The sequence below is a fragment of the Lycorma delicatula genome, chromosome 11 (assembly GCF_047948215.1).
Source record: "Lycorma delicatula isolate Av1 chromosome 11, ASM4794821v1, whole genome shotgun sequence".
Classification (NCBI taxonomy): domain Eukaryota; kingdom Metazoa; phylum Arthropoda; class Insecta; order Hemiptera; family Fulgoridae; genus Lycorma; species Lycorma delicatula.
This window is the reverse complement of record NC_134465.1, coordinates 32831671-33394519: the sequence shown is the minus strand read 5'-3', so window position 1 is coordinate 33394519 and position 562849 is coordinate 32831671. Positions and strand designations below refer to the sequence as shown.

General features: G+C 30.2%; 5 protein-coding genes and 3 long non-coding RNA genes across 31 annotated transcripts; 4 read left to right on the top strand and 4 right to left on the bottom strand.

Moving 5' to 3' along the window:
* Window positions 1–49996: 49996 nt before the first annotated feature.
* Window positions 49997–52974, bottom strand: LOC142332026 (uncharacterized). Its single transcript, XR_012758121.1, has 2 exons — window positions 52658–52974; window positions 49997–50195 (listed from the first exon to the last, which is right to left on the bottom strand). It is a non-coding gene; the product is annotated as an uncharacterized LOC142332026 (long non-coding RNA).
* Window positions 52975–73318: 20344 nt separating this feature from the next.
* LOC142332208 (uncharacterized) lies at window positions 73319–76293 on the bottom strand. Its single transcript, XR_012758220.1, has 2 exons — window positions 75977–76293; window positions 73319–73517 (listed from the first exon to the last, which is right to left on the bottom strand). It is a non-coding gene; the product is annotated as an uncharacterized LOC142332208 (long non-coding RNA).
* A 25044-nt stretch (window positions 76294–101337) lies between these two features.
* LOC142332188 (uncharacterized) lies at window positions 101338–104315 on the bottom strand. The gene is made up of 2 exons (XR_012758210.1): window positions 103999–104315; window positions 101338–101536 (listed from the first exon to the last, which is right to left on the bottom strand). It is a non-coding gene; the product is annotated as an uncharacterized LOC142332188 (long non-coding RNA).
* A 63216-nt stretch (window positions 104316–167531) lies between these two features.
* Window positions 167532–189575, top strand: LOC142332579 (phospholysine phosphohistidine inorganic pyrophosphate phosphatase-like). Of its 10 annotated transcripts, none has more exons than XM_075379087.1 (6): window positions 167532–167606; window positions 173705–173825; window positions 177984–178146; window positions 180180–180331; window positions 186372–186528; window positions 189241–189575. In XM_075379087.1, exons 2-6 carry the CDS (start codon window positions 173719–173721, stop codon window positions 189436–189438), a joined length of 777 nt encoding a protein of 258 aa, XP_075235202.1. In that variant the 5' UTR covers window positions 167532–167606; window positions 173705–173718; the 3' UTR covers window positions 189439–189575. The 10 variants fall into 10 exon arrangements, with proteins under 10 accessions (XP_075235202.1, XP_075235198.1, XP_075235200.1 ...); XM_075379083.1 differs by having other exon boundaries at window positions 167536–167606; window positions 177957–178146; XM_075379085.1 differs by lacking the exon at window positions 167532–167606 and adding an exon at window positions 167911–168066.
* Window positions 189576–305711: 116136 nt separating this feature from the next.
* LOC142332607 (nischarin) lies at window positions 305712–313748 on the top strand. The gene is made up of 3 exons (XM_075379143.1): window positions 305712–306342; window positions 307985–308405; window positions 310425–313748. The coding sequence occupies exons 1-3, from the start codon at window positions 305902–305904 to the stop codon at window positions 310952–310954; spliced, it is 1392 nt and encodes a 463-aa protein (XP_075235258.1). The 5' UTR covers window positions 305712–305901; the 3' UTR covers window positions 310955–313748.
* Window positions 313749–349559: 35811 nt separating this feature from the next.
* On the top strand, window positions 349560–365658 carry RpL10Ab (ribosomal protein L10Ab). Its single transcript, XM_075378236.1, has 5 exons — window positions 349560–349694; window positions 357942–358097; window positions 360819–360967; window positions 362567–362739; window positions 365436–365658. Exons 1-5 carry the CDS (start codon window positions 349690–349692, stop codon window positions 365604–365606), a joined length of 654 nt encoding a protein of 217 aa, XP_075234351.1. The 5' UTR covers window positions 349560–349689; the 3' UTR covers window positions 365607–365658.
* Window positions 365659–378579: 12921 nt separating this feature from the next.
* Window positions 378580–529471, top strand: LOC142332044 (cleavage and polyadenylation specificity factor subunit 6-like). 13 transcript variants are annotated; one of them, XR_012758129.1, is made up of 19 exons: window positions 378580–378665; window positions 380174–380371; window positions 382408–382635; window positions 383959–384253; window positions 387842–387924; window positions 392014–392146; window positions 401261–401368; window positions 403580–403782; window positions 405091–405238; window positions 408533–408688; window positions 409512–409665; window positions 412881–412970; window positions 431296–431346; window positions 449544–449627; window positions 452487–452659; window positions 517031–517185; window positions 523122–523207; window positions 524866–525003; window positions 529034–529471. XR_012758129.1 is itself a non-coding variant. In XM_075378155.1 (16 exons), exons 1-15 carry the CDS (start codon window positions 378606–378608, stop codon window positions 452656–452658), a joined length of 2142 nt encoding a protein of 713 aa, XP_075234270.1. In that variant the 5' UTR covers window positions 378580–378605; the 3' UTR covers window position 452659; window positions 501364–504114. The 13 variants fall into 13 exon arrangements, 9 of the variants coding, with proteins under 9 accessions (XP_075234270.1, XP_075234269.1, XP_075234268.1 ...); XR_012758128.1 differs by lacking the exon at window positions 523122–523207 and having other exon boundaries at window positions 529034–529470; XR_012758131.1 differs by lacking the exon at window positions 523122–523207 and having other exon boundaries at window positions 529131–529469.
* A 2945-nt stretch (window positions 529472–532416) lies between these two features.
* Window positions 532417–562428, bottom strand: LOC142332322 (glutathione S-transferase 1-like). Of its 3 annotated transcripts, none has more exons than XM_075378694.1 (6): window positions 562352–562428; window positions 557948–558132; window positions 554606–554664; window positions 549416–549557; window positions 545756–545923; window positions 532417–532883 (listed from the first exon to the last, which is right to left on the bottom strand). In XM_075378694.1, the coding sequence occupies exons 2-6, from the start codon at window positions 558086–558088 to the stop codon at window positions 532740–532742; spliced, it is 654 nt and encodes a 217-aa protein (XP_075234809.1). In that variant the 5' UTR covers window positions 558089–558132; window positions 562352–562428; the 3' UTR covers window positions 532417–532739. The 3 variants fall into 3 exon arrangements, with proteins under 3 accessions (XP_075234809.1, XP_075234807.1, XP_075234810.1); XM_075378692.1 differs by lacking the exon at window positions 562352–562428 and adding an exon at window positions 561699–561833; XM_075378695.1 differs by lacking the exon at window positions 562352–562428 and adding an exon at window positions 561808–561826.
* Between the last annotated feature and the right edge of the window lie 421 nt (window positions 562429–562849).

The window sequence follows — 562849 nt, the reverse complement described above, 5'->3', positions numbered from 1 at the left end:
TAAATGCTTCAAAAATACATTATTATATGAGGATCATTTGGAAAGTAGTATTCAATTTATAGTAACAAAAAAACCAACAAGTTTTTTTCAGCAAAACTATTTAAAATAGCTCCCTTTTCTGATAGTCATGTATATGAGGTGTGTTCAAAAAGTAATGAGAATTTTTGTTTTTTGGAAAGAATTTTATTTATTCATCTACATTAATGTTATCCCCTTAAAAATAATCCCAATTAGATATAAACTTATGCCAGCGTTTTTTCCAATCCCCAAAAATTTCAGCTATTCACTTTCTCAACTATGCTTGTAAAACGACGGCCCTTTAATATTCTCTTTATTTTTGGGAATAGAAAAAAGTAACAAGGGGCCATGTCTGGTAAATATGGCGGCTGGGGTATCATTACAATGTTGTTTTTGGCTAAAGATTGACGAACAAGCAATGAAGTGTGAGCAGGCGCATTATCGTGGTGTAAAAGCCATGAATTGTTTTGCCAAAAATCCAAGCATTTTTTACGGATTGCTTCATGCAAACTGCATTGAACTTGTTTGTAGGTAATACTCCTTATTGATCATTTGACATAACCTTCATATTTGACCGTTCTTGTCAAGCTTTTTTCAGTCTTGGTGATCCAGAATGCCTCCACTGGGACGATTGAGCCTTAGTTTCAACATCATATCTGTAAATCCATGTTTCATCAACTGTTATGACATGTTTCAGTAGTTCTGCATTGTTGTTGACTTCATTTAGCGACTCCTGAGCAACTACCATTTGTCGCTGTTTTTTTTTTAAATTCAACAATTTTGGAATAGATTTTGCTGTCACACATTTTATACCCAAAATACCTGAAAAAATTTCAGGCATGAGCCAATTGATATCTCAACATCATCAGCAACTTCTCTGATTGTGATTCGGCAATCATTCATAATCATTTCTTCCGCGTTTTCATCAGTTGTTGATGTGCTGGGGAGTCTAGGGCGCTAATCATCTTCAACGTTTTCATGACCTTCTTGGAAACACTTATACCACTTTTAAACTCTTGCTTTACTCACAGTAGACTAACAAAAAGCAATATTTAACATTTTTAAAACATTGCTACACGTTTTTCCATTCTTATAGCAAAATTAAATATAGATTCTCCGATCCATTATTTATAGAAATAAAAAAAAGCCGATCGTACCAAAACATGTGTTATCTTTTTGACAACAGACTAAACAAACATCCATTATGACTAAAAATATACAGATACTTTTCAGACATGTTTACCAATACAACAAAAATCCTGAGTGAGAATCAGACTAATACAACCTGCAAATTTTCAAAATTCTCTACTTTTTGAACACACCTCATATTTAATCACTTATTGTAATTCCATCTGAGTTATATACCCATGTACTATTATTCTGCCACCATTCATTGATATAAGTAGTCATGGATTTCTTGAAATCATAATCACTCTCACAATGCTTTCTTATTAAATATTTTTTATTTGATAAACACATGGTAGTATCTAGAAACAAACAAGCTGTATACTGCATGGTTAAACAAATTTCCTACTTTTAATTTTTGCAATATTTTTTGTGTTTATAATTAACCCTGCATGGAGCCAGCTCCATTGTGTAAATTTTTCTGTACTCGAGATGAATAGTAATAGATTGACACACTAATCATGTTTGATGAATATATCAACACAATTATTATTTTATTATCATCTGTAATGACAGATGGGCAATTAGTTCATTCATCATGATGTACATTTTCTCACTGTGCATTAAAATTTCTGACTATCACCATATTGATGAATGAATCTGAATATATGGTCAAACATTTATAGAATAAGAAATCAAATCACACTTGCAGTGTCATTCTCTCTTATAAATTTGAAAAATGCACAGAAACGTACAGTGCATTTGGAACTATATGTCTGTTATGCACTAGTAGAACCTTATGAAACTCAACTTATCTCACAGTAATTGTAGAAATGGTTCCCATGACCTTACACATCTACTGCATTTCTTCTTGTACTTAAAGAATCTCGGTGGTTCATGTGGCATGTTCTTGGTGAAACCACAAATAGCATTTTGAAATCCCTATAGTAATATTTTCCTCGATAAACATTACTTTTTGCATAGTCCGAGAAGTAAAAATCCAGAGAACAAGGTAGCCCTCAAAAATCATTTGATATTAGGTCGACTATTCTTTTCCTGTATATTGTAACCCACCTTTTGATCTTGTACAGGAATTTCACATAAGGTATATAGGTTATTGGGATATCATAAACTTGATTTCTGTACATCTACATACCCTGATAAATGTGGAACCATACCTCATTGGTAAAGTAAACATAGTCAAAAATACATGAAAATTTTCTGCTAGAAACTGTTGAAACTATTCACAGTATTGAAATCACTTTCTACAGTCTGTGGCCAATAAATTTTGAACTGCTTTAACTTTATATGGGATGAGATCAAGTTTCTTATGAACTTAATGCAGCTGCAAGTGCAACAATTTATTTTTTGTTGGGCCAACTTACACATCGACTTGTTGGGATTGCATTACACAGCAGCTAGTATGTCTTGCAGTTTTATTCGACTGAGTAGTAGTGGTCTACTACTTTGCTCATAGTACATTTACAAATTCCGTATCCTAAATTTTTCTATTCACACTCTTTCACTATGTAAATTAAGAACCAGTATACCAGGAAATTTACAGAAAACTGGTATTTGTGTACTCACCATGCTCATGGAAGACATATACAAGAAATATTTACTGCTTTAAAGTTATCACCACTCTGAATACACATGGAAAGACAATCCCAATTGTCCAAAGGTGACAAAGAACCAAACACACCTTCTCTTCTCTTGGTCACCAGTCTGATTGGCTTGTGGAAGCAAATTGCACACAACCCAGAATTACTAACTTTTGCAGAAAATATCACTTTCAGTGTATATGTATATAGTTACTAGTAAAAAGAATGCATTGAGAATTCACACAGACTAAGTAGACATATGACTGAGACCAGCTGAGTAAGAATAGGCATGTATGAAGAGGTATTATTTTCTATACAAACATAACATCCTAATTTCTGTTTCAATCTGTCAACAAACTGACCATGGGTAGTCTAACGAAGAATGTTGTCAAGTTTGACATTAGATATAAAATTCTGATATAATATTGAGTGCACTATATGCTAATTTACAGAGCATTACTGCTAGCAGTACATTTTTAATATCTGTAGGCAGTATTACCCAATCGCACTATAATATGAGCAATGTGATGATTTGTCCAGTTCTGTTTACATTTACATTCGTTGGTTTGTAGTGGTGAAAAACCTTTTACTACCAACAGGATCTACAGTTCCATTTACTTCTAGTTAGATGAATAATCCAATGATAGTTTATAAAATTACTCAAAGATGTTTTTGAATTATATGGAGCTATTAAATTGTTTTTGTGGTATGTTAATACACAACCTTTTAAAAAAAATTGGCATTTATTAGTGAACAATAAAAAGAATAACCATACATTTAAAAATTACTGAAAAATAATAATTTTTTTGTAATTATTTTTTTAAAAAAACTGACCATTGCTAGAAGCTGCAACTTAAAAAAAAAAGTTGCTAATGTGTGAGCATCTTACTACATTAAATATAAATCAGTTGACTGCTATACCTGTTGTACTTATTTATTTCTATTAAATTAGGATTTTATTCATAGAAGTAATAAAAAAATTAAACTTTTAAAAATTTACTATATTACACCTTTTAAAGACAGAAAGCTTTAAAAATTGTTTGACTATAGCATTCATTCTATGTTAACCTTCTTGGAAGAGACTGCTGCTAGGAGTTCTGGGTGTTGAGTCTACTGGCCAACATCCCAGGAAAATCAATGCAGTTTGTTATGTATATGACTGAAAATGTGAATTTTTATTTTGCTCATGGTATATAATGATATTCTCAAACTGTAATAAAGTCTCAATAGAACAAAAATAACAGTTTCTTAGCAGTGATACTGCTATGTATCACTGTATCTTTTTTTTTTTGTGGATTAATTCACCATATAAGCTCAAAGTTTGTGCCTGGGAATATGGAATGGACATTTTTAGCGTATGAAAAAATGCCATGCTTGACTGGAATTTGAACCCAGGACCTGTGGATAAAAGGCCAAGACGGTACCACTATGCTACAGAGATCGGCCTAGTAAATATTGAATTTATTTTTGCTCAACCACCATACTGGAATAAACTACATTCGCACAAACATCAACTGCAAAAAACATACATATAAACAATAAAAAATCCCAACTTATACACTTTAGCAACTCAAAATAAATAAATACAAACACATGAAAACAACTTTCTCAATGAACAAACACAATTGCAATCACACATACTTTTTGAACATGCCACACAACAATGATATATATATATATATATATATTCCAAAATTGTATTCAAAGGTCAGCAGCAGCAGCAGCAAAATATTTTAAGAAGCTTAATAGAGGCAAACGTTAGCTCAGACAACGGAAATGTTTTTTTTTAAAGTTTACTTGCTTAAAATTTATTCTGTAGTGGGTTTTTCAAAAGTACTCTAATATTATTAATTGAAATTTTTTAGTAAAAAATTTATATTAACAAATATGTATATATATTTATTAAAATAATATAGAGGAAATATTTTGGTAAAATATTTACCTTAAATAATTTTATTTATTACTTGTCAAAGTTCAGAAAAGGTAAACAGGTAGATTGGCGTAACTTAACATGGCGTCTACTAGTATTGGCAATGACAACAGTACTAGTGATGGGATCTCTCGAATGATAAAGTAGTAATTGTTGAATAATTGAATAATATTCAACAATTTGATTATTGAAACATCTCGAGATATCTCAAATTACTAACTGCATCATTCAAATGATGTTCTCGCTTGGAATACACTACACTACTAATTATTACTGTAGGTGAATACTACTCTAATATATGAATGATTAGTAAACTTTACTACTATTTTCAATTTGTTACTCGCTCGGATTTGGAAGATGAATAGGCCGAATACTAAATACTAATAGGAATACGAATGATGTGAGAATCTCCATTACTACCTTTCATTTTTGCTCGAGTGAAATTTACCTTTTAACAGAGAAAAAATTTTCAAACCTCTTTAAATGAAGCCAAAGCTTAACTTTCTACAATATTTAACATAGAGTTAAATACATCATCTTTGACCAACTCTCTTATTTGAGGACCAACAAATATTTCTTCTTTAATTATCCCTTCACTTACACTCTGAAATTACTACCTGATGTACAAAAATCCGGAACTATGGTTTTCATTGCTTTTACAAAAATTTTTCATTAGTCAACTTGAAATGGTGGGGGAGAGGTGAAAAAATATCTTTGGATTCTTCTAAGGACCCATGAACAATATTTTTCCCATTTGGAGTAACTCTTTGGTAACACAATGTTTATCCCTACCTCAGGTGTCCCATTCACAAGAAAACACATGTATTTAGTATAGCCTAACTGCATGCCTAACAAAATAGCTATTACTTTCAAATAACCACATATGTTCCAGCTATGACTTTTATAATTTATTTTATCAATAACGTTATTATTCAAATTGTGTGTCTCTTTCAAATTAATACCATAAGCGATTGGTATTGAATGATATTTGTTAACATTGTGTAAACCACTTATAAACTACACTTGGACAAATCTGTGGAAAAACCCCAGTCCTCAGGTTTATGAACTTGTCCTAAGTGCACCATAAGCTCATCAGTATTTGTGCAATAAACCAAATTATTTACATCAATAAAGTAATGTGAAAGTTCGGCTTTGAAAGCCCAAAATTTTTGTAATTTTTTGAAGAAAATTCCAAACTTGCAGTCTTGATCCTAATAGTTAAGCCTGTCTTTGATAAATTAAAATCCCTAAACAAGTCTTTAATTCACCTTGGAATATAAAATGTGGCTAACTGGAAGATAGTTCAAAATCAAAATCATTGTTGTCTTCTTCTGTACTGCCAGATTCTTTATTGCTGCTTTCAAAACATACATTCACAGGTGGCTCAGGAACTGGAATAATTTCACGATGACATATAGGCCTGAATGCAAATTGCAATGAAGGATATTTTACAATAAGTTTAGATTTTTTAGAAATTCCAGACATATTTGTTAAAAGTAAAAATCGGTTACATGATCCTTTGGTTCATGCCAAACTGTAGGTACACCAAATGGCAAAGCATTGCGTGAATCTTTCAGCCATTTTCTTAAATATACACAACAATAAGTACATCTACATTAGGAGGACCACGTATTATCACCAATTTTACACTGAAAGTACAAATGATATGCTTTTTTAATTAAAGGTGTAATGTTTTTTTCTATTTGATATTACCATAAACTCACCACATACATAACAAAAGACATCCACATCATTTATACAATTTCAAGGTATTACGACACTGCACTAACAAACTTAAGACAGCAATAAGACAGAACAAAATTAATTCATTTCTACACCAGTGTTCAATACAAACAACACAGCTATGTTATCAGCTACATGTTTTGTCCATGACGGCTCACTCTTCAGTATTAGATATGATATCATAATATGTGACTATGATAAAATTTAAATCTTTGTCTAGGACTGTTTATTTATAGCTTACAAATTATGTTAACAAAGTTAAACAATAAAACTTGAGCTAACAAAATACAATATACGAGCGTAAAATGCAAACTTAAAGTTGAAGAATAAAAAATACTTCAATTGAAATTTAAAAATTTTTAAAAAACGGAGGGTAAAACGTAAGGATTGTGAGTGAATATTCGTTTTCAGCATCACCAACCAGATTAAAATCATGTATTGCATGTTAGGAAACAAAAAATATGTTTATCAGCTTTTTCTAAGTTACTGAAATAATTTATTAGGGTGGTGAATGTTAAGTGTAATCTGCAATTTTGAAGGGTGAATGTGTGCTGTCATTTGTTTAATTTTTATCTACTTCCTATTCTGTATAGATAGTTACTAAAGTAATTGCTTATGATAATAAATATTATGCATAATCAGCAAAATGGAAGAGTGGATGTGTGTTGTCATTTGTTTAATGTTTATCAGCACTCCTATACTGATTAGAATTATTTAAGTAAACTGTTTGGGCGGTGAATGTTAATTGTTATCTGGGATATTGAAGGGTGAATGTGTGTACTCATTTGTTCAATTTTTATCAGTTTCCTCTTCTGATTGGGGAGTTACTGATGTAATCTTTGAGGGCGGCCAATGAGAAGTGTATTTGTGATATTCAAGGGTGAATGTGTGTGGTCATTGGTTCTATTTTTATCGGCTTTCCTTATCTGATTTGGTAGTTACTGAAGTAATCTTTGAGGGGGGTCAATGTTAAGTGTAATCTGTGATATTGAAGGGTGAAAGTGTGTGGTCATTGGTTCAATTTTTATCACCTTTCCACTTCTGATTGGATAGTTACTGAAGTAATCTTTGAGGGCAGTCATTGTTAAGTGTAATCTGTGATACTGAAGGTTGGATGTGTGTGGTCATTGGTTCAATATTATCAGCTTTTTTCTTTTGATAAGGTAGTTAAGTAATCTTTGAGGGCAGTGAATGTTAAATGTAATTATATAAAGTAAAAAATATTAAAGTGTATTAGTAAAACTAATATTATTCAATGTTTGTTCTTGGAAAAAGATATTAGTAATATTCATATTTTTAATGAAACATTTGCTTATTTATATCATTCTATTACTAATATCTTGATTATTAAAACCATTCGATTTTGCCCATCACTAAACAGTATGTTGAAGATGATAGTGTATTACGATAATACATCGTATATACTGAGAAGTCAGTCACCAGCCCTGCTTTTCATCCCATTCTGTGCATCAACTTTGCTTTCTAAACTTTGACAACTGTACGTAACAACAACTGTAACCTGGAAACATAAAAATCAAACATTTTGAAACAACCATTCTTTACTATTACCTAATAATAATCATGAAAAATAGAAAACCCAACTCCACATGCTCGCAGCAACCTTTCTTTTTAGCCTCTCTGGGACCACCTGGTATTGTTTCAGATGATGAGATATAATGACAATTTTTAAACATGTGAAAATGGCATGCTTGACCTGAATTCAAACCCAGAACCTCCAGATGAAAAGCCAAGATGCTACCACTGTTCTCTTTTTTTGGTTAACCTCCGAAACCACCGTAAGGTATTACTTCAGAGGATGATATGTATGAGAAATGAAGAGTCCACTGCGTTGGTCTAGTGCTGAACTCGTCATTGCAAATTACCTGATTTTGAAGTTGGGAGTTCTAAGGTTTAAATCCTAGTAAAGACAGTCACTTTTAAATGAATCTGAATACTAAGATCTTGGATACCGGTGTTCTTTGGTGGTTGGGTTTCAATTAACCACAAATCTCAGGAATGTATACCTCAGACTGTACAAGACTACACATCATTTACATTCATACTATCATGCTCATTAATCCTCTGAAATAATACATTACGGCAGTGGTTCCCAAACCTTTCCGATCGCGGTGCCCTTTTTCAGTTAAAATTTTTCAATTGCGCCCTCTCCTAAATAAAAGTACGACTACTCGTCAGTAAGATAAAAATAATTAAAAGTTTTTTTTTTTTACTTTTAACATTAAATTGATAATTATAAATGTTTTAGTTCTATGGAATACAGTGAATCGGTATCAGTAAACAGGATAATTATGGTATTACCAAAATAATATTAAGTTATTCAAACAGTAATAATTAAACAAACTAACTAAATAAATGTAAAACTTACAATACTTCAGAGATGATTGTAAACTACAAAAACAAATGATTAGTAAATTTCTTCCTTCCAACAGTAACATGGATTACTTTCGGAAGGCAGAAATCTATGAATTAATGTTTAAAAAAATCTGATTTTGTTAGTTGAAAATATGCCTTTCTCTCGAAGATTAGCGAATCAGTGCTAGTTTTCATTGCGAATCAGGTTGCCAGGTAAGCAGGTCACCATCTACACATTTTTATTGTGGTAAAAGAGAAAATAGGTTTGTATTAACTACAGATTTTTTTTTAGTTTGATTTTTTGTATCTACTGTGGATTTCATACTGTTCAATAGTGTTCATTTACCTGCGAAATGAATTTTTTAAGTTTTGACCAACAGAAAACAGAAATTTGCAAAACACATTTGCAAATGATAGCATAATAATAGGTCAACATTTTTTTTTTTTTTGAGAATGTTTAGTCTACTTTACATTACATTATTTAGATTATTCACACAGAATGATTGAAAGATTTAAAATTTAATAATATATAAAAATATTTCTTTCCAATTATTAAAAAAAAATCTTCAAAGTCTGGCAATAGGGAAGATAATATATTTATCAATTTTGGGCTACTTAGCAATATTTAAAAATATATGTAGAATTTATACATATATAAATTCTACATATATATATATATGTAGAATACATATATATAATATATGTAGAATATATATTTATAGAATTGCTTTTTTCTACCTCTTATCCTTGCTATTTGTGTAAAAAGGACTCCAGTATAAAAAAGATACCAATGAGTGAATCATTACTCTTTAACAGGATAATTTTAAATGATATTACAAACAAATCTGGCCACTGAATCAAGCAGTTCACTAGATAAATTAACACCATTTTTTGTGTTACTTTAAAAAATTATGTTCTGTAGACTACGGTTATTATAACTGAATTTCATTTTTAATAAATTATTTTTTTCAAATCAAAGAACAGTGTAATACAACAATAATTTTTTATCTGATCAGTAAAAACATGCACCAGTTCCAGGCTATGATGGATGGAATGAATTTTGTAGCATATAAAAACTGTCATGCCTGACCAAGACTTGTATCTGGAAAATCCTAACAAAAGGCAGACACTACCACTATGCCACAGAAACCCATGGCGGTTATGATAATAATTAATTTAAAAAAAGATAATACTGATTGTTGATTGATGAAAAAGTGACACAAAAGGTTAACAGAAAAGGTAAGCAAACACTTAGGATAAAAGAAGTTAGGAGATATTGTAAAAGTTGGATGAAGAAGGTGAAGGCAGAGTGACAAGGTGGCAGGTGTGAGATGTGACACAGGCTAAATGACTGTGAAAATGGAAGGAAAATCTTGGTTAAATATTTAATTTAAGAAAAATTTTATTATCTTGAAATAAACCATGAAAGATATAACTTGCTAAAGAGATATAGATGTCAAGTCATTCAAAGTTGACTGAGAGGTTTAGAGTAAATACAGGTCAGACAGCACTAAGTACTACATTTTGCATATTTCTGATCGTAACTAATGACTTGCTGAGGTAGGCAACTTAATATAAAAAGAGAAGTATAAGGTGGGGTTCATTCATGAAACTTTAGAATCTGGACTTATATGTACACTGCCACCTCTTAATTTTGTTTTATCAATAAAATAAATAACAGAAAAAATAAGTCAGTTTAGAAAATGATTCCAGCAAGTACAACTACCATATGATTAATTGAAGATAAATCTAAATCTTTGTGTACAAATTCTACACCAGGAGATTCTGTCATAGTTACCCGATTGAAAACAAAATGTCCCAGTAAATTAGTACTCTATTTTTATTATTTGCAATCAGTTATCAAGAATTCAAGTTGTTTAATGTTTGTAAATGACAAACATTTTTGAACTGAATCATTATGCTTCCAGATGATCCATATGGTATATTTAATTGGTGGATTTAAAGTAATCTAGAAATGAATAAGGAAAAATTTAATTCTCTTCTTCATTCATTTCAGGAATCTTTATCATACATGTACAACTAACAACATTGTTCTAAACCATGATGATAATGCAAGAGATTTTGGATTTATTTTGAAATTCATTTCATTATTAATTTATAGATGCCCAGGCTTCAGCAAAATGATGGGGGTCCTTTTTTATAAGGACCCCATCCTTTTGAACATATAAGTATACATACATTAGTATACTTTTATAATGCTCCCTTGTAAAAAATGTGATTGTATGTAGCCCTGAGATTTAAAATCCATGTCATTATCAAGGCACTGTCATACAATGTGTCCAGTGTTGATCTCAAATTTGTTTCACACTGACTATAATGTTTGCCATTGTACACTCTATCTCCCCATGTATTCAATGTTGGAGGCAATGCAAAGTCTTTTTCAAATGCAGTAGTTTTTGCAATGAAATTATACAATCGGTGCTGTTGCAGCGACTACCAATGTAATCTCTCTTGCCCCTTATTTGTTGCAGAAGAAAAAGAAAGAAAAATTTTGCAGAAGGTGATAGATAGTTTCTTTCAACTTGAGTTAAGAAAGGTAAGGAAATTTATTAAAATACAGAATATGAATTGTTGGAGTTGGCAAACCACTCAGCTGATGCTTTGAAACATGTCCACTGTTGGATGTATGGTGCAGCCAAGTCATGAGCTTCAATTCATAAGGCATTAATAAAAAATAATTGAGAACATTTATGTACACTGTGCAAAAGATGCAGAAAATTAAAGGTTTTTTTATTTGTAATATTTAAAAATGCATCAGCAGAGTAACATTGGTTCTTCAAAACAAATTTTTTTAATTGTATTTAAAATAAATTGTAAGAAATGTAAGATACTTTATCTATACTATTATATAAAGAGGAAGCGAATTTTTGTTTGTTTGATAGACAAAAAAGATCAATCAAATATGTTTACCTATGTTTTTTTGACATAACTGAGAAGGTTTTTATACATATTTCATCACAAAAAAAAAAATATATATATATATATGTAATAGTGAAGATTTGCCAGTTGAAGCACACACTTTAATGAATTGAATTAATGAACTGTGAGTTTCTATCACGGTATAAGCTGCGTTTGGCGTTTGAACTGAATGATTAAAAAATCAATCGAATGAATAATATTACAAAAATAATTACTTAAAATTACATTAAATAAAATAATATTAAATAAATTTATTTTTAACAATAATGGGCTTCCCATGGGAACTGTGTGTAAGGCTAGAGTGGTGAGGTATGCGAGCTCCTTACAAGAGGCTAGACCAATCACCACCATCAACTAGTAACAAACAGGGTGCCACTGGAGCATTGTTTTCCGAGGTGCAATGGGGAGCTCCCCATTGCACCTTCCAAAACAACATGCTCTTATAGTAAATTTGCAAACAATCATCTGATTTTCAAAATTCAAAGAGGGTATTTTTTTATAAGTTGAAGGATCCATTTGTATGCATTCAGTACACTTTCAATCTAACAGATGACGGTTATTCAGAAATGTAAATGTAATAAAGTAATGAGACTGATTTTTCTTTGCAAGATGTGGCAACCCTGCAGCTTGCGTAGGCACACCATCTTTGGTGTACCTATTTACATTAACTGCATTATCACTTATAATACCACATCCTAGTTTAAGTATGAACATCTACACAATTCAGGAACATTTGAACAACTTTAATCATTTGATAATTCATTTAAATAAATTTTTTTTTAAAATTCATTTTATTTATTGAAATGTAAAAATATATTAAAAAACTTATGAAATACAAAAATTTTACATTAATTTTAAGCCACTCCACTCATTTTTGGATTCAGCACCAAATACTTCTGTTAGAAACAAAACTTCTTTGGTAACGATGTAATAATGCTTTATAACATTTTACTTCAGACAGAGAATTTACTAAATACTTGCTTGACATTGCAATGGCAAATTGGGTCTGAAATTAATTCTACAAAATTATTGCATTCCTACTTTTCAAAGTTATTCTGTGATAATAAATGATACATGAATAAAGAAGGCACAAGGACACAAACTTGTACAAATGATACCACCCTATATATTTACTACAAATGATTTACACCAATGTAAATTAAGATCAGAAAGTATATATTTAGTTACAATTGCAGTAGATAAAATATGTAATAAAGGGAAGATGTACTGAAAGTAACACCATTAAGTTACAAAAACACAGTTACTAAACAAGCAAGCTAAAATACACTAAAGCTGTTCTGTCATCATGCAAATTCATGGTTCATTTATGATTAAATGAACCATTTGTATCCTAGATATTTGTGATATGCAAGGTCTCTTTATCCTAGCCCACCAGGCTGGTCTAGTGGTTAAATCATCCTAAATCAGCTGATTTCAAAGTCAAGAGTTCTAAGATTCATATCCTAGTAAATGCAGTTGCTTTTATTACAGATTTAAATTCTAGATCGTGGATATTGGGGTTCTTTGGTGGTTGGGCAATTAACCACACACCTCAGGAATGGTCGACCTAAAACGGTAGAGGATTAACTTCAATTATATTCATACATATCACCCTCTAAAGTTATACCTTACGGTGTTCCAGAGGCTAAACAGATGAAGAAAGGTCCCTGTATCCTGGGGCTTTTTGAGTATTTTAAAAAAATTCTGTTTGAATTTTGTACTTGTGATAGGTGAATGATATGAACAAGTTTAGAAAGAGAATAAAATGCAGTTTATTATAATATATTACATGAAATACTTATTTAATCTACTTAAAAAATTATGATGTTCGAAAAATTATATAAATATGAACAAAATAATAAATTGAGATCGTATTGTTTTAAACGTAATTAGCTTTAGTGTGGTAAATTCTGAAACAGTCAGGTATACACAAAGCTACTGGACATTCAGAACACCGCCAAGTAGTTTCCTTTCTTCTAGCTTTCCCTGAGGCTGCTTTTGTTATTTCTCAGCAGACTTTACAGACTGTTCTTTGTTTTTAGTTTGGGGTATTTTGTAAGGACGGTGACAATCTGTAAGTCTGTTTTTACTGCTACTGGTGTGACTTACTGTGCAAGGACTCCTGCCGTTTATCCTAATGCCATTCCAATCGATATAATAGATTTTTCTAAATCATATTTGTGCCTCAAGGGCGATGGTCCTGATTCTCAATATAAAATAATGGCATTGGCAATTGACATAAATAAATGGAAAAATAATTTTTTTCCATTTCATTTACTTACATCCAAATGGATAGTATCAAATAACCTGGTCATTTTTATTATAATTGATAATTAGATCTGGTTTAATGTTTTTTAAATCAAAACTAACATGAGTCCTCTTTAGAGCTCATGCACTTCACTTTTAGTATTTCTGTGAATTGAATATAAGGCTAATCCATCTCTAGCGTCTATCCATTTTACACACAGGAGATGATTTCTGCAAGTGCAAACAGACTCGTTTTTTTTAACTACATTTCTTTTTGGCAGCTCTATCCATTAGGACATTCAGATTTACAACAGGTCTGTAAATATAATATGTCCATTATCAAGATAATCTAAATGTCTTTGGAAAAGAGAAATTATGGAATTTTTATTTTTATTTTTACCCGTTTAAATTTCAAACTGAAGTACATACGCGGTTGACGAATCACAAACAATATATGATTTTATGCCATAAACACGAAATCTTATCCTGCTTCTAAATCCACATCCCCCTTCAACTATCAAACTTTCCCTTTGAGAAAAGTACGCTGGATACCCACAGACCAAATGGTTCAAAAAACGCCTTGGTTTAGAGACCGCATCGTCACAAGAATGGGATTCATATAAATTTTCACGAATTAGGTCGAATGTTTTGGGTACGTTAACAATATTTGGACAGAAAAACATGCACTAAAATATACACCAATAATTATTATTTTTACTTACTAATAAAAATAAAACTACTTTGTTTACAACCAATTCAACACGGCACAAACAGCTCCTATAACCCAATTACAAAAACTAACCATTAATTTAGTTCAGACTCGATATTTTCAAAAATAACCGGTAGAGTGCAGAATTAAGCAAAAGAATCATCCCAAATGAACTACACAACGACCGAGGGGAAGTGTAACAATGAAGTTTATACTTCATACAGATACTTTATACGGATTTGAATACTAGATCTTGGATGCCGGTGTTCTTTGGTGGTTGGGTTTCAATTAACCACACATCTCTGGAATGGTCGAACTGTGAATGTACAAGACTACATACACTTCATTACACTCATACATATCATCCTCTGAAGTATTATCTTAATGGTAGTTACCGGAGGCTAAACAGGAAAAAGAAAGAAAGTTAATTAAAAGATAAAAAAAGACATAAAAATATTTCTTTCAAATTATTAAAAAAAAATGAATTATAAAATTCAATGACCTTCAAAAGTCTGGCAATAGGGAAGATAATATATTTTTCAATTTTGAGCTATTTAGCAAAATTTAAAACTATTTCTAGGTTTGTCTCTCTTTAAGGGTTTGCTTTTCTCTACCTCATATCCTTGTTATTTGTGTAAAAAGGACTCCAGTATGAAAAAACTATCAGTAAGTGAATTATTACAGAATAATTTTAAATTGTATTACAAACAAATCTGGCCGTGGAATCGAGTAGTTCACTGGTTAAATTTATTCTGTTAACTGGAATTAGTCATTTTACAAGAGAAGTGCATTTAAAAAACAAAGTCACAATACCAGTTAAACATTTTTTCTGTTACTTTAAAAGATCATGTTCTGCAGACTATGATTATTGTAACTGAATTTTATTCTCAATAAATAACTTCTTCACAAATAAAAAGAAGTGTGATCAGTAAAAAGAAAAGCACCAGGACCAGGCCTAATAATATAAGACAATCACTATAACAAATGTAATGAATTTTGTAGCATATGAAAACTGGCATGCCTGACCAAGACTTGTATCTGTATCACTATACCACAAAAACCCATGGTGGTTAAGATAATAATGAATTAAATAAAAAAATAATAATATTGATTTTTGTCTGATGAAAAAGTGACACATACAGGTTAACAAAGTACTTAACGATAAGTGTTAGGAGATAAAATTTGGAAGAACGTGAGAAAGTCAGAGTTGGCTAATGTGAGATATGACACCGGCTTAATGAATGTTAAGATGTTAGGAAAATCTTGGATAAATGTTTTTTTTTAAAATGTTAATATCCGGAAAACCATGAAAGATATAATTTACCAAAAAAATAATAAACCTTCCCAAAGAGATGTATAAATGTCAAGTCATTCACCCAGGAAAGTTGACCAAGAGATTTAGGGTGCTCTGAGACCTACAATTTTAAATATTTCTGATGGTAATTGATGATTTGTTGAGGCAGACAACTGAAGGTAAAAAGAGTGGTGGGATTCATTCAAGAAAATTTAGGATCTAGACATTGCTCACGAGATATGTACACTGCCACCTCATAATTTTATTATGACAAATTTCATCAATTTTGAAGCTAAATCAATATCTTTGTGTATAAATTCTGCTCCAAGAGATCCTGTCAGTTACCTGATTGAAAACAATGTCACAGCAAATTATTACTCTATTGTTTTGGTTAATTGCAAATACATGTCAACAGTTATCAATAATTAAAGTTATTTAATCTTTGTGAATGATATTCACATTTTTTAACTGAATGACTACATTATGTTTTGAGATGATGGAGATTGTGTATTTAATTGGTGCATTTAAAGTGATCTAGAAATGAATAAAGTAAAATGTAATAATTTTTTTTTTCTGATAAAGAAAATTATTCTCTTCTTCAATCAGTAAAAGGAATCCTCCTTACCATAGTATTGCAACAAAATAACATTTGTTCTAACTCATGTTGATAATGCAAGAGATTTTGGATTTATTTCATTACTCATTTACAAATGTCCAGGCTTCAACAGGATAGGGTTCTTTTTTATAAGGGAGTATACATTAGTATACTTTTATAACAAACCCTCTGTATATAAAATGCAATTGTATATAGCTCTGGGTTTTAGAATCCATGTCATGATCAAAGCACTATCCAACATTGCTCTCAAATATGCTTCAAACATTGACTCCAATGTTTACCATTGTACACATCATCTCACTATGTGTTTAACATTCAACTCAAATAGAGTAAAAATGACTAAAAGCAAAGAATTAGCTTTTTAAGATAGCTCATACGTAGAAAATTCGGAAAAACAGAACGGTATGAACTAACATGATAAAACGTAAGAACAGTAACAGGTATAAATATAGGAATGGTACACACACTTAAGAAATTGCCAGTAAAAATGGTAAAGTGTTATAGGAAGAGGGAAAGATATTTGAAAGGTGGAATAAGAATATAAAGGAACAACACTGCTCAAAAGTAAAACAAATGATCTTATAAAGGCTGGATGGAATAAAATGAAAACTTTAAGTACGACCAGCAAAACTAAAATTGGCAGTTTTATCAACATCAACAGAAATGATTCAGTCTTAAAGTAGGAATTCGGAGATAACAAAATTACAAAATCGAATCTACAAGTGGGACGTAGTCTGAGTTTCTTAAAACTCCCATGACTGGATGAAGTTTATCTTTTTCTTAAAGAAAGATGTGTGGATTATGGCAGCTAAAAAACAACATTTTAAAAATATGAGGGAATTACCTGCAAAGAATCAGTGGAGAATTAAAAAACCAGTTTACTTCTACGCCTACTATTAAATAAAAAATATCAAAAATGCATGTAAATGCTGTTTCTGATAAGGTAAAATTGCTAATATTTTTAATAAATACGGTTCTTGGATTTACTCTATTTAGAATTCCTATTAATGTCCTACCTTTTGCATAAATTCTATGGCAAAGCTACATTTGTTTCCAGACTACTGCTTACTGCTCTATTATATTCATAAGAATCTTAATAGGCTACAAGTTTTAATGCAGCGTGAATTGGATTATTTTTGACAATAAATTAGCTCATAATGCTTTCAAAATTAAATATCTAATTTTACGTAACATCAGGGTGGTGATAGCTAAGGGTGAAATCTATTATATAACCAAGCAGACTTTTATAGAAAGTGTTACTGTTCCAAAGCCTTATTGTACATGGTTTCAAAAACTTTTCTTTTTCTACACCTAAGTTCTTTAACTGCCTGCTGGGTAGTGTAAGAATGTTAATTTAAATTTAACTTAAAAGAGTGGATTTTCTACTTTACAACTGATGAGATTTAAGTTGATTACTCTTTTATTAAGACTAAATCACAGATGAATATAGTACTTCCGTCTATGAAATAGTAATAAACTTAAATTTAAATGTTATGTTAATAGACATGGTTGGTATCAATATTGTGTTGTGTGTGTAAATGTGTGTGAGAGAGATAATTGAAGAAAACTTTAGGCAAGTGTAAAAAGTTTATAATTGTTGATTTGGTACTCCCACCTATGTTAAGCATTTGCTTTACAGGTAAAATACTTTCGTATGCAACTACAGTAATATCAAAAACAGTGGGCTAAAGTCACCTGAACTTAAATCTAAACTAGCACTTAGTTCTACATTACCTCTTTCTTCTTTTAACCTCTTCATGGGCGAACTGCAGTTTTTAAACTATATATTTGTATTTTCAATGCTATTTTTTTTAGTTAACAAAAGCAAAAAAAATGACGAACGACTTAACTATTTATTGGCATTCACACCCAGTGCTTAATTGAAACTTTAACAATTCTAATAAAGCCAAAAAATTATTTTTAACATAAATACCCTTATGACTGCCAGTATTAAAAATTATGAAATTGTTTATCATTCTGAGATAATGCAAAAATACATGCAAGATAATCTTTGCGGGGGACAAAAATTCACCAACTGTAATCCCATAGCTGTAATTTAGGTTTTACGTGAAAATTTACTTGAAGCGGAAGAAAAAATGATTCTTTCTAAGCAGTATACTAATTTTATTTTATATTTTAAATCTACTCCTACGATAAACTTGAATATTTTCAGTATCTAAAATATTAAATAACACGACTGTCAAAAAAAACCATTGCTCTTTAATAAAGTGTAGAGTGTGCCGATGAAAATTTTATATATATATAGTCTATGACATCCCTGGGAACGTAAGGATAACTAAGGGTCTAGTACATCTAAATCATTTAATGACTCAAGCCGTTGTGCTGCTACAGTGCAACAAACATACATATACCCTAAGTACATTACACTTTTTTTTTGGGCAGTCATGTACAAATTGAGATTCAGCAAAATTCTTCTCAAAATGGGTTTTATTGTCAGAAGAATAAAAATACCATCTAGTACAGGGCGATTCAAATCCCTTCTTGCTTCCTACAAGTATATAGCCTCCCTCTTTAATCAATAAAAATCATATTATTGCACTGTTAAAACTTTGTTTTCCCAAAATATAATCTGTCTCCAAAAAAAAAAAACTTAAATTATGTTAGGGAAATTCACAAAATGGGTTTGTTGACCCCCACAAATCAAACTAAACTAGCTTTGTTTATGTTTTGACACCTTAAAGACCCAAAAAACCAGATGTAAATTTTACAGATATTCAGCTGTACGTGTGTGTGTGTGTGTTCATGTTTGCACCCTAAATCACACTATATCTCCAGAATTACTCAACAAATTTTGACCACAGTTGGCCAGATGACTTCTATAACTAAACGGCTGCTGTAGTTATTTTGGTATGTTGCAACGTTAGAATTAAATAAATAAAAAAAAAAACATATCTAAATAATATGATAAATATTTTAAATTAAGTTGTAGTAGTAGTAATAATATACTACCGTACTGTAGGATTAACAAGATTTGTAATTCATTTTGGTAATGGTTTTTATATTAATATGTATGTGTATGTTTGTTCAGGTTCGCACCCTAAATTACATTATATCTCCACAATTGCTTAACAAATTTTGTCCACACTTTGTCAGATTACTTCTATAACTAAACTGATGGCTAAGTGGGCATAGTGACTTGTTTTTACCCATGTTACCACCAAGGAGCACTACTGTAGTACTGAAGTACAGCTGCTGATTTCGTTTTGGTATGTTGTAACGTTAGAATTAAATTAATAAATATTCAAAGAGGCCGCTATTGTCCCAACACCCACACGAATGAAATACAGTATGTGCGCGCGCTTTAGTTAGGAACATTGAATTAAATAAACAAAAAATATTATATCTAAATAAAATGGTAAAGTATTTTAAATCAAGTTGTGTATCAGAAAAAAAACAGCGTGGCGGCAAAGTCCTACAACTGTGTTGGCAGCTTTTTGAAGTCACAAATCAAATTTTGTCATCAAATAATAAATGTAATCTTACAGCAATCCTTTCTTTAAACTCACTGATATAAAAATGGACAGTTGAACCGACAATTTGTACGAAGACTACAGTACTGATCATATACTACCATATTGTAGGATTAACAAGATTTGTAATTCATTTTGCTAAAGGTTGTATTGTTGAAGATGATGATGGATGATGATCGCTGAACAATGAACTGATCGTGACCCAATCGGTACTCATTGAACGGTGACCTGATCTAACCGGTGCTCATTGGGCAGAGATCAGTACGCAATGAACGGTGATTTATAACCAGATCGGTGCTCAATGAATAATGGTGATCGTGATCTGATCGATGTCCAAAGACAGCTGATTAATAATGGTGGCGAATACTAATTATGTTTCTGTAAGTTGTGTAATGCACAAATCAAACTAAACTAGTTTTGTTTATGTTTTGACACCTTAGAAACCCAAAAAAACCAGATGTAAATTTTCCAGATATTAATATGTATGTGTGTGTGTTTGTTCAGGTTCGCACCCTAAATTACATTATATCTCCACAATTGCTTAACAAATTTTGTCCACACTTTGTCAGATTACTTCTATAACTAAACTGATGGCTAAGTGGGCATGTTTAGCCATGTTTTTACCCATGTTACCACCAAGGAGCACTACTGTAGTACTGAAGTACAGCTGCTGTTTTCGTTTTGGTATGTTGTAACGTTAGAATTAAATTAATAAATATTCAAAGAGGCCGCTATTGTCCCAACACCCACACGAATGAAATACAGTATGTGCGCGCGCTTTAGTTAGGAACATTGAATTAAATAAACAAAAAATATTATATCTAAATAAAATGGTAAAGTATTTTAAATCAAGTAGTGTATCAGAAAAAAACCAGCGTGGCGGCAAAGTCCTACAACTGTGTTGGCAGCTTTTTGAAGTCACAAATCAAATTTTGTCATCAAATAATAAATGTAATCTTACAGCAATCCTTTCTTTAAACTCACTGATATAAAAATGGACAGTTGAACCGACAATTTGTATGAAGACTACAGTACTGATCATATACTACCATATTGTAGGATTAACAAGATTTGTAATTCATTTTGCTAAAGGTTGTATTGTTGAAGATGATGATGGATGATGATCGCTGAACAATGAACTGATCGTGACCCAATCGGTACTCATTGAACGGTGACCTGATCTAACCGGTGCTCATTGGGCAGAGATCAGTACGCAATGAACGGTGATTTATAACCAGATCGGTGCTCAATGAATAATGGTGATCGTGATCTGATCGATGTCCAAAGACAGCTGATTAATAATGGTGGCGAATACTAATTATGTTTCTGTAAGTTATGTAATGTACAAATCAAACTAAACTAGTTTTGTTTATGTTTTGACACCTTAGAAACCCAAAAAAACCAGATGTAAATTTTCCAGATATTAATATGTATGTGTGTGTGTTTGTTCAGGTTCGCACCCTAAATTACATTATATCTCCACAATTGCTTAACAAATTTTGTCCACACTTTGTCAGATTACTTCTATAACTAAACTGATGGCTAAGTGGGCATGTTTAGCCATGTTACCACCAAGGAGCACTACTGTAGTACTGAAGTACAGCTGCTGTTTTCGTTTTGGTATGTTGTAACGTTAGAATTAAATTAATAAATATTCAAAGAGGCCGCTATTGTCCCAACACCCACACGAATGAAATACAGTATGTGCGCGCACTTTAGTTAGGATCATTGAATTAAATAAACAAAAAATATTATATCTAAATAAAATGGTAAAGTATTTTAAATCAAGTTGTGTATCAGAAAAAAACAGCGTGGCGGCAAAGTCCTACATCTGTGTTGGCAGCTTTTTGAAGTCACAAATCAAATTTTGTCATCAAATAATAAATGTAATCTTACAGCAATCCTTTCTTTAAACTCACTGATATAAAAATGGACAGTTGAACCGACAATTTGTACGAAGACTACAGTACTGATCATATACTACCATATTGTAGGATTAACAAGATTTGTAATTCATTTTGCTAAAGGTTGTATTGTTGTAGATGATGATGGATGATGATCGCTGAACAATGAACTGATCGTGACCCAATCGGTACTCATTGAACGGTGACCTGATCTAACCGGTGCTCATTGGGCAGAGATCAGTACGCAATGAACGGTGATTTATAACCAGATCGGTGCTCAATGAATAATGGTGATCGTGATCTGATCGATGTCCAAAGACAGCTGATTAATAATGGTGGCGAATACTAATTATGTCTCTGTAAGTTATGTAATGCACAAATCAAACTAAACTAGTTTTGTTTATGTTTTGACCCCTTAGAAACCCAAAAAAACCAGATGTAAATTTTCCAGATATTAATATGTATGTGTGTGTGTTTGTTCAGGTTCGCACCCTAAATTACATTATATCTCCACAATTGCTTAACAAATTTTGTCCACACTTTGTCAGATTACTTCTATAACTAAACTGATGGCTAAGTGGGCATGTTTAGCCATGTTTTTACCCATGTTACCACCAAGGAGCACTACTGTAGTACTGAAGTACAGCTGCTGTTTTCGTTTTGGTATGTTGTAACGTTAGAATTAAATTAATAAATATTCAAAGCGGCCGCTAGTGCCCCAACACCCACACGATTGAAATACAGTATGTGCGCGCACTTTAGTTAGGATTATTGAATTAAATAAACAAAAAATATTATATCTAAATAAAATGGTAAAGTATTTTAAATCAAGTTGTGTGTGTAAGCTGTGTAAATCTAAGTAGTCAATAGGTTAAGTTTGGTTAAATTATATTTATAAAATAAATATTTATATATTTATGTGAAACTCTATATCGGTTCATTTTCCACCGACATCCAACTGACTACTTTGTTTATAAATAATGCTGTAGTTGCGGTGGCGTTAATACATAAGTACCAATCCTTTACATACCAGGGCATTACTTTAATCTGTGTTTGTCCAACAGTTCTCTCTGAAAAATTAAAACTTACAATAAATATAAACAAATAGAACAAAACCTTATAGTAAATTTTAATCTTAACAATTTTTTCAATAAAATTAAAATTTACGAAAAAAATATTACTTGTGAAGTATAATTGCCTATTGGTGTATCCTCCATCCTTTTTTTATAGGCACCAATTTGGTACAAAGTTAAAATAGATGTTTACATTTCCACTAAACCGAATGATTACAAAAATAAAAAATGTGTTTTTTAACAGATTTTTCATAAGTTTCACTTAAATTAGTATAAATACTTCTCAATTTCAGTCTATTTACTGTAATTGAAATACTAGTTCCAATATACTTACACGGAATATTTTTGTTTCAAAAAAAAAAAAAGAAGTATTTTTGAGAATTGTTAAATTATTACACCGTTTTCAGAAGTGATTTGTACTGTATGTCCGATTGTTAAAAATTTTAAAATCTAAAAATCTGACTTTGGATAAAAAAGGTAGTGTAAATTGGTAGGTGTATTTCAAACTGAATAACAAGCGAATTTTAAAAGCCAATTAAAAACAGTTCTTTACTAAAGATAAAAAACTGAAAACAGATGTTAAATTTAAAATATTAGCTGGTTTGACAAAGCTGAGCTTTAAAACATTCACATATTCCCACTATAGATAGTTTGAAAATAAATATTATAAAAATCTGAAACAGTTTCTTTAGTATTTGCAAAAAAAAAAATTAATTGTCAGATAATAATATCGTACCAAAAAATTAGAGATCTGGAAGTAATATTTATTTTTCTAAAATTCTTAAAGGCTTATATTTATTTTCTTTAAATTCTTAAAGATTCAATAGAGAATCTCTGGTTAAAATATTGAAAAAAATTATGTCAATAACACTAAAACATTATAAGATAAACATACTCAAAAGTTAAAATTTAAGGCAGCATTCCGAAACACTTTCAAATAAAAACTACAGCAGACAAGATAATGGATGGTCTCACAATACTGTTCAATTACACTCTGCAAAAATTATTGAAGAACAGAATATGGAAATACAAATTTTATATAACAGATTCCAATAACAAAATTAGAATCCAAACAATAAATGTGAGTATAACAATCAATCAAAAGGGTCAAAAAGTTTAAATATTTAGGCAAAATAATTACCGTGAATGTTTTAGAAGAAAAAAAAGAAATAAAGCCAGAACACAAAAATGAAAGTGGTACCAAATAATTTTTTTTGACAATTACTAGATTATTCCTAAGAAGTTCTGTAGGCCTTCTGTACTATTCACACTATACAACAATATACCAATTTGAACTATACAACATGTCTGGTAAAAATACGGTTTTATAGTGTCTAAATTATGTGCTTTTTAAGAGTTTTTAATTTTATGTTTCTTTAAGATGAAAGTCACTTCTGGCTTTTATTTCTTTTTTTTCTCCAAAACATTCAGTGTAATTATTTTACCTAGATTTTTAAAGAAAACTCTATGGCCAAAACTCAAAGATAATATTTATAAATTAAACAAATTAGAAGAAAAAGAACTCAAATTTTATGGTCACTTGAATGAAATGGATGAAACTAAATTAATAAAACAAATATTTAACTTTTTTTGAAATATGGTAAACCAAATAAGCTAGTTCAAAAAACACTGAACATCTCAAATTATTAAATATTTCCAAAGAAATAATTTTTGATATAATCTTTCAAAAAACTAGTGGATGAATCCACATTTCCAGAGAAACAGAAAAGGAAACGCAGTGAATGGACCAAAGAATGGAGAGAAAAGTTTAGGGAAAAACTGAAACCATTTGGAAAAGGAAGAAATCTGGACTGTGCACGGGTGATCCTTTGAAAGTCTGAAAGCAAACAAAAACAAAAAAATAACAAGATATATTCATAAACGTTTGAAATGTAGTCTAGCTTATCAGAAACAATCTGAATTAATGAGTCCATATTAGGTTAAAAGTTTGAATACCAGTTTCAGATTAATGAAACTCTTTCTAATAAAAAAAAAACCTTACGCAGCTGATTACTATTTCATTCCTATTTACTCCAGGAATGAGCCAATAATTAGCTACACGAAATTAAATTAATCTTGAAACTCAATTATTATTAAATTTTATGTCATTTTTTGTCATGCTGTTCAATAAATAAATTCACTATGTATTGGGTAAATCATTACCGATACTTATTTACCGGCAATAACCAGTATGCCTTAATATTATAAATAATTATTAACATGGAAATTGGAGCAACAAGCACAAAAAATATTAAAACAGTAAAAAAGTTTGAGATAAAATATACAACAAAAAGATAAGATCTAAATTAACTACAAACCATAACGTCTTAAAACTTACTTACAGTTTTATATTATTTAGAAAACACAATTAGTATGAATTACAGCTGTAAATAAGTAATGGGGTTCAAAAACTCGCATTCATGTTTGTACAATTAAGAAAATTATATGCAATTACTTACTTGTAGTAAAGGACCACGGCGCAAAATAGTATTCCATTATTATTCGCAAAAACCAGTCATTACACCATCAAATTATTTCTCTTAGAAGCATTCAGGTGCGATTATATGAACTTACAAATTAAACTACATGATTAAATTGAGTAATAGCCGTTAAAGATACAAATAGAAAGGACGCGGACAGTATACAACCATGTCTCGTGTGTATTTAACGCATTCTCCCGTTGCTCAAGTGAAGTAGAAAACAATCTTAAACTGCAGACATTTTTGACGCGTTTTTTTTAAATCTATTAAAAAACAATATTATTCTGGATCTTATCAAAACCTAATAAAGAAGAAAGATTAAATTGAAATAAAATACTCAGTTTTGATTGTTGTTATTATCCTACAATACAACAGTAAATAATTAATGTAAAATGTCTTCAAATCCTAACATTAATATTAATGTACCATTAAGAAATTAACTACCTATCATTAATTACTTTTAGTAGAGGACAACAGTGCAAAATAGCATCATTTCATTATTCACAGAAACCAATCAGTAGAATGGTCAAATTATTTAACTTAGTTTGTATTGTGTGTTTGAAATTTGTTATTGAACATATTATAGAAAACAACACATTTTATTTCCATAAAATTAGTTAATACAGATTAGATAGATATCGGTTATTCTTTTTATTGACTGTTTCTCAATAAACATTTATTGTCATATTTATCAATGTTAATTTACTATTTTTATTTACGTAACGTTCAAAAAATCTGATTTTGTTAGTTGAAAATATGCCTTTCTTTCGAAGATTAGCGAATCAGTGCTAGTTTTCATTGCGAATCAGGTTGCCAGGTAAGCAGGTCACCATCTACACATTTTTATTGTGGTAAAAGAGAAAATAGGTTTGTATTAACTACAGATTTTTTTTTAGTTTGATTTTTGTATCTACTGTGGATTTCATACTGTTCAATAGTGTTCATTTACCTGCGAAATGAATTTTTTAAGTTTTGACCAACAGAAAACAGAAATTTGCAAAACACATTTGCAAATGATAGCATAATAATAGGTCAACATTTTTTTTTTTTTTGAGAATGTTTAGTCTACTTTACATTACATTATTTAGATTATTCACACAGAATGATTGAAAGATTTAAAATTTAATAATATATAAAAATATTTCTTTCCAATTATTAAAAAAAAAATCTTCAAAGTCTGGCAATAGGGAAGATAATATATTTTTCAATTTTGAGCTATTTAGCAAAATTTAAAACTATTTCTAGGTTTGTCTCTCTTTAAGGATTTGCTTTTCTCTACCTCTTATCCTTGTTATTTGTGTAAAAAGGACTCCAGTATGAAAAAACTATCAGTAAGTGAATTATTACAGAATAATTTTAAATTGTATTACAAACAAATCTGGCCGTGGAATCGAGTAGTTCACTGGTTAAATTTATTCTGTTAACTGGAATTAGTCATTTTACAAGAGAAGTGCATTTAAAAAACAAAGTCACAATACCAGTTAAACATTTTTTCTGTTACTTTAAAAGATCATGTTCTGCAGACTATGATTATTGTAACTGAATTTTATTCTCAATAAATAACTTCTTCACAAATAAAAAGAAGTGTGATCAGTAAAAAGAAGCACCAGGACCAGGCCTAATAATATAAGACAATCACTATAACAAATGTAATGAATTTTGTAGCATATGAAAACTGGCATGCCTGACCAAGACTTGTATCTGTATCACTATACCACAAAAACCCATGGTGGTTAAGATAATAATGAATTAAATAAAAAAATAATAATATTGATTTTTGTCTGATGAAAAAGTGACACATACAGGTTAACAAAGTACTTAACGATAAGTGTTAGGAGATAAAATTTGGAAGAACGTGAGAAAGTCAGAGTTGGCTAATGTGAGATATGACACCGGCTTAATGAATGTTAAGATGTTAGGAAAATCTTGGTTAAATGTTTTTTTTTAAAATGTTAATATCCGGAAAACCATGAAAGATATAATTTACCAAAAAAATAATAAACCTTCCCAAAGAGATGTATAAATGTCAAGTCATTCACCCAGGAAAGTTGACCAAGAGATTTAGGGTGCTCTGAGACCTACAATTTTAAATATTTCTGATGGTAATTGATGATTTGTTGAGGCAGACAACTGAAGGTAAAAAGAGTGGTGGGATTCATTCAAGAAAATTTAGGATCTAGACATTGCTCACGAGATATGTACACTGCCACCTCATAATTTTATTATGACAAATTTCATCAATTTTGAAGCTAAATCAATATCTTTGTGTATAAATTCTGCTCCAAGAGATCCTGTCAGTTACCTGATTGAAAACAATGTCACAGCAAATTATTACTCTATTGTTTTGGTTAATTGCAAATACATGTCAACAGTTATCAATAATTAAAGTTATTTAATCTTTGTGAATGATATTCACATTTTTTAACTGAATGACTACATTATGTTTTGAGATGATGGAGATTGTGTATTTAATTGGTGCATTTAAAGTGATCTAGAAATGAATAAAGTAAAATGTAATAATTTTTTTTTCTGATAAAGAAAATTATTCTCTTCTTCAATCAGTAAAAGGAATCCTCCTTACCATAGTATTGCAACAAAATAACATTTGTTCTAACTCATGTTGATAATGCAAGAGATTTTGGATTTATTTCATTACTCATTTACAAATGTCCAGGCTTCAACAGGATAGGGTTCTTTTTTATAAGGGAGTATACATTAGTATACTTTTATAACAAACCCTCTGTATATAAAATGCAATTGTATATAGCTCTGGGTTTTAGAATCCATGTCATGATCAAAGCACTATCCAACATTGCTCTCAAATATGCTTCAAACATTGACTCCAATGTTTACCATTGTACACATCATCTCACTATGTGTTTAACATTCAACTCAAATAGAGTAAAAATGACTAAAAGCAAAGAATTAGCTTTTTAAGATAGCTCATACGTAGAAAATTCGGAAAAACAGAACGGTATGAACTAACATGATAAAACGTAAGAACAGTAACAGGTATAAATATAGGAATGGTACACACACTTAAGAAATTGCCAGTAAAAATGGTAAAGTGTTATAGGAAGAGGGAAAGATATTTGAAAGGTGGAATAAGAATATAAAGGAACAACACTGCTCAAAAGTAAAACAAATGATCTTATAAAGGCTGGATGGAATAAAATGAAAACTTTAAGTACGACCAGCAAAACTAAAATTGGCAGTTTTATCAACATCAACAGAAATGATTCAGTCTTAAAGTAGGAATTCGGAGATAACAAAATTACAAAATCGAATCTACAAGTGGGACGTAGTCTGAGTTTCTTAAAACTCCCATGATTCCATTTCCCAAGAAGCATGGTATTGTTAAATTTTAATCTTCTCTTCAACAGAAAGACTGAATAAAAAAAAAATAAGTACGAGATTATATATATATAAAACAAAGTAGATTTACAAGGAATAGAGGTATTATAGATGGGATTAGGCTAATCAAAACTATTAGTAATAGGTATATACAAAGAGAATAAGTATAAGGAATAAGTATACAATGTGAAACAGAAAAACTAACATAAATAATTAAAAGACAAAGCATACATACACAATGCAAATATTCAAGATTAATAATTTCACCTGAATTGGAAATTGGTTATTAAAATATGGGATGCTCAAATTGAGTTTAACCTAGGAAGACAATTAAGCAAGAACGCTGCCTTTATTTAATATGTAGTTGAAGATATGATCAAAAATGCTATAGAAAATGAAAGAATAAATCTAGAATGGAATATAAACTGTAAAATTTTTACAGTGATTAGACAATTTCTTTTTTGAAATGAAGCCAATGACATTAAAAATTAGGATACATTATTGCAAAACAGAGAGAAATGAATGTTAAAAAAACAAAACTAATGATGTTAGGAGAAAATAAGCCCATGAATATCTGCACTAAAATAAAGAACAGTTGAATAAAGAAGTACAATACTGATACTTAATATGCTGTCAACAAAAGAATGCAAAGGTGAAAATTAAATAAAAACAATTATAGCAGCAGGCAAGGAAACATTTAACAGAAAGAAATAGTTATGTAATAAGGTGTTGATGAAGGGTGGCTTGCGTACTTTCATATGCATATGAAACATGGAAACTGGAGGAACAAGGAAAAAAAGGCTTACTGTAAGGAGACTGGAGATTAAATGGATGAACTGAAAAATGAAGAGATAATAACAGATTATAAAAGAATAAAAGCTTAATCAGAAAAAATAAGAAAGCTAACTGGCTGGAATACATTCTGAAGGGATAAAAATTGGTTAAAACAGCATTTTACATTCTTGTATGTCTGTAGATGGCATAATCAAAATAAGACAATTTGAAACGCCTTTAAGACCATTCTACAATTCCAATATATGACAGAATAGATAGAAAGAATAAATAGTATTTGTAAACATATCTAAAAATACATGGTATGCATGAGCGCAACTCCTTAGTTAATGTTTATATTAGAGGTACTGAGGATGATAGGCCATCTGTATTGATCAGGTTTTCTAAAGATCGATTTTATATAAACACAATGTTTCTAGTGCAGTCATTCTGACATATTTTAATCATCATAGAGTTTATGTAGTAGCTATTTCTGAAGACAGAACACAAAGTAATTCATAAAGGATTTTAAAGAGGACTGGATTAAGGTAAATTAAGATCATATTTATGTGAACATGATTGAAGGGAAATTCTTGATAATGATGACACTAGTTTTCAGTTTAATAACTTTTTACATATTATATTGGAGTATATTAATCAATCAAAATACGTTACTTATTTTAAGCCATGGATAAGTTGGACTGTGCACTACCATTTCTCAGAGAGATGGATAGTATAAGATATGGCATAAAAATTCTCTCAACCACAAAATTTAAGACTGAATCATTAAGTTTATCTTTTTCTTAAAGAAAGATGTGTGGATTATGGCAGCTAAAAAACAACATTTTAAAAATATGAGGGAATTACCTGCAAAGAATCAGTGGAGAATTAAAAAACCAGTTTACTTCTACGCCTACTATTAAATAAAAAATATCAAAAATGCATGTAAATGCTGTTTCTGATAAGGTAAAATTGCTAATATTTTTAATAAATACGGTTCTTGGATTTACTCTATTTAGAATTCCTATTAATGTCCTACCTTTTGCATAAATTCTATGGCAAAGCTACATTTGTTTCCAGACTACTGCTTACTGCTCTATTATATTCATAAGAATCTTAATAGGCTACAAGTTTTAATGCAGCGTGAATTGGATTATTTTTGACAATAAATTAGCTCATAATGCTTTCAAAATTAAATATCTAATTTTACGTAACATCAGGGTGGTGATAGCTAAGGGTGAAATCTATTATATAACCAAGCAGACTTTTATAGAAAGTGTTACTGTTCCAAAGCCTTATTGTACATGGTTTCAAAAACTTTTCTTTTTCTACACCTAAGTTCTTTAACTGCCTGCTGGGTAGTGTAAGAATGTTAATTTAAATTTAACTTAAAAGAGTGGATTTTCTACTTTACAACTGATGAGATTTAAGTTGATTACTCTTTTATTAAGACTAAATCACAGATGAATATAGTACTTCCGTCTATGAAATAGTAATCAACTTAAATTTAAATGTTATGTTAATAGACATGGTTGGTATCAATATTGTGTTGTGTGTGTAAATGTGTGTGTGAGAGATAATTGAAGAAAACTTTAGGAAAGTGTAAAAAGTTTATAATTGTTGATTTGGTACTCCCACCTATGTTAAGCATTTGCTTTACAGGTAAAATACTTTCGTATGCAACTACAGTAATATCAAAAACAGTGGGCTAAAGTCACCTGAACTTAAATCTAAACTAGCACTTTAGTTCTACATTACCTCTTTCTTCTTTTAACCTCTTCATGGGCGAACTGCAGTTTTTAAACTATATATTTGTATTTTCAATGCTATTTTTTTTAGTTAACAAAAGCAAAAAAAATGACGAACGACTTAACTATTTATTGGCATTCACACCCAGTGCTTAATTGAAACTTTAACAATTCTAATAAAGCCAAAAAATTATTTTTAACATAAATACCCTTATGACTGCCAGTATTAAAAATTATGAAATTGTTTATCATTCTGAGATAATGCAAAAATACATGCAAGATAATCTTTGCGGGGGACAAAAATTCACCAACTGTAATTTAGGTTTTACGTGAAAATTTACTTGAAGCGGAAGAAAAAATGATTCTTTCTAAGCAGTATACTAATTTTATTTTATATTTTAAATCTACTCCTACGATAAACTTGAATATTTTCAGTATCTAAAATATTAAATAACACGACTGTCAAAAAAAACCATTGCTCTTTAATAAAGTGTAGAGTGTGCCGATGAAAATTTTATATATATATAGTCTATGACATCCCTGGGAACGTAAGGATAACTAAGGGTCTAGTACATCTAAATCATTTAATGACTCAAGCCGTTGTGCTGCTACAGTGCAACAAACATACATATACCCTAAGTACATTACACTTTTTTTTTGGGCAGTCATGTACAAATTGAGATTCAGCAAAATTCTTCTCAAAATGGGTTTTATTGTCAGAAGAATAAAAATACCATCTAGTACAGGGCGATTCAAATCCCTTCTTGCTTCCTACAAGTATATAGCCTCCCTCCTTAATCAATAAAAATCATATTATTGCACTGTTAAAACTTTGTTTTCCCAAAATATAATCTGTCTCCAAAAAAAAAAAACTTAAATTATGTTAGGGAAATTCACAAAATGGGTTTGTTGACCCCCACAAATCAAACTAAACTAGCTTTGTTTATGTTTTGACACCTTAAAGACCCAAAAAACCAGATGTAAATTTTACAGATATTCAGCTGTACGTGTGTGTGTGTGTGTTCATGTTTGCACCCTAAATCACACTATATCTCCAGAATTACTCAACAAATTTTGACCACAGTTGGCCAGATGACTTCTATAACTAAACGGCTGCTGTAGTTATTTTGGTATGTTGCAACGTTAGAATTAAATAAATAAAAAAAAAAACATATCTAAATAATATGATAAATATTTTAAATTAAGTTGTAGTAGTAGTAATAATATACTACCGTACTGTAGGATTAACAAGATTTGTAATTCATTTTGGTAATGGTTTTTATATTAATATGTATGTGTATGTTTGTTCAGGTTCGCACCCTAAATTACATTATATCTCCACAATTGCTTAACAAATTTTGTCCACACTTTGTCAGATTACTTCTATAACTAAACTGATGGCTAAGTGGGCATAGTGACTTGTTTTTACCCATGTTACCACCAAGGAGCACTACTGTAGTACTGAAGTACAGCTGCTGATTTCGTTTTGGTATGTTGTAACGTTAGAATTAAATTAATAAATATTCAAAGAGGCCGCTATTGTCCCAACACCCACACGAATGAAATACAGTATGTGCGCGCGCTTTAGTTAGGAACATTGAATTAAATAAACAAAAAATATTATATCTAAATAAAATGGTAAAGTATTTTAAATCAAGTTGTGTATCAGAAAAAAAACACCGTGGCGGCAAAGTCCTACAACTGTGTTGGCAGCTTTTTGAAGTCACAAATCAAATTTTGTCATCAAATAATAAATGTAATCTTACAGCAATCCTTTCTTTAAACTCACTGATATAAAAATGGACAGTTGAACCGACAATTTGTACGAAGACTACAGTACTGATCATATACTACCATATTGTAGGATTAACAAGATTTGTAATTCATTTTGCTAAAGGTTGTATTGTTGAAGATGATGATGGATGATGATCGCTGAACAATGAACTGATCGTGACCCAATCGGTACTCATTGAACGGTGACCTGATCTAACCGGTGCTCATTGGGCAGAGATCAGTACGCAATGAACGGTGATTTATAACCAGATCGGTGCTCAATGAATAATGGTGATCGTGATCTGATCGATGTCCAAAGACAGCTGATTAATAATGGTGGCGAATACTAATTATGTTTCTGTAAGTTATGTAATGCACAAATCAAACTAAACTAGTTTTGTTTATGTTTTGACACCTTAGAAACCCAAAAAAACCAGATGTAAATTTTCCAGATATTAATATGTATGTGTGTGTGTTTGTTCAGGTTCGCACCCTAAATTACATTATATCTCCACAATTGCTTAACAAATTTTGTCCACACTTTGTCAGATTACTTCTATAACTAAACTGATGGCTAAGTGGGCATGTTTAGCCATGTTTTTACCCATGTTACCACCAAGGAGCACTACTGTAGTACTGAAGTACAGCTGCTGTTTTCGTTTTGGTATGTTGTAACGTTAGAATTAAATTAATAAATATTCAAAGAGGCCGCTATTGTCCCAACACCCACACGAATGAAATACAGTATGTGCGCGCGCTTTAGTTAGGAACATTGAATTAAATAAACAAAAAATATTATATCTAAATAAAATGGTAAAGTATTTTAAATCAAGTAGTGTATCAGAAAAAAACCAGCGTGGCGGCAAAGTCCTACAACTGTGTTGGCAGCTTTTTGAAGTCACAAATCAAATTTTGTCATCAAATAATAAATGTAATCTTACAGCAATCCTTTCTTTAAACTCACTGATATAAAAATGGACAGTTGAACCGACAATTTGTACGAAGACTACAGTACTGATCATATACTACCATATTGTAGGATTAACAAGATTTGTAATTCATTTTGCTAAAGGTTGTATTGTTGAAGATGATGATGGATGATGATCGCTGAACAATGAACTGATCGTGACCCAATCGGTACTCATTGAACGGTGACCTGATCTAACCGGTGCTCATTGGGCAGAGATCAGTACGCAATGAACGGTGATTTATAACCAGATCGGTGCTCAATGAATAATGGTGATCGTGATCTGATCGATGTCCAAAGACAGCTGATTAATAATGGTGGCGAATACTAATTATGTTTCTGTAAGTTATGTAATGCACAAATCAAACTAAACTAGTTTTGTTTATGTTTTGACACCTTAGAAACCCAAAAAAACCAGATGTAAATTTTCCAGATATTAATATGTATGTGTGTGTGTTTGTTCAGGTTCGCACCCTAAATTACATTATATCTCCACAATTGCTTAACAAATTTTGTCCACACTTTGTCAGATTACTTCTATAACTAAACTGATGGCTAAGTGGGCATGTTTAGCCATGTTTTTACCCATGTTACCACCAAGGAGCACTACTGTAGTACTGAAGTACAGCTGCTGTTTTCGTTTTGGTATGTTGTAACGTTAGAATTAAATTAATAAATATTCAAAGAGGCCGCTATTGTCCCAACACCCACACGAATGAAATACAGTATGTGCGCGCACTTTAGTTAGGATCATTGAATTAAATAAACAAAAAATATTATATCTAAATAAAATGGTAAAGTATTTTAAATCAAGTTGTGTATCAGAAAAAAACAGCGTGGCGGCAAAGTCCTACATCTGTGTTGGCAGCTTTTTGAAGTCACAAATCAAATTTTGTCATCAAATAATAAATGTAATCTTACAGCAATCCTTTCTTTAAACTCACTGATATAAAAATGGACAGTTGAACCGACAATTTGTACGAAGACTACAGTACTGATCATATACTACCATATTGTAGGATTAACAAGATTTGTAATTCATTTTGCTAAAGGTTGTATTGTTGAAGATGATGATGGATGATGATCGCTGAACAATGAACTGATCGTGACCCAATCGGTACTCATTGAACGGTGACCTGATCTAACCGGTGCTCATTGGGCAGAGATCAGTACGCAATGAACGGTGATTTATAACCAGATCGGTGCTCAATGAATAATGGTGATCGTGATCTGATCGATGTCCAAAGACAGCTGATTAATAATGGTGGCGAATACTAATTATGTCTCTGTAAGTTATGTAATGCACAAATCAAACTAAACTAGTTTTGTTTATGTTTTGACACCTTAGAAACCCAAAAAAACCAGATGTAAATTTTCCAGATATTAATATGTATGTGTGTGTGTTTGTTCAGGTTCGCACCCTAAATTACATTATATCTCCACAATTGCTTAACAAATTTTGTCCACACTTTGTCAGATTACTTCTATAACTAAACTGATGGCTAAGTGGGCATGTTTAGCCATGTTTTTACCCATGTTACCACCAAGGAGCACTACTGTAGTACTGAAGTACAGCTGCTGTTTTCGTTTTGGTATGTTGTAACGTTAGAATTAAATTAATAAATATTCAAAGCGGCCGCTAGTGCCCCAACACCCACACGATTGAAATACAGTATGTGCGCGCACTTTAGTTAGGATTATTGAATTAAATAAACAAAAAATATTATATCTAAATAAAATGGTAAAGTATTTTAAATCAAGTTGTGTGTGTAAGCTGTGTAAATCTAAGTAGTCAATAGGTTAAGTTTGGTTAAATTATATTTATAAAATAAATATTTATATATTTATGTGAAACTCTATATCGGTTCATTTTCCACCGACATCCAACTGACTACTTTGTTTATAAATAATGCTGTAGTTGCGGTGGCGTTAATACATAAGTACCAATCCTTTACATACCAGGGCATTACTTTAATCTGTGTTTGTCCAACAGTTCTCTCTGAAAAATTAAAACTTACAATAAATATAAACAAATAGAACAAAACCTTATAGTAAATTTTAATCTTAACAATTTTTTCAATAAAATTAAAATTTACGAAAAAAATATTACTTGTGAAGTATAATTGCCTATTGGTGTATCCTCCATCCTTTTTTTATAGGCACCAATTTGGTACAAAGTTAAAATAGATGTTTACATTTCCACTAAACCGAATGATTACAAAAATAAAAAATGTGTTTTTTAACAGATTTTTCATAAGTTTCACTTAAATTAGTATAAATACTTCTCAATTTCAGTCTATTTACTGTAATTGAAATACTAGTTCCAATATACTTACACGGAATATTTTTGTTTCAAAAAAAAAAAAAGAAGTATTTTTGAGAATTGTTAAATTATTACACCGTTTTCAGAAGTGATTTGTACTGTATGTCCGATTGTTAAAAATTTTAAAATCTAAAAATCTGACTTTGGATAAAAAAGGTAGTGTAAATTGGTAGGTGTATTTCAAACTGAATAACAAGCGAATTTTAAAAGCCAATTAAAAACAGTTCTTTACTAAAGATAAAAAACTGAAAACAGATGTTAAATTTAAAATATTAGCTGGTTTGACAAAGCTGAGCTTTAAAACATTCACATATTCCCACTATAGATAGTTTGAAAATAAATATTATAAAAATCTGAAACAGTTTCTTTAGTATTTGCAAAAAAAAAAATTAATTGTCAGATAATAATATCGTACCAAAAAATTAGAGATCTGGAAGTAATATTTATTTTTCTAAAATTCTTAAAGGCTTATATTTATTTTCTTTAAATTCTTAAAGATTCAATAGAGAATCTCTGGTTAAAATATTGAAAAAAATTATGTCAATAACACTAAAACATTATAAGATAAACATACTCAAAAGTTAAAATTTAAGGCAGCATTCCGAAACACTTTCAAATAAAAACTACAGCAGACAAGATAATGGATGGTCTCACAATACTGTTCAATTACACTCTGCAAAAATTATTGAAGAACAGAATATGGAAATACAAATTTTATATAACAGATTCCAATAACAAAATTAGAATCCAAACAATAAATGTGAGTATAACAATCAATCAAAAGGGTCAAAAAGTTTAAATATTTAGGCAAAATAATTACCGTGAATGTTTTAGAAGAAAAAAAAGAAATAAAGCCAGAACACAAAAATGAAAGTGGTACCAAATAATTTTTTTTGACAATTACTAGATTATTCCTAAGAAGTTCTGTAGGCCTTCTGTACTATTCACACTATACAACAATATACCAATTTGAACTATACAACATGTCTGGTAAAAATACGGTTTTATAGTGTCTAAATTATGTGCTTTTTAAGAGTTTTTAATTTTATGTTTCTTTAAGATGAAAGTCACTTCTGGCTTTTATTTCTTTTTTTTCTCCAAAACATTCAGTGTAATTATTTTACCTAGATTTTTAAAGAAAACTCTATGGCCAAAACTCAAAGATAATATTTATAAATTAAACAAATTAGAAGAAAAAGAACTCAAATTTTATGGTCACTTGAATGAAATGGATGAAACTAAATTAATAAAACAAATATTTAACTTTTTTTGAAATATGGTAAACCAAATAAGCTAGTTCAAAAAACACTGAACATCTCAAATTATTAAATATTTCCAAAGAAATAATTTTTGATATAATCTTTCAAAAAACTAGTGGATGAATCCACATTTCCAGAGAAACAGAAAAGGAAACGCAGTGAATGGACCAAAGAATGGAGAGAAAAGTTTAGGGAAAAACTGAAACCATTTGGAAAAGGAAGAAATCTGGACTGTGCACGGGTGATCCTTTGAAAGTCTGAAAGCAAACAAAAACAAAAAAATAACAAGATATATTCATAAACGTTTGAAATGTAGTCTAGCTTATCAGAAACAATCTGAATTAATGAGTCCATATTAGGTTAAAAGTTTGAATACCAGTTTCAGATTAATGAAACTCTTTCTAATAAAAAAAAAACCTTACGCAGCTGATTACTATTTCATTCCTATTTACTCCAGGAATGAGCCAATAATTAGCTACACGAAATTAAATTAATCTTGAAACTCAATTATTATTAAATTTTATGTCATTTTTTGTCATGCTGTTCAATAAATAAATTCACTATGTATTGGGTAAATCATTACCGATACTTATTTACCGGCAATAACCAGTATGCCTTAATATTATAAATAATTATTAACATGGAAATTGGAGCAACAAGCACAAAAAATATTAAAACAGTAAAAAAGTTTGAGATAAAATATACAACAAAAAGATAAGATCTAAATTAACTACAAACCATAACGTCTTAAAACTTACTTACAGTTTTATATTATTTAGAAAACACAATTAGTATGAATTACAGCTGTAAATAAGTAATGGGGTTCAAAAACTCGCATTCATGTTTGTACAATTAAGAAAATTATATGCAATTACTTACTTGTAGTAAAGGACCACGGCGCAAAATAGTATTCCATTATTATTCGCAAAAACCAGTCATTACACCATCAAATTATTTCTCTTAGAAGCATTCAGGTGCGATTATATGAACTTACAAATTAAACTACATGATTAAATTGAGTAATAGCCGTTAAAGATACAAATAGAAAGGACGCGGACAGTATACAACCATGTCTCGTGTGTATTTAACGCATTCTCCCGTTGCTCAAGTGAAGTAGAAAACAATCTTAAACTGCAGACATTTTTGACGCGTTTTTTTTAAATCTATTAAAAAACAATATTATTCTGGATCTTATCAAAACCTAATAAAGAAGAAAGATTAAATTGAAATAAAATACTCAGTTTTGATTGTTGTTATTATCCTACAATACAACAGTAAATAATTAATGTAAAATGTCTTCAAATCCTAACATTAATATTAATGTACCATTAAGAAATTAACTACCTATCATTAATTACTTTTAGTAGAGGACAACAGTGCAAAATAGCATCATTTCATTATTCACAGAAACCAATCAGTAGAATGGTCAAATTATTTAACTTAGTTTGTATTGTGTGTTTGAAATTTGTTATTGAACATATTATAGAAAACAACACATTTTATTTCCATAAAATTAGTTAATACAGATTAGATAGATATCGGTTATTCTTTTTATTGACTGTTTCTCAATAAACATTTATTGTCATATTTATCAATGTTAATTTACTATTTTTATTTACGTAACGTTCAAAAAATCTGATTTTGTTAGTTGAAAATATGCCTTTCTTTCGAAGATTAGCGAATCAGTGCTAGTTTTCATTGCGAATCAGGTTGCCAGGTAAGCAGGTCACCATCTACACATTTTTATTGTGGTAAAAGAGAAAATAGGTTTGTATTAACTACAGATTTTTTTTTAGTTTGATTTTTGTATCTACTGTGGATTTCATACTGTTCAATAGTGTTCATTTACCTGCGAAATGAATTTTTTAAGTTTTGACCAACAGAAAACAGAAATTTGCAAAACACATTTGCAAATGATAGCATAATAATAGGTCAACATTTTTTTTTTTTTTGAGAATGTTTAGTCTACTTTACATTACATTATTTAGATTATTCACACAGAATGATTGAAAGATTTAAAATTTAATAATATATAAAAATATTTCTTTCCAATTATTAAAAAAAAAATCTTCAAAGTCTGGCAATAGGGAAGATAATATATTTTTCAATTTTGAGCTATTTAGCAAAATTTAAAACTATTTCTAGGTTTGTCTCTCTTTAAGGATTTGCTTTTCTCTACCTCTTATCCTTGTTATTTGTGTAAAAAGGACTCCAGTATGAAAAAACTATCAGTAAGTGAATTATTACAGAATAATTTTAAATTGTATTACAAACAAATCTGGCCGTGGAATCGAGTAGTTCACTGGTTAAATTTATTCTGTTAACTGGAATTAGTCATTTTACAAGAGAAGTGCATTTAAAAAACAAAGTCACAATACCAGTTAAACATTTTTTTCTGTTACTTTAAAAGATCATGTTCTGCAGACTATGATTATTGTAACTGAATTTTATTCTCAATAAATAACTTCTTCACAAATAAAAAGAAGTGTGATCAGTAAAAAGAAGCACCAGGACCAGGCCTAATAATATAAGACAATCACTATAACAAATGTAATGAATTTTGTAGCATATGAAAACTGGCATGCCTGACCAAGACTTGTATCTGTATCACTATACCACAAAAACCCATGGTGGTTAAGATAATAATGAATTAAATAAAAAAATAATAATATTGATTTTTGTCTGATGAAAAAGTGACACATACAGGTTAACAAAGTACTTAACGATAAGTGTTAGGAGATAAAATTTGGAAGAACGTGAGAAAGTCAGAGTTGGCTAATGTGAGATATGACACCGGCTTAATGAATGTTAAGATGTTAGGAAAATCTTGGTTAAATGTTTTTTTTTAAAATGTTAATATCCGGAAAACCATGAAAGATATAATTTACCAAAAAAATAATAAACCTTCCCAAAGAGATGTATAAATGTCAAGTCATTCACCCAGGAAAGTTGACCAAGAGATTTAGGGTGCTCTGAGACCTACAATTTTAAATATTTCTGATGGTAATTGATGATTTGTTGAGGCAGACAACTGAAGGTAAAAAGAGTGGTGGGATTCATTCAAGAAAATTTAGGATCTAGACATTGCTCACGAGATATGTACACTGCCACCTCATAATTTTATTATGACAAATTTCATCAATTTTGAAGCTAAATCAATATCTTTGTGTATAAATTCTGCTCCAAGAGATCCTGTCAGTTACCTGATTGAAAACAATGTCACAGCAAATTATTACTCTATTGTTTTGGTTAATTGCAAATACATGTCAACAGTTATCAATAATTAAAGTTATTTAATCTTTGTGAATGATATTCACATTTTTTAACTGAATGACTACATTATGTTTTGAGATGATGGAGATTGTGTATTTAATTGGTGCATTTAAAGTGATCTAGAAATGAATAAAGTAAAATGTAATAATTTTTTTTTCTGATAAAGAAAATTATTCTCTTCTTCAATCAGTAAAAGGAATCCTCCTTACCATAGTATTGCAACAAAATAACATTTGTTCTAACTCATGTTGATAATGCAAGAGATTTTGGATTTATTTCATTACTCATTTACAAATGTCCAGGCTTCAACAGGATAGGGTTCTTTTTTATAAGGGAGTATACATTAGTATACTTTTATAACAAACCCTCTGTATATAAAATGCAATTGTATATAGCTCTGGGTTTTAGAATCCATGTCATGATCAAAGCACTATCCAACATTGCTCTCAAATATGCTTCAAACATTGACTCCAATGTTTACCATTGTACACATCATCTCACTATGTGTTTAACATTCAACTCAAATAGAGTAAAAATGACTAAAAGCAAAGAATTAGCTTTTTAAGATAGCTCATACGTAGAAAATTCGGAAAAACAGAACGGTATGAACTAACATGATAAAACGTAAGAACAGTAACAGGTATAAATATAGGAATGGTACACACACTTAAGAAATTGCCAGTAAAAATGGTAAAGTGTTATAGGAAGAGGGAAAGATATTTGAAAGGTGGAATAAGAATATAAAGGAACAACACTGCTCAAAAGTAAAACAAATGATCTTATAAAGGCTGGATGGAATAAAATGAAAACTTTAAGTACGACCAGCAAAACTAAAATTGGCAGTTTTATCAACATCAACAGAAATGATTCAGTCTTAAAGTAGGAATTCGGAGATAACAAAATTACAAAATCGAATCTACAAGTGGGACGTAGTCTGAGTTTCTTAAAACTCCCATGATTCCATTTCCCAAGAAGCATGGTATTGTTAAATTTTAATCTTCTCTTCAACAGAAAGACTGAATAAAAAAAAAAATAAGTACGAGATTATATATATATAAAACAAAGTAGATTTACAAGGAATAGAGGTATTATAGATGGGATTAGGCTAATCAAAACTATTAGTAATAGGTATATACAAAGAGAATAAGTATACAATAAGTATAAGGAATAAGTATACAATGTGAAACAGAAAAACTAACATAAATAATTAAAAGACAAAGCATACATACACAATGCAAATATTCAAGATTAATAATTTCACCTGAATTGGAAATTGGTTATTAAAATATGGGATGCTCAAATTGAGTTTAACCTAGGAAGACAATTAAGCAAGAACGCTGCCTTTATTTAATATGTAGTTGAAGATATGATCAAAAATGCTATAGAAAATGAAAGAATAAATCTAGAATGGAATATAAACTGTAAAATTTTTACAGTGATTAGACAATTTCTTTTTTGAAATGAAGCCAATGACATTAAAAATTAGGATACATTATTGCAAAACAGAGAGAAATGAATGTTAAAAAAACAAAACTAATGATGTTAGGAGAAAATAAGCCCATGAATATCTGCACTAAAATAAAGAACAGTTGAATAAAGAAGTACAATACTGATACTTAATATGCTGTCAACAAAAGAATGCAAAGGTGAAAATTAAATAAAAACAATTATAGCAGCAGGCAAGGAAACATTTAACAGAAAGAAATAGTTATGTAATAAGGTGTTGATGAAGGGTGGCTTGCGTACTTTCATATGCATATGAAACATGGAAACTGGAGGAACAAGGAAAAAAAGGCTTACTGTAAGGAGACTGGAGATTAAATGGATGAACTGAAAAATGAAGAGATAATAACAGATTATAAAAGAATAAAAGCTTAATCAGAAAAAATAAGAAAGCTAACTGGCTGGAATACATTCTGAAGGGATAAAAATTGGTTAAAACAGCATTTTACATTCTTGTATGTCTGTAGATGGCATAATCAAAATAAGACAATTTGAAACGCCTTTAAGACCATTCTACAATTCCAATATATGACAGAATAGATAGAAAGAATAAATAGTATTTGTAAACATATCTAAAAATACATGGTATGCATGAGCGCAACTCCTTAGTTAATGTTTATATTAGAGGTACTGAGGATGATAGGCCATCTGTATTGATCAGGTTTTCTAAAGATCGATTTTATATAAACACAATGTTTCTAGTGCAGTCATTCTGACATATTTTAATCATCATAGAGTTTATGTAGTAGCTATTTCTGAAGACAGAACACAAAGTAATTCATAAAGGATTTTAAAGAGGACTGGATTAAGGTAAATTAAGATCATATTTATGTGAACATGATTGAAGGGAAATTCTTGATAATGATGACACTAGTTTTCAGTTTAATAACTTTTTACATATTATATTGGAGTATATTAATCAATCAAAATACGTTACTTATTTTAAGCCATGGATAAGTTGGACTGTGCACTACCATTTCTCAGAGAGATGGATAGTATAAGATATGGCATAAAAATTCTCTCAACCACAAAATTTTTCTTAAAGAAAGATGTGTGGATTATGGCAGCTAAAAAACAACATTTTAAAAATATGAGGGAATTACCTGCAAAGAATCAGTGGAGAATTAAAAAACCAGTTTACTTCTACGCCTACTATTAAATAAAAAATATCAAAAATGCATGTAAATGCTGTTTCTGATAAGGTAAAATTGCTAATATTTTTAATAAATACGGTTCTTGGATTTACTCTATTTAGAATTCCTATTAATGTCCTACCTTTTGCATAAATTCTATGGCAAAGCTACATTTGTTTCCAGACTACTGCTTACTGCTCTATTATATTCATAAGAATCTTAATAGGCTACAAGTTTTAATGCAGCGTGAATTGGATTATTTTTGACAATAAATTAGCTCATAATGCTTTCAAAATTAAATATCTAATTTTACGTAACATCAGGGTGGTGATAGCTAAGGGTGAAATCTATTATATAACCAAGCAGACTTTTATAGAAAGTGTTACTGTTCCAAAGCCTTATTGTACATGGTTTCAAAAACTTTTCTTTTTCTACACCTAAGTTCTTTAACTGCCTGCTGGGTAGTGTAAGAATGTTAATTTAAATTTAACTTAAAAGAGTGGATTTTCTACTTTACAACTGATGAGATTTAAGTTGATTACTCTTTTATTAAGACTAAATCACAGATGAATATAGTACTTCCGTCTATGAAATAGTAATCAACTTAAATTTAAATGTTATGTTAATAGACATGGTTGGTATCAATATTGTGTTGTGTGTGTAAATGTGTGTGAGAGAGATAATTGAAGAAAACTTTAGGCAAGTGTAAAAAGTTTATAATTGTTGATTTGGTACTCCCACCTATGTTAAGCATTTGCTTTACAGGTAAAATACTTTCGTATGCAACTACAGTAATATCAAAAACAGTGGGCTAAAGTCACCTGAACTTAAATCTAAACTAGCACTTAGTTATACATTACCTCTTTCTTCTTTTAACCTCTTCATGGGCGAACTGCAGTTTTTAAACTATATATTTGTATTTTCAATGCTATTTTTTTTAGTTAACAAAAGCAAAAAAAATGACGAACGACTTAACTATTTATTGGCATTCACACCCAGTGCTTAATTGAAACTTTAACAATTCTAATAAAGCCAAAAAATTATTTTTAACATAAATACCCTTATGACTGCCAGTATTAAAAATTATGAAATTGTTTATCATTCTGAGATAATGCAAAAATACATGCAAGATAATCTTTGCGTGGGACAAAAATTCACCAACTGTAATCCCATAGCTGTAATTTAGGTTTTACGTGAAAATTTACTTGAAGCGGAAGAAAAAATGATTCTTTCTAAGCAGTATACTAATTTTATTTTATATTTTAAATCTACTCCTACGATAAACTTGAATATTTTCAGTATCTAAAATATTAAATAACACGACTGTCAAAAAAAACCATTGCTCTTTAATAAAGTGTAGAGTGTGCCGATGAAAATTTTATATATATATAGTCTATGACATCCCTGGGAACGTAAGGATAACTAAGGGTCTAGTACATCTAAATCATTTAATGACTCAAGCCGTTGTGCTGCTACAGTGCAACAAACATACATATACCCTAAGTACATTACACTTTTTTTTTGGGCAGTCATGTACAAATTGAGATTCAGCAAAATTCTTCTCAAAATGGGTTTTATTGTCAGAAGAATAAAAATACCATCTAGTACAGGGCGATTCAAATCCCTTCTTGCTTCCTACAAGTATATAGCCTCCCTCCTTAATCAATAAAAATCATATTATTGCACTGATAAAACTTTGTTTTCCCAAAATATAATCTGTCTCCAAAAAAAAAACTTAAATTATGTTAGGGAAATTCACAAAATGGGTTTGTTGACCCCCACAAATCAAACTAAACTAGCTTTGTTTATGTTTTGACACCTTAAAGACCCAAAAAACCAGATGTAAATTTTACAGATATTCAGCTGTACGTGTGTGTGTGTGTGTTCATGTTTGCACCCTAAATCACACTATATCTCCAGAATTACTCAACAAATTTTGACCACAGTTGGCCAGATTACTTCTATAACTAAACGGCTGCTGTAGTTATTTTGGTATGTTGCAACGTTAGAATTAAATAAATAAAAAAAAAAACATATCTAAATAATATGATAAATATTTTAAATTAAGTTGTAGTAGTAGTAATAATATACTACCGTACTGTAGGATTAACAAGATTTGTAATTCATTTTGGTAATGGTTTTTATATTAATATGTATGTGTATGTTTGTTCAGGTTCGCACCCTAAATTACATTATATCTCCACAATTGCTTAACAAATTTTGTCCACACTTTGTCAGATACTTCTATAACTAAACTGATGGCTAAGTGGGCATAGTGACTTGTTTTTACCCATGTTACCACCAAGGAGCACTACTGTAGTACTGAAGTACAGCTACTGTTGTTGTTTTGGTATGTTGTAACGTTAGAATTAAATTAATAAATATTCAAAGCGGCCGCTAGTGCCCCAACACCCACGCGAATGAAATACAGTATGTGCGCGCACTTTAGTTAGGATCATTGAAATAATAAACAAAAAATATTATATCTAAATAAAATGGTAAAGTATTTTAAATCAAGTTGTGTATCAGAAAAAAAACAGCGTGGCGGCAAAGTCCTACATCTGTGTTGGCAGCTTTGTGAAGTCACAAATCAAATTTTGTCATCAAATAATAAATGTAATCTTACAGCAATCCTTTCTTTAAACTCACTGATATAAAAATGGACAGTTGAACCGACAATTTGTATGAAGACTACAGTACTGATCATATACTACCATATTGTAGGATTAACAAGATTTGTAATTCATTTTGCTAAAGGTTGTATTGTTGAAGATGATGATGGATGATGATCGCTGAACAATGAACTGATCGTGACCCAATCGGTACTCATTGAACGGTGACCTGATCTAACCGGTGCTCATTGGGCAGAGATCAGTACGCAATGAACGGTGATTTATAACCAGATCGGTGCTCAATGAATAATGGTGATCGTGATCTGATCGATGTCCAAAGACAGCTGATTAATAATGGTGGCGAATACTAATTATGTTTCTGTAAGTTATGTAATGCACAAATCAAACTAAACTAGTTTTGTTTATGTTTTGACACCTTAGAAACCCAAAAAAACCAGATGTAAATTTTCCAGATATTAATATGTATGTGTGTGTGTTTGTTCAGGTTCGCACCCTAAATTACATTATATCTCCACAATTGCTTAACAAATTTTGTCCACACTTTGTCAGATTACTTCTATAACTAAACTGATGGCTAAGTGGGCATGTTTAGCCATGTTTTTACCCATGTTACCACCAAGGAGCACTACTGTAGTACTGAAGTACAGCTGCTGTTTTCGTTTTGGTATGTTGTAACGTTAGAATTAAATTAATAAATATTCAAAGAGGCCGCTATTGTCCCAACACCCACACGAATGAAATACAGTATGTGCGCGCACTTTAGTTTGGATCATTGAATTAAATAAACAAAAAATATTATATCTAAATAAAATGGTGAAGTATTTTAAATCAAGTTGTGTATCAGAAAAAAAACAGCGTGGCGGCAAAGTCCTACAACTGTGTTGGCAGCTTTTTGAAGTCACAAATCAAATTTTGTCATCAAATAATAAATGTAATCTTACAGCAATCCTTTCTTTAAACTCACTGATATAAAAATGGACAGTTGAACCGACAATTTGTACGAAGACTACAGTACTGATCATATACTACCATATTGTAGGATTAACAAGATTTGTAATTCATTTTGCTAAAGGTTGTATTGTTGAAGATGATGATGGATGATGATCGCTGAACAATGAACTGATCGTGACCCAATCGGTACTCATTGAACGATGACCTGATCTAACCGGTGCTCATTGGGCAGAGATCAGTACGCAATGAACGGTGATTTATAACCAGATCGGTGCTCAATGAATAATGGTGATCGTGATCTGATCGATGTCCAAAGACAGCTGATTAATAATGGTGGCGAATACTAATTAAGTCTCTGTAAGTTATGTAATGCACAAATCAAACTAAACTAGTTTTGTTTATGTTTTGACACCTTAGAAACCCAAAAAAACCAGATGTAAATTTTCCAGATATTAATATGTATGTGTGTGTGTTTGTTCAGGTTCGCACCCTAAATTACATTATATCTCCACAATTGCTTAACAAATTTTGTCCACACTTTGTCAGATTACTTCTATAACTAAACTGATGGCTAAGTGGGCATGTTTAGCCATGTTTTTACCCATGTTACCACCAAGGAGCACTACTGTAGTACTGAAGTACAGCTGCTGTTTTCGTTTTGGTATGTTGTAACGTTAGAATTAAATTAATAAATATTCAAAGAGGCCGCTATTGTCCCAACACCCACACGAATGAAATACAGTATGTGCGCGCGCTTTAGTTAGGAACATTGAATTAAATAAACAAAAAATATTATATCTAAATAAAATGGTAAAGTATTTTAAATCAAGTAGTGTATCAGAAAAAAACCAGCGTGGCGGCAAAGTCCTACAACTGTGTTGGCAGCTTTTTGAAGTCACAAATCAAATTTTGTCATCAAATAATAAATGTAATCTTACAGCAATCCTTTCTTTAAACTCACTGACATAAAAATGGACAGTTGAACCGACAATTTGTACGAAGACTACAGTACTGATCATATACTACCATATTGTAGGATTAACAAGATTTGTAATTCATTTTGCTAAAGGTTGTATTGTTGAAGATGATGATGGATGATGATCGCTGAACAATGAACTGATCGTGACCCAATCGGTACTCATTGAACGGTGACCTGATCTAACCGGTGCTCATTGGGCAGAGATCAGTACGCAATGAACGGTGATTTATAACCAGATCGGTGCTCAATGAATAATGGTGATCGTGATCTGATCGATGTCCAAAGACAGCTGATTAATAATGGTGGCGAATACTAATTATGTTTCTGTAAGTTATGTAATGTACAAATCAAACTAAACTAGTTTTGTTTATGTTTTGACACCTTAGAAACCCAAAAAAACCAGATGTAAATTTTCCAGATATTAATATGTATGTGTGTGTGTTTGTTCAGGTTCGCACCCTAAATTACATTATATCTCCACAATTGCTTAACAAATTTTGTCCACACTTTGTCAGATTACTTCTATAACTAAACTGATGGCTAAGTGGGCATGTTTAGCCATGTTTTTACCCATGTTACCACCAAGGAGCACTACTGTAGTACTGAAGTACAGCTGCTGTTTTCGTTTTGGTATGTTGTAACGTTAGAATTAAATTAATAAATATTCAAAGAGGCCGCTATTGTCCCAACACCCACACGAATGAAATACAGTATGTGCGCGCACTTTAGTTAGGATCATTGAATTAAATAAACAAAAAATATTATATCTAAATAAAATGGTAAAGTATTTTAAATCAAGTTGTGTATCAGAAAAAAACAGCGTGGCGGCAAAGTCCTACATCTGTGTTGGCAGCTTTTTGAAGTCACAAATCAAATTTTGTCATCAAATAATAAATGTAATCTTACAGCAATCCTTTCTTTAAACTCACTGATATAAAAATGGACAGTTGAACCGACAATTTGTACGAAGACTACAGTACTGATCATATACTACCATATTGTAGGATTAACAAGATTTGTAATTCATTTTGCTAAAGGTTGTATTGTTGAAGATGATGATGGATGATGATCGCTGAACAATGAACTGATCGTGACCCAATCGGTACTCATTGAACGGTGACCTGATCTAACCGGTGCTCATTGGGCAGAGATCAGTACGCAATGAACGGTGATTTATAACCAGATCGGTGCTCAATGAATAATGGTGATCGTGATCTGATCGATGTCCAAAGACAGCTGATTAATAATGGTGGCGAATACTAATTATGTCTCTGTAAGTTATGTAATGCACAAATCAAACTAAACTAGTTTTGTTTATGTTTTGACACCTTAGAAACCCAAAAAAACCAGATGTAAATTTTCCAGATATTAATATGTATGTGTGTGTGTTTGTTCAGGTTCGCACCCTAAATTACATTATATCTCCACAATTGCTTAACAAATTTTGTCCACACTTTGTCAGATTACTTCTATAACTAAACTGATGGCTAAGTGGGCATGTTTAGCCATGTTTTTACCCATGTTACCACCAAGGAGCACTACTGTAGTACTGAAGTACAGCTGCTGTTTTCGTTTTGGTATGTTGTAACGTTAGAATTAAATTAATAAATATTCAAAGCGGCCGCTAGTGCCCCAACACCCACACGATTGAAATACAGTATGTGCGCGCACTTTAGTTAGGATTATTGAATTAAATAAACAAAAAATATTATATCTAAATAAAATGGTAAAGTATTTTAAATCAAGTTGTGTGTGTAAGCTGTGTAAATCTAAGTAGTCAATAGGTTAAGTTTGGTTAAATTATATTTATAAAATAAATATTTATATATTTATGTGAAACTCTATATCGGTTCATTTTCCACCGACATCCAACTGACTACTTTGTTTATAAATAATGCTGTAGTTGCGGTGGCGTTAATACATAAGTACCAATCCTTTACATACCAGGGCATTACTTTAATCTGTGTTTGTCCAACAGTTCTCTCTGAAAAATTAAAACTTACAATAAATATAAACAAATAGAACAAAACCTTATAGTAAATTTTAATCTTAACAATTTTTTCAATAAAATTAAAATTTACGAAAAAAATATTACTTGTGAAGTATAATTGCCTATTGGTGTATCCTCCATCCTTTTTTTATAGGCACCAATTTGGTACAAAGTTAAAATAGATGTTTACATTTCCACTAAACCGAATGATTACAAAAATAAAAAATGTGTTTTTTAACAGATTTTTCATAAGTTTCACTTAAATTAGTATAAATACTTCTCAATTTCAGTCTATTTACTGTAATTGAAATACTAGTTCCAATATACTTACACGGAATATTTTTGTTTCAAAAAAAAAAAAAGAAGTATTTTTGGGAATTGTTAAATTATTACACCGTTTTCAGAAGTGATTTGTACTGTATGTCCGATTGTTAAAAATTTTAAAATCTAAAAATCTGACTTTGGATAAAAAAGGTAGTGTAAATTGGTAGGTGTATTTCAAACTGAATAACAAGCGAATTTTAAAAGCCAATTAAAAACAGTTCTTTACTAAAGATAAAAAACTGAAAACAGATGTTAAATTTAAAATATTAGCTGGTTTGACAAAGCTGAGCTTTAAAACATTCACATATTCCCACTATAGATAGTTTGAAAATAAATATTATAAAAATCTGAAACAGTTTCTTTAGTATTTGCAAAAAAAAAAATTAATTGTCAGATAATAATATCGTACCAAAAAATTAGAGATCTGGAAGTAATATTTATTTTTCTAAAATTCTTAAAGGCTTATATTTATTTTCTTTAAATTCTTAAAGATTCAATAGAGAATCTCTGGTTAAAATATTGAAAAAAATTATGTCAATAACACTAAAACATTATAAGATAAACATACTCAAAAGTTAAAATTTAAGGCAGCATTCCGAAACACTTTCAAATAAAAACTACAGCAGACAAGATAATGGATGGTCTCACAATACTGTTCAATTACACTCTGCAAAAATTATTGAAGAACAGAATATGGAAATACAAATTTTATATAACAGATTCCAATAACAAAATTAGAATCCAAACAATAAATGTGAGTATAACAATCAATCAAAAGGGTCAAAAAGTTTAAATATTTAGGCAAAATAATTACCGTGAATGTTTTAGAAGAAAAAAAAGAAATAAAGCCAGAACACAAAAATGAAAGTGGTACCAAATAATTTTTTTTGACAATTACTAGATTATTCCTAAGAAGTTCTGTAGGCCTTCTGTACTATTCACACTATACAACAATATACCAATTTGAACTATACAACATGTCTGGTAAAAATACGGTTTTATAGTGTCTAAATTATGTGCTTTTTAAGAGTTTTTAATTTTATGTTTCTTTAAGATGAAAGTCACTTCTGGCTTTTATTTCTTTTTTTTCTCCAAAACATTCAGTGTAATTATTTTACCTAGATTTTTAAAGAAAACTCTATGGCCAAAACTCAAAGATAATATTTATAAATTAAACAAATTAGAAGAAAAAGAACTCAAATTTTATGGTCACTTGAATGAAATGGATGAAACTAAATTAATAAAACAAATATTTAACTTTTTTTGAAATATGGTAAACCAAATAAGCTAGTTCAAAAAACACTGAACATCTCAAATTATTAAATATTTCCAAAGAAATAATTTTTGATATAATCTTTCAAAAAACTAGTGGATGAATCCACATTTCCAGAGAAACAGAAAAGGAAACGCAGTGAATGGACCAAAGAATGGAGAGAAAAGTTTAGGGAAAAACTGAAACCATTTGGAAAAGGAAGAAATCTGGACTGTGCACGGGTGATCCTTTGAAAGTCTGAAAGCAAACAAAAACAAAAAAATAACAAGATATATTCATAAACGTTTGAAATGTAGTCTAGCTTATCAGAAACAATCTGAATTAATGAGTCCATATTAGGTTAAAAGTTTGAATACCAGTTTCAGATTAATGAAACTCTTTCTAATAAAAAAAAAACCTTACGCAGCTGATTACTATTTCATTCCTATTTACTCCAGGAATGAGCCAATAATTAGCTACACGAAATTAAATTAATCTTGAAACTCAATTATTATTAAATTTTATGTCATTTTTTGTCATGCTGTTCAATAAATAAATTCACTATGTATTGGGTAAATCATTACCGATACTTATTTACCGGCAATAACCAGTATGCCTTAATATTATAAATAATTATTAACATGGAAATTGGAGCAACAAGCACAAAAAATATTAAAACAGTAAAAAAGTTTGAGATAAAATATACAACAAAAAGATAAGATCTAAATTAACTACAAACCATAACGTCTTAAAACTTACTTACAGTTTTATATTATTTAGAAAACACAATTAGTATGAATTACAGCTGTAAATAAGTAATGGGGTTCAAAAACTCGCATTCATGTTTGTACAATTAAGAAAATTATATGCAATTACTTACTTGTAGTAAAGGACCACGCCGCAAAATAGTATTCCATTATTATTCGCAAAAACCAGTCATTACACCATCAAATTATTTCTCTTAGAAGCATTCAGGTACGATTATATGAACTTACAAATTAAACTACATGATTAAATTGAGTAATAGCCGTTAAAGATACAAATAGAAAGGACGCGGACAGTATACAACCATGTCTCGTGTGTATTTAACGCATTCTCCCGTTGCTCAAGTGAAGTAGAAAACAATCTTAAACTGCAGACATTTTTGACGCGTTTTTTTTAAATCTATTAAAAAACAATATTATTCTGGATCTTATCAAAACCTAATAAAGAAGAAAGATTAAATTGAAATAAAATACTCAGTTTTGATTGTTGTTATTATCCTACAATACAACAGTAAATAATTAATGTAAAATGTCTTCAAATCCTAACATTAATATTAATGTACCATTAAGAAATTAACTACCTATCATTAATTACTTTTAGTAGAGGACAACAGTGCAAAATAGCATCATTTCATTATTCACAGAAACCAATCAGTAGAATGGTCAAATTATTTAACTTAGTTTGTATTGTGTGTTTGAAATTTGTTATTGAACATATTATAGAAAACAACACATTTTATTTCCATAAAATTAGTTAATACAGATTAGATAGATATCGGTTATTCTTTTTATTGACTGTTTCTCAATAAACATTTATTGTCATATTTATCAATGTTAATTTACTATTTTTATTTACGTAACGTTCAAAAAATCTGATTTTGTTAGTTGAAAATATGCCTTTCTTTCGAAGATTAGCGAATCAGTGCTAGTTTTCATTGCGAATCAGGTTGCCAGGTAAGCAGGTCACCATCTACACATTTTTATTGTGGTAAAAGAGAAAATAGGTTTGTATTAACTACAGATTTTTTTTTAGTTTGATTTTTGTATCTACTGTGGATTTCATACTGTTCAATAGTGTTCATTTACCTGCGAAATGAATTTTTTAAGTTTTGACCAACAGAAAACAGAAATTTGCAAAACACATTTGCAAATGATAGCATAATAATAGGTCAACATTTTTTTTTTTTTTGAGAATGTTTAGTCTACTTTACATTACATTATTTAGATTATTCACACAGAATGATTGAAAGATTTAAAATTTAATAATATATAAAAATATTTCTTTCCAATTATTAAAAAAAAAATCTTCAAAGTCTGGCAATAGGGAAGATAATATATTTTTCAATTTTGAGCTATTTAGCAAAATTTAAAACTATTTCTAGGTTTGTCTCTCTTTAAGGATTTGCTTTTCTCTACCTCTTATCCTTGTTATTTGTGTAAAAAGGACTCCAGTATGAAAAAACTATCAGTAAGTGAATTATTACAGAATAATTTTAAATTGTATTACAAACAAATCTGGCCGTGGAATCGAGTAGTTCACTGGTTAAATTTATTCTGTTAACTGGAATTAGTCATTTTACAAGAGAAGTGCATTTAAAAAACAAAGTCACAATACCAGTTAAACATTTTTTTCTGTTACTTTAAAAGATCATGTTCTGCAGACTATGATTATTGTAACTGAATTTTATTCTCAATAAATAACTTCTTCACAAATAAAAAGAAGTGTGATCAGTAAAAAGAAGCACCAGGACCAGGCCTAATAATATAAGACAATCACTATAACAAATGTAATGAATTTTGTAGCATATGAAAACTGGCATGCCTGACCAAGACTTGTATCTGTATCACTATACCACAAAAACCCATGGTGGTTAAGATAATAATGAATTAAATAAAAAAATAATAATATTGATTTTTGTCTGATGAAAAAGTGACACATACAGGTTAACAAAGTACTTAACGATAAGTGTTAGGAGATAAAATTTGGAAGAAGGTGAGAAAGTCAGAGTTGGCTAATGTGAGATATGACACCGGCTTAATGAATGTTAAGATGTTAGGAAAATCTTGGTTAAATGTTTTTTTTAAAATGTTAATATCCGGAAAACCATGAGATATAATTTACCAAAAAAATAATAAACCTTCCCAAAGAGATGTATAAATGTCAAGTCATTCACCCAGGAAAGTTGACCAAGAGATTTAGGGTGCTCTGAGACCTACAATTTTAAATATTTCTGATGGTAATTGATGATTTGTTGAGGCAGACAACTGAAGGTAAAAAGAGTGGTGGGATTCATTCAAGAAAATTTAGGATCTAGACATTGCTCACGAGATATGTACACTGCCACCTCATAATTTTATTATGACAAATTTCATCAATTTTGAAGCTAAATCAATATCTTTGTGTATAAATTCTGCTCCAAGAGATCCTGTCAGTTACCTGATTGAAAACAATGTCACAGCAAATTATTACTCTATTGTTTTGGTTAATTGCAAATACATGTCAACAGTTATCAATAATTAAAGTTATTTAATCTTTGTGAATGATATTCACATTTTTTAACTGAATGACTACATTATGTTTTGAGATGATGGAGATTGTGTATTTAATTGGTGCATTTAAAGTGATCTAGAAATGAATAAAGTAAAATGTAATAATTTTTTTTTCTGATAAAGAAAATTATTCTCTTCTTCAATCAGTAAAAGGAATCCTCCTTACCATAGTATTGCAACAAAATAACATTTGTTCTAACTCATGTTGATAATGCAAGAGATTTTGGATTTATTTCATTACTCATTTACAAATGTCCAGGCTTCAACAGGATAGGGTTCTTTTTTATAAGGGAGTATACATTAGTATACTTTTATAACAAACCCTCTGTATATAAAATGCAATTGTATATAGCTCTGGGTTTTAGAATCCATGTCATGATCAAAGCACTATCCAACATTGCTCTCAAATATGCTTCAAACATTGACTCCAATGTTTACCATTGTACACATCATCTCACTATGTGTTTAACATTCAACTCAAATAGAGTAAAAATGACTAAAAGCAAAGAATTAGCTTTTTAAGATAGCTCATACGTAGAAAATTCGGAAAAACAGAACGGTATGAACTAACATGATAAAACGTAAGAACAGTAACAGGTATAAATATAGGAATGGTACACACACTTAAGAAATTGCCAGTAAAAATGGTAAAGTGTTATAGGAAGAGGGAAAGATATTTGAAAGGTGGAATAAGAATATAAAGGAACAACACTGCTCAAAAGTAAAACAAATGATCTTATAAAGGCTGGATGGAATAAAATGAAAACTTTAAGTACGACCAGCAAAACTAAAATTGGCAGTTTTATCAACATCAACAGAAATGATTCAGTCTTAAAGTAGGAATTCGGAGATAACAAAATTACAAAATCGAATCTACAAGTGGGACGTAGTCTGAGTTTCTTAAAACTCCCATGATTCCATTTCCCAAGAAGCATGGTATTGTTAAATTTTAATCTTCTCTTCAACAGAAAGACTGAATAAAAAAAAAAATAAGTACGAGATTATATATATATAAAACAAAGTAGATTTACAAGGAATAGAGGTATTATAGATGGGATTAGGCTAATCAAAACTATTAGTAATAGGTATATACAAAGAGAATAAGTATACAATAAGTATAAGGAATAAGTATACAATGTGAAACAGAAAAACTAACATAAATAATTAAAAGACAAAGCATACATACACAATGCAAATATTCAAGATTAATAATTTCACCTGAATTGGAAATTGGTTATTAAAATATGGGATGCTCAAATTGAGTTTAACCTAGGAAGACAATTAAGCAAGAACGCTGCCTTTATTTAATATGTAGTTGAAGATATGATCAAAAATGCTATAGAAAATGAAAGAATAAATCTAGAATGGAATATAAACTGTAAAATTTTTACAGTGATTAGACAATTTCTTTTTTGAAATGAAGCCAATGACATTAAAAATTAGGATACATTATTGCAAAACAGAGAGAAATGAATGTTAAAAAAACAAAACTAATGATGTTAGGAGAAAATAAGCCCATGAATATCTGCACTAAAATAAAGAACAGTTGAATAAAGAAGTACAATACTGATACTTAATATGCTGTCAACAAAAGAATGCAAAGGTGAAAATTAAATAAAAACAATTATAGCAGCAGGCAAGGAAACATTTAACAGAAAGAAATAGTTATGTAATAAGGTGTTGATGAAGGGTGGCTTGCGTACTTTCATATGCATATGAAACATGGAAACTGGAGGAACAAGGAAAAAAAGGCTTACTGTAAGGAGACTGGAGATTAAATGGATGAACTGAAAAATGAAGAGATAATAACAGATTATAAAAGAATAAAAGCTTAATCAGAAAAAATAAGAAAGCTAACTGGCTGGAATACATTCTGAAGGGATAAAAATTGGTTAAAACAGCATTTTACATTCTTGTATGTCTGTAGATGGCATAATCAAAATAAGACAATTTGAAACGCCTTTAAGACCATTCTACAATTCCAATATATGACAGAATAGATAGAAAGAATAAATAGTATTTGTAAACATATCTAAAAATACATGGTATGCATGAGCGCAACTCCTTAGTTAATGTTTATATTAGAGGTACTGAGGATGATAGGCCATCTGTATTGATCAGGTTTTCTAAAGATCGATTTTATATAAACACAATGTTTCTAGTGCAGTCATTCTGACATATTTTAATCATCATAGAGTTTATGTAGTAGCTATTTCTGAAGACAGAACACAAAGTAATTCATAAAGGATTTTAAAGAGGACTGGATTAAGGTAAATTAAGATCATATTTATGTGAACATGATTGAAGGGAAATTCTTGATAATGATGACACTAGTTTTCAGTTTAATAACTTTTTACATATTATATTGGAGTATATTAATCAATCAAAATACGTTACTTATTTTAAGCCATGGATAAGTTGGACTGTGCACTACCATTTCTCAGAGAGATGGATAGTATAAGATATGGCATAAAAATTCTCTCAACCACAAAATTTTTCTTAAAGAAAGATGTGTGGATTATGGCAGCTAAAAAACAACATTTTAAAAATATGAGGGAATTACCTGCAAAGAATCAGTGGAGAATTAAAAAACCAGTTTACTTCTACGCCTACTATTAAATAAAAAATATCAAAAATGCATGTAAATGCTGTTTCTGATAAGGTAAAATTGCTAATATTTTTAATAAATACGGTTCTTGGATTTACTCTATTTAGAATTCCTATTAATGTCCTACCTTTTGCATAAATTCTATGGCAAAGCTACATTTGTTTCCAGACTACTGCTTACTGCTCTATTATATTCATAAGAATCTTAATAGGCTACAAGTTTTAATGCAGCGTGAATTGGAATATTTTTGACAATAAATTAGCTCATAATGCTTTCAAAATTAAATATCTAATTTTACGTAACATCAGGGTGGTGATAGCTAAGGGTGAAATCTATTATATAACCAAGCAGACTTTTATAGAAAGTGTTACTGTTCCAAAGCCTTATTGTACATGGTTTCAAAAACTTTTCTTTTTCTACACCTAAGTTCTTTAACTGCCTGCTGGGTAGTGTAAGAATGTTAATTTAAATTTAACTTAAAAGAGTGGATTTTCTACTTTACAACTGATGAGATTTAAGTTGATTACTCTTTTATTAAGACTAAATCACAGATGAATATAGTACTTCCGTCTATGAAATAGTAATCAACTTAAATTTAAATGTTATGTTAATAGACATGGTTGGTATCAATATTGTGTTGTGTGTGTAAATGTGTGTGAGAGAGATAATTGAAGAAAACTTTAGGCAAGTGTAAAAAGTTTATAATTGTTGATTTGGTACTCCCACCTATGTTAAGCATTTGCTTTACAGGTAAAATACTTTCGTATGCAACTACAGTAATATCAAAAACAGTGGGCTAAAGTCACCTGAACTTAAATCTAAACTAGCACTTAGTTCTACATTACCTCTTTCTTCTTTTAACCTCTTCATGGGCGAACTGCAGTTTTTAAACTATATATTTGTATTTTCAATGCTATTTTTTTTAGTTAACAAAAGCAAAAAAAATGACGAACGACTTAACTATTTATTGGCATTCACACCCAGTGCTTAATTGAAACTTTAACAATTCTAATAAAGCCAAAAAATTATTTTTAACATAAATACCCTTATGACTGCCAGTATTAAAAATTATGAAATTGTTTATCATTCTGAGATAATGCAAAAATACATGCAAGATAATCTTTGCGTGGGACAAAAATTCACCAACTGTAATCCCATAGCTGTAATTTAGGTTTTACGTGAAAATTTACTTGAAGCGGAAGAAAAAATGATTCTTTCTAAGCAGTATACTAATTTTATTTTATATTTTAAATCTACTCCTACGATAAACTTGAATATTTTCAGTATCTAAAATATTAAATAACACGACTGTCAAAAAAAACCATTGCTCTTTAATAAAGTGTAGAGTGTGCCGATGAAAATTTTATATATATATAGTCTATGACATCCCTGGGAACGTAAGGATAACTAAGGGTCTAGTACATCTAAATCATTTAATGACTCAAGCCGTTGTGCTGCTACAGTGCAACAAACATACATATACCCTAAGTACATTACACTTTTTTTTTGGGCAGTCATGTACAAATTGAGATTCAGCAAAATTCTTCTCAAAATGGGTTTTATTGTCAGAAGAATAAAAATACCATCTAGTACAGGGCGATTCAAATCCCTTCTTGCTTCCTACAAGTATATAGCCTCCCTCCTTAATCAATAAAAATCATATTATTGCACTGATAAAACTTTGTTTTCCCAAAATATAATCTGTCTCAAAAAAAAAAACTTAAATTATGTTAGGGAAATTCACAAAATGGGTTTGTTGACCCCCACAAATCAAACTAAACTAGCTTTGTTTATGTTTTGACACCTTAAAGACCCAAAAAACCAGATGTAAATTTTACAGATATTCAGCTGTACGTGTGTGTGTGTGTGTTCATGTTTGCACCCTAAATCACACTATATCTCCAGAATTACTCAACAAATTTTGACCACAGTTGGCCAGATTACTTCTATAACTAAACGGCTGCTGTAGTTATTTTGGTATGTTGCAACGTTAGAATTAAATAAATAAAAAAAAAAACATATCTAAATAATATGATAAATATTTTAAATTAAGTTGTAGTAGTAGTAATAATATACTACCGTACTGTAGGATTAACAAGATTTGTAATTCATTTTGGTAATGGTTTTTATATTAATATGTATGTGTATGTTTGTTCAGGTTCGCACCCTAAATTACATTATATCTCCACAATTGCTTAACAAATTTTGTCCACACTTTGTCAGATACTTCTATAACTAAACTGATGGCTAAGTGGGCATAGTGACTTGTTTTTACCCATGTTACCACCAAGGAGCACTACTGTAGCACTGAAGTACAGCTGCTGTTGTTGTTTTGGTATGTTGTAACGTTAGAATTAAATTAATAAATATTCAAAGCGGCCGCTAGTGCCCCAACACCCACGCGAATGAAATACAGTATGTGCGCGCACTTTAGTTAGGATCATTGAAATAATAAACAAAAAATATTATATCTAAATAAAATGGTAAAGTATTTTAAATCAAGTTGTGTATCAGAAAAAAAACAGCGTGGCGGCAAAGTCTTACATATGTGTTGGCAGCTTTGTGAAGTCACAAATCAAATTTTGTCATCAAATAATAAATGTAATCTTACAGCAATCCTTTCTTTAAACTCACTGATATAAAAATGGACAGTTGAACCGACAATTTGTATGAAGACTACAGTACTGATCATATACTACCATATTGTAGGATTAACAAGATTTGTAATTCATTTTGCTAAAGGTTGTATTGTTGAAGATGATGATGGATGATGATCGCTGAACAATGAACTGATCGTGACCCAATCGGTACTCATTGAACGGTGACCTGATCTAACCGGTGCTCATTGGGCAGAGATCAGTACGCAATGAACGGTGATTTATAACCAGATCGGTGCTCAATGAATAATGGTGATCGTGATCTGATCGATGTCCAAAGACAGCTGATTAATAATGGTGGCGAATACTAATTATGTTTCTGTAAGTTATGTAATGTACAAATCAAACTAAACTAGTTTTGTTTATGTTTTGACACCTTAGAAACCCAAAAAAACCAGATGTAAATTTTCCAGATATTAATATGTATGTGTGTGTGTTTGTTCAGGTTCGCACCCTAAATTACATTATATCTCCACAATTGCTTAACAAATTTTGTCCACACTTTGTCAGATTACTTCTATAACTAAACTGATGGCTAAGTGGGCATGTTTAGCCATGTTTTTACCCATGTTACCACCAAGGAGCACTACTGTAGTACTGAAGTACAGCTGCTGTTTTCGTTTTGGTATGTTGTAACGTTAGAATTAAATTAATAAATATTCAAAGAGGCCGCTATTGTCCCAACACCCACACGAATGAAATACAGTATGTGCGCGCACTTTAGTTAGGATCATTGAATTAAATAAACAAAAAATATTATATCTAAATAAAATGGTAAAGTATTTTAAATCAAGTTGTGTATCAGAAAAAAACAGCGTGGCGGCAAAGTCCTACATCTGTGTTGGCAGCTTTTTGAAGTCACAAATCAAATTTTGTCATCAAATAATAAATGTAATCTTACAGCAATCCTTTCTTTAAACTCACTGATATAAAAATGGACAGTTGAACCGACAATTTGTACGAAGACTACAGTACTGATCATATACTACCATATTGTAGGATTAACAAGATTTGTAATTCATTTTGCTAAAGGTTGTATTGTTGAAGATGATGATGGATGATGATCGCTGAACAATGAACTGATCGTGACCCAATCGGTACTCATTGAACGGTGACCTGATCTAACCGGTGCTCATTGGGCAGAGATCAGTACGCAATGAACGGTGATTTATAACCAGATCGGTGCTCAATGAATAATGGTGATCGTGATCTGATCGATGTCCAAAGACAGCTGATTAATAATGGTGGCGAATACTAATTATGTCTCTGTAAGTTATGTAATGCACAAATCAAACTAAACTAGTTTTGTTTATGTTTTGACACCTTAGAAACCCAAAAAAACCAGATGTAAATTTTCCAGATATTAATATGTATGTGTGTGTGTTTGTTCAGGTTCGCACCCTAAATTACATTATATCTCCACAATTGCTTAACAAATTTTGTCCACACTTTGTCAGATTACTTCTATAACTAAACTGATGGCTAAGTGGGCATGTTTAGCCATGTTTTTACCCATGTTACCACCAAGGAGCACTACTGTAGTACTGAAGTACAGCTGCTGTTTTCGTTTTGGTATGTTGTAACGTTAGAATTAAATTAATAAATATTCAAAGCGGCCGCTAGTGCCCCAACACCCACACGATTGAAATACAGTATGTGCGCGCACTTTAGTTAGGATTATTGAATTAAATAAACAAAAAATATTATATCTAAATAAAATGGTAAAGTATTTTAAATCAAGTTGTGTGTGTAAGCTGTGTAAATCTAAGTAGTCAATAGGTTAAGTTTGGTTAAATTATATTTATAAAATAAATATTTATATATTTATGTGAAACTCTATATCGGTTCATTTTCCACCGACATCCAACTGACTACTTTGTTTATAAATAATGCTGTAGTTGCGGTGGCGTTAATACATAAGTACCAATCCTTTACATACCAGGGCATTACTTTAATCTGTGTTTGTCCAACAGTTCTCTCTGAAAAATTAAAACTTACAATAAATATAAACAAATAGAACAAAACCTTATAGTAAATTTTAATCTTAACAATTTTTTCAATAAAATTAAAATTTACGAAAAAAATATTACTTGTGAAGTATAATTGCCTATTGGTGTATCCTCCATCCTTTTTTTATAGGCACCAATTTGGTACAAAGTTAAAATAGATGTTTACATTTCCACTAAACCGAATGATTACAAAAATAAAAAATGTGTTTTTTAACAGATTTTTCATAAGTTTCACTTAAATTAGTATAAATACTTCTCAATTTCAGTCTATTTACTGTAATTGAAATACTAGTTCCAATATACTTACACGGAATATTTTTGTTTCAAAAAAAAAAAAAGAAGTATTTTTGAGAATTGTTAAATTATTACACCGTTTTCAGAAGTGATTTGTACTGTATGTCCGATTGTTAAAAATTTTAAAATCTAAAAATCTGACTTTGGATAAAAAAGGTAGTGTAAATTGGTAGGTGTATTTCAAACTGAATAACAAGCGAATTTTAAAAGCCAATTAAAAACAGTTCTTTACTAAAGATAAAAAACTGAAAACAGATGTTAAATTTAAAATATTAGCTGGTTTGACAAAGCTGAGCTTTAAAACATTCACATATTCCCACTATAGATAGTTTGAAAATAAATATTATAAAAATCTGAAACAGTTTCTTTAGTATTTGCAAAAAAAAAAATTAATTGTCAGATAATAATATCGTACCAAAAAATTAGAGATCTGGAAGTAATATTTATTTTTCTAAAATTCTTAAAGGCTTATATTTATTTTCTTTAAATTCTTAAAGATTCAATAGAGAATCTCTGGTTAAAATATTGAAAAAAATTATGTCAATAACACTAAAACATTATAAGATAAACATACTCAAAAGTTAAAATTTAAGGCAGCATTCCGAAACACTTTCAAATAAAAACTACAGCAGACAAGATAATGGATGGTCTCACAATACTGTTCAATTACACTCTGCAAAAATTATTGAAGAACAGAATATGGAAATACAAATTTTATATAACAGATTCCAATAACAAAATTAGAATCCAAACAATAAATGTGAGTATAACAATCAATCAAAAGGGTCAAAAAGTTTAAATATTTAGGCAAAATAATTACCGTGAATGTTTTAGAAGAAAAAAAAGAAATAAAGCCAGAACACAAAAATGAAAGTGGTACCAAATAATTTTTTTTGACAATTACTAGATTATTCCTAAGAAGTTCTGTAGGCCTTCTGTACTATTCACACTATACAACAATATACCAATTTGAACTATACAACATGTCTGGTAAAAATACGGTTTTATAGTGTCTAAATTATGTGCTTTTTAAGAGTTTTTAATTTTATGTTTCTTTAAGATGAAAGTCACTTCTGGCTTTTATTTCTTTTTTTTCTCCAAAACATTCAGTGTAATTATTTTACCTAGATTTTTAAAGAAAACTCTATGGCCAAAACTCAAAGATAATATTTATAAATTAAACAAATTAGAAGAAAAAGAACTCAAATTTTATGGTCACTTGAATGAAATGGATGAAACTAAATTAATAAAACAAATATTTAACTTTTTTTGAAATATGGTAAACCAAATAAGCTAGTTCAAAAAACACTGAACATCTCAAATTATTAAATATTTCCAAAGAAATAATTTTTGATATAATCTTTCAAAAAACTAGTGGATGAATCCACATTTCCAGAGAAACAGAAAAGGAAACGCAGTGAATGGACCAAAGAATGGAGAGAAAAGTTTAGGGAAAAACTGAAACCATTTGGAAAAGGAAGAAATCTGGACTGTGCACGGGTGATCCTTTGAAAGTCTGAAAGCAAACAAAAACAAAAAAATAACAAGATATATTCATAAACGTTTGAAATGTAGTCTAGCTTATCAGAAACAATCTGAATTAATGAGTCCATATTAGGTTAAAAGTTTGAATACCAGTTTCAGATTAATGAAACTCTTTCTAATAAAAAAAAAACCTTACGCAGCTGATTACTATTTCATTCCTATTTACTCCAGGAATGAGCCAATAATTAGCTACACGAAATTAAATTAATCTTGAAACTCAATTATTATTAAATTTTATGTCATTTTTTGTCATGCTGTTCAATAAATAAATTCACTATGTATTGGGTAAATCATTACCGATACTTATTTACCGGCAATAACCAGTATGCCTTAATATTATAAATAATTATTAACATGGAAATTGGAGCAACAAGCACAAAAAATATTAAAACAGTAAAAAAGTTTGAGATAAAATATACAACAAAAAGATAAGATCTAAATTAACTACAAACCATAACGTCTTAAAACTTACTTACAGTTTTATATTATTTAGAAAACACAATTAGTATGAATTACAGCTGTAAATAAGTAATGGGGTTCAAAAACTCGCATTCATGTTTGTACAATTAAGAAAATTATATGCAATTACTTACTTGTAGTAAAGGACCACGGCGCAAAATAGTATTCCATTATTATTCGCAAAAACCAGTCATTACACCATCAAATTATTTCTCTTAGAAGCATTCAGGTACGATTATATGAACTTACAAATTAAACTACATGATTAAATTGAGTAATAGCCGTTAAAGATACAAATAGAAAGGACGCGGACAGTATACAACCATGTCTCGTGTGTATTTAACGCATTCTCCCGTTGCTCAAGTGAAGTAGAAAACAATCTTAAACTGCAGACATTTTTGACGCGTTTTTTTTAAATCTATTAAAAAACAATATTATTCTGGATCTTATCAAAACCTAATAAAGAAGAAAGATTAAATTGAAATAAAATACTCAGTTTTGATTGTTGTTATTATCCTACAATACAACAGTAAATAATTAATGTAAAATGTCTTCAAATCCTAACATTAATATTAATGTACCATTAAGAAATTAACTACCTATCATTAATTACTTTTAGTAGAGGACAACAGTGCAAAATAGCATCATTTCATTATTCACAGAAACCAATCAGTAGAATGGTCAAATTATTTAACTTAGTTTGTATTGTGTGTTTGAAATTTGTTATTGAACATATTATAGAAAACAACACATTTTATTTCCATAAAATTAGTTAATACAGATTAGATAGATATCGGTTATTCTTTTTATTGACTGTTTCTCAATAAACATTTATTGTCATATTTATCAATGTTAATTTACTATTTTTATTTACGTAACGTTCAAAAAATCTGATTTTGTTAGTTGAAAATATGCCTTTCTTTCGAAGATTAGCGAATCAGTGCTAGTTTTCATTGCGAATCAGGTTGCCAGGTAAGCAGGTCACCATCTACACATTTTTATTGTGGTAAAAGAGAAAATAGGTTTGTATTAACTACAGATTTTTTTTTAGTTTGATTTTTGTATCTACTGTGGATTTCATACTGTTCAATAGTGTTCATTTACCTGCGAAATGAATTTTTTAAGTTTTGACCAACAGAAAACAGAAATTTGCAAAACACATTTGCAAATGATAGCATAATAATAGGTCAACATTTTTTTTTTTTTTGAGAATGTTTAGTCTACTTTACATTACATTATTTAGATTATTCACACAGAATGATTGAAAGATTTAAAATTTAATAATATATAAAAATATTTCTTTCCAATTATTAAAAAAAAAATCTTCAAAGTCTGGCAATAGGGAAGATAATATATTTTTCAATTTTGAGCTATTTAGCAAAATTTAAAACTATTTCTAGGTTTGTCTCTCTTTAAGGATTTGCTTTTCTCTACCTCTTATCCTTGTTATTTGTGTAAAAAGGACTCCAGTATGAAAAAACTATCAGTAAGTGAATTATTACAGAATAATTTTAAATTGTATTACAAACAAATCTGGCCGTGGAATCGAGTAGTTCACTGGTTAAATTTATTCTGTTAACTGGAATTAGTCATTTTACAAGAGAAGTGCATTTAAAAAACAAAGTCACAATACCAGTTAAACATTTTTTTCTGTTACTTTAAAAGATCATGTTCTGCAGACTATGATTATTGTAACTGAATTTTATTCTCAATAAATAACTTCTTCACAAATAAAAAGAAGTGTGATCAGTAAAAAGAAGCACCAGGACCAGGCCTAATAATATAAGACAATCACTATAACAAATGTAATGAATTTTGTAGCATATGAAAACTGGCATGCCTGACCAAGACTTGTATCTGTATCACTATACCACAAAAACCCATGGTGGTTAAGATAATAATGAATTAAATAAAAAAAATAATAATATTGATTTTTGTCTGATGAAAAAGTGACACATACAGGTTAACAAAGTACTTAACGATAAGTGTTAGGAGATAAAATTTGGAAGAAGGTGAGAAAGTCAGAGTTGGCTAATGTGAGATATGACACCGGCTTAATGAATGTTAAGATGTTAGGAAAATCTTGGTTAAATGTTTTTTTTAAAATGTTAATATCCGGAAAACCATGAGATATAATTTACCAAAAAAATAATAAACCTTCCCAAAGAGATGTATAAATGTCAAGTCATTCACCCAGGAAAGTTGACCAAGAGATTTAGGGTGCTCTGAGACCTACAATTTTAAATATTTCTGATGGTAATTGATGATTTGTTGAGGCAGACAACTGAAGGTAAAAAGAGTGGTGGGATTCATTCAAGAAAATTTAGGATCTAGACATTGCTCACGAGATATGTACACTGCCACCTCATAATTTTATTATGACAAATTTCATCAATTTTGAAGCTAAATCAATATCTTTGTGTATAAATTCTGCTCCAAGAGATCCTGTCAGTTACCTGATTGAAAACAATGTCACAGCAAATTATTACTCTATTGTTTTGGTTAATTGCAAATACATGTCAACAGTTATCAATAATTAAAGTTATTTAATCTTTGTGAATGATATTCACATTTTTTAACTGAATGACTACATTATGTTTTGAGATGATGGAGATTGTGTATTTAATTGGTGCATTTAAAGTGATCTAGAAATGAATAAAGTAAAATGTAATAATTTTTTTTTCTGATAAAGAAAATTATTCTCTTCTTCAATCAGTAAAAGGAATCCTCCTTACCATAGTATTGCAACAAAATAACATTTGTTCTAACTCATGTTGATAATGCAAGAGATTTTGGATTTATTTCATTACTCATTTACAAATGTCCAGGCTTCAACAGGATAGGGTTCTTTTTTATAAGGGAGTATACATTAGTATACTTTTATAACAAACCCTCTGTATATAAAATGCAATTGTATATAGCTCTGGGTTTTAGAATCCATGTCATGATCAAAGCACTATCCAACATTGCTCTCAAATATGCTTCAAACATTGACTCCAATGTTTACCATTGTACACATCATCTCACTATGTGTTTAACATTCAACTCAAATAGAGTAAAAATGACTAAAAGCAAAGAATTAGCTTTTTAAGATAGCTCATACGTAGAAAATTCGGAAAAACAGAACGGTATGAACTAACATGATAAAACGTAAGAACAGTAACAGGTATAAATATAGGAATGGTACACACACTTAAGAAATTGCCAGTAAAAATGGTAAAGTGTTATAGGAAGAGGGAAAGATATTTGAAAGGTGGAATAAGAATATAAAGGAACAACACTGCTCAAAAGTAAAACAAATGATCTTATAAAGGCTGGATGGAATAAAATGAAAACTTTAAGTACGACCAGCAAAACTAAAATTGGCAGTTTTATCAACATCAACAGAAATGATTCAGTCTTAAAGTAGGAATTCGGAGATAACAAAATTACAAAATCGAATCTACAAGTGGGACGTAGTCTGAGTTTCTTAAAACTCCCATGATTCCATTTCCCAAGAAGCATGGTATTGTTAAATTTTAATCTTCTCTTCAACAGAAAGACTGAATAAAAAAAAAAATAAGTACGAGATTATATATATATAAAACAAAGTAGATTTACAAGGAATAGAGGTATTATAGATGGGATTAGGCTAATCAAAACTATTAGTAATAGGTATATACAAAGAGAATAAGTATAAGGAATAAGTATACAATGTGAAACAGAAAAACTAACATAAATAATTAAAAGACAAAGCATACATACACAATGCAAATATTCAAGATTAATAATTTCACCTGAATTGGAAATTGGTTATTAAAATATGGGATGCTCAAATTGAGTTTAACCTAGGAAGACAATTAAGCAAGAACGCTGCCTTTATTTAATATGTAGTTGAAGATATGATCAAAAATGCTATAGAAAATGAAAGAATAAATCTAGAATGGAATATAAACTGTAAAATTTTTACAGTGATTAGACAATTTCTTTTTTGAAATGAAGCCAATGACATTAAAAATTAGGATACATTATTGCAAAACAGAGAGAAATGAATGTTAAAAAAACAAAACTAATGATGTTAGGAGAAAATAAGCCCATGAATATCTGCACTAAAATAAAGAACAGTTGAATAAAGAAGTACAATACTGATACTTAATATGCTGTCAACAAAAGAATGCAAAGGTGAAAATTAAATAAAAACAATTATAGCAGCAGGCAAGGAAACATTTAACAGAAAGAAATAGTTATGTAATAAGGTGTTGATGAAGGGTGGCTTGCGTACTTTCATATGCATATGAAACATGGAAACTGGAGGAACAAGGAAAAAAAGGCTTACTGTAAGGAGACTGGAGATTAAATGGATGAACTGAAAAATGAAGAGATAATAACAGATTATAAAAGAATAAAAGCTTAATCAGAAAAAATAAGAAAGCTAACTGGCTGGAATACATTCTGAAGGGATAAAAATTGGTTAAAACAGCATTTTACATTCTTGTATGTCTGTAGATGGCATAATCAAAATAAGACAATTTGAAACGCCTTTAAGACCATTCTACAATTCCAATATATGACAGAATAGATAGAAAGAATAAATAGTATTTGTAAACATATCTAAAAATACATGGTATGCATGAGCGCAACTCCTTAGTTAATGTTTATATTAGAGGTACTGAGGATGATAGGCCATCTGTATTGATCAGGTTTTCTAAAGATCGATTTTATATAAACACAATGTTTCTAGTGCAGTCATTCTGACATATTTTAATCATCATAGAGTTTATGTAGTAGCTATTTCTGAAGACAGAACACAAAGTAATTCATAAAGGATTTTAAAGAGGACTGGATTAAGGTAAATTAAGATCATATTTATGTGAACATGATTGAAGGGAAATTCTTGATAATGATGACACTAGTTTTCAGTTTAATAACTTTTTACATATTATATTGGAGTATATTAATCAATCAAAATACGTTACTTATTTTAAGCCATGGATAAGTTGGACTGTGCACTACCATTTCTCAGAGAGATGGATAGTATAAGATATGGCATAAAAATTCTCTCAACCACAAAATTTTTCTTAAAGAAAGATGTGTGGATTATGGCAGCTAAAAAACAACATTTTAAAAATATGAGGGAATTACCTGCAAAGAATCAGTGGAGAATTAAAAAACCAGTTTACTTCTACGCCTACTATTAAATAAAAAATATCAAAAATGCATGTAAATGCTGTTTCTGATAAGGTAAAATTGCTAATATTTTTAATAAATACGGTTCTTGGATTTACTCTATTTAGAATTCCTATTAATGTCCTACCTTTTGCATAAATTCTATGGCAAAGCTACATTTGTTTCCAGACTACTGCTTACTGCTCTATTATATTCATAAGAATCTTAATAGGCTACAAGTTTTAATGCAGCGTGAATTGGATTATTTTTGACAATAAATTAGCTCATAATGCTTTCAAAATTAAATATCTAATTTTACGTAACATCAGGGTGGTGATAGCTAAGGGTGAAATCTATTATATAACCAAGCAGACTTTTATAGAAAGTGTTACTGTTCCAAAGCCTTATTGTACATGGTTTCAAAAACTTTTCTTTTTCTACACCTAAGTTCTTTAACTGCCTGCTGGGTAGTGTAAGAATGTTAATTTAAATTTAACTTAAAAGAGTGGATTTTCTACTTTACAACTGATGAGATTTAAGTTGATTACTCTTTTATTAAGACTAAATCACAGATGAATATAGTACTTCCGTCTATGAAATAGTAATCAACTTAAATTTAAATGTTATGTTAATAGACATGGTTGGTATCAATATTGTGTTGTGTGTGTAAATGTGTGTGAGAGAGATAATTGAAGAAAACTTTAGGCAAGTGTAAAAAGTTTATAATTGTTGATTTGGTACTCCCACCTATGTTAAGCATTTGCTTTACAGGTAAAATACTTTCGTATGCAACTACAGTAATATCAAAAACAGTGGGCTAAAGTCCCTGAACTTAAATCTAAACTAGCACTTAGTTCTACATTACCTCTTTCTTCTTTTAACCTCTTCATGGGCGAACTGCAGTTTTTAAACTATATATTTGTATTTTCAATGCTATTTTTTTTAGTTAACAAAAGCAAAAAAAATGACGAACGACTTAACTATTTATTGGCATTCACACCCAGTGCTTAATTGAAACTTTAACAATTCTAATAAAGCCAAAAAATTATTTTTAACATAAATACCCTTATGACTGCCAGTATTAAAAATTATGAAATTGTTTATCATTCTGAGATAATGCAAAAATACATGCAAGATAATCTTTGCGTGGGACAAAAATTCACCAACTGTAATCCCATAGCTGTAATTTAGGTTTTACGTGAAAATTTACTTGAAGCGGAAGAAAAAATGATTCTTTCTAAGCAGTATACTAATTTTATTTTATATTTTAAATCTACTCCTACGATAAACTTGAATATTTTCAGTATCTAAAATATTAAATAACACGACTGTCAAAAAAAACCATTGCTCTTTAATAAAGTGTAGAGTGTGCCGATGAAAATTTTATATATATATAGTCTATGACATCCCTGGGAACGTAAGGATAACTAAGGGTCTAGTACATCTAAATCATTTAATGACTCGAGCCGTTGTGCTGCTACAGTGCAACAAACATACATATACCCTAAGTACATTACACTTTTTTTTTGGGCAGTCATGTACAAATTGAGATTCAGCAAAATTCTTCTCAAAATGGGTTTTATTGTCAGAAGAATAAAAATACCATCTAGTACAGGGCGATTCAAATCCCTTCTTGCTTCCTACAAGTATATAGCCTCCCTCCTTAATCAATAAAAATCATATTATTGCACTGATAAAACTTTGTTTTCCCAAAATATAATCTGTCTCCAAAAAAAAAACTTAAATTATGTTAGGGAAATTCACAAAATGGGTTTGTTGACCCCCACAAATCAAACTAAACTAGCTTTGTTTATGTTTTGACACCTTAAAGACCCAAAAAACCAGATGTAAATTTTACAGATATTCAGCTGTACGTGTGTGTGTGTGTGTTCATGTTTGCACCCTAAATCACACTATATCTCCAGAATTACTCAACAAATTTTGACCACAGTTGGCCAGATTACTTCTATAACTAAACGGCTGCTGTAGTTATTTTGGTATGTTGCAACGTTAGAATTAAATAAATAAAAAAAAAAACATATCTAAATAATATGATAAATATTTTAAATTAAGTTGTAGTAGTAGTAATAATATACTACCGTACTGTAGGATTAACAAGATTTGTAATTCATTTTGGTAATGGTTTTTATATTAATATGTATGTGTATGTTTGTTCAGGTTCGCACCCTAAATTACATTATATCTCCACAATTGCTTAACAAATTTTGTCCACACTTTGTCAGATACTTCTATAACTAAACTGATGGCTAAGTGGGCATAGTGACTTGTTTTTACCCATGTTACCACCAAGGAGCACTACTGTAGCACTGAAGTACAGCTGCTGTTGTTGTTTTGGTATGTTGTAACGTTAGAATTAAATTAATAAATATTCAAAGCGGCCGCTAGTGCCCCAACACCCACGCGAATGAAATACAGTATGTGCGCGCACTTTAGTTAGGATCATTGAAATAATAAACAAAAAATATTATATCTAAATAAAATGGTAAAGTATTTTAAATCAAGTTGTGTATCAGAAAAAAAACAGCGTGGCGGCAAAGTCCTACATCTGTGTTGGCAGCTTTGTGAAGTCACAAATCAAATTTTGTCATCAAATAATAAATGTAATCTTACAGCAATCCTTTCTTTAAACTCACTGATATAAAAATGGACAGTTGAACCGACAATTTGTATGAAGACTACAGTACTGATCATATACTACCATATTGTAGGATTAACAAGATTTGTAATTCATTTTGCTAAAGGTTGTATTGTTGAAGATGATGATGGATGATGATCGCTGAACAATGAACTGATCGTGACCCAATCGGTACTCATTGAACGGTGACCTGATCTAACCGGTGCTCATTGGGCAGAGATCAGTACGCAATGAACGGTGATTTATAACCAGATCGGTGCTCAATGAATAATGGTGATCGTGATCTGATCGATGTCCAAAGACAGCTGATTAATAATGGTGGCGAATACTAATTATGTCTCTGTAAGTTATGTAATGCACAAATCAAACTAAACTAGTTTTGTTTATGTTTTGACACCTTAGAAACCCAAAAAAACCAGATGTAAATTTTCCAGATATTAATATGTATGTGTGTGTGTTTGTTCAGGTTCGCACCCTAAATTACATTATATCTCCACAATTGCTTAACAAATTTTGTCCACACTTTGTCAGATTACTTCTATAACTAAACTGATGGCTAAGTGGGCATGTTTAGCCATGTTTTTACCCATGTTACCACCAAGGAGCACTACTGTAGTACTGAAGTACAGCTGCTGTTTTCGTTTTGGTATGTTGTAACGTTAGAATTAAATTAATAAATATTCAAAGCGGCCGCTAGTGCCCCAACACCCACACGATTGAAATACAGTATGTGCGCGCACTTTAGTTAGGATTATTGAATTAAATAAACAAAAAATATTATATCTAAATAAAATGGTAAAGTATTTTAAATCAAGTTGTGTGTGTAAGCTGTGTAAATCTAAGTAGTCAATAGGTGTAGTTTGGTTAAATTATATTTATAAAATAAATATTTATATATTTATGTGAAACTCTATATCGGTTCATTTTCCACCGACATCCAACTGACTACTTTGTTTATAAATAATGCTGTAGTTGCGGTGGCGTTAATACATAAGTACCAATCCTTTACATACCGGGGCATTACTTTAATCTGTGTTTGTCCAACAGTTCTCTCTGAAAAATTAAAACTTACAATAAATATAAACAAATAGAACAAAACCTTATAGTAAATTTTAATCTTAACAATTTTTTCAATAAAATTAAAATTTACGAAAAAAATATTACTTGTGAAGTATAATTGCCTATTGGTGTATCCTCCATCCTTTTTTTATAGGCACCAATTTGGTACAAAGTTAAAATAGATGTTTACATTTCCACTAAACCGAATGATTACAAAAATAAAAAAATGTGTTTTTTAACAGATTTTTCATAAGTTTCACTTAAATTAGTATAAATACTTCTCAATTTCAGTCTATTTACTGTAATTGAAATACTAGTTCCAATATACTTACACGGAATATTTTTGTTTCAAAAAAAAAAAAAGAAGTATTTTTGAGAATTGTTAAATTATTACACCGTTTTCAGAAGTGATTTGTACTGTATGTCCGATTGTTAAAAATTTTAAAATCTAAAAATCTGACTTTGGATAAAAAAGGTAGTGTAAATTGGTAGGTGTATTTCAAACTGAATAACAAGCGAATTTTAAAAGCCAATTAAAAACAGTTCTTTACTAAAGATAAAAAACTGAAAACAGATGTTAAATTTAAAATATTAGCTGGTTTGACAAAGCTGAGCTTTAAAACATTCACATATTCCCACTATAGATAGTTTGAAAATAAATATTATAAAAATCTGAAACAGTTTCTTTAGTATTTGCAAAAAAAAAAATTAATTGTCAGATAATAATATCGTACCAAAAAATTAGAGATCTGGAAGTAATATTTATTTTTCTAAAATTCTTAAAGGCTTATATTTATTTTCTTTAAATTCTTAAAGATTCAATAGAGAATCTCTGGTTAAAATATTGAAAAAAATTATGTCAATAACACTAAAACATTATAAGATAAACATACTCAAAAGTTAAAATTTAAGGCAGCATTCCGAAACACTTTCAAATAAAAACTACAGCAGACAAGATAATGGATGGTCTCACAATACTGTTCAATTACACTCTGCAAAAATTATTGAAGAACAGAATATGGAAATACAAATTTTATATAACAGATTCCAATAACAAAATTAGAATCCAAACAATAAATGTGAGTATAACAATCAATCAAAAGGGTCAAAAAGTTTAAATATTTAGGCAAAATAATTACCGTGAATGTTTTAGAAGAAAAAAAAGAAATAAAGCCAGAACACAAAAATGAAAGTGGTACCAAATAATTTTTTTTGACAATTACTAGATTATTCCTAAGAAGTTCTGTAGGCCTTCTGTACTATTCACACTATACAATATACCAATTTGAACTATACAACATGTCTGGTAAAAATACGGTTTTATAGTGTCTAAATTATGTGCTTTTTAAGAGTTTTTAATTTTATGTTTCTTTAAGATGAAAGTCACTTCTGGCTTTTATTTCTTTTTTTTCTCCAAAACATTCAGTGTAATTATTTTACCTAGATTTTTAAAGAAAACTCTATGGCCAAAACTCAAAGATAATATTTATAAATTAAACAAATTAGAAGAAAAAGAACTCAAATTTTATGGTCACTTGAATGAAATGGATGAAACTAAATTAATAAAACAAATATTTAACTTTTTTTGAAATATGGTAAACCAAATAAGCTAGTTCAAAAAACACTGAACATCTCAAATTATTAAATATTTCCAAAGAAATAATTTTTGATATAATCTTTCAAAAAACTAGTGGATGAATCCACATTTCCAGAGAAACAGAAAAGGAAACGCAGTGAATGGACCAAAGAATGGAGAGAAAAGTTTAGGGAAAACTGAAACCATTTGGAAAAGGAAGAAATCTGGACTGTGCACGGGTGATCCTTTGAAAGTCTGAAAGCAAACAAAAACAAAAAAATAACAAGATATATTCATAAACGTTTGAAATGTAGTCTAGCTTATCAGAAACAATCTGAATTAATGAGTCCATATTAGGTTAAAAGTTTGAATACCAGTTTCAGATTAATGAAACTCTTTCTAATAAAAAAAAAACCTTACGCAGCTGATTACTATTTCATTCCTATTTACTCCAGGAATGAGCCAATAATTAGCTACACGAAATTAAATTAATCTTGAAACTCAATTATTATTAAATTTTATGTCATTTTTTGTCATGCTGTTCAATAAATAAATTCACTATGTATTGGGTAAATCATTACCGATACTTATTTACCGGCAATAACCAGTGTGCCTTAATATTATAAATAATTATTAACATGGAAATTGGAGCAACAAGCACAAAAAATATTAAAACAGTAAAAAAGTTTGAGATAAAATATACAACAAAAAGATAAGATCTAAATTAACTACAAACCATAACGTCTTAAAACTTACTTACAGTTTTATATTATTTAGAAAACACAATTAGTATGAATTACAGCTGTAAATAAGTAATGGGGTTCAAAAACTCGCATTCATGTTTGTACAATTAAGAAAATTATATGCAATTACTTACTTGTAGTAAAGGACCACGGCGCAAAATAGTATTCCATTATTATTCGCAAAAACCAGTCATTACACCATCAAATTATTTCTCTTAGAAGCATTCAGGTACGATTATATGAACTTACAAATTAAACTACATGATTAAATTGAGTAATAGCCGTTAAAGATACAAATAGAAAGGACGCGGACAGTATACAACCATGTCTCGTGTGTATTTAACGCATTCTCCCGTTGCTCAAGTGAAGTAGAAAACAATCTTAAACTGCAGACATTTTTGACGCGTTTTTTTTAAATCTATTAAAAAACAATATTATTCTGGATCTTATCAAAACCTAATAAAGAAGAAAGATTAAATTGAAATAAAATACTCAGTTTTGATTGTTGTTATTATCCTACAATACAACAGTAAATAATTAATGTAAAATGTCTTCAAATCCTAACATTAATATTAATGTACCATTAAGAAATTAACTACCTATCATTAATTACTTTTAGTAGAGGACAACAGTGCAAAATAGCATCATTTCATTATTCACAGAAACCAATCAGTAGAATGGTCAAATTATTTAACTTAGTTTGTATTGTGTGTTTGAAATTTGTTATTGAACATATTATAGAAAACAACACATTTTATTTCCATAAAATTAGTTAATACAGATTAGATAGATATCGGTTATTCTTTTTATTGACTGTTTCTCAATAAACATTTATTGTCATATTTATCAATGTTAATTTACTATTTTTATTTACGTAACGTTCAAAAAATCTGATTTTGTTAGTTGAAAATATGCCTTTCTTTCGAAGATTAGCGAATCAGTGCTAGTTTTCATTGCGAATCAGGTTGCCAGGTAAGCAGGTCACCATCATTTTTATTGTGGTAAAAGAGAAAATAGGTTTGTATTAACTACAGATTTTTTTTTAGTTTGATTTTTGTATCTACTGTGGATTTCATACTGTTCAATAGTGTTCATTTACCTGCGAAATGAATTTTTTAAGTTTTGACCAACAGAAAACAGAAATTTGCAAAACACATTTGCAAATGATAGCATAATAATAGGTCAACATTTTTTTTTTTTTTGAGAATGTTTAGTCTACTTTACATTACATTATTTACACAGAATGATTGAAAGATTTAAAATTTAATAATATATAAAAATATTTCTTTCCAATTATTAAAAAAAAAATCTTCAAAGTCTGGCAATAGGGAAGATAATATATTTTTCAATTTTGAGCTATTTAGCAAAATTTAAAACTATTTCTAGGTTTGTCTCTCTTTAAGGATTTGCTTTTCTCTACCTCTTATCCTTGTTATTTGTGTAAAAAGGACTCCAGTATGAAAAAACTATCAGTAAGTGAATTATTACAGAATAATTTTAAATTGTATTACAAACAAATCTGGCCGTGGAATCGAGTAGTTCACTGGTTAAATTTATTCTGTTAACTGGAATTAGTCATTTTACAAGAGAAGTGCATTTAAAAAACAAAGTCACAATACCAGTTAAACATTTTTTTCTGTTACTTTAAAAGATCATGTTCTGCAGACTATGATTATTGTAACTGAATTTTATTCTCAATAAATAACTTCTTCACAAATAAAAAGAAGTGTGATCAGTAAAAAGAAGCACCAGGACCAGGCCTAATAATATAAGACAATCACTATAACAAATGTAATGAATTTTGTAGCATATGAAAACTGGCATGCCTGACCAAGACTTGTATCTGTATCACTATACCACAAAAACCCATGGTGGTTAAGATAATAATGAATTAAATAAAAAAATAATAATATTGATTTTTGTCTGATGAAAAAGTGACACATACAGGTTAACAAAGTACTTAACGATAAGTGTTAGGAGATAAAATTTGGAAGAAGGTGAGAAAGTCAGAGTTGGCTAATGTGAGATATGACACCGGCTTAATGAATGTTAAGATGTTAGGAAAATCTTGGTTAAATGTTTTTTTTAAAATGTTAATATCCGGAAAACCATGAGATATAATTTACCAAAAAAATAATAAACCTTCCCAAAGAGATGTATAAATGTCAAGTCATTCACCCAGGAAAGTTGACCAAGAGATTTAGGGTGCTCTGAGACCTACAATTTTAAATATTTCTGATGGTAATTGATGATTTGTTGAGGCAGACAACTGAAGGTAAAAAGAGTGGTGGGATTCATTCAAGAAAATTTAGGATCTAGACATTGCTCACGAGATATGTACACTGCCACCTCATAATTTTATTATGACAAATTTCATCAATTTTGAAGCTAAATCAATATCTTTGTGTATAAATTCTGCTCCAAGAGATCCTGTCAGTTACCTGATTGAAAACAATGTCACAGCAAATTATTACTCTATTGTTTTGGTTAATTGCAAATACATGTCAACAGTTATCAATAATTAAAGTTATTTAATCTTTGTGAATGATATTCACATTTTTTAACTGAATGACTACATTATGTTTTGAGATGATGGAGATTGTGTATTTAATTGGTGCATTTAAAGTGATCTAGAAATGAATAAAGTAAAACGTAATAATTTTTTTTTCTGATAAAGAAAATTATTCTCTTCTTCAATCAGTAAAAGGAATCCTCCTTACCATAGTATTGCAACAAAATAACATTTGTTCTAACTCATGTTGATAATGCAAGAGATTTTGGATTTATTTCATTACTCATTTACAAATGTCCAGGCTTCAACAGGATAGGGTTCTTTTTTATAAGGGAGTATACATTAGTATACTTTTATAACAAACCCTCTGTATATAAAATGCAATTGTATATAGCTCTGGGTTTTAGAATCCATGTCATGATCAAAGCACTATCCAACATTGCTCTCAAATATGCTTCAAACATTGACTCCAATGTTTACCATTGTACACATCATCTCACTATGTGTTTAACATTCAACTCAAATAGAGTAAAAATGACTAAAAGCAAAGAATTAGCTTTTTAAGATAGCTCATACGTAGAAAATTCGGAAAAACAGAACGGTATGAACTAACATGATAAAACGTAAGAACAGTAACAGGTATAAATATAGGAATGGTACACACACTTAAGAAATTGCCAGTAAAAATGGTAAAGTGTTATAGGAAGAGGGAAAGATATTTGAAAGGTGGAATAAGAATATAAAGGAACAACACTGCTCAAAAGTAAAACAAATGATCTTATAAAGGCTGGATGGAATAAAATGAAAACTTTAAGTACGACCAGCAAAACTAAAATTGGCAGTTTTATCAACATCAACAGAAATGATTCAGTCTTAAAGTAGGAATTCGGAGATAACAAAATTACAAAATCGAATCTACAAGTGGGACGTAGTCTGAGTTTCTTAAAACTCCCATGATTCCATTTCCCAAGAAGCATGGTATTGTTAAATTTTAATCTTCTCTTCAACAGAAAGACTGAATAAAAAAAAAAATAAGTACGAGATTATATATATATAAAACAAAGTAGATTTACAAGGAATAGAGATATTATAGATGGGATTAGGCTAATCAAAACTATTAGTAATAGGTATATACAAAGAGAATAAGTATACAATGTGAAACAGAAAAACTAACATAAATAATTAAAAGACAAAGCATACATACACAATGCAAATATTCAAGATTAATAATTTCACCTGAATTGGAAATTGGTTATTAAAATATGGGATGCTCAAATTGAGTTTAACCTAGGAAGACAATTAAGCAAGAACGCTGCCTTTATTTAATATGTAGTTGAAGATATGATCAAAAATGCTATAGAAAATGAAAGAATAAATCTAGAATGGAATATAAACTGTAAAATTTTTACAGTGATTAGACAATTTCTTTTTTGAAATGAAGCCAATGACATTAAAAATTAGGATACATTATTGCAAAACAGAGAGAAATGAATGTTAAAAAAACAAAACTAATGATGTTAGGAGAAAATAAGCCCATGAATATCTGCACTAAAATAAAGAACAGTTGAATAAAGAAGTACAATACTGATACTTAATATGCTGTCAACAAAAGAATGCAAAGGTGAAAATTAAATAAAAACAATTATAGCAGCAGGCAAGGAAACATTTAACAGAAAGAAATAGTTATGTAATAAGGTGTTGATGAAGGGTGGCTTGCGTACTTTCATATGCATATGAAACATGGAAACTGGAGGAACAAGGAAAAAAAGGCTTACTGTAAGGAGACTGGAGATTAAATGGATGAACTGAAAAATGAAGAGATAATAACAGATTATAAAAGAATAAAAGCTTAATCAGAAAAAATAAGAAAGCTAACTGGCTGGAATACATTCTGAAGGGATAAAAATTGGTTAAAACAGCATTTTACATTCTTGTATGTCTGTAGATGGCATAATCAAAATAAGACAATTTGAAACGCCTTTAAGACCATTCTACAATTCCAATATATGACAGAATAGATAGAAAGAATAAATAGTATTTGTAAACATATCTAAAAATACATGGTATGCATGAGCGCAACTCCTTAGTTAATGTTTATATTAGAGGTACTGAGGATGATAGGCCATCTGTATTGATCAGGTTTTCTAAAGATCGATTTTATATAAACACAATGTTTCTAGTGCAGTCATTCTGACATATTTTAATCATCATAGAGTTTATGTAGTAGCTATTTCTGAAGACAGAACACAAAGTAATTCATAAAGGATTTTAAAGAGGACTGGATTAAGGTAAATTAAGATCATATTTATGTGAACATGATTGAAGGGAAATTCTTGATAATGATGACACTAGTTTTCAGTTTAATAACTTTTTACATATTATATTGGAGTATATTAATCAATCAAAATACGTTACTTATTTTAAGCCATGGATAAGTTGGACTGTGCACTACCATTTCTCAGAGAGATGGATAGTATAAGATATGGCATAAAAATTCTCTCAACCACAAAATTTTTCTTAAAGAAAGATGTGTGGATTATGGCAGCTAAAAAACAACATTTTAAAAATATGAGGGAATTACCTGCAAAGAATCAGTGGAGAATTAAAAAACCAGTTTACTTCTACGCCTACTATTAAATAAAAAATATCAAAAATGCATGTAAATGCTGTTTCTGATAAGGTAAAATTGCTAATATTTTTAATAAATACGGTTCTTGGATTTACTCTATTTAGAATTCCTATTAATGTCCTACCTTTTGCATAAATTCTATGGCAAAGCTACATTTGTTTCCAGACTACTGCTTACTGCTCTATTATATTCATAAGAATCTTAATAGGCTACAAGTTTTAATGCAGCGTGAATTGGATTATTTTTGACAATAAATTAGCTCATAATGCTTTCAAAATTAAATATCTAATTTTACGTAACATCAGGGTGGTGATAGCTAAGGGTGAAATCTATTATATAACCAAGCAGACTTTTATAGAAAGTGTTACTGTTCCAAAGCCTTATTGTACATGGTTTCAAAAACTTTTCTTTTTCTACACCTAAGTTCTTTAACTGCCTGCTGGGTAGTGTAAGAATGTTAATTTAAATTTAACTTAAAAGAGTGGATTTTCTACTTTACAACTGATGAGATTTAAGTTGATTACTCTTTTATTAAGACTAAATCACAGATGAATATAGTACTTCCGTCTATGAAATAGTAATCAACTTAAATTTAAATGTTATGTTAATAGACATGGTTGGTATCAATATTGTGTTGTGTGTGTAAATGTGTGTGAGAGAGATAATTGAAGAAAACTTTAGGCAAGTGTAAAAAGTTTATAATTGTTGATTTGGTACTCCCACCTATGTTAAGCATTTGCTTTACAGGTAAAATACTTTCGTATGCAACTACAGTAATATCAAAAACAGTGGGCTAAAGTCACCTGAACTTAAATCTAAACTAGCACTTAGTTCTACATTACCTCTTTCTTCTTTTAACCTCTTCATGGGCGAACTGCAGTTTTTAAACTATATATTTGTATTTTCAATGCTATTTTTTTTAGTTAACAAAAGCAAAAAAAATGACGAACGACTTAACTATTTATTGGCATTCACACCCAGTGCTTAATTGAAACTTTAACAATTCTAATAAAGCCAAAAAATTATTTTTAACATAAATACCCTTATGACTGCCAGTATTAAAAATTATGAAATTGTTTATCATTCTGAGATAATGCAAAAATACATGCAAGATAATCTTTGCGTGGGACAAAAATTCACCAACTGTAATCCCATAGCTGTAATTTAGGTTTTACGTGAAAATTTACTTGAAGCGGAAGAAAAAATGATTCTTTCTAAGCAGTATACTAATTTTATTTTATATTTTAAATCTACTCCTACGATAAACTTGAATATTTTCAGTATCTAAAATATTAAATAACACGACTGTCAAAAAAAACCATTGCTCTTTAATAAAGTGTAGAGTGTGCCGATGAAAATTTTATATATATATAGTCTATGACATCCCTGGGAACGTAAGGATAACTAAGGGTCTAGTACATCTAAATCATTTAATGACTCAAGCCGTTGTGCTGCTACAGTGCAACAAACATACATATACCCTAAGTACATTACACTTTTTTTTTGGGCAGTCATGTACAAATTGAGATTCAGCAAAATTCTTCTCAAAATGGGTTTTATTGTCAGAAGAATAAAAATACCATCTAGTACAGGGCGATTCAAATCCCTTCTTGCTTCCTACAAGTATATAGCCTCCCTCCTTAATCAATAAAAATCATATTATTGCACTGATAAAACTTTGTTTTCCCAAAATATAATCTGTCTCCAAAAAAAAAACTTAAATTATGTTAGGGAAATTCACAAAATGGGTTTGTTGACCCCCACAAATCAAACTAAACTAGCTTTGTTTATGTTTTGACACCTTAAAGACCCAAAAAACCAGATGTAAATTTTACAGATATTCAGCTGTACGTGTGTGTGTGTGTGTTCATGTTTGCACCCTAAATCACACTATATCTCCAGAATTACTCAACAAATTTTGACCACAGTTGGCCAGATTACTTCTATAACTAAACGGCTGCTGTAGTTATTTTGGTATGTTGCAACGTTAGAATTAAATAAATAAAAAAAAAAACATATCTAAATAATATGATAAATATTTTAAATTAAGTTGTAGTAGTAGTAATAATATACTACCGTACTGTAGGATTAACAAGATTTGTAATTCATTTTGGTAATGGTTTTTATATTAATATGTATGTGTATGTTTGTTCAGGTTCGCACCCTAAATTACATTATATCTCCACAATTGCTTAACAAATTTTGTCCACACTTTGTCAGATACTTCTATAACTAAACTGATGGCTAAGTGGGCATAGTGACTTGTTTTTACCCATGTTACCACCAAGGAGCACTACTGTAGCACTGAAGTACAGCTGCTGTTGTTGTTTTGGTATGTTGTAACGTTAGAATTAAATTAATAAATATTCAAAGCGGCCGCTAGTGCCCCAACACCCACGCGAATGAAATACAGTATGTGCGCGCACTTTAGTTAGGATCATTGAAATAATAAACAAAAAATATTATATCTAAATAAAATGGTAAAGTATTTTAAATCAAGTTGTGTATCAGAAAAAAAACAGCGTGGCGGCAAAGTCTTACATATGTGTTGGCAGCTTTGTGAAGTCACAAATCAAATTTTGTCATCAAATAATAAATGTAATCTTACAGCAATCCTTTCTTTAAACTCACTGATATAAAAATGGACAGTTGAACCGACAATTTGTATGAAGACTACAGTACTGATCATATACTACCATATTGTAGGATTAACAAGATTTGTAATTCATTTTGCTAAAGGTTGTATTGTTGAAGATGATGATGGATGATGATCGCTGAACAATGAACTGATCGTGACCCAATCGGTACTCATTGAACGGTGACCTGATCTAACCGGTGCTCATTGGGCAGAGATCAGTACGCAATGAACGGTGATTTATAACCAGATCGGTGCTCAATGAATAATGGTGATCGTGATCTGATCGATGTCCAAAGACAGCTGATTAATAATGGTGGCGAATACTAATTATGTTTCTGTAAGTTATGTAATGCACAAATCAAACTAAACTAGTTTTGTTTATGTTTTGACACCTTAGAAACCCAAAAAAACCAGATGTAAATTTTCCAGATATTAATATGTATGTGTGTGTGTTTGTTCAGGTTCGCACCCTAAATTACATTATATCTCCACAATTGCTTAACAAATTTTGTCCACACTTTGTCAGATTACTTCTATAACTAAACTGATGGCTAAGTGGGCATGTTTAGCCATGTTTTTACCCATGTTACCACCAAGGAGCACTACTGTAGTACTGAAGTACAGCTGCTGTTTTCGTTTTGGTATGTTGTAACGTTAGAATTAAATTAATAAATATTCAAAGAGGCCGCTATTGTCCCAACACCCACACGAATGAAATACAGTATGTGCGCGCACTTTAGTTAGGATCATTGAATTAAATAAACAAAAAATATTATATCTAAATAAAATGGTGAAGTATTTTAAATCAAGTTGTGTATCAGAAAAAAAACAGCGTGGCGGCAAAGTCCTACAACTGTGTTGGCAGCTTTTTGAAGTCACAAATCAAATTTTGTCATCAAATAATAAATGTAATCTTACAGCAATCCTTTCTTTAAACTCACTGATATAAAAATGGACAGTTGAACCGACAATTTGTACGAAGACTACAGTACTGATCATATACTACCATATTGTAGGATTAACAAGATTTGTAATTCATTTTGCTAAAGGTTGTATTGTTGAAGATGATGATGGATGATGATCGCTGAACAATGAACTGATCGTGACCCAATCGGTACTCATTGAACGATGACCTGATCTAACCGGTGCTCATTGGGCAGAGATCAGTACGCAATGAACGGTGATTTATAACCAGATCGGTGCTCAATGAATAATGGTGATCGTGATCTGATCGATGTCCAAAGACAGCTGATTAATAATGGTGGCGAATACTAATTATGTTTCTGTAAGTTATGTAATGTACAAATCAAACTAAACTAGTTTTGTTTATGTTTTGACACCTTAGAAACCCAAAAAAACCAGATGTAAATTTTCCAGATATTAATATGTATGTGTGTGTGTTTGTTCAGGTTCGCACCCTAAATTACATTATATCTCCACAATTGCTTAACAAATTTTGTCCACACTTTGTCAGATTACTTCTATAACTAAACTGATGGCTAAGTGGGCATGTTTAGCCATGTTTTTACCCATGTTACCACCAAGGAGCACTACTGTAGTACTGAAGTACAGCTGCTGTTTTCGTTTTGGTATGTTGTAACGTTAGAATTAAATTAATAAATATTCAAAGAGGCCGCTATTGTCCCAACACCCACACGAATGAAATACAGTATGTGCGCGCACTTTAGTTAGGATCATTGAATTAAATAAACAAAAAATATTATATCTAAATAAAATGGTAAAGTATTTTAAATCAAGTTGTGTATCAGAAAAAAACAGCGTGGCGGCAAAGTCCTACATCTGTGTTGGCAGCTTTTTGAAGTCACAAATCAAATTTTGTCATCAAATAATAAATGTAATCTTACAGCAATCCTTTCTTTAAACTCACTGATATAAAAATGGACAGTTGAACCGACAATTTGTACGAAGACTACAGTACTGATCATATACTACCATATTGTAGGATTAACAAGATTTGTAATTCATTTTGCTAAAGGTTGTATTGTTGAAGATGATGATGGATGATGATCGCTGAACAATGAACTGATCGTGACCCAATCGGTACTCATTGAACGGTGACCTGATCTAACCGGTGCTCATTGGGCAGAGATCAGTACGCAATGAACGGTGATTTATAACCAGATCGGTGCTCAATGAATAATGGTGATCGTGATCTGATCGATGTCCAAAGACAGCTGATTAATAATGGTGGCGAATACTAATTATGTCTCTGTAAGTTATGTAATGCACAAATCAAACTAAACTAGTTTTGTTTATGTTTTGACACCTTAGAAACCCAAAAAAACCAGATGTAAATTTTCCAGATATTAATATGTATGTGTGTGTGTTTGTTCAGGTTCGCACCCTAAATTACATTATATCTCCACAATTGCTTAACAAATTTTGTCCACACTTTGTCAGATTACTTCTATAACTAAACTGATGGCTAAGTGGGCATGTTTAGCCATGTTTTTACCCATGTTACCACCAAGGAGCACTACTGTAGTACTGAAGTACAGCTGCTGTTTTCGTTTTGGTATGTTGTAACGTTAGAATTAAATTAATAAATATTCAAAGCGGCCGCTAGTGCCCCAACACCCACACGATTGAAATACAGTATGTGCGCGCACTTTAGTTAGGATTATTGAATTAAATAAACAAAAAATATTATATCTAAATAAAATGGTAAAGTATTTTAAATCAAGTTGTGTGTGTAAGCTGTGTAAATCTAAGTAGTCAATAGGTTAAGTTTGGTTAAATTATATTTATAAAATAAATATTTATATATTTATGTGAAACTCTATATCGGTTCATTTTCCACCGACATCCAACTGACTACTTTGTTTATAAATAATGCTGTAGTTGCGGTGGCGTTAATACATAAGTACCAATCCTTTACATACCAGGGCATTACTTTAATCTGTGTTTGTCCAACAGTTCTCTCTGAAAAATTAAAACTTACAATAAATATAAACAAATAGAACAAAACCTTATAGTAAATTTTAATCTTAACAATTTTTTCAATAAAATTAAAATTTACGAAAAAAATATTACTTGTGAAGTATAATTGCCTATTGGTGTATCCTCCATCCTTTTTTTATAGGCACCAATTTGGTACAAAGTTAAAATAGATGTTTACATTTCCACTAAACCGAATGATTACAAAAATAAAAAATGTGTTTTTTAACAGATTTTTCATAAGTTTCACTTAAATTAGTATAAATACTTCTCAATTTCAGTCTATTTACTGTAATTGAAATACTAGTTCCAATATACTTACACGGAATATTTTTGTTTCAAAAAAAAAAAAAGAAGTATTTTTGAGAATTGTTAAATTATTACACCGTTTTCAGAAGTGATTTGTACTGTATGTCCGATTGTTAAAAATTTTAAAATCTAAAAATCTGACTTTGGATAAAAAAGGTAGTGTAAATTGGTAGGTGTATTTCAAACTGAATAACAAGCGAATTTTAAAAGCCAATTAAAAACAGTTCTTTACTAAAGATAAAAAACTGAAAACAGATGTTAAATTTAAAATATTAGCTGGTTTGACAAAGCTGAGCTTTAAAACATTCACATATTCCCACTATAGATAGTTTGAAAATAAATATTATAAAAATCTGAAACAGTTTCTTTAGTATTTGCAAAAAAAAAAATTAATTGTCAGATAATAATATCGTACCAAAAAATTAGAGATCTGGAAGTAATATTTATTTTTCTAAAATTCTTAAAGGCTTATATTTATTTTCTTTAAATTCTTAAAGATTCAATAGAGAATCTCTGGTTAAAATATTGAAAAAAATTATGTCAATAACACTAAAACATTATAAGATAAACATACTCAAAAGTTAAAATTTAAGGCAGCATTCCGAAACACTTTCAAATAAAAACTACAGCAGACAAGATAATGGATGGTCTCACAATACTGTTCAATTACACTCTGCAAAAATTATTGAAGAACAGAATATGGAAATACAAATTTTATATAACAGATTCCAATAACAAAATTAGAATCCAAACAATAAATGTGAGTATAACAATCAATCAAAAGGGTCAAAAAGTTTAAATATTTAGGCAAAATAATTACCGTGAATGTTTTAGAAGAAAAAAAAGAAATAAAGCCAGAACACAAAAATGAAAGTGGTACCAAATAATTTTTTTTGACAATTACTAGATTATTCCTAAGAAGTTCTGTAGGCCTTCTGTACTATTCACACTATACAACAATATACCAATTTGAACTATACAACATGTCTGGTAAAAATACGGTTTTATAGTGTCTAAATTATGTGCTTTTTAAGAGTTTTTAATTTTATGTTTCTTTAAGATGAAAGTCACTTCTGGCTTTTATTTCTTTTTTTTCTCCAAAACATTCAGTGTAATTATTTTACCTAGATTTTTAAAGAAAACTCTATGGCCAAAACTCAAAGATAATATTTATAAATTAAACAAATTAGAAGAAAAAGAACTCAAATTTTATGGTCACTTGAATGAAATGGATGAAACTAAATTAATAAAACAAATATTTAACTTTTTTTGAAATATGGTAAACCAAATAAGCTAGTTCAAAAAACACTGAACATCTCAAATTATTAAATATTTCCAAAGAAATAATTTTTGATATAATCTTTCAAAAAACTAGTGGATGAATCCACATTTCCAGAGAAACAGAAAAGGAAACGCAGTGAATGGACCAAAGAATGGAGAGAAAAGTTTAGGGAAAAACTGAAACCATTTGGAAAAGGAAGAAATCTGGACTGTGCACGGGTGATCCTTTGAAAGTCTGAAAGCAAACAAAAACAAAAAAATAACAAGATATATTCATAAACGTTTGAAATGTAGTCTAGCTTATCAGAAACAATCTGAATTAATGAGTCCATATTAGGTTAAAAGTTTGAATACCAGTTTCAGATTAATGAAACTCTTTCTAATAAAAAAAAAACCTTACGCAGCTGATTACTATTTCATTCCTATTTACTCCAGGAATGAGCCAATAATTAGCTACACGAAATTAAATTAATCTTGAAACTCAATTATTATTAAATTTTATGTCATTTTTTGTCATGCTGTTCAATAAATAAATTCACTATGTATTGGGTAAATCATTACCGATACTTATTTACCGGCAATAACCAGTATGCCTTAATATTATAAATAATTATTAACATGGAAATTGGAGCAACAAGCACAAAAAATATTAAAACAGTAAAAAAGTTTGAGATAAAATATACAACAAAAAGATAAGATCTAAATTAACTACAAACCATAACGTCTTAAAACTTACTTACAGTTTTATATTATTTAGAAAACACAATTAGTATGAATTACAGCTGTAAATAAGTAATGGGGTTCAAAAACTCGCATTCATGTTTGTACAATTAAGAAAATTATATGCAATTACTTACTTGTAGTAAAGGACCACGGCGCAAAATAGTATTCCATTATTATTCGCAAAAACCAGTCATTACACCATCAAATTATTTCTCTTAGAAGCATTCAGGTACGATTATATGAACTTACAAATTAAACTACATGATTAAATTGAGTAATAGCCGTTAAAGATACAAATAGAAAGGACGCGGACAGTATACAACCATGTCTCGTGTGTATTTAACGCATTCTCCCGTTGCTCAAGTGAAGTAGAAAACAATCTTAAACTGCAGACATTTTTGACGCGTTTTTTTTAAATCTATTAAAAAACAATATTATTCTGGATCTTATCAAAACCTAATAAAGAAGAAAGATTAAATTGAAATAAAATACTCAGTTTTGATTGTTGTTATTATCCTACAATACAACAGTAAATAATTAATGTAAAATGTCTTCAAATCCTAACATTAATATTAATGTACCATTAAGAAATTAACTACCTATCATTAATTACTTTTAGTAGAGGACAACAGTGCAAAATAGCATCATTTCATTATTCACAGAAACCAATCAGTAGAATGGTCAAATTATTTAACTTAGTTTGTATTGTGTGTTTGAAATTTGTTATTGAACATATTATAGAAAACAACACATTTTATTTCCATAAAATTAGTTAATACAGATTAGATAGATATCGGTTATTCTTTTTATTGACTGTTTCTCAATAAACATTTATTGTCATATTTATCAATGTTAATTTACTATTTTTATTTACGTAACGTTCAAAAAATCTGATTTTGTTAGTTGAAAATATGCCTTTCTTTCGAAGATTAGCGAATCAGTGCTAGTTTTCATTGCGAATCAGGTTGCCAGGTAAGCAGGTCACCATCTACACATTTTTATTGTGGTAAAAGAGAAAATAGGTTTGTATTAACTACAGATTTTTTTTTAGTTTGATTTTTGTATCTACTGTGGATTTCATACTGTTCAATAGTGTTCATTTACCTGCGAAATGAATTTTTTAAGTTTTGACCAACAGAAAACAGAAATTTGCAAAACACATTTGCAAATGATAGCATAATAATAGGTCAACATTTTTTTTTTTTTTGAGAATGTTTAGTCTACTTTACATTACATTATTTAGATTATTCACACAGAATGATTGAAAGATTTAAAATTTAATAATATATAAAAATATTTCTTTCCAATTATTAAAAAAAAAATCTTCAAAGTCTGGCAATAGGGAAGATAATATATTTTTCAATTTTGAGCTATTTAGCAAAATTTAAAACTATTTCTAGGTTTGTCTCTCTTTAAGGATTTGCTTTTCTCTACCTCTTATCCTTGTTATTTGTGTAAAAAGGACTCCAGTATGAAAAAACTATCAGTAAGTGAATTATTACAGAATAATTTTAAATTGTATTACAAACAAATCTGGCCGTGGAATCGAGTAGTTCACTGGTTAAATTTATTCTGTTAACTGGAATTAGTCATTTTACAAGAGAAGTGCATTTAAAAAACAAAGTCACAATACCAGTTAAACATTTTTTTCTGTTACTTTAAAAGATCATGTTCTGCAGACTATGATTATTGTAACTGAATTTTATTCTCAATAAATAACTTCTTCACAAATAAAAAGAAGTGTGATCAGTAAAAAGAAGCACCAGGACCAGGCCTAATAATATAAGACAATCACTATAACAAATGTAATGAATTTTGTAGCATATGAAAACTGGCATGCCTGACCAAGACTTGTATCTGTATCACTATACCACAAAAACCCATGGTGGTTAAGATAATAATGAATTAAATAAAAAAAATAATAATATTGATTTTTGTCTGATGAAAAAGTGACACATACAGGTTAACAAAGTACTTAACGATAAGTGTTAGGAGATAAAATTTGGAAGAAGGTGAGAAAGTCAGAGTTGGCTAATGTGAGATATGACACCGGCTTAATGAATGTTAAGATGTTAGGAAAATCTTGGTTAAATGTTTTTTTTAAAATGTTAATATCCGGAAAACCATGAGATATAATTTACCAAAAAAATAATAAACCTTCCCAAAGAGATGTATAAATGTCAAGTCATTCACCCAGGAAAGTTGACCAAGAGATTTAGGGTGCTCTGAGACCTACAATTTTAAATATTTCTGATGGTAATTGATGATTTGTTGAGGCAGACAACTGAAGGTAAAAAGAGTGGTGGGATTCATTCAAGAAAATTTAGGATCTAGACATTGCTCACGAGATATGTACACTGCCACCTCATAATTTTATTATGACAAATTTCATCAATTTTGAAGCTAAATCAATATCTTTGTGTATAAATTCTGCTCCAAGAGATCCTGTCAGTTACCTGATTGAAAACAATGTCACAGCAAATTATTACTCTATTGTTTTGGTTAATTGCAAATACATGTCAACAGTTATCAATAATTAAAGTTATTTAATCTTTGTGAATGATATTCACATTTTTTAACTGAATGACTACATTATGTTTTGAGATGATGGAGATTGTGTATTTAATTGGTGCATTTAAAGTGATCTAGAAATGAATAAAGTAAAATGTAATAATTTTTTTTTCTGATAAAGAAAATTATTCTCTTCTTCAATCAGTAAAAGGAATCCTCCTTACCATAGTATTGCAACAAAATAACATTTGTTCTAACTCATGTTGATAATGCAAGAGATTTTGGATTTATTTCATTACTCATTTACAAATGTCCAGGCTTCAACAGGATAGGGTTCTTTTTTATAAGGGAGTATACATTAGTATACTTTTATAACAAACCCTCTGTATATAAAATGCAATTGTATATAGCTCTGGGTTTTAGAATCCATGTCATGATCAAAGCACTATCCAACATTGCTCTCAAATATGCTTCAAACATTGACTCCAATGTTTACCATTGTACACATCATCTCACTATGTGTTTAACATTCAACTCAAATAGAGTAAAAATGACTAAAAGCAAAGAATTAGCTTTTTAAGATAGCTCATACGTAGAAAATTCGGAAAAACAGAACGGTATGAACTAACATGATAAAACGTAAGAACAGTAACAGGTATAAATATAGGAATGGTACACACACTTAAGAAATTGCCAGTAAAAATGGTAAAGTGTTATAGGAAGAGGGAAAGATATTTGAAAGGTGGAATAAGAATATAAAGGAACAACACTGCTCAAAAGTAAAACAAATGATCTTATAAAGGCTGGATGGAATAAAATGAAAACTTTAAGTACGACCAGCAAAACTAAAATTGGCAGTTTTATCAACATCAACAGAAATGATTCAGTCTTAAAGTAGGAATTCGGAGATAACAAAATTACAAAATCGAATCTACAAGTGGGACGTAGTCTGAGTTTCTTAAAACTCCCATGATTCCATTTCCCAAGAAGCATGGTATTGTTAAATTTTAATCTTCTCTTCAACAGAAAGACTGAATAAAAAAAAAAATAAGTACGAGATTATATATATATAAAACAAAGTAGATTTACAAGGAATAGAGGTATTATAGATGGGATTAGGCTAATCAAAACTATTAGTAATAGGTATATACAAAGAGAATAAGTATAAGGAATAAGTATACAATGTGAAACAGAAAAACTAACATAAATAATTAAAAGACAAAGCATACATACACAATGCAAATATTCAAGATTAATAATTTCACCTGAATTGGAAATTGGTTATTAAAATATGGGATGCTCAAATTGAGTTTAACCTAGGAAGACAATTAAGCAAGAACGCTGCCTTTATTTAATATGTAGTTGAAGATATGATCAAAAATGCTATAGAAAATGAAAGAATAAATCTAGAATGGAATATAAACTGTAAAATTTTTACAGTGATTAGACAATTTCTTTTTTGAAATGAAGCCAATGACATTAAAAATTAGGATACATTATTGCAAAACAGAGAGAAATGAATGTTAAAAAAACAAAACTAATGATGTTAGGAGAAAATAAGCCCATGAATATCTGCACTAAAATAAAGAACAGTTGAATAAAGAAGTACAATACTGATACTTAATATGCTGTCAACAAAAGAATGCAAAGGTGAAAATTAAATAAAAACAATTATAGCAGCAGGCAAGGAAACATTTAACAGAAAGAAATAGTTATGTAATAAGGTGTTGATGAAGGGTGGCTTGCGTACTTTCATATGCATATGAAACATGGAAACTGGAGGAACAAGGAAAAAAAGGCTTACTGTAAGGAGACTGGAGATTAAATGGATGAACTGAAAAATGAAGAGATAATAACAGATTATAAAAGAATAAAAGCTTAATCAGAAAAAATAAGAAAGCTAACTGGCTGGAATACATTCTGAAGGGATAAAAATTGGTTAAAACAGCATTTTACATTCTTGTATGTCTGTAGATGGCATAATCAAAATAAGACAATTTGAAACGCCTTTAAGACCATTCTACAATTCCAATATATGACAGAATAGATAGAAAGAATAAATAGTATTTGTAAACATATCTAAAAATACATGGTATGCATGAGCGCAACTCCTTAGTTAATGTTTATATTAGAGGTACTGAGGATGATAGGCCATCTGTATTGATCAGGTTTTCTAAAGATCGATTTTATATAAACACAATGTTTCTAGTGCAGTCATTCTGACATATTTTAATCATCATAGAGTTTATGTAGTAGCTATTTCTGAAGACAGAACACAAAGTAATTCATAAAGGATTTTAAAGAGGACTGGATTAAGGTAAATTAAGATCATATTTATGTGAACATGATTGAAGGGAAATTCTTGATAATGATGACACTAGTTTTCAGTTTAATAACTTTTTACATATTATATTGGAGTATATTAATCAATCAAAATACGTTACTTATTTTAAGCCATGGATAAGTTGGACTGTGCACTACCATTTCTCAGAGAGATGGATAGTATAAGATATGGCATAAAAATTCTCTCAACCACAAAATTTTTCTTAAAGAAAGATGTGTGGATTATGGCAGCTAAAAAACAACATTTTAAAAATATGAGGGAATTACCTGCAAAGAATCAGTGGAGAATTAAAAAACCAGTTTACTTCTACGCCTACTATTAAATAAAAAATATCAAAAATGCATGTAAATGCTGTTTCTGATAAGGTAAAATTGCTAATATTTTTAATAAATACGGTTCTTGGATTTACTCTATTTAGAATTCCTATTAATGTCCTACCTTTTGCATAAATTCTATGGCAAAGCTACATTTGTTTCCAGACTACTGCTTACTGCTCTATTATATTCATAAGAATCTTAATAGGCTACAAGTTTTAATGCAGCGTGAATTGGATTATTTTTGACAATAAATTAGCTCATAATGCTTTCAAAATTAAATATCTAATTTTACGTAACATCAGGGTGGTGATAGCTAAGGGTGAAATCTATTATATAACCAAGCAGACTTTTATAGAAAGTGTTACTGTTCCAAAGCCTTATTGTACATGGTTTCAAAAACTTTTCTTTTTCTACACCTAAGTTCTTTAACTGCCTGCTGGGTAGTGTAAGAATGTTAATTTAAATTTAACTTAAAAGAGTGGATTTTCTACTTTACAACTGATGAGATTTAAGTTGATTACTCTTTTATTAAGACTAAATCACAGATGAATATAGTACTTCCGTCTATGAAATAGTAATCAACTTAAATTTAAATGTTATGTTAATAGACATGGTTGGTATCAATATTGTGTTGTGTGTGTAAATGTGTGTGAGAGAGATAATTGAAGAAAACTTTAGGCAAGTGTAAAAAGTTTATAATTGTTGATTTGGTACTCCCACCTATGTTAAGCATTTGCTTTACAGGTAAAATACTTTCGTATGCAACTACAGTAATATCAAAAACAGTGGGCTAAAGTCCCTGAACTTAAATCTAAACTAGCACTTAGTTCTACATTACCTCTTTCTTCTTTTAACCTCTTCATGGGCGAACTGCAGTTTTTAAACTATATATTTGTATTTTCAATGCTATTTTTTTTAGTTAACAAAAGCAAAAAAAATGACGAACGACTTAACTATTTATTGGCATTCACACCCAGTGCTTAATTGAAACTTTAACAATTCTAATAAAGCCAAAAAATTATTTTTAACATAAATACCCTTATGACTGCCAGTATTAAAAATTATGAAATTGTTTATCATTCTGAGATAATGCAAAAATACATGCAAGATAATCTTTGCGTGGGACAAAAATTCACCAACTGTAATCCCATAGCTGTAATTTAGGTTTTACGTGAAAATTTACTTGAAGCGGAAGAAAAAATGATTCTTTCTAAGCAGTATACTAATTTTATTTTATATTTTAAATCTACTCCTACGATAAACTTGAATATTTTCAGTATCTAAAATATTAAATAACACGACTGTCAAAAAAAACCATTGCTCTTTAATAAAGTGTAGAGTGTGCCGATGAAAATTTTATATATATATAGTCTATGACATCCCTGGGAACGTAAGGATAACTAAGGGTCTAGTACATCTAAATCATTTAATGACTCGAGCCGTTGTGCTGCTACAGTGCAACAAACATACATATACCCTAAGTACATTACACTTTTTTTTTGGGCAGTCATGTACAAATTGAGATTCAGCAAAATTCTTCTCAAAATGGGTTTTATTGTCAGAAGAATAAAAATACCATCTAGTACAGGGCGATTCAAATCCCTTCTTGCTTCCTACAAGTATATAGCCTCCCTCCTTAATCAATAAAAATCATATTATTGCACTGATAAAACTTTGTTTTCCCAAAATATAATCTGTCTCCAAAAAAAAAACTTAAATTATGTTAGGGAAATTCACAAAATGGGTTTGTTGACCCCCACAAATCAAACTAAACTAGCTTTGTTTATGTTTTGACACCTTAAAGACCCAAAAAACCAGATGTAAATTTTACAGATATTCAGCTGTACGTGTGTGTGTGTGTGTTCATGTTTGCACCCTAAATCACACTATATCTCCAGAATTACTCAACAAATTTTGACCACAGTTGGCCAGATTACTTCTATAACTAAACGGCTGCTGTAGTTATTTTGGTATGTTGCAACGTTAGAATTAAATAAATAAAAAAAAAAACATATCTAAATAATATGATAAATATTTTAAATTAAGTTGTAGTAGTAGTAATAATATACTACCGTACTGTAGGATTAACAAGATTTGTAATTCATTTTGGTAATGGTTTTTATATTAATATGTATGTGTATGTTTGTTCAGGTTCGCACCCTAAATTACATTATATCTCCACAATTGCTTAACAAATTTTGTCCACACTTTGTCAGATACTTCTATAACTAAACTGATGGCTAAGTGGGCATAGTGACTTGTTTTTACCCATGTTACCACCAAGGAGCACTACTGTAGCACTGAAGTACAGCTGCTGTTGTTGTTTTGGTATGTTGTAACGTTAGAATTAAATTAATAAATATTCAAAGCGGCCGCTAGTGCCCCAACACCCACGCGAATGAAATACAGTATGTGCGCGCACTTTAGTTAGGATCATTGAAATAATAAACAAAAAATATTATATCTAAATAAAATGGTAAAGTATTTTAAATCAAGTTGTGTATCAGAAAAAAAACAGCGTGGCGGCAAAGTCCTACATCTGTGTTGGCAGCTTTGTGAAGTCACAAATCAAATTTTGTCATCAAATAATAAATGTAATCTTACAGCAATCCTTTCTTTAAACTCACTGATATAAAAATGGACAGTTGAACCGACAATTTGTATGAAGACTACAGTACTGATCATATACTACCATATTGTAGGATTAACAAGATTTGTAATTCATTTTGCTAAAGGTTGTATTGTTGAAGATGATGATGGATGATGATCGCTGAACAATGAACTGATCGTGACCCAATCGGTACTCATTGAACGGTGACCTGATCTAACCGGTGCTCATTGGGCAGAGATCAGTACGCAATGAACGGTGATTTATAACCAGATCGGTGCTCAATGAATAATGGTGATCGTGATCTGATCGATGTCCAAAGACAGCTGATTAATAATGGTGGCGAATACTAATTATGTTTCTGTAAGTTATGTAATGCACAAATCAAACTAAACTAGTTTTGTTTATGTTTTGACACCTTAGAAACCCAAAAAAACCAGATGTAAATTTTCCAGATATTAATATGTATGTGTGTGTGTTTGTTCAGGTTCGCACCCTAAATTACATTATATCTCCACAATTGCTTAACAAATTTTGTCCACACTTTGTCAGATTACTTCTATAACTAAACTGATGGCTAAGTGGGCATGTTTAGCCATGTTTTTACCCATGTTACCACCAAGGAGCACTACTGTAGTACTGAAGTACAGCTGCTGTTTTCGTTTTGGTATGTTGTAACGTTAGAATTAAATTAATAAATATTCAAAGAGGCCGCTATTGTCCCAACACCCACACGAATGAAATACAGTATGTGCGCGCACTTTAGTTAGGATCATTGAATTAAATAAACAAAAAATATTATATCTAAATAAAATGGTGAAGTATTTTAAATCAAGTTGTGTATCAGAAAAAAAACAGCGTGGCGGCAAAGTCCTACAACTGTGTTGGCAGCTTTTTGAAGTCACAAATCAAATTTTGTCATCAAATAATAAATGTAATCTTACAGCAATCCTTTCTTTAAACTCACTGATATAAAAATGGACAGTTGAACCGACAATTTGTACGAAGACTACAGTACTGATCATATACTACCATATTGTAGGATTAACAAGATTTGTAATTCATTTTGCTAAAGGTTGTATTGTTGAAGATGATGATGGATGATGATCGCTGAACAATGAACTGATCGTGACCCAATCGGTACTCATTGAACGATGACCTGATCTAACCGGTGCTCATTGGGCAGAGATCAGTACGCAATGAACGGTGATTTATAACCAGATCGGTGCTCAATGAATAATGGTGATCGTGATCTGATCGATGTCCAAAGACAGCTGATTAATAATGGTGGCGAATACTAATTAAGTCTCTGTAAGTTATGTAATGCACAAATCAAACTAAACTAGTTTTGTTTATGTTTTGACACCTTAGAAACCCAAAAAAACCAGATGTAAATTTTCCAGATATTAATATGTATGTGTGTGTGTTTGTTCAGGTTCGCACCCTAAATTACATTATATCTCCACAATTGCTTAACAAATTTTGTCCACACTTTGTCAGATTACTTCTATAACTAAACTGATGGCTAAGTGGGCATGTTTAGCCATGTTTTTACCCATGTTACCACCAAGGAGCACTACTGTAGTACTGAAGTACAGCTGCTGTTTTCGTTTTGGTATGTTGTAACGTTAGAATTAAATTAATAAATATTCAAAGAGGCCGCTATTGTCCCAACACCCACACGAATGAAATACAGTATGTGCGCGCGCTTTAGTTAGGAACATTGAATTAAATAAACAAAAAATATTATATCTAAATAAAATGGTAAAGTATTTTAAATCAAGTAGTGTATCAGAAAAAAACCAGCGTGGCGGCAAAGTCCTACAACTGTGTTGGCAGCTTTTTGAAGTCACAAATCAAATTTTGTCATCAAATAATAAATGTAATCTTACAGCAATCCTTTCTTTAAACTCACTGATATAAAAATGGACAGTTGAACCGACAATTTGTACGAAGACTACAGTACTGATCATATACTACCATATTGTAGGATTAACAAGATTTGTAATTAATTTTGCTAAAGGTTGTATTGTTGAAGATGATGATGGATGATGATCGCCGAACAATGAACTGATCGTGACCCAATCGGTACTCATTGAACGGTGACCTGATCTAACCGGTGCTCATTGGGCAGAGATCAGTACGCAATGAACGGTGATTTATAACCAGATCGGTGCTCAATGAATAATGGTGATCGTGATCTGATCGATGTCCAAAGACAGCTGATTAATAATGGTGGCGAATACTAATTATGTTTCTGTAAGTTATGTAATGTACAAATCAAACTAAACTAGTTTTGTTTATGTTTTGACACCTTAGAAACCCAAAAAAACCAGATGTAAATTTTCCAGATATTAATATGTATGTGTGTGTGTTTGTTCAGGTTCGCACCCTAAATTACATTATATCTCCACAATTGCTTAACAAATTTTGTCCACACTTTGTCAGATTACTTCTATAACTAAACTGATGGCTAAGTGGGCATGTTTAGCCATGTTTTTACCCATGTTACCACCAAGGAGCACTACTGTAGTACTGAAGTACAGCTGCTGTTTTCGTTTTGGTATGTTGTAACGTTAGAATTAAATTAATAAATATTCAAAGAGGCCGCTATTGTCCCAACACCCACACGAATGAAATACAGTATGTGCGCGCACTTTAGTTAGGATCATTGAATTAAATAAACAAAAAATATTATATCTAAATAAAATGGTAAAGTATTTTAAATCAAGTTGTGTATCAGAAAAAAACAGCGTGGCGGCAAAGTCCTACATCTGTGTTGGCAGCTTTTTGAAGTCACAAATCAAATTTTGTCATCAAATAATAAATGTAATCTTACAGCAATCCTTTCTTTAAACTCACTGATATAAAAATGGACAGTTGAACCGACAATTTGTACGAAGACTACAGTACTGATCATATACTACCATATTGTAGGATTAACAAGATTTGTAATTAATTTTGCTAAAGGTTGTATTGTTGAAGATGATGATGGATGATGATCGCTGAACAATGAACTGATCGTGACCCAATCGGTACTCATTGAACGGTGACCTGATCTAACCGGTGCTCATTGGGCAGAGATCAGTACGCAATGAACGGTGATTTATAACCAGATCGGTGCTCAATGAATAATGGTGATCGTGATCTGATCGATGTCCAAAGACAGCTGATTAATAATGGTGGCGAATACTAATTATGTCTCTGTAAGTTATGTAATGCACAAATCAAACTAAACTAGTTTTGTTTATGTTTTGACACCTTAGAAACCCAAAAAAACCAGATGTAAATTTTCCAGATATTAATATGTATGTGTGTGTGTTTGTTCAGGTTCGCACCCTAAATTACATTATATCTCCACAATTGCTTAACAAATTTTGTCCACACTTTGTCAGATTACTTCTATAACTAAACTGATGGCTAAGTGGGCATGTTTAGCCATGTTTTTACCCATGTTACCACCAAGGAGCACTACTGTAGTACTGAAGTACAGCTGCTGTTTTCGTTTTGGTATGTTGTAACGTTAGAATTAAATTAATAAATATTCAAAGAGGCCGCTATTGTCCCAACACCCACACGAATGAAATACAGTATGTGCGCGCACTTTAGTTAGGATCATTGAATTAAATAAACAAAAAATATTATATCTAAATAAAATGGTAAAGTATTTTAAATCAAGTTGTGTATCAGAAAAAAACAGCGTGGCGGCAAAGTCCTACATCTGTGTTGGCAGCTTTTTGAAGTCACAAATCAAATTTTGTCATCAAATAATAAATGTAATCTTACAGCAATCCTTTCTTTAAACTCACTGATATAAAAATGGACAGTTGAACCGACAATTTGTACGAAGACTACAGTACTGATCATATACTACCATATTGTAGGATTAACAAGATTTGTAATTCATTTTGCTAAAGGTTGTATTGTTGAAGATGATGATGGATGATGATCGCTGAACAATGAACTGATCGTGACCCAATCGGTACTCATTGAACGGTGACCTGATCTAACCGGTGCTCATTGGGCAGAGATCAGTACGCAATGAACGGTGATTTATAACCAGATCGGTGCTCAATGAATAATGGTGATCGTGATCTGATCGATGTCCAAAGACAGCTGATTAATAATGGTGGCGAATACTAATTATGTCTCTGTAAGTTATGTAATGCACAAATCAAACTAAACTAGTTTTGTTTATGTTTTGACACCTTAGAAACCCAAAAAAACCAGATGTAAATTTTCCAGATATTAATATGTATGTGTGTGTGTTTGTTCAGGTTCGCACCCTAAATTACATTATATCTCCACAATTGCTTAACAAATTTTGTCCACACTTTGTCAGATTACTTCTATAACTAAACTGATGGCTAAGTGGGCATGTTTAGCCATGTTTTTACCCATGTTACCACCAAGGAGCACTACTGTAGTACTGAAGTACAGCTGCTGTTTTCGTTTTGGTATGTTGTAACGTTAGAATTAAATTAATAAATATTCAAAGCGGCCGCTAGTGCCCCAACACCCACACGATTGAAATACAGTATGTGCGCGCACTTTAGTTAGGATTATTGAATTAAATAAACAAAAAATATTATATCTAAATAAAATGGTAAAGTATTTTAAATCAAGTTGTGTGTGTAAGCTGTGTAAATCTAAGTAGTCAATAGGTGTAGTTTGGTTAAATTATATTTATAAAATAAATATTTATATATTTATGTGAAACTCTATATCGGTTCATTTTCCACCGACATCCAACTGACTACTTTGTTTATAAATAATGCTGTAGTTGCGGTGGCGTTAATACATAAGTACCAATCCTTTACATACCGGGGCATTACTTTAATCTGTGTTTGTCCAACAGTTCTCTCTGAAAAATTAAAACTTACAATAAATATAAACAAATAGAACAAAACCTTATAGTAAATTTTAATCTTAACAATTTTTTCAATAAAATTAAAATTTACGAAAAAAATATTACTTGTGAAGTATAATTGCCTATTGGTGTATCCTCCATCCTTTTTTTATAGGCACCAATTTGGTACAAAGTTAAAATAGATGTTTACATTTCCACTAAACCGAATGATTACAAAAATAAAAAAATGTGTTTTTTAACAGATTTTTCATAAGTTTCACTTAAATTAGTATAAATACTTCTCAATTTCAGTCTATTTACTGTAATTGAAATACTAGTTCCAATATACTTACACGGAATATTTTTGTTTCAAAAAAAAAAAAAGAAGTATTTTTGAGAATTGTTAAATTATTACACCGTTTTCAGAAGTGATTTGTACTGTATGTCCGATTGTTAAAAATTTTAAAATCTAAAAATCTGACTTTGGATAAAAAAGGTAGTGTAAATTGGTAGGTGTATTTCAAACTGAATAACAAGCGAATTTTAAAAGCCAATTAAAAACAGTTCTTTACTAAAGATAAAAAACTGAAAACAGATGTTAAATTTAAAATATTAGCTGGTTTGACAAAGCTGAGCTTTAAAACATTCACATATTCCCACTATAGATAGTTTGAAAATAAATATTATAAAAATCTGAAACAGTTTCTTTAGTATTTGCAAAAAAAAAAATTAATTGTCAGATAATAATATCGTACCAAAAAATTAGAGATCTGGAAGTAATATTTATTTTTCTAAAATTCTTAAAGGCTTATATTTATTTTCTTTAAATTCTTAAAGATTCAATAGAGAATCTCTGGTTAAAATATTGAAAAAAATTATGTCAATAACACTAAAACATTATAAGATAAACATACTCAAAAGTTAAAATTTAAGGCAGCATTCCGAAACACTTTCAAATAAAAACTACAGCAGACAAGATAATGGATGGTCTCACAATACTGTTCAATTACACTCTGCAAAAATTATTGAAGAACAGAATATGGAAATACAAATTTTATATAACAGATTCCAATAACAAAATTAGAATCCAAACAATAAATGTGAGTATAACAATCAATCAAAAGGGTCAAAAAGTTTAAATATTTAGGCAAAATAATTACCGTGAATGTTTTAGAAGAAAAAAAAGAAATAAAGCCAGAACACAAAAATGAAAGTGGTACCAAATAATTTTTTTTGACAATTACTAGATTATTCCTAAGAAGTTCTGTAGGCCTTCTGTACTATTCACACTATACAACAATATACCAATTTGAACTATACAACATGTCTGGTAAAAATACGGTTTTATAGTGTCTAAATTATGTGCTTTTTAAGAGTTTTTAATTTTATGTTTCTTTAAGATGAAAGTCACTTCTGGCTTTTATTTCTTTTTTTTCTCCAAAACATTCAGTGTAATTATTTTACCTAGATTTTTAAAGAAAACTCTATGGCCAAAACTCAAAGATAATATTTATAAATTAAACAAATTAGAAGAAAAAGAACTCAAATTTTATGGTCACTTGAATGAAATGGATGAAACTAAATTAATAAAACAAATATTTAACTTTTTTTGAAATATGGTAAACCAAATAAGCTAGTTCAAAAAACACTGAACATCTCAAATTATTAAATATTTCCAAAGAAATAATTTTTGATATAATCTTTCAAAAAACTAGTGGATGAATCCACATTTCCAGAGAAACAGAAAAGGAAACGCAGTGAATGGACCAAAGAATGGAGAGAAAAGTTTAGGGAAAACTGAAACCATTTGGAAAAGGAAGAAATCTGGACTGTGCACGGGTGATCCTTTGAAAGTCTGAAAGCAAACAAAAACAAAAAAATAACAAGATATATTCATAAACGTTTGAAATGTAGTCTAGCTTATCAGAAACAATCTGAATTAATGAGTCCATATTAGGTTAAAAGTTTGAATACCAGTTTCAGATTAATGAAACTCTTTCTAATAAAAAAAAAACCTTACGCAGCTGATTACTATTTCATTCCTATTTACTCCAGGAATGAGCCAATAATTAGCTACACGAAATTAAATTAATCTTGAAACTCAATTATTATTAAATTTTATGTCATTTTTTGTCATGCTGTTCAATAAATAAATTCACTATGTATTGGGTAAATCATTACCGATACTTATTTACCGGCAATAACCAGTGTGCCTTAATATTATAAATAATTATTAACATGGAAATTGGAGCAACAAGCACAAAAAATATTAAAACAGTAAAAAAGTTTGAGATAAAATATACAACAAAAAGATAAGATCTAAATTAACTACAAACCATAACGTCTTAAAACTTACTTACAGTTTTATATTATTTAGAAAACACAATTAGTATGAATTACAGCTGTAAATAAGTAATGGGGTTCAAAAACTCGCATTCATGTTTGTACAATTAAGAAAATTATATGCAATTACTTACTTGTAGTAAAGGACCACGGCGCAAAATAGTATTCCATTATTATTCGCAAAAACCAGTCATTACACCATCAAATTATTTCTCTTAGAAGCATTCAGGTACGATTATATGAACTTACAAATTAAACTACATGATTAAATTGAGTAATAGCCGTTAAAGATACAAATAGAAAGGACGCGGACAGTATACAACCATGTCTCGTGTGTATTTAACGCATTCTCCCGTTGCTCAAGTGAAGTAGAAAACAATCTTAAACTGCAGACATTTTTGACGCGTTTTTTTTAAATCTATTAAAAAACAATATTATTCTGGATCTTATCAAAACCTAATAAAGAAGAAAGATTAAATTGAAATAAAATACTCAGTTTTGATTGTTGTTATTATCCTACAATACAACAGTAAATAATTAATGTAAAATGTCTTCAAATCCTAACATTAATATTAATGTACCATTAAGAAATTAACTACCTATCATTAATTACTTTTAGTAGAGGACAACAGTGCAAAATAGCATCATTTCATTATTCACAGAAACCAATCAGTAGAATGGTCAAATTATTTAACTTAGTTTGTATTGTGTGTTTGAAATTTGTTATTGAACATATTATAGAAAACAACACATTTTATTTCCATAAAATTAGTTAATACAGATTAGATAGATATCGGTTATTCTTTTTATTGACTGTTTCTCAATAAACATTTATTGTCATATTTATCAATGTTAATTTACTATTTTTATTTACGTAACGTTCAAAAAATCTGATTTTGTTAGTTGAAAATATGCCTTTCTTTCGAAGATTAGCGAATCAGTGCTAGTTTTCATTGCGAATCAGGTTGCCAGGTAAGCAGGTCACCATCATTTTTATTGTGGTAAAAGAGAAAATAGGTTTGTATTAACTACAGATTTTTTTTTAGTTTGATTTTTGTATCTACTGTGGATTTCATACTGTTCAATAGTGTTCATTTACCTGCGAAATGAATTTTTTAAGTTTTGACCAACAGAAAACAGAAATTTGCAAAACACATTTGCAAATGATAGCATAATAATAGGTCAACATTTTTTTTTTTTTTGAGAATGTTTAGTCTACTTTACATTACATTATTTACACAGAATGATTGAAAGATTTAAAATTTAATAATATATAAAAATATTTCTTTCCAATTATTAAAAAAAAAATCTTCAAAGTCTGGCAATAGGGAAGATAATATATTTTTCAATTTTGAGCTATTTAGCAAAATTTAAAACTATTTCTAGGTTTGTCTCTCTTTAAGGATTTGCTTTTCTCTACCTCTTATCCTTGTTATTTGTGTAAAAAGGACTCCAGTATGAAAAAACTATCAGTAAGTGAATTATTACAGAATAATTTTAAATTGTATTACAAACAAATCTGGCCGTGGAATCGAGTAGTTCACTGGTTAAATTTATTCTGTTAACTGGAATTAGTCATTTTACAAGAGAAGTGCATTTAAAAAACAAAGTCACAATACCAGTTAAACATTTTTTTCTGTTACTTTAAAAGATCATGTTCTGCAGACTATGATTATTGTAACTGAATTTTATTCTCAATAAATAACTTCTTCACAAATAAAAAGAAGTGTGATCAGTAAAAAGAAGCACCAGGACCAGGCCTAATAATATAAGACAATCACTATAACAAATGTAATGAATTTTGTAGCATATGAAAACTGGCATGCCTGACCAAGACTTGTATCTGTATCACTATACCACAAAAACCCATGGTGGTTAAGATAATAATGAATTAAATAAAAAAATAATAATATTGATTTTTGTCTGATGAAAAAGTGACACATACAGGTTAACAAAGTACTTAACGATAAGTGTTAGGAGATAAAATTTGGAAGAAGGTGAGAAAGTCAGAGTTGGCTAATGTGAGATATGACACCGGCTTAATGAATGTTAAGATGTTAGGAAAATCTTGGTTAAATGTTTTTTTTAAAATGTTAATATCCGGAAAACCATGAGATATAATTTACCAAAAAAATAATAAACCTTCCCAAAGAGATGTATAAATGTCAAGTCATTCACCCAGGAAAGTTGACCAAGAGATTTAGGGTGCTCTGAGACCTACAATTTTAAATATTTCTGATGGTAATTGATGATTTGTTGAGGCAGACAACTGAAGGTAAAAAGAGTGGTGGGATTCATTCAAGAAAATTTAGGATCTAGACATTGCTCACGAGATATGTACACTGCCACCTCATAATTTTATTATGACAAATTTCATCAATTTTGAAGCTAAATCAATATCTTTGTGTATAAATTCTGCTCCAAGAGATCCTGTCAGTTACCTGATTGAAAACAATGTCACAGCAAATTATTACTCTATTGTTTTGGTTAATTGCAAATACATGTCAACAGTTATCAATAATTAAAGTTATTTAATCTTTGTGAATGATATTCACATTTTTTAACTGAATGACTACATTATGTTTTGAGATGATGGAGATTGTGTATTTAATTGGTGCATTTAAAGTGATCTAGAAATGAATAAAGTAAAACGTAATAATTTTTTTTTCTGATAAAGAAAATTATTCTCTTCTTCAATCAGTAAAAGGAATCCTCCTTACCATAGTATTGCAACAAAATAACATTTGTTCTAACTCATGTTGATAATGCAAGAGATTTTGGATTTATTTCATTACTCATTTACAAATGTCCAGGCTTCAACAGGATAGGGTTCTTTTTTATAAGGGAGTATACATTAGTATACTTTTATAACAAACCCTCTGTATATAAAATGCAATTGTATATAGCTCTGGGTTTTAGAATCCATGTCATGATCAAAGCACTATCCAACATTGCTCTCAAATATGCTTCAAACATTGACTCCAATGTTTACCATTGTACACATCATCTCACTATGTGTTTAACATTCAACTCAAATAGAGTAAAAATGACTAAAAGCAAAGAATTAGCTTTTTAAGATAGCTCATACGTAGAAAATTCGGAAAAACAGAACGGTATGAACTAACATGATAAAACGTAAGAACAGTAACAGGTATAAATATAGGAATGGTACACACACTTAAGAAATTGCCAGTAAAAATGGTAAAGTGTTATAGGAAGAGGGAAAGATATTTGAAAGGTGGAATAAGAATATAAAGGAACAACACTGCTCAAAAGTAAAACAAATGATCTTATAAAGGCTGGATGGAATAAAATGAAAACTTTAAGTACGACCAGCAAAACTAAAATTGGCAGTTTTATCAACATCAACAGAAATGATTCAGTCTTAAAGTAGGAATTCGGAGATAACAAAATTACAAAATCGAATCTACAAGTGGGACGTAGTCTGAGTTTCTTAAAACTCCCATGATTCCATTTCCCAAGAAGCATGGTATTGTTAAATTTTAATCTTCTCTTCAACAGAAAGACTGAATAAAAAAAAAAATAAGTACGAGATTATATATATATAAAACAAAGTAGATTTACAAGGAATAGAGATATTATAGATGGGATTAGGCTAATCAAAACTATTAGTAATAGGTATATACAAAGAGAATAAGTATACAATGTGAAACAGAAAAACTAACATAAATAATTAAAAGACAAAGCATACATACACAATGCAAATATTCAAGATTAATAATTTCACCTGAATTGGAAATTGGTTATTAAAATATGGGATGCTCAAATTGAGTTTAACCTAGGAAGACAATTAAGCAAGAACGCTGCCTTTATTTAATATGTAGTTGAAGATATGATCAAAAATGCTATAGAAAATGAAAGAATAAATCTAGAATGGAATATAAACTGTAAAATTTTTACAGTGATTAGACAATTTCTTTTTTGAAATGAAGCCAATGACATTAAAAATTAGGATACATTATTGCAAAACAGAGAGAAATGAATGTTAAAAAAACAAAACTAATGATGTTAGGAGAAAATAAGCCCATGAATATCTGCACTAAAATAAAGAACAGTTGAATAAAGAAGTACAATACTGATACTTAATATGCTGTCAACAAAAGAATGCAAAGGTGAAAATTAAATAAAAACAATTATAGCAGCAGGCAAGGAAACATTTAACAGAAAGAAATAGTTATGTAATAAGGTGTTGATGAAGGGTGGCTTGCGTACTTTCATATGCATATGAAACATGGAAACTGGAGGAACAAGGAAAAAAAGGCTTACTGTAAGGAGACTGGAGATTAAATGGATGAACTGAAAAATGAAGAGATAATAACAGATTATAAAAGAATAAAAGCTTAATCAGAAAAAATAAGAAAGCTAACTGGCTGGAATACATTCTGAAGGGATAAAAATTGGTTAAAACAGCATTTTACATTCTTGTATGTCTGTAGATGGCATAATCAAAATAAGACAATTTGAAACGCCTTTAAGACCATTCTACAATTCCAATATATGACAGAATAGATAGAAAGAATAAATAGTATTTGTAAACATATCTAAAAATACATGGTATGCATGAGCGCAACTCCTTAGTTAATGTTTATATTAGAGGTACTGAGGATGATAGGCCATCTGTATTGATCAGGTTTTCTAAAGATCGATTTTATATAAACACAATGTTTCTAGTGCAGTCATTCTGACATATTTTAATCATCATAGAGTTTATGTAGTAGCTATTTCTGAAGACAGAACACAAAGTAATTCATAAAGGATTTTAAAGAGGACTGGATTAAGGTAAATTAAGATCATATTTATGTGAACATGATTGAAGGGAAATTCTTGATAATGATGACACTAGTTTTCAGTTTAATAACTTTTTACATATTATATTGGAGTATATTAATCAATCAAAATACGTTACTTATTTTAAGCCATGGATAAGTTGGACTGTGCACTACCATTTCTCAGAGAGATGGATAGTATAAGATATGGCATAAAAATTCTCTCAACCACAAAATTTTTCTTAAAGAAAGATGTGTGGATTATGGCAGCTAAAAAACAACATTTTAAAAATATGAGGGAATTACCTGCAAAGAATCAGTGGAGAATTAAAAAACCAGTTTACTTCTACGCCTACTATTAAATAAAAAATATCAAAAATGCATGTAAATGCTGTTTCTGATAAGGTAAAATTGCTAATATTTTTAATAAATACGGTTCTTGGATTTACTCTATTTAGAATTCCTATTAATGTCCTACCTTTTGCATAAATTCTATGGCAAAGCTACATTTGTTTCCAGACTACTGCTTACTGCTCTATTATATTCATAAGAATCTTAATAGGCTACAAGTTTTAATGCAGCGTGAATTGGATTATTTTTGACAATAAATTAGCTCATAATGCTTTCAAAATTAAATATCTAATTTTACGTAACATCAGGGTGGTGATAGCTAAGGGTGAAATCTATTATATAACCAAGCAGACTTTTATAGAAAGTGTTACTGTTCCAAAGCCTTATTGTACATGGTTTCAAAAACTTTTCTTTTTCTACACCTAAGTTCTTTAACTGCCTGCTGGGTAGTGTAAGAATGTTAATTTAAATTTAACTTAAAAGAGTGGATTTTCTACTTTACAACTGATGAGATTTAAGTTGATTACTCTTTTATTAAGACTAAATCACAGATGAATATAGTACTTCCGTCTATGAAATAGTAATCAACTTAAATTTAAATGTTATGTTAATAGACATGGTTGGTATCAATATTGTGTTGTGTGTGTAAATGTGTGTGAGAGAGATAATTGAAGAAAACTTTAGGCAAGTGTAAAAAGTTTATAATTGTTGATTTGGTACTCCCACCTATGTTAAGCATTTGCTTTACAGGTAAAATACTTTCGTATGCAACTACAGTAATATCAAAAACAGTGGGCTAAAGTCACCTGAACTTAAATCTAAACTAGCACTTAGTTCTACATTACCTCTTTCTTCTTTTAACCTCTTCATGGGCGAACTGCAGTTTTTAAACTATATATTTGTATTTTCAATGCTATTTTTTTTAGTTAACAAAAGCAAAAAAAATGACGAACGACTTAACTATTTATTGGCATTCACACCCAGTGCTTAATTGAAACTTTAACAATTCTAATAAAGCCAAAAAATTATTTTTAACATAAATACCCTTATGACTGCCAGTATTAAAAATTATGAAATTGTTTATCATTCTGAGATAATGCAAAAATACATGCAAGATAATCTTTGCGTGGGACAAAAATTCACCAACTGTAATCCCATAGCTGTAATTTAGGTTTTACGTGAAAATTTACTTGAAGCGGAAGAAAAAATGATTCTTTCTAAGCAGTATACTAATTTTATTTTATATTTTAAATCTACTCCTACGATAAACTTGAATATTTTCAGTATCTAAAATATTAAATAACACGACTGTCAAAAAAAACCATTGCTCTTTAATAAAGTGTAGAGTGTGCCGATGAAAATTTTATATATATATAGTCTATGACATCCCTGGGAACGTAAGGATAACTAAGGGTCTAGTACATCTAAATCATTTAATGACTCAAGCCGTTGTGCTGCTACAGTGCAACAAACATACATATACCCTAAGTACATTACACTTTTTTTTTGGGCAGTCATGTACAAATTGAGATTCAGCAAAATTCTTCTCAAAATGGGTTTTATTGTCAGAAGAATAAAAATACCATCTAGTACAGGGCGATTCAAATCCCTTCTTGCTTCCTACAAGTATATAGCCTCCCTCCTTAATCAATAAAAATCATATTATTGCACTGATAAAACTTTGTTTTCCCAAAATATAATCTGTCTCCAAAAAAAAAACTTAAATTATGTTAGGGAAATTCACAAAATGGGTTTGTTGACCCCCACAAATCAAACTAAACTAGCTTTGTTTATGTTTTGACACCTTAAAGACCCAAAAAACCAGATGTAAATTTTACAGATATTCAGCTGTACGTGTGTGTGTGTGTGTTCATGTTTGCACCCTAAATCACACTATATCTCCAGAATTACTCAACAAATTTTGACCACAGTTGGCCAGATTACTTCTATAACTAAACGGCTGCTGTAGTTATTTTGGTATGTTGCAACGTTAGAATTAAATAAATAAAAAAAAAAACATATCTAAATAATATGATAAATATTTTAAATTAAGTTGTAGTAGTAGTAATAATATACTACCGTACTGTAGGATTAACAAGATTTGTAATTCATTTTGGTAATGGTTTTTATATTAATATGTATGTGTATGTTTGTTCAGGTTCGCACCCTAAATTACATTATATCTCCACAATTGCTTAACAAATTTTGTCCACACTTTGTCAGTTACTTCTATAACTAAACTGATGGCTAAGTGGGCATAGTGACTTGTTTTTACCCATGTTACCACCAAGGAGCACCACTGTAGTACTGAAGTACAGCTGCTGTTGTTGTTTTGGTATGTTGTAACGTTAGAATTAAATTAATAAATATTCAAAGAGGCCGCTATTGTCCCAACACCCACACGAATGAAATACAGTATGTGCGCGCCCTTTGTGAGGATCATTGAATTAAATAAACAAAAAATATTATATCTAAATAAAATGGTGAAGTATTTTAAATCAAGTTGTGTATCAGAAAAAAAACAGCGTGGCGGCAAAGTCCTACAACTGTGTTGGCAGCTTTTTGAAGTCACAAATCAAATTTTGTCATCAAATAATAAATGTAATCTTACAGCAATCCTTTCTTTAAACTCACTGATATAAAAATGGACAGTTGAACCGACAATTTGTACGAAGACTACAGTACTGATCATATACTACCATATTGTAGGATTAACAAGATTTGTAATTCATTTTGCTAAAGGTTGTATTGTTGAAGATGATGATGGATGATGATCGCTGAACAATGAACTGATCGTGACCCAATCGGTACTCATTGAACGATGACCTGATCTAACCGGTGCTCATTGGGCAGAGATCAGTACGCAATGAACGGTGATTTATAACCAGATCGGTGCTCAATGAATAATGGTGATCGTGATCTGATCGATGTCCAAAGACAGCTGATTAATAATGGTGGCGAATACTAATTAAGTCTCTGTAAGTTATGTAATGCACAAATCAAACTAAACTAGTTTTGTTTATGTTTTGACACCTTAGAAACCCAAAAAAACCAGATGTAAATTTTCCAGATATTAATATGTATGTGTGTGTGTTTGTTCAGGTTCGCACCCTAAATTACATTATATCTCCACAATTGCTTAACAAATTTTGTCCACACTTTGTCAGATTACTTCTATAACTAAACTGATGGCTAAGTGGGCATGTTTAGCCATGTTTTTACCCATGTTACCACCAAGGAGCACTACTGTAGTACTGAAGTACAGCTGCTGTTTTCGTTTTGGTATGTTGTAACGTTAGAATTAAATTAATAAATATTCAAAGAGGCCGCTATTGTCCCAACACCCACACGAATGAAATACAGTATGTGCGCGCGCTTTAGTTAGGAACATTGAATTAAATAAACAAAAAATATTATATCTAAATAAAATGGTAAAGTATTTTAAATCAAGTAGTGTATCAGAAAAAAACCAGCGTGGCGGCAAAGTCCTACAACTGTGTTGGCAGCTTTTTGAAGTCACAAATCAAATTTTGTCATCAAATAATAAATGTAATCTTACAGCAATCCTTTCTTTAAACTCACTGATATAAAAATGGACAGTTGAACCGACAATTTGTACGAAGACTACAGTACTGATCATATACTACCATATTGTAGGATTAACAAGATTTGTAATTCATTTTGCTAAAGGTTGTATTGTTGAAGATGATGATGGATGATGATCGCTGAACAATGAACTGATCGTGACCCAATCGGTACTCATTGAACGGTGACCTGATCTAACCGGTGCTCATTGGGCAGAGATCAGTACGCAATGAACGGTGATTTATAACCAGATCGGTGCTCAATGAATAATGGTGATCGTGATCTGATCGATGTCCAAAGACAGCTGATTAATAATGGTGGCGAATACTAATTATGTCTCTGTAAGTTATGTAATGCACAAATCAAACTAAACTAGTTTTGTTTATGTTTTGACACCTTAGAAACCCAAAAAAACCAGATGTAAATTTTCCAGATATTAATATGTATGTGTGTGTGTTTGTTCAGGTTCGCACCCTAAATTACATTATATCTCCACAATTGCTTAACAAATTTTGTCCACACTTTGTCAGATTACTTCTATAACTAAACTGATGGCTAAGTGGGCATGTTTAGCCATGTTTTTACCCATGTTACCACCAAGGAGCACTACTGTAGTACTGAAGTACAGCTGCTGTTTTCGTTTTGGTATGTTGTAACGTTAGAATTAAATTAATAAATATTCAAAGAGGCCGCTATTGTCCCAACACCCACACGAATGAAATACAGTATGTGCGCACGCTCTAGTTAGGAACATTGAATTACATAAACAAAAAATATTATATCTAAATAAAATGGTAAAGTATTTTAAATCAAGTTGTGTGTGTAAGCTGTGTAAATCTAAGTAGTCAATAGGTTAAGTTTGAATAAATTATATTTATAAAATAAATATTTATATATTTATGTGAAACTCTATATCGGTTCATTTTCCACCGACATCCAACTGACTACTTTGTTTATAAATAATGCTGTAGTTGCGGTGGCGTTAATACATAAGTACCAATCCTTTACATACCAGGGCATTACTTTAATCTGTGTTTGTCCAACAGTTCTCTCTGAAAAATTAAAACTTACAATAAATATAAACAAATAGAACAAAACCTTATAGTAAATTTTAATCTTAACAATTTTTTCAATAAAATTAAAATTTACGAAAAAAATATTACTTGTGAAGTATAATTGCCTATTGGTGTATCCTCCATCCTTTTTTTATAGGCACCAATTTGGTACAAAGTAATTGAAATACTAGTTCCAATATACTTACACGGAATATTTTTGTTTCAAAAAAAAAAAAAGAAGTATTTTTGGGAATTGTTAAATTATTACACCGTTTTCAGAAGTGATTTGTACTGTATGTCCGATTGTTAAAAATTTTAAAATCTAAAAATCTGACTTTGGATAAAAAAGGTAGTGTAAATTGGTAGGTGTATTTCAAACTGAATAACAAGCGAATTTTAAAAGCCAATTAAAAACAGTTCTTTACTAAAGATAAAAAACTGAAAACAGATGTTAAATTAAAAATATTAGCTGGTTTGACAAAGCTGAGCTTTAAAACATTCACATATTCCCACTATAGATAGTTTGAAAATAAATATTATAAAAATCTGAAACAGTTTCTTTAGTATTTGCAAAAAAAAAAATTAATTGTCAGATAATAATATCGTACCAAAAAATTAGAGATCTGGAAGTAATATTTATTTTTCTAAAATTCTTAAAGGCTTATATTTATTTTCTTTAAATTCTTAAAGATTCAATAGAGAATCTCTGGTTAAAATATTGAAAAAAATTATGTCAATAACACTAAAACATTATAAGATAAACATACTCAAAAGTTAAAATTTAAGGCAGCATTCCGAAACACTTTCAAATAAAAACTACAGCAGACAAGATAATGGATGGTCTCACAATACTGTTCAATTACACTCTGCAAAAATTATTGAAGAACAGAATATGGAAATACAAATTTTATATAACAGATTCCAATAACAAAATTAGAATCCAAACAATAAATGTGAGTATAACAATCAATCAAAAGGGTCAAAAAGTTTAAATATTTAGGCAAAATAATTACCGTGAATGTTTTAGAAGAAAAAAAAGAAATAAAGCCAGAACACAAAAATGAAAGTGGTACCAAATAATTTTTTTTGACAATTACTAGATTATTCCTAAGAAGTTCTGTAGGCCTTCTGTACTATTCACACTATACAACAATATACCAATTTGAACTATACAACATGTCTGGTAAAAATACGGTTTTATAGTGTCTAAATTATGTGCTTTTTAAGAGTTTTTAATTTTATGTTTCTTTAAGATGAAAGTCACTTCTGGCTTTTATTTCTTTTTTTTCTCCAAAACATTCAGTGTAATTATTTTACCTAGATTTTTAAAGAAAACTCTATGGCCAAAACTCAAAGATAATATTTATAAATTAAACAAATTAGAAGAAAAAGAACTCAAATTTTATGGTCACTTGAATGAAATGGATGAAACTAAATTAATAAAACAAATATTTAACTTTTTTTGAAATATGGTAAACCAAATAAGCTAGTTCAAAAAACACTGAACATCTCAAATTATTAAATATTTCCAAAGAAATAATTTTTGATATAATCTTTCAAAAAACTAGTGGATGAATCCACATTTCCAGAGAAACAGAAAAGGAAACGCAGTGAATGGACCAAAGAATGGAGAGAAAAGTTTAGGGAAAAACTGAAACCATTTGGAAAAGGAAGAAATCTGGACTGTGCACGGGTGATCCTTTGAAAGTCTGAAAGCAAACAAAAACAAAAAAATAACAAGATATATTCATAAACGTTTGAAATGTAGTCTAGCTTATCAGAAACAATCTGAATTAATGAGTCCATATTAGGTTAAAAGTTTGAATACCAGTTTCAGATTAATGAAACTCTTTCTAATAAAAAAAAAACCTTACGCAGCTGATTACTATTTCATTCCTATTTACTCCAGGAATGAGCCAATAATTAGCTACACGAAATTAAATTAATCTTGAAACTCAATTATTATTAAATTTTATGTCATTTTTTGTCATGCTGTTCAATAAATAAATTCACTATGTATTGGGTAAATCATTACCGATACTTATTTACCGGCAATAACCAGTATGCCTTAATATTATAAATAATTATTAACATGGAAATTGGAGCAACAAGCACAAAAAATATTAAAACAGTAAAAAAGTTTGAGATAAAATATACAACAAAAAGATAAGATCTAAATTAACTACAAACCATAACGTCTTAAAACTTACTTACAGTTTTATATTATTTAGAAAACACAATTAGTATGAATTACAGCTGTAAATAAGTAATGGGGTTCAAAAACTCGCATTCATGTTTGTACAATTAAGAAAATTATATGCAATTACTTACTTGTAGTAAAGGACCACGGCGCAAAATAGTATTCCATTATTATTCGCAAAAACCAGTCATTACACCATCAAATTATTTCTCTTAGAAGCATTCAGGTACGATTATATGAACTTACAAATTAAACTACATGATTAAATTGAGTAATAGCCGTTAAAGATACAAATAGAAAGGACGCGGACAGTATACAACCATGTCTCGTGTGTATTTAACGCATTCTCCCGTTGCTCAAGTGAAGTAGAAAACAATCTTAAACTGCAGACATTTTTGACGCGTTTTTTTTAAATCTATTAAAAAACAATATTATTCTGGATCTTATCAAAACCTAATAAAGAAGAAAGATTAAATTGAAATAAAATACTCAGTTTTGATTGTTGTTATTATCCTACAATACAACAGTAAATAATTAATGTAAAATGTCTTCAAATCCTAACATTAATATTAATGTACCATTAAGAAATTAACTACCTATCATTAATTACTTTTAGTAGAGGACAACAGTGCAAAATAGCATCATTTCATTATTCACAGAAACCAATCAGTAGAATGGTCAAATTATTTAACTTAGTTTGTATTGTGTGTTTGAAATTTGTTATTGAACATATTATAGAAAACAACACATTTTATTTCCATAAAATTAGTTAATACAGATTAGATAGATATCGGTTATTCTTTTTATTGACTGTTTCTCAATAAACATTTATTGTCATATTTATCAATGTTAATTTACTATTTTTATTTACGTAACGTTCAAAAAATCTGATTTTGTTAGTTGAAAATATGCCTTTCTTTCGAAGATTAGCGAATCAGTGCTAGTTTTCATTGCGAATCAGGTTGCCAGGTAAGCAGGTCACCATCATTTTTATTGTGGTAAAAGAGAAAATAGGTTTGTATTAACTACAGATTTTTTTTTAGTTTGATTTTTGTATCTACTGTGGATTTCATACTGTTCAATAGTGTTCATTTACCTGCGAAATGAATTTTTTAAGTTTTGACCAACAGAAAACAGAAATTTGCAAAACACATTTGCAAATGATAGCATAATAATAGGTCAACATTTTTTTTTTTTTTGAGAATGTTTAGTCTACTTTACATTACATTATTTACACAGAATGATTGAAAGATTTAAAATTTAATAATATATAAAAATATTTCTTTCCAATTATTAAAAAAAAAATCTTCAAAGTCTGGCAATAGGGAAGATAATATATTTTTCAATTTTGAGCTATTTAGCAAAATTTAAAACTATTTCTAGGTTTGTCTCTCTTTAAGGATTTGCTTTTCTCTACCTCTTATCCTTGTTATTTGTGTAAAAAGGACTCCAGTATGAAAAAACTATCAGTAAGTGAATTATTACAGAATAATTTTAAATTGTATTACAAACAAATCTGGCCGTGGAATCGAGTAGTTCACTGGTTAAATTTATTCTGTTAACTGGAATTAGTCATTTTACAAGAGAAGTGCATTTAAAAAACAAAGTCACAATACCAGTTAAACATTTTTTTCTGTTACTTTAAAAGATCATGTTCTGCAGACTATGATTATTGTAACTGAATTTTATTCTCAATAAATAACTTCTTCACAAATAAAAAGAAGTGTGATCAGTAAAAAGAAGCACCAGGACCAGGCCTAATAATATAAGACAATCACTATAACAAATGTAATGAATTTTGTAGCATATGAAAACTGGCATGCCTGACCAAGACTTGTATCTGTATCACTATACCACAAAAACCCATGGTGGTTAAGATAATAATGAATTAAATAAAAAAATAATAATATTGATTTTTGTCTGATGAAAAAGTGACACATACAGGTTAACAAAGTACTTAACGATAAGTGTTAGGAGATAAAATTTGGAAGAAGGTGAGAAAGTCAGAGTTGGCTAATGTGAGATATGACACCGGCTTAATGAATGTTAAGATGTTAGGAAAATCTTGGTTAAATGTTTTTTTTAAAATGTTAATATCCGGAAAACCATGAGATATAATTTACCAAAAAAATAATAAACCTTCCCAAAGAGATGTATAAATGTCAAGTCATTCACCCAGGAAAGTTGACCAAGAGATTTAGGGTGCTCTGAGACCTACAATTTTAAATATTTCTGATGGTAATTGATGATTTGTTGAGGCAGACAACTGAAGGTAAAAAGAGTGGTGGGATTCATTCAAGAAAATTTAGGATCTAGACATTGCTCACGAGATATGTACACTGCCACCTCATAATTTTATTATGACAAATTTCATCAATTTTGAAGCTAAATCAATATCTTTGTGTATAAATTCTGCTCCAAGAGATCCTGTCAGTTACCTGATTGAAAACAATGTCACAGCAAATTATTACTCTATTGTTTTGGTTAATTGCAAATACATGTCAACAGTTATCAATAATTAAAGTTATTTAATCTTTGTGAATGATATTCACATTTTTTAACTGAATGACTACATTATGTTTTGAGATGATGGAGATTGTGTATTTAATTGGTGCATTTAAAGTGATCTAGAAATGAATAAAGTAAAATGTAATAATTTTTTTTTCTGATAAAGAAAATTATTCTCTTCTTCAATCAGTAAAAGGAATCCTCCTTACCATAGTATTGCAACAAAATAACATTTGTTCTAACTCATGTTGATAATGCAAGAGATTTTGGATTTATTTCATTACTCATTTACAAATGTCCAGGCTTCAACAGGATAGGGTTCTTTTTTATAAGGGAGTATACATTAGTATACTTTTATAACAAACCCTCTGTATATAAAATGCAATTGTATATAGCTCTGGGTTTTAGAATCCATGTCATGATCAAAGCACTATCCAACATTGCTCTCAAATATGCTTCAAACATTGACTCCAATGTTTACCATTGTACACATCATCTCACTATGTGTTTAACATTCAACTCAAATAGAGTAAAAATGACTAAAAGCAAAGAATTAGCTTTTTAAGATAGCTCATACGTAGAAAATTCGGAAAAACAGAACGGTATGAACTAACATGATAAAACGTAAGAACAGTAACAGGTATAAATATAGGAATGGTACACACACTTAAGAAATTGCCAGTAAAAATGGTAAAGTGTTATAGGAAGAGGGAAAGATATTTGAAAGGTGGAATAAGAATATAAAGGAACAACACTGCTCAAAAGTAAAACAAATGATCTTATAAAGGCTGGATGGAATAAAATGAAAACTTTAAGTACGACCAGCAAAACTAAAATTGGCAGTTTTATCAACATCAACAGAAATGATTCAGTCTTAAAGTAGGAATTCGGAGATAACAAAATTACAAAATCGAATCTACAAGTGGGACGTAGTCTGAGTTTCTTAAAACTCCCATGATTCCATTTCCCAAGAAGCATGGTATTGTTAAATTTTAATCTTCTCTTCAACAGAAAGACTGAATAAAAAAAAAAATAAGTACGAGATTATATATATATAAAACAAAGTAGATTTACAAGGAATAGAGGTATTATAGATGGGATTAGGCTAATCAAAACTATTAGTAATAGGTATATACAAAGAGAATAAGTATAAGGAATAAGTATACAATGTGAAACAGAAAAACTAACATAAATAATTAAAAGACAAAGCATACATACACAATGCAAATATTCAAGATTAATAATTTCACCTGAATTGGAAATTGGTTATTAAAATATGGGATGCTCAAATTGAGTTTAACCTAGGAAGACAATTAAGCAAGAACGCTGCCTTTATTTAATATGTAGTTGAAGATATGATCAAAAATGCTATAGAAAATGAAAGAATAAATCTAGAATGGAATATAAACTGTAAAATTTTTACAGTGATTAGACAATTTCTTTTTTGAAATGAAGCCAATGACATTAAAAATTAGGATACATTATTGCAAAACAGAGAGAAATGAATGTTAAAAAAACAAAACTAATGATGTTAGGAGAAAATAAGCCCATGAATATCTGCACTAAAATAAAGAACAGTTGAATAAAGAAGTACAATACTGATACTTAATATGCTGTCAACAAAAGAATGCAAAGGTGAAAATTAAATAAAAACAATTATAGCAGCAGGCAAGGAAACATTTAACAGAAAGAAATAGTTATGTAATAAGGTGTTGATGAAGGGTGGCTTGCGTACTTTCATATGCATATGAAACATGGAAACTGGAGGAACAAGGAAAAAAAGGCTTACTGTAAGGAGACTGGAGATTAAATGGATGAACTGAAAAATGAAGAGATAATAACAGATTATAAAAGAATAAAAGCTTAATCAGAAAAAATAAGAAAGCTAACTGGCTGGAATACATTCTGAAGGGATAAAAATTGGTTAAAACAGCATTTTACATTCTTGTATGTCTGTAGATGGCATAATCAAAATAAGACAATTTGAAACGCCTTTAAGACCATTCTACAATTCCAATATATGACAGAATAGATAGAAAGAATAAATAGTATTTGTAAACATATCTAAAAATACATGGTATGCATGAGCGCAACTCCTTAGTTAATGTTTATATTAGAGGTACTGAGGATGATAGGCCATCTGTATTGATCAGGTTTTCTAAAGATCGATTTTATATAAACACAATGTTTCTAGTGCAGTCATTCTGACATATTTTAATCATCATAGAGTTTATGTAGTAGCTATTTCTGAAGACAGAACACAAAGTAATTCATAAAGGATTTTAAAGAGGACTGGATTAAGGTAAATTAAGATCATATTTATGTGAACATGATTGAAGGGAAATTCTTGATAATGATGACACTAGTTTTCAGTTTAATAACTTTTTACATATTATATTGGAGTATATTAATCAATCAAAATACGTTACTTATTTTAAGCCATGGATAAGTTGGACTGTGCACTACCATTTCTCAGAGAGATGGATAGTATAAGATATGGCATAAAAATTCTCTCAACCACAAAATTTTTCTTAAAGAAAGATGTGTGGATTATGGCAGCTAAAAAACAACATTTTAAAAATATGAGGGAATTACCTGCAAAGAATCAGTGGAGAATTAAAAAACCAGTTTACTTCTACGCATACTATTAAATAAAAAATATCAAAAATGCATGTAAATGCTGTTTCTGATAAGGTAAAATTGCTAATATTTTTAATAAATACGGTTCTTGGATTTACTCTATTTAGAATTCCTATTAATGTCCTACCTTTTGCATAAATTCTATGGCAAAGCTACATTTGTTTCCAGACTACTGCTTACTGCTCTATTATATTCATAAGAATCTTAATAGGCTACAAGTTTTAATGCAGCGTGAATTGGATTATTTTTGACAATAAATTAGCTCATAATGCTTTCAAAATTAAATATCTAATTTTACGTAACATCAGGGTGGTGATAGCTAAGGGTGAAATCTATTATATAACCAAGCAGACTTTTATAGAAAGTGTTACTGTTCCAAAGCCTTATTGTACATGGTTTCAAAAACTTTTCTTTTTCTACACCTAAGTTCTTTAACTGCCTGCTGGGTAGTGTAAGAATGTTAATTTAAATTTAACTTAAAAGAGTGGATTTTCTACTTTACAACTGATGGGATTTAAGTTGATTACTCTTTTATTAAGACTAAATCACAGATGAATATAGTACTTCCGTCTATGAAATAGTAATCAACTTAAATTTAAATGTTATGTTAATAGACATGGTTGGTATCAATATTGTGTTGTGTGTGTAAATGTGTGTGAGAGAGATAATTGAAGAAAACTTTAGGCAAGTGTAAAAAGTTTATAATTGTTGATTTGGTACTCCCACCTATGTTAAGCATTTGCTTTACAGGTAAAATACTTTCGTATGCAACTACAGTAATATCAAAAACAGTGGGCTAAAGTCACCTGAACTTAAATCTAAACTAGCACTTAGTTCTACATTACCTCTTTCTTCTTTTAACCTCTTCATGGGCGAACTGCAGTTTTTAAACTATATATTTGTATTTTCAATGCTATTTTTTTTAGTTAACAAAAGCAAAAAAAATGACGAACGACTTAACTATTTATTGGCATTCACACCCAGTGCTTAATTGAAACTTTAACAATTCTAATAAAGCCAAAAAATTATTTTTAACATAAATACCCTTATGACTGCCAGTATTAAAAATTATGAAATTGTTTATCATTCTGAGATAATGCAAAAATACATGCAAGATAATCTTTGCGTGGGACAAAAATTCACCAACTGTAATCCCATAGCTGTAATTTAGGTTTTACGTGAAAATTTACTTGAAGCGGAAGAAAAAATGATTCTTTCTAAGCAGTATACTAATTTTATTTTATATTTTAAATCTACTCCTACGATAAACTTGAATATTTTCAGTATCTAAAATATTAAATAACACGACTGTCAAAAAAAACCATTGCTCTTTAATAAAGTGTAGAGTGTGCCGATGAAAATTTTATATATATATAGTCTATGACATCCCTGGGAACGTAAGGATAACTAAGGGTCTAGTACATCTAAATCATTTAATGACTCAAGCCGTTGTGCTGCTACAGTGCAACAAACATACATATACCCTAAGTACATTACACTTTTTTTTTGGGCAGTCATGTACAAATTGAGATTCAGCAAAATTCTTCTCAAAATGGGTTTTATTGTCAGAAGAATAAAAATACCATCTAGTACAGGGCGATTCAAATCCCTTCTTGCTTCCTACAAGTATATAGCCTCCCTCCTTAATCAATAAAAATCATATTATTGCACTGATAAAACTTTGTTTTCCCAAAATATAATCTGTCTCCAAAAAAAAAACTTAAATTATGTTAGGGAAATTCACAAAATGGGTTTGTTGACCCCCACAAATCAAACTAAACTAGCTTTGTTTATGTTTTGACACCTTAAAGACCCAAAAAACCAGATGTAAATTTTACAGATATTCAGCTGTACGTGTGTGTGTGTGTGTTCATGTTTGCACCCTAAATCACACTATATCTCCAGAATTACTCAACAAATTTTGACCACAGTTGGCCAGATTACTTCTATAACTAAACGGCTGCTGTAGTTATTTTGGTATGTTGCAACGTTAGAATTAAATAAATAAAAAAAAAAACATATCTAAATAATATGATAAATATTTTAAATTAAGTTGTAGTAGTAGTAATAATATACTACCGTACTGTAGGATTAACAAGATTTGTAATTCATTTTGGTAATGGTTTTTATATTAATATGTATGTGTATGTTTGTTCAGGTTCGCACCCTAAATTACATTATATCTCCACAATTGCTTAACAAATTTTGTCCACACTTTGTCAGATACTTCTATAACTAAACTGATGGCTAAGTGGGCATAGTGACTTGTTTTTACCCATGTTACCACCAAGGAGCACTACTGTAGCACTGAAGTACAGCTGCTGTTGTTGTTTTGGTATGTTGTAACGTTAGAATTAAATTAATAAATATTCAAAGCGGCCGCTAGTGCCCCAACACCCACGCGAATGAAATACAGTATGTGCGCGCACTTTAGTTAGGATCATTGAAATAATAAACAAAAAATATTATATCTAAATAAAATGGTAAAGTATTTTAAATCAAGTTGTGTATCAGAAAAAAAACAGCGTGGCGGCAAAGTCTTACATATGTGTTGGCAGCTTTGTGAAGTCACAAATCAAATTTTGTCATCAAATAATAAATGTAATCTTACAGCAATCCTTTCTTTAAACTCACTGATATAAAAATGGACAGTTGAACCGACAATTTGTATGAAGACTACAGTACTGATCATATACTACCATATTGTAGGATTAACAAGATTTGTAATTCATTTTGCTAAAGGTTGTATTGTTGAAGATGATGATGGATGATGATCGCTGAACAATGAACTGATCGTGACCCAATCGGTACTCATTGAACGGTGACCTGATCTAACCGGTGCTCATTGGGCAGAGATCAGTACGCAATGAACGGTGATTTATAACCAGATCGGTGCTCAATGAATAATGGTGATCGTGATCTGATCGATGTCCAAAGACAGCTGATTAATAATGGTGGCGAATACTAATTATGTTTCTGTAAGTTATGTAATGCACAAATCAAACTAAACTAGTTTTGTTTATGTTTTGACACCTTAGAAACCCAAAAAAACCAGATGTAAATTTTCCAGATATTAATATGTATGTGTGTGTGTTTGTTCAGGTTCGCACCCTAAATTACATTATATCTCCACAATTGCTTAACAAATTTTGTCCACACTTTGTCAGATTACTTCTATAACTAAACTGATGGCTAAGTGGGCATGTTTAGCCATGTTTTTACCCATGTTACCACCAAGGAGCACTACTGTAGTACTGAAGTACAGCTGCTGTTTTCGTTTTGGTATGTTGTAACGTTAGAATTAAATTAATAAATATTCAAAGAGGCCGCTATTGTCCCAACACCCACACGAATGAAATACAGTATGTGCGCGCACTTTAGTTAGGATCATTGAATTAAATAAACAAAAAATATTATATCTAAATAAAATGGTGAAGTATTTTAAATCAAGTTGTGTATCAGAAAAAAAACAGCGTGGCGGCAAAGTCCTACAACTGTGTTGGCAGCTTTTTGAAGTCACAAATCAAATTTTGTCATCAAATAATAAATGTAATCTTACAGCAATCCTTTCTTTAAACTCACTGATATAAAAATGGACAGTTGAACCGACAATTTGTACGAAGACTACAGTACTGATCATATACTACCATATTGTAGGATTAACAAGATTTGTAATTCATTTTGCTAAAGGTTGTATTGTTGAAGATGATGATGGATGATGATCGCTGAACAATGAACTGATCGTGACCCAATCGGTACTCATTGAACGATGACCTGATCTAACCGGTGCTCATTGGGCAGAGATCAGTACGCAATGAACGGTGATTTATAACCAGATCGGTGCTCAATGAATAATGGTGATCGTGATCTGATCGATGTCCAAAGACAGCTGATTAATAATGGTGGCGAATACTAATTAAGTCTCTGTAAGTTATGTAATGCACAAATCAAACTAAACTAGTTTTGTTTATGTTTTGACACCTTAGAAACCCAAAAAAACCAGATGTAAATTTTCCAGATATTAATATGTATGTGTGTGTGTTTGTTCAGGTTCGCACCCTAAATTACATTATATCTCCACAATTGCTTAACAAATTTTGTCCACACTTTGTCAGATTACTTCTATAACTAAACTGATGGCTAAGTGGGCATGTTTAGCCATGTTTTTACCCATGTTACCACCAAGGAGCACTACTGTAGTACTGAAGTACAGCTGCTGTTTTCGTTTTGGTATGTTGTAACGTTAGAATTAAATTAATAAATATTCAAAGAGGCCGCTATTGTCCCAACACCCACACGAATGAAATACAGTATGTGCGCGCGCTTTAGTTAGGAACATTGAATTAAATAAACAAAAAATATTATATCTAAATAAAATGGTAAAGTATTTTAAATCAAGTAGTGTATCAGAAAAAAACCAGCGTGGCGGCAAAGTCCTACAACTGTGTTGGCAGCTTTTTGAAGTCACAAATCAAATTTTGTCATCAAATAATAAATGTAATCTTACAGCAATCCTTTCTTTAAACTCACTGATATAAAAATGGACAGTTGAACCGACAATTTGTACGAAGACTACAGTACTGATCATATACTACCATATTGTAGGATTAACAAGATTTGTAATTCATTTTGCTAAAGGTTGTATTGTTGAAGATGATGATGGATGATGATCGCTGAACAATGAACTGATCGTGACCCAATCGGTACTCATTGAACGGTGACCTGATCTAACCGGTGCTCATTGGGCAGAGATCAGTACGCAATGAACGGTGATTTATAACCAGATCGGTGCTCAATGAATAATGGTGATCGTGATCTGATCGATGTCCAAAGACAGCTGATTAATAATGGTGGCGAATACTAATTATGTCTCTGTAAGTTATGTAATGCACAAATCAAACTAAACTAGTTTTGTTTATGTTTTGACACCTTAGAAACCCAAAAAAACCAGATGTAAATTTTCCAGATATTAATATGTATGTGTGTGTGTTTGTTCAGGTTCGCACCCTAAATTACATTATATCTCCACAATTGCTTAACAAATTTTGTCCACACTTTGTCAGATTACTTCTATAACTAAACTGATGGCTAAGTGGGCATGTTTAGCCATGTTTTTACCCATGTTACCACCAAGGAGCACTACTGTAGTACTGAAGTACAGCTGCTGTTTTCGTTTTGGTATGTTGTAACGTTAGAATTAAATTAATAAATATTCAAAGAGGCCGCTATTGTCCCAACACCCACACGAATGAAATACAGTATGTGCGCACGCTTTAGTTAGGAACATTGAATTAAATAAACAAAAAATATTATATCTAAATAAAATGGTAAAGTATTTTAAATCAAGTTGTGTGTGTAAGCTGTGTAAATCTAAGTAGTCAATAGGTTAAGTTTGGTTAAATTATATTTATAAAATAAATATTTATATATTTATGTGAAACTCTATATCGGTTCATTTTCCACCGACATCCAACTGACTACTTTGTTTATAAATAATGCTGTAGTTGCGGTGGCGTTAATACATAAGTACCAATCCTTTACATACCAGGGCATTACTTTAATCTGTGTTTGTCCAACAGTTCTCTCTGAAAAATTAAAACTTACAATAAATATAAACAAATAGAACAAAACCTTATAGTAAATTTTAATCTTAACAATTTTTTCAATAAAATTAAAATTTACGAAAAAAATATTACTTGTGAAGTATAATTGCCTATTGGTGTATCCTCCATCCTTTTTTTATAGGCACCAATTTGGTACAAAGTTAAAATAGATGTTTACATTTCCACTAAACCGAATGATTACAAAAATAAAAAATGTGTTTTTTAACAGATTTTTCATAAGTTTCACTTAAATTAGTATAAATACTTCTCAATTTCAGTCTATTTACTGTAATTGAAATACTAGTTCCAATATACTTACACGGAATATTTTTGTTTCAAAAAAAAAAAAAGAAGTATTTTTGGGAATTGTTAAATTATTACACCGTTTTCAGAAGTGATTTGTACTGTATGTCCGATTGTTAAAAATTTTAAAATCTAAAAATCTGACTTTGGATAAAAAAGGTAGTGTAAATTGGTAGGTGTATTTCAAACTGAATAACAAGCGAATTTTAAAAGCCAATTAAAAACAGTTCTTTACTAAAGATAAAAAACTGAAAACAGATGTTAAATTTAAAATATTAGCTGGTTTGACAAAGCTGAGCTTTAAAACATTCACATATTCCCACTATAGATAGTTTGAAAATAAATATTATAAAAATCTGAAACAGTTTCTTTAGTATTTGCAAAAAAAAAAATTAATTGTCAGATAATAATATCGTACCAAAAAATTAGAGATCTGGAAGTAATATTTATTTTTCTAAAATTCTTAAAGGCTTATATTTATTTTCTTTAAATTCTTAAAGATTCAATAGAGAATCTCTGGTTAAAATATTGAAAAAAATTATGTCAATAACACTAAAACATTATAAGATAAACATACTCAAAAGTTAAAATTTAAGGCAGCATTCCGAAACACTTTCAAATAAAAACTACAGCAGACAAGATAATGGATGGTCTCACAATACTGTTCAATTACACTCTGCAAAAATTATTGAAGAACAGAATATGGAAATACAAATTTTATATAACAGATTCCAATAACAAAATTAGAATCCAAACAATAAATGTGAGTATAACAATCAATCAAAAGGGTCAAAAAGTTTAAATATTTAGGCAAAATAATTACCGTGAATGTTTTAGAAGAAAAAAAAGAAATAAAGCCAGAACACAAAAATGAAAGTGGTACCAAATAATTTTTTTTGACAATTACTAGATTATTCCTAAGAAGTTCTGTAGGCCTTCTGTACTATTCACACTATACAACAATATACCAATTTGAACTATACAACATGTCTGGTAAAAATACGGTTTTATAGTGTCTAAATTATGTGCTTTTTAAGAGTTTTTAATTTTATGTTTCTTTAAGATGAAAGTCACTTCTGGCTTTTATTTCTTTTTTTTCTCCAAAACATTCAGTGTAATTATTTTACCTAGATTTTTAAAGAAAACTCTATGGCCAAAACTCAAAGATAATATTTATAAATTAAACAAATTAGAAGAAAAAGAACTCAAATTTTATGGTCACTTGAATGAAATGGATGAAACTAAATTAATAAAACAAATATTTAACTTTTTTTGAAATATGGTAAACCAAATAAGCTAGTTCAAAAAACACTGAACATCTCAAATTATTAAATATTTTCAAAGAAATAATTTTTGATATAATCTTTCAAAAAACTAGTGGATGAATCCACATTTCCAGAGAAACAGAAAAGGAAACGCAGTGAATGGACCAAAGAATGGAGAGAAAAGTTTAGGGAAAAACTGAAACCATTTGGAAAAGGAAGAAATCTGGACTGTGCACGGGTGATCCTTTGAAAGTCTGAAAGCAAACAAAAACAAAAAAATAACAAGATATATTCATAAACGTTTGAAATGTAGTCTAGCTTATCAGAAACAATCTGAATTAATGAGTCCATATTAGGTTAAAAGTTTGAATACCAGTTTCAGATTAATGAAACTCTTTCTAATAAAAAAAAAACCTTACGCAGCTGATTACTATTTCATTCCTATTTACTCCAGGAATGAGCCAATAATTAGCTACACGAAATTAAATTAATCTTGAAACTCAATTATTATTAAATTTTATGTCATTTTTTGTCATGCTGTTCAATAAATAAATTCACTATGTATTGGGTAAATCATTACCGATACTTATTTACCGGCAATAACCAGTATGCCTTAATATTATAAATAATTATTAACATGGAAATTGGAGCAACAAGCACAAAAAATATTAAAACAGTAAAAAAGTTTGAGATAAAATATACAACAAAAAGATAAGATCTAAATTAACTACAAACCATAACGTCTTAAAACTTACTTACAGTTTTATATTATTTAGAAAACACAATTAGTATGAATTACAGCTGTAAATAAGTAATGGGGTTCAAAAACTCGCATTCATGTTTGTACAATTAAGAAAATTATATGCAATTACTTACTTGTAGTAAAGGACCACGGCGCAAAATAGTATTCCATTATTATTCGCAAAAACCAGTCATTACACCATCAAATTATTTCTCTTAGAAGCATTCAGGTACGATTATATGAACTTACAAATTAAACTACATGATTAAATTGAGTAATAGCCGTTAAAGATACAAATAGAAAGGACGCGGACAGTATACAACCATGTCTCGTGTGTATTTAACGCATTCTCCCGTTGCTCAAGTGAAGTAGAAAACAATCTTAAACTGCAGACATTTTTGACGCGTTTTTTTTAAATCTATTAAAAAACAATATTATTCTGGATCTTATCAAAACCTAATAAAGAAGAAAGATTAAATTGAAATAAAATACTCAGTTTTGATTGTTGTTATTATCCTACAATACAACAGTAAATAATTAATGTAAAATGTCTTCAAATCCTAACATTAATATTAATGTACCATTAAGAAATTAACTACCTATCATTAATTACTTTTAGTAGAGGACAACAGTGCAAAATAGCATCATTTCATTATTCACAGAAACCAATCAGTAGAATGGTCAAATTATTTAACTTAGTTTGTATTGTGTGTTTGAAATTTGTTATTGAACATATTATAGAAAACAACACATTTTATTTCCATAAAATTAGTTAATACAGATTAGATAGATATCGGTTATTCTTTTTATTGACTGTTTCTCAATAAACATTTATTGTCATATTTATCAATGTTAATTTACTATTTTTATTTACGTAACGTTCAAAAAATCTGATTTTGTTAGTTGAAAATATGCCTTTCTTTCGAAGATTAGCGAATCAGTGCTAGTTTTCATTGCGAATCAGGTTGCCAGGTAAGCAGGTCACCATCATTTTTATTGTGGTAAAAGAGAAAATAGGTTTGTATTAACTACAGATTTTTTTTTAGTTTGATTTTTGTATCTACTGTGGATTTCATACTGTTCAATAGTGTTCATTTACCTGCGAAATGAATTTTTTAAGTTTTGACCAACAGAAAACAGAAATTTGCAAAACACATTTGCAAATGATAGCATAATAATAGGTCAACATTTTTTTTTTTTTTGAGAATGTTTAGTCTACTTTACATTACATTATTTACACAGAATGATTGAAAGATTTAAAATTTAATAATATATAAAAATATTTCTTTCCAATTATTAAAAAAAAAATCTTCAAAGTCTGGCAATAGGGAAGATAATATATTTTTCAATTTTGAGCTATTTAGCAAAATTTAAAACTATTTCTAGGTTTGTCTCTCTTTAAGGATTTGCTTTTCTCTACCTCTTATCCTTGTTATTTGTGTAAAAAGGACTCCAGTATGAAAAAACTATCAGTAAGTGAATTATTACAGAATAATTTTAAATTGTATTACAAACAAATCTGGCCGTGGAATCGAGTAGTTCACTGGTTAAATTTATTCTGTTAACTGGAATTAGTCATTTTACAAGAGAAGTGCATTTAAAAAACAAAGTCACAATACCAGTTAAACATTTTTTTCTGTTACTTTAAAAGATCATGTTCTGCAGACTATGATTATTGTAACTGAATTTTATTCTCAATAAATAACTTCTTCACAAATAAAAAGAAGTGTGATCAGTAAAAAGAAGCACCAGGACCAGGCCTAATAATATAAGACAATCACTATAACAAATGTAATGAATTTTGTAGCATATGAAAACTGGCATGCCTGACCAAGACTTGTATCTGTATCACTATACCACAAAAACCCATGGTGGTTAAGATAATAATGAATTAAATAAAAAAATAATAATATTGATTTTTGTCTGATGAAAAAGTGACACATACAGGTTAACAAAGTACTTAACGATAAGTGTTAGGAGATAAAATTTGGAAGAAGGTGAGAAAGTCAGAGTTGGCTAATGTGAGATATGACACCGGCTTAATGAATGTTAAGATGTTAGGAAAATCTTGGTTAAATGTTTTTTTTAAAATGTTAATATCCGGAAAACCATGAGATATAATTTACCAAAAAAATAATAAACCTTCCCAAAGAGATGTATAAATGTCAAGTCATTCACCCAGGAAAGTTGACCAAGAGATTTAGGGTGCTCTGAGACCTACAATTTTAAATATTTCTGATGGTAATTGATGATTTGTTGAGGCAGACAACTGAAGGTAAAAAGAGTGGTGGGATTCATTCAAGAAAATTTAGGATCTAGACATTGCTCACGAGATATGTACACTGCCACCTCATAATTTTATTATGACAAATTTCATCAATTTTGAAGCTAAATCAATATCTTTGTGTATAAATTCTGCTCCAAGAGATCCTGTCAGTTACCTGATTGAAAACAATGTCACAGCAAATTATTACTCTATTGTTTTGGTTAATTGCAAATACATGTCAACAGTTATCAATAATTAAAGTTATTTAATCTTTGTGAATGATATTCACATTTTTTAACTGAATGACTACATTATGTTTTGAGATGATGGAGATTGTGTATTTAATTGGTGCATTTAAAGTGATCTAGAAATGAATAAAGTAAAATGTAATAATTTTTTTTTCTGATAAAGAAAATTATTCTCTTCTTCAATCAGTAAAAGGAATCCTCCTTACCATAGTATTGCAACAAAATAACATTTGTTCTAACTCATGTTGATAATGCAAGAGATTTTGGATTTATTTCATTACTCATTTACAAATGTCCAGGCTTCAACAGGATAGGGTTCTTTTTTATAAGGGAGTATACATTAGTATACTTTTATAACAAACCCTCTGTATATAAAATGCAATTGTATATAGCTCTGGGTTTTAGAATCCATGTCATGATCAAAGCACTATCCAACATTGCTCTCAAATATGCTTCAAACATTGACTCCAATGTTTACCGTTGTACACATCATCTCACTATGTGTTTAACATTCAACTCAAATAGAGTAAAAATGACTAAAAGCAAAGAATTAGCTTTTTAAGATAGCTCATACGTAGAAAATTCGGAAAAACAGAACGGTATGAACTAACATGATAAAACGTAAGAACAGTAACAGGTATAAATATAGGAATGGTACACACACTTAAGAAATTGCCAGTAAAAATGGTAAAGTGTTATAGGAAGAGGGAAAGATATTTGAAAGGTGGAATAAGAATATAAAGGAACAACACTGCTCAAAAGTAAAACAAATGATCTTATAAAGGCTGGATGGAATAAAATGAAAACTTTAAGTACGACCAGCAAAACTAAAATTGGCAGTTTTATCAACATCAACAGAAATGATTCAGTCTTAAAGTAGGAATTCGGAGATAACAAAATTACAAAATCGAATCTACAAGTGGGACGTAGTCTGAGTTTCTTAAAACTCCCATGATTCCATTTCCCAAGAAGCATGGTATTGTTAAATTTTAATCTTCTCTTCAACAGAAAGACTGAATAAAAAAAAAAATAAGTACGAGATTATATATATATAAAACAAAGTAGATTTACAAGGAATAGAGGTATTATAGATGGGATTAGGCTAATCAAAACTATTAGTAATAGGTATATACAAAGAGAATAAGTATAAGGAATAAGTATACAATGTGAAACAGAAAAACTAACATAAATAATTAAAAGACAAAGCATACATACACAATGCAAATATTCAAGATTAATAATTTCACCTGAATTGGAAATTGGTTATTAAAATATGGGATGCTCAAATTGAGTTTAACCTAGGAAGACAATTAAGCAAGAACGCTGCCTTTATTTAATATGTAGTTGAAGATATGATCAAAAATGCTATAGAAAATGAAAGAATAAATCTAGAATGGAATATAAACTGTAAAATTTTTACAGTGATTAGACAATTTCTTTTTTGAAATGAAGCCAATGACATTAAAAATTAGGATACATTATTGCAAAACAGAGAGAAATGAATGTTAAAAAAACAAAACTAATGATGTTAGGAGAAAATAAGCCCATGAATATCTGCACTAAAATAAAGAACAGTTGAATAAAGAAGTACAATACTGATACTTAATATGCTGTCAACAAAAGAATGCAAAGGTGAAAATTAAATAAAAACAATTATAGCAGCAGGCAAGGAAACATTTAACAGAAAGAAATAGTTATGTAATAAGGTGTTGATGAAGGGTGGCTTGCGTACTTTCATATGCATATGAAACATGGAAACTGGAGGAACAAGGAAAAAAAGGCTTACTGTAAGGAGACTGGAGATTAAATGGATGAACTGAAAAATGAAGAGATAATAACAGATTATAAAAGAATAAAAGCTTAATCAGAAAAAATAAGAAAGCTAACTGGCTGGAATACATTCTGAAGGGATAAAAATTGGTTAAAACAGCATTTTACATTCTTGTATGTCTGTAGATGGCATAATCAAAATAAGACAATTTGAAACGCCTTTAAGACCATTCTACAATTCCAATATATGACAGAATAGATAGAAAGAATAAATAGTATTTGTAAACATATCTAAAAATACATGGTATGCATGAGCGCAACTCCTTAGTTAATGTTTATATTAGAGGTACTGAGGATGATAGGCCATCTGTATTGATCAGGTTTTCTAAAGATCGATTTTATATAAACACAATGTTTCTAGTGCAGTCATTCTGACATATTTTAATCATCATAGAGTTTATGTAGTAGCTATTTCTGAAGACAGAACACAAAGTAATTCATAAAGGATTTTAAAGAGGACTGGATTAAGGTAAATTAAGATCATATTTATGTGAACATGATTGAAGGGAAATTCTTGATAATGATGACACTAGTTTTCAGTTTAATAACTTTTTACATATTATATTGGAGTATATTAATCAATCAAAATACGTTACTTATTTTAAGCCATGGATAAGTTGGACTGTGCACTACCATTTCTCAGAGAGATGGATAGTATAAGATATGGCATAAAAATTCTCTCAACCACAAAATTTTTCTTAAAGAAAGATGTGTGGATTATGGCAGCTAAAAAACAACATTTTAAAAATATGAGGGAATTACCTGCAAAGAATCAGTGGAGAATTAAAAAACCAGTTTACTTCTACGCCTACTATTAAATAAAAAATATCAAAAATGCATGTAAATGCTGTTTCTGATAAGGTAAAATTGCTAATATTTTTAATAAATACGGTTCTTGGATTTACTCTATTTAGAATTCCTATTAATGTCCTACCTTTTGCATAAATTCTATGGCAAAGCTACATTTGTTTCCAGACTACTGCTTACTGCTCTATTATATTCATAAGAATCTTAATAGGCTACAAGTTTTAATGCAGCGTGAATTGGATTATTTTTGACAATAAATTAGCTCATAATGCTTTCAAAATTAAATATCTAATTTTACGTAACATCAGGGTGGTGATAGCTAAGGGTGAAATCTATTATATAACCAAGCAGACTTTTATAGAAAGTGTTACTGTTCCAAAGCCTTATTGTACATGGTTTCAAAAACTTTTCTTTTTCTACACCTAAGTTCTTTAACTGCCTGCTGGGTAGTGTAAGAATGTTAATTTAAATTTAACTTAAAAGAGTGGATTTTCTACTTTACAACTGATGAGATTTAAGTTGATTACTCTTTTATTAAGACTAAATCACAGATGAATATAGTACTTCCGTCTATGAAATAGTAATCAACTTAAATTTAAATGTTATGTTAATAGACATGGTTGGTATCAATATTGTGTTGTGTGTGTAAATGTGTGTGAGAGAGATAATTGAAGAAAACTTTAGGCAAGTGTAAAAAGTTTATAATTGTTGATTTGGTACTCCCACCTATGTTAAGCATTTGCTTTACAGGTAAAATACTTTCGTATGCAACTACAGTAATATCAAAAACAGTGGGCTAAAGTCACCTGAACTTAAATCTAAACTAGCACTTAGTTATACATTACCTCTTTCTTCTTTTAACCTCTTCATGGGCGAACTGCAGTTTTTAAACTATATATTTGTATTTTCAATGCTATTTTTTTTAGTTAACAAAAGCAAAAAAAATGACGAACGACTTAACTATTTATTGGCATTCACACCCAGTGCTTAATTGAAACTTTAACAATTCTAATAAAGCCAAAAAATTATTTTTAACATAAATACCCTTATGACTGCCAGTATTAAAAATTATGAAATTGTTTATCATTCTGAGATAATGCAAAAATACATGCAAGATAATCTTTGCGTGGGACAAAAATTCACCAACTGTAATCCCATAGCTGTAATTTAGGTTTTACGTGAAAATTTACTTGAAGCGGAAGAAAAAATGATTCTTTCTAAGCAGTATACTAATTTTATTTTATATTTTAAATCTACTCCTACGATAAACTTGAATATTTTCAGTATCTAAAATATTAAATAACACGACTGTCAAAAAAAACCATTGCTCTTTAATAAAGTGTAGAGTGTGCCGATGAAAATTTTATATATATATAGTCTATGACATCCCTGGGAACGTAAGGATAACTAAGGGTCTAGTACATCTAAATCATTTAATGACTCAAGCCGTTGTGCTGCTACAGTGCAACAAACATACATATACCCTAAGTACATTACACTTTTTTTTTGGGCAGTCATGTACAAATTGAGATTCAGCAAAATTCTTCTCAAAATGGGTTTTATTGTCAGAAGAATAAAAATACCATCTAGTACAGGGCGATTCAAATCCCTTCTTGCTTCCTACAAGTATATAGCCTCCCTCCTTAATCAATAAAAATCATATTATTGCACTGATAAAACTTTGTTTTCCCAAAATATAATCTGTCTCCAAAAAAAAAACTTAAATTATGTTAGGGAAATTCACAAAATGGGTTTGTTGACCCCCACAAATCAAACTAAACTAGCTTTGTTTATGTTTTGACACCTTAAAGACCCAAAAAACCAGATGTAAATTTTACAGATATTCAGCTGTACGTGTGTGTGTGTGTGTTCATGTTTGCACCCTAAATCACACTATATCTCCAGAATTACTCAACAAATTTTGACCACAGTTGGCCAGATTACTTCTATAACTAAACGGCTGCTGTAGTTATTTTGGTATGTTGCAACGTTAGAATTAAATAAATAAAAAAAAAAACATATCTAAATAATATGATAAATATTTTAAATTAAGTTGTAGTAGTAGTAATAATATACTACCGTACTGTAGGATTAACAAGATTTGTAATTCATTTTGGTAATGGTTTTTATATTAATATGTATGTGTATGTTTGTTCAGGTTCGCACCCTAAATTACATTATATCTCCACAATTGCTTAACAAATTTTGTCCACACTTTGTCAGATACTTCTATAACTAAACTGATGGCTAAGTGGGCATAGTGACTTGTTTTTACCCATGTTACCACCAAGGAGCACTACTGTAGCACTGAAGTACAGCTGCTGTTGTTGTTTTGGTATGTTGTAACGTTAGAATTAAATTAATAAATATTCAAAGCGGCCGCTAGTGCCCCAACACCCACGCGAATGAAATACAGTATGTGCGCGCACTTTAGTTAGGATCATTGAAATAATAAACAAAAAATATTATATCTAAATAAAATGGTAAAGTATTTTAAATCAAGTTGTGTATCAGAAAAAAAACAGCGTGGCGGCAAAGTCTTACATATGTGTTGGCAGCTTTGTGAAGTCACAAATCAAATTTTGTCATCAAATAATAAATGTAATCTTACAGCAATCCTTTCTTTAAACTCACTGATATAAAAATGGACAGTTGAACCGACAATTTGTATGAAGACTACAGTACTGATCATATACTACCATATTGTAGGATTAACAAGATTTGTAATTCATTTTGCTAAAGGTTGTATTGTTGAAGATGATGATGGATGATGATCGCTGAACAATGAACTGATCGTGACCCAATCGGTACTCATTGAACGGTGACCTGATCTAACCGGTGCTCATTGGGCAGAGATCAGTACGCAATGAACGGTGATTTATAACCAGATCGGTGCTCAATGAATAATGGTGATCGTGATCTGATCGATGTCCAAAGACAGCTGATTAATAATGGTGGCGAATACTAATTATGTTTCTGTAAGTTATGTAATGCACAAATCAAACTAAACTAGTTTTGTTTATGTTTTGACACCTTAGAAACCCAAAAAAACCAGATGTAAATTTTCCAGATATTAATATGTATGTGTGTGTGTTTGTTCAGGTTCGCACCCTAAATTACATTATATCTCTACAATTGCTTAACAAATTTTGTCCACACTTTGTCAGATTACTTCTATAACTAAACTGATGGCTAAGTGGGCATGTTTAGCCATGTTTTTACCCATGTTACCACCAAGGAGCACTACTGTAGTACTGAAGTACAGCTGCTGTTTTCGTTTTGGTATGTTGTAACGTTAGAATTAAATTAATAAATATTCAAAGAGGCCGCTATTGTCCCAACACCCACACGAATGAAATACAGTATGTGCGCGCACTTTAGTTAGGATCATTGAATTAAATAAACAAAAAATATTATATCTAAATAAAATGGTGAAGTATTTTAAATCAAGTTGTGTATCAGAAAAAAAACAGCGTGGCGGCAAAGTCCTACAACTGTGTTGGCAGCTTTTTGAAGTCACAAATCAAATTTTGTCATCAAATAATAAATGTAATCTTACAGCAATCCTTTCTTTAAACTCACTGATATAAAAATGGACAGTTGAACCGACAATTTGTACGAAGACTACAGTACTGATCATATACTACCATATTGTAGGATTAACAAGATTTGTAATTCATTTTGCTAAAGGTTGTATTGTTGAAGATGATGATGGATGATGATCGCTGAACAATGAACTGATCGTGACCCAATCGGTACTCATTGAACGATGACCTGATCTAACCGGTGCTCATTGGGCAGAGATCAGTACGCAATGAACGGTGATTTATAACCAGATCGGTGCTCAATGAATAATGGTGATCGTGATCTGATCGATGTCCAAAGACAGCTGATTAATAATGGTGGCGAATACTAATTAAGTCTCTGTAAGTTATGTAATGCACAAATCAAACTAAACTAGTTTTGTTTATGTTTTGACACCTTAGAAACCCAAAAAAACCAGATGTAAATTTTCCAGATATTAATATGTATGTGTGTGTGTTTGTTCAGGTTCGCACCCTAAATTACATTATATCTCCACAATTGCTTAACAAATTTTGTCCACACTTTGTCAGATTACTTCTATAACTAAACTGATGGCTAAGTGGGCATGTTTAGCCATGTTTTTACCCATGTTACCACCAAGGAGCACTACTGTAGTACTGAAGTACAGCTGCTGTTTTCGTTTTGGTATGTTGTAACGTTAGAATTAAATTAATAAATATTCAAAGAGGCCGCTATTGTCCCAACACCCACACGAATGAAATACAGTATGTGCGCGCGCTTTAGTTAGGAACATTGAATTAAATAAACAAAAAATATTATATCTAAATAAAATGGTAAAGTATTTTAAATCAAGTAGTGTATCAGAAAAAAACCAGCGTGGCGGCAAAGTCCTACAACTGTGTTGGCAGCTTTTTGAAGTCACAAATCAAATTTTGTCATCAAATAATAAATGTAATCTTACAGCAATCCTTTCTTTAAACTCACTGATATAAAAATGGACAGTTGAACCGACAATTTGTACGAAGACTACAGTACTGATCATATACTACCATATTGTAGGATTAACAAGATTTGTAATTCATTTTGCTAAAGGTTGTATTGTTGAAGATGATGATGGATGATGATCGCTGAACAATGAACTGATCGTGACCCAATCGGTACTCATTGAACGGTGACCTGATCTAACCGGTGCTCATTGGGCAGAGATCAGTACGCAATGAACGGTGATTTATAACCAGATCGGTGCTCAATGAATAATGGTGATCGTGATCTGATCGATGTCCAAAGACAGCTGATTAATAATGGTGGCGAATACTAATTATGTCTCTGTAAGTTATGTAATGCACAAATCAAACTAAACTAGTTTTGTTTATGTTTTGACACCTTAGAAACCCAAAAAAACCAGATGTAAATTTTCCAGATATTAATATGTATGTGTGTGTGTTTGTTCAGGTTCGCACCCTAAATTACATTATATCTCCACAATTGCTTAACAAATTTTGTCCACACTTTGTCAGATTACTTCTATAACTAAACTGATGGCTAAGTGGGCATGTTTAGCCATGTTTTTACCCATGTTACCACCAAGGAGCACTACTGTAGTACTGAAGTACAGCTGCTGTTTTCGTTTTGGTATGTTGTAACGTTAGAATTAAATTAATAAATATTCAAAGAGGCCGCTATTGTCCCAACACCCACACGAATGAAATACAGTATGTGCGCACGCTTTAGTTAGGAACATTGAATTAAATAAACAAAAAATATTATATCTAAATAAAATGGTAAAGTATTTTAAATCAAGTTGTGTGTGTAAGCTGTGTAAATCTAAGTAGTCAATAGGTTAAGTTTGGTTAAATTATATTTATAAAATAAATATTTATATATTTATGTGAAACTCTATATCGGTTCATTTTCCACCGACATCCAACTGACTACTTTGTTTATAAATAATGCTGTAGTTGCGGTGGCGTTAATACATAAGTACCAATCCTTTACATACCAGGGCATTACTTTAATCTGTGTTTGTCCAACAGTTCTCTCTGAAAAATTAAAACTTACAATAAATATAAACAAATAGAACAAAACCTTATAGTAAATTTTAATCTTAACAATTTTTTCAATAAAATTAAAATTTACGAAAAAAATATTACTTGTGAAGTATAATTGCCTATTGGTGTATCCTCCATCCTTTTTTTATAGGCACCAATTTGGTACAAAGTTAAAATAGATGTTTACATTTCCACTAAACCGAATGATTACAAAAATAAAAAATGTGTTTTTTAACAGATTTTTCATAAGTTTCACTTAAATTAGTATAAATACTTCTCAATTTCAGTCTATTTACTGTAATTGAAATACTAGTTCCAATATACTTACACGGAATATTTTTGTTTCAAAAAAAAAAAAAGAAGTATTTTTGGGAATTGTTAAATTATTACACCGTTTTCAGAAGTGATTTGTACTGTATGTCCGATTGTTAAAAATTTTAAAATCTAAAAATCTGACTTTGGATAAAAAAGGTAGTGTAAATTGGTAGGTGTATTTCAAACTGAATAACAAGCGAATTTTAAAAGCCAATTAAAAACAGTTCTTTACTAAAGATAAAAAACTGAAAACAGATGTTAAATTTAAAATATTAGCTGGTTTGACAAAGCTGAGCTTTAAAACATTCACATATTCCCACTATAGATAGTTTGAAAATAAATATTATAAAAATCTGAAACAGTTTCTTTAGTATTTGCAAAAAAAAAAATTAATTGTCAGATAATAATATCGTACCAAAAAATTAGAGATCTGGAAGTAATATTTATTTTTCTAAAATTCTTAAAGGCTTATATTTATTTTCTTTAAATTCTTAAAGATTCAATAGAGAATCTCTGGTTAAAATATTGAAAAAAATTATGTCAATAACACTAAAACATTATAAGATAAACATACTCAAAAGTTAAAATTTAAGGCAGCATTCCGAAACACTTTCAAATAAAAACTACAGCAGACAAGATAATGGATGGTCTCACAATACTGTTCAATTACACTCTGCAAAAATTATTGAAGAACAGAATATGGAAATACAAATTTTATATAACAGATTCCAATAACAAAATTAGAATCCAAACAATAAATGTGAGTATAACAATCAATCAAAAGGGTCAAAAAGTTTAAATATTTAGGCAAAATAATTACCGTGAATGTTTTAGAAGAAAAAAAAGAAATAAAGCCAGAACACAAAAATGAAAGTGGTACCAAATAATTTTTTTTGACAATTACTAGATTATTCCTAAGAAGTTCTGTAGGCCTTCTGTACTATTCACACTATACAACAATATACCAATTTGAACTATACAACATGTCTGGTAAAAATACGGTTTTATAGTGTCTAAATTATGTGCTTTTTAAGAGTTTTTAATTTTATGTTTCTTTAAGATGAAAGTCACTTCTGGCTTTTATTTCTTTTTTTTCTCCAAAACATTCAGTGTAATTATTTTACCTAGATTTTTAAAGAAAACTCTATGGCCAAAACTCAAAGATAATATTTATAAATTAAACAAATTAGAAGAAAAAGAACTCAAATTTTATGGTCACTTGAATGAAATGGATGAAACTAAATTAATAAAACAAATATTTAACTTTTTTTGAAATATGGTAAACCAAATAAGCTAGTTCAAAAAACACTGAACATCTCAAATTATTAAATATTTCCAAAGAAATAATTTTTGATATAATCTTTCAAAAAACTAGTGGATGAATCCACATTTCCAGAGAAACAGAAAAGGAAACGCAGTGAATGGACCAAAGAATGGAGAGAAAAGTTTAGGGAAAAACTGAAACCATTTGGAAAAGGAAGAAATCTGGACTGTGCACGGGTGATCCTTTGAAAGTCTGAAAGCAAACAAAAACAAAAAAATAACAAGATATATTCATAAACGTTTGAAATGTAGTCTAGCTTATCAGAAACAATCTGAATTAATGAGTCCATATTAGGTTAAAAGTTTGAATACCAGTTTCAGATTAATGAAACTCTTTCTAATAAAAAAAAAACCTTACGCAGCTGATTACTATTTCATTCCTATTTACTCCAGGAATGAGCCAATAATTAGCTACACGAAATTAAATTAATCTTGAAACTCAATTATTATTAAATTTTATGTCATTTTTTGTCATGCTGTTCAATAAATAAATTCACTATGTATTGGGTAAATCATTACCGATACTTATTTACCGGCAATAACCAGTATGCCTTAATATTATAAATAATTATTAACATGGAAATTGGAGCAACAAGCACAAAAAATATTAAAACAGTAAAAAAGTTTGAGATAAAATATACAACAAAAAGATAAGATCTAAATTAACTACAAACCATAACGTCTTAAAACTTACTTACAGTTTTATATTATTTAGAAAACACAATTAGTATGAATTACAGCTGTAAATAAGTAATGGGGTTCAAAAACTCGCATTCATGTTTGTACAATTAAGAAAATTATATGCAATTACTTACTTGTAGTAAAGGACCACGGCGCAAAATAGTATTCCATTATTATTCGCAAAAACCAGTCATTACACCATCAAATTATTTCTCTTAGAAGCATTCAGGTACGATTATATGAACTTACAAATTAAACTACATGATTAAATTGAGTAATAGCCGTTAAAGATACAAATAGAAAGGACGCGGACAGTATACAACCATGTCTCGTGTGTATTTAACGCATTCTCCCGTTGCTCAAGTGAAGTAGAAAACAATCTTAAACTGCAGACATTTTTGACGCGTTTTTTTTAAATCTATTAAAAAACAATATTATTCTGGATCTTATCAAAACCTAATAAAGAAGAAAGATTAAATTGAAATAAAATACTCAGTTTTGATTGTTGTTATTATCCTACAATACAACAGTAAATAATTAATGTAAAATGTCTTCAAATCCTAACATTAATATTAATGTACCATTAAGAAATTAACTACCTATCATTAATTACTTTTAGTAGAGGACAACAGTGCAAAATAGCATCATTTCATTATTCACAGAAACCAATCAGTAGAATGGTCAAATTATTTAACTTAGTTTGTATTGTGTGTTTGAAATTTGTTATTGAACATATTATAGAAAACAACACATTTTATTTCCATAAAATTAGTTAATACAGATTAGATAGATATCGGTTATTCTTTTTATTGACTGTTTCTCAATAAACATTTATTGTCATATTTATCAATGTTAATTTACTATTTTTATTTACGTAACGTTCAAAAAATCTGATTTTGTTAGTTGAAAATATGCCTTTCTTTCGAAGATTAGCGAATCAGTGCTAGTTTTCATTGCGAATCAGGTTGCCAGGTAAGCAGGTCACCATCATTTTTATTGTGGTAAAAGAGAAAATAGGTTTGTATTAACTACAGATTTTTTTTTAGTTTGATTTTTGTATCTACTGTGGATTTCATACTGTTCAATAGTGTTCATTTACCTGCGAAATGAATTTTTTAAGTTTTGACCAACAGAAAACAGAAATTTGCAAAACACATTTGCAAATGATAGCATAATAATAGGTCAACATTTTTTTTTTTTTTGAGAATGTTTAGTCTACTTTACATTACATTATTTACACAGAATGATTGAAAGATTTAAAATTTAATAATATATAAAAATATTTCTTTCCAATTATTAAAAAAAAAATCTTCAAAGTCTGGCAATAGGGAAGATAATATATTTTTCAATTTTGAGCTATTTAGCAAAATTTAAAACTATTTCTAGGTTTGTCTCTCTTTAAGGATTTGCTTTTCTCTACCTCTTATCCTTGTTATTTGTGTAAAAAGGACTCCAGTATGAAAAAACTATCAGTAAGTGAATTATTACAGAATAATTTTAAATTGTATTACAAACAAATCTGGCCGTGGAATCGAGTAGTTCACTGGTTAAATTTATTCTGTTAACTGGAATTAGTCATTTTACAAGAGAAGTGCATTTAAAAAACAAAGTCACAATACCAGTTAAACATTTTTTTCTGTTACTTTAAAAGATCATGTTCTGCAGACTATGATTATTGTAACTGAATTTTATTCTCAATAAATAACTTCTTCACAAATAAAAAGAAGTGTGATCAGTAAAAAGAAGCACCAGGACCAGGCCTAATAATATAAGACAATCACTATAACAAATGTAATGAATTTTGTAGCATATGAAAACTGGCATGCCTGACCAAGACTTGTATCTGTATCACTATACCACAAAAACCCATGGTGGTTAAGATAATAATGAATTAAATAAAAAAATAATAATATTGATTTTTGTCTGATGAAAAAGTGACACATACAGGTTAACAAAGTACTTAACGATAAGTGTTAGGAGATAAAATTTGGAAGAAGGTGAGAAAGTCAGAGTTGGCTAATGTGAGATATGACACCGGCTTAATGAATGTTAAGATGTTAGGAAAATCTTGGTTAAATGTTTTTTTTAAAATGTTAATATCCGGAAAACCATGAGATATAATTTACCAAAAAAATAATAAACCTTCCCAAAGAGATGTATAAATGTCAAGTCATTCACCCAGGAAAGTTGACCAAGAGATTTAGGGTGCTCTGAGACCTACAATTTTAAATATTTCTGATGGTAATTGATGATTTGTTGAGGCAGACAACTGAAGGTAAAAAGAGTGGTGGGATTCATTCAAGAAAATTTAGGATCTAGACATTGCTCACGAGATATGTACACTGCCACCTCATAATTTTATTATGACAAATTTCATCAATTTTGAAGCTAAATCAATATCTTTGTGTATAAATTCTGCTCCAAGAGATCCTGTCAGTTACCTGATTGAAAACAATGTCACAGCAAATTATTACTCTATTGTTTTGGTTAATTGCAAATACATGTCAACAGTTATCAATAATTAAAGTTATTTAATCTTTGTGAATGATATTCACATTTTTTAACTGAATGACTACATTATGTTTTGAGATGATGGAGATTGTGTATTTAATTGGTGCATTTAAAGTGATCTAGAAATGAATAAAGTAAAATGTAATAATTTTTTTTTCTGATAAAGAAAATTATTCTCTTCTTCAATCAGTAAAAGGAATCCTCCTTACCATAGTATTGCAACAAAATAACATTTGTTCTAACTCATGTTGATAATGCAAGAGATTTTGGATTTATTTCATTACTCATTTACAAATGTCCAGGCTTCAACAGGATAGGGTTCTTTTTTATAAGGGAGTATACATTAGTATACTTTTATAACAAACCCTCTGTATATAAAATGCAATTGTATATAGCTCTGGGTTTTAGAATCCATGTCATGATCAAAGCACTATCCAACATTGCTCTCAAATATGCTTCAAACATTGACTCCAATGTTTACCATTGTACACATCATCTCACTATGTGTTTAACATTCAACTCAAATAGAGTAAAAATGACTAAAAGCAAAGAATTAGCTTTTTAAGATAGCTCATACGTAGAAAATTCGGAAAAACAGAACGGTATGAACTAACATGATAAAACGTAAGAACAGTAACAGGTATAAATATAGGAATGGTACACACACTTAAGAAATTGCCAGTAAAAATGGTAAAGTGTTATAGGAAGAGGGAAAGATATTTGAAAGGTGGAATAAGAATATAAAGGAACAACACTGCTCAAAAGTAAAACAAATGATCTTATAAAGGCTGGATGGAATAAAATGAAAACTTTAAGTACGACCAGCAAAACTAAAATTGGCAGTTTTATCAACATCAACAGAAATGATTCAGTCTTAAAGTAGGAATTCGGAGATAACAAAATTACAAAATCGAATCTACAAGTGGGACGTAGTCTGAGTTTCTTAAAACTCCCATGATTCCATTTCCCAAGAAGCATGGTATTGTTAAATTTTAATCTTCTCTTCAACAGAAAGACTGAATAAAAAAAAAAATAAGTACGAGATTATATATATATAAAACAAAGTAGATTTACAAGGAATAGAGGTATTATAGATGGGATTAGGCTAATCAAAACTATTAGTAATAGGTATATACAAAGAGAATAAGTATAAGGAATAAGTATACAATGTGAAACAGAAAAACTAACATAAATAATTAAAAGACAAAGCATACATACACAATGCAAATATTCAAGATTAATAATTTCACCTGAATTGGAAATTGGTTATTAAAATATGGGATGCTCAAATTGAGTTTAACCTAGGAAGACAATTAAGCAAGAACGCTGCCTTTATTTAATATGTAGTTGAAGATATGATCAAAAATGCTATAGAAAATGAAAGAATAAATCTAGAATGGAATATAAACTGTAAAATTTTTACAGTGATTAGACAATTTCTTTTTTGAAATGAAGCCAATGACATTAAAAATTAGGATACATTATTGCAAAACAGAGAGAAATGAATGTTAAAAAAACAAAACTAATGATGTTAGGAGAAAATAAGCCCATGAATATCTGCACTAAAATAAAGAACAGTTGAATAAAGAAGTACAATACTGATACTTAATATGCTGTCAACAAAAGAATGCAAAGGTGAAAATTAAATAAAAACAATTATAGCAGCAGGCAAGGAAACATTTAACAGAAAGAAATAGTTATGTAATAAGGTGTTGATGAAGGGTGGCTTGCGTACTTTCATATGCATATGAAACATGGAAACTGGAGGAACAAGGAAAAAAAGGCTTACTGTAAGGAGACTGGAGATTAAATGGATGAACTGAAAAATGAAGAGATAATAACAGATTATAAAAGAATAAAAGCTTAATCAGAAAAAATAAGAAAGCTAACTGGCTGGAATACATTCTGAAGGGATAAAAATTGGTTAAAACAGCATTTTACATTCTTGTATGTCTGTAGATGGCATAATCAAAATAAGACAATTTGAAACGCCTTTAAGACCATTCTACAATTCCAATATATGACAGAATAGATAGAAAGAATAAATAGTATTTGTAAACATATCTAAAAATACATGGTATGCATGAGCGCAACTCCTTAGTTAATGTTTATATTAGAGGTACTGAGGATGATAGGCCATCTGTATTGATCAGGTTTTCTAAAGATCGATTTTATATAAACACAATGTTTCTAGTGCAGTCATTCTGACATATTTTAATCATCATAGAGTTTATGTAGTAGCTATTTCTGAAGACAGAACACAAAGTAATTCATAAAGGATTTTAAAGAGGACTGGATTAAGGTAAATTAAGATCATATTTATGTGAACATGATTGAAGGGAAATTCTTGATAATGATGACACTAGTTTTCAGTTTAATAACTTTTTACATATTATATTGGAGTATATTAATCAATCAAAATACGTTACTTATTTTAAGCCATGGATAAGTTGGACTGTGCACTACCATTTCTCAGAGAGATGGATAGTATAAGATATGGCATAAAAATTCTCTCAACCACAAAATTTTTCTTAAAGAAAGATGTGTGGATTATGGCAGCTAAAAAACAACATTTTAAAAATATGAGGGAATTACCTGCAAAGAATCAGTGGAGAATTAAAAAACCAGTTTACTTCTACGCCTACTATTAAATAAAAAATATCAAAAATGCATGTAAATGCTGTTTCTGATAAGGTAAAATTGCTAATATTTTTAATAAATACGGTTCTTGGATTTACTCTATTTAGAATTCCTATTAATGTCCTACCTTTTGCATAAATTCTATGGCAAAGCTACATTTGTTTCCAGACTACTGCTTACTGCTCTATTATATTCATAAGAATCTTAATAGGCTACAAGTTTTAATGCAGCGTGAATTGGATTATTTTTGACAATAAATTAGCTCATAATGCTTTCAAAATTAAATATCTAATTTTACGTAACATCAGGGTGGTGATAGCTAAGGGTGAAATCTATTATATAACCAAGCAGACTTTTATAGAAAGTGTTACTGTTCCAAAGCCTTATTGTACATGGTTTCAAAAACTTTTCTTTTTCTACACCTAAGTTCTTTAACTGCCTGCTGGGTAGTGTAAGAATGTTAATTTAAATTTAACTTAAAAGAGTGGATTTTCTACTTTACAACTGATGAGATTTAAGTTGATTACTCTTTTATTAAGACTAAATCACAGATGAATATAGTACTTCCGTCTATGAAATAGTAATCAACTTAAATTTAAATGTTATGTTAATAGACATGGTTGGTATCAATATTGTGTTGTGTGTGTAAATGTGTGTGAGAGAGATAATTGAAGAAAACTTTAGGCAAGTGTAAAAAGTTTATAATTGTTGATTTGGTACTCCCACCTATGTTAAGCATTTGCTTTACAGGTAAAATACTTTCGTATGCAACTACAGTAATATCAAAAACAGTGGGCTAAAGTCACCTGAACTTAAATCTAAACTAGCACTTAGTTCTACATTACCTCTTTCTTCTTTTAACCTCTTCATGGGCGAACTGCAGTTTTTAAACTATATATTTGTATTTTCAATGCTATTTTTTTTAGTTAACAAAAGCAAAAAAAATGACGAACGACTTAACTATTTATTGGCATTCACACCCAGTGCTTAATTGAAACTTTAACAATTCTAATAAAGCCAAAAAAATATTTTTAACATAAATACCCTTATGACTGCCAGTATTAAAAATTATGAAATTGTTTATCATTCTGAGATAATGCAAAAATACATGCAAGATAATCTTTGCGTGGGACAAAAATTCACCAACTGTAATCCCATAGCTGTAATTTAGGTTTTACGTGAAAATTTACTTGAAGCGGAAGAAAAAATGATTCTTTCTAAGCAGTATACTAATTTTATTTTATATTTTAAATCTACTCCTACGATAAACTTGAATATTTTCAGTATCTAAAATATTAAATAACACGACTGTCAAAAAAAACCATTGCTCTTTAATAAAGTGTAGAGTGTGCCGATGAAAATTTTATATATATATAGTCTATGACATCCCTGGGAACGTAAGGATAACTAAGGGTCTAGTACATCTAAATCATTTAATGACTCAAGCCGTTGTGCTGCTACAGTGCAACAAACATACATATACCCTAAGTACATTACACTTTTTTTTTGGGCAGTCATGTACAAATTGAGATTCAGCAAAATTCTTCTCAAAATGGGTTTTATTGTCAGAAGAATAAAAATACCATCTAGTACAGGGCGATTCAAATCCCTTCTTGCTTCCTACAAGTATATAGCCTCCCTCCTTAATCAATAAAAATCATATTATTGCACTGATAAAACTTTGTTTTCCCAAAATATAATCTGTCTCCAAAAAAAAAACTTAAATTATGTTAGGGAAATTCACAAAATGGGTTTGTTGACCCCCACAAATCAAACTAAACTAGCTTTGTTTATGTTTTGACACCTTAAAGACCCAAAAAACCAGATGTAAATTTTACAGATATTCAGCTGTACGTGTGTGTGTGTGTGTTCATGTTTGCACCCTAAATCACACTATATCTCCAGAATTACTCAACAAATTTTGACCACAGTTGGCCAGATTACTTCTATAACTAAACGGCTGCTGTAGTTATTTTGGTATGTTGCAACGTTAGAATTAAATAAATAAAAAAAAAAACATATCTAAATAATATGATAAATATTTTAAATTAAGTTGTAGTAGTAGTAATAATATACTACCGTACTGTAGGATTAACAAGATTTGTAATTCATTTTGGTAATGGTTTTTATATTAATATGTATGTGTATGTTTGTTCAGGTTCGCACCCTAAATTACATTATATCTCCACAATTGCTTAACAAATTTTGTCCACACTTTGTCAGTTACTTCTATAACTAAACTGATGGCTAAGTGGGCATAGTGACTTGTTTTTACCCATGTTACCACCAAGGAGCACCACTGTAGTACTGAAGTACAGCTGCTGTTGTTGTTTTGGTATGTTGTAACGTTAGAATTAAATTAATAAATATTCAAAGCGGCCGCTAGTGCCCCAACACCCACGCGAATGAAATACAGTATGTGCGCGCACTTTAGTTAGGATCATTGAAATAATAAACAAAAAATATTATATCTAAATAAAATGGTAAAGTATTTTAAATCAAGTTGTGTATCAGAAAAAAAACAGCGTGGCGGCAAAGTCCTACATCTGTGTTGGCAGCTTTGTGAAGTCACAAATCAAATTTTGTCATCAAATAATAAATGTAATCTTACAGCAATCCTTTCTTTAAACTCACTGATATAAAAATGGACAGTTGAACCGACAATTTGTATGAAGACTACAGTACTGATCATATACTACCATATTGTAGGATTAACAAGATTTGTAATTCATTTTGCTAAAGGTTGTATTGTTGAAGATGATGATGGATGATGATCGCTGAACAATGAACTGATCGTGACCCAATCGGTACTCATTGAACGGTGACCTGATCTAACCGGTGCTCATTGGGCAGAGATCAGTACGCAATGAACGGTGATTTATAACCAGATCGGTGCTCAATGAATAATGGTGATCGTGATCTGATCGATGTCCAAAGACAGCTGATTAATAATGGTGGCGAATACTAATTATGTTTCTGTAAGTTATGTAATGCACAAATCAAACTAAACTAGTTTTGTTTATGTTTTGACACCTTAGAAACCCAAAAAAACCAGATGTAAATTTTCCAGATATTAATATGTATGTGTGTGTGTTTGTTCAGGTTCGCACCCTAAATTACATTATATCTCCACAATTGCTTAACAAATTTTGTCCACACTTTGTCAGATTACTTCTATAACTAAACTGATGGCTAAGTGGGCATGTTTAGCCATGTTTTTACCCATGTTACCACCAAGGAGCACTACTGTAGTACTGAAGTACAGCTGCTGTTTTCGTTTTGGTATGTTGTAACGTTAGAATTAAATTAATAAATATTCAAAGAGGCCGCTATTGTCCCAACACCCACACGAATGAAATACAGTATGTGCGCGCACTTTAGTTAGGATCATTGAATTAAATAAACAAAAAATATTATATCTAAATAAAATGGTGAAGTATTTTAAATCAAGTTGTGTATCAGAAAAAAAACAGCGTGGCGGCAAAGTCCTACAACTGTGTTGGCAGCTTTTTGAAGTCACAAATCAAATTTTGTCATCAAATAATAAATGTAATCTTACAGCAATCCTTTCTTTAAACTCACTGATATAAAAATGGACAGTTGAACCGACAATTTGTACGAAGACTACAGTACTGATCATATACTACCATATTGTAGGATTAACAAGATTTGTAATTCATTTTGCTAAAGGTTGTATTGTTGAAGATGATGATGGATGATGATCGCTGAACAATGAACTGATCGTGACCCAATCGGTACTCATTGAACGATGACCTGATCTAACCGGTGCTCATTGGGCAGAGATCAGTACGCAATGAACGGTGATTTATAACCAGATCGGTGCTCAATGAATAATGGTGATCGTGATCTGATCGATGTCCAAAGACAGCTGATTAATAATGGTGGCGAATACTAATTAAGTCTCTGTAAGTTATGTAATGCACAAATCAAACTAAACTAGTTTTGTTTATGTTTTGACACCTTAGAAACCCAAAAAAACCAGATGTAAATTTTCCAGATATTAATATGTATGTGTGTGTGTTTGTTCAGGTTCGCACCCTAAATTACATTATATCTCCACAATTGCTTAACAAATTTTGTCCACACTTTGTCAGATTACTTCTATAACTAAACTGATGGCTAAGTGGGCATGTTTAGCCATGTTTTTACCCATGTTACCACCAAGGAGCACTACTGTAGTACTGAAGTACAGCTGCTGTTTTCGTTTTGGTATGTTGTAACGTTAGAATTAAATTAATAAATATTCAAAGAGGCCGCTATTGTCCCAACACCCACACGAATGAAATACAGTATGTGCGCGCGCTTTAGTTAGGAACATTGAATTAAATAAACAAAAAATATTATATCTAAATAAAATGGTAAAGTATTTTAAATCAAGTAGTGTATCAGAAAAAAACCAGCGTGGCGGCAAAGTCCTACAACTGTGTTGGCAGCTTTTTGAAGTCACAAATCAAATTTTGTCATCAAATAATAAATGTAATCTTACAGCAATCCTTTCTTTAAACTCACTGATATAAAAATGGACAGTTGAACCGACAATTTGTACGAAGACTACAGTACTGATCATATACTACCATATTGTAGGATTAACAAGATTTGTAATTCATTTTGCTAAAGGTTGTATTGTTGAAGATGATGATGGATGATGATCGCTGAACAATGAACTGATCGTGACCCAATCGGTACTCATTGAACGGTGACCTGATCTAACCGGTGCTCATTGGGCAGAGATCAGTACGCAATGAACGGTGATTTATAACCAGATCGGTGCTCAATGAATAATGGTGATCGTGATCTGATCGATGTCCAAAGACAGCTGATTAATAATGGTGGCGAATACTAATTATGTTTCTGTAAGTTATGTAATGTACAAATCAAACTAAACTAGTTTTGTTTATGTTTTGACACCTTAGAAACCCAAAAAAACCAGATGTAAATTTTCCAGATATTAATATGTATGTGTGTGTGTTTGTTCAGGTTCGCACCCTAAATTACATTATATCTCCACAATTGCTTAACAAATTTTGTCCACACTTTGTCAGATTACTTCTATAACTAAACTGATGGCTAAGTGGGCATGTTTAGCCATGTTTTTACCCATGTTACCACCAAGGAGCACTACTGTAGTACTGAAGTACAGCTGCTGTTTTCGTTTTGGTATGTTGTAACGTTAGAATTAAATTAATAAATATTCAAAGAGGCCGCTATTGTCCCAACACCCACACGAATGAAATACAGTATGTGCGCGCACTTTAGTTAGGATCATTGAATTAAATAAACAAAAAATATTATATCTAAATAAAATGGTAAAGTATTTTAAATCAAGTTGTGTATCAGAAAAAAACAGCGTGGCGGCAAAGTCCTACATCTGTGTTGGCAGCTTTTTGAAGTCACAAATCAAATTTTGTCATCAAATAATAAATGTAATCTTACAGCAATCCTTTCTTTAAACTCACTGATATAAAAATGGACAGTTGAACCGACAATTTGTACGAAGACTACAGTACTGATCATATACTACCATATTGTAGGATTAACAAGATTTGTAATTCATTTTGCTAAAGGTTGTATTGTTGAAGATGATGATGGATGATGATCGCTGAACAATGAACTGATCGTGACCCAATCGGTACTCATTGAACGGTGACCTGATCTAACCGGTGCTCATTGGGCAGAGATCAGTACGCAATGAACGGTGATTTATAACCAGATCGGTGCTCAATGAATAATGGTGATCGTGATCTGATCGATGTCCAAAGACAGCTGATTAATAATGGTGGCGAATACTAATTATGTCTCTGTAAGTTATGTAATGCACAAATCAAACTAAACTAGTTTTGTTTATGTTTTGACACCTTAGAAACCCAAAAAAACCAGATGTAAATTTTCCAGATATTAATATGTATGTGTGTGTGTTTGTTCAGGTTCGCACCCTAAATTACATTATATCTCCACAATTGCTTAACAAATTTTGTCCACACTTTGTCAGATTACTTCTATAACTAAACTGATGGCTAAGTGGGCATGTTTAGCCATGTTTTTACCCATGTTACCACCAAGGAGCACTACTGTAGTACTGAAGTACAGCTGCTGTTTTCGTTTTGGTATGTTGTAACGTTAGAATTAAATTAATAAATATTTAAAGCGGCCGCTAGTGCCCCAACACCCACACGATTGAAATACAGTATGTGCGCGCACTTTAGTTAGGATTATTGAATTAAATAAACAAAAAATATTATATCTAAATAAAATGGTAAAGTATTTTAAATCAAGTTGTGTGTGTAAGCTGTGTAAATCTAAGTAGTCAATAGGTTAAGTTTGGTTAAATTATATTTATAAAATAAATATTTATAAATTTATGTGAAACTCTATATCGGTTCATTTTCCACCGACATCCAACTGACTACTTTGTTTATAAATAATGCTGTAGTTGCGGTGGCGTTAATACATAAGTACCAATCCTTTACATACCAGGGCATTACTTTAATCTGTGTTTGTCCAACAGTTCTCTCTGAAAAATTAAAACTTACAATAAATATAAACAAATAGAACAAAACCTTATAGTAAATTTTAATCTTAACAATTTTTTCAATAAAATTAAAATTTACGAAAAAAATATTACTTGTGAAGTATAATTGCCTATTGGTGTATCCTCCATCCTTTTTTTATAGGCACCAATTTGGTACAAAGTTAAAATAGATGTTTACATTTCCACTAAACCGAATGATTACAAAAATAAAAAATGTGTTTTTTAACAGATTTTTCATAAGTTTCACTTAAATTAGTATAAATACTTCTCAATTTCAGTCTATTTACTGTAATTGAAATACTAGTTCCAATATACTTACACGGAATATTTTTGTTTAAAAAAAAAAAAAGAAGTATTTTTGAGAATTGTTAAATTATTACACCGTTTTCAGAAGTGATTTGTACTGTATGTCCGATTGTTAAAAATTTTAAAATCTAAAAATCTGACTTTGGATAAAAAAGGTAGTGTAAATTGGTAGGTGTATTTCAAACTGAATAACAAGCGAATTTTAAAAGCCAATTAAAAACAGTTCTTTACTAAAGATAAAAAACTGAAAACAGATGTTAAATTTAAAATATTAGCTGGTTTGACAAAGCTGAGCTTTAAAACATTCACATATTCCCACTATAGATAGTTTGAAAATAAATATTATAAAAATCTGAAACAGTTTCTTTAGTATTTGCAAAAAAAAAAATTAATTGTCAGATAATAATATCGTACCAAAAAATTAGAGATCTGGAAGTAATATTTATTTTTCTAAAATTCTTAAAGGCTTATATTTATTTTCTTTAAATTCTTAAAGATTCAATAGAGAATCTCTGGTTAAAATATTGAAAAAAATTATGTCAATAACACTAAAACATTATAAGATAAACATACTCAAAAGTTAAAATTTAAGGCAGCATTCCGAAACACTTTCAAATAAAAACTACAGCAGACAAGATAATGGATGGTCTCACAATACTGTTCAATTACACTCTGCAAAAATTATTGAAGAACAGAATATGGAAATACAAATTTTATATAACAGATTCCAATAACAAAATTAGAATCCAAACAATAAATGTGAGTATAACAATCAATCAAAAGGGTCAAAAAGTTTAAATATTTAGGCAAAATAATTACCGTGAATGTTTTAGAAGAAAAAAAAGAAATAAAGCCAGAACACAAAAATGAAAGTGGTACCAAATAATTTTTTTTGACAATTACTAGATTATTCCTAAGAAGTTCTGTAGGCCTTCTGTACTATTCACACTATACAACAATATACCAATTTGAACTATACAACATGTCTGGTAAAAATACGGTTTTATAGTGTCTAAATTATGTGCTTTTTAAGAGTTTTTAATTTTATGTTTCTTTAAGATGAAAGTCACTTCTGGCTTTTATTTCTTTTTTTTCTCCAAAACATTCAGTGTAATTATTTTACCTAGATTTTTAAAGAAAACTCTATGGCCAAAACTCAAAGATAATATTTATAAATTAAACAAATTAGAAGAAAAAGAACTCAAATTTTATGGTCACTTGAATGAAATGGATGAAACTAAATTAATAAAACAAATATTTAACTTTTTTTGAAATATGGTAAACCAAATAAGCTAGTTCAAAAAACACTGAACATCTCAAATTATTAAATATTTCCAAAGAAATAATTTTTGATATAATCTTTCAAAAAACTAGTGGATGAATCCACATTTCCAGAGAAACAGAAAAGGAAACGCAGTGAATGGACCAAAGAATGGAGAGAAAAGTTTAGGGAAAAACTGAAACCATTTGGAAAAGGAAGAAATCTGGACTGTGCACGGGTGATCCTTTGAAAGTCTGAAAGCAAACAAAAACAAAAAAATAACAAGATATATTCATAAACGTTTGAAATGTAGTCTAGCTTATCAGAAACAATCTGAATTAATGAGTCCATATTAGGTTAAAAGTTTGAATACCAGTTTCAGATTAATGAAACTCTTTCTAATAAAAAAAAAACCTTACGCAGCTGATTACTATTTCATTCCTATTTACTCCAGGAATGAGCCAATAATTAGCTACACGAAATTAAATTAATCTTGAAACTCAATTATTATTAAATTTTATGTCATTTTTTGTCATGCTGTTCAATAAATAAATTCACTATGTATTGGGTAAATCATTACCGATACTTATTTACCGGCAATAACCAGTATGCCTTAATATTATAAATAATTATTAACATGGAAATTGGAGCAACAAGCACAAAAAATATTAAAACAGTAAAAAAGTTTGAGATAAAATATACAACAAAAAGATAAGATCTAAATTAACTACAAACCATAACGTCTTAAAACTTACTTACAGTTTTATATTATTTAGAAAACACAATTAGTATGAATTACAGCTGTAAATAAGTAATGGGGTTCAAAAACTCGCATTCATGTTTGTACAATTAAGAAAATTATATGCAATTACTTATTTGTAGTAAAGGACCACGGCGCAAAATAGTATTCCATTATTATTCGCAAAAACCAGTCATTACACCATCAAATTATTTCTCTTAGAAGCATTCAGGTACGATTATATGAACTTACAAATTAAACTACATGATTAAATTGAGTAATAGCCGTTAACGGTACAAATAGAAAGGACGCGGACAGTATACAACCATGTCTCGTGTGTATTTAACGCATTCTCCCGTTGCTCAAGTGAAGTAGAAAACAATCTTAAACTGCAGACATTTTTGACGCGTTTTTTTTAAATCTATTAAAAAACAATATTATTCTGGATCTTATCAAAACCTAATAAAGAAGAAAGATTAAATTGAAATAAAATACTCAGTTTTGATTGTTGTTATTATCCTACAATACAACAGTAAATAATTAATGTAAAATGTCTTCAAATCCTAATATTAATATTAATGTACCATTAAGAAATTAACTACCTATCATTAATTACTTTTAGTAGAGGACAACAGTGCAAAATGGCATCATTTCATTATTCACAGAAACCAATCAGTAGAATGGTCAAATTATTTAACTTAGTTTGTATTGTGTGTTTGAAATTTGTTATTGAACATATTATAGAAAACAACACATTTTATTTCCATAAAATTAGTTAATACAGATTAGATAGATATCTGTTATTCTTTTTATTGACTGTTTCTCAATAAACATTTATTGTCATATTTATCAATGTTAATTTACTATTTTTATTTACGTAACTGTTAAACTGTTTATATATTTAATTAGTAGGTCATTGACAGATTCTTGGATAAATAATAAGTAGAGTTGAATATTTATTTAATAAGTTAACATTACTGTAACATAAATCACCAGGTGGAGTATGCTCTAGTCCCAATCGACTTCTAATAAAGTATCTTGATTTACCAATCCCTCTTTCCTAAATTGCTCTGAAGTTCCTAGTGATAGTGTCTTTTCTTTCTTTTCCTGTTTAGCCTCCGGTAACTACCGTTCAGATAATACTTGAGAGGATGAAATGTATGAGTGTAAATGAAGGGTAGTCTTGTACATTTAAATATATATAAATAGATATACCGAGAGTTATGATATTTTACAGCAAGTAATCTTGTATAATGTATATCATTACTCTTAAAGAAAGTAACTGTCATTTTTTTATTTAGTACAAACGATTTACACGTGTTATAGCTGTAAAAAATACAGGGCCAAATAGTATAAAGCTACGTATGCTAATAAAACATAAAAAATCCAGAATTAACCTTCCGAAACAGAATTTTTGTCATTCAATCAACTTTTCTAATAATTTCAGCAAAAATAATGATTTAAAATCAGTCATTGTACGACTGGATGATTTTTTCCAATTGTAACATTTGGCTATAAATTACGTCAGCACAAAAATAGTATAAGATTTGTAAAAAAAAAAGAAAAATCATCCGCGAACCGGGTAGTAGGAGTTTAAAATACCGTATGAGAATACTTTCGTACTTAACATAATTGTTCACGCTTTAACATATTTTTATTGTTCTATAATACATCGAAAAAGGTCATCTAAAGAGTTATCTAAAGGTCGTCGTAACAGGTTGCAGCAATATAAAAAAAAATCATAACTCAAACTACTAGAAATAATTAAAAGGATTTTTTTTTTAAATTCACTAACTCAAAAAGTCATTATACATAACTTAGAATGTTTTAACATGAGCTCCGTCGGCCACTATGCAAACATCCAGCCGATAATCGACTTCTGCCCTGTTCCACTGGATCATCGTAGGCGTAACTGTGATGATAGCAGCGGTGATCCGTCGTCTTAAAAGTTGTACATAGCTGAATTTACTGCAAAATACATAGTAAAACACGGGTTTGAGATGCCTCCAAAATTACAACAAAGAAATTTGGGCTTGAATCTCAGGATCTCTTTTCGGGTTTATTCGAATACATTAAAGAACAGCTACTTTCAAAGATGAATGTGTTCACGTTAAATTTACACGTTGAAAGCTGATTTACTGAAAAATTCATAGTAAAACATATGTTTTAACTTCAAACAGCATGATTAATTTTAAATTTATGATGAAGATGTAGGTCATCGTTACTTTCAACGATATGGGTGTTGTATCATTGATCATATTTAATGTATACAATTATCATTATTTACGGTTCAAACTTAAAAATCATTGTTGGTTTTTATAATTATTCAATTAACGCTGTAAATTTATAATGATGTTCTGCATCAAACAGTCATCATTACTTTCAGCGAAAGCGGGTTTATGGATTTAAAATTTGTAATAATTGTGATAGCTAATGATTGACAGCTGATATGATTTAATTTATATTATACGTACGAAACGAGATTAATCAGACATATCTTTCATTAAATAAAAAAAAGGGCGTATCTCGAAAACGGTGCTTCCTAGACAAATTCTGCGATTTTCAAAAGCTCCGCCGAAAATGAACTTATGATCAACCGGAACGATAGGTCCTAGTCCCAAGAGTCTAGCAGTCACCGTTCCCAAGATACTAGCGCGAGCGAAATTCGCATATGTCAATTCACCTCAAACCCACTTTTCACTATGAATTTTTCAATAAATCTAATCCTTCATCTTGTAAATTTAAGAAAAACTATGATGACGTTCTATATCAATCTGTCATCATTACTTTCAGCAAAAACGGGTACAAACATTTTTCAAATTAATGATTCTTTTATTGTATATGTTCCTTCATATTTGCGAGACTAAAATAATTTCATACAAAGCCGCAAAATACGGTAAATTTATCAATCAAACAGCTTCTACATCACAATTCATAGTTATAAATGTATTTTATTATAACATACTATAGACGTCTATGACGTCAGGGGATTCCCATAGCAGCTGTCAATCAATAATTCATAATTAATTGTTTCATAACTAATTAATTAGTTTAGATAGAAATTACAATAGCGTTGATATTTAAACTCTACTTAATGTAAATTACAGTTTGTCTACGCATGCGCAGTAGCATATTAATCGATGTATGTCACGAACAAAAAAAAAGATAATTTTCACCGATTTTAAGCTAATTTTCAATACAAATTCGGGTTTTTTAATACTACAAAATTATGTCAAAATGGTGGGAAACAATTTCCCACCATTACGGTACCACAAGCATGGTACCGTAATAAAGGAAAGAATCAAAAGAATTAATTGAATTTTACAATAATAAAGCCGATGCTGGAATTCTATCATCGGCTTATTATGAGGTTAAAGGTGATAAAGACGAAATAACTAAAATTATTACCAGTAAGTATGTTTATAAGAAAGTATTACTTATCTGCATTTCGCATACATTAAAAGAATGAAAAAAAAACGACTGGCTGGATTTCGAATCACTTTTACGGGATGCGGCTGATTGTCGCCTTAATCCGGTCGGCTACACAAGCTACAGAAATTGCGGAGCGAAAATTGTATTACATATGTTGCATGTTATCTTTTACGTGTAATGAATGTTAACGGTAATACCATTTGATCATTACGGAAAAAATAAAACTTTGTTATTTTAACTTGATCTTATTTTATTTTTTCAATCATAATGCAATTATGTGATATAAGTCTACATTTAATACATTATCTAAATATGGAACATCAATACCTTTATATACTAATATAAAGAAGATTGATTAATTTCATTCAAATCTGAATGTGTAAGATCATTAAATATATATATATAAAATTTATTTTTATTCAAATACATTATTATTGCTTACAGTGGATCGATGTTAAAATGTTTAAGTACCGTCTAATTAATATAAACTAGAATCTGTAAACAATAAACTAATCCGGTATTTATAATGTTATAACGTCTTCACAAAATTTATTTGTTTTTTCATTACAAGTTACTTGTAATTGTAAACTAACATAAATTGTTTTCTAGTGTCTATTATTTCGAATTTTCTGTTTTTTTGAGATTATAAATTAAATTGTAGCCTCTGTTCTACATTTCACTGTATCAAGCAACTTGGACGTGCATTAATCGACAAACAAAAAACAGCACAAAACAGAATAAACCTTTGTAAACCTCCTCGTGGAAACTGAATTCTTACATAAAGTTACCGACCCGCCGTGCAAATCCTAACTTTAAGATGGAACATCACATTTTATTAAATAATAGAAAGCTTCATCACCCCCCTGTGAACCGTCGGTATATTAGTTTAATCTAGTTTTGAAGGTACAGTTTTATTTAATTTACTGTAAATACATCATTTGCGCTATATTTAAAAAAATTCAGATTATGATTAAAACGAAATGTTTAATGTAAAATAAATGTAATAAAATATTTTTTTATAATAATAAATATTTTAATAAATAAAAAAAATAGTTCAATAACCAATGATAAATATGATAATTTATAGATTGTATCGGTCATAAGCTGATAGATGACTATTATCCAGAGGAATTTTAGAGGTAATTATTCTTTTGTTTAATTTTTTTTGGTAGCTGGTAAATGCGCTTCAAGAGAAAAGATTTGTCAGTCGGCGACTACTTTGAGGATGGCGTAGGCATACGTAGGAGGAGGGGGATGATGAACCGAACGGCCAGCTGTTTTCCTTCCTTCGCTACTGATTGGCTACCGTCGGAAAGTACTTATCATGCGATGGTACAATTCAAATACAACCCTAAACGTAACGGTCAACATTGCCATACGAGTAACAATGTTACTGTAGCCCGATTTGTTATACGAATATAGACATATACGTAAACATATCTTATACGTATAGACATCGGATATAATTAAATTAAATTACGATTAGTCGATTATTTCATATTAATTACATTTTATTAAAAATATTACGATTAAGTATATCCGTTTTTAAAGTAATATATAAACAAAAATTTTAATATTAAATAATGACAGATCAAATTTCCAGTTTTATTTATAAAACGAACTCGTAATATCCTACACGTGTATTTTAACGAGCGAGGAATATGAGGTAGATGAAATTAGTGAGATATTTAAAAAAAAAGCGGAATTCTTGCCCAGAATCAAACCCGAGACCAGCAGATTTAGAAGCTAACAACTATATCGAAGCCGGTTTTTAATATGATAGAATGTTATAGACTAATTTATAAAATTAAATAAAGCATTAAAGGATAAAAAAAAAAAAAAATTATCAGTTAAGACATGTAATTAACTAGTTTATATTTAGGGTTCTAATAAATCAAAGTAACAGACGGCCAGATAAATAGTGTTGCGCGTTAGACTCTGTAAACAACCTAGATTCCTACATTTATGCAATTCTTTTATGTTTTGTAAGGCAGAAAATATAAAATATACCTAATATATATATATATATTTTTTTTTTTTTTTCTTTATTTGCATCGACAATAGACCGACATCCAGTTCGTCATTTACTTTTATTTTATTTTTTTAATTTTAATAAAGCATATAAAAAAACCAATTCCTATCATAATTCAAACTCAGTACTTCTCACAATGTTTTATATAATAACTGTTTACTCTCGTAAATACAAGTATTAACACTATAATTTATCACTCTGGTAACGTCTAAATATTTTAAAATACGAAATTTAATATTTCACAAGCGAATAAAATGAAATAAAAAATACTGTAAGAATTTAGTATGAAAACGTATACTTATTTAGAGAATACAATTATAAAAATAAAAGTCGCTCTTGGAAAGTAAATGTAACATCGCAATCAATCACTATCATCAACCCCTCTCTTAAATATCAGTCTACCTCAGACAGCGCGAGAATTCTCTCTCTCTTGGGTGGTTGTGGGCGCACGAAAATTTTGAGGAGTAGAAAGATAATTTAATTCCTTACCGAAGATGCACTGTAGTAATAATTTCGTTATCGGACCTAACTTCTCAAGGGCGCTTTCAATTTCCAACCTCCAGCATATTTATGCTTAATCATAGTTCCGTTAAATATTATAAGGAATAAATATAGCCAAATCAAACTTAATTTTAATCTCCGACATGTTTTTTTATGTACAGTATACAGACTCTTTGAAATTATTTCATAAAATAATAATTATATTTCTCGACTGTGAGAGGAGAGCAAGCAATCCCACCTAGGTTTTTTAACGCCAAGTTCATCGTCGCATCGAATTTATAAACTGTAGTTAAGAAAATATCTTATCATAAAAGATGTTTTTACAAGATAATTTAATAAAATGTAAACTATAAGTTTTATATTTGTAATTTTATTTTATATTTAAATTTATGCAACTATATATATATATATATATATATATATATAAAAGTTCTACAAACATATCTTCGAAAACAGTTTGTTATAGAGTTACGGCTTGCGAATTTGCTAAGGAGAATTAGGAAGAAGCCGTTTCCCGTTAGATTCTTTACTTAGCTAATATACATATGTCGCGTAACAATGTACTTTCTTTTTCCTGTTTAGCCTCCGGTAACTACCGTTCAGATAATTCTTCAGAGGATGGATGAGGATGATATGTATGAGTGTAGTCTTGTACAGTCTCAGGTCGACCATTCCTGAGATGTGTGGTTAATTGAAACCCAACCACCAAAGAACACAGGTATCCACGATCTAGTATTCAAATCCGTGTAAAAATAACTGGCTTTACTAGGACTTGATCGCTGGAACTCTCGACTTCCAAATCAGCTGATTTTTGGGAAGACGCGTTAACCACTAGACCAATCCGGTGGCCTTTTGAAAATATGAGAAATGATGTTCAGTCGTACAAATTACACCTTCACTTCTTTCACCGCAGGGAAGGCTGTATATACAAAGCATTATTACTATAAAAGAAAGTAATTCTTATCAGTGCCACCTATACCGCAAACTGTTTACATTTATCACAATCATAAGAATGCGACAAATTAATGGGCTCTTTCTTCAGGAAACGATGTATTACAAACACCAGCCTGTGTGGAATGTACAGTAATTAAGCCTGTATCAGATAGTTATTCTAGCGAAATAATTATTTCTTTCTTAAAAAACACTTTTACAAAATTAATAACAAAAGTTATCGTAATCTTTTTTTTCATAAAATGATCAACAATTTTGTAGAAAAAAGTCGAACTAGCGAGTTACAAATGAAAGATTATACATTTTAAGTATTTAAATGAATTACAGTAAAAACTGGGTTAAAGGAACCTGGATTTAACGGAATCCTGTCTACAACGGAAAATTTCCCTGATCCCATGAATTTTACCAAAGATATGATGTTAATTTTCCCTAAAATAACGGAAATCTGACTAACGGGGAAACGGAAAAAATCTCACGAGATAACGGATATGTTTTTTTTTTTTTTTTTTTTGAGAATGTGTAGAATACTGTAATTTATGCAAAAAATACACATACCTATTTATAATACTATACATACAGTACAGTACTAAATTTCCCCACGATATAAAATAGAATACGTAACACAAATCAGCAATTGCGACTCCTCCGGAAAAGGGGACGCATTGCTCTCTCCATAAAGTTGGTGCCCCGTTGTGGCGTATTCCTGCTAGCCTATTAAGCGTTAGCACCGAAAGGACTTCAGTGGACGGTCTGAAGGGGAATTACGTCGGGAGGACAGGCTTTATAAGCCTAGCCTTCCGCGGTCGGCCCATAAAATGGGTTCGATAACGCTGGTTCAACAACGGATTGGAATGCAACTAAATCCGTCTTAAAATCACTGAATAATAAACAAAACTTAAAAAATTAGACCCGTCATTTAAAATAACCCTTTTTAGAAAAAAACAAGCCCGATTAGAATCATCCAGCAGCAAGGGACTCTGTCCAGGTTCTGCGATAAGTAGGGAGAAATAAACTCCCGCCAACTTTGCATTCCATTCCATTCCAGAATACGTATACTGTAGAGTACTCTACACATACTGTATACTGTACTATGTTATATTACAAATTACCCTGCATAAATAAAAATAAAAATGAGTGACAACGAAGTTGTTAACTGATATATTCGCATTTAACACAATATAAATGTTTACATTTTCAGTTTACATGTAATCATAAATTTTCGCCTATTATGACAGGCAACGACAAACAGACAGGGAGTGTTTAAACCTTGTACAGGCGACGGCACAGTCATCGGTGTTTTGGCTATTTACTACTTTTTTATGCCTAGCGCTTTGTAAATCACAACTTAAAACAATCATCATTATTCCATATCTCGAGTCACAAATTCTATTTAAATTAATTATGTAATGCCACTATACGTGACTTATCCATGTGTCGTTTTTATTCATTGCAACAAAGTTTTCTTTACTGTGTGTGTTTTTGTTTTCCGTTCATTCGCTGAATTTGTCATTTTAATTTTTTATTTCTACCGATCTACATTACAATTAAGTATCTAAAGTATAGAACTGTACAGTGTGATTGTTAGTTTAGTTTTGTTCCGAATACTGTGTATTAGTGTAACATGTACTGTGTATGGCATCGAAAAAAAGGAGTTGTATTGGACTTAAATACACTGATTTTTTAAATTAAAATACGAAAATTGTTCTACAATCCAGTATACTGTACTGTACGTGCTAATATAAGATTAATTAACAAACTACTGTACAATCCACTGCTGAAAATGAAATGGGGTTCTCGTAAGTATACTACCATATTTTTTATTTTTAATTGTAGTCCGCTAGTTCATCCCTGTATTCACCGAAATCCTGTAAAACAACGGAAAATATTTTCGGTCCCGCGAAATTCCGTTAACTCAGCTTTTACTGTAATTATAAAATGTGTATTATTTTTATGAGTAATCCAGCATACACTTTTCTTTACAGGTTGATAATGATTTTTTTTATAAATTGTTTTATGAATAAAATGTTATATATTCTTATGAATGAAAGGAAAAAAATCAACGAGAAGAGGTTTCACATTTGCTGCAACATAATAGATTAACAAAAATATACCGCTGCCCCACTACCGTTTAAGTATTGTGTCGGGTTACATGAAAACAGTCTCGTTTGATTAAGGTAGATTTGTTCTTTTTTTTTTAATAGTATCTTTGTAAATAAGAAAATGAAGATAAATTAAAATATCTAAAATAACAATAATTTTTGTAGTTTATTGTACAGATTAATTAAAAAGTTGTAGTGGCATGAACTTTGAATGAATTATTTTTCTAGGTTAGAAACGCAATATTGTTTTATAAATTACAAATATTGCTGGATAATTGAAATCAGTAAAACTAGAAATTAATTTAATTTATCACCGCATCGATGACACAGGCGTACTGTTATATCGAAGATACGAGGCTCGATTCTCGGCTTAGGTTTAGAAAGTGTGTAACGAACCGGTCCCTAACTTGCGACAAGATTTTAAATTATCTAAAATAATAAAAAAATAATTGTTTTTAACAAATAAATCATACTTTGCTTATCCTACAGTTCAGTTCGTTTAGATGGTGCAATAATTTTATTTCCTTGGTTAATTATTTTATTAGCAGATTAACCTAAAATTTATAAACAATCGCGTAACTTGTTTCATTTCTGTTTGTTTACTTTTGGGATACTATTTTATCGGTATTATAAGTAGAAAACTATTTTAAAATTGTTTGGATATAAGAAATAAATGATTATTAATTAATTTTGTAAAAATATGAGTGCAAATTTTATTCTAAAATTCATTACGTGATAAGTATGGATACTAAAGCCAAACAAGAATAATGACACTTATTTTAAACTATATTAAAATAAGATTAACATCACAAATACTTACCACAATCAAAAATGACGGTCCTCTATCTAAAATAAAAAATGTATAAGATGTAATAATAATAGTTTAAACAAGACTAACCAGTAACACGAGGATCTAACTTCAACTGCGTCAACCCGAGATGACCAGTGGATTTCATAAACTTTGTTTTCCGTCACACACGTAATTCTCTGCCCTAACCCAACACTGCAACTTCCGTCGCTTCCAGATAAACGATGAATCTCTTCAACCGTCAGAGCTAACTAAATTATGAAAATACGCGCACCCTCTAAAATATACTTCCTACACTGCACTGTTTCATCTCTCATAATAAAATAACTGACTGACCGACACGACAGTTTAATATTAATTTTTTCCCAGATTTGATAACTTACAATTATACAAAATAATAATTGAAACCAAATTTTCGCTTAAACCTATATACACGTTAACAAAAGAACGTAACCAACGGTACCCAAACGGTAATTTTAAGGTTTTAAATTATTCCTTTTTACCTAATATTCAATTTACCTTTTTCCTGTTTAGCCTCCGGGAATTACTGTCAGGTATTACATCAGAGGACGAATAAGGATGATATGTATGAGTGTAATTGAAGTGTACCATTTCTGAGATGTGTGGTTTTAACTGAAACCCAATCACCAAATAACGCTGGTATCCACAATCTAGTGTTCAGATCCGTAAAAAAGTACTTACTGCCTTTACTAGGATTTGAACCTTAAACTCTCGACTTCCAAATCAGCTGATTTGCGATGAGTTCACCACAAGACCAGCTCGGTGGATTCATTTTTTATCCATTTTTACTTCCTTGTACAAAGTAAAGGAAGTATTGTGATCGCGAAAAATGTCAGATTTCAACAAAATTAATAGTGACTAGTTTCGGCGTGACGTCGGTACGTACGTATGTATCTCGCATAACTCAAAACTGCAACCTCACCTTTTGATTGCATCGACTTGACCAAAAATCAGGATTTTGGAATTTTTCTTAACCGTATTAATAAGCCCTCATTAAGAGATTTTCCACAATATATCGTAAGTGGTACTTATTTTCATTGTTGCAGAATTATAGCAAAATAAAATTTTAATTAATGAAATATTTGGTCTTACAAGGGGAAGGCACGTCGGTTCGAATTCGACATTTAATTTTTTTGTTTTTTAATTTAAATATATTCTTTTATTAATAATTATTAACCTGTGACTGTAAACAAATTTTTGCAATTAATAATTCAATAACAAAAAAAATGAAAAAATCAGAAGTTATTAGTGAAATAAAATTTTAGGTAATTTTAAAAATGTGTATGTAATTTAATGGGTGTACAAGAAAGTCATGTAGTGTCCACATAAGATATTTTATCTCAACTATAGTTAAATTTGCATGTAAAACGTATACAGTACATAAAAAAAAATTAGTTGCAGTATCATACATTACCGACCTTACGGTGGTTCCGGGGGCTAAACAGAAAATGATAGGTCTAGTTACGTTCTGCAATAGAGAAAATAATAACAAAAACTACGTATGTAGTACTGAAATATATCTTCATACGTGTTTATTTATTAACTACTTAAATTTCAAATGAGATCTTATTCATTAATTTTACTATTTCTGTTTAGTTTTGATAAATATCAAGTAACAGATTCTTTAATTTTAAATTAATAGCAACATTGTGTTAAAGGATACATTATATTCAAATTACCTGTCTTATTTTGTAAACATCAGCTGTTCTCATACATAACTAGGCTAGGGATTATCTTCTATATTACGTTGTTTATTCAGAAATATTCTTAAAATTTGCTAATTCCTGGGTAAGTGATTAGAGCTTTACACTTTGGTACTAAACAAAACAATTGTTCAGATAGTATGGAAATTATTTTCGCAATGTTTATGTAACGCTGTTCTTTAATTGCCTACTCTTTTAACTGTAAAAATACTTGATCAATGCACGACCTTGATCATAAACAGAGTTGCCAGTTTTTCGAAATATCATATCGGGATTTCAGAAAAAAAATAAGTTCATTTTTTTTTTATTTATTAAAATAATCAGTAATTCAATTCAACGTTTTTTTTCAATAATATAAAAAAACAACATAAACAAAAACGTAAATGTAAAAAAAGATAAATAGTCGCATAGCACACGTACTGCAGTAATGTACTGCGACATTTATTGTTAAAGATAACCTAACTATTATCGTAATAGAAGAAAATTTATAAAGGTTGAAAGTGGAGTGAATGATTGAAATGTACCTTTTAGTTTTTTAAATTAAGGTAAAACTAGATCTTTTTAAAATATGAACTATCAAAAAATTTTTTTCTCGAAAATACTATTTAGTGTGCGATTTGTGGGCAATCGGGAATAGAGTTTCAATATCGGGAAAATCCCCCCCAAAATTGTGACACCTGGCAACCATGATCATAAAAGTTATTCATATTTACCATTAAATTAAAATAGCCTTTTCATTAATGCAGTATTGTCATTGTTATTTTTGTAAAGACAGTTTTTATAGTTTTTAATAAATTGTACAATTCTATAAAAGTATTTCAGCCTAATGAGTTAAAATACTGTTATAGCATTTTAATCCATTTTAATTATCTGTGATGTATTAGAATTTATAAATCTTATAAGTAAATATGTTTTAAGTAATTTTTATCATTGACTTGCATGATTTTTTTGATAAGTAGTATTGTAAAATGTTATATTGCTTTATTTCTTACAATAAAAATTGATTACACCCAATTATATTTGATGTCATGCTACCCATATTAATTACAGCATGACATTTAAGCTAGATTAATTTATTGAATTGTTAAAATTAAACAATAAAAGCTTGAATAACAACACTATTTGTTGCAATCCATCTTGAACACTGCGTGTTATGAAGCCCATTGAACTGTTTAAAGTTTGTAAGTTGCTTCTAGGCTATTTGCTAAAGATATTACTTCATGAAAATATTTCTATATAGTCAAATTTTACCTTTAACGTTTAGAAACTTTTTCTTTTCATACATTTGCCTTGTAAATTAAAAGATGGGCAAAAGATAAATAGTTATTAACCATAAAAGTGATAAAAATCATTATAGTTAGTGGTGAGGCCATTATTGTAATTGAATCAGCGAGTGATATTATATTTATTAAATTAAAACTTCAGTTACTTCTCATTATTCTATTTTAAAATAGATGTATAAAATAAACAGTACCTATTTAAATAGATAATATCTATAAACATCTATTTAAATAGATATTTTAAAATAGATATATTTTAAATATAATATAAATATTATATTATAATATTTTTAAATATTTTTATTCAAAGAAGTGTCTTGTGACTTACACTGTTTGAAACACAATCTTAACTCTACACTAACCAATTGCCTAAAAACAAAGGAAGCTAAAAAGCAAGTGAGCACTGCAAGTCAGCCAGCTACTCAGTTGTTTATATCCAGGAAAAAAGACAACAAGCCCTTAAGTGTGTACCAAACAACTTATACGTTACTAAAACTATCCTTACTTGTGCTCTCAAAGATGCTTTTCTTATTAAAATACTAAATTAGTTAAAAATCTTTGTTGAAACCAATCCTTCTGATGAATTTTCATGTGATTATTGATTGAGAATTGTTTTCTCTCACACCTGCTTCTTTGTGGTGTTAAATTTTGACAATATGTTGAAGCTTTTGTTACCTAATTTTGATTGTTATTAGCTGAATCAGTTGAATGGTATGCAGAATAGTTTACACCCTTCTAATAATAAGCGAGCATATTCTTAGAGAAGAGTACACTTTTTACAGAGCATTTGAATGGTATTCTCTGTTCATTTCTATTCTCTATTAATATTTTAACCAAAACACCAATGTACCTGTTTACTACGTAGTTATTTTTTTTAATTTTCATACCTGCTAAAATATCTTATGTGATAATATCAATTTAAAATCACGTGGTGTATGTGTGAATAAATAAACATGCTTATTTTCATTTTCTATATTCATAGGGTCTTATTGGTTGTATGGTGATATGTTTCAAACCGTCATTCTTTGACAGACTAAATTCACTTCATTTTGTCTTATTTTATTTTACAAGCGCTAGTGTATGAATTTCAGTGAACAAGATTTGTTTTTGCAGATTCCACAGGACATTAACATTCTTTTAAACAGTATAATTGATATAATTTATAACTAAATTGTTTTCTCATCTAATATATATATATGCAAAAATTTGTGGTGGTTCTGTCTGTTTGTAACAGTAAAGTTGTGAGAATCAACTGACCGATTGCTTTCAAATTTTCAGGATACATTCATGTTATACCAGGGAAGGTTTTAATTTGTAGATTGAGGCTTTAACTTCCTTCAGGGTAAAGTTGTGAATTTTTCCTCTTGGGTGACAACCTAATGCCAGTTCTGATTTTGTTTTTTGACATAAAAGTAATAGATTATGCATTTTATAGTTCAGCTGATTTTCAGTTTCCTACCTTGACCTCTTCCTGAGATAAAAGGATTCCAGTTTAATTGAACATTTAACGAAAAAGAAAAGGATTTACTTATCTACAGCAAGAGTGTATCAGAATTTCTACATCAAGAACAAGGAAAACATTGGGGGAAAGAGAGCTTTTCAGGCCTTAATCGTTATTTATCAGTACTATTCTCACAACCATGAGGATAATGAGCAATCAGGAAGCTAGATGGGAAGAGTGAGCCGGTCAGGGCTTGCTTCATTCGATCTTCCCCAGCTAACAAGAAATAAATTAAAATTTCTGTTCATTTCCTTGAAAAATTTTTAATTTTTTCTATTGTTTATATTAATTTCTAAAAATACTTATCGTACTAATCCTTATAATCATAACATATTTTTTGTAAGTGAAAATATGTCACTATTATTTTAACTACTTCTAACTATCCATATTTACAGTATATCACATAAAAAATTATTATTAAATACAAAGTTTTTCAAATTTGTATCTGTTTCAAGCTCTCTTGAAACTTGTATCTTCAGAAACATGCTGCTATTCTTATCCCAGTACCAGTTAATGTTATTGGTGATGATTACCACCAGCAAGTGATTAATATGAAAGTGTGTTGGATTTGAATTCTATATGTTCATTTAGTATTATGTAATATATTTTTAAATATTTATATGTTTTATATTATATTGAGATGTGATACTTTATAATGGTTAATGTTAATGTATTTGTGATTTGATGTTCATGTATGTTTTTTAAAGCTGCATCCTGTTTCATGTGATCATTGCGTCATGAAAGGAGGAGTTGAGTTCATTTTATATTTTCCAGATGAGTTGGTTTGCGTCTTCCCAAATCAGCTGATTTGGAAGTCGAGAGTTCCAGCGTTCAAGTCCTATTAAAGTCAGTTATTTTTACACGGATTTGAATACTAGATACCTGTGTTCTTTGGTTTCAATTAATCACACATCTCAGGAATGGTTGAACAGAGACTGTACAAGACTACTTTCATTTACACTCATACATATCATCCTCATTCATCCTCTGCAATATTATCTGAAAGGTAATTACCGGAGGCTAAACAAGAAAAAGAAAAAAAAGACGAGTTGGTTTGCTATTATTGTTTTCATTTTAATATTTTGCTTCCATACTTGATACCTATAGAGTTATAAAACTGTATAATATGGCATTCTTATCTAAAACAAGTAATATAATTAAAAAGTTAAAAAACCCATAAAGCTGTTTTGAAGAAACATATCTACTACAGCAACCCCTGGCGGCTTGTAACCGTAAAATTAATCTAAGAACCTGCTCTGAGGTAATACCTATGTAATGTAATGTAATGAGATACCTTTTTTCTGTTTAGCCTCTGGAACCACCGTGTAAGGTATTACTTTGGAGGATGATATGTATGAATGTAAATAAAGTGTAGTATTGTACAGTCTCAGGTTGACCATTATTGAGATGTGTGGTTAATTGAAACCCAACCACCAAAGAACACCGGTATCCACAATCTAGTATTCCAATTCATATAAAAGTAACTGCCTTTACTAGGATTTTAATCTTAAACTCATAACTTCAAAATCAGCTGATTTGCAACGACAAGTTCACCACTAGACCAACCTGGAGGGTTAATAAGATAATACCTTTTTTATTGAAAAAAAATATATCAAAATCAGCACACATTTACTGCAGCATCCCCTCTGGTCTATAACTGTAAAACATGTCTAAGAACCTGCTCTGAAGGAATATCTATGTAATGCAAAAAACTGCATCAAAATCAATCCAGTAGTTTTTGAAGAAAATGGTAACAGATATACACACAACCTCTTATCCCAACTTCATATACAATCTCTGTTCTATCATGGTTAATAATATGTAGTAGATCAAAATCACAGAAAGAGAAATAAATAAAATGTTCTGTCATCACATACCAAACAAAACAGCATTGAAAATTTCAGTTGCTGCTAGCCATTTTGAAGTCGAAATAGGTATTTAAACACCAATTTTGTAACAAAATTCTATGAATATAAGGTCATGTAATTTCTTTTTTTAATTTCAGTTTTATGATTTTTTTATTAAGGAAAATTATGCTTTGGAGATAAATGATTTTAAGCTGCAGTTATGCATTTATATGAAAATCTATGAAAACAGTCTTAATAATTTTACATTAATCTTGTTTCTGCATCAAAATATAAATATCACCAATTGTCATTTTGAATATATCTTTTATACAGTTTAATAATTAATGATATCTAAACAGTCAATTCATATTTTTTTGAAAATTTCTTAACTTAACGAGCAAAACTTAATTTATACAAAAATGGCAATTTTATAGTAGTTGTAGATTTTCAACTTTACATACAAAAGTAAATCTTTTATAGACAAATAAATAAAAAAATGTATATTTCATATTTTTACCAGGTTGGGTTTAAATTCAGAAAATCATGGGAAGTCTTGTGTGCGTGGTGTTGTTGTCTTATTTGAAACTCAGAAAATTAAAAAAAAATTAAGTCCAACAGACATAATAAAAAAAAATTCATAATTTTATAGACTTGATCACTAATTCTGATACTACTTTGATCGCGGTCTTCTTTTCCCTGCTTTTAACATTCCTTTTCCCTTGATACGTCCAGGCTATGCTGATGACAAAATTACTTCTTTTTTTTATATTCATGGAACACTTTACCCGCTTATTCATATCATGATCAATAAATATTAATATATAATTATTTTGTATCAATTAGAATAAAATATTTATCCATTTACTCAGAAAAATTAATAGTATGAATTTTTTGTCTAATTATTTCTACCTTAAATCCTAATCTACTGAGATAGATTAGGATTTTCCACTAAGATAGATTGCTCTGATATTCTTAGCAAAGGAGTTTATTACAATTATTTTATATAATCTAAATTTCTACTGACTTTCAAAAGAAAGGAATTGATAAGTGCTGCAATGAAAGTATGATCCCTTGTTTCTATTCAATTGATGTACAAGTGAAAGAAATGTGAAATGATTTATACATGCAAAATTCTTTTCAAATCTTAGCTTTTTGCTTATAATAGTTTTATATAATTATGATTTAATTAGTAGATTAAAATGTAATCAGCTGTTTTAATTAATGTTATTTCTTTTTATTAAATAAGCATTCTTTATTTTAGTGCTTAATATTTATAAAACAGGGTTACTTATCTACCCACACTGTGTGTTTATTTATTTGAAAGTACTTGGTAATTTTATTTTGTTATATTTATTATTCATTAACTTTTATGAAAAAATAATTTCTTGTGGTAAAACATGCATGGAATTATTATAATAAGTTCAATATGATAAAATTTGATTCAGTAATCTTTATTTAAACAAAATTTAGATAAAGCAGTGATCTTATTTTTTTAGTTAATGACTAATTATCGTAATTTAACGTTCTATAAACTTAATGTATTCACTGCTTTCAGTGAGATTAGGTAAAATGAAAGATTTATTTTGTTCTCCTGTGAAAGGTGTATTGATTGATATAAGTGGTGTTTTAAAAGATGGAAATAAAGCTATACCGGGAAGTATTGAAGCATTTAAAAGGTTAGTATGATGTTGAACTATTTTATTTAACATTATTAAAGCTAAAATAGAAGAATATTTAAATTAGATTATTTATTAAGCTAAATATTTGTGACTGTGTTGAATATGCAAACTTACATAAAGATAACACATATCAAAATCATATTATATTTTATTGAAAGCAACATGGACAATAAAAGTCTTCTTCATATGGAAGGTTTCAGTAACAGGCAGCTAATATCCTCTGATAAACATTTCCTTTGCCTGTACTTCTCTGCCACTCATCAATTACCCTCTAGACCTTACTTCTCCTTCTTTATCTTCTATGTCTTCCTTCTATCACAACACCTAGAAATTCCATTAAAATACATTTTCTTCTTACTCAATCTATTATCCTTTTATGAGTTTTTTCTATTCTTTCCTACTTTTCATTATTTTTCTGTGTTCAGTATTTCTTGATTTCTCACTTTCTTTATGTTTATTCCCTCATTCTTTTCCATATACACATTTTTATGGCTTCTAGTCTTTTTAAATTTTCTTTTCCTGAGACTCTGTGTTTCTATTACATTCTCCAGTGTTCCATGTCTTCCAGTGTCATGCTCTAGACAAAACATTTTGCCAATCTTTTCTTCAGATTATTATCCAAATGCCCTAATAGAAATTCTGTTTCTGCACAAGCCCTGCATTCTTACTTCCTAAAGCCATGCTTTTAGTTTTTATTTATTTCTCATTCCATATTTACCTCTTACTCATTTCTTGTCCAAATACTTTGGCATTCATTTGCTTCCTATTTATTCACTGTTACAAATTTCTAACATTATTAGTGAATGGATACATTTGATTCTTCTCAAACCAATATACATTACTTTTTTAACTTTAGATTGACTAAAAATTTTGTCAAGACAAATATTTTATAGAACAGTACTCCCATTGTACTCCTTAACTTACCTCACATTCCTTAGACTATTTCATTCCCAATTTATACTTTCACTTCCTGGTATAGATAATATCTTTTGATTTTCTTTCCTTCTAATTTACAACTTTCTCTTTTTGAAAATCTTTATAAATTTATCCAACTTTACTCTGTCAAAGACCTTTTTGAGATGTATGAATGTAACTTCTGTAAACTTTTACATCTACATCTTCTGTAAACTTTTCTCATTTCGTAATAAGCCTACAGAATCGTTAATACTTCTATCTTTTCAAAATAAAAATAAGTAATTGAACTGAAATCCTAAATCTACACCAAAATTTCATACAGAAATAAAACATTTAATTATATCTAACGTATAACTAACTGTATAAACAAATAGTTTCTCAAACAATTCCACACCTTATCACTTTAAATAAAATCCTAACTTAAAATCCACACACAAATAAATCTGTTTGAACTGTCGTTAAACGTTAACATTTTCAAAAACCTATCTAGATATATAGACAGAGTACAACAGAATTCACGATGAAAATCATGACTGTAATACAGATCACAACAGTACCAAAATTACTAAACATGTAGCAATAAAAACAAAAAAATTTATAATTACGCATAATTTGACAAAAAACAGTGTATTAAATATTAATGATTACTATTGGCAACATTTAATATTCTATTTAATGACATTTTTGACAGTTTTCATAATTTTTTATTATGCTACTAGTACAAGTATAGTTGCACTAGTAACTTCACTGAAGAATGTACTGCAATTTAACTCTGAAAGGATTCTTTGAAATAAAAAGTTCCATATTTTCATAGATGGTCATTTAATATTTCCTAACTGTTGCACTTCTATTTTTAAGTGTTATATGTTTTGTCCTGCCGTTCAATTAAATATACAATGTTAATCAACAGTTATACAAATTTGCTAATATTTTTGTATCATAAAATCATTATTATACTTTAAAAACAGTAAAAAAATCGACAAAATGAAACAGGATGAATTAAGAAACCCAGACTGAGAAATATACCAATCCAAGTATATAAAAGCTAAATTGAAGTGATGATACTATATTCATCATGCAGATTACATGCTCATACAAACACAAATACAAAAATATTTACAAAATTTATAATAAGATAAATCAGTTTTACCTAATTCTCTCATAGAAACAGGCCTTAAATAAATTTGTATGAAATGCAAAAATCAGTATCTGAATACTCTTGAACTACATTAAGACAAGTGCCATTACCAACTTTGTCACCAATTTTTTTTTTTGTCTTCGCTCATTTGACTGGTTTGATGCAGCTCTCCAAGATTCCCTATCTAGTGCCAGTCGTTTTATATCTGTATACTCCCTACAGCCTACATCCCTAACAATTTGTTTTACATACTCCAAATGTTGCTTGCCTGCACAATTTTTCCTTTCTACTTTCCCACCAACATCAAAGCGACTATTCCAGGATGCCTTAAAATGTGGCCTATAAGTCTGTCACTTCTTTTAACTATATTTTTCCAAATGCTTCTTTCATCATCAATTTGCTGCAACACCTGTTCATTTGTAACTTTATCCACCCATCTGATTTTTAACATTCTCCTATAGCATTACATTTCAAAAGTTTCTAGTCTTTTCTTCTCAGGTACTCTGATCTTCCAAGTTTCACTTCCATATAAAGCTAAAGCCACCAATAACTAACACCCGTTAAGACGATAATTAGCTCCAAAAAAACTTTTTCTGGATGAATATGCATATAATTTAAAAATTGGTTTTTAATCTTTCTTAGTTTCTAAAAACAGGTATTTGTATAAGATATAAATGTAAATATTTTTAATCTATTTTTTTATTAATTTAATTAATACAGACGTTTGTAAAACACAGTTGTCTTTTTATGTTATGTGAGATGAATTATAAAAATACACTTGAAAAACTGGTCATCTTCTGGAATATGAGGTGCTACAAAATAGAAGCAATTTAATTTTTGAGTTATTTCTTTGTCAGGTACATGCTTTACTTCAGTATACAAAGTTTTTACGTATTTTAAAGGACTGTAAAAGAATCAGATAGATAGAAGTACAAAGCGTACCTTTTTCACTGAAGTTTTCCTATTTCTATATGTAAGAATTTTTTGTCTTATATCAGATCTGATTTATCCTTTATTAAGTAGATTTACTATTTAAAGATGTTATTATTATTATTTTAGGTAGATTTTATTAGAAAGCTACCTATTTTAATGGGTATCATGATTCGACTTCCAGGGAATTTTGACATACCTTCGCATTTCACATCCCTCACACTCCAAAACCATCATTAGCTCAAAAGTTTATATATACATTTAAAAAGTGAAAGTGAAATATATATATATATTTCACTTTCTTGTGTATACGATAACTACCGTAATTTTACATCAATCACTTTCAAATTGTTCCTTAAAAATAACTTGCCCCATAATCTCGGTTGAGTTCATTAATGACCAAAATCAGACCATGGGGGTTGAAATGAGGGGCTTTTTTGAAAAAACAAAATATCGCTATAACTTTCTTATTAAGTAAAATATCAAATTCGTTTAAAGTTCCTACTATTCTTTGGATAAGGGCTTAAAACTTATGTAAGTTTTTGATATCGCCAATCATTGGCCCAGGGGATAGAAAAAATGGGGTTTTGAAGAGAAAAAAATCATACCTCCCTTAATAGGCCCAGTATCGAATCAATTTAAAGTGGGCATTAGTTCTCAAAACATTACTTAAAACTTTCGTCTGAAACAATTTTTGATGACCAACCTTACGACAAGGGATGACCAAAATGTTGCTGGAATTGTAATTAGATGAGGCTTGTCATATGTTAAACATGTGAAAACTTTTTTCACATGCAACCAACCATTGTCGTATTGAGCAAATTTGAAGTTTTTCTTAACTTTAAGGTGGAAATCTTTTTTTCCCCCCTACTTAGAACCACTGAAATCTAACTCCACCTTCCAATGTGTCAAAAGGGATTTTTTTTTTGAAAAAGGAATTTAACTTGCAATTGGATGAAATTATATTAGATCAAACAGAATATGTTTATTTTATAGTGATGGTTGCTTATTTTCATAGAAAGTAATTCTGAAAAGTGTTCTTAATTTATGTTTTAAACTACTTTTTTTTTCTATTTAATTATTATGCATTATGGCCTGTTCTAATATGTATTTTATAATTATATTATTTTATCATAATTTTGTAGATTACAGGATTCAAAATTCCCTTTTAGGCTTGTAACAAATGAAACACAAACAACTGTTAAAGGACTTGTAAAAAAATTACATAATTTAGGCTTTAATGTAAATGAAAAAGATATATTTGCACCAATACCTGCTGTAATTAAAATTGTTAAAAATGAAAATTTACACCCTTTTTTGTTACTACATCCTGATGTAAGTATCCAATTTATACTTATAAATTAATCAATGTATATATATGTGTGTGTGTGTGTGTGTGTGTATGTGCGTGTGCGCACGCATGCATGGAAGTGTGTTTTACTGAAATTAATCTTTTTAGATTCATATTATTCCTTTATACAGTTAAATTATATTTAAACTCTATTAAATAAACCACCTAGAACAGAATATTTATAATATTCAATAAGGTGGTTTATTTAATATATACAGGTGATTCAAAGAAACGGGAAATTTTGAAAGTTGTTTTGGTAGCCGTGGGCGATTGGTACCACTTGATAAGTGGTGCCAGCCTCTCTTACCTAACCTGCCATTTAGTTGTCATGGATCCTTGGAGTGGTGCGCAACGTGCATTTGCTATCAAAGCGTTTTAAAAAAACAATGACAGTGTGGAGGGAGCGCGTAGAGAATTTTGCCGTCATTTTAATCTGGAACGGCACGACCGTGTTCCATCAGCACATCCAATTAATAATGGATATCTAATTTTGAGGAAACTGGTTCGGCAATGAAAAAGAAACCTCCAGGCCGTGAGCGAACCGTCCATACACCACAGAATGTTCCAAGCTTTACAAGATGCTGTCACACGAAGTCCACATCGGTCAATCTGATGTCTCTCAGCATCTTTACAATTGCATAGTTCAAGTGTTCGAAGAATGTTAGTGAAGGACGCTTTACAATTCCATCCATACAAGTTGCAGATCGTCCAGGAACTGAAACCGAACGATGCAGTTGTGCGAGCACAATTCTGTAATGTAATGCTTCAGAAGATAAATGATAACGAAAAGTTTGTTCACGAATTGTGGATGTCAGACGAAGCGCATTTCCACCTCAGTGGATTTGTTAACAAGCAAAATTTCAGATACTGGGCACAAGAAAATCCTAGGCAGCTATACCAGCCCCCATTGCACAGCCAGAAAGTGACCGTGTGGTGTGCTATGTCATCTTACAGTGTTATAGGCCCTTATTTTTTTGAGGATGACAACAGTCTTGCGATTACAGTGACGTCGGTTCGTTACGTAGCCGTGCTTGAAACCTTTGTTGTGGAACAACAAAAGAGATTTCCACAGATTCTTAACACAGCCTGGTTTCAACAAGACGAAGCAACGTCACATACTGCATGAATATTGATGGCAGCTGTCCGCCGGTTGTTTGGACAACGTGTCATTTCACGAAGTGGTGACATTAGATGGCCTCCCAGATCGCCTGATCTCTCAACTTGCAATTACTTTTTGTGGGGTCACCTTAAAAGCAAAGTGTTCCACAGTATACCTGCTACAGCGGATGAACTGAAGGCAAAGATCAGAGAAGCAATTGCGGAAATTCCAGTTGAGATGTTACGTCAAACCATGAACAATTTAACGAAGAGACTTCGTGAGTGTTTACGTAGAAAAGGAGATCACCTGCAAGATGTCATCTTTAAAAAATAAACTAAAATGTATGTATCCTAAAATGGTAACATTTGTACAATTACATGAAATAAAATTCATTTTCTAAAAAAAATTTTTCATTATAGTTATTTAATTTTTTTAATTTCCCGTTTCTTTGAATCATCCTGAATATATACATACATACACTATTTTTTTTGTCATCAATACAGTACTTAATACAGAAAAAACTTAATTAAAAACTAAATTATTAGAACTCTCTGTTCTATACTAATCTTTTAACCATGACATATATATTTATTACATCCTGTATCTGTAATTTTCTATTTTATGTATTCTATTTATTTATTTTTTTCAGTTTTTACCTTTTATTTATCATTCTATTTCCAAATTAAATATATCTAGGTATTTTTAATAAATGTTCTACTAACCTAATTCAACAATTTGATAATTTTTTTATGAAAAATAGTAAAATAATTTGTACTTAGTATTTATTATAAATCTTCATAGACAATCCTCAATCTTTTTTGAATATAACTTATGACTGGATTTCTATTGTATGTTTAGAGAATATTATTACTATAATACCGTTTACTATTTTTTTTACATGTACTGTTTTTTATTTAGGCTTTGGAAGATTTCAGTGATATAGATAAAAACCACCCTAACTGTGTTATTCTTGGCGATGCAGATTATTGCTTTACTTATGATGCAATGAATAATGCTTTTAGAGCACTAATGCAAATGGAAAAGCCAATATTAATCTCTTTAGGTAAAGGGTACGTATTACTTTATTATTATTTGTAAATAAGATTTTACTCTTATAAATTAACCCATTAATTGCCAGAATTAAATAAACACTACTTTTTTTTTATTAATTACTTTATTTCATCTATTTGTAAGTATATAAAGCTAGAAATATTTTCATATCAACACAAAATTCAGTAATGGCTTAGTAATAAAATGGTTCGTTTACGCACCTTTGGCCAAAAGCATAATATAAAATGTAACTTTGTAAAAACATAAAAAGAAACCAAACAGTTTAGAAAAAAACAACTATGAATAAACTACATTAAATTGTTTTTAGTTTATTGTGGTTTTATTTTCTTTGCAGTAAATGAAATTCTTTGAAACATTTTGAGTGCAGGTGGACTTTACATTTTATACACAAAATATACACAGCTTACATCGTCTTCTAGCCTTGTTTGCATGTTCGGAAATAACATGCCCTACTTTGTCCAAATGAATATTTCCCGGCAAACTATTTTTTGAAGGCCGACCTTTGGTTGCCAATGATGGAGAAGGAATATTATCTCCCCGAATTTCAGTGATGCACTGTGGTATTTTTATTTCCTTACTTTTGATCAACGATAATACAAGGTACGACCTAAAGTCAATTTGACTGATTTTATCATGGTTTACAAGCCGATATAGTTTCCACGAATTTACTATAACAGAATCGAAAGCATTAGTAAACAAAGGCCACCACCACTTTTTTCCACGCACTTTTATTCTATAGTTTCTAATGCCATTGTCATGATAATCCACACCACCCATGAATTTTGTGTATTGTGCTACCATTAATGGCTGACTAATGGTTATATATTTTCTTTCTTTTCTGCTATATCTTTTTGTATTTGCTAATGGGTAAATTTCATTGTGATTACTGGCAACTGTCACCACTGAATTATCATTCCATCTACCTACTGCAAAACTAGTTTTTTTATCAAATGCAAAATCGAATGTACCTCTATCCATCTTCTACAATACTTTTGAACTCTTTAGTGGGCAATTAGGAAGCCTATTTTCTCTGACAGTGCCGGTAGCGAAATATCCTTTTTCATTGAGTAATTTAAATAGATCATATGTCAAAAAAAAATTGTCAAAATAAATTCTATGCTCGTTCGGATGGGATACATTTAACAGATCGAGTACTACTTGTGTCCCCAGACCATATTCAGGTTTTTCTTTGTTAGCACCTCCATATGGTATAATTGGTACAAATACCCATCAGAACTACATAAACACCAAAGCTTGAATCCAAATCTGATTGGTTTTCCCCTTATAAGCATTTTTGCTGAATGCCTACCAAAATATGGCACAATTTCTTCATCAATAGATAAATTATGAGAAAAAACGCCAAACTGTAAATTACGTTTGTTTATTTCATCAAAAAATCGCCAAATTTTTGCAAATTTATCGTTCTTGTCAAGCAATTTGTTATCGGAAAGGTGCAGGTTCCTTTTTATTGTTCTAAAGGTGTTACGGCTCATTGAATTTCTGACTATTTCAACAACCTTATCTTCATCCTTACTCCAATACATTTGTGTTTGAGGTAACGTATGATAACCAGTCAGTATCGAAATTGCAATAAATCTTTTTAGTAACGCACTATTTAAAGAAAAATCATGCCGATTGTTGTCATGTGCATATTTTATACTGAACTCTAAAATCATATTCAGCAAATCATTATCAAAATAAAGGAAAAATATTTCAAGGGGTGATTTTCCTGCCAGTTTATGTTTTAAAATTTCTATTTGTCTATGTTCTACTGAAATTGGTTTGAAATTTTTTATAAATTGGTTCAATTTTTTCCCATTTTGGAATGTTTGTTTTGGGTTTAGTTTTAGATTTTTTTGGTTTATCCTTGCAATTTGATATTTCGGCATCAATGTCTTTTTCTGAATGTACATGAATCTCAAACGTACCTGCTATATCAGTTGTTGCTGTAGAAGGGGTCTCGATTAGCAAATTGTCATCAAAATCTTCTTCATCTGTAAGTTCATCAACTTTAGGTGGAATATAAGTCGTGTCAATAGCAGTTGCTTGCGATATGTTGTTATCTTCATCTTCATCTAAAATGGACTGCAATTCGTCAAGTGTCAGCGGTTTTTCAAAATTCCACATTTTAAAAAATACTTAAATTATAATGAAATCAACTCGACTCTTGTAAAACTAATGCATGTACATAGTAAATAAACACTATACTAAAAGACAATGTAATATTGTTAGAGATATTACTTGAGTAAATTTCTATGAATTATAAAATTAATGCCGAATACGTAATCAAAATTTAATAACAAAAGGAAACGCTGTATCAATTCAATAAAATGTTAGACTAAACAAAACTACAATCATGTATAAGCAAAACAATGCAACACAAGACTGTGAGAATATTCCAACATAACCTATTACGATGTATGCTTAGCTCATGAGACATCACGCATTATGCCAAAGGTGCGTCATCGCACCATTATCTTTAACGACTGCTATTTATAATGATTTTTAAAAACAAGTTATTTTTATCAATTGACAATAAAAAACAAAACCTAGAGATATAATTAAAATAATAATATTATTTATAACAACTACTCTGCTATCCAAATATATTATAAAATGAAGCAGTTACACGGAATGTTAAATTACAGTAAGTTTGAATGCAGCTAAACTTAAAAAATAAAAACGTAATCAATTATAACTTATGTTAGGGTGATCAAAGAACTTAACAAAGTAACACCAAATTGTAAAAAGTGAAGAAAATTATTTAGAAATTTATAAAAAAATTATTTTAGAAAAATGTGCGTATACGCAACACTGGCAAGAAATCGGTTAATAAGATATTCATTCATTCCTATATCACAATTATTTTCTATATTTTTCCCCATTTCCTGAAATCCTTTCAGTGCTGTTTGCAACCCATTTTTGCCACATGGTGATTTTTAACTGAAAACCTATGAGATAGGGCCCTGTACTGCTATAATGTTGGTTAAATATGCTCTTTTTCAAATTTTTATCTGTATTGAAAATTGTAAAACGATTAAGTTTACTTGTTATAATTTTTTCTAAATTCTGTTCTCAAATGAATTAAAAAAAGCATTATGTGGTTTTTTATATATTTTTTTTTATTCAACCATGCCAGGAAAGAAGAAGTAATATTAATCACATTCACTTCAAAAAGTTGAATTGTGTTATAAAATGGTTTTATATTAGATTTTTTGGTCACAACAGTGATATCAGGTTCATTATGGTTTGAAAAAAACATAATTGTGAAAAACATGATCAAAACTAATCAAATGGGCTACCAACTATAAAAAGGATTAATAAGAAGTCATTTAATTAACGTGTAAAATCGAATCGATTTATGCATCGCAAAATAAACATTATATAAGTATGTTGTACTTGAAAGTCTAACACACAAAAATGGTTGTCCCTAAAAAATCAGGTTTCTATTATTTTGTGTTTTATCTTTCGTTAGCTAGTTTGTTTTATCTGATTTTAAATAACATTTTACTCATATTTAGATTAATTAAAGTTATTTTAAAGATTAAAAATATATAATTTTGTAGAAATAATTATAAAATTATTAATTGAAATAGTTAACGTAAATTTGAGTTATTTTAAAAATAGTGTTAAAGAGAATTTAAGATACAATTTAAATTAAATTACTGAAGATTCTATAATTTCTAATTAACAGAAAAATTGAAATCTTATAAATGAAATTATCAATTAAAAAATTATATTTATTAACTATTATTATTGCGTATTGGCATTTTTTATATGGATTATATTAAAAGTAATAAGTTGTAATATTCAATCTAGAAGAATACTTCTTCAGCAGCTGTATATCTTTTCCATTATTTGAAAGTGCTTTCTAACTGAGGCTTCTGACTGTTTACAATTGTAATAAAGCCATAAAGTTTATATTAATTTATCCCTTATTCTCAAATTTATTCTCATAGTTTAATGTTCTATATAACAATCAAACTTAGAAAAAGGAAAGTTTAAGTTGTATCATTATTGAAAAGGGAAGGTTTCAAGCATTTAATATCTAGCATTACTAGACTGATTGTGAATCAGTTTTGCTGATTTACTATATTATTGTGTTCATCCATAAATCATATGGGGTTCTGCAAAATAAATAAAAAACTGTCATAGTAAGGTAATGTTGTACAGTTGATAACGTTGAGATTTTCAATGGCAGTTTGAAACCTATCATTAAATATTGGCCTCCAAAGATAGACATAATTTGTTATTTTTCAAGTACAAAATTGAAAGTGAAATCTAGATTGTTAAAAAAACAATGGAAATTCTTTATTGTATAGTTTAAAATTAATAAAAAAAAAAACAACAGAAAAATTTCACATGTTGTTAAACAAAATATGATTTTATTTTTATAAGATATTAAATCTTTTATGGCGTATTTATTTATAAAGTGAATAATTTAAATTAGAAATGCTAAATTGTCATGAATAAGGTATCATATAAGGTCTATATTCATGATTACCATTTGAAAAAAATCTTTGCAAATTTTTTTAATATTATTTGGTATTTGCATAGTTTCCATAATCCATTTCAGGTATAGAGCATTCTGCCATAAAATTAAATGATATTCCTCTTCTTTCAGGATGACTGCAGCAAGTAGTGGTAAAGTGCAACAATTTTGTACATCACTAAATAATTTTGAAAACTGTAGACTCACAAAGCTGAAAACCCTTCATGCTTATCTAAATGATGCTTTATTAAGTAGGTTAACTAAAAGAAAAGACAAATTAATTTTATTTCTTCTGTACTTATTTTTAATGTAATATGAAATTTTACTTCTACATTTTCACAATGTAAACTTTAATAAAATGTATTAAGTGCTCACTTACTATTATTATTTTTGTATTACCAGAATTATTTTTGTAATATCAGAACATATTTCAATTGTTATTATAAGTAATGAGATTTCTTCAATTGAAGTAATAAGAAAATTAATAACAGCAATCTGCTAACAAACATTTCATAGACAACTTCCTTTCTATCCAAGTTAGAAGAAGAAAATTTCTTGGTCAGGGACAATTCTTTACAGTACAAATTTCTTTAAATCACTATACGTCTTGACCGCAGTCGATTTATTTATTGGTTCTCTGTTTGGAAATCTATTATTAATTAAATTACATCTCCTGCAAAGGCCCAACTCTTGTCACCATATTTTCACATCAACAGAATTATTCTTTCAATTTCACTTAAAGAAGCCACTGTTATTGGAAGAATTAATATTTAATAAAACTAAATAAATGAACGAGGGAGACTAATAATAAAACTCACCAAAAAACATTTTGAACTGCCAGGCCTACAACTTAATTTTTACTAGCGTCATCAAATTTTTAATGTTCATTTAAGTAAAAAGGTGAAATGAGGAGTTGAGAAGTTACATTGTTTCAATGTAATACATACTGCATTGTTGTAAATTAACAGTTGATTTACTCGACTAAATTTGTAATACATTTTTTGAGTAAGTATTTCCAGTTGAGTTGTTTCATTTAAGATAAGTAACAAAATATCAGTTGATATTAACACTGGAAGTTTATTTTTGTTTACAAAATAATATCAGTTGATACAGCCGTTTAATTTGTTATTGTGTTGTCAGTTTCTTATTGTTTATTATTATCAGTATTATAGCACTGTTAAAAGTTTGATATATGTTATGAATGTAAATTGTAATAAAGTTGTCATTGCAACTATGAATGGTTATAACTTGATAATGAAGGCATTAACAGAAAAGCGGTTTTCTCCATTATTTTTCTTGTAAAATTTAAAATTAAAATCATGTCATATGTCCACCATCCTATTTCAAAAAATTAAGTTTAATTCAATATTGCAGATCCAAGATGGCAGACAAAACTGAAAAACCCACCATAAGGCAGATTTTTTTTTAACTATGTAGAACCCCATTTCTTTCTGCCTTCAATACCTTTCAGATATACAGTATAAAGCTGTTTCCATACTTATATATCACCCAGTATATATACATATATATATTTGTTTTTACTCTAGGAAATATTACAGAGCTGAAACTGGTTTAACATTAGATGTCGGCCCTTTTACAGCAGCTCTAGAATATTCAACTGGAGTACAAGCTAGAATTGTTGGTAAACCTGAATCATCTTTCTTTTTGGCTGCTGTCAATGATATTGGAATAAAACCTGATGAAGTAAGAGAAATGCTTGGTAAAATCATTAATTATTTAATTATTGTTTTACATAAATTATGTGGAGTTTTGATCATATCAAGGTTTGAAATTGTTTAAACGTTAACATACATTACATCTCATTTCTAAAACTTTTCAAAAAGGTTTAAAAACACAGGTCATATATATATATATATATATATATATATATATATATAATATTTTATACATACAATTTTTTTAATGATGGATGATAATTGGATACAGATTGTAGAAACAAAGAATTGTTAAAACAGTGAACTATATTGGGGCATGAACTGCTTTGATTTATTTAAACTGTTTACATGATAAGGGTGATTAAATTAAAACTGTGATAGTTACCAGTTGTACGAAGATCATTCAATAATTAAACACACAAACATTTCTAGTGAAGGAAACACTAAATGCAGGCAACTGAAACTTTTGTAAGTGTCAGTTGGCAGCCTTGCGAAGAGTGTTAGTCAGCTGTTCAATTAATATTTACATAAACATAACTTCTAAAGTCTTAGTTACAATGGCGTGTCTGCGTAAAGAAAGTACTTTTGGAGAACAGTGTTCTGTGATCCAATTTCTACTTTTGGAAAGTGTACAACTGTCAAAAATATTTTCTCAGATGAACAAACAATATGGCAGTAGTTGCATATACCTTTCGAGTGTTTAAGTGTGGATGGAAAAGTTTAAAAGTAGTCGTAAAAGCATGACCAACAAGCACCGCTCCAGCCATCTGGTAACAGTATTGACCTTGGCGTTAGATTCTTGTATTGATCCACTTATCCAAGAAGACCGACTTACAGTTGAAGAAATTGCTGAAAAATGTAGAGTAAGTGTTGGCACAACTCATTCCATCATTCAGAACAAACTGAACTACCATAAGACTTGTGCAAGGTTCTCAGAGAGCTTATTGTTCATGACAAAGCCGAGAGATTTTGCATTTGCACCGAACTCAAAAATCGTTTAAATAATGAAGGTGATAAATTTTTGGATAGGATTTTAACCTGTGATGAAACTTGGATACATCATTTTGAGTCAGAGTCCAAGTGTCAAAGCATGCAGTAGAGATACCCTGAATCGCTTGTTCGCAAGAAATTCAAAATGCAACCATCGGCTGGTAAGGTCATGTTAACCATCTTTTAAAGTGCCCACGGTTCATTGTCTGTGATTATTTGGAGGAGCAATGCGCTATCACCAGCCTATACTACTCAGCCATGATTGAGAACAAAGTCAAGTCTGCGTTGAAGAGGAAATGTCCATGATGGCAGAGGGAAAGTGTCCTTCTTAAAAAAAATGCTCAACCTCATATGGTACAACTGACGCTGGAAACTATTGGCAAAGAGGGGGTTGGGAGCTGTTACCTCATCCTCCTTACAGCCCTGACCTTGCCGCTTCAGATTTTTATCTGTTTGGTCCGATGAAAGAAGCTTTGCGTGGCATCAAGTTCAATGACAACAAAGAGGTAAAGAAAAAAGTACAAAACTGGCTTCGAGATCTAGCTAAAGAATTCTTCGTTGAGGGGATAAGAAGACTCACAAAAAGATGGGACAGGTGCAGAAAAGTTGGTGGGGATTACATGGAAAAGTAGACAGAAAAATTGTATTTATTTAATGAACCATTTTTGCTGTATAGCTATTTGCCTGTTTAATTATTGAATGACCCTCATATCACATGATCTCTATACATTTGTCATGAAATTATATTGTTAATTAGAAATTATGTATGAAAACTAGATAAAAAAACTGAGAAATACTGATTAATGTAAAGTATTATTATCAAAAATCTTTTAAAAGACAACATAAAAAATATTATAAACTGGCTGCATGCTTATATTCAGTAAAGTTATAATTATTTTAAATGAAGTATTATTAAATGAGATCCTTTAAAAGTTTTGAATGTTTCGTTTCTTCTTTTCCTGCTGTTTTGTTGTTTATTAAAAAGGACTTCAGTGGACGGACTGAAGGGGAATCACGTCGGGAGCACGGGTTTTAAAAGCCTAGCCTCCTGCGGTCTGACCCAGAATTGGGTGTGATAACGCTGGACATGAATGGACACGGAACGCTATACAAAATCCATCCATAAAACTAAAAGAAACCATTTAAAATCATACCCGACATTAAAATAAACCCATAAACACGCCCGAATAATAGATAGATACAGCAGCAAGGGACATTGTCCAGGCTCTGCGTTTTCGAAGGGAGAAATGAAACTCCCGCCACCTTTGCGTTCCATTCCGTATTTATTAAAACTATAATGCATACCACTGAAATCATATTTATTGTAGTTAACAAATTTATTATTTATTAATATATTATTAGGTGTTTACAAAATATTACTAAATTTTTAATTCAATTTTAAATATTTGTTTTATTGTAACAAAATAACAGTAAATATTTTTTAAGGTATCAACTACAAGTTCATTAGAAAAAAAAATCAATAGTCTATAGTAATAAATGAAAGTGGAAACTGCATCCGCTGTTGTTTAACTTGGATTATCTATGGGAACTAGTTTATTTAAATGTGGATTTTAATTTACTATTAACATTATTTAATTCTGAGGTTATAACAACATGAAACCATTCTAGGAAATATCAGATTTTAAGGGATGTAGTATAGCATGTTAATCAAGATCCAAATCTTCTGTAATAAGGATCTAATAAAAAGATGTTTAAAAAATAATTTTGCATCATTTGGTTTTTGTTTCAGGCATTAATGATAGGGGACGATATAGCATCAGATGTAGGAGGTGCACAAAAATCAGGAATACGTGGAGTTTTAGTAAGAACAGGAAAATTTCAGCCTGAAGATGAAAATCATGAAGTAAAACCAGATTGTATAGTTAATGATTTTAATGAAATAATTAAATTACTTTTTGAAAACCAATTGTCATCTATTAATGCATGACATAAAATTATCCATGCATTATGAAATTAATTTAATAACTATTATATTAATTAATTAAATTAATTATTGTTAATTAAAACATAACTATAGTTGTGTTGTTAAATTTTGTTTTTTTTTAATAAAGTGAATGAAAGAGATGTTTATGTTTTTATATTTGTTGTTAGCTAATTATTATATCTTTGTTACTTTAAAACTGCAATAACACTTACTGTTTTACATATATATATATATATTTTTTAAATCAATTCTTTTAAGAATCGTACTCCTCTTTACTATTTACAATTATTTATTTTATTTTATTTTATTAGATCAACCAAAGTACAGAATAAATAAAGTAGGATTACTTACCTTATTCCACTATATATATGCAGGAGTGCTTTCGCAATTTACTAGCATTATTAGCTGCATTACATATTCATATATTCATCTCAAATTACATTGCAAACTTCATATTATCATACATTTATTTCATTTAAAATTTAACCCCTTTAATTCTTTTATTTTAAGAATTAAAACTATTATTTAGTTAAATTAAAAATTCAAACAAAATTTAAAAAATGAAAAATTAATTAAAATTAACATTAAAAATTAACTTGTAAAAATCTTTTACATATGTAGAAATATCACGTCAAAATTAAAAATCAAATTAAAATTAAAAATCAAATTTAAATTAAAATCAAATAAAAATAACTTGATTAAAGCTTATGCATGTTGTCCTTTAATTCAACTTACTTTACCATCCTATACTTTATATATATACTTTCTATGCTTTATATATATAGTAAAGTAAGTTTAGTTAAATGGACAGCATACATAATTGCTAAAAATTATTTTTATTTGATTTTATGATTAAGATCTTACTCGTCATGTTGATGAGGGAGTTTGGCCTGTACCCTCCCCCTTCCTTCTGGATCGGGACCAATCTTGGTGGCTTCCATACTGTGAGGATCCTCTCATTTTGCATAGCACTGTTAAACGCCTTGAGAAATGATAACAGCGACGCTTCCACCAAGAATCTCAACACCTCAGTAGTGACTCCATTGGACTCTTGTGTGGCCTCAGTCTGGACATAAGGTATTCAATTTCTTTCCCAGAAATACCAAGCCATCTCATCCGCAACCAGTTCTCAGGTACGCCAGTCTCCACCTGGTGGAAAGAGTTTGCATCAATGGACCCTCAGCAATTTGGGCAATGTCCAGCCAAACCTGCCCGTCACAACCCGACATGCATTTCCGAATGGGTCATAATTCTTGCCATTTCATCTTTTTTGACTGGATGATGGCCTTCTTAAGGTATTTCCTGGCTTGTTTTAATTGTGTTGCCACAGTCTTTAATACCAGCGGATCATACCATCTCCTTCCACACATGTACGTCCTCTGGAGGCTGATACATTTCCTCCTTATCTCTTCTATAGTCGTATTCTATCAATAGACTCTCCGTTGTTCTACCCAGTTGTCTGGCTTTCCATGGGTCTCCTGGCAGGTCTCCTCTGTGGCCTCATGCAGCCACTCCGGGCCTTCGCATTCAGGCTCAACATTTTCTTCTGAAAGGACTCCCAGACAAAATATACCTGAGCAGTGCCAGGGTCTAGTCCACTCTTCAAAGTCTCTTCGAGATATCCTCCTCGCTGATATTCCCTTCAGACAGCAAATGCTCATACTCTCCAAATTCCCTTTGGAGATCCCAACATTTTAACCATGATGGGAGTACTCGTAATACGATACTTATTGTTCAATGGTTTTATATTGACCAAGTTAAATATACACTAACAGAGATTAATTTTTCTGTATGCACTTTTACTATGATCTTTATTATCTTGTGGCTTCATATTTAGTATCGCATAACTTCCTGTAAACTATTAATATAAAACTTATTCTTCTTTTTCTTTCCAAAATAATTTGATATTTTCAAGACCTCTTTCATTAACTTCAAGGAATTTTAAACCATTAAAAATTTGTATCAATCTCATGTGTACAATTTTCTTTTGTATATAAATTTACGTACACAGGAAGCATTCAAATTTAAATTATTGTTATTTATTCAAAAAGTACATAAAACAAGTAAATTACACATATTATTTTTACTTCCTTGTACAAAGTAAAGGAAGTATTGTGATCGTGAAAAATTTTGGTTTTCAGATTTCAACGGAAATATCCATTTTTACCATCCCTGAATCCATTTTGACTAGTTTCGGCATGACATCTGTACGTACATATCTTGCATAACTCTAAAATGATTAGTTGTAGGATGTTGAAATTTTAGATTTAGGACTGTTGTAATATCTAGTTGTGGATCTCCCCTTTTGATTGCAATTGACTCGACTAAAGGTGTCCAAAAAAGCTCAAAATCCAAAAAAAAAATTATATTTTGGGCTTTTTCTTAACTGCCGTAATAAACCCTCATTGAGAGATTTTCAATGACATAATTTAAGTGGTACTTATTTTCATTGGTTCCAGAGTTATAACCAAATAAAATTTTAATTAATGAAATATTTGAATCTTACAAGGGGAAGGCACATCGGTTCAAATCAGGCTTCATCACGGTTTTTCCCTTTTTTTTTAATTTAAATATATTAATTTATTAATAATTAATTATTAACCTCTGATTGTAAAAAAAATCTTTACAATAAATAATAATTCATAACAAAAAATATATCAGAAGTTATTAATGAAATAAAATTTTATGTACTTTTCATTTTAAAAAAAATATGTATGTAATTTAATAGGTGTACAAGGAAGTCATGTAGTGTCCACGTCAGATTTTTTAACATTTTAACATAGTCTTCCTTCTTTTCAGGTACAGGTCCCATCTTTTGCTAAGCTTCCATATTCTTCTAGAAAAAAATTCCCGTGCCTGCTTACAGACCTATTCTTGAACACCTTCAATAACTTTTTCAGTGGAGCAAAACTTTTTCCCCTACAGATTTTTTAAGCATCTAAGCTCTGGAAGTCAGAGGGTGTGAAGTCCAGATTTTACAGGGATATTAGAGAATGGTCCACTTAATTCACGGATTATAGCCATTGAATGAGCGGCCATGAGGGTGCACATGTCCTGTAAAAAAAAAGGGATGTTGACTTATTTTCCTGTTGTTTCAAATGACTGTTTATACTAGACCCTTCAGTGAATTTGAATAATACTCAGTGTTTATGGAGTGCTGCTCTGTTTGGAAATTGGTAAACATTCCACATTACCCAAAAGAAGCTATAATTTTTCCTGGTGAAGTGATTTTTTTCTGTTTGAAGAAAGAAACTGAATAAGATATGAAGGATGTTGCCATCATATTGATGTTTTTTGCTTTCTGGGATAAATTAGTGTACTCATTTATCTCAAGAAAGATAAAGACAGCATGTACCTTGAACCAATCAAAGCAGTATCCATGCCTATAAACAAAATTTTAAGGGAAGGGATAATATATGTTCTTACTATTACTTTTACAAAAAATGTTTAATAAAATTAATATTCAAACAGACTACTGGTTATTAATCCCTTATTGATTACAACAAAGTTACTGCTTCATTATTATTGATTAAATAAATTTCCTCACTAATCATTTCCTGTTTATGATATATATTTTTTAAAACTATTCTTTCTAATAAACTAATTTTGTGACCAATTTCAGATAATGCTAGACTTAATATATTTTTAATATTTATTTAAATATATATTTTAGTTTCAATACATATATTTTTTTTAAATTTAGGATATGTGGAGCAAAGTAAAAGAAACATTAAAAATAGTAGAATAAAGGTAAATTTGACCCATTATAAATATGGAAGACTATATTCAAGAAATCGAAGGAAATTGGCTGAAGTCCAGCTCAGCGTTACCAAGAACTGATCACAAAATTAGTTTATTAGAAAGAAAAGTTTTAAAGAATAAATAATATTTTTATTTAGAAATGACTAAAATTTTATAGTTTGGATACCTTACCTAAAATTTTATATTTTATTTTTTTTTGTCTTCAGTCATTTGACTGAAGACAAAAAAAAAGATGCAGCTCTCCAAGATTCCCTATCTAGTGCTAGTCGTTTCATTTCAGTATACCCCCTACATCCTACAATCCTAACAATTTGTTTTACTTATTCCAAGCATTGCCTGCCTGCACAATTTTTTTCTTCTATATAATTTTATATTATATTGAAGTTAGAATTATATTAATTGTTTTGATCAGCTTGCATGAGGTCACCCATTATATATGGTTGATTCTACACCAGAATTTCCTATTAACAGAATCAATTATTTTTATTGAGTCATCTTAAAAATTGATAAAAATATAGGTTTGCTGTCAAGGAAACAATATTTTTTTATTACAGAGAACTCAAACATTCAACTAATATTATACCATGGAGGATGCCTCCTTGCCACTCTTTTTTACTTATTTCCCTCCCAAATCATTGGTAAACTTGTACAACATTTTAAAACACTTAGAATCATAGAATTTTGAATAGTATAATAACTTTGAATCTCTCAATGAATGATGATGAACTTATAGACTAAAATAAAGAATGTTGTGGTTAGTGCATTGTGAAATACTTTCTATGTGTAAAATTTATTTATTAAAGTGACTTTTGTATCACAAAGTTAATTTGTATAGTGTTTATTAACAGTAATTATGTGTTAGAAATTTAAGTTGTGCTGGCTAACATAGTTATTAATTTAATAAAGAAAAAAAATGATCAAGTTACTAGTAATATATTGTAAAATATCAAAATAACATTTATTACAATCTTCCCAACTATTTCAGTAAAATAAAAATACATAAAATATTTGTTTTTTATTTGAAAAAAAGAAGGATTTCTCTTTTATGCACAAATATTAAATTTTTGTAGTGACTTGTCAGCATTCAATTATCTCAAATTTTTTCATTTGAGATAATAATAGATACATTATTAATTAATATCATGATCATTTATTCATTCTTTTTATCTTCTGTTTTAGATGTTCAAAATTATATATAATGTACATATCTTGCATAAATATCTATCTTCCTCCAGGCTTCTTCTTTGGCTTTGTCGATTGTGGTTTCATATAAACTACAATCTCATCCTGCAATAATATAAGAAAACATTTTATTAAAATATAAAAATAAAAATAATTACTTATATGAATTCTTTTTAACATATCAACAGTGTAGAAACAATATTTATTTCTTGACTTGCATCCAAAAAACATGATCTATAGTTTGAGTGTTTTGCAGTGAAAAGTATAAAGTAAAACACTATAACTTATTTCTAGTTAATTTAATAGAAGCAAATTTTTGGTGTTTTTGGTGAGCAAATAAACATCAGTAAATCAACTCAAAACCTTATTTTTTATACTTTTTTTATCTATTAGTGGGTGCTTAAAACCTAAATAAGAGCTCTATAATAACACTTACCATGCAGAATAGTTGTTTTAAACTTAAATTATTTACTCAAAATATCCTCAAATAAAAATTATTTTTGTAAAAAAAAAAGAAAAAAGCCACATCCTAAAGTACATTGTTGGCTTTACTTTTTATTTACCAGAGTTGAGTAATATTTTGTTTAAGGTTGCCATAATTTTCTGCTAGAGAAATTGTTTTTACTATATTTCTATATAGTAGATAGTGGCTATACTTTTTTTTAAGACTTGACACCTTAGTTCAAAACACTAAGGTGTTGTATGATTATTTATTTATTTCTTAGAATTGGCCTAGTTTTATTAAAGAAGGAATTAAAGACCAGGAAGTATAATATATGGGCTATATTTCTATTGCATTCTCTTTGATTTGGAAATACACTATGGATCCTCATCAAATATCACAAGTGAGTCAACAAATATTTATTTCTCTTTTTCATTAAAAATGAAAAAGTTTAGTCATGGTTATTAATTACTTTCTTTGCCGTTTGGTGAAAGAAACATATTTTGTAAATAATTATGCTTTTCTTAATTTCATATGCAATATTTCTAAATAATTCCAACACATTTTATATTAAATCAGTAGCCTGGCTTTATCAAGGCATCTTTCCTTTTAGTTTGAATTTTTGTTCAACCTGTATGCAAAAAACTGAGTTTATGGATAGTTCCATAGACATAAAGTTACTATCCCCAGTAGAAGCTTCTGTACTGGCTATTAGTAGTTGCCAATATGACGCTACAAATGGAATCAGATTAGCAGTTGATTAGACCTCATACAAGAGAAAAGTAATAAAGGAAAAAAATGGAACAATCAACTAATAGAGAAACGGCCTCTGGTTGAGGTATTTTAGAAATTAACGTTATTTATTTGTTATTTTACCTCAATGATTACAATGGTTATTTGCAATTGTACAACTGTGCAATAACTAATCTGTTCCAATAAATGGCATGAATCTCATAAATTTTTATAGTGTCAGAAGTAATAAACTTTTCAATTGCCAAACGTGAATTTATTGTCTACTTTAATAAAATGATTTTGCTCAGTTGTAACTCAGAAATGTTGTTTAAATTGAAGTTCAGAAATTTCAAAATCTTAACACCTTAGTTCAGGACACATTTTATGATTATTTATTTCTTGGAATTGAAGAAAGAATCACAGATAAGGAAATAGAGTTGAAAGAAGACTATCCATCAGGATAAATATGATGAATCCATCATCAGAATAGATTAGCCATCATTTTATCAGGACCCTGGATGGATACTTTTTGGTCAGATATCATATCAGCTAACTGATGAAATGGGTAAACGCTTGAAATCAGTGTGATTTGAGAGTTTAAGTACATAAGCATGTCATCATATTTTTGACTGCATCTCCTCTTTGTTGAACCTGAAAAATATGCTTTCCTGAATGGTACAACATGGATATCACTGGAGGCAAAGTCTGATGAATAAGATGGACAAAGAAAACATTCAAAAAGCAGATCTTGGAGGTTACACAACACTTAAAGGGACAGTGTAAAGTAAAGCATAGTCATATTGTAACAAAACATTTGCAATCAGAAATTCACATTATTTTAGATCCGACTATAGAACAAGTGATTTTTGAGGAGATTTGCATATTTAACAGTCCCTCCAGGTATATAATGCTCCAATAAAACAGATTTCATAAACCTTCATTTATCCCAAAAGAGAATCAGTGCACAACGTTTTTCAAGAGTTGTGTACAGAAATTTTTTTGGTTTTGATGAGGAACTAGAGAACTATTCCTTGCTCACTTTTTGGTTACTGGTTGACAGTAGTGGATTGAGGTTTCATTTCTTCCTAAGAAGCATCACTTTCTGTTTCAAGATGCAGCAAAACTTTCTTGTAGGCACAGAAACATTCTTTCAAGTGTACAGTCAATTGGTGTATTACCCAACTTAGAGACACTTTATTCAATTCTAGGACAATTGTTGACAATATGATATGTGATCCATTACTTCCTGTCAGATGGGCCACCATATTAGTTCAATGTTTACATCAATTTTCCTTACCATGAATTCAACTGTAAATGTTTTGGGTGTCATTACTCATTGTGTCTGACCGAGTCAAGTACCATCTGTTACAGAACTATAGGCACTTCCTAGTTCACTCCAATACTGTAATGAATAACATGCATCAGCATACTGAACTTTGGTTCATCAATAAATTTAAATGGGTTTTGTCCCTTCACTACTTAAGAAATAAATGAAAGAATATTGTCCCTTTGCAGTTTACGTTACAAGTAACACTGAGCCCTATGTTTTATAAAATTAAGTTTTTCCACTTGCTGCTCTTCATTTTTTTTTTGTTTTTTTACTCATGATTATTAATATTTTCATAGTGATCTCTATTTCATCAAAATGTTTTATTTTTATGAAATTTAAATAAAAATATAATTTTATTTAAATATTAAAATACAGATAGGTATGTTTAGCATGTTGGTCACTGTTACTTGTATTAAATGTACTGTTCCACTGCAGTTACAATCTGTTAATAGATAATGAAAGGATTGCTTTCTGTCATAATTTAAATACAATTAAATTAAACATGTTACATCCATTAATTATGTTCAAATTTTAGTTGTTCATTAATTAATTTTTTTTTTCTTCTTGTATTGTCTAAGGCAGTTTTACTCACCACTGGGTTGGTGTAGTGGTGAATGCGTCTTCCCAAATCAGCTTATTTGGAAGTCGAGAGTTCCAGCGTTCAAGTCCTAGTAAAGCCAGCTATTTTTACATGGACTTGAATACTAGATCGTGGATACCGGTGTTCTTTGGTGGTTGGGTTTCAGTTAACCACACATCTCAGGTACGGTCGAACTGAGAATGTACAAGACTACACTTCATTCACACTCATACATATCATCCTCATTCAAACTCTGAAGTATTATCTAAACGGTAGTTACCGGAGGCTAAACAGGAAAAAAAAAGGGCAGTATTTCTCAACGTGGGGGCTGTGGTGATATCAAAGGGAGGTCATGAAATTAGCCTACAACTTTACACATAAACAATAATAAAATCATTTCATGATAAAAAAATCATTTATTTAAAATATTTTTGTTACATTTATAAGTACACATGTAAAGAAAATAAATTAATGAGATGATTGCATTAGAAACACAAAAGTTTTCAAGTGATAAGACAATTCCTATATTTAGTTTTTAGCACAACGGCAGACAAAAAAGCCCTTTTCATTTAGGTAAGATATGACAAAAGTGATTAATAGTTTCAATGCTTCTGTGACTAAATTTCCATCTTCACTTCGACGAGCAAGCCAAAACGTATCTAAATCTTCAGATATGAATTGTAGTTGTAACATTCTATTGGCAGAAAGTTTAGTGAGCTGACATTTTGTGAATCTCAACTGGAAACTTAGCAGCCAACAATGTTCTCACTAAATGGATTCAGTACCCATCTCTTTGAGAAATCATATTTATCTTCCAGGAAATACTCTGCCAACTTAAGTTTTAGCTCATATAAATGCATACTATCCAAACTGTGGTTGATAATAGTGACTTCTTCACCCAAATTTTTCTCAATATAACTGGCAGTGAGTGGAAACATCAAAATTTTTACTTTGAAGGTGAATAATCCAAACATCAAGCTTCTTAATGACAGCATGATCTTTGTCATTAATAAAATGTTTTTATCACAGTCTTGTGGATTCACATTCAAAAATACATCAAAGAATACATTCAAAAATACGTTCAAATACATTTAAAAATACATCAGTTAAGAAAGCCAACAGCAACATATACTCATTATTCTGTAAAAACACTAGAATGATGATTCTTTGTCCTGGAAAAATATTATAAATTCATCTTGCAATTCCAATAACCAGATTAACACTTTTCCGTGCTATAACTATCAGTCTTCTCTATGGAAAAGAAGAGATTTTTTTCTTTTCACCCATTTCATCGCATAGTTTAGCAAACAGTCTATTCTGTAAAAGTCAAAGTTTAATAAATTTAACCATTTTTACAGTTTACAAAAAATTTTTTTGAGATTTTATGGCAAGACCATGTTTGTGAAGGAAGCAGTACCTCCATTTCGCCCTTAGTATAAGACAATCTTTTAATTTTTTCAGAAATCCAATATTCTTTCCTGTTATTGCATTTGCACAATCACTACATACTGCAATACAATTTGTCCAATTTTCGTTATGGTTTTAAGTAGCTTCATAAAAAACATCAAAAAGACGAAATTGTCCTGTTCCATGACCAGGCATTGATTTGCAATATAACAACATATTTTCTTTAATTGGTCTGTTCCTATTGCATTCATATCTAACAAAACATAAGAACTGAGAAATGTTCACTACATCTGTTGATTCATCAAAGTAATACCCAAAAATTTACATGAACTCACTTCCTGAATTACTTGATCATGAACATCTGCAGCCATATCATCGATTTACCTTGACACTTTGTCATTAGAAAGCGGAATTTTTTTCAATTTTGTTTTGCTTCTTCCACACTTATTAAAACATTGATCATGTCAATTGCAACAGGCAATATGGGTTTTTTTGTGATTGTATGGGGTTTGAACAACTTTACTACTTTTAATGCTATGAGATAAGATGTTTCAAGTGTGCTTTTATCACTATGGCTTGATTTAGATAGAGAATCTTGTTAATTTCTCAAAGTATGTAATTTTCTTTTGAAAAATTCAAATGGTTTGCTTTTATGATCTGGTCCAAGTGACAAATTAATTTTTATGTCTTCGTGCTTTCATCGAACAGGACTTGAAAGCAAACAGTGCACTGTGGTTTTCCATCCAATGAGGTAAAACCATAATTTAAATAAATGTCATTGTACAATCTTGTCTTTTTACCAACCAATCAATTCACTGGATGTAGATATAGTTCACTTCTTTTTTTCACAGATTTATCCATTTTGCTTAAAAATTTAATTGAGAAAAAAAAGAAGAATAGTTACACCATTTGACCACACTAAAAAACTGAAACCTCAATTATTATTATTTTCAGTGAAACTATGCTTTTAAAACCCTAAATAAAGGCACAAGACGCATGCTTCACATTCAAAACTAAACTGATGTTTTCCATTCTGTTATGCCTCTTTTATACTTTTGAGAGCACAACGTGTTCAAACATATCACATGCATGTTCAAACATGACGCATGTACACAAAGTTGGAACTTGTAAATTGCTCATATTTGTACACTTCATATATGCATATTCATACCTGTTGTCATCAATGCAGCTAAATAAATAGTTTTAACTAGGTTCAGGTTGTGGATGGAGGGGGTTGTGAAATATTCATTATATATTTTTATTTTTTTATTTTTGGGGACGTGGAGCTATAATGATTGAGAATCACTGGTCTAAGGTTTTTTTTATATTTGCTGCTATTAATTATTAATATTGGCACGCATTTTTCATACTTAAACAAAAGTATGTGTTTTTTTTCTGAATAAAATCAGGATAATTACATTTTTGTTTAGTTTTTTAATATGCAATTAGCAAAAATTTAATTGTGCTGATCAGATTACAGAAAATAAACCAATATTAAAAATTTATCTGTTGAAAAAATGCACTTATTAAAAACAGAAATGAAAATATAATTTATGAATAATAAATATTTGAACATGATGTTTTGATTTTGAAGATATGTTCTATTTACATTATTTTATATCCACTGTATTTATTTAATAATATATTAATATAAAAAACAATAGTTTCATTGCCTACCAACTGTTGTAAAAACTAATTTTTATAATACATTCCCTGCTAGGATATGATTTTCAAATTTGTTTATTAAAATCTTTACTACTGCACCATAGAGTCATATTGCGTACCACTATTACCAATAGTACCACTATTGTCAAAACACACGAAAATGGTGCTATGTATCAAAATTTTAGCACACTTTTAAGATTTTCATTTGATTCTCTCTTGTAATTAATTTTACAATCATTATGTAGAATGCTTGATATTGTTGTCATGCTTTAAATTGGGTTATTACAAATTAAGGAAAATTTTATAAATATTTAAATACTGTTCTGAATGAATGCAATTATAAAAATCTTCTTTTCTTTCTATTCTGAACATTTGAACAATTATTTAAATCTCTTACAATTAAAAGAAATTTCACTTTTATCTAAAAAAAAAAACTAAAAGTAAATAAATAGTATAGCATTAATAAACTTACATCCTCTTCTATTTCATGATCTGATGCAGCTTCATCTGATACCTTCCTTTCTTTCACTTTCTCAGTTGGTTTTGGTTTTTCTGGTGGTACAGGTATAGATTCGTAAGATCCAGTATCTACATCATCACTTATACTTTGAGCTCTTAGTCTTCTACGTAAGGTCTGAAATAAATAGTTCAGATTTGTTATAGTGTTCATTTAGAAAGTCATTTCAAATAATTATAAATTAAATACATAATGTTATAGTATTATTAAAAAAAAACAATTAATGCTATTGAAATTTCATCCACACCTAATTCAAGAAATGAATACAATACAAGAATTAGATAAGAAAGATGACGACTTTACAATGGATACAACTAGAGCTCAGAATCTAAAATCTTTAATTTTTCACAATAAAGCTGCATTAGAATTTAGATCTTTTATTCTTGGGTTACAAAATCACGCAAATAATAATAAAATTGACAACATAGTTAGTTCTCAGTCGTTTGAACCAATTATTGAACTACAAACCTTTTAATTTGGTTTCAGGTGTTAACCTGTACCTTAATAAATCTGAACCTATGTTCATAATAATGAAAACATCCCTTCTTTCCAAAAAAATAAAAAAAATAATGTAAAACTATAAACAATTTAATTGCTAATTAAATTGTTAATTTATGTCAATTTAATTACTAATTAATTTTGAAGGACCATGGGATTTATCTTTCAACATTCGTGAGACTGTAATAAGCATAGATATTAAAAAAAATTAAAATTAAGTGACATTTAATATTTAAAAAGAAATTATTTATTTTTTTTATCTAAAAAATATTACTTTTATTTATGAACTAAATATTACTTAATAAAAAAAAATAATAACTAGAATTAATAAGTTTGATCTGATATAAGGTACTAAAAAAAATTAACTTGACATTTCCTGGTTCAATCCTTTTATAAAAATTTAAAAACCTCAATAAAAAAAAAATTGATTGGAACTTGAAAAATTTACGAGGGTTATTTTTTTCAAGGTCCCATCGGTCACGAAATTAAAACCACAGTGAAAATTAAAAACAAATTATTTGTAACAAGTACTTACATAGTTACGCTATTTCTCTAAATAGTCGCCACTCCGATTTAGACATTTGTCGTTGCGTGGTACCAACTTTCCAATACCCTCGTCATAGAACGGAGCCGCATGTGTTTTCAGCCATGTTTCTACGCTGGTCTGCAGTTCGATATCTGTGCCAAAATGTTGTCCTCCTAGCCAGCGTTTCATGTCAGCAAAGAGGTGAAAATCGGATGGAGCCAAGTCCGAGCTGTACGGTGGGTGATCAAACACTTCCCAACGAAGGAGCTTCTTTCTTTGTTACAGCTGCAGTGTGCGGCCGAGCATTGTCATGGAGAAAGATAATGCCTGATGACAACATTCCTCTCCGCTTATTCTGAATTGCCCTTCATAGACGTTGAAGAGTCACGCAGTATGAGGCCGCAGTGATGTCTTGCGACGTTTCATAAATTCCACCAAGAGAACTCCATTCCGGTCCCAGAACACAGTAGCCATACACTTTCTGTTGGAGAAGGTTCGCTTGAACTTCTTTGGTTTACTGGGAGAATGAGAATGCATCCACTGTTTGGATTGTTCTTTTGTTTCTTCAGTTTCGAAATGGAACCATGTATCGTCCCCTGTGACAATTTTGTTTAAAAAATCTTCTCCTTCATTGTGGTATCGCTGGAGAAACGTTAGGGAGGCGTCCATTCTCATTGTTTTGTGATGGTCGGACAGCATTTTGGGAACCCATCTCGCACACAGTTTGCGGTACTGAAGTCAATCACTCACAACGGTGTAGAGAGCTGACCTTGAAATTTCAGGAAACGAATCACTCAATACAGAAATTGTGAAGCGACGATTTTCTCGAATCGCCTCATACATTTGCTTAACGAGTTCATCGGTTGACACTCGCTTCCTTCCCTGACCGCCTGCATCATGAACATCTGCACGTCCTGCTTTAAAGTTCCTGCACCACTGTCGCACTTTGCTGTCACTCATTGAAGTTTCACCGTACACATTACTTATTCGTCGATGAATTTCAGCTGCATTACACCCCTCAGCCTGAAGAAATCGAATTACCGCACGCACTTCACACTCGGCGGGAGATGCTATTGTTGTAGACATGTTTACGTGCTAGCTGCGTGTTCAGAACTAAACGAAGTGACGCGGCGTGATTGAAGGCCATACTAGAGAAGCTGCGCAACACATATACGCAAAGGTTCAAACGATTTTTGCGCGGGTTTTTATTTTGCGAACGATCGGACCTTGAAAAAAATAACCCCCGTACATTTGCGTAAAATATAATTTATCCCAACATTTTTTATCTAGACTGATTGGACTGAAGAAGTCCTGATGACTGGTTGGTCTTCAACTTCACGATGTAAAGTTGCAATACATCTCAGGAATGGTAGACCTGAGACTTAACAAGACTACACTTCATTTACATTCATCTTAAATAATACCTTAAGGTGGCTCTGGAGGCTAAACAGAAAAAGAAAGAAATGACAGCTAGAGTTGGTGTTTACGCCAATTGCGTAAAGTTGAGATATTTCCGATGAATTCAAGGTTATGGTCGAGTCTTGAAGTTTACAGGCTTGGTAATTTATTTTGCATTTTTGTAAGGTTTATCTACGTGTATTTTAATAGGTTATTTGGATTTATTTTCGATATCAATTTCTCTCAGGCTCCAGCTTGTCTGACTATTGCATCATCGTATTGGTGTGAGCTTATTTCTATCACGCATTATTTCATTGCTGTTTAGTCTTAATGTATATATTAGGCTTAGTGTTTTTTTATTCTCAACCAATTTCAATATTGTCATAGTTCCTAGAAGTCTATTTCTCTTTGTTTGCCGTGATGTTATTTCTTCAACTTGCGTATTCAGAAATTTATTTTATCAGTCTTACGTAATTCTTTAGTGGTCTGATTGCTTGTAAATTATTTCTGTTATGTCTTCGTTCCCGAATTCCACATGTTCTCTATAGTCGTTCTCATACTAACACTTAGACACTACTCTTGTTGTCAAGACACACACACACACATTCTGTCCATTGCCTTCTTTGTTTCCCCCTCTCTCACAACGCCAGCTTTGTTCATTCCTGTTCTGTTTTACATGTTGTTTGGATGTACAGGCTGGTCCCCGTGCGGGACCAGCTTGTGGTTTTCTCTTTCTCGCTTAATGTTAATATTTTCATCGCATTCATACCCGCACATAAACATTGCGGTATTTCTCTGTCAAAATATTCTCTAGTTCTACTCGTCAGTTTTTCGTGATTTCACAGTTTTCTATGATCGTCCAGCATCGTTTCTTTGTTAAGTTATTCTTCAAATTCACTATATTACGTCTATGTTGAAAGTGCTTCAATCACTACATACTGCCAATTCTATCGACGCCGAATCTTCTCGAGCTGCTGATTACATTTTCATCAATGCAGAATCTCTCCAAACTCGTTGCTACATTTTTGAGACGCCACGTCCTGCTCAACCTCAAACCACGTTTCACCCCTGCATTCCTGATACACCACTGCGGACTACGCCCAGGATTACTGTATGTATTCAATTACCTTCATTCACGAGTTCGTCGCTTACTAATATTTATGTGCTACAAGCAAGTTCAATTTTCATTATGTATTACGTTAAACAGTTTTTTTATCATTAAAATTTGTGGAACATTCAGTTATCGTACTTTATGCATTTTCACTTTCAAGTTTAGTTTAAAAACCATTTACTCACAGTACAGTCACGACAGGTGATTTATTTAAGGTTCTGTTATCGTTCTGCTGCAACCTATTTTTTCGTGCTTAATTAATTTTAATTTGTTGTTATTGTAATTAACTCTATTATTTAATCTTGTAACTTGTTAATCGCCGAGATTAATTGTTTTCTATTCATGAACTGTATTCATAATATTTTTCGTAAATTAATCTAACGCAAATTACTCCTGATGTGCAGTTATGTTTTAGGACTTCTTTGTAATTTTATATTTTCAAGAAAGCTTGTTTACTAATATGAAATATTAGTAAATATAAAATATATGTTTACTTATTTCAATTTGATTATTGTAATTAACTTTTTTTGTACTAGAATATTATTTGGCCTTTTTTCTACACTAAACTAGAATTGCTAGTATTAATTATTTAATGCTAAGTTTGATGATGTTCATAAATCAGGAAAGGCCAGTGCCAATAATTAAGATTTACTGTAATTTATTTTTCTAAGTTAATGACATTTGTTCATTCCTATTTTTTTAATATTACAGCATATGTCAGTAATTCAATAGTTTTCCAGTCATACTATGTTCATTGATGTTATGTTTTTCTAAGTATATAATTGAAAATAAGGTGTTTTATGTTCTCTTGTTTTCAGGCGTTGTTAAATTGTATATTGTCAAAATGTGTATTTAAAAAATGTATATTCATGTATTTTCTCATTTAATATCATTGTTCATATGCTGATTCAGCTGATATTTATTTAGCATCATTAAGTTATGTTAATTTCATAATTTCTTTTCATTTTTTAAGATTATGATTTAACATAAGTTCATTTGTTTTCTTTCTCATTAAAGTCCAATTTCTTTTGGCAAATACGAGCTGTGTTTTTTGTCAACTTTACCCAACAGTTGGTCTGCATTCTTTAATTAAATGATGGCTGGGGTTTGAGTAACTGAACAAAGACTTAGAAAACTTAAGAATTTTATGTAAATATTAAATATATATATATATATATATTGTATTTGAAATAAAATGCTACATTCTTTACATGGGAAGGGATGTCCATGGAGAAATAAAAGTATTATATTTATAGAAAAATTCTCTTTTTTGATGATGTAATATATTGACAATGGACCAAGATAAAGAATAATATTAGTTATAGTAAACTATGAAACTTAATTTATTGATTATTCAAAAAGTTAGATTGATTGAATTACTGTTGCTTCCAGTAATAATCTATTAATGTTAATAGACTTTTATCTAAATAAAGCATTTTTTCTTTAAAATTTTAAGAGTTAAACTTTAACAAAGGAAAAAATGAAAAAGCTCAAATTAATCTTCAGAAAATGCTAAAGAAATGAAATTTGAAAGGTGAAAATTGGCCCAGTAATTATTGAGTTATTTAGGTTTGAAAAGTCTAAAAATTAAAATAAGATCTTAATTAGAATTGATAGGAAAAGATTTGTTGGATAAACTAATGCTGGGAAAATTAAATCACTCTGCCAATCTTAATAACAAAATGATATCGACTCTGTCTTTCATCCAGGGGTTGCAGGTTCAAGTCCAAGTCAAACATGACTACAAAATTTATCATCCATCAGCAGTTAGTTTTATAGGGTGTCAAACTATTGTTTTGTATAAGTAAATAAATATATGATTCTTATTACAGTACACAGACCCTCCCCTAAAAATGATTCTAGGCATACAACTGACCTCATGAATATAAAATAACTTTTCAAATCATCACCTTTCTTTTATTGTCTAACCAAACTCATAAGCCACCTGCCTTGGCCACCACCACCGCCATTTTTTTCTCTTTTCAGCATAGATATTTTATTTTAAGTATTTAATAGTCTATTTACCTGCTAAATCCATTGCTCTTTTAAATAAGCCCTAAAGAAAAAGTCAGACGCCATTAATCTAGTCAAAATAATTTACGCTGATCTGCAGACATTTAACTTTTTGTACCCCAAAAACTGCACTTCAGATTCAATCAAAATTTTTATGAAATATAATCAGATAACAATAGTTATTATTACTATGTACATAGCAGCAAGAGATGTAATTCAATAACAATAACTGATAAATGATAACTTTGAATTTTGTGGAATATGAAAAATGCTGACTGGAATTCAGGTCCAGAATTTCCAAATGAGAGACAAACTCACTACCACTCTGCCATAGAGATCAATATAATAAATTGATTTATCACTCACTCTTTTAATTCTTGTTCAAATTTTGGCTTTCCTGAAAATCCACAAATCTTAACAATTTCATCAGTTCCACGCTTTTGGAACATGCTTTTCAGTTATTTTATGCCAAAATAAAGCACAAAAATTATGTCAAAATAATTTATATCAATCTGCAGACCTTTTGATTTTTTATACCCCAAAAACTGCACATCTGACATGACTAAATTAATTTTCAAAATTTTTCATAATGACATCAAGGAAAACTTTTCAGAGTCCAAGGCTCTATGTCAGTTTCAAGCCATGATGACTGTTTATTTATACACACCCAATATTATTAGATGTGTGAATTACTCAAAACCTCCAAGAAATTGGTTGTCATACTCAAAATCCTAGTCACTGAATTGTTGAACAAGCAACAGAATTATAAAGGTAGATATCTATTGTTTAAAATTGGTGGCAGTATGCTCTTATATAGGAATGTTGGTTTTTAAAGTAAAACTGATTAGTTATTTTCTTTTTTAAGCTGTTACTTTTAATTTCTGATATTACTTGTTCAAACTCATACTGAAAATAAAATGTAAAACTAAAAATAAACTCAGTAAAATTGGGTTAATTTTACAATACATGAATGAATAAACCATTCAAAGAATAGTACTTTATATCAGCATTGCTTTCTCTCACTTACTTTGTTTACTGGTGGTTAAGCGTAATTTGGGATAAGAAATAATTGATATGGATCCAACATAATCTAATCTCAGACCAACATCTGGATAATCAGATAATATGTCCATGGTTTTATTATCTACGTCTCTACCAAGTAGTTAAATGTAACAAGATTAACACAATTATAAGTAATAATTTATATCATTAAATGCTTACATTTATCAAGCCTTCATCAAATGAGGTAGTACCAAACTCGTTTTCAGTAGTGTGAGATTTTACTGATGTGCCTGTTCTTTCAACTAAAAACTCCATAACAGTTGATTCAGTCATTCCTTCTGATGGTACAATTAACAACTTTATTGGTGGTTTTAATTCTTGTTCAAGTTTATCTTTAAATGGATCCTTAAGAAAAAAAATTCTAATCTTTATTCAGGTGTAATAATAAAGAAATACATGCCCCTTACTGAAATGCAATTTAACTTATATAGGTCATAAAAAATAGTGTATATATATATATAAACAACATAACTCTTATGTCAAAACAATTACTATTTACATAATGTACAATGAGCTAAATCTTAGGAATTTTAAATTAAAAATTTAGATATCACCATATTTAGTTAAGTCCTCTATTCTCATTTTCAGTTTTATTACTTAAACGGAATTGGACAGTGATTGGCAAATGTTGCTTCTGTAAGCAAAATGTATGTATATGTGTTTTTGTGTGTATGCTTATAATTAATCCATATTGTTTATAAAGTCACTTGTTTAAAAAAATAACATCTGTAGCTCATTTAACCAGTGATTTTAGTGTGGATATTTTAAGATGAATAATTATTATTGGTGAATATAAGAATGTTCCTTAGATCTCCTACGACTAATACAGAGTGATTCAAAGAAACGGGAAATTTTGAAAGTTGTGTTGGTAGCCGTGGGCGATTGGTACCACTTGATAAGTGGCGCCAGCCTCTCTAACCTAACCCATCGGGTTGGTCTAGTGGTTAACGCGTCTTCCCAAATCAGCTGATTTGGAAGGCGAGAGGTCCAGCGTTCAAGTCCTAGTAAAGCCAGTTATTTTTACACGGATTTGAATACTAGATCGTGGATACCGGTGTTCTTTGGTGGTTGGGTTTCAATTAACCACAAATCTCAGGAATGGTCGAACTGAGAATGTACAAGACTACACTTCATTTACACTCATACATATCATACTCATTCATCCTCTGAAGAATTATCTAAAACGGTAGTTACCGGAGGCTAAACAGGAAAAAGAGAGAGCCTCTCTAACCTAACCTCTCATTTAGTTGTCATGGATCCTTGGAGTGGTGCGCAAAGTGCATTTGCTATCAAAGCGTTTTACAAAAACAATGACAGTGTGGAGAGAGCGCGTAGAGAATTTCGCCGTCATTTTAATCTGGGACGGCACGACCGTGTTCCATCAGCACATGCAATTAAAACATGGATATCTAATTTTGAGGAAACCGGTTCGGCAATGAAAAAGAAACTTCCAGGCCGTGAGCGAACCGTCCGTATACCACAGAATGTTGCAAGCTTTACAAGATGCTGTCACACATCGGTCAATCCGTCGTCTCTCAGCATCTTTACAATTGCATAGTTCAAGTGTTCGAAGAATGTTAGTGAAGGACGCTTTACAATTCCATCCATACAAGTTGCAGATCGTTCAGGAGCTGAAACCGAACGATGCAGTTGTGCGAGCATAATTCTGTAATGTAATGCTTCAGAAGATAAATGCTAACGAAGAGTTTTTTCACGAACTGTGGATGTCAGACGAAGCGCATTTCCACCTCAGTGGATTTGTTAACAAGCAAAATTTCAGATACTGGGCACAAGAAAATCCTACGCAGCTACACCAGCGTCCGTCACACAGCCAGAAAGTGACCGTATGGTATGCTATGTCATCTTACGGTGTTATAGGCCCTTATTTTTTTTTGAGGATGCCAACGGTCTTGCGATTACAGTGACGTCGGCTCGTTACGTAGCCATGCTTGAAACCTTTGTTGTGGAACAACAAAAGAGATTTCTACCAATTCTTAACACAGCCTGGTTTCAACAAGACGGAGCAACGTCACATACTGCATGAATATCGTTGGCAGCTGTACGCCGGTTGTTTGGACAACGTGTCATTTCACGAAGTGGTGACATTAGATGGCCTCCCAGATCGCCTGATCTCTCAGCTTGCAATTACTTTTTGTGGGGTCACCTTAAAAGCAAAGTGTTCCACAGTATACCTGCTACAGCGGATGAACTGAAGGCAAAGATCAGAGAAGCAATTGCGGAAATTCCAGTTGAGATGTTACGTCAAACCATGAAAAATTTAACGAAGAGACTTCGTCTCTGGTCACCTGGAAGATGTCATCTTTAAAAAATAAACTAAAATGTATGTATCCTAAAATGGCAATATTTGTACAATTACATGAAATAAAATTAAAAAAAAAAATTTCATTAACGTTATTTAATTTTTTTAATTTCCCATTTCTTTGAATCACTCTGTACTACAATTTAACACTACATCATGTTAAACAAAGATGGAAGGTTAAGCGATTATTTTTCTTCGTATACATTTTTCTCTGATTGATTTAGTGATAATTTTTTATCCATGTGCAAGGTCTGTGCAGAAAATAACCGAACATTTTTAATTATGCACCAAGGGAGATACAGTCATTCACGGGAACCGGATGTTTTTGAAGAGGGTTGTACTCGGGCGTTCATGGTGGGAGGGGCACGTGGCTGGTGTCTGACGTTTCCTTTGTTCATAGCATTTACATTTTAGTCGTTGAGATGGAGCTGTGGACGCTAGACCAACGCCTGTACGCGTATGATAGTTTTGTGCGAAATGACGAATCCGTCACTGCTGTTCATCGAGATTTCCGCCGTCAGTATAATATCCATCGTAATGCAAGTGTCTCTTCTCGTAACACAAAATTGCGATGGGTAAACAACCTTCGAACAAGCGGTTCAATATTGAAGAAAACACCCCGGGTCCCGACGAACTGCTAGCACTCCGGAGAACATCGAACGAGTAAGGGAAGCCATTGTCAGAAGCCCACGCCGCTCTATTCTGAGGCATTCAGCAGCGCTTCAAATGAGCACAAGTACGGTAAGTCGAATTCTGCATTCAGACCTGCATTAACATCCTTACAAGATAGCCGTCGTGCAGCAGTTAAACGAGCAAGATTTCACGCAGCGATTACAATTTTATCGACAAATGCTTACCATTTTTGAAGAAAAAGAAAATTTGTTATTGTTAATGAGTGACGAAGCCCATTTTCGTCTGAATGGCTTCGTCAACAAACAGAATTGCCGGTATTGGGCAGAAAGAAACCCACATAAGCTTCACGAGAGACCACTTCATAGCCCAAAGGTGACTGTCTGGTGTGCAATAGGAAAGGTCGGTGTTATAGGACCATATTTTTTTGAAGAAAGTGACGTTGCCGTAACTGTAACAGCTGATCGTTACATTGCGATGTTGAATACGTTTTTCATCCCTGAGTTACAAAACCGGAGAATCTATTTTCAAAATGTGTTATTCCAGCAGGATGGAGCTGCAGCGCACACAGCGAGGACAACGATGGCTGTTCTCCGTAACTTGTTTCCGGGACGGATCGTTTCCAGATTTGGCGACATTCCTTGGCCCCCTCGGTCCCCCGACTTGAGTAGTTGTGATTTTTTTCCGTGGGGGTTTCTGAAATCGCGTGTGTACGGCAATAAACCGCGTACATTGGAGGACCTAAAGATCGCAATTCGTCATCACGTCACCCAGATTGATGTAGACATACTGCAAAGAATTGAGGCCAGTTACCGTGAAAGGCTACAACAATCTATTGCCCAGAATGGACATCACTTGCCGGACATAATTTTTCGTTCTTGAGTAAGTAACAAATGCTTTGATTTAACAAGTGTTTCAGTACCAATAAAACTTTTTTAAAGTAAATATTCACTTTATTACTTATATGAATATAAGTAATACATAACTTAGTAATATAACTTATACATATTTTTTAGAGATAGAAGAACAATTGCTAACATGTACAGGAACCAAACAGAAACAGTAATAATTGAAGAACATAAGAAAGAAGCCATAATAAGAAAGGGAGTCCGACAAGGATGTTCCCTATCTCCGTTACTTTTTAATCTTTACATGGAACTAGCAGTTAATGATGTTAAAGAACAATTTAGATTCGGAGTAACAGTACAAGGTGAAATGATAAAGATGCTACGATTTGCTGATGATAGTAATTCTAGTCGAGAGTAAATAAAGGATTTAGAAGAAACAATGAACGGCATAGATGAAGTCCTACGCAAGAACTACCGCATGAAAATAAACAAGAACAAAACAGAAGTAATGAAATGTAGTAGAAATAACAAAGATGGACCACTGAATGTGAAAATAGGAGGAGAAAAGATTATGGAGGTAGAAGAATTTTGTTATTTGGGAAGTAGAATTACTAAAGATGGACGAAGCAGGAGCGATATAAAATGCCGAATAGCACAAGCTAAACGAGCCTTCAGTAAGAAATATAATTTGTTTATATCAAAAATGAATTTAAATGTCAGGAAAAGATTTTTGAAAGTGTATGTTTGGAGTGTCACTTTATATGGAAGTGAAACTTGGACAATCGGAGTATCTGAGAAGAAAAGATTAGAAGCTTTTGAAATGTGGTGCTATAGGAGAATGTTAAAAATCAGATGGGTGGATAAAGTGACAAATGAAGAGGTATTGCGGCAAATAGATGAAGAAAGAAGCATTTGGAAAAAAATATAGTTAAAAGAAGAGACAGACTTATAGGCCACATACTAAGTCATCCTGGAACAGTCGCTTTAATATTGGAAGGACAGGTGGAAGGAAAAAATTGTGTAGGCAGGCCACGTTTGGAATATGTAAAACAAATTGTTAGGAATGTAGGATGTAGAGGGTATACTGAAATGAAACGACTAGCACTAGGTAGGGAATCTTGGAGAGCTGCATCAAACCAGTCAAGTGACAGAAGAAAAAAAAAAAAAATTTTTATGATTATTTTAAAAACATCCGATTCCCGTGAATGACTCTGTATTTAGTAACGTGCGGTTGGTAGCATTGTGTTCCGCCTAACTCCTCTGTAACCACGTGTTCTTGGTTTCCCATTTACTTTTTGTGTTATTTTTGTTTGATTGCAATGTATTTAAATGTTAGTAGCGATTTTTGGGAGCAAGGATACAACGTAAAATTTCGCGTGAATCTGGGGAAAACTTTCACAGAAACGTTTCAACTTTTGAAACAAGCTTACGGAGATGATGCTCTGGGTCGTAGGCAATGTTACGAATGGTTTTCATGATTTAAAAGTGCTCGTCAGTCAATTGCAGACCCTTGACCAGGAAGGCTGATGACACTACGCTCAGAAAATCAACAATTTGGTTTGTGCAAATCGCCGATTGACTCAGAGAACTTGCAGAAGAGCATCTCCATTGGAACGCGCCATGTCATTTTGACTGAAAAATTGAACATGCATCAAGTTGTAGCAAAGTTTGTTCCACGTTTTATGACCGAACAGCAGAAAGAACATCGAATGTTTGTCGGCAACTTCTTGAACAAGCCAATGAGGATGAAACATTCATGCAAAGGATCATAACGGGAGACGAAGGCTGGGTTTACGGCTACGACATTGAGACAAAAGTTCAATCATCACAATGGATTGACAAAGGATCTCCACTCCTCAAGAAAGCACATCAGTCTCGATCCAATGTCAAAAGTGATTCTCTCTGTTTTTCGACTTTAATGGAATTGTGCATTTTCGATTCTTGCCTCAAGGTGAAACAGTGAATCGTGCTTACTATCAAGACGTTTTACATGGTTACGTTAAAAGATCTGCAAAAATAGACAGCTCATGGTTTCTTCACCACGAGAATGTGCCCGCACACTCAGTTTTGTCAATTCGTCAGTTTTGTGACAAAAATCAGATGACTGTTTTTCCTACTCGTCAGACCTCGTTCCGTGTGATTTTTTTCTTATTTCCAAAATTAAAATCGTTGGTGAAAGACATCGTTTTGTGACTATTGATGACATTAAACCAAATTCGTCAAGGACCTTAAAGGCCATTTCAAATGAAGCTATCCAGAACTTTTGTGCCAAGTGGAAACACCACTGGAAAAAGTGTGTTAATAGTCGAGGGGAGTACTTTAAAGGGGACAAGAACGATATGAGCTCGTACAATCCAAGTTCGCCTACCTCTATTTTGTTCCGGTGAAATCTACCTCCACCTTCTAGCATGCAAAAGGAATTTTTTTTTAACTGGGACGGGATGAGTTAATGCCCTTTGTTTTATGTACAAGACAATTGCAAGAAAATCAAACAGGATAGTAAGTAATTGGCCAAAAAATTGAAAAAGGTTTTCCACGAATGTAATAAAATTGTGGCTTTTTTATAGAAATAAAATTGTGGCAGTAATTTTGGATGGGGGTGCTCTCCCTAACATTCCGTGTGTAGCTCATATGCTTAATCTAGTAGTAAATGATGCAATTTCACAATATGATGGGCTACCGCATTAAATTAAAACATGTCAAAATACTGTATCTCATTTCAAGCATAGTGTAGTTGCATTCAGACTAGTGGTCACAAATGGGGAAAAAAGAATTAAAATTAAAAGCTGACGTTGTTAAATGGTGGAATTCAATGCTTGGGATAAAAGTTAATAGAACTAAAGGAACCCCTGTCAGCTGCATTGCAGTATTGCCAAAACGTCCACCATCTCTAAAAAATCTTCAATGGGATATTTTAAGTGAATGTGTAAATTTACTTAACCATTCGAGCTTATGACAATTATTAAATTTTGAAAATTATCCCATCTTATCAAAAATGATTTCCCTTGTTAGGGAAATCGTGCGTGTATAGTTAATCAGAAAACAGTGACTTCTTCCATAGGTGAAAAATTAAAAAATGGTTTAGTTTCTGATTAGCAACCACTTGGGAAACGTGGAAAAAATAAAATTACTGCACCACAATTCTAGATCCACGGTTCAAAAAAGCTGCTTTGTTAATAACAGCAAGTTAAAAGATGGTAAATTCATTGACAAATGAATTGTCTTTGTTATTAAAATCAAATGAACAGTAATAGTCAATAACTGAAGAACTGAATAGAAAAAATCCCAATAAACAGTAAAAGACATCAGATTTACAGAATATTTTAGACAGTAAAGTTCAAGAAATTTCAAAAAGTGTGAAATCTTCTAGCAGCAACTCTTTAATTACTCTGAGACAATATTTTGAGCAACTCTATGAGGACAGGCAAGTGAACTGTTCAACACTGTATGAACTATAAAGCGACAATCCCACAGTTGCTGACATAGTTACAAAATATTTAAACGTTTCTGGGACCTCTGTACCATCTAAAAGAGTTTTCTCTAAAACAGGCCAACTTCTTTCGGAGGGAAGAAGCAGGCTGAAACCAAAAAATGTTGACACGATAATTCTTTTTAATAAAAATGTATAGTGAGAGACAACTGTAAAAACATCTGTTTTCATGGTAATTTATCTAATAGCTAAATCTTTTTTGTTACTTCTTACATTTTTAATATTATTTCTCCTAGTTTTTTTATTAGTAGCATGGGTACTATTCTTTCATATTACTATTTGTTTGGTGTAAGCATGGTGCTGTAATTTTTCAGTTAAATGTAAAAGATGAGATATGAGTTAGAAAATCTAAGTACAGTGTAAGTACTGACTTTTCAATTTAGTAGTGCCTCATTAGAAGACTATTTATTTATTAGTAAAAGTTGTGGTTAATAAAAGTATGTGTTACTGCCCTTAATGAAAAAAGTCAGCAAAGGAAAAATGTCAAACTAAGCAAGAAAATTAACAGGTAAGAAACAAATATGTTACTCACCTGTAAATATATAATATCTTTATAAAAACTGAGAATTTGTTATATAGACGTACAAATTTATTTAAATTACACACCAGCGTTTAGAATATTTTTGAAATACAAACTTACCGCAGAATTTAAGTACCAGTACACATATGTAACTCATACTGTGAAATTAGGTATTATGATATCTTCTGGTAGTGTGGCATGTTGAAAGATGTTTTTTAATAAACGTACTTGCTTACGCAGTATTGTTCATAGTTGGTGTATTTATGTTAAATCGTGTAGTGGGGAGAGGGAGACAGCATGGTGGGCTAACCCATCGGGTTGGTCTAGTGGTGAACGCATCTTCCCAAATCAGTTGATTTGGAAGTAGAAAGTTACAGCATTGAAGTCCTAGTAAAGGCAGTTACTTTTAAACAGATTTGAATACTAGATTGTAGATACCGGTGTTTTTTGGTGGTTGGGTTTCAATTAACCACACATCTCAGGAATGGTCGAACTGAGACTGTACAAGACTACACTTCATTTACACTCATACATGTCATCCTCATTCATTCTCTGAAGTAATACCTGGAGGCTAATCAGGAAAAAGAAAGCATGGTGTGCTAATGCTAGATATGCTTGGTATGGAATGAAACTGAAAGAAATGTTTTTACTTTCTATAGCGGTTAATATTTTTGAACAACTAATTTGTAATTCAATGCAAAAGCAGTGTATTCAATTGTCTAATATTGTCAGAGTGTGTTAGTCATAAGCAATGACTAATTTTCAAAATCATTCAACTAATATTTGTGTGTTGTTAAATCAGTAGACTAATTTTAATAATCGACTAATCTGACTAATTTTACTCGAGCTATGCCCATGACTATCATAAATTAAATTCATTTTACTTATTACTACTGCTCACACTTCCATACCAATATTTATCTTTGTGTTAACTTTCCTACATTTTTCTCTTATTGTTAATATTATCTTATTAAAAGGTAATATTTATTAAAAAAAAAATAATAGTAATACTTACAGATAGTAATAAAACTTTTATTTGAAAAGGAATGTAAGTAGGAGCTGTATATTTAACTCCGGATTTTGCATCAAATGCTACACCTTGTATTAGAAAAATGTCATCAATAATATTGGTAATAGGTATACTATCTAAAAATCCAATAGAAGGTACAAAACCACGTTGTAGATGTAATTTCAATTGCTCTTTTTTCCAGCTCTAAAATAAACAACATATTTTTATTTATTTTTATGTCTGTTAATTATTAATTATCATTATTATGATAATTTTTAAAAACCAAACATTTTAAATAAATTTTTTATAAATTTTGTCAATTAATTATTAATCTCTATTTTTTCTATATAATATGTCTGAGAATGATTAGATTTACCAAGGTCTTTTACATAAGCAACTAGAAAACTATGGGGAAAATCCTGAATTTAAACCCGATTGAAATTCTACCTGGTATTCTACATTGTTTTTATAATCTAGGCAAAAATAATAATAATTTTGTATTGTATACCACCTCTGTAGACAGCACACCTGTTGGGCAAACTCCCTCCAAAATGAATGTTCTCTAATCTTTTCTTCATTAGATGAAGCGATAAGTTTCCTTTTTAAATAATAAACAAAAAACGACATAAAACAAAAAAAATAATAAAAAAAACTAATATAGATGTTTTGTAATCATCTATATTAGTTTTTTTATTTCTAGTTTGGTTTGTTTATAATTCATTTAATTGGTTCTGTATTTTAGCTTTGGTCATTCTGAAGGTATTTCCCGCAATCCATTTGATCTTACACTAAATCAGTTCATTTGCAGCTGGTTACAAAATGAAATAAACAGTCATGTAATTAAATAATAAAATGAACATCAGTTAATTAAATAGAAACCAAAAATTTATTATTATTATTGGAAGTCAATAGAATTATTTTTTTCTGTTTGATTTAGTGATCGATTTTTTATACGTGTAAGATTTGTGTCCATATAAGATACAATATCCATTACTGTTTGTAGGTAACCTGACTAAGGTCATTTATCACTCCCAAAAATGATATAGCCATTCTCAGAAATAAAATGATCCTATGCCAGTCTTACAAAGGAAAGCGAGAAATGAAGTGGTTTTCTATTATTTTCTTCATCGTGCTGAATATACAGTTGCTTATCAGCATGTCCAGCTGACTAAAATGCAGGTGATATTAGCAGTAGGTGATACAAGTAATAAATTTAATCTGTTCATTATAGAGACTGACTGTATTATGAACATCATTACTGACAGAAATTCAGCCTGACTATTGTTCTCTTGTTTATAACTGTAACATATAAGCTACCGCAGGTAGCTTACATAACAGTTATAAGTGAAGTTAATACAATATTTTATACATAAAATATTTTTACTATATACTCCTTCTGTATTGATATAGCAGCAATTGAATTGATCACTGTAAATCTTCTTTTATTATGGGCTTAAGATTAACACTGCCAAAGAAAAGGTGCCCTTTCATCTGTAAATTTAAAAAACAGGAAATAATTGGAGAAAGAAAACATCTGGAGAGAAGACTAGATTACAGGACCTGTAGCTTGTTTTCCAACTAAAAATTCCGAAACTACCCACTAAGACTGTGCATTATAGTAAAAAAAGGACTAACAGCCTGCTGATGAATATGCTTGGGTAAATGAACAATTCCTCAGATCTAGAACAATTAAATAAAAACTTCTAGAGTCAATTTTTCTAGCAGGGAACAGTCATGTTGAACAACTTCTTTTCTGCTAAAAATATGAAGGCATAGTCTTTAATATGGCTTTTAATAGCAAATATTTTTACCTTTCATGATTGTTTTGATATTCATTCAATGTTTGAACACTTAGTTATAGGATTGTATTGGAAATACTAAGTTTCATTTCCACTACAGCTAAATCTAAAAATCTCTTTATTTCCATGAGCAGTTTAAGAATATCTCTTGCATACTACAAATGACGATGACTTTGATCAATTGACAAAGTATTCACTACAAACTGGGAAGCAACCTTATTATCTAAATTTCTACCAATATTTGAAAAATTGTCTCACTATTAGGCTTAAAATGATAATCAAATACTCTCATAGTTCCATAACAATCTTTTTGAATCTACTACTTTGCTAATGAGTTGCTTACTGCAAACAACAGTTTAATACTTATTCTTGTATTTATATTCAAGAGTTTACTTAGTGTTTTTGACTGTCAACCAACTGAATATCTGTGCAGTAGATATGCAAGTGTCATATACACAACTGCAAATGTGTGTAACATACAACTGCAAAGTCAGGTACACTTTTCTTACATCACTGATTGCCAACCCGATAAAATATGAGGCTGCAGGAATATTTATGTTGTTTGATTTAGTGACTGACAATGGGTGCCAGATGAGGAGGAAGGTCATTGAGGTGATACTGTGGATTGCTAAACTAGTGGTGAAAAGAAGCTGCAAGCAGGCCAGTTCCTTATGAAAAATCCACATGGTGGTGTTCTAACTGGAGAAGATCTTGATTGCCACCGATGTTCGGTCTACGTAATTGTTGTAGACACTGATGAGGGTGAGGTCAATGCAGCAGGTGATCTCATCAATAGTGTGATCGATTTGGACAGACTCTGCAGAAAGTGGCCAAATGCTTTGGCAGGAGATGTTCAATTTCATTCCCTGTTCACCTGGAGTAGGCTTCTATGGCAAACAATTAGGGGAGTCCCATCAAAGTAGGAGACAGGCTCCAGCAGGACCTCCCACTGCCATCATGGTGGTCAGGGCAGGGGATACTCCTATACAGACCCCTTGAAGCGGGTTAAGCCCGGAGTCGGCAATGATATGGAAGGGATACTCTCGCTGAGGAAGGGTCCAACCGGTGATCTCCAAATATGAGGCTGCAGAAAAGCTGAAGATGGCAATTACAGACAAGGTGGAAGGAATGGAGATGTCCCTGGAGGCAAGTGCGAATGGTTCACCTGTTCATCAAGGATGTCAATGATGTTGCAGATAAACACAGCGAGGAACCCTATAATTCACGATGAGGTAGCGCACTTGTCTGCGATTGTGTAGTGGATTTCATTATTGTTGCAGAGTCTGCAATTAGTTTTTATCGAAGAGATGATTGTTACTGGACCGACAACAGGGTGTGGCTATCGCGGATGTGAGTGCCCGCTATCCTATTCGAAAGGGCGGGACTGGCAGGATATGCTTGGGGGAAGTTGATGAACATGGTTGTGGTCAGCTGCTACTTTTTGCCGAATGAGTATTACATCACCTACCTTGCGAATATTGATGACCTTGAGAGGATAGCGAAATCGTTTTGTGGTGGTAGCTGGCAATTTTAACGCCAAGCATGCCCTCTTTGCAGGTCCTATAACAACCAGACGGTACACGGCTTTAATCGAATTGATGACGGGTCTCGTGTTTGTGGAAATGAATGGAGGGGGTCACACCTACTTTCAGTAAGGGGAATAGTACCTCATTCATTGACTTAACGTTTGTAGGGGAGCGCTATCGGCATAGGGTCACTAAGTGTGGTGTAGTTGATGATGTTACACTTAGTAACCATGCGACCATACTGATCGAATTGAATGGTGGTGTCATCGGGCGGCCTGATAGTGACTCAAGAGTCTTTGGCCAACACTAATGTGAAGGTAGAGGAAAGACTTGGGAGATGAGGTCAATGTGACGCCGGAACTCCTGAAAATGTTAGTGCGAGGGATATGTGAGTTGGAAGTGTAACTTTATAGCCAATGCCATCATAGGCGAGTCTACTGGTGGTCTCAGCAGATTAAAAAATTGCAGTTTACGTGTATGACGGCGAGGCGGAAATTTCAGCAATGTACATGGGAGGGGAATATGAAGGATAGATTGTGCATTGCTCACCTTATGGCTAGGAAAGCCTTGAAGCAAACCATAAGGGAGTCAAAGTGCAACAACTGGAAGAGGCTGTGCCAAGAATATTAAGAGAATGTATGGGGTACAGCCTACAAGTTAGTCTCCAAGAAGTTCAGAAGACAGCTCCCTGTCTTAAGTTCAGAAATTTTTCATAATGCGGTCAACCAGTTGTTTCCAGAGGGTCCTCTTGTGGCTAGAAAGGAAGTCGTGATGGAGGGCGTATTCCCCTCTTCAGTTTGGAGGAGCTTACGGTTGCTTCTGCTGGGTGTTATCTAAATAAAAACCCGGGACCTGGTAGTGTCCCTCAGGAGGTTGTCAGGGCCTCAGTGGAGGTAATTCCAACACAAATATTGGAGACCTTCAACACCGTCCGTCCTCTCACAAGAATGGTATTCAGAGAGTGAAAGGTGGTGAGGATGATGTTGCTGAGGAAGAAGGACCCCAGGATCCCTCTGCATATCAGCCAATATGTTTACTCAGTAGTATCACAAAACTGTTTGAGCGCATGTTGATCGGTAGGTTGCAGGGGAAACTGCTGGAAAAAGGGAGGCTCAGCCAGCATCAATTTGGTTTTAGGTCTGGACTTTCTGTGGTGGATGCCATCCGCAGTCTGACGGTGCAGTCAACGGTCGATGGTGCTGATTGTCGCAGTAGACATCAGAGGCTGATACCTGCGGTATTGCTGATTGATGTGAAGAAAACTTTTAACAGTTTGCAATGGTCAGTGGTACTTGAGGAATTGAAGAGGAGGGACTTCCGCCCCTACCTGAGACAGATGGTTCAGGAATATCTCTCAGATAGGGCGGTGGTAGACTCCTGTGAGAACGGCGACCATAAGGAGATTAAAATGACCAGAGTAGTTTCACAGGATTCAATCCTAGGCCCTTGTTGTGGAACATCACATATGACGGGTTCCTAGGGCTTGATTATCCACCAGGAGTTCATCCAATCACCTTCGTGATTGATCTGGTATTGGTGGTCGAGAGAAAAACAAAAGAGGAAATTGTTGCAGCTGGAAATGAAGCACTTGCGATGGTCTGGACGTGGATGGCACGTAAAGAGCTGCAGATAGCAGTCGAGAAGACTTCAGCCATAGTAATAGTGGGGAGGAAGAGACTCTGGGAGATTTCCTTTGTTCTGGACAGCAAAGAGATCTTCTCCTCTCCTGTTGTGAAATATCTAGGAGTCTGGCTCGACTAGAGGAGGTCTTTTCAGCCCCATATCCTGCAGGTGGTGGGTAAGGCAGAGAGGATAGTCAGGACAGTGTCCAGTATGCTTACCAACACAGTCGGCTCAAGATACTCAAGAGGAGACTATATGCGCACATGGTGAACTCCGTCATCCTGTACTCAGTATTGAAGTGATCGCATGGGATGTTGGTTCAGTATGTGCAAACTAGGCTGTATAATGACCAGAGAAGGCTGGCACTGTGTGTTTGCCGTGGGTGTAGAATGATTTCCACACACACAGTGTTGGTGGTTGTGGCTCTTCCACAACCACTGATACAGTTGCTAGCTCGTCAGCGTATTGAGATCTAAGGGGGGCTGGAGAGGAAGGAGGCATATACCAGACTGATGGCAATGTGACAAGACAAATGGGTGGAGTCCCCCAATGGAGCTTGGACCGGGCGGCTACTTCTGGAGATACAGCCATGAGTTGAGAGGGGATTTGGGGAAGTTGGTTACAAACTAACCCAGTATCTGACCGACCATGGCTGTTTCACGGTGTATTCTAAACGAGATTCCTGGCGCTCTTTTGTCCAAGAGCAAGGGAATAAAGACCCTTGGGGAGTTGTTTATCGTGTGCTTGGTCATAAACATAGAAAGGACAATCTTCTGTCGGCTCTCTCGACCCAGGACGGCGTTGTTGTTGAGAAAGATCGGGTTCTATCTCTTCTGATGGACGATCTGCTCCCCGATGATACCGAGGTTGGTGAGACCTCGTATCACCGGAGAGTTCGAGCGGCGGTTGTAAGTTTCATTACGGACTCTGTGTCTTTGGAGATTACTGAGGCGGAAGTCCGCCAGGTAATCTGTAGCCTTGCTAGGAACAAAGCCCCCGGATATGATGGTATCACGGTGGAGCTCCTTGTTCGCACCCTGCCCGTAATTCTTGGCCCGTTGACTAGGGTATTCAATAGGTGTTTGTTTGCCGGGTATTTTGTTGGAAGCGAGGAATTCTGAAGCTATTGTTCAAGGGTGGCGACAAGGACCCCACTGTTAGTTCTTCTTACCGTTCTCTGACGCTCTTACCAGTTGTTGGAAAACTTTTCGAAAAGGTTCTTTACCTCCGCATTAATAGTAGGCTCACTTTAAATCACATGCTGCTGGACGACCAGTATGGCTTTAGACCCGGTAAGAGTACAGAGGATGCGATTATTAGGGTCCTAAATCTGGATTCGGGCAGCGAGTGCAAGTATGTACTCGGTGTCTTTTTGGACATATCCGGGGCATTTAATAACTTGTGGTGGCCCTCTGCCTTGTTCCAATTGCAGAAGCGTGGTTGCACGCAGGAAGAAATTAGGACTCTCGAGTTATTTCAGCGACAGAACTGTCGTCCTTCGTGACGGCAGTTCGCAAGTAGGAAAGACCCTGTCTAAAGGATGTCCGCAGGGCAGTGTATTAGGTCCACTCGTCTGGACCATCGAGTTTGACTCTCTCATGCGGTTGCGCTTGCCTGGTGGCTGTCGCATCGTGGCTTATGCCGACGATGGGCTGCTGCTGGTTGAGGGTAATTCGCGTGCTGAGATCGAGCTTAGAGCGGCACAGGCATGTAGGGTTTTGTGGTTGTGGAGTCTTCAGCATAAGATGGTTTTCAGTGCGGAGAAAACCACTATGATATTTTTGAAGGGCCGTTTAGCTGCAACTCGCCATCCGCGGGTTGTGATGGACGGTCGGTCTATTAGGTATGTCACTTTTCAGAAATATCTGGGTGTTATCCTTGATGAGAGGCTTCTCTTCAAGGAGCATCTTCAGTATGTGGCGAAGAAGGCAATTGATGCTTTCTTCGGCGTCCGTAGAGTGGTCCATCCCGATTGGGGGTTGAATTTCCGTACCATGCGGATTCTTTATAAAGGCGTCAGTGAGGCCATTATGTTGTACGCTGCGCCCGTCTGGGCTCATCGTTTACAACACCAAAGCTATAGGGACATCATTTTACGAGCCCAGCGTCTTCTTCTGTTAGCGGTTGTCGGTGGTTATAGGACTGTCTCGCGAGAGGCAGTAACTGTGATCGCAGGCATCAAACCTGCGGATATTTCGGCTACGGAACGTAGCCAGCGGTATGTTGCTAGGAAGGCTGGCCTTCTTACTACTGGGCGTATGCGTGAGATCGAAGACCAAGGTTTTGACTCTTGGCAAGATAGGTGGAACACTTCTTTGACAGGTCGTTATACGCATGATATATTCCCCGATGTTAGAGAGTTGCGAGCGATTAGCTGGGTATCCCCCAATCGGCATACCACTCAGTTCCTTTCAGGACATGGTGCATTTAGGGGCAAATTGGCTAAGTTTAGGTTGGTTGATTCCGGCTTCTGTCCGGACTGTAGGGTCGATGACACGGTGGACCATGTCCTCTACATATGTCCCCGGTACGAAGCTGAACGTACCAGAGTTACTAGGGAACAAGAGAGAGTAAATTCTGTTTTGGATCTACGAGTCAACTGGAGGACTCGTAGAGAGTGGAAAATAGTTGCTGGCTTCCTTCGCTTCCTCGCCCTGAGCAGGACCGCCGAAGGAATCTAGTAGGTGATAGGAACCTGGGTGGCTAGGGACCGCCTGGGCAGTTGACTGGCCGAAGGTAGGCGCTTAGGCAGCGTGCCTCGGTTAGATGTATTGGTGGTATGCATTGAATCAGGCTGTCGGCGGAGTTGCGGCCGTTGTCGGCGGGCGGGATTATTCTTGCCCGGCGGGTGCGGTCGCGCTCCGACGAGGGCATTTTGAGCTAAAGTCACTGTCGGCGGGGCTTCTCTGGGTGCTACTTAGGTGGTACGTAGGGGAGTCTTGGCGGCAATTGCGAAAGATGGTAAATGTCACGCGGGACTCCGCGATGGCGCTGTACGGGAGTAGGCGTTTATTCTCCTCTCCCGGGCAGACCGGAACGGAGTCAGATAGAAACTCATTAGAGTATTAAGCGGGGTTCTTAAGGGAACTAGGTCTAAATTTCGATGTTAAACTTTAGTGGGAAGTTTATTGTTGAGGCTGTTAGTGCGGATCTGTGACATTCAGATAGTGGCTCTTTATAGTAGGATCTAGGCGCGGGGTCTTCTTTCCGCGGTTAGGTTTCTAGCTTAGTTCTTGAGGGCGACGTGGTAGCTGCAGGTGTCCGTTGTCTTCATTCTGAAGGCATAAACATGTAAATCTATCTCGGGGTGAATTTTTACCGATGTAGATGTCCCTTGGGGCATCTGCATCGGTGGCATCTCTGCGGGGCCTGAACTGTAAGCTGTGGTGCGCATCAGTTTGAGGGCGAGAAGAAGTCCTCCGTTAAAGCCACTGCTGGCTAGGAACGGAGGGGGTGGTGTAGCGACCGGACACGCTACGAGGTGGGTTCTCCCCTGGGGGGGGGGATCGAGATGTTTCACGGTGTATCTCAAACAGTTCAAGATATCTGAGATGGATGCATGTCCATATTGTGAGGACATGGATGATGCACAGCATGCAGTCACTGTGTTAGATGGGAACAGATACGGCAGGTGTGTTGTCGGCAGGTTGGTGACATCAATACTGATAACATAATACAGTGAATGCTTGAGTTCAAGCAGAGCTGGGCTGTGGGTTGAGAGCATGGTCACGGTTATTAGAGGAAAAGTGGTGAATGAGTAGCAGGGGTAGGCCAGTCCTCAAGAGTGGGCAGTGGAGGCTCTGTTGGGTCGTCGTCTGTCAATGACCCCTGGGAAATACTTGATCCTGCTCCTTGGAAGCTGGCTAACCTAGGAGTAGCCCACAATAACATCACAGGGACTGTGTTTTTTAGTTGGTGTGAGCCCGACACTACCATCTTACAGGCCAGACGGTGGCTGGAAGAGCTTTTTCCTCCTTCTATGACAAAAAGGTAAATTTTTCTTGATTTTAGAATAAAATTATACTCACTCTGTTCCAGAACATTACCGTATGACACAACATGGTCTCATCTTTCCCATCATGCTTAACATGGAGCTATTAGTGTTGCTAGATTGCAGATAAATGATAAAACTATGAAGTGTACATGTTGCTAGGTGGTAAAATGATAAAAAAATATTTTATTTATAACTGGAGAGATAGAAAGTTTCCACTTTTATCAATGATTAAGCTCTTATTCTACCAAAATCTACAGTTTTCTATTTTGTATTTCATATACATTTCACTATCATCTTTTTTTATATCCATCATGTTTTCACTCAAGTTATTGTGTTAAAAGTATTTACTTTGCAAAATAGGAGCCAATTACTACAGCAACATATGAGGAATTAAAAAAATAAATCTGGTGGTAAAAAATAACAGAAGTGCAAATTTGAATGTATTAGCTTTGTTATCCTAATATTTTTAAATAAGGTATAATAATAATTCTAACAAAAAAATAAACAAATTAGTATTCTGAAGAACTGAAGGCTGCAGAATTTCATAATTATGAACTATAATAAAAACTATCCATTGCCTGTGTTCTTAAACATTAAAAATGAAAATAAAATGATCTACAATTCTTTTTTTCTTTTGAGGATTTTTATTAATTTTTAATTGTTAATAATTTTATCTATTATCCAGACGGGTAATCTTAAAAATAAATATTTAGTATGAAATTTTTTTTTTCTTCATACCAGATTAAATTTTTTATAAAAATATATTCTCCTAAGTAAATATAATAAAAATGTTTTCATAAGTAAATAGGAATCATTGTTCCTTTTTGTTTAAAAAAAAAAGGTTAATATTGATTAATTTATCTGATGAAAGTTATAATTAAAATATACATCCTGAGCTTATAAATAAATTTAAAAAATCATCAAAATGGGACAGATGTCATTTCTTGTCCAATTATTTATTTATTTTTCTTTTATAAATGCATCATCCTGAGTAAATCTCAACAACAATTTTTATAAAAAGAAAGGGCAGTTCACTAGATAAATATTTCAAATGAAGTGTCATATTCAATTGTGTAATTGCTATGATGGTAAAAATAAGTTCACTCTGCAATTTTTGATAAATCCAGGTTTTGCTGCTCATTTGTAATTCTGTACAAAGAAAAATATAGACACAAATTGAGATAATGGGCCTTTTCATCAGTTTTATTTGAAATGCAAAGTGCAAAGGTAAAATTAAAATTATAAGCAGTGTAACAATTTATTGTCATAAATTAACTATTATACTAACAATGTATTGGTAGTGACCATTATTAATATTTCAAATATCATTATGAAGAATCATATGTTACTCACCTATCTCAAAAAACTGGGAAATCTTATTGAGGTCTCTTTAAAAATCTAATGTCTACATTTCACTTTCCCGCCTAGCATTATAGCAGAGCTATAGCTGTAGAAGGGAAAGTATGGTAATCGGTACAATTTGGGCATACTGTGTATGCAGTTTTCACTGGGTCTTTACGTTTTGACACCTAAGGAACCCAAAAAACCGGACAGAAATTTTCCGGATATTTGTATGTATGTGTGTGTGTGTTCAGTGTCTCGCACCCTAAATCACCTTATATCTCTAGAACTACTCAACCGATTTTGACCAAACTTGGAGATTACTTCTATAAATGGGGCATTGAGCCATTAAATTTTCAACTTAAAAGCTCAAGGAGGTGAGGCTGTAGAGCAAGGTCACCCTCAGTATCTCGAGATTTCACTTATTAAGGTCTTAATTTTCTTATTTGTAATTTCTTATTTTTAATTTTCTTAGGCGCATTTGTTAGATTTGGAGTAACAGTACAAGATGAAAAGATAATGATGCTATGATTTGCTGATGATATAGTAATTCTAGCTGGGAGTAAAAAGGATTTAGAAGGAACAATGAACGGAATGGATGAAGTCCTACGCAAGAACTACCGCATGAAAATAAACAAGAACAAAACGAAAGTAATGAAATGTAGTAGACATAATGAAGATGGACCACTGAATGTAAAAATAGGAAGAGAAAAGATTATGGAGGTAGAGGAATTTTGTTATTTGGGAACTAGAATTACTAAAGATAGACAAAGCAGAAGTGATATAAAATGCCGAACAGCACAGGAAAAACGAGTCTTCAGTCAGAAATATAATTTGTTTACATCAAAAATTAATTTAAACGTCAGGAAAAGATTTTTGAAAATATATGTTTGGAGTGCAGCTTTATATGGAATTGAAACTTGGGTGATCAGAGTACGAAAAGAAAAGTTTGAAGCTTTTGAAATGTGGTGCTACAGGAGAATGTTAAAAATCAGATGGGAGGATAAAGTGACAAATGAAGAGGTGTTGCAGCAAATCGATGAAGGAAGAAGCATCTGGAAAAATATAGTTAAAAGAGATTTATAGGCCACATATTAAGGCATCCTGGAATAGTCGCTTTAATATTGGAGCGATAGGTAGAAGGAAAAAATTGTGCAGGCAGGCAACGTTTGGAATAAAATTGTTAGGGATGTAGGATGTAGGGGGTATACCGAAATGAAACGACTAGCACTAGATAGGGAATCTTGGAGAGCTGCATCAAACCAGTCAAATGACAAGACAAAAAAAAAGTTAAGTTTTTATTTATTACAAAAATCACTGAATTAAATAAATGAAAAATATTACATTTAAATAAAATGACAAATATTTTTAATTAAGTTGTATTTGTTAGCCATGCAGCAGAAAAAAACAGCATGGTGGGAAAGTCCTACAACTTTGTTGTCAGCTTTCTTCTTAAAGTAATCTAAAAGACAAAGTTTTAATTTTACATCACACAACAGATGGCTGAAATGTAAGTTAATGCACAGTCAGTCATAACTCTCAAATGAATAGAGGTAGTCATGTGAAACGATTATGGCATAAAAGTATATTTTATTTACAACAAAAATTTGCATTATTTTTTTTCAAATAGTCACCATTTACAGCAATGCAGTTCTTTAAAGATGAACCAGTTTTCTCATTCCGTCAGTGAAGAATGCTGGGAACCTTTCCCTAATCCAAAACTTTCTTGAATCCTTTGGTTCATCATCCATAATTAAAATGAATATCCTTAATTTCTCTCTTTAATTGCAGAACTGATGAAAATCACAGGGCATGAAATATGGAGGATCGGTTCAAATTACAACTTCACAAGAGCCTCATCAGTTGAATGTGATTGTATGACTGAATTGTGTAGCATAAGTGATTGAGTATTTGAATCTTAGTAGTAACAGAATTAAATTACAATACGACAGCACTTGTCACTTTGTATGACATTTTGTTCTCATGTTCCAGTTTGCATTAAATTTCGGCTGCTTTTTGTACTTAAAATATTTTCACAAAAGATACTTCTTCCAGCAGCATTAAAATAGACTGATTATGTCTTCACCTATCTATAGAAATTATGTAACATTTTCTATTAAATTTATAATACCTTAAACCTCTGATAAATGAAAAAAAAATTCTGTTTATTTTCTTAGTTTCACTAAAGAAAACTAATATGATTCACACTCAATTTGAATGACTCAAAATACAAGGGTAAGTCAATTATTATCAGCAATTTAGTTATATTTTTGTTTATGTTGGTAGTTCTGTTGTGTTACGTAGATGACGCATGCGTGATTTAATTGTTGTTATGTCTGTGCAGATTTGATGCTGCTAGGTTAATTCCATTATCGCTGCCCTCCCATTAACCATGGCTGCTCCGCTTTGTATTTGCACCAAAGAAGGCCAACGTTCAGTGATACGTTTTTTGTAGTCGGAAGGTATATCAGGGGCCGAAGTTCATTGAAGACTTTCGGTACAGAACGGGAACAGTATGTTGCCGCAACAGAGTGACTATGAATGAATTGAAAAATTCAAAAAATGTTCGTACAAGTGTTAACGCTTGGCGAAGAAGCTGGATGATCGCTTACTGCCACAAATGAGGAAAACATTGAGCGTGCATGTGACATGGTTTTCTTAGACAGACGAGTAACTATTAATGAAGTGGCACATCGTCTGCAAATTAGTCACGGTTCTGCCTACAAAATCATCCACAACAGACTTAGGTTTCATAAAGTCTGTGCAAGATGGGTTCCAAAACAACTTGCACAGTTGCATAAACAAACGCGCTTGGACATCTGCCAAAAACATTTGGATCACTATGGTAATAAACGGGACATCTTAGACAGAATTATCACTGGTGACGAAACATGGATCCATCATTACGAGGCGAAGAGTAAACGGCAGAGTATGGAATGGAAAAATTTGCCCTGCAAAACAAGTACAAGACCAAACTGTCCGCAGGAAAACTGATGCTTACGGTTTTTTGGGACTCACAAGGCCCGGTACTTGAACATTATGAGGAAAAGGTCATGACAATAAACAGTGCGCGTTATAGTGAGATGCTTACTGCCAAGCTGAAGCCTACAATTCAAAGCAAACGCCGAGGACTGCTGTCAAAAGGTGTTGTGTTGTTGCATGACAATACCCATCCACATACTGCTGCCAACACTGCTGAAACGCTCCAGAAACTCAACTTTGAAGTACTGGCTCATCATCCATATAGTCCTGATCTTGCCCCTTCTGACTACCACTTGTTTGGCCACTCAGAGGCATTAAGGGGCCGTCGATTTACCTCGGACAAAACAGTGAAAGAAGCGGTGCATTCCTGGCTCGTAGCTCAACCGGAAACGTTCTTTTATGAGGGCATCAGGAAGCTTGTGCAACGATGGACAAAGTGCGTTGAAATGCAATGGGACTATGTTGAAAAATAATGTACATGTAAGTTTCCTACTTGTACTGTAATAAAATTTATAACTACATTGCAGATAATAATTGACTTACCCTCATATTACTATAAATGACTTAAAATGTAACATGCTCTCTAAACTTCACAGATTCATAGTAATAAAGTTACCTGGATTTATGTATGCCTTAAACCATTTTAAAAGTTCTATAAAAACAATAGTAAAAGAATCATTCAGCTTTAAGAGGTGGTTGATACCTGAATTATAATTTTATAATGTTACATTAGGTAAAAATGCCAATATTTAAGGCAATGTTTGATGAACTAGTTCTCATAGATAATTGAAATTAGGGATGTTGGGCACAGTTCCCTACTTTATTGCAAGTTCTTGGTGTTTCATTTACTTTATTGATGTGGGTAGTGAAATATCTATAAATATAGTGTTTAATGCTAAGTATATTTTTGAGATTTTGGTGATTAATCTCAATCTCATAATATGTATTCTGGTATTAAATTAGTATCATAAAAAGAAAACTACAGCAATCTTGTTATATATATATTTTTTTAATTACTCCATCTCTTTTTTCAACCTCTGTGTTATGTTGATATCAACACAACATATGAAGCAGAAACACAGAAAAAATGAAAGAATAATGTAAATTTTCAAAATTAATTTTTTTAAAAAAGATTATTGAAAATAGTTGGAATTAACATAAATATGAATGAAAATAAGGGAAGTCAGACTAGAAAATTGGGTAGAATTGAGAAGAACATGTTCTGCTGGTTTGTATAGAAGATTTTGTAAAGGAAGTATTACAAAAAAAAAATAAAGCATTAGATTATTAGGTGAAAGGACTCTTTGAAAAAGTAACTGAATCCACTAATATGAGAAGAATGTTGAAAAGATGTATAATCCTTTGCCAGAGGAGCTTCAAAGTGACTGAAATTCATTAAGGTTTGCTTACAACTTCAAACTGTAGAGTATCATCGGTTGGAATATATCCTAAAACCTATTTGCAATTTGGTTGTTTACTGTTTATTGTGTGTTGTGCTACAATAAGTCTTGCTTGACAAATGGTGCATTCTTTTTAGTTTTAAAATGAACTTTAAAGAGCTCCACCTCTTTCATAAACAGTACCAAAACTATTTTCCACAGCTGTATATTTACATGATGTAATACTTTAATAATAATAAACATAATCTATAATTTATAAATTTATTTATAAAACCACTCAGTACAGTAATGCAAGGTAAGTTGTGGCTATAATTTCTGTGCATTATGAATCTAGAAATTCAATCCCATTGAATATACTGTAATTTTATCAAAAGTATAAATATAACATCAAAAGTTACTGATTCATCAACTGAGCAAGATAAAAGGCATTAAAGAAAAAATTAAAAAAGAAAAAACTATTATTTTGTATTAATAGTTATTGTATAAATGTTATTGTATTATAATTATAATTATTTGTATTAATTAATGTTACTAAACAAATAAATAAGCGTTTTAAAAATAATAATTAATGCTTAAAGAGTTATTCAATTAATAATAACTACTTGCATGAAATTGCGGCACTTGTGAAACAATTAGCATTGCAAGACGTATTGAAATTGCCTTCCATATTTTATTTTCTAAAGTATATCCAGTTTTAGGCACCAATTTTAGAGCTTCTTGAATAACATCTTTAGGAAAATAGAATACCTAGAATCAGGTAAAAAGTTTGTTAACATGTTACTATAGTACGCACAACATCGCTTGGAAACAAAATGTCCTGTATAATATAAATTTTAAACTGACTGCAGCATACTTTAATTTAAGATAAAAGATTAAAAAAACTTTAAGTTTGAAGTAACTTTTGTTGTAATCAAGCTTCTTTAGATGCTACCACTGGAAGCATCTATGATTTGTACTAGAGTGGTGTACAGATTAGCTTTTATTGTTTTTACAAATATTTTGTTTTCTATTTGTGTATTTTGAGTTGCTCAAGTGTATCAAATTTTTAGCATTTATTGTATGTCTAAGAATTTTTATGCATGTGCATTTGTGACTTACTTTAGTAAGAAGGTTTGTAAAGGTGAATCTGTGATGATAAGAACTTTTCTGTGATCTTTTATTGTTACCAAAAGTTTCACTCTGATTTATCCTATGTGAATTTCTCATATGTCTAAATTTATCTGTCTGATTTATCTTATGTTTGTGCTGTGAATTTGTATAAAATTTAAGAATGCTCAATCTTTGTTGAACTCCTTATTCCTCCCTTAATTACTGAAATTATCTTAATTTATTATGTTATGTCACAGTTTGAAACAACTGGTTGACCAACTAAATCTTTTTGTCTCATCTGATGAGACATCTAAAATGAATAATATTCACACTTCAGAAAGCAGCTAAAAAATTACTACTTATCTTTATCACTTAAACCAAAATTATTTTTAAAATAAATTTTGTCTGTCTTTATGTATTTATTAATTCCACAAAAAAAAAATATATAAATAAATAAAATTAATTAATTTTTGAAAAGTCAAATAATTTATTAACAGTGGCAGTTTGTAGCTAACATTAGTGGGGATGCTGCTCCAGAAAATTTTTTTCTGGGCCTTTTCAAGGCCCAGAAAATCGTTATCTGTAAAATAAAAGAACAAAAAAATAATAATGAATCAAATAGAATAACTGGAAGCAGGATAATAATCTAATTCTATACTTTATCACATTCAAGAACATGGTACACGGTTTTTAAGCACCACATATGTGGAGAAAAAACTACCTTCCACCAACACGCCAGGGTCGGCACTACAGGAGTGACAAGCTCTCTCTCCCTCACAGGCTTGTGTGCAGCTTCCTATGTGCACAACAGCCAAACACCATGCTGCTGGAACTGTGAAACGCGCAGTTCCATATAAAGAGTATTTTTTTCATAAACTGCAGGATGGCTACTGATATTAAGCTTAAGGATTACATATATGTTGTACAAGTATAAAGAAAAAAGGGCTCATTATATTAAATATTATCAATAATATCAAGTGGAATAGGGGGTGCTGCAGTTCCACAGTGGCTATATGCGAGCTGCCACTGTTTATTAACATATTGACCACGTGTTAATAAGATTTAATATTACATGAAACCTGAACCACCAAAATACAATAAATAGGTAAGTTAAACTTATCATATTAATTCGAAGAATCAATTTTCATGGGATCCTCAGTTGGTATTTAATTCTATAATTATATTAAAATATATTGTTTTTAAAATTTGTAAATTAAAAATTTTTATAACTTGTAAATTTGTAAATATTTTGACATAAATGTGAAAATATTTACTGTTTTATAAATTTTGAAATTTATTATGGACAAATATGTGGATTCTGCATATCCTATTGATCATTCCAGATCTGGATACCAGAATTAGTATATTTGCCCATAATAAATTTCAAAATTTATAAAACAGTAATAATTTCAACATATTCAAAATTCACAAATTATACAAACAATTTAGTTTAATGTAATTACATAATTAAATACAAACTTAGAAAATGCAGGATCCTGCGAATATTGATTCTTGTAATTTAATATGGTAAGTTACCTATTTACTATGTTTTGGTGATTTAAATTTCATACAATATTAAATTAATTAATTATATATAAAAGTATATACCTGACATCCTGTAATACATTTAGCTGAATACTCGTACTTTTCTTTTAAAAATATACCTAATTCACCAAAAACATTTCCTGAGACTATGATATCTTCTTGACTTTCACCTAAATCCAAATGTGTAAAAAAATCACAGTTTGGTATCTTACCAAGTAACTGCCATTGCTGGAATGAAAATACCAAATTGGTTAATAATATTTATTATTACAGTGTACTAAGTAAAATAATATTTTGTTCCCTTGCCAAAAAAGATTAAGAAAATAATAAATAAATGACATACTATAATTTGCTACATGTACAGTGTCTTCATATCTTTAAATGACTATTAATCTTAATTTAACCTTAACCTTAATTAAGTTAAGGTTAATTTAACCTTTAACCTTTATTATTAATAAAGAAACCATAAAAATAATACTATAAGGTGGTGACAGTAGCTTAGTCTTTCATCCAGGCCTTGTTTGGCCAGTCATTACTGACTGGTCATAAGGATGATTAGTCAGTTATGACTAATCATTCTGCATTCTTGTCAAAATATAAATACAAGTGATGGCAACCGCTTGAAATGTGTTGGGATATTTGAGTGTCTAGTTTAACAAATGGAAGAAATGGACAATTTATATAAACTACATTAAAAAATTAGTAAGCAAATTTCTGTGTGCTTTCTTATTAATTCCCAATTTTTTTTTTAAAGAGAAATCATGTTTAGCTTATTTCTCTACTCTGATACATCTATTTAGTAATACAATATTATAGCATTGGGTAAAATTTGTTTGTTTTGAAGTCTCTACAAATATTCAGAATGACATCATAAAAAGTGTATTTATGATTAAATATTCATTAAACTTACTATTTTTTAATATTAATTTCTTTTTAGATATTACGTAACTTTTCGTATAAAAATTTAATTTAAATAAAATTAATAATTATACTAATAAATTAACAAATTTTATTTATTTATTTTATTCTGAAATTATTAAGGATACAATTTTACAAAAAAAAAAAATTATTCATTAATATCAAATGAAAGCAGTCATTTGTACTTGCTAGCAGAATTAGCAGATTAAATGAAACTGTTAACAGCATAAAAACATGCTTTTTTCTTTATGATAGCTTCACATAGGCTTGAAGTGTGTGATATTGAATATGGAATTTTTGTAACGTATGAAAAATTCCATGCCTGACTGGGATTTGAATCCGGGATCCTCAGATGAAAGGCGAAACCAGTACCCCACTACCAAGGAGATCAGTATTTTATAGAGCATTAAATTTATTCCTTTATTTAACCCCAAAAAATTATAACTAACAACATTTTAGTCACTCAATATATAAAAAGAAAGTCACTGACTAATTAATACCACCATTGAATCAGAAAATTTATTGTCTTTAAATGTTGTATAAATCATCCATTGACATGCTTGATGCAGTATCACCAGTCACTATTTAATTCTGGTCTCTTACAATGTCATTTGTACATTATTATATTTACCTATATTCATATATTTTTGCTTATTCTGTTAATTTTTATAAAACTAATATTAATAACCATTATAATTATTTTAAATTCATACCATGCATTATTTAACTTGCATATCATGCAGTTATTTGGCTATTTGATTATTAATAAATTGCGCATTTTTGTTGTTTAAATGATAATTAGAAACAAAAATAATAGATCAATTTAATATATATCATAATGGAGAAATATTTCAAGAAAGTTTTGCAGAAATAATTATAAATAGTGAAATTATGAGTAATATTCATCATCCAGATGGAAATTGTTATTATAATCACAACTTTAGAAGATCTTAAGAAAATAATAGAAAACATTGGTGTAATTACTCAATCATAGGATTAAAAACAAATTTAAAAAAATAATACTTGGCTGTTAACAAAACTAATGATTTTATTTGTGGACAACATCAGAATCTAGTTAGTAGCTAGCAGTACTTAGGAAAACAAAACTTGCAGGTAGTACTAGACAAACTACTGTAATCAATGGAAAAATTGAAATTGAAATCGCAAAAAACCTACCTGAAGATGAACAAACTCCTCCGACTTAAATAATCTTCAACTTACATCAGACTCCATTACAATATGCACCTATGATTTCTCAAGTTTATTGCATGGTGTATGCAAACATGGACATTAACAACAATTTATGTAAAGATGTTGCAAGATATTTAAGGTTTCAGTTTATCATCATGTATTCTACATCCAATGAAGAAGTCACAAGATGATATAGAAACAGGAAAAATTTTAAATACTTTAAAAGTTCTTCAAAATGCAACTTTTCACAAAAATATACTTATTTCAAGATAGAAGTCATGTGTTACAGGATAACTTTACGTCCTATTGCACATTGTCTTTAAAAAAAAAAATATATATATATATTAAGCACCAATGTTACATACACACTAGCCATCACAAAAGGCATTAAGTAACACCCTCATATTTATCCATGTAAAATAGGTTTCATTTTTTCCTTACAAGTTTAAAGGGATCTTAACATAACTCAAAAAAGGCAAAATGATTTACTAGGCACCCAAAATTTTTACTTATTGCTATTCTACCCCAATAACTGGGAAATTTATCTTGTCTCTTGATTCATAAAACATTTTTTTTTAATTTTAGAAAGTGATATTTTCTTTTGGTTTCTTCTGGATTTTGGGAATTAAGTTTTAAACACACAATTCACTATAGAATAGCAATTTCTGTAAAATGTGTTTTATATAATATAAAAGGAGTGTTCAAATTTAAATTATAGTTTGAAATTGGCATCATATAAACAAAACAAAAGCCAAAGTTGTTAGCACTGTCTGATGAGCAGAAACAAGTAATAACCTTTCCTGACATTCATCACCCAGCTGTTACACGCTATTTGTTTTACAAATATGAGTGAAAAAAAAAGCTTAAAAGAAGATGTGAAACCGTCAAAAATTGTAGACTTAAAGTCAGTTTGATAAGAAAATGTCAAACATAAGCGTAAAACAGAATGGATTAGAAATCAACTTAATTATCAGAAAGTATGTGCACACTGGGTTCCACAATTGCTTATGAACGAATACAGACATGCCTGCATGGCTCATGCAATGGTATTACAGTATGAAAAAAGGGTTATGAATTTTTAATCTATTGTCACTGCTGATGAATCTTGGGTACTATTTTTCACCCCAGAAAGCAAAAGAGCATTGATGTAATGGGGACAACTTTCATCTTCGAAACTGAAAAAAAGAGTAAAAACCACCTTTCAGCTGGAAGAATTATGACTTCATTTTTTTGAGATATGAGGGATGTTCTACATATCAACTTCCCAACAGAATTTCTCAGCATTATAAACACCAAGCAGTACTCAAATTTAATGAATAGACCAGTTAAAACAGCCATCAACAAGTGGAAAAAAGGTCAACATTTTGTTAGTTTTTACAGGATAATACATACACTCATGTGGCCAGTTATACAACAGCTACAATCCATGAATTAAAGGGGAGTATTCTGTAACATCCCTCCTATAAAGGTTTTGTTCCAATGAAAAAGTCATTGAAGCTATCTGATAGTGGGTTTACAGCAGGCACAGGAAATTTTTTCTGAATGTTTTAACTTTGCATATGTACATTGCATAAATGAACATGTATCATTTTAATTAAATAACTTAACAGGCATAAGGAAATTTTTTTATCATTTTGCTACAATTTTAATAAAATAGCTGTAGAATGTCATATCTTTTTCCATTTTTAATAAAATGGTACTTTAAAATAATAGAATGATTATTTTGAATAAACTAATACCTCAGTTCCTATAACAGAAGGAGTGTAATCTACTTTCACTAAGCCAGACAGCAATAAATATATTCCTTCTGGCTCCTCCCCTTTACGTATAAATACATCATCATAGTTATATGATGTTAGTACAGCCTTAGTCTGTAAAATAAACTTAATTATTATTAATACAATTAACAAGCTATTGATGAACAATAAAATAACTTTAAACCTTTTTAATTTGGATGAATAATTATTATTTACAACAATTATATATTAATATATTAAATGCTGATAAACAATAACACACCTAGAAATAAAAACAAATAGCCTTTAATAAGGCATTTATAAAATTATCTGTAAAACCTAAAAAAAAAACAAAATTTCCCGTTATTAATTTAGGTTAGGCTAGAAAAAACTTAGTATTTTGTTAGGTGAAGTAACCTAACCATTGCAGACAATCTGACAAAAGGCACTCCTGATAACGGCAGTCATTCCCAAAAATATCAGATACTCCATTCCAGTCAAATAGAAAGTGAGGAATAAAGTTTCCTGAAATACTAATTCATATCAACACTCCAAACGCCAGATTATATTCAGCCGCACAATTGTAATCTTCATTTTATTCGTAAGGACTGGCTTTATTAGAAACCAATCTGTGATAAAAAAACTCTGACGATTATCAGTAGTTATATCTTAGATAATTCACATCTGTAACAGCCATTAGAAAGAAAAAATTCCTTGGAAACTATAATTTATATACACTGTCTCCGTTTAGAAGAGAAAACATATTTATTTATATAAATATATTTATAAGAGAAATTAACAATCAATAGCATACTTCTACATAGCATACACCTACCAAAGCTAACACATTTTTGTTTACAAAAATATAAATTTTTTAAAATTATTATTATTTGAACAGAATAATATTTATACCAAACAATGATCTGGAAGCCCATTTTACTATTCTGTGATTATGTACTGACTTTTTAGGTAAGTCATAATAGATGACAATATATTTTAGGTGGGACTAGACATAATAAATATTTAATAAAGGTGTTAAGGTCAGTGTTTCAAACACCTCAAAGCAAAACAATATGGTTTGACTATATTAAACAAAAAATTACTCTTTATCATTAATGGGAATTCTATATCCACCGAATTAGCAAGCTATGTACACCTGAGAAGCATAATCCATATTTAAATTTAGATGGTTATAATTCACTCCATAAGTAATCTTTGACTGCTAATGTACTTCTATTATTTTCAAGTCCTTTAATATAGATACAATTATGTGATCTGCAAAGAGGATAATAATGAATGGTTCAAGTTACGAGGCAAATCAATAATAAAGAAGGAATCAAGAACACTTCACTATGGTACTTCACATTCTATATTTCAAAGTCTGAACCTAAATTTTACATATGTAATTTAATCACAAGATAAAATTTCAACTGTCTGTTTACAGTTGGTGAAGTATGAATTTAAACAATTGTAAAGTAGCTCCCTCTGATACACAAGTGCACTTGTAATTTTGCTGCATCGGAATGTTTGATTTTGTATTACAGCAGACTGCAAGAATGTGGTCCATAGCCATAGGCAGCTGGCTACATGCCAATGTTAAGAAAAATACACATTCATTTCGATTTTTACATTAATAAGAAGCTAACATATCTTTTTCATGTCAAATGTTTATTTTTTGAAGTTAGATTTTTAGTGACTAATTTCGTTACCATTTGCCTACATATGTTTAGGCAGTAGCAGTGTCCTTGATCACATAACATTTAAGGAAGTGATAATATCTTTCATTAAGAAATATCTTAAAAATGAATGCTTAATGTTAAATTAAAACATGATCCAACTATTAGTTAAAACAAATTTTATATGAAAGGACAATTTTTTATTTCTCCCAAAAATTGGAAATGTTCTGCCACCAGTATATCTCTGTTCTGATGCTACAACTACTAAGTTTTTCATCCATAAGAAATCTGAAACTAAATCAAATGCGAGATATAAGTAAATATATTATAATAATCATGTAAGTTTTATTTTTCACTAAGATAGCAAAAAATTAAAAAAAAATGTTTTTATTAGCTGTACTATCAAATATATTTCATAATTGGAAAATGTCTGTGTATCGACTGTTTTTTTTTCAAAACGCATGCTGAAACTTTGTCAATATGTTATGCCCCACAAAAAATGTTAAAATTTTATTTTTAATAATCTTTTCAAATACTTAATAAAATGTTAATTTACAAAATTAATAATCACTTAAAAAACAAAATAAGAATTCTTGAGGAAGTTGGGAAATACTCAATTGTTGAAAAATTACAATTAAATTTATAAGAGGCACAACAATTCTATCTATGACTTCTTTTAGCAGGAATTTCAACAGTAACTTCTGAATATTTACTCTTTATATAAGTTTTAAGTCTATATATAAGTTTTAACTTCTTGGGTACCAATAAGAAAAAATATATTGATGCATCAATAAAACCATTCCAGGTAAATATGGATCTGTTTGGAATAGATCAATATTATTTTTAATTGAAATACTCCAAAAGAATTTAGTAAATTTCTCTGCTACAAGAATATAAAATGAGATATGGAAGTTGAGTACTTTTGTACTTTAATCAAAAACTATTTTTGGTGAAGTTATCTGATCTGTTTTATTTCTAAATCTACTTTAATTCTGATAACCCCACATATAGTGGGGTTATCCCACTATACTCCTTGCAAATACTCGTACTATAGGAGAATTACCATCATTTACTTATGGTCCAGACTTACATACATAAACTTAAAGAATTATAAATATACTTTATTTTTAGGATAAACTTGTATATTAAAAAAAAAATATATTATTATTTTGTAGTAATAATTATACATTATTATTAAATTGTAATAATTTTATTCTATTGGTTAAAAAAAAGAAAAAAGTATTTATGTTTATAATTATGGCATTTAAATAAACTGACTAGTAGATAATCATAAATCGCTTCTTCTCCAACCAACCAGCTTATATTTTTTAATTTCACTTCTGGAGGACTAGGATTTACCAAACCAATTTTTCCTAACTGATGGTAGCATTCTTCTATTTCTTGCATTAATAAGTCATATTCATTTGGGTCAAGTAAACCTGTAATATAAATTATAATTTTAATTGAAGAAAAAAATACATTTTTTAGTAAAACTTTTTGTTATAAAGTAAATCTGAAATAATAATAATAATAAATATTATGCTTGAAGCAGTGTTTGTTCTCAAAATATATATTTTTTTTACATTTTCATTCTAAAATTAAATTTTAAAAATTAGCTCCATGCAACTAATATTCATGCAGGTAATAGTTTTGCCTATCATTTGGCAGAATATTTTTTTTATAATGGCAACTATAATTATATTATTTGCATTCTTTTATCATTATTATGACATGATCCTCAACTGGTAATTGTAGTTTAAAGAACTGTTTGATAACAGTAAAGTTAGAAATTTATTATTAAAAAATTGTTAAGATATGCAGTAATCCCCTTAAAACACAATGAGTATAAAATAATTAAGGTAGTTCACAAGAAAGGATATACATACCATCTTCTGCTAATACATCAATAGAATTTTTCATTTCTTTCAATATTGTCAGGCCAGCAATTTTTGTCTTTGTTGTAATAGCTAATGTTGGATGGTCTCTCTGAAGAATTCCTATAAACAAAATTATTTGAATGAAATAATTATTTGGCTTTTCTCTATCTTCAAACTGTTTATAAACCAGTGATGTTCAAATAAGAGTTTAGACTGTAATTTTGAATATTATTTATTTCTATTTCTTAATTTATAAGCTGATTTTCAATTACAACTAACTTTGTTTAATTTTTATGATTAAAAATTATTTTTATAATGCATGAACATTACAGATCCTAAATATCTGTGAATTATGAAGTTAATCCTCTGTTGAATTTCCACAGCAGAGTGGCAGTGGCTCTACTTTTCATCCAAAAGTCCTGGGTTTATAATTTCTTTCACTTTTCAAAATTTGTCTTGGTGCTAACCAGTAATTCCCCAATAATAATAATAATATTATTAATTAAAATATATAAAAATATAATTATTATTATTAATAATTAATACTGCAATGACTAATGACAGTTGTAGTTAATTTTATAAAAATATTGTACACCTTTATGAGAATCCAAACCACCTGCAAAGACTGCAAAAATATCATTATTATTTTAGATTATACCTTAAATCAATGAAATTTATTATTAAGTAATACATCAGACTTACATTGAGAAAATTCAAGTCAATTTTTTTCAGCTAATCAAACATAAGTTGTAGAAAACTAACATAGATCATATCCAATCTTATTTTTTGCTGGTAATTTTGGCAGTGTTTGGATTTCCAAGTTAACTGGAAGGTCCGTGGAGAATGGTCGATAGTGGTTGGTTTCCTCTGTTTTCTTGCATTATGTAGGTCGGCAACAGGTGTTTAAACAGAGTAGGTTCTCAGGTGGCTATGGTTTCGGCCGGAACATTTGATTGGTCAGAAGTAGGTGTATTGGCAGTGTGAAGATAAAAAGATTATCTTATTAACTTGATGACCTTAAGTCATTTTTTTTTCCATTTTAGTTATTAGAAATTAATTCTTACATTATTGTCATTGTCAGGCGAGATAAATCACTTTGGCATGGTGTGTGTAAAAAGGAAATTCAGAAGCAGCTTTAGAAGAGACAAAGAGTTATGAAACAACCTACTAAAAATAAATTTTCAGCAAAGTTAACAAATATTAAAAAAAGATCAAGCCAGCAATCACAAACAGATGTCAGGAAAGTACAATGTATTTCTCTTAGAAGTTAATTTTTTCTAATGTGAAAACTTTGTGTTCTAATTCAAATAAAATACCCCTGTTCTGCAAAGAAAACAACTGAAAGTTCTATGATGAAAGTTCTTTTAAAAAATTATATTAAAATATATTATAAATGCTTTCTGTTTTGTGTACCTTTACAATTTATAATTATGGATATTACAAGAATGTAGTTTTCCATTATTAAAGTAATTATCAAACATTCATTTATAATCTATTTTAGGTAAATTTATTTGTCCTAATGAATAACTGCTACCTAACTTGTTAAAATAATGGTTTTTACTCATTATAGATATACAATAACAAAGCTCTTTTTTTAACTACATATATCAAAATCAACATTCATACATCACATTTGCTGCTACTTATCATGAATACCCTTCATACCTAAGTGCATTAAAATTTATTAATTTATCTAAGGGCTTTTGAGGATAATTGAAAGCCCAGCTTAACATGTCTCTTCAGCCTTTGTTATGCAGTCATCAAACAGGAAAGAAATATCCTATGAGTCTGTCTATAGGTAGCCTGTCAGTAAGATACCAAGGTACTAAGTTTAAATTATCTCTCTTAAATCTAAAGTCTTAAAGATAAAGGTAAAGTCTAAATTAGCTCTTTTGAGGTCCTAGCATCCTCAACATGTAAGGTCTGATCTTTCTTTTTCTGTTTACCCTCTGGTAATTACCTTTCAGATAATATTTCAGAGGATGAATGAGGAGGATATGTATGAGTGTAAATGAAATGTAGTCTTGTACAGTCTCAGTTTGACCATTCCTGAGATGTGTGGTTAATTGAAACCCAACCACTAACTAAAGAACACCGGTATCCACGATCTAGTATTCAAATCCCTGTAAAAATAACTGACTTTACTAGGTCTTGAGTCCTGGAACTCTCAACTTCCAAATCAGCTGATTTGGGAAGATGCATTTCACCATTAGATCAAACTGGTGGGTTTGTAAGGTCCGATCTACACCTATAGAACTGATAGCAAAAATAAAGAAGGAAGGAATCAAGGATATGGGAAAGAAGTAGTGGTGAAAAAAGATGACTTACCTATCTGAATAAATCAAAGCAGTTAACAGAGACAACAGAAATTACAATTTCTCATGCATAATATTATAGGGAACCTTACAGTTTGTAGGTTTAACACACAAAGCCTGTTTTTCAACATTTATACTTGATACCATGCTGGAAAAATTATAAATGATATTTTTTGTTAGGAGAAAATCATTATACATTTCCTACCATTATTATTTATTATGTTCATATGTTTAATGGCTTTTGTTCAACAAAGACAAATTAAATGACCTCTGTTATCAAAAACTGGTGCCATTATTCTACAATTACAGGGAAACAACAAGAAGTACTCAATTAATTATCTCCTGGGTTAATCAAATTAAAATAACATGTAAAAGCAAAACCAAGTGGTTAATTCTACATTTAAATGAAGTGGTAACTCTAGATCAATCAATTTTCTTAACCTGGGAGTTGCAACCCCCAAGAAGGTCATGAAATTAGCCTATAACTTTACTCATAATAATGAAATCACTTTATGAGAAAAAATAAATTATTAAAAACATTTTACTTACATTCATAAATACACATGCAAAGAGAATAAATTAATTAGATGGTTGCATTAGAAACACACAAGTTTTTAACTTATAAAAGACGATTCCTATATTTACTTTTTAGCGCAACCATAGACCAAAAACCCTTTTCACAGAGGTAAGACGTACCCGAGGTAAGAATTGAGAAATGTTTGCTACATATGTTGATTCGTGAAATTGAATACTAAAAAATTTACTTGAACATACTTTCTGAATTATCTGATTACAAACATCAGCAGCAGTGTCATCAATTTGCCTTGACCCTATGTCGTTACAAAGAGGAATTTTTTTCAATAATTTTGTTTCTTCCACACCTATTAAAACACTGACCATATCAATTGCAACAGGCAATATGGGGTTTGGTTTTCTGCGTTTGTGTAGAGTTTGGACATCTAAACTACTCTTGAGATAAGATGCTTCAAGTGTACTTTTATCAGTGTGGAATGAAATTTACATAGAGAAGTTTGTTAATTTCTTAAAGTATTAATTTTATTTCAAAAAATTCCAAGCATTTGCTGTTATGAGCCAGATGTTTAGTTTCCAAGTGTCAAATTAATTTTGATAGCTTCATGCTTTCATCGGAGAGGACTTGAAGGCAAACAATGCACTCTGGCTTTCCATCCAATGAAGTAAACCATAATTTAAATAACTGTCAACAACTTTCTACCAATCAATTCACAAAATGTAGATGACTCATTCTTTTTTTCACACATTTATCAATTTTGCATAAGAGTCTAATTAAAAAAAAACCAGTAAACCGTTTGACTGCACACTAAAAAACCAAAACCTCAATTATTATTATTTTCAATGAAACTTATTTAAAGGCACAAGACACACACTTTGCATCTGAAAGTAAACGAACATTTTGTAATCTCTTACACCTCTTCTATACTGCAGAGAGCATGAGTTCAAATGAATCATATACATGATGCTCTCACAGTGAATATTTGCAAGTACTAAATCACAAGAAGCATCTACACATCAAGTTGGAACATGTAAATTGTTCATGTTTGTGTACTTCATACAATTCGCTATCAACATAGCTAAGTAGTTTTAACTAGGTTTCATTAGGTTGGGGTTGGGAGTCTTGAAATATTCATTATATATTTTTTTTCTTTTTGGGGGTCATGGAGCTAAAAAGGTTGAGAATCACTGTTCTAGACCATCAAACTAACTACATTCAAGTTAATTTTGATGAACAATTGTCAATAGCCAGTTACAACAGCATTACTTATTCAGTCATCCATGTAGGAAATGCCTATCTGTAAATTTGAAACTTAAATTTAAAATAATAGCAATAATAAAATAAGTTATTACCCAGATCTTGTATAATAGTAAACCGTTCCTTTTGTTCACGTTCACGGATCATACTTTTTAATTGTGGGTCATCCACAATCTGATTTAATTTCTTGTCTACTTCATCTTGTACGTATAAATATGCACAACCAATTTCATAACCCAATAAAAGTTGACGATCTATTAATATTTGTAAAAATCTAGCTACTGCAACTCCTGTAGTCTATAAAAATAAAAAAATTGTAAATTATTATTATTAAATAAAAAAGAGACCATTCATAACTTATGTCACACAATTCTTTCCTTTCTCATTACAGAAATCAATTTCCAACTCTTGGTTTCTGATAAATCTAATGTGTATGTCTGGAAACCTTCTCCTATTGGTTTTCATGTGTAAACTACATTTGGTGTAGTTTATATTTTTATATTTTTATATTTTAATTTTTTATATTAGTGTGACATACTGTAATAATAAATAAAATAATAATTATCAAACAAACAACACAAAATCATTTTTAACTAAACTTTTGGCATTTCATGTTTGTTAAGCAATTGCAAATGCATTTTGTGATTTTTATGAAATTTTTCACTAACATTCCTTGCTAATTAAGATGAATGATATATGTGTAAACAATTTTTCATAAAATGTTCCATATCAAAGTAGTGATACCTGTCGGGAAGTGAGTCAACTGTTAAAATTCATTCATTTTTTTGTTGGTGCTCCAGTAAGTTACTCATTAAGTTGTTACTTGCTAGGTGCTCTTTTTATAGACTGCTTTGAAAATATTTAATTTACTATCAGTGATGCCTGATGTTTCTGGCAACAATGTTTATGAATTGCTAATACAGTAAAATTATTTTTGACACTGACTAAATTGAACAAATCAATTATTTAAGAGAATTTTGTTAATTTTAAATTTGTTTTAATTTTCACATTATTAATTCAATTTTTTTGTAGAATTTAATTTGCCCAGTACAAAATGAGCAAGATCTAATTTCCTATTACTACTAGAATATATACAAATTATTAAAAATTAAAATTATTCTAATTAATAGAATTAATTTGAATTAATATAACCACTTAAAGGCTTTTAGAACTAATTATCAGCACCTTTAGCAGGGGAATTTCAGAGAGTATTATTGTTAATGGAATTAGTCCTAAAATAGGGTAGGTTAAGTCTGAAGTTACATAATATTTGTATATTCAATCTATGTTGTTTTTGTTCATTTATTATTTTTTTGTCAAATTTATGGTATTTATAAATTTCATATTATTCAAGTGTGTTGAGATCTGCTGTTTATATATTATGTGCAAAATTTTTGTTTTGTTGTTTCTGTTTATAAGAAGATTTGCAAAAGTTGATTCTGACAATGTGTGTATGGTTCTTGTATGTGTTGCTTGTTGCTGAATGGGTCATTTTAGTTGAATGTGATCTAGTCTGTTTGATACAGCATTTAATGTAGTCACTGCGGTTTAACATTTATACTGGTTGGTTACTACATTTCACAATATCATAATTATCACTCTCATTTTGACAGTGATCTTTTTCCATGATACTGGAGATTCATTTACTTTCCTCCCTGTCTCATAAATTTTGATGTTTACAGAGATTCCTTTCCAGTTTATAAGTATGACATATTTTATGAATGGTCTCTAAGATGTTCATTATTACAAATAAGCTGAACTATTTTATTTTATTACTAACTATTTTAGCTGTGCAAAGATTAGACAGATCTTCCTGAAGGGATCAACTTGTAGTCCTGTTCTCTGCCAGCAGTACATTTGGAGAATATACAGTAAGCTGTATGAAAAGTCAGTGATCCTTCTGCTAAATAGACTTTTTGGTGTCGTAGAGTTCTATTAATCCCTAGTTACATGAAAATTATAACCTCATAATAACAAAACAACAGATTTTTCATCCAACATTTCTTTATTATTCAGAAAACAACTGTTAATTTTTCAAAACAGGTACAAATATCTTAAAATTTACAACTGTTAATTAAATTATGGTAATCAGCAAAACTGTTTACAGAGATTCTAAAACATATATCTGTAATATCTCTCTCTCTCTCTCTCTCTCTCTCTCTCTCTATATATATATATATATATATATATATATATATATATATATACAGGAAATGAGACAGATTTTACAAATATAACACCATATTTTACAAGTGGCATGATCCATATGTCAAAAAAGATATTTTTAGGCACTACATAAAATATATTAATTGGTCCCCACATTATAACTTGCCACCTAAGTCACCTTAAATTTGGGGAATTTTCAGCAGAGAAGAAATTGGACTGTTTAATGTGTTTATTTCATTAAAAACTATCAAAATTTTCTACATAAAATATATAAAGTGGAATCCTGCAAGTTAATCAGTATTATTTTGCTCCTATTGGGTAAAATTTTTAAATCTTATGAGGGATTGTAAGAAAGACAGTAATCAATTCATAGAAGAGAAATATTTTAAAAGTTATCTTGTATGTGGTTTCTTTGAAGATAGATTGAACTTTTTCCAATATCCTTCATTCTTCTTTACCATTTTCAGTTCTGTGGGAATACACTCATCCTTGGATGACTTTGAGCCAGTGCATTATTTATAGTACTTGGTGAGCGACTGTGTGCTTGATAATTCTTAGGAACTATCTTCTGTCTAGTGATTATATAATAACCTTTATGGCTGAGTTCCTATTAGGAAAAGATAGAACCTCTAATTCCTCCTTAAGTACAATCTATGTCTTTTTTTCAATAAACTTATAGTGGAATAGAAATAAAAATCATCATGATTTTTTAATATATGATTGAATACGTGATTTCAATGATATAAGTTAAGCCAAAGGATTTAACTTATAAAGCTAGATTAACTATGTAAAAATTATTATTACTTTTTTATGTAGTCTTATACTGGTTATTGTTACTTTGTGACAGTTTTAAATCAAATTGTTTGTTATGATTATTAACTGCTAATAAATTCCTATATCATGAATAGAGTTTCATTCAACAATGTTTTATTTCAGTGACCTATAGGAATTAGATTAGTAAATGTAGTTTTGGTTGACATCTTTTATTTACAATCAGCACTCTTTGATCTCCAAGATGTAACTTTGTCATTACAGGTCTTGTAGAACTATCACATTCCAATTTTAATTATTCACCCAGAAGGATCATTATAACAATTTAAACTTTCCCTACACCTTATAGAAAATTTTTATTTTATTCAATGGTAAAAATTAAACAAATGATTCATGGATATTATACTGCACGTTTTATACAGAAAAGACACGTAAATGGTTTTATTAATTGTATAATTACTTTTTTTAACACATACTCGCACACAAGCAGATTTTTTTTCTGCAGTGACATTTAACTTAGCCATCAAATTTTACTGCATGCATATCAATCATCTACAAAATATACACCATGAATGCTAATACAGTAATTATCTTTCATGGTTTGAATGCATATCTAAGTGTCTGTCAATACACAGTTGTAAATAAGAATATTTAACTTTCTTAATAAATATTTTTAAGTATATGCTTACATAAATTAATTAGGTATTTAAAAAAACAATTATGCATACATGTTTAAATACTAAATACATATAAACAAGGCATCGGAGAAATTTTATTAGGAAACAACTTAGGTGTATAGTAATGTAGATCATTAATTCAATTGGTTGAGTTACAAAGTATCCTTGAAAATACCAAAATACATAATATTCTACTACCACTTGAATTATAGATGCAATACATGATATCAAATCAAGCAAGTGAATATTAGATTTAAAAAAACCAGTTGTACCATATGCAATCATCTGAAAAAAGAATAGAAATCTAAATTAGAATAAATGTTATAAATTAATAATGAAAAGGTATTTTGTACTTTTGATGGAGAACTATCTTGTAAAACTCATAAAAAATGACTGCCTGTCTGAGGTGATATTCTGCGTAGTTTTCATTGTTTTACTTCATCAGATTTTTTATTTTTATATCTCTTATGTCCAATAAGTTTTATTACATTATTCTTATTATCGTAAAGTAAACCAAAAGTAAACAAATGTGTCATTCTCTGAATTCAGAATAATATATTAGTTATCGTGTTACATTTCATTACTGTAGAAAACTGTTCACTATTGTTTGTAGGTATAACTGTAAATTATATAGCAAAATAGATACCAAAACAAACACACACACACACACACACACACACACCTTTTCCTACATAACTTAGGAACAGTTTAACTTACAATAATGAAATTTGTTATGGTAACTTGTGTATTCCTCTCAATGCAGAGAATGATTTTCAGAGACCTGTTTTTTTTTTTTTTTAGTTTAATTGCTGAAAAATATGGATTTAAGTCATCAGAAAAAAACAGGTAATATACATTGTATGTATATATTTTACATTCAATCAAAAGACACTGCAATTAAATTAAAGGAAATTCCTTATAATTTAAGAGACCCAATTATATGTTAAAGAAAACATTTGACAGTAAAATACAAAAAGAATAAACTTTTTAAATATTGCTGAGTCTTGGTTAGATCAGTTCTACTGTAGGCTTGGAATATTTAATCTTGAAGATCTAGTAGAGATTGACATTAGATAAGATAAGATTATCGAGACCTTTGTCAAGGTACAATTTAATGAACCATACAAGGAATAAGGATATTTGACCACACCTAAATGTGTCATATGTGTTAAGAATCTTCAAGATTATGGAAAGAAATACAGTACTCATATACATTACAGATGTTAAGATACTCAAGTCCAATTACAGACCAGGCTGCAATCTATCTCAGGCCACTGAATTCAAAAAACCTTTACATCTGTGTGTAAAATCTTTCAGTCTGTGGGATCATAGACAACTATTTGCTCCATTAATATGTAAATAACATTAAAACATTCACTGTCTCAGACAACTGAGGTTTTTGATTTGTATCTCTTGACATCCAAATCAGGCAGTAAGGTTGAGGATTCAGATCCAGTGCAACTCTAGTTTTTCTCTAAGTGTGAACTTCCTACAAAAGCCTGACAATTGACACTACACTCATCAGGCTTGATATAAATAGGAGGTGTGTGTATGATTCTATTTCAGAACTGGAAGGTGATTGCACCGATATATTTAAGGCTATGTAGCTTGCACGTGATAAAAGTACGGGGAGATTATTTTATTGTTTATTTACCATATTGTTGTAGCACAAGAAGTTTGTAAAGGTGTCCTACCTATCACAATTTATCAATTCAAAATTATTATTTTTCATGGTCAAAAAAGTTCTCCTGGATTCCAGTAGCCTGTTTTTTGTTTTCTGTTATAACTAAAGGAAGCAGTTCACATTATCATTGGTGACATAACTATCCATTATTATGTGCCAGAGACTAAAATGGCAGAGTGTGGAACAGAAGCAGCACCAACTATCACCTCCCAAGAAGAAATTTAAAACCCAGGTATAAGTAGAAAAACTGATGCTTACAGTTTTTTGGGACTTTAAAGGCTCAATATCTGAGGCATTATCAGGACACTCAACAATAAATAGTGCATATTACAATGGGATGCTTATTGAAAGATGGAGCCTATAATTCCAATTGCAAGGGGTGACTACTGTTAAAAAAAGTGTTCTGTTATTTATAAGGCATGTATTGCTGTTCGGACTGGTGAAACAATGAAAATGAATGTGTAATGGCTCAGACTGGTGCCAGAAAATGAAGTTAGAGGAATTGGTTCATTATCTGTATATTCCTGACCTTATCCTTTTACAACTACTACTTATTTGATTCATTCAAAGAGACAGTAAGAGGCCATTGAATCACTTATGCATTGAAAACACTTGAAAAAAGATTTCATCAGTACTCTTTTTTAATTTACATAAAATTTATAGCTACATTTCATGTAATTTTTTACTTACCCTACATACATAATACAATAAACATTTAATAAAGATGACAAGCCTACCTTTATGGAATCACTTCAAAGCATAAATAATATAATCTGTTTGTGATACAAACACTTTAAAAATATCAAATTGAATTTTAAAGATTTATTTTCACTACCCTTTAGCAAATTTTTAACATTTTCTTGCTTTCTCTTGTCAAGATTTGCAAAAAAGATTTTAAATAAATACAAATACTGCTTTTCTATTTAGCTTTTTAAAAGAAAAAGTTGTCTTCCATTCAATCTTTTCATGAGTCCATTCCTCTTTGCTCTTTATTTATATGGCAAAAGAAAATCAAATAATTTTATGTACTCAGTAGTACTCATTTAACATCTAATTGACTATATTTTTTCTAGTAATTCAGGAAAGTAGTTTCTCATATAACATAAAGTGACAGAAAATTTCACATGATAATTTCAGAATTTTAAAACATACAGGTGATATTTTTTTTTCAGCACAATAATCTAGCCCTGAGTCAACAAAAATTAAAATCCTACGTACAGTGATCTAAATTTTTTTCAAGAATATTCAGTGAAAATTTTTACAGAACATAATAAAAGTATACAGTATCCTTTACGTTGTTATCCATTCTAAATGTTGCATATTTCAGGCTATTTTTTAACTTTATTATCTTTTTAATACATTTTAATCAGTCTGATTATGAAACAAATGTTGTATAGAGGATCAATTCTCTTTCATTTTGATAACATTTTTTAAAAAAATATTTTAGTTATAAATAATAATTTTAATTTTATAAATAAATTAATTTGAATCAAAAATAAATTTTACCAAGTCTGAAGAATTACAGAGTAGCTGAAAAAATCAGAACTCTTTAGCTGAAAAATCCTCAACTTTTTTTTTTAAATTGAAGATACAATAATGAAATTTAAAGTAACAACCAAATGTTGAATCCAAGTTTACTGTCATTGTTATAAAAAATTTCATAACATTCTTTTAAACTGAATTATTTAAAAAAAGGAACAGTTCTTGGTGACTCACCTAACAATTACTATTATTACTACTCACCCTCCAGTTGGGACAGATTGAGTGATTTAATTTTCACAGTGTTTGCACAAACCACAAATCCTTAGTAACAACAGGGTTGTTTGTTAAAGAAATTTTACCTATTCTCATGTTGCTCTACATTGCTGTAATTGCATACCACTCTGGAAAACTAGATTTTACTAGGAGGAAATCTAGCTTCTCTTCCAGCAAAATAATCGTAGGCACTGGTTGTAGTCATAATACACTAACATTACCAGTCAACACATGCCACACTGTCAAATTATCCACATGTATGTAATCATTATTTAGCACAGCCTCTCTGGTCAATCACCTGGAAACTGTTTTATACTTTGCAAAGGCCAGTTTCTAATGATTCAATAAATATTTTTAAACATTATATGCAATCATTTCTTTTTAGTAGTGTCAATCATTATTTTTAAATACTACTATTAATTTTATAATCAGCATTGTTCAGCACTAACAATCAGTAATTTTCAGTACACATTGAGTTTTAAGAACTGTTTTAGCATTTTAATGACTTCAAAGAGGAAAAAATCATTAATCATTTAGTTTGTGGACACTATATTCAACCACAACCATTCACAGCCAAGAAAATGAAATGAATATAATGGTTAAAGCTTTTTTTTTTTTTAAAAAAAAGCAAGAAATATTCAGAAGTGCATTTGCTACTGATTATGTTAAATAAAATGAAAAATCATGTAGCTTGTCCATTAAAAATCAGTCTGATAAGTTACATTAGAATAGCATAGAATTTCATGGGATGTTATGTATAAATTATCAGCCAAGGAAAAAAGATTACAAGACTGTTCAGTTCTAAACATGGATTCTTTGACCAGAAAATACTATACACAGGATCTAAGTTCATTTATTCTTAAAAAGCTAAGAAAAAATCCAATAATAAAAATGTTATTAATGTTGCTGAAACAAGCTAAATAATGTAGCAGAGATTCATGGTTTCATTGAAAGTGTTGTGTTATTTTGGATTTGAAAAATTAATGCTGAAAATTTCTCAGAAGGTTAAACAAGTTGACAAATAATACTGTTTGGTTGAGCAGGATCGAAGTCACTGTAATTATTCAGTTTGACCAATGGGCTGATGCTTGAGAGTATGCTTATTATTTTACAATGAAAGCAAAATGGATTTTTTTATCCTTTTCAAATCAAAGAACAAAAGAAAAACCCACTTAGAGATTGGTAAGAAATTTTTGTCTTTGTTCAAGGCCTTCCCAGCATTCTACTATAAAAAATACATATGTAATTTCAGAAAGAAAAACATCTATTGCAGTATTTAAATAGTAGTTAGTAGCTTGTCAAAATAGAATTGTTGATCAATAACATACTGTTTCCATTCTGAGTAAAAATATCTCATCTCCTAAGGGATTGTGGACAGAATGGCATATGCTTTAAGGAAGAAGTCACAGGCTAGCTCATGTTCTTTATATTGGATCATTTATCTTAACATACAGTTCCTTCATATACGTAGTGTGTTTGGAAAATAACTGAACATTTTTAATTACACAGCAATAGAGGTATTTAATGATGTGCGGTTGGCAGTATTGTGTTCCGCATAACCTCTTCTGTAACCACATGTTCTTGGATTCCCATTTAGTTTTTGTGTTATTGTTATTTGAGTGCAATGTGTTTTAAGTGTTAGTAGTGATTTTTGTAATGTGCCATTTTCAGGAGCAACAATACAATGTAAAATTTTGTGTGAAACTGGGGAAAACTTTCACAGAAATGTTTCAACTTTTGATACAAGCTTACAGACATGATGCAATGTTATTAATGGTTTTCATGATTTAAAAGTGGCAGACAGTCAATTGAAAGGTAACCCTCGATCAGGAAGGCCTTTGATTTCAACTAACGACACCCGTGTTCAGAAAATCAACAATCTGGTGCATGCAAATCGCCGATTTACTGTCAAAGAAATTGCAGAGGAGGATAGCATCTCAATTGGATCATGCCATGACAGTTTGACTAAAAAACTGAACAAGCATTAAGTTGCAGCAAATTTTGTTCCTCATTTGATGACTGAACAGCAGAAAGAACATTGAATGGACATATGTTGGCAACTTCTTGAACAAGCTAATGATGAAACATTCATGCAAAGGATCATGACGGAAGACAAAAGCTGGGTTTACGGTTATGACATCGAGACAAAAGTACATTTATCACAATAGTTTGGCAAAGGATCTCCACATTCCAAGAAAGTATGTCAGCCTCAAGCCCTCAAAGTAATGCTCTCTGTTTTTTCGATTTTAATGGAAATGTGCATTTTGAATTCTTGCTTCAAAGTGAATCAACCATGCGTACTATCAAGGTGTTTTACAATAGTTACAAGAAAAAATCCGTAAAAAGAGACGAGAGATGTGGTGAGACAACTCATAGTTCCTTCATCATGACAATGCACTCACACACTCAGCTTTGTCAGTTCATCAGTTTTGAGTGAAAATCAGATGACTGTCCTCCCTACTCGCTAGTCCTGGCTCCTTGCGATTTTTTCTTATTTCCGAAATTAAAATCAGTGATGACAGGTTGCCATTTTGAGACTTTTGATGATATTATAGCAAATTCGTCACAGACCTTAAGGCCATTTCAAATGAAACTATCCAGAACTGCTTTGCAAAGTGGAAAAATCGCTGGGAAAAGTGTGTGAATAGGGGAGAGGAATACTTTGAAGAGGACAAGGGCCAGTAATCTGTAAAATAAATAATAAAGAATAAAAAAATAAAGTTCAGTTATTTTCTGAACAGACCTTGTATAGGTCATACTTTCTTATTACCCACCCCCTTTTTCTTAACTTTGATCTTTCTTCCCTATTTAGATTCTTTTTGAATGTTGATCAGACCTTCTAGGTCCATGCAGAGAAAGCTGCCACATATTAAGCTAATATATCCTTGGTATGATTTAGTGAAGGACTGAATGTGCACCAGTTCGGGAACTTCATCAATTTGGTCTCCTATCAGATGGCTAGGTTCAATAAATGCAGATCTCCAGTATCTCCTAAGTACTATAGTCCCACTAGCAATCCTGATGGGGTAATTCCCAATCTACTATACTGTGACTCCTTTTCAGAATAACTCCAAATAGATGAATTTATGTATGTATGAATTTTAATACTCTATAGTACTTACTTTCATTGTTACATCAGTTATATATGTAAGTGATATTAATGTATTCAAAATAATGACCCAAAATCGTTCTAACTGATGTTTCAGGAGCATTGAATATTGTTGCGTAACATCAGGTATAATGTTCAGAACAAGTAAAAAACTATTAAATAGTTCATAATAACGAGATATTACTATTGAAAATATTAATCCTCGAAACCTGCGTTAAAATATCACAAAGTTTGTGTTTATACAGAAATAATAATTCAAATAATACTTAAGCACTAAACAATGAGATTTGTTATTCATAAAATCAAAATGAATATACAAAATGTTTATCTCAACATATAAATTTGGCTATGGCAAATAAAAGGTCATTTTCACAACAAACAATATACTGTGTGCTAAATGAATAGGGTAGCACATTCCATATGACCTCTGTAATTATTCTAACCATAATAAGCTTAATTACCCATAGTTAAAGCAGCATTGCAATAGGGAACTAAATAGAAAACTGGATGATTCTTCTCCTGGAATAAATTGAAGATTTTACCTTATTTTTAAACATCTTATCATTGTTCCATACAGTACCTGAGTAATAATAATTCTTTATTCTGTGGGAAATTTAAGGTAGTTTTTTTTCCATGTATATCCCAAAAGAAGACTTTTCTCTGGTGAAAATGTAATTTTATATTCCACGTTGAAGGAGAGCTCAATGACACCACTCATACTTGCCTGTTTTTAATTTTAGGGTGAAATAGTATTTCCATGTTTCATCACATGTTATTATAGACTCAACATGCTTTAATTCTTCTCATGCTATGACAAAATATCAATCATATGATCCCCATACTATTCTTCCTTCTTTGGGTAACTGACCTAGTGTTCACTAGCTAAATGTAGTATGATCTCTTACTATATATATTACCTCTTACTATATACATACAGTTCCGATTTTTTTTTGTTTGAATTTTACAGAAATTCCAATAATAGTAATTAATAGATTTCCCTAATGAAATTATACTAAATTTTATATATTTTTTACTTCCTTGTTCAAAGTAAAGGAAGTATTGTGATGGTAAAAAACTTTGATTTTCAGATTTCAATGGAAATATCCATTTTGATCATCCCTGAATCCAATTTGACAAGTTTCGGCATGACAACTATACATACGTACATATGTATCTTGCATAACTCAAAAATAATTAGCCGTAGGATGTTGAAATTTTGGATTTAGGACTGTTGTAACATCTAGTTGTGCACTTCCCTTTTTAATTGCAATCGACTGAACCAAAAGTGTCCAAAAAAGCCCAAAATTCAAAAACATTTGGATTTTGGACTTTTTCTTAACTGCAGTAATAAGCCTTCACTGAGAGCTTTTCAACAATACACCATAAGTAGTACTTATTTTCACTGGTTCCACAGTTATAGCCGAATGAAATTTTAATTAATGAAATATATGGATCTTAGAACTGGAAGGCACATCAGTTCAAATCAGACTTCATCTCCTTTTTTTTTTAAATTTAAATATATTGATTTATTAATAATAATTATTAACCTGATTGAAAAAAAAATTTACAATAAATAAAAATAATAAAAATATAAAAAAAATATCGGAAGTTATTAATGAAATAAAATTTTGTGTACTTTCCATTTTTTTTATAATGTGTGTATATAATTTAATAGGCAAACAAGGAATTCATATGGTGCCCATATCAGATTTTTTTGAAAATATGAATATGATTGGTCATTGGACACTCCATGAAAAAATGTTATCTGTAATATGTGATGTAATGAATACATGTGACCATGATAAACTGTCATATTGTATTTTGATTGTTCAGTCTAGCAGATTTTCTTAATGTGTGTGTGCACACACACACCAGATGTTACTTTACCAAATTAGTCATGAACATGTTAATCCTATGATTAATTTATAAACAATAACCACAAAAAATGTTTTCATTTAGAGTAATATTATTTATTTTTAAGTTCAATTGTATCTTGTTAAATATATTTATTGAGTGCCGGCCTTCATGGCGCAAGTGGTGGTGTCTCAGCCTTTTATCCAGAGGTCCTGGGTTCGAATCCTAGTCAGGCATGGCATTTTCACACATGCTACAAATCATTCATCTCATCCTCTGAAGAATGCCTAACGATGGATCCGGAGGTTAAAAAAAAATATATATGTATATTTATTGAAATTCATTAACAGTTGTTTTTTCTTTACTTAATAATAATCTATTTTTAGTAAGATATGGTTGGAATATGAATCTAGGTGGCTGTTTGTAATCAGCAAATGACAAACAGATAATTTATATTTCATTCACTTACATAATAATAGTACTAAAATGTAAAATACTAACTACTAGCAACTTCAAATATACATAAATTAAAATAAATTCCCACAAAGTGCTAAGCGGAATTAAGGAAGCCTAATTCCACTATAACAAACTTAAATCTTGACCTATTGATCTTAAACACCTACATCTTCCATACTGCTTAGTTAAACCAGTTAAGTGCAGTATACTTAACCTCAATTAATTTTAATAGGGCAGTTAATAATAATGAGCACTCTGTTAATATCAAAATTTTTCCAGTCAAATGCTTCAGTAGGGTCCAAAAATGTGAATACTGAAAGATCTACAATTATGACCTCAGGCATTTACTTCTCTAATGAATCTGTTAAAAGTTTTTGCCATTTAGGAAATTTATTCTCACTAATTATTATCAAATACGAGAGAGAACCTGCTAAGAATATTTTACAACTTTTAATTGCTGAAATAAAGATATCATTATCTAAACCTATCAATTTATTTTTTTAGAGACTGTTTTTGTGATTATACTTCATCTGGTGAAGAAGAAAGCAGATTCATTTGTTTCCATATTATAAGTTACATTACTGCAGTCCCTAAAAGGGATGTAATACCTTTACTATGTGCTGATCCCTCAAAGTAGTACTTTCATGAGTAAAATACACAAGGTATGTTTGGAAAATAAAGTTACAACATTTAATAAAAACTGAGAAATGCATACTTATTAATGAAACTTATGTAACATATGTACGTAAGTGTGCCACTATTTTCTACATATTTGCCATTCAGGCTAAGAATTTTGTCAGCCAGTATAATAACTTTTGTATTCCTGTGTCACTCATCCCTGCTGCCATCTTCTTTACCATTCACACAAGGCATTATTCACCTCTTCGTAGTTGAAAGGTATTTTCCGCCAATATGGTCTTTCAAAAGGGCAAAAAGAAAAAAAGGCATGGGTGCCAGGTCAGGACTATGAGCAGTATGGTTCAGAATATCCACACCAAAACTGTTGAGGAGATTTACATTTGATGTGCGAAAATGTTTTGCGTGTGGTATGGGGCCGAGCACTGTCGTGCAACAGATGCACTCCCTTTGTCAGTTGTCCTCTTCTTTTGTTTTCAATGGGCTGACAAAGCTTCTGGAGGGTAATGCAGTATCTGTCAATATTTATGGATTGATCTGGAGTCAAAAATTGAAAAGCGAAATTCCTTTTCAATCCCAGAAAAAATGTCACCATGATCTTTTTTAGACTGTTGTGTTTTGATTTTTTTTCCCAATGGGGAACCAGTATGCCACCACTGCATAGATTGATTTTGGTTTTTGGTGTGTAGTGAGCCACCCAGACTTCATTCCCAGTCACAATAGAGTCGAGGAATTCTTCATCCTTGAGCTCATAACAGCCAAGAAACTTCCAAGCACAATAAACTCAATTTCTTTTGTGTTCTGTTAACATTTTCGGATTCAACAAAGTTTTAAAAAATGCAAACTTTGTTACCGTTTCATACAGCAGTTCAATTGATTTCTGGATATGTTTCATTAAGTTTGTCCACAGTCAAACTGCGATTTGCAAAAACAATCTTCACGAATCAGCAAAATCATCTGTCACAATCAACAGTCTTCAACTCCTCTGTTCATTGTGAATGTTTGTTCTATCATCTTTAAACTCCCTACCACTTTGTTACTTTATCAAGTGGTATACATCGCCATAAACAGAAAAACTTTCACAGTGGTTGTTGGCAGGCTTTTCATTTTTAGCGAGAATGAGATATCGGACAAAGGCAAGTGAAGCCCACTTGGCAGAATCTGAATTTGCTGCGTTCAATTTAAGATTCTGATGTAACCAATCACGCTACCAACCCCTACCTAGGCTTGTTCTCTTCACTTGGACCTCCGCTTCATGAAGGAAAAATGAAATGAAATATTTCACTTTGGGTTACAGACATGTTATAACTTCACTTTCCGAACACACCTCGCATATTAACTAATTTCTTACAGGCTGCAAACCTTTTCTTTCTTTCAGTCTTATATTTATTTCATTATTTTCTGAATTAAAATTCATTCCCCTTTCAGTATTTATGACATCCCAAAATGAACTATTAAAGAGTGTTTTTTAATCTTGGAAAATCTTAGGGGAGAGATCATAAGAGAATCCTGAAACTATTTAAGAGATGTCATACTATTATTATTTGTTTAAAAATATAGCATAAAGCTCTTTCCTAAAAAGTAAATGTTAATTTGTTACCTTTGAATTCATCAATGTTATTTTATTACATTTTTTGGGATTGGGCTAGTTTGATTAATGTTAAAAAGGAAATTACTTGACAAGAATCATCTGTAATCAGTTACTATTATTTCAGTGTCAGGTAAATTAATTATAATACGATCAATTATTATTATTTTCCTGCCATTTTCATTTTTGTTTCATTATAATGTTTTCAAAACGTACCATATTATAGACAAAATGATTAAGAAATAAAAATTCATTAAAATATTTTTTCATGAATAACAAATATTTAAGTAACATTTTTTCTATTTAAGTTATTCAGCAACGAATAAATATTTGAATTATTTTATTATTTCAAGATGAGTTAAAAATGGTAATATTTTAATTTTTATTGAAAAAACAGGTGATCTTTTTCATGACCTCATGAAATATAAAATTTAAGACAGTTGTAAAGATATATTTAATTAAACCTATCATGAGGAAGTTGTTTCTGAAAAAAAAGAAATGATTGATTTCTTATAATTTTCAGTTCATTTTGCTGTAAATAATAATAATAATAACAATGCAGAAAAGAAAGCAAATGCAAAAAGTGGGAAAATAATTTCTTTAAAATTTTTGTTGCCATGTTCTTTTCTTAGATTTTTAATTAAAAATGTATTTGAATAAGACACTATTATATCAACAGACTGAACTGGCCAGTTGAGAGTAGTTAGCATTCAGGCTTTTAGATCATAAATCAGCTGGTCTTGAGGCCATTTTCCAGCCAGGATCTGGCATTTTTTCATTGATCCATCTCATCCTCCGACAATAAAAAATACATGCATAGCATATGCAAGATTAAGAATTAAAATAAAAATTAAAAAATAATAATAAGAAATACTCTCACATTGTGGGAGCAAAAATTTGTTACAACTTAAAAACATCAAAACATTATTTTTATTACAGAGTACAACCAAAAACCAAATTGTTGCTGGGAATTGTATAAACTTTAAGAAAGTCTTATTCTTAAAGTTCTAAAATCGATAGTTTTCTAGATATTTGGAAAAAATACAGCTGATTTTTCATTCAAAATTATCTAGAAACTATCTATAATATTCTCTAGGATTCTCCAGAATTTTAATAAACGATTAAAACTAATAAACTTGTAGAACAAAAAAATCAATAATTAAGTCAATGAAAAAGAATCATAATTATTTCCTTATTATACCATTTTACTCTTTATTTACTATACTGTATGCAATTTGTATAAGAACATTCCTAAAGCACGGCTATGTGTTTTCCTCATATTTACTCACTTCATTAAAAAGGGTCAACTGCAACAACTGCGTCAAAGCAACAACTGAATTATATGGGATTTTCTTTGATTCAATCAATGTTAATAATTTTTCACATAAAATAAAAAATAATGATAATACTTACTTGTTATGAGGTTTGTAATAATCAATTGTTTCTAATTTTAGATAAGTCAATATTTTTTGCCTTAAAAATAAATGAGATTTTTTTGGTTTCCAATATTTTTGTAAATCAACTACATTAGTACAGAGTCTTCCACGATGATCAGCTGCAGTATCAAGTACTGATGTAAGAGCTTGAAATACATCAGAGCTTATATAACCATTTTCAACCTGTTTCGTGCACAGTACCTAATTAAAAAAAAAAAAAAAAAATATTAATGTTAACTCTGCTTGTGTGTAAATTGTATATTTAAATGTAACAACTTAAATATTAAAGTTCAGTTAAATGATGTATATTAACATCATTTAACTGATGTTAAATGATGGATGTTTATATTAAATAGAAGTGAATAAGAAACATTTTATGAGACAATGAGAACAGTTCAACTCATTTAACAACATACAATCCAGTTCTGATTTCACTAAAATTTAAATGAAAGCCCATAAAATGCTGTATTTTTAGATTTTTACTTAATAAACCTGATAGTATTTTTTTTTCTAAAAAATTTGAAAACTAATACAAATACTTTTTTGTAGTAGTAATATCTACACATATCCACACATCCTATAGATTTTTGTTCTAATTTATTAACTGTATAAATAAAAATTGATTCAATGGTAGAATATTCAAAAATATTGTTAAAACATTTGATTTAGTTGATCATGATTTTTTTTTGTCAATTTGTAGAAATTAACTTAAAAGCATCAGAGATTATTTGATGAGTGGGTCTTTCTCAGAGCATCCATTTTTAAAACTTAGTTATCTGTTGGTGTATTCATTAATTGCTAGGTACTATAGAATCATCTACCTTATAATGTTTTCAATTTATCCACAGTATGATTTCAGGTTCACTGCTTTATAGGTGCTATGAGTATTTTCCTCTGTTACGCATCAGAACAGTGAATTAATCAAATGTAAGATAAGTAAAATTTATTTAAATAAATTAAACCCTGGTTTACACTTTAGATTTTAGTGCTAAAAGACAGTAAGATAGATTTGTTTGTTTTCCCTCAAAGACAAATCCAATAAACTTGATCACACTTAACACCTTTATAGAAACATGAATTTTACAATGCTAGTAGGAACACCGGTCTCTGGGACCAGGTTAACTACTTTTTTTTTATATTTTCTCTTTGTCCCACACTGCAGTACTAAAATACTATGTAAATTCCTAATTACATTTCTAAGCACCTAATTAAAGTACTTTAAAGTTTTTTAAATTTATTTTTTATTAGTAAAATAAAAATATAAAAAGTAAATTGATTTTTAAAAAGAGAGTTTTTTGGTATTGTAAGAATTGTAAACATATTTTTCAACAAAATAGTTTTATTTACATCTAATTGCATAGGTATAATTGGCATGAAAAAAAAATGATAGTATGATGTTTTTTAAAAATTTATAAAAATGTTCAAATATTTGTTTTAAATTCAGAAACATTTTATTTTTTATCACTGAAAACACCTTTTTGAGCATTTACATAGAAAAAAAACCATAAAAATATATATGTTTTGTAAATTATAATAAAATAATAAACTATAAAATTTTCAATGTGCTTAATTGTTGGTCCAATGTTTTCAGTCTTTACACACAATTTAATGCACATTCATCCTTTTCTTGTTACACTCAAAACAGATGGGGGATATTGACAATTGACACATTTATGCTGGGTTTCCTTTCCTTAACTGAAGAACATTTTCTGAAGGTTTTCCTCTTTGGCATCTTATCACAGAGCTCTCTGCAATGTCCTTGTTTCTGGTCTTCACCAAGCATTTTCATTACAAGATTCCCCTTGTATCCCTTTGAAGATTTCGTATTTCCTTGTTAAATGAGCTTCAACAAGTGCCTTGGCGAGTTCTTTAGTGAACTGAAATCTTGTCATAACTTCTGTGTTGATGTAGCAAATGTACAAAATGTGTGCATTTACCCTTACAATGCTAACAAGTCTGTAAAGAACGGCCAGTGCCTGTTCTTCCTGTTTGATGAGTACATGGCACACTTCATATCCAAAACATCCACATCACATTTTACATTTTGTGGTGTTATAGTAAAATACAACTAACAGCTTGTACTTTTCTTCATTTATTTTATTGCTGTGATGCATATTTGGGATTAAAACCCATGCTCAGTTTTTTTTTTTTTTTGGAACTGATACCAACGGGATACTACTCCCGTTGAACCCTAAACGAGCTGAACTTAGTGGTTGATTCAAACTGGAAAGGAATGCAACAGGTAATTCCTTTTTATCTTTCCTCATGGTGCATAAGTTAGACCCCTTTCTTCAAGCTGGTCTGTTACTTCCATACTTGAAAACTAGTTATCTGCTGTGACATTACGGTTACTTCCTTCAACTGGTTTGCACAGCCTTAACAGTGGCTTGAGTTGGTTTGCTGAAGTTGTGCTGCTCTCAGGAGTGACTCCTATTCCATCACTATCCTTTCCTGTACAAATATAGGCATTGTATGAGAAGGATGTTTTGGAGTTTCCCAGGCACATAATTTTTATGCCATATTTGTGCGGTTATTACTTCAGCATATACTCGTACATTCAGGAAACTGCTTCTACCTCTAAACAGAACTAACATCTTATCAACTGTTTGTTGTTTGATAAACTGTACATCTGTTTAGAGTTTTCAGTCACTGGTGAAAATTTCTGATATGCAGCTGCTTTATCACAAGCTTTATTTACATGTCAGGTTTGAGTATCGTCAAATCTCAAAATGGGAGTAAAATTTTAAAGCACTTTACTGACATAGATGCATTGAAAAATGGCCTATTGACAACATCTTTAGCAAACATGGATGTAATCGTTTCATGGTTAGATTTTAAAACAGAGGACAAAAGCAATAAGCCGATTACAGCATTTATCTCAGTATTGTCGGTATCACAATAATTTGACTTACTCATAGAATCACCTAATGTATTTCCTACTGCTACAAGTTTTACATTTGTATGTACAACTATTTGATCAATTACATTGGGATCAAACAGCATATTCCATATTTTCAGGCTTTTTTCCTAATCTTTTTGCTATTCCAGTCAAGTCTGGCAAACATTCTCTAATGATGCTGTGAGCTGGTGTTCGTCTGTTGGCACTCATCCTTGGCTCATTTATGCACCCACGATAACCTGATCCACTCTGATTTTTTTTCATTCAGGCTGAAACATATTCTGGCAAGTTCTTATCAACTAGTACAATTTCATTGTCTGACTCATCTCTTGCAGCATATCATGTTTGTGCGTTCATAGTTTTTTGTCATCGAAAGCAAGCTGCCTACTGGTACTTGGATGGTCGATATTCACCCAGATTATTTATAAAATTTTTACTAAATATATACATCAACACTATTTACAAAATGTTTTTTACAATATATATATATATATATATATATGTCTACACTATTCAAAAATGTTTTTTACAGAATATACTGTATTACAAATTACACACTGTTTACAGAAACAATAAAACATTTATACTGATAAATACACAATTAATACCTAAATAAAAAGAAAAGGTCCAAACGAATAGAATAAAATAATTCTAAACCAAAGCACAACCAACAAATAATACCTAAACTGTATTAAGGTATACAGTTAACTGTGTTAACCATATTAAGGTATAACGTATATTGAAAGATCTGGTATGACAGACCAGCAAGTAACAAATGCACACAGAAATGTCCAGTCATACAGACTGGGTGAGTTTCACATAACGATAAACCACTATCAAATACTGCCTCAGACTATGTGAAAACAGGTTTGTTGTGGAGAAGGGTAGTGGGGAGTAAGCTACTGAGCAGCTTAGAGATCAATTTCATGCAGGGATGCTACCATACGAAAACAAAATTTCTCCCTGGTCACAGATACTGTTGTTTCAATAAAGGTATTAAAACGTTATATTTAGTTGTTGAACAGAAATAATTCTTGTTTGAACTGTATTAAAAATCAACATGTTTAACACATAAAATATTATGAAATCTAATTGATAAAAATTGTAGATGGAAAGCAAATCAATAAAATTAAAAAAATTATACTCTTCAGAAAGTGCTATTTTTTAAATAAGTTTGTACACTTCCTGTTGTTAAAACATTTTTATTCATCTAACCTTCAACGTGAGATTTAATACTGGAAGACTTACTCTTTTAATCTTAGTCTAATAAAACCAATATGAAAACTAGATAACTGGCTTGAAAAAATGAACTATATTTTATATTCTACTTTCACCTTAAAATAATTTTTAAGGTCTCGTATTAAATACTAAAATAAAAAAAAATTGTTATACATGTTTTCTTCGTCTTTTATATTAACAGGTCACTTAATTTGACAGCAACCTTAAAATACTTTGTTAAGGTATATATATATATTAAATACAAAAATAAGTTTTGTTAATCATGTTTTCTTCATCTTTTATGTTAACAGGTCACTTAATTTGATAATAACAAAATTTATTTTAGTCATTTGCAGAATCAGAATCATATGCCTGTGGCATTTTCAAAAACTCTAGCATTCTAAAACTCCAAAAATAAATAACAAATTTTAGAAGATATTAATTATCTTTCTTTTTTTTTGGTTTATTTGATTCATATAATTAGTGTTATTCTCCATACAGACAATAAAGAGGAGGTGATTATAATTAGACATAATAGTAATAATAATAAAAATAGTTTTTAAGTAGATTTCATAAGAGAGCTACCTATTGCAATGGGTACCATGATACGACTTCTGTAAGTTTTGACATGTTGTGTTGCATTTCACATCCCCCAGACCCCAAAACCACAGTCAGCTCAAATGTTTATAGATACATTTCATTTTCTTGTGGACACGACAACTGCCGTAATTTCACACCAATCACTTTAAAATTGTTCCTTAAAAATAACTCGACCCAAAATCTCAGTTGAGTTCATTAACGGCCAAAATTAGACCATGGGGCTGGAAATGGGGCGACTTTTATTAAAAAACAAAATATCATTATAACTTTCTTATTACGTAAAATATTGAATTCGTTTAAAGTTCCTATATTCTTTGGATAAGGGCCTAAACTACGTAAAGATTTTAATATCACTAACTATTGGCCCAGGGGGTGGAAAAAATGAGGTTTCGAAGACAAAAAAAAATCATACCTCCCTTAACAGGCACAGTATCGAATTAGTTTAAAGTGGTCATTAGTCCTACAATATTATTTCCTAAAACTTCTGTCCGAAGTAATATTTTACATGACCAACCCTTACAGCAAGAAATGACCAAAATGTTGCTGGAATTGTAAGTTGGGGCTTGTCATATACTAAACATGTGAAACTTTTTTCACATGCAACTACTGTCATATTGAGTAAAGTTGAAGTTTTTCTTAACTTTAAGGTGGAAATCTTTTTTATACCCTACTTAGCGCTGGTGAAATCTACCTCCACCTTCCGGCATGCCAAAAGGGATTTTTTTTATGTTTATTCTTTTGTTTTACATTACAATTTTTCCTAAATATACTTTTAATAAGTACTGTCAAAAGAGCTAAAATATACTAAGAAGGTACCTGTTTAAAACACAAGCTATTGAACTGTTACTAATTTAATTCTTCAACTGGATAAATAAATTGTAATGGAGCTGGTGTAACCACAGATTCAAATAAAGAAAGAACTTGCATATGGAAGTGATCTCTGTAAACTGTATGGAGAATACTGAACTGGGTTAAGAATGCGCTTTCAAGCACAAGACAGTTTTTAAAGATGGGCTGTGCTGCTTGTTGAATCTACCCCTGTATAGAGTTGGAGTTCAGGACATCACTTCATTGCACTTTTCCTGTACCTAACAATTTGTTTATATTTTCATTTTTTAATCATATAAATAAGATATGCTTATTCTGGTTAAGAGTATGAAGGTTTATATTCACCATCATAAACTTAGGAAAAGGAAATTAACCTATTTCTTAAACCATACATATACTGTGTTTACACTGTCTAAATAAAACTAAAACTCTGAAGTATTGAATAATTAAACATTTTCTTTGATAATTAATTATGTAAGCTTAATTTCAATGGTGTAGATGAAAATTTCCTTTAATAAATAAGTCAGTGAATACAATAATTTCCCTATAAAAATATTTAATAAATTTTTTACACTTAAGAAGCATTTTTCTTTACACTTTATATAAAATTTTACTATATAGTCATTCCCTTTGGTAAATGAAATGAAGATATTACTTGTATTTTGGTCATCTTGGCATATTCAGCTTAATGAAGAGGGCAAGAAGAAACACTCCAATCTAAGAATTTTTATATTGTTATTCTTGACAATGGCTACACCATTTTTGGGAGTGACCTACATTTTGTGGAAGATTGTCTACAGCTGTTTAGTTGTGTTTTCTAACATGAAAGTATAACGAATATACACAAAAGTATAAGAATATATAAAAGTAGAAAAAATGTATTTTTTATATTGATTAAATTTTATCATACCAACTTTACATTAATAAACTGAGTAGTATCTTCATAATTTGTAAATGCTTTTTTCAGAAAAAAAATCAGAGATTCTATAAAATGTTCTCACAACTAAATATTTATGCCATTTTTCAGTTAAGGGCTGTTAGTATATTTGGTTTGTCTGGCATTTCTCCCACCACCACCACCCCACTCGGTCGCCCTAAAGCATAAGACTGAATGTCCATGCCACAAACGGCTACTGTGCCTCAAAATGGTTTAGCGACCAATATCCTAATTAGCTCCTAAAGCTTACCTAACTGCATGAGCAGAATAAGCATGGTGCCTTACATCACTCGCTTGTGGGTCCCACCGCTAACTTGTCATATATTACTAAAATGGCTTGACACACCCTGTCTACATATTAAAATATATGAATTGTCAATAAATTAAAATGTATTCCGTCAAGGACAGCAATTTTCTACCACACCTGGTCACTGAATACCAGCAAGTACCTGTCCACCATATTATAGCACTTGGAACTATATTTGACTGATGGCCAGCCATTTCTCGAGGGTAGCTTCCTACAGTAAGCGGTAGGAGTCTTACATCCCTTAAACTACTGATACCAGCTGAACAGAGCAACGGCATCAAGCAACTCCCACAATGCGGCTCACACCACATTGACTCGCCACTTATGAGTGGCCAATTTTCCACTTGTCCTCTAAGTTCTAGGGTGGCCGAAGTTCTGCCCCCCTCCCAAAACTTGGCAGTCGAACATCATGTGTTTGTTCAACTGGATCTCCCCGCAGACACACAGCTCATTAACTGCCAGGTGGAACCGAAACAAAAATTGGCCCAAGTGCTCTCCAACCACGCGAATGCGGGAGCACTTGGGCTCCTGTTGCCCTTAAAAATGAACTAGAGGCGTACCAGTCCCACGTCCTGTATAAATCTATACAAGGACCTACCCTTAGTCGTGGCATGCCATTCTTGCTGTCATGCTTCCATCGCAAGGCTGTAAAGCCTCCTCCACAGATGGGAGATGGGCAACAGTTCAAAATTTAGAACCGATTCATTGCAATCAGCGTTCCACTCAGGCACAGGCCCGGCTTGAAACCGCATCCCAAATACCGCGGCCTCCTTGCCTCTTTGCAATTTCCACATGGCCGCCCAAACTTTCACCACTAAATTGATTGGGAAAGCCCTTCCCATTACAGTGGTAGCCTTGTAGGAGGTTGTTTTAAAAACACTATTGCATACAATTAAGGCTCTTCGCTGGCCGAAGAGCCTTAAATTTTGAACAAGTGCTCGATTTCTTTCTAACCTTTACACCCAAACGGACGCTGCGTAATAGGTCATACTTTAAGACACTTCAGTACAGCATGTGCAAATGATTGCCCAACAGCGCGTAATCCTTTCGAGCAATCCTCCTAACCTTGTGCATCACAGAGATGGCGTCCGCCGCTACTTGTTTAATGCGGTTGCTAAACAGCAACTTCTCATCAAACAAAACACCAAGGTACTTATGAACTCGAAATCGGCTGATTACACAGTCTTTATACTTAATATGGGGGTTACGACTGTATGATAATTTCTCTGTACCCTTGAGAAGTACAAACTTATTCTTGGGCACAGAAATCTTTAAATTTTGAATGTCCATCCAGCCCTCTGCGGTTGACAAACCCGCCTGCGCTCGGTCTTCCAGCTGCAGTCGTGAGTTACCAAACTAACAGCATACAGTCATCGGCGAAATTCTGAGCCGTGACCCCTTCCGGGAATATCAGTCCCAAAAATCCGTCGAATACCAGATTCCACAGGAAGGGACCGAGAACGGAGTCCTGTGGGGTTTCCCTGGTGACGGACGTTCCCACAGCTAGGTGCATATCCTTAAACAGATCTGTGCGATCAGACAAGTAGTCACGTACTATGGCCTGGGAACATTGCGGCTTTCCAACTCATAGAGGACAGAACTCCAACACAAGGAAGGAAATTCTGCCTCTATGTCAATAAAACTTGCCAAATCATATTTACAGTCGGCGCTTTCCACCTCGGCAACAGCATTTAGGATGTAATCCTCGGTGCCAACCCCTTTCATGAAGCCGTACTGGCCTCGATTTAGAAAATTATTCATATCAAAATTTCCCAGAGCCGTTCCACAACCAGCCTTTCAAGCAACTTCCCGATTACCGGCAAGAGGCTGATAGGTCGATAATTGCTGATCTCATTCAGATCCTTTCCTGATTTAAGAGTACCCTCACCAAAGCCACCTTCCAACAAGTCAGAAAGCAACCCCAGCCTAGGCAGCAATCTTATCAGAGGCAACAGATGATAGAATATATCTGGATCAAGCTGGTCAATCCCCGGTGCCTTTCTCAGTGCCATTCAAGATACCCAAGATACCACTTGGTCTATATCTACGGGATCCACAGCCCGTACGCCAAGGAATGGTGTCTCACCCCCCCTGACGCTGACTTCTGCTTCACCCTCCGGAGCATCTGAAAACAGAGTGTCCAGTAATGCCTGTAAGTCGCCACAGATGTTGACTTGTGGTCCCTACCATCAAACACTGTACAGCACGTGCATTGGCTTTGGCCGGTAACAAGACTTAGTGAGCTGTCAGGGGCTGCGTTGCAACTCGCACATAGAGTCTTGCCAAAATTTTAATTCTAACTCTTGCGCGCAGCATGCTCAGGTCAGAGGACTACCAAATTTTCCCGGGTTTCCGCCTGCATCTAACAGACGGCTTTCCGGAAGCGGAGGTCACGATGGTTTTAGGCACTCTCAGATCAGCAGACTGGCTACTACACAAGAGTTCGTCCATTGGCCTAGGCTGCCATAGGATCCTATCGCAATCAGTCTTAATGGCCTGGCCGAGTTGTTCAGCCATCAATTCCACCTCCTCCTGTGCTCCATGTGCTATTCCAACTCCTGTAAGGCAGCCGCACACTCACGCCGGAGCCTGTCCTTATCCAGGCCCCTTAGATTATAGCGACCCAAATCTGGAGCTCTTAGACCGCCTTCATAAGCAATCTCATAGTTTATAAGCCTATGATCACTCACACTGGCCTTGGTCCAGACAGTCCTAAGTAGATCGCCTGTCACCAAGGTGATATCGATGTAACTTTCCCCCAGTTCGGAAGAGAAAGTCGGCAGTTGTTCTGCCTCATTGGGGGTGGTTAGTATATGAAATAAACTTCAGAAGAATCATACATATTGAGTTTAAGTAAAAAACATTTTTGGAAATTTCTTATTTTTCAGTAGCTAACAGCAGTTGAAAAATAATAAAGCATCATTCTCCAGATCAATTTATGTAAACAGCATTATGTAATTTACTCTTTACAGATGAAACCAAAACCACTGAACCACCCCTAAGAGAGTAATTTTAGTGAAAAACTACCCTGATTATTTTGCCTCTTTTTCCAGTATTATAATTTCAGTACTCCATAACTTCACTTGAGATTATATTTATAAAAAAAATGTATTTGTTTATAAAGTTTTATATTATAAATATATTTTTTAAAAATACATTTAAGAAAAGAGCTTCATCTGTATTTTTTCAACAATAAGATATAGTTCACAATATTATTTACTAATACTAGTTTCATTTTACCAACCCGTTTAACTTTAAGTATGCGTAAATTTGCTTCTAATGTTGCCTCTGCAAATAATTTCTTTAGACCATGTTCATGTTGTTCAGATACTGCTCCTTTAAATTTAAAAGCAATGCCTCCAATCTCTGAATCCTTTTGTAAAGCTAATCTGCTGGAAGTTATAGGATTCCTTGTCAATTTATCTTCTTCCTAAGAAAACAAGAATATTATATGAATTAAATAAAAATTATTATTTAAAATATTATTAAAAATATTATTTTTCAATGGTATTTATTTAAATTAAATTCATTTCTTACAAACCATACATAAACAGTTAAAATCTGTTTTCAATAAGAACACAAATATAAAATGCAGATCCTTATTACAAGATTTAGAATGTGAAATGCAACAAAAGTGTTCCACACTTTTTTTATTATGTTAATATAAAATAATAAGAAATTCTTGAAACAGATCACCTCAAAATCACAAATTATTTATTATTACCCACTTCACAGATAATATTACAGTAGTACACATGAAGGTAATTATTTAAAAGGAATAGAAAATTCATAGTAAAAGAAATAGCAATTCAAAAATTATAAATAGATTGTAAAACTATTTTGAATGTCTTAAATTCTTGTCTTTGAATGTGAATAAAATTATTGCACACTGTTTCTCTTGTAGACATAATATTGCTATTAATGAGATTATTCATAATAAGTATTTTTATTAAGTACCTTTGTTGCCCATAACGTAAAATTTCTTGATGTCTTAAAACATGATTTATTCTTGTGAGATGAACAAGTTGATTTTGAGGTGATCAAACTGTACTGTTTTGTTTTGAAGTTTCTAATTAAAAACAAAGCTTGCCACTTTTATTAAATATTTATTACACTTAGTATATCTCATCTGAAATACATCGCTTTGAGGCCATAAAAAAAACAACAGTTTTCAAGACACAAAAGTAAATTGCAAGACTATTTGGTACTCAAATGTAAAAAGCAATGATAGGCAAATTAAAAATTAGTTTTAATTTAAAATTCTACCTTCTTCAAATTAAAAAGTATTTTATTTAACTTAACTCAGTAAGTAAAAGAGCTTTACTATTATTATTTCCACTACAATTTTTAATAAAATTATTGAATAATTTTAATGATTTTCCAACTGTTTATAAATAAGATTAAAAGATTTTATTTTAAAGAACAAATATTATTCTGCTACAGAAATGCTTAATAATAATTTTTTTAAATAAAAATCCTTCAATTTTGAGCATTTTTGTTTAAGGTTTAGATATAAATATGTGCTAAGTAATTTTCATTGTTACCTTCTGAACTGTCAAATTTTTATACTTATTTAAAAATATCTTCATATATTTGCTTATATTATTTCATATATTTATAATTTTTAAATATTAATATTGACTTTTAATCACTTCTAAGTTTCTTTTAATAAATATATATAATTAACTGAGTATTTTATGATGCTGTTCTGACCAAGGTTTTACCAGTTATCCTTAGCCTGTTCAGGTAAATAGTAAAGGGTTAGTTCCTTTTTTTTCATGTATGGATTAGATACCCATTCATAAGTTGATCTATATAATATATTTAAATGTACTGATCTGAATAAAATTATGATACAGTAATATGAATATAAATGAAGTGTAGTAATGAGTATTAATGAATGAATATAAATATAGTAATGGATGTAATATGTTCATATTAAAATAAATGTAATCTATGGATGAAGCTCTTGTTTGATGAAAATTCTTTATAACAAAGTAAATAAATGATCAAATAAATAATCAAATATCATATTTTGTTAAACTAAATTTAATGATAGGATTATGAAGTCAGTGCACAACATCCCACTGCAGTTATGACTTCAACAGGAAAAACCCATTGTTTAAATCATTTAATATTTTCCACTTTCTTTATTTTTTCTTTATTTATTTATTAAGTTTCTTTCCTACATCATTTCTCATTGAATACTTACTTCCTTATTGCCTTATGGACTCAAAATTGCTGATCAAATTAGTCATCTAATACACAATTTTTTTTTTTGTAAACAGTTTTGAACATTTTTGTGGTTTTCAATAAAGATAATTTTAATAAGTAAATAATTTTAAAATACAACATAATTTTCCTTAACCTCATTGTTGTATTAGCTTGTTTTTTTCAGAACTCACAGCATAACTTGAAATCAGTACTAACTTATGTGAAACAACTACATCTGGTTAATTTAAATGAAATGGTGATGTATTATACGTAGGATATAATAATTTATTATTAATTACCACTTCAACAACTTGCATATAAGGATGTTTAATAAGAGTACATTTAGATACTATTATCCAATTGGCATCTGCTGTAGTTCTATCTAATTTGAGTACATCCATTGTTCTAAAAAAAATGAGAAAAATGAGAAAAATTACAATAAAAAAAGAAGAGAAATTTTACAAATAAATTTTTAAATAATTTATGCTAAATTTAGTGGTAGAATATATTATTAAAATTATACTTAAACAATAATAAACTATTCTCATCAGAAAAATAGTATAAGGATACTAATTTTAGTAAACTCATTTTATCTTGTTAATGTATTATCCAATGATTCTGCAAGAGAAACTAATTAATAGATTATCTTCCTCAACAATTCTTAAGTATGGTCCAAAAACTTTGACTTGCATAATGCTAATTATTTGTAAGTTTTCTCAAGCTTAATCAAGATAGCTAATTTTGTTTATTTTTTTTTTAGTATCATCATTTCTTTCTTTATTCTGTACACAGTTACTTTTTATATTTTGAAAACTAAAATCTTTTAACATCTACATTATTTTTATTAGAAATTTCTAGCATCTGTATATTTAATGAATCCATAAAATCCTTTGTAAGCGATTATCCTGCATAGGTTAATGTATCCTGATAAATTAAATCAGCTATCTCATATAGAACCTGAGAAATCTTGTATTAAAGTTTATAATAATTTTTTTAGAAAATAGCTATAAAAAATTAATACAGTAATAAAAACCAATATTCTGCTTAAATGTTTACAATAATTTAATTTAATTTGTTAATAAGCACCTGATAAATCAAATTCATCTGGAGTATCATTTTCTGCTAATAAAACCTACAATTTAATTTTTGACAGATTCTAAAATGGTTGAATTTTTTCAAGGTTCATTATGGTCTTTTCTTTTTTTAATCCTTTTTGCATCCAATTACACCATGGTTACTACAAAATGTTTACAAGGACTGAGGTAAATGAGTTCAATTGACTTGCATTTTTTCTTATATCTCCATCATTGAGGGAAGAGACCTTATCATAAACACTGAAATATAATGTTACAAGGGTAGCAAATGTCTGTTTTTGTCAATAACACCTAGACAATGTTGTTTACAGACTCATTAGGATTTTGAGTCCTACCTTTGAAACATTTTTCCAGCAATTTAGGATCAGATAACTTTTGAAATATAGCTGAAAATATTTTTTATGATCACAAGTTTCACATTTTTACTACACCATGCATTTATAGAAAAAAATACATCAAAATATTCCTATCCCCATTCTATATTCGTTTGTACATCAGTTCCATAAACAATCCACACCCAGATAGGCCAATACCTATGTACCATAACTGTGCAAAACATCAAAACTTTGTAACTGAACTTTGGTCAGTTGTATATTCTGAATGAAAAATACAGGGTAGTCAATGACAGAGTGAGATCATAGTCAAGTTACATCTCCAAGCTAATCTATTCTACGCTTTGTTGTGCACAGTTACCTGTGTTGGAAAGGGAGAGATCCTTGAGGAAAACCCAACCCAATAGACTGAAATCCTTGATTGTATGCTTCAATACAGTGCTTAGACACCTGCCTTAAAACTCTTCCTTTAAAAAAAAAATGGATAGGATAAATGTAGATGTAGTAGGAATTAGCAAGGTTCAGTGGGAAGAGAAAAATGACTTTTGGTCAGGTGATTTTAGAATAATTAACTCAGCTTCAAATAATGGGCAGGCAGTAGTAGGTTTCGCAATGAGCAAATGAAGAGAGTAGAGTATTTCAAAATGCATAGCGATAGAATCATTGTAATAAGGATAAAATCAAAACCTAAACTGATAACGATTGTTAACGTATATATGCCTACAAGCGGCCATGATGATGATGTGGTAGAGTGTGTATACGAAGAGATTGATGAAGCAATTAAACACGTAAAAGGAGATGAAAATTTAATAATAGTTGGAGATTGGAATGCAAGCATTGGAAAAGCCAAGGAAGGAAATATAGTGGGTGAATACGGGCTGGGCAAAAGGAATGAAAGAGGGGACCGACTTATAGAGTTTTGCACGAAGTATAATTTAGTAATTGCCAACACCCAATTTAAAAATCATAATAGAAGAATATACACTTGGAAAAAGCCAGGCGATACTGCAAGGTATCAGATAGATTATATCATGGTTAAGCAAAGATTTAGAAATCAACTCGTTGACTGCAAAACTTACCCTGGAGCAGACATTGATAGCGACCATAATTTGGTGATAATGAAATGTAGATTGGGGTTTATAAACTTGAAGAAAAGGTGTCAGATGAATCGGTGGAATTTAGAGAAGCTTGAGGAAGAGGAGGTAAAGAAGATTTTTGAGGAGGACATCGCAAGAGGTCTGAGTAAAAAAGATAAGGTAGAAAATGTAGAAGAAGAATGGGAGAATGTAAAAAAGGAAATTCTTAAATCAGCAGAAGCAAACTTAGGCGGAACAAAGAAAACTGGTAGAAAACCTTGGATTTCAGGTGATATATTGCAGCTGATGGGTGAACATAGAAAATATAAGAATGCTAGTGATGAAGAAAGTAAAAGGAACTATCGACAATTAAGAAATACTATAAACAGGAAGTGCAAACTAGCGAAAGAAGAGTGGATTTAAGAAAAGTGTTCAGAAGTGGAAAGAGAAATGAACATTGGTAAAATAGATGGAGTGTACAGGAAAATTAAGAAAAAGTTTGGGGTACATAAATTAAAATCTGATAATGTGTTATACAAAGATGGTACATCGATTTATAATACGAAAGGCAGTCGATAGGTGGAATATATTGAAGAGTTATACGGAGGAAATGAATTATAAAATAGTGTTATAGAGGAAGAAGAAGAAGTCAAAGAGGATAAAAAGGGGAGAAAAAATACTGAGATCTGAATTTAAGAGAGCATTAAAAGATTTAAATGGCAGAAAGGCTCCTGGAATAGACGGAATACCTGTAGAATTACTGCGCAGTGCAGGTGAGGAAGCAATTGATAAATTATACAAACTGGTGTGTTATATTTATGAAAAAGGAGAAATTCCATCAGATTTCAAAAAGACTGTTATAGTCATGATACCAAAGAAAGCAAGAGCAAATTAATGTGAAGAATACAGAACAATTAGCTTAACTAGCCATGCATCAAAAATCTTAACTAAAATTCTGTACAGAAGAATTGAGAGGAAAGTGGAAGAAGTGTTAGGGGAAGACCAATTTGGTTTCAGGAAAAGTATAGGGACAAGAGAAGCAATTTTAGGGCTCAGATTAATAGTAGAAGGCAGATTAAAGAAAAACAAACCAACATACTTGGCATTTATAGACCTAGAAAAGACATTCGATAACATAAGACTGGAATAAAATGTTCAGCATTTAAAAAAAAAAATTAGGGTTCAAATACATAGATAGAAGAACGATTGCTAACATTTACAGGAACCAAACAGCAACAGTAATAATTGAAGAACATAAGAAAGAAGCCATAATAAGAAATGGAGTCTGACAAGGATGTTCCCTATCCCAGTTACTTTTTAATCTTTACATAGAACTAGCAGTTAATGATGTTAAAGAACAATTTAGATCCAGAGTAACAGTATAAGGTGAAAAGATAAAGATGCTACGACTTGCTGATGATATAGTAATTCTAGCTGAGAGTAAAAAGGATTTAGAAGAAACAATGAACGGCATGGATGAAGTCCTACGCAAGAACTATCACATGAAAATAAACAAGAACAAAACGAAAGGAATGAAATGTAGTAGAAATAACAAAGATGGACCACTGAATGTAAAAATAGGAAGAGAAAAGATTATGGAGGTAGAAGAATTTTGTTATTTGGGAAGTAGAATTACTAAAGATGGACGAAGCAGGAGCGATATAAAATGCCAAATAGCACAGGCGAAACAAGCTTTCAGTCAAAATATAATTTGCTTACATCAAAAATTAATTTAAACGTCAGAAAAAGATATTTGAAAGTATATGTTTGGAGTGCAGCTTTATATGGAAGTGAAACTTGGATGATCAGAGTACCTGAAAAGAAAAGATTAGAAGCTTTTGAAATGTGGTGCTACAGGAGAATGTTAAAAATCAGATGGGAGGATAAAGTGACAGATGAAGAGGTGTTGCAGCAAATCGATGAAGGAAGAACCATCTGGAAAAATATAGTTAAAAGACAGATTTATAGGCCACATATTAAGGCATCCTGGAATAGTCGCTTTAATATTGGAGGGACAGGTAGAAGAAAAAAATTGTGCAGGCAGGCAGCGTTTGAAATATGTAGAACAAATTGTTAGGGATGTAGGATTTAGGGGGTATATTGAAATGAAACAAGTAGCTCTAGATAGGGAAGCTTGGAGAGCTACATAAAACCAGTCAAATGACTGAAAAAAAAAAGAATAAAAAAGACTCCTGCTTCAACTAACCAGAAGGCTCATAGCTACCCAGTGTCAGTCAGTCAACTAGTTTATATCTAAACATCCTGCCTATTGCAAAACTGATGGATGGGTAGACTTTGAGAAACGTTTACTACTTCTCTCTGAAGCCCTGGTGTCTGAATAGACATTCAAATGTGTTTTTGGTAAATCCGGAACCAGAGAGATGAAGGTTTTTATACATGTTTATGATATTTCTACTTATAAAAATAACCTTGTCCGGGAAGGTCAAGCAATTTTGAGTGCAAACACTCTCGTTCTAAAAGTTTTTTTTTGATGCCACTAGTGATAAACAAGAGAAAAAGTGCCAAGTTAAATGCGACGATGAAGTTAACCTGAAATATGTCCATTTCCATGAACAAAAAAAGACGTGATGTATTACAAAAGAAGTGATAGTGGCTTTTTGAATAGTTAGTCCTTTGTCTAGCCAAAACAATATTTACATCAAAGATTTCAAGACTTTCTAAATTTATTGTATAATTCTTTTTATAAATTTCCAATGACGTGCAAGCAGATAGATTCTTAACACTAATAAATTTGTTGATTATTACATTGCTCTTAAATCATACAGCTTTTTGAATTATGTAGTTCCATATATAATTTTTTTTTTCTTTTGTTAGCTTATACTTACCCTCTATACTTGACAATATTGTGTTGTGTTCCAATAAATGTTCTTTTTATCTTGGATAATGTAGAATGAAGAGATACTAGTGAGTGAAAAAAATAAAAAAGGAAAATTTCATACCTATAACCTGTTTGTTAATTAATGGCTTTAAAATTGTGTTATGTGCTGATTTTATTTATTTTATTCTCATATATTTTCCTCTATTATTTCATAAAGGAATTGTTTTAATGTACTTAAATGTACTGTAACCACATTTTTATTTTATTAATTATATAAAAATAGAAACTAGTATGTGTAATTTCATAAATTATATTACCTTTCTCTTCTTTCAAGAACAAAATCAATGGCTCTTGACATATTTCCTTTTTTAGCCATTGTTACTTGTTCAACTGCTAGAAAACGTATTAATGGTCTAAAAAGTGTACCATTAATTAAATACGATAAAACAAATATAGCAGATAAATCTACCAAAATCTGAAACATTTATAAAAATATTTTATCCATCTTATTATCATATCTTTATTTTATTTAATTAAATAAATAATTTATAATTTTTTGTATGGCCATTTTACCCATACACTGAAAGAAACCTGGGGTGCAAAACATAATTCAACAGCAGCAATAACAAACTGTATTATATTAGTAGAGTCAAATAATATACTATAGATCTGCATCGTTAATAAAATAAATTACGCATCTAGATTCCCTCTGGTTTTTCTCTTGCTTCCCAGAAGAGGAAATTTATCTTTATAGTATTTTCTAATGAAACTTAAATGGAAATTTTTTTATTAAGATCCAACAATTTGGTTTGACATTTTTTGAAATTAATTGATTAAAATTGCACGCAAAATTACATCAAGTTTTTTTTACAACTTCTTACATATTGTCTCTCACATCCAAGGTATCAAGTCTCACACATCAACTATGTTACTCACAACCTAAGCCTCATTTACCCTCAGTTTCTGTCACATCACTTAACCAACTTCTTGGTGGTCATCTACCTCTCTTACCATCCTCTTTCCAATCTAATAGCCTGACAGGAACCTATGTGATCCCAACCTTAGAACTTATACCCAATAAACCTTTAATTTCCTCCTCCTAACATCTTCTAGGACAGTTCTTGATATCAGCATCCAGATACAACTAAACCTCTTTCCAAATAAGATCCAGTTTTTAAATTCCTGCACTTTTCCATGATATCCATTTCCATCATCACTTTATCTTCATCTCTTTTTCAGCTTCCAAATCTTGAACACATACGCTTTTAATCACAGTATTATAAATACATATCTTCATAACTCTCTTTAATTTATCTGACCATTTATCTGATTATAATATTAACATTCATTCATTAACACCATACTGGGCCAGTGCTACCATTCCAAATACATCCTCCCTATATGTTCCATCCTAAAATAAGGTAAAATCCAGAGTACTTAAAATTATTATATCACTTTTTAATGCCATTATAAACAACTAGAATAATTCCTGTAACTATATGTCTGCATGTATTATATGTTTCTATTAATTACTAACAGACCCAGCATGCTTCGCTATTGCTAGATTTGAGTATATATATAGATTAAATAAACACAATTGAAAGCTTCATAAAACATGAACATTACAAAACTTCACAAAATTTAACCTTTCCTTTTATCCTTTCCCCCTTTTCCCTTTCCTTCCCACATTTCTATTTACCTTTCCCATTACTCTATTCCCCTTCCTTTTTTCTACTTTCTCGTTTCCATTTCCTTTTCCTGTTTTCTCCTTTTTTTTGATTTTCCCTTTCTCCCTTTTCCCCGCATGTAAATCGGTCCAGTAGTTTTTTAGTCTATAGCGGACACACATATCGTTAACATTGAAATGGAATCGTAAAATATTTAGTATAGTGTGTATTGCTTTTACGTCCAACAGATAGAGCTGTTTTTTTAAAAAAAAGCATGTTTTAACTGTTACAAGTGTTACATCTTAGGTATATAAATAGTAGGTATATAAAAACACGTGCGTATTCGTATGCACCATTGTGTCAAAATTCAAAGCAATCAGTGAAGAACTTTCAGAAATTTAGGATTTTGAACAAACATTTAGATTTTTATTTATATAGATCAGCACAAAATTAATAATCAAAATAAACAATGTGGTAGAACTTAATTTCAAAACTTTCATGATTAAGTAGATCAGTATATACAATTTAGCAATAAGCAACAGTATAATAATCTGAAAAAATTACATAATAAAAAAGTTCTATTACAAATTTTATATGAAAAAAATTGTTAATTTTTTTTTTTTCTAAAATGAAAGCATAGAAAAACCAAGGAATTATAGTTTATTTTATCAACAGTAGTATAAAGACAAGACAATATAATATTAACTAACATGTTGGAATATCACAACTACTTTTCACTCATTTATTAAATTACAATTGGCTCAAATTAAAAAAAAGGAATTGTTGAAAAATATGACAATGACAAAACATGATAATTCTTTAAAATTATTTAATATTAAACAATTCTCTTTACACCAGACTTTTTTCCCAAAGTACCATGAAGAGCTACTTAAAAAGTTATAGTATTTTGAGTTATTTAACATTAAAATTAATTTTAAAAAAAGAAACCGAATTATGAAGGAATCTCTTCAAAAACAACAAAGAAAGACTCAAGAATTTATCATTCACAAACTTCATTGAATTAATAAAACTCAGTTAAAAAATGTAATTCAAAGACTCAAGTCAAACTACAAACACTACTGAAATCAAAATTTACATTAAGTATAAAAAAATTAATATACTGTATTCAGCGTAAGACTACCCTTACTGCTGTTTGTAATAGTAAAATTAATTTTATAACAGTGTGTGCAAGTGTGTTACTTCAGTATGTATTGGGTGACTCAATTTGTTAGTCCTAACCAGTATTCACAAAAAACTTTATCATTTATCATGTTTTTGTCAACAGTGATATAATGTTAAATATTGCTGCCATGTAATTAATTTGTTAAATAATTTGATTCATCAGCACCAAATGAAAACATCATATAATAAATTAATCATTCTTACATTATTTACTGTTATTTACTTAATTACTTTTATTAGATTATATTAATGTTATTATTTATTAAGCTATTAATAAGAGAGTTTTATCATTTGTATGAATACCTTTTGAAAGAGTCTACTACAACACCACGAGATCTGTTTACAACAGGGTAGCTCTTAAAAGAATCAAATATAAATATATACCATGAAATATATTTTACCATTTTATATATATCACAAGTACTACACTGTTACTAGTATTTTACTGTTACCACAATGTAAATTATATACATATTTATGTATTGTTACCACATACATCCACATATAAAATCGGCAGACGACAACGATAGCAGCTCAGATGTCATCTGCAGCACAGTATACGTACGTGCTGGTACAAGCGTCACTCTCACCGCTCAGATGACAGCGAAGTTCTCCTATCATAGCGGCACTGCGGCCCCACCACTCTCAGGCTTCAATAAAAGAGTATGCACGAGAGTGACTTTTTAATTCATCGTTGACACCACCTGGAGAAGACCAAGAAGAAGAAGGAGAAGAAGATAGAAGAAGTTCCCTGGCCGCCTCAACCGGCAGATGCCAAAATCCCCGCTGGAGCAACAGGCTTGGCCGGCCGGACGCTCCAGCTTACCAGGCTTCAATCGCCCTGGCCGGCGGACTCAGCAGCAGGAGCCCAGCATGGGATCGCTCGGGGAGAACTGCCTTAGCTACGCTGGCGAAAGACGATCAACACCGACCCGCGACTGCGGAGCTCTGGAGGCCACCATTGCCACACTGTAGTGGGGACCCAACTTCCGCTGAGGGGAAACCTGGTCTCATTTCAAGGGACAAGCCGCAACTCCCCGACTTCGCCGGAGACCAGCTCTTCTCAGAGCTTGTCTCTGGAACCCAACAGCTCTTCTCAGAGCTAACGCAATAAACTGGCCTTTTCAGGACTACTACAAGGTTATAAATTACAAGCCATTGAAGCCATTCGATGACAACAGCTCTTCTCAGGGCTACCATAAACTTATAAATTACAATGAGCAGTCGAAGCTGATCGATGACAAAAATGGCCCTTTTCAGGGCTACTACAAGTTTATTAAGTGCCACGTGCTATCAAAGCCATTTGGCGACGGTATAAATACATAAATACAAGCAAATATATTTATTTACACATGCAAGCACGCACATACATAAGGTGCTCGTAAATGTAGATAATATTTAAATGAAGCATATCATCCATGTAGATTATAAAAATAGCTTCCCTTTATTTTTATTCTAAAATGTGAAGAATTAAAATTGCTACTGTCCTAAAAAGAAAGAAATCATCATAAATTTGCATAAACTGGTATGCAGTTGAATACTAAAGTAAACTTAATAGAAAAGCAATTATAAGCTGCAACATGCAAATACTCATATGTACCAGTAGAATGATCAGCTGAGTTTGGCTTGGGTACAGAAGAACAGTCACATAAGTGGAGCTTAATATGCTTCCAATTAATTAAAAATTTCAAAAATTAATTGTAAATAAATTTGAATATTTCATTATCAACTAACTTTCTCCAAAAAAAGGAAAAATCATTTGGTAAAAACACAAACAATTATAATGAAGTACACATATCTACCCTGCTCAAAGTCAGGAGTAAAACTCACTCTTGTAAAATTTTTACTTATTTACCTTATTGATTTAAAAAATTCTGGTCAACATGTGAACCAATCTTAACCTATTAGTAAAGTAAAAACCAGATGTAACTGGCTTTAAAAAAAATAAAAAACTGGCTTAAAAAAATAATATATTTAATGAAATATATTACAATATATTGTGAAAATATACACTATACATTGTGGATAAATATTTATAATCTTCTCTTCATATATTAGGTAATTTAATGGTACTGTTTGTAAAAAGAAACAGTTGTAGACAGCCATGAGACACAAGTAATTCTAAAAAATGGCAAAGCCATTCCCAAGTATCCTATATCATATTTTCTAAGATAAGCAAGGAATTACATGACTTCCCACTGCCTTCTTCATTGTGCTGAATATATGGTCCCATTACTGGCATTCCAAGACTATTAAAATACAGGTGATATTCCATTTTATAATTGACATCTTTATTCTATTCACCACACAAACTGGCTGTATAGTGAACCATTACTTTCATAAAAAGCAACTCTGACTATAGAACACTGTACATTTGATTCTTAACATCTGTCACAGCTATAAAAAAGCCTGGTTTAGATAATGTGAAGTATTAAACTTAATGCACTCTTTCTGTAAAGAAATAACATCTATGAAACAGAATTTACCTTAAAATTAAAAGCATCTGTTATTTTTAAAAAGCATAAACTGTAATTATATTACTTTAATTATCATAGCTTACCATTGCATCAAAGAAATGCAAGTCGTTATCAACAATAGCTCGACAAGCCAAAGCTAATGGAAGAGATACACTGCCTTGTTTTATTCCACCTAGAGTTGCAACAATAACTTCTACCCAAGAAAACCTGTGTCCCATAAGTGCTATTATTGGCTTATTTAGTGAGAATGCAATTCCTCTGTCGTAAACAGTATAAACAAAAGAAAAAGATTATTAAATAATGATCCAATTACTTTATTTTTTCCATTTTAAATGTATATTTCTTATTATACGAAAATGGAGCGCGTCCCTCATGACAAGGCCCTTGGTCCTGATGCATTACCGAACCCTGTGATTAAATTGGCAGTCTGAGCTAATATAGATGTATTTCTCGACGTTTATAATACTGTCTGAGAGAGGGGGTATTCCCTGAAGCATGGAAGTCACAACGTCTTGTATTGGTGCCGAAACCTAGATGTGATCTGGCACTTCCATCGTCTTATCATCCACTGGCGATGATTAATACATTAAGATCAAGAAGCGTATGCTCCAGCAAAGACTGGAGGATGCAGGCAGCTTCTCAGGGAGACAATATGGTTTTCAAGCTGGGAGGTCTGCACTTGATGCAGTAGAGGAGGTGATAGGCACAGCTTGGATGTATCTTGCAAAGTGTAAAATGTGTGTGCTAGTGGAGCTGGATGCGAGAACCGCATTCAATTATGTTTCTCACGCCGCCATTGTGAATGCTCTCTGGAATTTGCAGGTTCCTGCATATCTGTAAAATTATTATTGTCTTACTTAAGAGACAGGCGATTGATTGACTTATACAGCAAAGAATGGCATGATTGTAAGGACCATTGATTGGGGTGTGCCACAGGGGACATTCTTTGGACCGACCTTATGGATATGGTATGTGATGGAGTCCTTCAAATTTCACTTCTGCAGGATATTGCTGTGGTCGGCTATGCAGATGACATAGTTCTTGCAGTTGGGGCTACCACAGAGAGAGAGATTGTGGATAAAATTCCTGGCTTTGAATACTAGGATCAGCACTTGGATGGCAGGGGTTGGCCTTGAAATGGTCCCTGAAAAGACAGAGATTGTACTTATCACTTCAAGAAAAGACGTCAAACACTGTCATTGGAACTGAAGGGAATGAGGGCTGATTCCAGAATGGCCATTAGATACCTTGACATCTGGATTGTTACCCGATTGAGGTACGGAGTCCATATTATGGAAAGTTGTGAGAGAGCAGAAAGGACAATGCGTGCGGTTGCCATCTTACTTCCGAACACCAGGGGGCCTGGAGAACTCAGGAGGAGGTTATTAACAAGTATGGTGTATTCTTCCCTCTTATATGGAGCAGAGATCTAGGCAGATGTTCTGAGGTATAAAAGGTATATGGGAATACTTGCTGCACTGGATAGGAGATGCTGTTTCTGGATTTCGGCAGCTTATTGTATGATATCAAGATTGGCTGCAAAGGTGCTGGGCAGGTATTATGCCAATTGACCTGCTAATTGCTCCCAGAAAGAAGCGTAGAAAATTAAGGATGCTTCCTTCTTCGGAAAAGAAGAGATTGATTGTGGCTAACTTACAAGAGTTGATGAATAATTGGAAAGAACGGTGGGATGCGGGAGAGAAAGGTCGGTGGACTTACCGTCTGATTGGGAATGTAAGGAGTTGATGCAGTAGGACTCACGGATCAATTGATTATAGTCTTACGAAATTCCTGGCAAGGCATGGTAGTTACAGGTCATATCTGTTTAGGTTCGCTCTTGACCGTTCAGACTGCTGTCCAGCCTGCCATGTGGAGGAAACTCCATATCATGTCTTTTTCTCTTGTACGAGGTTCCAGGATGCACAGAGGTGCATGCTGGATGCCCTGGTTGGGTGGACATGTTCAGACCTAAGGAGTTTCAGCAGATAATGCTTCAGGGTGTGAAGCAGTGGACTATTATTGCAAATTATAATGCAAAGGTCTTAGAAGAACTTAGTAACAATGAAAAAACTTGTAGGAGACGGCAAGCGTTGGCGCAGCCTGCAAGGGAATGAGGCGTCGTAGGGTGCCGGGTTGGACAGGTCTGCAGCTGAATGCCTTGGGGGCCCTCAGATAAAAAGAAAAAAAAGGTTTCCCAAGGTTAGCCCGAGTAAATTTTGTCAATCTGGTCTAAAGGATAGGAACGAAATACGCATCACCGTCCAGTAAATAAATAAATAAATAGTACGTAAATAAACTAAAATATAGCTCGCCAAATGACCCGGCTGTTAAAAAGAATAACACAGCAGCAAGGGACTTTTGTCCAGGCTCTGCGATTAGTAGGGGGATACATAAATCTCCCACTACCCTTGCATTCTGTTCCGAGAGCGCACTCTCTCGCGGACCACCACCAGGAACAGACCAAGAAGAAGAAGAAGAAATAAATCCCTTGTCCGGCCCAACATGCGGCTGTCCAGGCCTGGCCCGCTTCCCGCCTGAAGAAGCAAGCCTGACCGACCCGGTACGAAGCTCGCTAGCGCCAGGAGGCATAACGGTGAAGACAGAGCCGCCGGATGAGTACTAATCGGGGAGAACCGCCTTGTCTGCGCCGGCAGAAGACGACCCGATTACCACCCGCCGAGCCGAGCCGACGTCCGGACCCAACAGCCCTTCTCAGGGCTACCTCGCAAACACACCAATAGCTCTTTTCAGAGTTATCACAAGTTTCTACGCTGCCATGTGCCATCGAAGCCATTCAGCGACAATATAAACTGCTTCCTTTTCATTTCTTCAGAAAATGAACGTTTTGGTTGAATTGTTTTTAGTAGTGACAAACATAAGTTCTCTTAAATTAAAATATGAACTAGTTTCTTAAATATTCAAATACACAAATAATTACTCTTATATTAGGATTTAAAATTTATCTTTATTTTTTTAAATTTGTGATATTCATATTTAAGATTAATGGAATTTTTTCTTTATTTTATGTTAAATAAATTACTAAATTAAAGTAAAAGTAAAAACAGAAACAAAAAAAGTTTTATACAAGAATAAAAAGGGCAAATGAAGAAAATAAAGTGCATTAACAGAAATGTTTTATTTAAGTTTTATAACTAACTACCAGTTATTCTTCATAAAATTCATTGACCCGTTTTGAAAATGGAAAAGTAAAAGATTATTACTTTTCCAATCTTCAAAAATTTTTTTGGAAGTTCAGAAATATGGTCTTGCTTTCCTATTCAATCTATGCTTATTAACTACAAAGGTCAACAATAAAATAATAATTTGGAACTGAGATAAAAAAAAGTAGGTGAATTAGAATAGAATGTATTTTTTATGCTGAATCTTAAAATAAAAAAACGGTTTTTCTTCATCACCCTCAGATTTTTAGTTATGACACTTTAAAGTAACGAGGAACTTCTTAAATACTACTACAAAGGTCAACAATAAAATAATAATTTGGAACTGAGATAAAAAAAGTAGGTGAATTAGAATAGAATGTATTTTTTATGCTGAATCTTAAAATAAAAAAACGGTTTTTCTTCATCACCCTCAGATTTTTAGTTATGACACTTTAAAGTAACGAGGAACTTCTTAAATAATAAAATACAAACATAATAATAATTCCAATTAAAATTCCTACCTTTATTTTGCAGACATTTACACTTATCTTAATTTTTTTCTTATTTTTCTTTTGTGTTCAATGAAGTTTTCACTTTTATCATCCAGCAGTAGTCATTCATCATAGAGATTCATTCATAGAGATATCAAGATACCTTGATAACGTTGTTCCATCTGCAAAATATCGTGGTGGAAACTTTCTCCTTGTTCATCATTGATGTCACCCAAGTTTAAAGGGAAAAAGTCCAAATGAGAATGTCAGCAATAAATTTTCAATGACATTCTGCAGCCTAAATTTTTATAGTTCACTAAGAGTTCATTTATAAGCTATCATGTCAGCTTTTTTGTTCACAAGAAAACCAGTAACAACATCTTTGAATGACTTCCATACTGTTAATTCTTTAGGATTCATTCGCTGACAAATATGTTTTCACAAATTAATTTTCTTATTTGTGTCCCAATGAATATTCTCTTTTTAAATTTGGTTTCATTTAATTGTGAAAAACTCAACTAAATATTTAAAGCTGGCTCCATCTTTATCTAATGCTTTTACAAAATTTTTCATCAGGTCTAGTTTTATGTGTAGAGGTGATAAAATAATACTATCTGCTTTGACAAGGGGAACATTAACAACATTTTCCTTTCCTGGGGTAAACTGATTTCTTTTTGCCCAGTCTTTAACTGCGTAGTGGTTATCTATAGCTCGACTATCCCACAAACACAAGAAAAATATATATTTTGTAAAGCCACTCTGGAGACTGAGAAGAAGCCCTATCGCTTTCAGGTCAGCAATGATTCATCATGAGTGTTCATCATACTTCATAGCTTTTAAAATTTTTGGTGTACTTCCATATGTTTCTTTCACTTCTACAGCATGTGCTACCGGTATAGAAGAAAATTTATTCAAGTTATGCAACAACACTGCCTTTATACTTTTTTATAATGAGTTTATAAATAAATGCCAATCATGAATAACATATTCAATGTCCAGTTCAGATATTACCCTCCTAACATCATGAGAAGAACAAATTAAATTATATCTTCTAAAGTATTTCAGTAAATTTTCATTTTGATTTCTATATTATGAAATTTTAGTATCCTTGTTTAATAAATTCCATTATTTAAGTCGTGAACCTAGGAATTCAGCATGTTGTTTCAACAAATACTAGTCACGAATTAAGTCGCTCAGTTCTGCTTGTGTAATGAACTGAGGTTCAGTATTTGATTCTCCTGGAATGTAATTAATATCTATTGAAGTTGAGGATTCATTGGTTAAGCTTTCTGGGTAAATTCTTTTAAAGAAGTTGGAATGATCGAAATTGGTAAATCAACATCATGAAGTACTGGTCTCACAGCTGAACAAATATTTGGGTATGCAACACTGATTGTTTGAATTGAAATCAGTAGCATCTGTTAAGAAAAAATAGCAATCATCATAATGGTTAGTAGGATCCTGACAAATCATAGGTATGCTGAAAGGCAAGTGCCTTTCTTTCCTTTTAACCACTGGGTTAGTTTAATGTAGCACTTGATGCATGTTATATGTGGAGCCCAGGATTTATCTTGATCTCCCAAGGGACAGTCAAAATAATGTAAGCAGTTTTCAACAGATTCGATACTGGTTTTCATTGACTTTTCATGGTGAATTCTTCGCTAAGGTAACAAAAAATACTTGGAGAATTTTTACAAGCCTGATTTTTATTCATTCTAAAATTCAAAATGTTTAATCAATGAAAGTAAACTGAAATATCACAGAACTATTTAATTATAAAAATAATTAAGTTTTAATCTACAAATACTTAATTACTTAAAATACTTCAAAAAATTGTTTCACCATGGAGTGCAATAAAACAAAGCACAAAAAACTCACACGCACACACACACACACACGGTTTGCATCATGCAACACAGTATAAATCAGATGTGAATAAGCAAACATTCAGATGTACTAACTTATTTGGATTGATTATTCCACAAATGATGGAATAAATAAATTTAAGGGGTTTTAACTTAAGAACGTTTACATGATGGGTTGTTTCAGAATACATATTCAGATTCATCATACAAAGTACTATAGAGAACACCTATTCTCTTTTCAGTTTCAAATTTTATGTTGACCGTGTTTTATTTAATAAGAAATACCAAACTAACATAAGAAATTACAAAAATTAAATATTTTATTGCATAAAATAATTTCACTAATTTTTTTAAAATTTACCTTACAATATAAGAAGAAATATATAATACAACAATAGAAACGAATTCCCAAATCGCATTTTTTCCTTTAAAAACATATGCTGTATTAAGACCAACCCAAAACATTAGTATCATATTAAATAAATGAACTAATGTATTCCACATAACTAACGTATTTGTCTTCAGTATAATTCGAGATTTTATCATTATTGAAAAAGCTGCTATAGCTGATGCTCCAGATATCCCTGAAATCAGTAACTTTTTTTTTATAATGTATTAAATTAAAAATTATGATGACAATAGCAGTTTGTGAAATGGTAATAAAAAAAATTGAAAAAAAATTAATTTTATACTTTTTTTTTTTTTACTTATTTGACGAGGATATCCTTTCAAAATTATCATATTGTTCCTTAACCAGCTCAAATATTTTCATTCCTTACTAAGATTTGTTGGCACATTAATCTTACTTTTGTGTAACCAACAATTTGTAAATTGAAATCAAACAATTTTTTAATTTTCTCTGACGTATCTATCATTCATGGTGTTTTGAAAAAATGATTAAAATTGAATCTATATAAATTATAAATATTGCAGCAAATTAAATCACAAGATCACACTGCTAAAAAGAAATTTGCTGCGGAAATGATTGAAAGAAATGAAAATGATGAGTGTTACATTTTACATGTCTAGGAAAGTGAACACTCACCCACCGGGTTGGTCTAGTGGTGAACGCATCTTCCCAAATCAGCTGATTTGGAAGTCGAGAGTTCCAGCATTCAAGTCCTAGTAAAGCCAGTTATTTTTACACGGATTTGAATACTAGATGGTGGATACCGGTGTTCTTTGGTGGTTGGGTTTCAATTAACCACACATCTCAGGAATGGTCGAACTGAGAATGTACAAGACTACACTTCATTCACACTCATACATATCATCCTCATTCATCCTCTGAAGAATTATCTAAACGGTAGTTACCGGAGGCTAAACAGGAAAAAGAAGAAGGAAAGTGAACACTCAGAATGTTCACATATGGGGATCAGAGATTCCACATGTTACACTTGACCATATTGGAGATAACCCAAAAATTAGCAGTTGGTGTGGACTGCTTCACGATTGTGAGGTTGAACCTTTTTTCTTTGCAGAAACCGCAGTTAACATGAACATCAATCTGGACCAGTCAGTAGGGTTTGTTTACCCTCAGCTTGAAGAGTTACAGCTTGAAACCATATTCCAACACGATGGAGCACCACCAGATTGGGGTTTACTAGTGGGTAAATCCCTCAATAGCACATTCACTTCACCAGCTCGATTGCCAGATATAACTCCATATGATTTTTTCCTATGGAATTTCATCAAAGATAATGTATATAAAACTCATGTAGGGAATATTGATGACCTTAAGGAGAGGATTGTTAACATGCTGAAACTCAGATATGTTACAACGAACATGGCATGAAATTGATTACCGGTTGGACATTTTGTAAATTTCTAATAGCACACATTGAATATCTTTGATTACAGAAAAAAAAACTTTCGGTTTTAATATTTTTAAATTCATACAACTTGTTTTTGTATTTTAATAAACACATTATTTACTCAGTATCAATGTTGTTCTGATAATTCTTGGACACTCCATGCATATATGCTACAACAAATGTAAAGTATGAATCATGCCCAAAAATCACTTTTTCAGTTTTTTGTAATCAGGAGTTACTATAAAAAATGAAAAATAACAAGGCAGGGGGTTTAATTCTATTTATTAGGTGTCTGTTTACTCAGGGGACTGGCTGGGCCAAAATTTTTAAAATAAAGAATGTTGACTTAACGAAACTAACTACTTTAACAAAACGCTAAGCTTGTATCATTATTAAATATTTATTATGCTTATGTATATTCTTATATTCTCATCTAAAGTATAATATCATATTGTTGTTATTAAGATAATAATTATTTTTATATTTTCTGCTAAGAACATTATGATTTCTATGTTGAGAACTGTTTACTTTTCTTATTTTCATATTTTATTATATGTTGATGTATTTTGGAATAACTCCATGGTGAAAACTAATTGTACTAGTACTATTTAATTTCTATTAATCTTTATATAACATTTAGTCAATACCCCTGCCATTATTTGACATCACGCTTCATTTGGCCTTCCCTTTTTGTTATTAAGGATTACTCTTTTAATTTTATAATTTAATTTTATTTGTCTATTTCCTGTTTTCAGTAAACTGAAGTTCTTGAAAAGGACATGTGCTTGATTGTTGATCTGTTCATTTATGATCGTCTTATTGTTACTTTTTAATTTGAAGATTTCTTAATTTGCTAAAATATTCTTCTTCCTTTAACAGAACTGCGAATTAATCTCACTGATTCTTCCATTTTCATTAGAGTATGTCCTTTTATTAATTAGATTTTTATTTTTCATTTTTAAAAGATCTCATGTGTTCACTATTACATTATATTTAGTAAAAAATTGTTTAATTGAGAAAATTTCTTTTCCCGTAAATGTCAACTCCACATAAAGGTTTCTTTATTGTTTGTTTAAATTTCATTTCTTTTATTTCTATTTTTATTCATTTTTCTGATCATTTCTTTTTTAGACCTGTTATTTTCTGCTATATAAACAATAGTATTTAACTCTTTTTTTACATGTTGGTTTCTTCAATGGTAACTTATATAGTCTATCATGTATCTAAAAGCCACTAATTTATGCTCCACTGGGCAATTCAAATCGTAAACTATGATGTTATTTGTATAAGTTTCTTTTCTGTGTATTTCAAAATCAAGATTATTATTTCTTTATATTGTTAGATCTAAAAAATTAATAGTTTTGTCTCTCTCTTTTTCTGTTGTATATTTAATGTTATGGTGAAAGTTGTTTATTTCTTCCAGAATTTTTTCATTATTATTAATTTATTTTTTAATTACTAATGGAGTTCACCCACGTACCTAATATATTCTAAGAAATTGTATTTTTTCATGATCTTGTACATTCTCTTCTTCCATATTCTGTAGGAATACTTCACTTAGTATCACTGATAGCGGGTTGCCCATGCCTAGAACATCCTTCTTTTTATATATCTAATTATTAAATTTAAAATGGTTTTGTTGAAGAATTGTTTCTAAAAGTTTAATAATTTCCATTTTCAAGTTATTATTTATCTTTCCCTCATTTCATTTCTTTTATACTTAATGAAGATGAATTATGTTTTTTGAAAATGACATCTAGGAGTACAGTTTTACTTTTGTAATAGTCCTCCTTTACTCTATATTTTTATAGAAATTTCTTTATATACTTTTGTACAGCTGATACTTTATTATAACTATTAAGCATAATCATCCTTTATGTAAAATTAATAATAGTCTGAAAAAGACAGTTAGATTTTGTTAAGGAGACTAAATAGTGTTATTGTGACAAATAAGAGCAAGTCATGCTATATCACACCAATTTATACACGAGTCCATAGATTTGAAAAATTATAGAAAATTGATACTATTTCCATTTCTTAATTCTTTGCAGCCCAATATTTCAAAAATTTAGTTAAAAGATGCCAACCAAACAGTTAGGAAATAAAAGCTTAAAAGTTAAACTTTTGTATAGAAATAAATTTATATGCTGATTTCTATAGGAGAGTTGTTACATCTGCCTTTCATTCAGATATTCTAGTTTAAGTCCTAGTCAAGCATGACATTATTGTCATGCTATGAAATTCATTATACTAATCCATCACAGTAACTATTATTGGTATCAGCTTGCTGTTGCTGTATAAACAAATATTATAAAAAGATTCTTATTTTCATACATCTGACAAAGGTGTATGTGCTACATGACAATGTATCCAGTTGTCACTTTTAAAAGAAGCTTGGAAACATGAAATTATCTTTTTTTTCTTTGTTTTCTAATTAGTGATATTAACTACTGTAGAATGTTAACTGCATGTTTTTTTCTAATACTAAAAACATGCAGGAAATGATATTCAGTGTTTGCAAAATCACAATAGCAACATGATGTTTTATCTTTATTAAATACTCTTCAGCTTATGAAAATTGAAAATGTAATTTTTACAGATATGCTCTTCAAAAATATGCACTGCTAAAGTAAGCAATGACATTATTTGACAGCTAATAAATGGATTCATATATAATTGGTGATTTTCAGGGAAAAAATAACTGGGGCTTTTTTATTTGGATTAGGAGGCCTAGTTTTACCCAGAGGACACTTCAACTATCAGAATTATTGTGCAACCATCAGATAGGAAACAGTTACCAAGTAGATAAATAGGTAGGCCTTCCTATAGCTAATTTTGAAGTCGAGAGTTCTAAGGTTCAAATCCGAGTAAAGCAGATTCTTTTTTGGGGGATTTGAATACTAGATCATGGATACCAGTATTCTTTGGTGGTTGAGCTTCAATTAACTACACATCTCAGGAATGGTCGACCTGAGACCATACAAGACTACACTTCATTTACATTCATACATTCATCCTCTGAAGTAATACCTTAAGGTGGTTCTGGAGGCTAAACAGAAAAAAGAGAGGTAGCCTTCCTACAGACACCAAGGCTGCACTGGTCAATGTGTTCTGGCATCCTCAGAAATCAGAATGCCAGAGTCAAAACTAAATTTATTGAACTGATAATGGTGAAAACAGGACCAAATAAAAGAGGTGCGTGTAAGAAAGGGTAATATACTTAAAGAATAAAGTGAGATAGTTAACCATATTGCCAGGACCCACAGTTGAAACTTGATCATACATATGTTATGGAAAAGGAATTACTCTCAAAGGTTTTAAGTGACTGCCATCAGAGATATTAAACTGAAAATTAAATGAAATTATATATCAGAGATGCAATTGACATGCTGCAAATAATTTGGCAATGAAAGCAAGAAGTTTGATTAGTCAATATGAAACCAAACAAAGATTAAAATTATTTACTGGAAGTTGCTCAGGGATTGGGTTGTCTAAGCTGTAGTAGTTAAAGAGTGTAACAAAAGAGTAATATTCATAAAATTCTCAGTCTGACAAAGAAAACTCAAGAGTTTTCAGAATTTTTTTCAAAGTAATCACATTGCAGTTCAATAAATTTAGAAGAATGACTTCCCAAGTGTTTAATACTCTCAGAATAATACCGTCTAACTGACTCTGCAAAATAACCAAATGTTTCAATTTTGACCTCATCATTTCAGATGAAAATTTGTTCAGCCATTACTTCAGGTTTGGGAAAAAGAAGTAATTGCTGGGAGCTAAATCCAGCAAATACAGCATGTGTAGAAGCACTTCATATAGTAGGTCACTGAGTTTTCTAGCAATAACCTGATAAGCGTATGTAATTGCATTATCATGATGAAACAGGGCTCTCTCTTTTTGGCTAAATGTGGATAGTTAGTCTGAGAACAGCACCCTTCAATCAGTAGTGAAGCATAATACTTCCCAGTGATGGTCCTGACTTTTTCGAGTAGTTTAAGATACACACCACAAGAATCTTAAAAAAACCATAGCCATGACTTTTCCTACAGTTGGAAACGTTTTCGCTTTCTATGGAACACTTTCACCTGCTCACACCTACTATTTGGACTCTGATGCATAATAACGAATTCATATTTTATCTATTGTTACAAAATGTTGAAGAAACTCGTATATCAGGCTTAAATAAGTCTAAACTAGGCTTATCATATTTTTTTGGTCCAACCCAGGACATACTTTTGAAATTACTTAAAAGTCTTAAGAGTTTACTGAAACATTAAACTTAATTTATTCAGTTGTATTTTTCACTAGACATGACTTTTTTCAGAAATGGTTTGTTTGGTTTAATTACCAAATAAGAATAAAACTCACAACAAGAAAATAAATAAAATATAATATAAATAAAAATAATAAATTATAAATATTTTAAATAAACAAATAAAATTCACAACAAGAAACTTCTGATTAACATTTAGTAGATGTTTTACAGTAGATACTGAAAGTCTACTCCTTTCTGCAGACCAAATGTTCCCCATAATTAAAAACATTCTATCAACTGGGGTAGATGTCCCAAGCAGACATTGCAAACTCAACCACTTCAGAAATACTACAACATGAAATATCAGTCTTTTGAAACACCTTAAAAATTGCTTTCCACTTCTCTTCAATAGTATCTGGTACTTTTTCATAATTTGAACCAACCTACCCTTTGTTTTTGAATTACCTAGTTCTACAATGTACATTCATCAAATAGGTCATCAATATTTATGGAATCTTTTATAATTTCATTAACAGCTTGTACACTCACTTCTAAATCAGACCGGGCAATTTCAGTTCATAAATTTATCCACTGAAACTTATTAACTTTATCAAAACTGGTTCTCCACAACTGTAAGTACTGGATACTAGAATTATAAAAATTGTCTACGCTTCAGAAGTATTTTTGTTCCTGAATATCATTATTTTATTTTAGAGTGCATAGCAATTCTTTGGCAGAAGATGGTATAAATTTGTGGGGTTTTCTTTAATGAAGTTGACAAATTAATTTAGAATATGTCTGAAATGCTTCTGTTGCTTTGATAGAATCAGCTTCCAATTTCAGAACTACATTATTAAATAATTGTAAAGTACCATATAAAAATTTCAAAAACAGTTCACTATCTAGATAACAAACCAACTTGTCTTCAAGTTTGTATTTTTTCACGTACTGAGATACAAAAGATACTGAGTAAAAATTTGAGGAGTTTCACCTGACACTTCATTGAAATTTAAAAGTTTAACTTGAATTCCCTCTTCCAGACTGAAATATCTTACAACAATCGGAAAAAATTTTACCTCACTTCTGTTTGAGCTATCCATTGTTACTGTTACTATTAATAGTTAATGTTTTCCAAAGAATGCAACACATTATCAAATATAAATGGCAAAATAACATTAGCAATAATTCCATCAGTTTTGGTTCTAGCAGATGAAAATTTTGGGTCATATAACTTTTTAACTAGTTTAGTCGTGCAATCTGATGTTTTGAACTAAGTACGTGTCTAGCAGTGTGGTATGAAAATGTAGCTTCTTTAGCAGTACATTCCAGATCACTGTTATTGTTATCCCATCTTTGGTTTTAAAAAATCTCTTATTCCTGACGCAGTAGCATTAATAGCACTCCTATATTTAGCTGTTTTCACATGGTCTTCAATATCACCACCATTTCCCTTATGTGCAATTAAAATTCTCCAGTAAATAGTCTGCATTAAATACATTCATTTTTACTGTCATTACACAATTTCAAAAACTTTTATTTCTGTTGCAGGTTAACATTAAACACGTATTTTCTTTTGGCCATTGCCAAACGATGAAACAAAAAACGAATAGAGATAAAATGGTCAAAAGCGTGAAGACGAGCTAGTTCACATACAAAAACAACATTAATACATTGTTCTTTTTTTCTTTTTCCTGTTTAGGCTCCGGGAATTACTGTTCCGGATATTACTTCATACGATGAATGAGGATGATATGTATGAGTGTAAATGAAATGTAGTCACAGTTCGACCATTCCGGAGATGTGTGGTTAATTGATACCCAAGCACCAAAGAACACCGGTATCCACGATCTAGTATTCAAATACGTATAAAAGTAACTGCCTTTACTAGGACTTGAACGCTGGAACTTTCGACTTCCAAATCACCTGATGTGGAAATACGCGTTCACCACTAGACCAACCCGGTGGGTTAATCACATTGCCCTTGTAGGTTGCCAAATGACTAACTAAAACGTTGTGGCGAAACCGGTAGCTAGGCCTCCGTCAAATTCGACGTCAGCGCTTGCTGCAAAGTCGGCTGAGAATTGCACAGCCATAAGAGAATGTTTAAAAACGCGATTTCCAACATATAGGTATAAAATTAAAAAAATTCCTCGCCAGTCATAAAATTTTTAACCCCAGACAGCACTAAAAAACCCAGGACTGTCAGGGCTAATCCTGGACGTAGGGTAAGCCTAGTCTAAAGACTTCCAATCATGCATTTTTGGTCGATAACAAACACGGCAACCAACTATCGAGTAGAAAGCTTCCTCACACCCAAAACATTGTGTAAAAAGGTCTAGATGTTTGCGATGTCACAAAGCTCGAGTTACTTTCAGTCAGCAATTAATTAATACAGCATTATGGATTTTTAAAACGATTTTAACAGTCGTAGTGTAGGTCGGGGCTTCCGTGAGATCAATTATGAACTCGCCCACCCAGTTCCTGATTGGCCACGACTACTTCCGGGCGTACCTGTTCCGGTGTGGGCACAGCGAGGATGACAAGACCTGTACACCGCGACCTTGATGATGCCGAACACATCGTTTTTGCGAGCGTTAGGTGGGCGGATTCGAGGGCAAAGTGTGTCGCGGTGAAGAGCCCTCTTGACACCAGCAATATTGTTGTCACACTGGATTTCGCAAAAAGTGGAGCACGGTCTGTGAGGAGCATCATCTCCGGTAAGGTGGCTGAATAGTAGGGTGACCCCATCGCCGGAAATTTTCTGAATGACCCTGGTATTCTCATAGGTCATTATCACGTCTATCTAGACATTCCAACTTCTCACAAAGCTTAAAATAAACTACATAAAAGGTTACTTTCAAAAGGCCTTATGAAACACACTAAAGATTGGATTTTGTGGTGTGGTAAATAAGTTTACATTATAAGAATATAAATAATTAAACTGTTCTGAGAACTGCATCATCTACATCCTGATGGTTTCACATTTGGGACAGTATCATCTATAATAAATAGCAAAATGTAGAGTACAGTAAAAATTCAAGTAACCAAATTATTTTAGGGATGATATTTAACTTGTTTTGATGCTATTTTCCATTCCTTTTAACCTCCTGTTTTACTACACCCCATATCCTTTTAAAATATTAGTTTGTTTATTTATATCATAACAGGTCAACGCCCAGCAATAGTTACTGTTTCTTTTTTTATACTAATAATTAATGAACTTTGTGTCGTACAGAAAATAACAATTGTGAGCATGATTTCAACCCACAATCATTTGAAATATATATATACATATATATGCAACCACTACTCCAGAGGTTTTCAGGGATTCTCTGTACAGATTTTAGTTTCTATTACCAAATAAACTAAATCCAGACGTCTTAAAATATGGCTTGCCTACCTATTTTTTTATACTAGAATCCATCAAAAATATTTCTATTTTTTTATAGATCTTAAATCCTCTTTATATCTTACTTTATCTACCCACCCAATTATTATTGTAATACATTTCAAAAGCTTTTCACTTTTCCTTTTTTGTTTTCCTATTATCCACATTTCGTTTTGAAAATGCTTCATTCCACAATATTTTAAGAACTTTTTTATTCCTAGAACTGTTTGGTACTAACTGATATTTTATACTAAAGCTCTCCTTGTTTGGGTCAATCTGTTTTTTATGCCTTTTAACTTCATCCATCCTCTGTAATTTTGTTAATATAATTTTTTTTTTAATTTATACCATCTGAAATGTTATATACCTAGGGATCACCACAGAAACTTCCTTTATAAACAAAAATAAAAATAGAAAAAATCATAAAAACTGGTGAACAGTAAAGCTTCAAAATCTACATAAAACTGTCTGAGTTCATTGAGTACCTTTCTCTTTTTTGAAGTAAATTTTAAAAAATCTCAATCATCTGTATAAGTAAGAAAAGTGTGGTGAAGATAAAAAGGCAAGATACTAAAGATTTGCTTATAATCATCTTGACCATACATTATTGCCTGTATTTACTGTAAATTAAACTATGGAAAAAGTACTTTAAAGAAATATAAAGAACAACTTTACTGTATGGAAAAATCTTAAAATACAATTTTATCACGATTTTAAACTGATCATAATCAGGAATACTAAAGCAGGATGGTCAAGATAACAAGTACAAAACTTTACTTGTTATTTAATCTCTATGTAATACGTTAAAATTGAAAGCCAAATGTATTCTAATATTAAAGAATTTATCTCAGTTCTACAAATATAAAAATTTGATTGCATCAGTGTTGTCTTATCTGCATTTACACATGCGCACACACAAGCATATAAATACACGATGATTCAAACTCGTGATTACTAATTTTTATGTATATATATATATATATATATATATATATATATATATATATATATACACATATATTTACGTACATGAATACTTGAATCCTGCAGAAAAAAGAAGGAAGGAACTTCCTGTTGTAATGCAGAATTCAGCAAGCGGATCTCCTTTTACAGTTTTCCAGAATTTAACCAATCCCAATCCAAATAAAAGCCCAAATAAAATACCAAAAAATACTTGTAAAGTAAGATAGGTCGTTAAACTTAAAACTGTAATCACAGAAAGACAAGAAAAAATTATTTCTTTTAAGGATATGTTTGAATTTCTTTTGAAATTAAATATTTTATAAAAGTTAGTTAAAATTTATCATTTAAATTAAATAAGTGTCCATTATTATTTAAGTTCCATGCAAAGTAATAAAATTATGCAGTTTAACAACAACCGAAATATCTTACCAAAATAAATCTAGGAAAAGGCCAAAAGTTATGACCATACTTATTTACTGGACCAGTTTGTCACATCGGTTTCCATAAATCACAAATTTATTATTTATTTAAGCTCTAATCTCTTTTGTAATGGATAAAAATATTTAATTTAAAAAAACAATGAAAGGTACAATGTACTGAAAACAGATAACTATATATTTGATACTATTGCAATATGTCCCATCATTTATGTTGCATCTCTACAACCACAGTCTCAAGAATGTAATACTTATGGAAGATATCTGTAGAGGTCAACCACAGAACTGTGATGTAGAACAACAGAAATTGCAGATGTCAGGGTCTGTGTATTGAAATGATGGGATCTATTCCATTCAAAAAATAATGACTCCTAAAATCCATTCCTTGCACGGTTAGGGGGATATTAATATCAACCTCTCATATGGCATCAAGAGGATGATGGCTTGATTTAAGCCTCTTAAACAAACAATTTTTATGTGGCAGGTTAATTACCTTACAATATAACATGGAATATTGTTCTTTAGTGTACAGCTTGGCATACAACTCAACATTCGGAGAAATGAAGATGTACCGATTTCAATGTTCTGGAGATAACACAAATTAACAAGTTGATTTTTTGATATAACAAATGTTGTATAATCACTCCTATTTGTCACAATGGTGTACAATACTTGGTGCACGAGTGTATACCTAAAGTAAAGTTGATACCCAAGTAATAAAGTAAACATTCTAAAGTTGAATCGATATGGTAAGCATTGTAACTGAAAACAATTTCTAATAGATAGGTTACTTCATGCTACTGGCATTTAGTAAAAGACTAAAGACCATGGCTTTTATAATAAAGTTTATTAAGTCCACCAGTTTTCACAATGATCACATTTGTTGAACTTAATATTTTTTTACTTGACCTTCATAACTACATTTTTTCTTAAAATTTAAATTTAATTAGATAAAATTATTTTAAATATAAACAACTTACTTTCAATTAACTGAAACTTCTTTTTCAAAAGGTCCTTTCAAAGCTATTTAACAAAACCTTCAATGTAGTTAGCTTATCCTTTAAAAGGATCAACTTAACCTCGCCAATCCTTTGAAGGTTTAATTAAAAGGTATTAATTTAAAGGTTAGTCAGTATTTAGTCATAGTGTTGAAAGAGTTTTCATTTAAATTTATCAAGTTTTAAATATTTAATTTTCTCATTTTTATGTTTCAAATAATAATGAATGATTAAAGTATAATTAAACAAGCAGGTAAACATAATGAAAAAAATCAAAACTAAGTCAAGAAAACAATTAAAAAAGGTATAATAGTATTTTACTCTTATCAGATAACAGTGTAAACTACACAATCAACTAAGTAAAAAACTTCACTAAAATTAGATGCAGTATACCATACTCGTCAAGGTAAGCTATAACAATACCTTGGACAAAATGGTTATATTTAAAATTAAAATAAAAACAATTTTCACAATCTCAAAAATAAAATTTTAACGGACATATTTTTAAAAAATTTACATTAATATGAAAAACACTAAATTAATTAAATTTAATTGATTTTTCAATTTTATTTTGTCATAGACAATATGACATATATAACTTTGTATGACTGTGTAACTTTATGAATATAACACTTTCAATATCGCTGAATATTGAAAGTTTCCAAAAATGACTACCTAGCAAAAAAAAAATTCTTTACTCAGTCAAGTAGAAGTAATAATTTTTATTTTCTCTAGGTAAAATTTTCTTTTAGTTAAAAACACTATTAAATTCATAACCCACTGGGTTAGTCAAGTGGTAAATCATTGACACAAATCAGCTGTTTGACAGCTGATTTAGAAGTTGAAAGTTTTGAGGTTCAGATCCTTGTAAAGGTAAGCAACTTTTATATGGATTTGAATATTACAGAGGATACTAGTGTACTTGTGACTGGTATGCGAGTACTTGAGGTGGGTGAGATTCAATAAACTACATCTCAGTCTAGTGGTTAACTCGTCATCACAAATCAGCAATTCAAAGTTGAGAGTTCTAAGGTTCAAATCCAATAAAGGCAGTTAGTTATCTTTATACGGATTTGAATACTATATCGTGGATTCAAGTGTTCTTTGGTGATTTATTGCATTTCAATTAACCACACTTCTCTGAAGTGGTCAACCTGAGACTGTACAAGACTACACTTCATTACATTCACACATATCATACTCATTCATCTTTTGAAGTAATACCTTACACAGTGATTCCAGAAGCTAAACAAAAAAGAAAAAGAAAACTACATCTCAGAAATGGTCAGCCTGAGTCTGTACAAGAATACTCCTCATTTAAATATTTTTATCTCACAGGGCCATGAAGTTGCTTATTGTTCAAATGTTAAACAGATTACAATGTACACATTAAGAATAGAAAATAAAATATTGATGATAAATTATTTAAGTATATTAGCTAAATTAGAATTTTACTTTTTAATTTTAAATAGCTTAATTATTTTATTAGATTTTCTTATATAATTTGAATTAAATTAATCTGTTATATGTTTTACAAGACAGCGTTTACAGATTCAGCTATTTAGTTGGCAAGAAAGAATTCTCTGTTAAGTCAACCAACACCTAGATTCAACTAGAACTGAACATCCTATCAGGCTAATACAAATATGATAATTTGTACTAGATATTTTTATTTTATAGCAATTTAACTTATTTTATCATGGGTTGCGACACAAATGTCCTTTATCTTAATACACAGAATAGAAACGAGTGAGATCACATCTACAGTAACACATATTCCTTCTTAAAAGCATGCAATCGATTGTGCAAGATCTATTCTAATTATATTAATTAATTTTTCACTAAAATAAAAATTGTTAATTCAATGGTTATTACCTGTATTGTTATTTATATTAAAAATTAAGTTATCTGCTTTTCAAGAACAAACATTTATAGTCCTACTCACTAATTTTTTAATGAGAGACAATTTTTTTTATATGTATTATATGATAAAGAATCATATTGCATTTTAGTCAACTTATTTTGATAATAAGAAAACTTGCATCCTTTTTTCTGAGGCTACAAACAGAGCATAATATATCAAATGTATCTTGGGAAAATATCTGTAAATATTACAGCTGAATTAAAATTTAGATTGCAGAAAAAATCAATCATTCTAAAATATTGTATTGTAAGTTTAAGTTCCCCAATCGATTGTGGTTGTTAACAGCATCCATAATTAATCTTCAGTAGCAAGCCAACATAATACAACTAAGCTTACTGAAGAGTAATCATTTGTTTGCTAAAAAAAAAAATTGAGGTAGCTAAATGTAATAAATCAAAAAAAAAAATTCCTCACAGAAATAAATGGTACTTTTACTTATATCTAGTAGCCACTTTTTTCAATTTTTTCTTCTAAATCGGTGGGTATTTGCAGAGAAATTACAAGCAATATTGTTTATATTGGATCTCTCTCAGGTACATTTGGAAGACCCATGTTTGAATAAAATCGACGAGTACAAATAAAAAAATAGGTTAGCAAGCAAAGCAAGTGTAGGTTGATTGGATTATATTTATAATTTCTCTGCAAATACCCACTGATTTGGAAGAAAAAAGTGAAAACAGTAGCTGTTGGATACCAAAAAAGAACCAAATAAAAATATTGCATATTTGTTTGTATTTGGGTACATGGTTATGGATGTTCCAAATCTCCTCCTAAACCACAGGACTGGTTTCAATCAAACTTGGGACCATTATTACTTCCTAACTGAGCAAAAATACTGTGGGTGTTAGACATCCCTGCCAAAACTGGTGTGGGAAAGATGAGGGGTGAGAACCTTAAAACATTATACAAAATTTTTTTTAACTAACTTTTACACAAAACTGCAATTTTCATAATATTTATACAACATTCTCGAGAATTTCTGCAATAGAGGTCTCAAAAGTTCTTTAATATAAAGGGGTTTTTATACAACTACAATTCAACATATTTAGTTATTCTGACCAGCAAACTATTTCTGACCACACAAATCAGTGTAAGGATATTAATATGTAGCCTACTAATTCTTAGAATCCGAGACATCAAACAAAAGTTCACTTCACGTTGAATCACTGATTTTAATAAAAAAATGCAATTTGAATAGAGATATTTAAAATAAAACAAATAATGTATAAAACAACTGTAGGGTAGTGAAGATTAAATTATTTGTTATAAGATGGGTGGTTAACAATAGCAGCTACTGAAAGGTTTACGATAGGATAAAGCAGGCTAGCCTCTGACAAATTAGGTGCTTGATCATTTAAAAGGTTATTGATGGAGAATAAATGTCCAATTTAAATAAATAAAACATACATGATATAGAAACTAAACACCAATTACACAATAGTCGGGAATAAGCTGTGCCTGCCATAGACCAAGGTTTCACAAAGTACTATTTACCTTACCACTTATTGTTAAAAGTAATATCAACAATTAATTTTATATTTTTAATTACTTATAAATCAAACATTTTAATCATAAATATAAGATTGAATAATGGAGAAAGGCCGTACAAAGCTTATATTTCAGTTTTAAAATATGTTTTATTACACTAAACACTGTGGCTCTAAATAAAACAAAACTATAATATAGTTGCTAGCATAGAATGTAAATATCAATTTTAAGAATGTTATCAATACAGTTCACAACTATGTTATTAGTAACCTTTGTCATTCTTTGTCAATTTTTCTAAATGTCTTTTTAAATCATCTTGTTTTTGAAGTAATAAAGTATTTTCTATTTTACGTCTCTGTTGCGTTTCTATATCTCTAATCACACCCTGATGAAGTCTTTGCTTATCAATAACTTGCTTAATGTGCACATAAGTTATAATTAACACACTACTGACGCAACATGCCCCAAAAGTTATTTTAGATGCTAACGACATTTTTTTTTAAAACTACTTGTTGAATTAAGGTCTAATTAGTTGATAAACTATCTAACCAAAATACTGTACATAACATAACCTGACTGCGATTTTTTCTTTAAGATACCAACACTAGATATTAAAATTGTCACACTAACATTAATATTAATTAATACACATTACTGTTGAGTCACAATTATAACAAGAAATACTATTTTTCTGAATTATTAAAATTGGTGTATTATTGAAATTATAAAAAAACGAATTGTATTAGAAAAAGTGTTTATGCTCTCAAATAAGAGTGCTGTCTAAACGCAAAGTAAACAGATAAAAACTTTTGATACGTAACTATCAGCTGGTCGTTTAAAACAGTGAGTAATTAAGTAAACTAGAAATAACAAATTATTTTGCATTACACCCACTCCGTAAAGTCGTAGTTGAATACTTTTGTGTTTTCAAGATTTATAATACGGTATACAGTGTTTATAAAGTTTTCCTAGTTTTTAATAACTTCTTAGGTTATGAAAGAGCGAAACGTTAATGTTTATCTTTTATTTAAAACATACAAATGGCATGTTTTTTGTTACATGTAAGCGATACTTCTGTTTCGATACCACAGACTAAAATTATTAATAATGTGACTTATTACGATATATTAGTTAAAGTGGGACCAATTAGTTGGACGGTTCTGCAGCGATATAATGGTTTTCTTGAGTTACACGAAACGCTCGTTTCAGACCATAGTGTACCAAAAGATATGTTGCCACCAAAAAAATTAATCGGTAATAAAGATCCGGCATTTGTAGAAGCTCGCCGTTTAGGATTACAAGAATATTTATCTGCAGTTATAAGTTTTCTACAAAAACGAATGCCTAGAGAATTAGTTTTATTTCTTAATTTGCATTTGTATGATATATTATTTCTTTTACAAGATTTTTCTATGTATTTATTTCGAGAAGGAGAATCTTTGTTACTTGCATCTAGAAAATATGAATTCTGCCCATTAACGGTAAGCGTTGTTTTGAATTTTTGATTATAAATAGCATATGAAAGTTTTTATGTAATATGAATCAACTAAATTAATCTTGATATAATCTTATTATATTTGGTAACAGTTCAGGCTTTCTTTATACCTTTCTTTATTTAATAATGAAATACTCTTTATTTTTCATTCAATTGATAAACAACAACAATATTTAATTAATATTCTGAATATTATTGTTCTTAATTCTTTTTTATTAATAGTTTTAAATCTGTTTCAAACCTTCAATGATAATTATAATAATTGTAAGAAATTACTGTAAAGTGCTCTTATTTGTTCACTTCATCTGTGATTGAAACTTCATTGAACAAATAAGAGCATCTTAAAAGTATAAATTTCAGTTTTTGCTTAGATCTCATTTTGAAGTAAATGAAATCACAATATTATGTGTACCTAAGAAAGGAACAGCACATTACTTATATTGTAGTTATCAAATGTGGAATGCTAGTCTGGTAGATTGACTACAATAATCTTTAATAAAAATATTAATATAAATATCTTCTTTTTTTTTCTTCAGTCATTTGACTGGTTTGATGCAGCTCTCCAAGATTCCCTATCTAGTGCTAGTCGTTTCATTTCAGTATACCCTCTACATCCTACATAAATAGTAATATAAATATAATAATTTTTTTTAAATTTCTTTTAACAATATATTTATTTTTTTAATTTTTATAAGGTTTTTGTATTGATAACCAAATGTACGCTTTCATTAAATATCTGTCTAAATAAAACTACATTAAAATTACTGCATTAATTATAAAAATTAGTTGTATGTTCACTTTAGAGCTACAATTTTTCAAATTTATGAATTATATTGTCATATGTATGATGAATATATATTATTTTTTAAATCGATTCTTTCAGGAAACATATTCCTCTGCACTATACAAATTATATTAATCCAATCAACCCAAGTATAGAATTAATAAAATAAAATAGGATAACACCTGCCTTATTCCATAATCCAAGCAAGAGCGCTCTTTCAAGAGTACCTTGCATCATCAGTTGCTCTATATAATTTTTCAAATCGTTTATTTCAAATTACACATTAAAATTAAAAACCCTGAATTATATATGATATTTAAAGTTGTTAAAAACTTTTCCAATTAAATCAGTACAGAAATAAAACTAAATTTTTCATTTTAATAAAATTCATTAAAAATTGTTGTATTGTAGAAGTATGCAGGTATTTAATAAAAATTGCCACAATCGTCTGATTGTGGCAATTTATCAGTTCATCTGACCTGTACCTATAATTTATATAAGAAAAACTATTTTCCTGATTTATTAAAATTAGTATATTTAAAAAAAATAATAAAAACAAATTCTATTAGTTAAAAAGTGTTTATGCTCTCAAATAACAGTGTACTGTCTAAATGCCATAAGTAAACAAAAATATGCACCAGCTTAAATAATATAGCTGAAAGTGGATACTGTCATCCTGTATTAAAAAAAAACTTACAGTTTTAATCCCCATAGTAATTAACTTATATGTACAGAATTGAGATTCTAAGCACAACATTTCTTATTTTAATCTTCCTTTTTCAAAACCCGTTATTGTATTAATAATAATGTTTTGTTTATTATATTTTATAAATTTCTGTTTCAGCTTTATGCAGTCAGTGAACGATTAAAACAGCCATGTCCACCACTTGAAATAATTGATCAGAGGCATGATTTTAGTCATGTATTAGATTTTTGTTCGCAACTTAAAACTTTAAAAATTGAAGGAAGCAATAATGAATTTAAGACTAGTAATATAATACCAAATGACTTATTATTTGAATTAACTGCATTTAAAACAATTGAAACGCTTATACTAATAAATGTTAAATTGTCTAATATATATAACATAAGTTCAGTTAAAGATACTGTTAAGGCTGTATCTGTTAAAAGATGTAATGCTAAATCATTAGCAGATTTACTCTTATGTGATGAATTACATAAATCAACTGACTGTATTACTGAAGAAAAAAAATGGTTCAAATTAATAGAAGCTGACCTAAGCCAAAATGAGATTGAAAGTACCGGTAAGAATTTTTAATTATGTTTTTTAATTGAAGGAATTTACATAGAAATCATCAAACCCACAAAAAATGTACTTAATTTTAATTAAGTACTATGCAGTAATTATCCAAGCTTGTTGCTACGTGTAGGTCCTGAATAAATTTATATTACCAGTAATAGAAAGTTGAAACTTAATCTCACAGTTTGAAATTCTTAGGGGGTTACATGCATTTTTTCTTCATAAGTTTATTGTATTTCAAATTTTACTAGGTTTTATCTTTGTTATTTTCATAAATATATATATTTAAATGTGTATTATTATTAATAGGTCTGTCCCCCATAATAATTTCAGTTATACTTGTGTTATTTAACTTTTAACCTAAAAATTAAAAATACATCTTGTTGACTGACTAATCATTTTTAAGATGATTCTGCTAAGTTTCTTAAACATTTTATAACAGAAGATAAAATATGGATTTACCATTACATGAGACCAGACACTTAGTGGGATCAGATGAGGTACGCCAAGGAAAACGAAAACAGTTCCATTACAAAAAAAGTCAAGGCTATACATTTTTGGCATTATTGTATTGTGGTGCTCTATAGACTAATGGTACTGATTACCTGGAAAAAGGCAGGATCACCAGGGAGTATTGAGTTTCAATATTGGACTGATTGAAGATCAATATTTCAGGCTAATTATCCACACGTAGCCAAAAGAAAGTCTTCTTTCACCATGATAATATGGCTGTAGATACATCTTGGGTTGTTGCTGCAAAACTCTTTATATTAAATCACCAGATTTGGCTCCCAGCGGAATGTTTTCTCTTTCCAAACTTGAAAAAATGGCTAATTGGACAAAAGTTCACTTCAAATAATGAGGTCAGAGCTGAGACAGTCGCTTATTTTGTAGTTTGACATATCGCACATTATACATAGGAAAGTTGTTGGTCTAAATGAATCAAATTCCTAGGTGGCAACATTGAAAAATATTTTTAAATTCTGAAAAATCTTGTGTTTTCTTTTGTCAGATGAAGAACTTTACAAACTATCCATACAATGATTTAGTAATGTACTTAAAAAAACTGATAAATTCATTGCGGCTGTTTCTGTGTAGTTTGCTTATGTGCAGTTACTAAGCAGTCTTTATAGGTTCCAACCATTATCATAGAATAGGGATTCTATAACAGAAAAAATCTCAACCTATTTTATCTTTTTCCTTAAAGTTACTACCAGTCTCATTGTCCAGAAAAAATTACTATACAGCAAGTAGCCAGACTAGAAAGATTTACTGTATTTATGAGTATATAGAAAATACCAGATAACCATGATTAGTATAGAAATTATTAAAAAAATATCTGTCCTGTATTGCAATTATACTATCATTTCCAAGCACAGCAATTTGTGCAGCACAAACAAAAGATGTTACCCCCATTAGTTTATGGATGTATTAATCAATCCAATTACTCAATCCAATTCATACCATGTGATCTGTTACTCTTTAAAAAAATTGAATGGTAAAACAGTTACTAATTAAGTATGTGCTGTATTGATGTAGTTTTTCATTTTCAATAACAAGTTTTGCGTTTTGAAAAAGAATGACTTTCAAGAAACACAACAATTTTTCCTAGCAGTTATATTTTCCTATTATGTCTGAAATAAACATAAAAAATAGTTGAGTCATATTCACACTGAAAGAAAATGTCTTCCTTGATTTATTTTATCTCATTTCCCTGATTTTAAATTTTAAATAAAATTTCATTTTATTTCATTTGCTCATAAATATAATGGTATGTAAAATATCCAGTTACGTTTGAATTTATGAATTGCCTTGAATGTTTGAATTTATGAATTGCCTTGAATTTCATGTCACACTGTGCTTTACAGTTTGACATCTTATACATTTTTTATTTTGTAGCATTTAATTATTTACTTTAAACTATTTTTAGTGTTAATTGATGAAGTTATAGGAAAATTAAGTGAAAATGAGTTTCAGTGTGATAAATATCATTGGTTTTTTTTTTGGTTTTTTTCTGTTGTAGATGAGTTTCTCCAACTTATGCCAAATGTTGAACGCCTTATGATAAGTGAAAATAAAATTACAGACATAAAAGATATGACAGCACTTAAGAAACTAACTCATTTATCATTTTCAGCAAATCTAATTAAGGATATTGAAGATCTTAGTTTGTGCCTAAATAATATAATATATCTTGATTTATCACAAAATCAGTTATCATCATTAAAAGGTTTTTCAAATTTAAAAAGTTTAGAAGGTTTAGATTTAAGCTCAAATTTAATTATTGATTTAAGTGAAATAAAATATATTAATGTTTTACCATCTATAGATTACTTAAATTTAACAGGTAATCCTGTTACAACTGTTATAGATTATAGAGTTAAAGTTTTAGAACAGTTTGGAATGCGTGCTTCGTATATATGCCTTGACAATGAAAAACCAACACAAAAAGAATTAGATACAGTCTCTGTTCTGCAAGCACTTAGAATAGTTAAAGAAGGTCGTACTCCAATGTTTAATATTGTTCCACCATTACCAAATTCATTACCGTGAAATTAATTTAAACTGATTATTGTACAATTATATTATTTTTATTCTATTACAGTTTGGTCACTTTTTATGTGATAGTTGCATTACTGATACATTCATATTAATTGTGATTACATCTTTTCTACTTTTGGGTTAAAATTAAAATATACATTAATTAACAGTCATTAGATTATAATTAACTAATATTTATTGGATTATTTTATTTGACCATAAAGCTAGCTTATCAAGAGCTATATGAAAGTAAAAAAAAAAGGTTCGGACAGTGTAACTGTCCCTTTTATGTGATGTTCAGTACTTTAACCATAGATATAAAAAAAAGGAAGATTGTCAATTTATTTTAGATTTAATTTTAGTTGTGATGGTAATAAATGATTTATTTATATTTTGATTATGGTAATGTATTATAATTATACTTAATGTAATATTATATATACTTTCCCTGAGGTATTCATTTGTGTTCCTAAAGGTTTTACCATATTTTATTAATCAGTAACATATAAACCAACCCATTCATTTTTAAATATTTTGATTACTAAGTATTTATTTACACTATATGTTTTTATTTTATTTTTTAAGATTTTTAAAAATCTTAATCTCTATTTTTAACAAAAATAGTTTATTGTTTGTTGGTATTTAAAAATATATCTAAATTTATTGAATCTGCTATTCAAATCATATTTAATGTCTATCTAACATGAATAAACTAAAACTTCTAGACATATATTTTTTAATTAAAAACAAAATAATATAAAGAAAAAATTTGTTTAAATGGTTATTCCCAAACACCAGTTGGACAAATGTAAACAAACATTAGAGATCATACATTAGAGATCCAGATACAAGAAAAATGTAATATTTGAAAATGAGTTGGTTAGACTTCATCTGGTATTAGGAAATTAATCAACAAATGGTTCCTTATATTTTTGAGATAATACTTGAAAAACTACATAACTTATTTTAAAGATCATTAGACAGCAGAGAATTTAATTTAACTAACAGTGCATGTGATATTGGTCGGCTCAAACATGTTAATAGTAAAATAATTGAAGAAAGATTGTTTTAAATGTATATGTTTTTATTTTTCTTGATCTTTATTCACTTAATTGATTTGATGCAATGTTCCAATCCCGTATAATATTTTAATTCCTATTGTAGTCTTTCGATGTTAAAATAGTAAACAGTTCCTTAAAAAATTTAATTACTTCTTACGAAACAGATTTGTAAATGTAACACATGTAATGTTACTTGATAGTTCATTAAAAAAAAAAAAAAAAATCATCAATACATTGGTAATTAATGTGTAGACCTTTTATTTACTTTTGTTTTAAAATATTTTATTTGTATCATATTAATGAATCTTTATTTTAAATGCGATTTTTATTCCTTAACATATTTATAGATGGATTATCAGTCAACACTTATATCATTCGTATTGCAATCAATGGTGTTTACTAAAATCAAATAAATGGCATGAACTTATTTTTACATACAAAGTTTATTCCAAAAGTATGTATACACAGACTTAAATTTCAATGTCTATTGAACTCATTTGAAATTAAAAGATACCTCCTGAAATGTTTTCCTGTTGATTGTAACAATATTAGAAGTTTTCTTATGTTATTGATTACAATTTTTTTTTAATTTATTTCTACAGTCGTGAATTGATGATACTTCAATTTCAACAAAGGAAAGAAGTAGAATCACTCAGAGATGATGGAGGTGGATTTGGATGTGGAGCAGGGAAGATGTGGTGGTCGTGTAGGAATGTTTTTCTCTACCAGAAAAAAATGTTGATTAAAAGTTTCACCTATTTTTGAAGCTTGTACTTTTGGAAAAGGTGTAACTAATATTTGTCCTGAGTTAAAATACTTCATATATAATGTACTTGCTGTTGAAAAAAAAAATGTTAATTGTTATTCTTGCCCTGGATCTAATCATATCTGCTTCTTTGGACAAGGAGGATAATTTATGCACAGTTCTTCACATTGCCATTTTGCATTTCATTCAAGTGTGTAGGTGCTTCCTAGGTGCTTTTCTCCACAGACAAGTGTGTAAGTGCTATTTCTATTTTGGGTAAATGCTTGTGTTAAAATGCTATGAACTCAATTTTTATCCTAGCCCATTTTTCTGCAATTACTATAATATTCAATGTATAATCTTTCACAGTCACACTGTTCCAGACTTTGATCATTTGTTGATTAAATCAATAAAATTAGCCTTACAGAATAAGGACATTCTTTGAACATTTTCTCAGCTCTGTTTGAAACTTTATGTTTCTGAAGAACCACATTTTTTTATAAAGCATCTCCATAAACTTCAGAAAAGAATGAAATGTATCAGAGGCATATTTACAGAGTTACACAAAACTTAACAGCATACCATTGTTTGATAATTAAATGAACATATGTAAGAAACAGCACCAACTCGTGACAGACTTAAACAGTCCAGTAGAAACAGCTAGTATACCAACTATATTCCCTATTATACCCAGTACACTTAATACATCAATGAGGTACTGCATTGCCAAATCATTCATAGGAAATCTTTTTTTGAAACAAATCACGTATGTATGTGAATGATGTACTACATGATTCTTCCAAAATAATTCTATCAACCAAAATAAATCCTAAGAATACTTATTCTTGAATATGTTTTCATTTTCTCATTTGTTGTTATAAATCTCATAATTGTTTTATTAACATATATTTATATTATTGTGTATGAGATATGAGACAACCGTAACAGTTCCTGCAGTACAGGTGCTAATTAACTTGGTTTCTCTGAGATTAATGATCATTTTATAACTAGTCCTTGCGGTGGGCTGAATTTCATCTGAAGTTTGGTAAACTTTGCAAATTAATTGCAAAATGTATTAGTAAAGAAATTAATGGAAAATCACTTCACTTCTCACATTTATAAGCCTGGTATTAGAAGTTTATTCTTATGAGGGTTTTTCCTATTTTTGGAATGATTTTTATGTTTTATGACGGGTCATCTACAATTATTTATTTTCTTTAATATATATTTATTATTTAACATAATCATAAGTAATGTTAACAGTTATTTCAAATATGGGTCATTTGTATACTAGAAGAATGAAAATATTTTGTTTGTAATCAAATCTCAGTTACCATTAAAAGTTTGTTTTTATGATGACAGAATCTTAATTATTTATTGAATAAATTTTATGTACTGTGAGGCTTGCTTCAGTAGGCAGCACAATTATAGCATGAGAAAGGAAGATTGGTCAGTACTTAGTATTGCATTATGAATGAAGCAGTAGAGTAGAAAGTAACTCACAAATTTACTGTCAAACCATATATTCCTTATTTGCTTTTGTTAACTGAATTGTACAGTTCAGTGACCTTGTGTAGATGTGGTTTCAGTTAATTGTGGTTTGGATTCTGATTGCTGGTGCATTTTTGTTATGTTTTGTTTTACTATTACATATGTTTGTTTGTTTTTATTCTGTGTAAAATATTAATTATGTTGAAATATTAACTCTGATAATAGCATTCTTTCAAATTATTTGTGACTTATTCAAAATGAGTCAACATAAATTTCCTAAAATAGCCAATGCAATTAAAAACCTTTGCAGTTTTTTTTTTGAGGGGGAAGGAAAAATTGTTTAAAAATTTAACTGAATGCATTGAAAAGATTGCATGATTGGAAAATGAATGCAAAAAACAAAATGAAACAAAAATTTAAGTAGGAAAGATGACAGATAGAATTTCCAATAAGATAGTGGCAAATGGATCCCTTTTGTGACAAAAATGTTAAGAAACTCAAACAACAAAGAAACAGCTTTTTTTTAAAATCATTACTAGTTTGTTTTTTCTCCTGATTTGATACCACTTTAAGTAATATTCATTGTATTTAATTCATTATAGATACTTAATTGAAACAATTCACAAAAGAGTACAACTCAAGAAAGTCTAATTCAATTGATAAATAAAATTACTATTTATACAACACTATACTATGTGCAATTTATTATTATTATTATTATTATTTCCATTGTTACATTTTATTGAAAATATATTTTCTCTTGTATCAAAATATTACAGTACTGCTGTATAAAAGGTTAATTGGTTTTGTTCAAGAAATTGTAAATATCTATTTAATATTTATTAACATCTTAGCTCTTTAATTATTGCATCCTTTTAACTATTTCATATCCTGTTATCTTTTATCTTAATGTAAATTCCAAATACTGTTAACTGGAAAATTACATTTTTTTACTTTTATTGCTCAGAATATACTTATTTCATATACCTTTTTGATTTCACTCCAAAATTGTAATTTGATTCAAGTGGAAATTGCAGTTTAAAATTTGGGATATCATCCAATAATCACACCATTCTTATCACCTAAAATGTACATTGGTGTAGCTTGAAATTAATATTAAATGTGCATTAAGGCATCATGCTTTGTCATATCTATTCTTAATGAAACTAACAAAATTATTTGTTTGGCCCTTATTTACCTTGTATCCCAAAACTTGGATGTATAGAATTTCAAAAATAATTCTGGTGCACTGTTTTCCTTTTAGTCAAAAAACAGTTAACCTTTATAATAAAATGAATCACTCGAAGAAAATAGTGAACAAGAGTAATAATTAATCTCATAAAATGTTTTAATAACTTTTACTTAAACTACTATTTTATTTCTGGTTTTCATTATTTGAAATGGAATTACCACTAGTTGCTATATTGTAATTCATATTACAATATATATATTCCAGTTTTATTATTAAGTATCTGTTCCATTGGTGTACCAAACAGCACCATTTTGCTAATATATTTGTTGCATTAATACAGTGGTTTCCAAGCTTTCCTACATGGAGCCTATGCATCTGTGGTAGTTGAGAATAAATTGAGATTTTATGTTAAATTTCAATATTTGTAACTTCCATTACATGGTAATTGCAAAATTGTTCAGTTTATCTCTACTTTATATTCCCTCACTATTTATCTCTTCCCCATTACACCACTACTTAATGCCATTAACTTCTTAAGACAACATAATTCACGCGAATTAAAAATACAACTAATCATCCCAAACCAGCCAAATGTGTAAATTACAGAATTATAAAAATTTAATTTTTGTTTGTATTTTTGGGTTATTAACACTAAACAATAATTAAAAGTAACCTTTTCTAAAATAATTATTAGTTATTGCTATTTTTATAATAAATGTATTATACGTTTATCTGTATAAATTATATGTAGGCTTCAGAATAGTTTGTAATTTGTTGTATTAAATTTTGTTGGTGAACAGCAATGATCATTAAACATGAATTGAGCTCAGATTGTTTGTTCCAGTATTTAACATTTTTTGACCTTATTGTGTGTCTTTTTTCATGTAGTTGATATTGCCTGACACACAAAGAGAAAGCCTCAGTGTTTTAATATGCTGAATCAGTTATGATGTTTCAGCAATGTAGTATATACGAGGCATATTCATAAAGTAAGGTTTGTTGGCTTATATTTAAATATTAGCAGGTCTGAACACAGTTGTTTATGAAGCCACTGCAGTTGTTTTGATTCAGCAGTCATTTGCCTGCCGGTGAATGCAGATAACTATGTCCACGACAATCATTTTTCATGCCAGTTGTGAAGTGCGCGCTGTGATTCAATTTTTGTGTGCAAAAGGATCTTCAGCTGCTGAAACTCATCAAGAGTTGTGCCTAGTGTATGGACCTAAAGTAATAAGTGAAGGAAAGGTTAGACAATGGTGTAGAGACTTTAAAAATGGCTGCACAAATGTTCATGACAAAGAGCAGAGTGGCAGCCCCAGTATTCAGACCAACAAAATCGTTGAACAAGTGAACTAAAAACTGCAATGTGATCGGCGATTGATGATTAGTGCTCTGGCTGATGAATTTCCACATGTTGGATGCACCTCTATCTATGCGATTGTCATAGAAAAGCATGGATACCACAAATTATGTGCAAACTGGGTAAAATGCTCACCGACCACCACAAAGAGCAAAGAATGTGCAGTGGATGACTGTTTTTGGACTGCTATCAACAAGATGGAGATGATTTGTTTTCCCGCATAGTTACAGGCGATGAGACGTGGATATCCTACATCAACACAGAATTGAAACAACACTCAATGCAGTGGCACCATTCAAGTTTTTCAAAACTGAAAAAGTCTAAGTTTAAGCAACTTCCGTACTAGAGTCAAAAAATGTTGCTACCATTTTTTGGGACGAAAGGGAGTCATTTTGGTTGATTTCATGGAATATATTACAGCTAATGTGAATTGCGAAACGCTTACTAAATTGAGATGTGTGATCCAAAATCGATGACATGGGAAACTGTTGTCTGGTGTAATCCAGCTTCACTACAACATGTCCTCACACCGCTGCCTTAACCAAGAAGATTTAAGATTTTCATTGGGAACTTTTTGTGTAGTCCATGTAGTCCCGAACTTGCATCTAGCAACCACCTCCTCTTCTTGCATTTGAAAAAGTGGCTTGGACAATGGTTTGAAAATGACGAGGAACTCAAGACTGCTGTTGTCAACTGGTTCAATTCTCAGGCGGCGAACTTCTATGCAGAGGGGTTAAAGAAACTGGTGCAGCATTATGAAAAATGCTTAGACCTGAATGGCGATTATGTGGAAAAGTGAAGTAGACATGTGGAAAACTAAAACTGTAAGTAGAAACCTTTTCCAACTAGTTAATTTTTTTTTAATGACCAAACAGCCCTTACTTTGAATATGCCTCATAGATGCGATATTAACTTTGGCTCTTATTTCATAATTAAACTAATCATTCTGTTATCTTACCATCCTAATATATTACTTTTACACTCCCTCCTCTAACATTTCTTATCTCAGAGTAATATAAGGGATTATTGGGGACTGAAATACATTAGAATGAGCATAAAATGGTAACTTTTTTTTTTTTTTTTTGTCTTCAGTCATTTGACTGGTTTGATGCAGCTCTCCAAGATTCCCTATCTAGTGCTAGTCGTTTCATTTCAGTATACCCTCTACATCCTACATCCCCAACAATTTGTTTTACATACTCCAAACGTGGCCTGCCTACACAATTTTTCCCTTCTACCTGTCCTTCCAATATTAAAGCGACTATTCCAGGATGCCTTAGTATGTGGCCTATAAGTCTGTCTCTTCTTTTAACTATATTCTTCCAAATGCTTCTTTCTTCATCTATTTGCCGCAATACCTCTTCATTTGTCACTTTATCCACCCATCTGATTTTTAACATTCTCCTATAGCACCACATTTCAAAAGCTTCTAATCTTTTCTTCTCAGATACTCCGATTGTCCAAGTTTCACTTCCATATAAAGCGACACTCCAAACATACACTTTCAAAAATCTTTTCCTGAGATTTAAATTAATTTTTGATGTAAACAAATTATATTTCTTACTGAAGGCTCGTTTAGCTTGTGCTATTCGGCATTTTATATCGCTCCTGCTTCGTCCATCTTTAGTAATTTTACTTCCCAAATAACAAAATTCTTCTACCTCCATAATCTTTTCTCCTCCTATTTTCACATTCAGCGGTCCATCTTTGTTATTTCTACTACATTTCATTACTTTTGTTTTGTTCTTGTTTATTTTCATGCGATAGTTCTTGCGTAGGACTTCATCTATGCCGTTCATTGTTTCTTCTAAATCCTTTTTACTCTCGGCTAGAATTACTATATCATCAGCAAATCGTAGCATCTTTATCTTTTCACCTTGTACTGTTACTCCGAATCTAAATTGTTCTTTAACATCATTAACTGCTAGTTCCATGTAAAGATTAAAAAGTAACGGAGATAGGGAACATCCTTGTCGGACTCCCTTTCTTATTAGGGCTTCTTTCTTATGTTCTTCAATTGTTATTGTTGCTGTTTGGTTCCTGTACATGTTAGCAATTGTTCTTCTATCTCTGTATTTGAACCCTAATTTTTTTAAAATGCTGAACATTTTATTCCAATCTACGTTATCGAAAGCCTTTTCTAGGTCTATAAACGCCAAGTATGTTGGTTTGTTTTTCTTTAATCTTCCTTCTACTATTAATCTGAGGCCTAAAATTTCTTCCCTTGTCCCTATACTTTTCCTGAAACCAAATTGGTCTTCTCCTAACACTTCTTCCACTCTCCTCTCAATTCTTCTGTATAAAATTTTAGTTAAGATTTTTGATGCATGACTAGTTAAACTAATTGTTCTGTATTCTTCACATTTATCTGCCCCTGCTTTCTTTGGTATCATAACTATAACACTTTTTTTGAAGTCTGACGGAAATTCCCCTTTTTCATAAATATTACACACCAGTTCGTATAATCTATCAATCGCTTCCTCACCTGCACTGCGCAGTAATTCTACAGGTATTCCGTCTATTCCAGGAGCCTTTCTGCCATTTAAATCTTTTAATGCTCTCTTAAATTCAGATCTCAGTATTGTTTCTCCCATTTCATCCTCCTCAACTTCCTCTTCTTCCTCTATAACACCATTTTCTAATTCATTTCCTCCGTATAACTCTTCAATATATTCCACCCATCTATCGACTTTACCTTTCGTATTATATATTGGTGTACCATCTTTGTTTAACACATTATTAGATTTTAATTTATGTACCCCAAAATTTTCCTTAACTTTCCTGTATGCTCCGTCAATTTTACCAATGTTCATTTCTCTTTCCACTTCTGAACACTTTTCTTTAATCCACTCTTCTTTCGCCAGTTTGCATTTCCTATTTATAGCATTTCTTAATTGCCGATAGTTCCTTTTACTTTCTTCATCATTAGCATTCTTATATTTTCTACGTTCATCCATCAGCTGTAATATATCGTCTGAAACCCAAGGTTTTCTACCAGTTCTCTTTATTCCGCCTAAGTTTGCTTCTGCTGATTTAAGAATTTCCTTTTTAACATTCTCCCATTCTTCTTCTACATTTTCTACCATATCTTTTTTACTCAGACCTCTTGCGATGTCCTCCTCAAAAATCTTCTTTACCTCCTCTTCCTCAAGCTTCTCTAAATTCCACCGATTCATCCGACAACTTTTCTTCAGGTTTTTAAACCCCAATCTACATTTCATTATCACCAAATTATGGTCGCTATCAATGTCTGCTCCAGGGTAAGTTTTGCAGTCAACGAGTTGATTTCTAAATCTTTGCTTAACCATGATATAATCTATCTGATACCTTCCAGTATCGCCTGGCTTTTTCCAAGTGTATATTCTTCTATTATGATTTTTAAATTGGGTGTTGGCAATTACTAAATTATACTTCGTGCAAAACTCTATAAGTCGGTCCCCTCTTTCATTCCTTTTGCCCAGCCCGTATTCACCCACTATATTTCCTTCCTTGGCTTTTCCAATGCTTGCATTCCAATCTCCAACTATTATTAAATTTTCATCTCCTTTTACGTGTTTAATTGCTTCATCAATCTCTTCGTATACACACTCTACCACATCATCATCATGGCCGCTTGTAGGCATATATACGTTAACAATCGTTATCAGTTTAGGTTTTGATTTTATCCTTATTACAATGATTCTATCGCTATGCATTTTGAAATACTCTACTCTCTTCATTTGCTCATTGCGAAACCTACTACTGCCTGCCCATTATTTGAAGCTGAGTTAATTATTCTAAAATCACCTGACCAAAAGTCATTTTTCTCTTCCCACTGAACCTTGCTAATTCCTACTACATCTACATTTATCCTATCCATTTTTTTTTTTAAAGGAAGAGTTTTAAGGCAGGTGTCTAAGCACTGTATTGAAGCATACAATCAAGGATTTCAGTCTATTGGGTTGGGTTTTCCTCAAGGATCTCTCCCTTTCCAACACAGGTAACTGTGCACAACAAAGCGTAGAATAGATTAGCTTGGAGATGTAACTTGACTATGATCTCACTCTGTCATTGACTACCCTGTATTTTTCATTCAGAATATACAACTGACCAAAGTTCAGTTACAAAGTTTTGATGTTTTGCACAGTTATGGTACATAGGTATTGGCCTATCTGGGTGTGGATTGTTTATGGAACTGATGTACAAACGAATATAGAATGGGGATAGGAATATTTTGATGTATTTTTTTCTATAAATGCATGGTGTAGTAAAAATGTGAAACTTGTGATCATAAAAAATATTTTCAGCTATATTTCAAAAGTTATCTGATCCTAAATTGCTGGAAAAATGTTTCAAAGGTAGGACTCAAAATCCTAATGAGTCTGTAAACAACATTGTCTAGGTGTTATTGACAAAAACAGACATTTGCTACCCTTGTAACATTATATTTCAGTGTTTATGATAAGGTCTCTTCCCTCAATGATGGAGATATAAGAAAAAATGCAAGCTACCTCATCATCATCATGGGCGCTTGTAGGCATATAAACGTTAACAACCGTTGTCGGTTTAGGTTTTGATTTTATCCTTATTACAATGATTCTATCGCTATGCGTTTTGAAATACTCCACTCTCCTCCCTATCTTCTTGTTCATCACGAAACCTACTCCTGCCTGCCCATTATTTGACGCTGAGTTAATTACTCTAAAATCACCTGACCAAAAGTCGCCTTCCTCTTCCCACCGAACCTCACTAATTCCTACTATATCCACATTCACCCTATCCATTTCCCTTTTTAAATTTTCTAGCCTACCAACCTTTTTTAAGCTTCTAACATTCCACGCTCCGACTCGTAGAATGTTATTTTTTAATTTTCTGGTGACCCCTTCCTTAGTAGTCCCCACCCGGAGATCCGAACGGGGGACTATTTTACCTCCGGAATATTTTACCAAGGAAGGCGCCTCCATTGTTGCTATGTGAAAATGCAGAGAGCCACATTTTCTTGGAAAAAAAGCAGCTGTAGTTTTCCATTGCTTTCAGCTGCGCAGTACTCAGAGGACTGAGTGACGTTGATACGGCCGTTTAAGTCATTGTGACTCACGCCCCTAACAACTACTGAAAGAGCTGCTGCCCTCTTTCAGGAATCATTCCTTAGTCTGGCTCTCAACAGATACCTCTCCGATATGGTTGCACCTTCGGTCCAGCTACTCTGTATCCCTGAGCACTCAAGCCCCCTCACCAACGGCAAGGTCTCATGATTCATAGAGGAGGAAAAAAAAAAAGGAGGAAAAATGGTAACTAGCAAATACATTTCTTTAAATTAAGGCTTTTATTATTGTGTTCTTCACACAGTATATGAATGCTATTTCAAAACTAGCTTGATAGGCTGCTAAAAAATCTAGAGGTCACAGCAACACAATGAATGTTCAGTAATACCAGCATTTTATGGTCTTGTGACATGCCCATCTGCCATTCACTCTGTTCATTACTGATAAAACAGTAGTTGATGCAACATATTTGTTGTTCATACTATTGAGGTGCATCACATGATTTGTTTTTCAAAGCAAAAGGACAGCATAGCCAAGATTCATCTATAATTGTTATATTTGTGATAATGTTAGCAATGGAAATTCAGAGAGGAGCTCATAGATATATGTGAAAAGATGATTAAAAGAACATGGTCATGATCATGAAGGACAAAGCAGAGGTTGCAAAAGGATTTATTCTGTAATTTTAAGTGGAGTATTTAACTGTCCCTCTGTGGAACACAAAGTTGATGCCAAGTTCAGACTCCAAGATGAAGATCCGGATGGCTAACTTAGTACTTCAAAAGTAATGAATAAATGGTTGAGTGTCCTGATATTAGAATTCATTATGAAAATCTGGTGGATCAGAAAAGTTGGTGTCATTATATGATAAGTGCTAAGAAAATGTAATTTGGGAATTCAGTTAATTTATGTATATCATCATTTTTTAACCTGAAAATATGAATCACTTTTGGAATAGCCCTTGTAATATGTAAATATATTGTTATTAAAAATATGAAGTTTATGTATATACTAAATTTATAAGATGAAAGTTGATATAATGTATAATATCTTAATTTTATAATCTTATCTAAATTTTTAGTAGTAAATATGTATGTGTTTTTCCATGATAACATGAGTATCCGTTAACTAATAATTAATTAAATGGTAAAGTATGAAATGAATAAACTAATTCACAAATATTATCAACTTCTTTGGCAGCTATTAAAAATACCAACAGCATGCATAAACTGCTTCTAGCATTCTTAACTGTAGTAAACAATAGAAACTAGTTCAATGAATGGTCATCAGCATTTTATCTTACTTCATGCTGTTTAATTTCCAGAATATTATTCCTTAAGATCTTACAGTTGTTACAGAACCATCACGGTTTATGGATGCAGTTTACTGTCTTACCTAGGTCTCAGTTCATATATTTGGAATGATAATAAAAAATGGAAGATTGATAATAAGATTAGTAAAGGGTTAACTGATCACCTGAGTAGTTAACTGTAAAAGGATTAGTTTCTAGTATCAAATTACCTCTTTAGTGTTAAGTGGTTAGATTTAAGGTAACATTAAGACATACAGTGCAGAATTTGGATCTTAAGTTAGAGAAATGTGATAGAATTAACTTCTGTAAATTTGATATAAAAAATGTAAATAGTTGCCAAGTATAAAACATTAAAAAGTTTAATAGATTAATAATTAACATTATTATTCTAACAATTTTCCGTTGACTATCAATTTTTGACATCATTTATCAATTTTTCTGGTACTAATAAAAGTTTTTTTTTATTATATCCATTAATAGAAAGAATCATCTGTAGGACTTATTTTAGTTTGTATTTTGTTATTAATATTTATGCAATTTTACTGTTTTAGAAACTGGTTTGAATTTAAATATTAATAAGTTATATCATTCAGTTTCCAAATAAAAAAAAATATCAATAGTTATTAAAAAAAAATTTGTTTTTTTTTGGTAGAAAGAAATAGAAGATGAATTGCTTACAATTTTAAATGTGATATTTTTCTTAGTAACTCCAAGAACTAGTTAAAAATGTTTTGAAATATTACCATTTTTAAAATTAGTTATTCTTGTGCTTCTACAAATTTGTATCAAATTATATATTATTTTTCTTTTTGAAGTTTGCTAAAAATACTAAAGCTATTCAAATTGTTAACATGTTTGAAAACTAATGCATTAAAAACTGCAGTGATCAATAGAAATTTAAAACCATTGTAAACAAGGATTAGTATACTTACATATGGTAACCACTGAATCAGATGAATGAAAAGTACTTATATATTTAAGTACTGCACGAAATTGAGTTACGACTAAGCACATTGCTGTCAGGCTTTCACCTTCTACTATTGTGAATAATATTCTTGAATGACCTAAAAAACAGATATTTAATGAGATTTTTTTAAAAAATAACTATCTATTAAAGATTAAAGACTAGATTTAAACTTAAGGTCATTGGTAGAGACTTACTGTATGAGTGCAGTGGTTATAACTGTGGGTATGAGTCATGTGGTTTCAACAACTACCTTTTACAAAATCAGTTTCTAGATTAAATGTATGTTTAACGAGTCAAAACTTGTCTGCTTTATTTTATTGATTATTAATAAATTACCCATCTAATAAATGAGTAGTGGAACTGAACTTATCCATTAATTTTAATTAAAGACTTAGTAATTTTAATTTATTTAATGATTTATTCTGCTGCTAAGATGCATTCTGATGAATTATTGAATTCAATTGTACTTAATCATTTGATAGGATTGGGAGTGGGAATTCGGGAGCCTATCTTTACATAACAGTCATTTCAGGCATTAAGAATTATGTAACAGCCCCCAAATTGTCTAAAGGCAGCCAATGAACCAAATGCCAAGCTTGTCCTGGCTCTTCAAGCTGTGGTATCCTCAGTATGACATGTACCACAGGACTGAAAATGGGTAAATTAAGATCACAATGAAAACAGGGTGGGTGGTTGATGAAAAAAGCTATCAGTAGAATAATAGGTTTCTTCATCATTTTGCACAGCATCAATTATAAGGTAACACTGTTTTTTAATATCTTAAATAATATAGTTTTAAAAATAAAATTTTTTTTTTAGAAAAGAAATGATTACAGAAATCCCTCAAAAATGCATTCTACAATGTAAAGAAGAATGTATTTTTAAAGCAAGAATAACTTCCTCAAAGGTTTACTGTTTAGATGAATTCATTAATTTAGATAATATTAAATAAAAAGCAACAATCACATTTGTAATTAAAATATTTATGAAATGTAGATAATGTTTTATTAGAAAAGGTAAATACTTTAGGAATTAATTGTTGAGTTAAAAATAAAATTCAAATGTAGGTTTGGAAATGCTTTGTTCTTAAGCTACATCTGAAAGATTTTTATTTGTTAATAAACAACATTTTGACCCAAATTTTAATAAGAAATTAAGCTTCGAGATACAGTTTTATATAAAAAAAATTAATTATTTCAAAACTTGTAATGCATTCTTTAAATTTTCAAATCTGGTCCTAAAAGGGACTTTTTCAAGAAACGCTTGAAAGCTCCATGTTAAAATTTTAAACATTTTTAAATAAAAAATAACACACACCCAATTAGCCCAAAATTTTTCTTTTATTAAATACAGGTTAGGGCAAAAATCTAAATTCACTGGGCTTCTTACTTCTAAAATGCGCACTAAATTATAAAGAAAAAACAAATTATACAATAACTAGAACTCTACAGGATTATTATTACAAGTAATGTTATATATTTTTTTTAAATTAACTAAAACCCTATTCCATTTACAAAACATCTTGCCCCCAATGCCCTTGTTTTTCTAACCTTTCCTTACACAGGTAAAATGCATGCTCAAAACCTATTTCCAGACATTCTGGGATCAGAATGATTTTTTTATTCTGCCCAGTATAGCCACCAAGCATCAACAAACCTTTTGAAGTGATTTTCCATTGAGTACCTTAGAAAGTTCCTCAATTAAGGAATAAATAAGGATTTCTGAGAGGAAACTCAAGTTTGGGGTCCAGTGAAGCTTGATGACATATGTTAGTCTTTCTGAGCAAAATTAAAAAATCTTCCTGATCTGTCCAGTAGAACACTTGGAAATAGGTATTCAAATAGGTTTTTAATATGCAAGTCGTTTTTTCTGTAATTTAATGAAAATGATTTTGTTGCTTAAATTTTCATCCTTCCCTCTTCAATCCATTTATGAGAAAAATTGTTATTTAAATACCATTTCACGTGATTAGTAATGTGTGGTGGAGCATCATTATATTGAAATTATATATCATAATGTAAAAAAAAGGATATATCATTATATTGTAAGTTCATTTTACAATGTCACGTGGAACAGTTTTACATGGAGATAGAAATAAGTTGTTTTAGAGAAATTCTAAAATTATTTGTCCATTAATATAATTCTCTAAAATTAATGGACCAATTAACTGGTTATCAACCACTCTATAAGAAAGATCCTGAAAGTTCATTTCCACAGTCCTGTTTGGATTTTCTTCAGATTGGCAATGAAAGTTACAATTATTGTTTGTATCATCATAATTGGAAATAGTATTATCAATAAACAGTATGAGTATAAATAGAAAAAAAATTGTTAATCTGACCCAAATGTTTGACCTTAAATCACTATTATCTGGCTTGAACTGTAATTTCATTACATTGTCTGACAACACAACTTCTCCCACTATGTGTAAATTACTTACACACAAATAATGAATAATACACTATGTACTGGTGGGCTAAAAACCAGTCTCCCCAATTACTTATTAGAAAACAGTTAATTAAGAATTTTTTTTATTAAATTTTCAATGCAGATCAGAAGTGGTGTTCAAAGTGTTACTTTTGCAAATTTGTAGCAGTGTTCAACCACTGAATTGCACATGTTTTCCAATAAAATTTTGTGTTCTAATTTATAAAATCAATTAAGTTGTGGATTTATAGGAATTAACTTGTTTTAAACGATTCCTCAGAATGAAAAATCAGAAACCGTCCTAATTTCATGCATGTAACGCCATTCAATTGCTTCTTGGTGTACTGTACATTCAGGAAAAGTTTGATCGAGATGGTCTTTGATTTGGTCAGTAGTAAAGAAGAGTTTTATCTTCCTGCCAAACTGGGACAGCCAATGTCAAGCAAATATCTTGTAGCATCTCAAGATGTCGTTCACCTATTACTCTTAGATCAAAGAAATATGCTCCAACTTTACTTTTTTTTTGTAATGCCCACACCAAAGAAGAATTTCAAATACAAGTTTTATTCTCTATAGTTACTGAAACTTTTCATCCAACCAGTAAACACAATTATGATGCAATTCAGTTTAAAATATCCTTCATCAAACTATAATACTAAACTAGAGAAATAAAGAACTGCTTCTCAACAAATAGAAAATTCTACCCTACTTTCAAAATAATCTATATGGAGTACCTGGCCAATAACACTTAAAACTTTCATTTAAGTGTTCCTTTAGAGTTTTTCATTTACTTGTTCTAAGCATTCTATTCTAATAGAAATCTTTCAGGTTGAAATTTGAAGGCTGTTTCTCCACAAAATATTATTTGTTTCTAAAGAGTTCTATGCTTTTCTGATATCTACAGTATTTTTCATTTAGTCAAGTTATTCTGCGTTTCATCCAGATTGACAGGTTAGAAATGAAAAAACAGAAAATCTTGGATGGCAGCTGCATCAGAAGTATTTTTTTACTTCAGTATTAGTAAAAATATTACTGATAAACTAAAACTTTGTCTTGTTTCATGTACTTAAACCCCATTATTCTCAATAAACATAAAAAAATGAATTGAACAACAATGTTGCCGTTATAATATAAACTGATTACTATAGCAAAACCAAAATTTCCCACCTTTACACTAGTTAAATCTACATGCAAGGATACTAATTATTCATCATGTGTAAAGTTTTATATATTAATATAACATAATTATCTGTTTATAAATCAGACTGATTTCAGGGTTGTGGATTTGTACAGCATTATTCTATAGTAATCTTACTTATAAAAAAATAAATAAAAACTAACCAATTTTTAATTTTTGCATAATTTCTGGGTCTATTGGCGCACATAATCCACCAAACATTACAGCAGCAGCCCAGAGTTCATGTTCATTCACGTTTTTATTAATAAAGTAGATTAAAAAGAGCATTACCAGTGTTTGAAGAGTAAATCCAAGAATTGAAACTACAGCTACCTAAATTAACATAATAAAATAGGTGAAATATCTTTTTTTGAAATAAACTTGTAATCAGTATTTAGGTAAAATTTAATCAATTACATTAACATAAAATGTTCTAAAAATTATTTTTTTTTTTAGGCATATTATTTATAGTATTATTGTAGTCCTAATCTTTTTTTATTAATTTTAAAATGCTTGGATAAGACAGAATAAAAGAGAAGTATAATTTCAGTAAATGGTTGGAATAATGGAAAGTAAACCACTGAGATTATATTTTGAAGGCCTATTTTAAAAATGGAAAGGGCTCTTATCATAATGTAATTTATTTTTCACTCATATTTTAATGTAAATCAATGCTCTTTAATTCATACCTAGTCGAACTGATCAGAAATTCCATTAGTATGCTTCAAATACTAAGTCTTCTGATCAGATTCTTTTCAAAATGATTGTTGAACCATTTTACAGGTTCCATGGTATTTATTGAAGCAGATTTTCTTGGTGATTATATTCCTTACCATAATATTTAACTTTTTTTCTCCTTTCTGTTCCTTTAGATTTGAACATTTTAAGTTTTTAAAATTTTGAACATTTTATTCCAGTTTAGTTTTTTAAATGTTTTCTTAAATATAGAATCAGTCCAATACAGGTGGCTTTAATCTTTTTAAATCTGCTTTTTAAAATTAACCTCAGGATTAGAATTGCCTTACTTGTACCCATGCTCTTTTTGAAACTGAGCTGGTCTTCAACTAACACATGACATATTACATCTATTTATCTATAAACTCTTCTAGTAAGTACTCTTCTCTAGTAAACTCTTCATGCACGAAACGTTAAATTGGTTATAATATAGTCTTTACATCTATTTGTTACTCTTTCTTTGATGTGATAACAATTAGACTGTTCTTAAAATCTGATTGTATTGGTATTTCTTCTGTCTTATAAATTTTGCGTATCAATGCATGAAGCTTATTTAATCCTATTTCTCCCAGACATCATAGTAATTAAATGCTTAAATCTTCATTACTTTATCAGGCAATTTTTTCCTGCTGGAAAGGTTTTTTATACATCCTGCCAGCTATTAGCTCTTTTGTCTCATAACAAAGGTTTTACAGTTGTCTCTCAAATATTTAAACATTATGGTTCCATTTCCTCCATTGTTTTTCTTATTTTTCTCTATGCTCATCTAACTATCTAGAAATCATATTTTTCATTACCTAATTCTCTGTTTCTTTGCTACTTTACATTTACCATTAATTATGTCTCATAAGTAGATACAGTTGTTTGCCTTCATTATCTTTCACATTTTTATACCTTTTGGATTCATCAACCAATTTTATTGCATTTTTTGTTATTTATGATTTTCTATCTACTTTTCTACCAGTTATCTCTTCTCTCCTCTCCTACCATAATTATTTGCTTTTTTAACTTTTCTATTTGTTTTCAACTGAATTTTCTGTCATCACAATTTTTAGATCTGAATCTATGTGATGTGTTTAAATTTTAACTTTACATTACTCTCTTTTATTTTATTTGCATTTCAATTCTTTGAAAGTTTTTCTTCAATTTTTTAAACTTTAACCTATACTTTATCATTGTATGTGATCAGGATCAATGTCTGCTAGTGAATACATTTTTCAATCCATAATTTGGTTCCTAAATCTTCACCTAAATATTATATAATCTATTTGAAATCTTCCTGTTTCTCCTGGTCTCTACTATAAGTGAATCTAATTTTAATGAAAAAGGTACAACTAAGGTATAAACTCGTGTTTGGAATCACTAGTTTATACCTACTGTAAAGTTAGTCTACTACCTTTAAACTTCATGTTCTGACTGGTACATCATTCCATGTTCTGACTGATAAGATTGTCATAATTCTTATATTTTGTGATACCCCTTTTGAGTAGTTCCATCCAGAAATACGGCCATGAGACTATTTTACCTGCAGTTCTCTATATTTTCAGTTACACAGTACTTAAAGCATAAAACAGATAAGCTTTTAGCATGTTGCTCAGGCTGCATTAACCATCAATTAGTGAATCAATTTGTTTTTAAGTATTATAAAATGTATAATTCTTTGAGCTTACCTTTTTGTCTTTTATGAGCATTTTATTCTGTTTTTTTAAGGGCCTAAGCTTGGCTGTTAAAAAGCAGGGGTTTTATATATGTAGATGCTTTTCCCGACAGCAAGATCTACTGCTAGAGGATATCAGATCAGGATATTGTAAATCAGTGGTCAAACTCATCAACTAATATCTGTCCTGATATCTCATCCCCCTTTTTCAAATGATTAATCCCTTCTTCCCTAATTTGTTTCTGTAGGTGCAGGCCTGACTCCTGCTTAGTTTTCCATATTGAGGGTGCCAGTACCTAAATAATTAGCACATCCTTGGTATCTAGAAATGAGGCTAATTATGGGTATACTTGAAGATTCAGTCCCCTGATGGCTGTACAGTATGCCTAGAGATTGATATGGCTCTTAGGTGAAGTCAGGTTTCTCCTGATCCTAACAAAAAGAATCATAAAATATTACTTTAGTGTTTATTTAGGAATGATGACATTAAAATTGCTTAAGTTGCTGAAAATTACTAGAATCTATATCTGTTCATTTGTAATATATTTTAATTTCTTTATCTCATTTTTTCCTCTTTTTTTTGATGAACTACAGCAGCTGTCAAATTAATCCAAATTAAATTTTTGTTACTTTCTCCAGTGTGGTGTATTGTTTAAATAGATCCATTCTCTTATGTTCTTAAAATAATCTGAGGTTATGTTTTTCTTTATCTGCTAATTTAGAAATTTGTAAGTATCAAAATAATGTTTTGTGAAAATTTTCTTCACATTTTTTAAATTTATTTTATGTAGTACATTCAAAATATCTAACAGATTATTCTAATTTTTTTGTTTCAAAGCATTATAGAACATTCCCAAACAAATAGCTTTTGAGTATGATGATGGTTTAGGTATAATTTTACAACAGTTTCAGAGAATTGCTTCCTTTTCATCTTAAGAAAGCGCAATTATGTCTGTAGAATAAAAGTAAGTCAATTTCAAGCACACTGATTAATTAGAAAAAGTAAAATGACTATATTATTGATTCTGGACTTAAATTGAAAGTTAAAGCCAACAGAACAAGTACGTACTAATAAAATAAAAAAAGACTTGAAAAATATTGGTTTTTTTACAATGAATCATAATTTTATGAATGGAGGAAAAGGAATGCATATATATATGTATAAATGTAAAAAAATTTGCCATCCTTTATCAAACAATCAGTTAAATACAAAAAAAAAAAACAATGGGTTATATAATACAACTAAACCCTTGTTGGTGTCAGTAGACAATATATTGAAAAATGATAAATTTATCGAGATTCTACCAGAAAATATTACCACAAAACTTCAATACTACTTCCATACAAGGAAACTGATTGTCCAATAAAAATTAAATCATCATGGATTATGGTCAAAGAAGCAATAAAATTTAAAAAAACCAAATTGTAACCAGGTAGCTTCCCTTATAATAACCCAATCAAAAACCACAGCGAGTAATTGTCAATAAAAGTGGTAAGAATGAATTTTACAATAAAAAATGTTTACCTTATTTAATTAGTAAAGATATGGTTTTATGACCAAAAAAAAATTAAAATTTTGACTAATATGCTTGTTGATTCTGTGCCGAATCACGTATGTGACTAATTAAGAATAGAAACATATAGCCATTGGATGTTCACAAATTTTATAGGTATGTTACATTTTTCTAATTAAAATTAGATTTTATTATATAACAACAGTGTTTTGATCAATTTTGCACTAATATATTGTCAGATTTATCCTTTAAAATTATAAATTAATAATTTCATTATTAATTATGCCATATATTTTTTTAAACTTGTAGTCAATTCAAAGTTACTTATTTTTATTAAAACAATATGTATTTCAACAAATAAGAAAATTGCATTTCATCAAACGTTTAAGAGTATATGCCTTATTCCCTCTTTCTCTATCTAACCCTTAGCATCTGTATTTATTATACAATAAAATATTTATTGCTGTTTACTTACTTGTACCCAACACTTTTTAATTTCATTAATATTGATTGTTATTGCCCTATAGAAAATATTCATTGGTATAAATACTATTGTTATTATAAATGGGGAATATTCAGCACTTGCTGACAAAAAGTCATGAGCAGTTGTTATTACATCTATATGAACATTCATTGTTATGATGGAAAAAAAGAAGCCGAACATTAATGTCAGTACTAATACATATTGTTGTTTGTTAGATATGGCTTGCAGCAGTCCTCCAATAATTAAAAGTACAGACATAAATATCAGTATAAAAGTGTCTGTATTGTTACCTGTAAAAATAAATTAATATTATTTCAATTTTTTAATTCATTTATAAATAAATTTTTATTATTCAATACATGAGTTACACTTCACAAATTTCGAAAAAAACTGTATTTTTCCACACAACTATTTGAACTACCTAACAGGAATGCACTGGTGGTGGAGCGTTGTTCTAGTTTTTGCTTTTTTGGGGAAAAATAAAAAATTGTCTTCACATAAAATTTATTTCAACTGAAAGCCGATAAAAAATATAACCTGAATTATAAAAATCAAACCGCAGAAAAATTGTATTTACTTTTGGATATCCATAGGCACATGGCAACAAAACAAGTCGCTAATTTTCAAAAAAATAATCCTAATTCAAAAAAAAAGTTTTAAACATTTGTCATGAAAAGGATAAGTTTTGCTTCTTTTCAATCTAAACATCAAAATGAATGTGCATTTTTCATAACATTTTCATGTAGCTGTGAACCATATTCTTGAGTAATACAAATTTAAACATTCCAGCAATGGAAAATTTATAAGTTCACCCCCTGCTACAGATTTATATGAAGCACATTTCCACATATATGACATCTGAGAGTTGTAAAGTATTAGGATTCACCAATAAAAATGATAAGAATGGAATTCTAACCTTTTAACTTATTTCTTTCATGTAAATCTTCAGTCAAAACACCAGTATATGCACAATTCCACTGTTCAAAATAGCTTTTAGAAGTCTTCAGTTGAGAACTTCTGTAGAACTCAATTATTTTTGCTTTTGCATCTTCCTTGCTTTCCCTGCAGCAAATGTATGATTTTTAGAAATAAGTCAAAGTTGCAAGGTGCTATCAAAATAAATAGGATAAAATTGTGATGAGTTTTCTAGTTAAAAACTGCTTACAGACAAAGAAAAATATGCAAATCCATTGAGTTTGAGAGTTTTCTTGTCACTTTTTTATGGAGATTTGTTGTCAACATATATATAGTTGACTGTTTTGCTTTGAAGAACCCTGATAGTTATGATGATGCTCTTCATTTTGAAGAAAACAATGAACATGATTTTGGAGATTGATTAGTTCTTCCATTGTAATGATTGCCACTTTGTACCTGCATCATACTGAATTATCACAAGTTGTGTCACACGTGATGGCCTTTTAAGTAATCTAGTTATTCTATTTATTTCAAAATTTTAGAATAAATATTCTTCTGCCTTTTTTGTTTTGCTTACACAATTTTTGAACAAACCATAGTTACATTCAGAATATTATGTCAATTTTGCCACATCAACTCCTTGTCTATCTTTACCATGAATCCTGTAAATTTGACACTGAGCCATCAATTGCTTTATGTATTTTATGATTTTCTGGACATTTTTATCCAATTTTAATGTAATTGGATGGATATCCAATAAACGATTTTTTGCTTCCTTAACTTACAGTTGCTCTCAGAATGTTAATGCATGAAAACAACGTAATATGATCACTTCCACAAACTTCTTTTAATGTCTTTAAAGAAATTTTTAATGAAATATTTTTTGATTTTGTAAGAAATTTGTAACTGACACTATAGTTCAGTTTTCAAACTAGGCATGATTTAAACTGTATCTTTAAAATTAGATTCGCATAAACCATTACTGCAGTTAAATTATTTAAGCTAATATATTAAAACTAGTCAAATTCAAATTTACGTGAGTCTTACATTAACAATATCCTCAACACTTTTGATAAATTATATAAATAGTTAGATTTCATTTATAAGATTGCATTTTTTTTAACCAACAATAGGTAAAGACTTAATTATAATCTCATACAAGAGTAGTGAACTCGTTCATGTGTGAAAAATATCTAGCCTGTTAGATACTTTGGCAATCTTTGCCAATCACTCCAACATGGAAATTGGCAAAGTTACCTGTATTCCTTTGATACATCTGAATACTGTTTGAATGATCTAGATAATTTGTTGCCATAATATTTAATATACATTTGTTAGGTTTTATCTAGATAAATTCAAAATTAGGTAACTCATTTATTAAATGTGAGAGAGTGAGATATGGCCAACCAGGTCCTTTAGTTTTATGTTAGATTTACCAGTCCCTAGTCAATTCATTCACCTTTACATCCTAAAAACTAATCATTAATTAAAAGAAATTAAATTTTGATAAAAATTATCTCAATTGCAATTAACTGAATCAATAATTTAAGTCGCTTGGTTATTGTACTAGTTAGCATCTGCACACCACTTTTTATTTTTTAAATTATAAATTTTACTTAAAAGACAAACAACATTACATTATATTTTATTAAGATAGTAGAGACCACAGAACATTTGTTCTGTGTTATAAGCATGAGTACAACAAAAACAAAACTACTCAATACAATGAATTTTTTGTAACACTTGACCATAATAAAGAAAGTGGATTAATATTTGATCATAGATTTTAACTTTTAGAAATTTCTTTTCATTGATGTGAAGAGAATTAAAAATTTTTTAGAAGATAGAAAACATGTTTAAAAGAACTTTTAAATGTTGCTCTATTTAAATATTTATTAATTTAGAGAGGTAGAGGCTTCTTTATGACTTTAATTTTTTTTCCATTATAGAATGACACTTAAAAAAAATTAAATAAATTAGAATATTTGGTACTTCAATTTTTTGTTTATTTAAGGAGCTGGGAGATAGAAGTATACATATTCTGAACATGGCAGGCAATCTGAATCTGAATATTTCTTCTCAATATATATATATAATCATCCTAAACAATCACATATTTTTTTAGACTCTTAGTTTGAAGCTTAGTTGTCCTACTAGATACTGAAAATAAATATTCATCATTTAGTTTATGCCACTCATATGAAAGAGTCATATGAAAACATAAAATTTGTACTGAATATGATTCAATATGAGAAATATTCATGGCATGTTAGCAGGAACCTGAAAGTAATTGTGTTTTTATTTCGATCAAGAATTGAGTACATTAATTTTGCTGTTTCTAATATGAATTGGACAGAACAAATAGGAAAATTTACTACATAAAAAAAGCATTAACCACAGAGGGAGAGAGACACTTTTAGGGAGAGAAGAACCTAATAATTCAGGTGCTGATAACACCTGAAAAAGTTAATTTCTCACCACTATTCATAAAGAAATGAAGATTGCTTTTGAAGAAGAAAAAGATGAGTCATTTCTTTTATTGAAGCAATGAATCATATTGGTGCAAGATTTCAATTTCTAAAAGGAGTTCTCAAAAGTAGCTAAGATAAAGACAACATATTTGTTGGAAGATAGATAAGAAAACTAATGAATGAAGCAGCACTTGAAGAAAATTTTAATTAAGTTTGAGGTTGCTGCTCAGAAATAATCTCAAAATTTGATTAACAATTTTCCTAAAAAACCACATAACTATAGAGAATTTGTAAGCGAGTTTCAAATACAGAAAACTTGGATGTAAGTGCCTCTCAAAATTAATTTCCTACATTCACATTTTAATTTTTTCCCTAACAATCTTGGTGCTGGGAGTGATGAACATAAGGAACACTTTCACCAGTAAATATCTGCTATGGAAGACATGCTACTAGGCATTAATCTGATGAGTAAATAAAAAAAGATCAAACCAAAGTTAAAAAAAGAGCAACAGAATTATGAAAATAACAGGGTTCTAAAGCTGCGTTAAAAAAACAAATATGTATTTAAAATACTTCCAATGATGAATACCCCTAATAATCCAGATCTCCAGAGCAACCGATTTGGGAATAAATACACTTTGTCTCTATATTGCCTTGCTCCAAACTTTTAAATTTCTACAAATTCTTCTATTGTCAAAGTAGCTAACCCATAACTTCTTAATATACGACCCATCAATCTAGTTCTCTGAATAAGATTCAGCCACAAATTCCTCTTGTCTCCTATTTGTATTAAGATGTCTTCAATTTGAATGTTATTGATTCACCTTATTTTCAAAATCCTACTGTTTAACACCTTTCAAACCCTCACTTCTTTCCTTCTATTTTTCCTCCTGTCCATGACACTATCATAAAGAGATTTTACTACATTAAGTTATTAAATTTGGTATGGTATGTCGTTAAAAAATTTATTCTTTTCATAATTTTCATTTTTGACATCAAAAATAAAAATATTTTTTTAAAACAAGTAATTACACAAAAATAAACATTTTTAGTTTAAATAGAGATTTAACTCCAGTTTTTTTTTTTCTCTTAAAAATAATTATTGAATTAATAACGTAATAAATTATGAAGGGCTATAATTAATGATAATTTGTTTATAACACAAGAAGGACTTGACTGAACACAGTTTACTGCAAATTAGTTGTATAAAAAAAAGCACTGTACAAAAGTTATTTGCAATCTGGTGTTGCAAAATGAATAAATATACTTTAATAATAAAACTTACAGGATTATTGTTATAACAGAAGTTTTTAACATAAATTAATCCTATTAAGGTTCTGGATTTTCATACTGTCAGAGAATTCCCTCTTTAATAAAAGTTTACCTATCAATTAAATTAATACACTTAATAACAGTTCTAATCCTCCAAACAATGAATGCATTAATGAATTTTGACTTTTCTTTAAATTAAAACTGTTAATAGAATATTCTTTAATTTACCTATTGTTTCTTCATTAGCGTGAGGAAATTGTCCTTGTCGTGGTTTTTCTTTCAAATAAGGATTGAAATCACTCTCATTATTTTGTAGTTTACGGATTATTAAATTTTTGTTAAGATTATAACTTATTCTTGTATGATTTATTATCAGATTAGCTACTGTTTTATTCATCACTAATATTAAATAGAATAGTGTTCTACTGAGCATTTGTAAACATTCTGAAACAATTTTTTATTATATATTTTAGTTATCAATAATGATATCATTAAATTAATAATCTTTATTGTTTATTTGTAAAAATTATATTTTTTTAAAATTTGCTAGTTAATATCTTGAGAAAAACTTACTTGCTAAGTAGTTATAAAGTTTGTTTACTATTTTCTGTTTAATAATATTACAAAAAATAAGAAGAAGAATATGATGACAAAAAAGTTGTTATTCTTTTCCATTAATAAAGCTGTTTTTTTTAAAAAAAAAAACACAATGTTAACTTTCTAAACAGTAATCATCTTAATCTACTTAACTCAAACATGTTATATTTTAATTAAAAAATCTAGAGATGTACTCTCTTGATCGTGTTATTATCCACTTTATTTTTTAATAGTTTTAATCAATGAGCTGTGAAATATTTTTATCTTAAAACTATTTATTTTGAGTGCATCCTAAGTGTTTGATTTAGATTTTCAAGAGAACATCATAGATCGATAAAATTTTACTTTTCACTGTTTGTTTTAGAAATAGAACATTTTATTTCAATCACTCAGTTTCAAGATGAAGCCAATAGATTAATCATTATTTAAAAAAATGTAGTTTAGGTGCTAATGATAGCACATAAGCTAGGTAATGATAAACTTTTGAAAGAACAGTATTTTGTTAGTTGATCATTTTTTTTTATAATATTAAATACAGTTTTAAGTATTATCATAAAAAATAAAAAAGTTAGAAAAAATGTTTAAGTTATTTATTGTAATCTTTCATCATGATAGGAATAAGAAAACATGAAAAGTTACCAATTTTTAAAAACTTTTAATTACACATAATTTGTCAGCTCCCTCATATCAATCCATACAGCGATAATGCTTTAAAAAATTTAAACACTCACATGCAAGATAATAGAAACAAGTATGTTTGTATTTGAATGTAAGTATGTAAAAGATCTTGGTATGATGAAAGTTTATGTAAAGATTTACATATGACTATATTACATGTGATAATAGAAAAATTTGTAAAGCAATTTTTAACTGAAAATTGTTTTTATTCCATTGAAGAAGTGCTTTTCTAATTCAACTAGTTACAATAAGGATGAGATTTTAGATTGACTTTAGATTACTTACTGCCATACTCTGAATCAACAAGAATGGGATTAAAAAATTTAATTTGCCACAAAATTTATTCCAATTATAAAAATTTGATAATGTTTATTTGTTTGTACAAGTTTAAATTTACTTTAACACTAAGTATATAAGGAATATGTCACATACCTCGAGCCTTATCTCAGAGAAAGAAAGCATCTATCTGTGAGAGTAAGAAGTTATACATGGTAAAACACAAAAATATATTAAACTCAGTGAAAAATAACCATTACAGTTACTGAACTTAACATACATTTACAAATAATATTATTCACCTTATTTGTATAGCATACAAACAACTTTAAACAAAATTACTTTTTTTTCAGAATAAAAAACTGCCATCAATATCTCGTTGATCTCATATTGGAAAATAATAGCTCAAGTGACTGAGATAACTTCCAAGGTAGAAAGGATTGTGGTTTGTTTAAATTATATTGTATTAAAATAGATTTTGTTCAGTTTGTCTTGAAAAATTAACATTTTGGATCATTTTAACTATTGTTATAAACACATACAGAAAAAAATATTATTGAACTTTTTAATAAATATTTAGTGACTGTAAAGCCATTTTCTTAGATTGTTAATTGTTCAGTACTCTCTTAAGAGAACTTTTATAAGTCCTCATTACAGATCATTATGAATTGATATTCATTTATAAAATGAAAGAAAGCTTACTATTTAAATGATAAAGTACATTCTGGATAATTATACCACTTTGTGGCCAAGACTATATAGCCCTATTAAGTGATATTAATGAAAAATTAGGACTACTAATAATTTAAAATAATTTAAATTAAAAAGTGATTAAATTGTTTTTGTAGCCTTACATTATTCATAAAAACAAATCTTGATAAACAAAAGAGAGTATAAGTCAAAAAAATGAGTACCTTTTATGGTCAGTAAAAATGTATATTTTAGTAAACTTTTAAACTAACTCTTAGTTAAACTTTTTGAAAAAACCCTTCATCCAGTTTTTGAGTAATCTTTCTGATTATTTTATAATAACTCTCATGCAAATTAAAAGAATTATGTGTTGTGCAGACCAATACATACAAAACTTTTATCCTAGTAGTTAAGGAGAAGTTAACTCCCTCCCTATAGCATTAAACTGCAGTTAAATGCATTATATCATTAATAAAACTGTGTTACTTTACAAATAAAATAAAGAAATAAATGAACTAGTGGGTCGTGTAAGCAGCATTTTGGGTCATTACCATTATAATTTTACATGAGTTACACCAGTATGTTTCTGTTTTACAAAACTGTCCCAATTAAACGGCTGCCTCAAATAACTGATTGTCCTATTAACTGGAATTCACTGTATATAAAGTGTAAATGAATAGTACATAATAATTATTTAACTAATATATATTATAAACTCAAAATTTATAAATTTAATTGACCAACATTTCGCTGCTGAAAATAAAATAATTTTTATTTATTCTCCCTCCAGTAACCAAAAGTCTAAGCTCAGTTACAGCCATCTTAATTCCTCCTTTATTTTCTTTCTTTTCTTTTTATAATAAAAGTTATAAATTTTGTAGAAAGTGGTAAAATATTTATTTCGAAGGAACCATTGGCTTATGCTCAATTACAGCCACTTTGAACTTTGTAAAAATTATTAAACCATAGTCACATTTATCATTACAAATTATTGTCAATACAAAAGATTGTCTCATACAAAATAGAATATATAATTTTTTTTTTCTAATTTGAAGAATTTCATAATCTATAATCATATACGTAAATTAATAAACATTTTTAAAGATTTTATTTATTTTTATTGGAAACTATGCTGTTACATGCTACTTATATTAACTGTTAAAAATATTTGTTTATAATTTATTTAATAATAATGAAAAGGTTTCTACAAAATCAAGACCACACTAACAAAATGAAATATTAAAATGTGCATATTGATTTTGTCATGACATCAACATGCTCATATTGAACTGTACAGACATTTCTATTCATTTGTGGCTTCAAAGGTGTACAATTTGTTACCTAATAATACAAAGGAATCAAGAAACTTTAGGGAATACAATGCCCTGTTATTTGTATGATTACTAGAAATCGATGAAGCTTAAAAGTTATTCTAACATAATTACTGAAGAAATTATTGAAAGACATTTTAGGATTACAATATTTATAGATTGTTATTGTTACTTTCAGTTGCTGGCGGTATATCTCAGGATTTCTGTTTCTTTTTATAAAATGTTATTGTGATAAGTATCAACACAGATTTGTCTACAGAAGGTACCTAAATTTTATTATAAGTTACACATTTTATATTATATTGCAGAAATTGTTATATTGAATTTTCTTTTTATTATTATTATTAAAAATAAAATGTTATTGTGTTATTATTTGTCAAATGTGTGAAAATAGTAATAAAAAAAAAAAAAAAAAATACTGTCAGAAACATTTTATTGAAGTCCAATGTAATTTAATGACATCTTGCAAGGAAAACCAAATTTTACAGATGCAATTTTTCTACTTTACATAATCATTCACAATTTATAATAATAACCTAGAAATTATTTTAATTGATTCTACTGTCTGTTTAGTTGTTAACATGTGAATATTTTTATTTTCAGAGTAAATCAGCTTTTTAAAGAAATAAAGCATGTTTATTAAAACATAAAGAATGCATGTTTCTATTTCTTATGTAATCTTTGGCTGCATAAATAATAAAGATAGTTAACTAATAATACAGAGTGGAACAGGAAACTTTGAAAGTAGTAGTGGCAGCCCTGAGGAGCTGGTAGAAAGGTGGGAGTGGCATCCTTCTGTGCATAACTACCTGCCATTTAGTAATCATGGACCAGTGGGTCGGTATATAACATGCATTTGTCATAAAGGCATTTTACAAGAATTGTGACAGTGTGAGTATGCTCAACGGCAATTCCAATGTCACAGTCACATTCCATCTTGCATGCCATTAAGACATGGGTGGAGAATTTCGTGAAGACAGTTTCAGCTCTAAAAAAGAAATCACTAGGAGGTCAATGAACCCCAGAAAACAATGAAGTAGTTCTGGCCTCAACTGAAAGGAGCCCACAACAATAATCAACAAGGAAACACGCAACAACATTGAACTAAGCCGAATAACTGTTTGCCAAATATCTCAGTTCAGTGATCTGAAGTTTCACCCTTACAAAATTCAAGTTTTATAGGAACTGAAACCATCAGACTACATGGTGCGACAACAATTCTATGATAAAATGATTGAAAAGATAAATGATGGCCCCAATTTTGTTGACAACCTTTTTATGTCAGATGAGGATAATTTCCATACCAATACCAACAGGTTTGTAAGCAAGCAGAATTGCAGATATTGGGCAGCTGAAAACCCTTGTCAATTGCATGAACAACCATTACACGGCCAAAAAGTTACAGTTTGGTGTGCCTTATCAACACAAGTTGTAATTGGGCCCTTATTTCTTTGAGGATGTGAGAGGGAATGCAATGACAGTAACATCTGAATGATATGTTGATATGCTCAAAACCTTTGTAGCAGAACAACTTCAAAATTTTCCTGATCTTCATAATTCTGGTTTCAGCAAGCTGGAGCCACAGCTCATCCTGCCAGGTTGTCAATGGAACCTGTTCAACAGCTCTTTGGTAATCATGTAATTTCATGGTTTAGTGACATTCATTGATCCCCAAGATCACCAGATTTGTCGATGTGCAATTTTTTCTTGTGGACCACCTCAAAAGAAAATGGTACACCATTCACCCAACAACAATCACAGAGTTGAAAACGAGAATTCAAGAAGAAATCACTGCAATTCGCATGGAAGTATTTCAAATTGCCATGCAAAATCTCAGCATTCACTTCCAGGAAAGCAAGCATTCCAATAGTCATCATCTTACGGACATTGCTTTTAGAAACTGAAATTTTTTGTGTTGGGTCATTTAACGTTATGTAATTTACTTTTTGTTTTCAACAATAAAACTTGTAAATTCATTTTTTTTACTTTTGTGAGAGTTACTTAAAAATTTTCCATTTCCTTGTGTCACACTGAAGTATATGAAATATGAGCAGTAAATTTGTATGGGTTGAAAAAATATATTTTGCAAGTCTTTAATCAATAAGCTATAATCATTATCTACCTCCTTACAGTGGCTTAACGTCTTTAGATTGGTACCACAGTATATAGAAATATATTTTATTTAGAAATCACTATAGAAATATATTTTTTTGGTTTAGACCATTCATCATGTACCAAACATGTGCACTAATGTCTGCTTGTGTGCATCAGTTTATGAAAGTATGTATTACAGTTTCTGAGCTAATGATACAGTAAGGATTGTTCCTTCAGTTTAATTAAGGACCTGATCAAGATCAATCCTAAGAAATTCAGTGCAGATGTATCACATCATTGTTTAACTTTGGTGATCTATGGGAACAATTTTAAAATATTGGCATTTTACCTTATTTCATATCCTTTAATTTCTAGAATGTTTCTGGGAGAAACATTCTAGATGTGATTCATCAGGTTGTAAGGGATCATGTGTTAGTATTTTTACAGTTAAAAGTATTATTTTTACATGAAATGGATATGTCTTGCTTTTCTTCAGCAAGATTATGGATTCACTAGCTTGCCATTTTTTAGCAAGCTGAGGATTGTTCATTAATCACTTCAAGTTTAAATATATTTTGAAAACCAATTCTAAGAAATTCAGTACATTATGCTCTCAACAGTTTATAAAAACTATAAAATTTTAATGTAATACTTATCTGCACAAGGTAAAAACTTGTTTGGAGAATCATTTAAGGAAATGCTTGTTTTTATTTGAAAAAATAAATTTTCTTAAATATATATACTTCTGTTGCAGTTATCATTGTAAACTTTGAACAAGTAAATTGTTAAAAAAATAATTTTGAATAATATTATAACTAATCTACTTTGCCTTACCAGATATTGGATGAAGTGAATAAAATGTAGCAACTTCATAGTAGAATCTAGGGTGTAATGATAGATTTAAGTCAAAACAAAGTGAATAAAGAAACACTACATCGAGGTAATTGTATCAGGTTAGGTATATCTACCCTGACTGAAGTGATATCTGGAAAAACTGTAGATACAACTATGGGTAGTTATAAATATAGTGCAGTAATAAATATCTTTCATGTTGCAACGTGTTCATCGTTCCCTCTGCTTCCCATATAGTCCCTCCTTCCCACCATGTCAGTTCAGTTCAGTATGCAGCCTTAGCTCATAAGAGGAAAATTCTTTTATTGCTCTTCTTATTTTAACATGTCTTCAAGTGAAGATTACGGGGATGTTAAGAACACAGTGGACAGATATTTATTCATCAAATTAATTGCAGAACACCCAGTGTTGTTGGAAACATCATGAGTGCCAAAAGTTATTAATGAAAAAAAGGTGTGGGAAAAGATACTTGCATACATTCCCCAGGTACCTGAGATTGAAATCTCCACAGCCCAAGTGAAGAAAATGCTACAAAACATGAAGACCAAAATAAAAAAACAGATAAAAAACTATGGGAAACAAAAAGATTGAGAAAAATGTTTTTTTTAATATTGGGTATAACAGAAAATTCAGTTTTCAATAAAGTGCCCAGAAGAATTGTACAACAGATGAATACCACATCTGCAAATTCTTAAGCGAGACCCAGTATGAAGAAGATGATGTTCTATGAATTGAAGAAACAAAAAACTTATAAACTTCTCAACTGCAGAGGCTGGTTCTGTTGTAGCAATTTGAATACAGAAAATCCAGATAGTTAAAGAGAAAAAAGAATTGGAGAAATTAACTAATAACTACACTGACAATGAAACACAGATTGACATTACCTCAGACGATTATTTTTATGAAATTTTTAATTAAAATCATAAATAACTGTACATATTAAGTTTTTCTCTTCCAAAAAAAAAAATAATAAATAAATAAAAAATAATTAATGTGTCCTGAATTTTTTTTTTTTTTTTTTTGTCTTCAGTCATTTGACTGGTTTGATGCAGCTCTCCAAGATTCCCTATCTAGTGCTAGTAGTTTCATTTCAGTATACCCTCTACATCCTACATCCCTAACAATTTGTTTTACATATTCCAAACGTGGCCTGCCTACACAATTTTTCCCTTCTACCTGTCCTTCCAAAATTAAAGCGACTATTCCAGGATGCCTTAGTATGTGGCCTATAAGTCTGTCTCTTCTTTTAACTATATTTTTCCAAATGCTTCTTTCTTCATCTATTTGCCGCAATACCTCCTCATTTGTCACTTTATCCACCCATCTGATTTTTAACATTCTCCTATAGCACCACATTTCAAAAGCTTCTAACCTTTTCTTCTCAGATACTCCGATTGTCCAAGTTTCACTTCCATATAAAGCGACACTCCAAACATACACTTTCAAAAATCTTTTCCTGAGATTTAAATTAATTTTTGATGTAAACAACTTATATTTCTTACTGAAGGCTCGTTTAGCTTGTGCTATTCGGCATTTTATATCGCTCCTGCTTCGTCCATCTTTAGTAATTCTACTTCCCAAATAACAAAATTCTTCTACCTCCATAATCTTTTCTCCTCCTATTTTCACATTCAGTGGTCCATCTTTGTTATTTCTCCTACATTTCATTACTTTTGTTTTGTTCTTGTTTATTTTCATGCGATAGTTCTTGCGTAGGACTTCATCTATGCCGTTCATTGTTTCTTCTAAATCCTTTTTGTTCTCGGCTAGAATTACTATATCATCAGCAAATCGTAGCATCTTTATCTTTTCACCTTGTACTGTTACTCCGAATCTAAATTGTTCTTTAACATCATTAACTGCTAGTTCCATGTAAAGATTAAAAAGTAACGGAGATAGAGAACATCCTTGTCGGACTCCCTTTCTTATTATGGCTTCTTTCTTATGTTCTTCAATTGCTACTGTTGCTGTTTGGTTCCTGTACATGTTAGCAATTGTTCTTCTATCTCTGTATTTGAACCCTAATTTTTTTAAAATGCTGAACATTTTATTCCAGTCTACGTTATCGAATGCCTTTTCTAGGTCTATAAACGCCAAGTATGTTGGTTTGTTTTTCTTTAATCTTCCTTCTACTATTAATCTGAGGCATAAGATTGCTTCCCTTGTCCCTATACTTTTCCTGAAACCAAATTGGTCTTCTCCTAACACTTCCTCCACTCTCCTCTCAATTCTTCTGTATAGAATTCTAGTTAAGATTTTTGATGCATGACTAGTTAAACTAATTGTTCTGTATTCTTCACATTTATCTGCCCCTGATTTCTTTGGTATCATTACTATAACACTTTTTTTGAAGTCTGACGGAAATTCCCCTTTTTCATAAATATTACATACCAGTTTGTATAATCTATCAATCGCCTCCTCCCCTGCACTGCGCAGTAATTCTACAGGTATTCCGTCTATTCCAGGAGCCTTTCTGCCATTTAAATCTTTTAATGCTCTCTTAAATTCAGATCTCAGTATTGTTTCTCCCATTTCATCCTCCTCAACTTCCTCTTCTTCCTCTATAAAACCATTTTCTAATTCATTTCCTCCGTATAACTCTTCAATATATTCCACCCATCTATCGACTTTACCTTTCGTATTATATATAGGTGTACCATCTTTGTTTAACACATTATTACATTTTAATTTATGTACCCCAAAATTTTCCTTAACTTTCCTGTATGCTCCGTCTATTTTACCAATGTTCATTTCTCTTTCCACTTCTGAACACTTTTCTTTAATCCACTCTTCTTTCGCCAGTTTACACTTCCTGTTTATAGCATTTCTTAATTGCCGATAGTTCCTTTTACTTTCTTCATCACTAGCATTCTTATATTTTCTACGTTCATCCATCAGCTGCAATATATCGTCTGAAACCCAAGGTTTTCTACCAGTTCTCTTTATTCCGCCTAAGTTTGCTTCTGCTGATTTAAGAATTTCCTTTTTAATATTCTCCCATTCTTCTTCTACATTTTCTATCTTATCTTTTTTACTCAGACCTCTTGCGATGTCCTCCTCAAAAATCTTCTTTACCTCCTCTTCCTCAAGCTTCTCTAAATTCCACCGATTCATCTGACACCTTTTCTTCAGGTTTTTAAACCCCAATCTACATTTCATTATCACCAAATTATGGTCGCTATCAATGTCTGCTCCAGGGTAAGTTTTGCAGTCCACGAGTTGATTTCTAAATCTTTGCTTAACCATGATATAATCTATCTGATACCTTGCAGTATCGCCTGGCTTTTTCCAAGTGTATATTCTTCTATTATGATTTTTAAATTGGGTGTTGGCAATTACTAAATTATACTTCGCGCAAAACTCTATAAGTCGGTCCCCTCTTTCATTCCTTTTGCCCAGCCCGTATTCACCCACTATATTTCCTTCCTTGCCTTTTCCAATGCTTGCATTCCAATCTCCAACTATTATTAAATTTTCATCTCCTTTTACGTGTTTAATTGCTTCATCAATCTCTTCGTATACACATTCTACCTCATCATCATCATGGGCGCTTGTAGGCATATAGACGTTAACAATCGTTGTCGGTTTAGGTTTTGAATTTATCCTTATTACAATGACTCTATCGCTATGCGTCTTGAAATACTCCACTCTCCTCCCTATTTTCTTGTTCATCACGAAACCTACTCCTGCCTGCCCATTATTTGACGCTGAGTTAATTACTCTAAAGTCACCCGACCAAAAGTCGCCTTCCTCTTCCCACCGAACCTCACTAATTCCTACTATATCCACGTTTACCCTATCCATTTCCCTTTTTAAATTCTCTAGCCTACCAACCTTTTTTAAGCTTCTAACATTCCACGCTCCGACTCGTAGAATGTTATTTTTTACTTTTCTGGTGACCCCTTCCTTAGTAGTCCCCACCCGGAGATCCGAACGGGGGACTATTTTACCTCCGGAATATTTTACCAAGGAAGGCGCCTCCATTATTACTTTTGAAAATGCAGAGCCACATTTTCTTGGAAAAAAAAACAGCTGTAGTTTTCCATTGCTTTCAGCTGCGCAGTACTCAGAGGACTGAGTGATGTTGATATGGCCGTTTAAGTCATTGTGACTTACGCCCCTAACAACTACTGAAAGAGCTGCTGCCCTCTTTCAGGACTCATTCCTTAGTCTGGCTCTCAACAGATACCTCTCCGATATGGTTGCACCTTCGGTCCAGCTACTCTGTATCCCTGAGCACTCAAGCCCCCTCACCAATGGCAAGGTCTCATGATTCATAGAGGAGGGTGTCCTGAATATCACTCCTTATTCCATATTCTTTCATCGTGCACAGAGCCCAGACACTCAGTGCTAATGCTCGTAAACTTTTCCTCTCATCATATGTTTGCCTGAAAATTTACACTGACATAACCCTTGCAATTATTATATTCGTTGCTGAACATTGATGGTTTTTTATTTATTTATATGTGGGGTACAATTTAATACACCAACAAGAGTTTGTAAATGATAGTCCGTTTGCCACAGTAACTTTGCATTATTCATCAGTTGTGTTGTACTAGGAAGATGAATTCAGTTATGAGCTTTTTCAAGAATATGACCCATAAACATTGATAATACTTTTACATACCATTGATTGGTCTACTCCAAAATCTTTTGCCACTTCACTCTAAAATCTAGAATCTGCAGTACTACGTAAAAATATTTCCATGTGATTTCTTGGGGTTAGTGCTTTTCTCCCTGAGTTTCTTCACTACTTAGCTTAAATTCTGAAGTTAAAAAAATCAATACTTTCAGTTTATAAATTCAGTTCCTCTTATCTACTCATAACTCTTCTTTCTCTATACATTTTTCCCTATCTTACATATATGAATATTGTCATGTCGAAGATGACACGACAATATTCATACAAATTATGACAATATTGTCTTTCTCAGACTGACGTTACTGACAAAGTGGAATGTGCCCTACCTCAGACTCTCAAATAATTAAGTTGTACTACACCTAAGCAGTTGTATCTTCATTTTATTAACATCAAAAATGAAATTATAAATATCTTTCTGGAAAAATGAAATTGAAACTATGCAGAATGGTTGTAACTTACTTTTATTCACACCAAAGAAAGTTAAAACAGAAATACCGTATTGGTAACATGAATTTCTTTTAATTCACTTTACCCACTTATTACAATATAAATTTGGGTCATGATTAGCCTTTTTTTTGAGAGTAAACAATTTTCTAAACAAAAAACTATTATAGTAATAAGGTTTACCTATAATCTTATAAATATTAAAAATGAGTTTATATGGAGATTGATATCGATGAATTAACATTCCCAACATTTGTAACAATGCTTTAATTCTTTCTTTTTCTGTTTAGCCTCTGGAACAACTGTAAGTATTACTTTTGGGTTCTTTGTAAATGAAGTGTAGACTGCTATACTACTAAGTTCTCTTCTCTTGACACTATTTCTTTAAATTTTATTTTATTAAAAATTTTAATTTAATTAAAAAATGGGGTGATTACGAAATCACAAAAATCTTTGGTGCATGAAAAAACTCTTAAGAAATCTAAAGGAGAGAATCCTCTAGTCGCAAAAATATGAGCAACACTTAATAAGACTCAATAAGTGTACACCGTCAACTAGTTCATCGGAGCCTTAACGCACTAATTACCCAGAGAATATAGAAATGCCCTTTTAGGTAGATTTCATAAGAAAGCCTGATATAATGGGTACCATGATTCGACATAGGGAAAACTTCAATATATCTTCACATTTCACATTCCGCAGACCCCAAAACCACATTATGTTACTAATATTCTTGAATTTACAAAAAATATTTGATTATCAAAATAACATCAAGGTTATGCCGTGAAGATCCAATTCTACAGGAGTGATTCTAACAATAAATATCTTCAAACTTTTTCAAATATCATTTTCCTTTCACGTACAACCAAAAAACTTGTTACAATATTGTCAAACGATTTTGCATAATATAGAAAAGAAATACTGAATTCTTTGAATGTGATTTGAAAAAGCTAAAGTAGGTATAAAATATATACAGCCTCTTTTTTGGAGGTTGACTTAAACAAACTGAACTGATCATATTTCGTTACACTAATAAATTTCGTCTGATCAACTTAATTAATGTGTCTATCGAAAATATATTATCGGTTAAAATTAACTTAAATGATTTACAGTACTCCATCATCAGAGTAATCAAAACAAATCAGATTATTATAAATTATATCTGGTTGGTTTCATACAATTTAATTATGTATTAAATATATATTTGAAAATTAGTACCATACAATTTAATTCTTTGGTTGGTAATGTGTATGGATCTACTTCCTCTGAAAGTTAGGCAATTCTTTCATCCGCTTACGTTCATTGAGGTGTGTTGTACCTGTAGACTTAAGTTAAGAAAATGACGTGAGTATGGGATTCATAATTATTTATTTATTAATATTTAAGATATTAAAATGTACATTCTAAGGACTGTAAATCCTAATTTTTTTTTTTAAATAATTTGTTAATTTTATCCTTGTTGCTGTATATGTATATATATTTTTTAAATCACGTGCATCGTGTTCTCATTTTTAACTTCATTATTTTTGTAACAATTCTTCCATCTCTCGTATCACATTTTTAATTCGTGTTTCTAATATTTACTAGCACACGGAAAAAAAAATGTAATTTCTTATTGTGTGTTAATTGAAAATTTACAAAAGTAGTTGTAAGTTTTGTTACCATTTTTTACTTTGTTGAATAAGTGATATTGATGTGAATGTAACCTCGGAGGGTTTACCTTTTTTAGTCTTATTTTTTGTATTGGGAGGAACTGTAAAATTACCCGTTGATAAGCTTGTGAGCACAGAAGGGATTGTTATATATATATATATATATATATATATACACAAACACAAAAACTGTATTCACAGTTTTATGTTAACGCTAATTTTTTCATTATGTTACATGTATCTCTGTGTTATAATTTTACCAAATCAGGCCAGTTGTGTAATACTTAGGTCATCATAAACATCATTTCTACAGTTCATATTTTCTACAATAACATCATAAACACTGTTTTAGATTACAATTACATCCTGTTATGTGTTTTAGATTTTTGCCCCTAATTGACCATTTTTGATGACTACTTAAATGATCTTCCATAAAATAGACTAACAAAGTAATTGCATTTCCTGTGACAGAATATATTTGGTGAAGACTACAATATATCTAGCAAAAGATCTTTTTCAGTTTATTTCTTTTCATTCACACATTATCAAAAGTGAAGGTGCTAGTAAATCAGTCAATTTAACCTATTAATACATTTAATTTCATATTATTTCTTTACATGCATTTGGGTTTTTTTTTTGCGAATAAGTTACCTCCCAGCAATTCATGTTATTCATTATAAAAAATGTAGATTGTTAAAATAAATTAATGTTGAAGTAAGTACATTACAACATTGTTTAAATTTCTATTTTAGGTTTTTGCACAGTATTGTGTATATTTTCTTTTAAAAAATAATGTTTAATAAAGTACTGTTAATTATGAATATGAAGAGAATTGTTTTTTTTAAAATGTGCAATTCCTGTTAAAAATTTGCCCTGTTAATTGTATAAAATTATGGTCCTGCCTCTGATTTTGAGTATAGCTTATTTAGGACCCATTTGTTACAATTTGAATTATTTGTTTAAAACACCTTTTACCTAAGTTCTGTCCCCAATAAGTGCACATTACCCTCTAACATTTTTGTAATTCAGCATTGTACAACTGTAGTTAGTATACATTATTCTTGAGTAAAATAATTGGCTATTGCATACAATTATGGATTCAGCATACATACCAATCTGCCAATTTAAAGTTAATTAGATGAGGTTAGCAAGCGTTAGGTTATTTTTGCTGATACTGTACAAAGTTCAGTACACAGAATCGTTAGTAGTTAACCTCTTAACCCTCTTAAATCTTAACTAAACTTAATTAAATTTCACTTACAAGTTATTTATTTATTCTAAAATAATTTATGTTGTAAATTTACCAAAACCCACACCTTAAATTTAGCCACTTAACTTAATTTCATTCAAATCAAATTATTTAGTTCAAAAATATTATATATTAAACTTTTACATGATGAATTTTGAAATTTTCGGTGAGGGTACCGTGTAACTGATGAATGTAACTTACATGAAAGGCGTTTCCGATAAACAATTCAAAGTGTAATTAATATCTTTGGTCTAAAATAAGGTATATTACAAACTTTATCAAAATCAGAGGTGAGTCCATAAATGTATATAATTACTGTAGATTTACTTTCTGCAAGTCAAAATGAAAACATTACTTTTAAACAGTAGCAATCTCAGTTTTGTTTTTTCTTATAAAATGTAGCTAAAGCATAAAACAGTGAATTTTATTTATGAAGTTTCCTTGTTTATATTTTTGTCTTTAAAAAAATGTTGTATTCAATTCTGTTGGGATGATTAACACTGGAAAAGATAGCTGACACAAGTTGCAGAAAATGACAGCTGTGTTTCCTACAATTAGCAAACATTCCTACTATGTTTAAGTAAAGGATGGAGTGAAGTAGTACTACCATGCCAACCCACCAGGTTGGTCTAGTGGTGAAAAAGCGTCTTCCCAAATCAGCTGATTTGGAAGTCGAGAGTTCCAGTGTTCCAAGTCGTAGTAAAGTCAATTATTTTTATACAGATTTGAATACTAGATCATGGATACTGGTGTTCTTTGGTGGTTGGGTTTCAATTAACCACACATCTCAGGAATGGTCGAACTGAGACTGTATAAGACTACACTTCATTTACACTCATACATATCATCCTCATCCATTCTCTGAAGTATTATCTGATAGGTAATCACCGGAGGCTAAACAGGAAAAAGAAAGAAGTACTACCATGCCATTTTAATAAAATGCAGCTGATATTCAGCCTTGTGATATCTCTACTCTGCATAGGGACTGGGGCTATCATGAATATCGTAGGTACTTTTTTGAAATCGACTGCCACTTTTTTCAATTTTTTTTTTAACTTAATACTTGTAAAATAGCTTGTTTTTAATGCTTAATTAAAAATATGTTAAAGAAATAGAGGTTAAACAATAAATTTACAGAAAATATTTTTGTTGAAAATCAAAACCTATTTTTAGGCAAAATATGCTTGTTGATATACATATGATTCATCAGTATACATAATCTAACCAAACATAATCGATGCTCACCTTGCTCACTATCCTCATCTAATTAACGTTAAAAATTATTTTGGCTGTGAAATCTACAATATATTACAGTGTGCAATATTTTTCCTTCTTGCAAAAATTTCACTGCTTTTTCAGGGCTATTTACATTTTTTCCCAACTCCCCTGGGCTGGACATACAATGAAGTAAAACTCAAGCCCAGGGGAGTGTCTTTCAAACTCAAACGAGCCTCCAGTTCGGCTCATCGGTTGGATCTTTTGTGTTCAACACCCGCCTCAAATTACCAGGGAGGGTTAACCAGGCTCAACATATTATTCTAGCCCCCCCCCCTCAAGGACTGGGACTCGATTCTATACATTTTCTTACTGCTTCTAACTACTAGGGAGGGGGAATGGAGCCTGATTACGTCGTTCCTGGGCCCTGCCTAGCAACTGAAAATCTGTCTTTTGATTTCGTGGCCTATAGACCCCCAGGAGTCACTGGCTGATCATCGGAGCCAACACACCTCGGCATGCCGGCTTTCCCAACCGGGATGTCCGCTCTGCCCTAAACACCAAAATTCCCGTTGACGTCCTTTGTCATCTTTTTCCCTCAAAATCATTCTCACCAAACCGTCGACGGTTCTCCAGGTTGCTGCTGAAGCTAGCATATAGTCGTGTATTAGGTCAGCGATTCCCACTCTGACCTGAGAATTTTGGCAGTGAACCACTGTGTGCTCCACTGAATCTTACTTGTGACAGTACATATTCATTGGCAATTTCCTTTTGCCTATTCTATACAGGTACCTCTCGAAATTGCCATGTCCAGACATGACCTGTGTCAGATGCTAATTTAATTCACTGTGTTTTCTAGCAAACCATTTTCCCAGGTCAGAGATAAGTCCTCTGGCCCAGCTTGATTTAACAGTAGCACTCCATCGTCGAGTAACAGACAATCTGGTGTCCACCTTTTCCTGCAAACTGCTCTGTTCTCTCCAAAGTGAGCAAGTCCACTGGGTAAAACCCCAGAAAGAACACACACAGCATTGTATGAAAGTGTCCTATAACCCGTAACAGCTCCTAGTAATGCTCTCTGATGGATCCTCCGAAGCCTATTGAGATTTCGCTGGATGTTAATTGTCCTGCCCCAGGCCGGCGCTGCTTACAGAATAACTGAGGCTATGGCTGACATGATTACTCTTTGTTTGGCCGAGCTAGGAGTAGCCCACAAAGTCTGCATGCTCTATCTGTTATTACACTAACGTATTAGACCTTATCCCTCTGATGTAACAGCTGGTCACCTTCCCCTGACAGAAGCCATATTGGTTTGGGTGAATACCCACCCCAGCTTTTAGTTCATCAATTGTTCTTACTTGTAGCATCCTTTCCACCGCTATAGCCATGGTATTTAACAGGCAAGTAGGATAATACTCTGCTGGTCGACCAGCAGGTCCAGCTTGGGGGAGGAAGTCTACCCATGCCTCCTTCCAGTAAACCAGGAATGGGCCACTCTTCCAGACTTCTATTAACCACATCTGTGATCTCTCACAGGATCTGTCTCGCTAGGCTTTTGAGAATCAGTGCAGGAATCCCATCAGATCCAGGACTATGTCTGTTACTTAGTCTACTAGTGCCCAGGTCACCTCATCCATCGTAAATATGCATGCCTCAAAATCCTTCTGTCCATTTATGTTTTCTTCTTGACAGGGAAAAAATTTCTCAACCTCTTATTGAACTCTCCTCTGTAAGTATGGGCAGGTGTCCTCCTAGCTTCTTGGTTGCTATACGATATGCCTGCCCCCAAGGATTGTGATCCAGGTCTGTACATAAGTCCAACCACTTCATACATTTCTCTGTCTTGATTTCATAATTGAGTATCTTTCTGCTCTCTTTTTAACGATGTATTGCAGTGAGGCACTTCCGCGCCTGATCTTGTAAGGCGCTGCAGAGTCCGTCTTGTTACTCCTCATATCTTGGCGCAACTGGGCAATCCATGGGGTCTACCAGTAGGCCAACCTGTATGCTCCCCATCCAACTGGAATCTTGCCTAATTCTTGTCTTATAGTGGCCACAGGAGTCAATTGAATTTCATTCTCTAATGATAATTATTATTTGCACTACAAGCCTCCAGTGTGATGATTCATTCAACAGCCCACAATCCAGGCATTTCATGTTCTTACAAGCTGCTACTTTGTGGCCACTTCTCCCATAGTTAAAGCAAAGTTCCACTCTGTTTGGACCCCGACACTGATTGCGGTGCCCTGGCTGCTAACAGCGGTAGCATCTATCTGCCTCCTCATGAATATGGGCTTGGCAGTGGACCCATCCTATTTAGATCCTCTCCTCGATTAGCTTGCGTGATGCTCAAAGCAATGTGATAACTGTGACACTCTTGGTCTACTAGTTCACCGGCCTCATTGAGATCTTGAATTCTTCATCATTACCTAGGGCCTGTGCTATCACGCCTATTAGCTCTTGTTCTGTGGCGTCTAATTCCACAACTTTAATATGTACCACAGTACGTCTCCCACTTCATGTTTTGAAATCAATCTGTAATTCACCAGCCTTGTTGCATAACGTTGCTGTAAGATTCTCCACATTCTGCGCACCCTGAACCGAGTGTGCAGTTTCATCATTATTGCCCTTCTTGAGCGACATAACTTCTCCCCTCGCCTCCTTGAGAAATTGTGGACTATGTGGTCTGTGTAAGTCCTCCCTGCTGCTTTAGTAGGACTATGGTCCTACTCTTGTCACATGGGTGCCTTCTTTACACTTGCCAATCCTGACCTCCTGTTTGTCAGGTAAACCATCTTGCTGTGGACCAACCACCCTTACCTGCACAGAGGATTCTTGTCCTCTGTGCAAGTTTTTTTAACATCTTCCTAATGTAGGAACTGACTCCACTCCCAGGCAAAAGAAAAACTAAAAACTTGGAGCTACGCGTGACTATCCTAATAACTCACCTAACAAAAGAAAATTTTGTTCCCCCTCCACTGAATTATAATACTCTCAATACCTGCACTTCTGTATATCCACTTTGTCCGTTCCCAGTACAGTTGACACGTCATGTTCAATGTTACCTGGCTTGATCGATGGGTCCACACCCTGAACCTGAGCCAGATCTCTAAAGGAACATTATCACCAGTTTCTGCTATTAAGTCATGTACATGCTTGACCCAATTGATAAGCTCAGCCAACTATCTCATAGGGATGAGGTTTGCAAACTCATCATCAGTTACTTCTTTCTGTAGAATGCCGTTGACATTGACTTTTATGGCTCCTCTTTTTTCTCTGCATAGCCTGCATTATTGTAGTTATCGGTGGTGATGTTTCCAATAGGGCATTAAGCTCATTACATATCTTTGACAAAGCATTCTCATGCTGCCTATAAACCTGAGCAAGCCAGCCCAAGCTGGTGGGTAATGCCCCACAAACTGTCGGGCTGGGTTCGAGGACACCTGCCTAACTTGTTTTTTGCCCTTGAAGTCAGGCCATTTCTCCATTTTCTGAGATTGTGCACTTCCAGACATAGAAGCATAGAAGTACCTTCTCTGACTGATTGCTCCAACGGGAGTGAGCGTCTTCTGTACATTATGCGATTTTCTGCTTATGGGTCAAATCTTGCGTTCAACAAGATCCCACCTGATGGGTTTCAGGGGTTTGGGATTTTTTTGGAGGGAAGAGGTGGATTGTATTCCCCTGAAAATTGAATAAAAATTTTGGGGGTCAAAGGATGGGCTAGATTCACCAAGAACCAGAAGGATTTTGAAATCGGGCGGGGGGGGAAGGGTTCAGAAGATATGAATGTTTAAAGATTCCCCCTTATAGCTGTAGCACTTCATAGTACTCACTAAGAACAAAGAAAATTTTATAAGTCCTTCTTTACCAGTTGTGTTCTGATGTAATCGATGTAAATTCGTCTGTCCAAAGGCTTAGAAAAATTCTTAATTCATTAATCCTTATGAGAATGAAATTGTTCAATAAAAACACGTAAAAAACTGTATTAATCCGTGACCAAAACTCATAAAATTTTGCAGACATATCCAGAACTTGCCAACCAACAATACCTACTATACCCACGAATCAATAAAAAACACTTCAAAGCAAAAATACACAAGTCAGTTCGATGCAGAATCTCCAACTCAACTTTAGGACTATTGACATCTAATCAAACCACACATTACCTTTTTCTTTCTTTTTCCTGTTTAGCCTCTGGGAATTGCTCTTTAGGTATTACTTCAGAGGATTATATGCATAAGTGTAAATGAAGTGTAGTCTTGTACAGTTTCAGTTCGGCCATTCCTGAGATGTGTGGTTAATTGAAACAGCCACTAAAAGAACACTGGTATCCACGATCTTAGTATTCAAATGCATGTAAAAGTAACTGCCTTTAGTAGGACTTGAACACTGGAACTCTCAACTTCCAAATCAGTTGATTTGGGAAGACGCGTTCACCTCTAGACCAACCTGGTGGGTAACCAAACTGCCTACTCTCACTTTGATCACTAACCTTTACTGTTGAGCATAGGTTAAGTATGGTTAGATTATATTTACAAATACTTGCTGATTTGGAAGAAAGAATTGGAAAAAAGTGGCTGTCGGATTCCGAAAAAGCACCCGCCCCGCCCCCCATCTATATGCAGAAAGAAACTTATTGATTTTTACATTCTGTACCTCAGGTGGTGTTGTACTTATAGTAGTATGAAGCATCAAAATTTATATTAATCTGTTCCTTCTTTCTCTTTTTAAAAAAAAAAAGTATGTTATAATACATTACTTCAATACAGCTGAGAGAAAATAAGGCATAAAAGATTAATTTTTAAAAAATGGAACAGAATTAAATTGCTCATCCAGGAGAGTAGGAAAAGAAGCTATAAAACTATAGTAAGTGTAAATTTTATATGCATATTTTATACTTAGTACTTCATTTTGCTTGCCCTCTGGGTAATTTTGTGTTGGTGAGTGAGTGGGAGTATATATATATGATGGGGAGGGGAATGAGATGCGTCCACCTACAGGCAAGTGCAGTGTGTTTTTCCTCTTATGGCATTACATTATATGTAATGCCATAACACTTCAGCAAAACACTTGAAAACTTACTGCATATAAAGTGATAGCTATTTGTATGTCCCAATCTGTGCGGTCATCTTTTAGAGTAAAAGATAAGAAAAGAATAATTGTTCAAAGTGTTCCTGGTTAAATTTTCCTAGTATTAATTAATTGGGTTTGGAGAAATAAATAATTATAGAAAAATGGTTGTAGGCTGTGTTAATAAAATATATTTATTCTTATTTAAATTGCCCAATTATTTAATGAAGTTTGTTGGAAGACTGAGAATAAATTAAAGGTAATGAAATACTGAAATATGTAAAATTCATCATTACAATTATCAGTTAAATTGATCTTTATTAGAAAAATTAGCAATGTTGAAAAAGCTCTAATAATGTAGTATAAATCTTTGCATTGATTTTGTTTTTCTTAACTTTTCAGATCTAAAGTATCCCGTGATACTTTGTATGAATGTGTCAATGGTGTATTGACACATTCAAAAACTAAGAAAAGGAAATTCCTTGAAACTGTAGAAATTCAGATCGGATTGAAGAACTATGATCCACAGAAGGACAAGCGTTTCTCTGGAACAGTCAAGTATGTTGTTAAAAAAGAAAAATAGTCTAACCTTAACGGCTTATTTTCTGTTCATAAGAAGTGTAAAAGTTTCAACTAAAGGATCAGTATTTTGTATCTTATTGAACATTTGGTTTACATTCATTGCATACATTTTGTTTTGTATCTGTTAAATTTTATTTAATTATCTTGTGATATTTCCATTGCAAATTCAAAGTTAAAAAATATCTGTGAAGTCTTAAGTTTATTTATAAATCCTTTCAGATTTTTAAAAAAATTGTATGCTATGAATGTTAACATAAACACTACATTAGGGCGCTCCAAGGTATGTCAATTATAGTTGAGAACAAAAAATTCAGGTTTCACAAAACTGCATCAATTCAAAATAATATCACCTTGGTCTCATTCTGTGATTAATCTGCTTGTTTCTTCTCTGATTAAAGGAAGTCTATCAGTATTTGCTTTTGTCTTTGACGCAGACTTCAAAAAATTATTTTCACATTAATAGAGACCTAAACCATCCATTTAAGACATACAGGTAGTAAGGTTATAAACAGATCACTGTTCCAGGTTGCCAACTCAAAAAGATCTACTTTGGTCTTATTCATCATACCATTTTGCAGTTGCTGCTGAAATGAGAAATTGTATAGTGTATTTAATTAATTGCTTTTTTGAAATTTGTAATATGAAATTACAAATCTTTAAAGTCTTGCATATTTATAAAATGTAAGTGATCTATAATAAAAAGCCGTTAAGGGAGCCAAGCTTCACTTGGCGGACCATACCCAAGGTCTTAAAACCTGGGGAGAGAGCTAATTATTTAACTCTCGTTATTAAACCTTGACTAACAACAATTAGGTAAGGTGTAGTTATCTCATTTTTTATTTGTAATTAGTAAATAGTTTTGCTTAGATTTAATAAGCTAGAAGCAAATCTATTTATTTAATTTTATTATAACCAACTTATTATTACTCTTATTGTTAAGAGTTATATCCTTTAGTTGAACAGATCAGATTGTAATAAGAGTTGGACTAAGGTCAGAAAACAAAACTCTTAGCTTGACCAATCATCCGGGATCTGATGAAATGCTGTGCAGGAAGACAAGAACTAAGCTGCTTTCCAGATGCATTATCTGTAAAATCATCTTTTAAATGTATTTCACATTTGCTGTGACCTAAGAATTTTAATGTTACTTTATGATTTGTTATACATATTAGTGATTATATTGTCTTCTGTAAATTAATAGTCCAGTGGTGGTTTTATTAAAAACTTAACTATATTAAACATTAATAGTCTTGCATTCAGTGATGTATATATTTTATTGCATGTATTATCTGAGTTAATTGTGCTGCTAAACAAAATTACTGAGAATGCATGTGCCTGCAGTACAAGATTCATTTGTTTTTTGTTTATTTTCTTGTGAGTTATTTTGCGATTAAAGATAGTATTGTTTTGATGAAAGCAATAAAATAATTCAGATTATTTTTTTTCCTTTTCTCAGTATATAATTGCTTGATGCAGTTTTAACTTTGTGTAAAAGTGCTATGTGGTACTGCAATAGTCCTTAATGATTCTCTTCAAACATTTGGTCTTAGATTTTTTAATGTCATTAAAGGCATTTAACTCTCTCCTTTCAGTTGCAGTATCAATAAAATACAGCTAGTTCAGTTAAGAAATAGATCATTTAAAGAAAAAGATTATCCAGTATCCATCATGTTGGTATGCCAGAGACAAAATACCATTACCAATAACAGCACCCCAAATTTTTGAATTTTTTTCCTACCACTACATGAGGTATTGTAGTATAGTAATAATGGTGAGTAGTGCCAACAAAGGTATACTGTTCCAAAAACTTAGCACATAATTGCTGTTCAAGATAAGCATCATTAAACTTTGTGATAAATAAACTTCTGCTGTCCAAATCATTTTAGTTCATGATCACAGTTGCTCAGATAGAAGTTGGTTTTTTTCCCTTAAAGAATTTTATTTACTTTGAGCCGTATTAAAGAATCGCACTCTAAATTTTTCGGCATAGGTTCTTTTTACATGTTCTGGTCAATGCCTATTTTACAGGGGGACAAGAAAATTCCATGAGAATAGTAGTATTAGATTGATTGAATGTTGATATTGGCTATAGAACAACCACATCCTTGTAAACATAATTAGAAAAAAAAATTTTGAGAAAGTAGATATAAAAAAATTGCAGATACTTGAATGGGGCTACAAGTCGCAAAATTCTCTTTTAAAAGAATGTGTATCTTAATTCATTATATGGAAAGAAGTATAATAAAGCAACTATATCCTTACATTCAATAATATATGTTTGCAGTGGATATTTATCAGTGTTAATCATTAATAAAATATTGATCAGATAAATATAGCATTTATCATTTTAAGAATGTTCATCCTATCTCCTAAATGTTTCTGTTTTAATTCATAGAGGTGCCATTGTTTTTCCATATCTAAAGTTGACTTTTTACTGTGTACATTTTTCTTCATCTGTTATGCTTTTTTATGTAAATATTTTGGAACACCTGTTTAACAATATTTTGGATGGCTATATAATCTAAACAACAGCAGTAATTACTGTAAAGACAGTTAATTTTAGGATAATTTAAGTAGTTGAAAACTATAGATCTGTTTTGAAAATAAATTTTTTATGTAAAAGGATTTTTTTATAATATTTAATAAATAATTTTTATATTTAAAAAATTACTAATCTCTACATTCAATTTAAATCAGATTGAAGCATATTCCAAGGCCAAAAATGCAAGTATGTGTATTAGGAGATCAGCAACATTGCGATGAAGCTAAAGCTAATAATATACCATATATGGATGTGGAAGCATTGAAGAAGTTGAATAAGAACAAAAAACAGGTTAAAAAACTTGGTAAGTGTTTTTTGCCTTTTAATTTTATGTTTCAGTTCGTCCCATCCGACAAAGATATAAAATATATCTAATTATTAATATCTTTTTTTTTATCTGGGACTAAATTAATAATCTTCATAAAACGCTATTGCCATATTTTTTTATGGTTTTAGTATCCTGTCTGGAGTTACATTTTCATTTTTATGCTTATTTTTGTTTTCCTTTTTTCGGTGAACTGCCATCTATTAGTCTGATAGATCTTAAAAAGAGTGGGAAATAACACTTTGAAATTATGATAAGGTGCTAAAGAGTGAAGCTGTTCATAAAATGGTATATGTTGATTACCATCAAAGTTAAGAACGGTGGGTAAAGTTTACTGAAAAATTGTCATAATTTGTTATTGGTTAATGACTAGCAGTCGGTGCCAAGTTGGGAAAAGATTACATTTCTTTCTTGACTAAATATCTATGTAGATTCAGGTGTTTTTTCTGTTATCAGTATTTATTAATTACCAGTGAAAACAAAAAGTGAGAGTTATTTCTGATTTTGAACTGTCAATCGTGTTATTTTTCCGACTTAAAATTAAGGAGGTGTCCTATTTTAGTTTTAATTGCACTTGAAGTGTGGGAAATAATTTGAGTCTTAGTACATTCTGAACTACTTACTAAACAAAGGAACTTAAAAATATTGCTCTAAATTTTTCATATCTTTGTTTTAACAAGATTCCTTTGCTTTGATTGATTAGTAACTGTGCTTTACTAATGCCACAATTATATTGGTCATATCAGATTCCTAATCAAATTTTTTTATACTTGTTTACAAATCTTATAAATAAATTACGGATAAGTGTTTACTTATTTGATCAAACTATTTCAGCAAAAAAAAGTAAGGCACTTTTGACATAACAAGTTAGTGTGAATTTAGGGTTGTTCAACAACTTATTGGTTGATGTTAGTTGCCGAACGCAAAAATATACTTATATTAATATAAAAAATATATTATATGATTACGATAGCAAAATGTTTCTTAATGATTGTATAAAGTGTAGCTGTAAAACTTTTACTTACTAGAAATTGGAACAAATTTATATTAAGTTAAACAAGAAGGTAGTGTTGCTACCATACCATGTGGACACTTGATGTATGGATAATTTTTAATTTTGATATAATCATTAGCTGTTTTTTGTTCACTACAATATTTATCTGGCATGTAGAAAGAATTAATTGCCAGTTTCATTACACATTATTAATATTGTGAACAAATGTATTTTTAAAAAAATAAGATGTTATTTAATTATAAATCAATTTTTGTAGCAGTTAAAACTTATGGTAAAATTTATTTAATTTTTATAATTTATTTATTTTTTTTATTTTAAAACTTAGCAGGTAAAATTTATTTTTTAATATGTAATTATTTGTGTCCCTTCCGACAAAGGTATTGAGTAAAATATTTTCTTTACCTTAATATAGAAATTGGGGACAACATCAACAATCTCTATAAAACTCTATCATTACCTTATTTTTAATGGTAGTATCCTGTCTGGAGATACATGTACAGATATTCAGAATTGTTATTGGAAATATTTTTTCCATTATAATTAAACTTAATTTTTTTTTCCAGCAAAATCATATGATGCTTTCTTAGCTAGTGAGGCATTGATTAAACAGATTCCTAGGTTGCTGGGACCTGGTCTAAACAAAGCTGGTAAATTTCCTGGTCTTTTATCACATCAGGAATCAATGGTGCAAAAAATTGATGAAGTCAAAGCTACTATTAAGTTCCAGATGAAGAAGGTTTGTTTATTTTATTATATTCAGACCAAAGTTATTAAATAAATTGCTTTAAAATGCTAGAATTCTTTCCAAGGATATAGTAGAGCTGCAAAGTAGTAGGACTTTTTTCAGTGGGGTTGTCTGTATAAAGATTGATACTTTATTTAAATTTTGCTAAGATTTTATACTATTGATCGATGGGTGAAATTCTCTGAAACTGCAGAACAGGTTGGAATAAGTTATGGAAAAAAAATACCAAAGTGAAATTTCACAGTTTTTCATGTTCAATTTTACTGGTAATCTAATTGAAAGAAGAGATAAGTAAACCACTGGACTGATCCTTATCTTATCTCTACAACACCGAAGTGCTTTCCTGCCTTTTACAACTGTCAATATAACCCCCCTTTTGTTATCATTCTGTGCTGTGCTAGCTGGTTAAGTGTTGTGTTATATAATTATCGACATGGATAAAACATGTGATTTAAAATCAGATGAAATTTGAAATTACCTCTTAAAAATTTGTTATATTCTGGTGATATTTACTTGGAACACAAAAGTGACATTGACTCGGATGTGGGTGAAGAGTTCGAGGCATTTTTTAATGCTGAAATATATGGTGGAAATAATAGTGGAAGTGATTGAAGATATATCAGACATGAACATGGTGCTCAGGGAGGTACAGTAGTTGTAGACGAAGAGGTGTGGAGAGAATGTTAGGTGATTCAATTTTATCTAAATTTATATGGTTGTATAATTCAGGGTATAAACCAACTCCTAGGAAAATCCCAATTACACCACTAGAATAATTTCAGCTTTTCTTCACCAATGAATTAGTCTGAAATAATGAAGGAAACTAATAGGTATACAAATGAAAAAATCATGAAAAACACCCCTTTGAGAAGAAAATTTAGATAAAATGAAAGCTTTTTTTAGATGTCCTTATCAATATGGCTAAATGATTATTTTTCAACTGATCGGGTTAATTAGCATCTTTTTTATAAAGATGTATTTTCAAAGGAAAGGTTTCTTCAGATTTTTTTAGAAGCTGCATGTCAGTCCCCCCACAACTGGCTTGATTTGAGGTACTTTTAACACGTTTTGGAAAAGTACACAATGTGTGTTGCATTTAGACAAAAAATTCAGGAAATATTACATATCAAAGAATAAAATTTATGTTGACGAGAGTACGGTGAGTTTCAAGTGGAAAATAGTTTTTAAAGTGTATAATAAAGAGAAGCCAGTTAATTGGGAGATAAAAGACCTTCAGACATACGAGATGAAGGAAGATTAAATGGCAAATTGCAGGTCCTTTGGTCGCTAGGACCTGGTAAAATAAATTGTTTTTATATGCAGTGACAAGTGCCAGTGGGGCAAGGAAACCTACCAAATATTTGTGTAAAACATGCACTGCACAACCTGGATTGTGTATTGGACAATACTTTAAACAGTACCACACAGCCATAAGACTAGGAATAAAACACTAAACAAACACTTGTTTTATAAATTTTCTGTTTTTAATTCAAATTGTTATTCAGATAATATGATTTTTTTCTTCAGCCTCATAACACAAAGCAATTCTAAACTCATCTGTATTTTACTCTGTCAATAAATTAAAACTGTTGTAGTTTCCTATTTATCTTTATTTATATAATATTAACATAATGTTTTTGTGAGGCTTAAAAAATTATGCACTATTATGTTTTTTATTTTATTGTATCTTATATTTTAAGATTATGATATTTTGTTTCTTCTGTTTTCATTGCTCCTCAATGTTTTCATTTCAGGCAATAGTCAGGAAAATAATTTAAAGCTATTGACAGCTGGCGGATAAATAATATAATTGTTCGGGAATGGCAGGTGACCACTGACAGTGGCCTTTTGAGTGCAGTGTTAAGAGATAAAGTAATGAACCATAAATTAAGTAAAGATGAAGTTGTCCAGACACTTAATCCTTTGATGTGGTGGTTTTTGTACCAAATGAGACTTTCGGTAGTTAAAAGTAATTAGTCATTTGTAGAACTTAATTAAAGTTCTGTTCTGTTAGTTAAAGAACAGCTTTTACTGCTGCGTATAAAACATAATAAGGACTATATTAACTAACTAGTTTCTGGTTGTATTTTCAAAGGTCCATTCATATAATTCAACTGTAGTCTGTCATAAATTTAAGTTTCTTTTGCAACTATTGTATTGGTGTAAACATTTTCAACTTAAAGGTAATTGAATTGTTAATCTATTGTAATAAAGATTAATTAATCATTTAATCCTAGTTCATAATTATATATCATGATGAATTACCAAATATCATACAACAATGAAAATATTATAAAAAGAGGTTGTCTCTTATTATTAATTAAAGCTTTCAACTTTAACTTTTTTTTTATTTCTGAAATGACAAAGCACCCACTCACTCTTGAATTAGAATTACAAATGACAGCTTGTAGAAGACACTTCTAAAAGAACATAAATTGACTTATTAAAAGTAACAGTTTCATCTTTCTAAGATTATATGAGCCAAGTCTAAGATAAATTAGAAATATATATGGATGTAGTGGGCTTTCTATTTCCTTGTACGAAGTAAAGGAAGTCATGTGATGCCCACATCAGATTTTTTTTTTGTTTTGTATAGGGAAAAAATAAAACTAAGTCTACTGTAAGTAACATTTGCTCTTAGAAATGTCCGACTGTTTAAAGTATGTTTAAATTTAATATTTTTTCAGGTGTTGTGCTTGTCTGTCGCTGTTGGTCATGTTGCTATGACACCTGATGAATTGGTCCAGAATGTCCACTTGGCCGTCAATTTTCTTGTGTCGCTGTTAAAGAAGCATTGGCAGAATGTTCGATCACTTCATATTAAATCAACTATGGGTCCACCTCAGAGACTCTACTAAGCATTTGTATTAAAAGATTTAATTGAAATAAATAATTTGGTTTTAACTTAAATCTTAAGTTATTTTATAATTTTTCCAGATGCATTATATATTTGTGTATACTTAATTTCAATCCAGAAAGTTTTATAACATTATCTTTTCTTAACAAGTGGATGTTTGTCCATATTCCAGAAAGGGAGTATTATTTCAAAATCAGTAACATATCTGTTACTTCTCTGTAACCAAATCCATCAGATATACCTGTCAGTAGAGGACATAAATGGGGTATAAATTCCTCAGGTAAATAATCTTAAGTGTTAACCCATCATCAACAGAATCTATGCATTCTAGTAATGCAAAAGTTAATTTTAATGTTTCTGTTAAATTTTAATGTAGTAATTAGGTAGTTTCTAAAGAAAAATAGCACATATACATATATACAAGACCATTGTCTGAGGAGGAAAAAGAGGAGTGGACTTTCGGTGATATTATGTCCTTTGTTCTTTTGGCTCTTAAATCAGAATGTTTCATTTAAGTAGCTTGTGAATAGTTGACTGGAAATGTATCTTATTTCACAAATAGCTAGAAAGGTAAAATTTTGTGTAGATATTGCAGAGGGTCCTTTAGCTTACTGTGTCATTTCTCTGGTAACAAATTTTATTTTAGTGCTAAAGTGGCGTGCTCTTCAGAATCAGTTGTGGGAATCCCCTTTTGCAATTTGACTACCTAAATAGTAATGTTAAAAAATTGGTATTTTTGCAGTAATACAATAATTTAGAAAGAAATTAAAATTTAATATAATAAAATTTTATTTTAGTAGTAAAATGCTTACAATAAATTCCTTTATCTAATCAGTTAAACTTTTGTAACATAATTAAAACTCAAATGTCTTTGTAATGAAAATTGATAATTAAAACATGTTTAACTCGTGTAAAACATAAATCTGGCTGATCTGTACACTAATACATTTGAAATCATCTTGGAGGTGAAGTTTACATGATTTCCTTTACCTCCTACCATCAATCATATTCTGCAGCAGCGCAGAGCGCATACAACTAGTCAATACATCACTGCATCCATCGTTAACTACACAACAGAAATCTAATTAATGCCAAACACATAGTATTGTTCAGTTGATAAATGAATCATAAAAATTGAAATCAAATCTTTTCAATAATTCCCGCTTGAGATATTTTACATACACAATAAGGGTATTTCATTCTAAAAAATTGTGTTTTCCTGTATATTTCACAATCAACCGATTTCATTACTTTCTGTATTTTTATTTAGTAACAGTTTCTTACTGACATAAATCTTTTGTTAAATAAAATCTGGCATAATTATCATTTATACTGTTCAGGTTAATTGTAATTTTTAATAGTTTGTTTACTATTTCAAGACTTTTATAATAGAATTTCAACCAGTTTACGGTTTTATATCAGACGTGCAGTTTCTTTGGTTGATCTTAAATTGTGAAGTTATATTATTTTAATTTTGCAAGTTAAAATGGCAGCAAGCGGGGTCCTCATTCTCTGAAACAATCTAAAAAAAATTATTTAAAAGAACTTGTGCATAGCAAAGCTAATGGTATAGTACAAAATTTTTGTCATGAAGGTAATGAAAATAAATCAGTTAAAGGCAAATTATGCAAACATTATTTTTAATTGTCTTGGAAAAAAATTTCTCATACAAACTTGGTGATCGGGAAATTTTAATAGGTTTTTGTTTCATTCAAGAGAAATTTATCTTTTTGGAAGAAGGCAGTGTTATCATGATTGATAATGCCAGTTATCATTCTGCGCTTTAATTTAAGAGAAAGTGCCAGTAATCAACACAAAAAAGGTGGAAATAGTTTCATGGATAAAAGAAACCAAAATTCCACACAATTCCCGAATTGCTGTTTATTGTTAGTAATACAGAAAAGTACAGACTACGATTTTGATGACATTGCAATAGAAACTGCCAAAATCATTTGACTACCATATCAATGTCAATACAATCAGGTTAATTTGGGTAAGGTAAAAGGTGAGGTGGCAGCCAAAAGCAATAAATTAAAAAAAAACATAAATATGTTATGTCATAAACCGTGTAACAATAGTTGACAAGAAAATGCATTAAGACATGCAGAGAACCAAGTAGAATATTTTCATAAAGATTGTTGGAAGACTACCTATTTATTATGCATTATAGTAAATTTGTATGAAGATGGCAATGATGAAAATACAATAATTTATCAGGTGATTAAAATTTATTTCATGTTATATTGACTCAAATTATTTAGATTTTGTGTAAAGTTTTAACAAATTTTTCAGTTCTACAGTCCATATTTAAATTCAGCATTTCCAAAACTTTGAACATGTGGGAAATAGGTAAAATAAAAGTTTCAGATGTGAGATAGTAACTTATACACACAAGTGTATTGTGATTTTGGTAATAAATATGAGTCGATGAAATATTTGCCCCTAAAGTGAAAAGGAATAATTCAGTATTGTATTATATGTTTAGTGGAATGAGGAGAATCCTTAGGCAGTTAAAAGGGAAAATGGTGTGACTTTCACCTGCAAGATTTCAAATCTATAACATAATTGTAATGTTTTCTGCTCTGTACACACCTGACAATGTTTTTATTGTCTTTTTGTTCTTCGGCTGTATCAAATTTTTTCAGTTCTTGTTTTAGTCATATCAGTGGAAATTCTATCAGTTTTTTCTTGAATTGGTGAATCAGGAATCTTATTATAAATAGGTGAAAATCATATGAGACTTAAATTTGCAAGATTTGTTTCCCCATAAGTACCCAGATCAACCGGCTCTTAACAAAACATCAGTATTAAGGTTAGTTGCAAAATTTAGAGAGACTGGTTCTGTTAATAACAAGGAACACAAAAGATCTGCGTCAGTGTTGAATACAGATGCAGTCGCTGAAATCAAAGACCGATTACTCGCCTCGCCAAATTAATCGATCAGACGTTTGTCTGCTGAAATTAATTTGTCTAAATCAACTGTTCATCGGGCGACCAAACAATTACAATAACGACGTTATTGCATTCAAACGGTTCATCGACTTGAGCCCGACAAAGAAAAACTGCTACAATATTGTCAATGGTTCTGTCGATTTCTGCGTGAGGGAATTAATGTTATGGATTCGTTATTTTTCTCAGGTGAAGCACGGTTTCATTTGGATGGCACGTAAACAGCCAAAACAGTAGAATTTGGAGTGCTGAAAATCCCCATGTTTTATCACAAAAAACAATTACACCTGCAGCAGTTGGGCATGTGGTGCGCGATATGGAAGAAAATAATCGGTCCTAATTTTTTCGAGTACACCATTAATGCAGAACGATATCAGAATATTTTATTTCCGTTCATTGCACTCTTGGAAGAGGAAGACAGACACTGCTGGCTACAACATGATGGTGCGACATCGCTCTATGCAGGTTCAACTTTGATTTTGTTGAGGAATTCTTTGGTAATTGTGTTATCGGTCGAGGCTTGTGGCCACCAAGATCTCCAGATTTGACTGCGGCAGATTTTTTTCTATGGGGTTACCTCAAAGAAAAAGCCTATAGCAACAAACCACGAACAATTGAAAGTCAATATTGAACAAGCTGTATTAAATATCCAGCCACAAACTTTGAAAAAAGTTGCAAGAAACGCTGGAAAAAGAATTGAAGCTTGTATTCAAGAAGATGGCGGCCACTTCCAATATTTACTCTAAATGTAAGGTAATGGATGGTAATAATAAAAATTACATTTACACATGCCTTTTTATTATTTCAATACCTACCAATATAATGATGGGTTGCATTTTATATGGGACACTGTATATTTTTCATAATACATTTTTTATAACAATAGAATATGAATGTGAAATTTGTATGAAACAGTTGTTATAACTTACAAAACAACTAATTATTCATTTTGCGAATTTAAAAATTTTATAGGTGAATAAAAAAACAAAATAGTAAGAAAATTAATTCCTTTAATTTTGTATTCAAATATAACACTGTTGTGTGTTTACAGCTCTGATCAGGATAACAATTAAAAATGTTTATATAATTACAATTTATTACTCTAAAAACATAAAATGAGAATTCAGTAATGCTATTAAACGACAATAATAATGATATACAAAATATGATTTCAAGTAAGGACAAGATTCATATGCAGGTAGTTAAATCATAAAAACCAGGGTTCAGTTCAATGTACTAAAGACATAATGACTGCTAATATTTACCCCTTTAACAGCTGATGTATTACTATAAAGATTAGTCTAAAGAATTTCTCTTACTGCAAATACCTTTCTTCACAAATAAAACTACCCAATAGTATATGAATGAATTTTATACTTTATCCCTTTCGCTAATTGTCTATGAACAAGTTGCTGCATTCATGTTCTGGCCACACTGGAATGGTTGTGACATCACTTCACATATAAAACTGATCTTTCCTGGAATATTTATACTCCTATCCTCTTGACCTGCAGAACTAGACCCAAGTTGGAGCATGAGAGGCTCATACAAATCCTTACATTTTACTATAAATTCCTACCCTGCTCTGGTAATCCTCATTGAACATCTGCTGATGTGTGCCACGGAACTATTACAAAAAACTATTTTTAAATGGACCTGTTAGCCTTAGAAAAAGGATTCCTTTCATTTGTTATTTTGTCCTACTTTCTTAATTGCAGGGATCTGTTATATTGGTCCTGTTACACTGCCCCTGCTTAAAGCTGTTCGTCCCGAACGGCTTCCTGATGAGACACCAGGTGATCCAAATGAACCACAATCTTCTTTGTTCTTGAACTGCGCTGGATTCTGTAGCCCATATTGTTGATTCTGTTCAAGACTACAAAGAAAAATAAAATTAGACGAGATAAAAATTCACCATTCGAATGTGGATTTTCTAAAATATCAAAATCCCTCCCAATTTGTCTGCAGCTTCAGACATCTTCCGATTGTCTTCCTTGGACAGCAGAGTCAAACTCTAGTTCCTGAGTTTGTCTGTAAATCATCCTTTACTTTCATATGGTTGCTTGCCATCTTCAGATGTCTGGCATAATGACATAGATTGCGTCAAATTTAACTTAGTGTAAACACAATGCACAGTAGAACAATTTGTGTGTTTGTGAAGGGAGAAGGCAATTCTGTCTAGTGCTTCGCTTGGTTGTAATAAAATAGTACTGCCTTTTGTTAAAACAGTATTTATTCATACTCCTTTCACAGTGTAAAATACAGTATTTTCACCTATTTCCAGTTAGAATTATGATGTTATGAAAAATATAATTGTAGATTGGGACGGGTAGTGGCTATGAGAAGCCAGACTTTCTTTCTTTTTCCTGTTTAGCCTCTGGTAATTACCTTTCAGATAATACTTCGGAGGATGATATGAATGAAGTGTACTCTTGTACAGTCTCAGTTCGACCATTCCTGAGATGTGTGGTTAATTGAAACCCAACCACCAAAGAACACTGGTATCCGCGAAATAGTGTGAAGCCGGACTAAATATATTATAATGAACGTCTACAAAAATATTTCAGAAGAAAATCCTGATATATTACGTTCAAAAACAAGCTCACGTTGATTTATGTGGCATATTAGTTTACATTGTGTTAAAAATTGTGAGTAAAGAAATTAAACTTGCTGAAAATGAAAGTTTCACTACACCAGCAAAATCTCAAAAAAGAAAAAAGTATCGATAATTTTCAAAGATGTGCATTATATCATATATAATTTTCATATACGCCATAAAAAATTACCAACGTTAAATAACTTTTTTGCGGTTTTGAAAACAGAACATAAAGATTTGAATTTCGAATTTACGCGTGAAAAGTTAAATAAATTTTTACAGAATAAGGAATTTTAGGTGGAAAAAGACTGCTGATAACAGAAAGTTGTTAGTGAAAAAACACGACATTCGTTTAAAACGCGTAAATTATTTGCAAAATTTACAGAGGTATAGAAACGGTGGTGGAGTAATTTTTTTTTTGCTGACGAATCCTACATTTATTCAATTCGCTCAAAACGTTTTGTTTGGACTGAAGACTCTTAATGGTTACAAGAAACCTATATCGAAAGGACAGCTTATTATTAATGGTGCACGTCGGAGGAAAAACTGGAGAAGTCCCTAACACTCCTTTAATATTAAAATCGGGTCAGAAACAAGAATGCCGTTACCTATGAAAAACAGCTGAAAACAAAATTGATTCCAAATCTTCCACCTCATTCAGTTTTAATTTTCGACAATGCATCTTACTATAATAAAAAATTACACCAGGTTCCAAATTTAAATTGTAGAAAGCAAATGCTATTAGAATGGTTGCAAAGTAGAAATATTCCATGCTCATCGCAGATGTTAAGTCCAGCTTTGTCAATTGATGAAAAATAAAGGGCACAGGAACATCCCAACCCCGTAGGAGAAGACACCACCACCACCCGTTTCTTGCTCTGTTAGACTTTAACGGGAGTCGTCTATCGCCCTCTGACTTTTTACTTCTCATAGTAATAAGCCTGGCCCCGTTGGGATGCCACCGATGCAAAGTGCACAGGAACAATTGTATTTTGTCAAAATATTGGAATATTACGGTCACAATGTTTTAAGACTGCCACCATACCATCCTGAACATAACCCGATCGAGCTGATTTGGGGAAGAGTAAAGAATCCGTTAGCTGAAGAGTTATATTTTACCTCGGCAAAATATTGGTGAAGTTGAACAAATAGCAGAACAATAGTTTTTTGAATTAACGGCTGAAGACTGGAAATTATGTTGCGATCATGCTTTAAAATGTGAAAAAGCGTATTTAGAGACAGATGCAGTTGCAGATATGCAAACTGTACATTTTATTATAGTGACTAATGGTAGTGCCGATAAGTCTGAAATATCAGATAGCGACGATACGGATAATATAATTGAGAATGGTATGGTTGGCATTGAGCTAATTGACTTATCTTTTCCTGTTTAGCCTCCGGGAATTACCATTCAGATATTACTTCAGAGGATGATATATATAAGTGTAAATGAAGTGTAGTTTTGTACACTCTCAGTTCGGCCATTCCTGAAATGTGTGGTTAATTGAAACCCAATCATCAAAGAACACCGGCATCCGCGATCTAGTATTCAAATGCGTATAAAATAAACTGCCCTTACTAGGACTTGAAAGCTGGAACTCTCGAATTCCAAATCAACTGATTTGGGAAGACGCGTTCACCACTAGACCAAACCGGTGGGTTGAGCTACTTAACTGACTAAAATTAAACATGGTTTATTAAAAAACAAAATAATACAGTATCATTATTTGTAATCTACCTAATCAATACTATCCTAGTTTTCCTTTCTGAAAAAAATTGAGCATTTAAAAAAAGCATTTTAAAAATAAAAGATTAAATAAAATATGAAAAAAGAGAATTTCTTTAAAAATAACAAACAGCGCACCTAGTTGATATTCAACATCTATGTGTATTGAGCGCACCGATGAAATGCGTGCGGGCGCAGGCGTTAGCATGTAACACCACAGACCCAATCTTATTCCCACCCGTCTAGCATTCCATAACCATGCTGCGTGGTGGTAGCGCTCAAGTAACTTTGTTCTACTCTCTACTATGTTAGATGACTAGCCAATTCTACTGCGTACTGGATCTCGGGTTGTTGTTCCCCAGGCCTTCAACCGAAGAGCAAATCGCATGGTAACCTCAGCTCTCTTCTGAAAATGAACTCTGTAGGTGTAATTCCGGTAGATTCATGTACAGTTGCTCTATAGGCCATTAGAAAGAGAGGCAGACTTTTGACCCAATCGCGTTGATTAGCTGACACGACTTTTTTTAGGTGCTCCTTTATTGCTTCGATGTAGCGTTCTACCATACCATCTGACTGTGGATGAAGTGATGTGGTTGTCGTTTTACCTACACCAAAACTCTCAAAGACCTCTTGCAAAAGTCGAGATACGAAGTTCCGCACTTGATCGCCGTATACCTCTCGTGGTATTAAAAAACGGCAGAAGAATTCATTCACTAGAGCGTCTGCTATCGATGATGCTTCTTGGTTGGGCAAAGAGTAAACTTCCGGCCATTTAGTGAAATAATCCATGGCTACCAGTAAATACTTATTTCTCCCGTTGGTAACCGGGGAAAAGTTCACAATATCTATGGCGATGCGCTCTAATGGTACCGCCACGTTATATTGCTGCATGTGGTCTCAGCTCCGCAGTTTGGGAGAATAAGTTGTAGAACGGATCGTTTTCCAACCACTGCCATTTCCGGTATAGAACTCCATCCTTCACTACCAGCAACTGCCATTGTGCCCAATAACTCTTGTACATTAGACTTCGATCGTTAATCTTCTCCCATTTTGGTCTACCTCCAGCCTGCTTTTCAGTTAAAGTGGACCGATACTTGCATTTGCCAATTGAGTTTCTCTCATCTTATTTCTCTGCCAACCCGTCGCTGCTACTATAGTAATCCGACGTAGATCCGCAACTCCGGCTCGTTGCTCTACTTTGCAGCATGACCATAGTCGACATTACAGGGTCGTCTGGACGGGGCGTCCGCGTTTGAATGCTTCATCCCTGACCGATGTTCTGCCTTGAAATCGTATTCTTACAGGCACTTCACCCAGCGTGCCGTCTGATCTCAAGATTTTTAAAATATGAGCAACCACATGATCGCCGAATTATCTGTGCGAAGTATGTCTGTGTATATACTAAGTATGTCTGCGAAGTATTATCTGTGCGAATTATCTGTACAGATAATTTGTGGAAATGTTCTATTGACTTCAGTACAGAAAGTAATTCTTGACGAGTCACACAGTAGTATCTCTTCGGTTTCGACAGTTTTTCTAAAATAACAGATCACTCGTTCTTCTCCATTCTGAATTTGCGAGAGTACCTCACCGACTCCAACGTTGCTCGCATCTATCATCCGACCAAGGATTCGTCGTATCTATCATCTGACCAAGGATTGGAGCGGAAGATAAATTCTTCTTCGAGAGTTCATACAGTTTGACTTTTTCTTAACCCCGTTTGAATTTGTTGTTTTCAGTTTTGTCAGTGGCTTAGCAGCATCGAAGAAACCTTTTGTAAAACGACGATAATATGAGCATAGTGCAAGAAAACTTCTCACTTCGTCATTCTTTTAATTTTCTTCACTAAAGAGATTACATTTCTTCAGATTTGCATCTTGCAGCCTGTCGAAGACTTTCCGTAAGTTTTGAAGATGCTCTTCCACAGAACGTCCGACGACAGTCACCATCCAAATAAACTAGGCAGGATTTGTAGGTTAAACTACGCAAGACTGACTCCATTAGTCGTTCGAATGTTGTTGGTGCATTACATAGACCAAAAGGTATCACAGAGGATTGCCACAGATCTCGTTCAGTTGAAAATGCAATCTTCTGGATGCACAAACTTGCTAGTATCCATTCTTCAAATCTAGCGTAGAAAACCATTTTGCACCTTGAAGTGTGTCTAGATTGTCGTCGATTCATGGAAGAGGAAAACAATTCTTTTTCGTAACGTCGTTCAGTCTTCTGTAATCCACACAGAAACACAGCTCGCCATTCTTCTTCTTCAAGAGGAGATCAGGAGAGGACCAAGGACTGTCCGAATCTTCAATCACTCCTTTATCCTTCACCATTTTGTCGACTTCATCTTATTTCACTAAGGAAGGCGCTGTAGTGGTTCCCATATCGGCTGGGCTTCTCCTGTGTTGATGCGATGATAAACTTTATTTGTACGGCCGTAATAATCTTCTTCCGTTGCAAAGAGATCTTGATATTTTATGATGAACTGCCATAGCTACTTCCGGTCTTCAACATCTAATGCAGCGTTGCAGCCGACATTAACTTCCGTATGCCGCTTCAACCATTCGTCCCTTTTTCTTCAATGATTCCTCTTCCGAACACTTAGGAGCCGCCCAGAGTACAGGTTCTTAATTTCCCAGAGCAGTATATCTTGAATCAGTTTGTTCAGTCGTTCCAAGTTTAGCATCCGGACGGGAACTGTCCTGGTATTGAAACTAACAACCGGCCGAGTTGAACTTCCTTGCTGGATACCGCGCTGTCATGTTCTATAACTCCTGAGCTGCTCTGAGAGGATAGGACAATTCGGCCATCACTACTTTCTCGCTTCGTGCCGGAATCGTCTCGTCTCTAGCGGTATCACCCTCACTAAACGATATTCGCTTTCCGAACTCCACATCGCTACTTCTTCGTTGCCCAGTCGCAGGAGATGTCCGACGTCTACAGTCGCGTCGTAAGCATGCAGGATATCCAGACCAAGGATAAAGTCGTTCTTAATCTCGGTGTCGAATACCCATACTCGAAGACAGCAGTGACCAAGTTGTAGATCGACGTGGGCCTCACTGACTATTGTTAGTGTATCTCCAAATTCAGTACTGATGACGTAGGACCTGTGGGGGGAGCTTCTTCCCCCCACAGATGCTGACGACATCTGATCTAGAGACGAATATCGATGCCCCTGTGTTTACTGATATCTGACACGGACGATCTTCAACTACACCGTCGACGATCAGGCTGTCGGATCCTTTTCTTATTGTTGACAAAGTCAACTAGTCTTCACGAGGGTAAGGTGATGATAGCGCCGGCAGACCCTCCTTTGAGCGCGTCTTAGTTTCCCTGAGACTGAACGGAAATAGTAGACTTCTTGCAGTCTACTTTTAAGTGGTCTGGTTTCCCACAGTTCTACCAGACTGGTCGACCCTTATTCTTTGATACTGCGGCAGGCAATCTTCGGTCTTCTGTTGTAGTCGTTCCGGTAACAGCGCCTTCTCGGAAGTCTTGATGCTGTCCGCTGATTCCTCATGGCAGTCTATTCCCATTCTTCAAAGACGAGCAGTATGGTGAGACAGCGCGCCGGCTGTTCCCAGTCGCAGAGCTTGAGTAAAGGCGTCATTTATTGAATTCGCCAACCCGAAAAGAAGGTTTTTCTTGATCTCAGCTTCCCATAGCCCGTCGATGAAAGTGTGTTCTGTCTCCTAGACGTATCCGGTGGCAGCCCATCTAATGTTCGTTTAACTAACTGTTCGATAACATGCATCATGGCAAGGAACGGGGGGGGGGGAGTGGAGTGGCGACCGGAAGCGTCTTCCCCTACTAGGTTATGATTTTTGATAACGGAGTCAAGGGTATGAACTAAAGTTGAGTTCACTAAGGGAACTAGGAATAAATTTCGTTGTTGCTAAGAAAATTTTTGGTGGTATTTTATTTATTCTTTTGCCTTGAATATTATGAAACATTTACACAGAAATTGGCTCTATAAAGTGTAGTGCCACTTGTTTATAAAATTGTAGAGAGAATCATGTATAAACAAGTTACAACATTTTGCAAGGTATGATTTACTTTCTTTTACTCAGGGTTTTATTGGGAAAAGTTTAATTTCTTCAATTTATTGTTTAATCAGGTTGTTTGCTTAAAATTTTGACACTTTACCACTGCAATTAATTAATTTTTTTCAGTATCATATAAATTGGTAAGAGAATGTAGATAAACGTGGTAGAAAGGACTTGCCTCAGGGGAGCTATATCATATGAAACTGGTACTGAAAAAATTGTCATGGTATAAAAGAGGCTTTAGAATTGTTTACATTTGTCTAATAAAAGGAATTTAATCATAGTCTTTCTGAGCTGAAGTAATTAGGTTTGAGGGCTCCCACTGTAAACTCATTTATCAAAAACATATGTGAAATTCAAATCAAAAAATTATTTTATTTAAATTAAGTAACAAATAACTTCTACTTCAAAGAATCAACTATTAAGTTTAAAGTTTTATGTTCTTATCATGATTAAACCCTTCACTGGAGAGCTCACATTGAAGAATTGTTTTTCTCATGTAAAAACTATCAAGAATTTAACATTAAAATGTTACAATTTTCCCTCGAGATTTATGGTTTATTACATCTTATTATATATGGTGTCATCTTAATTAAGTTTTCTACTAGTCTTTTTATAATCAGAGTTTTTTATGCCTGATAAAGTGCTGTAACAGTAATGCTGAGCAAGGGGGTGCCTTAAACACTGTCAACCATTATCTAGTAAATTAAAAATATGAACTGAGCCAAATTTTTATATTTTGATTTAATTTTACATAGTGCTGCATGAAATATAATTTACATAATTTTAAGCAAAAATCTTATTTTCACAATTATAGTACCAGAATTGGCAGATAGTTGATTTACAAAGTTGGGATTCTAAAGATGTGATTTGTTCAATCCTTTTCTGTGGTGTAGGCTTGGTTTGTAACAAGGTTTTAATAGAGAACTTCATGATTGACGATGAAAAACCCATTCTATTCGTTAAATAATTCCTTTAGTGTGATATAAAAATTTACACATTTTGTATGTTTATGCAAATTTTGTAAATTAGTTAAGTTTTGGTTAATATATTGTGTTGTATTCTAATTATGTTAATTAAGATATTAATAATTTAAGTATTCAAATCTATTACTTAATTGTAGTTAATACAATTTTTTTCATTTTAACCCCCACAGCAATATAAAGAGATAAATTATTTTATTATCAGTCATGGAAGTGTCAGGTAATCAGGAAATTCGTGTAGTTGTAACAAGTAGTATTTACGGAAATCTAGACATCGTTGTCTGATCGTTTATTTACACTAAAAATCGTGCTAGGTTATTCTATTTATATTAATAACTTGATTGTATTTCAGGTAAGCGGTAAATTCTTAAAGATCACAATTTTAAACTAGCTTGACAATATTTTTCGTAATTTGTATTTTTTATCTGGAAGTCGCAACGTTAACTATGGCGTAGAAGTTTTGCGAAATAAACATTGTGCTTATTCCACTTTTACGTTAACAAAGTGCTTTATAACAGCCCGTATTTATTTAAAGTAGATCGATTTATTTCTTTCCTGGATGATATATCTTAAAAAATCCTAAAATAAATTATAAACCTAAACTAATTCGAAAAATTGTCTCGTGGAACAATGTTGGCAATCCTGAAATACTTATTCCTTAGTGCGATCGCCTTTATCCGTGGAAATTGACGCTTACAAAATGGCTGATGGCGTTGATATAGATTTATACGCTGATGATTTGGAACCAGATTTCGGTCAAGTAAGTGATTTCTATTATCAGCTTATTGTATGTTATTATTATTAAGTGGGGTTTTAATGATATTTTTACTTCACAAGCTTTTTGTGTGGTGAATACGTACTTCATTTTATGATGATCGCGTTAAGGTACCGGGGCTTCTCTGACCGATAATGTATAATATGTTTGTGTGAAACGAATGTTACATTATTCTTGTATGAGTTGCAATGTCATTTTATCAGTAAGTTTATATCGTATGTAATTTTATTTTATTCAGTTTTACGTTTTATTTGCTGTTGTATTTGTGTTTGTTTTGGTGGTTGACCACAGTGTTATGGCCAGCCTGTTATTTTTTTTGTCGTTTCTAAGCTTTTTATAGTGGTTTTGAACATGTTATTTTTGTACAGAAGTGATAACTATTGTTAAAGCTATTGTCGGTTTTGTCAGTGTTTGCATTTATAACTTTTGCAACATATAATAATTCCTATCGTATGTACATACCTGGGAGTTATTTATTGAAAGTGACCAAACCTTAGAAGAGGTTCGTATAATACTCAGTTAATTCACTTTTGAAGAATCTCTGTTTATGTGGATTTTATTTATTTTTGAGTAGGTTAAAATCGTTGTAATATTAAAATTTAGCCTTTAGTTTACAGATTTTTATTTCTTTAGTCTTAAGAATATTTAATTTTAATAAAAACTATTTTCTTTATTTTTTTTTCGTTTGAGAAGTTGAGTAAACTGTTGTGTTTTATGAAATACAAAGATGTAGAATTATTAAATATAGTTATTGTAAACATGTTTTCACATTACTTATATTAATATACTTACATTTTACATAACTGCAGAAAAAGGAGTGTAATGTATTTAGGGTATATGTTTGTTCCACCGTAGTAGCTCAATGGCTGAACTGATTTAGATGTATGACCCCCATGTTACCGGGAGTGTCTTAGGCTATATATATTGTATTTTTACAATCGAAAACCAACTTGAACAACCCAAGTACAGAATTTCAAAGTAAATGAAATGACACTTTATTTTTCTTTAGTCCAACAGCACTTTGGCGGGATTCCGCATTAGTTGTATATAAGATAAATTTATCTAAAATTACATATCAAATATAAAAATTGTTAAATTAAAATTACAATCATATATACAAAAACATATGAAGTCAGTTAAGTAAAATAATTACATATGTATAAATATGATGTTTTAATTTAAAAATAAATAGAAAATTTATACTATGTAACCTGGCCAGCCAATGTTACACTGCTGAGTGGATTTGAATTAAATTATTTATATACATTATGATTATATCTATTTTTATCTAAAAACATGCTGCCGTCTGTTGCCGCTTCTATAAATATATATATTATATATATATATATATATGTCACCTGCACACTCTTTAATTATCCCTTATTAAAGAGCAATTGTTTTTTGTTTTTTTTGGTAGTTTTTTAATATATATATATCTTGCTATTAGATAAATTATTTGACATTTTTGAGTGAGTATTGCAATTTTTTTTAAGGAGGAATTTGGTGGTGATGCTGTTGATTTATATGATGATGTGATAGCTTCTGCTCCTGGAAGTGGAGTTAATAATACTACAGGACCTCCTGGAGGTCCTCCTGCTAATAGTGACTCGTCTCCAAATCATTTGCCTAATAATGTTAATAGTGGACCTGGTGGACGAAGACATCAGATATATGTTGGAAATTTAACATGGGTAAGTTAAACCAGTTGATATTTGTCTGTTCTGGTAATTACATTTTTGTTTATTAATGTTTTGTGGGTTAAGTTCCCAGTTTTTGGGTTGAATAAGTACCTTACTAAAGTTACTTGTTCAGTTTTTTAGCTTTGAAGTTATTTTGAATATCAGAGAATTCTAAACAGTTAATAGTCATTATTTAAAAATTACTTCTCTGAATTGAAAAAAAAAAATCAGTTGTTTTTCATTAAACAAGAGTAAGCTACTTCAGAACTTCACTCTTATCTATTGAGGTCCACCTTACATCAAATGGAACACAAAGTTTTTATTGTATGTATTTTGAGTGTAATACTTATTAATTTGACTTGCATTATTGCATGTTTACTTTAAATATTGTATAATTGATATTAAAATCTTTGTCAAAATAGTGATGCCAGTATAACCCACAATTACTACCTCAGTCGGAGGTGAGTTTAGTATAATCTATTATCATTTTCTCACTAATTTTTATGGGAAATAATACTTAAGCATAAAATATAGTATTTTGATAGTAATAGGTTTAACAGCATATAATGAATGGTAATATTTACTCAATTGTGCAGTAATATGTTTTGGCCTTACTTCAGTTGAAACTAAAGAACTTTTTTTTTTTACTCTTGATGTATGTTAGACAGAGATTGGAATTTTTTATAGTATTATTTGTTAAAGCGATGGATCACAAAAGTGTCTTATGGTAAAATAAATTAAATATATTTTATGCTGTTAATAAATTAATATATTAAACATAAAACCAATAAAACTCTGGATTATTTCAGCTCATCTACCTGCACTGGGAAATTGGTAAGATAATAGTATGAAAATTTTAATTCACTTTGGATGACATGAACAGATAAGCCTTTAAAGGATTAATTTAAAAAGCCTAACAGTTGACTAAATTTTAGAAAACTAATTGAGGTATTCATAAAAAATGTAATTCAGGTGACAAGTTCAATGAAGCTTGATGAGTTTTTTTGGTTATGCTTGATTAAGCTCTGTTACAACACATGTTTATGAAACAAATAATTATCATAGGTTTATTTCTAGAGCTCTAGCTACAATAAAATAATTACTTCTTTAATTATACATTTTTGAGAATATTTATATTAATGTCTTACATGAAAAATTTAAATTTTAAGATTATTGAATGAACAATGGCTGTTATTTATTCATATAGAATGTTTAAGTAGGTTACTGAAAACCTACATTTTATTTTAAAATATATTAAATTAATAACCTATCATTTTATTTGCTATTTTTTATAAAAATAATTTTTTATAAATGGCAGAAGTAGCAAAACATGATGTTAAAAATGTCACACAAAATCATAGCACTTTTAACAAGTTAAAGATCAATTCGGATGTGTAAAGTAAATATATTTTATGTATTAACTCTTACTACCTATGACGTGATGTCAGTATGCTATCCCTCCACAGTACTATTAGTAGTGCAAACACTATTTCAGACAACCCATGTAGAACTACCCGGTATTTATGCTTTTATGCTGTCTAAACTTTGACAAGTAATAATTAAAAGTGATATAGTAACAGTAATACATATTAAAATAACCAGTTTACATTATTAACATTTTATATTTCTTTTGAACAGCTGCTGTGTACATTAAATGTTTTCATCACTAAAAGTTTTTTTAGACGTATTCCTAAACTGAATTAGACAAAGGTATGGCCATAACATATGCATTATTTTATACTATATCTTATAACTAAATTTTAAAACTTGCTGACATAAGATTGCAGCACTGATCTGCAGTGTGACCATATAATTATTTATTCAAATTGTTTTTTTTTTTCTTCAATGTACCACCAGATGTCATTGTAAACATACCAGTGAATTGGTCAAAGGGTAGAGTATTTAGCATTAGTGGTTTTTTCCTCCAGATGTCATAGATTTTTCTTTGTCATCAGTGTATTGTAGTAAATGAATGAGTTATGTTATGCATGATGTGTAGAACTAGTAGAGTAGATTAAATAGAATATTTTGTTTTGAATTTTTTTCAGTGGACTACCGATCAAGACATTACCGATGCAATTTTAAGTATTGGTGTAAATGATTTTATTGAAGTAAAATTTTTTGAAAACAGAGCAAACGGTCAATCTAAAGGATTCTGCCTTGTTTCTTTGGGATCTGAACAAAGTACCAGGTTATGTATTGAAAGATTGCCAAAGAAAGAACTGCATGGGCAGAATCCTGTTGCATGTTATCCAAGCAAACATGCTTTAAGTCATGTAAGTGTAAAGAAAATTAATTACATATATTTTTTCTTGTTTTAATTATAATGATATACAGGGAGTTTGACAAAGAAAATGTAAGAATTTCAGGATGTATTCTGCAAGTAGAAAATAACAAAAAAATTCATATGAACATGAGTTCAGAAACACTTCCTTTTCAAGTTATACTAGCAGAAAATTTCACTCTGATTTCTGCTCCGTGGGTGTAATGAAGTATTGAAATTCCTGGAACTTAAATTGAGAGATAAATTTGATATTTCCATATTGTTTTTGATCTGAGTAAATAATAAAATGAGTTCTGGAATGAATAACATTAAACAGATTTAACAGTTTCTTTTGTTCTACATATTACTGAAGTTCCAAAATATGTAATTAAATAATCTCCCATACATATCTTTATATGTAAAGATTTCCAAACCGATCTACAAACAGATTGTATCAATGTGTTTTTATAAACATCTACTCAGCACCACAATCGGCTGCCAACTACATGAAGGCAGGATTTTCATACTTACAAGTTTGTGATTTTTGTTTATTAGTTTCTAGACCAAGATATTTACTGATGATTAACAACATAGCAAAGCTTAAAGGTGTGTTTCCCTTAGTTTTATCTTGAGTAATAAGTAATTTTTAATAGATATTTTTTTATCCTTTGAATAAAAAAAAATAAAAATAAAAAAAGGTTATAGGAGGTTATAAAAAAAAGAATAAAGGTTTGATCTTGAAAAACCCTCACATTGAACAATTTTTGTTTGAATAGAGTATTTATCATCAAATTACTATTATGCTTCTATACTTTAAGTTTAGATATATCAGAAGTCAAACACTTTAAGTCATAATTTTAAATAAATCTTCTGTGAGTTTGTTGTTATGATCACATTTTAAAGTTTTAACTATTTCTCATTCATTATTCAAAGTAATTGGTACAGTAATTGAGATTTTTTGTTAATTTTATAAGTTTAAGACACATTTTAGGGAAAAAAATATTTATATAAGTTATTAGTGTAGGGATGTAGGATGTAGAGGGTATACTGAAATGAAACGACTATTACTAGATAGGGAATCTTGGAGAGCTGCATCAAACCAGTCAATTGACTGAAGACAAAAAAAAGTTATTAGTATAAACTAGAACATATTTGAGTATAAATTGTTGTGTGGAGAAAACAGTTTAGTAAAGATCTTCTTAAATTTTAACTAAGTAATTCAAATTTATTTCTATTACTTTTCTTTAAAAAGAAAGAAAGCCAAATTTTTTTACTTAAAAAAGATAATAAAGATTTTTTTATTGTTTATTTTAAAAATATGTAATTTGTTTTGTAGTTTGAGTCACAATCAAAGACACGTCCAGCACCACCAGCTGGTGGCACTAATCCAGGCACTAGGCCTCCGCATCCAAACCATGCACCTGGTGCTCCAATGCCAGGACCACGTATGATGATGGGTCCTCAGATGAGAGGAAGAATGCCACCACCTGGTATTCCAGGTGGTCCTCCTGGTCCAGGTGGCCCACGTATGCCAGGTCCACATATGGGTCCTCCAGGACCACCTGGACCTCCTAATCATCAGGGACCTCCTGGCTATCAGCATAATAACTGGAATGGGCCACGACAAAATGGTAATGTATGATGTTATATTGTCATTTAGTTCTTAGTATTTATCTACTTTATGTAAATAATAAATTTACCCCAAGATATATCCAAAACTATCAACAGATAGTTATTTTGTATATGATTTTTACCAATAGATGACAGATTTCTTCAGTATATAATTTTATCTGATAATTTAGATTCTGTGTTTTTATTTGCAGCTACTTTTTAGGTGAATTAATTTAAAGAATTTCAGGATATTTTATTATATAAAGTTTTGATACATTGACTGAGATTACTAAGGGCAAATTATAATTGATTTGTTCTTAAAAATACTTTGACCATAAAAATTGGGTAATTTCTTATTCTGTTAAGAGGTATTATTTATTTTATAATGAGAGGTTTGGATCCCAGGTGATGAGTCTGAATGAACATACAAAACCTTTTATGTAATTTTTGAATGAAAGACTCACTAAATGTGTTAGGAATATTAAATATAATGTAGTTATATTTAATATGTAAGTTAACCTTATAGAAGTTAGATAATAAAATTAGAAATAATGGAGAAGATGAATGTTAATTATATCCTGAACATTTTGAGCACACTGCTTCTTGCTCATAAAAATTTAGCCATCTCTTTTGATAAGAAGGAAAACGAAGAATAATAATCCTCTTATTATGTTTTTGTATTAATTTTTTCTGAATTGTATGCAATATTTACGACTAATCATCATGTGTCACATTTGACTAACAGTATTCTGGTGAGCTTTGATGTAATAATTGTTTTTTGACACTATCTGACAAATTTATTATGTATCCAATAATTGTGGATAATTATGAGCTTGTCTCTTATGTTAGTAGTCACTTACATGCATATGTTCTGTTGGTTCCTATTTAGGTAGGAACTTATTAATTATATTCCACATTTCCAATGTAACAGCTTTCATCAACCCTTTCATTACCTGGAACCCACTAAGCTGGAATTTGCACTCAGCTGGCCTTCATCAAGCATGACAGCACTTGCCTTTTTAAAGTGTTGTGTTTTTATTTACTTTTCTGATCTGTGGATTACTCCTACATTGAAGTTAGGTTGGCAGTAGTGGTTTATTGTTAACAAAATAGGCTTTCAATGCATTAATTGTATCTGTTGCCATGAAAGTCAACAATATAAGATAGCAACTGTGAAGAGGGAGGTTGTCAAGCATTTATTGCATTTAATGTATCGATTCCTCCTCCTATTGTCTGTCTCATAATGGTCCTTAGATTTGTTGCATAATGCTTGAAATCACATTCATTTCTCGATTTTGTACATTATGAGACGGCTATGTATCAAAATTAATAAGCTTTTTAAATTCCTATGATAAATTAAGGCTTATGTTTGAATTGTAATTTTTAATTGTTAATCTGTGATCAGTGTTGGTGGGAATTCTCCCACTTAAGTTTGATTTCATTTATATAAGTGATATAAGTATATAAAAAATTACACACACACACGTGTGTAATTTTTACATTTGTTATTTTTTTTATTTACTTTTCTGGTCAGTGGATTACTCCCACATTCATTTAATTCTTTCTCTTTCTGGAAGTCTCATTCACTAAATTAAATTTAATAGTAAATTAAATTAAATTTGTAGTATGTCATACTTAAAGAGGTTGATTTGTATTTTTATGTTAAAATAACATTACTGTTCTGACAGTAAGTGTGTAATGGTGGATTACTTGAACTATGGTATATGGTTATGACTTTGGGATTAATAATTCGTATGGTTATTAACCTGACCATGATCCAACTGATTGTTGTAATAAATAGAACTGTTTAAATGTAACAGGAAAAAGGTAAAAATGAGGTACATTTTGTGCATCTGTAATTCCTATTGGTTAATTTTTTTGTAATTTCATAAATTACTTACATCCAAGGAAAAAGGAAGAAATACAATATAAAACTTTTTTTTTTAATATTTTATGTCTCATAAGCTATATCTCTTCTAAGACTTAGTGTTTTATTGCATTTCACATAATTATTATATTTAAGTAATATGTTACTTTTCCCTCTATTTTTAAAAATGTCAAAGCGTCTCAGTTTTTGGGAAGTCATACATGATTTATGAGGTGTGGCAGAAAAGTATAAGACTGGCAACAGCAGGAGTGATCTGACAATGATACAGGCTCTCCCTAAACATAGGTTGTATGTCAGCCACTCTAGATGCTCAGTGAAAGTTTCATTCTTGTGTGATAATACGCAAACCTGGAGAGCGTGTTAAGTAAAGTTGTGTTTTTGGAGCAACTGTGTGCCATAAAATTTTGTGTTAAACTTTATGAAACTTTGAGGTGGATGCATGACAAGTTGCAAGAAGTCTTTGGGGGAACATTCCTTATCAAGAGTACAAGTTTTTCAGTGGCACAAAGCATTTTAATCGTTTTACCTTCATGAGATTTTGACTAAAGATTTAAGCTTGAGAAAGGTGTGTGCCAAGTTGGTGCCAAAAAACTTTTCCATTGAGCAGAAAGACAATTATAAGAATCTATCTATGCCTTGACCTTCTTGACGGAATTGATAATGATCCAGATTTCTTCAGTTGTGTGGTCACTGGTGATGAATCATGGATTTTTGAGTACGATCCAGAAACAAAAGTCAAGAGTGGCACCCTGACTGACGAAAGACAAGTTCGAATGAGCAAATCAAAAATCAACCCATGCTGATTTGTTTTTTTGATAGTAGGGGGCTTGTTCAAATAGAATTTGTGTCCCAAGGACAAATTATCAACAAAGTTTTCTTTTTTTTTTATAAAGAAGTTCTTGAAAAACTCAGAAAAAGGGTGCTTCATGTCAGACCAGACATTTTGAAAACATGGGTGCTTACCATGACATGTCCCCCTGTCACATGGCCATCTCCATCATTTTTGACAAAAAAAGGGATTGCAGTGGTTCCTCACCTCCTCTTCATTTGCCTGATCTTAGTTCGTGGGATTTTTTTCGTTCCCCAGGATCAAAACCCACCTGAAAGGATATCTGTCAAAAACATCCAAAGGAGCTGAGAGCAATTCTAGTTGAAGTCTTCCAACATTGTTATGAAGAAGGGAATTACTTTGAAGGTGATTTCCATACATACGCATATAAAAATAAAATAAAAAAAAACCCAGTACTTTGTCACACCTCGTGTATTTGATTACCTCCTTCAAGCTTATCTTTTTGTGGCCTATATGTTCTCATGTTTATTCATTAATATCTTTTCTTATTTTATATTATAAGCACAATATGCTTTAGCTTGTGATAGTGTACAATAACTAAAAACAATGTTCCTGAATGTTATATTGTACACAGAAAGTGTGCTATTATTAAAATTGGATAGTACTCATACTACTGCAACTCCTGATCAGTCGTTCAGTCGTGTTAAAAAATAGAAGAAATCTCTTTTATTATTTTTATTTATTTATGATTGGAGTGTTTTGTGAGAAATAATATTTGTTTACAAAGCTATTATCAATTAGTGTTACAGTTAGTTAATATTAGTTACTGATATCTTAATAGCATTATTTTATTTTTTTTTATTTTTAATTTTATTACTTGACATATTTATTGTTGGTTTTTTCTTTCTATTGTAATTGGTAATTGGGCAGAATTCATTGCAGGGCCTATGAGACCTCAAGGCCCACCTCCACCACAAGGAATGCAGCAGAGACCACCAGGTCCGCCGGGAATGGTAAGTAAGAACATTTATAATATTATAGTTGAAAATCGATTATCTGAAGTATTTAGGTTAGGATATTCTGGAGTTGTCAGTTGAATTGCTTTTGCCAGTTACAAAAAATATTATGGTATGTAGTTATGAAATAGTTAAAATTAATAGTCAAGAAATGTGAGGGATTGAATATATAAAAATTAAAAATTGCCACACAACCATTTAATTCTAGATTGGGTTATTTGATATGTTATTGTAGTTTATGATAATGAACTTATGATCTAAATTTTATTGTTATTCTTTTGACATATATTAAAAAATTTTAATAGTGAATTTAATTAAAGATATTTTGGGTAAAATATTATTGCTGTGAAAGTAAAATTTTTTATTTTATTTAATAGAAATCATTGTTTTATGCTATCAGCTTTTTTCCCCGTTAGCCTGTGATTAAGTAGTTATGTGTAATTTTATTATTAAAACTTAAAAAAAGCTTCACTTTTTAATTACAATTATAACAATTTTGTTTTACCCAAATAGATGATAGATATTTCTTTCCAAAGCACTATCTTTTTTTATCTTGTAAATGTTTAATCTTCTTTTGTTATGTTCTTGCTTACATCTACTGTTACTCGAAAATTAAAACAATTTCCCTAATAGTTTTTAATGATCTATAAAAATAAAAGCAGAGTAATTACTTCCAGTTAAACTGTTCGACTTTTTATTTATTTAACTTACTAAATGGTGGTAGTCTACAAATCAGGTTCACTTCATTACATTATAACGTAACTTTAGTAGTAATTTTGTCATAAAGGTAGTGTTACTTATTTGTTAGTTATTTATACTTATTTGTTAATTTTTATGCAGTATTAAGTACATTTTTATGCCTGATATTTCTTTTTTTTATTCCATTCATTTGTTAAAAATATAAATTTCTGTGCCTGTTTTAAGTATATTTTAAAAGAATTTAGTATTTAAATCTATTTAACTATAAACATTTACAAGATATTTTGGAAGATAATTTTTTTCAATTTTAATTCATTCACTTTTTTAGAAAGAAGTAAACTATTTTAATCAATTTTATATAAATAATTAATAAAAAAATTATTAACTTTTAAAATAGGATTTGGCAAAAAAATTTTGTCCACAACTTTTGTCCACAGTAGCCTATTATTATTAATTTTTTATTGTTATAATGAATTTCTTATATAAATGATTCAGTAGGTTTTTTATGCAGTTTTAATAAGAAATGAAAACTGCAAAATTTTTAATTTTGCAGTTTTATATAAATTTATAAAAGCATTCAACCAAAAATTTTATGAGGGACAATCGGAAAGTAAGTTACACCCCTCTATGAAACAAACACATATTTATAAAACTTTTTTTTTAAACGAACAAAATACATATTTTTATTTATTTTTGACAAAATCACCAAGCTTTTCTAAACACTTTTTCATGACAAGTTTTTCAATTCCACTCTCATAAAAGTTATGTCCAATTTCTTCCTTCAACCATTTAAGCTTCCTTCAGTTAATAGTCATTAGCTAATCGTTTCCCTCCCAGGTCTCGCTTGAGAGGACCAAACAGGTGGTAGTCATGGGTGCTAGGTCAGGGTTATAAGGTGGATGAGTCCACCCTTCCCACTTGAATTTTTGCAGTAACTCCTTTGTCACATGAGCTGAATATGAGGAGTAGCATTATCGTAAAGAAAAATGACCCTATCGCTCAATTTTCCGTGTTTTTTGATATTTAATGGCTTTATGTAATTTTTAATTAAGTCTCACAGTGAGATTCGGACCTGTGGGGATGTTTTCACTTTTTTTTGCTGTGGCAAATTTTTGTCTCCATTCATTTGATGTTCATTTATTCTCAGGAGTGTAATGAAGCACCCAGCTGTTATCCCCTGTGATGATTTGTTTAAAAAACTGTGGACCAGTTGTGGTATAACGTTGAAGAAAAGAAAGAACATGCAAAACGTTCATGTTTGTGGTTGTCGATCAACAGATGTGGCACCTGTCGTGCACACATCTTATGGTAACCAAGCTGATCATGAATTTGCAAAGACGCTACCATAACTGATGTTAAGTTCACTCGCTAATTTTAATGTGCTGGTTACTTAAGATCATTTTATTCACGCATTCCATGTTACTCGTTGTGCTTGCAGTTGAAGAATGCCCAGCACGCAGTTTTTCACTGTCATTTGTTCTTCCATTTCTGAATATTTGGCACCATTTTGTGATCATGGGGCATGACATTGCATTCTCACCATATACCTCAACAAGTTGGCTATGAATTTCATAAAAATTGGACTACTGAACGCACTACCTCATACCTCTAGACAGATATAATATGTCATGTCTAGCGGATATACCATATTGACAATGATACTATACATGTACTGGATGTTGTACAGAATTGTTGCTGGGGGAGCGTGAAGACATCAACACAACCAGTGCTGCCACCACAAGACATTAATATATCCCTTTCAGTTTAAGAACACAGCAAGGTTGTAACTTATTTTTTGATCCACCTCTCATGTTTGAAGTGCTGAAATAACAAGAATAATTTTAAGTATTACCAGTTTGCAGTTATCTTTTTTTTCATATAAGATAAAATAAAAATTATTTTTTTCTTTTTTATGGATTTTTGTTTATCATTTGTTATGAAAGTTGCTGAATGCCTTTCTGGTTTAAATAATTATAGTTGCCAGATTAAGGATTAGTAATATTGTATGGATCTTGAATTGAAATTTGTTAATTTATAATTAAACTTAAATTTTTATATTTATATTTTTTATGGTATTTGTCCACTTGTATCCTTTTGTGTCAGTTTTTCCACTGCTTCTTGCATATCTTACGAATACGATGTTATGTATTGATCTCAACATAATGGTTAATTACTTCTTTAGTGATTTCTGTTTGTCATGAACAAAAAATCACCAACCATTGAAATTATCATCCAGTCATTGTCAGCCTGTAAAATTTTATAAGAAAAATAACAGTATGTTTAAAAATTTTCACTGATGACAGGCTTATTTATAAATCTCATATAAATTTGTACTTGATAGGTCATCAAATTTCAGTTTACTAAAGAAAGTCAGAGAACTGGTTGTAAAACCTTAATATTCTGAAGTGCCATGTCTTCTGTGGTTGGTAACAATATTCCGCAGCATCAGTATGTTATAAATGGCCAATACTTGAATACTGTCCAAGGAGAGTGACCTAGAAGTTACATTAACTTCAGATTTTAATTATAAATATATAGATAAAATTGCCAGCAAGGACACATCTGATATAGTTCAGTAGTCTTTCAACCAATTCTAAGATGTATGTAAGGCCAAAACTTGCTAGAGGTAGTTCAGTGACAAGAAATAAAATCCCAAAGATCATCAAATATTTATCTTTACAAAGCAGTTGTGTAATATACTCACTTCCTGTTATTTTGATGCACACTTGATGTAATTATAACACAAAATACTTAGCCACCATTACAGTTTTATTTTATTCTTTGTCTATAGTGAAGATCCCAAAACTTGAGTCATTCTATGAAATTTGAAGAATTATTTATTTTAGCTTAAAGCAGATTTTTTTATATAGTGTATATGCTATTAACTTGAAACCAACTTTCAATCATTGTGTTGTTTCTTTAAAGGCCTGTTCAGATTAAATTGTGTTTACATTTTATACCTTATTAAATTCTATTATTTTATATTAGATCTCTTGTGATACTTTTATTGATATCGTGTCATATCCATAGACTGATGGATTTTTTAAACTACATTAAAAATTTAGCAATAAGTAAATTTTAGTATTTGCACATATCTTAGGTTAGGAAGCAAAAATTTAGATGTAATAATGAAATTAATTTTTAATTGCATATGGGTTTGATTTTCTATGGTAGTTTTGCTAGTCAATTACCATGATAGGTCGATACTAAGCTGTAATCAATCTTAAATGTAAAATAATGTAAGTTTGAACTAGTTACATATTTATTTGTTAGTCTATTTATTTTTTGCCAAGCTGAATTTGCACTCAAATTGTTTGATTTTTATTTTGCGGTGTATTATTTTGCTTGGCTATACATTTTGTTGTTTAATGTTTGTTAATTGATTAGCCATTCCAGGTACCACCTCCTGGTCAAGGGCCACCTCGAGGTCCACCACCACCTGGTCCACCTGGGCAAGGTCCTCCACCCCCTGATCAAAGGGGACCACCACCACGTGGTCCTGAATGGAATAGACCTCCAGGTATTATTGTTACTGGTTAATTTGTTTGTTGGTTTTCTGTGCTTATTAGGTACATTAATGGGAGTGTGCTGCTGTAAGTTTCCTTCATTCATAGACTATGTGTTACTTCATAATTGATAGAATGGAACCATAAATTTAATTTATCAAATTATGTCTTTGATTATTTGTTTAATGTGAACAAATAATTAGTATAAATCATCTTTCAAAAAAAATTTCTCTTGAAATTGGTTTTTAAAATATATATTTAAGAATTAAGAAGAATGATACCTTGGCTAATGAAGGGCAAACAATTTTGTGTACCTCCTATTTTGTGATAAAGGTGATCCAAATTTAACTTCTGTTTTTACACATTAAGATTTTTTTTATATAAGTTCATGTCATTTTTATCTTATTGAGCATTTTTTGATATATTTACTTTCATGATTGAATACATATATGGATGGTTAATAATCTGAAAGTTTTATATATATATATTTTTTTTCTCTTTGCTGTAGAATGATCACATTAAGTGATGTTTATGAACTGTTATCAATTAATATGTGAATTTGCTTAATTATAGGAAGTTCAAGAAGTGTAAAGGATATCTAGTGATATTGCTGGTTATGTTTTTATTTTATTTTGGTTTTATATCTTTGGTTGTCAGAACAAAAACCTTACCAGTATAACAACAAAATTCCATCATCAAAAATGTACAATTACATATATAAAACTAAGAAGAAAGCTACCACTGTTATCCAGTGTATGTGGTTAGTTTTTATAAAGAAGATTTAATTATTTATTGTACTTTAGTTCAGTCTTCACTTTAGCACAAAAAAAAAATAAATTAAAAACTTTGGTAATGTATAGAAAAAAATAGTTCTTATTTAACATAATCAACAACACAGCCCAAAAAAAAGAAGAAATTCACTGTTAGCCTTTTTCATCTTAATTAGCGGATACGTAAAATTGAAAAAAACCCTTTTTTTTACTGTTTCTTGGTAATGTTAGTTTTTAAAAATAATAATGGACTAACATAATCATCTGTAGTCTCTGCTGTTCATAATCTTAAACAATGACTGACGATGCCTTAGCAAATGACTTGAACAGCAACAGTACCTTTTTGTTTGGAAGGAAAATAATTAGACGAACATGTACAGAATTATCTGATGTTAAAGTTAGAAATCTAATTATAGAATCTCAGATTTTTTTTTAAAGAATAATTTTGATTTGTTTTTAAAAACAAAATATAACTATAAAAATTTAGATAGCTTATATGAATATCCATTTTTTTGTACTATTTAAGCATTTTCCTTTCAAAAAATAATATGCTGCCATCTGATCTACATGATCAATGCCTCCTATAAATTGATTATATTTTACCACAGGCTTTGGTTTAAGGTTTCACCCCTTTGTTTACTAACAACATTGATCGTTTAATTCTCCAATTCAAAGCTGATTATAATGGCATGCTTTTTATCCTTCCACTTCAACTCACAAACAGTCTGAAAATAAGGCTTCTATTTAAACTATAATATTTTTAGAAATAACATCAGACAGGTTTCCATTTTGGTTTGATCTTATGGAACTTGTACAGTAGTTTTCCTCTAAAAGCTCTTGAATCAGATACTATTGTAGTAGTTGTCTATGAAGAGCAAGTGCTCATAGTCCATAGGGTGGAAGAATACCTTCCAAAGGAAAATGAAAATTCTACTAGACAAATGTCTGGCAGGTTTGTCATCTGGTGTTGGGTTTGGCAACCGGTCCCTTACTGTTAGCTCCATCCATCCCTGTCCCAAGACTTCTTTGTCCCCTTGTAGTTTACAGTCTTCACCTAATCTGTTGATGTTATCCTTCCTCATTTCCTTTCTACTTATATTGACCCTTCTAATGCAGTTATCAAGATTACACCTCCTCTAACCATATATCCTAACCGGATATTATTTAAAATTATTCCAAAAACTATATTCCTTTTCTTTTGTTTTTTTCCATCATAAGTGCGCTTCTTTTTTTCTTTAATCCTGTTCATTACTTCTTCATTTCTCACTTTTTCCATCCATCAAATTTTCTCCGTCCTTTACCACATTCACATCTGAAAAGCATCAATGCAATACCTCTCTCTTTCTTCCTTTAAAAATAGCTTTAAAAATATTCTACGTATAGATCTCGGATCTGATCTAGAACTACTAGGGATCATGTCATACTGCTTTGTACAACACTACAAGTTAAAATTATAAAACTGTTAATATATTCTAGAGCTGTTCTTTGTGATAGAATATTAGCATTTCAGCTATGTATTGTCTATAATGGCAACAAGGTCTATTTAATTGAATTGAATATAAATATTAAATGAGCAGAATGTTCCTTTTTATTTATTATTTAAGCTAATGAACTAGGACAGTCTTCACTGGCTAAAGAACTCCATTTATAGCTTCATCTAAAATTTGAATATTCTTGAACCCAACTTGATTTCTATTGAATCAAATGACTTTACTAATGAAGAATGCTTCCTCAGTTTTAAAATGCTCTTGATATTTGAAATATTGACATTGCCTTTGTATAAATAGTTGCGTGGTTGTGAGTGAACTGGCTGATTACATTTGGTAAGTAGTTTGTTTCATTAAAATACTTTCTTACTTTGGGTTGAGACAGATGAATTCTCATTTTCTTTTTACAGCATTGGTAAAAGGGATTCAGCACTCTTTTTAAATTTATACAAATTATGTTTGTGATCAATAAGTGTTGTGAATGTAGATAATTATACAAATGTAAAATAAATCTTGTTGCATAAGATTGTGTAAAGCACAGTTACAGAAATGTTCAACCAAATGTTATAATATAAAAATGTGATAGGAAAGACACTAAGTGTATCAGGCAGTGTAAGAAAATGGGTATTAAAAGCTTGTTATACTAATAAAAATTGCAATAATGTTGAAAAATGTTTTGCTTGGGTGTTTACAGTGTTGCCCAAAAGTTTAGAGACAGACCTAAAAAAAAGGTAGTTTTATTGATACAAAATAATAAAATTATGTAATACAGTACCAGTTTCAGTATTTAATAGGGTCTCCTTTATGCCTTGTAGCACCCCTTCATCCTCTTCAGCGCAGATTCTGTAAGCTTTGTAATGATTAATGATTGTTCTGCCAATTCTGTGCCAATGTAAACTTAAGCTTGATCTTATTTTTAGGCTTTTGTTTAACTAGATTTGAGCCATCATGTTCCATATATTTTTTGATGGAATTAGGTCAGGGCTTCTTTCTGGCCATCATAGAAATTTAACATCTTGCTTAGAAAACCAGTCCGTAGTGTAGTGAGAGGTGTGACACAGGGCTTTGTTTTGCTGATGGATAAAATTTTCTCCCAAGCAATTATATAACAGATGGCAGCATGACTTCCTCTATTGTTTGACAGTATTTTATATTATTCATAGTCCCTTCAACAGCCTAGGAAATAGTTCAAATCGGCTTTCATCTCGGAAGACAACACTTTTTCAAGTCTCCTTCAACCAACCAAAGTTTAGCCTTACACCAAATTTTGTGTTACTTTTTAGTTGGATTATTTAGCAAGGGTTTGTTGAGTCCATAGAAAGAGTTCATACCTACGTCCTGAAGCCTTGAAGACGGTAGACATATTAAATATTGAGGTCTTTGTCATCTTCCTTCATAACAGACAATAAATCACTTCAGCTTGCATTTTGGTTTTTTAGGACTCAAAATTAAAAGCCAGTTTTCTAACTGCCAGCTTCCTTAAAATGTATGTGTTCTCTATACACATTTTAGACATATTAAGTGCTATTGATTGGTATGAGTTACCTCACTTCTGCATACCACTAATTTGCGACTTTGTATCTTCAGATAGATGATCATCCACTTCTGCAGAATTTATTTTTACAAAACAGTAAAAAGTATAGTGGGGTTATAAACAGCAGCCCCAGAACAACAAAATCATGGGAGAATGTGTGCTTGCAGCCAATCTGTTATAAACAAGACACAGAAAACAGCTATGGAATCAGAACATGTGTTACAAATTGTAAGTTGATCATGGAATGAAAATGGCCAATTTGGACACTGAATTAAAAAAAAAAACTGTTTAGAAGTGACCAAATGAGTTAAGAGTATTTTGTCTCTAGGTTGTATTATTATTTTACTATTGTTATGTGATAACATAGATGCAGTAAAAATTTTGTGGGTGTAGACTAGCTGTTTTTGAGAAAAAAGAATTAGTTTGAAAACAGGGTTTTTAACCCTCTTAAAAACAAAAAAAAAAAAAAATTCTATCCAAAAGTATTAGAGCTAGAGCAGTGAAATCTTTACTGAGAAGCTGTAATTAGGTGGCTAATAACATCACGTAAAACATTTACAGAAATGCAGATCGTTTAGGGACAAAAGTGAATTTGATGAAATGTAGGCCGTCCTTAAACTTTCTGGCAACACTGTAATATAGTAAAAGTGAAACGCTTAATACATTGTTGGTTTGCAAAAGCATTCCAGGTAGAGAAAAAAGGGGTGGTGGAGTTTTGGAGGAATGTAAAAACATATAATCTTAATTTTGAGGTCACGTAAGTATTCTTTTTGTGACATGTCAGTTGCTTAATTTTAAAATTAAGGAGTGTGTAGTAGCAAATGGAGATGGAATTCTTGTAAATCAGAGGTCTGCTGTAAATATATAAGGTTAGTAAAATAGAATTAAAAAATCTAATTTCTTATTATGTATTATTTGGTATATAAGGTTTTCACTCATTTTCTATTAAATGGGCTTGAAATGTGAAAATAAAATTTGCTAGTAAAATTTATTTATTTTTTAACGCACAGTCTTAATACATTCAGAAAGTTAGAAAAAGGATTCGTTTTTTTAAGATTTTTCATATTTTTTTTTGGTTGCCCATTTTGTACAAGCGTTTTCAACAGTTTGATTTTTTAGGTCTGCATAAACTTAAATAACTTTCTTGGTTTTAAAGGTATCAAGTTAAAACAGAAACACACTAATGTGCATAAAACAAACTTTATGTTTTGTCTAGAGCATATTCTGCTCTGTAATGAAGAAAATAGCTCAAAACACTAATAGCAAATTTTAGTACAAAAATACAGAATATCAACTTTGGAAGTAAAAATTTTTCAGAATAAATTAATTTACCTTCAAATTTTTTATTTAATTTTTAGTTAGAGGCTTTGAATGCTTCCTGAAAAAGTCTGAGACTTGTTATATTCTTATTATTTTTTTTTTACAAGTCCTCTAAGTATTAACATTTGCATAAAATCTGCTGTATTGTAATCAGCTGCATTTGAAATTATTGAAAAGCCATATCAAAGACAAATCAAAAAAGACGTATGAAAAAAATTGCAAAACTTTCATTAAACCTACTTCAAATGTTTAGTATAAAGTCATTAAAATTTGATCACCAAGACTTTTGTTAAGGTAGGAGCTGTTTAAATTCAAAATTGATGAAAATAGATTTACATTCATGTTAAAATTTGATTATTAACTTTTTCTCACAAGTTATAATCAAACAACTATTCTTCAGACAAATGATGCATTTTATGTAAAAAATAAACGTTCCATATAAAAAGAATTTATGGTATTCATTAAATATTTATCATTAACTATTTTAGTTGTCACTTAGCTCAGAACTCGCATCTAAACATGCAGCTCCCCACATAGACACTTACCCTTCCTTTTATAAGAGGTAAGCTGGGCTGATATTCTTTGAACGAATAGTTATGTTGTGCAATAGTGTTTTATTTCAAAGGTGAATTTTATTGTAAACCTCACAATATCAAAATTCCCCAAGGAAGTTTTTTAAGTAAGTGATTTAATGATCTGAACAACTCAGATTATTAGAATTCTTGAGCATTATTTAAACAAAAATTGAAATTATTTACCAATATTATAAGAATAGATTCATCACAAAATGTTTTAATTTTTTTAGCAAAAAAACTGTTAAAAAAATAACATTTCTGGCAGATTACTGAAAAGATCTGCCAATTTTATCAACATTATTACCTTTCAGATCTGTTATTCAATTTTACAAATTGAATAACAGTTTATCTTTGTTTATAATCAACGAATAAACACTGGTCAAAGCGCTTTTATCTTTAGTTTTATTTTAAATTGATGAATGTGATATTTTATAATAATATTTACTTATAATTATTATATATGTTATGTATAATATATTATTAATATTTTATAATAATTATTGCTAACTTGAAGTTTTTGTTAGAGGTTTCTGTTTTTAGAGTTTAACTGCTAAACTAGGCAAAAATAGTACTGAGAAGGTCGGTTCTTTCCTTTGATGCCTGGCTGTGGATGTGATGTTACTGAACTTATAAGTTAGAAATAATTTGTGTCAGTTTGTATTTCTCATTTTATCGCTTTCTTTTGGGAATTCTACATTTTCAGTTATAATTAATTAAAAAAATATGTATTTTTTTTTAGATTTCTAATCAGCTTCTCTCATGAGGGCTTTGGACCTCCCTGTTAGCTTTAAAAGATTTTTTTTTTAACGATTATATTTTTTTGAGGTTGTAGATTTTTTGAGGTTTTTATATGTTTTTTCAACTTATATTTTTTTAATTTGACTGTTTTTTTGTTGTATTTTTGAAAATTGTTAAATAAAACTAATTTTATTTGTTTCAAAGAAACTTGTGTTATGACTATTCTTGGACGTTATAAAAACAATTGTTATTAGAATAAATCTGTGAACTACTGAACTGGATGAGTGGGAAGCTGTTCAGATCAACTATCAGTGACTTATTTTTGGAGCTTCATGCAACAGATATTTTTTACTCAGTAGAAGTATTCAATTTTTCTGAGATTTTGCATACTTTTCTTATGTAGCTCTGGTATTTTTACATTGCAAATTAGTTGCAAAGTTCTCATGTAACTCTAGGGCAAATTGACTATGGCAATAAATTTGTAATGGGCTATTGGCATGCACAATAACTCATGATTTGGTTGCAAAGTTTTAGTAATAGTATCCAATTTCTTTTATGGTATTTCAGAAAATCTTTAGTGTGTTCAATAAGTGCAACTTTTGTTAAGAGTGGACATTTGGAATGCCAGCAGGAAGTTAATTTTAATTTTTTCTAGCCACAGAATAATGCCATTTTTTCTTCCACTAATTTTCTGAATTTCTAATCAGGATCAAGCATTTTATTATATAGAGCCAATCCAAAAAAAAACAAAAAAACAGCCAATCTCTGTAAAAGAATAGTTAATGCTTTTTTGAACCATTTTTCAAAATTTGCTGCATTAGTCATCTCACTTTGGTAATCATCACTGCCCTTTTCCCCCAGTACAACAGCATTCTGTCTTTTATAAATCCTTCCTCTTTTCTAAGGTGTAAGATAATTACCTGCTCTACACCAAACACCTCAAAGAGCAGTTGTAATCTAAAAGTCTGTTTAAAAAAATGAAAGAAGTAAAGAGCACAAAATTTTTAATTGTACTTATTATTATGTAACACTTATCAAATTTCATAACTGAAAATGCATAAATACGTAAATATGTTTTGCATTCTAATTAAAAGTCAATTTTAATCTCAGTTTTAAAAGTTGCTTAATTTAAAATAAAAAAATTACAAAACAATATTGAAACTTTATTAGATGTAGACAAAAAATAAATGTTAGCAAGCATTTTTTTTAAAATGTTCAATTTTTTCTCTGTCAAACATGTGTGTTTGTCTTGCAGCAACACCTCTCATTCATTTTAATAGCAATATCTATGGAGCATCAAAGTCTGGTGGATGTTCACACCATTTTAGTTTGTTGTTTCTAAGTTTACAAAAACCATCTGTGCGTGCCAGAGTCCGTCCATCTTGTTACTCTAAACCTAGTTTCTCATCTTCGTTGACAGCACTAATTTTTATTTGTAGTTAATGCGATAATTTGTTAATTGGTTAAAGTGTGCTATTGAAAATCACCAGCATCAGCATTTGGCTATTGACTTTTTCATCATCTTGATTGCATTCAGAAAATTCAGGAATCTGTTGAAATAAATGTAAAAATTTGTTGATATTTTCAGTTACATTTTATTCAGCTTCTTCAGCACTACAAATTATGTGCCAAGCTCTTTCAGATTTTACTCTTATCAACTAACTCCAGCAATCACTTAAGTTAACCATTCTTAATTCGGAGTTTTTAGAAAATTCTCAATTTATTTTTTTTAATTCTGTTGACACCTTTATCACTGGATGGATCAGGGCTGTAACATTAGTAGGAAGAGATTTAACAGAATTTTTATTAATAGCATACAGTTGTTCAAAACAAGAATGATAGGCCATGTTTTCAATTATTCCAGCTTTACCACGTTTACCTCCTTTTCTCTGTATTTTTTTACATTTGCCTTGAAGTCTTGAATGAACTAATTATTGAATATTTTATATTTCATTTAAGTATGCTTCTGTGCTTTATAATGCACTGGTTAAGATGTGACACCTTTTAAACACCTGGGTTGCATCTTTCCAAGTATGAATAATGATAAAACATGTATTTCTATGGCAGTGGCACATAACAGTTACATGCTCTTTGGCGTAAAGCTAAAAGCAGCCGATATTTCACGTCGACAGACTCATTTGGGAGTGACTTCTAGTTAACTCTTGTCTCATGTCTATCAATGATTTGTGTTTTTATAACTTTGCTTTTTTCTCCTTCAACTTATTGCTGAAGGAAATATTCAGCTTAGGCCAAATTATAATTTAGTCAAAAAATATAGTGTTTTATTCAAATGCAAATTGAATTTTTGATGTAATTAAAAACAAGGAAGTTATTCAAATTTTTATAAATCTCAAAAAAATGCAAAATTGGTTGATTCATCTATACAAAATGGCGTTTAAAAAAGTATGAAATATCCTAAAAACGAAATGACTGCATCTTTTCAACTCTAAATGTTGAAAGACTGTATGTTAAAAAATAAATACATTTTTTTCCACGTGATTTGAAACTGATTAAACCATGATTGTTCCTACGTAGGTATTATTTCATTTTAATAACTAAATTAAAATTGAGGAGAACATTTTCATGGTTTACTAATTTAATTTATAGTAAGGTCTAGTTAAGCTTAAGAGTTTTTTTATTAAAAATTATTTAAATATATACATATACATTGATTCTTTTTTAATATATGTCTCTTTTTTAATAGGAGGTCCTCAGTTTCCACCTCATCAACAAGGACCTCCGATGCAAGGTCCACCACCAGGACAAGGTGGACCACCACCACGTGGCCCTCCACCACCTAATCAGATGGGAGGTAAAATTGTGACAGTAATAATGATAAATTCTTCCAAAATTTTCTTCCTGCATATGTTTTATTATTTTTAACTCATCATTTCCAAAAAGAAAATCATTAATTATTACTTTTTTCCAATTTTTTTTAAGGAGTTGTATTGAAATATTGTTGAATTTAAAGAGTGAAACTATATTTTTATTTAATTGGTGGCATAGGTTATGAGTGGCTTTAGAATATGAAATAATGCCTGTTGCTTGCTTTTTAAAGATATTTTATTGTTGGAAGCTATCAAAAAGATAAATCTATTTTCATGTATCCGATAAACAGTGAAAAAAAGTAGATGGTACATAGGTTGTCATGAATCAATAAAACAAATGAAAAACTGGACTGCTGTTTTTTTGTTTAATCAAAATCGTTTGGTTCAGTTCCTGCGAGTTATACACTCACAAAGTCAATGATAGCTTTATTGAAGTTGCTGTTTTATTCGTTACTGAAATTAATTTCTTATAAGTGTACTTGTATGACATTACTCAATGCTGCCTAATGTTGGTTATGTGTGGAGATGGGGATTGTTTTGTTAAGGTGTGGATTTAGTATGGTATTACCTTAGATTAAATTTTATGAAAGATTAGGTGGGTTTGGTTTCATTCACTTGATACCTCAGTCATAATTTTTGTTTAGTGTGCCACTTCTGGTTAGGAAACAGTCCTTGGGCAGTTAGACACACTTATAAAAGAGTAGTCGCCACTCTCACACTTAGAAAACATCTGAACTGGTGGCTACCAGAAGGTACCGGGATGATGCCATAGAGAGAACTAGATTAGCATTTGATCCAGTTCATATAGAACTCATCTAAAGAAGAAGGAATGAAGGATATGAAAAGGGGAGTGAAGAAAGAGTGGATTAACTCTCAACTGCCTCTGTGTAGGGTATATCAAATAGTTTATCTTTTCGTAATTTTTAATTTCCAGGTTGCTATTCCTGGAGACATCTGATGTAGAAAAATCAGGTTAGTCAGGCAATATCAGTTAGCTTAAGCATAATCGGTAGCTTACATCTTGTTAAACTGTTGATTTACTATTTTTTACGTTTAATTATTAAACAGATTTATTTTCTGTTCTGTTTATTTATATTTGTTTATAATAATAAAATGTTACATTTTCATTAAAAGGCAGTTTTTATGTTACTAAGTGATGTTATAAGCACTATGGGTTGTTTGATGGTGGAGAAAAGACAGCTTTGCTCAAACATGATTTTCTTGTCAGAAAGTTTTAAGAAAAACAGCAAAGGCCACCAGTGTTGGAGAACAAACTGTTACTGAATGAAAAATGGGAGTAAAATCAGTAAAAGTCGCAACTACTTCTTTCTCCGCACCTAACAAGAAATGTAATAGAAAAAATATGACTACATAGATTGATGATTTTGATACTTATATTTACTTCATATTGATAGTAGTTATAAATTCTTACATATTATTTGTATGTTTATCATCGATTGATGTTTTCAGTATGGAAATTTTAGTTCTATATATAAATAAGTCTTTACAGTAGTAAAATTTGTTGTGATAGAACTGCACCTTACCTAAGTCTACATTAAAATTTTCAGCAGTTCTTTCTATTTTAATATCTGTTTTCCTGAATAAGTTTATCAGTTTGAGATTCCATAGCTGGATTTGAAATCTTAATTCCTTGTATTTATCAGCTAGATTTATTCAGATTTAATCTCGCTTGTAAAAAAATTTGCGTACAGTTTTCATCATATTGTTTGATTATTTAGGTGTAAGTTTCAGATGTTTTTTCAAAGTCCAAGACCAGAAATCTTATCACTAATTATGTTTTTCAAAAATGCACCGTACAAGAAAGGTTATTAAGTATACTTTAAAGTACACTTTATTTAAATGTACTTTAAAGGTTTATTAACCTTATTAAGTGATTGGTGATAGTGATGATTATTAAAATTGTTACTTTGTTTATAAATTGATAGGGTTGGCAGTTATTTTTGAAAGTACAATCTCTTTCTTATATAGATGACTTTTTAATTTGTATATTCCTCATAAAAAGACATGTTAAAAATAAAAACACTCTTTGGAACAGTTGTCTTCCTGATGGGTGGCAGCATAAAGTTTGAAGTACCAGGATAGAATTTTTTATTGGTTTTAGTTAAGATCGATTGATTTCTTAAAAATTTTTTTATTCACTGAATCATTCTATAATTATTTGAGCAATGTTTCAGGTATACCACCTCCAGGTCATGGTGCACCTCCACCACCCCAAGGTCCACCGGCACCACATGTTAATCCTGCGTTTTTTCAACAGCAAGGTGGTCCTCCACCTCATAGTGCTCATCCACCTCAACCAGGGCCTCCTCCTGGTCCACCTCATGGACCTCCTGGTCATGGGCCTCCTCATGGCTATGGTCCGCCTCCTGCCTCCAGGGTAATAATTTGTATTTTTTGTCAGTGTTATTTTTATTTAATATTAAAGTTAGGAATCTCTAAGCTATACAGTGTTTCAGTGATGGCTATTTAAAATTAGGCAGAACAACATAAGACCTATAACTTTAGTATCGGTTGTTGTTACATAGTTAGTATTCCAGTCAGATTTAAATGTTTATTTACATTCCTGTTGATTATATAATTGCATTGAAGCTGTAACGGGGGTAAAATTATAGAGTGTGTAGGTATGTTGATAATTACTACATAGCTTATGTCATTTGAGATGAAATAAGCGTTTAAACAAAGAATGAATTTTTCATGGTTTATTTTTCTGATGTTATCCCATATAGACAAAGCCTAATTTAATGCACAGTTAGGTAAATTGTAAATAACTCTTATAAGAAAATTATTATCTTATAAAATTGTATTGGGATAACTCTAATAAAAAAGAAAAGTGTATCACGTAATACACTTATAGCTGAGTAAGAGTTACACTTTATTGAAATCAGAAGTAGTGATTTTAATTAAAAACCTAATTGTTGCAGTTGAGTAACCAGACAATGAACAAAGTGTTGCTGATATGGAACAAAAGGATTAAAAGGATTACAGTGTAGATATTTGTAGTTGAAAATAGAGTAGTAAAATATATATCAAACACAAAGTATAACACAGTTTTCCTCTAACAAAAAACAATAAATTAGGTTTCTCCAATCTTGCAGACAATTTAATAATCAATAGACATTCAATCACTGACTCGGATACAACTTTAAGAATAATAGAAATTGTAAAAGGATGTTATAATAATAATAATAATAAAAATATTATATATACAAGTATAGACAAAAGTTTAACAATGTACAAACAGAGTTTGATAATGACTTTCTTATCAAAACTGCCATAGATAACAGCACATTCGTATAATTTATTAAATGTTAAATAGCGTTAGTACAGTACTATGTGTGTGGCTGACCACATGAAACATTTTATTTTAATTTTTTGACTACATATTTTTATAATATGTGACAATTTTAATGTGTGATTTTTAAAAAAAATTGTTAACTGATTATGAGGGAAACCCTTGAAAGCACTTTTAAAATGGAAAAACAATAAGGATAAGGTAAGAGGCGTTAATGAATTCTGTACTGCTGTTGGAAAACTTTTATTTTTGATATAATAGGTACAGAGGAAAATGGGACAAATGCAATAACAAAAAAGTATATATATGTGTGTGTAAATAAATATAAATAAAGTTTACTTACATTTTCAATAAAAATTTGTCTTAATTCTAAAAAAAAAAAATATTTTACAGCCTCCTCAATATGTTGGGCCACCGCCTCCAGAACATAGAGCTGAAGGTCCACCACCTTTAAGCGAGGTAGAATTTGAAGAGATTATGAGCCGTAATAGGACTGTTTCAAGCTCTGCTATTGCAAGAGCTGTCTCTGATGCAGCTGCTGGTATGTATGTTGTATTGTCTTATGTAATTGTTAAGTTTTAAATTTGAAAAGAAATTGTATTTGTTACAAGCAATGTTTGTCTTGTGATAAACAGTAATAAAATTCTATTCCTTTTTTGTAGATCTTTTAGTTTATTGTTTACAGTAATATTATTGATTATACATACACATTTTTTTATAATCTATTCTTTTTGTACAATCAGTACAGCAAAATGAAATTGTTAATTATAATGAATAATGTTTCTTTGCTAAGTGTGATCTGTTTTGATTTCATATTTTACTACCTAGTTTTTTTATATTTAAGCTAACTTTGTAAGAGTCTTTTTTTGGACTAAAATAATTTTTAATGTATTTTAATGAAAAAAAATTTGTATAAAAATGTAAATGATAATTTCATTAAAACATTGATTTTCTGGTTAATAGTCCATTGCTATTTTGGAGTACTGAAAACTTACTTTCCTGAATCTGCTGTATTAAATAATCAATTTCAAGTTGATAGAATGAAACTAGAAACATGAGAAAAATTTATAAAACCTATAAATTTAAAAAATAAGAAAAATTTATAAAGTAGGGTGATAAGCCAGAAATGTTAAAAGTTTTAAAAGTGTTTTATTGTAAGGGTTGATTGCTGAGATATTGCTTTCATTATTAAACAATGAATCATGTTTGGAAGCACTGTTTACCAGTACAAGGTACCTGTGGCAAGTTATCTTGAAACAGATGGCACACAGTGTTATTGCTTGACAAAGCAAGTAGTGACATTATACACGCACTAACGGTGTGAACTGTGTGCTGATTTACTACTAAAAAGAAATGCATATTTGTATTATCTGCTAATACTGTTATGTTGCTATGGAGATGTTTAGCCACACATTCTGTGCAGCCATACAGTCGTCTCCACACAGTCAATGCTAATCGACTGACCGCTAATATTTATCCTAATCCATTTGTTACCAACTGTCAGAGTTCTGAAATATTCTCACCTATAATTTGTTTCCACTCTGAAAACACTTCAGTTTTTAGAAACTTAAAAAAACATGTTTGTATGTTGATTCTGAATTATTTTTAAAATGCAAATTAGGGTGTTGTATAAATTAGTAATTTTATAAAATTGCAATCCGAGGATAAATTTTTTTCAAATATTTGATAGAACCAATTTCCAGATATACAAGCTCTACTGTTAACTGATTTTGTAATAAGTTGAATCATTCCACAGTTTAAAGCAAAATAAGACGTCAGTGTGTGTACCTGAAGATGTTAAATTTTTCAACTAACAATGTAGTATTTCTGGACTCTGTTATTGTACTATAACATCAGGGAAAGTAAAAATAAGCACATTTTTCTTGCTTGTTTCACCATCTCACCATCTTTTTTTGTTTTTACCCAACGTTCATACACTGGCTGATAATGCAGAGTGTATATCTGCTAGATTTTTCCACAATGGTTTTATTTTAATAACCTCAGTCTTAACTGAAATTATTCCCATCTCTGTTGTAACTGAAATTACAACCATCTATGTTTCTTCTTCATAAATAACATTACATTCCACATACATGAAATATACAGCTTCAGAGTTTAGCAGCTATTTTCAAACGAATTGAATTTTTGCTAAAAATGCCATAACTTCCATTTGCAATTAAGAAACTGTAAGATAAATCATTTTCTTTTTTATATATATTTGTATAGTTGATATTTTCTTGACATGTTAATTTACGATAGCTTAACATAACTTGTTAAGTTTTATTAAACATAAAGCGGTATTGATAACAGAAGAGATAAGACTGAACCTTATGTGTGCATTATGGATATATAATTAGGCTATATATAATTGGAAGAACTTTCAGTAGAGAATATCCATTGAGGATATCCAGCTTTGAGGAGTGATGCAAGGTATGAATGTTGCTGATAAAAACACAGAGATTACTATTTGTCAGCTGATGTGAAATTTATGAGAATTCTGCTAAGATATCAATCATTTACAAGCCGTGAAAAAAAATCCCTTTCAGAACACCGGAAGGCAGAGGTAGATTTCACCAATGCTAAGTAGGTGATAAAAAAGATTTCCACCTTAAAGTTAAGAAAAACTTAAAATTTACTCAATATGACAGGGGTTGCATGTAAAAAAAGTTTCACATGTAAGCATACGACAAGCCTCACCTTCTTATAATTCTAGCAACATTTTGTTCATCCTTAGCCGTAAGGGTTGGTCATATCAAAAATTGTTTCAGACAAAATTTTTAGGTAATGTTTAGAGGACTAATGACCACTTTAAACCGATTTGATGCTGTGCCTATTAAGGGAGGTATGATTTTTTTTGTCTTCGAAACCCTATCTTTTCCACCCCGTGGACCAATGGTTGGTGATATCAAAAAACTTTACTTAGATAAGTTTTAGGCTGTTATCCAAAGAATAATAGGAACTTTAAATAAATTTGATATTTTTCTTAATAAGAAAGTTTAGCACATATATATATAGTATTTTTTTGTAATCAACCAACTTGAACAACCCAAGAACAGAATTACAAAGTAAATGAAATGACACCTTATTTTTTTCTTTTCCTTATTCCAATAGCACTTTCACGGGATCCTGCATCATCAGTTATATATAAATTATATAAAAAAATTACATATCAAACATAACAATTTTTTTTTTTTTAATAATAGTTAAAAGGTTGAAATATTAAAATGGTTAAAATTACTATTGTATACACAAAACATGAAGTCAGTTAAAATAACTACATAGATTTAAATATGATGTCAATTAAGAACTAAAAATAAAATAATTAGAAAATTTATACCATGTAACCTGGTCTGCCAACGTTACATTACTGAGTGGATTTGAAATTATTTATATACATTCTGATTATATCTATTTTCATATTTAAATATGTGTAGTTATTTTATTTAATTAACTTCATGTTCATGTGTATGTGATAGTATCCATTACTATAGGTAGCTTTCTTATGAAATTTACCTAAAAGAGGAAAATTGTGATCATTCTCTGTTTACATTTTTAGAAAATGACTTGTTTGAATCTTATTATGATAAATGTAAAAGCTGTTTATATTTCATGACAACATTTGTTTTTTTAATTTTTAAACATTATGTTTTTAGGTAGCTTCAGTAGCTGAATATGGTTTGTTTTTAGTTGTGATTATACATTTGTACGATTATGCAATTTTGTAATGTTAGATTTTATTTTAGGTATGATTTTAATTTAAATCATGTGATTTGTGATTTTAGAGATGAAGTATGATTAATATTATTGAAGTTATATTTGTATTTTTCATTTGTAGGAGAGTATGCAAGCGCTATAGAAACATTGGTTACTGCAATATCGCTTATAAAACAATCCAAAGTGGCAAATGATGATCGTTGCAAGATTCTTATTAGTTCATTGCAAGACACACTACATGGTGTTGAAACAAAAAGCTATGGTTCCGCACGTAGAGGTATTTATTATAAACCTTTCATTTAAAGATTTGTTTTTATAAAATTGTATATATTATACAATTTCTATATATTAAATAGGATTAATTAGTTTTAAAATCTACATGTCAGGGATTCTGTGTACATTTATTGGTTAGGGGTTTCTTTTTAATTTTTAAAAATGAAAATTGGTCATTCCTTTACAAAACGGTTTTTATGAAGGTATGTTAAAAGTAAACAAGATTTATACATATTGAGCATGATTTTCATGTTTCCTAACTAAAAAAAAATTTGGGGATAGTTATTGGATGAAGTTGATTGGTGTGACAAAATTTTTGCACTGTTTGTTTGATACACATTTTAGTGGACTGTAAATAAATTAGTTCTTATTATGCCTTTATTGTTGTGGCTAAGCTGTGGTCCCACACTCATTATATATACATAAATTGTAAACACACAGAATGTAAACAATAAACAAATGAAGTATTTCACAATCCCATCCAGTTGTTTTGTAAGTGATATGAAGTTAAAATGGTTGATTATGTATAAATATTACGTCTCTCTTAAGTTTGGCTGAAAAACTTCTAGCCAAGCATTTAAAATAGCTGCAGATATTTAAAAATTTATGTCAGTTGAAACTAATCCCGAAATCTATAATTGACAAAAAAAAATCATTATTTCTACACTCGCCGAGTGAACAGAATAATACAATGCAGTATAATATTAGTACAGAAGTGAAAATGAGAACAGTCAGATAAGTATTGTTTTTTTAAACTTTGAGTAAAAACTGCAAATAGTTGCACTATTAAATAGTCAGTTGATTTTATGGTAAACTTGTTTTTCCAGAGCGATCAAGATCTCGTGATAGAGAAAGAAGTCACAGACGTTCACGACGAGAAAGATCACGTTCTAGAGAACGTGATTATAGAGAGAGAAGCAGAGATAGAGATAGAGACAGGGAACGCGAGAGAGAGAGGGAACGGGAACGTGAGAAAGACAGGTAATTTTTTCTTATTAACTGAATATGTATTTCAGTTGAAGATTTTTGTCTTCAAATTGAATTTTTGGTTTGTATAATAAGTAAATATTACTTTGTATATTATTAATATTTTACTTATGATCTTTGAGGTTCTGTATGATTTTTTATTTTTATTAAAATAACAAATTGGGTAAAACAGTTGCTGAAAAAAGTTTAATATTAATAAGCAAGTTAGTTCCTGGGTTTCAAGAAAGAAACATTGAATTTATTATATATACCACCAGTATTTCTGGCATATTATATGTGCTATTATGTTAGTATTTTTAGTTAGACAAGAGGTTGATACTATCTAAATGCATAGTTTATTAACTTTCAATGTTTAAAAATTGTATTTTATTTAGCAATTTGATGCTTTGATATTGCTTAAATATTACAATTTTGTTATTAGATTGAACTCTCTTGATTATATTTAGTTAAATGGATTAAAGTTGACTTCTAGCAACTTGTGCTTAGGTTTCTAATATGAAAAATTGTAACATTTTTTAAAGGTCTTGAATTAAAAAAAAAAATAGTTTTCATCTTGTTCATCTTTATAATAGTAACAACCTGATTACATCTGTCGGTTAAAGATTATTATTAGCCTGATTTTCTAATAGTGAAGATGTTATCAATTAATCCTTCAGTTTTATTTTTCTTCAGAGTACTCAAAAAGGTGGGTAATTTTCAGATTGAAGTTTCTTCAGCTGTAACTTAGCCGTAGCCATAATGTTTATTCAATCTAAGCTGGTTTTTGTCAATGGGGAAAAATTATTTTCTGCCTAAATAAAATAAAAATTTAATGCATGCTTTAATAAAAATATTGTTGTACTTTTAAAAAAGAATACCTTTTAATATGATTTAAGTGGTTTACAAAATTTATTCACATGTGTTTTTAGAAAAACTTGTCAATTGTAAAACACCTCTATATATAAGGTTTTATCTATAAATGATTCTTATCTCCTTTAATTTATCCCACCAAATATTTATAAAATGATGGGAATAGTTCTTTTTTTTTTGTTTTTAGCTGTATTGGTAGAATTAGAAATAAAATATTGTATACTTGTAAAAAAAAGTAAAAATGTTAAAAAAGATTTTTTGTAAAAGTAGGTTGAAGTTTTATTTTACATACCTTACTGTTTTCATATCTATTTAAAAAATGATAATAAACTCAGATTTTTTTTGTCATTTATAAAAATTTGAATATTCTGAATATAAGGTGCGAGTAGATTGTCCTTTCTCAACATCCGTACCCTCGTTCTTTTTTTCTAATTATTGGCTCTTTGAGTGTAAATCTGGTTGTGCTAGATCACCCTTGCTAAGGATGATGGGATTGAAGGTACGTCCTTGGAGTTATCATTTAGAGGCTGCCTATGGACACATTTGGGGATTCTGTCTGTCTAGTGGTAGAACAATGAGCCTAACGAATGAGACTTACATTTGTTAACAGAGTTAACCAGAAATTGTGCTCGTGTATTGTCTACTGTACTGGGAGGAAAAAGATTTTCAGTAGTATTTACTGTCCACTTCAGTAAATCTGTTACAGGTGAGCCATTTTTATTGATAATTGCTTCTACACAACCCCGTCATGTTTGATAAATTAGGGAATATGGAAAATCCTTTTAAATTTTTATAAAACATCAAGTGACATGCTCTGAAAAATTGGATATTTTCTGAAATATAGTATAGTAGTAACACACAAATACACATATCATGGTCATATATACATCACACGCATATACAGTTATTTATGAATGTGGTTTAATGTGGGCATTAAAATCAATGTAAGCTTGTCAAGGAAGAAATAAATTCAGTTTATGTAATTCATAGGAATGTTGATTTAGTTTTGTTAAGTGATAGAAAAGTTTGTATGCTCATGTATTGTCTTTCAACAACCTATATACTTGTTGAGATATATAACAACTCCTACTTACTCAGTATCCTTAGGAATTCAAAATTCATAGCCACACCAACGATCCACCAGTTCTCCTTATTTTCACCTAACCTGACCCATTTGCTCTGCTTAACACCTGACTTCCTCTAGATCAAACGTAATATTATCTTCCTGAGGTCAACTGTTCCCAAAGGCTTCATTCCATTGGTTCTCCCAAGAAATACGCTAGCAGCTACTTTTTCATTTTCCATTTGTGTAACATGTTCTGCCTAGCTACAACGTTTTATTGATTCTATCTTTACCTGGACTTGAATAAACATACTTTCATCCTCTCTAACTTTCATCTCTTCTTCTCTAACCTCAGTGACCACATCTCACAACCATACAAGAGATCTGGGTAATATTATTTTTTTTAATTTTAATTTTTTGGTATTTTAACTCATAATTATTTTAATTTTGCATGTTCAGAGCTCAGTAGCTTTATCAATGAAAACATGCATTTCCCAAATTTTCTTTCTTAATTCCCTTACTGATTTAGTTATGGCGTGTTTGCGTTGTCCCTAGAAATTCAACTCTTTTGAAAGACCTTTCATTAATATGAACACTAACGCCGTGATTTGAATTTTTATCCGTCCCCAAATACTTAGATTTCTCTTTATTGATGATGATTCCACATGAACTTTGTTATTTTGCTGAAATAATTTGATTATATCTTAAGAATATCCTTGGAGTGGAATGTGCAACCTCCCTGTTACTATCTTACTACATTTACTTATGCCCTAAAATACATTATAACTCATCTTAATAATATGGATAGGTAAGATAACAATGAAATTTACTACAGCATTATAGAATGGGAAAAAAAATATTATTACACAGTTTATACAAGGTTGTTTTCTGTGTTGTAATTTTTTTTATTAGTTATTAATTATATTATTTTACTACAGTGCGTTAAAGATATTTCTATGTAATATTATCATCTGCTTCCATCCTTTGAATAAAGTATTAAATGTCATTGACATAAAATGGGATTTTCTTTCATAATGAATGAATTGTACGTAATGTTCATCAATTAGCATGGACATGGTTTCTAAATTTAATAATGCTAGGTAAACAAAGTAAATGCAGTTTATTAAGTTTGAATAGTATGAAGCCCTATGAATGGCAGGCCCATATCAAGATGGCTAGATTGTAACAATTGAAAATATAGCCCTTGAGAACAATCTGTTTAAAAGCTTTTGCTTTCGCTCTAACGTATTATACATATTGTAGAATATGTTTGTTATGAAACTGTATCTTTCTGTAGATATTATGCTGAAGCGTATGCCAGAGAGAGATCACGAAGTAGAGATCGGGATCGTGAAAGGGAGTACAGGGAAAGAAGTCGGGAAGATAGGTGAGTAATATATTTTTTAATTAAATGTAATTTTTTTATCTTTGTAAAAGAATTGTATTTAATTTAAATCATTAAGGTTTTTTTTTTATGTATCTGTTAAGATCACATTATATGTTTACGGTCAGTGGGGTCTTTAGGGACAAATTTAACTGAGAGGTAATAATTATATTTATTATAGTGAAGAATACAATTTTTTTTCTTTAACCCTTTGAAGACTTGTTCACTATCTTAGCGATTGTAAATAAGTAAAAAAATTATTCATAGATAAAGGTTAATAAATTTTCATATACTGATAAACTGAGTTAAGGAATGGTTCAGTTTGTCATTTGTTTGCGCGTGCATAATCTTTTTTAAATGCTTTTTTCATTTATTTTTTTATTTTTTCATGTTTTTTATTACATTAAAAAAATGTTAATTCATTCTTTAAATAAGGTGGTTAAGGAATGGGTCATTAATTTTTTTTCAAATTTCTTTCACTTGAAAGGCCTTTTATCTGGAAGTCCTGGTTCAAATCCCGATCAGGCATGGCCTTTTTACACACTACAAAAATGATCATTTATCTCATCCTCTGAAGCAATACCTAACGGTAGTCCCGGAGGTTGCCTTTCATTAATCTGCAATGTGTTTTGTCCCTTTTTATCATGAAAGAACTACGATATTTTCTAATTTGTGATAGCTACATAATTAATATTTATAGTAAAAGATGTTTTAAACACTTACTTTCATAAAAATCAGATTTTATTGAATAGGTAATGTTTTTTCCTTTTAAGTAATTCAGTTACAAATATAATTCCTGGTCTAACCAATAAATAAAAAAAAAATAATGGTAATTGTTTACAGGGACTTACCTCCGAATTTGATGAAATTTGAAATATAACTTATTTAGGACCTAAGGTGTGTGTTATGATTAAAAGTTTTCTTCAGAAATGCCTTTCACCCAAGTTATGTCCCTTGTAAGATACACAGTAGTGTCACCAAAAATTTCATAATTCAGCACTATACAAGTATTACATTATTTACATTACTTTTACAATTATGTTGTAATTATGGACTCAGTCTACAATCAGCCAGAGGTTAATTAGACAAAGTTAGTGAGCATTAAGTTATGTTGATATCGTATGAAATTCAGTACACAGGATCGTTAATTAACCTAAAACCTATCATTACCTTAACCTTGACTTACATCTAACCCAACTCAATCAAATTTTACTTAAACAATGTTGTTTTTCTGTAAATAATGCATATTGCACTTAATCTAACTTGCACTTAAACTTAACCTTACCTCAGAGGCCCTGTTCCTGGACACATAATGTGACATCTTGTGCATCGCCCATTTGTTAACAGTTCCAGCTTCAGATGATGCATAGTGAATATTTTTTCTAGAACAGCTTCCATAGCATTAATTACTGTTTTTCTAAGGCCAGTTAGATTTTTAGCTTGTTCATCAACTTGAGGTTTTACTAGTTCTAGAGCCAGTTGACGCAGAAAGATAAGCATCTGGTTGTTATGATTTTTATGCCTATTAGGGTAGTTTTCAATGTAAAGAGTGTATGAATTTATGCTCTTGATGTCGATTAGAGTGTAAAACATGGTTAGAGGCCACATTTTTGTTCCTCTTTTTACAGAATAATTCCTAGCCATCTGGTCAATCTAATCAACACCTCCTTTTGTACTATTGTAGAACAATACAATATTGGGTTTATTCTTGTCATCATCACTCACTTTGTCATAATGATGTTGCGTAGAGAGCATGAGAAGATTATGCTTAGGCTTTTCCTTGACTATGTATAAATCTATAGAGTAAGTGAAGCCATTTCAGAATAGCTCTCAGTACAGGCAAACATGGAAGAATGTAAAGGTCTATTTTGTACTTCCTTCAATTCAGTAGTTATGTGTTTTCTATTTAATTGCAAACTCCCAATAAAGGTAAACTTCCAAGTCGTGATACAATTTTTTAGCAAGACCCACAATTTATAAAATCTTATCAGTTGTGACATTTTTGCCGGATTTAGCAGTTGGTCCGACAAGACGGTAGGGAAGTGCTGTATTATATTCAGATAGGATGTTTTCTGTTTTGTGCAGAAGAGGTTGATTGCGTCTTCATTTAACAGCTTTCAAATAGTCATCATGTTGTCCGTGTGGATGTTCGTAACTTGCATCTTTATGTTGCAAGTTCATATTTTCAGTATAAAGATTCTGCTGATCGTCATCTTGAGGTCTGGGATAATATCCTCAATTCTCTGGTACTAGTCCAGTCCTTATTGGTGCGGATGTGAACCCTCACTTTTGTGGCTAGCGGTTTCACCGACGATGGTGAATTAGTAGAGGGCTTCTTAGCTCAGCATGGTCTTCAGGCATCTAATGACTCTGGGGAGTGGCCCACCTATGTAGGTAATGTAGATGGGTGATGCTTGTTTGGAGGAATGAACATCAATGTTACCGTTGGTAGGTATACTTTGCCGATGTTTGTAACTGTAAGGTAGTTGATGACTGTTCAAGCGATCATCAATTGATTGTTTATTGAGATTGCTGCTGGTTTGAGTGAGTGCTACCAATGAAATGTTCTGGTTCACCAGGGTCATTCTCTGCACAGGCATGTGGACTAGAAAAATTTTGTTGATTTTCTTTCGGCCAGGCTTTGATTTTTGGATTGGAGTCTGGAGGTTCTGGATTTGGAAGGCCTGGGTATGAGTCTGTTGGTGCCTTTGTTGACGCTGCTGAAAATTCAATTTCCCGCAGTTCTGGTCAAGAGGGGCTTGCTCCATGGTGAAGCAGGGAATTATCAGCTTTAAAACAGGCTGTCAATCATTTGCTGAGAGCTTCTCAATGTGAGGGTAATCTGGAATGGTGGGCAGTTCTTGTGACTGAATACAGAAATTGTAGATCTCAGTATTTTCACAAAGTTTGAATAGTGAAGAGGGATTCCTGATGACTTGCATGAGCAAGGGTACAAAGATCCCGGGCGAGTTGCCTATAGAGTATTGGGACACAAAGGACGTAAGGACATTCTTCTGTCTGCCCTCTTGACCCGGTTCGGCATAATTTCAGACATGTCTGAGATCTTGTGCAAAGTACTGATGATTTACTGCCTGACGTTAGTGAAGCTGGAGAAACTGCATACTGTCTGTGGGTGGTAAGTGGTAAGGTTGCACAGTGGTGCAGTGATCTTTGAGATTACTGATATTGAAGTGTGTCAAGTTATCTACAGTTTAGGTAGGGGCAAGGCTTCAGGCTTCGATGGAATAATGACAGAGCTCCTTATTTGCTTGGTTGGGGTTAGTGTGAAAACAGTCACATGCATGTTTAACAAATTACTGTTTGGAGGATATTTTTCTGGTATGTTGGAAGAAGGATATTGTTAAATTGTTTAAAGGAGGCGACAAGGTTCCCGTTGTTTCTTCATTGTATAGGGCCTTGATGTTGCTGCTGGTTATTGGTAAGGTCTTCAAAAAGTTTTTCTATCTGTGTATAAATGAGAGGGTAATTTCACAAAGCTTATTGACGGAAAATCAGTAATACGGGTTTCATCCCGGAAAAGGTACCCAGGATGCCATACTTCACGTGATGTGTGTGCTAAGAGCTAGCGATGTCACGAAAATTCCCCTCTCCGGTACATTTAATAACTTTTGGTGGCCTTCTGTCATTTATCAATTACAAAAGAGAGAATGCACTGATAGTGAACTGCGAGTAATGGAAATTAACTTCAGGCATTGGGATGTGCTGCTCCGTGAAGGCAGACATTAGCAGTATGTTGGGCCCATTGTTGTGGGTGGTGGAGTTTGATCCCTTCTGTGGTTGAGATTGCCTGGCGGGTGTCTCATTGTTGCCTATGTTGGCAAGGGGCTCCTGCTGGTTGAAGAAAGCTTGTGAAGGGAGTTGTTTTGATCCACCCAGGCATGCAGGATACTTTTGATGTGGGGTCATCAACATATGATTATATTCAGTCTGGAGACCATGATGACGTTTCTCAAAGACTGTTTGGCAGTGAGGTGTCAGGTTTGTGTATCTATTTCAGGCCTTCGTATTAAATATGTTCAAGTTCAAAAGTACCTCAGAATATTTCTTGGCAACAAATTGCAGTTTAAGAAGCACCTTAATTATGTCACAGAGAAGGCCTGTTGTACCTTCTTTGGTATTCAATGAGTGGTCAGTCCTAATTGGGACCTTGATTTTAAAACTATGAGTATCCTGTATAAGGGTGTGTGCGAGGCAATTATACTATATGCGGTGTCTGTTTGGGCAGATAGGCTAGAATTTAAAGCTATCAGCATGTATTATTAAGAGCTCAACACTTTAATGGTAATGGGAGGTTACCGTACGATTTCACAGGAGGCAATCTTGGTGATGGCAGCTATAAAACCAATAGATTTAATTGGATCATTAAAGCAGCAGCGTTATTTTGCTAAGAAGTCTGGTCAATTGACTGCAGAAAATATTTGCAAGGTAGATTGGCATGACAATGCTTTATGGCAGGCTAGATTTGATGAGGCAGAGGATGCACATTATAAAAATGATTTCTTCCAACATGTTGTCGGTTTGTGGGACGCAAACCGTACAACATGTATGTACCTAACAAGTATGTGATACAATTTCATTCTGGTCATGCCGCTTTCTGAGACAGACTCTAAGGATTTGGGCTGGTGAATTCAGGTGTGTGAGTGCACGCACGCGTGTGCATATTTGGATTAGATGATGCATACCATGTAATTTATGGATACGCAAAATACGAACTTATACACATTGAGATTATTTGTTGGCTCAACATTAGATCTCTGTGAGAATTGGAAAACCAGGCAAAATGGATAATTGTTGAAAATTTCATCAGGTACCTGGCAAGAGAATGGATTGCCGAGGGAATTTAGGCTTTCACTTTGTCTTTCCTGTGTTTTGGTTTTGTTTTTCTTGTGTTATAAGGTTTGATGTTTTTTGTAGTGTTTGCTTATTTAGTCTTACTTTTATTTTTTGTTTTGTAATTTGTTATGGTTGCGTGTTGAACTCAACTTCCAACCTATCTGGTAGGTTGTTGCATTTTTAATTTCAGTTTCTTCACGTCACTCAGTCTTGTTAAATACTTGACATAGATGTGTGATTTTTAAATTGTTCATTTCCTAGTACTACCCTGATGGGAATATCACATGTGATATTCGCCACGAAACTACCACATGGAGGATGTCTATGGGGTCAGGATGTAGTATTTTTTCCAAGTCAGATGCTCCACTGTATAACTCCATATTCGAATATACTGGTTTTCTGAATCGCAAAGCATTCTTATCGATATGCCATATTTTCCAGGCATGTCTTTCATGAATACATTAAATGGGCATTGGCCTTGAAACAAAGAAAGCATTTCATCTATTGTAATGTTCAATCAATCCAGGTGAAAGGTACTTTGAAAATAAGCTATTTCTTGTGTAAAAAACTTACATTGGCGAAACTTATCTACAACCCGACGCTCTGATCTTGTTTCTTTATCATCAGACCTTATGATTTCAATTATTTCTTTGAATCTATTTTGACTCATAGCAGAATAAGTAGGATGCCTATATAAGATTGACCATAATTAATGATGATCAACTTCATTGTTTTTGTATACACCATTGAGAATAAAGAGACCATTAAAAGCCAACAGCTCTGTTTCATTGGTCTCTGAAATGTTTCTCCTTACAGCTTCTTCATTAGAATGACACAATTTTACTTAAAATATTTGGTGTGAAAAATTTTTTGAAATATTTCTTTTGGAGAATCACCTTCTGGTTTTAGGCCATACTTTTCACAAACAATATTTTCAGTTTGTCTTTTTCGATAACGTTGAGGGCAGCAACATAAGATCTTGGGGGTTTTCCATTGCATAAGTAAATAGTTCTGATAGACTGAAAAGTTACTATTAGCTTGTACATTTCCAAACACTGGTGTGATTGTGACAAAATTGCCGATTCAGGTTTAAATCAGAGTCTTCTTGATAATCGAACTGTATAACATCTTCTGTTTCACTAACTGCATCACTTTCATCAAAAATTGCTTAATCGGAATTTTCCTATTCAAGTTTTCCAACAGTTTCACTAAATTACTCATCTTTCAAAACTAGCTAACATAACCTCAACCGTTTAGCAAAAACTGAAAAGTTGTTTAAAAAATGAAACAGCTGATAGCAAGAAAATGTCATGTGTTCCAAGTGCTGCTAAAGTTGTGCAAAAAAATAAAACTAAATTAGAGATTTATCCAGAAAAAATATGTAAATAACTATTTAATATTTCCAAAAAAATTATTTTTTTTGCAGAATTTATTAATTTTTTCAGTTGGTTATGAAATTTAGAAAAAAAATAATAGTTTTCGTGGAGGTCCAAGGAGGGACCTGAGAGGGCTGTAAGTGATATTTTTAGTAGTTAATGTGCAATAAATAAAAAAATATTTGTTTTAAACTTCATGGTAAAGTTCATGAAGTAATCATCAATTTTTTAAGTTTGTTTAACATAAAAAAAAATACATATTTCGAAAGTATGGGCCTGGCAGGCTCCCCCAATTGGTCCTACAAGGGTTAATATGTGTGAAACATCTGAGATGTAAGTGATACTGATTAATGTTGATTTACCTCCATGCAACTATGCTGATTATGTAGCCAATACTAACTAGTACTAGTAAGTACTGGCTTTTAGAAATGATCAATGTTTCAGACAGGTTGGTTGTTGTCATCTGATTACAGCCTCAAACATATATATCTCATATTGCTATGTACTGGAGCAAAAAAATTTAATGAACACTTAATTCTATAAAAATAATGCATTAAATGAACTTATCTCCAGTACTGTACCATAGATACTATTAAGCTTTCACTATGACTTCATTACTAGCACTGCAATCAGTGATTTATTATTAACCTTATAATTAAGTCTAAAATGTACTTTTATAAGTACAGTCCCATTTGTTTTGAAAGCAAGTTATTTACACCTTTTCTTTTAAATTACATATGATACAGTCAAAAATGCAAATTGAAATAATTTTGATGGACAGTTTGCCTACAATGCGTAAGTAAACAAACAGTGTAGATATATTTGTCATTGACAGCTTATACATTTTTTCACAATGATTTAATTCATTAATTTGTTTTTTAATTAGCAGCTGATTGTTAAAAAGTTATATAATAGAAATAGTTGGAAAAATTAATATAATTCTGTGTAATAGAATAAGAAAAACTTAAAACTATAGCAGTAGAAAAAATATTTTACTACATTGACAATAACACATAGTATTGATAAAACAATAAACGGATCTTAGTATTTATGAAGTTCATTATAGTATTCAATGGAAGGATGCTTCTCAAATTTTATGACATGGTCCCTTTTTGTCTTTTAACAAACAGCATCAGTTTGAATTTACTATTAGAAAAAAATGTGTATACAATATACTAAAATATAGAAAAATAGTTCAAAATGAGAATAAAGTTTTATGCGATTATAAATTAAATTTTTTGTATCCATTCAATTCATCAATAATTTACGAACTTTTACTGGTTATAGATGTGGCTGTTTTAGAGCAATTGTTTCATCAATCTCCTCCCCTGCTCCTTGAAGGCTGTAGTAAGAAATTATATTTAAAAAGTTATTAATCAAACCCCATTATTTTTCTTAAAAATTTCTCAATGTTTCATGACTAGGGACCCCAAAAAACAAAAAAGTGAGGGGTAATGTTTGTACTTATGTATGTGTGTTGGTGTGTTTGAAGCTTAATAGTTATTTTTGACTGGGTAAACTGATTTTTTATGAAATTTGTCACTGAGACTCATGTATTTGGGCAATTTGTTGATAAAAGTTGGGGGTCATTCTCTCCAGGAAATGGAGTAGATAGCTTGGAGTCAATTTTCTAAAACTTTTGCAAACATACTCCACTTATATTAACGCCAGTACATGTATACATGCTTATCTTGCCATTTAAAAAAAAAACATTTGTCCCCAAATTATCTCCTCCTTCCCCTAAAATCGAAAAAGCAATCTTTATTTGTTACATATTTTTAATCAAATTTTTTTACAACTTCATAGGTGTGCTTAGTGGTATTGCAAATGACCCAAAAACATACTATAGGGGCAGTATGTTAGGGGAACTGATCAGGATTTAAATATATACATTTTTTGATTCTTTTAAGAACTTTTTTTGGTTTATTTAAACTTCTAATAGTAACATTACAGTAGTATTTCATCATAAACCACCCTCACCACAAAAAAATAAAACTTTGGTAACTTTTAATGGATCTACATCTTTCAGTAGAATCTTTTTTTGGTCGCTAAAATTTTACATATTACTTGTAGATAAATTAAAAAACTTTCTTGGGAGATAATTTAAGGATAAATAACCAATGCCAGGAAAGTATAACTATTTTGTAGATTTTTTAAATAAAGTAAAATTTGTTTCTCAAAAACAGAGAAGTAGTTGTAAACTGAGAACTACAAATTAACTAGCTGGTTCACAGTTAATTATTGCTTTGAGGATTTACTTTGTACATATTTGAAATGTTATTTTCAAATAAATTCAAATTAAAACTATGAAAATTTAAAATAGCTCTGCTGCTCTAATTTTTATCACCTTTGTTTTGTAATAAATTCAAATTATTCTAGTAAATTATGTATCCTAGAGGTAACTCCTCCAAGGAAAGTAAAACATTTTATTTTATGATTATAAAATATTGTTCAGATTTTTTTTAGATGTTAAAAAATTATTTTCCAAATGAAAAAAAAAAACAAAACGATTGTTCATGGTATTTTTAGTATATCTTATTTTGAAAAATTCCTGGTTTTCAAAGGATTTAATTTATTTTAATATTCTATTTTTAGTAACTCTATATTAAAAGCAGGTTGTAGTTTTAAACAATTTTTAGTTAATGTAAGAAACAAACCACTGGTTCTCTAACGTATGAAATAACATAGTTTTCTATTTCTAAACATTCAGTAATTAATTTCCTTTGATTTTTCTTCAAGTTCATCACCTTGACAAAACTGTACAGAAAATGGTTGATTTATAATTAATTAGACCTCATTTAACACATACATTCTTGAAATGGCTTCATTTACTGGAATGCTATATATTTTTTACAGGTTAGGTTTTATTTAACAGTTAGTGTGTAAAATGCCTAACAGAACATTTAAACAAATGATTAAATTAAATTATCCAAAATGAAAACTGGTTTAAAATTTGTATCTTTTTTAACTTAAATTTATTAATTGTTTATTTATAATAGAATGACCTTTTAGTAAAATAAGTCTGGATACTTTTTTAAAAACATCTGTGTTTAGTGGAATGCAATGTTGTTAGTTATTTTTTAAATTTTATTCCTTGTAATTCTTAGTTTTATTTTTCTTATCACTTTCTGCCTTAGAGTTCTGTCTTAAATTAAGATCTATTAAAATAACATGCAGTACTTTTTCCCAAAGACAAAAACTATTTAATAGTGAAAGCCATTCAGCCTTAGGTCTATTATTTCTCTTTCTTATCAGTTCTTACAATTTCTCATTCCTCAGTCTGTGAAGTTAGAAATTATTCATTGTCTTCGTTTTGAAGTTAAACCAATAAAGCGTGCTTGTTGATCCATTCAGAAAGAAGAATTTCTATTGATATGGTTGACAGGTATGTTTAAGAATTAGTATGATCACTTCATACAGACTTTGAAAACAGTATATATGTTGGCACTTATTTGTACACTTCTTGGTGTTATATATTATTTTGAAGCAACTAATATTTTCTTACAGTTGGATGAAATTCTTAGTAGTTTTAATAGAGATTACTCATTCCTTTACAGCCTTTTTTATAGTTTTGCTAATTGAAAACACGAAACTATATGTGTACTATAATTCTTCTGGGTGATTCAAAAAGGACTTCATGATTTTAAAAGCATATAAAAATTTATTAAGATAACTTGCAAATTTGGTTGGTTTTCATTTCATAGAAAAAAAATCAAGTTTATCATCCAACAGTCACTTGGTTTGATATGGCTTCCACATGTAATGTGATATACATTCCACCTAAATTCGATTTCATGCCAGACTAGCTAGTAAGTCTGGCGTTACCTCTACAGCTGCAGCATTAATTTGAAGTCTTAGCTCCACAAGATCAGGAGGCAAAGGCCTCCTCGATAAACTCGATCTTTAATAAAACTCCACTAGAAAAAAACTAGCGTGGTCAAATCTGGGGAGTGAAGTAGTCATGCAATTGATCTTCACGACCAATCCACCAACATGGGAATCGAGCATCGAGAAAATCTCAGACTTCTAGGCGGAAGTGAGGTGATGATAATGGCATCCATCTTGGTCATTATCGTCTAACTAAGGAATAAGAAAATTTTGAAGCATGTCCTAATAAACAATACCATTTTCGGTTGCCTCTTGGAAGAACAGGCTTTACAGTCTGTTTGTTTAGGGCACAAAAACCATTGACCTTAGGGATATTATGGGGATGTGCTGCAAAATTTCATGAGGGTTTTCGGTACCCCAAATTTGTCAGTTATGGGTGTTCACCTTGCCATTGGTGTGGAACGTTGACTATCACTAAAAATTACATTGCTGAACAACTTTTTTCATCTGTAATGTGTTGAATCATGGTAATTTTATATGTCTTCAAGTGCAGTTGTTTACATAATATGCACCAAACAGTCATAGTGGATTGCCAGTCACACGTGATTCACGTTGAGTTGATTTCTTTGAACTAAATGCAAAGCTTTCTCTAAGTTTTTCTACAGCAGCTTTAGGGATGCGTGGTCTCCTGGTGATTTTGCACATTTAACAGCCTGTCTCAACAAAGGTTTGGTGGGAGAGTAAACTGTGTGTGTACTAGGAGGTTTCTTACCTTATTCTCTATGAAATTATGTTGAATTGCAGTTGCCGACTGTAAATTGTGAAACCAAAACACTGCAAGTATGTTCTGGACCAGTATATAAATCCATTTTTAACAACACTAGTGACAGCGCTGGCAGTTGAATTCAGTACTAATGAACTATGCGAGTCAAAACTTGTGTTTTGCTATGAAATGAGATCTCAACTGAATCAGTAAATTATCTAAATAAATTTTATATGCTTCTAAAGTTGTGAAGTCCTTTTTGAATCACCTGGTATTAAAAAAAAACACTGAAGCTGAAGTAGCAGTTTTTCTTTAAAATGTTCATTTCTTCAATATACTTAATAAAGTTATGGCATATTAAATTAACACATTTGGGGAAACGGGGAAAATAAAATGTGTTTTCATATTTAATTTTACATAATTTGTATAGATTTACTTAAAGTCGTAGCAGTACGTAATTATATGGAAAACAGTGCATTTTTAAAAATATGATATAAAACTTAGTTTCTTTAAATCACGTGGTTCATGAAAGGTAATTTTAAATGATGGTTTCTTTTGTTGCATTTTTGTAGAAATATAAATTTAATATTATATTTATTTTCTTTTTATTCTTTTATAATTAAATTTTACTTTCATTTTTCAAATTAAATATATATATATATAATTTATTTTATTAAAGGAGGTAAGTAAGTATTGATGATGGATATTTTTCAGGTGTTCTTCATAAACAGTGATAATGATATTTCATAAATAATGTAATGCATTTTTTTTTATAGATAATTCAGTGTTCTGAAAACTTATGATGTTTACCCTTTCTTTAAAAATAAGAAATGTAATAGTAACAATTTATTTCCTATGTGTAAATGATGTATGATGTTTGACCTATCTGCTTTGTTATACATTTTTTTTTTTTTTATGTGGGACAGTAATGTTTAGTTCAAAAACAAATAACTACATGGGAATATTTAAATAATATATTATTTGCCACTTTAAGTACGATTACAATATCAGTATTTTTTTTAAATTATAGATGAATGGTCATTAGAAATATAAATTATGAGGACATTTATTTAAAAGTGTGTGTTCTTTTGAACAATGAGAAAAGAATTTCTAAGAAACATTGAAGCTCAAATTTAAAAAAAAGTGTTAACACTTGCAGGAATTTATGTGGCAGTATCATGCTGTGAACAGCAATTACTATTTTTAACTTATTGCATTTCAGGTGGTACCTACATTGAGAACATTATATTATGCATTATTTTTAACTTTTTTCGTTTTGTAAGAGTTTATATCTATGGAAACTAGTTCATTGAACAAGGCTTTGGGTGGCATTTGCAATTATTGGGATTACTTAACATTAAATTTCCATTTTCTATGAAACCATCAGGTTGTAAATGATTCAGTTGGTATTGCATTATTTTGATTAATACATAATTAAATGTTAATAATCATGTCAAGAATATGTTGGTGTGCTATCACACTGTTGAAAAAGATTTGAACTTCCTCATTATTTATCTTGAAGAATGAAGGGAAACTAGGGTACAAGGTGTAGATTTAATAGAGAGAAATTGTTGCTAGTTCATATTAATGAATTATAATAAAAAAGAAAAAATATAAAGATTATTAATAATTCAAATTAATACAAAATTTAATTATTGATTGATTGATAATTAATTAATTTGTTTGTTTGCAAAATTAATAAATTTAAAATTTGTGAAATTAATATTTTAATTGGGTGACTTATTCTAAAAATTACCAAAAATAAAAAAGGCCCTTTCTCTTAAAGTTAGAAGTTGTGTCATGAGAATAACATCAGAATTTTAAGTGCTCAAAGAAATAATCATTTTTTTAGAAAAACAGCATAATTTTAATTAGAAAAGATGCATTAGCTGTATTATATTTCAGATACCTACTTTGAAAACATATAGTATTATCTATTTTACTAGTACTTTTTTTTTAAGAGTTAATTTTTACATTTCTATATGAACAACATGAATGTACATAATTTCTCCAGTGATAAATCTATGCAAATTAAAAAAAAAGTTGACAAAATTAAATGTACCTGATAAAAACATGAACTGTCAGTACAGCTGTATTAAATTATATGTGATATAAATACCAGATAATTCTCCCTCAAAGTGCATTATGTTATTTATGAAGTAAGTCTCATTTGAAGTTTTTTTTTTCAATTCTGTTTTTTAATGTAAGTTAGGTAATGAATGCTTAAACAGTAGGTAAGTAATAAAATCAGTTGTAGAATTATTTCCATTTATAGTTTCTGTTTAAGTAAATAGAATGTATTTTTATCACTTACCTGTTAAAAACTTAAAATTATCTAAAATTAAACGATTGACAACATATCTACCAATCAGCATTCAGTGAATTGTTATTAATTTACTGAATAATCATTTTAATGTTTATATCTGTATTGAAAAATTATTTTTTGAAGTAGTGAGGTGTGTACATGTGTTCACGCGCACGTGTGAATGTTACATTGTAATAAGTGTACTTTGTTTTATTATGTTGATGTTGGCTTGGCTATAAATTTACTTATTTCAGTTTAATAATAATTTTAGTTTTTATATAATTTTTTCAGTTTTTGTTTATGGCAAAATTATTTCTTTAACACTCTCTCTCAGCCTTAATTATTATACAAAAATACCAAATAATGCTAAAGGAATTAAAGGAATTTTGTGGATATTTACTTTAAAAAATTTATTTATGAATGAATAACTGCAATCACTACATTTGGGCGAGTTTTTGAATTTCACATTTTGTAGAGCATTAAGAAGATGCATAAATATTAACTACAAATAGGTAACCAGTAATTTTCAGTAAAAATTGTACATCATTCTATCAAAATATTAAATAAAATGGTACACTGATTTAACCATACTAACATAAAATATAGGTTATAGTTGTATTTTTACTAACTTCCAGTACTGACTAGATGCAATTTATGTAATAACACATGGTTTCACATCAGTGAGGAGCATCTGTCCCAGTCATTCTTATGGCTGCAACACATTTAAAACATTTCAGATATAAGTGACACTAGTTGGAGTTTCACTTAATTCTGATTAATTATTTTTATTGTATAGTCAGCCCTTATGATGAACAGAGTGATGGTTTTACTTATAAATCTGAATATTGTTTTCTTCTCTGCGGACTTGGCATGGTTATATGCAAGAATGTACACAGCTCAGTAAAACAAGCATTGGGAAATCACTCCAGTGTATGTCTAGTGTAAGATGCTTGTTATCTTGAAAGTAATTGTTTTATGGGGTAACTTATGTCAGGTCAATTCTACAGCTTTGCCACTACAGTTCATTTTAGTTAGGATGCTTAATATACATGCTCCGTATTGAAATTATTTTTAAAAATAGGATGTAATGAATAAGTTTTTGAAAAGTATAGGGAAAACAATAGGTAAACTAAAATTAATTTCGTTGATGAATAATAAATGTAGGCTGTACTCTACTTTAAAAAGTAAGCTAATTGTGCAAAGCATTGAAACTTACCCCTCCAATAAATTTTTATGTATTTAACATATATTCAGAGATAATGATAAACTTATTATTAATGCTCAGTTGGGTATGACGTTTAGTGAAAATTTCATTATAACCCTCTTTAATACAATACTTACTCCCATTTACAGTTAAAATATCATTAGTTACATTTATTACTAAATATCTAAAGCTCTTATTTATTGGATAAATAAATTTATCCAATATATATAGCCTGATATATATATATAAAATCAGAAATGGAAAACAATAATTTATAAAGTAATTGATTCCATTGAACAATTAAATTCTACCAGATACATATCAGGTATTGATTATTTGAAATTAAGAAAATATTAAACACATTTACAACTTGTGGTGAACACATCAGATACATTAAACAGCCATGACAGCCTTCACTACTATTATTTACCATAAACAGTAAACCTTACTGAAGGGTTAATAGAAATCTCAGTTCTATTTACTTTGTAAAATAAAATTTAAAAAAAATGGCTTAACATGAAAACAACACTGTATCACAAGTGTCACACTTGGTTTGACTGTAGATCAGTCATGGATTCTTTCAGTCACAGAAATTTATTTATTTTTTTTTGGTAAATGAAATAATTTTATTTCAAAATAGCTAATAGCTTAAAGTATTATTAATTTTTTAGGCACCACTCATATCAATTGCGGACTTTCTTTTAAGTTATAAGGATAAATAATACTATGCATAGTTAATGAACACAAAACTTGATGTGTTGATTCTTTTATTTAATTATGATTGTTTCATAAGAGTACTTTTCCATGACTGTATTTAATTATTCCTTTTAAAATAACTTAAAGCTTTGCAATGCCATTAAACTGTTATAAAGTCTTAAAACTATGACCAAGTGAAGGATTTGTGACCTATTTTTTTTGTTAAAATTGGAGTTGAAATGGTTGCTATTTTATGGGAGGTTTTGTTTTAGATTTTTTTATTTATAAATTCAGAAGTGAAGTTTTAAATTAAAACTTTATTTTAATAATTTAAAAAAATATGTTTATTATTATTTTGTAAACTTATATCGTTAGTATGGATCACTCTTTCATATGCAAATCTTGCAGACCTTAAATCTTTCCAATTCATTTATTAAGAAATTCTGTTACATGAAAAAATTGTAAGGTAGAGGTCAAGAGATCCCTCCCACAATAATAGCCTAACAATCTGAAGAGTGATTATTGGTCAAACCCTTAGCATTACTCAGCCGTACTGTTGTGGCTAGATCAATTGGTTTGTGGTTTGATTACCAGTAAGGGTCTAAGATATTTTCATTTATTTAATTTACTCATTTCCTTGTTGAAGTATATGTAAGTAAATATAATAAAAGAGACAATAATTACAGGAAGACTTTTGTTAGTGAATTTTTTATTGCAAACCAAATAACATTGCAAAAGTACAATAACAAAAATCTTTGAACCAGAGTGTTTGGTAAAAGTAAACTTGGAAATCAGTAAGGCAACGTAAGAAAATAGATTGTTTCATAATCTTCTTTCAAAGAGCTAAAAGTCTATACTGTTTAAATACATTCACATTAAAAAGAAAAAATGAATTCAGATATAAACTATAGAGAAAGTGAATTTATTAAAGCAGTGTGAAAGGAGGGGAAAAGTTTTTATCAGGGTAATGATAATATATAATTTATATATCAGCAATAGAACAATTTTCCTTTTTTATATCATTCACCAGTTACTTATTTTTAGGACATTAAGGAACTTCATTAATTCTCCTCTTGTAACTAGCAAAAAGTAGCATTAACCGCTAGTGTAGAAGATCATGCAGTTCAAAAATGGGTGGGGGGTAATTTACTAGAAATAAGTAACAAAGTTATATGGTTATTTAAAACCATTTGTCAGCTAATAGAAAAACAGGTAATGTTATAAGGTTCAACTGTTTCATTTCCTACCAAAACTTTACATCTCTAAACAAATATTTTTCCTTTTCTCTTCCAAAAAATTCCATTCTAGGGTTTTCTTTTTTTTATACCCCTAGTTTATCCTTTCCTTATTACTTCATTGTACTTTTCATCTGTTCATTTGTTGAACGACCTGTGGTAACATTCTTCGGATATTATTACTACTTCACATGAAGTTGTTTCAACACAACTTTGACTTGTAAATGTCAAGAAACAGTAAATGATTAAAAATTTAGCTTAATAGTTAATCAACTTTTGTTTTGTTAATGCATTTAGGTTTTCTATTAGGCGACAGTAGGAAGCAGTAAAATAAAACGTTTCATTTAAAAATAAAACACCATATGACAATTAAATAAATGTGATAGATTTGATGGAATTAAATTTAAACAAAACTAATCTACATTTTATTTCAAATACACGCCTTCTGTTTTGATACAATAAGTGGGGAAGGATCTAACTATGACTAAACAACAATTTCAAATTGTTTTTATGGTGAATAGGGGAGTGTATTGAACAAATTATTTTTGATCATAAATTCTTAATCTATGTGGATTATGAAGAAGGAACCATCCACCTAGTGCCAAGTACTCAGCAGAGCGCATTAAATTTTCTTCCATAAGCTTTCCAGAGCATTTAAGTAAAAATTTCTAGTAACAGTTTGTTCTCGGAGTTAAACTCATTCTGATTAATTCCTTTGTTGATACAGAAACAATCATTCTAGCTTTGTCTTTTGTAGATGAGTTTTTTGTTTGCCTCTGGTGACTTTCATATATTAGACTTGTGGAATGAACACAAAGTTTATTTTATCCACAGTTTATTAATTCATGATTTTTTTTCTATTTGAGTAGTTTTCACATGTTCTACCTTGCTGTTTATACATCATTTCTTAACAGCATGTGACAAAAAGTGTACTGAAATACTGTCCACTTATGTGAAAGTCTCACTTGCTATAATTTGTTTTTATTGACTAAAAAAAATCACCAGTAGGTGACTCACCACTATGGTCACCAGTTATGATCACTATTCCAGTCACCACTGTACCTACTAAAGTCATCAGTAGGTGACTTATTCAGTCAGAAAATTTTTCTACAATAACAAAATTATGTGCACTCATTCAATTAAGTTACACTACAATCTTCTTGAATTTGTTCTTTTATTTTGGTGATGTGTAAATAATTGTTTACAGAAGTCAGATATCCAGGCGTTCTTGTTTTCAAGGATTTTCTTCCTATTACATTAAAACTGTTTGATCACTTAATATCTTTCCACGAGAAACATCTACCCCTACATACTTGGCTTTTTAACTGCACTGTTTTGGATGAATTTTTGTGTGCTTAAATTAGCAAACTTTATGTTTATTCCAAAAACAATGGTTTTTTCACTAATTACATAATATGGCAATGTATTTCTAGACATGCTTAGAATGGGAACCAAGCAATGTTGCCAGATTCTAGATGTTTGTTACTTGTAAAGCGAAATTTATATCTTGCCCAATATGAAAACAGTCTATCTATTGGATTGTTATATTTAATATTAGAAAATTAAAAAATCATATATTTTGTTAGTAGGTCATTTTTTTTTGGTGTAAAATAACCATTTACAGTTATACTTTCAGAAGTCTATTGGGTTAATGGATAAATAAATAGCGAGGAATTTAATTTTTTAATTTATTTTTTAAATAACTCTTAAATTTTAGGAAAAATAAGAGCTAAATATCCTTGGCACCTATTTCAAATTCAGGAGTTTTGTTTTATTGTGTTCCAACTACTTTTTTTATAATAAAATTTTAATTTTTAAAAATTACTAAAATGATTGTTAATTATTTTTTATTGGTTTAAATGTGCATCATGAATGTAATGTTTTCATTTTTTTAAGATTGCAGTTACTTAAATGAAAAATAATCGGTATTTATTCACTAAAGAATGAACAGGAAGTTAAAATCAGTTATTTATATAAATATTTAATGTGAATTTAAAAAAAGAAAAGAATTTGAAAATGTAAAGATAAAAATAAAAGTTTTGGCAAAAAATAATTCCACTGTTACAGGTTATGGACCGCAGACAATGGAATTGTAAGCCGAACTGAATACACAGAGAGGTATGTTATGTTGTCAATGGTTTGTATTTTGTATATTTTATGTGGCATTATTTTGTGTTTGCCAGTATGAATTGTTATGGGAATTGTTAAAAAATTATGGGAGTTAATTAATTTTTTTTTCTTATAAAAATCACGTTTTGTTGTCTTAGTTTATAATTTTATATAGATAGATACATCTGTTCTATTAATTTGCAAATTAACTTTGCTTGTTAAAACATGAATTTAACGCTTTTCCTAATAGTGTACTGTTGCATGTTCTTCATATTATGGTTCAATTGAAACGTTCCCCTTTTTTTTATATTTTTGACAGTTTGTGTTGTGTATGGTTTGTTTATTTCTGAATTAGTTATTTCTATAAATTCCTTCTTGATCTGTTCTTCATGAACGTTCCTGTAATGAAAAACCTTTTTATTTACTTACTTTTTATTCATGACTAGACTCAATTTAAGGGGCGTCTTGGGTAGCTTGTATTAATTTAGGCACAATTATTCTTTTTCTTACGTTCATTATACATAATTATAAGGGTCACCCAGAAAGTAAGGATTTTCTTATTGTAATAAATTATGAATATTACTTAAAAAATTACTTTTTTTGGTATTTTTAACAAAACTTTGTCTTCCCATTATTAGTATAGTTTTTTTGGTTAATTAAATTTGACCTCTAGTTTGTAAAAATTTATGAACTAGTAAAATTTTACTACAGTAAAATGTTTATTAGTCTTTTACTACTCTTATTGGTCAGACTAGTAAACTAACAAAAATTGCTAGTGATTAAAAAAAGTAGTTTTACTAATCTGTAAAACTATTTTGTAAAAGTTCTACTCTTAGGAAAACTTTTTTTCTTTTATCATATTGAACAAAAATGGCTAATACCTAAAATTTTTGGGCTAGAAAGCAATTGAAGATAAATGAAAACCAGATCCAGGCTGTCTGATTGGTGCTTGAATACACTGCCAAATTTTTTATAAAGCGTTGAATTGTTGAAGCTATGGGTAAGTGTTATTGTATAACAAAATGTCTTTTGTTAATTATCTTTTGATAATAGGCTGTGACTTGGTTTTGTATTGCTTGATTTGATTGATGGATTCAATTAAGCGTTTCAGTGCTATCCTTATTTTTGTTGTTCTACTTTGTATGCTTTCTTGGCAAATGTGAAGCCTTCTTATTCTCCCTTCCAAAAAAAATTCCTTTTTATATTTAGTTGGCTGGCTGGCTTGATTTTCTTCAGTTTTCAGGGAGTTACTGATGACAATTACTTTTTATTTTTTTGTGAAAAGTTACCGTTCATCACCAGTAACAAAGTTATTAAGAAATTTGTTGCTCTTGCACTTCAGAGAAATTGAAAAAGCTCTTCCATTTGCTTCTTCAGACTGTAATCTAGGAACAGTTTCCCTTCAAAAAATGTATTCTTTGTTATTTATATCTAGTATAGAGTTGTTGAATTGCTTTAATCCTTATTAATTAAAATAGATCTTTGCTTTCTAGAAATGACAGAAAATGTTTGCTAAGGGATATTGAAAGATAAATTTTCACTAAAATTGGAAATTCTGTCTTATGCCTTCAGTCATAATACCAGTGTCTTATACCAGTCTTAATACAAAGACTGGTATTATTTTCATACATGGAATGCTAAATAATTTGTTCAATAATATTTAAATGAAATAAATATATCAAAATGGCTGGCCCTAATAAATAAATGTAAACCGATAGCCCTAATAAATGAATTCATAAATTATAGTGTAAATGATACTGTATTGCATTAAACAAAAACACACACACACACACACACACACACTCATGTGTGCGTGCATACACATACACACACAGAGAGAGAGAGACATATGCACATGCGCACACACACACTCTACATGTTCTGTCACAAGTTCTGTGATATACACACGAGGTACGGTATATTGCAGTCGCAAAAATTTAATTGAAAACCAAATTCTAAGTCAGTATATGTAGTTCAAAATACCTGTACATGTAGCCTACTGTTAAAAATACATACTGTATTATCAAGTAGACTTTATGTAGTAATGAAACTAACTGAAAGGAAATAACCAATCCTTATTTTATAGTTAGATCTCAAAATAAAATTAAGTATTTTTTGTGTTAAACATTTAAATAGAATAGACAGCCATGCATACACAACATAAAAGTCTCACCTGATTATTTTGTTTGAAAAAAATCATCCAACCTGCATAGACTGCATGTAGTAATGAAACTAACTGAAAGGAAATAACCAATCCTTATTTTATAGTTCCTTTAGATCTCAAAATAAAATTAAATATTTTTTGTGTTGAACATTTAAATAGAATAGACAGCCATGCATACACAACATAAAAGTCTCACCGGATAATTTTGTTTGAAAAAATTCATCCAACCTGCACTGCCGTTTTCGTTTTAATAACTTATGATCAATGAAATTTGCACAAATTTTCAAATCCAATTTAGGACTGCCTTCACTTCCTTCCTGCATAAAAACCAAGAAGTCCAGCAATAAATTTTTTTGCATCTTGAATCGTAATTTGTTGTATTCCTGGTTCATCTTCATCGTCACTGGCTTCATCCATTGTGCTGCATGTGGGCTGTAGTTTTTCTACTATAGCAACATCACGTTCTTAATTTTGTACCTATTCAGTATGATCAATCTGCACAAATTCTTGATTATTTTCAACTTGCTGCAGTGACGTGCTACTATCATGTTCCTGCATATTTTCTGGCTCTTCTTCTGTGTTAGAAAAATCACAATGAGCAAAACAATTTTTTATCATTGTTTTACTTGCTTCTCCCCAGCTGTCGGCTATGAATTGAATTGAATTGCTTGCAACAAGTCGACTCTTGCACTATCTTCTCTAGCTGTAGAGTGTAAATTCAGTAAACTTTATTCTGTTTCTAGAGGAATGTGGTTCACCAACTTAGATTGGTAAAGACTTAATATTTTTTTGTAATTCCCATGTATAATGGTTGTATGAGGCTCGAATTGGGCAGTAAAAATTCAATAGTAATGTTTTTTAAACACTTTGCTTGCCTCAATCGGTAGTATGATTTTTCTTAATTTTTTCTGCAACTCGACTAGTCAATTGTTAAGCCATTCTGAAAAGATTGCACTCGTCAGCCAAGCAATTTTATTAGAAATGTAATGAACTGGTGGCAAACTGTTTATTCTAAGCCACTGAAAAAACAAGGCTTGGCAGTTTTCAATTGTCACTTTCCATCATATTAGCACAGCAAAGCACAGTAACATGCTCCATAGGTTTTTTGGATCCAGACAACACTTCATCTTTGTAGCACAAGGACTCATCTGGTGTAGCACGATAATACAGTCCTGTTTTATCGGTATTGTAAATGTTTGTAGAAAATTCGGGAGAATTTCAGGGAGTTTGATAGATTTCCACGAAGCAGTATTCGTGAACCTTGTATTTTTTCTGATTTCTCATTTTCTGAGATAACCAGCCATTCATTGCTTTAAATTCGTTACGAATAAATATTTTAGCAAAATCTTCTGCCTTGTCTTTAAATATTGGACCACTGACACTAACACCTTGTGAAGTTTAAGTTACGGTGGCAAACCATTCATTCAGAGCTTCCTTAACAAGTGGGTCCTTTCCATAACGTCTTCTTTTCTGAGATGTTCGATGATGTTTTAGAGCCCATCCTTGATGTATTTTATCTTCTTGGAGCATTATATGAGCTATTGTACTTTAAGGTTCACTGATTATTCTTTATAGTTTATGCTTAAGTTAGGTGGATACATTTTTATTTTGTCAAGAAGCTTTATAAGTTCACCCAGTGTCATTTTTTACACACTTTAACTCACAATTTTAATGAACTGTTAACAAGTAGATTAACAGAAAAAATTGACACAGTTTAAAGATGTTGATACAGGTCTACACATAAAAGTTAACAAAATGTGTGAAACAACTGGAAATAAAAAACTATGACTGCAGATAACAAAACAATTGGACAGTAACAAAAAAGTGTGTTACAGTACACCTTTATTGGTGAAATTACATTACTCACTCTCGTGAAATAAAAAAACTGAAGAGGAGCATGGATACGAACGTTCAGTGTACATGTTACAAAAGACAAGCGACAACTAACAATTACAAAGGTGCTAGTGCTTTCAGCAGGTATGATTCGCTGAAATTCGTAGAAATCATAAGTTAGAATGTATTTGTTAAACATCGATCACATCATAGATGATATGTGCAACAACAAACTCCTGCTTTGTTATGATAATTATGTTTGTTATTATGATTAACGTTTGATTGGTTATGTTTGTTACTTGTTATGATTAATGGACTGAAGCATCATTACTGCAGTTCATCTGTCAAAATGTTTACCGTCTCTATCCCGCACCTTTGGCTAGCCACATAATTTTCAGAACCACAAAGTTTGTTGTTCACTGCTTGCCTGTATTCATTTTTAATAAGAAATATACATCGGATATTGGCCCGAATAAGGCAACATTATGGGCCGAATAAATGAAGTACTTATCAGTGTAAAATCTAATTTTGTTTTTGTTGTTTAAAGAAGTGTCCCAAAAAACTGGCTGCCCCAATTAAGGAGGCCAATTATCCGGAATGGATTCTATTTCTTTTAAAATTAAAAAGAAATAAAAAATTATTAATGTAAGTTGTAAAGAATACAAATAGCTGCCAATGGAGATAAAAAAATGAGTGTATTAGTAAGAATGAAAATAATAAAATAAAAATAAATAGACTAATAGCTAATAAAAGATTGAGAAATACTTTTAATTTAAAAAAAAAAGTAAGAATATTATTAAGGGATATCTGGAAAATAATGCCTGATTGAATACCATATATGGCAGTCATATTCTGTTAAATACCGCATACAGTACTCACTAAATTCCTCCAGCAGGCCACGAGCACCAAATTTGGTACTCATTTTTCTTTTACATGTCTATAAATAATATTACTAATGTGGATAAATTGTTTAACACATAGCAATGTGTTTTATTTGCAAAATATTCTGTGGCCCTAGAGAATGGTAACAAAAAGATGATGCAGTAGTTAATCTGTTAATGTTTGGGTGGCCCTTAGAATTAATTACATGATTTTTTTGAGCATGTTTAGTTTCAATTTTGTTTGGTTTTTGTAGTGTGAATTTTGATAAAAAATTATAAAATAATATCATGCTAATAATAATAATAATAATAATAATAACACAATATTATAAAAATAATGAGAAAATATAAATCTCATAAAAATATACATTAGGTGTTTTGACTACTTGTTTTTTTTGTGATATGTGTTCCGCAAAGTTAAATTTAAATGTAAAATGAGTGAATATATTTTATGAGTAACTAACTATAAAGTAACAGCTAAAATGAAGTTCTGAGACCTCAAGTTAACTCTTTTGCACTATTTTTGGGCACATTGTGGCACATACAAATAATTTTTTTTCATTAAAAATAAGTAATACTTTTTTCTTGTGCGTAATTTAAAAATTGTATTTCACAGCTTTGTTCAGTGTGGCCATTTATTTATTTCCTCTTTATCTTTTTAAACATTGTTGGTTTTGAAGGAGGTAATTATCTGTTTAAACACTGTTACTTTTGAAGATGATGTAGTGAAGCAAATTGTGATACAACAACCAATTTTTAGGTTTTCTATAATTCTGGCCTCTTTTTCATGCATTTCAAGCTCCTAAAATATTTCAATGTACGTTAGAAATTCATTGCAATTGGTCGAATAAATTTTCTTGTGAGTGATGTATTTTCAAAAAAACCAAAAAAATTATGCACTTTGTTGTGCTATTGACCTGGTAAGTTTACTTTATTAGACTTTATAACTTAGGCTCTTCCACTGCAATGGCGATTTTGTTTGTATTCATTCTACTTTCTGATCATTTTTTAAGAGCTAGAAGTTTGGATCATATTAAGCCATCTACTTAAGTTCAAAAAGATGGACAAACTTTGCAGTTAGCAATGAAATTTTCAGTTATAAAATTGGTTAAACATCAGTTCTTCTTGTTCAGTTCATGGATTGTTTGTGATGGTCATCATAGATGAGTTCCCAGACTTTTTTCCAAATTGTTTCGGTGGTTTTGCTGATTGTTGGGCTGAATAATTTTCATCTTTAAACTGATGTTCTATTGGAATTGAAATCTGCAGCCACTCTAAATTCCTCTTTTTTTACTTGGAACTATGTTAATCAAAAGCATTTCGGCTGGGTTATATGAATTTATTGGCGATCTCAGACTGGTTTTTAATGAGATTCTCTTAAGTTTTATGTAATGACTGAAACATATGGTCAATTTGATTACCACTGGCAGGCCTAGGAGTGACCCTCTGCATAATTTCATCACTAAGTTTAGGTGCTGCAAATAGAATGTGGGAACTTCATGGTACTAGGTCATATTTGTTACTATTCCATCACTATGAATAATGCAGATTTTTAGGAAAAGTTTCACCTGCTTTACAACTCTCCTTCACCCTCCCACTATCCTCCCACTCTGTGTGTGTGTGTGCGCGCGCAGCGCACATACACGCACACATACATACATACAAGGTTTGATAACAAGCAGTTTTAATTTTTTGTGGAAGTATTTATTTTGTCTTCATTCTTTAATCCTGTGTATTCCCACTGTGATATATCCTTGTGCCGACACAGCTTTCAGTTAGAGAAACACTATCAAAATGCCTCTTAGGGTATCTCCTTGAACTCAGCTTGTGATTTCGCCTTTATTTCATCTATTCTTGAATACATTGTCCCTTGAGTATTCTTTTCAGTTTGGTAAATAAAAAATAAGATACAGATGCCACGTCTGGAAAATAGAATGGTTATGGCATCACAACAGTGTTGTTGTTTCAGCAAGTCGGATAAGTGAAGCATGCACACCATTCGTAGATTTTGTACAAAATCCACAAGTTGCTTTTTTATAAAGTTCTTTTTTCCAGATTGCCTCATACAAATTGTGTAAAACTTCTAGGTGAGGTACAACCTTGAAGTAGGTATTTGTGATGTACAATTCCATTGTAGTAAAAGAAAACAATTAGAAGGACTTTCACATTTGACTAGACTTGACATGCCTTTTTTGGTCTTGGCTCTGAAAACTTCCATCGGCCATTGGAACGATTGAGCTGTCATCTATGTCACAGATCTGTATTTCATCACCAGCTATGATGTGGACAAGTTTGAGTCGACTGACATCAGTAAGCATTTGTTCAGTAATGGTTACACAATGCTGTTTTTGTTGAAAATTTAACAGTTAAGAAACAAATTTGGCTGCCACCCATTTTATGTTCAAAACATTTGCAAAAATTATTTCACATGTGCCATATGAAATGTCTTTTTCTTCGGCAACTTTTCTAACGGTGATTCTGTGATAAGCAAGCCCAATCTCTTCAACATTTTTGTCAAATATGTACGTGCTAGAACACCCAAACCCTTGCATCATGTTTGATGGCTTCTCAGCCTCAGCCTTCCTGAAAGCACTTTTATGTACTACTTACTAGTAGTTGTGACAGCATCATTGCCAAAGGCCTTCTTTAACATTTTAAATGCTTCGCTGCACGTAACCCCCACTGGGTTAGTCTAGTAGTTAAACTCATCATTGCAAAATCAGCTGATTTTCAAAGTCGAGAGTTCTAGGTTTGAGTCCTTGTAAAAGCAGTTGCTTTTATATGGATTTAAGTGCTAGACTGAGGATACCGGTATTCTTTGTTGGTTGGGTTTTAGTTAACCACATGTCTCAGGAGTGGTCAGCCTAAGTCTGTTCAAGACTACACATCTACCAGTACATTTACAATTATATGCCAGACTGCGCACAGATGCCTCAGCATATCTGCAGACTGCTGTTGAGATAATGTCACTATGCTGTTACTCTGTAACCTGGTATACATAAGTAAATAAAATAAATTCTGTTTTTAACATAAAATTCTTGAACAAAGTAAAGTACATCTTGCACTTTTGCTAGCCAATTGTTGCAGCTAGCTAAAAATTAACATGTACGACCTGGACAATTCTACCAATTTAGAGAAAAAAGATCAACTCATTTGAAAAAATAAGGTGCACACAGTTAAAAGATTCTTGTTACTTTTTGATCAAATCTTGAGTGTGAACGAGTGCGTGTGTTTTATGCAAATGAAAAAAGGGCAATTTGTTGATGGCCATGGAAGTTTCCCCGCAGTGGTTTCTTTGATTTTTTTGTTATACTTTGGAGTAATTATGGTTAGTTGCTAATTGTTATTGAATCGATTCTTTGTTACTTCTGGTTCTGCATTAGTATTATATCTCTCAGGATTGAAAATTTTATTTTGATGGTTTTAATAATGGGAATTATTTATTGTTGATGTTAACTTTAAAAAATAAAGTTAATCAACATTTTTAATAAAACCTCATGATGATGTGATTTATAGAATCTAAAAAAATCTTTAAATTTCTGTACATTTATTGAAGGACAACAAACATTGATTCTGATAAACTTTAAAACATGTTTTTAGTGTTAACAGGCAGAGTTTTAATATTATCATCTTTATAACAAAAGACCTAAAATTATTAGGCTTGCTTATAAATGATGACCTTTTACTTATCTCGTTTGCTTTTTTCTTCACATTCCTGTATTTTTCTGTTATCTTAATATTGCCCATTATCTGTCTTCTTTCTGCTTGCGTCCTTTTGCCAATCCATTTGTGATACTTATGCTGGTATTCTCTCTTTATCATTATTTCCACTGCTTCTTATCTCATGTTTTTCAGTCTTTTTTTTCTTATATCATTCCATCCTTTTTTCACATTTGTGATTCAAAGTTCTTTTAGTCTTTATTCATTTGTTCTCCACATTTTTCATTCTGTATTCCCATCTTAGTAAAAATTATTTGTACAAAAACCACTTGTTTTTAGAAAGTGTTTGCTTATGCTGTAATGTAAAATAAAGATTGTTTTTATCCCCTGAAGTATTTTAAATATCATTAAGTGGTTGTAAAATATCTTAAGTGTAGTTTGTTGAATGTAAAATGTTTCTTCAGAGGAGGGAACAGTTTATATGTATATATATTTATTATTTTTTCTGATTATGTTAGATTTGGTCAGCATGCCAAGAATAAATAAATTATATGTATGTTTTGGTCTCACTTGATAATTAGTTGATGTAAGTATGTTTTGATCCTTCCCGTTATTTTTTTTATAAATTTTACTAGTAACAAATATCTTTTACAATATAATTCATATAATAAACATGTAAAATAGTTATACAGCTACTTAAAACTAATAGATAAATAATGTGTTCTTTTAAGTTACTAAAAATAATCTTGCATATAAATGCGAAAGTATTTCTGTTAGTGTGTTTGCAACAGTATCACGCAAGAATCAACTGACAGATTGCTTTCAAATTTTCAGGATACAATTGTGGTATCGTAGGGATGGTTTAAGTTACAGATTGAGGTCCAAAAGCCCTCTTGGGAGATTAAGATGTTAAAGATGAAAAGATTAATCCTTTTGTCATTATATTTTTGTCACCATGGCTGCAGAAATATAATGAAGTAAAAGGATTTAAATATCTGTAAAATATTTAATTTTCTCACAACCATGAGGATAACGAACCATTAGGTTCCATCACGGGTTCAGGTGATGGAACCTCCCGACTAGACAGTTGGGTGAGCGAAGCGAGCCCTGACGTACTATTTATAATAATAAAACCATGTAATATTATAGTTAAAAAAATTAGACATAATAATATTCTGGAGGAATTATTTGCAATTAACTTTGCAACTCTTAACTTCCCGAAATTTAATCCCATATAAAGAAGTCAAATTGCAATGCAAAAAAATAACGGAAATGATTATTTGTCTCGGTAACTAACCTATTCAATACAGATGTGGTTAGAGAGAAATATTGAACGTAAAATATTGTATAGATGGCTCAAAGATATTTTAATAGTATGTTGAAGATAAGTAGAAATAGAATAAGGGATGATGTTATAATAGAACAACTATGAGACGAGTATATGTTGGTAGAGGATTAGAAGAACAGATTGAGGATGGTTCTGACATGTTTATAGAATGAGAGAGGAAAGATTACATGAACAAATGCTGCCTTAGATGAAGATGGAAGACTTAGGATAGACCAAGAATAAATAAAAGTACATGGTGATTAAAGATTGGAGAAGGGAAGTTGGATGAGAGATTGTTTATTTGTAATTAAAGGAAAAACAAGTGCCAATTACATGAAGTACAGTATTATAAAAAAAAAAACTATGAAAATGTAATAAAAAACAAAATACTCAAGCACACATTTAAGCTTGTGTCAAAGTTTTGCTAATTTTTCTATCAACCCTTAATTTCATTTAATTGTTATCTTTTATGTTGTTCTTGTTCAATTTAGGTGCTATTGTTATTGATCTTTATTTTCTGATTGTTCACACTATCTCAATTAATTAGTATGTCAGTCAGGGATTATTTTTAAAAATTAAAGTAACAAACTGGTACACCATTTGAGTATGGTGAATAAGAAATACATTGTAATTAAAAACAAATCATTTCAACAGATAGTGTTATTTGAAATATGATTCTGTATAGGGCTACAGTAATATTAGAAAATTAAATAATACTTTTAGGGTGCATTTGAGTTTTATTACTTATCGTTAACTTGTATGACATTATAACATTATTGAATATATGGTGATGGAGATGTGGTGGTGGTATGTTGAAAGAAATTGTAGAATATCATTTTTAAAAATGCAGCAAAATTTTGTGAATAAAAAAAAAATACTGTTAAGACATGTGGTTTTGTAATTGTTTTTATTTTTCTGTTTTAGTTTACTCTGTGATTTTATTCCTTTTTTTATGTTGGAAATCCCTTTACTAGATTTTTTCTATATTATAAACTGTAACATATCTACATTAGCTAATTATGTTATCTTACTTGCAAGAGTTAAGATTTTATTTGTTTATATTTTCTTTATCCTGTCTCAGAGCAGTCTGCTTTACAGATAGTTCCTGTTCAATTTTGTCTAGTGTAAGATTAACTTTAATTCTGATGATCTTTATGGGCTATGTTTGCTAAGTCTATTGAAATTCTACCATTTTCTTCCCTTTCTTCTATTTATCTTAGTTGGGATGTCGGTGCTAGTTCCTGAATTTATGTAGCTGTTTACATAGAGAAAATTATTTTTTGTTACTGTTGGTCAGGACTTTTAATCTAGTAATTTGTGAAACCGTATGCAATTGTTAATTTTATTTCTAAAAAAGATTTTTGTGCACTTCGATTTCTACTTTTAGTTGTACTATTTCTATATTGCTGTGTGAAAAATTTTCTTTAAATCATTTGATAATTATTATAGCGATGCTTCTAGTTTAAATTTTGCTAGTTCTACTTGAAAAAATTGAACATTGCAGGTCAGTTGGATAAAGGTGAATGTACTCTAGATCATTTCTTAGGCTTCTACCCAAAACGTTTTAAACAACGTGAATAAACACTGGAAAATTTCATTTCGGTGGCTGAACTTTGATTGTGGAATAAATTGGGTGTAATAAGCTTTGTATGAAACATATTGAAAAATGTTTATTTATTTAAATTGTAGTTATTATTCAAATTAAAAAGAAAAAATCATTGAAGAATGATTGCTCTTCTCAAATCAAGAATAAATAAATGCTTTCATAATCATTGCAGATTTCACTGCATTATACTTTTCTGGAAAAGCTATAATTACTGACATTTTAAAAATGAGTTTTTGGAACAGCTGATAAAAGTTACAGATGAAGGAGGTTAATATTCAAGATCTACTTTTTACAGGAAAGAAAATTGGAGCCTAGATTTAAAGCTTAAAAAATTTCTTCTACTGCCAGTCTGTAATAGTAATTTTTTTCAGGGACAATGCGAAATCACTGCTAATTTACTTAAGTGAAAATGCAACCTTAAATCCTAAAGATTTGTGATGTACAAAATCTAAAAACTTAACCAAGATGACTGGTGCATTTTCCATTATTAGTATTATAATATGAAATAGTTTGAAATGATTAAGCGCGAAACAAAAGGTGTTTATTTCAAAATTCTATTATGGTTGGTTGGTGTACATTGTTCCTTTCTGTACAGCTTAAACATTTATGCAAAAATGTGAGTCTGTTTCTTACTTCTTAACTGACAGCAGTCGGACAACTAATGGCTCAAAGAATGCTTACAGTTTTTAAAGTCTCTTATCTTTGCTTGGAGCCTGTGAAGAAAAAGCTGTAATTTATATTTAGCTACAAATTGTAAATTATCACTTTCTTGATAACTGTTCAACAAAAATTGCAGTCACCAGGAATGCTAAAGTAGTATGTGAAAAAATGTTGTAGCCAAAATGTGTCAAAGCTAATCTACAACTCCAAAGTGTGGACTCAGAAATGTCTTAGTACATGCTAAGGATCATTTGTCAAAACAGGGTTTTTATAGTTAAAGTTAAAAAAAAGAAAACCATGGAAAATGTTGCAAAACCTTTTTGCCCAGGATCTTAGCAATGAAAATCTTCAGGAACTTGTCCCGAATATAGAAAACAAGACAAGAATCTTGTAAGGTATGACAGAACCATTTGTGCCAACAGCTTTATAAAATTTCAATTCTGAAGATGAAAATTACCATTGATTTTTAGAAATTCACCTAGTGATAGGCATTTTGCAATGCTACCTAATATGAGGTTATTATTCATTGTCTTTTACATGAAAAGAACTCAATGTAAAACATAACCAAAATCATCACCTGTAGTTTACAAATGTGATGAAACCAATTAACACTGTTTTTCACTTAACACCCATGACCAAATAATACTGATATTGACTGGATATTTAGTATTTTCATAGATTATATAGCCTTCAGTTAGTATTAATTTTGTACTTTGAATTCATGTGTAATACATGCATATTAGAGATAAGCGTTTCTGTTTCTGCCAAATGAAAATGAAGCGTTGAAAAAAAAACAAACTTTGTCCAAACTGTTTATGAAAAACAGGTTGAATTATTAATTTGTTAATGTTCACTCTCATTTTTCCATTACATTGCTTAACTAACTGCATGTTTTTTGTGTTTAAAAATAACTGTTTCATTTTATTATTTTTTCAACGCTTTGGCTGCAGTATACAGGATGTTTCAGTTGATGCTAACAAATATATCATTTTATCACAAGATTTGACAGTTTTATAACCCTTTTATTCTGCACTTTAATATTTCAGTATTTTCGTGAACAAGGTTTATTTGATTTTTGAAACTGTTCAATCTTAGCAGTTAGCTTACAGCGTATTTAATATTGATAAAACAACAGTTTACTGGAAAAATGACTTGTTCTTAGAAAATGGCAAATGGTTTATTCACTTTATAGCTTTTGTTACTTAATGTTTGTTAGAGTTAGTCGAGAGCTCTGTTTGGTGATTCAACATGTTAGCTATGCAGCATTACTCTTGGACAGGAAAAAACAATTCGTTCCAAAGTGAAACAGTTTAGTCAAACTGTTTGGTATTTTCTGACATATCACTACTGTATATAGTATAATCTTTTTAATTTTTAAGTTATATATATTACATGTTAGTGCTGTTCTTGTAAATGACCTTGGCATCAAATTTGTGCCAAATGAAATTATTTCTTAAAAATCAAAATGTGAATTAAATTTAACCCATTTGTACTGAATTTCTTGTAAGCAATATTCTAACTTTTGAAAACTGTAAAATTCAGTGTACAATCTAATTAAAAAATTATCATATTTTATATTGAAAAAAGTGTTTAGTTTTCGTTTTGCTAATGTTGAGATTTAATTTTTTTGTCCTTGATGTTACTTGGGCTATATATTATTATTGCTTCCATTTCATTTTATATAAAGCAATGGCAAATACACAGATCCTTTAACTGAAATTTTCATTCAATTCATACATGTTTGTGCAAGCACATGTAGATTTCCATGTAGAGGTAGAAAATTTAAGGCATAGCATCATGAATACTGTGAATTTGGGAATCTTAATCGAACAATAAACTAGCTTTTTAAAAAAAATCATCCACTGTAATTCAAATTATGACAACTTTGCATTTATTTAAGTTAACCCTTCGCAGGCAGAAACCCATATATGGGCTACCTGTACTTACACTGGAGGGCAGAAACCCATATATGAGTCTGTGAATGTGACCGTCTATTTGTCTTAATGTAGTTACATATAAATTCCAAGAGATGACAGGAGATGTTCTTTCAGTAATTTTGAGACTGGAATTCCTGATACAAAGTGATTGGGAACAATTTTACTTAAGTTATCAAATGAGTTCAATGACCGTACCTATGTAACAAGACGAGTGGATTATTTTTTTTGTTTTTCACTCATTTTTAAGTAATTGTTTACAAACTGTTCTTCTAAAACTTCATTTTCAGCTTGATTCAGTTAAATTCAAACAAAATTTTTGAGACAAAAATTCAGAAGGAAATGAATCAAAATATTTATATTGTTATTATAATAAAACCATATTTTACTATTCCCTGCCTAGGAATTATTTCAAAATTGCTTTTTTTATATTACCAACAATGTTTCAACTGTTACTATTATTATTCATTGTCTTTTACATGAAAAGAACTCAATGTAAAACACAACCAAAATCATCACCTGTAGTTTACAAATTCTAGTGTGCTCAGTGAGACTTGTGCCTGTTTTGTGTAAGCTTTTTCTTGTGAGGTAATTATAATACAGTGTTCCTTAACAAGACTGGTGGCAGAATTCAGCAGAAACTCAATAAATATGTTTTTATGCATGAGTGCATGTTTTAAATTACTTTAAATAGTTTTGCATGAACTTTTTTTTTTGTAAATGTCTTCCTCCTACAGCCATAAAACATCGCTGCCTGCGAAGGGTTAATTGTTTGTCAGCTGAAATTTTTTTTTTTAAGTGAAATTGAAATAGTAAAACATTCAAGTAAAAAAAAAGTTGATAATTTTTCATTAAAACAGCAGTTAGTGTACAAATGAGAGTAGAATATTGGTGTTGGGTGTTTTTTTTTTTGTTGGTTCATTGCAGGCAATTACTCAAACTGTATTTTTATTATTGCAATAGATTCCCTTTAATTTGGATTGTGTCTATTGGTTAATTTAAACTTTTTTTTTAACAAAAAATATATTTTACTGTTCTAGTGATGGCTAATTATTTATTGAATAAACAGCTGCATACTTTATAATACACAATTCATACAAATGTATAATTCAGTAATGATTGTAAAAACACCCACATCATTCTACATGAGTTTAACATGAATGATTTCTAAAAACATATCATATCATAGGAATATATGTTTTTTATTTATTATTATTATAGTTTATATTTACTACTTATATTTCTTTACAAATTGTCGTGAATTCTTGGTTATTAAATTTATAAAATAATTAATTTTTTTAAAATTAAAATAAATGTTATTGGAGGTGAAATCTTAAGTTTAATATTTCTGTATTTCCTTGCATTGTAGCTGATGACTAGATTTAAGCAGATAAGTTTAAAAAGTTCCTGTTTAAAATCTGCATACGGGAAAACATTTTTGCTGCATGCCCTTCAAAGTAATTCCTATCAGCACACACTTTCACCGATGTCTATAAAGTTTAGAGGAACCCATTTTTTTACGTGTTATTTTTGTAGTCACTTTGTTGCATTGACAATTATTTTACCAGCATTCTTATATATTTTTCTCTCCAGAGCATTTTTCAAGTGAGGAAACAAGTAACAACATGTGGTGGAAATGTGGGAGGGCATGGCAAATGCTCCACAGTTGTTGCAGCTGTGGAGTTGAAAAAAAAAAAAAACAGTTGTTGCATTATGTTGTGCCATTACTCGGACAAGCATGGTTGAATCTGCTGATGCAAAAACTCAATTCTTTTTTTCTTGTTTTATGAGCTTCGTTTTTATTGCATGTTGTAAATGACAAAGAATTTTGTATCGTATTTCCTTGTTCACTGCTGCCCTTCAGGAGTAGTAATTTGTACTGAACAGTACTGTGCAAATAAAAGAGCATTTAACATAATGTTTCGTATACTCCTTTCCAAAGAAAATTGCTATGACTGCTGTAATCAAATGATGTTGTTTTCCACTCTGATGATTTACATTTTGTCTATGGATCATACAAAATACACCATATCTATCTAGTGATTAGGTCTCTTGACAGTATCATGCAATTATATTTTTGATCTGCAGAGAACATTTCGCACAGTGTTGACAAACGTAATCCACATTGAACCATTATGGAGGGGAATACTGTGGTAACTACCAACTAATATTTCAACTGTTGATGCTATTTCCGTGAGTTTTTCTTCAATCACTTCGAAAACCATTTTCAACATAGATAATCTGTGGAGATAGATGGTGTCCACTACAAATGTTATCTTCAAACAATAAGACCTTAATTTTGTCATGTCAATTCTCCATGCACTTGTTCAAGCAATGTTAATTTTTCTTGATTGTATTTTTTTAAGTAACACCCCAAATTTGATATTTTATTTCAACAGCCATAACACACAAAAAAAAAAAACAGCTGTTGTAGTATTATTGTATGCTAGTCAGGGAACATATTGTGACATCATGAGTGCTGGTAACACAAAAATAAAAAATTCCTCTATTATGATTGCTATTTTAATTTTAAATTATGAGGTAGTTGTGGGAACTTTTTGAATCTACCTTCTATATTAGTTAACATATCATTCAGTGTGTTCTGTTACAGACTTTCTAAACAATATGCTAATTAATGCACCTGCTTTTATATTAAATAATGCAGATTTTGCAATTTAAAAATCTGCTCTACAGTGTATTTTTAATTCAGTTTTTATTTAATTACAGCATCAGGATATTTCTGTTATTTTCTATTTCAAACATCCATTGCAGATAATATAATATCTAAAGTAAATTACTTAGTAGATTAAATTTGTCTTTGCCTGAAATTATAAAGAACTGATGAGTACATCTAGTTATTTACTAGTGATTGATTTCATAAAGAAAAATTCAGAAGTATACACAAATTAACTTATATTATCTATCTTAATATATATTTTTTTAAATTAATATAACTATTTGTCAGTAAACTCATTTAAATATTTGTACTTTACTTATTGTAACAAGATTTTTCTTGTAAATGTCTCTGATTAAATTGTGTGTGTATTTTATATTTTAAATTTTATTACAAATAAGGGTACATAATAACTGTTTTCACTATATAACATTTATTGTATGAATTCGTTACTCTTCATTATACTGAATTCCATTGTTTGTTCAACAAAGATAGTTGAAATATATGATTGAAATACAAAATAAGTAATGTTTATAGTTGGTACATCTACATTATTTATTGAAAGCCAAATGGATTCTTATCTGTCACTTTGATTTATGACTTGAGGATGTTTCTGTTCTGTTATTATTTGATAATTTTATTTGTGTTCAGTTATCTGCTATCTGATATAATGCACATATTGTATTATTTATGTTAATGGGGATAACTTGCATTAAAAATTTGTCTTAACTGTAGCCAAACAAACGAGTGAAAACTACTGGCCCAGTTCAAGTGGAAACATATTACTGTAAACTAGATCCTGCATGTATTCATCCCTAACCATCCATTTCATTAAAAATAATTTATTATTTTTTAGCCGGTTCATTTTGTAATTTATTTTTATACCGCGTTGCATTATTTTTTAAAAACTAATTCATTTCTTTTCTTGAATTCTAAATTAAATGATAATTTTGATATATTGAAGTCATGAATGATGGAAATAGAAATAGTTACATCATGCTTGTTAATGAAATATAGAAAAGATTAAAGGTTTTTTGGTTTTTGAATTGGCATAAAGAAACATCTCTTGAGGTTTCTACTGTTTCGGTGAACGATTACTTAATCTACCATTGATGGCACAAAACTTCATAGTGATGGGCATTAGTTGGTTTCCATTATTTTAATTTAAAGAAGTTAGTAGATATTCATAATTATAATGACTGATTTGATATAATAATGTTGTAACTTGGTTCCATCGTGCGCATGTACACTCGTGCATGTGAATGTGTGTGCACGCACATACAACTTGATTGTAAACTTGTTTTCCAATATCCATCGTACTTAAAATTTGAGTATTGTGCTTACTATAAAGTAGTGTTTCTTTATATAAAAAATTTGAAAGTATTTTAAACTTACAAGGAATGCTTTACTATCTTTTATTGTTTTCAACCACGGGAAGTTTTTCTTAATGTTATTATTTATTTTCAGTGCCACGCGGCAAGCAGTGAGAGTACGCGTGAAATCTCCTCCTGAGCCACCAGATGCAACAGCTGTTGTTAGCTCAAAAACCAGGTTTGTTTAAATTATAATTATAATTAAAAATAACCGAAATTGTATGTTGGTTATACAACCATAAGGGGGACAAAAATAATTTTAATATCCATGATTCATCATGTGAAAATACATACAGTTAAACGTCTATCAAAATTTGATGAGTTGAAAGATGACAATTAATAGAAACCTTGCTTTCATGCTTCATGGCTACTCTCGGCTGTGACTGATCTTAAGTCTTTAGAATGTGTAATGAGATTACACATTGTGATTAAGTATGATACCCTTTAGAAACAGAATATTTGCTGCTTATTGGTTTGGCATTTATGTTATGATCATACTATGGATGGTTTTGATTCTGTTAAGAACATTTCTTCAAGGTGTTTTTATATAGTTTAAACTGCTCTCGCTCTTCGTCCACTGACACCAGATCCCTTCTATGAATAACATCACTTGAAGCCACTTATCTGCTGTCACAAATCTTCTGAAGAGGTTAAAGGAAGTATACCAAAGAAAAGAATAAATCTATATTACAGACAGATATTTTTGTTTATGTTTTAATTTAAATTTTTAAATGTCTGTCTGTTATGTAATGGACAATTAATGTGAAACGGGAAAAGAAAATATTTTACAGGGCATGTTGAAGTTACATTTGTTCTCTACTAACACATCATGTTTTATTGAATTTTATCCTCATTTTTTGCGATTAGCTGTTTGCAAAATAGTGTATGTAAACAGTGCACTATCTAGTGTGCTTCACAATCTAGTGTAGTTAAATAGTGTGCAAGGTTGAATTTTTAACAACCAAAAAGCGAATCCTGGTGACATTCATGAGCCATTGATGATGGTTTAACTTTATCAAACTAATATAAATAGGTGACCAAGAAAATTTCTTAACACATACAGATGTTAAAACATTTAAGGATATGTGTTTACATTCAAAAATCACTGAGCCAGTCTCGCAACATAATTATGGTTTGCTATGTACATCGGGTGCTATGCTGAAGCTTATGCGAGTTAATATTTCAATTCATTTGTTTGTATTCAACAGATTTGGCATCCGGCAATTTTCACTTATTGAATTAAAAGTAGAACTTTAAAGTGGTTCATTTCACCATAGATGAAGGGACCAAGTTAGGGCCTGGAGGAAAACTGTCAGATTTCTGAATTGATTAGATGAGAAAACTGGTTCAGCATAGGGGAAAATGTATAGCTTTAAATTGTGCCTGCATAAAAAATGAAGGTTAACTCTTGCAGCTAAAAAATTAAAAATTTGAAATTTAGTTTAATTCAACATCTTTTTCTGTTAGCAACTGTGAATTATTTTTCAGCTGTCTCTTGCATTTGATTTCTAAGATCCTCTCCAACATAAGCTCTTCATTAAATTTTTTTTATTCTGAAATTAAACTATTAATTTCTAGCTTTGTAAACGTAATAATTTTTTTTAAAAATTAAGCAGAAGTAACACCAGTATGAGAAAATAATCTAAATCCTTTATAGTTAATTAAAATAAGAATTGGTTGAGTTCACTTGAACTCAATCACATTTTTATGTTAAACTGATTTTTCGATTAGTAAATTTATTGTCTTAATTTTAAACATAAATAAGAATAAAATAATTCTCTTTTAGTAGTGTTTCTAGAAACTACAATATAGAGCTCTGTAGCTCTTCTATATTAACCTTCTTGATTTCTCAGTTGTCAAATGCCACAGAGAGTGATTTTTTTTATCATCTCCGGTTGCAATTCAAGACAGCCTGTGTTGAGTTTTTTAAATTAATTTTTCAATCCACCTATAATTAATTTTAAACTAGTTTAATTAATTAAATCAGAGTTAATTTAAACTCTGTTTTAATGTTTGTTATCGTTTAGTTAAAAAATTGAACGGGCATTTTTACTTCCTTGTATGAAGTAAAGGAAGTATATTGAAGATACACACTTACGTATGTACTTGTGTATCTCGCATAATTCAAAAATGATTAGCCGCAGGATGTTAAAATTTTGGATTTATGACTGTTGTAACATCTAGTTGTGCACCACCCTTTTGATTGCAATCGACTGGACCAAAAACATCCAAAATAAAAAAAAAAATTGGATTTGGACTTTTTCTTAACTGCAGTAATAAGCCCTCATTGAGAGCTTTTCAACGGTGTATCATAAATTGTACTTTTTTTTTTATTCCAGCATTATATCCAAAAAGAATTTTAATTATAATGTATTTGGATCTTATGAGGGAAAGCACATAGATTCAAATCTGACTTCATCTTTTGTTTTTAACTTTTTTTTTCATTTAAATATATTGATTGTTAATATATATTAACCTCTGATTGTAAAAAAAATAAATAATAATACAATAATAACAATAAAATAAAAAATTAAAAAATATCTTAAGTTATTAATGAAAACATTTTATGTACTATTCATTTTAAAGAAATGTGTATATGTAATTTAATAGGCTACAAGGCAGTCATGTGATGTCCACATCAGACTTTTATTTATTGAAATAGAAATATTCATCTATAAGATGAAATTTAGTTCATACACTTATTTACTTAATTGTAGAAACTGTATTATTAATATAAGACTTCTTAGATTAGTCTTTGTGAAGCAGGCGAGATTAATGTCAATAAACAGGTTAATGTGAGTCATTTATGCGTGGTGCTCAGAATATGAGATAAGATAATCAGAGGGATTCTCCTAGTTTAGCTAGTTTGTGATGTAAAAAATTTGACAGTGACATGTATATTTGTTATTTTCAGCTAATTTGTTCATTGTTAACAAACTGCTCTTTAGGAAATCTTTCTTTTAAGTTAAATTAAGGTTATATAACTAAGTGGTTATATTGATTGTGAAATATAAATTGATTTAATATTATCCTTCAGATATTATGATGAAAGATACAGAGAACGAGATAGAGATAGAGAACGCGAGCGTGAAAGGGAAAGGGAAAGAGAATCTAGCCGAAGAGATCCAGAAAGGGAACGTGAACGGGAAAGAGAACGAGAACGTAGAGAAGAACGTGGTGAATCATCTCATCGTAGTTCTCGCCATTAAGGTGAGTGAAGTGTGTTTATTGTTGTCGCTGTATGCCGAAACAATGGTTGATATCACTTTCTAAATAGTACTTATTAATATTAACGTTATTGCATATGGAAACATTATTGAGAAGGTAAGAACGCTAGTTATTGATAATTGGAAAAAACTATAAAAGTGTTTTAGTTTTGTAGTGATTTTGCATATAAGTCTGAAAAGTGTCAGTTTATTTTAAAATTGTTTTTACATGAGTAATTTTATGTTTTTGTAAGAATAGTAGTTATAAGTGTGTTTCTATTTTTAGAAATGAAAATGGAGATTGTTTGTGTGGTCTTCTGCATATATTCTATATTTCTGATAAATCTGCAACATTGGTGATAAATCAGACTGTATTGAACATAAGTTTGTATGATTATAATTTTTAATTTTTGTATTTTTTTAAATAAAAGGTACATTTAGAAAGTAAACATTATTAAGCCATTAAAAATAAGGAATGAGCTTCAAGATAAAGCTTTTATCTGAGCATTATCATTAAGCAACATATTTTATCGCTGAGCGTGCCTTGCTTTTTTGTTTTGGATCATACATTGCAATTTATTTTAGGTCTCATACCTAATAAATGCAGAATCAATATTTTCTCCTGCGGCAAGAATTGAACAAGCAAAACGTGAATAATATTTTCACTTTAATTTAAAACTTAAAAAACAAACGGTTTGCAAATTGTTTTTATGAAGGAGCTCACTATGTACGTGCACACAACAACCTAAGAGCTTAAGCTTCCACATTTGGAAATGATAATATTACTTTCTGAATCTGCCTTGTGTTTTTAATTTTTTTGTAGAAATCTTTAATTGAGAGTGCCATAGTTCTTCAAGTGTTATTTAAATAATATATGTATATGTATAGTTGGATTTTTGTTCTGAGGTTGTGTAATATTCAAAATATTACAAAAACAGATTTTTAAGAAATTTACATTTTCATTGAGAGTATTTTAAATGTTTTTATAGTTTATATTTACTGAATTGATTAGTTGTATATTTTTCTTTATATTTTCTTATTATTTTATGTTTTTGAGAAATTTTAATTCTTGCATAATATTTTCATCATGTTATTTCATGGAATTTTATCATTTATTGAATCTGAGAGTAATTATGGTAATATACATTTACTTGGTTCATATTTATGTAATTAGTTTTATAGACATGTTAGTTTTTGGACACTGGCTAAAATAAATGCCTAAAACTTGTTCATATTTTAATTAAATCAACACGTGGTATATACATTTCCTGTGGGCTTGCTTATGTATTTGTAAAATTGCCCACTTGCTTGCATTAATAGGCTTGCTTTTAGCTACTGGATAAATAAAAAATAAACTGCTGTAATTAATGTTATCAGTTTTATTTAAAGACAAAATTGTTCAACTCATATTACATACATTCTGTTTTAATTTTTAATAATTTATAATATTTTAAATTAATGTTAAGATTTCAGATAATTCTGCCACATCTGGGTGTTTGTCACTAGATTTCTCCAGTAAAGCTCTCTCTCTCTCTCTCTCTCTCTCTTTTTTCTTTCTTTCTCTTTATCGCCTGCTCCCAGTAGTATTGTTTCTTTCTACGCTTACTTTTGCTTTACAACTTGTGCTTAGATATTGCAGGGGTTTTCCCATCCTTGTCTGTACTATTCAGTTTTATAGTTTGTGTCCTATGCTCATTTTTTTTTTTTTATTATGACATTAAATCCCTTTTCTTTAGTTTTCCCTTATAATATCATGTTTCAAACTTTTTGTTGTATAGTGTTTTTTCCCCTCTTGAACTGTTTCCCATATAAATCTACAGTAAAGAGTGTGTGATGTGAATATTTGCATTGGTTCTGTTGACTTATACGAGGTCTAAGAGTAATGTTCTACGTTGGTGGCCATTTAAGTTCACTATATCACATTACTGGTGATTCAGAAAGGTTTTCTTCAGCAAGCTTTTGAGTGTTAACTATTAGAATTTGGAGGATACTGTTATGGTGTAAATGGTTGATGTGATGTAGTTTGTTTTCTGAGAAAGAACTGTCTGACAAACAAGGCAGATTTTTCATTTTAAACAAATTTAACTGTTTTTTCACTTTGCAAAAATTTAATCACCAAGATAATATGGAGTTGCTACCAACCTGAAAAGGCATTCGTATTCCTAATAATTAAAGTTTTGTCCCCCCAAAAATGCTTAGATTGCCAATTCTTATAAAGTATTGTATCCTCAAATCCAACTTTCCTAAGGGTTCATATGCCTAATTTAATTTGTACGATATTAAATAAAAGCACCAACACTTGTTGCTTCATTTCACTCTATAAGTAACATGTTATATTTATCTTATCTCTTCTATGACTTGCATGACTATTAACCAGGGCCATATGTCGGTCCTTTGGGATGAATAGGTTCCAACTGACATTCTGGTAAATTACGGGAAAGTACATATGAAGTTTTCAAGGTCTACTGCTTGATCAAATACTGACATACAGCTATGATATAGTAGTATCTTACATTCTTAATTTATTTTACTTTAGTAAAATTTTCTTAATTTATTTACTTTATTTATTTTACAGTATTCTGAGATTTTTCATAAATGATGCCTTTTTTTTACGTTGACCATGGGCAGGCATAAATTTTCAATTTCTGGAGGAGTATAATAACTCTCAAAATGATAGAAAGTTCAGTTTAATTACATAACTTAAAATTTTTGGCTAAAACTAAATTATCATAAAAATTAGGTTCTTTGCCAAAATCCTGATAATATTTTAATTAACTTAGTGCTTTCTTGTAAAGTTAAGCAACCAAACTAGAATTTGTAAAGTTAAGCAACCAAACTAGAATTTGTAGAATTTCACTATTCGGCTGAAAGATTTTCTTTAGGCCTAAATAGTTTTAACTGAGCTGATTTACATTTTATGTAAAACAGATTATTAACTAAATAATTATATACTTTTACAAAATGCTTTTTAAAGATCTTTTGAAGGCAACTTTAATTAGACTTTCAAGGACAGATGAATTCACAACAAACCACAAACTGTCTTCACTTCAGTGCTATCTTTTGTAAATTCTTGTTCAATTTTGGTCATTTAAATCTCATTATTTTGTTTTGAAAGAAAAAACATTGGTAGCAAATGAATTTAAAACTCATGTTAAAAAAAAATCAAATTTAAATCTTTGTTGTAATTTTATTACATGAAACTGTTTTATCATTTCAAAAAGTGTACTAATAAATTTGAAATAGCAAAAATATTAGCTTGTTAAATTGAAATAAATACAAGTTTAATTAACTGGAACAAATACAGTACAGAAAATAAAAACAGGCAGTTGCAATTTTTTTTTAACAAGTGTTAAATTTAAAAATTATAGGGCCGCTAGAAAAATTTTGGTTCTCAATGTAGGTGGTGGGCGAAAAAATCAAGCATCAATGGTATACAGATTTTGTGAAATGAAAAGTCCCTGAAGAATATTTTTTGTAAACCCGTATTTTGATTCCATTAAATGAAACTTAAAATTAAAAGTTTTATATGACTTATTACTGCCATCCTGTGTTTTGGGCGAAGTCAATTTTTATACTGTATTGCTGAGTATGAAAATACTTTTCATTCTGACACAATGAATAATAACTTTCGAACAAGTTTCTGACAATTTTTGTTAGAAAAGTGTGTCCATGTTTATATATCCTTAGGTATTTCCTGAGTGAATTGTGCCTGCAGCCTCAGTTTTTTATTTTTCTCCGTTATAATGCTACATTTTTTTTTAAAAACATGTTATTTGCACTAACAGTAAGGTGATTTCTATATTTTTTAAATTTAGTTAGGGCCTGCATATTACTAATTAATTGTACAAATGGTCACGAATATTCAAAGGGGATGGAATCCCCTCTAGTAGTAGTCTGTGCACTACTGTTTAATGAACTCGAAACAAAACATATCTTACAGACTCTTAAGTAAGACTGAAAGGACTTAACTAAACAAAAGAACTGAACTGCTTACTCGTAGGAGGTAAAAGTGAGTTCAACACACAATACAAACATATTACATGGAACAATAACAACAGTAAGATTGAAACAAAACAATACAATATAATTTATAAAACAAAACATCAACAAAAACATAATACAAGAGTAATCAAAGCACGGCTCTAGATCTCCTCAGCGAGTAAATCAAATGACCTGAGAAAACATGTTATATGTATCCAAAAGCCAAATTTTGGTAAATTACAAAATAACGATTTTTTTTAGTTTAGTGCATTCCTGCTCCAAATGAAGGGTTATCAGGCTCTTTTTCGTTTTCCTCTAATTTAATTTGCTATTACTTTTTCTTTGTACATCTGTTTTACAAATATTCTGGTTCTTTTTCTGATTTTTTTATTTCACAAATCATCAAATTTCTGGTAGCCATTAAGAGTTTTTTCATTTGATGTCCATATTTAATCATTTTTATATCTGTAACCTACCAGTATTGCCATCATTAAAAGTTATTACAGAATCATATGTACCAAAAGTCAGTGTATCAGTGCTAACAAAAATATTTTTTTTATAACCACTCCAAATTATATTATTAAATTACGGTGACCTTTTTTTCCACGTGTCATCTAATGGAATAGTGAGCTCAGTACTTATGTCTCTGTCTCTCTCTCTCTCAGGTCTTCCTTCATTGAAACAATTATTGGTTTATTGACAGCACTAGAAATAACATTAGAGAAATGTTGAAATCGAGAAGGTGATATACTAGGAAGGTTCATGAGAGAACAGAGATGTCATGCTGGATTGTTGACCTCTGCCTGTGTAGCCCTCATGCTGTGGACAAATCTTATATTATTTTCATTGCCAAAATTAGTTTTCTTACTGGTCCTAATAAACTTATGATGGTTTTGATACCAGACTTTTTCATGTGATTTCTCAATTATTTTCTTTTATTTTTTTAACTTTTTAGTGGACTTAGGCTACTTCTGCACTTAAACATTTGTTGCAGAACTAGCCCAAGAAAACTTAGGTTAGTTCTGCACCAATAAACTTTTGAAAACTGAATTATTACTCTTTCTTTTGCTCTTTAGTATACTTTTTGTATTACTTTCGTTATGCTGCTTAGTGTATCTGCATTACAGCAATCTTCTATTATTTAAAAATTAATTAATTAATTATAAAAGATTTCTTTAAAACCATAGAATTATTAATAATAAAATTATAATACTATATAACACACTACCTGACATCTTTTAATTCTTTAAATCAAATTAGGTGGAAGTAAAAAAGAACACAAAAATTATGAAAAATATTTGTTATTACTATCAATACCAATCCATTTCACATATCAATAAGTTTTTACTGTATTAATTTGTGTTACTATTTTACTTTTTCGTGTCTGAGCGATGAGACATTAAAACCTTTGCGACCAGTATTGTGCCACCGAAACACCAAAAGCATTTCCTTGCCACAGATCTTCTAGTGTTCATTTGGTTGGGCAGAGGGTGCATTTTAGGAGATGATCAGATTCCTGAATTCACCGTACTCACAGTTCAGGTCGTTAGGCTCTATTTGACGCCATCTAGCACGGTTAACTCTGGTTTGTGCAACCCCAGTTCGAAGCCGGTTTAAAGTCACCCAGTCCAGGTCATTTGTGTTTATTAAACATATTATAACAACAATAGAATGGAAACTTGATTCATAAAAACTGAAACTAAAATTACATAAGAAATTGAAAAGCTTTATAAAAATATAGTACACAAAATATAATATAAAGAATTACAGAAATACATTACACTAAATGATAAGAATTTTTAAATTTCTACAGTTATTGTCATTTCTTACCAATGATTCTAACTACGTACTATGTAAAAACATTCACATTACAACATTAAAAAAAAAAAAAACTTGAGGATTATAAAGATATTCAATTAAAAAACTTTGGAAAATAATAAACATACACAAGGAAATAAAATTGTTAAACATTATTGTAAGAAGTTCTACTTTACCTTGGTTTTTGGACATCTTTCACATTGTTACAGTGCTTCAAATTTGGGTAGTAGTGATGGTAAGCTGTTGGTATTATGTTTTTGCAGAGAGCCTCCAGATCCTTACATTTTTTGTACTAATTGATAAATGGGTTTGATGGAGAACCTGTAATTTTCGATGAGCTGACCCCTCCCAACTTTGTTGTTGTTTGAGACTGGATAATTTCCTTGAAATTGCTTTCAATATATCTATATTTAAAAAATACAGTCTGGGTTTGTGATTAAACTATAAGTATTCTTATTTTCTGCCACTTTACTGTATCTCCAATATGATCCTTATTCATGTTGGATGTCTCAGTTCTCAGTGTCCAAAAGTCATAGAACAGTTCCATTTCAGTTCCATGATACGCAGATTTTCTACATGCCGATCTTGCTATTGTGTACCATTGATCTGGGACATAAATGGGTACATTTTTGAATGCATGCTCAATGCTACTGTCTAAACTGTTCCTCTTGTTTTGGGTATGCTTCTTTTCCAGAAAACAGTGTTATTTTGATGCCATGATTAACAGTAAATATAGGTACGTAATTGCAATGTTTCTGTTCAAATTTTGTTCCTACAGTTGTCTTGAAAAAAAAAATTTCTCGTTTGCCTTTGTTAACTTTTCTTCGATAAACGTAAATATACAACTAGCAATTTCGTTAGAACCTCTTTGTCCTTTTATTTTATCACACATGAAACAGTTGCCTTGTTTTTTTTAAAATCATAAACAGTGAAATTGTAACTAGAAAGATTTCTTTTATAATTCAACTGTGATACTTCATCACGTGGTTTTTGCAGAACTTTGGAGGTCATAAACTCATGCAAAGTATAATTCTTCTATGTGGGTCCTTTCTTTTGCAGAGTTTTTTGCTTCTCTTGTTAATTTTTTGTTTTCCAGATGGTCATCAATAATTTGCTTCATTTCATTTTATTTGTAACTCATCTATATTTTTCACATAAACCACACAAATCTTTTATTGGTACAAAAAAATCTAATACAAAAAAATATGTCAATTAAAACATATTAACATATGTTAACATGTTAATTAAATTGTTAAAAATATGTCTATGCATTGACAGTTTTGCAGGTTCTTGTTGATTCTCTTTGCTATATTCCTTTTATAGGTTATATACTTTTACCACATTTAGATCTGGGTCTAAATATTCCTTAGTGGAGTCCTTTCTACAGTAATGACTTTCCATTCTTGGAAACAAATTAATGTGCTTTGGTTTATTGTATTTAGTAATCTGTTATTCCACTGCAGTTTTCATCAATTTTCAGGTTGTACAGAATTTACCAGGTTTTCCCTTTTTTTTTTAGAAAAGCAGTGTTGATCATCTGTTTTGAAACTGAAAGCTTATTAAGAAAAAAGTTTGACAAATTCTTTCTTTAGTGCTTTTTAGAATGAAACTGTAATAGCAACTAATGGTCCTTTGTTGTAAATGTTTCTCTTCAGATTTACTTTTAGGAGTTTCTTCTGCTCTATCATCATTACTACCAGTCTCTTCATCTACACCTGCAGCATATGAGGATGTTCTGAATCTTGTACGTTAATAGGCTGTTGTTCAAGAATATTTAAAATAAAGTCTCGTTGCTTGTCAATGCTACCTAACTCCCAGTATGAATTGAATCTATTCATCCTCTCAAAACCTGAAAATCTATCATGACGTTTATATCTACAGTTATTACATACAATTTCAATTTTCTTTTTGGGAACTACATTACCATGCCAATTTGTGTATTCATCTCCTTTATTCCTTTTCACTTTTATTACATTTTTCATGTATTTTCTGATTGGATAGGTTTCCTTGATTTTGATGTGGTTGAATTATTAATTTCATTGGTGGTATTTATGTCCATATTTATTTTATCTCTGCTGTGTGTTGTTTCCAAAGATGAGATAATGAAAGTTGTATCATCACAGCACAGCGGTTGTTCATTATCATTAATGTTATTACAGACAGTTTCATGTGAAACAAAATGAGCAAAGAATTAGAAAAGACTAACAAAACTCTTCATTCTCATGTATAGTAACACCTGTAATAAAAGCAACCAAGTTAGTAACTTCTTAGAAAGCAGATAAATTTTCTAATAATAAAAATTTTAAATATGTTTTTTTCATGAGAATGAATCTTTTTGGATCTAATATAAGGATAACGACCAAAAGATGCTGCTAAATACAAAAAAAAAGTACATAAATATTTAAGAGCAGTGGAAGCTTTAGATGATTTAGAAATTTAGTATTTAGTCATAGGCCAATTATTGCAATAAAAGTAGTAACATAGTCATGACATATACAAATAACAGTAGCAACTATCCCATTCACTTCAAGCCATATGGACCTTCTGTAAACATCAGAACAAAAAATTTCCATTAGTACTTTAAAATAGGCTTACTCAAATATGAATTACAAGAAATTGATACTGATACTTACTTGGGAAAGTAACATTTCCATACGGTTGACTTTTATTTTCTTTATTGAAATCATCATGCCTTTTCCAATCAAAAATGTCATTATCAGTAACATCAGTTGTTTTCTCCAAATTTGCATGACCTTTATCTGTTTTCTCTGCATCTGAAAATATTGTTAAATTGATCTGAAATCATGGTATTCTAAAAACCAAACTACTATTAAAGGTTATTAACTAATATAAAAATATAAAATCAACATGTAAGGTTATACAGTCCAGCTAATTAGCTGAAATTACAAAGCAGAATATCACACCATTAATTTAAAAAAAAAAGACAATATAGGTGTAAGAATACAATGAACAAATCAGTAACAACAAAAAGTAGAATAATATACTGGACAGAATGTTGATTCAAAGTCACGTGTTCAAAACGGTTGTCATAAACATAAATAAATTACGTTAAGTAACAAGAAATGGGTTTTAAACTTAAATCGCATTTAAAAGGCCCCATACCGTACATTAAAATTAGTTCAAATGATTAAAATCAAGTTTGAATTACTAAAAAACTTAATTTAATTAAAGTAACTATATTATGAAGCAGAAAAATTTGGTTTGTATAGCAATTAAAGAAAAGTATACAGATTCATGAATGAATTAACTAACTATTCAACAAAAACATTTATGAAATAAAAATGCGTAAAACAATCATAGATATTAATACAAAACTGCATTATAAAAAAAAGCTTAACCTACAAAACCATAACCTACAAGTTTAGCTAATAATGTGACAAACTTAAATTAATTTGAAATAAATGTGAATGCTTATATTGTTTTTCAGCTAGCTTTGCCATTATTCTGCCTCTATTCATTTTGAATTAATTGTTGAAAACTACTAAAACAATAAAATGAAAACAAGTAACACAATACAATGAGTGAACATACCTTTACTGAATTAATACATCTTCACTGATGCCATTTGGTGAATAGATATGTTTAGTTACATTAGACTACTTCTTAACAATGGAAATTAGTTTTTTTTTTCTTAATAGAAAAATAACTTCTTTTTTGAATGTTGTACTTATAGTTCTGCACTCTAAAGGTATGCCTCCAAAGAATATTTACATGAAATATCTCAAAATTGAAAATTTAGACTTAGCATAATTCTGATCCAAGCCAATAATTTGATACTTATTGTAACAATAAAGAGGAAGCAAAATTAACAATAAGCACATACTTTAATATCAGAGAACTTTTAGTTTTACAAAAAACCACACTTTTGTGCTTATAACTATTGTAAACAAAAATAGGAAAAAACAGTTAATTGCTCGTTTTACAGTATTGTCACTGTTTAGTACAAACATATTTATTGCAGAAATAGCAAATTATAGTTGTTGTCACTAATTTTTGTGTTTTTTCTTTTTAATATTACACTCATTACAACAAAGATGAAAGTGTTCTCTTCTGCTGGCAGTTCTTTCTTCTTGTTTTTTTTTTTTAGGTTGTAAATTTGATTCCTGAATGGCATTGCCACTCAGGGTTGTTAAGAATGAAAATTATGTATGTCTTGTGATTTAAAGAATACTGACAATGGCCAACGATGAGTGCCTCGTTTAGTAGTATATTTGCTTGTCATCTGGTCGATTGTATCTATGCCCCCTTTAATCATATTATAGTACAATATTACATCAGGCTTTCTTTTTTCGTCTTCTGAAACTTTCTTTTCACTATGTCGGGTAAATAGCATGAGAAGCAGAAACATTTTTGGTTTGCCTCTAGGTACATATGACACTAAAGTCATTAAAGCACTGTTTGGAGAAGATTTGGTAAATGCAAACACACTTGCAAAATTTCTCTCTGCCTTTGGTAGCTTTCAATTGATCCAGAATATGTTTACAATTTGTATGCAATGTGTTGACTGCTGTCAGTCCCCAGTTTTTTTATAGTCCCTCCCCCAAATCTGTTGAAGTGTAATAACTATCAGTTGTGATATTGTGCCCTATATTTTTTATTGGTAAAAGCAGCTGTTTTACAACTTCATTTGATCCTCAGTTTACCCCTTCCTTCATTTTAGTATATTATATACTTCCTTGTTGTGCACATATCAGTCTGTACAATCTGCCAATAATTAAAATCCCATATTTACCTGATTTGTCTTGCGTGAAAATTTTGAAAGAACACCTACCTTGGAATAAAGATAGCATTTCGTATATAACAACAGCTTTACCAGGATTATAATAATTTGGGCAACTGCCATTAACCATTTCAAAAACTTCATATAATGTTGCAAATTTATCATTCTCCCTTTGCTTCTCTCTTGTTGTTTTGTCATCAAATCTTATAATTTCAAGCAGATTGTAAAACCTAGTCCTATTCATACTAGAAATATATGTTGCACATCCGGTTTTTTCTCAAACCATGAATATCAATGAAGTTGTCATTAAATGCTCCCATAAGAATCAAAGTCCCAAATAAATGCAAGAAGCATGTTCTTGTTTGTTGACTCCATTTCGTCTGTAGGCTTCTTCATTAGTATTTGCCTCTATTTTTGTGAGAATCCTATCTGTAAGAAAAAAAGAGTCATTACACTATTTATAGTTTTTCAAAGAGGGCACAAACCAGGAATACCTCAAATTACATTCTATCACATTCTTTGTCAGATGTAGGTTGAAGAATGTTTCCTCGACTACTTCTAGCAAGGAGTTTAGGAGTGCTAGTAATCCTATTTTCATTACCTCTAACCCCTGAATCTGAGGGATCATATTCATTCTAGTCAAAATGTATATCATCTTGATCAATCTCATTGTCTTCTTGTTAACTAACATCTTCAACTTCAGAATTATTTTCATATGTTATTGTCGGTCTATCATCATAATTCTCACTATTACTCATAATGATGATGATAATAATAATGGACTCTGCTAATAGATAATCAAAACACTGCACAGCTCAACAAAATAAATAAAACAAAGACTACATCACTATTACTCATAATGATGATGATAATAATTATGGACTCTGCTAATAGATAATCAAAACACTGCACAGCTCAACAAAATAAATAAAACAAAGTGAAAATACGGTTATGTTTCATTAGCTGTTAGCTGACAGCCATTTTTTTCTCCTAACTGGAGGGAAAATAAAAATCATCAGCTGTTTGTGTTCAGACATGTTCAATGATCTAATTAGACGGAAATTTAATGTGGAAAAAGTAACATTCTTGATCTACCAAAAGTGGTCATTTTGTGTCCATTTTCACTTCAAATGAGAATATTTTTATGTTCATTAACGACTACTTGTAAGACTTCTCATGGTTCATTGATACATTCAGTTTACGATATAAAATATTAATACTAGATTTGACCTTTAGAAAATAAAGAAAATCAATGGAAATTCAAAAGTTTTGGACATTTATGAGCCTGGGTTTAATGACTGTGCAATGATTCATTAAAAATGCAATATCTTTGTTAAAATTCATTTTTCAAAGATAAACAATGGCTCTATGTAAAGCAGGATGTAAAAATTATTAAAAAAAAAATCAGAATTTTATATTTTTATCCAAAATCATGGTTCAGGCCTCTCCTTTATCCACTTAATATGTCTTTCTGATACACTCTTAGTTTGTTTGCTCATACAGGCATTTCCTTATGGTTGCTTATCTGGTATTTTTTTTATTTTCTTGTTTTCATTTGTATTGCCTTCATTTCAGACCTGAAACAAGAGAAAATAACTGATATTAAAATGTAACTCCAATTCATCACTATTAATTAAAATTAACACACTTTCCTATACTGTTTCTAAATTTTGAACAAAACATCTATTATTTAGATGAACCTGATGAAGTACATAGTACTCTTATCGATATCCTATTGTTAAAAATTTTAAGCAGAGCCAGTGCCATGTGAGGAATCTGGAAGAATGGGAACTAAGTAGGCCTGAGTTCTAAATAATACTACTGAAACCTGTATAATTCTACATGAGATGCAGTGTTAATCTCTTGGTATAATAATAGTAATTATTATACAAAGTATTATACAGCATTATTTTACAAAGTTAACTAGTGGGTTTTATGGATAACCATAAAAGATGGAGAATGGTAAGGTTTAGGTTATCTAGGTGCATCAATGTTAAACCCACCGGGTTGGTCTAGTGGTGAAAACACGTCTTCCCAAATCAGCTGATTTGGAAGCCGAGAGTTCCAGCGTTCAAGTCCTAGTAAAGCCAGTTATTTTTACATGGATTTGAATGCTAGATCGTGGATACCGATGTTCTTTGGTGGTTGGGTTTCAATTAACCACACATCTCAGGATTGGTCAAACTGAGAATGTACAAGACTATACTTCATTTACACTCATACATATCATCCTCATTCATCCACTGAAGAATTATCTGAAAGGTAGTTACCGGAGGCTAAACAGGAAAAAGAAAAAAAAAAAAGGTGCATCAATTTTGTGATCAATAGAGGCATAAAAATCCAAATAGTCTATAGCAATGCTATTCATAATGTAATCTTGTAATCATAACAGCCAGAAAGGTAACATATAGGCTAAAGAAATAACATATAGCTCTTGGTTAGCATATAGGCTAAAATACCAAGATTGTACCAGGCTAATTAAATAAATATAAACCAGAATGACATATTGTTATCATAAAAGCAATAGGCGTAGCTTGTTTTAAACCGATAAGTAATACTGAGAAATCAAATTAATTTTGTTGAACAAAATAACCATAAAACAGGATTCTTACCTTCATTTGAATTATCAGAATTCTCAGGTTCTCTTTTTGGCTTTATCTTCATTTCAGACCTGAAATAAAACCACAGAAATTACTTGAACTAAAAATAATGTAGTGGGAACTAAAAATTTAATTAAATGATCAAGAACACAGAACATTCAAACTACTGTAATCAGTAGTTTTGAATTAAAAAGTTAGTTCATTGTTTAAACATAACTTAAATATGTCATTAAGAACAATAATGTTCATATGCTTACCTTTTAATTGAATTGCCGGAACTTACATTATCTGAACTGTGAGACTTGTAAGATGATTCTAAATCCTCTAATTCCTGTGAATTAAAACTTCATTCACATTTAACTCCATTTTAATTATTTTAAAATTTGCCAGAACAATCACAATATGTAAGTTTTTAACAAAACAAAGTGCAATAACAAACTAGTTAAATCAAAGTAGCATAGATAGCACTGTCTGTTTGATGAAGTTCCAATTGTGCGTGACTGGGACACCTATATCGGGGGATTTTAGTATTACATGGTACCAAATTAATATGTAGTACATTAATATGAATGAAGATTTATTAAAATAGTTTATACAACACCTTTTACTACTAACACATTAGATTAGATAACACAGAGAAGTTACTTTATAAATCTAACACTAATAATAAATAAAAGTTTAGTTTTAAAATTTAATATTTAGATTCCATCTTCGTATGAAAGTATTTTAAGATATAGGGCAGCACAGAGTCTGACGTCACATTCTTGGCAGTAGTAGTGATATTTTTTTCTTGTTTCGTTTTTATAATAGACACACATCTTCTAGTAGATGCAGGCTTTTTTCTGTGGCTGGAATGTACTCTGGGAAATGTCATCCATGGAGTCGAAGTGGATCTTCATTTGAAGAAGGCCTACCTTTTTTGAGAGAAATCCCATGGTGGGTTTCAACAAATTTCTTTATCAAGGCCTCCCTAAATTGAATCGGAGTAGTGTACTTGCCACCATTATTTTTATGCACAACATGAACATTGAAAATTATGATATTTAAAAGGTGACAACTGTTTTTATACTATACCTTTTGAAGTTTTCTTTCAAGTGGATGTGCGCTTAACATCTGATTCATTCAATCAACTCCACCCATAAAAATGTTACAATCATTAACAAAATTTGGAACCATTGAGTTTTTCCTTTTTGTATTACTTCAGCAAAATCTAATTTATGAATAGTTATCAAACACAAGACATCATGTTTATCGTGCCATTTCAATAACATCATCTTACCTTCTGTGTCTCGCATAGCATGAATTTCATTTTATTTGCTGCATTTCTTTTGGCATATCAAGCCTGTTTATTTTGACAGTGCCCACTAAGTCAGTTTAACGTTCACTAAGAACTAAAGTAAATTCTGGACTGCAGTAATAATTGCCAGTTTAAAACAATAACACTCTAACAAGTTACTTGTTTTTAAAAGAGTCACGACAATATTTAAAGAACTTAGATTCAAAACAAGTTATATCCATTTTAATTACATTTTTCAGGAGGAGCAGAAAACTTATTCTACAAAATGGGTCAAAGATAAAATTTTAAAAAAATTGTATTTTTCTGATGAATTTTAATTCACATTTTCAGACTGAAAGTAATAGCCAATGATATAATGTTAATTTAAATTTTGAATTTTTACTTGTTTTGACTTAAATTTTGGATATAGCGTATTTCAAACAAAATAATTTTTAGGTTAAAATTGTTATAACTTATTTTGAATAAATTGGTAGCCTGTTGATAAAAAAATGAAACTTAAACAGGATACAGTACAATTTTACTTACTTGAAAGTTTGAAGAAACACTGCAAAAAAAATGAAAAAATGCAATCATAGTCCTTTCATTTGGAATAGTGTGAACTTAATTTGTTTCAATAGTTACATGATAATAACCTAAACAACAAATTAACACAAATAAATCTCATTCAGAAATATAATTAAAAACGCCAGTGAATACACTAACAGTAGTATATTAAAAATAAAATTACAAGCAAGAAGTAGTTTCTTCAATATCAGCACAGTTGCAGAACTAGTTGAATCAGCTGATGTCAATGTAATATTTCTGTAAAACTGAAGAGAATGATCACTCAATATTTAAGCCCAATTTATTGAGAAGGTTTTTAACATAAATTTTTAATCCTGATGTTGGCCTTGTTTAACTAGCAGGTGGTACAGCACTAGTACACTTCACTAAATTTGTTTAAAAGATAATAATTGACTTTATTTTGTGAAGGTTTTTATTTTTTAGACGTTGATTATCATTGTCAGAAAAATGGTAAAAATGAAAAACATGTTTTGACCCTCTTGTGGGACAAAATTTTCCCAAACCCAGGAGTAGAAAATGGTGGCTTGTTCCTGTAATATTCCTCTGTTTGTGGTTTCCGAATAATGTCTGACAGTTTGTAAACAGCTAGAAACAAAAATATCTCGTCTTTATTTGTTGGTTTCCACTGTGAAACATTGAAAACAGTTTAAATATTTCATTTTTTAAAAACTTTTCTGCATAGAGATTAGTTTGTGTCACCACAGTATCAATTAACTCATCAATAAAAAGTAATTAAAGCAAAAAATAAACATCGCTAGGGTTGTCAATATTAACGTTTATTTCTGGTGTGCCAGTAAATATTTGAGGGTTGCAAAGTTTTTCTGCCACATCATAAGGCTGCCACGCTCAACCCAGTGTTTTATCTTTTTTTCCAGCACCTAAATTTCGCTACCTTTTACCTAACTGAACGTGGAGTAACAATTCTTGTTCCTCGTGTGGTGGAATTATAACACCTATAAAATCACAATCTGTATGTTAGTCACTGTTAGGTAAATTGTGAAAAAATTCAGAGATTTGGACTATCATTTAAAGAAACCTGATTTACTGGCCATTTTGTGATAATAAATATATGAACTACTATACTATACTACTATGTAATCACTAATATATAAAACACATATAAAAAAAAAAAACCTCGTACAGTATACAAGATCATTACAAATGTTAGTTTGTATCAAACAATAACACTACAACTATTGTGCCGCTATCACTCCACAAATTCAAACACTAACAAGTAAAGAAATAAAAGTATTTTAGATAGTCATAAAAGTAAATAGTTGTTCAAACATTAAAAAAAATAATAAAGCAACACATTTTAAGTTATAAAAACGTGCTCAATTAAAAAATAAAACCGACTTGCACTGTCTAAGAACAGAATAAAACCGGACAAAATTTCCTTTATACAGTTTGAAAACTTCAATGGCCATACTGTCAATAAAAATATGAGCTGTAACATATCCCTTTCTGGTTGCTGTGAACATCAAGTGTTTTCACATACTTATTTTAAAAGGCTGTTTAGTGCAAACACTATTAAGTCTTTTTAAAAACGTTTTGCTACCAGTCTTTGAAGTTCAGAATTTGTTCATTCAGTACCGTTTTTACATCAAAAGAAAGTTATATTTGGTTTTGTTTGATTTTGGCAATGTCAATCGAATAGTTGTATTGTTCAGGGAAATAAATCCCATCATGGCGACGAATCACTTTTCTAATTACACCAAAGCTTTGATCACAGAGGAGAAAACTAATGACCTCTTAATAGGAAAGAGCACTTATACCTCATTAAATCATTTGCTTTACTATCTGCAAACTGTTAAGTTGGGGTTGCAATACTACGGTCTCCTAGGTTCTGCATTGATCTTTTCAGAGCAGCATCCAAACTTTTTTAACAGTGTTTTCTTTTATATGTTGGAATAATTGGTAAAAATATGGTTGGGCTAGAGAGTTAGATACAGTAGATTTTTTATATTTATGTATGATAAACTCTTTTCTATTGTAAGCCTGAATTTTTTATATGGAGGATTAGTTGGAAATTTTAGAATGTGTTTGCTTCTATTCTAGGTTGTTACGTAAAAAAAAAATTAAATATTTTACGTAATTGAGTATTAGATCAGTTAACTATAGAAATTAGAATTAAAACTTTTTGCAATTTGTTTTCTTTACAACTTATTTATATATGTGTAATCTACACTAGTTTTTATTCTGGATACATGAATTAGTTTAACATTTTATTGGTTTTATATTCCACTATTAGTTAATTGCATTTCCAAATTTTAACTGAAACATAACCAAAGTTTGTTTCTCCATGAGGGGGTTTCAGGTCTGCTTTATTATTGAATAAGACCTGGCGATGCTATTAACTGGTTACATGTGATAGCAGTGACAGATAGCACGTATGCTCACTAATTCCATTCTTGAAAGGAGACCTTGATTGAGAATATTCCAATTAATATTATTGCTATAATGTTCCCAATTGTTCCTGAGTTGTACAATGATTTTATTGTTTAATATATAGCATTATAAAATTTTAATTTAAATTATGCTATAACAATACATTTAAAATTGATTTTGTGTTTAAGAGACGTTAACGTTAAGTATGAAAAAACATTAAGTGTATTAGTTAATATCAGGAAATGCCCACACTAGGCCTAAAAAATTCTACATGCTAACTTATTAAAAAGTGGTCATAAACCTTTTAGAAGTAGTCTGGGAGTGCCCTGAGCTCTTCCATGCAAAAGCCCTTTTTCCTGAAGGTAGAAATACTACTTGTGATTGTGTTAGGATACTTTCTGTGCTATCAAAGCATTGTCCTTCTGCCTCAGTTTTATTTTGGGGAGCAAGGCAAATTCATCAGTGGGATAGATCAAGAGCATACCTGTGATATGGATCAACTACTGTACTATGATGTATTCTGTTTAAAATTATATTTTTTGGGGGAGATATAAGCTGGCACATTGTGATACAACAGCAAATTTTGTTTTTTTGTATTACTATGATCTTTTTTATAGCATATATTCTCTCAGGCATCTCAAAAAATTTCTGTGAAAGTCAGTATTCACTGTTAACAAAAGGAATGAATTTTCTGTGAATGATGACGTCGATGCATTTTGTTGATGGTCAGTCACCTGTTGTTGATCATTAGACACTTACTGGCATTATTCCCAAAAATTTGTGTTCAACCTAAAAATGTTCTTCAAAATCTCTTTAAGTGTTTGGAAACAGTAAATTTACCTAAGTTTACGCAAAAAAAAATTTCAAACATGTTAAAATTTGTTAGCCATTGCAGATAAGTGATAACTTATGAAGTACATTATACTGACTGAACACATGCTCAACGTACATATATCATTCGACAGATTGGCTACTAGCAGGCATGGAGAGTAAACTATCAATATTCTGGCCAGCTTCATTGTAGAAAACATTCGCTGCAATTACAGTCTAGAATTCTTTTTTACCACTTTGTATTTACAGTGGAAATGATTTTGTTCAAGGCCACGGTCATGTTATTTACTCTAAAACATAAATTGTATGCATTGCCAGAGTTCATAATATTTACATACACTAAATTTTATATATTTAATGAGAGCAAAACAAACTATATTAAATATTGTTTATAAAAAAGTCCGCCGTAAAAACTTCCTTTTTTTAATATTACAAGTATATGCTAGTAAGTTTTTATGTAGTAACAAATGTTAATAGATACACTATGTGGTTATTCACAGATTTTTTTTATAAAATGGAAAAATGTTTGTGATAATTAAGCACATATGAGGCATTCTTGTATTTCTGTTAGTAGGTATTGAGGTAGATTTTTATTTTGAAGAAATAAAAAGGCTGATATTTTTGTAATCCGAGCCATTATAATTCAACATTTTTGATTGAAAACCACAAGTACAATTTTTTTTTAATTTTTATTTTTTTACTTTTAGAAAATTATAAGTTGAATATATGAAATTGATTTCACTTAAATTGTATTTTCTTTTTTAAGTACTAAATTGAATATTAATTTATTTGTTTATCAAGAAGAAATTTAAACTAAAATTGTTAAGTATGATTTGTTTGTTTGTTAAAGCTTTTTTATGACATTTTTGTAAATCTCAAATTAAATTTTCTGCTATTTCTAGTCTATCATAATTTCCATTAAATTGGATTTTATGTGTAAATATATTGTATTTAGGATTATTATTTTTTAGTAAATAATTATTGGCTTTTTTTTTTAATTGAAAGGAAGAGGGAAAAGTTATAAAATTGATTATAAATGTGTTTATGTATGTTATGTCCTAGCATTTCATTCTGTGGTAGTTGTGTTATCAGGGCTAGATTGGGGGGGGGGGGGTGGCAGCGACTGGAAGCGTCACAAGGTGAGTGTCTTTCCCTACAGGGTTGGGATGTGATAGTTATGTGGCCTGTTTTTTTTTTTTTAATTATACTTTTCCAATAATGTCATCGGTTTTTTAAGTTGAAAGTCTGTCTACCAGTGTAATAGATTCAAGGCTCTCCAAAAATTCCTTGTGGCATTTTAATATTTGTGATTTCATCAAAAAGAAGCTCCTTCATTGACCCACTTGATTTTGTCAAAACCTTGAATGTCATTTTAACATAAAACTTTATTACTTATTGTTACTCAAAATTATGTTCTTCAAATTTCATGACATGGAAAGCTTCACATGAAGGTCCATGGAATTCATAACTAAACTTTATTTGTATGCAGTGTCACTGTATTGCACATTACACAAGCAATTCTGTCTTTAATAAAACCAATCTAAAAAAAAATTATTCCTAAATTTGTAATTCTTTTAATTTTGACTTTTACAAGTTTACAATGAATTATAAACAAACCATTACTAACAATTTACTAACCCTTAATTTGACCATGACTTAAGAGGCATTAAATTTAAAGAATGAAAAAGTATTATGTTTTAGTTGAGATCTTCTTAAATCAATTTTATTATTATTTTTAATTAATTTATTTTTTTTATTTGTTTATTTTTGTTTAAGGTTTGGATAGGCCTATAAAATGCTTACCGTGAGAAATAGAAAAGTGAGATATATTTTATATTGTGTTTGTTAGATGTTTCCACACTTTTTTTTATTGCGTATTAGGTTCCTTAGATTCAGGATAAATAATCTTTAATCTTATTGTTTGATAAATTGTTATTTCTCATGAAAATTGAAAATATGATTTATTAACGAGCAAAAATTATTTTATTGTGAATGTTATTCAAAATTAAATAAACCTTGTGACTCCCAGGGTGGTGGTGATTGACCTTTAGAAAACACTGTATTTAGTAGCATAACTACCGCTAAGTGGGGGAAAAAAAATTAGGAAATGCTTGTTTAGAAAGTAATAGAACAGTTTATCCTATTTTACAAGAAAAAAGAATTAAATTTTGCATTTTTATAATCAATATTTTATTTTTAAACATAAATATATATATATATTATTACTTTTAAAAAAATTTGGTTTTTATAAGTTGTTTGAATTGAATATTATTAAATATAGTTGAAAATTAAAAAATAAACAAAAAAAAAATTACTTTAGTATTTATTATTTTTGTCTGAATGAACATAAATATGACTGAATAGAAAGTTCCTTGTTTTATTTGAAAGACTTTAAGTAAAAAAAATTAAGACTGAAACTATAATTTTGCCATCGTTCTATGATATGTATGGGTACTATAATTTAATTACACTTTAAATACTTTAATTAAGTATAATAATTATCCTTTTATAAATATATTTGTAAATGGACTAATATTTTTTTTAATTTTATGTGATTTACATTTTTAAGCGTAAATATTATTATTTTTTTTTTGTTAGTTATGTTGATACTGTCCAGTTTTCTCACATTGATATATGAAATTGTTAACTATTTCTAGTTTTTGAATGAAATGGTATGGTTTAGGTTTTTTTTTTTTTTAGTGCTACGACATTATTGTTATAATGGAAATACAAAGTAATTGAAGAGAACACTATTAAGAAGTTAATACTGGTGTATATTAGTAAACTTTCTTTTCTGTTGTCTGATAAAATCACTTCTTGTGATAATAAATGTGAATTTTTATTAACAATTTTTATTTAATGAAATATCTGGTTATTGAACTTTCTGAAATATGTTGTAAGATTTTATGCAATTTTATCATTAGGAATTATCAACCTACACTTTTATTGTATGGTTATATGTTGTAATATTAGGCAGGATTTTTTTGGTTCTTCAAATTTTCTTTCATGGCATATATAAAAAAATTGTATTATTACTATTTTAGTAATTTCTCAATTATAAATATATACAGTGAAACCCTTGATTATTTGAAAGCCAAGGGACTGTTAAAGTTTCAAATTAATGAAATCTCAAATTAACCAACCTAACCCAACTTTTATTTTTTATTTATTTATTATTTTTTTTTTAAGTAATACATAGATGATGCATAGGCCTCCTTTTTTGTAACGCAAAGTGTTTTTATCGATTTAGATTCAAAAAATAATAATAGAACAACTTATTAAGACAATTAAGTTTAATGATAATAAATACAGTTCATACTGTGTATGTATTTAAACAGTTATGAACTGTTTACTAACAGCTGAGGAAGTTTACCTCTCCATTGATCATGAAAATCACCATTGATTAATCCTCTTTAACTATGAGTACGCTTTCTCCACAAATTTATTTTAAAGAAATTCCATCCTTTTCAATAAATCTTTCAAGCCATCAGCACCAGCCTTAAATTTATAGTTTCCTAACACTTAAGCTCTCCAACTTTGGACCAAATAACCGGACAACTTAACAGCATGTTGCAGCTTTCTTACTTCTGTAAACCACTTCATTACACACAGTAATGAAGTAATGATCAATATCTGGAAATTCAGTCTCCTTTGTCTTTTCTTTGATCCATTTACACTACAGTTTACCTTCTGTAATCTTAAACTTATTTTTTAAGTAAGTGTACAATGTCGACAAAGGAATTCCATATTCTTTTGCTACAACAGACTTTGTTCTTTCTACACTTTCAACTGCTTTTAATCATTTTTGATTTTTCTTGCAAAGTTAAATTTTTGTATTTGTGTTCGGTTGACATGTCAAATAACAAATCGTGAAACAATTCAGTAAATAAAGATTATAGAATATAGATCCATCTCTTGTGCATTATCAAACACGAATGTAGTTCAGGCAGAGGGTAGGGATATTTGTGAATCACCAAGATCATGTGATTGACAAGAAGTGTTACCTGTAAAGGGATGGAGTCATTTTAATGACTGAACTGCAGGTTCTTTTGAGTAAATTAAATATAAAGAAATTGGAGATAAATGAAAATAAAAACTTTGATTTAACGAATATTTTTATTCTGAAATTTCAATTTACAAGGTTTTTAACATTACGTGGTATACAAAATTGATGGGGACAAATATTTCTTCAAATTGACTAGTTTTGAATTTATATATGCGCTTTCACTGTATATATTTTAAATAATATTTCAACATATATTGTATTGAAACGGACCAAACATGCTCAGCACTATTGTACAGTACAGCCAAGTGTTATTGTGTAAGCATAAAATAAAGTTTACAAAGTTTGACTTTAAAGGAGAGGATAATAAGGAATTACACAGGAAAATAGTGATTGCAAATTAAGCATTAGCAGTTGCATACATTTTAGGTAGTAAAAGCAAACTAGGGTAACGTAAAGTTAACACACTGAGTTGGTCTAGTGGTGAACTCATCATTGCAAATCAGCTGATTTTGAAGTCGAGAGTTCTAAGGTTCAAATCCTAGTAAAGACGGTTATACTTTTATACGAATTTGAATACTATGTGTGAATACCTGTGTTCTTTGGTGGCCGGATTTCAATTAACCACACATCCTAGGAATTTTCAACCTGACACTTCATTTACATTCATACATATCATCCTCTGAAGGACCTTACGTTCCAGAGGCTAAACAGAAAAAGAAAAGGGTGACATAAAGTTAGCTTTATTGTGGCTGATGTTTTGACATCAGAATAGAATTTGACTATATTTGTATAGTTTTAGAAATTAAAAAATAATTTTTTTAAATATTTTAAAAGCGTGTGCTTTTTTATGGTAGCAAAATTGAGGACTATAAGAAAACCAGAAAAGAAAAAACAGGGTTTTTTTTAAGTTATTGGAGGTTGTTGAGAATGAAATGGGATGGTGAAATTTAATAAAATAAAAAGATTTTCAGAAGAGAGATGTGTAAAAAATTAAAAAAAACTATAAAGAGAAATAGTTTTAATAGTGTAGTGTGCTGGACATAATTAATATAATGTATTTCTCAAATTTTTTTAGAGATTTACTGAGAATCTATTTACTACTGATTAAACCATGTACTATAAGTTTAGAAACTTGAATTGAATATGTTTCTAGATATTGAAAAGCATGAAGAGCGCAAACTGACAATTTCAAAGATATGGAAAACTATTGAAACTGAGAAAGTTGTGCCTGAGTTTTTTTTTGTAGTTATAATAAAATAACTGTACAGTAAAACTGACTGTTTGGTCCTTTTAATAATTAAAGACAAATACCTACAAAGCGTCTGAATAGGAAGTGATAAATGTTATATATTTATTTTTTGGCTTTGAATTCCAATTTTAATATAGAATATTTCACTTGACATAATTTAATTTTATTTGATCTTTATGAAATGGTTTACTAAACACATATTAAAATATTGTTTTATTTTTACTTCTTGGTTTTTTAATCTGGGATACTACTCTCAGTTATTCTAGATATCCATACATTTTTAAAGAATATAGTTTTTTTTAACTATGACTTAATTCTCATTGTAAAAACGAAAGTTTGTGTAGTATAGAATTGATCAAAAAGTTTGTAAATATTTGGTAATGTTTTGCTTTTGTAATCAATAAATTTTATTGAAAAATGATTTAAAATAATCTATTAATGAATTTATACCATTAAAGTTACTCTTTTTTCATTGAAAAATAGTATTTAATGCTAAACAAAAAAATATGTTCATAGAACTTTTTATTGCAATTTTGATATATTGTTCACTTCATTTTGAATAAATTACAAATATCACGTTAAGGTTTGTTTCTTTAATTTTTGTTTTGAAACAATTGCTAAGTTACATGACCAATGAATTGTATAAACAGAAGCTAATAACTGGACAGATGATATAAAATAACAGCATTCATTGATAATGATATTATTACAATAGAGTTGATAAAATTTATTTAATGTTTACAAAATTATTATTTTGAATTTGTTTATTTTATTTAGTATTTCATGATACAACGAAAGGCAACATGAAAAAAATTTAGTTTAAAATATTGTAATATAATTTTTATTTTATCTCTTAATAATTATTACATAAAAAGGAAAATTTTTTCTACAAGTTTTTTCAAGTCCAATGTTTAATGATAGCTTAATTTATTTTCTCTTTTTTACAGTGAATTGTGTAATTTAAGGTTTTACAGTGTTTTATAACTACAATCTTAATTAATTAATTTAATTAAATTTTTACCGGTTTCTTTATGTGTTAATAAATCAGTTTTTTTACTTTTAAGTGTATGTGTATGAATAATGGCATTTATTTAAAACATTAATGGCCCTTGTACTCATATGGGGTCATTTGTAAATAATATAACACTTATTGATTGGAGACTGGCCTGTCCTATGTAAAAGAGTGATATAATCTCATATCTTGTAATTTTCCTGATGTATATGCTTTTAAATAATTTTCCTGATGTATTTCTTTAAAATGTTACACATTACGTTAATGATTTAATTTAACGTAATCAAACCTCGCAGCCCAATGAACAAACAAAAGCTTATGTAAAAGACGGCTCATAGTACTTGAATATGAAAAAATTACAGACATAATTTAAAATATTTAATTTTAACATTTTATCAAGAATACTCAACTCAAGTTTAAATTAATAATTAATGATTTCACTAATTGTCATTCAGTAAGAAATTACTATAAAATGCCTTTAGTTAATGTTTTTTGTCATATTCCATTTATTTTCTTTTTTCAACTTGTAAAACTTTTAAATAATTACTAATACATTAACACTTAAAATGGAAAGAAAAAAATAATTTTAAAATAATCTGGCAATTACAAAGGAAAAGGATTGTTAAAAAAAATATTGTATATGCAAACAAAGGTAATACTTATTTTTTGCAAATAGATGGCGTAAAAATTATATTAATGTAATTTGAAGTATTTTATACCACATTTAAAACAAATCTTTTTCATTTAAAACATCAGTTTTTGTACAGTAAGGATGTAAAAATTAAAATACTGTAAACAGTTGAGAATTTGGATGATATCTGATGATGTCATAAGTATTACTTTTTTAAAACTAAAAATAAAATAATACAGTAACAAAATTAGAGAAAAAAAATGACTGTATCACTTCAGCAGACTGAAGTGCTGAAGAGAGACTGCCAATTCAAATATAGTTGAATGAACTGGTGGTGACAGGGTTAAATAATTTACTGGAGCAGTTTTAGCTAGCTGGTATATGTTTACTCCATAGGTTGGGTGTGGCTCAATAAGTTGTCATAGCAGCTCTGTTTTTTCCTCTCCTTAAATCAGACCTCCCAATATTCTACTTTTAGAGTATCCAGACATACATCAGAATTCTACTCTTTAACCTCAGATTTTAGTCCAATCAACTTACTGTCAAAAATATATAGTTCCTTTACTTTCTATTAAAAGCAAAATTACTTTTTATTTGAAGCAAATGGTTAACAATAAATAAATTGTACCTGTTTATCATTTACTATCAGTTCTGTATTTCAATTTAAAAAATGCATAATTCAGGATTATTATATTTTTAAGTACATTAGACAAAATTGCAAAATTCTATGATGAAAAATTAAGAATTTTTTTATTTTTTCTTAACCGATTTATTAATTAAATGAATAAATAACATGGCCACTTTTTGAAAGAATATTTATATTTTAAAACACATCTTTTACTGCTGAAATGATTATTTTTATATTAAATTTGAGAAGAATAAAAAGCAATATTTTTGTGTAGTGTTCATGTTATTTCCTCAAAACATAGATCTTAAAAAAAACTTCGTTAAATCATTTTCTTATCATCTTTGTTAAATCATTTTCTGATATGTGTAAAGGATAGAAACTGAATTAAAATGAGATTTTAAATATTAAAAACAAAATGAGGGCAAAGGTTACAGGAGAAAAAATGTATTGCTGTTAATGTGTTTTAAGTATGAAATAATATATCATGTTGATAATTCTTTTCTCTACAGTTCAAAATTTTTTTTATTTAAAATAATAATTCCATTAGTTTTGTTTAGTTGAGGCTGGATGTATATTACATTTTTTATAAAAAAAGAAATCATTTCTATGCATACAAAAATCGTCTTAATGAGTTACTATATAAAACAAGTTATCTGAAGTATTTAATCAATCAGACTCTGTAACGAGACATCAACATTATACGAACCTAACTTTCATCTCTGTTATCTTTGAACATTGAAAATCTACATTGTGTTGTTAATTATTTTCTGTTCGAATAAATTATGACTAATAAGATGATAATGCAATGTTACAGTTGTGTAGAAATGTCTGGTCATCATGCTTAATGATAATTGTGAACATTGAATGAATCCTCCCCCCTACTTGTGCTTATAATTGTGTTATGTTATTTATAAGTGACACCTATGCTAAGCTTTTATTTTTTTTTAAATATTTGTATTCAAAATCTTTATCTATTTTGTTTTGTAAATTGAACAATTAAAACTTAATTTGTTTACTTATTCTGAGTTGTAAACTTGAAAATGATACATTATGTTTGTAAATTGATTTTCGTTAAAAATTTTGTTAAATGTTTTTTTCTGATATATTATGATGAATAAATTATGCTTTTATTAGTTGAAAAAAAAAAACCTTAAGTACTATGTCTGTAGATTGTATCAGATGTTTAAAAAAAATAGCAGTATTTATTTAATTTAGCATTCCAATTTTATTTTATTCAGTTCCTAAATTTGAAAACTTGTTTAAAGTGTGATGAAGTTTTTTTTTAAATATATAATTTGTGTATTAGAGATTTTATGCATAATGAATCCTTAAGATAAAAAATTCTTATGGAGAATTAAAATGAGAACCCATTTCTGGTTGTTACATTATTTATAAATAACTGTATGTACTAATAGTTGAAACATTATTTGCGATAAGATTTTGTTTTGTATTCTCATTTTCGGATTATGTGATGGAATTTACTTTTATAATTTACTAAATATGCATTTTTATTGATACTGTTTAATTAAACTACTCTTTTTTTTTTAATATTTTAGTTTATATTATTTCTTGTATGTTTCTTGTGGATCTAGTTATGGTTGATGTTATGTGGGTGCAGATGGTGAGCATTAATGTTAGAAATTCAATTTTTATCTTAAAAAAGTTTACAGTTTGATTCTTTCACATTACACCAAGCTCTTAGGGATAGACAAAGGTGTTGTTATAGGAATTGAGACAATGCTTGGTTGGCTCTTACTTTCTTCACAAGAGCCTGAATTTTAAGGTGAAAAAATTTCATCTTTTGTTAGATTTTTGTCGCACAAAAATAATTATAATCTCCATAGTTTAAATTTTTAATAAAGGTATCATGTTTAGAATGATTTTAGAAAAAAGTTGTAATGGTTTGTAGAAGTTTTTGGATTTTGTTGATGTAAAATCTAGGTTAGTGGGTTTTTAAAGTAATTTCACTCCTTTTGGTGAGACATCTTTTCTTCCTGTTATTTACTTATTTTTAATCAGAAAGTTCTGAGTTTGAACACCAGTCAGACATTTTTCATAGACCACAAGAGTTTATCTCTCATCTAGACCATCTCTTTACATAATAGCAGACAGTACTTTCATCCAGTAGAAACCTTTTTTTTTGCCAGTTCATCCTTATCCAGGTTTTTACCTGTAAACAGTGATGTATTATTCCTAATAACCAGCTAATAGGTAGCTGACTTGCATTATTTTTTCACCTGATTTTTTTTCTAATTTAAGTAATAGTTAATCTTTTGGTTTATTTTACACATTTTCCCTGTATTATTTTGTGGTAAAACTTAATTTTTTATATTCTAAAGAGCATACTTGTACAGTTAATTAATTTCTTTTCACATAGTTTATTTAATTTAAAAACTGTTGTACAGTGGTTTTTTTACTGTTCAGTAAACTGAAACGCATATCTGAATGTGGTCAGTTTGGGTGTGTGATACACTTTTGCTGTGTAGGTGTAGTTGTTGATATATACTTATTTTATATTAGTGGTTTTCGATATAAAAATTTCCAAGGAACATTTAATTTATCCCTGAAACCGAGTAGTATACTGCATCAGAAACAGTTAATTTTTGTTGAATATTGTAAAAACTGAAAAGAAAAAGGTATTACTTTTTTCATTGTACAATTTAGGTAATGTAAATATATTTAATGTAACAGTTTTGAGTACGCACTATAACTTAGAAGGTGTATGATAGAGGGATTAGACTAAAATCTTTACATAAAATCTTCAGTCTGAAAATTGAGGGTGATCTGCTGCAGCCCCAAAATCAGAAGTATCCACATTGAGCCAACTTGTTACTGGATTCAGTAGGTGATAAAAAGAACAATGTATAACATATTTTCTGCTGTAGAGTTTATGATTTCATTGTGGAAACATTTTCCATCTAAAATTTTCTGATTTGGGAATCACTGATTAGACTGTCCATTCTCTTTACTTTTTGGGTTTGCAGGAATGCAGAGCACTTGATATCAAAGTAAAAAAATTCTAGTTGAAGCTATTTCTTTAGTGATGATATTTTAAATAGTAGGAGACTGTTTTTGTAGCATTTAAAATTGTTTTAATCTACGCTAATTCATTCTGATAATTGCTTGAAAAGTAAGTCAAATAGTTTTTCCTGAGAGAGAGTGGATAGTGTTTTATGTAAAATCCATTTATATTTTCCATCAAATTAAATGTCAACTGGTTGCTTTCCTGGTGCTTCAGGAAAATCTGGTGCTTCAATTTTTTGAGATAATTGATAATATCTCTCAAAAAGACATTTGTTTAAGAAAATCCAAACTTTGATGCTCTTTTCCAATTTAGTGAGAAATTCTCGTATTTATTATTATTATTTTTTTTTGATGTCTTTCCTTTTAGGATCTATAAAGAGCTTTTTTTGGAAAATTCTTCCTTGGTTAGACATCTTGATTTAGTTTGATCGGTACTTTTATAAAAAAAAGAGTGAGGGTGAGAGGGGGGAGTAGAAAAAGTCCATTCATAATTGTTTTACTTGTTTTCCCTTACCCATAACCCTTTTTGTGTTATTTATATGAAAAATAGCGCCGATTTAAATTTCTGAACTGTGATGATATTCTCAAATAGCAATTACAGTTACAAAAATAATATTAATAGCAGTTACTGTTTCAAGATCCTGGCTGTTTTTTTTTACAAATTTACAAATATTTTTCAGCAAGTTCAAGACAAAAGGCACAGAAGCATATTATCAAGACTTTGGAATTTGTTTGCTTTGCTTAAAAGTGTGTCTGTTTGCTGTTTCATTATATTCTTCAGATGTGTAACAAACATTTTGAGATTTTACTGATTGTTTCTATATTTGTCTTTTTCCATCATGAAGTAATGATTTTCACACTACATCCTTAGGCACTGATAACAAACGCATGAGTGCACACACACACAAGTATTGTAATTTACCATCATTTTTCTGTGTAAAATAATCACATTCCTTATTTTACTGGTGTACTTCATTTTCATCTATCTTTTTTTATTTATATGTATCTTTTTATTATTTTATTTTACAAAATGAACAGCTTATCAAAACTGTTAAATAATTAAGCAAATTTGTACACTAATGATTAACTTGAAGAAATAGCAAAAGCAAAAAACTTGGAATCAAGGTTGTGACATCTGATAGGCAAATCTGTTGTTAAAATAGAATTAAAATTAAGTTTATTATTGAATTAATAAAATGTTATTTTAAAAAACAAATCTTTCCATTCTTGGCCAAAGATGTACATTTTTATTAACTTAACATTTCCAGTATATTTGATTGAATATGTAGAAAGGTATTGTGGGCACTACCCGTTGGAAATCTGTATACTAACAGGTTTAATCTTTCTGTTGCGGTGGATTGCATGTAATATATTTTACGAATACAGTGATATTTTGCTGAGAAAATTCATTTAGGAGAGTTGACATGTGTGAATAATAAATGAATTAGTTTTATCGGAGATATTCACTTGCTAATTCTTTCCATTTGACTTGAATAGGAAGGATAATTACAAAAGTATCAATCATGAGTTCATTGATGTCTGTTTCTTGAAACTCTGAAGCTTAACTAGACAAATCAAATTGAAGTAAGAGCATGTGTATATTACAGCTAAAGGTTGGCTAATGAAAGGACATATCCAAATTGGAACTTATAGTTATAAGTATCATAATAATTTTCAGCTTAAGGTCTATTCTGTTTTAGATTATTTTGTTAACTTGTTCTAACAAGAAATACAGCTTGCACATTTTTAGATAACATGGTTTTTTTTATTTTATTATCTAGTAATTGAGCTTTTGCGTTATGTATGTAATGGCAGCAGCATTCTGATACATATTAAAGAGTTCTTGCTGAACACTAATTATATTTAATTAAAATAAATGCTGTCTTATATATATTTTTCTTCATTTGGTAGCTGTTTTAGCAGGATTTCATAATGTCTGCTATATACCTGCAATGAGTAATGTAAGAGATATATATGATATTCTTTTGTAATTCTACCTGCTATTTTGTTAACAAATTTGACAAGTACAACATGGTGAATCATGTTATTTATAATCTGAATTATTACAAATAGAAATTACTTACACTTATTTTTACTTGCTGAATTTTAAATTGTTTGGTATAGTTAGTAGTTAAAAAAAAAGTTATTAGTAGTAAGTTCAAAATTAGAAGATAAATAAAAATTATAAGTTTAATTTTATTGATAAAAAAAAATCTGTCTCCTGAGTTATTAATAAAAAAAGTAATTATAAAATAGTACATAATGATTTGTTTGTTATCTTTGCCAAATCAACCTTCTTTTTATGAAAATATGGAGATTGGTAATTTATTTTCTTTTGTTATCTTAAATAAAATTCTTCTTTTTTTTACTTATTTAAAATACATTTTTGTTCTTTCATTGCATAACATAGATGATATATTTTATAATATTTCAGCAGCTACTGAAATTTTTGAGTTATATTAATCATGAAGTAATTTTTTTTGTACACTGTGTGCAAAAGATCCTGACAATTTTCTGTAATTAAAAGATGATTGATGTGAGATATAACTTGAATATCTGTACTTTTTGATTGTAAAGTTTGGAATGTATTTACTTCATCTAGTTGATTTTTTTAAAGCAACAGGTAAAAGTTGCTTTAAAAAAAGCAACTGCTTGTTTTAGAACAACTACAAATACAAATAGTCTTAATCATTTATTTTACACTGCTTCAGTTTGTCAGGTAAGTATTTCACTTGCTGCGCCCCCTCCACTATATTTTATAGCGTTGTTTTATTATTTCTTGAATACAGCTAAGTAATTAATGTCTCTGTTTTAAATTTTAGATTTCAGATTGCTTTAGCTAAATTTCTCACTAGGTAAATAGGTCAACTTGATAATTTAAAAAAATCAGTTAATTTTTTTATTTATTAAATATTTCTATTATTTTGTTATATGCTCTGTAAAACCAATTAAAAGGACATACTGTATATGTTATAAAATAAGACAACTTTTTATTAATTTATTGAAAAAAATTACATCATTTTAACATACATTGCTTTTAAACTATTCTTTCCTTCTTTATATTATTTTCCTGATTTTTTTCTTGATCCATGAAAGGTTGGTGGTTCTGTATCTTTATTAGCTTAAAGTATGATATTTCTTCTTCAACAGCTAAACAAGTATTTCTGTTAAATTTTGGAGGGATGTTATTTTTAGCTATCTATGATTTATCACACAAAGGCAGGTATTTAAATACATAGATTAAATATAATAGATAATTTTTTGTAAATTTCATTCTATCAGCAGAATAGAGTTATTTTATTTTATTTAATGAACTATAATATGCTTTTGTTTTGTAAATAATTTAATTACATAAAAAAAATATTTCTTATAAATTATCCCCATTGTGAAAATAGTATTTTTCTTTTGTAATCGTACATATTAGGTTTATTTAAATATAATCTGTATCGCCAGATGCCTTGTAAAAAATTAAAAAAATTATTCCCAATATGTTCTTTATATTTATTCATTTATTTGATAATCTAATAAATTGATTTTAAAATTTTGTCTTAATTATAAGATTGAACTGTGTACCTTTATTCTTTGCTTGCTAATAATTATTAAATATTATTAAAAATTAAATTGGACAATCATAAGGGGGGGGTTTTAAAAATCAGTTTTTTTATTTAAAGCAAGCCTCCCATTATATCTTGGGATTATACATTTTAAAAATTGTAAATATTATTTAATTTAATGTATAACAGTAAGTATTGAATGAACTAATATTTTCTTATTATTTTTAAAAACTATAAAAATGAAATTTTTGTCTGAAGCTTTGGAATGATAAAAAAGAAGGCGTTGTTTTCAGCTTTTTATTACTACTTCTTTTTGAATTTGTTTCCACATAATGAGACCTTAGACATGTATAAATCAGTACATCCAGATGTATAATAATACATTATGGATTTAATTTTTATCTGTAGGAAAACTGACCTGTAAGTTAATAGATAGGTAATGCTAATATTAGATTCTTTGTATCTGTATTAATTTTGTTTGATATGTGTTTTGTTATTTGTTGTATTTTACAATTTAAGTTTTATTTAACACCTCTTTTCTTAACATAATGAAGTCAGCCGGACTTGCAGTGCATGTTTAGCAGTACATCATTTCATCATTTATTGAAAATTCTTCTTTTCAACTTAAGTTTTTATTTATGTATCCTGATTAAAGAAAAATTCCAGTTTATTCGAGGTTGGAGCAGCCAGCAGTTTGTGACAACATTATTTGATGACTGTTTAAAATTTTTTCCTATAATACGTGTTAATTCTTGATTGCATGTTTATTTTTTTTTGTAATATATATTTCTTGGCCACAGTTCTGATATTATTTTATTTATTAGTTATTTGTAATTTAACTCATAAATATTACATTCAATTTCATATTAATCACAATTTGTAATTTTATTTATAGGGAATTAAAAATATTTGTGTGTGTGTGTGTGTGTGTGTGTATTAGTAATCTTATTCTAATTTAGCATAATTATTCTTTAAAAATACATATGATTAATTTTTTAAATACTCTTTAATTTTATTCTCTTCTGTAATAATACCTATTCTTAATTTTTATGAAAATGGAATGTGTGAGTGAGAATATAACTACAAGGTACAGTGTTCGATTAAAATAGTTACGATCATCATCATTATTATTATTAATCTCTGATTATTAAGTCTGTAGGAGTATAGGATAGTTGTAAATAAAGCTATTAAGAATGTTGTTGGATTAATATGGTTCCTGTTTAAGATATATTACTATTTAATTTACTAATGGATTTATAGACTGATTTCAATATACGCGTACCCGTTACTCCAAATATTCCAATACCCATACTTATTCCAATGTTCACCATGTTTGTTTGTACATTTAATTTGATAGCGTATGAAATTTTATATTCGTGTATTTTTAAAAAATGTAACCGCTTCAAGTAGTAAATTTATGAGTTTAACTTAATAAATTTGTACCTAAAATCATGTCATGTCATACTGTATGATAAAATAAATTAATTGTGCATAAACAAAATGTTTTAACTTAGAAATTATTCAGAGAATATAAAATTGAGATACATAATGAGTAGGCCACTAAAATGATCTATAGTAAACAATTTTTATTGTACAGCATTCTTTATTTTTCTAGATTTTTCTTAGTGGCATTTAATGAAATTGCTTAAGGCAGGTGAATGGTATGCATTTGCAATAGAGGCATTTATAAACAATAGTTAATGTCTGCATAATAGCCGTTTCAATTCCACTAGGATTAGGGTTCCCAACCTTTTCGTACCTTAGAGAACGTTCTAAAATACCAGCAGGGTAGTGATCACCATCTATTTTTTCAAAGCAATTTTATGGTTGGATACAGTTAATACATATAAAAAATATACTAAATTCAAAAGTTCTCATGTGATATATGTGATTTTAGCATAATGTCATGCTGAAGATCCAGATTTTCTAGCTCTAGTTTTTCAGCCCTTACTTAATAAACTTTGCAACATATGCAGCCATTTCTATTATATTTATTGTGTAAGTAAAACTATTGATAAAAAGGAGACTGACTATTGGCTCTATGACAGTAAACTTCTAAATTCTCTTTTTACACTGTTCTTTAAGTACTTGAAGATGCTTAACAAATAAGTTAAATTCACTTTTGCCTTTATTTTATTCATATTTGGGAAATGCACAAGAGATCTCATTTGCAGCTGTGATATCCATAAAACCAATTTTGCTTTAAATGAGTGTACAGAGCCTTTGAATGACATGTTTGTCTTTGAGAAAGCCCAAATCCACCGGCCAACAAGAGTCCACTAGTTCATTGAAATTTTTATTTTTTGGATTTAGTTTTTTTTTTGTTTGTTTCTCCATTGAAGCCTAAAAATCATAGAATCCAACAATAATGGCTGAGGAGTCAGTCTAGCCATCATTGCTATCTCCCTCTTGCATCAGTTTACTTAATCTCTCTTTACTTCATCTTGATCTCTCCTAAGCCTTTACATCAAAGATAAGATTTATTTAAGTATCATAAGGTAAGGAAAGGCTGGTTGGACAGCTGCATTCAAATACACAGAATTGTATTACTATCAGAACGAATCAACAATTATTTTGAATTTGATTTCTTATTACTAATCAATTTGCATATCGAATTTGTTTGAATAAAAATTACCAAATACACCCTCTGAATATTGAAGAATTTGATGTTGCCCACCTAACCCACCACTGCTGAATTGGGCTACCTAAGTGCATTGCAGCAGGCACACACAAATTTGTAGATAAGCACCACTGTGCCTGCAGGCATAGGGTTGGAAACCCTGGCACTAGAACAGCTGTCTATTTGAATACCTTCATGCCATTAAAATCTGGTGCAGAATTTTGAAGAAACTGGTTCATTGTTTAACAAGTTTCTTGGTAAGCAAAGAAATTCCTGAAAACATAGATGCCTTAAGACCTGCAATCTATGAATGCCCAAACAGTCTGCTTGTTAAGCTCCAGTGTTTTAAGGTTTTATTTAAAAGGATTTATGCATACATCAATATAAAATTCAAGTAAGCAAATTTTAGTGACTGAGTTATATAATGTGATGTACATTTTGATTATCTGTTAGATAATCAGATGCCTCTTTGCCAACAACTTTTAAATCTTAACATTAGTGAAGTTTTTTCCACAATATGCTACTGAATAATGAAACACAATTCCAATTATGGATATGTGAATAATGAGAACTTTCTGTATCAGATGGTAAACAACCCTAATGAAAACCATCAAGAATCACTTTACAATGCAGAAGTCATTGTATGGTGTATAATAGCGTCATCTGGAATAATTAGTCTATATATTTTTTAGGACAGTGTTTGGAATTCTGTTACTGTTGTATTACAGTATACAATACATATTTGATATGTCCAAATGATAAAAAAATTTTGTCTCTTCAATTAGCACGGTAACCTGGCACCAATCTAGATAAATGACAAACAAAATGAGATGACTAATCCACTCGCTAAGACAGTGATCAATGAGTGCAGTTAAACAATTGTTTCTATACAATATTATCTCCAGATAAGATGATATTCCTTGGCCTTTGAGATTGCCGAACTCAGCTTACAACTTTTTCTTATAAGAGTAAATTATTCTTACAAGAGAAAATGAATACTTTTCTCTTGAAAAGTGAAGTAGTCAATGATTTTTTCTCAAAGCTGAAGAACTCAGAAAAAAATTGTTATAAAGTTTCTATAATTGCTATGAATATGTTAACATTACATGATGAAAAACTAAACTTCGATTTGAAGAATGTATGTGAACCAAAATAATGGGCCACCTTCTGGATTTAGTGTTCAGACTTTAAGATTATTTTAAGGCATAGTTAAATTCTATTAAATAAACTGCCAATTATTAGGAAACATCCTTTTTTAAATGTACAAATTAAAAAAAATTATTTTTTTAAAATAATTATTTGCTTTATTTGATCATCCAGTATAATGACAAATTTGATAGACTTTTTAACTATTTCTTAAAAAAAAACTGTTTTTAGCATTTCTAGTTTGCTTTAACATTTTTTAATTATTGTTCAAATTAAACTGTAGAATTAAACTTGAAATTTTAAACTAATCATTCCCTATTCAAATTAAGCTTCATCACCCAAGAATTAATATAGAATGTTGTTTTTTTTTTGTTTATAATGTGTTAAATTTTGCCAAATTTTTTTTTAAATGCACCTGCACAAGAAACGCTGAATGTTAAAGATAAAAAAATTGGCTTCTATCTGACAGCTTTTGAAAATGCTATGAATATTTCAGTTTCCATTTTTAAATCCTTTTACAAGAATTACGACAACGGTAATTTTTTTGGATTTATTGTAATCTCTCACGGGCTGTTTTTAGTTTGATTATATATTCACTGTATTCTTTAACACAAATTTAACTCTTTGGTTATTACTCAGTTTTCAGATATGTAAAAAAGAAAATAAAAATAATCTTTTTGCAGGTTTTATTTAAAAACTGTAAAAGTATAATATTTAGTTTATTTTAAGAATTTCTTCTTTTTTTTTAAATCAGTTTTTATAATATTTCCCAACCATATTACTGTTACAATTTATAAAATATACTACCCACATTTTTATAATATGGATTTGAACTATTTTTTCAACTGCATTGAATTAAAATTAACAAAAAACATTCAGATCACTTATACAATAGTAGAATCAGTTTCAACATTCAAGTATTGAAAGGAATTTCCTTGAGTCTGGATACAGATCATATTTTGGGTATTGCTGAAAATTTTTGTCTTGGTTTACAGCTAACCAGAAAATTGGTAAAAAATTCTGCTTTTTTTCATTTGTGATATTATTATGTAATCGTGTAACATATATTTGTATAAATAAGATTTTTGTTATTTTCCAAAATGAAGATTACAAGTTAATACTTTTAAAAAATTAAATTGTTTGACATAATCCGTGTACGACAATAATTTCACTAAATACAGTTTTTACAACTCACTTTTGTATTTAAGTCCTTTTAATTTATTTGAGAAGTAGATAAATATAATTTAAAAAATAATCACTATTTTGTTTAATCTGAAGGAATAAGACTGATGACATTATCCAAATTTCAAGTATTAGCAGATTATACAGTAGTATGGTTATGGTTGAATTTTAATTATATTAATTATAATTATATTGAAATTGGATTGTACTTATCAATATGTATTAGATTTATGCGACTATTTTTATTTAAACGGTATTAGATTTTATAGCTTTAAAAAAAATTGAGTAATGTTATTTTATTTCCTGGTATTTATCAATGTCATGTATTTTTCTAAATGATGTATCAGCTAATCCTTGCGTATTTTCTAATGGATAATTTATTTTTATTTGGTAATCAAAGAGTTAACACTGTAGTCTTATTCTGCACTCATTTTTGTATTTTTAAAAATAATACAAAATATATTACTCATTATTTTATGCACTGCATGTTAGTTTTATATGTTTTTTGATTAATTAAAAACATTGTAAGTGATTTATTTATTATTTTTTTTTTTTATAGTATTAATGTCTAAACAGAAGGGCTATTCCAAAATTGACCCTTGTTTGGTAGGTAAAAAAGAAAAGTTAAAGATATATATGTAAGTTACATGTGTGTTTTCCTTTTCTGTGTAATTAATGGCTAAACTTTGTAAAAAAAATTTGTCTATCCGTAAGCTTTTCATTGGTTTCAAAGCTTTATCTTGATGTTATCTTTGTGAATAGGTCTTAATCATTCGGCATAAAATTTGAGAGGTTGGGTTGGTGGTATAAAATGCTTCATTTGTCCTACTCAAATAAACCGTTTGTGCAATCTACAGAGAGTAGGATTGCACATGTGAAGAATGAAGATTTTTTCATGAACAGGGGTAACTGTACTGATACTTTTTTCCAGTGAACATAATAAATTTTGAACATTACTATTCCCAAGTTCTATGAATTTTGTCAGAAAAAGTTTCTTACAGTCCCAAAACATCGTTATTCTCCCTCTTTGTTATGCACATCTGTCCATTTGCTCTAAATTTCCAGCACTAATCTCTTATAGTGATGTTATTCATAATGTTAAAACTCAACATAATATTGTTAATGAATGTTGCCAGTGCCTTTACATAAAAAAAATTAACTTTACCAAACACCTTTTAGTTAATAAAGGAGTTAGTGATGTGTTACATATTTCATTGATTGTAGATTTACCAATAGCAAACAGAATAGGTGGTAGATGGTCATGTAAGAGTATGTAAATTGTAGTTATTACGCATGCATGTGTTACTATGATGAAAACCATTTTGAAGACAATTTTTGAATAGCCCATGTAATTATTATAGTTTTATTTTTATTGTGTATTTTTGTATTTTTTATTTATTAAGAACTGACATTGAAAGATTCTGGAATTGATATTCGTATAATGTACATGTGTATACTGTGTTAGTGAGTAGACAATTTTTGTTTAGTATTCTAAAGTTATCAGTGATAAGAGTATATATTTTTCAGGGTTTTTTTGTGATATCAGTATCCATACATATATATATAATATTTGAAATATAATATATATATTATATGAAATATAAACCACCAAAACATAGTAATTAGATAGTTAAACTTACCATATAAAATAATTGATTTTTGTGATATCCTGCCTGCATCTTCAGCTGGTATTGAATTCTACGACTACATTAAAATATATTTTAATAATTTGTCATTTTATTCTAAATTGTTTTCTGTTTTGAAATTTTGAATTGTATTGTGAAAGTATATGTAAATTTTGCTGTCTAAAATTACATTCATAATATAACTCAAAATTTCAAAACAGAATAATTTAGAATAAAATGATAAATTATTAAAAGATTATATTTTAATGCAGTTATTGAGTTCAATACCCACTGAAGATATAGGGGATACCTTGAAAATAAATTTTGGAAATTAACTACCATTGTTATTTTGGTAGTTATTAACGCAGTGGTCAATATATTAATGAATTATTTGAATTTTCAAAATATATATATATATATATAATTTTACTGAAATTAATCTTTTTAAAATTCATATTATTCCTCTGTACTGTTAAATTATGTTTTAAATTCTATTAATATAAAACACCTAGTACAGAGTATTGAGATAAGAAATATCTTACCTTAATTTTATATTGAAAGTACTTTTGTGGAATCTTGCATCCTCCATTATAATTGAATTATTAACCTGCATAATAAAATACTAAAATGAACCATGTCATATTTAAATGTAAGAAACATTACATGGGCGTGGTTTCTTTAGTATTTTGAACTTTTTAATATGCAGTTTAATAAAAATAATTCAAACAAGATTGAAGGTGCAGGATTCCGTGGAAGTACTTTCATGATAAAATTAAAGTAAGATATTTCTTATCTCAATATTCTGTATTAGGTGTTTTACATTAATAGAATTTAAAATATATGTATATATATATATAAAATGTCATGGGATTTTAAGTGTTTTAATGGTTATTTTTACATTTATTATCTTAATAAAATCATCATTCAGAAAGTAACTTTGGTAACAACTGTTGTGAGATGGCTTTGATTTTTTCATATTTTAAGAATCATAAGTTAAATTGACCAAAGTATGTCTTCATCCTTCTTTTTATCAGTTATAACTGAAAAAGTATGTAACAAGTATGTGAAATTTTATTATTATCAGTGTTATTTATAATTGTACTTTCTATATTTTCCTTTTTAACTCACTGTTGAATAGCATTTGATACTACTACATTTAAGTGATATGTATCCTTTTTTATGGGTGTTTACTTTTTTTAGAACATCAGATATAGTTCTCATAGCTTCACTTAAAAGAACCTTTGTTTAGATGGCTTTCTGAAATCGCTTTTATCTGTTATAAACAATGTTTCATGCATAAATATTTCACAGTTAAATTTATGTTGCCAACTTTCATAAGGTTTCAATGTATGGAGGTTGAAAATTTTTTTAAATTAAATTTGTAAAATTAAATATGTATTGTAAGCGTTAAAAATAGTAGTTGTAGTTAGTATTTTAAAAAAATACTTCTTATCAGAGAGTAAAAATACTTTTTTTGTTATTTTATTGGCTTCTATGCATGCTTAAACATTTTTTTTTTATATAATAATTATGTTATCCAAGTTAATGTGTTGAAATTACACTACTGTGGAAACAGATGAAAAATTGGATCATTTTCATATGTAATTTGCAAAATTCCTAAAAGTTTTCATTGAATAAAGTGAAACTACAGCCCTGGCCAAATTAATAGACTAAAATAATTTTTTCCTGTTTTTCTACAAAATTATTACAAATATTGCTTTGCATTTGTCTGTAATGTATTTATTTTCATCAGATTATCACTAGTAATAAGCATGAAAAGGATGTTTCTGACATTGCAAATTGACATAACTGACCTTTCTGCCTGTTTTTTCAGCATTCAGTGATTGCCTACCTACCAGCTGTTCAGTCAAACAACCTCTTTGCATGTAAATATGTGTTTGAGTGTGGTGTAAGTGTTTTAAATTAGACAGATTCTTAGATCTGTGTTTATTATTGTTAAAAATACTATACATTTCATTTTTGAATTTGTTATAGGTGTTTAAAATAATTTTCACTTCCAGTTTTTAAACAAGTAAAATTTTGTGGTGTGGGTAAAATTCCTGATCTTTCTCAAAGAAAGCATAGTACAAGTTCTTTTCCAAAAACGTTTGTACCTCCAAGTCAGATAGCATGAAGACTAAAAAATTGGTTAGTTGAATTAAGAAAAATACTTGAAAAAAAATGACACCTTTAAATCCATACAGATTGGGAAATGTGGCCGAAAGAAGATTTTTAGTCCTAGAATTACCAGAAAGCTGAAAAATTGAAACTAGCTAAAAAAAGTAGCACAAGTAAGGTTCTTAGTGACCAAATAAGAGAATATGGCATAAATGTTTCAAATAGGACTGTCAGAAGAACCTTGAAAGAAGAAAGACTACGGGCATGCAGACCTAAGACAAACATAAAATAACTCCAGCAATGGTTGAAAAAGCTATGAGGCAGGATTAGTACTTGAATTTTTTGAAAACTAAACTACTACCACAAGCTTGTGATTGGTATCCGAGTGGAGAATTCATTTTTGTGCGTGATGGATCTCCATGCCATCAAGCTAACTGTAATGACATCTTCTTTCTTTAAAGAAAGAAGATGTCATTGTTCTTTCCTGGCCTGGTAACAGTCCTGATATGAACTCAATAGAAAATCTATGGGCAATAGTCAAGGAGTACAAAAAATGAATAACAGAGGCAATTGATTGAAACGCTCACTCAAGTTTGGCACTGTGATGAAGAAATCAAGACCACTGGTGAAAATCTTGTACAGAGTATGCCTAACAGACCTACAGTGCTCACAAAGAACAAGGGAGTGCATACTAGATATAAAAAACTCATGTTTTATGTAATACTATTACTTTTCTGTCTAGCGCTATAGCTGTGGAGGGGAAAGTAGTTAAATCAGTCCAATTTGGATATATGTGGTTTTCACTGGATCCAAGCATAAGTTTTGACACCTAAGGAACCCAAAAAATCAGATGAAAATTTTCTGGATGTCCGGATGTACGTGTGTATTTGGTGTCACCGTCTAAATCACCTTATATCTCCAGAACTACTGGACTGATTTTGACGAAACTTGGTCACATTACTTCTATATATGGGCATAGATGCTGTTAAATTTTCAACTTTAAGGTAAAGGGGGTAAGGCTGTAGAGCAAGGTCACCCTCAGTATTTTGAGATTTCGCCAAATTAAGGTCTTATTTTTCTTAGGCATGTTTGTTGACAGTTAAAAAAAAAATAATAATATTTGCCAAAAGTTTTTTGCAAAATTGCACCCCTACCCCAAAAAATGCTCTAAATAAACTAGTGGGTATACTGCATCAGTAGTACCCCCTCACGCCATAATGAGCCCCTAGTACAGCTGCTGAAGTGCTGTAGTCCTCTGCTATGTTGTGATGTCACGGGTGAGTGGTAGAATTAAATAAATAATATTTAAAGTGGCCGCTAGTATAGCTACGCCCGTGCAAATGAAATACGGTATGCACGTGTGCTTTAGTTAGAATCTTTGAATTAAATAAACAAGAAATATTACACTTAAATAAAATGATAAATACTTTTAATTAAGTTGTATGCGCCTTGCATCAGAAAAATGCTGCGTGATGGAAAAGTTCTACAATTGTGTTTCAGCTTTTTTTTTTTTGTATTCAGTAAATAAGGAATAAAAATAAACTGTATTTTGACATTTTTACACTCATAATCTAATAATTTGATCACAATTTTTATAGAAAAACGCTAAAAAAATTGTTTTAATCTAATAATTTGGCCAGGGCTGTTGATTAACATAAAAGAAAAAAGTTTAATATTGCACAAAACTTACATTTTTCCTTTAATGTGGCTTTGAGACGGTAATTCTTCAAATTTTTTCCCATCCTTTGATATCAAAATACACTGCATTTACTCCAAGTGAATGAATTTGAGTTGGATGGACACTTTTTTCCTGAAATAACCTTAATAAAGATGCGTACTTAAGGCTAACAGGATTTGTCTATGTAATTAATCCTTTGTTTGCAGATTATCTTTTTCACTATCCCCTCCTATATTTGAACTGTTTTTCTCTAGATAAATACCACAGGACTCAACTCTCAGAATTGTGCAGAAGCTTAGTTTTCACTGGAGGAAATCTGTCACTAATGTCTCTATTTTCCAGGAATTTTGTGTTTGATGGTAACCATTGTGTAAAGCCAGATCTGTTTCTCTTAGTGAATAAATTTTTAGTTTCATTATTTTATAATGCTTTTATTATGGCATGAATATTATGAAATAATATTCATAGATTTTTTTATTTATTTTTAGTAATGTTAAGCTTAAGTAAAAGTTCATTTTTTAAGATTGTAAAATATAATTTAAGGTATTTGGTAAAGGTGTGGTAGTTTTTTATGAAACTAAAAATTTTTATGTTACTGGTAAAGTATTTTCTTATAAGATTTTTACTTGGTGATTACATCTTATTCCACATACATCTGTAATAAAATATAGTCTGTCTGTTTTGATATTTAGTTCTCTTTTGTTCGGTATTATTTTTTCCTATTAATTAATAATTTTTTATAAAAATTTTGTTGAAAATTTAAAAAATAAACTATAACTAAATAGATTAATTTATTACTATTACTGATTAATTTAAAGCAGCTAAAGAATTAGATCAAAACAGTAATAATCCATTCTGTTTTTGGTAATTTTTTATTTCTGTAACTGTTGTAAAAATTTTATTTTAACTGATTTTAAGTTAAATCATTGCAAGTGATATTTTTATCTGTAATTGATTATATCTACTGCATAAATGAAATTTAACTCTGAAAAGTATTTGCTTTTACAATCACTTCAAAACTACGAAGCCAGTTTCATTTTCAAAATGAACTTGAATGTTTTTAAAAAAAGTTATTTATTTCATGTAAAGCACAAATGTGTGATTAAACATTTTGAAATGAGTTATTAAATTTTTTTTAATTTTCAGTTATTTAAGTTATAAAAAATCTTATTTCACTTAGGAGGAAAAAAATTCCCATGCTTAATCTTTTTCTGAATGTCAGTTGTTTTGGTAAATATCCGGAAAACTAGAAAAATTTGGTTAATTATTATGTTTATAGAGAATGTGTAAAATTAATTTATTTGTTTTGTATTGATTTAATTACTTTGTATTAAATAGGGGTAAACTTAGCAGCTGCAATGTTATCTACAATTGCCTTTATTTATTGCCAGTGTTTGTTTTTCTACAATATTTCACATTTTAATTGCATATTTAAAACATTTGAGTATTGATTTTATTAAAAACAAAATTCAGTTTCAGATTGTAAAACATTAAGAAATATATAAGACAATTTAGGTATGTATTTAGTTTCACTTGTAAGACAAAATATCATGTATGCTTCAGAGGGCTTTGCATAGTGTAGTGATTTGCAGCAGCATATTTGGGTATGTGAAGAAGGCAACAAGAAACCACATTGCTCTTAATTTTTCATAGTAAACCTGGTGGGAGATGTTCACTTATTCTTTAGATAGGCTATTTTGGTGTGTCTTGAGATTGCCGTATTCAGAAGTGCTGTGTCATTTTAATATCAAGTCACTTACAACCATTACAGTTATGGTACCTAATAAAACAAATCTTTTCAAAAAGTATCTCAATTACATTGTATACAATAGGTCCTAAGGAAATGCTGACATTCAAACAGTGCTTAAATACTATAGCACTCTTAATTTATTCAGAGATTATAAAACTATTAGCTGAATATTTTTTCACTGTTTTCTGGGAATTTAGTGAAATGAGATGTTAGGAAAAGTAATTAATCTTCTTTCTGTAAAAAAAGGGGAAATGCTATTGTTTTTAATATTGCCCTGATTACATTAATCATGACTGTTATACTGAAGTGATTTTCAAAAATTCATTATTTGTACGTGTCAAATTTTTTAAAACTGGGTGAATTTAATGAATTAATTAGTTTCTTAAAATTGTATAAATTTATAAATATTTTCATGCTAACATATTGTTAAAAATTTGGGTTTGTAAATTACAGTTTTAAATTTGTGCAAATGGCCAAATTGTTAAAATTTATATGTACTAAAATTCAAGTACTTATATATTTTGTTCTTAATTTTAATTTTTAAGACAAAAAATATATGTACAAAATTACTTTAAATTATCTAGTAATTGTAATTATTTTATTATTTTATTTTTTTTTTACTGTAATCATTTCCCTTTCGTAGACAAAATTGAAAAGTAATGCTTTTATGTAATTTAAAAATGTTCAACATTATGAATTTAACCCATTTGTATTTATATTTGATTATTTACTAAATGTATGTTTTATTTAACATATCTAATGTACAGTGTTGATTTTTAATATAGATTTTTGTTATGTATTTTTTTCTACTTAGCTGTCTGAATGTTTCTTTAATATTGGTTTTGAAAGATGTATTAATAAAAACACTTGTATTTTATACTAAACTTTACAGTTTAAATTTTACTTTATCCTGTCACCTTTATTTTTATTAACTGAAATGTTAAACTTCTCTGGTACTGTGTGTGTGTGTGTGTGTATGGGCGCACGTGCGTGTAAAAATATTATATATGATTTATTGATATTTTTTAGTGATTGTATGAGATTCTATAATGCTTTGGAGTGATGGTTACAATTCTATAATACGCTTACACTATATTTATTTGATATTTATTATAGAAATACTGTAACTTTTATGAAAATTTATTGTGAATGTTCTAAAAAAAAAAAATGGAGCTTATATAGTATTTATTTCTTTACATAGTCATTTTTGCTTATAATATATAAGGGTCACCCAGAAAGTAAAGAATACATTTTGATGTTATAAATTAAAAAATATGAATTTTTAAATTAAAATATTTGTTCAGTAGATCAAGAAGACATTTTATGTCAGTGGTTTTTCTGCTCGATAAGAAAATATTACAATGAAGGAAAAATATGAAAATCACTGGAGGCCAGATCAGATCTGTATGCTTGAATACTTTACAACAAAATTTTGAAACAGCATTTTTTTAGTTTATTCTTACAGCTAAGTGCTAGAAAGTGACTGTTATTGAGAATCAAAATAATATGAACTAGTATGTGTTGTAAGTATTGTATTAATGAAAATATTTTATATGAAATTAAGAAGAGACCTGTCAGTCCCAAAGAACACTCAAGGTTTTGAAGTGTTCTTAAGATTGCTTGGATTTTGAAGGAGTTTCTAAATTATGCTGTTTCATTGATAGGCATTTTTCAGTAGCTTTAATACAGGTCTATCTTACATCATTAGTTATATAATTACAAAATTCATCTTCTTCTCGCTTATATTGATTAAGAAATATCAAGACAACTCCAGTTTAGTTGGTTTATTATCGTATCTAATAAACCATAGATTAGATTTTTTTTTTTTTTTGTCTTCAGTCATTTGACTGGTTTGATGCAGCTCTCCAAGATTCCCTATCTAGTGCTAGTCGTTTCATTTCAGTATACCCTCTACATCCTACATCCCCAACAATTTGTTTTACATACTCCAAACGTGGCCTGCCTACACAATTTTTCCCTTCTACCTGTCCTTCCAATATTAAAGCGACTATTCCAGGATGCCTTAGTATGTGGCCTATAAGTCTGTCTCTTCTTTTAACTATATTTTTCCAAATGCTTCTTTCTTCATCTATTTGCCGCAATACCTCTTCATTTGTCACTTTATCCACCCATCTGATTTTTAACATTCTCCTGTAGCACCACATTTCAAAAGCTTCTAATCTTTTCTTCTCAGATACTCCGATTGTCCAAGTTTTACTTCCATATAAAGTGACACTCCAAACATACACTTTCAAAAATCTTTTCCTGACATTTAAATTCATTTTTGATATAAACAAATTATATTTCTTACTGAAGGCTCGTTTAGCTTGTGCTATTCAGCATTTTATATCGCTCCTGCTTCGTCCATCTTTAGTAATTTTACTTCCCAAATAACAAAATTCTTCTACCTCCATAATCTTTTCTCCTCCTATTTTCACATTCAGTGGTCCATCTTTGTTATTTCTACTACATTTCATTACTTTTGTTTTGTTCTTGTTTATTTTCATGCGATAGTTCTTGCGTAGGACTTCATCTATGCCGTTCATTGTTTCTTCTAAATCCTTTTTACTCTCGGCTAGAATTACTATATCATCAGCAAATCGTAGCATCTTTATCTTTTCACCTTGTACTGTTACTCCGAATCTAAATTGTTCTTTAACATCATTAACTGCTAGTTCCATGTAAAGATTAAAAAGTAACGGAGATAGGGAACATCCTTGTCGGACTCCCTTTCTTATTAGGGCTTCTTTCTTATGTTCTTCAATTGTTATTGTTGCTGTTTGGTTCCTGTACATGTTAGCAATTGTTCTTCTATCTCTGTATTTGAACCCTAATTTTTTTAAAATGCTGAACATTTTATTCCAGTCTACGTTATCGAAAGCCTTTTCTAGGTCTATAAACCCCAAGATTAGATTTATTATCATAAATTTAAAACCCCATCCCCTACAAAGATTGTTTTTTTGAGATAGTCACTGACAGTTTAGTTTTGAAATATAAAGAAATTTGTTGTGGATTAGTTGTTCCTGTATTTCACAAATGAGTCTTCTGAAATAATTTTTGTCATGAAAATTTGATTGCCTTTTATTGGATGTACTGTTGTTTATTTTATTTCTCTCAATTCATTCAAAAACATTATCACTATATACCATTATTATTTTTCTATAATTTCCTACAGGATGGCCTTTCTTACTTAAAAGCTTAATTACACTCAGATTTCTAATTTGGTGGAATTTTTTAATTATATTTTATCCAAAATAGTAACGTGAAATATGGAACTTGGCTCAGATTGAAAACCAGTTTGCGAGATCATATACATAAACCCTGTGCACAAATGTCTTACTTTTTTTATGACCCTTATATTAAATATGCTTATGCTATTTAAGAAATAATCCAGTAGACTATTTACTTATTTAAAAAAAAAGAAATTTTCAATTTACCTGCATAACATAAAATTATATTGATACACCATACATCCTGTACGGTATATTGTATTAATATACTTGTTACATACATTTTTTTCTTTTTTTTGTGAAATTTATGTGAATTAATGATTACTGATAAATAATATGATGTAGTTCTAGTGGTGTTAAAAAGGAAATAACTTTGTTTAATTATCTTTTTATAATTTCCATAATTTAGTCATTTATGTAATCTACAGTAGGTTACTACTTAACTCTCTTGTATAATAATGCTAGTGCATGTATCATATATATGAAAAAAATTTATTCTGTTTTGGAAAATCCAAACATATATATATAATGATTTACAGCAAATGACAAGAACAGTAATAACACATTACATTACGTTACAGAATAATGTTAGATTAACTACTAGTTCTCATTACTCATCGGAAGTTAATTCAAGTTATTCATAATTTTTCTAAATAGATTGGGTTTAACATGTTTTGTCCTAATAGAATTTATTTTTAATTAATATTTTGGCCCAGTTTGATTGAAAGTAGTTCTTGTAAATATTCAGTCTTTAATTTAAAGTTAGTTTTATTAATTTCATCTAAATTAAAGACTTTTTGTAAAATTTTTGTTAATTTAATTAATGTTCTGATAACCTGTATCTTGTAATTCATGATTTTTTATGTATATACTTTATTTTATTTCTATATTGTCATATTTTGATTAATGGAACTGTTTATGGCCAAGAAATTTGTTTGTATTAAAATAATTAAGTCGTATGTTTTGTGTATTTATGTATGTATAATATATAATTTTTTTTTTTGTTTAAATTTGTTGTTTCATTTGTTTTTCTAGGCTTGCTATGATTCTTGCTGTACTATTGTGAAATCTAAATACTACATAACATCTGTTGTAAAAATTATTACAAACATGTAGCAAAAAAAAGAAGATTGTAATTTGAACTTAGTTTATAAGTTTTTTGTTTTTGTTTTCTTTTTTTTTGGTTTTTTCATTTTACATTTAAATGAAAATAATGTAATTATTACAATAATTATACTAGTATATGTTTACTATACTTTTTTCCTTTTGTAACTGTAATAATTTTATCCAGTAGATGCATTTATATGTTAAAAACAAATAAATGTGAGTAATTTATATTGGTTAATGGCAACATTACTAGTGTTATATGCAATGATAATAATATAATTGAAATAAAATTATTTTCTTTTGTTTTTTTTTTTTTTTTTAATATTTCTAAAAGTATGATTTTTATTGTAGTATCTTGAATTTATTATTAAAATAATACATTTTAATTGACTGACATTATAACTAGTTTATTTATTGTAACTTTACAACAACAAAAAAAAATTTAATGGGAATTTAATTTCCTGTGTGTACGTTAAATTTTTTTCACATTAATTTTTTTTTTCGTTGGGTTGATAATTATTAGCACATAGTATGTTATAAGAATATATTTAATATTAAAAGTGTTATTTACAGAAAATACTGTATTCTATATTAGTTTATTAGTATTAAAAAGAAATAAAGTTTGCTGGAATTTCTAAGTACGTAGTTTTTTTTTGTGCCTAATACAAAAATATATATATATATATATATATATATTTGTGTATATTTTTTTGCCAATTTAACAGATATTTTTATAGTTTTTGTTAATTGCATCATAATTTATTCAATATCAGCTTTAGTCCTCGATTTATTTACCATTTTCCCTTTCCACTTTCCATTTTTTCTAGAGATGTATGTTAGTTTTCAGTTATCAGTAGTTTGTTTTATCTTGACTATTAGTACTAATTAATTACTTGAACTAATTAATTACTTAATTACTTGAACCTTGTTATCATCATTTTATTCTTCTTGTAAATGCATATCGTAACTTTACATATTCCACAAAAAAATTAAAAAATTTAGAAGAAATTGTTTTTCATTTTTTGATAATCTCATTATTGTTGAAACTTTTACTAGTTAAACAGATGGATTTTCCTCTGTAAAATATGATAAATCTTATCACACCTCTTCCATATGTTTTTTAAATTAATGAAATTTAATTCCCTATTTCATTTGAAAATTTGTTTTCTGATTCTGAAAGTTTTAAATTTTGTATGTTGGGGAATGAAATGTATAATCTATATATATTCTTACTATTTGTTTACTTACAGACTCTATAATTATACGTAATCCACCCTATGCTGATGCAATTTTCACTGAGATCCAACATTATGTACCATTCAGTGTACATAGCCACTTTTTGCTGAATATTCAGGTACATTATTTTGCGGCAAATATTTAAATAAACTCTCTCTTTCAGACACATCTGGCCTCTTTATAAAGTGAAGCATGTGTAGCCTTTAATCTACAAAAAATTCCTATCTGGTCTACTTTCTGTAATATCCGGGTTTTTTTTTTGGTAGGGATTTTTTTGTGTTATTCTTTTTATTTATTTAACCTTTTCATTGATTCACAACCATTCCAACACAATCTTTTTTATCGCAATGACAGTCCATATCTCTTCTTTTTTTTGTATACTCAGAAACGTTTTTTTAAAATTTGGCTTCTAATAATTCTTTTCCTCTTTTAATTGTGTTTAAATTAAAAATCTTGTTTACACTAACTTGATACATTTAATTACTGTATTTATTAACAGTAAAAGTACTGCATTTTGTTGGATGGATTGGGAATATATATATATATATATATATCATTTTTAAAATAACAAATAGAAATATGTTACAAATTTGTTGTTCAATTATAATGTTCATAAATTTCAGACTTTGTTTTAATTTTTTTCTTAGGCCAGTTGTTCACCAATTTTTATGTCATGTTACTAAAACATTTATCATTTAAGAAGTGGTAAGCTTTCAAAGTTCTTGATAAATTATATTTTTTGTTTTCTTTTCTTTTTTCACATTAACACCTATATTTATCAATATTTTGTCTTAGCAAGTGACTAGACAGGGTTTTATATACAAATGAAATTTTTAATCTAGCGATTACATTCTAAATTGCCCTAAAACTTCTAGATTTAAATTGCTTTTTCTTTCAGTTTTCATAAAGTAGTAATTCATTGTATTCTTATTTCATTACAAGAGATTCCCAGAATTTTTTTAGATCTAACATGCAATTTTAAGTGTATTCGGAAAAATTAATTAACATCTTCATTACATTGTCATAAATTGAACATAAAACAGTTTTGAAATCTGCAAATCACTGCCTTTGGATTGTTAATTTTTTTATCACCTGACCAAAATAAAGCCATTTGGTCAGTTCTTTAGATTAATAAACTACCAACATTAAAGAGAAATAAAATATATTGAAATACTATTTTTAGTTTGATGAAAATAGTCTACTGTAATAAATAACAATTTTTTTTAATATTTGGTTGAGAAAGCACATTATTTATTTTGTGCTCTTTTAAAAATTTTTTTTTTCCAATGTTGTGGACAAAAATAATAGTAATATTCATAAGTTTGAAATTCCAGTATTCTTTTATTTATTATTATAATTTTACATTTGTTTGCAAGTTATATTAGTAGGATTTATTGTGTAGACCCTATTTATGATTATATATTAAAGTTTTCTAATTGGTAATGTGTAGTTATTTCTACTTGATAATTCCCTTATTTCACTTATTTAATTTTTTTTAAAAACATTTTGTTGTTAAAGTTTTGCTTTTATGTGTTAAGATTTTATTTTAACATAATATTCATTATAAATGATGATTCAGGAGGAAATGGAAATAATTTGGGAACCGATTCTAGAACTTGAAATAAGGAAAAAAGTAAATACAAACATGTCTGAAAACACTTTCGAGTTTGCCTGGATTTCAGTACCAATGAAATAAGGAGTTCTATAAAGGAAAAAAATTCTGAAATTTAAGGAGTTTTATAAGAAGTAAACTTAATGGTTTCATATGTTTTTTGACCTGAAAAATTGAATAAAAAACCTGACCTGATAAATTGAATAAAACAGGTCCAAGAACTATATCTCATGTAGTTTTCATGATATCCACTACACAAAAAACACATTAAGGTTTGAAGTACAATAACTCATAAATGACTAATAAATGTTATTATTAAAACTTGTAGAGAATTTATTCTGAGGAAATTGATATAATAAAGTTTATAAAAAAATCTTATCTTATTAAAAGCCAAACTTAACAGAAAAATGTTAACGAATTGTAAAAATTTAAAACAGCTGTTTTTAGTACAATAAATTTAGATCTTTGAAAAATTAAAATATTTCTAATTTACTTTCAACATAAATATTCACTGTGGTTTATTCTTTTTTCTTTTTCCTGTTTAGCCTCCGATAATTACCTTTCAGGTAATACTTCAGAGGATGATATGTATGAGTGTAAATGTAGTGTAGTCTTGTACAGTCTTAGTTCGACCATTCCTGAGATGTGTGGTTAATTGAAACCCAATCACCAAAGAGCACTGTTATCCATGATCTAGTATTCAAATCTATGTAAAAATAACTGAATTTGCTAGGACTTGAATGCCGGAACTCTCGACTTCCAAATCAGCTGATTTGGGAAGACGCGTTCACCGCTAGACCAATCCAGTGGGTACTGTGGTTTAGTCTGTATTAATTTAAAGTAAATGTTCAAAAAATTTCACCATTGACATCAATACACTTTTCAACTTGTTTCCTTACATTTTCTGTCGTCAACCTAATCATATCTTTGCATTACTTAATGAGGGCAGCAACATTGAGAATGTAAGTGATCACTTTGTCACGTGTGTCTATTTTTACTTGTATATCTCGCATTTCAACCATACCCATAACCAGTAATCTAAGAGAGTAAGGCCTGGTGATAGCCAATTTACTGGCCCTCTACATCCAATTCATTTACTACTTAATTTTTCATCTAAGAAGTGCCTTCTTCATTTTTGAAATGTGTTTGTGCTCCATCAAGTTGATAATACATTTCAGTTCATTTCACTAATGAGAAATTTTCAAATTCTATAAAAAATTCCAAGTATTTCTCCCTGTGGCACGTTCAAGTATGAAAGGGCCTATTAATTGGTTGTTGATCATGCCTTGCCAAAAATTCAGTGAAAATCGATTCAATTACAACATGTGAGTTTTCTTTAGACCACTGATGTGAAGAAAACTGTTAATTATGGATAAAGTAGCTTCATCCAAAAATAGTATGAACGGAATTAAGTGGTAATTACTGTTAACATATTGAAAAAACTGCAGTTGTCTGGCATTGTCACCAAGCCGGAGTTGTTGAACTTTCTGAACTTGATAAAAACGTAGTCTGTGATCATGTAACATTCTGCATACTGTGGAATGTTGAGTCGTGTAGAAATTATTCATATGTTCGTTGTAAGACTAAGCCGTATCAGCCAGAGAATGTTTTCACTTTCATCACCACATACCAATTGACATTCAGATGAACCATGAACACTGAGAAGTTTACCATTCTCCCAGAGATTATTAAAAATTGTACGAGTACTTTATGGTTTGGACTACTCTTCCAGGATACCTAAATCGGTATTCTTCCACTGCAGCTGAAGCATTTTCACTACAAAAGCCATACAAAAAAATCATATCGGCATATTCTGCATTAGTGAAGAGATGTGAGTGGCAGTTTTTTAAATAAAAAATTCTAAATGGAATTTCCCTTTTTTAAATTCAGATTCAATTGTAAAAATGTAGGTACAGTTTAATGTATAACAAACACAAAAAACCAAATAACCTCATTTTTAAAAATAATTAAACTTATTCAAATCATTATGTGATTATTGTAATCAGAAACAACTAAACCGCCTAATAACTCATAACCACAATTTTATGACAACAGTGAAGTAGTATTCAAATTACTTTCAAAACATACAGTTAGTGTTATCAACCCATTTTTCAAACATCTAAATTTATTTTACTAAAAATAGCTGTTTTAATTTTTCTGTTAGGTTTTATTTTTAATAAAAGTTTTTTCTTCCGTCCATAGTCTTTATTACATCAATTTTCTCAGAATTAAATTCTCTATAAGTTTTAATAATAAAATTTATGCATTTATTTGTGTTTAATTATTGTATTGTAGTTATAGTCTTGAAGTTATTGTATACTTCAAACCATAAAAAATGTGTTTTGTCTGTGAATTTTACCGTTTTATGTTATCATGAAAACAGTGGGAGATATAGTTCTGGTACCTGTTTTATTTGATTTTTCTGGTCAATAAATATAATGAGACCAGTAAGTGTACCCTGAAATCTGGCCAAAATTTTTCACTAGTCAACTTGATAGTGTTTCCATTTTCAGATATGTTTGTATGAACTTTTTTCCTTATTTCAAGCTCTATGATTAGTTCACAAATTATTTTCCTTTCCTCCTGAATTACTCTATATAAAGAATCAAATAAAGCATTAACAATTTTTGTCTAGAGAATATGAATGTTTTGAAAAATATTTCAGACAAATCTGTTTCCTTTTAAAGGTGAACGTATTTGATTCTATAATTTTTTAACATTGCTAAAATTTAATTGCGAGGTTATTTATTATGTACTCCTTTTTTAAATATATTGAGTGTTTTTGAAGTTACTTTACTTTTAAAATTTAAAACATACTTTTGTTGTACAGTAAGAGACTTCAAGATAAAACATTGGGTTAGGTTATGTTGTAACAAACATTTAAAACACTTAGTTGTCTACAACTAATAAATATTGATATAAAAAATGTTCATTTCACTTATATTAGGAAATGGTTTTAAATAAATATTCTTATAAATTTTTTGGTCAGTTGGGTCTTTAAGGTTAGTGAAATTGCTTAGCACGGTATATTCTATTAAACCATGCCTATTTTCACTCCCAGTTGTCTTTCTTTTCTAGTTTTTTCTTTCTTGATGTATGATTAAAACATTTTTTTAAACACTATAAACTTATACAAAAGTCCTTACTTTTATAGGTTATAAAACTGTTGATTATAATAAATAAAGTTTAAAAAAGTAAAAAGAATGAATCATTCTTTAAATGACTAATTTTATCTACAATTTTCTTTTTTGTAGTACTTTAAAGAAGCGTATTATTTACTTGTGATTTAGATTCTTTAATTTGGTTGGATGTCATCATATTTATAAGGTATTTTATGGTAATATTCAAATTATTATAATTTTTACTAAAAATAAATTTCTTCTGACTTGTACTTTCATCACTCTTTGAAGGTCACTATTTATTAAAATTTTAAAATGAATTTTATATTTTTATTTTTAGAAAGAAGCTAGCTAGAATTTTTGTCTATAAACTAAAATTAATAATACTATTGGATTATCTGTTTTTATTACTGTTGTCAATGCCTGGTCACATTGAATTGTGTCAATTGACAATAGAAATATGTCTGTCATGGTAGAATTGTTTTTGTTAATGTTACCTTATGATGGATTGGTGTATATATTAAATTTCCAAATATAATTGATGTGGATTGTAATTATATAATTATAAAAGTTTTTGAAGACATGTATTCCATTTTATCGTCAGAATTTAACTAATTTATTCAGCTTATCATTTACTCAAGTAAATTTACTTCCTCTCTTATAAAAGTGGGTGTGAAAATAATGTCAGATGTACTTGAATTTCATGTATGGATGTTAGGCCAGGTAAAGAATTCTCTTCTATGACAATAACACAGACTTTTGATTATTTAGTTAAATAACATAGTTAAAAGGTTTAAAATCCATAAGCTATTTGTTTTTATAACTAATGGCAGTGTTAATTCTTTTTATCTATTAATAATTAAGCCAGTTATAATTATTATTTTCATGCATCACCTTCTTTGCCACATTTACTATTTATCCTATTTCACTGGGGTCGTCAGCCCTTCTAGTTCTCTTACACCATTTTGCTCTGCACTTAATAATTTGAAAATTTATTTCTGTCATCGCTATATCTTTTTCTATGGTTCTTGAGAGGACCACCACATCCTCTTGGAATAGTTTACAAAAACCATTCATATTATACAGTCATCATCTTGATGTTGGGACATGATTATAAAATAAAAGGTGGTATTCCCTAAGTTTATCTTGTATTATCAGCTTTGAAAAATTCACAGATTTATTCTTTTGTGACCTTGTTACTCTTTTGGTTCATCTCAAACAACATACCCATCTGCGGTATGTAATTTTTGAACATCAGTTTTTTGTATTACCCAATACCCTTACACACAGAGAAAGAAAAGGTAATCATATTGATCATTTATATGTTTCCATAAATTCAGACAGGAAATCATAAGCCACAGAGTGCAACAGACAGAGGTCTCCATTTCAGTCAGCTTGTTAGATCATGCTGTCTGTGTCCTTATTGATACTTGATGTTGAGGTTACAATAGATTAAAGTTTTGGATTACTCCACTTTGCCAAGAACGGTACTTTCAGTATAAAAGCAGTGGCACCTTCAGTGTTTGGCATGTTGTTTATTACTAGTAGTGGAACACAAGAAATGCATGTGTCTTTTCTTTTGTTTACTCACTCGAAGTTCTCTGTGCTCTAGCATGTCACACTAATTGGTTAAATAGTTTTTTTTTATCTGTGATAAGGATCATGCTATAAGAACTATGTTGTTGGCATATATTGTGCCGGTTTTTGAAAATCTTCAGTGAAATAGTTCATAACCAGTTTGAATAGCAACAGGCTCAGGGTTTAGGATTGACAGACTCTTATGCCAACTGCAAATTTTTTACTAGCTCCTACAGGGCTTTATTACCTGAGTTTTTGATCTGTAGTACATGTTCTTCAAAAGGCTGATGTAGCACTAGGCATTTAGTTGCAATCTGAGAATCTGCCATGTAGTTGTGGTGTAAAGGCTTTTTCGAAGTCAGTAAAATAATTTATGATGTCAGTCTTTGTTCTACGATCTATAGCTTAGCTTTCATTAGAATTCAGTATGAGTAGCATTAATACTCTATACTACTTTTGAACCAACACTGGTTCAGTATTATTCTAGTTAGCTTTGTTAATCTTTTCTATAGTTTTCCCATATGTTTAACGATGTTAATTTAGTGGCCTAAAATTTTCCACAGTCAGCTACATCACCTTTGTTTTTATAAAATTTGATATTAAGTTACAATGCCTCCACATGTCTGCCATTTTGCTTTCTGTGAAAATTAAATTAATAAGTTAGTAAGTCATAATTATTTGGAGTTTTCCAACTTTGTCCATGATTCTACAGGTACGTAATTAAGGACCTGTTATTTTACCAGGTAGTTTTACTTATAAAGCAAGGTTAGCTTGTATTAAAAAAAAAAGTCAGCTCCAATTACGTTATTAACTTAATGGTGATATACCATTAGGTAAATACAGAAAAGATATGGTTGATAAATTGGTCTAAATGAGATAAAATTATAACTATTGGAACAGGAGAAATCTAGTAGCAAAAATCTGAATTCTGAATCGTATATTGTTATATGATGGCACTAAATTACTGACTGAGCAAAATTATGTCTTGTTTTATCTTTGCTTTTGATGCCTAATCCATACGTTGATTGTTAATCTCTGATAAAATTTTTTCTTTGTTGACTTACATACTATGAATTTTTTTAAATATGGGTGAAATATATAAAAAATGATAATTTTTTTCTTTTAGAATTAACCAGTTGGAGATTACATAAGCTTGCATTCTCAAAACAAACCTAACTTCCAAATGAAGTAAGAGGTTGGCTCTTCAGACATTCCTGTTCTACTTTTTGATGATCCTTAAGAATCCAAAGTCAAAATGATTTATAAATCAGAAAAAATTGTTCAAATGATTTATACTGACCACCGTTTTGGTCAACTTCCCAATGAGTTCTCAAAAAATGAAAAATACGTAATTTTACTATTATTTGATTCTTTACCCAAATCTGAAATAATGATTTTGAGATTATTAGAAAAAGTGCATTGGTGAAATAATGATTCTAGTATTATTACTAATTCTCGTATGGTCTGAAAGTTTTCAAAATTTATTATTTATAATGGGAAATTTTTACTAAACTTATGCTCTCACTTTGAATTAAAATTAATGTTTTAAGAAAGTTATTTTTGCTTAATTCATTTTTATTTATCAGTTTTCTTTCAATTAAAGATATACTCATCAGAAAATTTGTTATGGAGATGGAATGATTCTTGAGTAAATATTTTAAAATTTTTTGATGGTTTCTTATTTAAAAATAAAAAAACAAAAATCAGTTTTTTTCTCAAATTATTTTTATTTAATTTATTGTGAGATATATTTAAGTAATTGTTTTTTTTACGTATGTAGAATTGTATTTGCTTGCATGTAAGTAAGAGTGTGTGCAAGGAAGTTCATTTTCATAAATTAGAAGGAATTTTTAGCTATGGTTAATTAATCATTTTGGATATTCAAAATTTAAGGTTTAATTCTAAATAGATGCATGTGGTCACAAATTAAAAAAAAAAATACATTAATCTTGTACTGGAGGAATTCCCTTTTATTTATGTTGCTTATAATAAACAACCTAAATTTTAAGTAAGTGACTATTAAAATACACATTTTTGCAGTCGACCCAGTAACATTCTACACATGGTGAAATGTTAATTTTAACCAAAATACTCATAATAACTTATGTTATTGTTTTGTATCTGTTTTTTACAATATTTTTTTTTTATTCTAAGCAGTTTTGTGACATCAGATTGAATATATAGCCATTTTATTATATTGATATATGTAATCTTTCAACTTTTGTTTGTCAATAGGATGATAGTCTTTAATTGTTTGGCAAGTTTAATATAACTAACATTTTAGAAAAAAATTTGCATTTTTATTGTCTGTAAGTATAAAAATTCTCAATTTTATACTAATTTTTATTTTTTATTACTTATATACACAGTAGCATAAAAATTAATGTAAAAATAGAATTTTTTTTCTGTGCATTTTATCTGTACTGCTTGACCATACCCATTGTTTTTATTCAAAGACTGATGTAAGGTTACATTTTTTATCTAATAACTGGTATTTATTAAATTGTATTTTGTCAGTACATTTATTTAATTTTTGTAACACTTTTTTTGTGCTTTGTGTAGTTTATTTGAATAATAGATGTAACTGCCATAAAATGTCCCAAAGTGTTTTCTGTAATTAAGAGCAGTATGTTATAATGCAACAAATAATTGTTTAAGTATATGTTTGCCAAGTGATATATTGAAATTTATTCCATTTTATCTCAAAGAAAGGATAAATGTGGTTGGCTGTTGATAAAAAGCTGTGATTATTATTCCATCAAGAATTTATTACAGAAAAAAAATGCTGACGATACTATCTACTATAAATTTAGACTAATAGTTAGCAACAAGTATGCATATATATATACATACATACATATGACAACTGGTTGGAAAGATTCATGTCAGCCAATGCATGAACTATGTGAACCAAAGAATACTGGAAAACGTTTTATTTTTTAAAGAGCTGCCTTTTTTATGTCTCAAGAGTTGTATATTTTAGCAAATCATCAGTATCTGTTATTTATAGTATGTTTTATAATGCATTACAATTTCATAATATTATTTTACATTAAAAATTTTTATGGAATCTCAGCAGGCCAAAAATAATAATATACAGTTTATAGAATAATATTAAAGAGAGAATTTTTACAAAGGATTTTCACAGAACATGAGTTCAGCCAAATAGCTGTGTAGATGACATCATGCTACTCCTTGCTATTCTTTTTCTCTACCATTCATTTGACAGAGCTCTGATTAGTTCAGTATCCATATATCATAGGAAAATTAGGGTACAGCCAAAAATATGGCGCCTTCATAAAAATACTGGGTGTTAGCTTGTGTATATGAATAAATAAATAAATCTATTGTGTATAAGCTTCATCAAAAGGGTTTGATGAATTGTGTCTCCCATTTACTGTCGATTAGGTAAATCCTGCAGGTTCTAGCTTATTATGAATGGATCTCCTCCAGTAGTCTGAATATATAACAGAATATTTACAATGAACATTAAATTCGATTTTTTCCTTAGTATACACCATGTCTATTTCTGAGGTAGTGCTCTCCTACATGATTTTTGTAGTGATTTAAATCCGTTAAATTTTTTCTTTACAATGATTCTTTTCTTCCAATTTTCTTTATATTGCTTGATCTTAGCTTATGAACAAAAATTGCTCAAATATGTTCTCGTTAAGTTTAGTTAATTTGTTGTAATTAGTGCTTTCTTGCACGTTTTTAATTACCTAGAGTGGAGTTCTATGGGTGCAAATTGGTTCAGCAATTTATAAAATGTTAAGATGTTATGACATAAGATTTCTTTTGTCTTTACATGATTTTGCATTATTCTTTCAAAATGTAAATATTGCAAAGTACAATTTCATGTTCTGTTTGTTCTTATTTCCTCAACCATTTTGTAAATGCAGTAGCTCCTTTTGATGTAGAGCTAGTTCTATTTTTACATTGCTTATCATTATATCAATAAAATACAGTAAAACTAAATTGAATTTATTATATTAATGCAGCAAGTCCTTAGGAGGTAAACATGATAATTTATAACTAGTCATATGGTTATAATTATCGTTTGCCTTTTTATTGCGTGACTAAATTAAATAACTGGCTTTTTTTTACCTTGAGAAATAAGAAGGTCGAGCGGGATAGCAATCATATACTAAGGGATCAAATGAAAAAGTTCCACCAGCCCGGCATAGTTTATTAAATTTAGCTTGTTTTGTACTTGGATTTTTTTCTAGTCCTGTATTTCATATTTTGGCTGGACTAATGTTTTGAAATCTGCAGTTTTGTTCATTGTGATTTTCTGAAAAATTAGGTGGCTATAATTAATGATACATCACTAATAATGTTTACCTAGTTTTAAAAAAAAATTTGTGTTTATGAGATGTTTCTCAGCAAAATATTGTTCTCTTTTAAATAAAATCTAAAATAAATATAAAAATAGTGCTATTAAAATTGAACTTTTTTTTCTAAAACATTTTCTTTAATAATGAATTGTTTTTTCAGAGATAATTTTATTTATGCTTTATTTGGCTAACACAGTATAATTTTTTAGTTGCTCACTATTATTAAAAAAAGTATTATTGTTAAAGAATTGAATTTTAGTCAGTCTCTTTTAAAGTACAATTTTTTGAATTAAAAACAAACAGAAGAAATTTTCCTGATGTGTTAAATATGTGATTAACACAATTTTAAACAATTAGCATTGTCAATAGATCTTGCTCTGGCATTTGATTGTCTTGATTAAAAATATATTTCTTTATTGGTTGATAGTTTTTTTTAAACATTTTGTTTAAAATTATTATAAAAATATTGCTTCTGAAATGTACTTATGAGGAACCTTAAAATTCCTCATCCTGCAGTATATGAGGGTCATCCATTTAGTAAAGAATGTTTAGCTGTAATTAAAATGGGTAGTAATTAAAAATTATTTATTTGGTAAAAAAAAAAAAAAAACATTTTTACTATGCAGTTATATAAATATTATTTATCATTTTGTTTTACGAGTTTTCTATTCTCATTATTAAATAAATCCACCATTAATTTTGTCAGATACTTAATTACAGCTTTTTTTTGATGTGCAAAATCACTCATTTAAAAATTCTTTTTGTTATTTAGGCTGAGTATTATTATGAAATAAAACTACCACCATGTGTTTTATTATATAATTGTGACAAAATCGATAAAATACTTCACACTAAGCCTATGAATTTATTGTTAATTTATTGACAAAGAAACAACAATTTTCAATTTTTTTTCTTATTTTTCAGTCACATTGCATTTCCATACATTTAAACCATTGACTTCTAAATTAATACCTTCAGTGTAATGAGATTTGTCCAAATTCGCAAAATAGGTGGTTGTCATAGCTTTGACCTAATCGTTTGAAATGAATCATCTTACAGCAAGCCATTTCTTCAGGTTCAGGAAGAACCTGGGCTTAATCCTGGGAGCAAAATATGGTGCATATGGAAGCACTTCTAAGCAAAGGTCATGACATTTTACAGCAACAACCAGAGACATATGTGTGGATTGTCATAGTGAAAGAGTACTTTTTTTATCAGATGTGTAGATTTAGTCAGAGTAGTACTCTTTATTTGGTCCAGTATGAAACGTAACATTCCCCTATAATGGTCCTGCCTTTTTTCTGCAGATGGAACTGTATCATTGTTTTTTTTTTGTGCACTTTTACCTGTCTCACCCACTGTTTAATTGCTGTTTGATCTCTGATATGTAATAAAGAATCCATGTTTCATTTAATATTATAAGATGTTAAAGAAACTTAAAGTTGGGTTTAAATACCTCTGAGAGGTGTTAAGTTAAATACATTTTTGTTCGATTTTTAAAAACAGTACCCATTGAACAGGAAGCTTTTTCATACTCAGAACATCGTATAAATTGTAGTGGACATGGTATTTATTGATCTTTTCATTGTTTGTCAGCATATTCATATACCTTAAAATGGCGATCATATAATAGACCATTCTGGATTTTTTTGACGATTCCATCAGATGTAAGAGATTTTGGGCTTTCTAAGCATTCATCTTTTTGAATTTATGCTCAACCTCATTAAAATTAAGCAGCCCGCATTTTACCATTTGAAGAGGAAGAAGAATCCTTTAAAGTGATATTCAACTTCTTTTTTTGTATATCTGTTGGGTTCAAACCTTTTAACTTTATATAACATGTGGAACTTCAATTTTATTCTTTTTTTTTTTCAAGAAATGTTGAAACTTGTTTGCTTTACTCTATTGTCACAAACAAGCAACTTAATATTTACATCTGAAATTTTACAAATCATCATGTTAAGGATCATATTTAATAAATATAATCATTTGGTCATATTTGTACCATCGCTGTATCAGGCTAAAAACTTTCTGAATAACCCTAGTAAAACAGCCTATAAAGGAGTTGCTGAATGATGTCACATCATAAAATATTAATAATTAATGAACTCATAAACAGTATTTATGAAATATTCCAAAAGTGTGTTTTTCTATCTGTGTTTACAAAATAAAAATAGTTACCAATTTAAACAGTCATTTAAAACAATATAAAACTCATGATTTCCTTTAAGTCTTTATTTTAATAATAATTGTTCTACATACATTTAATTGGGTTTGAAATGCACAGTATCTTTGGTGGGAGATTACTTCACTTTTATCAAATGCTGAAAATTCATTTCTTCTGCCCATTTGAAGATATAACTATACATGTTCCTGGCTGTACAATGGAGAATTGCCTTGGCAGTACCATTGATTATGCGTGTAATGTTCACCGGTGGGGTTGTGATCTTGGTAGCCATAAGTTCCTGGAGATAATGCAGTCATCAAAGAAACACACACAATTAAAGCTATGAATTTCCATGATGTATTTCATGTGGCTCCATCCTGTTGAAATTACTCTTAACACAATTTAATTTCATACAGTTTTTCAACAAATTCAATGAAAATGTGGCCGTACTTTGCGGTGTTCACAGTTCCTTTAAAACAAAATTGGACCTTCAAAAAATTATTCTCTCTATACTGATGCTGTGTGTCAAACTGACTTCCAATGGGTGTAGAGCTTCTTTATGAATGGCATGAATAGCCAGACAAATTAAACCAGGCTTCATCAGTGACCAGATTTTGATAGGATGCCAAGATTTGCAGTAATGTTGCCTGAAACCAATGACATTCAATTCTTATAGCCTTAATCGTGTTCCAGCAATTCATGGGCAGCCATCATCCTGTGGCTAAGTGCTCTTTTGACACATTGTGCTGCAGAGTCGTCCTCTCCGGAGAGAGACAGAGGCCTTAATGGCTTACTGGATGACTGTAGCAGTCTCACTTGAATATCCACAGTAACTCTTAGCAGTTTTTTAAAAGTTACTATGATGATGTTTTCTGTTAAAAGATTACAACACTATTGTATTCCTGTATGGCCTAACACCAAATTCCATCTATTATGTTATGACTGAATGTTGTCCAAAATGTTTCACAATGAACAGTAATTGCTTTAGTTTAGGGGACTCTAATCATAATGATAACATTACACTGAAAATTACATCATAATAAACAAAAAATAAAGAACAAAATGCTGATATGAGCACCATTTTGGAACATATAAATGAAATAGCTGTGAATGAACAGATTAATAAAGATCATGATTTTATATGAATCTCTCCACTCTTTACACAAATACTTTTCCACTCAATATTATACTATACTACAGTGTATAATAGGGTAATTGTGTAAAAAATTCTCTCATCCCTCTTGTGTGGTTTTTTGGAATTAGGGTCATAAAATCTGTAGAAATTAAAAAATGCGAATTACCTCTGGTACAAAATGTACCAGAGATAAATCTGGTACATTTTGTATGTATGTTTTGCATCTTAAGAGTGTTGTGGTTGATAAATTAAAATTTTCTGGCTACAAGTATTATACATCAGGCACCTGTAACGTAATTTACACTTATAATTCTCAGATATTTAAATGAAAAAAATATGTAATTATATTTTATTTTCTATAAGAGCTTATATTTAATTTTCAATATAGTCAGATTTATATGTTTCTCCCAGTGGTAAAGCAGTTTTCTCATCTCATCAATGAAGAGTTCCAGCAGCTTTTCTTTGATTCACGACTTCGTTGAGTCTGCTTCATCGTCCATGGTGAAATGAATGCTTGTAAGATCCCACATTAGATTTGTGAAGAAGTGAAAATTGGACCAAATCTGGTGAGTATAAAGATTGTGGTCGGGTTACAATTTCAACTTCACAAGAGCTTCAGTGGTAGGATGTGATGTGTATGGCCAAGCATTACTGTGTAGCAGGATTATCAATTCAGTTGATATTTAAATATGACTTCTCAAGTATTTAAGATTTTTATGTACTGCACAGAATTAAAAGAAATCCCAGATATCAGTTACTTTGTTATGTATACACTGTAATTTTTTTGGAGAGGGTTGCTGAAAACCAAACTGCAAGTATTCCTTGCTTTAACTTTTTTCTTTTAGGAATAATAATGCATCCTTCTTTCATCTTCTTCATGATAAAGGTCATAAACTTTTGACCTCCTTTTCATGAGCATGGTAGACTAATTTTTCACATGTGATTAATTTAAAATCTCACCTCGGTAAAAACTCACTTTATCTACTTATAAGTTACTACAGTGTGAATGCTTAAAATCTTAAAACTGAGTTTTACTTTGAATTTTGTAATTGATACAATTTTCTATATTTTGAGTACATTTTTATAAATATTCAGGAAAATAATAATTATGTAAAATCATGAAATTTTGCTCAGACTAAGCTAATGTAACAAGAAATTAATTGATGGATGGATTGTTGGTTGAAGTCAACTGTGTGAGAGCATAACCATTCTTTGTTTTCTGGGTGATCCTCAAACAATAATTGAGACTATTAAGTGAAAAGAGCAATTAAAAGAAAATTTCTGAGATAAACATACGTGAAAGTTTTTGATTGTTAAAGCCAATATAAATATAAGAGTTAAAGTAATAAATAAAAACATGTTTGTCTAGAATAAAAATAAATTTATGTAGACATGTATTATTATTAACAATTAACTTTCTATTAATATATTAAAATTATTACATGACCTATTTTTTACAATAGATTTTTTCAAGAAAGTTGATTAAATATGAGTAAAATAAGATATAAGAATGTATTGCAATTAGCTTAATGAAAATAAAAAGTGCTACTTTTAAGAATTTTAATTGAATAAATTTATATAATTTTATTGTGGTTAACAAATATTCAAATCTTTGTATATATTTCCAAGTAATATTGTAGTGTATACTGTAAATCCGTAATTCAGATGAATAAAGAAGGTATTCTTTAACAAAACTAAGAAATGGTTGCAATAAGATTTGAAATTTTCTATTATTTTTTTATTTAAGATATTAGTGTGAAATTTCAGTCGTTTGATTGAGTTTTGACTCTGCAATGGAAATATATAACTAAAGTGGTTACAGAGAATCACTTGAGGAAATTGATGTACGAATAAAGAGTACATCATGCATATCAAAATAAAAACTATCGTATAAACGTAAATACAAAAAATAATTAATTTTTCAGTTATAGTTGCCAAAAGATTTTAACATGAATTTGTGTTAAAAAGTAATTTAATACCTTATTGCATCCCTGCGGACATCAATTAATTAAAGGGTAGATTTAGTGGTTTGTAAAATTTAATTTGATGATTTAAAAAAAATATATCCCAAAACTGTATATCTTTCTGTTATTTTTCTTATAAACAATGTCAAAAAACACATACCTTATTTCAAAAAATTGAAGAAATGATCTAAATCATAGTAAATATAATTATTGATATTAAAACAATTATAAATTAATTTGGCATACCTTAAAGGCATTGTTTAAATGTTTCTTGGCTGTTCCTAGTGTAAAGCTAGTGGGTGTTAACGTGTTCCAAGTAAAACTTTTGCTTGCAATATGATTATGGTTGATTTTTTTTTACTCAAATCAGTTTAAAATTCTGTTAATTCTTTTCTTGAATTATATTTTATTTTGTTAACTATTTCTTTTATCTCTTAAACAAATATTTAAAGGAAACTAAGATGCTATCCCAAATTAGTAACTGATTGACTGATAATTTTCTTAAATTGTATTTCTTTTAATTTAATAAATTTTGAACTGAACATGATTTTGTAAAATAAGTTATGAATTTTTTTTTAACTTTATGTACGAGGTGTGGTTATTAAATAACAAGACTAATGCTGTAAAATATTTTATTTTAAATTTATACATATTTAATTATTATCCCCTTCAATATACACTGCTCTATTATCTCTACATCGTTCCATCCAAGTTTTCCATTGTTCGAAACAATACTGGAAGTCTTCTGTGAGCTCTTTCATGACGCGTGTCGCATTTTCTTTCACAGCTTCAATGGTCTGAAATCTTGTTCCTTTTAATGCAGATTTTACATAGACACATGGTGCCAGGGCCGGATAAATAAAGCGAATGGTCTAACACTGGAATATTATATTTGACTAGAAACATCTTCATAGACAATGTAGTGTGAGCCGTGTGTTGTTCTGATGAAGAACCTATGACTTGTTCTTTCACAATTCAGGTCGTTTATTTCTTATTTTCTCACGGAGTTGAGCAAGGACCTCAGGGTAGTAATGTTAATTAATAGTTTGACCCTCAGGAACCCAGTGAAGATATACCCCCAAAATCCAATCCCATAAATATAAAAAAAAAACAACCATAATCGCTTTGAATTTGGATTTGCTTGGTGAAGTTGGGGCCTTCCAATGCATGGATTGATGCTTACCTTTCTAGATCATAATTGAAAAACCAAGATTCGTCACATGTTATCACTTTTTCCAAGAAGTTTGGGTCAAGAAATGGCTAATGCTTAACATACTACAAATTTCTGTATGACCTCATTTCACCAGGGTAGCTGAAATTCAAGCAAAATCTTTCACTAGCCATAACTTACAAACTAAGCACTTGAGAGATATGTTTTATATAAACTTCTTCTGTTATTTTCATGAGTAGAATAGTTTATGAAAGTCTCAGGAAAATTTCATGATATATCCTTTATATAAAAGTAATGAGGGTTATATAAAGTTGGAAAGGAAGAGAAGGAAATTTAATACAAACGTAGAAGTTTAAGCACTTTTACGAGAACCTTTTTGTGTCCTGAATAAAATAATTAAGGGGTAAATTAATTACACAATGGAATTAATGTGTGTGTATAAGTATTGTTAATCAAATTTGAGGTCTGCTAATGATATCCTAGTATTTGCTAATGCAAATGAACATCTTAAAACAATGTTGAAAAAATTGAACAGAAATAAAGACTTTCATTAAATTCTGACAAAACAAAGATGATCACCAGTGCTGAGAAAAATGTTATTTATATGAACAATGATTATAGTTATTGAGGTTATGTGAAAAGTTATCGAGTATGTTAAGGATTATAAAATGTTTGGGATAAATAGTTAATTTCAGTAAAGTACTGAGTATCAGAATTATCTCTGGTTGGGGAAAGTGTCGGTCGTTTGTAAGAGTTCTGAAGGCCAATTTTTCAAAAGAACAGAAATCTGAGGTGATTTTGAGTTGTATATACCTAGCTATTCATATGGATGCCTTACTTGGGTACTTTTAAGTAAACTAGTTAGGAAATTAGAAGTGACACAACACAGGATTATAAGAATTACATTTTTTTATAGTGTAAAAGGATAGAGAGGGTTGTAAGGGCTGTTAAGAAAAATAAGGCAGAATAATGTGACAAGAGAAGCACACCTTGAGGTGTGTAAAGTATGCTTTCTCTTAATATCTCTAAGGAGCTATTAATGATAACAAAATTTAAATAGCTGCCATTTTGGATTTTTAGACTTATTTATTTTGTAAAAGATATTTTAATTTCATTAAAATATTTGTATCTTATTTTAACACGTTTATTATCACTCGATCTGACAAAACTTTTCTGAAAACCCGACTTTTAATTTTTTTAGTATTAATAATAATTAGGATAAAACAGGGGGTTTTACTAACATTTTTAATCTAATATCGGTTTTAAACCATATATGTGTACAATGCCTCTTTGTGCCGACTCGATTAATGGTTCTCATAGTAATCAATGTTAATTTATGCGCAGCATAATTACTTTATTATGAAAATTATGATTGTTTCTAAGATACTACTTATCTAATACATTTTTAATCCTGTATCTATGTTTTTTTATTTTTTAATATACTGTTGAAAAATTAAACGCCCATGCCACAAAACCCTACTGGTCTAAACATGATTCCTTTTTAGGATAGTACAAATTAGCCATTTTTTTCATTAAAAAAAAACCAAAGGTTCTATGTTATAAATTTGATTACTTACTGCTTATTCATTATTACAAAAATGAACAGCTGTCATAATTACTGTAAATGTATTCTGGCCCATATAATTATGGGAAGACTATACATTAAAAATGGGTACACCAATAGTCTTTTATTCTGTTCAATTTATTGTTCCCCAAGTATAAAACAAGTCCCACAAACACATAAAGTTCGTCTTTTTAGAGGATTTCATGATAAACAAGATTTAGGATGATTAATTTTTGTTCAAAGACTTCTGCATAATTATTCATTTCATTCACAGTCAAGTTGAAAAATTGTCATCAGCTAGTAGTTGAAAATAGTTAATCGGCTTACCATCAATTGCAATTGTTGATTTTCAACAAAATCATTTTATTTTTCATTTTGATGGACGGTTACCCACATGCCATTACTCACCACTTTCGTATTTTTTGTACATTGAGTGGTTTTTGGTACTGGTATATTTGTATCAGTGTCATTTTCAGTTATTTAAATATCATCCTCATTTGTTTCAGTTTCTCTGTGTATAGTTTGCACAGCTGTGTTAATAAGATTTTTTTCTTCACTCAGATCACTTTCACCACCTGATTTGACATCTCTGTCAAATATTCATATTCAGAGTCACTTTTGGCACTAAATTCACCGTTCCTACTTTCATTTTTCAAAATATGTTTTAGTTCTTCTGTGGATAATTTCTTTTTAACATTAAATTGTTGTCCTTTTGATTGAGACAGATTCAGGATTTCACAATCAGCCATTACAAAAATAACAGAAAAGCCTTGGGACCAAAAACAATTTTATAACACTAAGTATTCAACAACATGCCAGATAAAGGTTAAAAGCTGAACTGAAAGGCCAGCAAAAGTAAAATACATTCCATATGATTTATGCATAGGCTGCCAGATGGTACTGACAGCCCTTGATATAACTGCCTAGTGGCACTAATTGGCGCTTAGCATGTTAAGATGTAAACTTTTATCCGAAAAAACACGAAGTAGCAGACAGAGAAAAAATGAAGTAAGCATTTGTCCACATGAAATATTTTGTTCTTTTTTTCGATGTCAATTCCTTAAGTTTGACCATCTCCTCTTGGGATACCTGTATATTTACATTTTAATGAAATTGAATACCAGGATGCTCAGAAACATTAATTTTTTCAGTGTTTTTTTCTCTTAATGTAAATGGTTTAAAGGTAAAGTTAATAGTGTGCTATTTATTTATAATCAAACAATTAAATTGACTGCAAATCATAACTTTTTTCCTTTTTGATGATGTTAGAATTAATTTATTATATGATCGTACTATTCAACCTATTAACATTTCATTATGAATATAAATAAACAGTAAAAACTAGTCATCTGTGAATAATTACACATGCTTATCTAAATCATTCAAAAGAGAGATATAAAATTATTAACACAATATATTGTTTATACTATATAGTAGCATATTCAAGAAGATATAAATTATATCTTAACTAATTCATGAATTAGTTAAGATATTAACTAATTAATTTGTTTATGTATAATTTAACTGAAATTAAATAATTTACCAGATGCTTGGTGGCTTTTGGCCCCCCACATGTGGCGACTTTGACTTTACATATTAGTCTTATTTAGACATAGCATTTGCCAAACCTCTTTTGTTTTTTAGCAACAGATTTTGTAATTAATTCATTATTGAGGTCCGAAGGCCTCAGAACACAAGCTTCACTTCAGCCGGACAGACATATTTCCATCGAAGCACATTAATTAAGTAATTTATTTCAAAATTTTCCATTCAAAGGAAATTAAGATAAAAAAATGTTTCTAGATTTGGACTACTTGGATGGAGAATCAAGAAGTTAAAATCTGGGAAGTATTGAACCTAAATTTGATGTCACTTCGTTTATTATAAAAGTATGTTTTGTTTACTTTTTTATGTACCTGTATTACAATTAAAATAGTATAATTAAACACTGAAGTTAATCTCTTTAACTGATAACTTTTTATTTTGTTATCTATTTAATTAACTCCCAATAAATTTGTATAATGTTAAATATACTTTACTAATCAGTGGAGTATTGTATAATGTTCCTTAACGTGTTGTAGAGTAAGAATTGAATAAATTATTTAAAATTTGTCAAGTATAAGGTATTTTTGTTAATTTCTAAGAACTTTAAATTATGTAGTAAATAAATTACATCTGAAATTTGTAAATTTAAAACAAATAGGGATATTTATATATTAAAATGTTCTGTTAATTTATAAAATTTACAGCAGTTATATTTCAAAGGTTTCATATAACACTTTATGATAATTTATTTTGATCTTGTGAATTTATTTAAAATAGAAAAGAAAAATGGTTTGTATTTAGTATAACTGTTTTGATAAGATGAAAGATTTTTTTAAAATACAAATGTAGGAGTATGTTTTTTAAATGGAACAGTGTAGAATAAAACTAATTAAACTTTCCAAAGATCCAATAGAACTAATACTTTTAATCATTGATAAATTGAATTATGAATTTATAAACATTATTGTAATAATGTTAAAGTATAATAGATATCTTTACTAAGAACCAAAATAGCAAAACAATCACCATAATTGAAACTCACCGTTGGAAATATTAATTAAAATATTTAAACAATAAAGCAAATTCTGTTCTTATATAGATTTCACCATTATATTTCACCTTATATTTCATCCCTTTTTGCCTGTTATCAGTTACATTTGGGTGTAGATCTGATCCTGCTCAGTAATTCATGCAAACTCTAAAGATCATATTGGTATCTGGTAGGGGGCTATGTTTAATTATCATTGTTATGAGTCAACAAGTGAACCGATTCAGTCTTTTTTCTTTTCTAGGGGGTGGACAGTAAGCATAACGACTGAAGTACCTATTAAGTACAGCTGGGTCTCAAAAACCAGCTACATACCAGAAATCTTTATACATAATAAATCTTTTTTATAAAATATATTAAAAAAGTTATAAAACATAAAACATTGACAAAACAAATGAAAAATAAAGAAATCATAGTTTAAGTTTTGATACGGTATAAAACTCAATTCTTTTTTTTATGAAGTGGTTCATAAAATACAGAAATTTTAAGAAAAATTTGTTCTTCTGTACTGACTAATGTATTATTAATATTATCATGAACATGATTATATTATTATAAGAAATAACAACCTACGATTTTATAATAAGGTATAATTGTTTAGTAAGTAAAAAAATTTTCTGTCAGAAAAAACTTACTTCTTGGGCACATTGTTACTTAATGTGATATTGTGATATCTATCTAATCACAAGTTCTTTCTATGGGAATATTTATTTGTATTTCTTATGTACACTAATGCAGCCTTCTTGATTTATATAAGTTTGCTCTTTTTATAAATAAAATTAATATGTTTGTTTGCTATAAAATTATTATGTAAATAAAATGTTGTGCAATTCAGAATCGTGTACAATGAACTATATGTGTCGCTTAGGTTTGCAAAGTAAAAAGGATAATTGATTATTATTATTATGCCAGTCTTTTGATTTATTGCAGTATATATTTAACTTTTGTTTTCAGAACTTAATGCCTTTTGGATATTGCACGAGTAAATAAAAAAAAAAGAACATTTCTTACATTTGAATGTAATATAATGCAGTTAGGAATATTTGTGTAAGCAGAAACTGAAAAATTGGTGTCATGGCAGTTTATAATAATGTAAGTAATTTTTTATTCATGTCATCTGATTTTTTAGTTTAAATAGTTTTTAATTTTATATTTGATATAGTTGTCAAGAATACATTTTCTTCATTTTATCACCAGCAGGACTTGTGTTATTGTGTTTCCTATACACACACACACACACATGTTTTTCATATGTACTTGGTAGGACTTTTAAATCAGTTTTGCCATAATATATAAGATCTGTAACAGGTGGAAAATTTTGGTTTTGTAATTGGTAGTTATTAGCTGATATAATCACTAGTAATATTCAAATTTTATTCGAGTTCATTTTTTATTTCTATATTGAGATTAACTGTGCATATAAATAAACAAAACAAGAACAAGTTTTTATACTTTGGTAATGATGGAAAACAATAAAAATTCTGTTGATATCCTTGAAAAATCCGATTTGATGGTCAGCAACTTTTACACTGGAGAATTATCAGAGACATGGAATTTTCTTCAAATCCAAATATCCTGAACTGCCTCAAGCTGTTGATTAAAAATTCAGTTTTATAAATTGGCACAAAAATTACTGTAAATACTATCATGAATACATTAGGGCAGAAGAACAAATACACTTTGAACATTTTTGTATTAAACATGCGATGATAAAAACACTGTTTAGTGACTGTTTTCTCATTAATAATTGGAAAACTTGACTTAGCCGACCCAGTATATTTTCCAATTTTTTTGTTTTTCATTATTTTTGGTTTATGTGTTTACTTTTTGTGTTTTAATTTTTATACTTTTTTTTTTAAATAAAAAAAAGAAAGTTCATAATAGTTGATTAACATTACTTTACAATTACATTGTTTGCTGCTGCATTAAAAGTACGGCATTGCGGGAAAGTCAATATTAACTGAATGCTTTTCATATGCTGGATGAAATTTCACCAGCTTCTCAGAATGATTCAAGTTTTTTCATTTCCAAATACCCACTCACTAACCAAAATATCTAATCTGAATTTCTACAAATGTGCTGGGTATATTTACAAAATAGCTAAGCTTCATATTTATTAAAAAGCATAAATACTTTAACAATTCATCATTTAGTAAAATTCCAAGGTGTCTTTTTATTAGATTGCAATCAATTTTTATGACCTATGAGATTCATTTTGAATGTATCTAATAATTGATTAAATGTTATGTTTGATTATAAAATTCTTTATAATCAAACATGACTGATAGATGTGACTAAAATATATGTGTTGCCGGGAGATGATAAAAACAGAGATTTGATCAAATCTCTAAGATAGATCAATTCATGAAAGATGTTAAAATTACAACTCTGTGGGATGATTTCCCTAAAGTAAGTGATTTGATCAAATCCCTTAACTGTTTTAGTGAAAAGATGAAATAAACAAGTCAGGACTCAAATAACAAAGGGTAGAAGGTGTCACGACTTATTTATTTAGTAAACCTTGCATTATTAAATGTAGAGTAGGTAATACAACAGTAGTCACTGAAACTCAAATTATTTATTCAAAACTAATTGAAAAAAAACTATGAAAAAACTTATAACTTAATTAATAAGTTTCAATTAGTTTCGAATAAATAATTTGTGTTTCAAAGACTATTGTTGTATCCTACTTGTTGTACCTACTCTACATTTAATAATGCATAGTTTACTAAATAAATACTTTTAATATCTAAAAAATATTATTTCATCTCTTTTCACTAAAACATTTAAGAGATTTGATCAAATCACTTTTTCTTTAGAGAAATCACCCCACAGTTGTAATTTTAACATCTTCCATGAATTGATCATATGTACTTCATAAGATGAAAACCTTAGGGATTTGATCAAATCTCCGTTTTCATCATTTCCCTGCGACATACATAACAATAGTTTTTTTTTTCAATATTTGAAATTAATTATTACTGTTTACTTCTAAGATGTATTTTTAAAGGTGAAACCTGTTCACAATTAAATTGATTTTTTTTTGTTAAATATATTATTAAAAATATTTACTCATTTAAATTAATACAAACTCTAATAAAATTCATACCTCATTTGTTATCCAAAACTCAGACAAATTAGTATGATTTTTACCTTCCATCCCAATCAAATAAAGCATTCCTATATGAGTTAAATTCTTTATTTGCTTGTTGAATGTTTAATAATATCTAATATAGAGAAAAATGAAATGTGCTAAAAATTGCTAAATAACTACAGTCAGATGGGTTGGAACATAGATTATCCCACCTATATTTAGCCATTTGTTTAGTTCATTTTCAGGAAAATAAAGATCGTTAAATGGCTGCACAACACTAAGGAAATTAAGATTCAAAAAAAAATTGAGAGTAGAATGTTTATGTACAAGTATACTTGTAATATTTAAAAAATGTATAATGGGGTACACTAATACTCGAGTGTGTTTTCTCGAGAATAATTTATTTAAAATGAAGAAAAATTTCTATTTCCAATTTCTGTTAAACTCGTTTAACAGAATAGTTACATTTCTTGTTCAATAATTATGTAGAATTAAGAAAGTTTTGTTAATTTCCTTAGATTTAAATTGTCTAGTGGGATTAAAGGTTGTGTCCTTTCAACCGATTGGATTTACTCATTCAGTTTTATGTTAATAATTTTTAACCTTAACTTCTAAGATTGTTTTCTTTCAAAAATAAGGACAGAAAGTCATAAAAAAAAGTAAGAAAGAAAGAGAAAACGATTATTTGTTCACACATTCTTTATTTTTCTAATTATTTATGTTTTCATTTCTATAAACAAGCTCTTTTATTTTCCATTGCTTCAAATCTGTTCCCTTGAGCTTCATCAATTTTTAACTGCTCATTCTGAGTAACTGTTTTAAGTTATATATTACTTGCAATAACTAGTGTCATTGTCTCACATTACCCCTTTTAAATGACACATTCTCTTTTATTGTAAACATTCTGAAAATTTTACAATATTCCTCCAAAAAAATCCACTATAAAGACATATTCTCAGAAAATTGTGCAAGTAATCTTTTATGCTAACTGTATTTGTTTGAATTTAGTTGGTTTTTGGTGTGCTTGAATGAAGCCATTCCATGTGGATGGTTTTTTTTTATAGATAAATAAGTATTTGTATTTGCTAATGAACTTAGCAGTGGATGTCTCTTTAAAGAAATAGTGGACTTCTTATTTAGTGGATTTAGTTTTTCTTATATAGCAAGTAATTATTTAGTGGACAGTTAAAGCCATAATGCATATGTATCTGATTAAATAAAGTTTTATTAGCCATCACTGTTTGTTGAACTTTCAGAATTGATTGTGGGAATTTAAAGTGCCTTTCTTGCTACTCCTTAAAGCAGATGAGAAAGGGCAGTTGGGGAGATGGGATGGAAAGCAGTGGGCCGACATACTGGATCTTAACATGCGGTTTTAAGTGGTTTTACGCAAATAATTAAATGTAACTTTTAATTTATGTTAAAACGTTCATTCAGTTTAAGTATTAAAAAACCACTAAATGTATACATTTCTTCAATATCTAACAAGTGAATTTATATGACCATGCATACCTAAATATAAACACTTTTTTTTTACAATCTTGTGTTCTTTGCTCTTGCGCTGCCTGTCAATAAGATTTATGAACAGTAATCTCTCCCTCTAGATAGGATCTTGGTCTATGATTAAATTTATCGGTTGAATTTGATTCCTAAAAAATATATAATATTTTTTATCTTAAGTTTTTATTAAATTTTTCAACTTTAAATGTGCTTGAAAGGTGACTATTTTTTATGTGTGTGATGTTACTTCCAGGATCTTATAGTTATAAAATTTGTAATATTTAAGTTAATGCCTTTTAATATTTTGAGAAAAAGTTGCACTGTAACAATCGATATATAGTGTCTATCATCAGTGTTTTTTGAAAATAACTTTATTAGGGATTGAGTGCATGCCCTACTTAGTGCATCACTTAACTTTTTTATACTTTTTTTTTTGTCTTATTTTATTTTCTAAATTTGTATTATTCCTTTAATTATTTATATTTCAGAATTTTTATTCATTTATTTTAAACATTTGTTGTGTTTCAGACTTGTGCAGACAGTTAATGTTTGCTTTTCTGTGTGGGTAGTAAGACAATTTGAGACTAGATGAGATCATATTTTAACACTTTTGTCATCTTTACAGTACCATCTCCTGGCCTCCATTCTGTTGTTGAGTTCTGATTAACAATACAACCCTGATTTTGCAATCCAGAGTTGTAGCAAGCTGTGGTTATGTTCACTTCATAAACAAACAATACAAATGAAAAAATGAAGTATCAATTTACAGTTCCTGAGTCAAAAGATTTCTGAACACTTACTTTCAGAATATTACATAATTGAAGTTTGATACAAAATTTATAGAAATTTTCAGAGATCATTTGAGTTTTTCAACTGAATTGTTATGGATATTTATGTATGAAGTAACGTAACTAATGTTATTAATTAAGTATAATTGCATTTGTTTATGTATTTATTTTTTTTTATTTTTTATAATAAATAGAATTTTTTTAACATGCAGTAGTTCTTATTTCTTTGTTCAGTTCCTTGGTGTAAAATGTTTTACAATTTATGATTTAATTTAAATCCTATGTATACTTCATTTGAATTTTAACTATATCAGAATGGATATGTACGTAAAACTGACATACAACAATATTTTCCTGTAACTGCAGTGAACAATTTGGAACATTTTTCTTTGTTCATGAAGCTCAACCTTCAGACTACATGTTATATTTTTATTTACGTTTATGTATATGTCTTATTAAAGTTATAAAAGATCTGAATATGGTCTTGTCTTAAGATTATCCAAATCATGTAAGATTGTTTTCAGAAACGTGATTTAACTCTGTAATTTATCTGTTGACAAAACACATAAACTTTGACTGCACAATAGTTAAAAATTGAAATTCTTTTACACTGGTCTACAAGAGTTTTGTTACACAGATTATTTTGATCTATATACTTTTTAAAGCTGGCTGAATCTAAATATAACCTCAAAAATTGTCCTAGGGCTTCAATTTTTATATTTGTCACTTATAAAAATGAAGATTGTTAAAACTATTCTGTTTTCTCCTAAAGCTATTCTAATTATTAATATAATTATTTCAGTTATTATTTTTACTGTGGAATAAGGCCAAACAATCACTTTTGTTCTGGCTTTCGCACATATATGATTGTAAATTTGGTCTTTATTTTATTCTGTATTTTATGTTACACTTCATACGTACTGTTTTTTGTGTATTGTTAGTAATTTATATAACAATGTCTTGTAGTTGTATAAATTATCTTAACAATTTTTGCTACATGTGTGGTGAATTAACTTTTAAATCCCAAATAAGAAATATTATTCCTAAATAGATAAACAAAAAAAATCATCATTAGAGATTGTCATAATATATACTTTATCAGGAATAAATTCCATTTTCATGTTATTCTATTACATAAAATTAATTAAATCTTAATTGAATTCAAAATTATATTTATAAGACGTTTTTATTAGGAAGTGTATTTAGCAGGTAAACTAATGCGAATATGCACAGATAGACAAAACATGTGCACGTGTTTTGCCTATTTGTAATAAATCATTATATTTGTATTATATTTAAATAAGTATTTGTTTTAGGTAGGTACTTGCAAATGAAATTTAATTCTGATTCTTTAAAAAAAACTACAACATTAGCTTTTTCTCTGTATGTGTGATATGGGATAAATACAGGTTTTATATAAACTTAAAATTTATTTTATTTTAAATGATAGTAAAATTTTTAACTAATAGAATTTGAATGGTATAAAAATAATAAGTATCATGAAATTTTACAGCTTTGTGTTGATAAATAATATGAATGTAAAATAAAAATGGATTTATTTATTAAGGAACTGATCAATTTATTTTCTTTTTTAGTTTTGTATAATAGCTATATCAAATTCAGTTAACTATAGAGTTGAAGTAAACAAACTGCATATATGAGTGTTGTTCAGGCAGTCAATTGAGAAGCATTCCCTGTAAATCCTGAAGCATATAAAAGAAACTACACAACATTAGTTAATATTCAGTAACCATGTGCTATTATATTTTACAAAAATTATACTGAAAGACATAATATTATAAATGTTTGATTACATTAGTATATAATTAATTAATTACATGGTGACTAATATGAGTAATGATTATTGTATATAGTTATAGTTATGTTGTGAATCAGCACTGATATAAGGAAAGTGACTTGCAGAAACATGACAAAATCACTAACACAAACACAACATTTGTTTATTTTTCACTCTACAACCTAACCAGTACAGTATAGATCAAATTTCCCTTTGAGTGATTAGTTGTGTAAACACAACATAGATTTGAAGGTCAAGACCATTATTAATTCCAATGTCATAATGTAAAGCAGAACAATAATATAAGTTTAAATTAAATTACATTTCACTCCATAACCAATGATTTTGGCTTGGAATTTTACCATTGTAAAATTAAAAGTCTTCCAAACTATTAAGTTTACCTTTTTCACGATTTCTTCATATAACCTAAATTATAATTGCCTTCACCTATAATAAATAAATTTACCTGCATCCATAATAGATTTTCAGAATTAAAAAGTGTAGCTGTTTAAATTTTATCAGAAGTTATTAATGAAATAAAACTATATGTACTTTTCATTTTAAAAAAATGTATGTATGTAATTTAAGGAAGTCACGTGAAGTCCACATCAGATTTTTTTATAACCAACATATAGCATCAAGCAATTATAATATTGTTTTACCACATTCTGCTTCTTTTTTTTACCAATTAATGAATTGTTTTACATGTATTGTTTAGTAACTTTTTGATTTTAAACTGCAGAACATATTCAGTCATGACCTATTCTATTGGTTCTGTTCAGAATTTAAGTGATACAATTTTTTAACTCTGTTTTAATTTAATCCTAAGAAAAGGTACAGGGTGCATTCTCTTTAATCATTATATTTAAATTTGCATTTGTGAAAATAATAATTATTTAACCTTTAAATCGCGTACATTCATTTAGAGAACCAAGATTTACTACTTTCATTAGCCTTGCAATTAATTGCGTTGCAAGATTTGTACAAGATGAGAGTACATTCACTAACAATAGTGGAATTAATAGTGTTAAAGATGACACCCAAATAGCACTGCAGTTAAAGCTGACTTTGTTGATTTTAAGTTGCACACCTGGAATGATCTATATATATAATATATAAAATTACTCTAGGTTACATAATTATAATTGCTCATATTAGATATATGCTTTTATTAATCTCACAAGTATAATAATATGTTGAATAATTCTTATTCAGTCATTATGGGACAGTGAATATTCATTCTTGATTTTAGAACTTCTAGTGACCAAAATATGTAAATTTTCTAAATAAAGAACACTTTGGTGACTTATCACCATTCCAGTCACCCATTTTTAAACTATAGTTTTATTAGCAATGTGGCATCTTGTTATTAGCTATATTTACAACTTTATTGATGGTTAATGCAATATATTTAACATAAAAAATAATTTTTGTTTAAAAAATATTTCTTTATTTTAAAATTTCCAATTTGTATAAAAAACAAAAAATTAATGTTTACTTAAATATTATTTAAAAATATATTTTTAAGGCCAGTTTTATTTTTTAATAAACAACCCAATTACATAATTATTAAACATAAAGTATGTAAGCTAAATTAACTGTTCATTTGGTTGTTTAGTATTTATAGTTTTCATTGGCAAAATTTTGATTAGTTGTTCATTCGGCTGATTAATGTTTGAATATATTCATTTGCACCATTTTGATTAGCAGCTACATAATCGGTCATTGTTGATTTGCATAAATCCAGCCAGTCCATAAGATTTTTATGTTTCTTTATACCTGGTATAATACCCTGAAATTTTAAAATTATATTTTAAATAATGACATTATTAGTACTTATAAAGTAATCTATATTAATAAATAATGAGCACAACCAATAATTTATTTTATTATTATAATAAATTGGAAAATCAGGATTATGCCCCAAAAACTGCCTATGCTAAATAATTGTTGGAGCATAATCTTGGTTTTCTAATTTATAATCAACCTAACCTAAATTATGTTTTTTTAAATTTTAACCCCAGAAAGGTAAACTAAATAAATTTAAACATAAAAAAGTTTTTACAAATAAAAAAAGTAACATGATCTTAATATAGACAAGAGCCAGTATTGTTACAACTGAGATATTTTAAGTTGATAAGATAGCTGCGTATTGTTTCTGAGGTACCCAACTTCATTGTCAAACTACAAACATTTGTTAACCTCTCAACTTAAATTCTTTTGTGATATGAACGTGTGTTACCTTTTTTTATTGTACTATTTTACTGACATCTTTAATTCGCTTACTCTTTATTAACCATTTTTAAAGTATTAATAGTGTTCTTCTTTAATGGACTGTTTTAGATTGCTTTTATTTACTGTAATCTTTTGTTAGTTTGTTTTTTACAGCAGTTCAGAATACAATACAGTAGGTTATTACAATTTTTTGTTCTTTCTCGAACTCAGAAAAAGACAGGTTTTCAATAGCACTATTTGTTTTAAGTTAAGTTTTTTAAGAATGGCACAGTTGATATATAATATTATTTATATATAAATAAATTAAATTTGACCATACCAACAATTCATCCGTGTTCTCTTTTCTAGCACTTTCGGTCATTTGATCATCCTCAGGAAAATATGAAGACTGCCATTTAGAATATATAGTATGACCAACTTTTCTTTTTCTATTAGAGCCAAAGAGACAATATAAAGAAAGGCTACTTAGATAAATCAAGTTATGCTAGCTAGACCTAGACCTAGACCTAGGGTCAGATTGGGCAAACAAGTCCTGTCATCTGGTCCCCAGCAACAAATCCAGTGGTTGGAGAGAATTTCATTCAACTAATCATGTACAGTGTTACACCAGCGAGGAGGTGCACCATTTTGTTGCCAAATAAAGTTCTGTGGTTCATATTGCAGTTGAGGAAAGAACGATAGTTGTATCACATCAAGATAGTTCATTCCAGAGAAACTTGCTTTCGTCGAGATAAAGCATAAAAAACACTCAGTTTTGGGGAGTCTCGTTCACACTGCAATATTTCATGAGGATTTTCTGATCCCAGATATGCACATTTTGAGTGTTTTCTTTTCCATTAACGTAAAATGTTGATTTTTCACTGAATACAACATGATAAAGTCTTCATTGTCGCAGTGCATCATTTCATTAGCGAAGTTAGCACTCAAACCATAATCCGTAGGCTTTAGAAGTTTTAGCAGCTGTAAACGATATGGATGCAGTTGTGTTTCCTTAAAATGTTCCACACAGATGTCACTGGAATTGCTAATTCACAGCTAACCTTCCTAATAGATTTCGTAGGACTACACATAAAAGACTCTCTTACATGCTCAACATTGTCTTTGGACACACTTAATCATCTTGTATTCTCTTTAAAAATTTGGCCAGTGGTTTCAAATTGTTAATACTATCTATGAATATTATTGTCAGCTGGGTGATCACAACGGAACACACGTTGAACAGTAATTACAGATTTACACTTTGCAAACTGCAAAACAGAACTCTTTCTGTTGGGAGGTCACAATATTTGCTACTAGTACTTTCAAGCGGAAGGTACTGGAAACAGTTAATGAGCTTGTGCACAGCTAAAACTGTTTCAGTAGCTCTTTTGTTTCATGTATAATTAATCAATACATGAATCTTGAGAAATACAGGATGATTCAAAGAAACGGGAAATTTTGAAAGTTGTGTAAGTAGACGTGGGCGATTGGTACCACTTGATAAGTGGTGCCAGTCTCTAACCTAACCTGCCATTTAGTTGTCATGGATCCTTGGAGTGATGCGCAACGTGCATTTGCTATCAAAGCGTTTTACAAAAACAATGACAGTGTGGAGGGAGCGCGTAGATAATTTCTCCGTCATTTTAATCTGGGACGGTACGAACGTGTTCCATCAGCACATGCAATTAAAACATGGATATCTAATTTTGAGGAAACTGGTTCGGCAATGAAAAAGAAACCTCCAGGCCGTGAGCGAACCATCCGTACACCACAGAATGTTCAAGCTTTACAAGATGCTGTCACACGAAGTCCACATCGGTCAATCCGTCGTCTCTCAGCATCTTTACAATTGCATAGTTCAAGTGTTCGAAGAATGTTAGTGAAGGACTTGCAATTCCATCCGTACAAGTTGCAAATCGTCCAGGAACTGAAACCGAACGATGCAGTTGTGCGAGCACAATTCTGTAATGTAATGCTTCAGAAGATAAACGATAACGAAGAATTTGTTCACGAACTGTGGAAATTGGATTTTGGACTTTTTCTTAACTGCACTAATAAGTACTCATTGAGAGCTTTTCAAGGATATATCATAAGTGGTACTTATTTTCATTGGTTCCAGAGTTATAGCCAAATAAAATTGTAATTAATGAAATATTTGGATGTTACATTGGTTCGATTCTGACTTCATATCTCCTTTTTTTAACTTTTTTTTTAAATTTAAATATATAGATTTATTAATAATTATTAACCTCTGATTATAAAAAAACTTTTACAATAAATAATAATTAATAATAACAATAAAAAAATATATGACAAAATATCAGAAGTTATTAATGAAACAGAATTTTATGTACTTTTCAATTTCAAAAAGTGTTTATGTGTAATTTAATAAACATACAAGGAAGTCATGTTATGTCCACATCAATTTTTTTAATTTTGACTTCTAGAAGATGATAATTAAAAACTATTTGGCATGGAAATACGAAATGGAAATTTTGTGGCATATAAAAAATGCCATGCCTTACCAGAATTCAAACCCAGGAACTCTGGATGAAAGGACAAGATGCTTCCACTTCACCACAGTTTTGATTGTTAAACACTCATCATCAGTTGGTATTAAGTGAAAAGTATGCATAAAATATTTTTTTTTTAAAAGTGTAAAAATCCTTCATTAGATAGTACCATGAGGATTAGGTCATCTGCACCTACCATGTTTCTAATGTGGCATGATATATGATACTGCTGGTACTAACTTCTGTGTCAGGCAGAGCAGCTGAGGGCTGCCACCCCCTTATTTTTCTACCTGAGACTAGTGAAAGATGTTGTTTCCTACACGGGTGTTTAAAACAACGCAAAGTGGCCGAGGTGTCTGCTGGAGGTAGCCATTTTCCTAAATCATGAAATTTGAACTATTATAACCATAGCTATTAATTAAAAATACATGAGTTTTGTGGTTTTAATTTTTTTTACTAATTTTCATTGCCATTAGATTAATCACTATTTTTATTATCTTAATTTGAAGTTGCTGACAATCAAATCACTGCATCAGAACTGGAAATGCTTTGGAATTTTAACAATATTTATAGGCTGTGTATGATGATTTGTCACATCTGTTATGAGTTTATTAAATAAATGACTGTTACTGTGTCACCCAACCAGTACCTATTAGTGACAACATGAATAGACAGTTGGTATCTCTTTGCAAGCAGGTCAATGGCAATTTGTTATTTTGCATGGTATTTTTATGAAACTGTTTCTGTATGTAAAAGTGTATATATATATATATGTGTGTGTGTGTCACATTATATTTATAACATGATAATTATAACATGCCAATTAGGCATGGCATTTTTTAGATGCTACAGAATTCATTTATCATAAAGAAACCATAACTGGACATTAGCCTATGTTTCTGAAGAAAATAAATATTTCTATTCCAAAACAATTGGAATATTATAGTGTTAAGATATAATATTAATTATAACAACAATTAACACTATAGCTTAACATTATAATATTAATATATTGTACAATACACTGTAATATTCACTATATGTAGCTTAACAAAACATTTTATTTTAATTTGGTTGTTTGTTTAAAACTACTATCTGATAGATCTCATGGTACTGTTGTATATGTTTTTTTTATAGTTTTTGAAATATATGGTTATAGGGTATAATAAATAAATAAATAAAGAGCAGAAATACTTTTTATAAGACAAATATACATAAAGTACAACATAGTTGCATTAAGAATGCTTATCGACAAAACACCCACCCACACGCATGCATGGCGTATTACATACATATATAAAATATATACCCAGCAATAGCAACAAATGTTGTAAACCCTTTTTATATATATATGAAAATTAAAGCATTTTTGAAACGTAATAATTTTAATTAGATACTAATTAAAATATTTTTTAATATATTTTTTCTTTATTTTTAGGTAAAAGCAGATTATAATATAATTAAAAAAGAATATACATAAAAATACCTATTGATTATTACCACTTTGATGTAAGTCCTCAATGTTCAGCAGTCAATTTGTGTATAGCTGCACTTGGTATTCCAGTTAATCGTAAAGAAGTAAATACTTTTAAGAAACAAACTCTTGATCCTGAATATGTTAAGGTAATGCTACAGTTTAAGCTACCTTATAATTATTTTTGTTAATATGAAGGTATACTATAATGATTTTAAATCAGGCTCATCATTTATATATATATATATATATATATATATATATATGATATTCAGTATTTATTCACTGTAGATGTACCAGAAATAAGGTAAAATATAGAGATTTTTTTCTGTCTGAAAGTAATGAGCCAATTTACATATGTATAAAGTGTAACAATTTAATTCCAAAATTGACTGTCACCCGTGTCTGCTGTTCTTACCTGTGTAGGAATCTTAGGCAATAAATAAGCCTGCTAAGAAAAGTTGCACTTTCATTGATCAACTTTCACAGATCGTGACAACTATTCCGTTTAAAAATGTATCAGTTAAAAATTTGACAAATTAGTGGTGTTGCTTGTTGAAAATAAGCTTTGACACATTAAATATACTTTACTGTTATGAAGGGGGCCAATACAGTGCCATGAAAAAGTTGTCCCTAGTTTGCAATTAGGGTGTACTAGTTCAACATATGTATTTTTTTTTTTCAGTTGATCAATGTAGCTAATATATATATCATGAAGCATATATGCAATAATATATATAATATGAAATATGTAATTATATACAGAGTGATTCAAAGAAACAGGAAATTTTGAAAGTTGTGTTGGTAGCCGTGGGCGATTGTTACCACTTGATAAGTGGCGCCAGCCTCTCTAACCTAATCTGCCATTTAGTTGTCATGGATCCTTGGAGTGGTGCGCAATGTGCATTTGCTATCAAAGCGTTTTACAAAAACAATGACAGTGTGGAGGGAGCGCGTAGATAATTTCTCCGTCATTTTAATCTGGGACGGTACGACCGTGTTCCATCAGCACGTGCAATTAAAACATGGATATCTAATTTTGAGGAAACTGGTTCGGCAATGAAAAAGAAACCTCCAGGCCGTGAGCGAACCGTCCGTACACCACAGAATGTTCAAGCTTTACAAGATGCTGTCACACGAAGTCCACATCGGTCAATCTGTCGTCTCACAGCATCTTTACAATTGCATAGTTCAAGTGTTCGAAGAATGTTAGTGAAGGACTTGCAATTCCATCCGTACAAGTTGCAAATCGTCCAGGAACTGAAACCGAACGATGCAGTTGTGCGAGCACAATTCTGTAATGTAATGCTTCAGAAGATAAACGATAACGAAGAATTTGTTCACGAACTGTGGATGTCAGACGAAGCGCATTTCCACCTCAGTGAATTTGTTAACAAGCAAAATTTCAGATACCGGGCACAAGAAAATCCTATGCAGCTACACCAGCGTCCGTTGCACAGCCAGAAAGTGACCGTGTGGTGTGCTATGTCATCTTACGGTGTTATAGGCCCTTATTTTTTTGAGGATGACAACGGTCTTGCGATTACAGTGACGCCGGATCGTTACGTAGCCGTGCTTGAAACCTTTGTTGTGGAACAACAAAAGAGATTTCTACCAATTCTTAACACAGCCTGGTTTCAACAAGACGGAGCAACGTCACATACTGCACGAATATCGATGGCAGCTGTACACCGATTGTTTGGACAAGTGTCATTTCACGAAATGGTAACATTAGATGGCCTCCCAGATCGCCTGATCTCTCAGCTTGCGATTACTTTTTGTGGGGTCACCTTAAAAGCAAAGTGTTCCACAGTAGACCTGCTACAACGGAAGAACTGAAGGCAAAGATCCGAGAAGCAATTGCGGAAATTCCAGTTGAGATGTTACATCAAACCTTGAACAATTTAACGAAGAGACTTCGTGAGTGTTTACGTAGAAGAGGAGGTCACCTGCAAGATGTCATCTTTAGAAAATAAACTAAAATGTATGTATCCTAAAATGGCAACATTTGTAAAATTACATGAAATAAAATTCATTTTCTAAAAAAAAATGTTCATTAACGTTATTTAATTTTTTATATTTACCGTTTCTTTGAATCACCTGTATTAGATAGCCTTAAAAACCCCAATATTCATTTTGAAACACATTATTATTATAATTAATCTATTAAAATTCTGGCTTGATTATATTTATGTGTAAATTTAGTTTTCCTTAGCTAATTAATTAATAAATCTTTTACAGCCTAAAATGTATCCGTGCAAGTATGCAATTGATGATATTTCAGAATTATTACAAGAAAACAAATAGGATTCTGACACTGATATAGAAGATATGAGAAAAGTATTTTCCAGTTACAAAGTTCATACATGAAGTTCATGGATAAACAACTTAAAAACAATACTTTCTTCATCAAATCATTCCTACCAAAAATTCAATCTGATTTGAATAGTGTTCACTTCATGTTAATTAATTAACAAGTTTTCTTTTGGTATCATTTTAGAATGATATTTGTTTAACTTTAATTGTACTGCTTTCAGCTGTATTGCAAAGTAAATTTAAAAAATTAGAAAAACTTGTTTATTGTAATTTTTTTGTATATGATAATTGTAATTTGGAATTTAAAAATGGCAAAACAGCATTCATAAATTTTAAATTTATGAAACTGTTGATGTTTTAGTGAAGCAGTTTACCTTTCAAAGATTAAGTAACAAACTTATTATTATTAATATATATTTGTAAAAAAAAAAAAACTATTATAATTTCATGCAATAGCAGAAAAAGCCTGTTTTGTAAATATCACTTTTTAAAGTTTTAAAAGTACTTTTAAATTGATCAGCATAAGTTGTTTTTTAATTATTTGCTTTCTTTATTTATATTAAAATATCTATCTCAACACCAATTTTCTTTAGAAAATGTTCAATACATATATTTCGTTTGTAAAGTTGTGATGCAGTGTTAAATTTCTGTAATTTCAAAATGAATCGATTAGAATTGAAATATCACATGTTGGCATAAGTTAATTTTTCACCAGCTAAAAAAACTTTCTATTTCTCCACAAGGAATGAAAAATTTCATGGAACCAAATTGCATACAGATACCACCCAATTCAGCATATAAAAGTAAAAAAAAAATGAATTTATTAACATTAGCCCTAAAAAGTTTTTAAAAAAACTTTGATGGACATGTGATGTTACAATTCTAAATGAAATTTTTATTATTATGAAACCTAGGAAAAATTAATTTTGTCTCTGTTAATGGTAAAGTTTATTTTATTCACTGCTCTTTTACTTATTTTATTAATAAGAAATACAAAAAAAAAATTTTTTTTAAATAACTTAATACAAAAGTTATATTATTTATCAAATTGCTAATCTTCATCATATCTTTTTCAGTTGTATCCCATGCCAATATTGATTCATAAAATTTATTATTATCAACAGTGTATTGTTGCACTTGAGATATATTCAACAATTTTTTTGAATTAATCAGATTCATTGACCCATTGGGGAAGACTTTTCCAGATGGTAGTGTTTGATTTTAGAACATCATTAGATTTTAAAAGTTTAAACATACGTTTCAGTAATCCATCAATGAATTCTCTGGCAATCACAATCCCATCTTGAAAATATTCAAAAACCAGATAGTTGAAATATGTAAAACCACTTTTTGATCTCTCAGTATGCTTTCCCCATAAGATTCCACAGATAACACATGATGTTTAAAATAAAATCTTCCACCACTTTTTAAAGTCATAGACAAATTCATTATTTTCTAACAAATTTACAGAAACTGTACCTTTTCCAGTGGAAGCTATGATTTTAGTGTATTCTTCTGGAAAGTAAATGCCGTCTGTCTTCTTTATCGCTCGCTTAATATCAAAATGCCAGTCACAAGGCAAATAATTGTGACCCCAAACTGGAAAAAATTGGTGGATTTTTAAAATCTCTTCATCAATGTTAAACTTAAAAGAAATCATACTGCAGCATGATTATGGTTTTGGCCTCTGCATTTATCTACAAATACGTATAATTCTTTAGCAGAATCAGGAATGTTCTTAATGAAGTCATTTGGACTTCTCTTGCATGTACCTTAATGGTACATGTAAAGTACTGTGTTTTAAATCATGTATGCCAAAAAGTTAATCCACAACTGCCGATAATAAAATATTTCTTGTACCCAAATGTGTGGCAAAGGTAAATTTTGGGTAAAATCTATAACTGCTGTATGTAGAGTTACTTTCCTTAGATTTCTCCTCTACTTCTTTCATCTTAGCATAAAATTTATTTGCTCTAAGTGCAGGATTTTTTCACCAATAGTTTTTCTTTTAACATTTTCTGCCAATACAGAACTCTTAATTTTTACTCCTAGCTCCTCACAAATGGAGCAATCATCAACTTGTGGCCTATCAAACTGCAAGGTAACATTTCTTCTTCAAAATACGTATAATAATACCAATAAATAACGTTACTATTTGAAAATGTTCCCTTGAATAAATGGTGCAAGATCTTTATATTTAAGCAAGCGTCTAAATATTTTGTTTTTGTATTTTCGTAAAGGCATTTTTTGACCGGAAAAGAAGCTATGTGATTATAAATATGTCCACATATCTCAGCTGGCATAGCATGCAACTTGGGATTAAGTCCCCTTTTGTCAATAGACGTCTCACTTGACAAGAGAAGACTACTTATTCTTCAAAGCCTAGCTTCACCAATATCAAAAATGTTTAAAATTGCTGACTTACATACCTGAACCTGAGAATTATTTTCATTATTTATATAATATTTGAAAATGAACACTCGTAGCTTCTGAATTTTCATCAACATAACCCAACCTAGACCATTTTTTTGAAATATCATAATTTTCTATTAATGCTTGCAAGTATAAATCTTGCTCATTTTTTCAAATTTAATGCATAAAACCTTTTAAACAACTGTTTCCTTTCTTGTTCTATAAATGAATTTAAACAATCTTACACTTTCATGGTTATTTTTATTTCTTTGCTAAAACAGCTTTCCTTTTTTGATTAACGTACTCATGGCCTGCACATCTTTCTTGGTTTCTTACATTTGCTTTCCATGAACTCTTGTTTACTACTCCACGCTTTGTTTTTTAGATTCATTATTTTGACTTACTTCACTACTATCACTGTCACTCATTTTCTTAGACTATTAAAATATTAATATCAACTTTAAAAACAACCTGTGAACATCTTAATTACATGAACAGCAGAAAAGTTTAACTAGAAAAATATTAATTCAAATACTATTTGCTAATCAGCTGATCATCACGTGGTTTAAAATTGTAACAACAGAAGTCCAGGACGTGTTGTTTCAATTCGAAACAAAATTATTTAGTCTCCATAACTACCTATAGAGTACATTGGGACATATGATGTTGCTTCATTCAACAGAAAAAATGCTTCCAGTTTCTCAATATTTATCAAAAAATGAAAAAGGGGAAAAAATGAACATGTGATTATTCAATTTTAAACGATTCAAATGAAAAATGTTAGAAATATGAAACAAGTGTAAATTAACGTGAAACATTACAATTTTATCTTACTTCAATGAAATTCAACATGAACTCAATGAAGTACATTGCTCAAATTAAATATGATATTCCTGCCAAGAACATCAAGAGTGACAGCTGCAATTAATTTCATAATTTGCTGTTTTTTCAAACGGTATACATCACACTGAAGTATTGATGAGTCTACAACAAGCCCTTAACAGCCTGTTAATCTTCTTTCTTTTAATCTATCAGTGGGGAAATATCTAACTGAGAAATCACAAACACACTGCGTAGTTGGAGGAGTAGTGTTCTACTGAAAGATGAAATTATTATCTCAAGATTTAGGAAAATTCAAGTGGTTGAAGCTTGTACCAAATAATTATGAAATTCACAGTAGGTTGCACAAAAAAGTTATTACTCAGTCTCACCCATGAGCACACTAAACCTTTTCTATAGAGAATTGCAATCATGTTCAATAAATTCATAACAGTTTTCTGTTATGAAGTTTTCTGTGATTGAAATCTTGACACTATGTGAATATTCTAAGAAACATGAAAAGTATCATTGTCACAGAAAATCAATCTGTATAAAAACTTTTTGTTGTCAATTTAATGTCTGCTATCTAGAGTGTGTACTCTCCTGCATGATTGTTGACCTCTATCTGATCTTCATCATTATAAACTACAAATCTTTAAATTCTTCTCTTTAATTTGATGCTTGTTTCATGTTTTTACTTTTCTTGCAGCAGTTTAAAACTGCATCGTAACTTTATGGGTACAATGAAAAATTTAGCTACTGTATATTGAAAACTGATAGTGCTATAATAATCATAATAGATAGTTATACTTGTTAAAAATACAACAAACAAGTTTTATAAATATATTTGTATTTGCTTATGCCTTAAATCATAAATAAAATTGATAAAAAATTATATATTTTATTATAAAATAATTTTTTGTTGAATTTGCTATAAAATTTATTTAAATAATTATAATGGCAAACATTTTTAATTCATTTTAGAGGATAACAGATAAAGATCTTTCAAATAGTGAATTTATTCAGCTGTTACAATCATAGTGTTAAAAAGATAAATTTGAATTTAACAATTATAAATTGGAAAAACGTTTATAATTAAAAAAAAACTCTTTTAAAGAAAATTGGTTCTTTATTTTGTATTTATAAAACAATTTTTAAGATTGAAAAATAACTAGTTATTTTTAAAAAAAACTGTAGTCAGTGTTTTATTAAATACTTTTAAAAACGATTGTTTTTCCCTCAGAAATTTTACTTCTTTTGAATTAAATTTGAGAAAATTTTCTCAGTCTACAACTTTTTTTCTGATAAATGTGAATGAATGATGCTAAATTTTCAAAATGTAACACTAAATAAATATAATCTCTGATGAATAGCAAAATTTCCAAAAAATTTTAATAAAAATATTAATCAATTTTAAAAACAAAAATTGTATAATTTGTGATAGAAAATAGTTGTTTTTTCTAATGTGTGTGTGTGGTGCAATATGTTCAACTAGTAACCCCCCCCCCCCCCACAGACAAATGAAATGTGGATAATATGTATCACATGCAAATAAGGTGTAACCTTTTATAGACTCAGGCTCACCATTCCACGCATAGAACATGTGTTTAATTAAACCCTAACTACCAAAGTACACCAGCATCCACTGCCTAGTATTCAGATCCAAATAAAAGCAACTAACCTTTACTAGAATTTGAACCTCGACTTCAAAAATCAGCTGTTAAACAACTGATTTGCGATGACGAGTTACTAGTCTGATGGGGCATTTCGAAAAATCCAAAAATCATCAGGACTAATATTAACTTCACTGTAATACATATAATTGAAGACATAAAATTAAGTCAAACAAATTTGGCCTCCCTTTGGATGATAGACAATTATAATAATTCACAGCAATAATATTAATTTTTAAATAGGATTTTACTCAGAGTTTTATTTTTCCTGAGGGCTTCTCTATTCTGTTAGTGAAAGAATATATATTTTGTTTCTATATTTTTCCATCGAGACATAATAGACAAAAATGTTATTAGTAGATACATTGGCACTAAAAATAAATTATTAAATTTTGTATTCAAATAACTTTTTTGTTTATTATGCCATGATGAAAAAATATTAGAGACTTCTTTCATTAAGAGAATAGTGAAGCCCTCACAAAACTACAACAATGAGTAAATCCTGTTAAAAATTAAAAGATCTAGCAAGTTTTATTAAAATCTAACATTGTATTTTTAGCTAGCTTATATAATTGTGAAAAATTCTAAAAAAAGACTCTGAAATCATATCATTAGTGTCCACAAAGTTCATTTCCATGATATAACAACATATCCGAGATAATTTGAAGAATCATACTTTTTGAAGAAAGTGTTAACATCATTTCATACCTTAGTATACATGAAAAATGTTTTATTCCTCAGCTTCAGTTGATTGGTATGGGATTAACTGTCACTTTACAGTGATAATGGAGGTCCAACTCATTACACCTAACAAATTTTTAAGGTAAGGGAGATTTTAATGAACATTTTGAAGAGTGGTGGATTGGTAGAGAGCTTGCAATTTAATAGCCACCTGAAAGTCCAGACTTAAAAACCTATGACAACTCTTTTTGGGTCATAAAGAAAAAATCTCATATTTGTTTCTAAGAAATATTAATAAACTGAAAACTGCTGTCAGAGACTGTTTTACTCAGCTTCACTGTGGAAGAAAGTATCTAAGTGACAAAATTGTGTTTAGACAGTGACAGAGCATACACAGATGTAATTTAAAGTAAGTTTTATAAATAAAAATATTAAGCAGTTTAATAACAAATTCATTAATGTTCATAAAAATCCATTATCTCATTTTAGAAAAATATTCCATGTAAACAGATATTCATTTTTTATTAAAATAGAAAAATAAAAAAGTAGTTTTTATCATTACCTGATAACGACTTAAACCAGAAATAAATGAAAAATCCGCAATTGTCAATTGATCACCTGCAATCCATTTGTTTCCTTCAAGAAATTTATCAACCACTTCATAGTATGTTTGCATTTGCTCAATATTCTCTGATGGTATAATATTTGTCTTTTTAAAAAAGAGTGGAACCTTGGAAAGAGATATTGTAGATTAGATAAGCAATTCACTGAATTATTTGAATATTGTGATGATAAATTTAAAAAACATTTACACATTCATATAGAATAAAATTAAAAAAATTCCTGGAATGTTTTTTGTTTACCAAGGAAATTATTGTTTAAAAGTTAGCGTATTCATGACATCCCAATAAAATGACATATTCTTTTACCATCTTCAAATGTATTTTATATAATGTACAGAGGACTTTATTGCAGTTAAATACTCTTATCATTAAACAGCAAACAGATTTCAAATTTTGTTTCAAAAATCAGTCAGTGACATCAGTATTACTTGAAAATGGTTCGATGATTATGTTTGTGGTGAATGTTCATTTAGGACAACAAATGAAAAATTTTGTTTAAAATGATATAAGGAAATCTAAGAATTAGAGTAGTAGAGATGGAAGGGTTTGAAACTTATAATAATTCAGTTTTTACTTTTAAACAAATGTTCCAAAAATATAGTTTGTAAAATATGTATTTTTTTTTTTTTTTTGTCTTCAGTCATTTGACTGGTTTGATGCAGCTCTCCAAGATTCCCTATCTAGTGCTAGTCGTTTCATTTCAGTATACCCTCTACATCCTACATCCCCAACAATTTGTTTTACATACTCCAAACGTGGCCTGCCTACACAATTTTTCCCTTCTACCTGTCCTTCCAATATTAAAGACTATTCCAGGATGCCTTAGTATGTGGCCTATAAGTCTGTCTCTTCTTTTAACTATATTTTTCCAAATGCTTCTTTCTTCATCTATTTGCCGCAATACCTCTTCATTTGTCACTTTATCCACCCATCTGATTTTTAACATTCTCCTATAGCACCACATTTCAAAAGCTTCTAATCTTTTCTTCTCAGATACTCCGATTGTCCAAGTTTCACTTCCATATAAAGCGACACTCCAAACATACACTTTCAAAAATCTTTTCCTGACATTTAAATTAATTTTTGATGTAAACAAATTATATTTCTTACTGAAGGCTCGTTTAGCTTGTGCTATTCGGCATTTTATATCGCTCCTGCTTCGTCCATCTTTAGTAATTTTACTTCCCAAATAACAAAATTCTTCTACCTCCATTATCTTTTCTCCTTCTATTTTCACATTCAGCGGTCCATCTTTGTTATTTCTACTACATTTCATTACTTTAGTTTTGTTCTTGTTTATTTTCATGTGATAGTTCTTGCGTAGGACTTCATCTATGCCGTTCATTGTTTCTTCTAAATCCTTTTTACTCTCGGCTAGAATTACTATATCATCAGCAAATCGTAGCATCTTTATCTTTTCACCTTGTACTGTTACTCCGAATCTAAATTGTTCTTTAACATCATTAACTGCTAGTTCCATGTAAAGATTAAAAAGTAACCGAGATACGGAACATCCTTGTCGGACTCCCATTCTTATTAGGGCTTCTTTCTTATGTTCTTCAATTGTTATTGTTGCTGTTTGGTTCCTGTACATGTTAGCAAATTGTTCTTCTATCTCTGTATTTGAACCCTAATTTTTTTAAAATGCTGAACATTTTATTCCAGTCTACGTTATCGAAAGCCTTTTCTAGGTCTATAAACGCCAAGTATGTTGGTTTGTTTTTCTTTAATCTTCCTTCTACTATTAATCTGAGGCCTAAAATTGCTTCCCTTGTCCCTATACTTTTCCTGAAACCAAATTGGTCTTCTCCTAACACTTCTTCCACTCTCCTCTCAATTCTTCTGTATAAAATTCTAGTTAAGATTTTTGATGCATGACTAGTTAAACTAATTGTTCTGTATTCTTCACATTTATCTGCCCCTGCTTTCTTTGGTATCATAACTATAACACTTTTTTTGAAGTCTGATGGAAATTCCCCATTTTCATAAATATTACACACCAGTTTGTATAATCTATCAATCGCTTCCTCACCTGCACTGCGCAGTAATTCTACAGGTATTCCGTCTATTCCAGGAGCCTTTCTGCCATTTAAATCTTTTAATGCTCTCTTAAATTCAGATCTCAGTATAAAATATGTATATATATATATATTGAGTAAAATACTAAAAGGAAATTAATAGTTATATATACATGAATTTGTAGTTAACAAGTAACTGAATAGAAATGTAAATAAGAAAAGTCAAGGTGTATTGGGAAGGTAAGTACAGTAATTAAAAAATACACATAACTTTGAATTGAATAATTTTATTATTACATAGAAGAACATACCATTAATTACTTTTTTACATAATTTTCACCATTATTCAGAGACTTTTATTACCTTTTAATTAGATATTTTATTCCTTAAAGAACAGTGCCTCCAGTTATAACCACTGTTGTACAGCATTTTTTCAAAAATTGGCAACATCTTAGCACTTTTCTTTTCTTTATCTGTTTAGTCTCCAAAACCACCATAAGGTATTACTTCAGAGGATGATATGTATGAATGTAAATGAACTGTAGTTTTGTCCAGTCTCAGGTTGACCATTCCTGAGATGTGCAGTTAATTGAAACCCAACCACCAAAGAACACCAATATCCACAATCTAGTATTCAAATCCGTATAAAAGTAAATGCCTCTACTGGGAAAAGGGGGATTGCTTGAAATGGAGAAACAAGTGATAGTTACTCAGTACCTTTATTTTTCTATCAGGTAAGAAAAGACAAGTCTAATTGCTTGGTTTTATGAACCTATGTAAACATTTTTCGCACTCTATGAAAGCAGAGTTCGTGATAGGATAGATTTTGTGTTACAGTTTCATGCACAACTGTTCATAAAATTTCAGGGAATAGATGAATAACTAAGAAATTGTAAATCATTGATTTTCTTTAATATTTTCATGCACTAGCGTACCAAAATTGTAATTCACAACACAAGGGTGATCACTCCATTGCTCGCCGTACGTTACTGTGCCCTTCATTTTACTCCATCGCATCACCTACTTTCTAATCATTCCATCACTTACTCATAGTTTTTCACCGTAAATTTCATTAATTTGCTAATGAAAATCAAGTATGAAGACATTTCTCGTGTTTAAAGATTTTAACATTGCTCTAATATTACAATCAGTAGGATTTTTTATTGACTTGAACATTTTAAATGGTGTTTAAATCAGCTGTAAACAAACATTATTGTATTTATAATGGCATCTATCAAAAGCCAAAAAATGAAGGAATATGGCATGCATACACAGAGCTGCGACCACAGTGCTGTGGCACTAGTGAAAGAAGATGAGTACCTTCTTTCCAGATGTGCGTCATAATAATAATTATTATAAAAATTAAGAGGTAAATATTCTTGCTCACTATGTCTGGGAAGCCCTTACTTTTACACAAAATTAGCGACCACACACTAACAGAGCAACCAAGATGGCTACAAAATAATTTCTATATTTTTATAATCTCTCTCCTAAAAAATGCAACATATTGCACAAGTTAACAATTAGGAACAGCTGAATCAATTGATGTTAATTAATTTAAAATAAAAGAAAAATACTTACAGCTGTACGACATCCTAAAGGAAATAAAGCTGAAGCTTCAAAGAAGAGTCTTTGATTAACTAATGCTCTTTTTTTAACATCCATCGGGTAAAGTGAATCATCTTTGGCATATTTTGATACCAGATATATATTTATAGCATGGCTGAAATCAAGAGTAAACATAATTAATTTCTACTAGAAAAATTAACTATTCAATTACATTGATAAACATAATTTTTGTTTCCTAACATGCAATTTTACATGATTTTAATCTGTTTTTTTTTTTTTATACTGAAAAGAAATATGAACTCAGAATCTTTCTATCACACATAATTAATGAAAAATTTTTAAATTTTAATTAAAAGATTTTTTCATTTGTCAGCATAAATATAGCATTTTAAGCTCATATATTGTATTTTGTTTGCAAACATGTTTTATTGTTTAACTTTGTTAACATAATTTGTAAGCTGTAAATAAAAATACTAGAGAAAGAATTAAATCTTCTTAAATTAAAGATTAATCATGACTGTGCAGGGTCAAAATATGCAGCTGAAAACACAGCTGTGTTTGTATTAAGCACTAGATTTAAGAATGAATTAATTTTGTTCCCACTTATTGCAGTGTCATAATTCTTCAAAATTGTGTAATTGATGATTATGCCTTTTGTTACGTATGTGATCAGTTTACCGTAAAATCAAATAGAAAAAACATTACACCTTTAATTAAAAAACTATATCATTTGTACTTTCAGTGTAAAATTGGTGGTCAGGATAAGTCGTGGGCTCCTCATTTAGTATGCACTAATTGTTCTGTTTATTTAAGAGCATAGCTGAAAAGTACATGGAAGGCTTTGCCATTTGGTGTACCTATGGTTTGGCATGAACCGAAGGGTCATGTAACTGATTGTTACTTTTGTTCAATAACTGTGTCTGGAATTTCTAAAAAATCTAAATATGCTATAAAATATCATTCATTGAAATCTGCAATTAGGCCTGTACCTCACAGTGAAATTATTCTAGTTTCTGAGCCGCCTGTGAATGTATGTTTCGAAAGCAGCGATGAAGAAGACCACAATGATTTTGATTTTAAATTATCTTACAGTAAATCAAATCTTATATCACAAGTTAAATTAAATGATTTGATAAGGGATTTAAATTTATCAAAAAATCAATCTGAAATGTTAGGATTAAGACTGAAGGGCGGAATTTAGTTCAAAAAAATTTCAGGCACTTGAAACCGACAAAAATAACTTTCTCAGTACTTTATTGATGAAAATTATTTGCTTTATTACACAAATATTGATTAGCTTATGTTGTACTTAGGGCAAGTTCATGAACGTGAGGGCTGGCCCCTTTTCATAGATTCGTTGAAGTATAGTTAAAAAGTGGTTCTACTACAAAACGGTAAAAAATATTCTTTGATACCAATCGCTTATGACATTAATTTGAAAAAGACATACGATGTAATGAAAGACATTCTTGAAAAAATAAATTATAAAAAACTTAGCAGGAACATATTTTCTGTTTTGTAAGTTATAGATATTTTGTTAGGCAAAACAAAGTACAATTGTTTTCTATGCAATGGGACAGCCGAGCTAAAGATAAAGGTTGTGTTACCAAAGAGTGAATGCTTCAGCATTTGATTTGATGCAGCTCTTCAAGATTCCCTGGCTAATGCTAATCGTTTCATTTCGGTATACTCTTTACATCCTACATCTATAACAATTTGTTTTATATTTTCTAAACGTGGTCTGCCTACACAATTTTTTCCTTCTACGTGTCCCTCCAACATTATAGTGACTATGCCAGGATGCCTTAAATGTGGCCTATAAGTCTCTCTTCTTTTAGCTATATTTTCCCAAATGCTTCTTTTTTCGTCTATTTGCCGCAACACCTCTTCATTTGTCACTTTATCCGCCCATCTGATTTTTAACATTCTTCTATCGCACCGCATTTCAAAAGCTTCTAATCTTTTCTTCTCAGGTACTCCGATCGTCCAAGTTTTACTTACATATAAAGCGACACTCCAAACATATACTTTCAAAAATCTTTTTCCAAAATTTAAATTAATCTTTGATGTAAACAAATTATATTTCTGACTAAAGGCTCGTTTCGCTTGTGCTATTCTGCATTTTATATTGCTTCTGCTTCGTCCATATTTAGTAATTCTACTTCCCAAATGACAAAATTCTTCTACCTTCATAATCTTTTCTCTTCCTATTTTCACATTCAGTGATCCATCTTTCTTATTTCTACTACATTTCATTACTTTCGTTTTGTTCTTGTTTATTTTCATGCGGTAGTTCTTGCATAGGACTTCATCCATGCCATTCACTGCTTCTTCTAAATCCTTTTTACTCTCAGCTAGAATTACTATATCATCAGCAAATCCAAGGTATCATCTTTATCTTTTCACCTTGTACTGTTACCCTGAATCTACATTGTTCTTTAACATCATTAACTGCTAGTTCCATGTAAAGATTAAAAAGTAACGGGGATAGGGAACATCCTTATCTTATCTTAAAGGACTCCCTTTCTTATTACGGCTTGTTTCTTCTGTTCTTCAATTATTACTGTTGCTGTTTGGTTCCTGTAAATGTTAGCAATTGTTCTTCTATCTCTGTATTTGAACCCTAGTTTTTTTAAAATTCTGAACATTTTATTCCAGTCTACATTATTGAATGCCTTTTCTAGATCTATAAATGCCAAGTATGTTGGTTTTTTTTTCTTTAATCTTCCTTCTACTATTAATCTGAGGCCTAAAATTGCTTCCCTTATCCCCATACCTTTCCTGAAACCAAAGTGATCTTCTCCTTACACTTCTTCCACTCTTCTCTCAATCATCTGTATAGAATTCTAGTTAAGATTTTTGATGCATGACTAGTCAAACTCATGTATCAGTGTTAAACTGTATAAATAACACTGATAAACATAACTTTTGTTTCCTAACATGCGATACATTATTTTAATCTATATTTTGATGCTGAAAACGAATATGAACTCAAATCTTTCTATCACTCACCATTTTTGAAAAATTTAAAATTATAATTAAAGGATTTTTTTCATTTTTCAACGTATGTATAGCATTTTAAGCTTGTATATTGTATTTTGTTAGCACATCTTTTGTACTTTAACTTTGTAAAGATAATTTATAAGCTGTAAATAAACAATACTAGAGAAAGAATTAAATCATATCGTAGTCAGATATGATATCATATGTAATATTGAAGAGTAAGCCTTCATGGACAAGATTAACCATATCTGTTCAGGTCAAAACATGCTGCTGAAAACACAGCTATGTTGTTTGTATTAAGTACTGGATTTAGGAATGAATTCATTTTGTTCTTAATAAAGCAATTGGTATCAAAAGATATTTTTACCGTTGTGTAGTAGAACCACTTTTTAACTATACTTGGGTGAATCTATGAAAAGGAGCCAGCCCTCAGGTTTATGAACTTGTCCTAAATACAACATAAGCTAATCAATATTTGTGTAATAAACCAAATAATTTTCATCAATAAAGTAATGAGAAAGTTATTTTTGTTGATTTCAAAAATCCTGAAATATTTGTATTTTTTTTAAGTAAATTCCACCCTTCAGTCTTAATCCTAACATTTCAGATTGATTTTTTGATAAATTTAAATCCCTTGTCAAGTCATTTAATTTACCTTGTGATATAAGATACATCTTATATTATTAGATATATCTTAAGATATATTTGACTTACTGAAAGATAATTTAAAATCAAAATCATTGTGGTCTTCTTCATTACTGCCTGATTCTTCATCGCTGCTTTTGAAACATAGATTCACAGGCAGCTCAGAAACTGGAATAATTTCACTGTGAGGTACAGGCCTAATTGCAGATTTCAATGAATGATATTTTATAGTATATTTAGATCTTTTAGAAGTTCCAGGCACAATTGGTAAACAAACATAACAATCAGTTACATGACCCTTTGGTTCATGTCAAACCATAGGTACACCAAATGGCAAAGCCTTCCATGTACCTTTCAGCTACGCTCTATACAGAACAATTGATGCATAATAAATGAGGAGCCCACGTCTTATCCTGACCACCAATTTTTACACTGAAAGTACAAATGATATGGTTTTTTAATTAAAGGTGTAATATTTTTTCTATTTGATTTTACGGTAAACTCACCACATATGTAACAAAAGGCATAAACATCAATTACACAATTTCGAGGTATTATGACACTGCACTGTTAACAAACTAAGACAGCAATAATTGTGAACAAAATTAATTCATTCCTAAATCTAGTGCTTAATACAAACAACACAGCTGTGTTTTCAGCTGCATATTTTTAACTGCACAGTCATGACTAATCTTGTCTATGAAGGCTTTCTCTTCAGTGTTAGATATGATGTCATAATATGTGACTATGACATAATTTAATTATTTGTCTAGTATTGTTTATTTAAAGCTTACAAATTATGTTAACAAAGTTAAACAACAAAAGATGAGCTAAAAAAAATACAATATAATAGCTTAAAATGCTAACTATAGGTTGAAAAATGAAAAAAATCCTTTAATTAAAATTTAAAAAGTTTTCAAAAATGATGTACGGTAGAAAGATTCTGAGTTCATATTCATTTTCAGTATCAAAAAACAGATTAAAATCATGTATCACATGTTAGGAAACAAAAATTATGTTTATCAGTGTTATTATTATGGTAGTGATTACGATTTTTACTATTTGATTCCCCATTAGAGGCATGGCATTGGGACCGGTGAGGGGACACCTTTGGGGTTCTCCCATTAGAGGCGTGGCATGTACTGCAAGACCGAGTTCTGCCTATCTGGGGGGATCTTGTGTTCTGCTGAGGTTGTTTGAGGTGAAGGCATCCCCCAGAACTGAGTTTTGCTTAGATGCTGTTGCAGCTCCAGGTGGCGGGGTAAATGAAGATGAACAAAAGAAAAAGAAAAAAAAATTTCCCGGTAAATATTAATTAAAAGTCCCAAACAAACACAAATTATAAAAACCAAAAACATGTTAAAGTGCTATTAATGTCTAATATTAGGAATTATATGGTCAGTAAGTTGTTTGCAATTGATTTTAATTTGTACCCGATTTAAAAAATTAAAATTTAAAGAAGACTTGAAACATTTTATTTTTACTAAATACAATTTTTAAGTTGGCTTTGTTAGTTTTAAAAGTTTATTTTTATCTATTCAATTGTTTTATTACCTGTCCCACAGTACATATCCGTCATCAACTATCATTGGAACTGTATGTTGAGGATTAAGCTATAAAAAGAAATAAAACTGTGTTTTAGATAATGAAACCTTATGATTAATAATAACAATAAAATAACTCTAAAAACATATACAATTTATAATTTTCATTTGTGTCTTCTTTGCCTTGAAAAATTTATTATGTACAGTTGCACCAAATAATAGTATAGCTTGGAGTGGCGACAATTACTATCTACTGTAAGTTGCATTATATTTATGCTACTAAGAGATGACTAATCATGGTGTGCTAATGTTTCAGAGGATACCAATATTGCAGTGACATGTGGGTTGATCATCCCAGCTCGCCGTTACGTGGCGACTACTGTACATATATATTAGAAGGTATTGGGATCTTGACTTTACCCATGAGCATCTTGGCTCCAGGTTGTAAGAATCCAGTTCCTTTCTATACAGTAAAAAGGATAAAATAGTCTCAGAACAAGTTCACAGGTGCAACCAACCACTCCCACCAAACCACACTACTCTCCACAGGTGCTGACACCCTTTAAAAACCTCCACAGAAGGTGGAATTGGGGATAATGAAAACATATGGATAGTAAGAAAAACATGATCTATTGAAGAAAAACTATGTAGGTAAACCATCCTGTACAAAGTAAGATTCAAGCCTCCAGAGAACAGGTGTTCATCCTGTCCACAATATCAAGGAAGATCAAGGATTTGGATCTATTTAGAGTGATGATAAGCAGCAAATTACTGATCAATGGTTTTGGGCTGAATTGCTCAAATGTGTACAATTTGCTTTTTCTTCTAAATAATAGAGTTATCAGAGAACAGGCTTAAGACTTGCTTAGATCCCCAATGTATGGTTCTTACTCTGATAAGAGTGGAAAGATTTTATCAGTTTGCTACTGATTCGAGCATGTATTATGACTATTAGTCCAAAAGTTGGTTTATCAATACTTTTTTGTGCTTTTAGGGATGAACAATGAATGATTGACAATATCTGAAAATCAAAAATTAACGGAAGCATTATAAGTTTATTGAAATACGTAACTAATTTTATCATAATTACCAAAATGAAAATTACTTACAATAAATATATAAAAAGTTTTCCTAAGCATTTAAGCATAATAGTATATATAAAAGTAGAAGCAGAGCATACTGCAAATTAAGCCCCCCACCCAATTAAATGAAAAAACAAATTGCAAAAAAAGCAACATTCAGAAAATTTATAAGGGAGTTAAATTATTTACATGTTCTAAATGAAAACCAAAATGTGATCACTTGAATAAACAAAGAGTTTACTACTCATAATCAGTAACAAAAAATGTAACTTTATATAAAAGTGTAAATTAATAAAAGTTACAAAGTGAACCATGTATACAATAAATAATAGTGTAATAATACAGGTGATTCAAAGAAACGGGAAATTTTAAAAATTAAATAACGTTAATGAAAAATTTTTTTAGAAAATGAATTTTATTTCATGTAATTGTACAAATGTTGCCATTTTAGGATACATACATTTTAGTTTATTTTCTAAAGATGACATCTTGCAGGTGACCTCCTCTTCTACGTAAACACTCACGAAGTCTCTTCGTTAAATTGTTCATGGTTTGACGTAACATCTCAACTGGAATTTCCGCAATTGCTTCTCGGATCTTTGCCTTCAGTTCTTCCGTTGTAGCAGGTCTACTGTGGAACACTTTGCTTTTAAGGTGACCCCACAAAAAGTAATCGCAAGCTGAGAGATCAGGCGATCTGGGAGGCCATCTAATGTCACCATTTCGTGAAATGACACTTGTCCAAACAATCGGCGTACAGCTGCCATCGATATTCGTGCAGTATGTGACGTTGCTCCGTCTTGTTGAAACCAGGCTGTGTTAAGAATTGGTAGAAATCTCTTTTGTTGTTCCACAACAAAGGTTTCAAGCACGGCTACGTAACGATCCGGCGTCACTGTAATCGCAAGACCGTTGTCATCCTCAAAAAAATAAGGGCCTATAACACCGTAAGATGACATAGCACACCACACGGTCACTTTCTGGCTGTGCAACGGACGCTGGTGTAGCTGCATAGGATTTTCTTGTGCCCGGTATCTGAAATTTTGCTTGTTAACAAATCCACTGAGGTGGAAATGCGCTTCGTCTGACATCCACAGTTCGTGAACAAATTCTTCGTTATCGTTTATCTTCTGAAGCATTACATTACAGAATTGTGCTCGCACAACTGCATCGTTCGGTTTCAGTTCCTGGACGATTTACAACTTGTCTGGATGGTATACTAACATTCTTCTAACACCTGAAATATGCGATTGTAAAGATGCTGAAAGACGATGGATTGACCGATGTGGACTTCGTGTGACAGCATCTTGTAAAGCTTGAACATTCTGTGGTGTACGGACGGTTTGCTCACGGCCGGAGGTTTCTTTTACATTGCCGAACCAGTTTCCTCAAAATTAGATATCCATGTTTTAATTGCATGTGCTGATGGAACACGGTCGTACCGTCCCAGATTAAAATGACGGAGAAATTATCTACGCGCTCCCTCCACACTGTCATTGTTTTTGTAAAACGCTTTGATAGCAAATGCACGTTGCGCACCACTCCAAGGATCCATGACAACTAAATGGCAGGTTAGGTTAGAGAGGCTGGCGCCACTTATCAAATGGTACCAATCGAACGCCGGCTACCAACACAACTTTCAAAATTTCCCGTTTCTTTTAATCACTCTGTATATAATTACACATTTCATATTATATATATTATTGCATATATGCTTCATGATATATATATTAGCTACATTGATCAACTGAAAAAAAAATACATATGTTGAACTAGTACACCCTAATTGCAAACTAGGGACAACTTTTTCATGGCACTGTACTGGCCCCTTTCATAACAGTAAAGTATATTTAATGTGTCAAAGCTTATTTTCAACAAGCAACACCACTAATTTGTCAAATTTTTAACTGATACATTTTTAAACAGAATAGTTGTCACGATCTGTGAAAGTTGATCAATGAAAGTGCAATTTTTGTTAGCAGGCTTATTTATTGCCTAAGATTCCTACACAGGTAAGAACAGCAGACACGGGTGATAGTCAATTTTGGAATTAAATTGTTACACTTTATACATATGTAAATTGGCTCATTACTTTCAGACAGAAAAAATCTCTGTATTTTACCTTATTTCTGGTACATCTACAGTGAATAAATACTGAATATCATATATATATATATATATATATAAATGATGAGCCTGATTTAAAATCATTATAGTATACCTTCATATTAACAAAAATAATTATAAGGTAGCTTAAACTGTAGCATTACCTTAACATATTCAGGATCAAGAGTTTGTTTCTTAAAAGTATTTACTTCTTTACGATTAACTGGAATACCAAGTGCAGCTATACACAAATTGACTGCTGAACATGGAGGACTTACATCAAAGTGGTAATAATCAATAGGCATTTTTATGTATATTCTTTTTTAATTATATTATAATCTGCTTTTACCTAAAAATAAAGAAAAAATATATTAAAAAATATTTTAATTAGTATCTAATTAAAATTATTAAGTTTCAAAAATGCTTTAATTTTCATATATATATATATAAAAAGGGTTTACAACATTTGTTGCTATTGCTGGGTATATATTTTATATATGTATGTAATATGCACATGCATGCGTGTGGGTGGGTGTTTTGTCGATAAGCATTCTTAATGTAACTATGTTGTACTTAATGTATATATTTGTCTTATAAAAAGTATTTCTGCTCTTTATTTATTTATTTATTATACCCTATAACCATATATTTCAAAAACTATAAAAAAACATATACAACAGTACCATGAGATCTATCAGATAGTAGTTTTAAACAAACAACCAAATTAAAATAAAATGTTTTGTTAAGCTACATATAGTGAATATTACAGTGTATTGTACAATATATTAATATTATAATGTTAAGCTATAGTGTTAATTGTTGTTATAATTAATATTATAGCTTAACACTATAATATTCCAATTGTTTTTTTTTCTTGTTTGTATTTATTTTCTTCAGAAACATAGGCTAATGTCCAGTTATGGTTTCTTTATGATAAATGAATTCTGTAGCATCTAAAAAATGCCATGCCTAATTGGCATGTTATAATTATCATGTTATAAATATAATGTGACACACACACACATATATATATATATATATATATATATATATATATATATATACTTTTACATACAAAAATAGTTTCATAAAAATATCATGCAAAATAACAAATTGCCATTGACTTGCTTGCAAAGAGATACCAACTGTCTATTCATGTTGTCTCTAATAGGTGCTGGTTGGGTGACACAGTAACAGTCATTTATTTAATAAACTCATAACAGATGTGACAAATCATCATACACAGTTTATAAATATTGTTAAAATTCCAAAGCATTTCCAGTTCTGATGCAGTGATTTGATTGTCAGCAACTTCAAATTAAGATAATAAAAATAGTGATTAATCTAATGGCAATGAAAATTAGTAAAAAAAATTAAAACCACAAAACTCATGTATTTTTAATTAATAGCTATGGTTATAATAGTTCAAATTTCATGAGGAAGGAAAATGGTTACCTCCAGCAGACACCTCGGCCACTTTGCTTTGTTTTAAACATGTAGGAAACAACATCTTTCACTAGTCTCAGGTAGAAAAATAAAGGTGGCAGCCCTCAGCTGCTCTGCCTGACACAGATGTTAGTACCAGCAGTATCATATATCATACCAAGAAGAAACATGGTAGGTGCAGATGACCTAATCCCCATGGTACTATCTAATGAAGGATTTTTACACTTTAAAAAAAAAAATATTTTATGCATACTTTTCACTTAATACCAACTGATGATGACTGTTTAACAATCAAAACTGTGGTGAAGTGGAAGCATCTTGTCCTTTCATCCAGAGTTCCTGGGTTTGAATTCTGGTAAGGCATGGCATTTTTTATATGCCACAAAATTTCCATTTCGTATTTCCATGCCAAATAGTTTTTAATTATCATCTTCTAGAAGTCAAAATTAAAAAATTGATGTGGACATGTGAAACATGACTTCCTTGTACGTCTATTAAATTACACATACACACTTTTTGAAACTGAAAAGTACATAAAATTCTGTTTCATTAATAACTTCTGATATTTTTTCATATATTTTTTTATTGTTATTATTAATTATTATTTATTGTAAAGATTTTTTTATAATCAGAGGTTAATAATTATTAATAAATCCATATATTTAAATTAAAAAAAAGTTAAAAAAAGGAGATATGAAGTCAGAATCTAACCAATGTAACATCCAAATATTTCATTAATTACAATTTTATTTGGCTATAACTCTGGAACCAATGAAAATAAGTACCACTTATGATATATCTTTGAAAAGCTCTCAATTAGTACTTATTAGTGCAGTTAAGAAAAAGTCTAAAATCCAATTTCTTTTGGATTTTGGGCTTTTTTGGACACTTTTGGTCCAGTTGATTGTAATAAAAAAGGGAGGTGCACAATTATATGTTACAATAGTCCTAAATCCAAAATTTCAACATCCTATAGCTAATAATTTTTAAGTTATGCGAGATACATATGCACATGTAGATGTCACACCAAAACTAGTCAAAATGGATTCAGGGATGGTAAAAATGGGTATTTCCATTGAAATCTGTAAACCAAAATTTTTCATGATCGCAAGCAATACTTCCTTTACTTCAAGCATTAAGTAAAAAATATTTTTTTAAATTAGTTTTTTTGTATTTACTGAATTTGTTTTAGTTTATTTATTTATTTTTTATTACTGTCGTTAATATAGTATGTTATGGAGTAATGATAAAACCTGTGATGACAATATGATAATATAAATATTTGTAATAAAACTTAAGGAATAAACTTTTTAGTAAATTTGGTAAAGATGCTCTAAACATAAAAAGTAAATTTAAAAATGATATGAAAAACACATTTGATTTTGTTTTATACGATTTGGCAGAAAATATTAAGGTAAAAAATTTCTCACATTCCAGAGGTCTTAGCTCAATTCAGTAGCATTCTCTTTAAATGTAAAGAAAATGATGGTTTTTTGAATCCATTATCTTATTTTCATTAAGAGAGAGGCGTATTATTTTTTTGGATTTCCTGAAAATTTCTTTTAATATATAAAAATGTTTTATATACCTAATCATATTTTAAATATACACATATTTAGTGCAGAAACTATAGTGGCTGCAGGCGACCTGACAGGCATAAAGCACTTCCAAAAATGGCAGAACTATTTTCAAAAATATCAAGCATCCAGTGCGAGACTTATTAGGGAAACGAATAGTTAGTTGCTTTCCTGTTGCCTTGTTCACTCAGCATAATATATGTTAAAACAAGTTACATGTTAGCATGCCAGGCTCATCAAAATGTAAGAATTAATACCAGCACTACAGTGACACCTTCACTTTGTCCATCACTAGGACTGGCTGTATATTAAACATCATTATTCTCCAAGAAAACACTTCTGATAGTTGTGTCACTTGCATTTTTTATACATTACAGCTATAAAAGAGACTGGGGTGAAAATGTAAAGACATGAATGAACTCCTTTCTACTATGAAATAATATATTACATAGTAGTTTAATTTAGCTGGATATTTTAAACATAAATAACACCCCTCGCCTAAAAAAAATACATGGCCTTAAGTAATTTTCAATTTTGATTCTTTTAAGTGGATGTCAAATTAAGGGTCAAAATATCATTTAAGGTTTTTTTTTAGTTTTAATTTGGTTCTGAATTAAACTAATTCCTTTTTATGTGTGTAATTTTTCAATGTAAATATATATATATATATTTTATTTTAACTGATCACTCTATAAAAATTTTATTTGTTAATGTATTTGTTATATAATGGTAGTGTCTGCCATAATTATAAGTTTGTTACCAGCAAACAACAGTTACACCTAAAGGAGAGAAAATCCTTCATAAAATGTTAATCAAGTATTTATAATTAAAGATTTTTTTCTTGAAAACAATATTATGTTCATTTAAAAATCAAGGTAAGAAATATTATTACCTTAATGTAAACTTCTCCTGTAGAAAACAGAATAGCAAGAATACTAAGGTAATGCACTCCAGTGTTGAAAACAAATAACAATAATTATGGTTAAACCAGTTATCCCTACCTTTGAAATAATCATTCAGTTTAGATAGAATGTTATGTAATACAATATGTAGAGTTCAAGTGGTTAAAATAAAACTGATATCATGAGTCAGATAATTTGTTTATGAATATTACTTACAGTAATAAAAGCTATTAGAATTTGTACCACTGATAACAATTAAAAGAATTATATCAACTTACAGCATTATCTTTCATTTTTAAACAAAACATAATTCTCTATTTTTATTGGCAATAATTAAACTATTAATAAAAACAATAATATTATCCATTAATATAAATAAGAAATGTATGAATTCCATGTGTTTTATACTATTAATTTACATCTAATGGAACATATTGTTTTTTTTTTACATTTAATTACAATTAGATTTTTTATTAAATATTATTAGTTGCAATGCTAGGTTTGTAATTTTCATTTTTAAAACAATTCAACCCGGTATTTAGGAAATGAAAATTATATTTTTAAATTATACAACTTTACTATTTGTATATTATATTAAAAAAAAAAAACATTATATATATTAAATAGACACAAATCCACTGACATTGAAAGTCTTGATACACAAAAAAGGACTACATCTTTGCACACTTGAACATTATGATATAAATCAACAGATGAAAGTACACAATGCTTAACAAAAAAAACAAACAAAAAAACAGTGTTTTCACACTGGTATTAATCAATGTCAAAATGAGAACAGCAGCACCATCCATAAAAGACATTACAACAGTTACTGAAAAACACTATTACTTTTGAAGTAAGTTAATGAAGAATGTTGCACTTTTAAAATTTGATTTATAATAATATAGTCTGGTATAATAAAAATAAATTAATGAATTTATTTTTCAAAAACATAAAAAAATGAATATGCACATTCATTACACACTTTTCTTTAACTTACAATGGTTCAACCATGTCCTCAAATACACACTTTTCTTTAACTTACAATGGTTCAACCATGTCCTCAAATCTTGCAACCTTAATTAAACTCATTTCCTAACGTCATACAATGGTGAAATTTTGCACAGTGATGTAAGTTGAG

What these genes read in the sequence shown, in the direction of transcription:
- LOC142332579 (XM_075379079.1), top strand. Translation starts at nt 173,686, where the DNA reads ATGTATTCACTGCTTTCAGTGAGATTAGGTAAAATGAAAGATTTATTT. An exon ending in AGTATTGAAGCATTTAAAAG is followed by an intron (nt 173,826 to 177,956) that starts GTTAGTATGATG and finishes ATAATTTTGTAG; the next exon opens with ATTACAGGATTCAAAATTCC. An exon ending in TTGGAATAAAACCTGATGAA is followed by an intron (nt 186,529 to 189,240) that starts GTAAGAGAAATG and finishes TTTTTGTTTCAG; the next exon opens with GCATTAATGATAGGGGACGA.
- LOC142332607 (XM_075379143.1), top strand. Translation starts at nt 305,902, where the DNA reads ATGGCATGTTTTTTGTTACATGTAAGCGATACTTCTGTTTCGATACCA. An exon ending in ATGAATTCTGCCCATTAACG is followed by an intron (nt 306,343 to 307,984) that starts GTAAGCGTTGTT and finishes TTTCTGTTTCAG; the next exon opens with CTTTATGCAGTCAGTGAACG. An exon ending in AAATGAGATTGAAAGTACCG is followed by an intron (nt 308,406 to 310,424) that starts GTAAGAATTTTT and finishes TTTCTGTTGTAG; the next exon opens with ATGAGTTTCTCCAACTTATG.
- RpL10Ab (XM_075378236.1), top strand. An exon ending in CGTTTCTCTGGAACAGTCAA is followed by an intron (nt 358,098 to 360,818) that starts GTATGTTGTTAA and finishes AATTTAAATCAG; the next exon opens with ATTGAAGCATATTCCAAGGC. An exon ending in AAAACAGGTTAAAAAACTTG is followed by an intron (nt 360,968 to 362,566) that starts GTAAGTGTTTTT and finishes TTTTTTTTCCAG; the next exon opens with CAAAATCATATGATGCTTTC.
- LOC142332044 (XM_075378149.1), top strand. Translation starts at nt 378,606, where the DNA reads ATGGCTGATGGCGTTGATATAGATTTATACGCTGATGATTTGGAACCA. An exon ending in ATGTTGGAAATTTAACATGG is followed by an intron (nt 380,372 to 382,407) that starts GTAAGTTAAACC and finishes AATTTTTTTCAG; the next exon opens with TGGACTACCGATCAAGACAT. An exon ending in GAAAGAAGTCGGGAAGATAG is followed by an intron (nt 412,971 to 431,295) that starts GTGAGTAATATA and finishes CCACTGTTACAG; the next exon opens with GTTATGGACCGCAGACAATG.
- LOC142332322 (XM_075378694.1), bottom strand. Translation starts at nt 558,088, where the DNA reads ATGCCTATTGATTATTACCACTTTGATGTAAGTCCTCCATGTTCAGCA. An exon ending in GGATATGTACTGTGGGACAG is followed by an intron (nt 549,558 to 554,605) that starts GTAATAAAACAA and finishes TCTTGATTTCAG; the next exon opens with CCATGCTATAAATATATATC. An exon ending in CTGGTTTAAGTCGTTATCAG is followed by an intron (nt 532,884 to 545,755) that starts GTAATGATAAAA and finishes TTAAAATTTCAG; the next exon opens with GGTATTATACCAGGTATAAA.